We start from the raw sequence: 460,000 nt of genomic DNA, 5'->3' as shown, positions 1-460,000 counted from the left end.
AGTGTTGTGTTCATAGCCTGGCCATGACAGGAACGCCACCAACACGCCACCAACACGCCCACTCACTTTCCATTAACTCCCCGGACAATGACCTCCTCTATTCACAGACGGCTTTAATCAGCCGTTGCTCAGACGTTCAAGCCAATGGCCACTACCCAACAGCACGCCGCTTCCTCCCACTGCTGAGCACTTGTGCATTAAAGATAATGAGATTTCCAAAATGTCAGCTAAGTTGAAAGTGACCGAGGCTGAATGGTTTCTGTGAAAGCCAGCGACTCCACTTCAGGCTGCGCTGCCTTCTATCATCTCCACCAGGGCTCAGTTAAATGAAGTAGCCGTCCTCCATCCGGCCGCCCCCCTGTCGGCGTGACTCGAGAGCAGCGGTAGCGCCGGCTAATTGGAATATATCTGCCTCCCTTCTCCAATCACCTGAAATGTTCCCCGTGAGGGGAAATGTGTTGTGATGATGAGATGAACGGGCCCCCGGGGGGACGGGGAGCCGCTCAAACTCACCCCGACCTTCCCAGCAGCGCTGGAAAAGACCGCGAGGCAAAGAATGAAAGATCGACCTGAAAACTCTTGAAGAAGTTTGCAGTGTGTCGCGTCGGGGGCAACAAGTGAGACAAAAGTTCAAGCGTTTGAGGAAGAGTTCCCGTCTCGCTCGGCCTGGCTGTTTGTCATGTCAAATCTTGCCTCATCTGTGAAGGAATGTGAGGAGCGTGTCCGATTTTTCTGCAAGTCTCCGAAAGGAAACCCCAGTAGTTCAACATTTGATTGCCACTTCAAAGCCACATGGTATCATATCAGCATCAGGATACTGGATAGAACAAGATAACGCGGCTAATGGCATGTGAGAACCCACACGGGCGCACGCTTCCACGTCTGACAGTACGTGTGACTCACCGTTCACGCGTCTCACACACTTGCAATGCAGGTGGATTAGTGTGCGCGCGCTTGTGTGCGACTTTCGGGTCCAAAATGGAAATCAGGAATGTTAATGTAGCGAGCAGCCCTGCAGCAACGGCAGTGGCTTTTCTCTGTTAATGAACAGTTGAACATTCTTTCATGCAGCAGCCGGTACTTGTCCGTCCAACGCACACGTGTCTCCGTCGTTCCCAGGTGTTCCTGTCTCCTTGTATCTGCACATTCTTTTTTCTTGTTGGGTTCATTGCCGCGGCTGTTGGACCCACGAGCTAGCGCGACCGTGACGAGGCTCGCACACCTGCATCGCAAGCCCCTCCCACTTCCACCTGTTGCCGCGGCGGCATAAGGCAGGTGATCGCACGCACCGGCGGTGGCGGCGATCGAGTTCTAACTGCCGGCATGTGGACCGGGCCACGTGAACCTTGGCGTGACCTGCACTGACCTCTCCACCGCGGTTCACAACTCCTCAGAGCCGGCTCCGGCATCGCCTTAAATGGAGCCCATTATCCAAGTGCACAACCGCCCAAACTGGAGTCCCACTGGAGCTCCCCTAAGGGGCTGGCGGGGGCGTCCATTATGGGTCTTCAGCCAGGATTTAGAGGGGGAAGGGGGCGTCCATTACGGCTCTGGGGGATGTAATGTCCAGATGGCCAGGTGCTGTAGAGGAACCTGCCCCACCCCTCAACAATCCCTGCGTTCATCCCCAGGCCACCTCTGTCCTCAGCCGACTCGGGCCTGGTGGCCTCGCGGAGCTGGTCAAGCAGCGCGAAGAGGAGGAAGAAGAGCTGATGTTGCAAAAATAATTAGCATCAGAATGAGCCCATCATGCGTTACAGTTACAGGTATGTCAGGAATCTGTACAGAGATGTTCCTGGATCTCCAATCTGTCAGCAAGTCTGTGTCAAGCACAACTGACAGTTGTACAAATACACGACATGCTACACAATCTTAGTCATTCTGCTCTTCTTCGAGACTGGAATTACCCGAAGCCGAGGTAGAGGGAAAAAAATCTATTTTGATTCCTGGTTGCTCAAGAGCTTGGCAAGCGTAATGCAGGCCGTGCTGTCGTTGCAGGCCCTCTTATGCAAACGCGTACGTACATTCAGAAACTCGCACACGTCCCACCCACACGCATACAATTCCCACCCCAAAACACACAGGCCCATTGTGGAGCCACAAAACAGAAACAACAAGCCGCTCAAGAAAAAAAAAAAAAAAAAAAAAACACCCAGGGGACTCGCAATTCACCGCTCAATCAATCCCACCGCTGTGCGAGCACGCGCTCGCTCTCAGACACTCAAGGCACATTTAAATGCAACAAATATGTTTTATGACAAATGAATGAAAACATAAGCGCACACAGAGGAGCACTACATTGCATCGCCCTCGAGGGACAGGCCAGCAAGTGCAGATATAGGATTACTAGAATTGACGCTTCAGTCTTTCCATTGTGAACGTGAAAATCCAATGAGGGGCCTCTAAGTGGATGCACTCACACAGAGAACCTGTTCTAAGGCAGCTAATTAAATCTAAACAGGCGCTGACATTGATTTGAGAGGCCATTATCGTCCCCTTATGGTCATAGAGGCCCCGTGTGTTTTACAACTGGTGTTTGAGGGCGAACAGCTGCAAGGTGGCACCAGTAATGGGCACAGAAGGAGCGGAATCCTCGATCCCATCATCAGGCGAGGTTTCGCGTCACTCCTCACATCCAGAGCGACGAGGCCGTCGGTAGACGCGCTCCAGAGGCTTATCGGGTCGAACGCGAGCAGCGCCCGCAGACGTGAAACAACCGTCATGCACCTAAGGGCGGAGCGCGTGATGAGCTGTTTCATATTAAGACGAATGTGGACGTGCACGGACACAGAATTCGCCCGTTCGCTCTGGTGCTGGTGTCGGGTTGCAGCGCCAGTAAATCATTCCGGCTTCTACTTTGAATTGCATTACACTAATTTGCAAGGAATGTGCTAAGAACGAGTTATTTAGGGAACAAATTAGGAAAAGCATGGCATTAAGGGCAGGGGAATTCTGACAAGAAGCACTTTAGGGGAAGTCTCCTGGGAACAAAAATGTGACAGGTGTTGGAGAGGAGCCAGCAACTGTTTCCTCTATTTCCTTTTAAATATCAACTTGGTTAAGGCCTTTTTTGCATGTTCGAAACAATAATGGTTTGTTTAAATGTTAGTTTCCACTGTGTGTGTGTGTGTGTGGGGGGGGGTTGCCGACGGTTTCAGTTGCCACTCCTGTAATTACCATAACATAACAGCGTTTGGGCACCATTGGGCGTCTCATCCTGCTGTACCACGGGAACAACGGAGGAGAACTCTGGAGGTAGAATGAAGCAAAGAGTGGAGGTGGAGTGAAACAACTCCTGCTGGGCTGTGTGTGTGTGTCGGTGCTATGGTGTGTGTCAGTGTGTGTGTGAGATATGACTTAACAGCCCATAAATATCCCTCGCCGCCCCGCTCGCGCCCGTCGCCCGGGTTACTTGCTTCAGGGCACTGACGTACAGGTGAAGGAAAGTTCAGATGGGCTTGTTTTCCCTGCACGGCGACCTGTAGGCAGTGAGCTCACATGGAGCTCGGGGAAGGTCGGTGCAGTGGCTTTTCCAGGTGGAGTTCTTCTTTGCTTGTCTTCAGTTTGCACTTCTTTCACGCTACCCGCTTTGCATCCTTGAAATGTGACCAAACAATGCGTCAAAGTAATGATGAAGCATCAAGTGTTGTGTGTTTTCACTCTAGCTACATACTAACTAGATTTCTGGCCACTGTTACTTTACTATACTGTACTATTCATACTATCTGTAGGGTTTGTTGAGTGGAGGATGCAGCAGGTGCATTTAAAGTTCACCTTTGGTTTGTTCTTGGTCTTTGGACGTGGAACGCGCTCTCCCATGTTTTCTTTGTTTAGCTTTAAAATATGAACCCAAAACATTGTTTAGCCCTGTGGTCATGGCTCCAATTCACATATCAGGTCACATTAGGTCTGTTTTAAGACAAGCGCACTGATTGATTTGGGCTCACTCAACTTTCACGCCTGATTAATTGCCTAGTGTGAAAAACATCACTATTACAACAAGGAGCGGCGAACAGGAAGTGCTCTTAAAACGTCTGGCTTGTCCAAACTCTATTTATCCAACTTCTCCTGGTATGTGGGAGTTTTTCTTTCTCGTGGGCCAACAATTACAGGAATATTTTCATTTCCCTGGAATTTACAACAATACCTCGGAGAGGAGAGGAGCACAGGGAGTGATGGAGATGGATGCGATAAAGAGAAGCGGGCAGGAAAAAGTTGTCACGCCGTGTTTTCCTATGAGGCAGATTCGGGAGCTCGTCCTTCTCTTTCCCCCCGCCTTCGTTTTTTCTCCCCTCGGGCTGATCTCGCTCTTACGTGTCCAGACCGGCTCGAGTCAGTCGCAGGTAAAACTGGTCACCCGAGTCCTCCACTTCATCTTACCCCCCCTCTATCTCCCCCTTTGCTCAGCTAGCCCGAGGCAAAGCCCCCCCTCCATCTGACACCATGAGTAAGAACAGGAGAAACCACCACGCTGCTCCTGCACTGATGCAACATCACAGGAAACAATGCGCCCACTGTTGAGCCAAACTTTTTCGGATGAAACAACTAATTTTTGTTTCCGTTTGATTCACAAGAACTTCGTTCCAAAACGAACCCGTGTATGCGTTTGACAACCCGGACTTTTGTTTGTCCTGCTGCCGTCATCGCTTGGCGACAATAGTTCAGCTCTCAAGGTTAAGCCGCGGACGCGTGAACGTGCTAAGACGCGTGATCAGGCTTTTTAAGAAATTTGACGAAACAGCCCAGTGAGTAGCGGATGAAAGAGGAAGAAAGCTCATTTCTGCCGACACGGACGGGCTGCTTAAAGGGACAGCGAGCCAGGGCGGCGGAGAGTGACAGAGCCACAATGGGAACACAATGGAGGCTCTCCTGCCCCAACGCCAGCCATCTCCCCTCACTGGGTTTTTTATCCCCCCGCTGCCCCTGCCAGGCGACAGCGTGGGCCAGGCTTGTTCAGCAGAGCCCAATAAGACAACACTAATAAATGCCAACTGGGGGGAAAAACAACAAACAGCTTACACTTTTAAATTTTACACTGAGCTAGTCAGGGCTAATTCCCCCTCCAATGTTTAGAGGAAAACGTCCACCCTCTCTAACCCCTTCCTCTTTGTGTGGGAGCTACCCCATCCCAAACCCAACCTGTTTATCCACTGTCAACAGCACAGGGCCTACCGTTGGAGCGAGGCACCTGCTGCTTCCTGCTTCACGGCTGCTGACTGGGAGGTGTTCAGGTAAACAAATTCTGTCTTGGTTCAGGCGTTGACAGCGACACATTCCCGCTTTTCACCTGCTCCGCTCTTACGCAAGCCCACGGCGACTGCGGCGCGCTGCTTTTTCCGACGGATCGGTTTCCCTCGCTGGGGTTAAGCGCGTTCCTCGGGAGCATGCGTGCGGCCCATTGTGTGTCTTCGCTTTGCTGCTCGGCGATTGCTTCCGCAGGCACCATTAAGTGCGGCGCTCGGCGACCTTCCGTGGAGCAGCAGCAGAGCTGAACTGTTTATCTATTACAGTGTAAACCACACCCATCCTCGCGTATCATGTAAGGCCCCGATGGAAGAATTTCCCCTCTACTCAGGAAAGCGGTAAACAACTGTAGCTCAGATGAATCATCAAAGACCTACGAACACGAAGGCCTCAGGTGATCCACAAATGAAAATGACTAATGGCTTTAAAGAATGTTATTAGTAATCCAAAAGCGTGTGTGTTCACTCAGTTTAATGTGGAGGAGGCAGATCGTCAAAAGAAGTTACTGCGTCTCCTTTGTGCGCCTGCATTGTGCGACTGTCACCGGGGGTCAAGGTCTATTAGTGACATTCTTATCTCTCCTTCAGCGTTTAGACTGCACTTAAGTAAATTAGAGGCCGCGGCGAACGCGCTCACAGACGCTCCTGACTCCGTTCAGTCCGTCTTTGCTCACGTTCGTCCACTTCCTCTGACTGCGCTGACACGAGGCGGGAGCTGCAAAATCAAGCTGCAGGAGTTCAGCTGGAAATTCGCTGGTGAAATCCTCCTCTTAGGGTCTTAGGTTAAGGACGAGTCAGCCTCAGTTACTCTAATCATGCCGACGACCCGCTGGAGCCCGTCCTTCCCTATTTCAGCCTCCGAGCGCCCTGACAAATGATCCTAACTGTGCATCGTGTGTGTGCGGAGTCTGTTTGCTGCTTCCAACGCTGACGTGACTTGTCGAGTCTGCCAGAGCTCAAGGTAGTACAGAGCAGGACTGACTCAAGTATTTGTGGCTGCTTCAGGCAACGAAACACTGGAACGGCAAATAATCAGTTCAATTATTTATCCATAAATTTTTTTGTCAAGTTCCTTTAATTTTGGCACATGGCGCGTATATTTTGGATTGATACTGAGTCTGGAACACAAACATAATTAATTAACGTCAAATAATCATGACGACCATATTCATCCGCATGATATAACGCTCTTTAAACATTTCCTGACACGCCGTGGCCCTGCTAGTTGTATCTCCCACACATATGGAAGCGGCGCCCGCTGCAGAGCTTGTGAAATCGCGTCGTCGCGCGGCTATCAGCTGCTAAACATTAAACTGCAGCGCTCCGCGGTGACGTGATCACACACCATCCGTGACCGCTCGCCAGAGCTGCCGGCCTGTATGCGCCGCAGCGGTCAGCCCAGGCCAGCATTACCTCAGGAAAGAGATTTAGCTATGAAAACACCAGCCATCTCCGCTGGCTGCCTCCAGTACAAACACTCCCAGGGCTCCCAGGGGGAGGAGGGGGAGCTGTGGGAGCCGGGGGGTGGGGGGGGGCAACGATGGACAGTGGCAGAGGTGATTGTGAAGTTGTACGAGGACGACACCAGCGCGGTTGCTGAAGGCGGACTGTGACGGAGGCCTCCCTTGCATCAGCGTTGGGATGTGTAGCTTCAGTTTCTGCGGGTTTTAAACACAGCGGCGACTTTGGCTTTGACCCACTGCATTACATCACCCGATGAACAGTTTTGCTTGAAGTAATAACACAAAACTCTGTGAATTACACTCCATGTTGCCGTAGTGTCTCTTCTAGTCGTTTCTGTTGTGCGACGTCACTGACACTGTTTGCTGGGTGTAGTTGTGGGCGTCTGACGCACATTGCGTCATCTTGTTCTTGTACTTAATGAATGATGAAATGCTTTGTTTGCATTTCCAGGTAAAACCGTTTTTCATGAGGAGAAATCACATCAGCGGTAAAACAAGGAAGTGAGGTCGAATCCGTGTAGTTCAACCTATTCTTTGTTTGGTTGTTGCCTTCAGAGTTCTGTTTTTTAGGGGCACAATGGCTCATAAAAAGCAAATCGTCCAATTTGGAAAACCCACGTGCTGGAAGTTCCCCACGACACATAAAACTCTCCATGCAAATAAAGAAAAGCGTTTCCTCACGCAAACGTTTGTATGCGATGGCCACAAATCGCCACAAATCTAGACTTTTTTTTTTACACTTTTTTTCCAAATAGCTGATTTATTATCTGAAGCCTGTGAAACCCATCAGCCACAGACGACAACTGAGCGGGAAGATATCGGGCGCCCAATCGGAGCAGCGAGAGACACATGGATTACGTCTCTAATGAGATACGAGGCAGATAGTCGCAGGGAGGCTGCACTTCTCCCACTTCCTGGGGTGCTGCAGATAACCGACCCAGCGCCCGCTGCGCCTGCCAGCCATTGGCTGCGACGGGTTTATTTACCGAACCAGGCTTGTCTGATTGGCCCGTGGGAGACAATGGCATGTGTAAACAGCCCTGGGGCTCTGGACAGCCAACCGACACAGCAGTCCCTTTGTTAGTCAGGTATATACTCTAACTGTTGGCAGTCGGCGCTTGCATGATCGCACACGCTCTCACTGGTTGCAGCGCTCACTCACTTTTAAGGCCAACTGTGAAACTGGATTTTTGGGTTTCCAATAACCAGCCACCTGTGCCAGTGTTCAGCATCTTTGAGGGAGTGTTGAGGCGATCTTCTTCTCTACAGCAGCAGCAGCGACAGTTCCATTATTTAGCCTGATCAGTGAATCCAGAGGTGACGCAGGGCAGCGCTTTCTGCTAAATATGCTAACTTTTATTACACAAGCCTACCTGGATGGTGGCCCCTAGTCTCATCAATGCAGATTTAAGAAATAAGGTCAGTGTTGTGCAGGAGCATGTAAAGTATTTGTGTGAGCCTAATCTGAAGTGAATACTTTGACTAGATTAATGGTAAACCCCAGAAAGTACATGCAGATGTGAAGCCGTAACGTCTGTCCCCAGTTTATTAATAGGTGATTAGCACATAACTTGGCCCAGGTATAAACGGAGTGGTACTCGACACACACTCTTCAAATACACCTTCAGCGATGCTGCCAAGATCGTGTCATCAAACACAGCTTAGCTAATGCACATCCCTTGGCAACGCAGCCAGATCAATGGAATCCAAACACCTGTCTGCTCTACTTTTCTGTGGATTTGTGATGTGGCTAAAAGGTGCCAGTCAGCTATCAGCGGCTTGTTGTGCAGCTCGGGTGATAATTGGCTGTGTGACGAGCGGCGGAGGCTGCGAACGGCGTTGGGTAAACCCCGCTAACAGTGTGCACACGCAGGCCCATGCAAATGTGTGATTCTGTTTTTTTTTTTTTTTTTTTTTATTTTGACGTGAGGTTCAGTTCAGTTTGGCTTCGGGGCTGGGAGAGAGGGTTGTCCGTTACGCAGCGCCAGCCGGGCCGCAGAAGGCACAACGTGTGCTGAAGCGGGGAACGGCAGGATGCAGGGAAAATAAAGCAAGTGGTCGCCAGACGGGACGGAGGTGGGTCGGAAATCATGAGTTTGCATTTTCATTACTTTTTCTCACACATTTTACTCCCGCACTCCTCCATTCTCCTCCGTTTTCCCTAAAGCGCTGCCTGCTGCTTCACCTTCCCCTCGTCCCCGCTCCTCTTCGGTCGCCATTCATCCGCCTGACGTGTCGCAAACCTCAAAGCTGCTCCCTAAATGAACCAGTGAACTTCACGCCACCTGAAACGTTCCCAGCGCTCATAAAGGCGATTCCTGACTCTAAAGCAGGTAAAAAAACAAACCGAGTCGATCAGACAGCTTCATCGGAGCCATGAGAGAGAGTCTGGGTGCCGTTTGTGAGCTCGCATCCACATAAATACATCTGTTGACAAATTTCAACATAGCAGCTGGAGGCTCCCCAGCCTGTTGCAAATATGCATGTGTGAGTGAGCAAGAGTGTGTCTGTGTGTGTGTGGGAAGAGGGTTTAGGCACGTTGTCTTCTAGGCCGTCCAAGAAGCCCCAGGGCACCTCAGTAAAAGAGATAATTATCTTTTATCTGCTATGTTGTGACGGGAGATTATGGTTCAAATTTACAATTGTTAAGCAGACAATGCAGCACGAGGCTGCTCTTTTGAAAGTGGGCGAGGGGGTCTCGAGCAGGCGAGAACCCCCACAATGCCGCGGCAGCTCATCCCTCATGCTTCAGGCTCCAGGTCTTTCCAAACCCAGCGAAAGGGTAACGACAGCAGCGGCGGCCTGTTACTAACCAGTGAGGACGATGCGAAGCCTGGCGAGTTTAGACGACGCCGATCTGTCTTATTTGGACGTCGCCAACCGTACTTGGCTACAGGTTCAGACTGTGGGACAGGAGAGAGATCATTAACCCACAACACACAGCAGGTTCCCCCACGCGTGACCACACTGACACAGATTGGTCGATCCTGCAAACCAATATTACTAATACTCTGTGTGCAACAAAGGAACTGTAACCAAGACGTGAAGAGTTTGACAGAAACCATCCGTAGCATAAAGAGATGATGAAACAATGATATATACAATGTGAGAACACGTTTCTACTTCCTGTGGTGTGACGCTCGTTAATTTTAGCACGGCACATTTTTAACCCTCCCACTCAGAAAACTCCAAATGTCTACAACTGTACTTTATGAAACAGACACGCGTAAAAGTAATACCGAAAATAAAACCTGTGGATCCTAGCAGTTAAATGCCTCAAAGTGTTGACCCCGGGTTTGACCCGACCTCTGCTGGCGGTGACAGCCTGGATGAAGATGGACTATTGCCGAGAGCCGATTACTCCCACAAATCTGTCGTCATCCTCACCTGAAAGACGAGAGGCAGACGCAGGAAGGGAGAGAGACGGACGGCGGGAGACGCGGAGACGGGCAGGAATAAGTGGTTTGCGCGGACGATGACAACCGCGATGGAGGAAAGAGGAGAAGAGATCACAGAGAGTTCGCCGGGCCGCGTTCGTCCTCACCTGAGCCAGTCGCTGCACATCCACTCACCCTTGGCAGACGTCCACAGCCAAACACCAGGGGGAGGGGGGGGGGGGGGGGGGGTTCAGCCAGAGTCCATGGGGTCCCATCGCAGGGCAAAGCTCTCCTCAATCCCTCTGTACTCACACACACTATTCCCATCCTCATTCCACGTGCCCCCTTGACCTCACTGTTGAAACACAGGAGCAAATCTCCTGATTGGTCACAGCAGCTCAGAAACAAATGATGCCAAATACCTGACTCCTGTTTGGCCTTTCCTGCGGGGCGCCAGCCGCCAGGTTCGGTCCTCCACTCGTCCAAATATGTTCCAATATTGGAAATGTGGCTCAACGGTGGTCGTGCGTTTGCAGGGCGATGCGTTGGAGGTATGTGGAGTTTGCCGGCGACGGCGCGTGTTTCTGTGAGTTCACCTGTAGCTTAAACTACGGGTTATGTGGGTCAGCGCAGGGTTGTTCCGTATTTCTATGTCTGCTTACTAATTTAATTAATTTAATTTGCTGTGTGGCTCAGGACAGAGATGCCTTTCTTCGAAAAATCTGGTGCTCGTACCCAAGTAAGACAAAATTATATGATATGTAGGTGGATGCAGTATATCACAGATCACACAACACTGAACGAGGCACAAGAACACATCTGGAGCCCGGCAATAACATGTCAACAGAGATTAAACTAGTTTATTATTTTCAAAGAGGAAAAAAATTACGAAAACAAAAAGCAGTCATATTTTACACTAGTGATTATTATTAAATTTTTACAACCATTCAGTCTGCATAACATAAAGAAATAATTCTACATCTTTCCTTTGTATTTTTGGTACTCTGATTTATACATACAAATAACAAATACAGGAACTTTTTTTCACAATGCATATAATCTGTGGGCAGGAAGAAAGTCTTTCAGGTGATCAAAAGTGTGTGAGTGTGTGTGTCTGCGTGTGTGTGTATTCATCTGTGCATCAACACAAACCAATTGCCCGAGACCTATAGCACATTCAAAAAAAAAAAGAAACCAGAAGAGAGACGCCTGCAGCTACAGCCGCTGACTCTCAGCAAACTTAATGCAACACATTTCACGTGGGCCACAACCGAGGCCTGCCCTTTCGTTAAAGTCTCTCGTCGCCGCTTCTCGCCTCCTCCTCGCTTCCTCCTCGCTTCGCCTCGTTCCTCCTGGACTCAGAGGTGTGTCCTCACCCCTCCGCTCGGCAAGTGGCTACACCTGCTGCGACTCGTACCCTTTCTCGTCTCGTCGTTAGCTGCCCACTGGCATGTTTCCTTTTTTTTCTCCATACTTAATTAAAAAGTCTTCATTAAATGTGTTGTATTTCATACAATTTGTACAAATATATTCAACGTCTGACCCTCCTCACCTATAGCGAGAAGAGAAGTGTGTGTGGGGGGAGGGGGGTCCTGTTATACAGGTGCAAGGTAAAGAGAGGCAGGCTGGGAAATTAAGGATTAAAGGACAGGGTGCAGAGTTTTGCGATGCTCGTGTGGGAAAGGTGGTTCTTTGTACACAAATGGAGCTCCTTATCGTGAGGATCAGCTGGGAGTGTGGGGGGGGGCAGCCTCGATGTGGAAATGTTCTTTCTCTCCCGGGTTAGGGGAAAAACAAATCTTTCCCCTGGAGGTCAGTGCGCCACAGTCAAGTCAGGTCTGCAAAGCATTCACGTCGCAGAGGTACATTTGATTGTTATAAAAATAAAATACAACCGATGAAGAAGGAGCCTGGTGCCTGCTGTTCTTGGAGACGGGACGGGGGGGGGGGCTTGGGTCGGGCTGAGAAGCGCTTTACTGTCTTGTAGGTGGGAGCGGGTCAGCAGAGGTACCGTGAGGTGGAGGTGGAGGGGCCGGTCGGTGGGGGGGGGGTCTGCGGGGAGGTCTAGCCCATGGCTGTGACCATACTGGAAGGGTGGTGCGGCGCGAACGGGAGGCTGGAGGAAGGGTGCATTGGCGTGGGGGTGGTCAGCATGTGGCTGGAGTGCGAGAAGGGGGGGAAGGAGGACATGTGGCGGGACAGGGCGGCCGGGCTGAAGGAGCTGCTCTTGTCCATCAGGCTCTTGGAGAAGTCGTCCATGTTGTCTTGGGACTTTTTGCTCTTCTTGGACTTGCTGGACATCTTCCTGTTCCTGGTCTGGATGCCTTCCTTCTTCATGGTCAGAGGTCGGTTAATCTGCTCTCGAAAGGAGACAGAAAAGTTTGTACATTAATATTTTGTCACAGTGGATTGGGAGAGAAAAGTGATGATGCCAGTGGTTCTTAGGCCAGCGAGAGATGCGGTGAGGGTTGGCGTTTTAACTGGAGGCTGTTGGAGACATAATGTCATGTAATGGAGTGTAAAATGGCGTTCACGAGGCAAACGTCACTCGTGAGTACGCGTGTGTGTTCCGGGGCGGATTTAAATGTTGATTCCTTTAAGCTGGACTGTATCCTCAGACTGACCGTGCCAGCAAGAAACAGAGAGAGAAGGGAAGGATGGAGGGGTGGGGGGGGGGGGGGGGGGGGGGGGGGGGGTGTTGTAAGCAGAAGAGACAGGGAGACGGAGAAGGGCCTGGCAGCGAGCGCAGCCGGTCGACCACGGAGAACACATGGCCGTGACGCCTGCCGGCGACGGCCAAGTCCTCCTCTCCACCCCCCACCCCCCCGGCCGCGTGGACGCCGCCTGGCCAGCGCGGCCTCGCCTGCTATATTCCAGCACAGGTTTTACCCGGGAACGAGAGCTGGATGATGGAATTCCGGCTGTGGGCAGGATTACGCGGGGAGGCGGATGGGGCCGACCGGCTTCCTGATCTTTCTGAGCGCTTCTTCCCGGGGAAACGGAAGCAGGGATTTCTCCGTCGCTGTCTGAGAAACTGGGCTTTTTTTTTTTTTTTTTTAAAGCAGAATGGCCTCAGCGATCACTGGGCAGAGGTCTTTGCTGCTTCCCCCGGTGATGTGGTTTCGGTCTCCGCCGGTGGCCGGCCAGGAGGGGGGGGGGGGCGCTCTGCTCTTGGACACCGACTCGTACCTGCGGCCACTGACCCTCAGCACGTTGAGCGAAGCTGAAGCCGGCGCTGTGGCCCACGTGAGCGCCGCGCCGCCTTTCACCTCCTCTCCCCCGCCGCCGGCAGCTAACCACCTCAAACCTCAGCCCCCGTGCGCAGACGTCAAAGCCGAACGCGCCGCGATGCAAAGATGAGACAGACGAGACGAGCAGGACTTTCACACATGGTGAGAAACCCCCGATTAGTAAAAAAGACTCTGCTTTGGGGGCATTGACACCATCTCGTGTCTGTGGCTTCTTCTCTGCTCTCACAAGCTTTTAATCTGAGCTGAACTACGGCGCCAGCGCGACCATCAGGTGTTTTAGGGAGCGCGCGCAGGCCAGCGGAGACTCGGCTAAAGGCGCCATGAGGAATGTGGAAGTTGTTTCAAAGGGAGCGAGTCCCCAACAGGAGCCTGGCTTTACCAAAATAAACCTATTTCACAAGTGTCCCAAGGTCAGAGTCGGTTCAAATGCTAAAACATGACTGGGAGATATCATTGTTGTCTCCTTTTTCACCTTGGTTTGGATCTGCCTGTGAAGAAGAGCTGTCTGCCCAAAGCATCATGGGAAAGCGACTGTGACTAGCAGGCCTCACCTTCCACGCAGGCTCATGGAGGATAGGCCGCCTTTATCTGTAGTCTGTGACAGGGGGAAATATTACCTACATGTGGCCTCAGAGCAGTTAGCCTGCTGATTATTATTATTAGTTTCAGCCACAATGGCTGTTTGATTAAAAGTGACACATTTGCGCATAGGAGGGGGAGGGAGGGGGAGATAAGCGAGTCCCTGGGGTCCTCAGATGGAGCATGTGAAATGATGTGGCGAGGCTCTAACCAGCCCAAAACGAATCAGACGGATTGGTGGTCAGAGGGGGACTCCGAGTCCCTGGCGCGCTTGGAACCAAAAGGAAAAAAAACGGCCCTGGAAATTAATCGAATTTTAATTAAGCTCCATCTTTAATATTCAAAAGCGAGGCGGCTTCGGGCATAGTTCACTTCGGTCTTATACATTTTAGATTCGCTCCTACTGCCAATAAGTCTTATTAATTCTACAGTATTTGTTATCGCCGCGCCCCGGAAACTCTCTGCAGGGACGAGTCGGATAAAATATTCAGAGGAGCGGTGGAAAGGTGCCCAGCAGGACGCGGGGGGGAAGAAACGGAGCGCGGGAGGAATAAATATTCAGCACGGGCCGCGATGGCTCGGGGAGATCTCCTATGAAGGTTTATTACTTACATTGTGCAGTTTAAAGTACAGGCCGCAGGCGTTGCACACCGGGTCCCCGTTGGCGTTTCTCCGCCACAGCGTCGTCGTCGTGGTCTGACAGTTGGCGCACGACGTCCCTGCACGCCTGGCTGCGGACTGCACGACAACACAGGAGACGTCACGCGACTGCGTAATAACCCAATCAACGTGAAGGCTTATTCAGACACATCCGACAACCACGGATCCAGGGCTGCCGTTTCTGAAGCTGTCTACCATGGAAATGCAGGTTAAAATTGACTTGTGCGCGGACATTTGTGAACTCTGACTGCCCGGACGCCCCGTGGCACCGCTCCGGGGGCGTCTCACCAGCATCTGAGGAGAAATGCGGGGGTTTTAAATGCGTCACGAGGAATTTGGTGCTGGAGTCTTTCTCTTTTATGTCTTTGTGCGCAGCTGGCAGCCCTGTATACATGGCAGCATTCACAGCAGAGAAAAGACAAGTGTATTACAGATGAAATACATTCTTCTTTCTTTTGAACATGCATTAGAACATGTCCTCAATCAAGATTTATATTTTGACTTCGTAACCAATCTCAGTCTCGGCCATAGACATTCATTTTTTTTACATCGAGTCAAGCTGAAAATAGTTTAAAATAAAGACAGAAATACCAAAAACAGAGCTGCTTTCACTCAGACTATAAATAGCGTCATAGAGAACATACCTCCTGGAGAATAAATATTTACAGAAGACATAAAAGCAGGGCCTTGGAATGGGAGAGCTATTGAATCTGATTAGCTTTACCCTGAAAGTGCCTGTTTGTGCCACGAGGCTCGCTTTAAATGACGTAAAACAATCGAAATGCAAAAAAAAGGAGGAAAGTGGATATGATCACAGAGGCTTTGAAAGACGATGATTCCTGTGCTCTTAAATACAACAGCGATGAGAACAGAATTACTAAATATATGATGCAATGAAATGATCCATATGGCAGCTGCACGCCGATTAAAAGCGCATTTCTTTTTATAAAATGATGATATTCCTGGCGCCCTGCAGGCTGCCAGACGTTTCATCCTGACACGGTGAAAGTCGTGTCTTCTCGTGGATTTAGCTGCCTGCCTGCCTGCCTCACAGTCTGCTGCAGCGGCCTGACATTGATGTTCTAATCTCTAAAAACAATCAATAAACAGGTGACCGCAGAGGACACGCCGACGTATAGGACTACATTATCTCTGCCAGGCATTTCCAATTATGCTCGTGACGCGGCCTAATAACCCCTGCTGCGGTGCGCAGAGAATAGCCAAGCAGGCTGGGGGAATAAGCCCACTAATATGATGTGTGAATTATGACTCGCTGAAATCCTTAATTTACGCTCTCTTCCATTTTGTGAAAATTCCCTCTTTATGATATTTCCGCGCCGTGGCGTTAACTGAGCCATAGGCGCGTCTTCAGAGCGGCGCGTCACGGCTCCCTGACCCACTTTCTGCCTCCCCCTGTACGTGTTATTGCAATTTGTCCTAATCTTTGACCCACATATTTAGAGCACGAGGTCAAAAGTCGCGTGGCAATTACCCGTAGCCGAGCACCCGTCGCGTTTTAACGCGGAGATTATAACACTAAACAACCTGAAGTCGTGGCTTTGTGCTGACCTGGCAGCGACTCTGCAGCCTTTATGTTTTGACTGGGGAAACGGGCTGTGTTGTTTAAAGCGACTTATCTGCGCTGCTCAGATATCCGGCAGCGCTTTCCTGGCCGGTCGGGTTTTCACATTAGAGGCGAGGCCCAGAGCAGGACTAGACGAGACTGGACTGCACAGCCATCTTTGCCTCGAAAGACTCGTCTTCTATATATTTTTTTCTGAGAGAACGTAGGGGAACTCCTCTAAAGCTCATAAGAGATGCAGCTCCGAGGAGAGGGGCTTTCCCTTTAATATCTGCAAAAAGAGCTCCACCTGAAGCACAACACTTGCAAAAGTAGCATAGATGTGTGTCATGAATACACTAGTCTATAGGATGGAGCTCGCTGCGGGCTTGAACGCAGGCCTATTAGAGGCAATGCTTGTCCAAAAATACACATGGGGCCTATTGTTGGTAACAGAGTCAATGACAGTTTTGCAAATAAAAATAGCATCGTCATTGCATTTAAAAAAAATGTGCAGTTTTTCTATGGTAGTATCTGAAAACAGAGACCTGCACTTGTCGAGTCAATTTCCTGCAGCTAAAAGGCCTACTTCTTCCTGGATAGGGGAAAAACAGAGAGAGAGACGGAAATGTCATCAATAGAGAGATGTGGTAGAGACGTACCAGCCGCCGCTTGGGCTTGATGAGAGGGCGATTCTGCCCGTTCATCTTGTGATAGAGTCCGCAGGCGTTACACAGATAGTGACCCGTACCGTCCCGCCTCCACAGCGGAGTCGACGTGGCCCCGCAGTTCACACACTCTCTACCTTCTGCAAGAGCCGACGCACACAAACGCACGCGCGCGCACACACACACACACACACGCACACAGACACACACACAGAACATGGACACAAGGCCCAGGTCAGTAGGTCCTTTAAGATTTGTCCACAAACATTTTCATACATCAAAGTTATGCTGAGAATAAAAACAAGGTTAGTGGAATAAAATGCAACATTTTAATAATACGCAAAAATATGCCTAGAAATTTTTACACAACAACATCAATAATGGCAATAATAAATATTTACTTTTACTGCAGCATTTATGCTTCTAACACACACGCGCACGCGCGCTAAACGCTGATTAGTTTAGATAATGCGTAATGTAACAGTTGCGATAAGGTCCATAAGGCAGAAACTATAACAAATAAATAAAATAAAACATAAACATTTAAGATAAGTGAGCAGGACTTTTACGCTATTTAAAAAATAATTTAGTCCGTGACAATTATTCTTTAATTTAAAGGTTTTGTAAAACAGGTTATATTTCTCTCATTAATTATTATTATTATTAATAATAATAGGTTTCTTTTGTATTGACATTAAGGGGGTGTTGGGCTTTGACTGGCACTTCTCTAGTGACACCGACAGGTGAAGCGCGCACTAACAGTTTGATTAAATTATGAGGGTCTGAAACTGAAACAAGGGAGCTGCACTCACACTCGGATTATTTGAAAGCAGAGACCCACACAGGGCTTTTGTGCGACGACGAGAGCTTTTTGCATTTCATGCAGCCGCACTTCCCCCTTTTTTCGTGCAGCAAACGCGCTCGCAGCCCGACTTCTTGTTCGCAAAGAGAAAAGCGTCGGGCTGCGTTCAAATGTGACAGACATGCAAGCACCTGGACAAGTGTGTGTTTGTTTCTTTCTTTCTTTTTTCTGCCTGTTTTGGCAAGAGACGTCGCCGCTGAAATCAAACAGGAACTGTGTCGGATCCAGTGCATGTGACGTGAGAAAAAAAAAGCGGCCTCTGCAATGCAGATTTTCTCCTGCACAAGGTTTCTGATCTTTAAAAAAAAGCGCCTTAGCGCTTTCTCTGAATTGTTAAGTTCATTCACCGCGCACGCTGCGCTGATGAACTCATTAAGATGAAGATTTTCCTCAGATCGGGAAAAATCTTTAAATGCACTTCATCCTCAAATTAAAATCTTTTTTTATTTGTATTAACGGTCCTGTACATGATGCTGAATAATCCCGATGATATGCATCAACTAATCCACTGTTTTCTATACTCCCATCAAAGCCGCTGATATTAATCTCATTACAGAAAACTGGTTTTCAGCTGCGCAGCAATAACCTTTAAAATAATTACCCCCTTACAATTTGGAAATGTCTCCCCTGACTGTCTCGCTCTCTCTCTCACTCACTCTCTCGCTGGTTCGTGCGTCCTGCCCCAGCGACGGCTCACCCGCTTTTTTCCCTGTGAATGAACGAGCAGCATCCGGTGCTCTACCGCTGGGTAAACAATGCAACTGTGGCGTGCACTGGTCTGACAGTAATGGGATTATCTTAAACATATAAACGGGGCGACACAGCCCAAAGAGCTGGCTTCCCCCCTGTCTCTCTCTCTCCCCCCTTGCTCTGCGCGCGTTGGTGCAGAGGAAGATGAAAAAACTGACCCAAATTAATTTTTAGCGTTCGAAATGGGAACTCGTTTGCGTCATAATGATTTCATTCTGCTAGGAAAATGTTTCCAGTGGGGGCTGGAAAATAGTTTTGTTTTTTCTTAATTGTGGTTTATTTCTCCGCCCTAAAATATTCAGTCGTGTGTGATATTTTCTTTTTGCGTCAGGGTATTTATTTATTTGTATTATTGCCCTAAAAATCCTATTATTAATATTATCATTATTATTATTCATTACTATAATTATAATTATATGATGAAAGGAGTTTTGAGGCGCCTGTTGCCCGTATGGCCTTTAACCTCCATGGGGGAGCTTTTTTATTCGCTACATAAATTTAAACATGGCTGATCATTAAGGCTGCAAATCTGGGGAATGATGTTAGATTAAAAGGGAATGTAATAAATCGCACGCCTACCTGAACAGGACCTTGTTTTTGGTCTTGTTTTGGAACCATAACTAGAAGATGACCCACCTATCAGGCTACTTGGTGGGAAGAGGCCTGGGCCGTATTCAGGGACATAGGGTGGGTATGTGGCGATGGGGTGGTGGGCAGAGGATGACCCTGCTCCGATTGATGCCACGCTCCGGCTTTGAGCGGACTCCAGTTTCATACTCTCGGCCAGGGTCACCTGGTACTTTATGCATTCTTTGTCCTCCTGCCGCCCGGAGCTGCTGGAGCCCGGGGTGGATATGCCGGGGTCCGGGGATACATCCTTCGGAGGGTCGGGGGGAACGTGAAGAGGTGCGGACTGGAGTGGCCGGTGGACAGGGAGGAAGAGGAGGCCGGGGGGTAGACGGATAGGCTGGCCGGGAGCCGTGGTGCAGCGGGTTCTTGGGGAAGGGGCTCAGGTTCCACGGAGAAGTGCTGTGGTGCGGGGGGATGCCTTTGCCCCCCTCCAGCCAAGGCAGAGAGCTGTGCAGTAATGAGGGACGGCACACCTGGCTACCTGAGGCAGCACACAAACACAAGAAAGCGTTACAATCTGTAGCATCAGTGAGTGCCCATCAATTCTTTAGTCAATTAGAAACGTCAGTGTACAGATTCCGGCCTGAAAGCAGCGATGAAACCGATGACGAGGACGATTTGCGCACAGATTTTACCAGACGCGTTCAGGTCAGTTTAGAATGAATTCTCACATGGCCGCGTCCCGATTTGATTTACGTCCAGTGGCCCAGTGAAATGTCCGCCTTTGAACGGCGTGTTGCTTTGTTCAAATCAAATTTGAGCCGCTCCTGTGTAGCTTCGCTGCCGCGTACGTGCGTAATTGTACCCTTTACCTTTTTCCTTGAACGGGCCTTGATACAGCAACGGAGATGTTGTGGGTTAAGAGCTCCACCAGAAACTATTTCGAGATCAAGCGTTCAGGAAGTCAAAAGTACAATATAAGAAACTCCACACACGACATTTAGATTATTAATATCGCGGTTGCGCAAAGATAAATATTGTGCACGCGCTCTGAAGCGAACACATGCGTCTGAGCGTTACCAAAATATTCCAGGTGTGTGTGACTTCGGTGCCAACGCATATATTTGTTTAAATCCGTAACTCGATTGATCCAGAGCGCAAACTACGCACGGGCTTTTCAAAACCTTTGACATATGAGTCAGCTGCCTGTTTTTGTATGTTTCTGATCGGGAATAGACACTGATATATGCGGTAAACAGAAACCAGTGACAGACAGAGGTAAACTATATATATTTACGACGTGGTTTCACAACACTTAAGCTCTCGTTGTTTTTAGGCAAAGCCATCTCAGGCCAAAACCGAAACCTGGTCTGGGTCGCAGTCAGATAATACAAATAATTCCAAACACAGTGGCAGTAATTGAGTCTTTGCTGCTCGGATGAATTACGCACCGAGGTCTAAGCAGGATAATGTGCACATTATTAAATAAAAGGCCTAAAGAGGCCGTTTACTTACTGTGTGGAGGAGGAGGATACCTCTGGACGGCTCGGACAGGGTTTCCATAGTATGGGGGGACGTGGTTCCCCTGTCCATCGATATTAAACAGTACATCCACATCGTCAGCGAGGGGATACTGCGAAGGGTCCATGTATGAGTGGCTGAGGCCGGGGTGATGTGAGCCGGGATGCTGCTCGTTCAACACCGCGGGGTGATGGCTCATCCATCGTGGCTGATCCGCACTTACTTCCATCGCGTCGCTTATTTTTTTTTTGCTTTTGTCTTTAGCAAATGTTCATGCAGGCGGGCGAAAAGCGGCACAAGTCACAAGACAAGAAATAATCAGTCCTAAATCCGTTTTTGTTAAATCCACAGGTTCCGCGCTTGCTTCCGATCACCTGGAGACAGAGGGGAGAATTTATTGTCTTGTTTTCACAAATGCGTTCACACACGTTGCGTCTTAGACAGGCAGGAGGCTGAAGCGCCTGGAAATGCACCCGATTTTTAAAATAAGGCTATTTGAACATTAAACATACCCCACATTACAACTGCAACAGAGGTGTTGTCATATAAATACGTCCAAAATGGAATCCGGTCCCACGGAGAGTTCCTGAACTTCTTCCTCTTAGAAAAAAAAAAATGTCAGCGTTTCAGCCCGGTTCAACAAGTAGTGGAGGCTTGTTCGGGCGCGGGGCTTGTTTTCAGTGGACGGCCTCGCTGCACACTGACCAGCACCAGCAAGTTAAACTCACTGATCAAATCTGTGTTTGTGCGCAGTTGTAGCCCTCTCCATTAACGCCGCTCCTCTCTCTCTCTCTTCCTCTCTCGGTCTGTGTCGCGCTCGCTCGCTCACCCTTGCTCTACCTCTCTCTTGCTCTCTCTTTCCAGCCCCCTTTTTTTTTTACAGTGAAGGCATTCTTTCAGGATGGCGCCAGGCAGCTCAATGCTTGCAGACAGCTGTGGCGCGACGCAACTTAAGGAGGGTCTGTCAGTGTCATCAGTTAAAGGGGGAGGGGCTTGCCCTAATTGAATATAACGTGGGCCAGGAAAGACGCAGACGTGCCTCAAATATTTTTTTTTCCTGACAGAGGTTGTTTAAAATTATATATTTTAAATAAATTATAAAAAGTAGAAACCTAAGCAATATCCTCGCCCACTCTTACACACGGAAACGCAATGAAACGCACAATACGACAGGAAGTTAAAAAGGCATCCTAAAAAATATATCAAAGTTAAATTAAAATAAGTAATCAAGAAATTTCGAAATATTATATTTACACGTCAAAAGACATCAACAAAATAATTGTATGCATTAAACATTGCAAAAGGAATTGGTCTTTATCCGTGCATTTATCACGGCACCGACTGAAGTCAGCACTTTCTTCTTTTTGCTCGTGCACAAGCGTAGAAAGAGAAGAAAGGGAGACTGCAGCAGAGCCTGTTGCTCTGGGCCAATGGCAGGTTGCGGGACAGTTACGCTCTTAAAATTGTGACAGTGCGTCCTCTCGCGGTGACAGGCACATTATTCTAATGGCACATCCAAAACTGAGCTGATTTCCTCACCGTGAAGCAGGCATGGACAAGGACGCCCGGGTGACTGAGCTTAAAGTCTAAAAAAAAGGGAAAGAATAAACATCCTAACGCGGGTTATTATGGGCTGTGAGTTCACTTATCGCTCCCTTTGCAATGACCTGCCCACTGCAGCGAGTCAAACAGACAAGCAACAATAGGTTGTGTCATTATTTATTCAAAACAGTGCATTAAATGTAACAGGATAGGGCACGCGGGGACTGATTTACCCCGGCGTGCCATTCACCCATTTCCAAATTTAACAAATAAGCACTTAGAATTTAAAAGGGCACATTTTCCCTCATTGACTCAGAGGAATTCACCCTGTGTTTCAGTCGAGCCGCGCGTCTCTCGCGTTTTTTAACTTCAGTGCGCGCCAGAGACCGGGCTGTTCCCTGGGGACGTATTTTATGTCTGAAGCCCCGCTTGGCTTCTCCATATACTTTGAGATTGACATTGTGTAATAGTAGAGTAGTGTGTGTGTGTGTGTGTGTGTGTGTGTGCGTGTGTGTGTGTGTGTGTGTGCGTGTGTGTGGTGGGGGCAGCCTCGGCGACGCCACTGGATGTGACGTCACCGCGGTGTAAACAGGCAGGAAATGAACCATTTCTCTGCGCGTAGTGGGTAGGCGGCGGGAGCGCGCACGCCCTTGCACCAGGTAGCGCTAGCATGTGCACATGCACCAGGTAGGCTCGCTTCAATGGGGAAATGACTGGCAGCAGGGACTGGACCGTGCGTCACCAGCGGCTGCTTCGTCTATTGCATCAAGGCCGCGTTTTTATAATTAGAGCCGAGACGATTTTGAGATGCGTGGACCTACAAGGCCACGCGCTCAGGTGGCGACTCCATCACTGCGCGTTCCTCTGCGTATCCTCAAACGTTCTCCTCTTTGATATGGAGGTTGTTTTCAGCCGAGCGCGTGGGAGCACAGAGTGAAAGGAACTTGGCAACGCGTCGGTTTCCCCCTCTCCAGGAGAGCCCTACCTGGTGGGAGAGAGGGAGCGCTCCTCACTCAGGCAAACCTGAGACTGAACTTGGATGCAAACTGCTGTAGCTGCCATTGTCGTGCTGTCAGCGGACTCGTGTAATTATCCTCTCGAAAAGTATCGCGGAGCCATTATCCACAAAGTCTCCGTTATAGGTGCTCGGAGGCAACACATGACGGTAAATGTAGCCTAAAATCCCGATTATGTTTTTTGTTTCTTGACTGGATGTATGGAAGCTTAGAGAATGGGACATGGAAGCCATCTCTTGACTTGATTCCCAAGCCTCGGTGTCAGCTTATTCCGCACAGAATAAGACTGGCTCTCTAAAAAATCATTTCTAATCCCGAACTGTCTCCACGATGAGGGAGAGAAATGGTGGCTTCATGTCGCTCTCTGTCCCCCAACAGCGTGTGAGACGATCTAAAACGCCCCCCCCCCCACCACACACACACACACACACACACACACACACACACACACCGTGAGAGTCTATTTTTAAAGTAAATGCGTACAAATAGCAGAGCTGCTGTGCGTAAATGTTTGATTCATAAAAAAGTGGGCGAGGGGCCAGTTTTGATGGCAGAGATAATTTCTGTGTGAGTGTGTCAGCCGGGTCTGATTAGAATCAAGACGTGGCACACTTTCTTTCAGACACTGCGGTTGAGAATTTAAGACACAGACAGATTATTCCATCGCCAGCGCGGTGTGAAACGCGTTAGAGAACGTTTGTGTGAGTGTGTGTGTGTGTGTGTGTGTGTGTGTGTGTGTGTGTGTGTGTGTGTGTGTGTGTGTTTAATTTGTGCTTTATCTTCCTGTGTTTGGGCCCCTTTTATTTACCGACATTGTTTTTCTTCGTTCCATTAGCGAGATGAATAAATCGCATTCCAAACAATAACAGTAAAATATTTTTTTTATAAATTAAAAATGTATAAATAACCATAAACGTTACAAAAAAATGTACATGTACGTTTAAACCAGCCTTAATGAAATCATTTCAGTTATTAATATCCGGGTCAGTAATGCGTCACACTTTCACTTCTTCTTACATAGACGCTATTTTTATTATCATTATCATCTCACTTGAGCTTGATGAGAAACTAAAACTGCTAAATAAAGCACATAGTGAATTAAAATAAATGAAAACCTGCAAGCGCGTTCTGTTTGAATAATAAATGCTTCAAAAGCGCCGTGATGCTGCGTGTGCTGCAGCAGCCTCTGATTCAAACCGCTACAGGCCAGTCATGCTGTAATTCTGAGATATTTGCACTGGTTCAACACTCATTTATACATTTTGAAACCAGTAAAAGCACCGCAAGTGGATTATTTGTTTCACTGCTCGCTCTGTGAGTCATTTGGTCGCTTTCTGCTCTTTTCAAGAAACAAAAACGCTGCAATCCCTCCAGCATGTGAACCAACTCGGCTTCTCAGAACAAAACGAGGGCGTCAAATTCTGTTTTTGCCGGAGCCCCGCGACACTTGAAGACAGCAGTGGATTTCCTAGAACGATTTAAATGAGAGCACGCCGCCGTGGAATAAATCATCATTTTTCTTCGAGTGTTGAAAAAGTCGCATTTCGCGTTTCGTGTCATCGTTCCCGATGAGAAAAAGAACAACAAAACGCTCTGCCAATCGACTGACTGATGCTTATCAGGGTCTGTATCGCTTCTCGCCAGACGCACTGATGTAATCTTTCCTTTAACGCGCAGGGCCTCTTCACCTCTTAGACTCTGCATCCACAGCAACAACAAAGCCATAAACGTTTAGGGGCTGCGTGAATAAATTCTGCTCTCATCTCACTTTTCGAATAATTAACCTAATAATTTCACACTAGATTTTTTATCTCCAAGTCGAGGTGTGGCTGACAAACCCCAGTGGCTCAGACGAAATCTCGACTGGTAAAATTCAAACGAAGCCATGAAGTAATATCTTCCCCACATTTAGGCCTGTGCGGGATAAAAATCTGGTTTCACACGGGTTTAAAATATTTTCTTGTTTTTTTATTACGAGCGAACAAAATGTATCGGGTCCACGCAGCCCGTTTTAGACATTTTAAAGCCGGCGTCAGGATAAATTCGAGGCTGCTCCAGCTCGCCTCTCTGCTGCACTTGCTCTCCTGCATGCAGAGCTCTTGGCCCGTGACAGTGCGAGTGTGATGCCCTTAGTTTAGCATCCTGTTCATTCTCGGAGCGCCTCTCTCCCCGCCGTATCAACACAAATCGACCAAAGACGAGATGGAGGCGGCTAATAACGTGAAGGAAGCGCAGCCTCAGCAAGCAAAGCCCAGCTCCATTTTCTATGACCCGCCGGCAAAAGGTAATCAGATCAATTTCACGGCTTGTATGGATTCTGCCTTCTCCCACCAACCTGAGTGGTGGGTAATAGATGGCTAAAAACCGCTCGTTGACGTAGATGGCCAAAAATTGCGAGTCATGCGGCTGCCCTCTCCTTTTTTAGGCTATTTTCAGTACGTGTCGACGCGAGCCGAGCTCCACAGACGTGCGAACGCGAGCGGAAAGAAGGCGGTAATTAATACCAAAGCGAATTTTCTTCTGTGGCGCAATAAAGTGCAGCAGGTGCACGAGCGGCGACGCTAAACAGGCAACAATGGCGCTTGTTTCTGGATGTTGCAGCCGGCGTGTTCGGCGCCACATCTCCCCCCCGTTCTAGAGCAAGTGCGCACGGCCGCGCGTGGAGGGGAGCGAAGCCGCGTCTGCGGCTCCGAATCCACGCGCCGTAAAAATTTTATTGTGGTTGTTTTGTTTGAGTTTATTGGTATTTACGCTGACACGCAACGAGCCCGTTCGCCAAAGGAAAGTTTCCCATCGTTAACACACAAGTTGCACCAGCGAGCTTTCATTTAGAGCAGCCGCTGCGGGAGGAGGCAGCTCCGCCGGACACAGCGTCCAGGACGCGCCGGCTTCGCGGCAAATCTAAATGTTTACTGACCTGTAGTGGAGGCTGGACGGGTGGAGGCGTTTTTTTCTGCAGGCGCGAAGGAAGAGTGACATAGAGATGGAAGCGCCGATGGCATTTGGACGGAGAGTAAGACAGACAGACAGACAGACAGGCAGAGGGCGAGAGTGAGAGCTGTGGACGGGAACGAGAAAACACACGCTCACCCACAGCAGCAGCAGCGGTGCTGGTGGAGGAGGGGGGGGGGGGGGGGTGGAGGTGCGCGGAGTCACACGCTCACGCGAGCAGAGGACGAGCACGCGCGCAGGCAACCGGGCAGGCTGCACGCGCGCACAGGGCCGACCGAAAGGCGTCCTCCTTACCGTACTTACTGTACTGTGCACGTCAGCGCTTCCGGGTCTGAACGCGTTGCAATTTAGGGGAATGGAAGGCGACCGAAAGCAACGGGAATTAGCCTAATTACAGGGTTAAAATAAAGTCAAGTAGCAGGCGGCCATTTTCACGCGCAACTAACCAGTGATTCCACTTATTACACACACACGTGCAGGTGTAGGTGTGTCTCTAAATGCTTTTTTTATAAGACCATCACAGTTAAACATGAAAATACAATTTCATTGTTTGGCCTTTTTTGTAGCATGAATGGTATTTTATTCTTAAACAGCAGAACCCAACCTTGAATTTGTTTTGTTATTATAATTATTATTTTCCAGAGTCTATTGACGAGGATTCAGCCTCTGCAGTTATTTGAGGGCACAACAGCAGATCTCGGCGAGGCACAAAATGTTGCACCTCCTTTTGTGTTGCAGGAGCCCGTTCTCTCCTCCGCCACAAAGGACACATGAAGCCATCGCCGAGCTGGCGTCTAATCATCAGCAAAAGATTTAGAGCCACGCGCAACCTGGTCCTGGGCGACAAAACGGAAATATTCCCACGTCATCGTACGTTAATGTGATCGGACCTGCGCTGTGGCCCACGGTTTTGGCAGCTGTGGCATCCACCACTAACCATAGAGAGGCCTGCTAGCTCGCTTATTGACACCATGGCTGACTGAAAGGAGCACCAAGCAAATCCGATCCTTCTCTCTGTGAAACGCACTGAGGAAGAGAGAGGAGGGAGAGGTTTGGAGAGGAGGGGAGGATGAGGCTGGAGGCTTGGTATCTCTCACGTTGCGCCTTGACTCCTTGAAGGAGAATGTAAACTGATCACACCCAAATCTATCTTCGGTGAAGGAATTCAATTAAGGTAATAAATTAAAGATATTTGGCGCAAACGTCGTTGTATAAACTTACAAACGCGACCACAGCCAAATGTGGCGTTTCAAAGCAGTGAATTATTCAGTATTTCCATTCGGTGTAAACAGAGCTTTCATTTATGGAATTAGTATTTCAATATCTAAATAGAATTACATCAGGGCATATGCAGATAGAAATGATTTATTAATCTGCTTTGACGTAAATAAAGTGCTTATGTTAGGGGAATGATTAGCTCTTCGATTTCAGTGTAAAGGTGAAGTTAATAAGCGTCAGTGATAAATGCGCTCACTGATGCTTTTGATAGAAGCTAATAGAAAAATAACGTATTTGTGTCGCACATAATTAAAGCATATTATAGGTCTAATGGAAAAAGATTAATTATGAGGAAATAACGAGAATCAATTTTGCCTTGTTCGGTGGTTTGGGTTAAATAAGAGGAAAGTAGATTTGAATTCAGGAAAATTGCGTGCGTTTTTTAGAAAGGGAGGGGCGCGGCGCGGCGCGGCGGAGGCTTAATTAATTGTAAATGTCCTGGACGCTGTTGAGGCTGTACCTTGTGTTTCTAGGCCACACTGGCAGTCGTCCCCCTGCCTCTCTGAACCCCCACACCCGGGCTGCGACGGGGACGCGAGTTGTGACTGTCACGGCCAATTCTCAAGTCACGCTCGCCTTCTCCCGCGTGCGTGAAATCGCGTGATTAATGTAGAATTTGACGCGAGCTGCCGCGTGACGGCAGCGGCTGACAACAGCTGAGCGAGGAAGCCTCCGGTAGCTGCACTGGGCCACAACAACAACAACAACAACAACAGGAGCAGCAGCAACTAGCAGAGCCTGCCTGCCTGCCTGCGCGCTGGCCTTTATTCCCATTAGCAGCAGCCAGATGATATTTATAATCTCACTCTCAGTCATAGCGTCGCATTTTTAGTCACATGCAACGCGCCCTCCCTCTTCTTTAGGAGTTAATTTTACTGTCTCAGAGTGTGCGGCTGCGAAGCAGCCAGTGCAGCAGCGCTTTATCTGCAGCCCACCCCCTGAACGCACCGTGCCTTTTTCTGCCCCCTTGGTGCGTTAACGGAGTAAATCATTTACGGTCACCCGCGTTTATAGCCTCTCGGTGTAGACTAAATTTTATTAGACACTTCCCACTGCAAATGTGAAATAAATGCTGCGGTATATATCTGCCTGCCTACGTGCTGCTTCGCTGTAAATGTCGGAAAAGATGACCTTAATTTGAGACAAAACATCTCCAAAAATGTATGGGCCACGTATTATGTATTTACTTGTTTATTTCCCTCCAATGTGTTTTATTATTCTCGTCCTGTGCACCCTCCAAACGGTAAGCCAATGTGTTTCTTTTTATTTTTTTTCCACGGCGGCTTCTCCCTGCGATTTTATTTTAAAATATTAGGCCGAGGTGGGGAGAATTATAAACGACTCTGCTCTTATCTGCTCCCTTCACGTATCCAGGATCACAGAAGCTGATTAAGAAAGAAGTCACAGCCAACGCTGGATTCATAATGATTTGGAATAATGAATCCTTATCTCCCCTCTGCAGATTATCAGCCTTTCAGCTCGCCATGTTTTGTTACATGGGATAATTTATTGCATCTAATACATCACAATGAATCTGATGGGGGAAAGTGATGGCCATGTTAGAAGAGAGACTGCTTTTTATATCCCGGGGCAATGAAATGCCTTTACGATTTTTAATTGGTAAAATATAAGGGGGATCTGATAAAAAAAAGAAAAAATAGAGGCACAGAGGTATAATCTTGCCTGCTAGTGTTCCAGCAGCACTCTGCACTATAATTAGTGTGTCAATTTCAACCTGAAATTAACAGCATCGACCTGCCATCTCTGCTTACGCCGGTGGAGTCAGCTAGATCCCAATTTCGCGTGATTTATTTTTCACCAAGAAGAGATAATTAATCATAAACACTGAAAACAGTGCAGTAAAGTGGAGATAACAAAATATTTGCATCTAAAAAGATTCGATGAAGCTAATTCGTTTCCACCACCTCCTCCTCCTCCTCCTTTCATCCCTATAGCCCACCTGATCTAGCCACCGCTGCGGCGCTCTCACGAGCACCTCCAAGATTTTTAATTTCCCATGATTAATCTTTGGGTGGCGATGTATCATTAATCACTACATAAGATGTGGGGAAAACGGAAACATGTGCCCCTGTTGCGTAAATAGACGCGCGTGTGTGTGTGTGTGTGTGTGTGTGTGTGTGTGTGTGTGTGTGTGTGTGTGTGTGTGTGTGTGTGTGTGTGTGTGTGTGTGTGTGTGTGTGTGTGTGTGTGATTGTTGGATTGTGGATGTGTAGCATCATGAGCATGGTGGTGTCACTGTTGTCGGGAAGCATGCCACCTTTTTCTTTTTTTAATCTAGAGGTGGGAGGTGTAGACTGAAAACCAGTATGGAGGCCTAGCGCGTGTATAATATTAATACTACTAATACTAATAATAATAACGGTGAGTTGTTCTTGTTGTTACAGAATAATCAGCCTTTGTTTGGAAGTCATCTTTGGCTCTGCGCCCGTGCAGCTCTGAATTTTTGGATGGCGCCATGTTTAAACTTGGGCATGCTCACCGTGCCAGGATAAATTAGCATTTTATTTGCAGCTGTAATTAGCCGATCAGCATCTCTCCCTTTCTCTCTGCCCATCTTTCTTCTCATTATGGTTTTGTTTTGTCGCCGCCTCTTTCACTGCCTCTCCCCACAGTCCCTCATTTCCCAGTGTCCTGGCAGCGCCACCAGATGTTTATCGCTTTATACCCGCTGCCATGTCAAACAAACCCGGGGATGGACACTTACAGGCGGTTGGGTATCCAGACGAGCCCCCCTCCGCTCTCCTCCGCTCCCACCTCCTCCGCACTGGCTGGGCACAGTAATCCTGGACTGGGTGGCCACTGCGAGTCCATTGAGGGTTTCATTTAAAAGAAAATAGCAGCCAGATCACATCGGCTGTTGCGTAAAGATGCCCCCAAAAATAGCCTGAATTTAATTTGCCCCGTGAAAGGAAATTTTAATCTTTTGTATATAGAGAAACGGGCCACATAGGAGGTGGATGTGGCCCAGATCCCGCAGATAGAGATGTGGAGATGAGCTTATAATGAGATGCAAGGCTGGGGAGTTGGGGGCACAAACATCCAGTTCCGAGTCCTCCCAGGAGAGCGGAGCACAATGCGACCTGCGCTTATCTGCGGGGGAATGCACTCTCCCTTTAATGACGAGTCGTTTATTAAAGCACTCCATATTTTAACCTTGTAATTGGAAATGAATGGCTTTACATCCATCCACCCACTCACCCGCGCGCGCGCGCCTTCCAGGTGTGGAAGTCTGCATATGCAGTAGCTATCTGCCTGTAGATCACCTGTGTTGCAACAATCACAATACCACGTTGGATGGCTGTGCAGAGCTCCCGCCTGGCCATGATATACAAATATTTATCCACCGATAAGGAACCGCCACGATGGCAGATAACCTCATATTCCACTGCGTCAGGACTCTGCGTCTGCGCAGCCTCAGCAATTACACAGCACCCCCCCCCCCCCCCCTTTTTTCCACTCTGTAAACTTGTCTGTTGCTTTTAATTCGTTAAAGAGTTATTAGGAGACTCCCTAAGCCGCTTTATTCAATGACTGTTTGTGGGGTTGTGGAGTCTGGAAAAGAAAGAAAGAAAGAAAGCAGAGGAGGAGAGGGGGGGGTGGGGGGAGGAGGAGGGTTTCCAAAAAGAGGAAAAAAAAAGAATGAATGAAAGACTGGCTTGATTTTCCTCACAATCCACGGAACAAATAGCTAACATTTAACGTTTACACCCTGCCTGGCGACTCACTGGCGCTGCGCGGCCGAGCCGAGCCGGGCTAAAGTGTCCCGAAAGCCTTTGGAGGGGTGTAAGTCCCCGGCTATCGGGTTCTCCAGATCCCCTTTAAATGACTGTCCAAGAGGCGAATATCAAATTGCACGGGGGTCTCGCCCCCCCCTCCTCCCTGCTCCGCGCGCTCCCTCGCTCTTTCAGCAGTCTCTGCCAGGCTGGCACCAGTAGCGCGTTACTGTAATGTGATTACTCCTCCCAGAGCAGAATGAATGCCTCATGTTCACCTCGTGAATGTAGCTCGTGGTGGAAATAAATAAAACGAACAAACAACAAAGGTCAGTTCTGAAATGCTTAGTCTGGATAGATCGCTATCTAGTCATCGATTCATGCAAAAATGCAATCAAATACAGTCAGATCCATAAATAAACTATTTGTTATATTAATCCACTTGTTAACAATTTTTTACATGAACAAGTTATTCACATATTCTAGAACAATGTTTTATTAAATCATTTATTGATTCATCAATCGTTGATTATATAATCAAAAAATAGATAATAATTTCTTAGGGGTTTTTTGCTATAAAATTAGTCCAGTGTGATTCTGCCCAGTTTACCTCGGACGAAGTTTCCCAGCTTCGACCCAGTGTGGCGTTGACAATAACACATCCTCCTGAACAGTGCACTGCCTTATCTACGGAGGCCTGTGCGTCGTCATTAATCTTCACCAGGCTAATTAAATTAATCCATCGCCTCTTGGCATTGGAATATAACGACCACCACTAAATCCGCTGCAGGATAACGGATTTGTTTTTAAAATGAAAAGAGTTCCCTGCTTTTAATGGCTTAGGAAGTACACCAGGCCGGATTCATTATCAGGTGATTTATTTATTTTTATTTCTTAACGGATGGCTTCATATGAAGCGCATCTTTTGGGTTCAACGCTGTGTGATTTTTTTTTCTTTATTTATAATTTTTTTTTCAAGCGGAAGAAGGTTGGAGAGTTGTGGCTTTGATTGACAGTCCGTCCGCGGGATCATGTTTAATCCCTGCCTCTCTCGAGCCTGCTCAGAACTCATTTCTCCAGCGCGAGATGGGGGACTCAGATGGTTGCCCAGGCAACGGAGATAGTGCTAAGCTATTTCCATTTTCTGCGAATGAGGGGTGGGTTGGGGTGAGGTATGGGTGGGGGGGGGGGGGGGCACTGGCAACAGAGGTCGTCACAAAGTCATTGACAAACATTCATTACCCATTACTTTACTCCCCTGTAATATGTACTCAGTAGTTGCACTACTACTGCAGTAATACAGTAAAAAAGGTTCTACTTCAAGTTTCACTATGAAAGATTCCATCAGCTGATACTAATATGTATGGTATTATCATATTATACCTGTAATATTTGCACTTGCAATAACTTAATAAATATTATTTTATAATATTTAAATCTGGCCTTCCATCACATCACCATCCCAGCCTCAATGTGAAAGACGACCAATGCCTGGAAGCCTCTACTTTGGGACGTGAAGTTGTTCAACAGCAAACTGTAGGGAGACGTGTCCGTGCGTCACCATTTAGGTCCAGTGGTTGTAGTGAATTAGGTAAATCAGAACCCGTGACATGTTCTTCGTTCCCGTGTGTCAGGCGACGGCATCATCAGCATCCAGCGACGCCGTCCGTGGGAAGATGAACTGGCCTTTCTGATCAAAGGGCTCCCTTTTGAGGCTCAGGCATGACACACACACACACACACACACACACACACACACACACACACACACACACACACACACACACACAATCTTCCGCTTCATCCCTTAAAGTGACAAACGCCTTGGCTTTCAATCACCGCGCACCAAGCTGCCGTTTAAATCAGCCGCCTGCTTCACCTGCGCGCTGCTGCACCGCAGGGTGCTATTTACATACACCCCGGTTTACGCCGCTTGTTAGTTTTAATTGAGTCGCCCATAGCGTCCTGATCAGCCAGATCAAGGGCAGCTATTTAAATAAGGAGCGCAGCGGGCCCTCGGTAAACTGCAGGCGGGAGCGCTGGCTGCGCTTCTGCTCCCTCGCGCCCCTCACCTGGTCTCATTAATTCCAACCTCCTTTGCCTCTCGGTCGACAAGACGCCGCACCTGTCAGAACATAGCCCGCGCTTCGCTCAGTCCTGGCACCAGTGGACGCGCGTCGCCTTATTTTTCCCAAGCAGACCAAGTTTCCTCCTCAGCGCTGAGCCACGGGCGTCTGCACAGTTTATTTGGTCTGTGTCTACGTGATAAAGGGGGAAGTTTGGTGAAGGACAACAATCTGGTGGAGGAGACCGATCAGGAGGAGTCATGATAATAAGGCTAATAAGGTATCTCTCTCCAGCACATTGTTGAAGCGCTTGCATGTCGCCTATGAGGCTGCTTAGTTTAAGCCACATCCAGCAGGTTTTTTTTACACATATACACTGAATATGCAAACATATTCCACAACAAATGGTGTAATTGCAAATGATGCTTGGGGCCTGTGTTTAAATAAAACTTTTTAAAAGAGCTGCCCTCCTTCCGCGCGGCATCGCTAACAGCCGCCAAAGAGCTGATGTTTAAAAAGAATTGATAAAGGAGGAGAGAGGAGATCTGCAGGCAGAGGAGATAGACGAGACGAGTGGCTTCCAGGCCGAGCGCGCTCTGATGAAAGCTCACAGTGGAACTTCTGGGCTGTTTGGGGAGAAACTAACTTTGAACCCCGTTGTGGTTTGTCAGTGTCCGTGTTCGTCCTTCCAGTTGCTGAGGGTTAGAAGACGTCCGGGTGACTCATGAGCGCATGCTTTTGAAGGTGACATGTCCTATTTAGTCATTTTTGATATTTATAGGAGCAAATTTCAAACATGAAGACAAACCATGGTTGCCAAATAGAGAGCAAACGTTTCTAATACTTGACCCCCTTCAGTCATAGCGAGGCCAACTGAAACCCATTAGGATGCGATGGGCAGAGCAGGTAGGAGCCGCCGTGATCGCAGATAACCTGATTAACTGTTCTGAAATCACCACTAAACTCTGAGACGTCTCCCTCCCGACTCTGACTCATGCCGGGGATAAACGGAGACAGACGTCTGGGTACCTGTAGGTGAACTTAGTCCGGCGCTTTGGCTTTTCATTAGAACCTGCGCAGGGTCAGGATCAAGCGAAGCGGGTCGCTGCTCATTAGACACCAAAACGTTATCGGCTCCTCGTCCTTCAAAAACATATCCATCACGAAGCGTTATCCAAAAAAACAGATTATGTCCCCGACCTCAAAGCGCCGGCTCCAACCAAAACAACAGGTGGAAGATGAAAAAGTGAGGTTGGGCGCTGAGAGCGGCTGGGTTCGTCAGCTTCTAACCTCCTGGGCCTCGAAGCGCCCCGGTCAAAGCGCATCAAAAGCAGGGTAGCGTGGAGCTGCAGCTGAGTCGGCGCTCCGGAGGCCTCAGACGCACCAGCGCCACAGATTTGGCCCGTGTTCTTACAACAACTAATACATTTGAGATGAGAGGGAAAAGGCCACTGAATTAGCCGCGGACTCACGTGGAAAACATTCCTTATCAAACCAAACTGCTACCGTCTGTCTGCGTGGGTCGGTGTCGTTCAGAGGAACCAGGACCGCGGCCCACAAGCTAAAAGGCCTGCAATTTTCCTCTGATTGGTCTTATCGCAGAGCAGAAATCTCAATCTGCTCTGTCTCGGTCATTGAGTCCGATCAGAGTATTACAGCAAATGTATGAAAAAGGTTATGAGAGCGATGATGTCATGTGTTGCTGAGGCAATTAAGATTTATCAGACTAGCCTGAGTGACAATAAGGGAGCAGCTCGTGCCTCAGGTTGCCTCTTTTTGTATTCTGGGATGTCAACACATCTACTGAGGAGCAGACAGAGACTAAATCACCGCAGGCCCAGCAGGCATCTGCCACTCAGCCGATGCAGATCCAGTTTGCTTTTTTTTTTTTTTTTAACGCCTTCAAACTTGATTTGTATTATCTGAGCCGCGATAAGAAAAGGAAATAAGTCACAGTTTCAGCCGAGAGCGGCGAGGTGTCAGTCAGGAGCCGGGCTGAAGACTCGCTCGGAGGGTTCCTGTGCTTCAGGCGCCGACGAGCAGATGCGGGGAAGATTACGCTTTATTAGCTGTTCACGGGGACTTAATTGTGAGATCAAAGTTAGCAGCGTCGCAACGCTGAGGAACATCGGCGCCATAATGGAGTCACCCGCACGGAAGCAACGTCAGCGTCTTAATCATCTTCAGAGCGGGTGGAACAAAGAGCTGAAGGCGTGGGTTCGAGTCCCGCCCAGGAGCAGCAACGCGATTAGCTATTAGCTCGAACCGGCTAACAGATGGCGAGCGCTCATTTTCACTAAATGTGGGTGGAGGTTGGAAACGTACAGCGTGTTATGTGCGAGTGGTGGAATCCATTTCCTCTGTGATTTGCGCTCTGGTGTCTCACCTTAAAGCGCCGCGTCCTCTCCTTACCGGCCGCTCTCCAGTTACACAAAGGATTTGATTTCTCCTGGAGGAGCACAGGCTTTAATGCGATTCACGAGCTTGGTTACAGGGAAGTCAAATCTTCAAGTCTAATGGCATTTTGGGAGGAAGTTCCACATTCATGCTAATGCGGCAGCGCCCCGCGTGACTGACAGCACACGTCCGCGTGGACACAGGAGGTTTGGCCGACCGCCGCCGCGGCTGCGGCGCTGACCCCGCGTGACCCCTGCTGTAACCGGCCGGTCTCAGGTGGCCCACTCATTTTTTATGCCTTATCTGAGCGGCGGCGTCGCTCCATCCCCGACGCCTCAGACCTCACGCTCGAGCGTATCGCCTTACGCGGAATCGTACAGAGCGCTCGGCTGCGTCCTCCCGGAGAGGCGCGAGCGTGGGCGAGCGAGGCCGCCTGTTAAGGAGCTGAACCCGCGACCCCGTGGCCTCATAAAGCTGCAGGTTAACCTGAGGGCTCCCGAGGCGCCTCCCGCTCACTTGAGTGGCATCAATAAGAGTGTTGTTTGGACGTGCAAGGAGGGGAAGCCCGACACCCGTTTACCTCGCGCTCACCGGAGCCTCCTCGCGCTCTCTCTCTCTTCCGTGGACTTCCTGTGAGCTCATCATTCGTCTGACGGCTGATTCTAGCATTTGGAGCTTAGTTTTGCTGATTCTGGTTCTGGGTTGTTTTATTTTTTTTCCAGCCTACCTCTGCGCTATCAGCTCCCCGTATCTACCCCGCCTTCGTCCTCCACCTGCTCTTGTTTGACGTTCGTCCCGCACACATCCGACGCGGCGGCAGGTGACTCGGCCGCGTGCGCGCAACAATGAGGCTAAATGAAGCGGCCGCCCGCTGAATGGGGGAGCGTGAGACCGAGGGGACAACACCGCCCGCGTCACTCAGCGGTTTGCAGGGAGGGGGAAAAAAAAGTTGAAATGGTCCTTTAGAAGTGGAGGAAGCTGAGGGAATCAAACACTTCCTGGCTTTAAAGTGGAAACAGTGGAGACTTCCTCCCTCATATGCAGGTAGAGAGCCACCATCAGGGAGGAACAAAGGCGCGGAGCCCAAACACGGGGCTCCGCGCCGTCCCCACCTCCGTCCTGGCCGACACAGAGGCAGCTTGTGTGCGCGCCCACGCTGGATGTGTGCGTGCGCTTGTCGGGCCTCTCCTGGGGTGGTAACGCACACCGCGACGGTTGGGGTGGGGGGGGGGCGAGCGAGGGGCTCGGCGGCGATTTCTGTGGAGCTCATTCCACGACCGGTCACGGGGTTAAGTGGCGCAGACGCACACACATGTGAACACTGGAGCCATTGAGTCCGGTGTGGGGTAGACGCCGCCGGGGGGGCGAGGGGGCGGCGGTGAACGGGAGCTGAATGGAAAGCGTGGCCACACAGGCTGCAGCAGCGTTGCGACCAACATCCTTCACTTTATGTAATCCTGAGCTAGTGTACGCACTGTACAGTGTAATTACAGTGTAATTACAACGGTGCGGACCCTTCAGCGAGGCGCAGGGCCAGAGGCTCCCAGGTCGGGTCTGAGAAGCAGACGCCCTCTCTGGACCGAGACTGGGCCAGAGACCAAAGCTTCCCGTCTCCGTCCGCCCTCCCCACCCGGTCCAGGCCCATGCATGAGTGGCCGTGACCCAACCAACAAATGAGAGGATCGTAACATACGGTATTTGTACACATGCCACCCGACGCCCGTACCGGCAGGATGGACGCCCTGCTCTCTCCTGACTGTCGGTAGGTTGTTTATGAGGCTGAAGGGAATCATGGCGTACAGGAAGCGCCTGGAGCGGCTGTGAAAGTGGCGAGCGTGAGCAGTCTGAGGAGCTGTTTGTAGGTAAACAGAGCCCGTATTCATTGTTACGGAGAAACAAATAGTCAAATAGTTCGATTTAACAGTGAATGGATGGGTTTACTGACCTGGCTCAGCTTGTGTTACATTCACTGACCGTCTGGAAACCAAAGCTTCCGGGTTTTGTCTTTCTGCTCGAAGAGAAGCAAACGTCGTTTTGACTGTTAGCGGTTACATTAACAACCAGCTGCTGCTTAACGCGTGAACGTCACCAGAGCCAGTGATCTGGGTTTGATGCTCCACTAATACGGACTCTGTGCGACTGTGGATGTGGTTCCTTCAGATCCACGGGAAGCTGGTGTGGTGCTGGAGCTTGGCTGGTCTGCAGAGCATCCGTCTTTGTGTCTTTGTGTCTGGGGTAAACTCCTGCTGCTGCCGAGCTTTTGTCTCTTCCTGATCGCCTCTAATGCTGCAGCACTAATTGTTTAACACAGAAACACGTCTTTTCTCCCTTTAATGTTTTTGTTTTTATTGTCGTGGATGCATTTATTACAAAACCTTTGTGGATTTTGAACACACGCCTCCCTCACCCCTTCCCTTCCCTCCTCTCCTCTTCATCCTCCCTCTCTCTCTCTCTCTCTCTCTCTCTCTCTCTCTCTCTCTCCCTCTCTCCAAAATGCCCGCCCTGAAAATAAGAGAGGGGGGAAAAAAAGTGAACATCAGCAGAAAAATGGATGTCTGGCAAGTTGCATCATTCTCAGAAACAAACAGTGTGAAACCGTGTTAGCCAGCCTATTAGCATATATACATAAAGACCGTGTGTGCGTGGCCGTCTCCAAAATAAAAGGAAAACACAAAAAGGCGAGCGTTACTCTCCGCTACCCGTGACGGAGGTTTCTCAAAGAGACAGGGCTCTGGGTAAACATGTGATCACCACAGATCCAATCAGCTCAAACAAAGGGGATAAGCAATGGAGCCGAGTGTGTGCACACTGTAATGTAGGTGTGCGCCTGTGCCATAATATGCTGCCTTGTTCACAGGCAAAGTGCAGAAGAAAAGGGAGGAAGAGGGAGCCAGGCACCGCTGTTATCATTTGCATCATAATGGCGAACTGATACCAATACTGCTGCGTCGATGCTAAGCCGCTAACGCGCGTGCAGATTGCTTACCTTCAAGAAATGTGTCGCCATTTTTGTTTTGCGTGCGCGCATTGTTTCGCGGTTTCATCATACTTTGTTTTGCACAATACCGATACCGAAAAATAGTGTCGCGGAGGAACCGTGGGAGTGATTTAAAGATTTAAGGCGAGCGGGGAAGACGAAGCCGCCTCCTGAGATAGGTAAACGCAGGGAAATGCGAGGGAGGCAACTCTTCAGACGAGGTGTAACTTTGAAATGCGCCGTCCAACTTTCAGCTCCGGGGAGAAGCGCGTGCACAAAAAGACGCGAGACGCAACTTATTCGTACTGGTTGGTGGAAAGGTTAACATCATCATTCCTTCCAAATCACCAGGGTCCTAGAAACGAGCCAGTCAATTCATCCAGTTCGGTCCAGTGCGTTTGGTCTCATCAATTTGAGCTGATGGGATTTCTCTGCTGTTGTATTGTGAAAAAGTAACGCAGATATGAAGTTGATTCTCTATTATGATTCAAAAGGCATAAAAATATTAGAGGACACAGCCAAAGACACTGAGCGTTGAACAACGGGAGCCCCGCCCCATCCTCCTTCCCTACGGTACCCACCTCAGCCTCCTCCCTCCATCATCTCCCCAGGAGGCTACAGAGGCCCTGCTCATCCCTGATAAGACCCTTCTCAGAGGGAGAACGGCGAGGGGGGGTTGTGGGGGTTACGGAGGGTGGAGGAGGGCTCCAGGGTCACCACAATGCCACGCTCCTGATAGCGCTATCAGCTTATGCTAATCACCAGCTAAGTGTTTCAGGACGAGCGGCAACGGCGAGGTGCTATCCTGGAACACGCGCCTCCTACTTAACCTGCTCCGTATCGCGATGAGCCCGTTCAAACAGCCCCCCTCTCCTTATTTAAAGGGTGACGGCGGTGACGAGACGCGCAGAGAGAGAGAGAGAGAGAGAGAGAGGGAACGTCCAAATTGATTAATCACGCCACAAATTGATGTTAAGCGCCATCATAGATACGGGGCGGCTCTCCTTTTTTTTGACCAACTTGGCTTTTTGAGGGTATTGTTCTGCCAATAATGGCGAAGCGGCTTTGGATGTGTGACTGGATGGCATGAATACAGAGCGGCGCCGTAATTTAATGTAGCGCGCCATTGTTAACGAGGCTTACCGTACATGACAGGTGAACGATAAAGACGCACGGGCCAATCTATTTCAAGATGAAACCCCGCGGCTGATAAACACGCGTCGGGAGCAGATCTAGATAAAAGCCCCCGTGAAGCGCTTACCTGCCGCCCTAAAGAGGCGGCGGGGACCTTTGGCTCCGCCGCTTCACTGCACTCATCTAGAATCCCTCGGTCCAACATCGCCTAGCTCTCACACAGACTCACTCTGATTCCCTCTACTGTAACTTCCTGCTCGTCGTCAAGCTTCTGAGGGAGAGTGGTGTGAGTTTGGGAAAGACGCCGCCACATCTGACTCAATTAACCTGAAGAGACTCCACTACTCAGGCTGCAATAACTAATATTTCACACCCTGAGATGCAAAACCCAGGAAAACCCACAACTTCCTGTTGCCTCCCAAAGCTTTTATTGATGATGTGTTGACACCATAGCGTTTATCTTTTTTTTTATTTTAGCACGTGGCCAATTAGTTGTGACTAAAGCAGGATTTGCAAAGCAAGCCCTCGCCGGCCTCCTCCGACCAGCTTCCCAGGTAAACCCTGGAAACCGGCGCTGGTGCGCCGCCATATCTCTTCCCCCTTCTCCGCTACATCTGTGTTTTCTCCTCCTTCCCTCGTTCTCCACTCCTGTTTAGATAGTGGAGCTTTGGGAAACCCGGGGGACAGGAGGTGAGGTCCACAGATAGAGGACCCTATTGTGGTCCAACGGGAAATGCATTGTGGCTGGATTTGTCCAGTTTTATGTAAAAGCAATACTCTTTTCACCTGAACTAATACAAGCTGTGGCGTAAGCCCCTTACTGCCATGTGCTGCATTTTTCCCCTAATCTCTCTGGATTCAGCAGCGTCCCCACATACCTCAGGGCACTCACTGATAAAGCCTTAACTCGATACTACTCCCTCTCTCGCTCTCGCTCTCTCTCTCTCTCGTCTCGTCCGCCGTCGCTCGCCCGTCGGCTTTTTCCCTTTCCTCCCGCTCTCTTCCGCCTCTTTTCTCTTTCCCAGGACACCGATGAAGCAGCCTAGCAAAAAATTAAAGTGATCAAGAGATTTAGAGGGAACGAGGAGAAAATCACTTTGTGAATTCCATCTAGGAGAGGAGATGAGAAATGTTGGGGCGAGAAGAAGAAAAGTGAGTGGAGTGAGGGAGTGGCGGAGAACACAGAGTGTGTGGGATTTCAGAGTAAATCAACTCGAGCATCATCCGGCCTCATGGGGCTACGCGGACTTTAGCTGTGTGAGCTGCTGCTCAAACATAGAGAGAAATGTCCTAAACCTGATTCCATGTGTCCAATAAGTCAAGAAGTTGTTAGATTAGCGATGGATGGATGGATGCATGGATGGATGAATGCATGGATGGATGCATGGATGGATGGATGGATGGATGCATGGATGGATGCATGGATGGATGAATGCATGGATGGATGCATGGATGGATGGATGGATGCATGGATGGATGGATGGATGGATGGATGCATGGATGCATGGATGGATGGCTCAAGCCCCTTGCTGCCACTGTTGTTTGTATCAGATTTGACATCATCCATGACCCTGGTCTTCCTCCCCCACTTTGCCTGAAATCAACTAATTAAAGAAACTTTGAGGAAGTCAGGCTGTAAAACTAAAACAGGCACAGGCAGCGTATTTGTTACAAGCCTAATCTCGCATTTAAGCTGCACTTAATACGTCTCGGATGCTTTTTTTTTTGCCATCGTCTCCTTAGATCCCTTCAGATTCTCTGAAGTTGTGCTGAGGTGTTGCCACCACACGTGTTCAGCTCTGCGCAGGTAGGAAGGCGTCCTTCTCCCATCAGCCGCCATCTGTCAAAGCAATTTGAGTTCCTGCGCGAGCGTTCTGCAGGTCCTCCTCTTAAGCAACCGAAGGCACGCAGCGCTGACAGGATCTTTATTCAAATGAAGATCCTGTCAAGGGAGATTAACTGTTCACGAGCCCACACAGGGACGTCGGTGCCAGAAACTCCAGCTATTCTCCTGCTGCCTGCTGCTGGAACATCTGCGCGTCCTCAGAGGTCCTCCTCCCTCTGCTGCTCCTGAGCCGACGTTTGGAGACGTCACTCGTAGCGCTCCTCATCTGCACCACGCTCGGGTTCTGCTGTGGCTGGTTCTCAGAGGAGGACGACGACTCAGCTTCTCCTCCTCGAAGTGGAACATGAGTGTGATCCGTCCCTCCCCTCCACCGCGTCTTCACCTGGGTCCCCTGTTCTCCTCTTCGTTCCTACTTCATCTCGTCCTTGCGTTCGTCCTCCTGGTCCTCTGAAGCTGTTTGTGTCTGGGTTCTCACTTGACCTGGACACAAACCCAGCGCGGGCGTGGACGGAGGCCGTAGCCGCCGCAGCGCAGCTCGTCTCCTGTCACGTCATCCTCCCGCGGCCGCCGCTCAAAGCTGCAGCTTCAGACACGTCACCCTCTGCCAGGCTGAAATGTGGATTAGCACAGTAGTCACATGGTCTTTGAGGGGAAATCTGCTCAGAGCTAATCCCACATTCGTCCCATGTCTGTTTACGTTACATTTTCAAGTAGTTGTTTGGTCTATCAGTAACTAAGTTCAGTGGGATGTTGCAGATTTTGTAATTGTCCCACCGATGAGAGTGAGGCCGAGGCCGTGGGTGGCCGCGTCCTGCGCCTCCACGTATCACTGCTCCATCAGAGGCGGATAAAAACAAGGAGGAACAACACCTCAGACAAGATACGCCCACGCTAATCTCTGCGCTTATCAATGCTTCCCTGCTAATATCCCCGTCCTCAGCCGTTCCCTCCATCACGGTGCCCACCCACGCGACCCCTCCCCGAGACACACACACACACACACACACACACACACACACACACACACACACACACACACACACACACACACACACACACACACACTCCCACCACGCCATTGTGAGCGCCGGCCCTGGCAATGTGCTGCCGCGTGATACCGAGAGAGGGCAATTCAGCTCCCCATAAAGAGCAGGCTATAATCGCCTCCCAGCGACAGGTCCACCTACCCCACCGACACACACGCACCCTCGCCGCGTCCTCGCCACGCTGCACCTACACACGTACACGGTGACGACTTAAAGCTGCACCCGGGATGACACGCACCATTATAAATAGTCTAATCTATATGGTAATAGTGTTGTATTCTACAAGCAGAGAATAGGGATAAGATAACATTGTGACTTCGGGGTTTGTACTGCCTTCTATGGTAATTGTTATCAAAGGTTATTTGGGATGACATCGGCGGCTCCTTGTGATTGGCTGGGCCCTGTTATTTACGATATGAATTATGATAACCATGATGTCTCTGTGCTTCTTCCCCTCTCTGCTGCCTCGCCGGCCGCCAGATACAATAAATTGCTATCGTTAATCATGGCGCTTTGTTCTGCCATGATTACCCCTCCACCGCAATAAGAGTTTTATTTAAGGAAGAATATGGATTTGTCATCCTTCTGGCAGCAAAATGAAACTGACAATATTTTATGTCCTGACATTTAATTTGTAAAAGCGGACGCGGGCTGCATTTGCATTTTCTAACGCTCCTCTCCCCTCTCCCGCGTTGATCTATCTCTTTCCCTCCTACCTCGATGTCTTCCTCTCCTTTTATACATAGAGTGGAGGTGACATTTGTGGATCAGGTTGGGGCTGGAACAAGAGCAGAGGAAAGGGAAAAGGCGAGGCGATGAATGCTTTTGAATGGCGGCCAGAGTTGATGCGTTTCATTTGCATGCTGTTTTTTTTGTGTTGTTTGCTCTAGCACATCTCCAGTGCCAGAAAAATGAACTAAAAATAGTTGGGAAATCAGTGTTGTTGATTTCCATAACACAGTAGTGCAAAAGGTTGTTATCTCAGCAGTATCCATGTGTTTTTGTAGATGGTAACGTAAGCGATAGAGGACTAATGTGCGATGGTGATGCTCGCGTTGTGGAGCTGAGCACTGATTAATGTATAATATTAAACATCCTTCTGCATCAGATGTATTCAAATATACTTCTTTACCTTCTTCCAGGTGACATCATCTGGAAGAGTTGTTGTGACGTCATCATTGGATCAGGAAAACCTGTTAGTTTTGGTGTTTCCAGAAGAAAAGCTGTGTTTGTGGAACCATGTCTATAAATGATTGAGTAGTTAGTGATACTAGTGCTTCACTAAAGCGTAATACACCATCTACATCACCTGAGACTGTGCCTGCAGATGGCGCTGCTGGTGACAGTAGGATTTGTGATGATCAGAAGTATTGTTTTTGTCCGTTTAATCAGAATCAGAGCTCGTGGAGTCAGGACTGTGTGATGTCACCTCTCTGACCTCCAATGAGAATCAAACAAGGACCGCTCCCTTTTCAGATGTGATGATTTCGTGCAGTTCTCTGTATTAGTGGGTCATCTGGTACCACAGCGAGGTGTCAGTATTAGCGAAGATGCCCTTAATATACAAACCCGCTGTTGTTTACTGCTCACTTGCCGGTGGGGTCCATATTTAAACAGCTCTCACACACACCACGCGCTGCGAAGGCTCTCCTGGAGATAAGTGTGGCGAAGTTGAGCTATTTCCTCTTGTTGTTTGCGCGGTGCCACCGAGGAATGCTGATAACGCCGGCTTTGGGCCCCAAACACACGCAGACACCAGCGGACAACGCCCAACAAATAAAAGCAGGGAATGCATGTAAACATGGCGCGGGACGCGCTCCTCGGAAAGCGGAGAGAGCCTCCGGAGGAGACGAGACTTTGAACGACTTTGACCCGGCGCCGCCTCGGCTCTCTGCGACACGTACGCGCTCGCTCGGCAGCGCTCCTCTCCGCTCCGCTCCACCTTCCGCTCACTTTTCCTGACCTTCCCGTCCAGGGGGGATGGAAACGAGACAGCGAGCCCACTGGAACCTTGGGCTGAGTTATGCAGGAGTGAGCTTTGAATAATTGTCCCGCAATATGAGTGTCTCTGATTAATTGCCTGAGATAAGGTCTGCTTTCCTCCCCACTCCTCCCATCGGCACCCGCCCCCCCACCCCCCCTCCATCGCTCCCCCAGCCTCAGCTCCCAGGCCCGCCTCAGCTCCCATAATCAGCCCTGACTACTGAGAGAGAGAGAAACTATTTAACTGACCCTGTCATCTCGGAGCACGATGATGGCTGTCCTAATTACTCAACAATAACAAAGGCCCTCATTTAGCTCTGACGGCTGCCTGCAATCAGCAGTTCTATGAATAACTTAACAAATAGGAATGAGGAGGGGGGAAAACGTATTTACAGGCGCATTAATTCAAGGCCAAAAGACAATGCGTGTCACCTCCAGCTAAGTCAGGATTCAGGTGACAATCTGCAGGTATGTGTGGGGGCTTATGCTGTATGTGTGCAGAAAGTCCTGCACCAACATGGGACTAATTACCTGCTGTGGTTGTTCATGGTAATAAGTCATGTGTTGTAACCGAGGTGGGAAACAGGATAAATGTTTCGGATCCACTAGATAAGCCACCGCAGAAGAAGAAGGAAGATGCTGGGAACGTCCCAACCATCTTTGCTACAGGTAGGTGGACAGGAGTCGAGTCCCTCTGACATCACCGCATCTGCTTATACAAGAGGATGAAGGTAGGATAGGAGCAAGTGACCAACGCTGGCGTCCCAAAAACATGAACCAGGACAACAAGTCCCCCAGTGCAAAGGAAACTGTAACTGTGTTTATTTGAGGATCATTAGGTGCATTATTAATTACTTAATGCAGACTCGACTCGATATTTATGCCAGTATTTACTGCACAGATGATCCAGATACTAGCGATAATGACTGTAGCCCTCCTGACTCCTTCCACCATCCACCCGTTAATAACCTGCTTATCTGTCTGCAAGTCTGCAATCAAAAACAGTGAATTCTGCTTATCGTGTGTGTGTGGGGGGGGGTGACACTGGCCGGACCAGATGGGATTTTCAATAAGAATCACAAATATCATGCTGACATTCTGGCCTAAACTCACTCTGTGGATTTAATTGTGTCTGCAGGTTTCAGAAGGCGAGGAAGCCATGCGCTGCCCAAAGTATCAGCTTCTGTAACCACAGATAGCACCTGGGCTTTGCTGAGAAGACTATTTACATATCAAACAGCCCCCCGCCTGTTGTTGCGCCCCGCATGGAAGATGGACAGAAAAGAAGGACATTTCCTCTGGCAAAAATATAGAAACTAAACAAGGTGGTGAAAAGAATTATAATGGGGCCGGCCTGACCGCGTGGAGCTCTGTTTACTGATAAACACCGGGCCTTTATAGTGTTACAATAAAAACGGCAGACCTGGACGCCGCCACACAAGCACAGCAACGGGCCTGCAAACGCAAGTTGTGTAAAGTTTGACTAGAATTTCAGAGCGTTCGGGGAGAAAAGATAGAGAGAGTGGGGCGAGGAGGGGGCGAGCGAGGAGGGGGGGGCCGAAGCCGAGCGCACACTTGACACTGAGCTAATGGTAAATCCTCAGCTTTATACTGTAATTTACTGCGGAGCCTTCGGGCCAAACTGCCTTTGAAGTGCGCCGAAATGTCAAATCAATTATTACTTAAATGAAAAAAAAGAATTCAATTTGTGCGTTTCATGATAATCGGTAACATTTCCTGATAGAAAAAAAAAGCAAAGCAATTTGAGACGATTTGAGCCCCGGCTCCATTTTTCTTTGCAGCTCTTTTTTTCTTCATTCTACTCAGATATGCTGATTGGAATATAAAGTTGTTGATGACTGCGTCTTTTCTCCGTCGTCTCCCCTTCTTGTGTCATCGTGATCGCAGAGTAAGGAAAATCAATTTGAGGGTGTAATTCTCTTCATCAATTGGAACTGGGTGATAATGATGTCACACCTGTGTGTGTGTGTGTGTGTGTGTGTGTGTGTGTGTGTGTGTGTGTGTGTGTGTGTGTGTGTGTGTGTGTGTGTGTGTGTGTGTGTGTGTGCGCGTGCGTGCGTGCGTGCCTGCGTGCGTGTGTGTGTGTGTGCGTGTGTGTGTGTGCGCGTGCGTGCGTGCGTGCCTGCGTGCGTGTGTGTGTGTGTGCGTGTGTGTGTGTGCGTGTGCGTGCCCGTGCTCGGTGAGCAGCGTGGAACAATGCACGTTCTTCATGATTCATTACGTCCTAATGCCGCTGTGTGAATAAAGACGGTGCAGGCCTTTGAATTACACACCTCTCACGCTAATGGCTCTGAAAACGGAGCGAGACGGCGTGCACGCCGCCGTCCAGGTTCAGCCGACGAGCTGTGAAGCGCGAGGCTTTTCTCCGACGCTTGTTGTTACGTCTTTCTAAACGCAGAGTGACTCGTGTGAATGTCACACGACGCCTGAACTTTGTTAGACATGTTTTTCTAAAGGATATTTTATGTTTAACCTATTTTTGAATGTTTAAACCACCAAGTGGTTCACGTTCATTCAGCTGTAGACTGGATGAAGGGGGACAAAACCAGGGTCCGGTAGAGGAAGAAGGGCAGACGGACCTTCTGCCGAGCGCCCACATCTCCCCTTTGTGTACTGTGTGCAGTAACATACCTTTTATTCCCTCCTCCCTGTTCTCTATGAAGTGATCAGGGCCCCTGATAGTGATTGTGATTGCAAAACCGCAGGAGCGCCTCCGCACCAAAACAAAGTGTTTCTCAGCTCCTGTTTTTTCAGGGCCTGGCGCCACTGGGAGCCGTGTAAACAGTAAACACGGGCCGTGGCTGGGCCGCTCCTGTGCTCCGTGCACACATCCGCACGGCTGCAGCGAGTTACGGTGATTCAGACATTCAGATGACGAGTGACGGGCCTACGAACCCCAGTCTCCTGTCTGTCTCCACGTCTGAGCTGGCATACGAAGGCCTACGGACACGCAATGAAAACGTGTCCTTCCCCCGGTGCAGCCGGCCTATCTTTACATCGGCCGCGGCCGGCTCACAGCCCCAGCTGACGTTAAATGGAGGACTTGTAGCAAATGGACTATTACTTCAAAGTGGCCCGTGATTATGTCCAAGAGTGATTAGGGGGCTGTTAAGAGGGAGCCACTTGAGTATTGCCAATGAACCCATGAAGGAATGCTGGCTGGTGAGGGAAACGCCGCCAGAGAGCTACAAGAGAGCCAACTGCCACGCAACGCTGCACAGAAACGGAGACGCAGAGAGACCAGAAAAGGCTGTCGCAGAGTTCTTCACTAGACTGAGACACTGTGTGATATTAAACGGGGGAAATGAAGGAGTCATATAGAGACAGGGTGCACTTAGGTCAGCCAAGTCATTAGCTAAACTCATTAGGGGACGAGACCTCCACACACGTCCATTATGTTGCAATCGTTAGCAGATTTTCCAACTTGTTGTTGTTTGGTCCCTTTCTGCTTCATGTTCTCATCAAATGGACAATATAGACACGTAGAAAGCAGAACAGGAGGGGAAAGGATGAAAGATGAGAGACTGGTGAGGGAGAGACCCAGGGAGCGATGGAAATAAATGGAAATAATAAGCTTCTATCTCAGCCAATTAAGTCTGCATGCGATACTTATCTTGGACCACTGTGCCATCTAAGGAAAATGTTTGTGTTTGAAAAACTCTGTCATATAAACAAGATAAGGAGGCGATCACGTTTACGTAGCTTTACATGTAGAAATGTTTGAACTAGAGTGAAAGAAAAGTAAGCAAGTAGTGTATAATCATGAGTCATCCTACGACAAAATGTCTCCGATTTCTGTAGATTGTCTCTTTTATATATAAAACAACCTGTATGCAAGGAGTAGGAAGTGGTGTTATGTAATGTTAAAGAATGTAATGACCAATAAATGTACTTGTTTAAAAACAGTACTATATGGGACTGTGATCATGTTGATACATGTAGTTTTGTGTAGTAACTGGCGAAAGGAAGAAGTAAATATGTGAAGTTTTTTCGGTATTAGCCCTTCACGCCACCAGGGGGCGTGCTCAGTTTTGTCTTGTTTGGCAATGTCATTCATGTCAAGAGTGCTTTTCCTGTGACGTCACTTCCTGTTTGTCATTGTGATGACTTTCACCTGTGGTTGGTGCTCAGTAAGTCAGGTAAGTACCCCTTAGAGTTTTGATATTGTGATATTGTTACCCTGCTTGTGTAACAGTTAAATAAAACACTAGTTTGTCTGTAGGTTGTGGCTTATGGGTCCTCCCCTAACCCTTTAGTTCCTTAGTGTGTCAGTGTAGGTGAATATTTCCCTTGTTTTTTGTGCAGCTTGTGAACTCTGTGCAAACAGGAGTGTCACTGAGAAGTGTCAGAGCTAGCTAGCTTTCATTCCTATGGAGTCACTGCTCTGGTTAGGTTTTAACACGCTTACAAAATGTCTGAAGGCACACAACCTCACCTGCTGAGGGGATGACAGGTTGTGGGTTCAAGATTCTAAATAGTGCTTGATATTTTGAAGGCGATGTTGTCAGGTCAACGGTAAATCCAAACATGTGAAAAATCCAATCCGGCGGAACACGGAACTAACAGTGCTGTGACTGGCTCCGCCCCCTCTCAGTCTGGCTCCGCCCCCCACAGTCCAACAGTTGCTGGGGCAGGAACAGAGGAAACCAGGAAGCACTAGTTGTAGTCTGAGCCCATGGCGAATAATCCACCAGGCTGTGTTTGAGGAGGAATGAATGATAAATTCTCTACATAGATAATACAGAGGGTATGGCGTGTCTCTTTCTTCTTCTCATTCTTACATACTACCCAAGATAGGTCAACCCCCATTGAAAATCGGTAAAGTTTTCCTTCAAGTACCAGTTGTCGGAGGGTGACCAGAGCTGACATCCTTGGTTTCTCAGCAGAGCGTTGGTTTGATGGATTCTCTGCTGCCAGTAACTTTGTGGTTCTGAGCCAACGTGTTTTCTGTTTCTGGACGTTTTGCTTTAGTTTTCTTTGTGTTTTCCTCGAGGAGCCCGTTGAGGATCCACTGAAGGTTTGGGTGCTTTCTTCAGGCTAGTGTAGTTAGCCATGTCTGCATGTGAACGCAGCTAAGCTCCAGTTTCCACGTGTTTGTCGCAGGAACCTGTCCAGGTAACGACGAGCTGAACGCGGCGTCGGTGGAGCTGGTGTCCTTCAGGGCCGAGTCTGTGATGGTTCGGTGACCGTTTTTGTGTATTTGTCTTTTTCAAGTGAACAGCACACGTGCACGATTTTGGTGCTGGATCGACGGGCAGCTGCGTGTAGAACATTGTTTGTGTGCAATGTGTGACTTGTTTGTGCTTGTTTATTTTCAGGACCCGTGTCTGGTTGGAAGAGGCTACAGAAGGTACCAACTGGGAAAGTTTAGTAACGTGTAGTTTCAGATTGTTCAGGGTAAACGGTCAGCGGAGGTTCAAATGTACTTTACTTCTAATGTGATTTTTTTTCTTTTCAGGCTGTTCCTCCAGAAAGGTGTTTTCCCCTGAACGAGGTGGGTGTTGTAGGGTATTTTTGTTGGGCTGTTTTTCCTTGAGCATTTTCCTTTAGCTCATGTCTTGTGTAGACTTTGTGGCTATCACCTCAAGTGTTTGAGTTGTCGTGCTAAACTGAATTCTCCAGTCTTGGCAGTTATAAAGTGTTTTTGCATGGTTTATGTTTCCTCCCCCGGTGCTTGCTGTGTGTTGGCTTGTTTTCAGAAATTAAGTGTCTTCTTTTAGTCCTTATGTAGGTCCCACTGTAGTTCAGCTTGTGCTGGGGGTCTGTGTCTTTGTCCTTTTGCACTTATGTTTTTCAGGTTTGCTGAGTTAAGTGCAATCATTTGACTCATCACTCTGGGGTTTCTTCCTTTATGATATAGTAGTTTGCTCAATGATTTTGTCATGTATTAATCTATTACTCGTCTTTCAGCTTGTGTGTTGGAGCAAATCCTTTTGTGCCTCTTTATTTTGCTAGTAATTCTTGAGTTGTTCTTGTTTTAATCAAGCTTTTGCAATAAAGAGTACCAAATTAGTAAGGGTGGGTTTTATATTTCCTTTTGAGGAGGCTGGGGTTTTAAATTTTAAAGTATTTGGCACACATACAGTGGACAGTGTGGACGGAAGATGAGCCACAAGAGAACCTCCCCATCCTAGTAGTACTTTTCTTCTTTGTGTACCCTGTATAAGTCACCCACAAGGCGTCACCATGGATAGTCCAGTGTCTTTTACAGGGGGGAAATACACTGCCCATTAAGGCTTTATTGACCTACAAGTGGACAGTCCATGAGCCACAAGTCAAGCATGCATACAGTTGCTAAGAGTAGTCTCCTAACAGGAACAAGATGAACCATCATAGGATCCTGCCTTAAATACAGGACATTTAAAAAAAGACAGTCAGGGAAAGATTTATTACGGGCATAAACAACTCACATGGCCTAAGGGAGGCTGTCTTCAGTTATAAAACGTTACAAACATGAATTGTTCACACTTGTTGATCAGCAAAGATCAAACCATCACTGAGGAGGGAACAGACATCTGAGAACAAGTGTTTACTTGAAAAGCAATGTCCAAGCATGAATATAAACTCACCTGTTGATCTGTGACCACAGCCAAGATGAATCTTGGAAGTGAAGCATCCTGGCAAATCTAATAAAACACGCAAGGTAACAGCATGTGATCGTTAAAGTGCATCCCTGGACGTGCACCCACCTTTTCCCACACTGAGCCCTCTCTGCTGTAAGAGGCAAACTGCTGCCCAAAGGCCCTACACAGGAACCTAGAGGCAGTACTTTCATGAGAAATATGAAGGTGCAGACACCAAATTACAGCTGGTTCAAGACACACTAGGGTCAATTTTAGCTTCACAGTTCCCACATCTTATGATGCTGGTGGCCCTTCACACCAGGCCAGCAACCGCACAAGACCCGTCCATGATGCTACCCCTCCCACTTTGAGTCCTGGGCTCAGCAGGAGGCGATTCTTCTTCCTGGTTACGTTGACAAAGCCAACGTCATAGACTTCACAAAGGACACCTTACACATTTTATACTGAAAGCAAACTCCACATTCTGCTGTTGCGCTAAGGTATCCTGATATTTTTGGGCGAGCTACTGTACACCAGCGTTTGCTCCCTTCACACAGAGCCAAACATTTAGTCAACTTCACCTTCACGTGTAGCTCTCCTTATCACTCCCACGTACTCGCCTTGTTTCCCATTTCCAACTCCTGAATTCAACACAGCCCGTGGACATCTGCAAAAGAAAACCCCACACTTTTGTCAAACTGGGCAAAAAGCAACAGTTTCACAGTAAAACAAACCTCCAGCCTCACTGTGTGGTGTTCTCAAAGAGAGAAGGCACAGGTGGGACCAATCAACCTTCCAACAAGCAGGAGGCCCAGGCCTGTGATTAGAGGCGGAGCAATCACAGCGCCTTCTCTGCAGGGAACAGGAAACTACACCTGATTCCCACCAACACATACTCACCAGTTACCGCCATGAAACCATAGACGCCCCAAACTGCTCCGACAACCTGCCGATCTGCAAATAAACAAAACACTCCAATTACAAACATTACACAAAGTTGTTCTATACTAACTGAACACATGCACCTTCCAGTTGTACATAATGTGCAGTGTGCTGCTGTGAGCTTCACTTCTTCTTGCATCTTACATGGAACCTTTAGTCTCAGAGTGGCCAAGGCCACCAGACACCAGTTCAAATCCACCTGCGTGGCTTCACCTTACTGTGGCGTGATTACTTTGTTTTTGTCACCAATGGGGCCCATTGGTGACAAAAAATGTCCGTGGTTAAAGACTCAGGCTCAAACCTCTGGTACTTTTACATTTATTTTTCTTAGACCAGTTCACAAAAAATCAGTTTTCAGACTCAACACAACAACAACAAAACACAATCACAACAATGTCTTTCCTGTACAGTACATTTCATTCTTTTTTTGTTCAGTAAAATGTGCCTCTCTTCTCCCACAACTGTCGACAAAATAAGCCAAATTCACAATATACCTAAAAAATAAAAACCAACATGAGGCACTTTCAAAGGGAAACGCCTTTTAAAGCCTGACGCTGCAAACACTTTAGTTTTCCAGCAGGAATAAACCAACAGTTCAATAAGAACTTTGGTCTTTCTTCCTAAACACCCCCACGTGATTTTGCTGGTGTTCTATGAATGTTCTTAGGTTCTGTACGAGAGTCTACAGTTGGAACAAGCTTTTGCTTCTAACAAACCCACTGTGAAGACTGGAACAACTGCTTGACAGTAGAACAACGTGCGATCTGTTCTGCTTAAAAATCCGATTGTAAAGTGCACATTCTCTTCTGCAGCGTTGAAGGTGGCGCTAACACTGACGTAACCAACGACGGCGCTGAACTTACAAACACCTGGATGCTCATACCTGTAGAACACACGCGTGGCCAACGACGCCACAGTGGGTACGTTCCACATTTACGACATTTTCCTGCCTTTTACGTTTCCAAATCATCTGCAAACTGCAGCCGGGAACCTAAAGCGTCCTGTTAAAAAAGACAATAAATTATGCTTGTAACAGTTTAAAGACAAACAAACTAGCATTCGAATAAAACACTAAGTAGGCAAATAAATAATGAATTGCATGTAGACGGTTAAACAACATGCTTATGTTCATGGTCATGAATTGATCTTGTGTTTTACTTTACTCATAAGGAGGAATAAAAAATAAATAAATAAATAAATAAATAAATAATAATAATAATAATAATAATAATAATAATAATAATAATAATAATAATAATAATAATAATAATAATAATAATAATAATAATACATTCATAAAAAATAAAATAATACTAGTTTTATAGGATGTCAACTGCCAAATATGGCAATGATAGAACCAACAGGACGTTTTTGATATAGAGCTAAAGTTGAAAATAGTCAATGTGAAAAGTCAAAGCACACAGGGTTCACTCACTTACATCCAGTCCGTTTGAAGTAATGATTTATAGAATGTGTATCTGGACAGGAGACATGCATTTCTGCAGCCCTTTGGTTTTACGCAAGCCCACATACTGAGGCTCCTCTGACGGCCACCTTGGCCAGTGTCCTCGAGGTCACGGGGTCGGGTCAGACGCAGGGGAACGTTCTCCAAAAGAGTTTATTTGTTTAATTTTCCGTGTCTGCCTCTGATCAAGATGGCTGCGGATTAACTGGCGGAGGCAGGGAGCGAGCGAGGCCGAGGGAGAAGGGCCCACTGCTTCAAATTAGGCTGGAAAAATAATCCTGCGTCAGCCTCAACTGAACGTCTGACTTTAAACTTATTGTCAAACGCCAAATACGCTTCGCAGGCCACAGAGACGCGCTCGGAACACGCGGCCCGAAGGAAACTGCGATTCACACGGAGGTCACTGGAAGGGTCGTGAATATTTTCCCCTCTTTTGAGCCACTTCTCTATTTTCTCTCATTCAATCTGCTAAAGCACTTACACACAGGGAGGACCAGACAAGTGTCCAATTCATAAACACAGATCTAATCTTGGGTTCATAATGAAAAGCACATAGAAAGACGATTCAGACGGGTTTGCACAGAATATTAAACTTCTTTTAATGTCTTCATGCGGGTTTGATCATTTGGACCTTACCTACAGAAGCCTCAAGTCATTTGACAGGTCATTCATATATCTATAAAAATAGCTTTAATGGTTTTGATCCCCTTGTCAAAAAGCATTTTATAAAACATGACCTGAGTAGAATTTTCAGACGATATAACATTAGTGGCTGATTACAAAGTATTTGATTCAAATGTATTTTAACATTATGACATTATTAAAATATGTTTTAGGGAAAAGCTGGGATTTGTTTTGCTATAGTACATCAGTGATATATCACTGCTGCCTATGTGCTTTTTTAATCTTCTCAGAATAAACATTAAATCAAACATTCTGACATTAAATGTCTAGTATTTAACTCTTTCAGATTTAAGAATAACCAGCAAACAAAACCACTTAATAACAATGGAACATGAATAAAAACACTGGGATAGACATACACTGTAAGCAGCTGTTACAGTTAACAAGTCATTCTAGTCTAAAAGTAAAGTTGTCTCTACTGCCAGACTTCCACTGCATCACTTTAAACAAACCAGGAGGCTCACTGATCAAACCCCTGATCAACCGCCCTGTGATGTGGACGACAAACCCTTTGAAGGACTCCTGAACCTCGACGCTGCTCTACCTGGTGCTCTACCTGCTGCTCTACCTGGTGCTCTACCTGCTGCTCTACCTGCTGCTCTACCTGCTGCTCTACCTGCTGCTCTACCTGCGTACCTGCGGCAGGGTGTGTGTCAGGACGCAGCCGGAGCCCAAACAGCGGCGCCAGCAGTCTGCCCTTCCCTTGAGAACGTAACGGCTGAGTGCCATCGGAAAGAGAGACGGGGGTGGGGCTGTGTGTGTGTGTGTGTGGGGGGGGGGGCTAATGCGAGCCGCAGACGGCAGCAGGTAAAGGCCTTCAGGTGAGGCCGGCGTGTGATTCAGACTGACTAACGCACAAACGGGAACTTTGTATCATTTCCCTTCCTCCAAAGGAAACAATGCCTCATCTCCCGCGAGACAGCGTCCAGCACTTCAAAATAAATTCCCCATCGCCACATTTCGACTCCCAAAGAAGCCCTCGGTGCCACGCGATAATCCTCGCTGTGCAGCGCCGACGCAGAAACGCTGTCTAAATTCTGGCTTTAATCTGCAGAGGACAGGAATGCGCGCACGAGAGAGAGAATATGAAAATAGGGTGAACTCCAAAGCCCCTTTGCTTACTCCATCAGAAATACATTTCTGCTGCGCTCGGCACAATCCTAATGCCAAAACATTTACCCACAGTCCTGCTGGCCTCCCCCGACCAGGCTCCGCTTTGCTTCATTCATTTTTAAACTCAATCTTTTTATGCCGCCTTCCAAAAACAAAACCCTCACCGGGCGAGTTCAACGTCGAGGAGGAGGAAGAGGAGGAGGGGGAGGAGGAGGCGAGAGCAGCGTTCAAGAAAGCCAACAATCACTGAAACACAATCTGGTTATGGAGCGCCGCTTGTTTTCATTGACTCACAACCGACTCACTTTATGCACTAACTAGTTGGACAAACACAAAAATCCTGGACTCAAAATATTTTCAACTGCGCTTCACAGGAAGGAGGCTTCTCCCAGGAGGGGGGGGGGGTAAGTTTCCCCCGGCTCCCGCTCTATCAAAACTACCTAACTAGGCTTTTGAAGGGGCGCTGGGCGAGGCGGCGGGGCGTCGATCTGAAAGCTCAGCCACGGCTCAGTCAATATCATCCTTTCCAGCGCGATCCGAGTCAAACCCCAACAAAAACAAAAGCAGCGCTGTTCAGAGGGCTCTAATTCCCTTGACAGTCTTCCAGCCAGTCCCATTTAAGATTATTATAGCTATAAATATGCTGGTTACCAGGGCTAGAATGTCAGCGCTGTTTGCCCTCGCTAAGACACATAATTACCTCATTTACATCTCGTTTCCTCCCCAAAATCGGAAGCCATTATGTGGCCGTGCACTCGGCCTCCCCTTCTGCTTCGCCAACGATTAGCGCCGCCGTCCAATCAGCGGCCAAGCTGCATTCTGGGAGGACAGGGGCTCCCACGAGGGGCCGACTGAGAGGAGGCCCGTGGGAGCGGAGACGCTCGGACAGGAAGTGCAAGCGGAGGACGCTTCCTGGAGCAGTGACAGAGCTGGACGGAGGTTATATCACCACCACTAAGAGCCTTGAAGCCGGGCTCCAGGGCCGAGCACCGGTCCGTCTCCTTCGGAGGCTCAGACGAAACAAGGCGACGTGCGACACGCGGGCCGCGGAGCGCGTGCGTCGGCCGACATCATAATCTGCGCGGTAGATCGGGGACGCGCCGGCCCTCGCGCCGCCGAGCGGCTCCAGCTTCTGTCTGAACACATCACCGACACAAACAGCAACAATCAGATGCAAGCGGCTTTCCTCCACCTTATTATCCCCTCACTCAATGCTCCCCGTGCTTTGCTTTTGCCTGGTTTCTGCTCCTTCTCTCTCTCTCCCTCCTACAAACTATCTTTACCAGCTTACCGTTATATGGTGGGAGTCTGGTATATTGTGCGTGTGTGTGTGTGTGTGTCTGTGTTATAACAGTATTACAGCAGTTGTGTATGAAAACAGCAGATAAGACAGCAGGATGATGAAATGTGAAGCAACAACACATGACCCAGCTTAAAGATCTCTGATAAAACACACTGTAGCTACACATGCTGTGAAAACACACACACACACACACACACACACACACACACACACACACACACACACACACACACACACACACACACACACACACACACACACACACACGCACGCACGCGCTAACACACATTCCAACAGACAAACACACACCACGCGCCACACATTCACTGCGGACGGAAAGGCAGATGCGTTGGTGATTCTGCGTATCGCTGCTGGTGGACGTGTTTGCTTACAGGCTGGTTTGGCATAGTAAATGAAAAAGGGCCCGATACGATCAGCGAGTCAGGCCGGGTGACTGGAGTTTATGCGGTGGGTGGGAGGTAGTTAACGCACAGCATCATGGGAAGGCACATGGAGGTGTATAAACTAATTTTTCAGCGGTGCAAACAGGCTACAGATCAGCTGGAGATGTCGCCTGTCGGCTGACGCTGGATTACTGGCGTCGTCAACCAATATAATTTAACACCTCCACATATTAAATCAGACAATACGCAATCAGTCCTCAGTTACTTTACTTTTACTAGTTTCCATCCATCTGCTCCAGCCTCACGTTATCGTAGACAAAACTCTTTTTCTTCCACTTCCCTCCTTTCTTTTCGCCTTCACTTGTTGAGAATTTCCAATTTCGTATGAGACTGAGGCAAACATGTACCAATCAGCGGCTAGTGCTCCATCTGATAGGGACTTGATCATGGTGACATGCAGAGGGTCTCTGCTGACCACACACACACACACACACACACACACACACACACACACACACACGCCTGCAGCCCTCTGGTCAGATAACAGCGGCTGGGGAGGGAAGCGGACGGTGAGGGACAGATATGTTTTTTTCCGGATGGACAGGTATGGTTTTGGCCACGCTCCGCTACTCTGGGACACCTCGGTGATTGGCATGGAGGCCGGGCTGCCTCCTCCGCTGACAGATTATTCATATCACCTAGTTAGGTTTCATGAAGCAATTATACGTGTTCACACTCCACCAACTTTGGGAATGACAGACTATAGAAACACACGCTATACGGTCTCTGATGGTGGGGAATGCCAGTGGCTGAGGAAGAGGAGGGTGGCCCGACCGGGCCCGGCTCCGATCAGCGCATTAAAGTAACACAGCAAAGGTGTTGTCATTGTGTATGTCTGTTTAAATTCATCATGAACAACACACTGACTTAATTATTCTTCTGCTTCAAACACTGTTGGATTAAAAAAAGGTGATATAATATATGACTTCAGTTTCTTTGGAATAGAATGAAGATAACGAGGGTGAAGTTGGCACCAGCAGTCGCAACTCAAACGTCAACAAGGAGAAGAGGCCGCATTCCTCCTTTAACCGATGCTGACGTTTGGCAAGTGGTGCGAAACCTGTACGAAACTGGTTCTTAAAACGAGAATCTCGCTTAAAGAACAGAAGAATCAGGATCGATTCCTCAATATCTCAACGAGCAATTACTGCAAGTCTGCAATAAACAGGTGGTGCCGCGGGCGTGAGGTGCAAACGGGGTGAGACGTGACGGCGGAGCCTCGAACGCTGCCCACTCACGCCTGCGCCTCGCTTCTGCCGCGCGACGTGGGCGCTTCTCGGATTCCTGCCTGCAGAAAGCCGCTCTTCCTCTGTCAGCGGCGGTTTCAGACGCCGTCGACCGCGCAGTCAGTTTGCCCCGCGATCAGTCAAACGCTCGCCGGGCCCGAACCTTCAGGGACCTCCAGCAAGCGACGAAGGCAAGCGACTCCGATGAAAGAGCTGATTTTGCTGATGCAATATCAACCCCGCTGATCCGTCAATGGAAATATTCAAGCTGCAGTGATGTAACAGTCATTTAAGCCACAGCTTCTAATTAACTCCTATGTAAAGGTCATTATAATCACTCAACGGGGCGCCAACATGAAAGTAAACCGCAGTTGTTGCCAAATTTAAAGTCCCACTCCCTGTGAATGCCTTATTAGTGCCGTCATGTAGGAAAAGGTTAAACAGTCACATAATGTGTCAGAGCCAGAGCGTGTCAGCAGGAGTGGGCTCTGACTGCTCAACCGCCGCCGCAGAAAACCCGTGGAGCCTGACTGCTTCTCAAAACACGCTGCTGACAGACGTGGCCGCACGCACGCACACGCACACCCGCACGCGCGCAGGACGGCAGCAACGCACAGGTGAACGCGCTGACGCTCCACGTGCGCTGACCCAGCGCTGCCGGGGAGCAGCCACGTGGGAAAACCGGGGGTTAGCAGGCATTTGTGGGCCAGAACCCTGACAGAGAGAAGGTTTAACGGAGCGATCCGGGCTCCTGCTCGCCTCTTCCTCACACACACACACACACACACACACACACACACACACTAGACACTGCACAGCTCCGGTTCTCACACCATCAGCTGTGACCTGGTTAGCTTTAAGCTGCTGTTTGAGCCTGACCCTTAGTTGCGGTTGGCTACTCAGACAGGGCAATAGTTTGCACACACACACACACACACACACACGGACCCACACACTGCCCACTGTGGCTAATTGAATGGCCGGGGCAGGAGGGCCAGGTCTTTATGCTTGTGGAGAGGAGCCATGAATATCTTCCATTTGGACTTCACACACTAGGAAAAGTGAGCGAGTGTGGGAACAAACAGCAGCAGGCTTTTAATAGGCAGCTCACTGGACACTGTGGGAGGCAACACAATAAGATGGCGCTGAGTCAAGACTGAACATTTTAAACCTAAAATCATTCTCATGTTATGTGCATTAACTACTACGAGCAATATTCATTTTAGGAATTGGATAGAATAATGAAAAATCATCTCGGAACGATGGAAAGTGTATAGAAGACAAAGGGCTTATGTTTCAATCCTTCAACTGAATTCTACGGATGAAAACACGAGCAACATGTGATGCAACTACTTCAACGCACAGCCTGTGGTTCAGCAGGTTCTACACACTATCTGTTTATTGTCAATCATTTACAGATATCACCATCATCTCACCTGACCACTGACGCACACACTCCAACACACAGATGTGACACATCTGGCCTTTTATCGTCACTGTTCGTTTATTTGGTCTTTCTCGTAGAATTCCAGCACTGATAATGTCCTCTCAGTTTATTTATTTACCACCAATTCATAACAAAAGTCGCCTCAAGGCCCTTTGCAACTGTAAAAAAATACAGTGAAGAGCCAACGAATCCAACTACGGCCATCTGCCTCGACCGGCTGAGGTGAGGGGACAGAGACGGGCGAGTTTATGTGTGAGTAACAAAATTAATTATAGAATCCCCACTCAGGTCAACGTCCAAATGTGTGCGTCTGCCAACCAGTGAGCATTAGCGGCGTTATTATTAGGTTTCAATGAGTGGCCCACTCGCTCCAGTGAGCGTAATAGCTGCTCTTAAATAGGACTGAATGTAACATGCTTTATACACAGGGGTGAGGGAGGCGAGGGGGGTGAGGCGAGGGTGAAACAGCATTTAGGAGGGCGGGACGGGTTGGGAGGGTTAAAATTGTTAGTTTAGCCCTGCTGGCTGTACTTTCTCTCCCCTGGGTGCATTTTGCATACTTTTCTCTCAGACCCCATAAACAAACACGGAGGGCAATTAGTGCAGCGCTCTGTCTGCGCGTCTGCACGTCCGTGAATGTGGAGCATGGGAGCAAATGACAGTGATTTTAAGGTCTGGACACTCATATACTGTAAGGCAATGCGTGTCCTGGCAAACTCTCTCTCTCTCTCTCTCTCGCTCACTCGCTCACACACAAAGCATCATTTCTCATAACACTCTAATATGGTTCATTTTCAGCCATCAAAACACACATGAAAAGAGTGTTAACACTGTCAACAAGCGAGCATGGGATGTGGAACCGTCGTTTTCATTCTCAATATGTCAAGGTTGGGGTGTATTCCAACAGCGAGCGAGGAGGGGAGGGGGACAGAGAGGGAGCGGGCGAGCGAGGAGAGAGAGAGAGATGGGGAGGGGGGGGGGTCGTTCTCCATCCTCTGCTCTCCAGAGAATCCCATCATGAAACGCCAAAGCACAAAGAGCTCAGAGCCTCCGACTGAAACCAAGGGACCTTTTCATCCAGGAGCGGGAGCGAGGCTGGGGCAACAGCACCACCCAGCCCGGGAGCAGCGGTACTACGCCTCCCCCTCCGCATCCCGACCCGCACGCCGCTCCACCGTAACGCAAACAAACAAAGGGGCATCTCTGCCTCCCCACATCCAGATGAGCAGCGATCTCAACCCTCGCGCCCCGAGCGATGGACGCCTGCGTCCCTGTGCGGGAATCTAACCCACCGACCTCACGGCCAAGCACGCGCGTGCGCGCGCGCACGTGATATCAAACTAATTACAATTTGTCCTTTCTCTTTTGTCCTTTTCACACAGCGCCTCGTTTTAAATCCCACCAAGAACACGTTCAAAATAGGGGGTGCGGGTGTGTGTGAGTGCGGGGGGGGGGGGGGGGGGCGTAGCGAGGGATTTTCCAAAGTGGCACAGTAAAATAACACACTGGAGTCTATATCGGCTTCCACTCTCCCTCATTTAAATAAAAGCCAACACTGATTTTCTAACAAAAATATGCTACTAGTATAATAACAATGAAATAAGACCCTGTGAAAACTCGCAGCCTGCAGCAAGTATTTAAAATATCATTTAAAAAGGGCTGATCTGTAATTCAGAGCGGATATGGTATCAGACGGCGTGCTTGTCATTCCCGGCTATAATCTCCACTACGCTGAGAAACACACTGTCTGCTGGCAGCGCTGGAGAGAGGGAGGCAGGATGGGGGAGGGGGGGGGGGGGGGGGGGCGGGATTTGACTACTTAGCTTCCCCTCTCCTCTAGGTGCCGTCCGCCCGTCCGCTATCCGCTCACAATCTGTGAACCTCCTCGAAGAAAAGCCGCTGATCGGGGAGAGACGATGGGGAGAAGTGGGGAAAGTTTTCAGAATAAAATGATTAGCAAGGAAACGGCAAAAGGGGCGAAGTGGGACGAGGACGTTTCATATGAACTGTGGGAGTAAAGAAAAAAAATTAAAGGACCTAAATTGGCTTCTGTGATAATAGATAAATAATTAAGTTTGTCAAACCAACGTTTATATAGAGCTTTTAAAAGATTAAAAGAACGTCTCATTTGTGTTTCTCTTGAAAGTTCAGATTTAATGTTAACGTTGGAACCAGCTACTTGCAAATAAACGTTAATTAGGAGGTGCATTTACTATTTAAAGGTGCTTCTGGGGGTTCTTATCAAACCATCACACGATCTTCCATTTTATACAAGCAACACTCTTAGGTTTTGAACAACTTTACAAACGGAAAACTAAAAATGGAAAGGTTATTGTTTAGTTGTTCTGGAGCCCCCAAACAGATTGGATCATTGCTTTACATCCTCAATATCCAATCAGAAAGTGGAGATGACGCGAGAAAGGCCTCTTGATAAACAGTCAAGATGAGCATAAAGGCAATAAACGCTAAACGTCGTGTTGGAGCTTTAAATAATTAGAGCTAAATATAAAGACGTGTTAAGAAAATAACACTTTCAAAGGAGCTTTGAATCCCTGACACTCACATGAAACACACATTGGGTTTTGGTTAGACGTGTGGTCTGGACAGGAAAGGGCTGGGGCCGCCACGCTCAGCAGGACATGGACCTCGGGCGGTCATGCTGCACACACACTCGCACAAAGCGCGCTGCCAGAGCATCCTCGCCGACCTATCCTGTTGCAGTGGGGGGTCAGAACCTGCCAGGCACACACAGAACCGCAGCTATGTTCCCACTCGGGCGCACGCGGGGCCGGCGGAAACTGGCACTGACATGCTGTCCGGCGGGCTCGGGCCGGGTGATCCGAGGTGGGGCCTGGCCATCGATCATGCAGCCACGAGCGCCGTAACCCAAGACCCGGGAGGCGGGGGTTCAAACGGGCCGAGGGAAGAAGACGTGCGCGAGTGTTCTGACAAACAAAGCTCGGGCTCAGACAAAGCCAGCGACACGCCGCGCCGGCTGCCTGTGAAAGAGCCGACACCAAGTGACTCTAATGAGAGCATTTGATCAGATTCGGCACACGGATGCGTGAGTAGGTTTTGCTCCGTTCACTGGTCTGAATAATTATGACTTCTAGTTGCTGCTTCGACAAGATTAAAACACAACTTGGATAAGAGGGACTTCTAAAGGTGCGCCAGGTGCCAGCGGGATGTGCCCTTAAACACCTGTGAGGGATTCTGGGCCAAGGAGGAATATCCCAGAAGCCCTATGAGCAGATTAGGAGCTGCACAAACTGATCTTTGTCTCCAGCCTCGCCGAGTTCCCCCGCTTCGTTTGTAAAGCACCCGCACGGCCTCGCCTCCCGCCTAAACGGGCCTCGCCATTCAGACCCGACCAGCAGATTGATGGGAGGGTGTCTCTCATTTGGGCCGCGGGAAAAGTGGCCAGTTTAGCTGTTGCTACTGTATTTTAAGTGCCACGGGCGTTAAAGAGATGGATGGGTCCGGTGGCGACGCCCCCACCCCACCCCCCCCGTTGGGCTCCTCTCAAAAGCCCCAGTGGGAGGAAGGGGCGCGAGGAGGGGGAGGATTGGGAATAAATCTGCGTAGTGGCGATCGATCGCCTCTCCCTCCTTTCCCTGCGCTATCTGTAAGGGCTGAGAGAGGCAGAGAGGTTTAAACGATCCTGACCTTGTCCGACATAAATAGTCAGAAAAGTCCACGGAGCAGATAGCTTTGTGTAAAGCCGGGGGAGGAGGAGAAAAGACGGAGGGGAACGCGCTGAGATAAGGCGAGAGGAGGAGGGGGGGATTGGATGAGATAATGCCCCAACGTTACTACATCAGAGTTTGTGTCGCACGCGGACGCTGCTGTGGGAAACGGCTGCGGCCTCGCTTCCCGTCCTCCCTCCTTCATCGCTATCTGTCCGTCGGTCCCCCCGTCTGATCGGGAAAAACGAGGGGGGACAGGAGGAGGAGGAGGAGGAGGAATGGAGAGGCGCTGCCTTTTAAAAGCCCCCGTCCTTCTCCCTGCGATTACCTGACTGAGGGGATGGAGGGACGCAGGGAGTCAATTGGCTCCTGTGAACCAGACGCTCTGCACTCGCGAGGAGGAGGCGAGTGTTTTAAAAGCAAAAAAAAAAAGGAGCTCTTTTGTGCGGGGCCCCCTTCTTCTTTTCTTTTGAGTGTGATGCTGCTGTACCTGACAGAGGCGCTGCCCCAGGTAAAGGCAGAAATCTCTGCCTCCATTGTCACCTGTTCCTCTAATCATTTTCCACCCGTCACGCCACAATGGAAGGAGGGCGATAACGATAACGAGGTGAAGCTAATACAGAGCGGCGGCGAGGCCCCCAGAACACAATGTTCAGATGTCTTCACTGGTTCTCTTTCACACACACACACACACACACACACACACACACACACACACACACACACACACACACACACACACACACACACACACACACACACACTTCTCTCACATTACCACAACGGCACAAATTCATCATAAAACGCAGTAATGGGGAGAGAAGCAGCAGCAGCAGCCTCGCTGACACCTCTCTGCCTCGTCGGAACGACATGAGCGGGTTGTTTAAGGCCAAAGGAACATCCGACTCCTAACATTTGTGGGACAACTTGTCTCACTGGACTGAATGTACCCTCTACCCCTCCAAACCAGCGTGACAGAGAGGAAAATTATTGCTGCTGAGATAACTTTCCAGACTTCCTGCCATCCTGCCAGGAAGCAGAATAAACTCCTATGACTGATGAGCCTTTCACCCAGACCCCCCTGGCTCCTAGTTCTCCTTCACCCGCCACGTGCGTGCTCAGATATTACTTCAGAATGAATATTAAAGACCGACCTGTGCGTCGTGCAAGGCCAAGAACACATAGGAACACTCCCAAACCTGCAAGACACTCAGCAGAAATCCCAGAATCCTTTATCGTTCCTCCTCCTCACCCACATCCATTTGACGTTAACTCGCGGGGCCTCGGCAGCAAGGAGGAGATGAGAAGGCTGCTGCTCTCTGACTGCGTTTATCGGAGTCTGGCATCGCTGTAATTTCAGTGTTCAGATGCAATCGCTCCCAACTCCCCTCAGGAGTAAACAATAACAAGCCCAAATACAATAGACAAACAAGGCCTGCAGGACATGTCTGCACACACACACACACACACACGCAGGAAGAGAAAGGACCACATATCAGGTAAATGAACGAGATTAAAGCACAAACACCCTCTGTCTAATCTTCTATCAATTCTAGCCATTACCCACCTAACAGGTCTATGTGGCCACGAGAAGCAGCGGGACCTGGCTGTACGCAAATCAGAGGCTTCATCAGAAAACAGATCAGTTGAACAGGTTATACAGTAAAGATCATACAGAAAGGACTTACAGTTACACGCTGGGACGTTTTTATTTCTTATCGAACAGCACAGACTGGTGGACACTTGGTGTACTGCAGGATGAGGTCGACAAGGAACGCTTCCTTTCTGTATGTTGAATCACTTTCATTCATTTTAAAGCGTCGTTTTACCAACACAGATGTTTGGATGTGTGAATAAAGTAATAGTTCAGGATTATTCTAAGGAATTTGAACTTTCATCCTTGCTGCTACTTGGGTTACAAACATTTCCTCTTAAAACTGCAAAACTATATTACATTTACATTTGAAGGTTAATTAATAGATCATATAACGTACACGGAAAAGACTTTGTTCAAAATGTTCTTCACACGTGGCTCCTAAAGTCAACCACAAAATCATAAATATTGTACTTTGTCAGGAGTTAGACTTTGTGAATAAAGAACAAGACATACAGAAAGGGTCATAGTTGTGTGTAAGAGGTTTATTTTCATCATATATTTTACAAATAGAAGCACAAATGTTCATTAGACTCTCAGCCTGTGTCTGTAGGACTTTGAAGAGCTATGGGCAAAGGAAATGATGATCTCGCCCCTTTTATCTGCAGAGAGAAGAAAAAAAAAAACGTAAGAACACAAAGACTTAAACTTAATTGGAGATCTGTTTAAAATAAAAAATACTCAAGTTTATCCTCCATCTAATGTCCATTTAAAAGGGTATGTGACTTCTACACTACTACTACTAGGATAAATCTTAGTCTACTCTACAATGTTACCTCCTCTGTTCAAACAAGCTTCAGTCACTAAATTCAGCAGAGAGTGAGGACAGGTAGATAAAGTCAGAGGAGAATCAGTCAGAAACAAAAATGCTTGGAAAAGCTGAGATATGCTGATTAACAGGTGAAGGACGTAAAAGGTCTCAGAAGTAAGAATAGTATTGGAGGTGGTGGAATCAAAATGCAGGAGAAAAAATCTTAAACATGGGGAAGAGACTTACAGAGCAGCAGCTCCAGAGATGATCTCAATGAGCTCCTTGGTAATGACAGCCTGTCTGGTACGGTTGAATGTGAGGGTCAGCTTGTCAATCATCTCCGCTGAAAGATGGGAGAAAAAAAAAACTATTATTTTGTCTCCGTCTTACTAAACACTAACTGGTTGAAATATTCAACTGTGATGTTTTTCCACTTCTGATTAATAACCAAATGATGTATTTAGACTATTTTGACAACACAAGCAGCCGATAAAACTTTACAATTGGAGCTGTCAATGCAGATGAACTCTATATGGTCCTTGATGGCAGCACATCTAACCTGCAGCAGAGTCTGCACACCTGACGTTTATATACAGAAGCAATGTCGGTTCTAGCAACACTAACACTTTAAATTAAATATAATGTATAAATATGAGATAAACTATCCTGTATCTGGCTTTCACGGGTTTTTTTTTTTGCTGTGGTTCTAGGTCCAGCGCAGCAAAGCCTGTTCCTCAAGCACTACTGACTGAACATACCTCATCCTCGTCATTAGCAGTGGAAAAACTGTTTATCGAATGATCGCTAGTAGCACTGAGGGATATATCGTTTTGTCTGATGATTCAAACATATGGTCGCCTAGGAGACCAGACTTACAGGCATTCTTGCTGGCGCTGTCCATAGCAGTCATCCTGGCACTCTGCTCGCTGGTGGAGGACTCCTTCAGAGCCAGGTAGAGTATGTTGACAAGAGCAAACTCCTGGTAGTTCCTCAGCACATCAGCATCAATGTCATCATAAATGCTCATGTTCTCTGTCAAAAAGAAAATTAAAATAGATGAGTAGTTTTCAGACATTTGAGGCAGAATGTCACATTTTAACCATGAAACATAATGACTAAATACTACCTGAGTTAGAAACAGTGTCTGTGGAAAACACAGGCTTCTGGTCCGTCTTGTATGAAATAACGGACCTGTACGAGTAGAACACAGCTTAGTATTTTACACATTATTTCTTCCTAGAGATTGTAAACACACTGATCAACATAAACAACATGTCACACCTGAATCTGTTGAAAATAACAGAGCCCTGGTCAAACTCGTATCCAGAGTTGAGCAGCTCAGTGGCAATGATGGAAGCATCACCAAAGCTGGGGGGCTTGCGACCTACTTCCTTACAGTTGAGTATGATGTGTTTTCCATGAGTCCTGATGAGGAACAAAACATTTTTTATATTAAAATGTAAAATTTACTGAGGGGTTTATTATTTAAGGTCAAGTTTCTTCCACACTCAGATAAATAAAATCCATCAGTTTCTAAGAGTGGTCAAGATATCCTGGTCCACATGTAAAAGAACTGTAGAAGAAACAGAACTCTCTTTTTGCCATCAACTGTAATTCCTCCAAATCCATAATTCGACACACACAGACACACACACAGGCACACACAGACACACACACAGACACACACAGACACACACACACACACAGCTGTTCAATAAAACAGACCCAAGTCATTCTTCAAAAAGGTACAAAAAGTGGATTTGTACCTGTGCAGCAGACCTCTCAGCTTGTCCCCCACATTAATCACCATCACCTCCTTGCCAGATCCAGTCAGGTTAGCAATCTCACTCTTGATGGCCTTGGCCACACCAGAGTGGATGGCACCACAGAGTCCACGGTCAGAAGTCACACCAACAATCAAATGCTTTGCAGCCTTCTCCTCAGGCACTTTGATGTCAGCCTTCTCATACAGAGCTGGAGGAGCAAAAAGAAATTGAAGAATTTTAATCCAGTGGTAAAAATATCAAACAGTGGGAAAATTCAAAGCCGTAGAGGAACTGTGGACTTACCCAGAGCACCAGTGCCATAAATTCGGGCTGGCTTTAGCTGCTTCTCAGCGCGAGCATATTTGGCAGCAGCCACCATTTTCATGGACTTTGTGATTTTCTGGATGTTCTTGATGGACTTCAACCGAATGGTGACTAGAGGAAAGACAGAGTATCACTTGTGTGAAAACTAAATATAGTGCATAACTATGTAATCCTTAGACATCCGTCATTCCCATCTAGTCCAACAATCTAATATTATATAGATTACAAAAAAGTAAACTAATTTTAGTTTATAAACATAATAAATGTTTGTATAATTACTCTAGTTGTAATTAGCCATGTACTACACATTCCAGATATTTAAGTTGTACTAAGAGGAACATGAATATGGAACCATTCAGATATGAAAATATTTATCCCATATATTCCCCCCACACACTATTAACATTATTCACTTTAGATCTCTGCTCACCTAAAATCAAATAAACTCTGCAAATCAGTATCGCGACACAATGCATTGATGGTGACATATACACACTAAATTAATATAAATCACTAGGGTGCAAGGGCACACTTATTTACAATGTGATATTTAGGGACTTCGATGCTATTTTCAAAGCTATCAAGCTTTTTTTTTTAGTATTATTGAGAGAGGAGAAAACCATTTTACCATCAGTTATACAGTGTGGGCAACTGGACTGTCCTGCAGAAGCTACTCATATTTTGTGTCTGAAGTGTTTGCAATCAAGGTTATAGTGTGCAACACATTCTAATAGTGCATTACTTGTGCTTTTGAGTGTACAGTAGTACTTACTGTCCTTCAAGGTAGCCATGTTCCTGACCTGCCCACTGTGAAGAGAAACAGAGTTTGTTAGATTCAGCTGCAAGCACAATTAACATGGAAATTAATATTAGCACGTTTGTAGCTAGTGTGCTTTCATTTTAAATTTAAAGTCTGACTGTGTGGCTTGCTAGGGCTGCAAAAGCTACCACGAATTAGCTTAACGCTTTGACCGGTTTGGGTACTAACCTAAGCTTAGATGATCGTTATAGCTAATGTATATGCTAGAGTACGTAGTTAAGCTATTTGCCTAATGAACGAAACGTTTCATCTTGTCCTTAGTACAACTGAATGTCATAAGGTTATAGCACATAAACAGAAGGTGAGTTAGCTTTAGCTTCTAGCCGGCTAGCAGCCCCATTCACACCGCTGTCATTCATAACCCGCGGCCTCCACGTCCTTGCATTCAATAACTCTCTGCATGACAGGCTTTAAGCTACATACGTGTTCCACTAGCTCATATACATGGAGGAAACACAAACCAAAAAACATAAAAAATTGTGGTAAGAAGAAATCTATAAGTTTAACTTTACCATTGTGGGGAGAACACGAACGCGCTGGTCCTGGCGAACATGGTTAGTCCTATGAAGGTCAGACGCGCAGGACTGCGCAGGCGCAAGTTAAAGGCAAAATGGACGAACGTTGCCTTCAAGTTCCACCACAGATATCGACAGCCAACAGGCCATAACGAACTTATAAAATGAAAATTATACGATCAATTAAGAGTCTTTGATTTGTCCTTTAAACACAGTCACACTGGACTAGAGTGGACTAAATGGCAAATAAATTTGAAAAAAGTTTGAAAATGTTATTCTTTCTATCACATCAAGATTCAGTTGAGCTGTATTTACAGACCAACAGACCAACCAACCAGGTTTATCAGTTTTGTATTTATGTGAAATCAAATTTAAACTACAAATATGTATAAGGACTGACACCAAATCCTTTGGCGGATTCTTTCCGCGTCTGTCTAAAAACCATGCATTTTTAGCTAAACACAACTTTACCCAAATTAATTGAATAATCATTAAAGATGGCAACTGTACGTCATGTATCAGCGTAACCAATAGCAAAGCACAGTAGGGCTAATATAGCGTTATGCTGACCTAAAGGCGTCAAGAATAATAACCTTTAAGTCTATAATATTCAACTTCTGTCGTGTATATTGTTAAGCTGACCCCTTAGTTGCGTTGACGAAATCCGCAATTTACAGGGTTCCTTCAATGCACCGCGTTTTTATCGCGAGCTTTTACGCTTACTCGCGATAATGTGACGCTTTACACGCGGAAACTGTTTACGTTGGTAGCGGCGGCTCATGTTTTAACCACTATCAAAAACAACGTTTTTGTAGTTTATTCTTGTTTTGCAGAAGATCGAAATGGGGAAAGCTGATTTTCTCTCACCCAAGGCGATTAGCAACCGGATAAAATCCAAAGGTCTTCAGAAACTGAGGTGGTATTGTCAGATGTGTCAAAAACAATGCCGAGACGAGGTGAGCTACCGACGAAACCCCCCTGATTCAATATATTTATTTAATAAAGTAATAGATTTACAGTATTTTCCTTCTTATGTGTTGACAGAATGGCTTCAAGTGTCACTGCATGTCTGAGTCCCACCAGAGACAGCTGTTGCTGGCCTCAGAAAACCCCAACAAGTTCATGGACTACTTTTCTGAGTGAGTTTTTTGACAAAATAGTTTTTTACTCATGCTGGTTTTAAATTTAAACAAAGCTAAGTTAGCACTCCATCACTGACAGTAGATTTAAGTCTTCCTTTTCTTTTACCAGTGAGTTCAAAAGCGACTTTTTGGAGCTGCTCAGAAGGCGTTTTGGTAAGTCCTGATCTCTTCACACGTTATCCAGATGTTTACACATTAGCCGCTGTACCCACGGACTGTTATAGTCAATGATGTTTTTCATCTGCAGGCACAAAACGAGTGCACAACAACATTGTATATAATGAATACATCAGTGACCGGGAACACGTCCACATGAACTCCACACAATGGGAGACTCTCACTGATTTCACCAAATGGCTGGGCAGAGAAGGTTAGCTGATGTAAATGTATCAGAGTCTAAAGTATGGAAATTAGATTGGCTGCCGTCATAACTGTGTCAAGGACATATTATTACATTCAGTTACCTAGGCTACTAATAACGGTATACATCATCTCTAGGTTTGTGTAAAGTCGACGAGACCCCGAAAGGTTGGTACATCCAGTACATTGATCGCGATCCAGAGACCATCCGTCGCCAGGAGGAGCAGGCCAGAAAGAAGAAGCAGGAGCTGGATGATGAAGAGAGGAGCGCCAAGTTCATTGAGGAGCAGGTCCGCAGAGGCAGAGACAGCAAAGAGACAGAAGTGAGTACAAACAGGACTTCAAAGTGAACCTGGTGTGTGAGCCTTAACTGCAAATAAAAATTGTTTGTATTCGTTAGGAAAATCCAGTGTACACCGAACTCAAGCGTGAGAGTGAAGAGGAAAAAGGTAGAATTTTAATTCTGTTTAACAGTAACATCTTTAAAGGCTTAATTGTGATTTTTGTGAACCTTTCCATAACAAACAATTGTTGTTTTTCTTTAGTTGCTTTTAAACTTGGTGCAACGTCCTCGGTTGCTGGTCCTTCCAAATCCAGGTATATACATTCATAGACAGACCTTTCATTGTGTTACAATCATAGTGATTTACATTGACCATGCTGTAACGGTTTCTGTCTGTGTGTCTCCCTCTGTAGTTCCCTTCTGGGTGCCAGCGCTCTCAAAGCAACATCGACCAAGAGAAAAGAAGCGTCCTCCGGTTCAGACTCCAGAGGGGAGAAGAAGAAGAAATCTGCCTTGGAGGAGATCATTGAGGTATAAGATCATTTCTGTGTGTATGTGTAAATGCATTTGCAGTTGTGTTCAGCTTAGAAAGTGTAAGCTCTTTGTTCAGATGGAAGACAAGAAGAAGCAGTCGGTCAGAACAGACTACTGGCTGCAGCCCAACATCGTGGTCAAAGTCGTTACCAAGAGACTGGGAGAGCGGTACCATAAGAAGAAGGCTGTTGTTATGGTAACGCTTTGTGGTTGTTTATTGGGGGGGGGGGGTATGGGCATAGAAGGAGGATGTTAACAGCAGGTGATCTTCTGCTGTAGGAAGTACGAGACAAATACACAGCGGTGGTGAAGATGGTTGACTCTGGAGACAAACTGAAACTGGACCAGAATCACGTAGAGACCGTCATACCTGCCCCGGGTAAACAAAACGTTTTGATTGTGATAACATCAACATCAATACATCAAAATAATGAATCTCTTTTTTCCACAGCTGTATTTTTTTTAACTTCATCACATTTTGCCAATTTTCCTGCAGGTAAACGTGTTTTGATCCTGAACGGTTCGTACAGAGATACTGAGGCTGTGCTGGAGGGGATTGATGAGAAGAATTTCTGTGCCGCACTAACGCTTGACTCTGTAAGTATTCATTTATTTGTTAGAAAAACTGATTGTCTCTTTGTCAGGACAGTTCAAATGTGGTTTCTGGTTTGATTAGAAGTCATGCTTTGGCCTCGTCTCACCCTCAGGGTCCACATAAAGGGAAGCGCGTCGATGTTGCCTATGAAGATTTCGCAAAACTGGCCTGAAGCAGGAACCCTCCAGTTTTAATCCAGCCAGCTGTGAGGGACTCTACTGTGTCAGAGTGGCTTTACCACGATTCATCTGTACATACAAAGCGTTCACAAAGACAATTAGGAGCGACGTCTCCGATTTTGTTTTATTAACGGTCAACCTAATGTTGCTGATGTAAATTCTGTCCAAATAAATGTTACAAAAGTGACATGTGGTGCATGTTTTTCTGGAAGGAGAGGATCAAATGTAGTAAGAAACGTGACTTCAGTGGTTCACACGCACGCTGCTGGTCACCGGCTGTGCAGCATCTAGATGAAGCTGTTGAGATCTGGGACGATGTAGTCTGTGTAGTGGCCGTCGATGAAGCCCTTCCCACTGTTGTGGACGAACCAGCAGTAGATGTTGGAGCCGCGCTTCTCGTCGTGCCTGTAGTCCTTCTGCCAGCCCCTAAAACGCACAAAGATGTGTTTAAAACCTTCACAAGAGGTTGGGTTTGGTGTAAAGAGAGGAAACGTACCTGGTGACAAGCAGCTTGTTGCCGTTCACTTCCATCGTCGCCTCTTTTTTCAGGGGGTCCGCTCCGTCGTGGATGTCGTAGACGCTCACCTCTGGTTCTCTGGAGAACTGCCCTGCGAGAGTCAAGTTTCACCACCAGCTTAGACACACTTCATGGTTAGACAGTGGCTGAATGTACACTTAAAGCGCATCATGGAGTCCTACTGTACCTATGAGCCCGCGCACCACGGGGGAGTACTGGTTGTGGTTGGGGATGTAGATCCCCAGGAAATCAACGTTGACCGGATGCTTTTTCCACACGCGATGAAGCAGCACCATCACCTGGACGTCCCCATTCACCGTGACTGTAACGTGAGCGTTCTTCACAATGGAAATCCTCACCCTGAAACATGAACCCATGGGATAAAACGTCCCGGTCGTAATCGGGGCGAGTGAAGCGGCGGCAGGTGTGAGCGTTACCCGTCCAGAGTGACTTCAGCCGTGGCCGCCCAGGTGAAGGCGTGGCGGCCTCTGCCGTCGTCCAGGCTGATGCCGTCGGTGCCGACCGTCACGCTGACCCCGTCGGGCTGGTAGTAGACGGAGATCGTGCCAAAGTAGGTGCTGAGTTTGCCCTTGTGCGGCTGCTTGGAGCTGATGAGCTGACCGTTCACCACCAAACCTTCAGGGCACGGAAAAGAAAGGCGACATCAGAACGGAGGCAGATGAATAGTAGTTCAACTAGTTCACACCCGGTACCTGTTCCTTTGTCGGACACCAGGCTGAGGATGTGACCCGGTTTAGAGTCAATGTTGAAGCAGACGTCCATGTTGTTCCTGGGAAGGTGAATGATGAAGTGGGGGTCGTTGTCCACTGGATGAGACACACTGACTTTATTCATACTGTGTAAAGTGGACACTGAAAGAGTTTATATGATTCCCTGTGTGTGTGTGTGTGTGTGTGTGTGTGTGTGTGTGTGTGTGTGTGTGTGTGTGTGTGTGTGTGTGTGTGTGTGTGTGTGTGTGTGTGTGTGTGTGTGTGTGTGTGTGTGTGCGCGCGCGCGTTACCAAAGTTGATATTTTTGGGCAGAGTCACCGCCTCCGGACCCTTTATCAACTCCTCTCCCGGTTGGGGAGTAGGGCCCATCTGGACCCAGGGTGGAGTCCCGTAGATGACGTTGGTTGGAGGCGGAAGTCCAGGCGGTCCTCCAAATCCCATTCCTACACACACGAGACAGGCCTTCATGCATTCTGCCTGTACCACAGCCTAGTGAGCGCCCGCTTCCGCTTCGCGTGCCAGGCACCTGAGCAGCAGCCATGTTTGGGGTCCTTCGGGGAGTCGGCCAGCAGCCTCTCCGTGGCGTCCTCGCTCTCCACCAGCAGAGCGGTGAGCGGAGTGACGAACTGGTGCTCCAGCGCCAGCGACATGATCTGCTTGGTGATCGTCCTCTTCCTGGCGGCTGTTGTCGCCAGAGACCTGCAACCAGAGCGCGGCGGGAGTGAATTCCAGGCCTTCAACCGAGCTGTGAATGTGAACGTCAGCCACTGCGCGCGCTTCCCCCTCACCGTTCAGAGATCAGCTGTTTGATGGTGATGTAGGCCCACATCTGTCTGGCGAAGCCGTTGAAGGAGTGCTGGTGTTTGGCCAGCTCCGCGTCCAGCTGTGCAGTGTCAGCCTCCGTCTCCAGGGTGAGGTCCAGCCGCGCCTGCAGGACCAGGGGGGTTTAGTCGCCTGTGCTTCTGGAAAGGCGTGAGCCTGAGTCTGCTACGCTTACAGCAGACGCCGTGGTGAAGCTGGTCAACGTGTCGCTCCCAGACGCTTTCACCTTCCCAGCCACCACCAGCTCCGAGCCGCTGAAGTACTTGTCGAAGCGGTTCTGGGTCACGTCCGACACCAGGCCCTCGGGGAACTGAACGATGATCCTCCTCAGTAGCGGAGAGGAAACCTGCCTGTAAAACGTCTGCGGGGCGACACGAGACGCGGTGAGGGCCGCTCACTAAGCCCCGCCCACCCGCAGCTCCTCGCCACGTACCCGCAACTGCTCCGCTGCGTCGTGGTTAGCGAAGATCCGCTGAGCCATGCCTCTGTTCTCCATCGCGATGCGTTCCAGGAAGTCGTAGTCCACGTCGAACCCGATCCCCAGCGAGAAGAGGGAAAACTCCTCCCTCATCACTCGCTTCACATTCTTCTGGATGGTGGTGAGCTTGATCTCCCCTGCGAGGAAAATATAAAACATCTTAATAATAAGGCCTGATCAGACATCACTGTCTGGATCGTCTCAATCCTTCCTACCAACTGTGGGGTCCCCATCAGACACCAGGATGATCATGGACACGGACCGAGGGCTGATCAGGCCCTGGTTGGACGCCTTCACCAGCATCTGCACTGCTCTCATCAGGGCTTCGTTGATGTTGGTGCCTGGTGTCAGCAGCAGGTGGTTTGTGTCAATGGAGCTATTGCCTTGTTCTCGTTGGAGGAATCGAACGTTCCCTCACCTCCGTTAGGTTTGATGCTTTGGATGTATTTCTTGGCATCTTCGACCTGGATGGACGACCCGGGGAGCAGCTCCTCGCTCCAGCAGCGCACGTTGTGGTTGAAGTCGATGATGCTGAACTGATCGTCTACGCTCAGGTCGCCTAGAATGGCCTGCATGGCCTCAACTGTCTGCGTGGAGGAGTGGGGAGTAGATGCAGTTTGCAGATTCACCACACGCAGCGGTGATGGGAGCGGCACAACTAGGACTTACTTGCTTCATCTTGACCCCCCACATGGAGCCGCTGACGTCAATAACGAACACGATGTTTTTGGGAAGCGGCGACAGGTTTGACGGCGCAAAGAAGTGGACGAAATGGCCATCGGACACCTGGAGGACACAGGGCGGTGTTTGAGCGGGTGAATCTACATGTCAGCGAGCTCCTGGTCGCGTGTGACACCTGTAGCTCCCCGGCGTTGCTGTCTCGCTCCACATCGTACGTGACGGTGAAGATGCCGTCGACGGCGCTGCCGGTGCAGTTGTCGCACTTCCTCTGCTGCTGCAGGCTGGGCTTGAAGGCGACGTGAGCCTGGGGACACAGACGCGGACGCCATACGGTGCATGAGGGGGGAGCAGCCGCCGCCGGCTGCCGGCAGCTCCGCCTGCTCCGTTACCTTGTCTTTGGTGGACGTGACTTTGATCAGCTCCTCGAACTGAGCGCCGAGCGTGTTCGGCGTCTGCACCGCCGATATTCCCTTTGGCTCGTAGATGTACACGTCCACCTGCAGGAGGACGGGGGGGCGTTTGTGAGACGCAGACGGGGAGGCAGAAAGGCGTGGGGCGCCAGGATGCTCTCACCTGAAGCTGTGGAACCAGCCTGCCGGGCTGCAGGTACAGCTTGTGCTCGTACAAACCCAGCTTCCGCTGCATCATCTCCTGGTAGTGGAGCTCGAACTCAATGTTGCTGCCCGGAGGAACGTGGACCTCCGTCTTGAAGGTCTCCATGTCCTGGGAGTTAGCCCTGTTGTAGTGAAAAGCATGTGAGGCTCCGTGAGGCCGTGGAGCTCCACAGTGGACTCAAGTCCGGGTGGGCCGGTACCTGACGATGCCGGCCGCCTTGCCTCGGGCCCGGGCCTGCGTGTACAGGTTTCTGGCCACGGTCTTCTCCTTCACCGAGCCCATGAACCTTATGCCGTTCACGTTCCTGTAACACAAGAAGGGGAGCGTTGCAATGGGCGTTTTAGGGCTCAGACTGTGGCTCAGGGCGGCCCTCACATGGTGAAGTTGGTGATGAAGGCTTGTTTGGGGATCTGGACGTTGAAGCCGATGCTCTGGGCCTTGGTGCCAGAGTTGACCACCGAGCTCCTGACCGTAGTGTGGGCGAAGCGCGACGTGATGCGGCTCTCCACCCTGTAACTCTTGACAGTGATGTCATCGCCACGAATGGCCTGGGATGAACACAGAATAAAGGAGAGGAAGGTCTGTGATTAACATGAATGCTTTTAATGGCCCACTGAGAGGTTTTCAACAACACTGGTTTAGGGGCAGAGCAGGTTTGCGGTGAACAAAGTCAGTAACCCGTCAGTCATGTGAATCTCTTCAAACAGCAGCTTATTGATTGTCAGATAAGCTTAAACTCTGCCACAGTGGACACTGCTGGAACAACAAGCACAGAGATGTACCTCAAAGTCTTCCTGCTCCTCGCTGGTCAATATTGCTCTCTGAAACAAACACACACAATCAGCGTCACTCGCTTTTGGTCTGTAAATCACAAACTGTTGTGAAGATGTAGATTGTGGTCAGAATAGGCTTCTATATCTATCTGCTAGTGATTCTCCATCATTGCACAAACAATGACTTGTTTATTAATAAAGAAGCTCTCACCCTGTGTCTCTGCTGATGATCCTGAACGTCCAACTGGTGGAAGAAACAAAGCTTATGTGAAATTCAGGTTTAATTAATCATGAGGACAATTCAGTTTAGTGAGAGAGGACACTTGAGTGAGCTTTGGAGGGTTAAAGCATCAAAACACTTGCAGAAGTGCTTTAAGGGGTCACAATAAGTTAGATTCAATTTAACAAATAAAAAAATGTTTTAAATGTTGCACAAGTAGAACAAACAAACTTGATGCGACTGATCATTTTAAATGTGATTTAAATCTTCTTAAAACCCATAAAGGCTTAGAACTGACAACGCTGAGACATTTATGTTAAATTATAAATACATATATTACCTCTATTTGAACTCATAACATTCTTCTTTGATCTCTGTGCTGTTATGTTCACCAGCCCACATCTACACCCTCCATCTTACCGTGTCATCCTCCCATTCTCCGTCTATCACAAACTCGAAGCAGCAGCTGTGATGGAGGAGCAGGAGCCCCAGAAGCAGCAGCAGCAGACGCCTCATGTTTCCAGGCTCAGACACGCATTCCCTCACACGCACCTACAAAATACACAGCGCAGGGAGACGGGCGGCCCTACAGCAACGGAGCCTGACGGACACCCAGCCGAGCTGAAACCTGGAGGTTAAAATCCAACAGGCCGATCGACTTCTGGCCCCAGTCAATATTTGTTGTGCTTCATGTAAACCAGAAAGGAGAACGAAACTTTGAAACTTGACCTGCAACACGAGCAGAGTAAATACGACATTTGGTTTGTGTCGTTCAAACCAAACAGGCTTGAAGAAAACAAATCACATATTACTTCAAAAATGAGTGAGAAAATATGATTTTGACCTGAACCCACAAAGAATAAAGAAACACAGCTGCAGTTTACTTGAGATAACATGTAATGTTTCAATGTTGCCACCAGATGACGCCAAAGTAACATCAACGCCACTAAGTTTCCTCCTTTAAGATTCAAACTATCTTCTGGCTTTAAATAATAAAATATGTCAACAATAGATTTAAAATGAAAAATATTTAAATACATAAAACTAACAAACTAACAAAATCAAAAAGTTAAAAAACAACCCCCTCACAATTTCTAAGGGGCAACGAGAGCAACTCGTTCGTTGGGACCACGCGCAAAGCAACCACAAAATTCCGACGGGCCCTGAAGGCAGCAGCCTGTCAATCTCCGGAGAGGGACCGGGGCCACGGCATCGCTCCCCTCGCGTGGGTGGGCGCACCGTTCCCCTCCGTCAGGTCGCTGTGGACGGGCGGACGCAGACGCGCTGGAGATCATGTCCCATTCATCAGTGTGAGTTTTAGCGGAGCAGGACGGAGAGATGCTGCTCTGGGCTTTGTTGATGGGCGTCAGCGCGACGGCACTGGGACAACTGGGGGACTCTCCCTTGGACGAGGACGCTGATTTCGACTTGAGAGACTTTAATTTGGACGTTGTAAGAAGTTTAACGCTCCTAGCGCTGCACATTCTCGCGCTTGGACTTGATCTGATTATCTGTGTGCCCACAGGCGCCGCGCAGGCTCCCACGACAGGTGAAAACTTTGCTGACCAAGGTAAAAATCACATTCATTGCAGCCAAACGTTCATATTTCATCTTTAATTGTAATGCCCTCGTCGAGACTCAAAGTCGTATCTTTTCCAAAGGTTTATTAGACGTGGACGCATCATTATTTCTCACCTCAGGCCCCAGTTTACGGTTTATTCCACACTTGAAACTGTGGCCATGAATGCATGGCCCAGTTATTTCCAAGTAGATTTTGTGGATCCAAACATGCGCGCTTTGGGTGTGAGGCACACTGGTCCGCCAAGCGCACAGATGCGCCAGAGGAGCTGCAGCGCGTTAGAGGGGCGGTTAGTGTGCTGAATCATAGCTCATGGGAACGACTTCCACTCAAACAGTCAGTTGGTTTAGTTACTAGGGAGGTCTAGAATTGTTCTTACTAAAATAAAAAAGTAAATGTGAATGCGCCCCGCAGTTGATTTCAGCTCACCAGAAGCCGATCTCTACTCATCGTGTGCACTTTTCGCTGCAGGAGACCAAACCTCACATCCAGGAGCTCTCCGTTAAGACCACCATCATCTCCCGGTATGCCTTCACCGCCGTGTACTGCGCCATGCTCAACCGGCACTCCGCCGCTGCGGACGGCGTCTTCCAGTTTCAGATCCCCGCTGGCGCCTACGTCTCCAACTTCACCATGTAAGAGCCACGGAAACCACCCGAGTAAAAAACAGAGCTACATTAGAAGAAACGCGTTCCCCTGCAAATATTGGTGTTTTTAAAAAGCTGTTAGGAAATGACTGTATTGGTAGAATGCAAAGGGCTTTCAAAGCCTTTTATAAAGGGTTGGAAAACCCAGTGACCTCCTTCATTTATGCTGGAACCAGTAGAAGGGGCCCAGAGGTTGGAAATCACCGCTCTACAGACACTGGTGAAATAGGTTCCAATCAGGATGATTGTGTCTCATTCCTGTACTCATAAGCCACAGGTATCAGTTGATGCTGGCCAGCGTGTATAAATACCTGCCATACTTGGAGCCAGTCTGCCGTCCTTTTATCAGGAGGAAATTAAAGTGGAAAGCAGCGATCGAGTGATAAATGCCAGGATTTGCAATTTCCTTCCTTCCCTGCTCCGTTAGAAATAAAACACCTGCACCAACATCATACGTGTGGTCAATCTAAGCAGCTGTGGAAGTTCTGAAAGGTATTTTATGCATGGACCCGGTCGCTGAAAAGATTTACAGTGTTTCCGTTGCTATGGGGACGTTGGCTAAAGGCGAGGGACTGTTATAGTGCTAGTAACGCACACCCCGCAGCAGCTGTAGTCCATTCACGGCCCGGCCCGGTACCCGTAAATGAGAAACCAAGACTCCACCATTTGTACGAGGAAACTCAGTTGAACTGTGACAATAGGCGCACTAATCCTTCGACCTTTGACCCCTGTGAACCAGGATTATCGGAGGGCGTGTCTACCAGAGCGAGGTCAGGCCCAAGGAAAAGCGGGTCAAACAGGAGAAGGGCAAACCCAGGAACCAGGAGTCCGGGGACACAAGGTGAGAGACCTCTCTAACCACAGCTGGGAATTAAATATATCTGTGACCTGTGACTGGTGACATGTGGAAGAAGTGACATCGTGTTTCCAGCTGTTTGTGACATTTCATTGAAAGAGATTCAGTGACCTCATTGTAAACAGAGTGGAGGAGGCGTCTATATATGTGACATCACCACTGTTAACTGTTCAAAGCTCCAGTGTCCCACTCTAAAATATTACACTGAAGTGACTAATTCACTTCCTCCCGTTTCCTCCTCTCCAGTCCTGAAGCGGAGGTGGAGCTGTTCAGGATGCAGGTCAGTATACCGGGGAGGAACCGGGCCGTCTTCCTGCTCACCTACGAGCAACTGCTCCTGCGCCGGCTGGGACGCTACGAGCACGTGACCAGCCTGCGGCCGCTGCAGCTTGTCAGCCGCCTCAGCCTGGACGTCACCGTCGTGGACCACTCCCCGATCACGGACCTCGAGGTGCTGCCGCTCCGCAACGGCAGAAGCAACGGAGCAAATGGGCCCAGTGCAGCGAAGGCGCCAGGCTCTCCGGTCAGGCCCGAGCCTCCCATTACCACCGCGGTTAAACAGGAAAAGAACGTCTACAGGATCACCTTCAGCCCCAACATCATCCAGCAGGCCAAGATCACCACCAACGGCCTCCTGGGAGACTTCGTGATCCGCTACGATGTGCAGCGGGACATGGGGATCGGAGACATCCAGGTGTGGTCCGAAGCATCGCTCGACCGCTACGATGTTACATGCATCTCATGTCGCTCCCTGCTGTAAACGTATATGTGTTCCCAGGTTTTAAACGGACATTTCGTCCACTACTTTGCTCCCAAAGACCTGCCAGTTGTACCCAAGAACGTGGTGTTTGTGATCGACACCAGCGCCTCCATGATGGGGACCAAGATCAGACAGGTAAAGCAGCCAATTATGACGGTTCAGCTCAAGAGCTTCTGAAAGATTTTATTCAGACTCTGTTGCAGGAAAAGTCTTTAACTGTGTCTTTGAAGCCACGCTTCAATTTCTGTACGGGATGAGAAACCCGACACCCCGCCTCCTCACGCCCACACTGGAATATCACCATCAGGCCTTTTCCCCTCGTCTACGGCACCACCATAATCGGACTGTAAGCAACCGAGCGCAGAAACAGAAAAACAGATTTGCGTGAGGAGGAGGAGTGGAAGCACAGAGCACAAGGCTGTGCTGTGAGGGAGGAAGGTCAGTGTCTATGGGGTAATGGAACTTTGTAGACAACGGCTCCCTCGACCCCTTGATCCGAAACCCCCCTGCCCAGCCAGGGCCCGCCCCCCAGCGGCCCACATCAGCAGAACAACAAGTGTGTTTGATGTGGTTTAACAATAGGGTTTCAGTCCAGGTCCATCTGTCATTCTGACCCATCCTGTATAGCATCACATTCATAGTTTACACACACACTATGGGATGCACATCCGGATCTGGGGACAGAAGTAGGAAGGACACCACTTGAAAGAGTTGGGCTTCATCATTACAGACACCAGCCATGGAAGCTCCATTTGAAACACCACAGCTTGTCAAACAGCTGTTTATGGTGAAACGAGCGGCGACATTTATTATGAAGCCTTGTCATCGCTCCCTCAGACTAAAGACGCCCTGTTCACCATCCTGAGAGACCTGCGCCCGGAGGATCACTTCAACTTCATCAGCTTCTCCAACAAGATCAAAGTTTGGCAGCCGAACCGCCTCGTTCCCGTCACGCCTCTCACCGTCAGAGACGCCAAGAAGTTCATACTGACGTTGGTTCCCAACGGAGGTGAGACCCCAGTGTCTGTTTGTTGGACGCATTCAATGATTTCTATTCATTAAAATCCCTGGACAGGCACCAACATCGACGGCGCCATCGGAGCCGGCTCCTCTCTGCTCCGAGGCTACCTCTCGGGCCCCGACTCCAGCCCGAACAGCGTCTCCCTCATCATCTTCCTGACGGACGGCCGGCCCACCGTTGGGGAGACCCAGTCCGTGGCCATCCTGGGGAACGCCCGCTCCGCCGTGCAGGAGAAGTTCTGCATCTTCTCCATCGGCATCGGGAACGACGTGGACTACCGGCTGCTGGAGCGCATGGCTCTGGAGAACTGTGGCATGATGAGGCGCATTCACGAGGAGGCTGACGCCGGCGCAATGCTCAAAGGGTGAGGCTCACACATCCTATGCTACATTATTAGGATCCTGCTCAGAGTTCTTGCTCCTTTGTCCTTCCCAATAACCAGTTCGCAATTCATAAGGATTATCCCACAATTGAAAACTAAGTAAAGACAGATTTCATTGTTACTTAAACAAATAACGTCCAATTCTGTGCCATAAAGGTCTGTTCCACTCCTTAGTGGGCAATTAGCCCCTTAATCCCTCCCTTCTTCCCTGTGACATGTACCTCCATCATTCATCAGTCTACAAGGCCGAACCGAGGCCGTAAATGTGACGGTGCTGACAACAGATCTCTTTAATCAGCCTCGGACTACAACAGCCACTCTCTTTCCCTGTCGGACCATTTTTCCCCCCAAGCCTTTTACACACAACATCTCTTTTCTCCCTCTCCCGCGGCCAAGATGTTTGCTCAGTCGAGCAGGAATGTGTGTTTGTGTTGTGAAACCTGCGTCTGGGTGAACAGACCCCACAGATAATAGGCCTGGTCCTACTTGAACAAACACGCTGGTTAAGAGGGGAGGGGGTCAAAGCGGAGATGGAGATGGGGCATAACTCGCACGCGCTCATTGACAGATTCAACCTTATACACACTCAGGTATGAGGTTTGACAGGCGGGCCATCGGCCAGGAAGCGACCTCACTGAACAAACAGGCAGTTGATCAAATCTGGAATAACTTTGCTTTTCTAGATTCTACGATGAAATAGGGACTCCTCTGCTGTCCGATATACGGATCAACTACACCGAGAACTCAGTCCAGTACGTCACTCAACATCTTTTCACCAACTACTTCAACGGCTCCGAGATCGTCGTTGCCGGAAAGCTCGCCAACCGAAGCGCCGAGTCCCTTCACGTCCAGGTGACGGCGAGCAACAGCGACAAGAGCATCGTGCTGGAGACAGACGTGCCCCTACGGCGCCGGCAGGTCGAGACCGAGGAACGGGTGAGGGAAGCCACAGCAGCCACGGCGGCTGGTGCCAAGGCTCCAGGGTCCGGATCAGGAGGCTCACAGGGACTAGACAACGTTCTGGGCTCCATAGAGGACTTTGTGGAACGGGTCTGGGGCTTCCTGAGCGTGAAGGAGGAGCTGCGGTCGCGGCTGAGCAGCCAAACCAGCAAAGAGAGGGAGGAGCACATCCATCAGGCCACCAACCTGTCCCTCACTTACAACTTCCTCACTCCCCTCACCAACCTGCTGGTGGAGAGGCCCGTGGCACTGGCTGACGGCTCCATGGCTCCGGCACCAACCGTCACGCCACAACCCAGGGAGACAGGTTCACCTGATAACGACCTGCCAGGTGACACCAGGGACCGAAGGCCCCAGAAACCTGACGAGAGGCCAAGCGGTCAGACTTCACCTCTGAGCAACAGGATAGGTGAGGACGCATCTGCTGCCAGATGCAAACAAAGACCCAGTAAGAATGCTTCGACTCACTGCATCTGATACATTGTCCCTCTTTTAGGTCAAGTTGAGAAAAGACCGGCCAAGAAAACCATCACCATCTCCAAGACTTCAGGTGACTCCACGTCTCCGTGGAGAAATTGCGCTTTTCATCCGATAGCCTGATGTGGCTATCGGATGAAAAGGCGTGTGATGTGGTTACAGTTGTTTTGACAAAGGTGGGAATGTACCGCCGACTCTCTCCCTGCACCCTCAGCCTCATCACAGAGCGTGCAGGGTCTAATTCAAAATGCCAAAACAGGCACCGTGTGGTGCTTTGAAGAGTGTCCATGAGTGAAAAGTGGACATGTTACAGTAAAGGACGCCATCAGGGGCTAATGACCCCGTCATTACTCACGCTCTGTAATCTGGTCTCATCCCATCACTCCTGTTTATCATAGCTAGTTCCCACAAGCCTGAGAGGACTCCAGCTGAAGATAAAACAACCTCCACAGCCTCGGTTTATGCTGTAGAGGCATAGAGTTGATTGGAAATCCAACCTCCATAGTTAGGAGTGTTTCTTCACCTCCTTCTTCCCTTAGCGGACGGCGATCCTCACTTTGTGGTGGACTTCCCCCTCAGTAAACTGACCGTGTGCTTTAACATCAACGGTGACGCTGGGCACGTCCTTCGCCTGGTCTCCGACCACCGGTCCTCTGGTAAGAGTCACAGAGCTGAAATCGACAAAAGCTTGTTTTATGCTTCACGCGGGCCCTTCCTGCAGGCGTGACGGTCAACGGGAAGCTCATCGGTGCCCCAGCTCCACCAGGCAGCCACAAGCAGCAGCGCACCTACTTCAGCACCATCACCCTGGTGGTGGACCGTCCCAGGCGGGCCTACATCGAGGTGACGCCAAAGAAGGTGATCCTGGACGGGCGGGACCGCATGGTGCTGCCCTGCCACTCCACCGCCGCGGTGGACAGCGGCGCCGTGTCGCTAGCCGTCGTGGGCAAATCCAACGTGACCGTGACCGTTGGCGGGAACATCAGCTTCGTGATCCTGCTGCATCAGTACAAGAACCCGGCCCCATACCAGAGAGACCACCTGGGCTTCTACATCGCCAACAGCCGGGGCTTGTCTCCCTCCTGCCATGGCCTGCTAGGTACGAGCTCCCCCTTTACTTCCACCTCCTGCAGCTCGCGAGCTGAAATGAACTGAAGCCTCCATTCACTTTCAGGTCAGTTCCTGCACGAGGACGTGGGGCTGGCGGAACGTCCTGCACAGGGGGACGGGAAACCCTCTCGGGTCCTCAAGGTGAAGGGCCGCTCGGTGCCGGTGGTCCCGAAGAGCAGGCGGATCTACAGCGGGACACAGAACGTGGACTGCTGGTTCGCCAAGAACAATGCAGCCAAACTGATAGAGGGACGGTACGAGGACTACGTGGTGCCACACATGTTCGACACGGGCGACTGGCCACACGGCACCAACAGAGTGTAAGAAGTCAAAGCTGCATCTGCCTTTGGAATTATCACAAAAAATACATACGGTAAAAGGTTTCACACCACAGCTTAAATATTTTTTTTACTATTTCTAATGGAATTTTAATGTTTTTATTATATGAAGTATTATTTCTAAAAATTATTTTATACTTGTAAATAAAACATTGGAACTCATTTTCGTTTACATTAACATCAAGGTATAAGGTAAAGCTCACACCTGGTTGCCACGGAGACCGACCCTGTTATCTAGCCCCCGTCCCAGTGCCAATGACAAGATGCGCGTCTAACACGCAGCCCAGGAGTCCTCCCTGTCATCAGCTGGAGGTCACAGGGCTCTGGGCCCCGCCCACACAGGTGTGCCGCGCCGCGGTCCCTCTCAGCTCGTCTCTCGTCGCGCTGCCTCGCCCCGGCCGTGGCAGGAATTCAACAACAAACACCGGCTCTCGTGTCAATCACCTTTATTCATGGTACAGCGTGAAGAGGTGCATGTTGTAGGATGCTGTCGCTGCCGTTTCATCTGCACGTTCACAATCTGTTTATTTATACAAAAAGATGCTCTGCGATAAAAAACAGTACATGTCATGACTATTGAACCATAAATGTAAACTTACTAAAATATTATGATGATAAATTGCAGAATATTCATATAAAGAAACAAACATCAGCTCTATGTTCAGGTCTTACTGAATTTAAAGCTTATATGCAAAAAAAAAAAAAAAAAAAAAAGAAGAAAAAAATATTCCAACATTGTCAACACAGATTGGTCCACAATATGTATACAGAGTAAAATATAAAGAATAAATAAATGTCCCAGAAGCTGCAGTAGTAACATCCAGGTGCTGCATCATCCCATAGAGTTTACTACAACAACATACTAGAGCTGTCGTTACGAGAAGGAAAGGAGAATTCAAGTATATAAATGTTTTCATAACTATGCTCCAACATTGGCAAATGATATTATTACAAGGTTAAGACTTATTTGCCGCCTGAGTTCGTCAATATGGTATGTTTTTCCTGGCATCAGCTGTAAAAACTCTCCCTTGATGTTACCGGGTGGGGTAGGTTGTTCAGGGCTGACGCAAGTGAACAAACCCTGGTGACATCATGGAGGAGCTTTGCAGATGGAGTCAGACGCAACAGATACATCAAATGCAGCATCTCTAACATTTATTCTACTTTCACCAGGTTAGAATTTAAAGCTGTAAAACAGGCTATTACATGCTTAAATATTAAGGTTACTGTTGGTGCTGAAGTGCAACCGCCTAGATATTATAGTAAATGTATCATCTTTGCGTCAGCTTTAAGTTAAAAACGAAAAGTAAACGTTTATCCATGTCGTCAAGTTTGGTCCAATGGGGCCGTAAGAAAATGATTAACGGCATCTTTCTACCATTAAAAGCATTCGGAGGGTAAAAACATGGCTTTGATGTTTGATAAAGTAACATTTTATACAGATTACTTACAACCATGAAGTTCTCCTTTTGGCGCGAAGAGAGCTGCTTCTTTGACTCTCAGTCGTTCACACATTTTGCCCTGCGGCTGCTGCCCGTCCTGACCTCTTCCCACCTGCTGAGGTGTTTCTCTGAGTTCTGAGCAGCACGGTGAGAAGCGAGTCCTCTAAAACGCTACTGGGTGTACATGCATATTCGGAGTACTGAACTATACACACCTTCAGTACAGAGGAAGGCAGCAAAGGCTGTAGTGTTCACATTCGCAGGTTATATGAGCTTTGATTTAAATAGACCTTTAATTAATCTGACGTGAGTGTCTGTATTTGATGGCTGTTCGTTGGTAGTGTTGTATGTGGACAGCGGGGTCACCTGGGGTCACACCACCACCCAGCTGGGCCTCAAGGGTCCGCCTGAACACTGCACATGAGGGACCGGCTCCATGTCGTCAGGCTCCTCTTCCCCCTCTGAAGCTTCATCGGTGTCTGTAGTGAGAAGGACCTGAAGGAGGAAACTCCGTTAGTGCTCAATTAATCCAGAGACAAAGGAGTTAACGGTGAGAAGTTGGGAAATCTCCCAGTTCTGTATTCGCAGCCAGTAGCAGGATTTCATCTCTGACATTAAGATGAGGTCATGGTTCATAATGAGCAGCACTGTCTGTTACCAACTCCTCAGCTTCAATTATCTTAGTTCAATAAACTGATTTTATTCAATATCCTATATACATTTATTATTTGCTGTATTACAACATAGAGCTGAAACGTAAACCACAATAATTTTCAGGGGTCACACCAGGCACAACAGCAGCTCTGTGTCCGCACTGGGCGCTCATCCAAGTCTATGCCTCCTCATCAGCCGTCCTCCTCCACTCCACTTCGCTTTCCATAACACAGTGCGTGGAAACGACTTCTAAATGTCACTTTCATGCCGGGGACGAAGGCTTGATTTACAGCTGCCTGGCAGATGAGCCGGGGATTGAAAAAAAAGCAAGGGACGGAAAAACAGTCATCCAGCTAAACATGGGGGTCATTCATCTCTATGGCCACGACCCCCAATTCAGGCTTTAGCTCATGCTTTCCTGGAGGAGGGAGAAAGGAAAGACACAGGCTTCTGTTCCGTTCTGTGGGAGCTGAGACAAGCCACTAGTGAGTCTATGAGAAACAGTCTCACAGTGAAGATAATTTACAGTTGTCCAGCTGGATCCAAAGAGAAGCATGAAGAGCAGCAAAGCTTTCCTCATCCTAACTATTATTACTCTCACCCGTGACTCCTCGTTCTCGTCCCAGGACTGAGAGTCCACCTTCCTGACTGAGCTGTCACAGGAGTCATCTAGGCTCTTCAGGGTCTTGTACTTCCTCATCGTCAGGCTGTCCACTACCCAGAACATGATGGACTAGAGGGATGCACACAGTAGACACAACTGGGGTTACTAATGATGCAAAGGAACCGTATTCTTCAACAAGATGCACAATCAAGATCACTCACGTTTACTATGAAGGGCACAATGAGCATGACCAGTGCCAGCTCCAGCTGAGGGTTAGCGATGTAGCTTAGCAACACCTCCTGCAGCTGGAAGCGAAATGCAAAGAATCACGGTTATTATTTAATATTTACTGAGTGGAAAGGCTGTAAACATTGTTGCATTAGAACAATGTGATGCATACAAGAACCAAGAACAGCATCATCATATATTTATAGTTTAGTGAACTCAGTGTTTAAAGTAAACAACGGATGTCCTTAAACAACCCACTTAAGAGAATTGTGTCTATTAAGCAGTCTTGTTATTCCGTTGCTCTGATGACGGCTAAGTTGAATAAACAAACACGAAGCTCGGTGTCACGGACAAAGCAGCCTCGATTCACTTTTTCCGCTGTAATCAAAAGTAACTTTTTTTAAATGGTCCATTTGTTTATTCTTCATGACTTTCATCTCTTGATGCTGCCAGAGGAATCAGACGAAAGCCCAAACACAGCCAGAATAGAAATATGGGAAAGTAACGGCTGGAATCTGCTGTTTGTTTACTGGAGTCTGGGTAAAAAAACAAGTTGAAATCCATAAAAAGCTGTGAAATCTTTCCACTAAAGTAAATATGTTCATAAACGTCTACTGTTTTTGGCATGTAACATGATAATACCACAGATGCCATATTTCCCACAGGACTTGAAAGCAGCTCCACAGTGTTCTTACTTTGGACCAGCCTGGGATGAGCAGCACCAGGCTGATGATGCCTTTCTCCAGCACCATGATGAGCAGGTAGATGCCACACTGACCCAGCCAAGCAGCCGCCTGAGGCGGATCCCCTGAAGAGACAGAACCAGAACACATTATTAGACTTCGCTCCCTGGGAACGTTTAATGAGTGTGCTGATTTCTGTCACACTGCCACATTGTTCCCCAGAAACACCGCGAGTAGCTGACGCTCAGGGACAAGTGATGTCAAGTCAGCTGTTCAGGATGCTTCAGTAACAACCTCCATCGCTGACGAGGCCTGCAATTCACAGTAGAGAGTGTCGGCTCTCTGAAACCACTGGGAATGTTTTCCAGACTGCAGCTGGAGACGCTGGCTCCCTTCTGTCTGCTTCCAGTTGCACTATGCTGCCCCTTGTGGCAGCCAACCAGAACTACAGCTTTTTTTATTTTATTTTTGACAGAACGCTCCCTGAAGTCACTCACCATACTCGCCAAACATGAGCAGCGTCCACTGCTTGTGCTCCACCAGCTTGGACACGAGCTTGACAGCCACCCAGATGACCAGCATCCCCAGCGTGGCGTCCAGCAGGAAGTTCATGAGGTACCTGGAAGGTTTACATGATAACATGATGATTCCTGACCAATTTACGGCAGATAGGTGTCAGCGGCGTACTTACAGGGAGCATGGGTCTTCTTTGGTGAGTGTCGACAGGAAGACGTTGGCAAAGTGGATGAAAAGAGCACCGATGGCCTGTTTGGACGTGTCAAAGAACCTGGAAAAAGAGAGTAAATTCAGAACAATGTTACAGTATTTTACAGTCTAGGAGGAAATCAGCTCCAACCAACATCTTTCCTTGACTGAACTTCATTAGAATGTCAGGACTACACTAATAGAAGAAGAAGCAGTTCTAACCAGATCCTCCATGGCCGCCTGATCCCCACTGGCTCGCGAAACCTCTTCACTGCAAAGAAAAGAACTCAATTATAAACGTCATCTCAAACACAGTGTCTTTGCAGCCGGTTTGTAACCCGCAAAACAAGTTTCACCTTTGTGCAGCGCTGCACGGAATCAAGGACACGTGACAAACACAGAAACTGCACAAACAGGACGTGGATCACTTGTGCGATGCGAAACAGAAAGTTATGAATTGAGGAACTGTGGGCGCTGTAATCAACACACAGCCTTAGCAGCAGGCGCAGAGCACATGCAAGGTGCAGGCCTGGCAGAAACCTGGCATATGGCCACGGCGCTAAAGGCCGAAGGGCTGCTAATGCTCGGCCTCAGTGCGTGTGTGTGTAGTGTGTAAACATTAACAGACACATGCGCTTTCACCTGGAACGACACTTGCGCACAAGCTGAGAACAGAGCCGAAAAAAAAGGAAAAACAACGAGAGGAGAGGGATATGGATTTCCCTAGTGTAATAAGTAACTGCATGGAGGTTACAGTCCATTGATCTGCCTCTTCATCACAGCTCTGGACGTGATTAGCTGATGAAATCACCGTGGCTCCACTGACCTTTCACAACACTGATTACACGCCGATAAGTAGATCATATGCCAACAATGAGCCAGTGCTTCACAGGACGTACAAGTGCATAAACCACAGCATGTCTCTCCGGGGTGGGGGGGTGTGGTGGGGGGAATCACAAGGTCCCTCTCACAGTCAATGGTCATTGTTCTAAACAGAACCACACTGTGACGTGCAGGTAGCATAATATTGAAACCCTACACTCATGATGAGCACCTAGAATAAACAGAGGATGCACTAAACGGAGAAGCAGCATCCGCTTTGCTTAATGACAACTATATTTGTGCAGTTTGGGTTTACTGTTCCTATTTATGGTCTAATAAAATTTAAATTTTATTAGCAGATGCACATAAACTAGGGTTCATGTATATTTGCTGCAATTGCAATCAAAAATGAAGTAAATTTAAGTAAATTTAAAGCATGTCTGACGAAGTGGAGAGGAAGCGCCGTTGAGTCGGGCTACGCGTTAAGTCCCGTCCCATCTAACCACAAAACATTAAATGAACACAATTCTCAACAAAGTCCGAAGCTGGGGTGCAAAAGCAAACGTCAACACTGCGCCACGTGGCTTCCCGCAGACCCACACGACCGCGGCGGGACGGCGGAGGCGCCGCTGGGTGCGGGGTCGGACACTCACGCATCAGCGTGCTGAAGGCGACGACGGCCAGGAGCCCCTGGATCAGGACGCCGAAGCGGTCCGTCAGCGCCCCGTTGTCGCAGCCGTGCGGGTTCGCCTTGTCGATGTCGGACATGTTTGCGATTTCCAGAGGAACGTTATCCAGGAACCTCTTCACCAGGAAGACGCCGCTGTATCCGTACAAGTCCATGTTGACGACACACCAACGACGGCCGCTGGAGACAAAAGGGTCGCCTCCTTAAAAAAACAACAACACTTTGCCAGAGAAAACCCCACCGTCAGATTTCTGATGTGCGCGAAGCGACCCGAGGTAGAACAACCTCCCGTCAGTGTCTCCGCAGGCTGGAGGCACGTCTCATGATGCAAAAGCAAATAAAAGCGTTAATTCGGTGACTCACGTCCATGTTCCTGACACAAAAACACCAACTGTCAAGTGCCCGGAAGAAGAACATCAGCTTCCGCTATTGCATGTCAAAATAAAAGCTTTGGCTGTTTGCCATGGGAAATGTTAACTAAAAAAACACATTTATAATGTCATAAAATGAAATTTTGCGGCTCTGCATCTACATCATTGTACAGAATAATTATGCAACTAGAACAAAGCCCTAATTGATGATGCAGGCTATCTAAACTTAGTCCCGTTGGAGATTTAATGAATTTTATTGTATTATTGTTGTCTTATTGTGGTAAGACTATGAAATGCACATAGCGTTAATAGTAGTATATGTTAGTACTTTCCACCAGCACAGTAAATGAACAAGTGTGGGTTTGTTGTGCCAGCCCTCATTTATTATAACAAACCAACATAGAGCGAACCTTCGCATGTAGGCTTCACCACTTTACTTTGAAATAAAATTTCCTACCTTTCCGTCAACGTTTCAGCAGCTTTCACGCAGGTCTGCGCGTGTCTCGATGCAGAATTCCTTGAATGTGCGCGACACCGCGCACATTCACGTTTTTTTTGTTTGTGCGGCGTGGCGTCGTTCGTGCGTTCTGTCGCGCGCACGAGATCCCACGAGGTAAATCTCGACCTCACGTGAAGCTGTAACAAAAGAGACTCTTAGGTTCAAGGTTTGTTTTATTTTTATTTGCAAATCTTTCTGTGCAAAAGTACTGGGGTTATAAAATAGTCGAGAAGTGGTGAAAATGCAGTTCTGGATTTCTACAAATTTATCAAATTTATAATTTTTCAATTTACAATATATGATGTATGCAGAGCCTGCCTGTTACACTGGCTGCGTTATTGAAGGGCTTGACAGTCAGAAATCACAGTAGCCTTAAAATTATCTGATTTAAAAATAAATTATTTACGATAAAGTTTATATTTCTTATTTGGAAAATGATATAGAAAACGAATCATTGCTCGCATTTTGATTAGGTATATAGAAATCACGATTGGCTTTTCCAGATTGCAGAGAAATGTTTGCAGTTGCAGTGTGAGCTGTTCAAATGAGCTGCGGCACACTCATGCAATATGTTTCGCAACAGAAACACATTTAGAACAACACCACGGGCAAAGATCTTGATTTATTCCTAATTAATATTAGTCAATTAGGGGCTCTGTTGTTACGGGTACGGATCACCAGAGACCAGTTGAGTCGCAGTAACCAAGAGTTGAAGAGGAATGCCTCTTTATGAATTATGACTGCACTGAGATTTGGACACCAGGACAACAACAAATGTCTGTCTGCACAGGTCGCATGCTTGTGTGCGTGTGTAGGCTATAATCCGTTCTCGCGCACGCTTGGAAAAGCTTCTTCTCTGGCAGATTAAGGGAGCACGGCGCACACTTCAGCCATCTGTTCCTCCAGCGGCATCACACCGACGCCCTCGCCTCCTCTCCGGTCTTGACGGTTCCTTTGTGTCTTCGTGAATCGAGATGTATCTCTATAAATACTGCGCAGAACTTCCCCTTACACATTTCAAAATAAAATCACATTTCTGCTATGAATAACCGTGCTGATGTGCGTCGTGACGCACACTTCGCATGCACCTGTACAACTTTGAGGACACTCCAAACCATACTGGGAATAACTGGCTCGCACTGGCTTGTGTCGTTATTATCTGCCAGGTTCAATGCATATTTACGTAAACGCGGCGTGAAACTTTGAACTGTGACATGACCGCTTATCAAAAGTTGTGCAAAAGGCTCCTACCACTAGAGGATAGTGTTGACTTTGATTAAGGGACGACCCATGCTTATTAAAATGACTAAAAATCTAAAGTATCTAATGTGAGAATATAAGTGGAGCTGTTTGAAGAAAAGCAAATCAAAAAGGTAATAAATTATTAAATTTCCATACAGGCGAAAAGGTCAAAGGGCAGCCGCTATTCATTTCAGAAAATTATATTTTTTACATTGTTTCCTAATGAATGTAGGGGGTTTCCTCTCTGATAATAATACTGAGAAAAACACACAGTATGTTGGTTGCAGGATAAAACAACTTGTTTTAACAGAAAAAACGGGGCTATTTTAATCTTAGCGAGCCGTGATTAAACTGATATGTAATAAAGGAAAGAGGATATTTATAGATTAAATCCATTACATCAGAATAAGATTTAATACAGTGTTCATTGTATTTCAGATTTTTCCGCCGTGGTGAGTTCGGTTCTGGTACCAACTGAACTTCAGCTTCGTATTTACACTCGAGCTGAATAAATGTTGTTTTTTTGTCGCTACACTAAATGGTCAATGAAGGAGTTGGCTTGAAAATATCTGTAGATGTTTTGGACATGCGCAGATGGGAGATGCCATATTGGAACGGGGGCAGCAGCAACCGAAAGACATCGCTCGCGCTGCTTTGCTCGAGCTCACGCGAACGAGGAGGGGGAGAGAAAAAAAACGAGAGGGTCTCGAGAAGGAGAGGCGACCTAAACTTGGACAGGTAGGACAGGTGACGGCTCCGGCGGTCCCGGAAGCCTCTGCCGAGGCTAATGCGCTCTCTTATCTTCGTTATGTCGACGCTATAAACAGAAGGAGAGTTATTCTTCTCCTCCTCCGCTTAAAAAAAGAAAAAACCCGAAGTGATCCCGAGGCGGTTTCTGTAGAAACGAGAAAATACTCGCGAGCGTTTCGCTCACGAGCCCAACTTGTAGTAAGTGTCTCTCACGCGCTGTAATTAAGAGCTTTCTCGGCGTCTCGTGGCTCTCGCTGTAACGCCGTTTTCTGGTGTTTTCTCTTTACATTCTCGAGCGTCATGTTATCAGCTGTTTGGAAACATCGCCAGTTTCAATAACACGCACGGAAAACGCGAGGAGTCGCCACCGAAACGGCGTTTTAACGTGTTTTAACGCACATTTTTTTAAAGACCGCGACGCAATTTCGTTTGATGCGAAGGCGAAGTTGCTGTCACGGATTCACGTTATAAACGACTTATTACCGTCACTCGCTCATAGATGAGTCATGTGGGTTTTTTGTTTTTCACTCAGTCCAAGGTGCGTAAAAGCCATCGGAAAATACCGGACACTGCCAAAATGTCAAAGCACTTTCAACATGGCGGGTTATGGTGTCCGTGGGAGAAAACTGCGCCTTAAAATCTTTGAACGAGGAAAAAATACAACGACGGCAGATAATGCGTCCGGTTCGGTTTCTTTTGATGGATATACACGAGGTTTAATCAATTAAATTCAAAGTGTGCATTTGGCAACTCCGGGGGAGTTTTTTTCCGCTGCAGTTTTGAGTGTGCAAAGTACATGAGCGGAGTGCCAGGCAGGCTGCTGGTCGGCTACACCCCTCACAGCCTCATCTTCCTTATGTGCACCAACGTTTCCTCTTTCACTTTTATCAAAAATACTGCCGCACATTCGACACGTCTGTTCCTAGATTACGCTGTATCATATTAGATTAAAATACGTCCGCCTAATTAAGCCGACATTTTGCATTAATGTGTTGCTTTAACAGTCGGGCGGTATAATTTTCCAATGCGTATTGTTTCCCTTTGGGTGCATTTGCAAAGATTGCGCAGATAATTGGGTTACACTGCGCGTATCTCTTTAATTATTTCGGTTTTGCTCGCGGTCTGTAAATCCGGGGGGCGAACGGCTTTGCGTTTTTTCGGAGGATTCCTCCTCCAGATTAATTTCGTCACCACAAGCAGCAGAAACAATAAAAAAACCGGCGCGGTACGGAGCCGGCGCGGCGTTCGGGGTTCGGTATGAATAAATGATGCTTTTAGACTTCTTGTTGCTCCAAAGAGATGATTCCTGTGGAGCCAGTGAATGGCTGCGCAGGCAGAAATGGGCAAAGAAACATGGAAACGTGTCGACAGAAATAAAAGAAGATATACATGTATATACCGCACGATCCGTTTTCTCTGCAGGTACAGATGAGTAAAACTCCTGCTGTTCATTACTGATTAACGACCATGTTAGAATCCTCTTTTTTAATCATTGAGCTGCCTTTCAGGAGGCATTGTATGTTAATGCTGCTCAGCCAGAGTCTGCACTGCACAGAGACGAGCAGATAGGGAAACAGAAGCAGCCACTTTACAGGAAATATTGATTATATCTTTCTTTTTGTTGTGCTCTTGGCAAACTAACTCTGAGCCTGTATTTGAATAAGGGGAGGACGTAGGAAAATATCAAACCTGACCTCCCTTATTTTTAGAAGACAAAAAAGCCTCGGAGCTGTAGGCTGTGCAGAAAGCTGTGTGTGTGTGTGTGTCTTGTAGGAAGCTGTTTCCAGTCATTGATGTTGAAATAAGAAAACTCTGGGCTGAGGGATTTTCCCCCTTTGGCTGCTGCACAGTTTTCCTCCTCCTTTCCTCCTGTTTTTTGTGGCCCACCAGGGGCTGTGGCTGTTTACGCTTCATCATGTTATAGTTAGCCGGGCTCTGCGAGCATCACAGGCTTTTGTAATTGGGCATGAAAACACACAGGCTGCATTGTGTACACATCTATGTTGTAAACTGTAGGAATCCAGAGGAAAAAAACACAGAGGGCAAATTGTTGTATCGGCCTCCTGTTGCCAGAAGGAAACAACTCTTGGGTGGGTCTAAAAGAGAAGAACCTAATAGGAAGTAATGCAATAAAACCCAAGCCCATGCAGTGGTAGTTAATCTCCTAAATCCCCTATTAAATCTGTGGCATGGATGGGTTTAGGGAAAGGCAGGAGGACAACACGTGGATGCCCAGTGCCCCATCAGGGGCTAATCAATAAAAAACTCCTCTCAGTCCAGGGCCACAAATGTCCTGCGTCTGAGATTAACTCTCCCGTACCACTTTAATCCCCCAGCGCCCAATCTGGACCTTTATTCCACAGAAAGGCTGCAGCCGGCAGGCTTCATCAAGTACAAATACAAAACTCCCAGTGAAAAGAAAAAAAAAAGCTTTTTGAACAAAAAGCCTGTGGATGTTTTTGTGTCCCAGAGGGTTGTTAACGTCTCTGCAGCATGAGGTTGTTCAACCAGTGAGGGCACAAATGGGAAATAACTCAACAGGCTTTTACAAGAAGCTCATAATGAAGATGATTCAAGTTGATGATTAATTTCACATTTCAAATAAATTCACCACATTCTCAACATTTTTCAAACTCACATCACGCCTATGAACAATCTCACAGATTTTCAGAGATTAACAGTTCATCATAATAAAAGCTAAAATGTGTTTTTTAAATTCTACAGAACTTCCAGAGCTGACTAAACAGAGTGAAATTGGGGTGAAATGAGTAATGCAGCTCATACGTTTTCAGACCATGACACATTTCCTGTTTTGGGGATTTTAAAATAATGAACTTTAAGTTGCAACGCTTTCAGGATGTTCATGTTTGTGTTTTTGCCTCGTGAGCACAGGAGGACAATGACAGGGCTGCAGTCCCTGCACTGCTCGTCTAATGTGGTTGTGAAACCTTCAAATTAAAGCTCAAAGTCTTGAAGCCGCTGCTTGACTTCAGTTCCTGCAAAGAGCCTGGAGAATGAAAAAAAAAATCTATAGGGCTGTAACAGTGAATCATTATTGGAAATATTATCTACAAATGCTCTCGGGGAATAGGGAAGCCTCATTAAATGTATGATACCGCCACAAAACCCTGGAAACATTTGGTTCAGAGTCAGAATGAAGGTGAAAACCTTTAGGAGATTTGGTTTATAGTGTTAAAACGTAGCAAACTGTCATGTTTGAGAAGCTGCAGATGTTTTGACATATATTTGACCTGTGCTCTACCTGTTCATCAGCGTTAATCAGAGCTCGATGGGACTTCTGTCGCTGGGCTCTGTAAATAGCCTCCGTCTGTGCCATGCCGTGAGCTGCTGCCTCGCCACAAGTGTTTGAGCGCGTCGATGAGCCTTAATGAGGACGCGCCGCTGCAGCTGAAGGTCGCGGGGCTCTCGCCCTCCATCGCTGGCAGCCTGGAGGAGGGGAGAGGGGCTGGAGGTAGCTCCGCGCCTTGTTTACGCAGCGGATGCGTGCCGGAGCCAGTTCAGGACGCGGGGGGGGTGTGCGTGCGGTGGAGGGGTGGCACCGTGTGACACAGAGGGATGTTGTGGAGACCAGTATTTAAAGGAGCGCGCGGCTGCGAGCGGCACCGGGACCCGCTTGTGTGCCCGCTTTAATATTGGATGGATTTGAAGTTTGGGATTTTGGACGCAGGAGGCCGGTTGGCTGGGGTAATCCCAGGATAAGGGCATGCTTTGCTTTTTTGCACAGCCTGGAGCGGTTCTGAGACTGATGGGGCCCGCTCTGTGGCCGCAGCTTGTCTCCGTGTTAATTACCAGGTTGATGGAAGTGGGTGGAAGTCGGCGAGTGACTCATTGTTGATGTGACTGCGTGACCGAGCGCGACTGGCAGGCAAGTGACAGAAAAAGCCTGTTGCTGTTGTGAGGGTGATTTCCACATATTGTTGTATTGATCTGTTGTTTTAAAAGCAAGAAAGGTCATATTGGAAACTGTTTCTCATTGTGGGTTGGCTCCACTCATATTTGAGCCGTGTGGATTTGTACTTTACAACTGTTATTGCTTTGTAAGTCTTTACTTTTAGGAGCTGATCTGAGAACGACTCTGTCAATGAGTAAACCGGGAGCTTTAAACATTTGGCTGCTTAGCCGTTTTGTGGCAACATGTGTTATTTCCTTATTAGTTGATTTACAAGTCAGCAGATAAAAGCAGGTCTTACCTGCATGTGGACGTTGTTCTTATGAAGCGAGTCGTGTGTAGAGGCAGAAAAAAGCAAGTCAGCCAGTTGATACTAGTTTTAAATACAGTTGATCAACACAAAATGAACAGGAACTCTTTATATTATTAATTAAACATTTAAGCAAATACTCTGGTTGCAGCTTTTCCAGTGGGAGGTTTCTCAACACCAAAGAGCAAATATGTTAATCTGATGAAGGTCTCCAGGTTAATCAACAATGAAGCAGATGAGTAATTCCTAATCTGTTCAGGAGCAGACAAGATAAATGAAGGGTGGAGAAATAATCCATAGGTGCAGAAAAGCCTCAGTATGTTCTAAAAAGGCGTTCATGATAATCCATGCGCCAGGACTAATTTTACAAAAGAAATAATTGCGAGTTAATGCAATAATCTCCTGATCTCAGATGATGTGCAGCCTTACAAATGCACATCTGTTGTCAGACCTCCTGGAAAGGTTCCACATTAGGCGCCGGTGGCCTTATCTCCTGCCCGGGCTAATTAATTGGCCTCTAAACCCAGTCCAGTCGTGTCATTCCAGTTTCCCTGCTTTGTGCCACTCGGACTGGTTATCAGATGGAGTTCTGCAATGCTATGTAAATAGACGGCACCAAGTATGCACACCCACATATTCCAAAACACAGGCTGGAATAACAGGCTCCTCCACCGGCTGTAATGATGCTGAAAATTACTTTGTTCGCAGTATTTCTCTCGGTTTTGTTTCCTTTCGCTGTTTTTGCGCGGAAGAATTCCCCAGCAGTCCTTTCCACAGACGCAGCCTGAGTCCTTGGCCATGGCATTCTTTGGCTTTTTTGCACGTTCAGCCACAGCGGCCCTGCCGCTCACGCTAACCACTTCTTCTTGTGATTATTCTAAAAAAAAGTGGAAATACAAAGCAAGTTATTTCCTGTCTGCCAGATATTTTAGTCTGCGTTTATTTGAATAAACCTCCTAGCAGGTTTCAATCTGTGTGGAACATTATTCGATAAACGGTCTCATTCATTTGTTTTTTATCTCTAGGGCCGTCGAGGAGAGCGAGAGATGCAGTAAGGAAAAGTAAGACTGAAGGTCAGCAGCTCACACTTAGCAGGAAGGGGATGATGCAGTCTCACTCTCAGGAGCAGCCGTTGGCCCTGACCATGGTCAAAAAGTACCGTTCAACCAATGGGAAGGAAGAAGAGTTGAACACAGGTGAGGATGTGCAAATAAGCAGAGTAATAATAATGATGATCGCTGCTTTCCGCAAAAACTACATCTGCTTCATGTTTCTATCTACAAATGTATTGTGCAATGGTGTGAAATGAAAAAGAAGCGGTTAAAGTTTTTTTTTTCATCTCTGACATTATTTTCTCATTTGAACTATTTCCCTATTTTGCTGATGTTGACGCACACTTTGACTGGTGGGAAAAAAAAATCTTCATGAGCATTTGTGTCCACAAAAAACTGCTCCTAGAGCTTTACAGTCTCAGTTCAGGTCAGAGTGGAGATCTGTGCTGAGCGCGGCAGTCAGATGCTGCCTGCACGGATGGAAGGCGTTCGACCCAAACCAGTGCGACTCGTTTCCCCGCCGGTGGCTGATGGAAAGTGTGTTTTGCACAGACGCAGATTCCGTGGAGGAGGAGGCGGAGTTTAACTGGGAGGAGTACATGGAGGAGAGCGGAGCCGGCGCCGCCCCCCACACCACCTTCAAACACGTGAGCATCACCCTCGCCTCCCGCTCGGTTCCCATCCATCGTGTGATCCCTTAAACACAGCCTCACCGATAAACACCACATGCAGAAATACTTTAATGACACGCTGCTGTCATCGCGGCGCTAATGCTGCTCAGTGGAGAGCCCTCGTTGGCTTCGTTCCATACGACGGTGTCGTCACAAAACAATTCTTTCATTATTAAATCACCAAAGCAAAGCAAAGCAACAGACAAGAGCTCCGCTGGCGCAAATCTGAGCCTTTAATGAAGAAACTGTCAGCAACTGGAAAGTCCTGAAAAGCCAAACTTCAGCAACACAGATCAGCAAAAATTATTTTAACATATATAATAATAATAATTATTAATAATTATAAGGATAAAGTGGGAAGCATAGAATACAACCAACCTCTTTTAAATAAACCGCTGTTTAACAAAATAACTGCAACAACCAGAAAATGTCGAAAGAAAGAGTCACTGGGCGTTATCTCACATTCAGGAAATGATGAACACACATTCTCCAAACTGAATCATCATATTAGGTAGAATTCAAATGACTTCACAAGCACAAACCCAACTGATGAGGGCCGTTGGCATGACAACGACAAGCCTAAACCCATTAAACACGTCACTATTTATTCAGACTTTGATTTCCAATATGTTCTGATTCACCTAATGTGTACAAAACCTACAATGCAGATGTAGATCCATCCTGGTGGAGGGGGGTGGGGGGTTGTACCGTCCGGGGACGCTTTGATAAGGAGCATTATCCTGTTTGGAAGTTTTAGGGGAAGTGTTGGATCCGGTGTTTTTAATGTGCGCCTGTGATGGATTCTTAAATGTCATATAAACTCACAGTAATTTGTTTTTACCGCTACAGTGCAGCGACTCAAGTTGCAATTCAGAATATTTGCATTTGATGGGTTTCTCAGTGTTGAAATGAGTTTTCAATGTGCTCAGACTCTGGAGCCTGTCAGACTAAACTATCAGATGAATATTTATTTCTGTAACGGAACCCAGGTTTGCTGATAGCACCCCTTCAGTGTAGCCGGTTGTCATAGCGACACCTTCACCGGCGTGAAGCCGTCGACACGTTCGGCAACAATGGAGGATGTGGGCAAACGTAGCGACGCTGAACCCTCCGCACCTGAGGAGCACCAGGCGTTCCCTCTGGGGACTCAATAAACTCCAGATCAAAGGGAGGCGGCGCATTGTTTATCGGTATGTGGCTCTTTGTTGCAAGCGAGGAGGCGAATAGAGCAACTGAAGGCAGCGGAAGAAAGGGGCTGCTGGGAAAAGTCAGGAGAGTTGGGTTTCCTTCCTAATCCCCGTATTATGAGGTGTTAATAAAGTTTGATTGTTGCAGCGTGATGCTGCAGACCCTTCACCTAAAGGCAGGGCTGCATCGACTCATCCCTGCTTCTGTCGGACGTCATTTTAATGCCTGTCACCGAACATTTACCATTAGCCTGTTACATCACAGAGGGACAGATGGGTGCAGGCAGTCGATCCACCTCGCCTGAGCTCGGCCCCACGGAGCAGCTGTGGGCCCGCCGGAGGCCCGCGGCGCCCGGCCTCCGGCGGGACGGGCCGCGGAGGTGCCGATGTGAGCCGAGCATCGGCGTTTCAGCGTCTTACATCACCCACAGTGACAAACGTAATGAGGGAGAAGATCAGAGTGTGCGGGCTGTGTGTTCAAACACGCAGTCGAGGGCTCCTGGGGGTTAAGCTGCCGTGTTGGGAAGTGGATTTAGTCTGTGGGAAACGCGACGGGCAGCCCTCATCGCTTTCTCTCCACCTGGACAAAATGAAGCACGCGCACACACACACACACACACACACACACACACACACACACACACACACACACACACACACACACTGCTCTTACATAAGCCAAACAGAGTGATGCAGCACGTTTGCATTGTCGGAGCAGGAAGTCACGGGGCTGTTTGTATTGTGTTTATTTCTAAGATGTTGGCTTTTTCCGTTCACTTGAGAGCGTGTGTGTTTGTGCTGAATGTGAACATCCTGTTGGGCCTGGAGGAGCTCAGGAATTGCATGGCGGCCCGTGGCTTCACCGGGAAGGCGCTGCATTGTGCCGTATTCACGGGTTTGACGCTTTCAGTGCGCAACAACGGGGCTGAACTGAAGTGCTGTTGTTCAGCACAGTGGGCTTTTTTTTAAACTTTATTTATTCTGCAATGCTGTGTTTTTACAGTAAACATATTCTGTACTGCATAACTGATTATTCTATACATTAGTACAGTTTCTAGTTTAAATAGATCTCCAGACTCCTGTGTCCTATTCAACAGCTCCACTATTTTCTTGCCTGTGTGGCATTCAGGGACAACACAGAGCGTAGGTCAAGCTGGAAACTATGCCTTGACTTCTGAGGTGAACCCTTAGAGCCAAACATCACATTGTGATGAGTAGCAAGAAGAGAACAACACAGTTGTTTTGTGGCACTTCCCCTTTAGCCAACTTCCTCTTTATATTTTATCAGCCGTATTATTAATTGCCCAGCACAATTCTCAGAATAAGGTGTTTTACGTCTAATAAGATGAAACCAACGTGATGGAGCTAAATAACTCCATGTCCCTTCCAGGTGGAGATCAGCCTGCAGAGCAGCTTCCAGCCCGGCATGAAGCTGGAGGTGGCCAACAAGGGCAGCCCCGACACGTACTGGGTGGCCACCATCATCACCACCTGCGGCCAGCTGCTGCTGCTGCGCTTCAGCGGCTACGGCGACGACCGCAAGGCCGACTTCTGGTGCGACGTCATGACGGCCGAGCTGCACCCGGTGGGCTGGTGCGCCCAGAACGACAAGACCCTCATGCCCCCGGAAGGTAGGCCGCGCCGGGGTCGGCTGCAGAATGCATGGAGCGTTTGAGAGGCTTGGCTCTAATGCTTCCATTCACTGCAAAGGGGCCATAAAATGCTCCCACAGCTTTGTTCTACATAAAAAAGGCGATTGTGCAATAATACCTAATATCTCAGCGCTGCGTCTTTGTGAGATTTAGAGAGGACAAAGGAAAAGGCGAACCCACACAACAGGTGTGCGCTGGCCACTGTGTGCAAGGTGAACCCGCTGAATAACAGGGTGGGAAACGTCAGCGTCCGCATGCCGCCAGCCGCGTATGAATTAGAGGAATCAGAGGAGATTAGGAACTGTGGACGAGGAGAAAACCGCCGACTCAGCGCGCTCACCAGCCGCGGCCCGGTCTGCGCGTGACGCGGGCAGCACCTGATTGAGCTGCCACTTGGTCCAGCCCGCTTTATTTTTAGTTCTCTGGGAAATTGTCAGCGTCCGTTTGTTTTTATCATTTGAAACACAAACAGTTTGGGGGAAATCAGACTGGAAGCGACCGGTGCTCTATTCTCTCCGCTCGTCTCTTTCACGTCTTTTATTAGCCTGGCATTTAATTTTCCACATAATTTGCATTTCTTCCTTGTTTTGCTCCTCACTTGCTGTAAACAGAGCAGAGCTTTAACGGGAACGCGGCTGAGTTTACATTTAGACGACAAAATGTCTGAATGAATTAACTCCTGAAACGAGTCTCAGTGGCGGCGGCAGCCAGATTCTTCTACTCTCTATCCGTGAACATGTGAACGCCTCCCATCTCCACTCACCAAAGAATGCCCTGCATAAACTAAGTGGAGAGACAGGTTTTCCTCGACTCCTCTTTGATTGTAAAGACAGTTCAACTGCCATTTTTTCGGCCTGACGCCTCACACCCTGGCCTGGGTTAAACGCAGGGCGCCTCCACTTCCTGCCACAACCTTGAACCTCGTGGCGGAGACGCGTCCCCCCTCTGTCTGCGGCAGATGACGGTCCCTCCTCCGCCTGCTGACGCCCATTTGTCTCCCCTTGACGCGTCCTTCGCTCTGTTGCTGAGGAGACGACCCGGATGCGTTCGCACCGGAGTCGCGTCCTCGTCCTCGCGTTCTTCTCAGTCAGCGCCGGTCCTTTGGGCCCGTCCCTCGTCCCCTTGTGGCGCCAAGCGATTCATAAATGTCTGCACGCGCGAGCTGTTTAGCATCGCCCATCTCGGGGATCATCCATCAAGCAGGGACGCCGTCCATTTCCGTCCAAGTCTTCGAACGCTGCACTGAAGCAGGGCTGCGAGTGATGATTGTTTTTATCGGTCCGTCCCTCGGCGCGTCCGCCGCTACGAGTCCATACGACAGAACCAGGCAAACACGTTCCATTTGCTCCTTTTGGCAGATTAATGATCCGAAACATTCAGTTCAGGTCAGTCACTGACTTGTTCAGTTGTTTCACCCGCTGCTTTGCTGCTGAGCACTTTTTTATCTGTAGGCTTCATGTTTGGAGGATCGGCCTCAATCAGTGGTCTCAGCTTTTCTGTTTTTTAAGGAAATACATTATAAAAGTATCAAATCAAATGTGAGATGTTTTTTTAAATTATTTCAAATTAATTCATTTTGGTCATTTTTATTATTCTCATTCCCAGTCTGACCATTTGATGTTTAGATAAGTGACAAATGGTATAAATATTAATTTGCTGTGAGACTAAAACAGTGATCCGGCGGTTGCCTGGTAACTGTTAAATAGAAATGGTTTGTTTTCTTGAGGCTGAGGTTTTGTGGGTTTAACTTCAAATTTAGGTCAACATAAGGTCTCTGTTACGGACGGGGGTCAAACCGGACTGAACAAGATTCTAAAACACGCTCCTTGAGCGTGGAGACAAACTACAATGATCTACAAACTGGACTGGAGGGAGGACCCAAACGCAACGACCCCGAGACAGGACTGACGAGAAATGGTTTAATAATAACACATACAGAAAGGACAATACAAACTAAGGACGCTGCGTATGCAGGATAAACCAGAAAACAAAGCATGCAAACTAACACCTAAAACTCACAGATAAACTAAAAATCGCTGCAGAGCAGGAAACTAAATAACTATCCTAAACACAAAACATGCAAACAACAGTATCAAACGTAACCAGCAAACAAAACACACAAACCTGGACAGGACACGATGGCACGGTAACAAGTGACGAGTAACAAGCATGAGTAACACATAACGAGTAGTAAGTCACAAGTCACAAGTAATACACCAACAAAGACTGTGCACAAACTGAGACCTTAAATACCAGACAAGACAGGTGAACCCAATCAAACTAATACAGGAAACACAAGACAGGAAACAAGGACACAAGAGCAAAAGGGTGAAACCAGGCTGCCCCTGGTGGCGTGGAAGCCGAGTCACAACAGTCTCGGGTTCTTAAATCATCAAATAGAAGCGGTGTGTGTGTTGAAAAGGAATTGATCTAATTGGTTTGGTGATAATTATTAACCTAATTCAATCATTTTCTTATTTATCATTAGACTTGGTTGAAAGCAGTGCTACCTTGCAAAGAATCTACAATCATTTTTTATTTGCTGTTGTGCTCGTAGAATTTTCTATTAACCTTGTGTAAAAAGGAAATTGTATTTGTATTTATATCAACAACATCCCCATGACAACAGCGTGGGTGTATATCGATGTTCCTAAAATATCAGCTAGTAGTAACTTGTGGAACTCAAAGCTCAGAAACAGAAACAGCTTTGTGTACACATCTAAAGAACAAAGCAACTTAAATATGATTCAGCCGAGTCCGAGAGAAGTTTAACGCAAGACTTAATGTCAAAGTCCAGCGCTTCACTGTGTCTAATCATCTACAATCATCTAACGATGAGTGTTACGATCCCATAGATTAGTGAGTTGTAGTTCAAACTGTAGACGACAGCAGTGCAGGTCCACTTCACGTCAGACTGGTGTGTTGCCTTTGTGAGGGAGGATAATCCTGCAAAACAGCAGCGGGACATTTATGTTACAGGACCTAATTGGCAGCAGCCAATACGAGCTGAGGAGACTCCAAAAGCCAGGCCTGCTCTGAAAGCGCTGACGTTTCTCAATCCGCTGGCTCCTCCCGTGTCCCTCAGAGGACCTCGTGTCAGAATCCTTCCCTTTCCTCTCATGACACGTGTCTGATGACGCAAGCCAAAGTGCAACTCGTGTAACGAAGGCGGCTCGGCGTTCCCCAAAGACGCTTCTGCAAGATACTGTCAACGCGTGAATTTGTCCAAAATGAGCTTCCTTACACGGCTTTGCATCATCTCACGCTGTGGATGTGTGCGAGCGCTGCACACTGTGTGTATCACAGTCACCGGTTTTATTTGTGTCCTTTGTGTTTGTGTCTTTGTTTCTCAGATAACCTTTACCTAAGAACAGGTAAGCAGCGCTAACGGTGCCTGTGACTAACTCGCCTGTCTGGCTCACTAGTGGCTAACATTAGGCCTCAGAGCTGCATGTGCAGTATGGTGTGCTTCCATCTCCTCCTCCTCCTCCTCCTCTTCCTCTTTTCACCTCCTCACAGGAAATCACCTCACAGCTTAGTGGTCACGCCTTTGCCTCTTGCATGTTTTTAGTCGAGTGAGTGTCTTAGAGTGATAACACACACACACACACACACACACACACACACACACGCACGCTGTTGTTCGTGCTCGCTAAGGCCAAGCTGTGCTCGCATGATAACCCGTGCAACACGCGGCGGCTTAGTCACAAACATGTTGCTTTGATAAAATGGAAAATAAAATAGTCAGGTGATGTCAAACTGACCAAGCACGTTTGGATGATATTATTAACCTCTAATGACACAATGAAGTATAGTGTAGAAGTGCGGAAAACAAAGACGAAGACAAGTGAAGAATAATTACGCGCCATTAAGGACAACATTGTAATTTGATGCCTGCAACACACTGAAAGTTGTTCCAGAGGCATGTTTACCAGTGTTACCTCATTTGTTACGTTTGAATCACATGGGACTAAATTACTGCCGTTTGGCAAAAGAAGTATGTTTAAAAAAAATCTACTGCTACTGTAAACTATCCACCAACATCACAGCTGAAGTAAGTGCTAAATTCCAACATGTGTCTCCATATTGTTTGTTGTTACGTTGAGACTAAATTTGAAGATCATAAAGAGTTAAATGTTGAGTCTTAGCAGCATATGTAACATGTGCTGGAAAAACAAGTGCGATCCCTAATGAATACGCTGCAATTCATTGCAATGTGGATTGTGGTTGGATAAAGTCTGTAACAGAAGAATCATCCTTTAAATAAATATTAAAATCTAAACATTTACAAGAAAGTAAGTGATTTGCAGCCTTTGAATCAAAGAAAGGAGACATTGATTTTCCCACCATGAGATTTTTAGTTTCACAATGACTGAACTGGTGCTTTCCAACCTTTCCTCCAAGGTGCTTGCTCTGAAAACCTGCAGAAAACGCTCACTTTTTAAAATTCCCAGTTAAGCAGCAGGTGAAACCCGGTGCAGAGGCACTGGGCGGCCCAGCCCCCGACCTGCAGCGTCGTCCCAGTGCTCCCAGCACTCCCAGCTGCTGCTGACTGGCGCTTTAGCAAAGCTTTTGTGCTCGTCTAAGCAGCGTCTCCGTTTGCAGGAACAGCTCGGGGTCTGCGGCGCTTTCGGTGCATGATTTGCTCATTTTTAAGAAAACCCAGAGTCACTTGAAGGACATGCTAACAGGCTCAGCTTTGATTTTCCCACCTCACCTGCTGCATAATTACATTTTTTGCCTGATTCCTTCAGAACATTAGTTTAAATCCTGACTGTAAAAATCTGCTGAATACAAATCAAACAGAAAACTAAGCCTGAAAATCTCCCTCTCAACCTGCTATGTACACTTTAGGTGCCTTATTTGCATGTGCATGTATGTGCGAAGCTTTAAAATCCTAAATCACAACTATGATGGCATGATGAAGTAGCTGCTCGCTGAAAGGATCCCAACACCGATCATTTGCATAAAGAATGCACCACACTGCTTCCTGTCTGGGGCTGCTGGAGATGATGCTCAGAGACAAAGGCGGGTGGTTTTAAGGCCTGGTCTACGTTCACGCTGCTTTAGGTGGAGAAGGTGCTGGACTGATGCACACTGTGATCCAGAGGCATCAGTCTGGAGACAGTGGGTTTGGAACTGTTAGAGCTGCACTTTGCAAGTAACTAAATTAATCATTTGGTTAAGTTGTAAAGGTCATGAAAACCACCTAGCACTGCTTCCCTTGCAACATCTTGGCATTTAAGCGTAAAAATGTCTCAAACTTCCTCTAAATGTATTTTCAGTAAAAATTTTCCTGGAAAACACAGATGGTGTCAAAGTTGATTTAATTGAGGCTCGCCCTTCCAACCAAACGGACTGGTTTAGTAAGTTTGAGCTATTTCATGTCTCTGGAAATGTCATGACGTCTGTTTGGCAGACAATATTACAATAGGAATAAAGGGGTGGGTAGAGCGCAGTGAGTTCAAGTCTCACGCTACTGTAGCTGCTGCAGTTTTTTCAATCGTTTAATTGGTTGTTTTAAATAACTGACTTATGACTGGCTCTTTGTTTTGGAGAGGGTTAAGGCTCTAGTGAAGACGCGACCGTGTCCTAAGGACAAGTGTAAATTCAGCTTAACAGGACGAGGAGCTGCAGGGCATCACTATTTTAAACACTACTCAACAGCAGCATTTAGTTCCTCATTCATGTTGCCGTTAGCGTGATAAACACAAGTTTAGCACATCATCACAGTGTTTACTCTGCAGTCATGTCGTCAGTTTGAGCAATGATGACGTTTTTAAGCTCTTTGTCTCAAAAGCCAAACATTAAATAGTCCGACTGACGGAAAGAATCATCAGAGTCCTATTCTCTGTGCAGAGAATAGAGCAGGAATCATTTACAAACCAGCACCAGGGAGTTATTCTACAAATGCAGTTATGTAAATATTCTGTTCACAAATTGCTATGAAATGAGCTCCATGAATCCAGATGTGATGTCAGGTCCTAAAGGCTGCTTGTTAAATGTGAACCGATGTCATCACTCCAGTCGTGTTAGTCTGCTCCAGCCTACTACAAATATGCAAACGTCATGTAAAATCCGCTGGATGAAGGAGGCGCAGCTCCAGCTGGGCTTTCACTTCACCAGCCCTTCCTGCACTAACCCCTGGATTTGCTTAACCTCACATTGCTTGTGTCTTTCTCTCATTCTCAAGCAAAATTTAAATGCATGCGTGTTTGCCTTTTTCTGTGTAAACACACTTCATATTCCCTCCATTCATGAGAAATGCAAAAGGCTCACAATGGGAACACACGCATGCTCCTGTGGGGCTCTTTACCACCAGCACATCACTGAGGTCATTAACTGCTCTAACATCCCGTCGCTCCCGTCATAAACAGGGCAATAAAAATGAATCTAAAACTGCCCGGGCCTCATTCAGGCACACACAACAGCAAGAGCATCTCACAATAAAGCCACAAATTGTGCGGCGCGGCAGTTAACGCGTCATCATTAGGCTCACGGCCTGTTTGGAAAGGCTGTCAGTTAAAAATGGGAGTGTGTAATTGTTGGATTGACTCGGCTCTCCTGCACGCCAGCGCTGGATGAGGCGGAGGGGGAATCGAGCGTAATTGGCTCCCATTAGCTCTGATTAGAATCTGTGGCACTGCTGTGATCACGGCTAAAAACACAGAGACGCTTTTTCTTCTGTAATTAGAACATTGATTAAGCGGAGTGAAGCTCTGCGCGCGGTGCTGTGGTTGTTAACAGGGAAGAGGAGCAGCGAGTTTCAGGCTTTAAATATATTCATGTGTGCTTCTTCTAATTTAATGGTAAATATTTTCCTGGAGACTTGAGCTGTATAGTGGAGCCTGGGCCTCAGGGAACAGGAAGGAGGGGAGAAGTTGGCAGTGGAGCGGTGCAGGAGGGCAGGGGAGGAGGTGGAGGGGGGCGCTGTGTTCGGAGATCGCCTCCCTCAAGGTTAATTATGCACGTATTGTAATGCAGGAGTCAAGCGCTCACCTCCGCGTGTCTGCTGCCTTCAGGACGAAAATAAAGAAAAGTCGGTAATTAGTTTTACGCACAGCTCTGATGCACTGAGAAACGGCAACAGCGATGAGATGGAAGAAGAATGAAGAAGTGGAAGTTTGCATCTTTGCGCTGCAAATGACTTTCTGGCTAATCTTGGCACGATCTGTAAAAATAGTTGATCTATTTCTGCACACCCAAGATCAACACGAAGCAAGTGTGTGTGTGTGTGTGTGTGTGTGTGTGTGTGTGTGTGTGTGTGTGTGTGTGTGTGTGTGTGTGTGTGTGTGTGTGTGTGTGCGTCTTTGCAAAGTCCAGTAGCAGCAGCGAGGAAGGAAAATAGTCTCACAGGAAAAAAACACTATTATTAACAGAGTCTGGGCCTCAGAGATGTTTGCTGTTCACCTTGCTGCCAGAAAAAAAGGCTTCTATCCTGTTGACACTTTGATTTATTTGCCAGAAAACTCCAGTTTATTAGATCGAGGCGGGGCCCAGTCCAGCGGCATGAGGCGATTTATTGATTTGTCTCATATCATAGGTCAATTAGGTATTTAAAGGCCTCTGTGGAGCCGTCTGCTGCGGTTAAGCTGATCCAAAAGGAGTTATTACATTATACTCGTTTGTATTTGGAGCCTTTGCTCCTAAGAAATACAGTGTTTTATTGAAACTAATGTTGATGAGTTGCACTTCATATTTTCTAATATGACCTCATGCCTCATCGATACATGATTTACAAACAGGTTTGTGCATGTTTTACATTGCAGACTTGTTTAAAACATTATTCCTTGAGCTACTAAAAATACCGTCATGGAAATAAAGAGTCCTGTTTCTTCCCACATGCCTGCATTTGAAAACCCTGTTCATGTTTACTAAAGTGAAATGAGATCCTGGCGCTCGTTCATGTCCCGTAAACCCCTTTAAAACACAATGCTGCCACAGGCTGAGCCCCCGAACCCCGACTGACTATCAGATATGAGCTGCAGGGATCGTTGGTTCTCACAGCGCAACACTCTCATTCTGCAACTCTGACTCATTTGGCAACACTTCATCGATTCCAACAAGTGTCCGCGTTCGTCAGGGTTTTTTTTGTTTTGTTTTTTCTGAGTAAGCGACTAACGACTAACATGACAAACATGCAGGACCCTGAAGGTCGCTGAGCGTCTTCCTTGAATTCCATGCATTGTTAGCTCGGCGCTTTGGGGGCGGGCAGACGAAAGCACAGCACTTGGAACAGTTTCACTTTTGAGCTCAGGACTGGAGGCACAGATGCAACCCACCTCCAGCCTCCTCCAGCACCTGATGCTGACCCATGAATTAATACAATGGCTTTGCTGTCATACATCGACAACTGCTTACTTTTCTTTCCCTGGAATCTCCAAAGGAAACTCCACGGTTAAAAAACGACCTCTTTAGTTTTTCTGACCATGTTTTGAACAGATCTGGAGGTGGGTTGGTGCGTTTGGATTCAGCCCCTCTTTCTCCAGAAATACTTATTTGCCCTCTGTAAGAAAACCTGCAGTGTCCAGTAAACAAGGTCATGAGTGTCGGTGGCAGCCCAGAAAAGGTTTCCAGTAATAGAAAGAGAAGATAAAAATAGGAAGGGAACGCAGGCGAGCTGCCCTTTAATTGTTATTTTTAAACTACACAAATGCATTTCTTCTTCTGCAGAAGTTGGACAGGTTTGGTAGGCGCAGCTCTGGGTGTTTTGAGGGGAAAGCCCAACATAAACTCACTCAGTGTCACCATTTAGCTGTTGAACACAATATCACCGTACATTTCCTCATAGCTTTAAATTTCAGCTCTTTCTTTTCCTCATTCGTGAACCTGGCGTTTTCTGTTTTGATTTGTGCTCCTTTCACATGTGGTAACGAACCTGACACAAATCTAACCGCGCGTCACCGTGATCCCCGCGCACCATTTAGCGCTCGCAAAAGGAAGCTACAAGCAACCCGACAAGCCTTGTGATTGGAAATGTTGGATTCGAGGCGTTTTTCACTGCAGCTCTCACACATTAGCGTCAGTACAAAACAGGAATTCAACATTTGTGTTTGCAGCCACTGGGAAAAGATGCTGAATAAATGAATTCTCTCTCACTTCTCCTGCATGAAACCTGTGAACTTGGAGCTATTTGTCGGTGCATTTTTGCACATCTGCACGTCCCCCAACATCTGTAGCTGCCTTGTTGAACTTTGCTAAGCATGCATGCTGTTCCCTGGAAGCACATGCGCTTCCCCTCCGTGTGCCTCAGCGTCTGTGCCACGTCTGTGTCTCTTCACAGCCATCAAGGAGAAATACGGCGACTGGACGGAGTTCCTGATCCGGGACCTGACCGGCTCCAGGACGGCACCGGCCAACCTGCTGGAGGGGGTGAGCGCCGGCCGCAGCAGCAGCCACTACACATTTTAGCCGTTCGATCGCGCTCGAGGTCACTGCAACATACACCACCATTCATGTTTGCAAGTCGTCGAGCTCGGTTAAAATGTTAAACTCAATGTGAAACATACAAAAATCACTACAAAAGCAGTAAAAACTTCAGAGCGTAACGTTTCCAGCATCTGTTTGAGTTTAAAATGAGGAGGTCAAACTTGGGAAGCAGCTTTAAACAGGTGCTTAGAAAAGAAACCTGCATCATTAAAATAATTGGCCTGTTGAGAAACACTTGTTAACTTTTACATCTTGGCACTTTCTCTGATCAGTGTTACGTGTTAGTTGGCGTTTGTCCAGTTTCAGATGAGCAGGAGAGTTAAGGCTCTCTTACCTGGAGAAACATGGACACTATGAACACTAGGACTGAACCACTAATAATCCAAATAATGCAAGCGGTCATTTAACAGTATAATTGTGTGCATCAGCCTCTGCGAGGTAAGAACACGGTGGACCTGATCGTCGAGGGCTCGGTGCTGGAGCTGCAGGACGCGTCTGAGCCCTTCCTGTACTGGCCCGTTCGAGTCATCCAGAACGTCGGGGGACGGCTCCAGCTACGCTACGCGGGTCTGTCTGAGGACCACCGGAGCAGAGACACCTGGCTGTTCTACCTGGACGTCAGACTCCGGCCCCTCGGGTGGGCCCTGGACAACAGTCTGGCCATAGAACCGCCTACAGGTACCAGAACCTGTTCACACGTTGCATGGGCCCAGAACCACAGCTGGTGAAGTCGAGTTTGAACCTGTGTCTTCTGCTCAGAGCTCAGGTCTCTACAGAGCGCGGCCCACTGGCAGCAGGCACTGGAGGACGCTCAGCTGGAGGGACAGAAGAGTCCACTGCCACTGGAGGTGTTCAAGGTGAGTGCCTTTGTTTCAAGGAATTCAAGGAATTCACGCTTCCGCTTGGCTTCGAATGACTGGAGGAAGAAGCAGGTAGGTGCACGTGCAGCCACCACATGGTCGGACAAACTGAAAGTAAGACGTTATCAACGTCGAATGGAAGCGAAAAGTGCCACAGCGCGACAGATAACATCTATGTAGTTAATAAAAACAAACATCCACCTCCTCATCAGCTAAACTGACAATAACGGCACCTCAATGACCTACATCATTACATCATCGAAGGTGAAGCGCATCTGTCTGAAAGTCTTGCCTTTACCATGCTAGGACCACGCAGACCTGCCCAAACACTCCTTCAAGTTGGGCATGAAGCTGGAGATGGTGTCTCCGTGGCAGCAGCTCCACATCTGCCCCGTCTCTGTCACCAGGGTGAGTCACGGCCAGACAGCATCTGCAGACGCAGGCTCCCTGTCCAGCTGCTTCCATCAGATTTCAGCGGCGTCACACTGAGAGGCGTTTCGTGGGTTTCCCCTTCCAGGTCTACGATGACGTCTACTTCCAGGTCACGCTGGACGACCTGTCCCCGGACGTCAGGCCGCGCTCTGTGGTGTGTCACAGACACTCGCCGGGCATCCTGCCCGTCCAGTGGTGCCTGAAGAACGGTGTGAACCTGGAGCGGCCCCGCGGCTTCCAGGGACAGGACTTTGACTGGGCCGACTACCTGAAGCAGAGCGGGACGGAAGCGGCTCCTGAGGCCTGTTTTCCAGAGGTCAGACACACTCTGGGTCCACTGACGACTGGCACAGTTTAAAACTGCTGTTGCTGCACCATCAAGGGCCAAACCAGAGTTAAATCTATTTGAATATCCTGTAATGTGAGCCCTGCTGCAGGTTACCTCAGGTCAGATCATTGTCCTGAATGTAAATGAACCTCTCCTCTTCTCCTCCGGGGTGCGTGTGGGTGCGTAGGCCTGGCAGAACCGCGGCTTTGCCAAGGACATGTGGCTGGAGGCCGTCAACCCTCAGCAGCCGGCGGAGGTGTGTGTGGCTCAGGTCACACAGGTCAGAGGACGCCTGCTGTGGCTCCGACTGGAAGGTACCGATGCACGCGTCATGGCGGCGGTTCCGGTGTCGGACGACCCATATGACAACGGTTCTGTGTGCGCTGTGTCCACAGGCGTGCCCAAGGCGGCGTCGGACTGCATCGTGGACGTGGAGTCCATGGACGTGTTCCCCGTGGGCTGGTGCGAGGCCAACGGCTACCCCCTGACCCCCCCGCTCAAACCCGTCTGTACGTACGCACACACACACACACACACACACACACACGCATGCACGCCCACGAGGGCTCCGTCCGAGGGGCGACGGCTCAAGGCAAACTCTCCCTCTGATCGTCTCCACAGGCCAGAAGCAGAAGAAGATCGCAGTGGTGCAGCCAGAGCAACAGTAAGACGAACAGAGACACACACACACGCATGCACGCACGCACACACACACACACACACACACACACACACACACACACACACACACACACACACACACACACACTCCAGACTGAGCCCGAATCCTGCTTTAAAAAATCACATGCCTGTGCATAATGGAGTCGAGGGCATTTTGTATCAGAGGGAGTTTCGTTTCGTAGTAATATTTGCATCAATATCTCTACGATTCACGCATGAGCCTTATCTTTGCCTCAACCTTATCGCCTAAGTAAATAAGAAATAAGGCAGTGACCGCTGTAAAGCATGCAGCCAGCACCTAGAGGCCCTGAGCTATTGTCTTTATAGGCATCATAAATTTACCACAAAATAAAACACATTCACTATTGAGCAGATAGAAAGTCATTCACAGCTCGTTCTAGTGGAAGCACCGCTGCGTTTGCAAAATACCAACTTTTATAATTTTGATTCCCTGAAGCTTTAAAATACTTAAAAGCAAAAAACTGGAATGTGGTGGATGTTTAAAAGCGGTTGTATATTTACACAGAAAAAATGATATCAAGACAAAATGAAAAAAGGCGTTTTCATGTGTTGCGTAACAGTGAGTTCCCTCAGAAACCCGCCCCGAGGCTTTCGGCCCTTTTCCTTCCAGCTATTATTTGAAACACAGGCTTTCACAGGGCGTGGACTGACCAGGACACGTGGGGAATGGAGAGGGTTGGAGCTGCTCCCGTCGAAGCTCCAGGGGACCCTCGCATCTCACCTGAACTAACCGCAGCCCAGTGGCTCTGCTTCCTCTTCGATTAGATCTGCTTAATAGCTCGATGGAGCCGTGCAACTGGATTGATGACCTTTTCCCCACAGGTTGGCTCCGGCCCAGACGGTGGAGGCGGCTCCTCTCAACCACTGCCAGCTCATTGCTGTGGACGCAGGTAATAAAAAGTCACATTATGCTCGGTCGGTCTGGTAATTAACGCTAATGAAGGGAAGCCCTGCTCTCAGGTCTTTTCCCTGCGGTGGCTTTTGTGCTCAGACAGTAATAAAGTGTTTCTTTTCTTTCTCATACTGCGTTCCCGTACACGCAGGACAAAACAAATATACTAAAGTCTGAGTGGTCTCACAATGTGTAAACCTGCAGACGCAGCGTTTTTTTGTCGCACCAGCGCAAAGACAAAACAATGTTGTTTGCATAGAAGGGAATGAAAGTAAAAGCAGCCGCGCAGTAATTCATATCAGTCAAGGAAAAGCCACACTGGAGACACAATATTGTGTTTGATTCAAGAGATTAATGAAGACGACAAAGCAGCTACAACAAGATGCAACTTGTTGCTACAGTGTATTTGTGTCTGTGGCCTGTGAGGTTTGTTTGGTGAAGCCTTTATCTTCTCCCTGTCTTAAACTGTACACTACACAAATATTCACAACTCAACAAGATTTCTTTATAATTAGCTGGAAGAAGCTGAATTTGGCCACAAACCAAAGATCAGAGGCTGCAGCCTTTTAGGAATTCATTAAAAAATACATTTACAGGCTTCTATTTATCCTTTCTGGCTTATTTTAGCGTGAATCTAAACGTAGCTAATTGGCTGCAGGTATTTTCAGGACGCGGAGGTCTTGTTTACGCCGCATCCGGCTGTAAACAGCTCGAACGCTCCGAATAGAAGGTTAAAGCATTGTTTCCAAGAGGCACTTGCCCTCTTTTTTTGAGTTCCCGTCTAGAAACCTCCCACTTGCTCATCCATATTCATGGCCTCGGCTAATTACTATTCACCCCTGGCGGTGCGCTTCCAGGTGCCAGCGGTAATCAGGGGCTGCAGGAAGGACGGAGAGCGGAGTGGTTCAGTCGACCCACGGCCCAGTTGGACTATGTATTCACCTGCTGCATGCGTCCAAACGTAGGGCTGCATGCTAATCGCGTTAAAAGCGGAAAGATGCACATATCTTTACCCAGAGGGACAGAGCTGCGAAATGCAGGAAACAACAAAACAACCAGCTTCTTGGGTCGAACGCCGCTAAATATTGGGTGTAAATGGAGCAGAAAGTGAATGTTCCTCCGTTCCTGCTGTTCAGTAGGTGACATTCGAGCAGATCGTTATTTATTTAACTTGGAAAATTAACACTAAATCCTGTTTTTAAATGCCTACACATTAGTTTATTCACAATTAGCCTGTTCAGCCCCCAATTCTGCTCAAATTATACATTAGTAATAGCTTAATTACTTCCTCTCCGTTCGAGTGAAATGCTGAAAATGAAACGAAGCCTGTTTGTTGTGGTTCAGCAGCGGCTTTGCCAGACAACAGTGCTGGGAGTTTCAGAGGCCTGAGGAGAGGTTTGGCAAAGGACGATGAGCTAACACTTAAATATAAATTAATCTCTTAGCAATTCTCTGAGCACCTCATTACTAAGGCCAATTAAAAGCCGGCTGAAAATAAAACGCAACTGTTTCTAAAGCCGTTTAATCTAAAACCTAACGCCGGCATTTAAATGAAAGCAGCTTTAACCAAAGTCTGATTCGGTTAACGATGAACATACATTACAAAAAAGGTAAAATATTTGATACAATATCCAGGGATTCTGACTAAGACCCTTTAAAATCTCCCTTACTGTACAATCCTCATAAATATTCCTCATACTCATATCTGGCAGCTTGAAGCTGCTAATGATTCTCCATGTATTCAAATGTGACTTTTAGCAATATTAGTTAGATAAAGCACAACATGGTCTGGAGCTAAGCCGACATGCCTCATTTTGGTTTTCACGCTGTAAACACTGCTCCCGCCTCCCTCCCCAAGGCTCGGCCAATGGCAGGTACTCCTGCTCCAAGATCTTCGTCAACCACCGGTGTTTCTCAGGACCCTATCTCAACAAGGGACGCATCGCAGAGCTGCCGCAGGCCGTCGGGCCCGGGAAATGCACACTGGTCCTCAAAGAGGTGGGCAGATGTCGAGTGTGTGAGAGTGTGTGCGTGTGTGTGTGCGTGTGTGTGTGTGTGGGGGGGGGTCTAATCACAGATTCCCACAGGTTCAAAGGGAAAAGGGGCTCGACAGAGTAGTAATGGGAGGCGAGACAGTGATGTCTTGTTAACCACCTGCAGGTTCCCAGCAGCGCCTTCATTTTAATGCGGGGACCTGTCAGTCAAGAGTGTTTACACATGCACAGCCGGGACCGCGCAGAGAAGCAGCCTCCTAATTTCTCCGGAGACGCATCCGTGTGAGGTCTTAGTTTATACGGGACGATTTGTTACAAGGAGCGTGGTCCGTCTTCGGCTTTGAGCGGATTCTGGTCGCGTCTGTGTCAGTTAACGGGTCTTTCTCGAGGATTGTTCAGCTGTGTGGGGGATTTATTTTTCTGAGTTTCTCCTTTTGCCCCCCAGCTGTTGAGCATGCTGATCAACGCCGCCTACAAGCCTGGACGGGTCCTGAAAGAGCTGCAGGAGCTGGAGGATCAGAGCTGGGACTGCCAGGAGGAGACCCTAAAGGCCAAGTGAGGAGCCCCCAGTAACATGCCGTGAAGTGTGCACCACAATACGAATCACTAGCTCTACCAGTCACTTCTGCTCCGGCCCACTGAAGGTTTATGCATTTTGCTGCGCTGGGTTTTTTGTAAGGTCGGCATTTCCTGCCACTGTCGGCTGCACGGGCCCAATTTATTCCATCACTTTAGGCTCGGACTCAATGTCTTCTAATCAAAAACTGCACCATTTTTCCAGCTGTTTTTCAAGAAATTGGTATGATCCAGTGTCAGTCTGCAGAGAGCTAGCACATCACACAAGTGTTTTGACAACTCAAGAAAGGGTTAATTCTCCAGTGTTTAGTTACTTTGATCTGATGCATCAGCCTTAGTTTCAGTTCAGCGTAGCACAGATTTGTCCTGACCTGAGCCATCACAGGCAGCGTCAGGTCTGCTCTCATGGATGGTGCTCATCAACAATTAAACCCTCCTTCAAGTCATTAGCACATGGCCAATCATCAACCTGCGCTTGTTCCCAGATACAAAGGGAAGACCTATCGCTCCACCATCCGGCTCGTCCGCATGGCAGATCAGATCCCAGACTTCTGCCGGAAGGTGTGTGTGAAGCTGCAGTGCTGCCCGAACCTCTTCAGCCCCATCCTCGTCACCGACAAGTGCCCAGAAAACTGCTTCGTTCAGACGAAAACCAAATACAGTGAGTTTCTGTAATTACAAGCGTCACTTGCTTGGCCACAGCTATGAGGAGCGCGCTGCAGAGTGTGTAATTGCTCCTGATGAGTAGCTTGAGTTTTGCTCTGGCCTCATTGTGTTCCACATCTGCTGTGCGTCTCGCAGCCTATTACTATGGGAAGAAGAGGAAGCTGTCCAAGCCGGCGGGAGGAGAGGAGACGGCGGAGGGGGAGCCGGCCAAGCAGACGCGCCGCAGGAAGAAGAGGAAAGCGATCTTTGTGCAGAAGAAGAGGCGCTCGTCCACCGTGGACTACACGCCTGCTGGCTCGCCGCAGGTCAGCCGCCGCGCCGCAGCCTCTGTGTGCAGAGCTGCATCACAGTTAACGGCCCTGAGATCAGCGTGTGCTGGGGTTAAATACAACGTCCTTCAATAATCACGGGGGGTCTATGAATTACTAGCTGTATATAGGCAAATGAATTTAAAAATAATCGTCTCATCCTCACTGTGACCGTTCTGTTTTTATACTGGCGCAACCTGTGTGTTTGAGGGTTTTGGACTCATCAATAATTATGATCTTGTATCATTAAAATGCAAAAAGAAATGAATTTTGCATACATTTTTATTAGTTTACAATTTGTACTTTGCTAATGGCTGAAAAACTAATGTGCTTGTTCATTTTTAATTAGCCAAAGCTGCGTGGTGCATTAATAAATAATATATTAGTAAAAACATTCAATTAATATTAATAAATAAGTAAAGAGTTTGTTGGGGACAGGAGCACAAGCTAAAGCCAATTCCAGCTCACCGCCCTGAGTCTCTCCTTCAGGACAGTGACGAGGGCCTGGAGGACGAGGACATGGCTCTGCAGTCGGGCAGCGAAGGCACCAGCTCGGAGCCTCGCGAGGATCACACCGACGCCTCCTCGGTCTCGGCCGAGGCCACGAGCAGCCGGCCGCGGCGGGCGGCGGCGCTGCGCCGGGCCTTCAGCGCGGGGCACGGCCCGGAGGCGCCAGAGGGCCGCAGGAGGTCCACGCGCTCCCTGTCGGCCTACAACCAGAGCAAGTACCAGCCCCCCAAGGGCCAGGACGTGCAGGTGAGACGAACGGCAGCAGCTGCACAGCGGCTCGGGTGGCTTTCGCTAACTCAGCTTGGGGTGTGTTCACGTCCACGTCAGGTGGAGGAGGAGGAGGGCCAGCTGGTTTTGGATAGAAACCCCCTGGAGTGGACCGTAGATGAGGTGGTGCATTTTATTAGCTCCACCGACTGTGCATCTCTGGCCAACATCTTCCAGGAACAGGTACAGTACACACACACAGTTACCTTGGCTTGTGACTGTACACTATACTGTAGATGGTACACTGTCACCCAGTAGGAGCACACTTGCATGCCCATGACTGGCCAGCGCAGCATCGTGAAGGATGCTGTAGGAAAATAAATAAAAAAGCAACTGAAGCCGATCCAGCTTCTCTTTGCGTGAGGCCGTGTTGTTTTGCTGGAGCCCCATAGGGCCTGTGTTTGTCCATTTGGACACAAGGGTCATGCTATTTTGGAATTTTCTTTTTAATTTTGAGGGAGAAAGAATGAAACTGAACATTCTCAGGGTTAAGCTTTCCATGCGTCTGTGTCCTGCAGGATATCGATGGTCAGGCGCTGCTGCTGCTGACGCTGCCCACGGTCCAGGAATGCATGGACCTGAAGCTGGGCCCTGCCATCAAACTGTGCCACCAGATAGAGCGCGTCAAGGTTGCCTTTTACCGACAGTACGCCAACTGAAGCCAGCGGCAGACAGTCAGGAGCGCGGGATGTGTTGGATTAGCAGCCTCCTGGTGGATTTCCATCCAGAAGAGGGAGAGGGCTTATTTTTCAAAGCCGTTGCCTTGGAGGGCGTTCGCCTACAAGGAGTTGAAGGATTGATTTCTCGGCTGCCGCTGGTGCAAAAATGTAACAAACACACATTGGAGTTGATCCGATGAAGAACTTGAGAAACCGGTGGCACCTGTTCATCTGTTTCTTTCTTTTAACGTCCATTCATTTGTGATAGAGGAGCATTATAGCATCTAATTTAAAATAACTTTCCATTTTCTGTGTGACACATTGGTTCTGGAAAAATATATTCTACTATTAAGTATTTAACAAACCCAAAAGTAATATATTTGGAATATTTATTATCCTTATAAGGAGGAATCTATTTGGATGCATAAAATCAAGTTGACTCATTCGCCATTAATCGAAACAACAGGATGATATTTCACAAAGAATCTGCGTTTACTGTGATTCACAGCTGAGTTTGTGGTTTTGGGGGAAAGAAAAGGTGTCGTGCTTGTTGTTGGAGACACCCGGACGCTCCCACATACCAGCACCCGGCTGTGCGCTCCTCTCTTCGTCACGGTCCCATGAAGTAACCACGTTCGCTATTCTGTGTCCACCTATGCAAATGTGTTGCCGATATTTTTGACAAGAAAATAAATTTCTATTGATTTTTAATGGGCGTGTGCTGCAGTCTGCTTCTCGTGCTGTAAAAAGCTGTACCACAAGTCACGGAACAGAACATGAAGGGTTAAGTCCCTCGTGCATGGTGAGATACAGGAAGTCAGAACAGTGTCATTTTCACAGAGTCACAGTTTAAAGAGGAACCACATTTCTCTGTTTCTCTGTTGAAACTTGGTGCATTTCATTTAGAGCTAATTACCTACTTCATTATTAATTAGTACAAGTGATTGTGCTGCATAAAGTTATCTAATTAATAACAACAACACGCATATGAAGTTGTTGACTACTAACACGTCAACGATATTGTTACAGATAAAGTTTATTGTTATTCTCAATCAGGACCTGGAAAAATGGATGAGAGCCTGTCAAGTATAGCAGTTATTTCGCTGGGTGCAAAACCTAAGGGCATTAAATTATTCAGGTGAGTAATAGATACAGTTCAAATAACTAAATGAATGAAACAAAAAAAATAGGAAAATGGTTTAAATAGCAAAAGAAAGCAAATGAAACATCTGTGAAGGTTAGCAAGAAATGGGTTAAATTCTTTATGGATACATACTGCCTCAAAGCTGAAGCTAAGTAATATTTAAGTGGCTTAAAATATGTTTGAAGAGTGTATGTGACAAGAATATGCGCCACCAAAAAAAAAAAATAGACCTGTTAAAAATCATGATGGTTTATAAAATGACTTTGAAACCATCTCTGGTCGAAAAAAAGTAGCTTTGACTGACACTAATGCATTCCACAAACACCAGACAGTGCAATTACACGACATCAGACACGGGTCCAAAACAAACAATGCCACCGAGCAGAAAAGTAACTAAATGAACTGCGTCAACAACAGCTGCAATTTATCTCTTTCCCTTGAAATAAAAGTGTTTTCATACAAAGGCTTCCACAAGAAAATCGTTCATCACATGACAGGAATCCTGCCATAAAGTTAAAAACCCCTCATTCCAAGCCATTCAGGCTTATGCTGCGTTTCTGGCTGAGCTTTTGCTTTTACAGCAAGAACGACACAATAAGGCAACAAGACCAGACAGAAAGAGAGGGGGAAGAATGAAAGGGAGCAGTGTGTGTGGAGCATGTACACTCCTCGCGTGGGAGATACGCTTATGGATTGGTTATGAATAAAAATATATGAGGAAGGCATCGTGAATAACAATTAGGAGAGGTGCTGTACAACACAAAGGGCTTCGTCCATTAAGGGAGTGAGACGCTGTGGTCTGTAGCAGCATGTGACGTAGAAGGTGTCAGTAATTGGCAGGTGGGTGGGGTGAGGAGGGGGAGGGAGGGGGAGGCTTCTTTAAAAGGAACATCATTCTTTTTCCAGTAGGTGGGAGGTGTTAAGGTACCATGACACTGGTTTCAGTGGTGGTCCCACATCAGACCTCCTCCCAGTCTCCTCATCATCACATACAAGTCTTCACTACTATAATAACAATAATGGCAAAGAGGCAAAGCTGTACCTCAGGTCAAGGGTCACGCACAGCTGGAACCTCAGGGAACCTTCACACTCTGTCGCACACCCGTTTTAATTAGCACCACGTTGACACATGCAGGTGTACGATGTGCATAGACTCCAGCAGGTGATCCCATTCTCCATCATCACTCACGTCTCACACCTACAACACCTGAGTACTAAAGTTGAGGCAGGTGATGAGGAAACGGCTTTAGATGATCGCTGGCTCCATGACCTGATGCGTTAGCAAGGCCTTTTATTTACTGAGTAAGTGGAGGCCGGCGGAGGCTGATCTGCTGATTCATTTGCTCCGTCGCAGCCAATAGAAAGTCGGCAGCTCTGTTATGGCTGGAGCTCAATCCATTTCCATCTCTCACACACACAGCACTTCCCCAACTCTGACACTCGTTGAGTCACTCGCAGAAGCTGCTACCTTGCACTGTTGCCTGGCAACCTCGCATCAAACGTCTGCTTTGCATGATTTTCCTCCTGTTGTATGCGAATACAAACCGAGTCGCGACAGTGGGAGTAAACAGACGCTGGGTTTGAAGGGGAGCCCGGGACTCGTCTGCTGCGGTTCTGACGGCTGCAACGCATGAACACTGCTGACGGGAGAGCAGTTACTTCTCCAGTCACGCTGTCAGAGTGATCAGAGGAAGGATGCATCACAGAAACACATTCATCAGCCATTACTCATTTAGAGAAGTTTTTTTAGATTCCTATGAAAAAAAATCAAAGCAATCAGACAAACTGAAATCACAGCCAAACATTTCAGTTTAATGATGCTGTTTAATTTAATGGATAGATGTTTAATAATTATCTAGTTAAAGTCACATGTGACGAATATCAATCTATGTATTTGCTTTCCTGTACTAATGTACACACGGAATTACATCTGTCTGTTATTCTTTGTTAAAACCTGGAGTCAATATTACCTACAGTGCAACTCGTGAAGAGGACTGACCATCACTGAACCAGTCTGTCTGCTCAAAACAGTCTGCTGAATAAAAATGGTCATGAATGTAATCCCATGATCAGTAATCTGTGGTTTTCATTACTTTCTCTGATCTATGAAATCAAACTAGGTGAAGTCAGACTGAGGTACGGAGAGGATTAAGGCCAGCATAAAGAATGAAGTGAACATGTGATTTCAGTACTTGATGCCCTATTTTATCTGCTGATTGTGCTTCTTTGTTAACTGTTAAGTTGTTCAGACTGCAGCATGGTTAGTGACCTGTTACTCAAATGTGTGTTACTGTATATTTATGTCTGACACTTATTTTTTCCTGACTGGAAAGTTATTTCTATCGCTCCTTCCTCCCACAGCTGAATGGAACACGCTCGTGCCCCCTGCTACGTGGGCTATCACAGTCACTGGGTAACGTAGGAAATCACAGTGGTTGCACTCGATTCCACGGGTTAAACTGAACTCCACAATAAATGTGTCTCTGAATACGCTGATGTGTTAGAGCTGCACTTTTCCACCACGTATCGACGATATGTCACCATCTCCAGGCATCCGCTCGTAGTTAAACTGCATCTACTGGTCCCTGCTCCTCTTCGGGGCCGTGTCGGGTCATTATCCTCAGTAACGAGCCTCGAGGACTCGCCGTGGGTGAGTCTGAGAGGAAAAAAGTGGGAGGCAGAGGTTCAAGGAGGAGGAGGTGAGCACCGGAGGACGAGCGAGGGGGAGGAGAAGGTGAGCTCGCTGAGGTCTGGTGGTCGGAAAGGAGACGATGCACGAAAGGTTTACACTGATGCAGCTGGAAACATGAGGTTAACAACTCCAGTGAAAGTTAGATCTGACTCTGAAGAACTCTAAGCTCTCACACTGAGGCAGCATTTTATTCTTTCCATAACCAATTCATTTAATTTAAAGGTGCAGGCACTTTGTATTCTGTTAAATCTAAAGCTCCACCGCTCAATAAACCATCTGCAGCCGACAGATCAATGTCCAGCCACTTTGTGGCTTCAGGAACCCTGACTTAAGCCCAAAGCATGTGAGCTGAAGACAACAAGGTACAGCTACACAATCACAATCACACATGTTTTCATCCTCTCAGAATGGGAGAAGCAGTACATGGATCATACAGGAACAAAGCGCTGCAGCAGAAACCTGGGTTTGTCATCGTAACCAATAGCAACAATATTTTTATTCTTCACAGTGATATCACCAGAGATCAAACAAACTGAAATGAACAAGCACAGAATAAAAAAAACACTTGTTTTTAAAATGTTTAAATTGAATTAACTTAAAAAAAACAATAAAAACGTTTTACTGACACAAAAATAGTAGAACATTGATTCATGCTCCAAGAAAAACACATCCACAGCCTCTGCACTGTACCTGCTGTAATTTGAGTCTATTATAGATAAAACCCACTGTCTGCACGCTTTTATTCATGCACAGCTTCTCTTTACACACATCATTTTAATATAGTATTACACACACTGAACCAAGGTGGATAAAACATGCCTCAAATATAGCAATGACTCGATGGATGCTCTGGCAAATCACAGCTTGTAATGCCTTATATGAACTTTAGGAATGAACCACTGTTTTGTAAGACCTGTTACATCCTGCAAAACCTGTTTCCGTATTATAAAATGAAAAAAGATCCCGCTGCACATGCTACAATGTTGGAAAGAGACTAATAAGGACACAACATGCACCCAATGCCAAGAGTACAACAGCCTTTAAACTTGACACTGTGTGTGTGCAGGGGGGGGGGGGTGCTATGGGGGGGAGCATGGGGGGAGGTTAAGGTGTATGGTTAACCATGGTCTGTACTCGGAGTCGCTCTCACACACACAAACCATCATTTGTATTGCACTGCAGACTTAAAATCTAGGTCACGCACACACACACACACACACACACACACACACACACACACACACGCTCACACAGTGTCAAGTTGGCTGAACTGGAGGAGAGGACAATAAGATGAGATGAAGAAAGGCTCGATTTGTCAGCGCTCCACTATTCTGCTTCAAACTGCTCACTGAAGCCGCCCACTCACCAACACGCTCAGATCTTATCAGCGTTTCACTTCTCTCAGCTTCTCACAAGTTGTTTTTTGATGAGGTGTTGCTTCCAGTTGCTCTCAACCTGCTTTGTGTAGCTTGACTCGATGCCTACACAGAGAACGTGTGAAGTTCCTGCACTGGGCTGCGGGTTCGACGTGCAAACACCGAGGGGCACGAGCAGAGCTGGGTGAGAAGAGGCAGCTTTCAGTCGGAGGCTCCAACGGCACCGTCATCCTGATGAGGCTGTAACGCTTCAGAGCTACAGTAAAAGCTCTGAGTTTAAAACCATTATTCACCCGCTCGCTCAAGAGCTAAACATCTGGATTTAAATAGTTTATAATAATTCTGATTATCCATAATCACTTGACAATATTTGAATAAATGCACAAAACTGAATCAAAGTGTAAACGTGAAAAAATTCTGTGGAAAACGAGTGTTGAAACAACTAGACTGTCAAAAAGACAAAACGAGATAAAGATTTTTAAATGAATAGAATAAAATGCTTCAATAAATCTTTATGTTGTAACAACAACCTTTTTTTTATTAAATTCCTCCACAAACACGTTGCAAATCAGCCCAAGGTGCTGGACAGGAGGAATCTGTGCCTCGCTGTTTGTTTTTCTTCCTTTCAGTACATTAACATGCAGTGAACTCGTGAACCTCATCAGGGACAGATTCATCTTTAACCTTAAGATCAAAGGTTCTGCTGCTTTATGCATTTTGTTTTACTTTTTTTTTGTACATTGTTATGTCGACTTGTGCCCTTTTCTGCCAAATTTATAGTTAAAACGAACACAGAGTTGTCAGAAGCTGATGTTTTTTATCCACGTACAGTAAAACGCCTGTAGCTTCATCAGTGCATCTGATTCCTCACGCTTCATCTTTACTGTATGTCTGAACAAACAGTTTTATTTAACATAATTTTATCAAGTCATGATTTTGAAGAGGTTTATATTTTGGACTTGGCTTTGGTGTTTTGTGTTTTGTCTCTTTCCAAGCGGCGGAAGTGAGTGAAGGTCAGTGTGCGTGTTATGTCTCCAGTTTTCAGCACAAGTTGAAACCGAATCTATCATCTGGTGTCTTTTAAGGCAGCGTCTACTCCTCCCACCTGGATCATTACTCGTCCACTTGGGAATGATCCGACTTTAGTCTTAATAAATTGGCCTGAGATTCTCCCGCATCAACAGATCCCAATCTGAATCCAACACGGCGCGTCTCATAAATTATGCGCTGCCTGAGCTTTTGAAAAGCTAATAGACGTCTGAGTGGAGGCAAATTGATGCCGCGCTCGTGTGATTTAGACACTAAGACATGACTCGGTATTGATTAGCGCTAGCAGGGCTGAACCCGGGCCTATCTTAAACATCACACCTCTGTTTATACGACAGAGCAGTTTCCTCCCTATTGTTCATTATTCATTAGTCATCTGGACGCCTGTGGGACTCCCTCCCATCTGCTGCGGCTCTATTTCCATATGCCTGGCTCAACCAAGCGAGGCATACATCTGATATGTGGAGAGTGAGTGAGAGGCGAGCAGAGGGAGGGGATAAACTCCGCTCTCTCTGCTTCCTTCATCTCTCTTTCAGAAGGTAATGCATTCATTGATGTTATCATTGGGGGAATGGATGAAATGATGAAAATGGGAATAAATTGCTGCTTTGAACAGAGAGCGAGAGAGAGAGAGAGGGAGAGAATACTGAGTACTGGGAAACAAGAGGGACTGGTGTGGGAAGAAAGAAGTGTGAGTGCTGCGGGTGGGCGGCAGGGGAGGGGATTTATAACGAAATGTATAATTAGGAGTTGGCTGAGGAGTCTGCCTACATGGAAACTCACATTGAACAATCTGACACAGGAAACACTAAAAAACACTTTCATTTCACAAATACCACAGAGTTGGAGCCAACTTTGAGGAGTTGGAAACAAACTATATTAATGATGCGAAAAATAAGACAGCAATAACTGAGTTTCATTGTTCCTGCAGCTTTGTGCTGACGCTCGTTAGCGGTAATTAAATTTCAACAAAAGCCTCCAAAAAAACAATAATCTGTAGTTGTGGTGTCGATGGAGGTTAAAATGGGTTACGTTTTCCAAAAACAGGTTTGTGTGTGTCTTTGGTGTGTTTTGGTCTAAGTGAAGGAATCAGTGTAGAGTAAAAAGTCCCTCAGTGATGAATGCCCCAGACAGTAGAAGGCAACTCTGACCACAGAAAACCGACATTAACATCTGTAAAAGGAACTGACTCCAGGTGCTCCAGTTAAATATTGACTCTTGTGATTTATCTGGCACGTAATCAATCATCTGCCTCGTATCCATCACATCAGAGGCGGAACGACATTGACTGATCAGCACAGAGCTAAATTATCCCTCGTACAGTGAGACAAGTTGTCTCCTCCATTCGATTAATCAGAAAGAAAAAAGGACACGAAAGAGACCAATGTTTCAACTACAACAAACCTAAAAAATACTCATTTAACATTAAGAAGTCTTAGGGTTTAGAAGGTTGTGAACCGTCTGCATATAGGAGCTCAAAATAGTCAAAAACGAAGCCGAAGGCGGTTAAGAAGTCTGTCTCTCTCTCTCTCTCTCTCTCTCTCTCACGCACACGCACGCGCACCATCTTTGTGGTGCGAGCCTCAACACAGTCTCCCGGCTCATGCCTGTGTGTAATGTGAGATGGTCGAAGGGTCCGTCTCTGAAACACAGCTCTCCTCTTCCTCACAGCCTCAGGGAAATTTAAAACCGCACACAGACCTCAGCACGCGTAACGCAGTCACACTTATCCGACCGTCCAGGACTTTCCTGCAGTATTGAGTGTCCAACCAACAGGTTTCTCTGTGAAGAGGCACTAATGTTGCTTCTCATCCCGTCCCACAGCAGCAAACACCCGGAACCGCTATTAATGATTCTTGTACAGGGTCTGTCTGACATTTAATTAGCTTAAGACTCCAAAAAGGGACAGACCAAACCCCAAAGACGCTGAATATGACAGAACAGCCAAAACCAGCAAATCCACAAACTATCAGAAAATGTTTACTCTGTGCATTCATTCAAGCATCCGCTACAATAATCAGAATGTACAGTAGCATCTTTTTTTTAAGATTTTTACAAAAATAACTAAAATAATATATTTCTGCAGCATTGCATTCATTTAATTTTGAAGAGTGGACACAAGCACAGTTTGAAGTAGTCACTTTAATTAAAGCAACATTTTAAATATAGCTCACATGCATCACTGACAATAATCCATATAATTAATAATAATTGTATTTTGGCAGGCGATGCAGTAATATGAGCTGGAGCTGGAGTGTTTCTAACTAGAATAGTATTTATGCTGTATAATACAGCGCCGCACACTGAGGCTCATTTGTTGGACGCAAGGCGATTATCATGCTCTAGTTGTGCGCACGCCTACAGTACATGAACCCCGTGTGCACGTATGCGCCCTCTTCATGCATGTGTGACCATAAACTGGCCTGTTTTCACGCAAACCATCAAACAACTTTAGATATCCGTCTTCCTCCGGCTCGTATCCTGCACCCGGCAGCAAAATTCAATTCTACACTTTGGCCGGTTTCACTTTACCTGCAACTCAAATGTTGCGGTTAGACTTTTGCTCTGAAATAGCTGAGTCATTTCCTGCCGTGTCTCACTCTGTGTCATCAAGCGCTGCACGGCCGTGCACACTTTGGGCTATGCGTTGGTTGGCTGCGCTTTAAATGTAAGCAAAGGTGAGCGCGTGTGCGCTCTGCAGTCAGGTAGACGGCGGTGGACACAGCAGTAATTCATGTGCTGGCATGCAATATGAATGTGCACGAGAGGAGGTGGCGGTGTGTAAGAGATGGCTGGGAGGGTCTGGATAGTTGCAGCAGCTGGTTGGCTGCTGGGCTGGTTCCCATGGCAACGCGTGTAAAAGAGTGCAGGCTCCATCCCTCGGTCCCGTATCGATGCTTTGTCTTAAAGAATAATGTTTGTCTCCGTCTGTCTGTGTCTTTAATCCTCCTTTTAACCCAAACGAAGGAAGGGAAGCATGCAATTAAAATGTGAGCTATTAAAAACAGAGATATTTCATCATCACTTCACAAGTGAACAAACATGAGATTTCTCAGCTGAGCCCCTCATCCAAATTCATATTCTTCAAAGAGGCAGTGGCTGATTGGAGAAGGGGGAGAGGAAGCCTTTGCTGCTGCTCACAGGCAGCTCTTACTGGGGGATTAATGTGTGATCATGTGGAAACGCACCCACAGGATTCGTGTGGTCCTGTTTAAAAATGTACTTTGTTTTTGTGAGCTTCGATGCAGAGTGGACTACAGCGAGGAAATGATATCACGCTGATGCCAAAAGTGACATCACCTCCGCCGTCGAAGCCAAACTCATGGGTTTGTGTGGTGAAATCAGATTTCATTACAATAAACTCACCTCTTGAAATTTCAAAAACACAGATATTCATCTTGATGCAAGGGTTTTAAATATGTTACTGTGTATCAACAGTATCTGGTTAATTGTGGGTTAAATTAGATGCTTTGTTTTATTAAGTGTTAGGTATTCTGGAAATACACTGGCGGCAAAATGAAACTACTGTAAGATGAACATGTACATGGTGTGCTGCATTAGGCATTTTATTATTTAGCTCACACACACACACACACAAATAAATTCAATTCAATTCAAATAAATACACTATGAGTTAGTGACGTAAGGACTTAAAACAGAGCATTAACAGTTCTGGACAGTAACGTCCAGCGCAGGTCAGCAGGGTACAGTGGAGGTCATGGTAGAACAGCGCTGCACTGTCACATGGACCTGGAGGACAGTAGAGGACAGTGGAAAAGTAGAGGTACAGGTATGTTCCTATCACCATAGAGTTGAGGTCTCACACTGCTTACTTCCCATTAAAAAAAAACTAATAAAAAATTACAGTACTACTATATTGTGGTACATTATGACATCATAGGAAAGAGCAGTTGAGCACAGTCAGGATGTGTAGAGTAAATCCAAGTTGTATCTGGAGGTTTCTTCACTGCATAATCTATACTGAGTATATGATGGTTCTTCTCTGTGAGGACTGTAATTACCAATGATGACTGTGTCTTCAGTCAGCGTGTGGACGCTCTGCTCTGAATCCAAACATTTAAATGACATGATGGATATGATGTGTGGGCATAAACGTGGCTGCGTGCGTGGCTCGGGCTGCTTATGTGCACTTAAGAGCATCTAATCTCCTGATTGATCCTGATGTTTGGCTGTGGAGGTGGGCTGAGCTGGGGAAACCAGATCCAGTCCAATCCTGTTCCAGAACACAGACTCCTGTCTGACTCCTGTAGACTCCTGAATTTTTTAGCTGTTTTTTTAAGATGAATACGTTCAATATTAATGAAATGTAATTATTAGTATTTTCATAGTGGTCCATGCTGCTTTCCCCAGCACCATTCAGCTCACGGGTCTGAATGCTGGACTATTGTGTAAACTCTGGCACCTCCTGCTGGAGGAAAGGCTACATATTATGGCGATGCACCCACTGTTTATTTGTAAAGCACATGCTTTACTGTGTTGAGATCCATGTCGAGAGTAAAAATATCTGATTAAAATTGCAGCTTCAACACGGAAGCAAGAAGAGCAAGAAGCAGATTCATATCCCGTGATGCCCAATCGTCATTAAAAAGCATGAAGACTACACGTGAACGCTGCTCTTTACAAAGTAGATTTAAGTGCACAACGCTTCCATTCATAGTCAAAAATTTGACTCTCAAAAAAGTCACACTTCCCTAAAAAAAATCATATGATTTATCAGAGACTATTACATCAAGTCTGCCAAGTTTCCACTGAGCCACAGCCTCCACATCCTTATCAGTACAAATTCAAGTCATTATATGAAACTGAAAATGAAAAGAATAAGCGCTGACATTATTACTTAATGTCTTAATACTAGTGTCAAGTTGCTTACTGCTGACCTCAACTTACTGGAACAAGAAAACCAGACAAACCGACAAATCCAGTAACAGACTGTAGTAAAATAGGGGCTGTCTTGAGAACGGAAAAGAGAACTGAGTCTAAATACGTCAGCTATGACTGATCATAGCAGGGGTCACTGGATGCGTCCTCTAAGTTCGTCTTATTTGGTTTGTGTCCGAAAAAAAATAGTTTCAGTTTGCGTGTGGGTAGATGAGCCGTGCTACATTCAATGCAGTGCAAACTTTACGAAAGGAACGTTTAAAAAAGCTGAAAATAACCTCCTGAATGCACAAACACAATAGACACCAGACGTCATCTCTGTTCAAAGTTGTGGCTGCTCTAAAAGCAGGTGAAGCGTCCACGCAGGGTATGCGAGAATCTCTAACTTGCTGATTTCCGACTGTCCGGGAACGCACCGCGGCATCACCAGCCTCAGCGTCTCCGCTCGCTCCCGGCTGTCGGAGAGACGCTCGGATGGAGCAGCCTCCCTCAACTTCAGAGGAAACTCTCGTCTTCTACGGGTAAGGTTAGACTTCATCAGTCGACTTGTTTATGACTTCTGAGCAATTTTTTTGGTTTCCCGGCATCCGCTTTCTGCCTGAAGCCGCATATTTATAGCAAATATCCTCCAGCTTCTATGTAAAACCTGTCACAAGTGATCAAAGTGGGGATTTATTGACACAAAGTGAGGATCGCGTCTAGTCGCATTTAGTTTCTGAATAAAGCAGCTGCTGCTCCGGTGCCTTCGTTTGTTTCAGCCTGTTAGAAACAACGAGATTCATTGTCACTGAATCGATCGGGAGAAAAAAATAGATATTGATTTGCAGCATTGTTGAATCCGAGACTACTGCAGTGACAAAGACGTCATTCATTTATAATTTATATTCAACTTACGTGACTGAACGTAAATACTTCAAGTACAGATGTATAATTATTAGATTAGTGCTGAGTTTACGCTGGAATATTATTCAGGACACTCATGGGAACAGTTATATTCTATTGACCGAGTAAGTTGCTGACGTCACATCAACATGTGATCTCTGTTTGAATTCGGGCCCATTTCTTTGTTTCAGTTCTTCCTCAGAGCAGAACGCCTTATGTCATGGCCCCATCCCAATCACAGCAAAGCGCTGTGAAAACACCTTTTCACCATTTCAGGGAGGCTGGCCTCTTGCCAAAGCTAGAGCAGCTATAGTCAGAGGCTGCTGTCACACACACACGGACCTCCTGTCAGTAACAACAAAGCCCCCCCACACCTCAAGCTCAGCACTTTGATGACGTTTGTTGCAGAGCGTCAGGTGGGAGGCTCTTTCAACTCACTGCTCTCCCTTGAAAGGCTCCTGAAAGGTCTCTGGCTCTGGCACGCTGGTGCCTGACCTTCCTTGGATGAGGGTGATGCGTGTGGCATTTTAGGACCGATGGGTGGTGGGAGAAAAAAGGGAAACCCCGATGCCTTTGTGCTCAGTCCCAACGCAGCCTGTTCACTTTATTCTGTCAGATGGCGAAGATAAACATCAGCCGCACAAGTGCAGACCACACAGGCTTCACAGCTCAGTCAAATGAGAACGAATACAAAGACAGAGTTCACGGTATTAGGAGTGGAAACGCCGCTGTTTGTTCACCATTTGCTGTAGATCACGGAGACATATTTCACGTTAAATTCATTTTCCAGCTATGTCGACATTGAACATCACGACACAAAGGGAGATTTTAATCGACAAAATCACATCTGACCTCTGTCTCATATACACTCATATTCAGATGGCGGCTTTAGCAAACACACCTGCTGCAAGTTCCTTCCTGTTCAACTGATCATGACGAAGCAGTTCCACCACATTAATGTTAAATTATAGCCACTGGATCGCTGTGTAAACGTTTGGAGAACCCAGTTTTAAGGTTAGGGGACTTATCCTCTTCATCTTATACACACAACATGATGATGATGATGCATGATGTAATGTATTTTACTCCAACTGGACACGTGTTTACTTCATATCGCTCGTCTGTATTCAGAGCAGCCGTGCTGCTCAATGCACTCCCTTTGCAACGCTCCCTCCTGTGAAGTCTGAACACGATCAAACCGCCCCCGGAGACAGGAAGCGTGGTTGCATCGTAGTAACTCAGGTACCGGAAGCCGGGCCTCTCCTGCGTGAGTGCAGCGTTCGAGAGCAGGCTCACGCTGCACAGGAGGCTGCAGCTCTGCAGAGGCTAAAGCTGTGGTGTAAACACCCGCATCGGCCCTAAAGCATCTGGAAGACGCGTGAAATGAGGTGGGAGCGCCTCAGCACAAAGGGAATCTGACGTTTAATTAAGTAACAATTACTAAATTTTGTCATCAGCTGAAGTAATCACTTTCACTTCACTGTTACGTAAACAGCATCTGTGCTGAACACAGCTGCAGCAGTTTAGTGGTTGCAAATTTTATTATTTGAAATAATAACTGTATTATTGCTACAATATGTAGGACGGGAAAATTATGCTTTTAAATAATTATGATATTTGTTAACTTCATCTCCAGCTGTTTTTTAAACAGCTGGAGATGAAGTTAACAAAAAAAAAAAGTGAGAGTGAATAAAGGTAAAGCAGTGGACTCTGAAACCACAACAGCTGAGCTACAGAAAGTGGAAGTTTAATGTTCACCCACAGGTCACAGTATCAGGTTGAGTTAAAATACACAGGTGTCCCTAATAAAGTGGCCTCTGAGTGTGGGCTCCTGGATCCCGGCTCGGTCCATTGGGCCGTGGCTGGTGTGGTTCTGTACTGTGGACTCAGGCGGTGCGTTCCTGGTCCGCGTCTAGCGTTTCAGATCTATAAATAGTCGCCTCGACTCCACCACGGAGAGTGACACACACACACACACACACACTGAGCTCTGGCCTCAAATATCCCATCGACCGTCACAGAGCCGCCGACTGCGCCATCGCAGCGCTGCAGTGTGGTGGCTCGGACTCAGGCAAAGTCCTGCGAGGCTCTGCCAACTGCGCCTGCTGGTGTTTACGGAGCCTCCTCGTCTGGGAAGCTTTATTTGAGCCTCCTTCCTGCTCTCCGTTTGTTTTTTTGGGTCCATATGGGGGAGCGTCGTGCTGTTGGTTCAGTGTAGCACCCTGCTGTGGCAGCCAGCTGGAGCAAGTACGAGCCTTCTTTGCAGGGAAACACTTTGAGCTCTTGTGGTCACGACGTGACGATGAATCTCACTCTCAGCATCTATGTCTCTCTCTCTTCCTTTCGCAGGTCGAAGCGTCAAAGGCGGAAGACGGCAAGCCTCCTCCTCGTCCTCGCCCGCCAGCCCGTCGTTCCCACGAAGGAGACGGGCTCCACGCCGCGTCGGAGGGTTCAGGGCCGTCGTTTGGACACGGACGTAGCGGCAACCCGCAGACATGTCGCCTTTCCTGCGGATCGGCTTCTCTAAGTTCGAGATGGACCCCAGCCTGGCCTATCACGAGGAGGTGCTGAACGCGTACTGCGCCGTGTACATGAAGGAGGCCGTGGACACAGGTCAGTGAAGAACCTGGAATGTGGAAGGTGCCTCTTATTACACAGTGTTTGATCATTTTGGGCAGGAGCCATTTACTGTTGGTGACTGAACCCAGATTAGACAGCATCACGGTCGGTGTGGTCTGCCACCCACTGCTGCTGTGGGAGAACTGATTGTACACACAACCAAACATGGCGCACGTATAGATGATGAGAGCAGCTGATGCATCAAAAGCTACTGTATAATATAACGGTGGATAATAATGTTGAGTCCGGTGAACTGAGTCAAGCAAACTGCCTCGTGCATTCAGTAATGCAGTACTGCTTTGCCTCACATCAGCGTTAGCATCCTGAAAACCTCAGTTGTGTCGTCTTGCCTTTTTATGGTTTTGGAAAAATGCTTTTACATTTGTTCACTAAGTCCTTCGCAGAAAAGATCAAATCTCCCCACCGCCCAGGAAGTCGTTCATGTCTTGTTTAGGCAGAGAATCGCGGGCGTTACAACAACAGACAAATCCATTAGGTTATATTGAGGCTTAAGGTGACACCCAAGGCGTTGCCGCTGCACTCGGACTTCATATAATACCGAGGAATCGCAGGAATCCTGGGAATTTGAGGTGTAGAATGGCAGAGTGACATAAATACAGCACTCTGAAACAAATGGATGCGTGTGTTCTTAAAGCGGTCATGCTCGACGTCTTCCAGGACGTTCAGCTGCAGTGTCACAACCGTGGGAAAGGTCCCAGCGTGACAGCAGAGATATCTGCTGTGCATCCAGCCGTCTTTAACCACTGGTGGGTAAAGGACAGAGCTAAAAGCAGTGGCACGGGGAGAAGATGAGGGTTTAATGGCTGTTCCTCTGTTGTGTGAAGCCACAGGCTGGTCCCCACGTGGATTCTCTTCAAACGCCACTCACTCACTCACTCACTCGCTTACAATAAAAGCAGCAGCAACACGTGTGAGGTTTCTAGACATGTAATAATTTATTCCTGGAGAACACAGATGATGATTCGTTTCATAACACAGCACCGTGCCGCTTCGAATAAGAGTCAGACCACATGCTAGTGATTCTGTGGCCAGTTTCCTGTTTTTAGTGCAGTAATGTGAGACACAGCCTCCTCCTTGTGCTCATGGAAAACCTGGTCTGACAGCGCGTAGCATCGCGGTGGGCCGCGCTTGGGTTGCTTCCACTATTAGAGCCCTGAGCGAGTCAGAGGTTGTGGAAACGGCTGGAGACGAGCGCTGCTCAGGTGGAGTCCACTCCGTTAGCGATAGCCTATTAGCTGATCCACCGCCTGTAGTTCATAACATGGGCTGACTCGCTTACACACGAGGAGCCAAACCTCAAATCAACGGAGGAACGCTGCCGTTTTCTGACCCAGGAAGTCAGCGTCAGTGTTAGAATATATAAAATAATGTCAAACCGAAGTGATGATAAAGCTTAAAAGATGCTGAAAGCTTCAAAATCTCACCTTTGAACAACAAACAACAGAACTTAAGCCAAACATCTTTAATACATCAACAGAGCTGCAGCAGGAGAGCTGCGACGCTCTTTGATAGTGGAGTTGATGTGAGAACACCCAAATCTAAATGCCACCTTTGAACTTTTTCAAAGAATAACACAGGAACTGACTGAGTGTTGGTTGATGTCACCTCTGCATGAAGCCGCAAGAAAATTTTGGTATGAGGCAAAAAATAAATTGCAAGACACTTTTTTTTGCTGCAGGCGATGTGTTTGGAGAGAATAGACATATTTTCCTCTGTGGGTTTAATCGGCGCAGACGGCAGCTGGCAGCGCGGCCGGACAGACCGGCCGTGAGCCGGCCATGACTGTAGGGTAAAAAGCTTAGCGAGCTTTATTGTTGAGGCAGCATGTGGCCGTTATGCAAGTGTGGGACGATATAGCACAGAAAATCAGCAGATGTCAATTATGGAGGTCAGAGATTAAAAAAAAAGGATAATCGCGAAGCTCTAAACTGCACGTCCACCATCCGTTCTGTTACGGCGTTTAACACCTGCCGTCTCCCCCGTGTTCTGCACAGAAAAGGGCCAGGTGTACAAGCAGAAGAAGCCCACCATGTACCCGCCGTGGAGCACCACCTTCGACGCCCACATCCACCGCGGCCGCATCATGCACGTGATGGTGAAGGACCGCACGGCCGAGCTGAAGTCCGAGGCCACGGTGGCGCTGGACTCGCTGGCCACGCGCTGCAAGAAGGAGAACGGCAAGCTGGAGATCTGGGTCAGAACCGTTTGTTTGTTTGCGTCCGCCGAGCAGCTGCTCGGCTTCTCTGCCCGAGGCCAGATGCGTCCACTGGCGTTTGGGTCAAAAGACCAAGTGTTTAAAAGCTCTAATCCTTTCTTTTTGCTACCGCTGCACCGCTGCATGTTGAGGTCCTATAGCTGAAATAAGCAGATTATACCAGCAGCGTGGATTGCTCCGACACAGCTATGCCTCAGACTGACAGACAGTGGAGAGGAAACAAGCCTTACAATTGTATTAAAATCTGGTCCAGCTGAAAAACCAGAAGTGGTCGATTGTCTCCCTCCCACTCTGGTCCCACACGCTGCAAAGATACTGCAGTTACTGCCTTCTGCTCAGTTCAACCTAGTCACATCTGACATATCGTGCTACTGTAGGCTCACCATGTATGAGGACACAATAAAACAGGAACTTCTCATGTGAAAACTACAGGTTCATTTAAATACCGTATGTAAGGTTTGCCTCGCACGCTAGATCGGGTGAAAATCAGCCGGCAGCGTCTGGATGAGGAGCAGCACAGGTCTGATAGCTGTTTGTTCATCACTTACTGTAGGAAATAGATTTATCTGTTTATTCAAGGTGGTGTAATTAAGCGAAAGGACGTTCTATTGGTTCTTATCCTCTGCCCTGTTTCTTCCAAGATGCAGCTAAATGACAGTGGATCATCTTAGTCGTTCAAAAGACCACGCAGAGCTCTGTCTTTGTGTCTCAGTCGGGGCAAAAGCTTGCTGTTTTTTTTTTCCTCACTACTAGACGTTTGGATATTTAAATGTGCAGTGTGAGCTCACAGTCATCGTTAGAAATAGAAATAATAATAGAAACTTCCGTTTATTTTAAGACTAACTGGATGATTCAGGCCAAACGCAGCCGATGACTATGTTTTCTCAGCAGCTTGCGCCGGCTGTCTGTCACCACAGTCAAACGGGGTGACGTGGAGTTTCTCAGGAACGCAGATTATGCATCATCATCATGAGCGTCATCGTCATGAGTCCACATCCTTCCTTTTTTAACACTCTATTTTGCGGCTTTCTGCTGAATTTCTGTTTCCCACTCTTTTCCCCGAAGCTGGAGCTGAAGCCTCAAGGTCGAGTCCTGATGGAGGCCAGATATTACCTCGAGAAAAGCGGTTAGTAACCGAACCTCTCCATCAGTTATGGCAGCCACAATGAACTAAGCCTATGACTCAATGAAATGTTGACATTAGCGGTAGTTTCACATTATAGTTGCTCTGTGGTCGACTTATCCAGCAATAACACTGTGCCAAGATCCTGAGAGGCCACTCAGAACGAATAGGAAGGAGCCATCGCTCGTTTCTATATTTAGAGCCAGCTAATAGGAAATCGTTGCTCGAAACAACAGGTGGCACAGCGACTGTTAACCCCGAATCTGATCTGTAAAGTTCCTCTGCGGCTACAAACACAGCACGACCTGCTCTAACGGTGCATGTGGTCCAGATAAAGACATGGTACAAAGGGGGCAAAAGTCCAAGTCAGGTTCAGGAGAGCTCATCTACGTGTACTTTAACCATCATCACGTACAGTAGTAAAAGGTCATGGGTCGTTTCTAGTAACTAGGCAGATAAGAAGAACCACACAGTGAAGGGCTGTAGTTATTAGTACTAGGAAGTTAAGTCAGATGTTTAGTTCCGCTGATAGAAATGACTGCTAGTTGTTGAAAATGATGTTGCTTCAGTTGTGTTTCCAGCAATTAACTGATGACTCATCGGTTAACAAAAAAAAATGCTCCTCGATCCACGAACGGTTGTAAACTGAAACCTAGGGCTGAGGAGAGGAAGCCGAGCTCTGCAGCTGCGTCTGGCATCTGTTTGACCCCCGGTGCCTTTCAGACACGCCGGGTCAGACCGAGGGAGACCCTGAGTCCGAGCGGGAGCACGAGAGCCTGTTCGCCCTCCACCACCGCCGCGGCGCCATCAAACAGGCCAAGGTCCACGTCGTCAAGTGCCACGAGTTCAGCGCCACGTTCTTCCCCCAGCCCACGTTCTGCTCCGTCTGCAAGGAGTTCGTCTGGTACGTAGCACATTCAAATGACGCCAACCCCCGGACGGGTCCCCGTTCCTCTGACTCATTTCGCCTGTCTTGTCCACGGCAGGGGGCTCAACAAGCAGGGCTACCAGTGCAGACGTGAGTGGCCTCCTGCTGATGCAGACGCTTCATCACTCCCGTTTCCACGCGTCCAACGCGGTCTGTTTGTGTTTCAGAGTGCAACGCAGCCATCCACAAAAAATGCATAGACAAAGTCATCGCCAAATGCACGGGTTCAGCCATAAACAGCAAGGAGACCATGGTACAGTAAGAGCCACCAGCCACTGGCTTTCAGAGCACGTTCTGTCCTAACGCCTGGCGTCTGAATGGCTGCGCCACGTGTTGCAGATCCACAAGGAACGCTTCAAGATCGACATGCCCCACAGGTTCAGAGTCTACAACTACAAGAGCCCCACGTTCTGCGAGCACTGTGGGACCCTCCTGTGGGGCCTCGCCAGGCAGGGGCTCAAATGTGAGGGTGAGAGCAGGACTTTCTTAATACGCCGGGCACGTTTTGACGGAGAAACTCCTCCGCAGCAGAATGCGATGTAGTTTCAACAGCTGCCACGGCGGCAGATATGTAAATTCCACGTTGAGCTGTGGACGAAGCAGTGAACCCGAAAACAAACCACAGCTGCTGCCAAATACTCAGCAGCAGGTGAAATTAATTCCAGCTCTGTGAGACCGATGGGCCCAGGGTTCGGTCTGGTAAAATGTTGAATTTCACATTTTGGTAAGCTGATGTGGCTGTTTGCAGAATGCAGCATGAACGTCCACCATAAGTGCCAGAAGAAAGTAGCTAACCTCTGCGGGGTCAACCAGAAGCTGATGGCTGAGGCGCTGGCCATGATCGAGAGCAAGCAGCAGGTCAGAACCACAATGGGACCCGTGTAAAGGGGGCTCCTTTAGAAAGACTACTCTGCCTTCCAGCGCCACAGCCGTCATTCTTACCTTCGCTTTCTAGGCCAAAAGCACCAAAGACTCGGAGATCATCGGTCGAGAGGGTCCGGTGGGCGTGGGCCAGCCGGGGATGCTCCGGGCGCCGTCCGGGTTGACGGCTTTATCGGCCATGGCTGCACCTGCAAGCAGAGGTTGAAAGGCTTCTTTTTACCCTCCAGCAAAGCGAGCGCGGACGTCTCTGGGCCCATGTTTGTTCGCTGACCTGCCTCTTCCTGCAGAGATGCAGGGCGTCTCCTGGGAGGCGCCCGCCGGCAACGGCGGGGCCGTCACCGAGGCGGCGGAGCACGAGGAGCCTCTGTACGCCGTCCCCAAGAAGGACCAGCCCAAATTCACCCTCGACGACTTTATCCTGCACAAGATGCTGGGGAAAGGCAGCTTTGGAAAGGTAGCGGAGGTGATCGGTCAGAAAGAAGAGGGGCATTGTTAATTACTGCAGCTTGAGCTCTCCTTTCTGTCCTCAGGTGTTTTTGGCGGAGCTGAGGAAAAGTGGGACGTTCTACGCTGTGAAGGCGCTAAAAAAGGACGTGGTCCTGATGGACGATGACGTGGAGTGCACCATGGTGGAGAGGAGGGTGCTGTCTCTGGCCTGGGAGAATCCCTTCCTCACACAGCTGTACTGCACCTTCCAGACCAAGGTAACCACCACCGCACCCACCCGGACCACAGGGAACTCCCACCAGCGTCCATGCGTCGCCCGGCGTCAACTGTGTGTCCTTGTGTCCAGGAAAACCTGTTTTTCGTAATGGAGTATCTGAACGGAGGCGATCTCATGTTTCACATCCAGAACTGCCACAAGTTTGACGTGCGCAGGGCCACGTACGTGTCCCGTCCCAACACATGACTCATTTTAGCTCCTCACCAGAGCGGAACATTAACGTGATCGTGATTTTCTGCCTTCCTGCAGCTTCTACGCGGCCGAGATCGTCTGTGGGCTCCAGTTCTTACACTCCAAAGGAATCATTTACAGGTGGGTTCTGAGTGCGAGCAGCGGCGGAACACAAAAAAAAAATGATGAATCCTTGACTATTCCATCATCCTTTGTACCTGCAGGGATCTGAAGCTGGACAACGTGCTGCTGGACTCCGAGGGCCACATAAAGATAGCAGACTTTGGCATGTGCAAGGAGAACATGCAGGATGAATCACGGACCTCCACCTTCTGTGGGACACCGGACTACATCGCCCCCGAGGTGATCGAATTCTCCCCCATGCTCAAGTTCACCTCAATGCACAAGCTACAGCAAATGGCAGAGTAAAGACGTGAGTGTGTGTCTGCCAGATCCTGCTGGGCCAGAAGTACAACAGCTCGGTGGACTGGTGGTCGTTTGGGGTGCTGCTCTACGAGATGCTCATCGGTCAGTCGCCGTTCCACGGGCGCGACGAGGAGGAGCTGTTCCAGTCCATACGCACTGACAACCCCCTCTACCCCCGCTGGCTCAGTAAGGACGCCAGGGACATCCTGGTCAAGGTCGGTTGCAGCTCAGTGAAGGTTTAACACTCTGGCCACTTCATTATGTCCATATTGTAGCTTTAGCCATTAAGCACATCTGGTGCATCTGTGCCGCAGCTGTTTGTCAGAGAGCCTGAAGAGCGACTGGGGGTCAAAGGGAACATCAGGCTGCACAAATTCTTCAGCAGCACCGACTGGAGCGCCCTGGAACAGCGGCAGGTGGAGGCGCCCTTCAAGCCAACTATAGTAAGTCCTGCCGCAGCATCGCGTAGAGCACACAGACGCCAAACTAGGAAAAGGGAAAGTTCCTCATTAAACTATCTGGAGTAAACTGGACTCATAAGTAGTATTTTAGGGATATACTGAAGTATGGGAAGTAAAAGTAGAAGAAGAATTTGAAGAATTGTGATTTTTCCAATAAGTGATGGAAGTAAACAATGTCCTACAGCTCCTGCATATTTCTGGTAAACAAAGCATATTAAAAACTCCTGAGTTTTGTTATGAAAATCACATTTGAAGATTTGCCAACAAGTGTTTTTGTTTTCCACTGAGATCTGTGTTGCACTCAATAAATCCATAACCAGCAGCAGATGAACACAAAACCACAGGAGACTAACTGGATAATGTGTTTTTGTTTTTATACAACTCATAAATTAAACAATTACCATAAAATGGTACACATGAGAAAATGTGCTCATCAGCTGCATTATATCATATAAATAATGAATCAGAAGTGTTCATCACTGCCTGTTCACTTTGTTGAGGATTCAAATTTAATGATTTTCACATCTTAGTCAAGACAAATGTCACAAATGTTTTGTCTTCCTCGTCACAGACGTCGCCCAGCGACTGCAGTAATTTCGACAAGGAGTTCATCAACGAGAAGCCGAGGCTGTCGTGTGCCGACCGGACGCTCATCAACAGCGTGGACCAGACCATGTTCAGGAACTTCTCCTTCGTTAACCCGGGGATCAACCGGGTGGCAGCTCGCTGAGCCGCCGAATGCTACCGTACCTACAGACGAGCACTGCACAGTGACGGACACTCTGACTGACTGTCACGGCTGGAAACACGGGGTGGAACCACTAAAGCGGCGCCAACGACAGCAGTGATGGGACTTGTGTTGCACGTCTTCTCTGTCTACATGCGTAAATTGCAAAACAAACTAACCAACTGGGTCCGTTCGGGCCTCTGGGTGTGATATAAACTAGTAATATATAGTCATTTGTCCACTCTTACTGTAGGAATGTCCTTGTAATTAGCCTCTGGTGCTTGTTGTGTAAATAACTATAATATTGTCGAGTGATCACGGTACTGAGTTGTTGTTAGACTACATCTGTCACTGTATCAGAGAACTTTGTTTTCTCATTGTACCTCAGGAGATTTATTGGTACTGTCATTCGGTTCAGGTTCTTAGATTAACTGAGATTTTGTTTCTTTTATTGTGAATCCCGAACAATAAAATGTGTTTTTTTAAGACCTACTGTCATGCTTTTTGTTGAACATGGTCTTCTCACTGACAAGAGAAAAAAACCAACGGTTACATGTTCAAGTCTACAGGTTGCATTTATACCATACAAAGTAAATTAACCTTCTTCCCCCGGTGTAACCAGGACACCATGCATTTCTCCATCCATCCATTTTCTGAACCGCTTATTCCCTAATGCGGGGTCACGGGGGTGCTGGCTATGGGCGAGAGGCAGGGTACACCCTGGACGGGTCGCCAGTCCATCGCAGGGCAACACATAGACAGACAACCATGCACTCACACACTCACACCTACGGGCAATGGAGAGAGTCCAATCAACCTAATGCACGTCTTTGGACTGTGGGAGGAAGCCGGAGAACCCAGAGAGAACCCACGCAAACACGGGGAGAACGTGCAAACTCCACACAGAAACACAGAAAGGCACCGCCTCCGGGAATCGAACTCAGAACCTTCTTGCTGTGAGGCGACAGTGCTACCCACCGCACCACCCACCATGCATTTCTCCTTAGGTTTATTTTAGGGTACAGCAGCGCCCCCTAGTGATCCAGTCAGTCTTACATTGAGTGGATCACACAGGATCTCCATTCAGCAAACTAGCGTTTCATGGTGGAGCTCCCTGCAGTAGTCGCTTTGCTGCCCTAGTTTAACACTGCTGTGGTTCTGTGACAAACTAAGGGAGACAATGATGAATTCCCCACAGAGCTGCTTTAGTAGGAGTCTGTTGTTACTGAACAATGGCATTAAACAGCCAGAGCAAGAATCACTTACACGGAGCTGGGTCTGAGAACGGATGGTTGGAGAGCACTAGTTCATCCTGCAGGCTGACTCCCCTTCACACCTGTAACTGACTCATCAGGTGGACAAAGGAGGGGGGAGGGAGGGAGGGGGAGGAAGTGGGCGCCTGACCTTCTGGGACTCCTCCTTCCTGGGGGACAGGTGTGACAGGAGGGTCAGCATGGGAACAGGTAAAGCTAAGCCTGTGTAACTAAATATCCTCATTACATAAAGACCAGCGCTAATGGTTGAGGTGTGAATCAGCTCACATTTGCCTTTTAAACCTTCTCTCTTCCATTTATTATTTTAAGTCTATCAAAATTTTTTAAGTAGAACTTTCATGCCTCAAGTTTAATTGGCCTTGAAAGCACTGACCTTACTGACACTATTCATTTGATAAACTCTACTCTATTATTACCATGGTTATTTATTACTGGAAACACATCCTCACATCAATCCCAAACATTTCAGTTGTTTCAGAGTGAAAACCTTTTATATTTAAATTTGCAATTTTTAATTTACATATGATTGTGAAAACAGCAAAACAAATGTTTTCCAGATGGTCGTTCTAGTTCCCATTCACTCGCACGTCATCAATAATCATTACATTCCTCGTGTTAAACAGTCGATACGTGAACAGGAATACACAAAACAGAACATGTAAGTGCTTCAAAAAGTCACAAGGTTCAGAGTTGGGCAGTTTTTTTGGTAACACGCAAACACTTAGGTATTTATTGATTCATGTGTAGATACTTGGCAATAACTGGATGGCTATTATGAGTAATTTCACTGGAAGAATCATTCATTATCATCAACTTCATTATGTTCATAAGTACAGTTCGTAAGTCTGGAAGGAAGCATTCGTCCCTCGTGTTTTCTCACTGTACTAGTACTGACGGAAGTCTATGAAGCATAGTGGTCAAGAAGGACCTGCATAAGCCACTGTGGGTGTGGGCTCCTGTCCTTAACTCCTCAGATTTACCAAACTAACTCCAGATGTTTTCTACTGGTTTTAACATGTTTCTTTGTACAGGTGAGTTATATTTTTTATGAAGGAGGCCACACGGTAGAGTTCCTTCATCGCCTCCCCGTGGTGCAAGCAGTGCTGCTCCTGTTGAGGTTGCGGCTGAGCTGAGGGAAGTGGACATTGGGCGTTCGGGATGTGGGCCCGTAGAGACCGAGGTTTCTGGCTGCCACTGATCTTCTGGGTTGCTTTACACTAGGGAACGGGGAGTAGACCTGCTGTTTAGGAGTGGAGGTTGCAGAAGCCAATATCGGGGTCGATGGGGAGGAGGTGATGTCAGACTTGGCAGAGGAGGAGGCTGAGCAGAGGGAGGGTGTGGAGGGGGAGGAGGTTTTGTAAAAAGAAGTAGGGGAAGGAAGAGAGAGAGCGTACAAGCCATTGGCTGATGAAGAGGACGGGAGGCAGAATTCAGAGTTTGGCGTCAGGGTGGGGGGAGGTGAAGGAGAGTATGAGGAGGAAGGATACAGGGAAGCAGATGCACATTTTGGAGAGGGGGGTGTACTTGATGTGGAAGGTGAGGAGAAAGGAATAGAGGAGTCGGCGGAGGATTGAGTTGAAGTGAAGTGTCTGTTAGAGCTGCTGTTTTTTTCTGACCCCGAGGAGTCGGAGTCTTTGTGTCTGTTTGAGGAAGGCGGAGGAGGAAGAAGGGGGACCTGGGGTGCAGGCTTACACTCTGGGAGTTTGGGTTGTGTGTCTGGGTTTGGATTTATGGGTGGAGTCAGGCCTGGTTCATCCTCTAGATCCAAGGAGTCCAACTGCACCACCACCTCGGCAACATCTGCAACCTGTGGAGCTTCTTCGCAAACTGACGTAAGAGGAGAAACAGAGGTTTCCTTCTGGACCGAGTCATCCATCTCACTTGGGTCAAGCTTCCTTTCTTCTTCACTGTCGAGTCTTTCTGCTCCTTCTTTCTCATCCTCCTCCTCATCATCATCATCCCGTTCCTCTGAATCTCCAAAGCCCAGCTGTGCTCGAGCCCTGGCAATATTTCTACGATGAACACGTACATGAGCTCTCCACGGTGACCCAGTACCTCCACTGGCGTTGCCCGGCGTTCTGGCAGCATTTGAGGGCAGTGAACCACAGCGCTGCCTGGCTGGGGATGCCTGGCCATGGCACTCAGAAGCAGGTCGAGTTCCTGGGACCGTGGACCTGATGGCGGGCGTGTGCCTGGAGCCCCGGGGGCTGCCGAGCAGTTTCTGACCCAAGAGGAGGTGGTTGATGGCTGCGCCGGAAGGGTTTAGTTGGGAAGCGAGGACACGGGTGGCGGGGCACTTGTCTGGGCAGACAGTAAGGGAGCAAATGCAAAACACATTAAAGGAGGTGTGTAACACATGCTATATACAAAAACAGGATTTATAGCAGTTGTAGTGCCTCCATCAGACACCAGAGGGCGCTTAAGGACCACAAACAGCTACAGATCTGTCCTCCTCGACATCTTCTAAGTCAAATAAACGTAATGCAGAAAACCTAGACTCATTCTTTGTCTTGCTACTGCGGGTTAGTAAGAAGCAGAATGAGAATTTTTTAATAAAGAGGATTAAGAGGATTTTTTCCAGGTCAGAAACACCACAAAAGGCCAAGGAAACATTTGGCTGTAAAAGGCCTACCGACTTTAAGTGTGCATGTATCACAGACCCAAACAGAGCCAAAACCAGCATTTCCAGCAGCAGTAGACCCTACACCAAACCACCCTGGAAAGGTTTAAAGCAGCATTGAAACTAAATTAGCCCCAAAGCACCCAGTCTGACAGGGTTCGAGACCAGTACCGTCGGTTTGGTGGTCAGTACTGTTGCTGTGTTTGCTGAAACACTCTTGAGGAACTCCTGGACTTGTAGCCACCTCATGTCCACACCCTGCGATTCACATGTTACAGTACAGCACCATCAACTACACATAACATCTCAGCTTAGACCCTACTTAATAATGCAAAGTCTGCCTTACCTGCCTCTTCTAGTTTGAATCAAGTTAGATGCAATCCGACCATTGTTAACAACCTAGTGTCAAATGTTCCTGTGCCCACCTGTGCGTATGTACAGTTGCATAGCCTGTTGCTGCTGACGCCTCTTGATGCGTGCATATTGCTTCTTCAGGGCACAGATGTCGGTGCTCATCCTCTCCATCATCATGCTGTTGATGGCTGCTTTATGATCAGCCCTGGCGCCCCCCACTCCCCCTGGTCCTCCAGCTCCAACGGCTCCCGGGCTCAGCTCAGCAAAGTTGCCCTGCTCCGCTCGCTGGTCTGGATGCAGGAAGGAAACCCATCAAAGATATAAACACAAAATTCTGCACGCCAGTCGGCGACACACAATGTGAAAAGCCCTGTAGCAGATGGCAGGACTACCGCCCATTGTACTGATTTATTAATGTTCGTTCGCTCCATTTGCAGTAGCTCTTAAAAATAAGCAATGTTTCCCTTTTAACCAGGTCAAGTCTGCAGTAGTGAAATCTCCTTAGGAGTTTAAATGAGGCTCTCAAGTCATTTCTAAATCTCTCTGGAGTATGACGACTACAGCTTTAGATCTTAACCCGCGTTTTCCGATAAGTCCCTCAGGCTGTTCGCTGCTTTTACATGTTTGGTGACGTTGTTGAAAGAGGAGGAAGTAGGGATTTGTTTGGAGGAAACAGATCAGAGACAGCTTGTACTTGGAGTCTAAACAAGTGCAGCTGAAAATTAAAGATCTGGGGAAGTGGCGAGGCTCAAAGCACTTGGCCACCATCCCTTGCACGCTTACCCTTTCTCCCATTTCCACACAGTTTCTCATTTTGTGAGGTGAGGCTGGCCTGACCTTTCAGATGTTTCTGGTATCTCTGCAGCTCGGGGGCTAGTAGACCACCCAGGGGCCCCAGACAACCGAGTGCCGCCACCATAGAGTCCTCCTCATCTATGTCGGCATCGTCGTCGCTGTCCCAGCTTCCCAGCCCACCACTACACAAAAGACAAAAACATCATCTCACACAATCACTTGAAAAAGAATAAATACTCAGAAATGGAACATTAGGATCATTTCCAGCTTCATTTTCAAATGGCACTGGGTGATTTTATCTGGTCGGGTCCTATATTTAATGGATTGCGTGAAAATGGCCAGCATTAGCTATCACAATTTTCAATATGCAAAACAAACCTTCCATTGGATTTGACTGAGGTAGGAAATGGAGTGATGTTGTAGGTGTATTTCTCTCTTAACTCAGCCAGCTGGGGGAAAGGAAACACTGCCATGGAGTAGACCTCCTGAAGGACAGACGAGGCAAATGAGAAACACCACAGCATCACGTGTAATGATTTTGTAAAAGATGTTTTTGTCCAATACCTGCATAAGTTCAGTGGGATCGACGAGGTTGTGCTCCAGCATCTCCTGAGTCAGGCAACCCATGGTGCTATAAAACTCATCGGCTGTTTGACAGTACTCAATCCTCCTGCACAGACACAATCCATGAATACGTTTCTAACAAACAGTTTTCAAATAGAGCTGCGTTCCACTTACTCTCCCAGTCTCTCCCAGATGGCCAGAGCCACCCGAAACAGCACCTCTGAGCCCTCAAAAAACACAGAGTCCCAGATCTTCAGCACGGTGGGGGCTGGCAGGCAGGTGGCGAACATGGTCAAGAACCACTGCATAGTGAAGACGTTGGTCAGCGGAGGCTCGTAACTGCCTGAGATAATAATATGGAAGCTGAGTCAGGACGCTAAAAAACAGCTTTAAGTTTGTTTCTTTCTGGTGTTCCTGCTTGATGACATTAAACATTTCTATAGATGCAAACACACAAACACAAAGATTTGTACCTCCAGCCTCCCTGTTAGCAGCTTTCTGAAGGTGATGGAGGTGTTGGGAGAGTCGGGGCAGCTTTAGACGCAGCAGGTCTCTGAACACGGCCATGTCCACTAATATAAAGAAACATCACAGTGAGAAGACAAGTTGTCAGTAAAGCCACAAAACTGTTATATATGCACATTATGTCACAGTGATTTACTGTACAGTTTTTTAACTGTGCTGCTCGTGCTTGTGTTTGTGTTTACTGTACCTGACAAAGCTCGAAGGTTGTTGGCAAAATAACTCTCTGGCAGCACTTTGTCAATCAGGTAGATCATCACCTGAATATAGAAGAACAGAAGGCGACACGGTGAAGCATGATTTAGAAAGTCAATGACCGGGGTCTTAGTCTGCATGAATCATACAGTGTACCTTCAGTGCATCGCTCTCATTGCCCTCTGTGACCTCCAGAATAAGGGCAGCCAACACATTGAATCCTTGGCAGTAACCCACGGTTTTATTCCAGCGGGCGTATGCGAGCAGCACCCGCTTCAGCACCACCCTGTCCTGCTCTCCCTCCTGGCCACAGTAGGAGCTGCAGCCGGTCCTGTGGAGATCCTGGGTAGCAGCAGGAGGATGCACAGTATGGATTATTTGGACAGGACAGGTGCATTAAGTGGATAAATGAGTGTTCATTTAGGACAGAGATGGAAAGACAAACAGAGAAGCAGAGGATTGGACTCTGTCATGTGGATGGAAACAGTCATTAATCTGTTGAATCTCTGAGTCAGACATAGAAAAAAGATGCTTGTCATCTCCATGATGTCATCACTCAGCGCTCTGACTCACAGTCAGCAAACAACCTTTGCTGATATCAAACATGTGATTTTAAGTGAAATACAGGGATGTAACTGCTGCATATACAGTACTCACAATATATACACGAATACTGCAAACATCAGTGACGGACAGCGGATATGGAAATCTTTTGTCTTAAATCATTAGCTGCACTTACTGAAAATCACGTCAATAAAATAGCACTTAGACTAAGCATCTATGTCTGTCTCATCCACATCAAACCTGATTGAACGGGAACATACAGTAAAACCATATACAGAAGAACATTACTGACTTCTGACATTTACTGAAGTGCATTTAGTGATTTCACTCAGGCGTTCAGTCATTATATTTGCTGATGATGACTCTGAGGCGCAGGTGTATGGAATAAAGGACTAGTATTGTACAAAAGGCACAATGTGAATACTGCAGCAGTCAGATACAGTAGGACACTATGCTTAAAAAAAGCATTCATGCATTATATGTCTCTGTCTATTTTAAGATGTGTCTTGTGAACGAACGCTGAGGCTTCACACCGAGCGCTCTGCTGCTGACTCAGGACAAAGTCCCGATTCTACCCTCTCTGCATTTTTACTGTGTGCACACATTAATCTCATCCATGAGCCCCCTGCACAAAAATACAATGTGGTTACCTTGACGATCTGGATGCCGAGAGAGTCATCGTCCGGGTTGCTACGCTCGTTAAACGCGAAGCGAAGAGTTTTCTCCCAGTCGATGGAGATACTGTGTAGGTACTGGTCTGCTAGTGTGAGCCAAACCTGGAAAAGACAAGAACAGACTCACAATGACTCACTGCTTTTAGAAGGTCAAGGCAACATGAACATTACAGTACAAATTCTATTGTGGTCCTAACTACATTATTTAGAGTTACATACTCTCTTCCGCCACTCCTTCGGTATCCCAGTAGGAAGCCTAGCCACTGCTTTAAGGGCGTCGTACCACTGCAGGGAAGAACAAACACCATTTACCAACATACTCCTACTGAACCCATTTAGCCCGGTAATAAAATATAATCACACTCAAGTAGTTTACAGATGTGCAGAGAATTGCAGCATTAGCTCATTTAATGGATGATGGAATCTGGTAAACTCCTGAGTAAAACATGTTGTGCAGAGCAGCTCACCTGCTGGAAGCCATTTTTTCCCAGTGATGGTTCGATGGTAAACTTCAGCCTTGTGTCAACTCCTACAAACAAACAGACTTGGTTACAATAATACTGAACATTTGACCATCTTAAGTCAACAACAGGGTCACTGAGCAGAAGATATTTTGCAAAAAAAATAAATAAATAAATTGCACACAGAAAAGGAAGCCTAAAGCCAGAGAGACAATATCAAGAACCATTGAAAATCAGATAATAAAAAAATTTAAACACGAACAAGAACACATTAAATTTTTAAATTGATGATAAATGTAAAACGTCATAGAAGCTCTGCAGTTATTACAGCTGGAACAGTAAGAGTAGTGCCTTTTCCTCACCACCTGGACTGGAAAACAAGAAACCTGAGACCTTTTTCAAGAGATCAAGGAGGGACAAGGGACAATGAACCAAGCTGCAGAATGTTCAGGGCACCGTTAATTTCCTTCACTCTCAGCCCCCAATAACCAATAACTAGAATGAAAGCAATTACAAACAGAGAAGCTATGAATAAAAACCAAAGCTAAAAAACCCGGAAACTGTGACGTGTTTTAACACAGGCTCCTGAACAGTTGTACAGTAACCTAACCTGTAATATGATGCTACAGTGTTTGTAAAGGAGTCAGTGTTATATTTGTAATATTTAAACATGCAGATGTTCGGTTTGTAGGTCGGAGACGATAAACGCGAGTCGCTGTCCATTTCCTCGTGGTGCTGAAAGCTTCCGCTTCTGTGGAAATCATCTAAAAATCTCATTAAACTCTCTCTGCACGTACACACAAACGTCTGCAGAAAATATTTAGAGCAGCAGGCTAAAATCCCCGCGAAGACCGAACGGAAATGAAACTCTGATCTTGAGTTAAGAAGGAAAGGTCCTGACATGTGCGGACTCTGGGCCAAAGTTCTCCGACTGCGGCCATTTCTCTTCCTGCCTTCTCCCAGCTGACTCTCCAGAGGATCGGTCGCGCTCTCTCGGCTGCCTGCGCTACAAGTAGAATGAAAGCCGCGGGAGTCGTTTGGATAAAAGTCCATAATAAAAGATAAAATAGATGTTCAACCTGCATCGCTGGGCTCTGTCATTTTGTCCTGCGCCATAGTGGATGAGCCCGGCTTATTCTGCGGGCTGCTCTCAGAGCTTTGGGAGAGGATTAACACGGAAAACCCTCCTACTTCCCTATTACAGATTAGACCAATGCCACTGACAAAAAATATGTACTGAAAGGTCAGCATCATTAGCGGGGACCAGATGCTAATTGAATTTTAACCTACTGTATAGTCTAAACGTCTAATTACTTTAAAAATCTTAGACAGTTGTGCAATTAATTCTGATTTCAAAGTTGCTTTCTCCTTTAAAGCTATGTGCAAACAACTTAGCACTACATACAGATGTTTTGCAGAGTTTGCTGTGTCCGATTGGAGGAGTATGAACACACCTGGGCTCATTAGCAGCCCCAAATGACGCTGGAAATTAGCTAATCTTACATAGTCCCTGCATTTAGTGAAGGGGATAATAGCAATGCAATATTGCATTCACGAAAACAGGTCTAATCATTCTTGGCTGAAAACTTAGGGAAGTGTGTATTATTCTGACAATATAGTGTCTTTCAATCTAATGTATTAGATACAATCATTTGTCAAAACAGAAGCATAATCTAACTAAAGGCAACAAAGCTATTAACGCGGTAAACGTATCTTAGAATGTGCAGATATGAATTAAACGTTGTCTTTGCATAGAACAGATGGCTGCCTCCTCAGGATAGATTCATTCCGTAGTACTATCCCCCTGCGTGCCTGCCGCCGGCTCACCTGGCTCCAGGGTGCAGAGCAGCCGGGGCGCACTCCTGGAGATCCCGTTCCGCTTCTTCAGGACGTTGCTGATGATGTTGCCGACCCCTCCCGACGCCTGCTGCCGCTGCTTGGCGCCCGCCCTCGGCCTCCTGCCGGCGGCGGGGAGCCGATCCTGCCTCATGGGGAATCAAAGCGATGGACCGGTTCAGTCACCTCATCGCTACGAGCCGCGTGGCAAAAAAAAATCCCTTTTACGTCCTTTGTGATGATGGCACGTGCATCCGCGGCTGATTTCCAAACGCTTCGACGCCCAAATAATATTCGATTAAAGTGAAAGACTATTTTTAACCTCTTCCGGTTGCTTCTGTTTCCGACTGGAACTCAAACAAACGACAGACCTTTAACTCACCATTCAGCGGTGAAATTACGCACAAGGAACCAAGTCCAAGCCAAAGCGATATGTGCATAAAGCATCACCCAAACACACAAAAATAGGAGGAAGCGTCGTTCTCTTTCGGTCGGTAATGATGCTGATGCTGCACACCTCCTCATCCTCCCCCGGTTTAGCGTCACTAGGAGGAGGTGCAAAGATGGAGAGATGCGGTAGGATGGGGAGACACGTGGGGAGGAGACGGGCAAGGATGAGGTAATGGTGGAAGAGAGAAGCCCACAGGGGTAGAATAAAGATGGACTGTAAACTGGGACACCTTGGCTCAAATGTAATCTGAGGAATACTGTGTGTGACTCAAAGGACCTTTCAAAATTTAGCTTTGCACCAAATATTTATAAATAAGAAATAAATGGTCATTGCTCTAGTAAATCTTTATAGTCTCACTTGTGAAGAAGTGTGGTTTGAAATGTAGCATATGCGCAATATTGTCAATGAAAATGATGAATACTCTTCATTTTTGCATTTTAAAAGATACAGTCACTGACACTTAAGGCTCACAAGAGTGTAAAGAGACAATTCATGAATAGTCTCAGAGTTGATGCTGACTTCATCCGTTAAAGGCTGTAATGGCTGGTTTTCATCAGGCAGGTTGTCAAACTGCCTCAAAGCTGACACAAAGACTTGTTCAGTGACAGACAAGCACTCACACCTACTGTACAGTAATTAGTCACCACCAAACCGCTTGTGAGAGGGAACTGGAGCATTCATGATAATACTCCACAACCATAATATAACTATCTCCAGACCAAAGTCTAATATGAAAATACTGGATGCTAATTTTCACACGTACCGTTCAGGTGATAGGACTGTGAGATCATAGTCATTTACAGTGTACAACCCTACAGTGACTTGCAAATACATGTAGCTATCTACTGTACGCAGACTTCCCTGGTTTAGACGCAGCAAAGTGTGTCCATGATGCCGGGTGGGGTGAAGTACCTTTAGTGAAAAACCTTGTCTGCTTGTCACTAAACAAAACCCCTCTGAGTCAAGACAGAAAGCTCTATTATTCTCATTTCTATGCTGAATACTTGCCCTAGTCTTCTGGATTATTCACTTGGCCTAAAGAGAACACCTATTTTAGGGAGAAAGACCTTTAAGAGCAGCAAGACAGCCCACTTACCTGATTTCCTTAGAACCAGTTGTATTTCGTACAAAAGCAGAAACTTCATAAAATTTAGTTTTCTTACGTCGCTTTTGAGACACAGCCTGAAGGCAAGCTGTGATGATGTCATAGTTCTTCTGCAGCTTGTGGTTGAGTCGGTCTCGTCTCCTCAGTTGGCGGATCAGCTTGGCCGACTGCAGGCCCGTACGATATCTGACCTCTTGGATGATTGAAAGCAGCTCTTCAGGGGCTGAGAGAGCAAAAAGAGAAAAGACATGTATGCAGAAATGTCAGAGCTTAATAAGACTTACCACTGCATTGGTATAAAACTATGACTGACTTTCTGTCACTAATTATTTGCTTTACATCTCACTTCGACATATTGCATTCACAAAACTGATGTTTGTCAGGTTTGTCTAAAATATGATACAGTCTATATAATTCCTCCTTATTTAATTTGGTCACATATTGATGTGACATCTGCGCCTTGGACAGAATAGAATATCACACTCATTAGTCTGTTTTTTCCAACCTGCAGGCAAAGAGAAAATGAAAACCAGAACACTGCACCACATAAACACACTCCCTTCTCTTGTAAAGCTGAAAAACATCAGGCTTTTGGCTGAAGGTGACGCAGGACCTCATCAGTTCATCTGCAACATAGACTTTTTTTTAATTATTGGATGAAGTGAATACTATTAAATAAAGTAGGATTAAGCTAGATTTTAGCTTTGGTTAGTTTACTAAGAATGTTTAATTTTATAAATAAAAATGTTTTTCCTGACATATGTCAAACTTACTTGCAGTTAAATTCTACTGGCTAATCCAGACACTTACATCACTGTTACAGTATAATTGCCCTTGACACCCATTGGAAAAGTCATGTGTGGGAACTGTTACTGGAGTCGCAATCAGCACCTTTCTTGCATTCGCATTGTTTAACTTGACCAAGCCTCACGTGTGCAGAGAGCAAACAGCAAAGTCACAGGCCTGGCTGTGTTTACAGTGGGATTTCCCTTTAACAGACGGAACAATAGTAACATGCCTTAAAACACGCCGAGGCAACGCTGCAGCACACTGCTGCGCGTTTGTCCATGTAAATGTCTGCACACTGTGGCTTCCCACCAGCCACAGAAAGTCAGTTCAACCTCTGCTGGCATCACACTACAGTAAACCCTCATAGCCATGAAAGCTCAATACTAAAGAGCACATACTGCTCATTACACACTCCTTATATTGGATGAATAATAAGCAACAACATTAAAAGCAAATAACAATTAGATGATTCTACATTTCTTCCTGTTTGCCACCTCTCTTACAACATGTTTACTTAATGAGCCATTATCTGCTATAGGTTCTTTGCAATTTTAATGTTGGGTCTTCCTCATTCACTCGTCGAGGTACATGTGTCTCAAATACAGCGCCCGCACCCCCCACCTTTCTGGGCCAGGTAGCTCATCTGATGCCTCCTGGTGTGCTTCTCCTGGAGCTCCTGGAGGAAGTTGGACCCGGTGTTACTGCGGCCCAGGAAGGCGTCCGAACCGGACGCCTCCGTGGAGCTGTCCCAGCTGTCCACATTCCTCCTGCTGCCTCCGCTGTACGTCTCATACAGCTCCACCAGCAGACAGTCCACTATGGAGGTCCTGGGAGCTTTGGCTCCATCCTGGCTTTCAGAGTCACTGTCACCGGCCGGGTTGGTCCTTTGGGTGGCAGCAGCGACGACGGGCGGTGCTCTGCGCTGGCCGGGGACCTTCTGCCGGCCCGGAGGTGCTGATGTGTCAATCGGTGACTCGGCGAGGCTTGTCCACTGCTGAAAGCCGGAGAACTCATCCTGGAGGGGCGCGACACCGTGGACAAAAACACCGCTGTCGTTCAGGGAGCACACGCCGCCGTCGCATATGTCAACTTCCAAAAGTTCATTCCCGTTAACTTTTTGCTCGGACGCCATTGTTCCAGTGGCGGCAAAGTGGTCAAAGTAACTTCTTTACTTTTATAAATGTTTCTCTACCTATGAGTTTTCATTTTGAAGAACTCTCTCTAGATAAAGTTTATTGAACGTTAGGAAGAGGATAGAGTTCCTGGAGCATTCCATTCATCGCCACACAAAGGTAAAATGCGATTGAAGGTCCTAGTTTCCTTCCTGAAAGTTCCTGACACGTTTTTCCAGCCCCCCCTCTCCTCCTCTCAACAATGGACCTGCCCACTCCGCCAGACTTCCTAACGGCTGCCAAACTTTCTTCAGGTCGCGCGACAGGTGCATCAGGTGCGTCGCGCTCATCCATTGACCAATCAAAACATAGCCTAAAACTGATCAGCCAATCAGCTACCACCTGTTATGACCGCGATCAGAGGAGCAAGCGTCAAAGTATGTAAATTGAATATGTCTAATTCAATATTTTTTTTAATTTACGGATTTTATTTGTTTGGTTAGAGACATTTTAATTTGTAACTGTTTAGAAAAGTATACAATAATATTTACTTACTTTACTTGTACCTTCTTTAAACAACACACATTTTTGGTGAGGCCCCATTTAATTAGTTTATTACAGATCTGTGATCAAAATAATAAAAATTATATTATTAAACTATTAAAACCGGAGCTTTTAATAGTTAATAAACTGGAAAGAAAACTGGAGAAACTGGAAGAAAGATGTAACAAAACAGCACAGCTATTAATAGAAAAATCCATAACAGGAACAGTATTCTACGTACAGACATATTTTATTGCATTACTAGCATGTATGTTTTGTAAACTATAAGATAGTTACATCAATAATGAAGTGAATTCATAAAAATAAAACGAGATTAAATCACGTGACTCTTCCGGCTTCCGTAGTCGAGCAGCATGTGACCAGCAAGCCCGGAAGTGTTGACTCAAACACAAACAGTGCTGGGTTTCTGTTTTATTCCTCGACAGATGGCTCAGTAACGACTCTTGACGCTGTTATACAGTAGGTTACAGGACCAGAGGGAGACTCCGACAGCTTTAGTAGCTCATCGCCGAATAACAAAAATGGGCCTAAGTCGTTCTCATCGGTCGACGTTACTGAATAGTGTCCTAATCTGCGTCATTTTGTGGAGCGACCTGAGCGTGTCTGGCATTTCATACCGGAGACCAAACATCGTTGTGATCCTAACCGACGACCTGGACATCGCTATCGGGGGGCTGGTCTGTGGATTACAATGATTTAGTGCTTTTAGTTTATTTATGCGCTTTTCCCTGTGTGGCGGTGTGTTTACATGTACTTTGCAGTCACGTCATAAGAAATCTGCATTTTTTCATTTGTCGTGTTTATTTTACTTTAAGCCCAACCTGAATAAGATAACAGCTCACATTCCTGGCCGGATGCATCATTTAGGCATCTCCCACAGTTAGCAGCCTTATCAGCTGCTCCAGTAAACACCCTCCCTCCTTCACAAAACACCTCTTGCTTTAAAAGGATGTATTATGAATCAATCAATAACATTTGTGCTGAATCCATAGTATTGCAACATAATTACTTAGTAATTCTCTGAAACAACCGTAACACTTTCAAATATATGTATTTTAGCAAAGTAAAATATTTCTTTCTGAACTGTAGAGGAGTAGTCTCATACAAATTACAAGCCCATCAATTAATGCAATAATGGGGAGAAAAGAAAATATAGATAGCAATTATAATGATGTCAATATTTATTTTATTATATGTTGATGTAGCTTAATTTAAATACTAAATGTGTTTCTTTCAGAGTCCACTGAACAAGACAAAAAAACTTATTGGTGGTGCAGGGATAACTTTCACAAACGCAGTAAGTACATTCACAGCATGTATTTTACCTGATGTGCAACCTGGGATCTTTGTGGTTGTATATTTACCATATTCATTGTCTCTCATTTTTCTGCGTACCCTTTCCCCAGTTTGTTGCCAGCCCGCTGTGCTGCCCCAGTCGAGCCAGCATCCTTACTGGAAAATACCCTCACAACCATCATGTCATCAACAACACTTTAGAAGGAAACTGTAGCAGTAAAGCTTGGCAAAAGAGCGAGGAAGCCCACACCTTTCCTGCTTTGCTCAAGAACTATGCCAACTACCAGACCTTCTTCGCTGGAAAATACCTCAACCAGGTGACGGGCTGGACTTATGTTTACTTGTAGTATAATTTCTGCTTGGAGTTTTGTCCTACCTGCAAATGAGCTGTTCTGTGATGTAGTATCTTTCTGCTTCAGTACGGTCACTCAGAAGCTGGTGGAGTGGAGCATGTACCTCCAGGCTGGAGCTACTGGGTTGGGCTGGTAAGACTCGACTCAGATTTGTAACCCTTCAACCACACATTTGCTGTCAGACCAGATTAAAAAAAATGGTTGTGCGGTTGAAACTCAGGTTTGCTTGTTCCAGAATATCGTTAAAAACAAGTGAGGATTATTCGTGACGACATGAAAGCTGACTCAGATTTGTAGATTATAGCATCACATGTGGTTTGTGTTCTCCAGGAAAGAACCTCTAAATATTACAACTACACTCTGTCAGTGAATGGAAAAGCTCAGAAACATGGGGCAGACTACAGTAAAGACTACCTGACAGATGTACTGGTGAGAACAGAGAGAAACAATAAGTTTACTCAAAATTAGAATGATTCAAAAAGCTTTTAATTACATTTTTGTTTTCTGTTTCAGGCCAATATGTCTCTGGACTTCCTCCAGTATAAATCCAACTTCCAGCCGTTCTTTATGATGGTGTCCACACCTGCCCCCCACTCCCCCTGGACAGCAGCACCTCAATATCAGAACAGATTCAACAATACTAAGGCTCCCAGAAACCCCAACTTCAACGTCCATGGGAAGGTATGGGTTGGTTCATCTCCTCTTTCATTTTTACAGTATTCATCAAATTTAGGAATGTCTTTTTTTTTCTTTGTTTTTTCAGGACAAACACTGGTTGATCAGACAAGCTAAAACCCCTATGACCAACTCTTCCGTTCAGTTTCTGGATGATGCTTTTAGGAAACGGTTGGAGTCATTTCCATTACATTTTCCATCTCTTTTTTTTGTCCACTTTTCTTTCTGAAGATCATTTCATCACCAAAACACCACCTAACTTTTATGCTTACGTTTCTCTGTAGGTGGCAAACTCTGCTGTCAGTCGATGACCTGGTGGAGAAAATAGTTCAGAGGTTGGAGGACAGAGGTGAATTGGAAAACACCTACATCTTTTTTACTTCTGACAATGGATACCACACAGGTCAGTATATACACAAACATTTAACAGTAATACAGCTGTAGGCTTGGGCTTCATTAAAAGTATCTGTTGTATGTATTTTTTAGGCCAGTTCTCTCTTCCTCTGGATAAGAGGCAGTTGTATGAGTTTGACATCAGGGTTCCTCTCATGGTCAGAGGACCTAATATCAAACCCAACCAGACCAGCCAGGTACACACACACACACACACACACACACACACACACACACACACACACACACACACACACACACACACACACACACACACACACACACACACACACACACACACACACACACACACACACACACACTAGTATTAAGTTAGACATTTCCCAGTTGTATTTCCTGCAGTGTTTGCTGTTTGCTGACCTGAGTTAACTGAATTTATTCTGATGTCAGATGCTGGTAGCAAATGTCGACCTTGGGCCAACCATCCTGGACATTGCTGGCTACAGTGTCAATAAGACTCAGATGGACGGCAGGTCCTTCCTGCCCGTCATGGTGAGATTGCACATACAGTAGGAGAAACTAGGAAATAAAGCTGAAAATACTTTTCTATGAATGTAATAATATGTCCAACAATTTGTGAAACAGGAGGGGAAGATGAACAGCAGCAGCTGGAGAACAGACTTCTTGGTGGAGTATGAAGGAGAAGGAAGGAATGTGTCGGACCCGGCTTGCCCTCTGCTGGGACCCGGAGTGTCGGTATGAAAATGAAAGACTTCTATTAAACTAACGTGTGAGATGAAGGGGAAAAAAAAACAAACATCTCTTCTTCTCCCTTCTAGGAGTGTTTTCCTGACTGTGTATGTGAGGACTCTTACAACAATACCTATGCCTGCGTGCGCACCATCGCCCCCTCTGCCAACCTGCAATACTGCGAGTTTGATGATAATGAGGTAAGGGAGAACTTTAACTCGATCTAGACTTACACAAGGATGTTTTCTCACATTGTGAAATCAAAGAACCAATGTCAGTGTTGAGTTGTCACAGCTCAATAAACCTTGTCTTCTGTAGGTGTTTGTAGAGGTGTACAACATCACAGCAGACCCCTACCAGCTGATAAATATCGCCAAGACCATCGACCAGGAAGTCCTAGAGAAGATGAACCACCGGCTCATGATCCTGCAGTCCTGTTCCGGACAGTCATGTCGCACACCTGGTGTGTACGATCCAAGGTTAGTTCAAACATGCTGTCACCAAAACAGAAAACTGCAAAAAGAGCAATGGAGGAAATGCATGTTACAGTTTCCCTTTGATTCTAGTCTGTGGCACAGACTAAGCTTATCCAGGGTCCAGACTTAAGAGACGATTTATTATAATAAAACTTGAGCATTAACAATCTGTCCATCTTTTCTCAGGTATAAATTTGACCCACGACAGATGTTTACCAGCCACAGCTGGCGACTCAGCAGACTGAGACAGACGAAGTAGGGACGCGAGGAGGAACCAATATCCTGTTTTTAAATTCAGCCTTTCCCACTACTGTTGCCTTGTTGTGAGGCCTACTGAGCCAGTGTCTCCTGTTGATCAATGTATTATCTTTGGGCAGGGTTGTCATGGAAACAGGAGGTCTTGCTAGGTGTAGGACCCAACTTTAAATCTTCCAGTTTGGGCTGCTGAAAGCCAATGTATTATACAAGGTGGTAACATTTAGTTTTCTTATCAGTGAATCTAAAGTAAGCGGTCATCAATGATGGGAACACATTAACAAGTTTCTCCTAATCTTTGTTTGAATCAAGTTTACACCTTGATTAAATGTCACCTTCACAAAAAAAAGACTTAAAGTCAAACTTCTCCACCAGTTTATCACATTTAAAAAGGGGACATACACATTGCAGAGACTGAAAAAAAAATGCTGACTATGATGCTACACCCAGGAAACTGTTAGCTTAGCGTTAATAAAACTGGAAACAGTCTGGCTCTGTCCAAAACTAACCTGTCTCTAGTCATCAGCTTCTGTTTCACTGTTTCCAGGATTCTGAGCACATCCTGGCTGTAACTTTATATTTAAACCGAGATGAGAATGGCATCCTTTGGCAAGGAAGCCAGTAATATTTCCCAGTGTCAGCCTGCTCTGACCAAGCTGCCTTGACAGGATATTATGTGCTCAGCACACAACCAAAGATATGATTTGAAGACCTGAAAAAAATTTTCTGCACAACATTTGTCGTGAAACATTTCTGTCTGTGCGTTAATTCTGATTGTGACTTACTGAAAGAAGCAGACAAACCTGTTCTTACCTATGTGTCTGTCACAAAAGGCTCTTTGTGCCACAGCTGTTGTTGAATATGTTTGTACGTTTTTTGTTCTTTGTCTGTTGACAGAATTCAGATTTAATGTGAGAACACAGGACTGAACGCTAACGCTGATTGAAACTGGTCCCTCTGTCTCCAATCACTGATGCACTTTCCTATATTTCATAAACATTTTGTTTTGGCACCTTTTAAGTTTAGTATTCAAAGTAGTTTTGGATGATGTATTTTTGCTTGTGTGTTTGTCCAATAAAAGAGATTCTGAAGAGTTTTTTTTTTACTTTAGTCTGTATGAATGACGACTTCGAGATGTATAAAATATAGCTGTCATCCATTTCAAAAGGTATTAAAATGCAGTTTACTTTTACTAATTTGGTAACAATATTATATTTTTTGTCAGTCTAAAATTTAGATTTTCTGGGTCAAACTCCTCTGGGAGAAAGTTGATGTTTACCAATGAGGTCAGATCTGAGCTGGGAGGCACAAGAAAATAAAAATAGTCCAAACTCATGAAAACATGCCACAAGGGTCTATTTATGGCCCACTATTACTAGATTCTGAAGATGGGTGCTATAAAATGCCTCCACTGAGAGTTAAACACCATTTGAGATTTTATAGCCCAGATTTGAAAACTAAAAACCTGTGAGTGCAAAACGGTCAAAGCTTCCAGTGAATTCATGTGAGACGAAGCCTGATGGTTGACAGGGCATCTATTGTCAATCTTATCAGCGTACAAAAACAAAAACAGCATCATGGGGGGGGAAATATGTAAATGGCAGCAGAGCTACACACAGATCTTTGGCATTTTCTGAAAACCAAACTCACAGTTCACTCAAACGCAGACATAAAGTAACATGACAGCTGGGATTAAACTAGACAACATCCACACAGTATAAAATTTTGTCAAACTAGTATTTCTAAGCAAAGTTCAGTCGACAGTTTACATCGTCTCTGCTTGCAGCCATAAACAAGATCTCAATATATACATCAGGTATAATATTAACCTTAGATACTAAGATAGATTAACACTACTGATCTAAGGCTTTTGTATAGAGAATAATGTGAAAACAAGCAGGTAACAGCATTTATAAAATAGCATGTTTTCAACCTGTTTGTAACCACAAACTATTTTACTAATGGCCCTTTTCTATGATGATGACGCTTTAATGTTAAACAGTCCATAGTGTGTACAGAGGCAAGATTCAACAAAACATTTCACAGTCTACAGCAAACTTAAATCACATGGAGACAAAAAAATAAAATAAGCTTAAAATCAAACCATCACGTTTGTCTTACATTTGTATAAGTGGAGCCTAAGATTATAGTGTTTTAGATGTTAAGAACAAAATGAACCTGTCTTCCCTGAATTCAAAGTTAAAGTGCCCAAAGAAGGAAAAAGTAACGATACAATAAGTCAGGTCTGATGCGTTTTAACGACTATAGCTGTTTAAGAGACACAAACAACAATGTGGCTTTAAGATGCGTTAACTGTCCCGATGCAAATATCTACTGTTTAATGATTAGATGTGCAGTACAGGCAAAGGATTTGACTTTTGAAGCAAGCAAAGGATCCAGTGAGCTCAAATGTTATTGCCTTTTCTGCTTCCAATCACTTACCCCAGTGTTTAAACAAAGGGCTAGACAAGGGTTTAAATAAAACTCTAAATGATAGCTTCCTCTCTAGCAGGAATAGGCCTCGATTTGTTTCAGGCAACGCCACAAAAAAGATCTTTGGTTAGAACAATAAACAATTAAATAAAACTCTAAGATAATCGATGCACATATGACACAGATGTGAGAACAGCTGCAGACCGTGATCACTAGATGGAGGCATTGTACAACCACAGCGTCGTCAGATTAACGTCATTCAGTATCTGCAGCTAAAACGACTAGGCGTTCTCCGTTCATCATGAGATCATTAATATTTGAGTGAGTTGATTGTCAGGATTTAGTGGTTTATTCCACCAAAAGGACTTGATTCAAGCCAGATATTTACTTTAGCTCTAAATCTATTGGCATCATCATCTTTCCATGAGCCCAAATCAAATTCTTTCATTGCACTTGCTTTTGCATATTTCTCTTACAGCTCTACTTCTCTCTACTTTTGCTCAGCTTCTCCTCAAGGTTTCGTCCTTTACCTGTTTCCTATTGTTTCCTTTTCATCCACAAGAGAGAAAAAGCTGAAGCCGGGTTGGAGAAGAGGGCATGGCTGCATGTTCTGAGATAAGAGCGCAGAACCACAATAAATGAATGCCCACGAAAAGACGAGAGTGGGACAATGCAGCCATTTCTCTTCCCGTCTCCTGCACCTATCAGCGCCTCCAGACCTCGATTTCTTTCAGCTGTGGATTCATAAACGCAAAACTTGCACAAGCTCTTAATCATGATAACTTTTGGTTTGAGGAAAATCCCATCATTGTTCTCATCCTGCTTTTACGACACTCGTCCCTTAGATTTCCTCCTCTGCTCTGATCCATCTACTCATTTTCCTTCCTCCATCTAAGGTTCCTTTTCTACTTCCTGTGTCCTTCTTAATTCAACTTACAGAAACTAGTCTATTTTCATTTCTCCTTCCTCCGACCAAGCAGAGGTCACATCTATCGATATCTCCCTAGCTAACCTACTTCACCCGTTTACCTTTTCTAAAACTTGGATCCTCCTTTCTCATGTATAGATACTTCACTCATTTATCCTCTTTTAGTCAAAACGGTCGACCACACCCTCTTGTTTCAATCTGCTCAACCTTCTGCTCGGTGGTTTCTGACTCATGTTGTGTGTTTACCTCTATCCGAAGTTTGAACTATTCTCTGCATCTGTGTCAACAACCGATGCTGTTCCAGCTCGAGAAAAAATTCAAATAAGACTTTGTTTTATAAAGAGAACAAAACGCTTCACCCATATAAATAAAAAAATATGCACAGATCTGTAAAACAAATTAAATTAATTTCTAACTGCACATTTGGCGCCGAGTTGTTCACGAGTTTAAGAATAAACAGTTTGGTGTGGAACGCGGAGGAATCAGAAAACCTGCATCAATGAGGTGACAGCAGGACAGACGGGGAACGAGAAGGAGGGAGAGAGGGAGAGCAGACGGAGGACTATGGCACAGGCAGAGTGAATCTTTGTGTTTGCAGAGCCAGCAGCAGTTTGAAGTCCAGCTTAACACTTGTCCTTTTCTCCTTTTTCCTGTCCTTCACTTGCTGTATTTCAGTTTCTCTGTCCTCTTACTGTGTTTTATATCATCCATCGGTCAGTCTGCATCATCCCATCCAGGTGCTGGAATCTCCCGGTTCAATCTGCGTTCACGCCCCCCCTCTTCGTTAAGCCTTACAAAACGGTCCTCCATCAGCATCGTGCTTATACAGTTAAATCCTTTGGGAAGCTTGGCCCTTGGGCCTCCACCAGCGCCTCCTGCAGTCTCTGACGGTACAGGCTGTAACGGCGAATCACCGCCTCCCGCTGCTCCTGCTCTTCTTTGTCCAGGATCCGCAGGAAGTTCCTCAGCTCCGGGACAGAGAACGCGTCCCACTGAGAAGTACACAGAGATGCATCACTTTTTAGTATTTCATCGTTTCTTTTAAACTACAATTTAAACTTGTTAAATAAATTAGTAACAACTGAAGTTTGGGGTGTCTTTACCATGACCTCTCCAGTCTGTTGTTCTCTCAGCACGAAGCTCAGCGTGTCCGGGTCGGGCCCAGCCATGAGACGAAGGAACAGAGGCTGCTCGGTGTCCACCAGCTTACACACATACACTGTAACACACAAACACACACACACACACACAACACACACACACACACAACACACACACACACACACACACACACACACACACACACACACACACACACACACACACACACACACACACACTTAGCCTGTGCAACACGTGTTTGAATCCAACCGCACGCATGCAGCGCTGTGGTTACTACAGCATGCATGTGTACTGTATGTGTGTATAAACAGGCCTGGCACAGGATGGAACGATGGGTGCGGCACATTAACGATCAGTAATTTACAAAAACAGAGTGAGAGGCTAGGATCTATGTAGACCAGGAACGTAGAAGCTGCGCTGGAACATGAGACCTGAATGTCAAACACCATTTGAAATGTGTTATTAATGATTTTGGGAAAAGCCGGGAGCCTGTGTGTTTATCCCCAGATGTTGGGTTCCTTCTGGGGTGATGCTCTGCCAGCCCTTCCCTGCAGCTGTTCTTCACTTCCTGCTTTGTTTTGTGGGGGGAATGGTGACTATCTCAGATATGGCAGAATATCCATTTCTGTGGCAACATGGAGCTCCAGCTCTGTGCTACACCAAATTGGTTTCAAAGTCTATTAATTACCAAGTTCCCTGTTATTGCCCTGCAGGACTGTGGCGCAGCGATGCCCTCTAATAACGCACAGGAAGGAATTCACATTTCATGTCAGCAGTCACGCATTCAAACATGTGAGACTTGTGCACCCTCTCTTGTTTAAGGGCCGAATGTGTGGGCCAACTCACATGTGTAACCCTCATACAGCTGCTGTCAGACGTTTGTCTAGACACAGTCCTTTATTAGCAAGCAGAGTCTCGTCCCAGTCTCCAGTAATGAGTGAAAACCAGCAGTAACACGCTCCGTCTGATTCGCTATAAAACGTTTGGGAACAAAATGTTTCACAGACGTCAGACAAGACGAGAAAACTGCACAAACGCAAACTTAGATGTGGTTTTTTTAGCCTAGTCAAGTTGAAACATTCATATTTAAAGGCAACAAAACCTTTCCTTAAATAGAGGCGCCAACATTTGATATGGACCAAGCAGCAGCTGTGGATTCATGCGCGTGTATGTTCCTGGTGAGTTACCGATCGTGGGGAGAGCCCTAAGGCATTCAACCACCAGCACCATGAGGGCGAGGCCTCCAAATATACACACAGAGCCTCCTTGACACTGTCTGTGCCAAATCATCTAATACTGAGCCTGGCATGAAGCACTGTCTCCAGCCCTGGAGATTCCACCCCCCGCCCCCTCACATCAGTGGTCTTACCCTGCTCCTCTCGGTGGCAGCGCTTGTACAGGGCGTATTTGGCCGGGTTGTCGGCGACCGTGAACTTGTTCAGCAGGGCGACGATCACCTGAACACACACAAGGACAAAACATGAGGTCATCAACAACTGGCCACACAGTAAACACAAGAGCACAGCGTCGTTTTAGAAGGTTCATACCAGTATGAGTGGATGTCAAGTGAATAAAATGACAAAAGGTCATCATCTCCTCTACAATAGGTCACTAAAGAGAAGCTGACTGGACCGATCAGGATTTAATAAAAATCTGACCCCAGCTTCAACCCATGTGTCATCAGATCTTGATTAAATTGTTTAGCAGCCTGTGAAGTGTGCTTGTGTGTGCATGTGCGTGTGTGTGTGCGTGTCAGCCACCTGTCTGACTGTGTTATTGGAGCTGATGTGGAGGGTGTTGAGGACTCCTCGGGGCAGATAAAAAGCCTCCTCCACCAGCGCTCCTCCTGCTCCTGTCTGGCGGCCCCGCACCGTTACCGGCCTTCGCAGATCCATCTGGACCTTGATGAAACCAGTATAGACACCAGCAGGACCCTGGAGAAGAGAGAGAGAGTGTCCTGATGAGTTCTCTTTGAGTTTCAGGTTTGTTCTGTTCACATGAGAGCAGCCCCCCCCTCTCATCAGCCCAGCGAGCCCTGCAGGACAGATGGCCCCAGACGGAGGCAGAGCATCTTAATCTCATTACTCCACGTGGGGCCTGGAGGACTGTAACGTGTGAGTGTCAGGTCGGACAAAGAGGATCCGTCCGAACAGAAGTGAGAATGAAACTAGATGGGGCGACAAAGGGAACCTCGCGACTCCAGAGATGAGCGACAAGGACACAGTAAAATAAAACTAACCATGAACAAAGAAAAGACGCGCGGTGGTTCCAGTTTCAGTATTATTTAGAATGTATTTCCTGTATTCCCTGATGTTCCAAGGAACTAAACTCTACGACTTTCCCCTCAATGAGAAATGAAAGGCTCTTGTTACAGATACTCTCCAGTGGTGCCTGTCTAACAGTAACACCTACAGTACTTTAACAGTAATACTGGCCATAACGTAGAAACTCGTGTGGCGACAGCTTCGCACAGCTTTTATGCTTCCAAAGAAAACACTGTGGCGAGGAACAATAGCTGGAGTCACATGACAGCGAAAGGACTGTGGGGGGACGCTGGGAGGAAGGCAGCCTGGATGTGGGCACTTTAACACTGTTCAGATGTGAAATCCTGCCTGAGTTGGCAAGTTTGTTCATCACACTCTGAATGTTAACTGCCAGTAATTAGCAACGTACCATTTTATTATTAATATTAAAAGTGAAGTGACTCCAGTTGATACAAACGTCAAGCCTTAATTCATAAATACATTTTTCCCCCATTTCAATTTAAACTTGAATGTGATCAGAACATTTTCATAATCCAGATGCTTGTGTGTTTTCTCCACTCACCAGGGTCATTTTCAGCAGGTCTTTGGTCAGCATGTTGTACTTCTCAATCATCTGCCTGATCTCCTCCGTGCTGAACTCAGTCCGCAGCTCCCTGTCCTTCTCCACATCCTGACGGAGTGGAAGCAAAAGGAGAAATTACATAATGGACTCAGGCCATTGTAGACCAACATGCAGTTGTCATTCATGTCGAAATGCTTTTGCCCTTTATTAAAACAATATTACACAGCTGCAAACAATGAGTCTGACAAACTTCAGAGGAGAAGTTAATTTTATTTTTTTAATCTGTATTATCTACTTTACCCAACACTTACTGCTGGAGGGGCAAAGACACATCATCTCAGGTCTCATGGTGAGCAACTGACTACTAAATTTAGACAAAACAAAGAAACGTCTTGCAGGACAGTTTATGCAAATCTTATTCAAACAAATTCCACTTGTAAAAGTCACAGCTTTGGCTCACTGAAGGCCACGTGGACTCTCAGTGTAGTGTGCAGATGTATGGGAGTTAGTCAAGGCGACCACACGAGAGGCTCCGCTGTATGTGAGGCCTTACAGAGCCACAGACAGCAGTCAACACTGTGTTTATGTATAAATAGCAGAAGGAGGTGGGGAAGGTCAAAATGGAGGCCGGCTGATAAGCTGATAAGTTCCAGAGCAGAAATGAAAACGCAAACCACACAGAACACTCTTCAAGAGGCGCCGCTCATTTTAAAAAGTTAGAATATAGGTCACGACTTTAATGCCAAGAATCAGACAGGTCCCATAGACATCAGACAGAATTACTCCATACACTTTATTACAATGTAGAAATACTGATGTAAACACAACGGCAACAGTAACAGTAAACCCTGGAGCGACAACCTGACCTTCGTGTCCTGTTACACACATTCCATCCACAGTGAAACAATCATAATTTGGCCTCTAACATTAATCTTCATTGGTTTATTTGAAGTTTTTTTATTTGACTCAGTTTGTCTTGTCTATGCGTGAATGGCTGTAGGAGCATCAGGACAGGTCAAGACGCAAACAAAGTCCAACTAATGCAGTTTGAGACTGTGACCTTGATTATAAAGCTGTAAACACTAAACTGCATTTATAAGATGAAATACAGAAAGTCTAGAAGCCGATCAGATGCCGTCTCTGTCTGGATTTTTCCAGTGAGTGTGTGAGTGGCAAATCGAAGTCCCCAGCGTAGTCTGTGCTTACATGGGCATAGTGCAGCCTCTGCATCTATAAAAAAATCTCTCACACACACACACACACACACACACACACACACACACACACACACACACACACACACACACACACACACACACACACACACACACACACACACACACACACACACACACACACACACACACACACACACACACACACACACACACACACACTTTGAAGGCACGTTCACCCTTATATGGGAAAACACGCGCGGCTCAAGGAAAAGACAAGGTGCCAATACAGCATGTGCAAACATAGCAGACACTGTTACAGCAGCTGAGAGAGTCTCAGCATTGTCGAGGGCAACAGCCATGAACATATACAGACAGTATGTGTATGGTTTACAGGCCACTGGTCAAACGACTAGATGATGAATTAAGAACTATTCACTTTTGAATAACGATTCAGTTTTTGAGATCTCTTACTTCCAGACACCTTGGTGATTGTCACACGTCAGTGTTTACCCTAAGCACCTGACAGCTCAGGTAAGTCAGAGCTCATTAGCTGGCTGTGACAGGTAAGGAGATTATCTCACCATCTAGAGAAAGACACGCGGACGTAGAGGAAATGATAAGACGTAGAGAAATGAGGAAGCAAGGTAATTAAGAGGTGGGACTGGTTGTCAGCTCTACAGGAAAGCAAAATGTCAAAACCCTGATATTAATCATTGTGTGACATTCAGTGTCACGATCTCTCTCTCTCACACACACACACACACACACACACACACACACACACACACACACACACACACACACACACACACACACACACACAAAGATAAAAGTACCCAGCAACCCTTGGATTATTACAGCAGTAAAGGTTTGGTACTTTCCCTCAAATGTGACTCCAGTGGTTAAATGATTATCTACTAGAGCTTTTCTTTATCTCCAAGTCTGTGTGTGTGTGTGTGTGTGTGTGTGTGTGTGTGTGTGTGTGTGTGTGTGTGTGTGTGTGTGTGTGTGTGTGTGTGTGTGTGTGTGTGTGTGTGTTGCAGCATTGACTCTAAACGTCCACATACACATGTCTAAGCAATGAGCAATGTCCAGGCTGGAGGGGGTTAAGAGGAACTGGGAGGGCGAGCGATGAAGTCCAAACAAACAGGAGAAGCAGAGCACGGCGGTGCTACAACACCATGAGGTCATGGTCTTATTTGAGACAGCAGTGAATCCTCCCACTGGAGCTGGAAGATCAACAGTGGACAAAAACAACCGGTGGGGAACAGAAAGAAAAGACGACAGTAGCTGGGATTCAACACATGTACTGTACGTACTGTAGGAGCATCAAAGTCCTGACATGGGGCCTTGACACCACATGTCGACAACGTACAAAAATGTGCAGATTTCATGTCAGCCAGCCGCTCAACGGGCTCCTCAAAAGTAGTTACAGCCAGATGTTCCCACATGTTTAACACTCGTATTAGACAGTAAATGGAAGAATGAGGACCACACATGCATCTGGGTCCAGGGTTTATGTTCTGACAGCCAGGTTTACTGCTACTGGCTGGGAATCGCTCTAGAACTACTGTAAGAACCCCTGTACCATCAATACGCTGCAATAAAGTGGATTACAACCTTTAAAGCATGAAATGCATTGGAACAGGTGAAATACAATTTATTATGCGCTACAGTTGGCAACTGAATGCAGATTAGATCCTTCTCGAGCATTAGTCTAGGGTCCATTGTTACCTAAATGTGTGACAATTGATTATTTAAAATTAAGCAGCTGTGTTTATTATAAATGGACCCTGTTTTGACAGTAAACACATTCCTGTTTGAAGAGGTGATTTTGGCTCCGATAACTGAAAGTCTTGAGCCACAGCTCGAACGGGACCAAGGGAACAACAGCTGCGGCCTTGAGGCGACGCGATATCAGGTGTCCTCTTTGACTCCACGTCAGGGTCTCACTGTACTTCAGTCTTTTTCCTCCACACCTGCAGTGAGTCTTTGTGGAGCGCTGTCACGCTCATCGGCATCCATGATCTGTAAACAGGTGACATCACCACACCAGCGTGTGCGTGTAGAGACAACTCGCTCAGCGAGGACTGGACTCGCCCTGCAGCGCTGCGAGGGTGATGGAAGCTGGAGGCAGACTAAACACAGTGGTTTCCCTGCTCTAACTGAATCAAATATACATTTAGAAGAACAACATTCTAAAATACAACAGTATTATTAGAGATTGTGATAATCTACCTTGAAGCTATAAGTCCAGTAAGACATTAACACATCAGTGGTCCTTTGTGATATTTTTATTAATATATTTAGGAAAACCACTTAAAATTCAACCTGGCTTAAATAATCTATTACTAAGTGAGCTGCAGCAGCTATTCGTCTTCCAGGTGCCCGCCCTCCGCCCGCCCGCTCGCTCTCACCCCTTCCCTCTCTGAGCTGCTTCCTGTCCAGTCCACTGGGGGAAGTCCAGATCGGCCACACCTTTCCTCCCAGCATTCCTGCGCTAATTGGTGCACACATGTACGTAATGTACAAATGGAAGTGCTCGCACCTTTCCTCCATCATGACCGTTTATCTGCTTGAATAACAAATGTAGGCAGCAACCAAGGGCCATTCAGATAATTTAATTAAACCAAACAATTGAAAAACCTTAACCATGATAACATCCATGTCCTCAAAAACTGGGAAGTGAAACTGCAGACTAAACCAACTGAACCACACGGAGACACATGACCCAACGGGACTGTTGATACAGTATGTTCCCAGAGTGGTTCATGAACAGCAGAGTCCAGGACACAAGGTTATGGACCAAGACTGTGAAGAACCACAGAGAGTCTGTCTGAATGGACCACCCAGAGAACAGACGTCCATCAAGACCTTCATCAGCACAAAAGGAAGAACAAAGCCGCAGAGGAGGAGAGGAGTAAAAACAAAGTGGGAAGTATGAAGGATGAGAGAAAACTGAAGCTGAAGCAGATTCAGAACATGATGCAGTTGCGTCAAACCATTTCACAGACAGCTCTGAATGATTTCCCTCACACCTTCCAGAGGTAACGTTGGATTCCTAAATAAAAAAGTAATAAAAGTGGCTTCATGTTCCCCAACAAGGGAATGGTTGAGCAACAGGAGTGATGAATCATCATGTGTGGGCTGATACTGTTCTGAGCCTGAGGGAGGAGTAAAAGAAAGAAGAAAAAGGAGGCATGTGGTTTGATACGGTGAGGCAACAATAAGTCAGACTCCCGTAGTTTCATAGGAACTCCGCTAAACATGGGGATTTAGCTCATTACTTCCTGTTAATCTGTAGGTCTTTCGAAATGTAGGTTTTTGGAGGGGCTCAAGCTAATTAACATATTCTCTGACAATGAATGAACTTATCACCTGTCAGGACAACACACGTTTAATGTTTTACAGCTGAAGTTTTATTTTTATAACCCAATCAGCAAATGATTTACTATCACAGATGAATCAGACCATTAATATCATTGTAATTACTCAGACACTAAAACAACACTAGGTAATAAATGAGATGAGGCTAGACACTTTGGAAGAAAGAGAGGAAGAATATATTCAAGAATCATGAAACGAAAGAGCAAAGTAACAGAAGTTGACTTTTAATGGCACAATAATGGAAGCAAGGCTTTCCTGACTCCCCACAGCCACACATGAGTCACACATGAGGCAACAGAGATGAGGCCGGTCACCACCAGTCATCTGTCTAACTTCATTACTAACGTTAGAACCGATGAAGCAAATGACCGTTAAAGGGTCTCGTAAAAGACGCTGATGCAAAAAGAGACACAACAAGCTGAAAAGAAGCCAAATACGCTCTAAAAGGCTCCAAAACACGAACAGAGACGTGCAAACTGTCCTTCACGGCCAGGTGTGTCTGTGTGGAGCCTGAGAACGTCTGCTGTGACCAGTAATGGTTCCCACATCCAGCTGGAGATAGGGAGTTGGCATCCAACCACCGTCGGCCAGATCCTAGCGCTCAGAAGTGTGTGTGGGTTCGTCTACAGTCATTTCAGGACAATGTAAAGGACGGCGCTGCGGTTGAATTAGCAGAGGTTTCCAATATGACAGAAAAGGGGAAAGCTCTGAACATGATATGCCTGTCTTCAACGCATCAACACGGGCCTGTCTCCACATTTATGTCCTTTAGCTTCTCACTTTCCCCTTTGCACATCAAACACAGCAGCAAACCACCACAGCGTGCTGTGGTTGGGCCCTAATGGCATCCTGCAGATTACAGCGAGTCTAAACTGCTCCCAGACGACCTCACGGCAGGACTGGTATGTGATGGTTTACAGGGCGGCAGTAATGGTTCATTACTGATCACAAACACAAAACCATGACCCTACTCCCAACTCTCCGCTGGCGCTGCTTGTGAAAGGTACTGTAATATACACTTGCACTTTAGTGTCCAGGGTTCCATCTCCCATCTGGTGCCATCTGACCTTTGAGTACGAGGCTACAGGTGGTCGAGAGGTAAAATGGAGTGTGGGGTGGGGGTGGGGGTGGGGGGGTACCACTTGACCACCTGTTCAGACAAGCTGGACTACAGCCATACAGTAAAAGGGTTGTTTAGCAGCTGGTGGTGTGATTAATCACTGTCCACGGGCTTTATGAGCTGTGGCCTGGGTAACACACACAGTGGTCGGATGATGAAGTTCTGGAACGAAAGCTTTTATTTTCCGTCTAACGAGGATTCCAGCGCAGCATTATTTTGTGGATCCAGAACTCGATGTGAACGCAAAGAAAAAGAAAAGCTACAATAAAATCAAGTCAGTTTCTCATCTACAAATAACTAGACAGGAAAGGATTGTGTGTAGAGCAAATGTTAATTGCTGCTTTTTTTTTAATATTGATTTGGAGTTTTGTTTTTCTACAGCCATTATAGAGCAATATGTCTTTAACACACAGCCTGACAAACGGCTCATACTCTCCATGACGCAGGAGGGTCCTTTCAAAGGCAGATTTATCTTATTATACAACTACACACGGCTGTGTTAGAGGTGTGTGTGTGTGTGTGTGTGTGTGTGTGTGTGTGTGTGTGTGTGTGTGTTTCCAGGCATAAAAGCACTGTGGCTCTGTTTGGAGAGATAGCGTGTTTAGAACAATTCCACTTATGTTTCCTTTGGAAAGCAGAGCGGAGGAGACAAGAGCTAAAGAGTCTCATAAAAACTTTACGTAAGCTACGAACGGTCGACAGAGACGTATGTCAAAACACTGCAGGTCTTGGAGATCTGTCTCTCTCACGCACACACGCACACACGCACAGAACTGGAAGATAAGCATTTTGTTCGACTTGACAGAAATAGTTTTGACTCGGCTGCTTGTGATGCTGTGGCAGGATTAAATGTCACGTCTGCTGTAAAGTAATTACTACGCAGTAAAGAATGGAGGGAGCTTGTAAATGTATCCGTCTGTGAGCGAAAGCTTCTGAAGCTGCAATTAAAAGGGACCAGAGACTGACAAACATAAAGCAGGATAAGGGAACGCTTGCACGGTGGGGAGCGGGTCTCTATTAGAGAAAGGAACTGGATCTGAGCTCAGGCAGAACAAAGACTCCATGACGATGGTGCTGGTTCTGTTCGGTTCACGTTCAGCCTTCAAACAGATCTGAACTATTACTCGATTCAACTCCACCACTGGCTCCTGTATTTATGGTTGGCAGTGTTTTGAGTCTAAACACTGGAAAGGTTGACTGAAAGGACAAAAGCACAACTGTAATTTAAACAGGAGACACACACGGTCGCTCACATGATGACCGACCTGTGGCCTCTTGATGTGGTAACCGAAGACGCTATAATCACAGACAGAGGACTGAATTCCTCTGTTTTGTTTCCAGCGACAGACGGGTTGGGTGACTGGGACTTCCACATTATGCAACCACGTCCCTGAACATCAAGTGTGGTTCAATCACGAAAATAAGGGCAGGTTTCAGACTCGTTCGTGGCTTTGAAGAGGCGAGTCACGCGTCATGGGTCGTGAGTTCCATCTGCATCAGTGGATGTGGACAGTGGATGTGAGGCATCCAAGAGGAGCTTGACTCACAGGTTCACCCTGCTTGGTTACACTGTAGATACAGTATCAGGCTGAGGCCTCCATGATGAAACTCAACACTGCAACAAAACAGCTGCCAACTTCTGACTAAGTGCAAGAGATTTGAGCAAAAAGCAAAAGACACTGGCTGCAGTAGTCAAGAATATCAGCAATTCTGTTCTAACTTTGGAAAACAAACACAAGAAACTAGTGAAAGATTGACTCTATACAGCAACAAAAACAACGGCTAGACCTGAGCAAGGTGCTGGTGCGCAGAGAACAGGAAGGTGAGCCGAGAACAGCCAGGAAGCCTGACAATAGACACAGGAGAGAAGGGGAGAGGGCGGGTGAGAACAGTGGGTGACGATTCGACAGACAGAGGAAGGAACTCTAGAGAGGGAGAATGTGAGAATTGATGGGTTTGAGCTCACGTGTACATGAGGACAGGAAGCTTTCAGCAAAAACAAACTGTTGCCCCTCTTCAGCATGGAGAATATGAGCTCGGGCGTTTTCACAATAATAAAGTGGTCTGCTTATGACGTGCTGCTGGCATTGAAGCAGTTTACTGAATGTGCGCGATAGAAAGGTCAGAGATAAAGTGTGACTCTTTTATCTACAGGCAGCCGCGTGCCCTTGCAGATAAAAACAATCAGGTGCATTTGTCGCTGCAGCCAATAACGAGGCTCGGCTGGGATTCCTGGGAAGTAAACAGATTCGAATAAAAAGAAAACAGTGGCTCCGTAGCAGCACAGATACTGGTCTAACCAGACGCTAACAGGGAATATGGACACACCTGGGGAGAGCTGCAGGGCGCGGCCAGGTACGGCGCTTCACCCGAAATCTGCCGCCAGCACCGCGAAACAAGAGAAACAGCAAACAACCTGCTATTATAAATATTACAGCTCTGCAGTGCACGGCAGGGACATTTCATTTGAAGTGCAAACATAGTCTTTTACCAAGAAAGCTGTCACCCCCACCCAAGTACAAGACAAATAGCGCAGTTAAAAATGAGTCAGGAGGTAAAAGGTGCTAACTGCAGAGGATAACGTTAACAGGCCGAATGTTTGCTACCGATGCAGGAAAAAAAAATGCTGAAAACACCATTAAACTGTGTCAGTGGATTTCCAGAGCATGGTCAAGCGCTCACGTGAAAGATGGCGTGCATGCCACACAGTAAGCCTACAGTCTGTGTGGATGATCTGAATGCAAGATGAGCTGCTTAGGTTGCCCAGTGTGTGTGTGTGTGTGTGTGTGTGTGTGTGTGTGTGTGTGTGTGTGTGTGTGTGTGTGTGTGGAGGGGGGGGGGTGGATTACCCTCCAGTGTTTTTGCATGAGACACAAAGACCCACTGGTCAGGGTGACATTTCATCACAGAAACGCCATTCAGACATGGAAAAGGTGATGGAGCGAGTGGGCGGGGGAGCGAGTGCGTTGCCGGGTAGTGGCCGTGAGCCCTCATCTGACCAGTCGGACCCATCTGACCATTCGGAACCAACCCGTCAGTCTGTTTGTCCCGTCTGTTTGCACTGGAGCTCATTAAGCTTCACGCTCTCACTCAGACCACGTCCTGGGACCTTAATGAGACATGTCTTCTCCCAGGAGACACGGTGGTTAAACAATAAACTGACTGGGAGGTAACCAGTACAGTAGCTAAAGAGTTAACAGAATAATTAATAATCCCAGATTGTTTCTTCTTTGTTTGGCTTGATTTCCATGACAACAAGCTGAAGGCCGACAGGAATTTCAGGTACTTCTGCATTACACCATACCGCGACTTCAGATCCTGAACATTCCGACCCACAGACAACTCCTACATGTTGGGCAATTGATTACTGCTCCCATACAATGCACTACCCGACAGGAAATATAAATACACATCTGCTCACATTATACCATCTATTTTTCTAAAGCAGAACCAGTCATTTCATACAGTGGTGCCACGTCCCCTCTAGTTGTAATTACTGCTGGCATGTGGGAAACCACCAAGCTGCTCCCAGAATCCCGTCTCCGGAACCAAAACTCCAGCACACGGAGACGCCAAAGGTCACGACCTCTGCTGCACAGCTCCACAGACGCAAACACACACCCCCCGGTGAGGATTGGAGACCTGTTAAAGGCTCTGGAGCAGGGAAGGGTCACACACTGCTGCAGAGTCTGCACGCCACTCATGTCACACATTACGTGGGCAGGGAGGAAGAAAAGCCTCTTTCTGTAACAGCATGCGGAGTCTTGAAAGTGTGGAACAAACCAGCTGTGTCTGCAGGACTGTCTGAGATACTGAGCGGTGAGAATGCATCCATGTGTGCATGTGCTAGTGGATCAGTGTAAGTGAGAACCACTTGAGGAGTGTGTGAGGCCAGTATTTACCCAAGGACCTGAAGTGTGACCCAATTATTTGAGTTCCAGACACGATAAAGCCGAATGTCTAATTCCTTCAGTCTGCAGGCAAGGACAAGACGTTGCAAACAAATCAAACCCATGTTTGATTGCACAATTGAATAAGGAGTTGTTCAAACTCTGGTTGGAGGCCAAAACGGGTCACAAGGTTGGCGTTATAATGGACTCATGTGAGTCCTTGAGGCTAATAACCATCATACAGCTGGTCACAGCATCCTACTTTGGCTTTCTATTCATTTCTAGAGGCAATATAAACAAATTTAATTTTTAAATGGTGGGGAAAAACCTGCTGTTTATGATCGAATGAAATCTAGGCTACACATGACTGTCAACTGTCAAAAGGAGATTAAGCCAACGAGTCATTGTATTTATGTAAAACGCATATGAAGTCCTCAAGTAGGAGACAAAATAACGGAGAAGAATCTGGGAAGTGATTTGTTAACCTAATGCTATGGACTTTAAAAGTTAATAAACATTTATATTTAAAACAGTAATACACGCGCTGAGAACATTCGCCCAAGCCATAAGCTTTACGACTGGCTTTGGATTTTACAGCAGGTGATCGACCTTTAAAACAGCTCAGTTCAGCTCCAGGTGCAGGCCGAACTGACGTGCGACGGCCAAAGAGCTGCCAACGTGCTTTAGTGAGTTTATTTTCCATCTGTGCTTTTCCGAGGAGGCGAAGAGACATTAATCTGTGCGTTTTTAAATGGAGGTACTGAACGATAGAACTTAACTGGAACTATAGCAGGTTTAACCCACTCCTACCGAATGGAACACACGGTTTGACATGAGTGGACATTAATTAACATTAGTGGACATTAATTAACATTAGCGAACATTAATTGACATTAGTTCACATTATTTACCTTGCTCTCGGTGATTTTTCCAGAGGGTTTTTTGAAGAACGACGTCCTGGCCGTGAAAAAGTACTCTTCCGAGTCCTCCTCCAAGCTGCTGTAGCCACTGCTCATCGTGCTATTCCACGTCATTTGCGGTCCAAAACCTCTCGACTCAAACCCATCTAAACCCCCGGAGCTGAGCGCAGGTTGGTGAGAAATCACCTCCAGCACACGCCGAGACCGGGCTCACTTCCTCCTCCGGACCCGAGCCGCCGTCCGCCTGTCCCGCGCAACTCCCCACTCAAAGTCCCATTTTTAACACATAGAAAGCGCAAGCGGTTGATGATAAACAAGCAAACCGTGATAGTTCTACTGGTTAGTCTAATTCGCAAGAGAAAAATTAAGAAAAAGCAAGGAGAACTCCAGTTAAACGCACGTTAAGCCTATTACACAGTGAACATTGATCCAAGTTCCCTGCTCCTGACAGCCTGCCACAGTAAGGCCCGCCCACTACGAGCGGTTACTTCCAGGAACCAATCAGATGACTGGAAATTAATTAACCACGCCTTATATAAACTAACAGCCAATCAGCGCTTCGACAGTGAGTTTAATTGGAATTGATAATTCTAGTTTGTGAAGTAATGGGTGAGAAAAGTACATTTATTCAAGTACTGTAAGTACTATTACTATTTACTATATATTTACAACCAAACCAACATCTTGGTTTGCAGAGATCAATCCAAACAAACTCACTAGACCACTGGCAGGAAAGGCAGGAATGAACACAAAACTGAAATTCCTCATTATTAAAGACAGGAACTGCAGTTACCAAAACATTTCATGTGCACATCAAACACAGCAGCAAACCACCACAGCGTGCTGTGGTTGGGCCCTAATGGCATCCTGCAGATTTATTAATTAAAATTGCATTGTGTGGCAACACCTACAGACCTTTCTGTTGGCTGTTAAAGGAAACACAAAATAACTAGTTTATGGTGACTGCAGGTAAATGACAGCATTAAAGTTGGTTACCAACATGCATGAATGTATATATTAACAATCCAAAACATAATCAACCAATAAATGAATGATATATTTTTTAAGGCTTTCGAAGAAATTGAAAATGCAGTCAAATTCAAAGTTCATAATTTTCCCCCATAAGTTTTAACTGCTGCTGAAAATGTAAAGGTTAAACAAACAAGGCCACTGCCACAGCCTGTAAATAGTGCTGCCTCTGTTAAATGCTAATTTCCCGTCTTCTGTCTCACAATATGTGCAACACTGATGGAAAAGAGACCAGAAACAATGTTGTTTCAGCCTTTCAATTCATGTTTGACACGAGAATCTCATCTCAATCTTTATTGTAGAACAGAAAATGCTGTATCTCAGCATATTTCCATTCATGCTTAAACACAAAAGAGACCTCTGCACCTCCCGGTGACATTTGAAGAGCCCAAAGGCTAAATGAGGGCTTTCTTTCATCGCACCAGTGGAGCTGGTGGAGTTAACCGCAAACCTCAACACAAGGCTCGAAAAATAGGAGTAGAAGTTGCGCACATTCCTAAAATAAAAAGGTCAAAGGTTAGTTACAGAGGAGCAGCCCTGTGTGGCTCATAACACTGATACGGCGAGAACAGCACACACACCCAAACACATAAATAGAAAAGGCCTTATGGTACAGTCTGTGCAGTATTCAGGTTTTAGGCTACACTTTATTTAAACTGATTGACTAGGAACCTGCTGATAACCACACAGCCAAATCATAGTTTAATACATGTTTACTCCTTTAATTGTCTTTACCTGCAATAAATATTTCAATATGATAAATATTCTCTAAACAGAAACAGGATAATAACATTCTACAGTAGCTTTAGGCCTAAAGTGTTTGTTAATGATCCTTCCAATTGTTTGCTTTGCCGTTAAGTGACCCAGTAAACCAAAGGCCTCAGGTTTAGAAGCCGATCCTACTGCACCCAGCATTTATGTTACGCAGTCTCCACATCCTCAGCATGTCCAGAGGAAGTACTCTCCTTTGGGCATCCTAAGGATGTGCACGAGATCAGCCAAACCCAAATGTTAACTTTTGTTGCCATGTGGTGTGGTCCGGTTTCACCAAAAGGCCAGAGAGTTAGAAACACCAACGTTAATAGGCTGAGTGAAAACAAGAGAATGATGATCCACCAGCATTTCTGAGTGTCTCCAGAAAGGAACCTACAGTGAACACATGCTGTCATCATCCGGCATCATAAAACACTGATCAAAATCAAAAACACACTGAAAGGTTATTAAGGTTATTATACAACATGTGCAGTGAACCCACTACTGGGTTTATGTGCTCATAAAATGGATCAGAGTTGCGCTGCTGATAAAAGCTCTCACATTCTGCCTTTATGAGCACAGGGAAGCCATGACAGAGCACAGCGAGCTAATTAAAAGCGGCTCTTTTGTTGCAGCTACTACTGTACCTCCTGCACAGAGTAGAACAGTTCTACCATGGTACAGCATGTTTGTGGCAGAGCAGACCAGGTTCAGCTGCAGGGTGAAGTCCAGAGTACATCTGAAGCAAATCAAGCCTAACACACACATGCATCCAGGACCAGCAGTGACCAGTGGATGAGCTGGGACATTTTAAGACAGACGCGCTCATTTCAAACCAGCGAGGTTGGAAAAGGTACCAAAAATAGGCGAGCCACATCTGGAGCAGCCAAACCAAGATCCATTCAAACAAACTCAGACCAGTGGCAGTAAAAGGCAGGAATGAACACGGAAGTCAAATTCCTCATTATTAAAGACAGGAGGTGCAGTTACCAAAACATTTCATTAATTATAATTAAAATTGCAGTGTGTGGCAACACCTACAGACCTTTCTGTTGGATATTAAAAGAAAAACAAAATAACTAGTTTATGGTGATTGCAGGTAAATGACAGCACTAAAGTTCGTTACCAACATGCATGAATGGGCCGTAATCACACGCATGCTCTGTCATTAGTCGGCTCCAGCAGGACTCCTGGACGTGACCGGGTGGGGACATGGGAAATCAGCGCCGAGGTTTCACACACATTTAACAGGTTTGACTGAGACCCTGCCCCGGTGAACAAACCCACGAGTTATGCGCTGGTGTTAATCCCCCTGTCCAGTGACCGTGGCCTGGAGCCAGCCCGCTTGCACATTAGTGAAATTCCAGCACAGACAGGTTCTGACACTTTAACGGGAGGGTCTGGGTCCAAGAATCAAATCTGAAACGCGACCTTACGCTAAAATGACTCATCCATGTGTGAGCGTTTCGGTATGACGTCAACATCGAGGCGAAAAGTTTCAGTTGCTAGTTCTGCATCTGTAGCTAAAGATGGTTAAACATTAATGGGCTCTAGCAGCGTCGGGGGTCATGAGAGCTAAGGCTTCAGTCTATCAACTCGCGAGGCCCAGCTTTGAGAAGGATGCAAGGAGAAAGCCGAGTGCTGGAACAAAGCTGCTGCATTGCAGGTGTTGAATGTCCAACCTCAGGTATCGTGAACCTGAGCCACCTTGCGTCGTTGGAGCGCGTGCAGGTAGGTCCAGTTGCTCGTGTGACGAGCGAGTTCCGCCAGAGGCCCAAAATTTCATCCCAGACAGACAAAGCAGCGAGCCTGTCACGATCAAAGCCAGGAGGAGGATCACATAATCACAGACAGACAGCGAGGAGAGGGACGCAGGCTTCAAATGGAGCCTGCAGGTCACAGTGCAGCTGGAGGAGCACAATTACACGGGTATTGATGTTAATGGGAGCAGCCGGGGGGAGAACGTCACCTTCTGTTACAGATGTTTCCCAAAACACACATTTAATCTCTGGAAACCCACAGACAGAGACGTTAGTGGACCAGTGAACCACGAACACTGTGCTGATAACATCCACGGTGATAAGCTGCTTAGGTTGGGAGATCACGTCTGCGCTCATATCAAGGCTCTATTCACATGGTAGAAACCGTCTGGAAGGAAAAAAAAAAGCAAACGATTTGGATTCATTTTCGCCAACTAGGCTAAATCAAAGATAATCTCTTCCTGAATCTGAAGGGGAGCGCGACCGCTCGGGGAAATGACACTTGTTTGGCGAGTGCTGAATTAAATTACCTGAGCTCTAACGAGATGAGTCAAACCAGTCAAACACACAGACTCTGCGCTTAATTCGATTCCTGCGGTTTTATTGGCCTGACGGTCGGGACCGCGGTCGGGTTGAGTCACCTGCAGGGAGCTCCCATCCGGGCTGCTATCAGACGCTGGGCTTGTCGGCCTGGAGTACAACTGGATGCCAGATAAAGCAAACACAGAGCAGCGCGTTGTACTGCAGCGTCCCACCCAGATACACATCTTTGCTGTTCTTTGAACTTCAGACTTGGCTTCCCCACACACACACACACACACACACACACACACACACACACACACACACACACACTGATGCAGCGTGGCCCCTTTGTTTGTTTGCTCGGTTATTACTACTCTGCAGCAGCCGGTGGAGTGGACGGACGCGGGCTCAGCTGGCGTCCGCTCAGCAGCACTCTCGGCCGCTGTGGGACGCGTTATCAGACGAGAGCGGCGCAGATCAACGGGACTCGTCTGTCGCCGGGGCTCTAAGCTGTCGACTGGTGTCCCGTTTCTGCAACAGGCAGCTGATGATGGGGGAGCGTCGTCTGTCAGACCTGCATCTGACTGAGGAGTTAATCCTCCACAATCCACCAAGATTACAGCGTTACACTGGCTGCTATTATTCATCCCTCCGCCGCTGACCCTTTTCTCTCTGTCTACGTTTGTGCGACGCCGCGCTGATGACAAACAAATGCAGGGATGTGAAGTTAGAGTCAGTTTTCCTCCCTTTTGTGGTTTTTCTGTTTATGTTTGTCCTCTGAGTTCATCCTGCTCCTCTTGGCTCTTTGTCTGACTTGTTATTATAATTCCCTTGCTTCAGTTTTTAATTTTGTACCCCTTACATATGCAGACTGAACATAAAGTAATATATTTAATATATGTTGGTCTTAGCTGTCTCATAAATATCATTAAATATAAAGAGATGCCATCAAAGCATCAAAGTCTAATTAAGGTTCTGGTCATGAAAACCAAAACAATGAGTGGAACCACAGAGAAAACTGCTTATTTAGATTTGAAGGAAACTGCTGAGTTGGTGATAATTATCTGTAGTAACTGTTCTGATGGGCAGTAGTTTTGCGTTTGTATTTAAGCCTTGTCTTTAAACATGAGGCTGGTTTCCTGCCAGCGTCTCCGTGTTTAGGTGAGGCCAGGTAAGCTTCCACTGTTTGCGTTTCACCGGCCACAATAGGCAGCTGATTAGAGACGGGAGGAAGAGAAAGATCAGAGCGAGAGGAAGGGAGGCCTGATAGCAGAGGGTGCTGAAGCCTGTTTACAGGAAAACCTGCATAAAAGCAGATCTGTGATAGTGAGAGGACGGTGACTGCGACTGCTCGGAGTTTTCCTCTGCACCAGCTGTGGACCTAAACATCTGTAACTGAAGCGAGCTGAACCCAGCCAGTAAAACACTTTTAGCTGAGTTGTGAGGTTGTGGGGAGGTGAACCAGCTAGAATAACACTGTGTGCGCTGCTTTTAACCCACAGACGACGCAGCGGCTGCTGCTTTGTTTGGGCCCTTCGCCTCAGTACAGTTGTTTTGTTGGCCTGGACATTTTTCCTGTACTGATAAACATTTATGGCTGGAGAAAAGATGCTTATTTATACAGCAACAGACAAACAAACAGGCGCAGAAAAGAAGAATAACTCGAGGAGAGAGGGTTGGGCTTTACATGTCCATGCTGTGTAAACACTCAGCTGCTGCCGCTGCTGGGTTCAGTTTCACTGGATTCTCTGAACGCCAGTGAAAACTCCACACGCCGACGCCTGGTGCAGACCCGAGTCCCCGTCGGTTCAGCGGCTTCTGTGCTGACACGCCAAATGTGTGAACGCACACAAACCGGTCAATGGGTCCACGGCGTCGAAGGAAACCCGCAGTGAGACACAAGGAGATGAAATCTGAGCACACGATCATGAGAGAAGAACGAAGAAGGAAATATGCAGCAAGGAAACTGGGTCAAATAGCAAGTAAAAAGAGACATGAAACCAGTGAAAAGCAACACAGGGATTCAGTTTGTGGCTTCGCCAGCACCGAAAGAATGAACGAACTAAACTATGGATCAAAAGTCAGAGCCCAGCTCCACTGAGCTGTAAATGAGTGGCCGTAAAACCATAATGATTAACCAGAAAAGCCACAACGAGCACCTTCACGTTCCTCCTTCTACTTAAAGGCCTCCTGCTCACTGACTGACACTCGCTGCAGGTTCCCATGAGCCGCTGCATCATGAATCACACTGCGACGACCTGCTGGTGTTAATGAGTGCTCGTTAGGGCCAAGCACGCGACCCATCTCTGTTTATTCGCCGGTCTTCGTCTGTTTGTCTTTCCCAGCAGACAGGACGCTCAACTCATATTATACAAATACTCATTACATCCACTTCCTGAAATCCAGACCCGTCTTATATGACCTGTTAGCACCTCGCTGGCGGATCCAACAGCACCACAGTGTATTTGTACAACACAACCCGCAACTCTGTGCTCAGCAATTGTCTGCGTGTGTGAAATGGGAGCACTGGTTTGAAATGTGCTGATCTAATCCTCCTTGTGTCGCCTGAAAAAACCCCACAACAGTGTTTGACGGGCGGTGGAGCCAAGCCCGCACCACACTGAGTGGAAACACTGGGAGCAGCGCAACCACCAGAGAGACGTAAACACGGTCTGCACCGTTTGTTACCCGTCACCTCTTCTTCACTTTGATTTATTTTTGGTAGTTTTCTGTTTCTTGGTGTTTATTTTAGTCTCTAGTGTCTCTGAGACTGTTCCCTTAGTTTCCTGTGTGACAGAATCACACCATATACAGAAACATGCAGCCCCTCCTGCTTCAGGGGAGAGAGGATCTAAGCCACAGGTCACCAGGAGCCAACGGCCTTGACTGCAGCGCCCCCTGGTGGCGACTGCGTCTCTAGGTCCTAAGATGAAAACAGTCACTCTAGATGAGATACTGTATGCAGGTCCAAAACGCAAGTGTAACAGAGGAATCAGACGGAATACACACACACACACACACACACACACACACACACACACACACACACACACACACACACACACACACACACACACACACACACACACACAGGCATAACTGTGTACTCACGTGGACCTGTGTGTTGTTGTTGAGCTGATCCTGGCTGATGAGTGAAGTTCCAGAGTTACAATCCAGGGACACTTGGTTGAGACAGGCTTCATGGCACGTGTACTTACAGCCTGCAGGGAAAAAACATGGAGTTGCCGACGTTAGACGACAAAGCCACGAATCACAAGCGACGAACTTGAGCAACATCATACTGAAGGAAGGCTCAGAGCCGCTGCTGAAGGTGGATCAACAGGGTTTAGATCCGTTAACGGCACCATGCAAGATAAAAGTTGTCGTTAACCTGCTTACGTAAAATCAAGGCCAGCACGTGAAACCTTTGCATGTATGATTCTGTGGATCTGTGGAGGTTTATGCAAAACGCGTCCGGACGTTAAACAGCCTCGTCGCCTCCAGACCAGAGACATGCAAATTCTGAGCTACGCTGTGAAGATGCTGAAACAAAGCCCGGCATTGTTTGACTTCTGGGCTAAAGCAGGAGCTGTAAATGTGATAAATGTGATGGTCTTTAGTTCGGTCAGATCCCGTAATATCGGCCAAGTTTGTTTCTTGTAGCTGAAAGTTTGCAAATTTTCACCAAATCACCTCATTTGCACCAGGACCTGACCATTTTGGGCGCAGTTGTAAAAATATGCAAACACAAACTCAAAGCTACAGTTTGGCCCCGGTCCAGCGGCGCCAGTGAGTCGAGGACGAAGCGCCTGCGTTCGCTTCCTGGAAACGGACAAACACTCAACACACGGATCCTACCTGACGACCGCTTTTTCACGTGTTGCCCGACTTTATCCGACAGTTTGCACACGGCTGCTCCCATCGCCCATCTCCACCCGCACACGGCAGCACGCTGTGGCATCTGATCAGCTCATCCCCCCACACACACACACACACACACACACACACACACACACACACACACACACACACACACGCTCCTCTCCACAGTCCGCTCTGCTGCATCCAGCCTCAGTGGCCGGTTTGTTTGCCGTCTCTCTCCCTGTTTCTCTGACTGGGTGATTTTACAGTCAAATGGGGGCCGCGGTGCGATGGGCGCAGTCGGGGTGGTGCTGGTGCAGGACCGCTGACTCGCCTCTTTGCTCTCCACACACAGCCTGTTATGATTGCACCGTGCACGGGGCTGAACGCTTTCTGCCCATTGCTCATCCTGCATCCTGTCTGACAATGACGTTGATCCATGTTGAGCCTTTGCAGCCGGTGGAAAGTACATGTAAACTGCTGGACGTAGAGAAGGTTTAAACCTTAAAAGCCTGATGATGATTCTGATGCAGGAAAAAACACCCTGCCCTGCAATGGACTGGCGACCCGTCCAGGGTGTACCCTGCCTCTCGCCCATAGCCAACTGGGATAGGCTCCAGCACCCCCGTGACCCCGCATTAGGGAATAAGCGGCTTGGAAAATGGATGGATGGATGGATGGAATACAAATTCCAAGTTACAGTAAGTGTTTTCCTCCCAGAACTCTTCCTTCATCTCCATCTGTAGGACTTGAACTCATCTGAACTCATCCCATGCTGCCTCCTCCCAGACGCCACCAATCAATAGGGCTCAATCCGTCAGTCTAAAAAGAGCCAACACGCACAGACGCATTGTGCTTTTGTGATTTAATAATGTAAATAACTAGAACATAATGAGATGCCCCTATTTTTATTATTGAAGTGATAATTAAAAGTCAGAGGGTCAAAGGTCACGTTTGACATTTTGTCTAGTCCACGTGAAGCCTCCAGCTTCCCCTTAACAGTGACTTGCTGAAACACACAGCAGCAACAAACATAGACATCACCAGTGAGGAGCTGAGTCACAGCTCCTCAAACTGTCTCAGGAGGTTTTCTGAAAAAGAAGCAGTTTGTCTATTTTCAAGCTGGTCTTAACGCAAAACACTTCTTCTGAAGCTTCAGCAAAGCCAGTTTGAAAACAATTCCAGAGGTCAGAGGTCAAGTCGGGACTCAGCCTCTTCTTCAGCCGATGTGTGCGAGTCTGCAGCAGTCGGCAACAGAGACAGGTGTGGGCGCGGAGCAGCAGGCACCCGTCACCTGTGGACGCGAGCGGCCGCCTGCTGTTGTGGAATCAAATCTGAGCTGGGCCGAAACTAAAGAGCGCGGAGGAGTTATTGTGTTTCAACCACGCACCAACACGCGGTTACTGAGAAGCACACAGGCGACGGCGAAGACGCGGCGACGCGCGGGCTCGCGGAGCCGCTGGTTGGACAGGACTCACCGGCGCCGCTCCACAGGAGGCCCGCCTCCAGGCGCCCCCATCGCCGCGCCGCTTTGGGAAGGCGGCCGAAAAATCCAGACACCCTCCTCAAGGTTCTACCCACGCTCCTGGCGAAGCCCATGGCTCCGGCTGCCTCCGGGACAAACGCGCTGCTCAGGGTTTCAGGCTCCCACCGAGTCCAGACAGTTTAAATCCAACGATGACCCGATGGAGGTCCACAAACTGGACAAAACCATCCTCCCCAGTCGGACACGAGCTGGTTGTGGCTCTGCCCAGGTCCACGCTGGTCCCTCCTCCCAGGGGTACCGACCCCCATGAGAGCGTGTGTGTGTGTGTGCGCGCGTGTGTGTCTCAGCTGCCGGTTTATTGTTTGTTCAGTCGCTGTCACAGTTTGGCTCCACCACAGACGAGGAGACTACAAACATTCAACCTATGGGAGCTAATGACTCACATTCCTGCCCCAGACCTCAAACCCAACACGGACCCGTTCAGCAGCGAGGCAGGTTCAGCTTCTGGCACCAACAGATCATTTCCTGAAGTGAAGCTGGGGATAAAATCCAGTTTGTCATTGGCACCATTCATTCAAATTAGCAGCCAGCGCTAATGTGACCTTTCAGCAGCCAGGTGTAGTCAAATCACGTGGATATTTCACATACGCTGTAATGTTTCGCAAAGATTATCCTACACATGACAGTAAAAAAGGCCTGAATGAGAAGCAGAGTCACTGCAGGACATTAACAGTGACAGATCTATACGTCTAGATTTATTTCCAAACACAAACACGTTACATGTTGCCTGACTCGTTTTTGCTTCAGTTCCCGACAGGAACCACCGCTCATTGTGCTCATGCAGGAGAACCGGCTGCTTTAAAGCCACCGCGAAACACCGAGATAAAGTTCTTCTGTCACAATAGACGAGATTCAAATCAGGCCGGTTTTCTGCTGCCGCAGACGCTGGAGCGTCCGGAGCCCCGGCTACGCAGACAGACGGTGGATCTGGTGCAACACTAAACCCCGCTGGACAAAGCTCCTGCTCTGTGCGGCGGGTTTCTGTTACTTCACCTCAGGCGGAAGGAGACGAGGGCAGAGACGCAGGCCTTTAATGCCTTCAATGGCAACAATGTTGTTGTTGTGTGCTGGGTCTCTTACTTTAAACAGATCTGAGAATTAACATGGTGTGTTCGTGGTGTAAACTGGGTCAGTTCCGCCGTTAAGATCCAGGGCTGTAGAGGAAATTAATGTTTAAAAGTAATAGGTGAACAGAGCCGCTTCAAAGTGTCTGCTCAGCTAATAAGTGAACCAGTGACTGAGCAGCGTTAAGACGGAGCTGCTGGACCTCATTACTGGGAGCGTTGGATCTAAAATAGGTTTCTGACATTTTGATTTGAGCTGGTGACGTGTGAATGGAGAAATGGGCCTCTGACAGGTTTCCTGAGAGCCTCGGCTCACACTTACTGTAACAAACACACAAACATGCAGGCGGACAGAGAAGAGCAGAGGTGAAGAGGCTGAAGGACAAAAGGTCTGAGGCACAAAGTCCAAAACGTGAGACCTTCAACGTTAGTGTAATTATCAAGTTGTCATAATGAATTACACTTTTGCCCAAAGCCAACAGCAAAGCAAGAAGAAGAATGAACATCAGGCCTCGCAAACAGACCGTGACTGTCAACAGAACGTTAATAAAGCTGCGGCTGAAAATCATTTGCAACCACGCTGACATGTTGGGAGCCAAACAAAGGGACGCTGACACATCTCTGCTGCGAGGCCTGAGCCGGTCCTGCTGCACGTACCGCATTCCAGCTGTGTGCCTGCATGTTACTGGATGTCATCAGGTGCGTGTGCTAATGTTGCTCCGAGTCATTAACACCGGTTCAAGTTAATAAGCGAATGGCTGGGTTTACCTGTACAGGTGAGGCCATGCTGGAAGACGTATCTGCAGCAGTGATCGCACCAGCTGTCCTCGACCCCGGGCTCGAAGCTGTGGCCCGCGCCGGTTTCCTGCTTCACCCTCGGGTCCCTCTCCCCGGGCGTGAAGATGGTTCTGACGTCAGGGGGTCTGAAGCCCTTCTTCTTGCCGCGCGGCGGACCCTCGACCCGGTTCCCGGCGGGGCTCGCCTCGCTGTTCCGCCTCTGGGGGTTCGGGAAGCTGTCGTGGGCTTTCGCCTTGCTCCACGCCGCCTCCAGACTCTCCAGGCTGGCCGGCTGCGGAGACGCGTTCCTGCGGGCGGCTCGCACCACTCCGCCTTTGGAGTTGCGCATTTTCGCACCTGGCGGCGGCCACGTCGCCTCCGGCGGCTCGCTCGGCGTCCCCGCGGACCTGTGGACGTGGACGGCCTGCACGGACAGCGGCGAGTCGTCCGTGACCGCGGAGCGCGTGGGGGCGTACTTCCGACCTCCGTGCATGGCGCTAGTTATTACGCACGGCGTTGACGAGCGAGCGCGCCGCGTCCGGCTGCGCGGGAGCGCGTCAATTTGAAGGCGAACAGGTGAGACGTCGTCGGTGGTGGCACCGACTGATCCGCGCGCCTCCGACGCCCGCGTCTGCCGTCGGTAACAGGTTGAGGCGGTCCGGGCGCGCAGGAGAACGGGTTGGATCTCATTTCACACGGGACGCAGTCTGCAAGACACGCTCCGGCGAAGGAAAGGCACGTTCAAAGCTGCCTTCACCAAAATGACAACATCATCTATAACAGTCAACACAAATGTTTATTAAATTAGTAGAACTGGCAGGCATTGAACACAAAGACGCATTCAAACTTATTGTTCGGTGGCCAGTTGCTTCCTCCTTCACCCAACTTCCTGTTCCTCTTGGGAATTCCACCAGGTAAGTTACTGTGCAGTGTCTAAATTGTTTAGCAGAGCTGAAAATACTGTCAGCATCAAAACGCTTAAAGGAGGAACATCTGTTTAAAGTGTGGCTCGTGTTTTATTGCAATTGTAATGAAAACGAAACAAATATAACAATTAAGTAAATCAAATATTGAAGTTACAGTATTATTTTAGCAGAGTAGAGACTAATTTGTCACATTTCCCATTGTGACAAAAACAACGCACTTGTTTTTTTTTTTACTGGGTTTACAGCGCCTGCTGTTAGTTTCTCTCCGAGGCCACACGGGGGCGCTGTTTGCATTAAAACTAAACGGCCTTATTGACAATCACGTTTCAGCAAGTAAAGAAGAACTAAACTTTTTTTGTTTTGTTTTGTAAGAAAATACATTTAATCTTAAAGCTTGTCTTACAAAAGCACTTTGACATGACACTCGGACTGTGCTGACATTACAATTCAAGTTTTGTTGTTACACAGTAGTTGTGTAATACACTCAGGCAGAAAAACACATACGTACTTCACACACCAAAATATCCACACCTTCCATCTCAGAACCAGCAGACAGTTGTTTTAATGCTCAAAAGTGCAAGTGCTGGGTGTTAAATTATAAAAATAAAAGACATAAAATCAGCTTTACATTTACTGTAAAAAAAATATTTAGAATTACACATATGCTTCCATCTGAGTATTAGACAGACAACAGAAACATACTTTGTGTATATAGTACATGGAAATAAAGTGAATCAGCTGATGTATTGTTCTTAACACCGTTGTTGACGTGTAGTTGTTTGTTGGGTCAGGGTTTGTGTGGATGTAAACTGATTTGTCAGAAATAAAATGTCCTGAAGCTCATATTTCAAAGTTCATCACATATTTAAAGCTATGGAGGAACCTCGCGGGGCTGTAACGTGACCCCGACGGGTTCTAATGCTCTCATCTCTGTGGCCTGTGAAGGTCCAACGTGGCAGGTTTCTCCCTCCGCTCACTGGACCTCGTCATCGTCCTCGAATGCTGCTTCCTGCACAAATGAAAGAAAGAAGGGCTTTACCAAAGGTTTGTGAATGTGCACCAGTGTGTAGAGAGAGGCGGTGTGAATCACGCACATATCCACCCAGCTCCTTTGCCCACGATGCGTGTTGTTCATGCAGATATCTAGCTCCGAAGCCGAGCAGGTTGTTCATAGGCTGCGTGTCCAGCGCCGACAGACGACTGATGGCCTGTTAGAACACACACGGACGTCATGAGCCTAAGTTCAGCAGCTGTAAACAGTGTGTAGTGCCGCACACCAGTCGGAGGCTCTCACCTCGCAGGCTACTGCCATCTGAGTTTTGGGAGAAGCGTGTGGCCCTGGAGAGTCAGGGTACGGAGACTTGAGGCCCATCCTCGTGAGGAGGCCTTTTATGATGTTATTAAAGAAACTGTAGTCCCAAAACAGCTCTTTGAGTTTTTTCAGCTCCTGGTGGAGACAAGAAACTTTGTATTAAAAAAAACAAAGGTGAAGGCCACAGTGGTGCCTGTGGTGATCGGAGCACTAGGGGCTGTGACCCCCAAACTGGAGGAGTGGCTACGACAGATCCCTGGAAAAACATCCGAAATCTCAGTCCAGAAAAGTGCAGTCCTAGGAACAGCAAGGATACTGCGCAGAACCCTCAAGCTCCCTGGCCTCTGGTAGAGGACCCGAGCTTGGAAAGTGGATGAGACCACCCGCGGAGGGTGAGAATAGAGTGTGTATATATATATATATATATATATATATATATATATATATATGAGAGAGAGAGATTTCACATCACATAGCTCAAAGATACGTGTCTGAGAAGCTTATCAGCTGCAAACAGCTATAAAGAGATGTCTTTGTGAGAAGTGTAGACACTGTGGTGAAACATGGGCGTGGTTTACTGTAAACGCTGCAGAAACACTGCTGAATAAAAAGGAACCACGTTCGAGTCTCACCTGCTCGTTCACCCTGTCTCCAGTCTCCCTCAGGATCAGGCCGATGGCTCTCTCCACATCGTCTACTGTAGAAAATAAAAAAACGTCAAAAACCATCAGCTTCAAGAACACAAGGGAACCAGAGGAAGGTGACATAAAAAGCAAATTAGGATTTAATAAAGGCAAACAATGGAACAGGAGTGAACAAAGCAGCAAACTCACTCTCAGCGTCTGTTTCTATGTCTGGACGTGTGAAGGGGATTTCATCTGCGATCTCCGTCAGCCTAGCCACTACCTCTGCCAACGCATCCTTCTCATCATTATCATCTAAACATAAGCAAAAAATAAAATGATTAAACGTTAAACAAACAAGAACAAAGTCCAGCCTGAAATCCAGCCGGATTTCCCCAAACAGCCCACAGTGACAAACCTGTTGCCTTAATGTAAGGTGGAGTCACGAGACCCGACTCACGGTAAAACACCAGCAGTAATAAACAGGAAGAACCTGAACCCGCCTCACCAGCACATTCCTTACTCCCAGACTGGGTTCAAACAGTAGTCACTGCTAATATTTACGAAACTGGAAAACGTGACGGCCGGTGTTTGACATAGTGTATAGGGAAAATGTGCCATGAAAATAAAATCATCGTTTGTTGGTGTATTGTTTTTTTTGTTAGTATTCTATGACTTTAACACTGACCAATTTTAATGTCACGCCATTCGTCCTCCTGCTCGTCCTCCTCGTCCTTCTCTTCCTCAGGTACCATCGCTGGAGTCTGGTAGGGCTCTTTCTCTTCTGTCTGAGGCCGGACACATTTAAAAAACTTCAGAATTCTCATCCATTGCTTCTTGCTCTTCTTCTTCTTCTTCGGCTCCTTCTGTTTGGTCTCCTCTGGCGTCCGGGTCGGAGCCGTTCCGTTAGAATCCGTCATACCGGGGGCGGCAGGACCGGTTGGCGCAGCCGGTTTCGGACGTCTCCTCTGCGCGTAGGCCATGAGGATCCTGAACTCCACCGTGTCCTCCATGTCCGACGCATCTGAGGTAGGCTCTGGGTCAGAGGCTGTGCTGCTCGTGCTGTGGTTGGAGTTCTGGTCATGGCTTCCCTCCCGGTCGTTGGCCATGTCGGAGAACTGGTGAGAATTAAAAACAAACATGGCATTTTACTAGAAGAGAAACATTTTCGTAACGTATTATCTAATCTTAGCTTCATGTCATTTGTATAAAGATGTTTATTCCAAAGTCCATAGTGGTAGCACTTGATTATGACTGTGAACCCTACTGTTTGATTGGATGTGTCCAGACATGTCTGACAAGAGTCTGTCTCAGAGGAATAATAATAATAATAATAATAATAATAACAATAATAATATAATAATAATAATAATAATAAGTGCTACAGTACAGGTAGAATTAAATTAGATGCTGTTGAGGACATAAATTCGGTCCAGTTTGTTAAAACATTTTGTAATAAAAGACAAACTTTACAGCCGTTTAGACTTGATGGCTACAGGGTGTAAAGTAAATTATCACTGCTGGACTTTAATCAGCGTCAGTTTACAGGTCTCTATGTACATTTCCTTCAAATTAACTTTAACTGACGACGTTGAAACTCCGGCAACTCAATTCAGAACCATTTCATTGAGCTGACTTGATTTCCAGCCTCCGCTGAGACTTAAGAGACGATCCGGCAGAAAAAAACAATTCGTTTCGTATTGTAATAAAATGATTTTGACCAAATTTTTCAAGCTGTGACCGTTTCCAACAAGGCCGTCCTGTTTGTTTGCCATGAGTTAAAATCTGCATTGACTGTTGTGGTTTGAATTACGTATATTATAAATAACCTGATAATCCAGATGAATAAAAGAGACTTTCACGTTTCTATAAATATAAACGAATATAAAAGATTTAAACGTTTAAAACTAACATAAATCTGACAGCCACTGTAGCTTTAACTTGTCTCTTAATTCAGAGTTTGCTGTTGAAATGGACAAACTGTGACTCGCCTTTAAAACATCAGCGTGTGTTCACAGAAAAACACATTATAAACATATGATTGCTTCCGCGTTCAAAACACGCTTGCAAAGTAGTTTCCGGGTTGAGATCCAGCTGTTTGACGTCTAAAAATAAAGTTAAAGCTCTCTTTCAATAACTTAAATGTTTTTTATGCATATTAAACAAAGACTTACGTACTCACTGTGAACCCACGGTCCGACTTGTCAAGCTGAGGTCGAACGAAAACTTGTCCTGAAGTCTTCCGCGTATCGTCTTTAGTCTTGTTGTTCACGTGGTGTTGACGTCACGCATCGACGTGACGTTTCCAGCCGGTGACTCACGCGCCAAGTTTTTAACCTGTAACTTTGTGTTTAACGGTCATAAAGTGACACAGTCAGCAGTGTTTTCTAGGTTTCGTGTTTCATTATAATTAAAATATATAAACAAATTAACCTATAGAAATCTATATGTAAACATATAGCTAAGTACATTATTTTTTAAATGTTAACGTGAAAGTTAAACGAGACAGGACATATTTCCATTTTAAAAATATTAGTTATTATATCTTTTCACTTTTGCAACGAAATATCCAACTCATATTCTAAGTTTTAAAGTCAAAGATATGTTAATGTAATGTAAAAAAAGATTTATTTAGCAACTAGTGTTGCTTCTGCTGCTGTTCCCACAATGAACCTGGACCAAAGTCAAATCAACACAAAGACTTTTGGAATTTTTCCATCAGTAAATGTCTGATGTTGTTTGCTTTCACAGCTGAATGAGAAATTCTGCAGGTTACAGTTCACATCCTGGTAAGAGTAAACACTGATGTGGTAACAGGGTTAATACCAGCAGCAACATGAGTCAGCACATCACAAAATTCAAGCTCAACCTTGTTTTAGGTAGCAAGAAAATTTACAGAACAAAGCCCACATATCAGAGCAGGTCGCTGCATGTTGAAGTTAAAATAACTACAGACTGTTAGTCATAACGAAACGTGTTTTGTGCTGAGTCAAAATCAAGTGACTTTTACAATATGATTAGAAATGGAAAAATGCCATTACAGTATGTTAGACGTTTAGTGTATTCTTTATTAGCTTCAACCTTAACCTACAGTAATTAAATTTCAACATTAATAGACAAGTTTTCTTTTTATCATCCTATCATGTGACTTATTCATAGTGGTTTCTTATTTAATATGAGATGAATCGACTTAGAAATTGTATTAAAGTAAAAAAAACAGCTGACCCCTAGCAGGAAAACACAAAAGACACACACAGGCACGAAGAAGAAACTCAGGTGTGAATAATTTAAAACTATAATTTAATAGTTTTAACAACAATAATGCCATTTTTATGCCATTACCAGAAAAGAATCCCAAGGAGGTCAGAAAATGCCATGCATAACCAACGCTGATGAGAGACACAAGTTAATACACGTTTCTACCGAGTCAAAGCGTGTGTCATTCAGAACGGGCCCAGCTCATCAGTCACTTCATAGAAAACGTCGTTGGATCATGTGTCCAGTTTGATTTCAGATGATGAGACTGATCCTCATATTTGTGAGACCGTTTTGGCAGCTTAGAAAAACAGTGTTTATGTTTTTAAAAAGTAAAATTACCCAGAGCAAAACCTAGCAGACACATCCGTCTGCAGGAGCTTAGCAGATGTTGTCATATATTAGACCTATTTTATCAGAGTGTTTTGTGTTACTGTAGGAAAATACACTTAGAAATGCTGAAAAACGTCCTTGAAGATTAATTGTGTACTTCGAAAACTGCAGTTTGACCAAAATCTTTCTGGATTTCTAGGAGTTGGTTGTGTAATACTAAATAGATTCTTGTATCCTTTTTAACCATAAAAGAATCAACCCCCCGACCAACGTGTTAAAAAAACACTTTTGAGAGTAATACTGGAAATTGTTGTACAGCAGCAGCTAAAACGTTCCCATAAACGCTCCCACTGTATACATGACCTTAGTTTATAGGTTACAGAAGACCTCACACGGTGGCTGGAAAGGTCGATACAGTGACACACATGCACACAAAAGAAAAAAGCACAGAAGTCAAGTTGCACATTCAATACTCCTCGGTGACAAATGGTCGACAGTGTCAAAACATTAATGTAATGTAAACGATTAAGAGAGAAATGCAAAACGACATCTATTCATATTGCATTGAATATGGCTCAGATATTACTTTCTTCTTTGATAAATGCTGCAGCACACACACACACTCACACACACACACACGCATGACCACTATAACACAACACAGTGCGTCGTTATGTACAGCAGCAGCTGTACACCCCGATCTGATATGGAATGAGACAAACCATCGCACAAACACGACCTGCAGGTGAAAAGCCACGTCAGAAGTACCAGAGACCCACGATCCCGCTGGGAAAAGTGCAGCTGCAAGTGATTATGCTCAGAAGTGTCCACAATCAACAGCTGCTCGTTCAACCGTCCATCACTCTGCCGTTTGACTAAATAAAACATCTGGAAATATTAAATGATTTGGTCAGAAACCTTTTATAAAGTGTAGGAAAGCACTCAATTCTTGTTTGGCACATCACCACTAAAGTGTGGAGGAATTAAATAAATATCTCAGTAGTTACAGTAAAGTCCTGCTGCTTTTCACTTGTCTCACATGGATCTATCGTGCTGGTCCCATCACTGACTGACTACTAACTTACTGTGGAGAAAATGTCAGGGACCATTCCTGTGTGTTTGCTCTGATTGGTTCCTCTGTTTCTGGTGTAGTTCGACAACTTTGGCACAAGTTAATGTTTATATCCGCTCTGAAATGCTGTCCGTTCTCAGTGCTTAGCCACACACACTCCACCACTGTAAAGATGTGCTGAATAAACCCACAACATCGCTTTTGTTAAAATATGATTCAGAAAACAACTAATACTACACAGGACAACAAACGTGTTTTGATGAGTTCGTTCTCCTGAAGATGTGAACGCGCGACTTGTGACGGCTGCTCAAAGTGCACTTGCATCCTGAACTCTTAATACAATCAATCAATCAGTCAGTCAGTCAGTCAGCACAACCAATAAATAGAATATGAATAAATAAATATAAATAAATAGATGAGTGTGAGAATCTCCACTGTGCTGCTGCTGCTGCGAGCTGAAGCAGTCCATCGCTTTGTCTGCTGTATCTCCACCTGTAGAGACACTCTCCACTCTGAGCGTCCACAGACGGAGCGTTGTGTCGGTGTGTTTGGGCCTCAGACGGCCGTCTCCAGGTCCTCGCGGGGGGCAGAAGACGTTGGGTGGGCGCTCAGGTAGGTGGCGAGCTCAGAGTCCCCGTCCGCTTGGTCCGCCGGTGTCTTTCCCTGGTGGAAACACAAATGTATGAAATGTATGTATGAATGCAGAAGTGATATGAAAGGAGAAAGGCTTTGTATCTGATCTCAACTTCTAGGCATGTTGTTTTGTGTTTGCGTGATCCCAGTAATGTTGGCACCACCACACACTGGCCAGGAGTTCGTTGACGCCCTGAGCCAAGTGTGGGGAGATTCCTAGGACTACTTCTGCTGATTCATCGAAATCATGCACAGCTACTCCCAGCTCTTTATTCAGACTCCCAGAATGAGTCACGTCAAGAAGAGGGGGACACGCCCCTGACACACCAGCTGGCTTCTATCTAAATCATTTGCTTATCCTGATAGTCGGACTGACACAAATGACTCACTGGGATTTAAGGGAGAGTAAAGGAGCGGAGTTTCTGTCTCTGCTGTGGAGTTCACCTGGAAGTTGGTCTTCTCGAGCGACGCTCCCGCCTCCACGAGCAATCGACACACTGCATGCTGCTTCTCTGAGGCCGCTTTGTGCAAGGCGGTGTCCCCTCTGTTTTAGAGCAGGTCGGCATGCACTGTTAATATCTAAACATACATTCCTGGACTGAGAACCATTTAGAAAGATATACATTATGTCGTACTTCTCTCTGTCTGTGAGATCCAGAAGAACCTTGGAACCTGAAGAAAGAGAAGCAGGAGATGCAGCTGAAATGTGAACGTCCGTAAAGCTCAGTAGTGAACGTATCAGTATTTGGTTGTTTGATGGACATTCCTCATAAACCTGTAATGTGCAGGGTGAACGCCTCCCTAAAAGGGACTGCGTGTTCATGTGTCTGTAAAAACTGTGGCGTGAGCTTACTACAAGTCATGCCAACAAAGACTTTTATCCCTTTGCTGATTGATTATGTGTCCAACAGCGTCATATGTGCAAGAGTAGGTGTACAAATATTAGTTTGAATAAATATGTTGAACTTAATATCTCAACACACAAATGTTTGAGCTGCAGACGTTCTGCTGTTTGTTTCATGTTATATCACAGAACTCTCACCCTGTTGCAGAATGAAGCTGACCACGTCTGTGTGTCCGTTCTGCGCCGCTATGTGTAACGCTGAGCAGCCTCCTGAGTCTCGAACCACCAAGCTGACGCCTTGACGGACGCACTCCGAGAGCTGCAGGACGGATTGTTATTCAAACAAAGCCCTCTCTCTCATGTGTTATTTTGAAAAGCACATGTAACTTTCAGTTTCTCTAGATTTGGTATTTTTAGCATCACTTGAAACGTCAGTATTTATGAGTAAACAGGGCCCTGAAAGATGAAGATGAAAAACCGGAAGAACTGGTTTAATTATAAATGAGGTGTTTACGTGTAGATGATAACTCACCATGGAAACGTCTCCAGATCTGGCAGCTGTCAGCAGAGCTGGAAAAACGCAGGTACGTGAGATAACTGTCCAACTGTCTTCTGCTGTAATAAATGAGTATCTGTGTGTTTGTGTCACTGTTGGTGAACATCAAACTGCAGCATTCCAGTATTGAAGCAGAGAGGAAATAAGTATAAATGTTTTGTATCCCTGTATGCTTTGTCTACTTTCTGTTTCACTTTCCTGAAAGTCACTAAAAGGTGTTTTTGTGTCCAGACAGGTGAAGTTAGAGGTTGTTTCCTCGTAGCAGATCTGACGGTCCACAATAAGATAGAGGCACTATATGCAAATGCAAATCACAAATGCTACTGTTACAACTTTTAGCAGGTTGTTGTGTGGTTTTGACAAAGCTCAAAGTCGCCCCACACAAAACATGTTCAGACATGTCAAAATGAGGAGGAACTGGTTTAATAAAGTGGTGAGTTCCAGGAATCACTCATCATCACGGGAATAAAAAAAGGCAGAAGTAAACAAGTAACCAGACAACGGCAAACATTTGGTTGGTTCTAGAAAGTCCCAGGTGATGTCAGGTGGAGAATTCAACTTGTTTCAGACGCTGCTACTGTATCATAATCACAAGGTTATGACACAGCATCTTTCTCAGAGCACAACTACTTTCTCTTTCAGTTTTTAGGGTGTTTCAAAGAACGATGAGTGTGAGTGATGTACCTTGCTCATCAGAAGTCAAGGGAACCCTGGATGAAGAAAGAAAAGAGAATGAAATGGGATTCACAAATGCAGATGGAAATTGGTTCCAGCAGGAACAGATGAAATGTTTGAGCTCGTCTGACTCCTACCCAGCAGTGGGTTCCACCACAAGGTCGGGCATGCCCGTGGACGGTCCCTGGCTCGCCACAGGTACCTCGTGATCCAGGATAAACAACTCGTCTTGACAAATCTCTGTTACAAAGTGAAGGTGCTCCTGCAAACACAGACGCTGGTGAAATAACAGGTCGACTGTTACCTGAATTGCTCAACCACAAATGAAAGAACTGAGCTCTTACTTGAGCTTTGTCAATGCGATAAAATCGATCAGCTGATGTGGCTGCAGAGAAACAGAAACCAACAATCAACAGGGAAATGGTAAGAATTCCCCCCAAAAAGCACGTTAATGAGTCACACGCCAGCCCCGGACCTGTTGGATCACTTGTCTGCCTCAGTAAATCAACCATTGCCTGCTTTAACCAGAGGTACAGACACAGTCCATCCGTCAAACAAGTTATGAGTACAAAAGCAAAATCATTAGTTATAATTATATATTATATAATTATTATATATTATTTGCGTATTTCCATTTTGCAAGTTCTTCTGAAATTCTGGAATATATTGATGAAAATTGTTCTCAGGAGTCCACGTCTGTTACTCACAATCTAAGAAGCTCCAGTTGGGGGAGAGTCTGCTGGATGAACTGGTCCTGGGGATGCCTCTATTTTCATCCTGGAAGAGACAAACACTGCGATCCTTAATGGGCATTAGATGTTATATTAGAATAAAAACAAGGAAGGAGGTTTCATTTTGTCTGAACAGCTGAACATTCATTAACAGGACAAACACAATAAGGACAGCAATGTAACGTTAGACTCAAGTTGCTCCGCCCTTTAATTTGGCCCATTTCATAACCAGGTTATGACGACATTTCACATACAGTAGTTCATTTATGTCTCTTTCTTTGTAGGCCTCATTGTGAAGGGTGTAGCTACATTTTATGCTTTAAAGAGTTCAAATATCATGACTGTCATACTTATTCTGGGAGCAAGCCTTTAAAACTAAAAAGAATAATATTCTTTGCAGAGACACCCCAGAAAGTCATATACCTGATAGTGCACTCTGTGGCCAGTAGGTGGCGCCTGGTGTAAGTCCTAGCAAGCACAGCAGACAGGTTTCAGGGTTAACGAACAGCCAAAGCATTCACATGAAAAACTTGCACAGATGTTAAGTCGGCAACAGAACGTTCCCACATGAGACACACAGCTAAAGACCGGCTCTGCATTCTCAGTGCTGCCGGTCACGTATCGGTCTATAAATAACTGAGTGGAGGGAGGATGCAGCATGCATCATGAAATAATGATGAAGAGGAGAAAGTAAGAGGAAGGCAAAGAGGAGAACATGGTGTTAATTATAATCATGAGAAGGACGAGGATAAAGAAGACTTCTTGCCTCCTGAAGTCTATCGATATAGAGTCTGCACGTCTCCAGGTCACAGTCTCCTCTCACCACCACAATACCTACAGGGATGGCTGAAACGCAAACAAACATATACATACAGGACATTTCAGTAATTGATATATTTTAAAAAACAATTTCTAGGATCAGATTCTAGCACAGAGGTATGAAACACTTCCTTACAGATGTCACGTAGCCGCTCTTTGTCGTACTGCAGCCTGTCGTACTCCTGGAGGCTGATCCGATTCACCCGAAGACGCAGGCGATCGGGAACTGCATGAGGACTAGATGGAAGACAGAAAGAAACACACACACAAGTGCATGTATGTGCACACACACATTTGAGACATGTCTGAACAAACGGTTCCACGTACACGTACATGCACAGACACACATGGACGCTCACGTCACAAAACGTACACGAGTCTGAGCTTTTGCAACATGATGACACTGAACTCCCCGTCTCTCTCGTACCACTAGAATCCCAGCTACCGCCCAGAGCTTTATCAACGGACCGTGGATTTTAAAGGCTCCGTTTTCTGACAACTGGAGGCTGTAAAACCAATGGCCACGCTATCCTCCTGTGACATGACATTCTCTGTTTGGGCTGGGCCCGAATGTTCGGCTCAGTGTTTGTGGGCAATTTTCCTTCAGCAAGGATGGAGATCGATGAAAGTAGAATATCAATGTACATAAGGTGGTGGGTGACAGGCGAAAACGCAGCAGCTGCCAAGCCCACTCTGCACAGCCAGGCTCACACAGGAGAGGGACCGAGCTAAACTACGGGGATGCCACCTTAGCAGTTTGAGTGTGACTGTCATGTGAGATCAAGGATCAGTGCAGGTTTAATAAAATAAAGTGACTTGAGCAAGAAAAGCGTCGGGACAAAAAGCAGAAGCACACTGAGAGGTAGAAAGGCTTCAGCATGCTGCCACACAGTCTCTCTCTCCGCTCACAAACATGGATCGATAGAACACATTAACCAGTGCACTGGGACCTGCGTGACTTTAAGGTCATATATACCACTCTCCTGAAGTTGTTTAGGTAACAGTAGTCAATCATTACACTTAATTTAACACATAAAGTATAGGGAAAAGTTAGTGCTGGGTACGGCGTCAATCAACCTTATCCTATTCATTATATTAAAAGGACTACAGTACATAGTTTACAAGGACAACATCAGCACTTTAAATACTGGTCAGTTCTTAGACAAATGATACAACATCACTCACTCACACATACAGTGACAAACACAAAAACAGTGACAGAGGTACTTACACAGAGAAGGAGTCGGGGGGAGCAGAGAGGCGGCGCAGATCAGCTGCACACACCTTCTGAATACTACAGCCGCACACACACATGGAAGAGAGGAGGAATGTATGGCAGAGGGGACGAGAGGAGGAGAGGAGGGAAGAGAAGGAGAGAAGCAGAAGGGATGGGGTGATGACGAAAGGGCAAAGGAGGACAGATGATAAAGTATAAACAGAGGATGAAAGAAAAGAAAAGGAGAAGAGGAGGAGAGAATGAGGGAGGGGAGATGAGATGAAGGCAGCAAGAGGCGAAATGACAATGACGCCATAAAAATATGATAATAAAAACAGGATGAGGAGAAGAAAAACAAAAGCAAGAAGATGAGGAGACGGAAGAAGAGACATGGAGAGGAGACAAGGAAAGGAAATAAAAAGAGATGAGATGAAATGAAGAGGAGTGCGTGGAAGTCAAAAAGAAGACAAGGTACATAAAAGGTAAAAAGCAAGGACACAAAGAGGGAGAGAGAGCAAAGGTAAACATAATCATGAATAGAAATCATTGGAGCGGTGAGTATGAACGGAAACGAAACAAAGACAGAGGAGGGACAGACCAAGAAAAGCCCAGAGGTAAGTGGACAAACACTGATCGCACATCAAGCAGAGACACTAGTTACTGCACAAGTAATCATCGTGTTGACTGTCTCACATGCAAACAGCTCCTGTCGTGTGTAGACTTTAACAAACAGTTGAAAATAGACCCACAGATATAGACAGAGATATACACGAGGCGTTATTAGTGCTGCAGGGATGAAGGAGGGTTAGGTAGAAACATCTACTCTACTGTTACTGTTACTCAATCTGTGGAAGAAATCAATGCACGTCTCCCGACCATGCTCCCGGCTGAAGGGAAACCACACGGGAGCAAACAACTCCCCCCCCGTGTGTTTGTTTGATTAAATCGAGCAGACCACGCTTCGTGTCCCGCCTTTGATTGTGGTCTGGCGAGCCGAGCAGAGACGTGGGGCACAGGGAAGGAGGGACGTCAGCTCCCACTGAACAGACTGTATGACTCACTCGCTGCAGCGGGCTTTTACAATACGGCTGGCCTAGTTCCTGTGTGTGTGTATGTGTGTGTGTGTGTGTGTGTGTGTGTGTGTGTGTGTGTGTGTGTGTGTGTGTGTGTGTGTGTGTGTGCAGCACTCACTCGTTGAGCAGGGGCACTGAGGTGCGTCTCTTGCTCTTCTGGACCATGTTGGCCTGATTTCGAAGGGAGATGCGGAGAGTGGAGGGCGCCAGTCGACAGGGCTCGCCGTCCACCTACGTCCACACACACACGCAGCAGGATTATGGTACGTGAGCTCATTTAACTGTGTAATCTCTACGGGAGGTGTGCTGTACTCACCTGCACAGGTACAGTCTTGAAGGTTGTGAGAACCACTTCCCTGCACTGGTGGAGTCGCTCTCCGTGCCCGCCGACCTGTAGCGCCGCCTGGTGGACAACAAGCGGTAGGTTAACTGGGATCCCAGGAATCACAGACCCGGCCGTGTCCTTGCTCTCACCAGCGAGGCCATGGTGAAGCCGATGACCTCGATGCAGCCGTCGTCGTGCCGCTGCGGCTCGAAGTCCCGGTGGTCGCCCGTGTTTCCCCACGGCATGGTGCCGGCACAGTACCTGCGACAAACGCAAAGGCAGGCAAAGCGCTGCTGAGGACGCGCGATAGTTCATAGGAAAGGTCAGGTTTCATGTTTGGAAACAGTGAGACTCCAGGGCAGAGTAGGAGGAATTCATTCAAAAGCATCAGTCAGGATGAAATGAATGAGACCCTGTCCTTGCTTTAGGGAGCTACTAATGAAGTTAGAGGGATCTCATTAATACAGTTTGACTGAAGAATTAGAGTGGTATGGTTTTATAGTACCAACAGCTGAACCCACCTGGGAATGTTGAGAAACACAATGCACTGGAATTTAAGCTCTTGGATCTTGGGTGTCAGATCAGTTCCATCACACTGAGGAAGACAGAGGAAAGGAAGTGATGAGTTTATGCTCAGACAGTCAGTATCTACGACACCTACAGTCTTTCCGACTGTAAGTACATAACTACTCGGTGTGAGTGCTGATGGACATTGTGTATCATGTTGTCAGGGCCACAGGCTGAGCAGGTCTGAAGAGGTTTACTGTGTCTCACTGAAGGACACTTCAGTCACAAGCGTTTGAAGGACGAGCTGCTTAATCACCCGGCGGACCTGCTGCCCAGACATGTCGACACGGAAAACGATACGGCGGAGGGAGAGAGAGTTTGTTAACACTCACCACCACTCTGACGTGCTTGGATAAGTCCCTGGAGCTCCTCTGGAGGAAATCTGAGAATGCAGCCTGACACATACACACACACACACACAAACACACACAGAAAAGGGCCAATCAACAATCAAACCAGATTCCAGTTCATTACCTTTGCCTCATTAAAGGGGGCAGCATCTCTGCACACGTCCTCGCTAACTCCCATCCCTCATTTTTTGCACTGACACTAAGATTTACTCAAAGGTGGAAAAACAGTGAATTTCTCACAGAGGAATCAGATCATTTATACAAAACAGAAGCACAGAATAAAGACCTAAAATGAATTGGGTCTGTGCTTTAATTAGACAGAGAGATAATTATAAAAAGAGAAGATTTCCAGTTGCATGAGTTCGTGTGAGTGAACGCAGCTGGGACTCACTCCTGCATAGAACATCTTGTTGCGGAAACGACTGTTGAACTTTTCTGGGTTGGCCTCTGGAAAGACAAAAACAGCGTCAGTAAAAATAATCTGTGAGCGCATCGATGCTCGCGTGTTTAATAATTAATGCGGTTCTTAAGTGGAAAGAGCGCTGTCCTTAAATAGACGCAGCGTTTACACGAGGAAACACATTCAAATGATTTCACCAACCTCTTGACTCGTGGAACTCCAGGGTGACGTGAGCGTCGAAGCCGAGGCTGAAGTAGTTGTTGAACACGTTCAGAGGCAGCTGAGGACACAGGAAAAAATCATCTGGTGAGCATATTAGCATAATGCTTTTATAATGATATTTATTCAAATACTGTAGTGTTCTAGTACTTCCTCATTCTGACCTGTAGGACTACAATTTTCCTCAAATACATAAAGTACACGACTGCCAACTGACCTTCTGCGTGCCCTCCTCTGGCTGGGCCGAACTCTTCTCTACCAGCAGGTTCCACCGGTCCAGCTGCACAACAGAACCGTCCTCCACATGACACAGAACCTTGGACACTGGCTCGTCTGTGTAACCCTGCAGACACAGGAAGTTGGGGTTTTATGTGTTTCACCTGCTCTCTCTTACTGCATCCAAGTCATCCAAGGTTAATTATCACCCCTCTTCTACTGCAACCTCTGTAATTAACAAGCTCAACACACACACAAGCACGCACACACACGCACGCATGCACGCACACACACAACCAGACCTCATCACACCAGCTCTGTCATCGTCTGTCCTCTGTGTCTCTTCCGTCTGCTTTTTCATTTATCTCAGGGTCAGGAAATCAGTGTAGGGAGTGACACTGACACACACAAAAGGGTGGCAATCCGATGATAGTAGCACTCAACAGCGTGACCTCCTCCAAGGTGCACGCACACACAGGCTGACACACAGTGAGTGAGTCACACAGAGAGACATTAACACTCACACAGAGCGAGGTGGAGGAGAGGTAGCGCAGAGTAACACAGATGAGCGTCAGTAAGAGACGGGAGAGGAAACAATAGAGGGAGAAAGAAATTAAAAGGAGGCCAAGAACAGGAAGGAAATGAAAAAGGGAAGTGGACAAAGCAGGAAGCAACAGGGAAAAAGAAATAATTAGTACAGAAATACAACAAACAAGCTAAGGCAAGAAAAGAAGCAATGGCAGAGAAAGGAAAGATAAGACACAAAGTGGTGAAAACTCAGAGAAACCAAATGACACAAAGGACAGACAAGACAGTAATTCCACTAATTACACAGTGCAGATATGAACAGCCTCATCTCTCTGTGCATCAGGACCCGTCTACGCTGCACAGCGGGAGATACCAGAGTCTTTCACTTGTCCTTGGTTCATGAGTCAGCATCGCAGAATGTCCCACACATTCTGGGACGGTGGACAACCATTCAAGTTCGTGCAGATTATTTCTGTAATGAATGTTTGACTTGAGGTGAGATAGGAGGAGATAAACGTCTGCAGTGGTTCTGTAGAGAATTAAATCTGAGACGCTTGACAGAAAGCACCTGAAATAAGGTTTCAGGTATTGTTCTGAAGAACTGTGGGAGTTTTCAAAAGGTCTCTTCTTTAACGTTGCAAAGCAGTTACTCAGTGTGTGTGTGTGTGTGTGTGTGTGTGTGTGTGTGTGTGTGTGTGTGTGTGTGTGTGTGTGTGTGTGTGTGTGTGTGTGTGTGAAGGGCCTTGATGCTTCATGGAGGGGGTGGTTCTGTATGTTTTATGAGTTTAGACACCAACCCACATTCCTCTTAAACGGGTCATGTTATGCTTTACTGGTTCTGATGTTAGCACTGTACTTGTAGTACTTCTGTTAAAATGGTGCACACGCTGGACTTGACATAAGGTGATTTGACAAATGCTTTAAATTGACGTGCAGGAAACGTATGTGGTTTGGGTTTAAGCATCTACAGTAGGTAATCTAAGTTTCTGCACACGCAGGATGAAACCAGCCATTACTTCTAATATTATTAGACTTCTACTGCATCAGTAATGAGCATGCCGTCTTTACTTGTGGATGTGGACGTGTTGAGCTTTGAAGCACTCAGACAATGGTTAGGAGAATGATCCCCAGGAAGAGAGCTCTCATGGATTTCCTGGATGTCTGTGAGTTTTCCTGCAGCTCCCAGAGGTGTCGCAGAGGAAATATTGATTCCATTTTAATGGAATGGAATAATTTCTTATTAATAAATATCTGTGGATTTTCATGAATAAATGAAACCCTGTTATTTTATATTATTTCTATTTTATATGATTATATTTCAGTCTTCTAGAAGTTATCACCGTAGAGAGACAATAACGCAAAGTTTTTAATCACAATGTGGTTCCTTCACGCTTGTGAAGAAATAAATACGGGGAGGAGAGGCTGGCACGCCCTGTCGATCTGCGTGAACTCTGCAGCACAAGTCAAGGCTAGGAACTCACCCCACCCCAGTTGAGCGTCCTGGCAAGGTCATTTCCCGTTCCTAAAGGAAGCACAGCGACCGGAGGCTGGGGGTTCATCTGCAGCTCATCTAGAGTGGACAGGATCCACCCCACCTACAAATACATGCATTCAGAGTATGCATGCAGAGAGATAAGCTGCTCATTCTAGAGTGGGACGCATCACTTTATGATTGTACTGAGAACTTTTCAAGTAAAAAAAGGGAAATATTACAAAGTGGCAATGAAATGTTCATGTTCATTTCTCAACAAAGCATGGAGGACTAAAGAGGCCAAAACTAATGTAGAGGCTGAGGAACATCATTTCCCTTCCACTGTGTAATCTATATGGGCCGTACCGTGCCGTCCCCTCCACAGGCCAGGATCCTCAGATTTGGCACCTTACGATACAATTCCAACCTGATGAGTAAGGAGAAGCAGGAAATTGCCTGGTGTCAGAATAAAAGCAGCTTCTTTAGCAGTCAGCACTGCTGATTGGTGTTGAGTGGGTGTAATTGGTCCGAGTCTCATGGAAATTGCTCGACCCCTTTGCAGCGTATTTGAATAACAGCAGATAATGACTAAATGTGAAGTGAGAAGATACATTACTATCTCCCAGCAGTGGACCAAGATGATAGAATAAAGGCTCGTGTTGAAGATTACTACTAGATTGATGAAAGAGTGTTGCTGTATATCAAACCTGTAGCCAGGATATAAAATACACCAAAATAAATAAGAGAATAACATCGCTGCACTGACATGAACCTAAATGTGTAAAGATGGTGAGGCAGGGTACGTACGCCTCTCGCAGGCCGCCTTGTGACAGGTCAAAGACTTGTCGAGGGTTCAGAATCCACATGAACATCTGTAAGACCTTGGCACCCTGTGCAGAAAACAGAAAGGACACTTCAGACGAGAGGCTTATTCGACATTACAGAGGCCTTGTTGTTTGTTTGTTTCAAAGAGATTAAAGTAATAAAATACTAATACTTTTGCTGACCTGGTTGCCCCCACTCTTGGGATTTACAAAAACCAAGATGGGCTTCATGAGAGGAGATGGGAGAGGCTTCAACATGAACGGACGCCACTTGGACTCCTTAAGAAAGAACAGGACAGACTCATCGATCGTCTCCTCACTGAGCGAGAAAAAAGGCAATTTCTCCAGGAGAAATAATCATAGTTCCAAAGCCACAGCACATGATGCGGCTCCTAATGAACACAAACATCTCTCCCTCCTAAACACGTGGCCTGGCTACTCCTAAGCAGCCAGGACATTTCTGGAGCTCGCCCACATCTCGATGGAGACAGGCGTGAGATCAAAGTTAGGAGTGTTAATTAATTTCTGTTAGTCTCAGAACCTTGGCCAGTTAGAAGTATTTTCCAGCACTGTACAGCAAATAGATGGATTTCTACACACTTATATAAGCATGCACACTGCTGCTGTGGGAACTTACATCTAGTCCCTTTTTGCTTGCCCTTCGTTTGAAAGATGTCCGCTTTTTTCTCCTGGCAGAGTTCTTAAGCGAGCTCTGGGGTAAACACACACATGAAACAGAGACCTCAGTGGTTAGTTCACTGTCACCGTGCCTCTCGATGATGGTAATTAAAAGTGCAGTGAAGCATGCCATGTGGCTGAGGGATATATCTGTGTGTGTGCGCTCCCGAATTTCCCTCAGACAGATCAGACATGTGTCAGCTCGTATCACATTGAAATCAAACACAGTCTTTTTTGTGTGTGTTAAATTTAGATACAACAAAGTCTTTTCTCGTGATGGTGAAATTCGGAGCTGATGGACTGACTGTTGAGGGAGCTCTGTGGTGGCAGTTTGTATCTTTATAGGAGTGTGTGCACCTGTGGTTTCCTGACTTTGATGATCCAGGAGGGAGGGACTATGACTCCAGCGTGGGCCCCCAGTGAACACGGCTCCTCAATTTGGTGCAGCATGAAACACGTCACCTTGTTGTGGAACTGCAAGAGAAAAATCATGCTGTAATGCCTGTGCCTCACAATTACAGTAGAGCTGCAAATGTGAAACTAGCGGAAATAATGTATGACTTACAGCCTGTTTACACCAGGAACAACTGATGGCAATGATTTCTTTACTGTGGAAAAACTTCTGCTGAAAACTCTGCAGAAACAGGGAGAAGTAAACTGAGCCGGTCTGGATGAACAGTAACAACTGGAGTCTGTCTGTCTGTTTGTACTTACCTTTCCACACTGTCTGCATTTCCCCTCCTGTCTTCTTCTGTGGACCCAGTGATGTCTCAGTATGTTCTGCTGTCAGAGAGACAGGTGCTAGACACACTCTGGCCTACACAGCCTCAACAGGACACATACCAAGTCATACACTGCACACTTACATCTCTGAGGCACCGAGACCCCCCCTCTCTAAAGGTTGGCTTACATCGGAAGTTAATCTTAAAAAGGACAGAAATGAACAGAAATTAAATCACACTGCTTCATATTTCTACTTTAACAACTCAGTTAATGAAGACATACTGTAAAGGATAATGTGTGAGTCTGCTCTGCAGAGCAGGTGCGTGGGTGCGATACCTTTTCTAGTTGCTCTATGCAGCCGGTGTGTACAACGATCTTACAGGCTGCACATTTCCTCCTGGGGGCCGACTTCTTAAAGGAGAAAAGAGACACACAGCGCAGAGGGCAGTGAGACACAACACACTGACAAAGCAGAGCAAACACCAGCACTGTCACGACACACACAGAAACAGGTTCAACTGATGAGTAACAGGCAAGCCTCAAGGTGCCCAAATGCTGTTTAGTATGGAAGGAACCCGCTATCAACCACGCCAGAAATGACAATTAAGACTGGTTGCATTTTCAGTAGTTGAGAAGAACTAACAGCAGTTATTCTAGTGACTCATGTTTTAAAAGGCCACAGCTGTTAATAGAAAGTAGTTTCTGGATGTGAGCTGTTGCTGGCACGCACACATAATGTGGACTCTCTCTTTCCAAAGCAGCGTAAACAGTTGTGAGAGTTACCCTTTTCCCCAGCATGACTCACACACGAGCTTAGAGGCTCCGCTCCAGGTTTCTCCTGGATGACTAGGACTAAATCAGCCATAACTGGCTAAGAATGTGCCCATTCACGTCAGATATGCCCCTCTAGCTGGAATCCCACAGAGGTCAGCCGATGTCATCCAGCACTGATGGAAGATTTATCTGATTAATGTACATTCACAACACAGGGAGAAGAGAGCGAAGCTGTTTGTGCTGATGCTCCATTTTTTGTGGCAGCAGCCCCAACATCTTTATCTGCACTCTCTGTGATTGCGTACCACTACTGCAAGTGTACACATACAATATGTCATTATACTGTTGTCAGAATTAAAGGTTACGTGTGGGTTTTTAGTTCTTTGTACAAGCTGTGCGATAGCAGAAAAGGTCCATAATACCTGTAATTTAGACACTTTCTATACAGCTCTGCAGGCTCGTGGTTAACACACTGAGAGCACCAGAAGTCAGAGTAATGTCTCCAGAATGAATACGTGGCCTGTTTGACGCCTGGATAACGCATTCTCTTTTCCCATTACATTCAGTCAGTGTGCACACTACTCACTGCGGTCTTCAGCAGGCAGGCGTCCTCTCCGAGATAACAGAGCTCTCCCGAGCAGCTCGTCTCCATCCATACATGATCCCCATTCACAGCGTTCTCCTGCGGACACGGAGACAAACACGGGCAAATAACGATATAATAACTCCCATTATCCCGGCGCATCGCTCACTCTGATTATTGTCAGCCACATTAAACTGCAACCATATGCACATAAACGCTCCGCAGTGAAAGCGGTCAACGAGTGTGTCAAGCACATAATCGCTGCTGCTGAGTAGGTGGGTAATTTCACAGTGCATGTTCATTTAAGGTGCTACTCAAAACACTCCAGGAGCTATGGATTCAAGTGGTAACGTGCAACAAGTGTATACGACTCGACAGAGCGGTGCAGTAAGTAAAAAATTAAATAAAATCAGTTCAAAATATACCACAACATATATAAAACCACTGAGCTGAGTCACTAATCACTAAGTGTGTGTCGTGCAGAGAAGTAAAGGCCAGCGATGACGTGAGGGAAGTGTCCCTGCCGTCAGACCTGGGGGAAAATCTCAGATGTGGTTTGTCTACTTACACCGGCCAATTAATAATAAAGAAGCTTTTATTACCGATTCATTATTGATGCATGATTTATTTAGTCCCTAACTGTGCAGTACAATGGCATATCGAATGTAGTAAGAGAGACCTGGCTGTAATTTAGCCACACTGACACCGTTGAGTCTTGCATTTTTAGAGGTTTGGACTGGAAGAGCACCCGGATAGTTTATCTCTGGGGTTTCTTGAACAAAAAGCGTGTGTCTCTGTCAAAGTTAAGTTTAAGGAAGAACTCACTGATGACAGAAAATGTGAAACTTTTCCCTTCGTGTTCCCTTTGCCGTCTAACCGTGGGCAAATCACACACTTGTGAATAATGCAGGGATTCAGCTCATACATTTCTTGAGTGTAGAGTGCCACCACTGATGGGGGTGGAGCCTTTTTAGGCTTTTTTTAAAATACTGTTCCAGATCCCATGTTTATTTATACGGAAGTAAAAGCATTTAACAATCACACAGTGCTATCCACATCGTTCAGCCATTACTTAGCAAAACAAAAAATATATTGCAATCAAGAAAACAGAAATAAAAAGGAAATGTCATGTCTCAGTGCATATCTGACCGTCCAGTCCACGCCGGTGCGCAGATCTTTGTTGGGGCCGTTGGACGCAGGTGGCAGGGAGGGCTGGGGAGGTCCGAGGTGCTGGAGGCCTGAACGGGAGATCGCTTTCCTAAAACACACAAGAATCTTTATCAAGAGTCATAGCTGGATTCGATGTGATGTTTATCTCACATCAGAGCAGCTACAGTACATCCCTGAGCGACGCAGTGGGACTTAGTATGTCATTTAATTATTCACATTATGAGCCGCTTCAGTTGGAGAGTTTTGTTTGAGGAGGACTGGGAACAGCTTGGAGCAGAGATTGCCAGCAGCACTTTGGGGTGACAAGAGAGAGACGGAGCCGTTCTGTCAGTGGATGAGTCAGCAATAAAATCCCTCGCTCCGTGCTGCTGCTTCGGACTCTCACCCTTCTTGGATATGCACTCTATTGCCACTCATCCATCCAAATAATCGGAATCAGGTGTTCCAATCACTTCCACGGCCACAGGTGTATAAAAGCAAGCAGGTAGGCATGCAGACTGTTTTCACAAACATCTGTCAAAGAATGGGCGGATTCCAGGATGGAACTGTGATTTCCTCGCTCCTAAATTTTCCTAAATATATCCACCAAGTGCAACGCAAAGCGTCGGACCACTAGATCAATGGAGACGCATTCTCTGGAGCGACAAAGCGCGCTTCTCCATCTGGCAATCTGACAGACCAGTCTGGATTTGGAGCTGGCCGCTTCCTCTTCCGACTGGGCACCAGTGCACAAAGCAGGATCCATAAAGACATGGACGACAGAGCCTGGTGTGGATCACACTGACACAGAGTCCTGACCTCACAGAACAGAAAACCTTTGGGATGAATTTGAGTGGAGACTGAGAGTCAGGCCTTCTCGCCCAACATCAGTGTGTGACCTCACAAATGAACTTCTGAAGTATTGGTCACATAAACACAGTCCTAGCATACTCTCTTTCATATCGCTATCACCACCTCCTTCATCCCCACTGTTCACTCCATCGTCCCTACATCTATAAACTGCTGGATGAAATCATAGCAACTACAGCTGTGAAATATTATTTGCTTTTAAATGCCCATAAACCTACTTTCTCAAATGTCTCACTATAAAAGGGAAAATCTGTTTTATTTATATCACATTATAAGTTTTGGAGTTTTGGGACTGACTTTGGTAGATGTTAAGTGGGTGAGGGATAAGGTATGCTACGAAGCACCCGTTTGACCGTGTGTGTGGAAACGGTTGTGAAGTGTACCTGAGTCGCCTGTTGAAAGTTTTAGTGGCTCTAGGTCTAAAATTATCAAGCGGGACAAAGAGGAGTCCACTTACAGACCCTGTAACCTGATGACACACCCTGAAACACACACAAACACACACATGCATGTATGCACACTCACGACTCACGCTAAAAATAGCTCTGCGTGGGTGACGATGGCACAAATGCAAGGACGTACAGTATGGGAGCTGGACGTGGGCCACGTAGACCCCAGGACAACAAACAAACTTCAGCAGTCCAACCTACTAGCAGAACGGCATCAATAAAACATAACTACACCTATTGTGGTGTGGTGACACTTTTACCCTTCACCGCTGAGATCTGAGGACGTGGCAATACGCTTCAGTAGGAGACGTAACACGAGCGGTCAGACGACCAGACGGGCTGCGAATCAACCCGCCGTCGCTTTGCTGAGAGCACAAATTTGGAAGTGAAACCAAGGGCAGAAAGTGAACGTGTGAACATGTGTGACAGTCTAAACCATGCACAGCAAAGATGCTTAACTTAATCTACAGTACAACATAAATGTAGTGACAGAACAAAGGATTCAGCTGCAAAAAGCTGTGTTATTTTCTACCTGAATATATGATAAACTGTATATATTGGTCAAAGTCTCACCAGGTCAAAGGTAGGAAAACAGAAAGGCACTAAGATTAAATATTAGTTCCTAAAGCAGACCAGATCCTGCATGTCCTAACTGTCTTCAGTTGAGCAGTAAGGATTAGTATAAAGTGATTATGTTTGTAGAGATTTGAACAGGCTGTGTTCACTCATAACGAAAAGATTCTTGTAGCAAACTGTGTACCTGAAACTAAAAAGCGGAAAAAAACACCCAGCAGTAATTTTAACATCACAAAACAGGAAACACGCTCTCATTTAGAGGTCATGGGGCACCATTATATGAGCGAGTCCTAATCTACTAAAAGCAGACAGGCTCAGGCATTAAGGCTCACTCCTAAAATCTAAACAATAAATAAATAAAATATCTGCAGCGTGGTGCTCACTGAGGCCTGTTTACACAAACACTTAGCCCCAGACTTAATGTAAGTAGATTTGTTCTATGAAAAAGCCAGTAAAAGTCCATCAATCTAAAAATAAATGGCAGCAATGCTAAGAAAAGCCACAGCACCAGCTACAGCTTTCCAGCTGGGATTCACCATGTTGCATAGAACATTCTAGGCTTAATCACAAATACCTGAGAGGCAAAGAGATGCATGCGGCGTAAAAACGCTACAATAACAGTGTAGTGGTGTGTCACATTTAGACAGGTAGGAACAGACACTGGCTGAGTTAAAGCCTGAAATGAAGGGATTACACAGAAACCAATACAGCTGCTCACGCCACCTACGTTCTAATTCTGCCTTTCTCTTCATCCTTCATCTGCTCCTTCCCCCTTTTACTGTCTCCCCTCCCCTTTTTTCTTGAACTAATCACTCGCCTCTTCCTCCTCCATTCTTTTCCTCTGTTCTCCTCCTCTCCTTTATCTCTCCTCTACCTCCGCTTCTCTCTAATCTCCCTGTCTTCTTCTCCCACTGCCTCGCTTGCTCCTCCTCCTCCTCCTCCTCTCCCTCTTCCTCCACTCTCTTGTCATCCTCTGCTAATCTGTCTCATCCTCCCCCTTGTCTCTTCTCCCTATTTGCCGCCTCCTCCTCCTCCTCCTCTTCCTGCAGAGGTGGGCTGTCGGCGTTGCCATGACAACGGCACAGCGGGAGCATCGGCAGCTCATCCAGTAATTATATTGGTAGAGAATCTACTCCGTGCACACAAGTTTATGTGTAAGTAAACCTGTTACTTATCATCAGCACACACACGCGCGCGCGCGCACACACACACACACACACACACACACACACACACACACACACACACACACACACACACACACACACACACACACACACACACACACAGTGCATATACGTCTTCAGCTTTAAAATGATGTAATCCTTGTAAATCTTCTTCTGTCCAAACACAGATCCCCTGTAACCATGGAGGGTCACTGTTCCTGCACTAGGAGATGTTTATGTAGTGGTCCTGTGACTAAGGTGGAAAACAAACTGCTTCTTGTGGTTCTGGTGGCAGGGGAGCTGTCATTTTCTCCACAGTCACTTAACCAGTTGTGTAAATCCCCGTGTACTCAGTGAACCGTAGCCGAGGCTGCGAAACACCGTTTATGACTAATGCCTAAACGTGAGAACAAAAGTAATGGCCACTAAAATAAAAAGGCAGCTGCAAGTGGGAGGAATCGAAGTTAACATCTTCTGAATCCAGAAGATCCTGTGATTATGTGGGAGAAGTTGACGAAAGAGACACAACTGCACCAGTGTGGGTTTGGGTTAAAGCCAGTTACGCTTTGTAGAATGAACAACTGTGCATCCAAATTCTGATCTAAAGAGCTGTGGACATCACGTGACCAGACCTGTTTATGTCGACAGGAGTGACCTGAATAGAAAGAAACAGAGCTTCTGTACATTGCACACAGTGAATCATGATGCTCACTACCGTAACCATATAAACTGTGAAAGAGTCTGATACCTGTACATGGAGATGCAGGTTTTTTCCCCTGGGGCATCTGTAGCTTATCTCTGTAAGGTGATACATCAGAGGCACAAGTTGCACCTAAGTGCAGCATCCAGACAGCTACAATTACCTTATCGACTTTCCATTCTGGCTTCACTTGGTCATAGCACCCAGTGCAAACAAAATTAAAGCAAATGATGCGTTATTAATTTGAGTAGAGTCGCACAACGCTGCAACATTCCTGTATGAGACAAATCTGAATTTAAAACATGTACAATGCTCTGCAGAACGTCTAAGCAGCTCCGGACTAGCAAACAGCAGCCGCTCGTAGGTTTCACTCACCTGCAGCCAAGAAGTCGGTGAAACCAACGCACTCTTTTAACCCGGCATCTCCTTCCTTCCCGTTTGCCAGCTTCATCTTTTATCATAATTATGCTCACAGGTTCTGTCATTCACTCCGCTGCCAACGTGCAGCGCAGGCCAGAATGAGTGACTCCTATTTCCTTACGCCGTCACAGGACAGGGCAGGTAATTATGCCAATCAGTGTGACAGGCAACAGAGACCTGACAACTGACATCTGAGCCCTGGACTAGGTAACAGTGTGTGCATGCATGTGTGTTGTTTGATTCAGGAGGTTTGAAGCTGTACAAAGTGCCCATTTATGAATTAGCATGAGGTCATAGATCAGGCAGGTGGGGGGATTAGCTGTACAGAAATAGGAACAGCCAGTGGAAGATTCTTACAGAGTAACAGTGAATGTGAGAGCAGTAGCATCCAATGAACTAAGACACTGTATCTGCTGGACCTCAGCTCCATCCTGAACTCACCTCTACCTGCCCCTCATTAAAGCATAAACAACACGATATCTGCGCCCTGAGCCTTACTCCCAATCTCCCATCATCCACTCTGCCTTTCCCTCTATTTTTTCCCCCTTTCCCCCCTTACAGGTGAATCTGAGCTATTTTTGGTGCATTACGTAAGAGACAACCTGGCAAGGGCAACCTGAGACAGGCAGACACACAGTACACATGCACTCACTCACACACACGCACACACGCGCACCCACTCTACTCTTTTTATGAGCACAGGAATTCCGTCAACATATGATGGAGGCACATGACGAATATGGCAGTGGACAGAGTTGTCTTAATTAAATGATAAGACATGACAACATACTGTACAGTCCACCACTTTTCTGCTGGAGTATCACTCAGTAAAATCTAACATATGCTCAGTCTTTTCTCTTGTTTCGTTATCATTCAACCTCCCAATTTCTCAACCTCCTTTTAATCAGTCCCTCTCTCTCCGCCTCTATGTGGGTCAGCGTGGAAGGCTCGTTTACTGCCCCTGGTGACATGCCCAGAGTGTGTGTGCATGTTAGTTCACACAGAAAGTGTGTCTGTGTGTGTGTGTGAATGAGAGAGGACAGTCATTCACCAGTGCCTCAGGTAATAGACTGTCATAGATAAAGGTTGATCCCCACACAAACATGTCGTCAGACTTCATGAGACAGGAACCAGGATGGCCGTAGCGTCTCAACACAGCTCCACTTCTAACATCTAGCAACACAAGTAAAAGCCTGAATTTATTCTTAAACACCCCTCGACATTTGCTTTGCATCAGCAGCCTGATGATAAAATCCGAGTGCGTGCGTCTCAAGGCTGCTACCTTACAGCAACTCCATACTGGTCTGACAGGAACACACAGTGTTCTCACACATTTCAAAGATTTAATCTTTGAATGTGATATTTGTGGTTTAATGGTCAAACCATAGACAGATGATGAGAAAATGGGCACCTGGGTGATGGGTAAACCCCCCTGTCCTTCCTGCTGAATGCAAATGAGGTCATCCCAGCCTTTGGGAACATTCTGTATCAATTTAAATGCCACACCGCTAATTGTCAAATACCACTAGCAACAAAAAACAACATGACGGATGAATACGTACATCCTACAGCTGTGGCTTCTAGATTCAACCTCAGTCTGACCTCAAGCGCACCAAAATACACACAAAGCAACAGGAACATGGCTGCATAAATGCATACAACAAGTGACAATAGCAGGAAGAAATCAACGCACAAGAGACACACATACACACACACACACACACACACACACACACACACACACACACACACACACACACACACACACACACACACACACACTCGGCTGCTAGAGATACTTTTTATCCATTTTCATTGTCAGTCTGCACAATTTATTACCTGTACACACTTAATACATTAACACACACAAGCGTTCCCCATCTCCATGCCTTAGACTGGCCAGTGTGTGTATTTGCACATATGTGTGGTGGGGGTGAGGGGAGGGGTTGTCATAGCAACTCCAGTCAGACTTCCTTCCCAGTTTTATCTAAGCATGCAGCATTCCTCCCCGTCTGTCCGTCTTCCTCCCTGTCTGTGTGTCTGTCTCTGCGTTGTCCCTGCCTCCCTGTAAACTGGATGCATCAGCAGTTGTTAGTGTCTCAAAGCAAACGCATCAGACGGTAATTTAGCTGCGCTTGTTTCTGTAGGTGTCGCAGCGGGGGGAGACAGCCAGCCACGAGCTTGAATGATTTTGCCCAGCTGTCGGCCCACCCCGCTGGGCCACAGTGATTATCAACCAAATAAAACGCCTCGTGCACCTGCGGATGATGCTACGTCTGTAAATCAGCACTGCTGGCACGATCGCCACACTTACTCCTTGAGCTTACTACACTGACGTGGGTCCAGATGGCCACCGTGTCACGTTACATGGTCAGGGTGCTGCTGTGACCTGGATAGGACAGGCCGTGTCCTGGCTATGTTGTGCAGGATGTGCAAAAGTTATGGAGCCTCAGTGTAAATCGTGCCACGTGGTCTTTATGTCAGGACCCGGTGAAGAGTCCTAGACTGAGACGTCTTACACTCTGACCGAGTATGGTGAAACCCCCTTGCAAGACAGGATGGACCTTTTCCCACATGTAATTGACTACAAGACAGTTTCAGTTCCTGGTATTGTGCCTGTTGACTCGTGAGGTAGATGAACCTTAATGTTAACAAAGTTCTTCTGTTGTATTATTGCTTTTTGAGTGGGTTATTTCATATTGACAGCAGCATTAGTGTTTGTGACATGTGCCACACCTGGTTAAAACAGAAGAACAGATTCCTCAGTGATACTGATGGAATGTGTGTCATATTTCTGAGCACACAGTTCCTGAGCCTGATTCTGATTCCCCTCTACTCTAATAAGTATAATATATTTAATTACAGTCTACTTTTTACTTCACTGTGTGCCTCTGACAGGGAGTGGGTGTGTGAGAGCAGATGCAGCCGGGAACACTATCAACTCTTATTACGACCATCAGTGTCTACACACACACACACACACACACACACACACACACACACACACACACACACACACACACACACACACACACACACACACACACACACACAAAGTTACCAGGCAGGCACTTCTGGAAAACACACTGTTCTTGTGAATGTGAGTGCAACATAGTGACCATATAACACACAGGGAAGGAGAGATGTGCATCAAGAAATCAAACTGCTTCAGATTTTGTCCTCATCTTTAGCACTGTGATGGGACCATAACATAAATGATCATATAACCCAAGTTTGACATTTGACAGTTATGTCTCACTTTCATTCTGTTTTGTCTGTGTGCATGTGAGTGTGTGCGTATCCGGTTATGAGGCTGGACGCAGGAAGCCTGAGTCTTTCCCTCTGACCTTCCTCCCTCTATTTATAAGCATTGTCTGACTCTCTCTGCAACGTGCATGTGAGATCTACCCACTTGACGTTTTATGTCCTTATTCTCTGAACTCAAAACCCGATTACATTCATTGCAATTGGTCATCAGCCTATCACACAATGCATGCACATGACTTCTTTTTCATTTCAGCTGAGCTTAATATCACTGTGTTTACATGTTGCTCAATCATGCCCTCCGCCCTCAGCTAGACCGCTCAACAACGACACAATCCACTGGGTGGAAACTCAATTTTTTTGGCAGACATTGACTCAATACATCAGTTATTTATGATGCAAGTGACTCTAAGTCAAACGCACACGGGGTCAACACTACATACAATTTAATCAGCAGTGAGTGTGAACCGTCCAAAATGCTACATGGTCGGGCTGAGGATCCCTTTAACCGAGGAAGTCTAAGTCAACTGAATCAAATGCAGCAATGTTTCTATCTGACACAGCTTCCAGCAGAGGTGCAGTTGTAGCTCTTCGATCATTTCTGTTTCAGCAAGAGAAAGATATTAGTGTTAGAAATCCAGTCTCTCTGAATTTAATTAGGCGGATCCTTCATTTAGCTTTTCTCCTCCCGGTTGCTCATACTGTAATTACATTTTAACAAGGCATTATTCTTGTTAGACTATAGTTTAATCGGCCACTTTTGCCTCCCCCTCTCTTTCCTTGCATGACAGGGCAGAAACCAAAACCAACTTGCAGGTAATAACTACATTTAAAATGCATTGCTGCATACGCTGTGCTTTTAAGAATCTTCAGTCGAGCCACATTTGATGCTGCCCTTTAATGGACGAGGTGAAGGTGTGAGCGTGGCCTGTGAGGGGGAGAAAGAAAGAGCACAGGGCAGAGGCAGAGGGAGAGGGAGGTGGAACGTGAGAAAAGAGAGAGAGGGGAGATGAAAGAGGACAAGACAACACGAGAGGCGAGAGGAGAGGAGATAAAAAAGGGAAACTGTGAGAAGAGAGAGGGAGTGAAGGAGAGAGCATCAGTAGGCGGTATTGGCTTTGCCCAAAGGCCTTGGCTTCCCTCCTCGTCCTCCTCCTCATCATCATCTCTCCTTCACACTATCACTTGCTCCTGCTCCCTCCTTCTACTACTCAACTAGCTCTCTACTGTATGTACATCTTTATCCCTCTATCCTGCCTCTGTGTCTTTTACTTTTGGTCTCACTCTGCAGGGTCACAAATGTGATTTTACATTACAGTATGTTATTTTTTTTTTACTTGTTTAGAGTTTTACAGTATGAATTTGAAACAATGAAACAGCCTTATTAAAAGAAACCTGTGGAAAAAGCGTTATTAAAAAAAACCTGTGGAAAGCGATCGGGAAACTAGTTGTCAGGTAGGACAGGCGCTTGCAAATCACGCCACACCCAGCGAGTGTTTGGGTGCTGACTGATTTTATAGGAAGAGACATGATAGCTCCCAACAGAGTAAACAGGGCCGGGTCAGATTTAAAGCCTTGGTGAAGATACTAAACAAAAGGGCAACGATTCTGAAAGCGACACCCAAACCACAAATGTCCACAATCTTGTACAGATCTTATTGAATTCCTTTCCTCAGCTTCAGCTAATTTCCACTGTATTAGCTGATGCTTCTGTGCTGCTTCACTACAAATCTCCCTCTTTTTTTGGTCCAGCAGAGTCAGCAGTGCATCTTTTCCAAAAAGAACTCCCACTCAGAAAACCCACTCTGTTTCTATAAGTAGGAAAGAGAGAGAAATGCGAGTGAGAGAACTGCTTATTGTGTGTGAACTGACTACTAACAGTCATAGTGGTGGAGTGTCAGCTCAACATACTGCTGAACACACACACACACACACACACACACACACACACACACACACACACACACACACACACACACACAGAAAGACTGGTTTCTGTTCTAACTGCGTGCAAAAAGACAATGTGTTGGAGATGAATGAAAGATTTGGATGACTAATAACTGCCAAAAGGATGAACTTACTGATTAGAATGTATTTATGGTAATGAATCTGATGATACACTATGAAACCGTTGCCATACACTGTTTGCATCTAAGCAAAAAGAAAACCATCTTATCATTAAATACTCAACAAAATAAATGTCTAAACACAATAAGTATGATGAAACCTCAGAAGTACAGAAAGGAGAAATTACAACAAGAACCTGCAGTTGTGCAATCGGTTAAAGTGCAAAACGTCTAAGACAGGAACCTGCAGAGCGATGCCCAGGCCCATAGTTGATAAAGCAAAGAGGGCTTTGGGTTCATTTTAATGCTAAAGGATGAATTGATCTATCACCAGTGTTAAATATGGAGCCCAGTGCTGTAAGTATATACATCACATAAACTGTCAACAAGACCAGTATAATTGCCAGATAATGTTGCTGTGGCGTGTTTGTAAATGCTAACACAACAGGAGATCAGAGTCTGTAAAAGAAAACACACTGCAGTCTCTTAATCAGCTGCCAGTAACAATACACACACACACACACACACACACACACACACACACACACACACACACACACACACACACACACACACACACACACAAACACACGCACGCTGCGGGTGATATCACTTACTGATGCTCGCGAGGAGCAAGGTAAAAAATGTGATTTAAAAACAAAAACTGTTTTAGCTCATGTACATCATTCTGTGCTCACACCTGTCAAAACACCCTGAGTGAACGCTGACGCTCTCGCTCGTCAGTGATTTTACGTATTTATGCCAAGTATTTCTGAAGCTGGGATTATGGAAAGTCTTCCTCTGAGCTGCATGTCTGGGCAGGGGAAGCCGCTCGCTCGCTGAGACTTTGGGTGAGCCTTAAAACGCATGAATGCATTCCAGAGGTGTGCTGAGCCTAAATAGGATGCAAACCTCAGCATATATGCATAAAGTCATGCAAAGGCACTAGACACATGCAAATGGGTGCTCTCATAGACAAAGCAAATTGAACCAAAGACTGTCGCAGGGGGACTGCATCAAAAAGCGTTAGAAGAAAGGAGAGGCTGCCAGCTGTCACACAATCAGCAATTACTGATATATCACATATGAATCAAAGTATCAAATCAAATTTAAAAAAGAAAACAATAACTAGCAGAATGATGTAATTTGTTGCAGATTATTTGTTTGCTATCAGATGAAATGAAAACATAAAATGTGATGAGGGAAAACAAGCTGGAGTCTATTAATCAAAGCAGCTGACAGGAAACAGGAGACTTGTCTTAACTTGGTCTATTTGGCTGTAACACCCAAATCACAAACAGTCAAGCCAGCAAACATAACAAGCAAGTCAAATTTGTTTCATTTGTTTCAGAAAAGTAAGTTTGGATTTGAACACAACCTTTGCACATACTGATTCAAAGAACAGCATGTCACGGAAATGATAATAATGTGTATATGTGACTCTACAATCAGTTAATACATGTCATGAACCCGAGCAAGATCATAGGAAGGATGCTGGCCTCTTCTCACCCATACTCTCCCTCCTTCTCCCTCAAATCTTCCTCCAACACCTACATAATTACACAGTCTGTCAGTGTGTGCGTGTTAGAGGGCGCATGTAATGTGGGGGAGGAATCAAATTCATGCTGTGCATCTGTATCTGACCTTTACTTCTTAGAATAGACTCACACAGAGAGAAGACAGCAGAGAAAATGAGAAAGTAGATAAAGATGTGAAGATGAAAGACGACAGAGACAGAATGGGAGCAATCGTGGATACAGAAAGGGAGAGAGAAAGTAAAAGGTTTAGTTAAAAGATGAAAATACACAGAGAGCAGCAAAGTGAACTGGGGACGGAGTCGCTGGCCAGCCCACACTAAAAATTGATTACTCCTAACATTTTACAGCCCCTTTGTGAGGATCTGCCTCCAGTTTTATGATGTACCAAACCAAAGATCTTAAGTTTTACTAGCCAACCATTTCATCAACATAATCCTCATAAGCTCACACTGAAAAATCATTGGTCATCATGATAAAGAGGCCCTGGCACCATGTTCACACTGCACACAGGCCAAACATGTGTACTGGAAGATAGATAAAGGGAAAGGGAATAATTAGTAATAATTGTAGATAGAATCTAAAATCTTTATAGTATAACGAGAGAAATTGACAAAGAAGGTAAGTGTTCTGTCTCTGTAACCACAGGCTACAGCTGCCTAATGAAATTAATCATTTACTAACGATGCTCATCTAACCTGGGCAATTAGGCCAGAACAGACACACACACACACACACACACACACACACACACACACACACACACACAGAGCAGAGTGAGATAAAGATGCTGTCTCACTAATTATAGTGTGTCTCTGCAGCTGAGGTCTGCTGAGTCGTGAGTGCATCTGTTTGAGTCATGGACGAAACACAAAATGGAGAGAGCAACTGAAACGTTTTACTGAGAACGAACAGAGACGAACAGAGGAAGTCGTTTGAAGGTTTAAAGTCACATTATACCCAGACATGTATGTACTGTATGTGTGAGAGTGCTTTGATGTGGGGACTCAAGTGCTGGGAGATGATCAGTGCTGGGTAATCCTACCTGTACATACACAGCCAGACACAAGAGACACTTCAAAAGGTCAGAGTTAATCCATGTAGCACATACATGTATAAGAGGAACAGACACAGACCTAAGTGATGAATAAACACCAGGACTGACGAAAGAATCCGTACAACCCTGGGTTTCTTATTTACCTTCATCCGCGCAACAGAGAAGGAGACCAACACAATGAATCCTTCCTCCGTCTGGATGTGAAGCGGACGGAGCAGCTGCAGCTCAGCGCTTCACCAAATTAGTCAACACAAGCATTTGGCATCAGAGCCACAGAATCTTTCTCATCCATCAAAACCTCTGAAATGAAAAAGGTGATTACACCAGACAATAAAACAATGAGCATGAATCGAACATCCACTTCGTCAGTTTCTTAGCAGAGGAGTACACCTGGCAGAGAATCACAAAATTAAAAGTAAAAACTATTTGGGGCATCAGAAGTAAGGTCTGAAAAAGTGAGCTGAGAGTGGCTGATTAATATTTGACTATAACTGAATAATCAAAGAAATCTGCTGCTGCAAAGTTAAGTCTTTTTTAAGTCTTCTATAGGGATATGGTTTATATAATATCTCATTTTGTAGAAGTAGTAGCTTGTCACTTTCAACCATAACATGCTTTAAGGTTTGGTTATATAGATGCATGTGCATCTCACTGCTTTAGCTGCAACTGATGCAGGAGCAAGAGATAATAGGAGTGAGAGCTGGAGTTACAGTGATGGAGTCAGTGTCACCTCAGCGGTCGACTCCACAGGTTCATTATCGACTCGGACAAGACAGATGGGCCCGCTGGAAGGCCAAGAGAAGGCGCTGCTTAAGACAACAAATGCAAGAGGGTGTGACTGCTGATCTTAGTGCAGCGCCGTGGTTTAGAGGTCCAATGCTACGGGCTTTGTGTTATCTTCCTGCGATGGGTTTAGTTGATTCTCTGCTTTATCACTATCTGAGCTTCTGTAAAGACTGTACATATGCAAACAAATGCAGCAGAAGGTTTAATGCACATTTGAAAAGCAAATTACAGCGATGCTGCACGTGGGTCTTGTTAATCTTGCACATTTACAACATGTAAATAGTTTTTTGTTATGGGCACAAATCTGGTATTCTGCCAGTAACAGAAACAGGAGGACTCCTGGAGACTGAACATGTTAAATAGAACGATTAAATTGCAGTAGAGCCACCTAACGAGGCGTCAAAAGGCTAAGGGCCTGACTTTACACCTACTGTACTGTACCTGTGCTGCTGAGCTGTAGAAACTGCTATAACTGATCTGAAAATCAAAACAAGTTGACGGGCGGCGGTGCCGACAGCCATGTTTTATACAGTAGCGAGTCCATCAAAGTCATGGTCGACACAGGACCCAGCGGGTGGAGCGCCGCTGTGCTGCCGGGGACTCTTAAATGTTTTCATCACAAAATCAGTTGTGCTATTAATTCATTTAATTCTACTTAGGTTCCATTAATCAGTTTAGCAAAGAATGAATCGGTTAGTGAAATACAGCACCTTCCTTCTTGTCTTCAACAGAACAGCGAACTGATTAATACGAGTGTGTGGTCAGTATATTTTATTTACATTACCCAGCAGATGGAAACAAGTGTGAATTGTGTTTATCTTGACAAAATTTACAGCTTCTTCCAGGCCTGTGCCTCTTTCCTGCACATGTAAGGAATGTAAACAGACAGCGACAGCACAGGAGGGCGCATTGTTGATCTATTTACTACGGCTGCCTTTTCCAGCCGTATGCTTGGCGCATATAGTTCTTCTGCAGTGACCCTGTGAGTTTAGATGGGTGAAAAGAAATGTGTCACATTAAATAAGCAACTCTCCTCTTATGACTGAGACTGGGGGTCATCTGTTAAAAAAAATCCTTCATTTGTTAAAGAGGCCTCCTTTCACAACGAGTGTCTGATGAAGAAGAAAGTCATTGACTAATGTTGGATGCGTCAAGGTTTCTCTTCGTGTCTATTACAGCAGAATGATACATTTTTATTTCAGTTTTTCTTCTGTTTTTCGCCTTTTGGCCTCTTTTTTTCAGCGCCCATTTCCAAGCAGGAAAAGCCTCTTACAGCCAGCCAGACGACTAATAAGGAGCGGCTCCTGTCAGCCAATCCCCCTTAATGCCTCAGCACACTGCATTATGGGCAAAATAAACCCCGGCGCACACACTCGCTCATGCTCTTAAACACTCCTGAAAAGGCTAGGAACGGAGAGAGAGACCAGTCTGAAATCCCTCTGCTCCAAAAAGAGACATGATCAACAAAACCTCCTTACTTCTTAGCACAAATGACTGATATGCATACGCATACACAAACACACCAGCAGCCAACTGGAACAACGTTACTCAGACGAGGTACGGGGGGATGTGCTAACACGTCCGCCTGCATTTAATATGTATGGATACAGAAAGAAGAGAGAGAGAGCGTGCATCAGTGAGTCAAACCATATCACCATGATTAACCCACACTTACCCTCACACTCGCACTCACACATTAGTCAGCGCGTTTGAGTGGAAGGCACAGACTCCCTTCATCATTACAACAGCAAGTTGACCTCATTTTAACCCCAAGCGTCCAAAGACTGTGTCCATAATCCATAAGTCTATAATAAAAGGCGTAAAACAAGCAATTAAACAATTCATTAAGTCATAAATTCTGTATTTAGCTAAAAAAAAGTCATATTAATGTACCGCATTAACATTCTGACCTGCATAGCAGACCAAATTACACACTAAGGTGTCATAAACAGCCTTATGAATTGGAGAGAAATTAATGGGATAAGTCAATTATCATATCTATTACTTCCCACAGTCACTGTTAGTGCTCCGTGCTTCACAATCATGTTTTTGTAGGTGCAAATTGAATATCCTGAGCCTCCACCTCAAAGATTTTCTGTAACTCTTGGCCAAGGTGAAGAAGTTGGTGTCTCAGGGATGGAATACTGGACAAGAAACGCATCATACGCTTACATTCATGTCACAATATTTGTAATCTTCATCACGATCATGCATTTTCAGTACAACTTACAGCACGGGAGCTGTTTTTATTAATATCGCTATTATATTATTTACTGACTTTTCATGGAGCAAATACGGTAAGTCATTCATTCATCAAAGAAGCTGCTAGTTTCATTCACAATAAACACAGTGGTTAGATTAAACTGACATGTTTACTAAAAGGTTTGCTGGAAAGCTCTTTGACAGCTTTGGCAGTTGAATAATGAGGATTTGCAGCCAGTGGCGCTAAAACTCTCCAGAAGTAGAAATTTGCACCAGGACTGTGGATAAAAAGCAAATTACAGCTTTATACATCAACACACAAAGTGCCATGAATATGCATGGCTACCTGTTCATCCACTCTGAGGATGAGTGGAGAGAGGGAAACTGTGTCAGTGACCCTTGTTTTTCATCAACAACCGGTGCTCTGATCGTCTGCTTGAAAATTCATAAGTGTCTTGGAACTGGCCGGCTGAGCCGAACGCTGCACCGCATTTAACACAGTCTGTTTGGATAAAACATAAAGGAGCAGATATTCCTATTGTGCAGGTGCATGTAGCCAGAAGCTGATATACTGATCTACTTTATCTACTTTAGCAATGAGGGGAATGAAGACAGAGAACTACAATAAACAGATAATAAGGCAAATGTGAATGCTTCAGTCACTAATGGGAACTGAATAAAGGTCATATAAAATAACTAACAAAGGCAGCGTGTATTTATAGTTTCAGGTTCAAAGAAACTGACAAACAGCAGCAGCAGCATCAGAATTCACAATGAAAATATCAACAGCTTTCGTAGTAATTTAGTAATAGTGGTTTAGTTCGCTGCGAAGAGGTGAGAAACAACAGAACAAGTAGAGTCCAACGTCGCCTCTGAGGTTTTTAATTAAGTTTTCATTCATTGTAAAACTGGCACAACTAAGTACAACACCTCCAGGATGTTCCAGGAGAGACTGTAAGCGTGCTGCCTGCTCGCCGCCCCCTCAGTAACTCCTCCAGCATGACGCCGCCCAACGCGGCACAGTCCCAGCCTCACCGGACTTCGGCAAGGCAGTTATCTGGTTGCTAGTTCGACTCCTGGCTGTCTGGGTGTTCGTGCGCAGGAAGCGGCTGCGTGCTCAAGGAGTTCACCAATATTTGCAGCACTTTCTTTCATGCTAACGTGCAAAAATGTAAAGATCGCTCTCGATCCTGTGTGCAATTTTTTTCCATTCTCTAAATCATGAATTATATGAAACACTAATAGCTTCGTGCTCTCTCTGTGATGACTGCTGGCCCTAGTGAATGCCCCAAATGTTGTGTATAACCAGTATTTATTTTGTTTTGGCCTTCCAAATATAATTTCCTCGGGGAAAGCAACACTATTGTACTGAACTGTGATGTATCGCTCGGTTACGCAATTACTGTAAGCAGCTCAACATAATAGAGGTTTCCATGTGAAATATCTTCCGCTCGCATGTCGACCAGTGTACGCTGTTTATAGGAAACAAATGTGGGCTATGATTAAAAGGTTAAAAATTCACAAAGGCCTCCAAGGGCCTGGAGGTGAATATATCCACTATACATCAAATCAACTCAAACACTCCTTTTTATGTTTATATAAGGTTGTGATATTTTTAAACATACTAGTATATAAACGTCTGGCTATGAGTAACAGTAATATTCTGTAACTATTGCCCTGTCATCATTTTCTCTCGCTTTTTATTCATTTCTCTGCGACGCACCTTCGACTTAAAGCGCTGCCCGTCTCTCTTTGTGTTTCCATCTTTTTAATCCCTGCCTCTGTTCTCCCTCTGCTCCCTTTGTCCTAACTGAAAGGCGAATAGAGAGTTTTATATTCTGGCAGCGTCAGATGATAAAAGGTCTTTGATCACTGTTTATCCCTGCAGGTAGTACACAGCAGTAGCAACGTGAGACACACTTCTATCTGCTCATGCTTTCCCCTTCTCCCGTGTCCGTCTACACCATTACCGTCTGCTGTGTCATCGCTGCTCAGAAGACACGAAACCCACAAGTACAGAAGGCTGTGCTATGACAAGCAGTTATTGTGATCTGACGTTTGTGAAGTGGGCTGTAAATAGTGGAAGGATAATGTTACGACATCCTGTCCTGTGGCCGTTTGTTTCTGCACCATTTCCCACAGAGGCAGTGGTGAAATCCCACCACATGATAAGCTGAGCTGGGTGTTGAAACAAAGCATTTGTTTCATTGTATTTTCCCTCTTGGGAAAACGGGTCATGTCGGCATTTTTACCGGCAGAGTGGGAGATCAGAGTGAGCTCGGTGATTTGCCAGGTACAGGCTTTAGCTCAGCAACTGGAGATCTCAGCTAAATATTAAGGTCTAGCAAATTATGAGTGATTCAGGTGGTGTTGTTGACTATATACTATAGCTTTTTTAAATTAGAAAACAAGTAACTGAGCTGATCAAATATCAAATCAATGGGTTATTTATCAGCAAACATTAACTGATCCCATCACTTACAAAAAGGTCAAATAATTAAGACATTTTAATTCACTTAATTATGACGTCATAGCACACACACACACACACACACACACACGCACACACACACGACCAAAGTCACCAAAGCACCTCTTTGTTCCTGCCAATTGCTGTCACATGAGAGCACTGCTACAACAAATCCAATCATTTTTCACTTCTGCTGTGAACGCGTCCTGGGTGCCGACTTTGGCATGAGCTGGGTCGAATGAACGACGTTCCTGGTGGTTACTCATTCACACGTGTAGCACACAACATGTGATTGTCAATGTTGGACAGGAAATCCATTTGGTTTGCTGGACTGACTGTAAATGCACATTGCACATCCCTATGTTACAGCCTTAGTGAGTACAGCTATTGTAAATATTTGATATGTTTACCTCAGCACAACCTTAGATTGGAACTGTAAATCAATAAAATGGGTTTCCAGTAAGGCTGCAAATATTGTAGGCGTCTAGTTCAGGCTTTAGGTACATTAGGACTTCAGAGAGAGGCTTTGGTGAGAGTCGATTCTGCAGTTCAGGTCAGAGTACAAGTGCTGTTATGATGCTATAAACGCTCCGGTAAAGATCTGTTTTCAGGGATTGAGGAGGTTCATAATATTTATACAGTATCTGGTCCTGTATACAACTGTCTTCACAACTGGATAGTCAAGAAATGAAAATGATAGAAACGCTAACAATCTGACTGACACAGACAGAAAGTGATTGGAAAACACCTCCCTGACTCACTCAGTGGTCATGATCTGTACACACCAACACACTGACTGCGGTACAGAATGAGGAAGAGCTGTCATGCAGGCAGATGGCTAAGAATAGATAAAAGGAGGGACAGTTTTCTGGGAACACATTCACAGACAAAGTGTGACAAATGTCTGGCAGAGAAGTTACACGAGGCGCGCGCTGCAACGAACCCACAAACACAAATGCGGAAACACACACGCAGCCTTTGATGTCCGACAGCATAATTCTTCAGCTCTTTCATATCCCCACATATGGCAATTCACATCTCGGTACAGGCCGCTTCAAAGCTATGTAAACTACCTTGTTACACACCATCTCCGTTGACCAGCTAATGACATTTCCTCCACATGGCTGATTCCACAAAAAGGAGGAATTGAGATCAGCCATAGTTTTATCCAAAAAGGTCAAAACACAGGTTGTGTTGTGTTAACAAGTCCAACAGTAAAGAAGAGACAGAGAAACACAACGGGAGATTCATATCATAACACAGCACTCTTCCATTACTAAAACACGCTCATAGTGGGATTAAAAATAGGATAAAACACTAGATCTATTCTCATTTGTATCCCCACATCCACCATGTGGTTAGTGTTAAACACAACTACATTTAATTCACTACAGATGCACGACACATGAAATATTAAAAAGCAGAAATGTGACGAGAGAGGGTCGAAAACAGCGGCTGCAGTTACGTGAGCCAAATATCCTCTCTGCAAATGAATTTAATCCAACTATCCAATAAAGCCATTTACATTTACAGTGACTGGAAATGACTTTAGACCCGCGGGAGAATCTTCTTCCCAGAACGGCTTGTCATTTTTTAGACTTTCATTGATTCCTGTCACTTTGCTCCCACTCCAAATATGTCACATTTTACGTACTTACTTGTTTTATGAAGTCCATTTTAAATCTTATGAAAACTACACTTCCATACATCTTAATGTCTGTGTCCAGTGTTTGTGCTATGCTAATAGCCTGCTACTCAGACAATGAGCAGCATATGTGACTGTGGAATGCACAACCACTTACAGTACATCAGTTTTTTGTGATTACTAAATCAGCCATGAGTGTAACGCTGTACCAACTAAAGAACACTCCTGCAGTTATGATATACAGAAATATAGTGAGAGCCAAACTGTGATGGATGCACAATCACCTGGAAACCTCACTGAGCCAAAGACGGTTTCCCAGAGGAAACCACCCACGGGAAGAGACTCCACGGATGAAGAAACAATTGAAGTGAAAGGGTGGTTAATGTGTTTGCCTTGCCGTACAACAACCAGCCCAACTACGACTATGAATTCCCCAAAAACAAATGAAAAGTAATGAACGAGACAAATTATCATCTGTCAAATGGATTGTAATAGGATTATACCGAACCATCCCGTTTTAGTATTAGTTTAATTTCCTTCCCAATGGCCCGGTTTATTGTGTGTTAATGTCTTTACGCGAGGCATATTTAATCTGATTGGGACATCAAATATTAGTAAAATGAAAGGATTCATGTAAAGCTCTTACTTTTTTGTTTTTACAATACAATGTAGTGAATAAACTCTATAAATTAGTCTTTCTGAATAAACTGCCGCCCTGATAGTCTGAATACCCCGTCAGTTTTGCTTATCTAATCTATTGTTTTACTCTGCTCCAGTGCATTAAATCAAAGACAAACAAGTTAAAACGATCGATTTGACTGCTAAACATGGATCATTTTCCAGCGCAGACACACAGAAAGACTATCCGATCGCCTAGCACACATTCCTGACAGTGACATCTGACGACCGTAACTGCTGTGTGTGTTCGTGAGTGTGTGTTTGGTCTCTGGCCAGTTTTCACCATCAACAGCAGCTGCCATTCGCACCAGGGTGTCAGGCTGCTGCTGGCATCCACACACACTCACATCAACACACACGGCTCCAAAAAGATGAAATCAATACTGTTCTCCATCCCTCCTCCATCTACACAAGCAGGCTGCAGCAACGCACCCACACGCGCTGGATGGAGGTGAAATGTTTACATCCATCACCGGCATTGACTAAACAGCTGCTGGGGGTCGATCAGCTTCTTAACGAGGCATCATCACTAGTCTGGACAAGTCAGGGCCGCTGTGCTCCAACTTGTGGAGCTGAGAGGGAATTTAGCATATTCACCTCAAATAAATGACCCCCTGCTGCCTCCTTATAAAGGTTAGCTAGCAAAACGTGCGCTTCTGATACAAGAGCACTGCAGCACAGCGCAAAGACGAGGGGCTGAAAACCAGGTGTGACAGACAGAAGCCCCGCAGACCCCAGCCCAGCCTCCAGCCCAGACCCCAGCCCAGACCCCAGCCCAGACCCCAGCCCAGACCCCAGCCCAGCCTCCAGCCCAGCCTCCAGCCCAGACCCCAGCCCAGACCCCAGCCCAGCCTCCAGCCCAGACCCCAGCCCAGACCCCAGCCCAGCATCCTCCCAGCCTCCAGCCCAGCCTCCAGCCCAGACCCCAGCCCAGACCCCAGCCCAGACCCCAGCCCAGACCCCAGCCCAGACCCCAGCCCAGACCCCAGCCCAGCCTCCAGCCCAGACCCCAGCCCAGACCCCAGCCCAGACCCCAGCCCAGCCTCCAGCCCAGCATCCTCCCAGCTCCCGGCTCCCACTCACCGATACGACGTCTGCTTCCTGAACGCCAGTCCCCGTAGTTTCTCCTCCAGCGTGTCCTGCTCCATGTCCGGCAGGCTGCTGAACGTGTCGCTGCAGCAGCCCACCGCAGCGTCCTCCGAGCCGGCTCCGGACTCCGAGTCGCCGCCGTCGGCTCCCAGAGACGCCAAGCGCCCGCCGAAGCCGCCCGTCTCCGCGCCAGTGCGGTCCTTCGCTTGGGGGTCCATGCTGGTCGGTCCTCGCCGTGTCGCCCCGAGCTGGACCCCCCCCCCCCCTCTGCTCCGGCCCGAGAGGGGACACAGATGCCGGTAGTGGAGGCGAGATGGGGAAGCGTCGGGAGGGGAACGAACACAGCAACGGTACCGAGTCGAGCGGTTTGACCGTTGGGACTTCTTTATATACTGCAGCCGTGCACGGCAGCACGCGCGACGGCCTGGGCAACACACTGAACTGCGCTCGCGAGCCCCTGACCAACTGCCAATGAGCTGCGTCAAGCTGCAAACGTCATATAGGAAGTGGTGGTTCTCAATCTTCAAAGTAAAAGTTTTTACAAAATGTTACTGACATTCATATTTTTATTATGCTATTATAGATATTTTCACATGAATTATATATATTATTTATTATATATATATGCATTGTTTTATATTATTCATTATTTGCCTTAGTTATTACTTTTATTACTTTTAATGATATTAATATTTCTATATCTATGCCATCTGGTAATAAAAGAACTACACAGAGAGCCTTAGGAAATTAACTTTATTAAAGCGTAAAGCTACTGAACAAGGGTTGTTATTGCATTAAATAAAGTCATTTATTTAGCCATCAATGTATTGTTCAATACTACAAGGACATATCCAAACACTCAACATTTGAAATAAGAACAAGGAGTCTTACAGCAGATGACACATCTTGAATTCGAGGAGCAATCTGATGAAAACTATTAGTGACCCGTTTCAACATATTAAGCAAAGATAATAAAACAGAGCAAATCTGTCAGGTACTGATTAGGTTTGAACAAAAATCTTCACCGTTGTTTAAAGGCTTTTATTTTCAAAGGCACTACCGGAAGCCCGTTTGTTTTGACATGAGTCTGGTTTTAAAATGCGAGCACAGTAACAATGAAACGGATGGCAAGTAGTCCAAATTCATCCCTCCGACCATGAGTCCCTTCATCATCGCGCATCTGCGTCTTCGCATCCATCAACGAGGCCCAAGGGACGAGAAGCGTAGCATTGTGGGATACTCCCTCTCCTCCTCCGTTCTGCACCATCATCAGTCAGAAAGTAGGGCAGAGGGTGAGCATACATGCACAAACACATACACGCTATCAATGTGTCACTCTCGAGCACTAATCACACGGTCCATATGCTGTGTTCATGGAGCTGGTGTGTCAGATCTGTCAGGGACCTCCCTCCTCATCCTCATCGTGTTAATAAAGCTCTTAGTAAACATCCGGCATCAGGCCACATCTGTCTGCAGATTTGTTTCTCTTCATTGCACTGAGCCGGTTTCGGTTTCCAGTACAAAATGACACAGAGCCTTTGGTTTCCAGTACAAAATGACTTATAACCTGGAGTGAACCGTCTGATGTTTTAGTGCTTCTGCTTCTATCAGATCAACTATCTGCTTCTATCTATTCAACATCTGTCTGAGCCCACTAATAACACTTCTTTGTTTACAAAATTTCCTTACAGCACAAAGATAATTACTGTAATCTTTATGCATCCAAATGTGTTTAATTATATTATTAATATCGTTTTTCTTAAAACTTCCTGAGACCAGGCTCACAACAGCCCACAAAGGAATCAGCAGTCTTCATTTAGTTCCTGTGTAAGGCCTGGAAAAAGAATTCTTCATTTATAATTAATAAGCTGTGTGCAGCCCTGAATTCAATCTAATCTCAGCTCCTTGATCTACTCACTCGCGCTCCGCTCGTCTTAGAACGTCTGTTATGTTATTCATATCGATTTTGCAACAAACACAGGAACTTAAAGTGCAGCGGTAGGGGAATGAAGCTGTGGTATGAGTTATTTTAGGATCTTTGTGATTTTGGAGGATATAAGCTTCTCTGTAGACCAGCTAATCAAGAGACTCCTACTTCTCCTAATTGCAGTTTGGCTTAGTTTTAAGATGCAAGGGAATGTTATAACAAGCTAAGACCATCTACTCAACCAAGCAAAAACTCTATTGTTATAATAAATGTTATAAAAATGAATGTTCGCTTTAAAGTCTTCTTTTAATGATCCAAAGCAATGAGTGAGTGTTATTTCCATATAATATCTTTTGATTTTGTGGGGTGAGAAGAGCAGCTAACAGCCACAGTCCACAATGAACACATCACACACAGTCACAGGATAAATGCTTTTACTAAGGAAAATACTTTAATTATTTAAAAGCAAAAAGACAGAAGGTCAGGACAAGCTGGCTTTTCACAAAAGCAAAACAAAGAAGCAACTGATCTGTTTTCCACTGGCTGTTGTAGAAGAACTAGAAGAGAATGTAAAAATGTCAATTTTGATGTTTCTTTTCCTGTAAAATATACAGATGTAGAGAAATGAAGGTTTATTCAGTTTAATGTAGACAGTGGAACTTTGGTAGCATTATCTATTTACATGGGTGCACAGAAGGGAAAGTGTCTTATCTGTAATGCATAAAATAACATTATGTTTTCATAAAGCTAATAAATATAAAAGAAGTTTAGTTTTAAAGCCATGGTGGGTAATTACCAAATGAAACTCAATAAAAATTCAGGACAAAGCCTGAAGCAAAGGCATCTTAGGTTCATAATTTATCAACAGCACAACAACTAAAATAGACTTGGAATGAATTATGGATTGGTTAAGGATCCCAAACACACTCAGACTTTCAGACTCATCTAGTCATATTTACAAAAAGTCCAGAGAAAGTGTTGCATTTCCATAACTTGCAGCTCGTTAACATGTGCTTGATGACACAATGTTCATCTGAAGTCCAAATATCCTAAGTACTGTCACACACAAATTTCATACATGTGTGAATGTGATATTTGGTTTTCAGCTATATCAAATAAATTGTCCTGCATTAATTAAACATTTTTTTGTAGCCAATGTAGGAAATTATAAACATCGTAAAATATTAATTTAGAAATGAATTCATTTCCATGTAAACCCAGAGCGGAAGCCCTTGATGCATAAAAGTGTGAGACAGCTAAGGAACTATGAACAATATATAAAAGAATACAATAAAACAGAAACACAAAATACAGTATACACATGACAAAAGTATCAAACTGTGATTTTTGCTGAAATGGCATAAAACAATTGATATTAAAAGAAATCCATCTAGAAAGAGCAAGTATAGAATAACAAGCCAAAACATTTCTGGCTTCTATAAATACAAAGGTCTACGTCACTATCCTGTAAAAAGCCCCATGTCATATTTTAATATACTTTCCTCTTGAATATATTTGATGCTACATTATTTATTAGATCCTTTTTTATTTATTTATTGGGTGTTTCAACAGTTTTTCAGGCCAAAAAAACCCAGTGTAAACTGGATTTGACTTATTCAGTGCAACTTTTCCTCAGAAATAGACAACCAGTGCCTTTTGTTATTAGTATTACTATTATTTACTAATACAGTGTTTCTGATTTAGCAGAGATGGCAAAAAAAACGTCAGCAGTGGGAATTACTGTATGAGGTTTGCTCCAGGACACTGAACCATGTTCACAAGGTCAAAGGTCACAACAGAAGTGGATTGAAGCGAGAAAGGGGTGGGGTCTTCGACGCCAAACTCAGGACGTCTCATTGACCGTTCGCTCCAGCTCTACCACTTTACTACTGCTCTCATTCGCCCTCTGCTCCAGAGACCTACAGTAATGGACAAATCACACAGAGGAGATTGGAAATGAGAAGATTAGTCGTGACATAAAAGTTGTTGAACATTACGTCACAGCTTGCTGCTCCGCGTTTACCTGTGGAGGTCCAGCAGCAGGTTTTGTGGTGTCTGTGTCTCATTGTTTTTACTCCTATAAGGTGGGTGTGTTTCTACCCTGACGGGCTCCATCCCCAGCTTCTGTTGCTCCGAGCGACGCCACGCTGCCATGACGACGGCTGGCGTGTCCTCCCATTGGTCGGGGTATTCTCCCCCGAGGCCAAGGAGCTGTGGCTGCTCGTCTTCGACGGTTGATAACAGACTCCTCGACTTCACTGAAAGAAAAAATCACATTTCTGTATTTGAATAAATTCAAATTGAGTCCCACACAGCCTAACTGTTAACTTTTAAATACTTTGCGCTCTAAAGTATTTAACAGGTCAGTGACGCTGCGGAAAAGCCTGCTTACGCGTGTGCGGACGGGAAACGTTCAATCGTTAAGAGAATTATATCTGGTCTCTGTTTGCGAAAGCATGCGTGAGTTTGTAGGAGGCAGCGGGGAGGATGTAGTGAAAGGTCACGTCATCTCATCAGTCTTTGTGCTACTGCAGCGCTGTAGGTGGAATCTGATTATAGTTATAATGGATCTCCACCGTTTTACAGCTGGAAACTAATTATTCATTAGAATGGAAACAGCAGGACGGAACAATTCAGCTAAAAACTATGTTCAAGTGACTCATAGTGTGGGCGTGGGTGTCTACTTACTGTAAGTCTCAGCTATATTCATATATAACTAACTAACTAACTTGTGTGACTATAAAATAAGAAGGAGCCTCAGTTCCGTTCCCTCAGATCTGAGCTCAGTAACGTCCATGAGAGCGAGGCGGGGCCCTAGACTTCATGAAGGCCTTCATGTGAGCGTAGATACTATACCTGTGGCTGTGTAGGACTCTTTGACAGGCAGCTGTCTGGAAGCGAGGCCCGTCTCTGTGATGGTGGAGTAGGGGGTCAGGCTGTTTGGGTAAAAGCTGCCCAAAAACAGAGCAAAGCACAACACGACCACCTGCAGACAGACCAGAGGCGGGTGAATAAACGGTGAATCCTGTCTCATTGTAAAGTACCAGCATCATATTGGATTAGCCTTTTTTAAGTACCATTAGGCACGATGACGTCTGGGTGCCAGCCATCCTGCACGACTTGTGGACTTTGCTGGCAACCATGGCCTGCAGAGACTGCAGCTGCTGTAGAAGAGACCTGGGGAGGAGGCAACGCACAAACGCAGGTTTGAGACGCACAAAAGCCTCGTCTCATCATCAGCACTTCCCTTTTATACGATGATGCGTAAACACATGTGTGATCAGTGTAAATGTCATTTGAACGTTAGTCAAATATTCCACTGTGGTTTTGTTCTGCTGTTTGTTTCATTAGCGAGTCAACTGAAGCTTTCCACACACGCGTCTGCTTCATTAACCCTCAGACAGCCACGATGAGGCGACACTCCACTACGCCGCCGAGTAAAACAACACCCCCAACAGCTGCATTGCAACTCAGCCGTGCTTAACGCAGCGCGCTCAAACACGGCTCATCCACGCACCACGGGAGCCGGCGCGGCCTATTTACAGCAGCGGGAGCTCTTTACATGAAAATAGCCCCGTGATTATGTGCGGCTTCAAAGCTGCAGCTGAACAGATTCGGATTCAGTCCTATTGAGAGACGATAAAAGTCAGCCAGTGTTTCCCGACAGATCACCCAGCCGCTGTCAGCAGCAGGATGAGGGTTAGACACAGACGCCTTTAAAAGATTGTTTGGAGGCAGAGGCACGAATCGAGCTACAAAGAGACACTTTTAGGTCTGAAACCCTCCTCCTCCAGAATCTTCTGCGGTTTTGACTGTCACCCTGCTTGAATGTGTGTGACGGACACGTCAGACTTGTCTCCTGAAGCTGTGTCCGAACAGATTTGCTTATAAAAAGTTGATTTTCCCCAACTGTCCAAAACTTTGATCAGTGTGACGTCCAGTGACTTTTCTGCTTTTCTTCTTTTACTTTAGATGCAATATCATTGGCCTGTGTATCAGAGTGACCTGTATATACTGTATTTAGCTTTTATCTGATCTTTTTGGTGGTAACAGAATTCCTTAAAAGCAGGTCTCCATTCATCTCTAAGGACCTTCAGGACGTCGGCTGGCTGTGTTTGTTCTTACTTGTTCGTGCACTCCAGAGTCTCCACTTTCCTGCGCAGTTCATTGTTTTCGTTAGAGCAGTTCTCCACCCTGTGGCACAAGACAAATACTGCATGTTCAGACTGATTTTAGTTTCATATATTGCTTGCAGCTCTCGCACCTAGTATGAAATATTTGATGATCAGTCGTGTAGCAGCTAACTACATCCTGATGAGCAGTTACTAAGTAAACAAGCAGGAGTCAGAGCACAAAGTGAAACCTGAGCCTATGTGTGCGTGCCAGCGGGGGTTTTATTTCCCAGTCTCTTTGAAACCACGGACTCACTTCTTCTCCAGCGTGTCCATGTACTCTTTCTTCTTCCTGCGACTCTCCTGAGCCGAGATCTGAGGGGAGAAAGAGACAATTACACGCGTTCGCTTTGACTCGTTGAATGTTTAAAGCAGGGCTGAGAATGTGTGTGAATACTGATGGAAACCTTTGTGCACGATGCCAGTGGCAGCGGTGAAAATTACTTTGACCTTCTTGTTGGTACCTTGTTTTTGATTTTCCGGCGGATCTTCTTCAGAGCCTTCTCTTCGGCTTTGGTGAGGGGCAGCTTGGTGGGAACGGGGTAGCCCTCGGCCACCAGCGTGCGACGCTCCTCCTCAGTCAGCATCAGCGGGCCGGACCCCTGCAGCTTCTACAGGACACACAGAAAGCTACATCACCAACAGCCAAACAAAGACAGATAAGCTCTACAGTATTTGGAGCTGAACCCTCATCATCAGTGGACACCTACATGAGGAGCAGTGAGCAGGGGGGAGTTGGACAGCGATGAGGCGGCACGGGGCGACACCTTCAGGCTGGCCTGCAGTGGGGGAGGGCTGGTGGGTGAGGTGGGGCAGGAGAGGCCGGGCGGAGCGTGGACGGGGCTCTGGCTGCCCTCCGAGTCACTGCCGTGGGAACTGGGGGGAGTGGGAGGCATCTGCAGAGACTCCAGACCTGAAACCACCAGAAACGATGCCTTAGTGAATATTCATGTCGGAATACATCAGAGAAGTCTTAAAGCAGGTTCTTTTCAGTACTTGTACTTTTGCCTTCATCTTTTAGCATTTGTACAAACGTCCAGCAGGTGTCCTCATATGACAGATCTGCAAATGACACCATGGGAGTATATGAGAGAGAATGTGTTTAGATCCTGACCTTTGGGTGACAGGTTGAGGAACTGGTCCACCTCGTGAGGCTCTAGTTTGATCTGAGGGATGATGTTCTCCTCCTTTATCTGGAAATACAGATGAAGGATGAGCTAAATAAAACGCTGTGAAAACGACCAAGTCTCCGGTGTTCATGTCTGGCCTCTCACCTTGATGCCTTTGCCCTGGTTGTAGCTGCTGATTATGATCTGAGCAGGGGTGGTGGTAGCGGCGGTAGGGGCCACGGCAGGGCCCTCAGGAGCTTGGGCCCCCTCAGTGGAGGCCAGAGACATGGAGAGGGTGGGGAGGAGGACCGGGGTCTCGCACAGAAGGCTGCTGATGGCCTCCTCCTGCTCCATGGGCCACTCGGAGGATTCCCCATCGGATTCTGCCGCAATGGACATCAGGTCTGAACTTTTCTGACTCTCCAATGGAATTACATACGGATGTCCAACTGCATTGTTAACAATCAGACCTAATATCAGACTTACCCGCCTCGCTGCCCTGCTCTCCAGTCAGGTGCGACAGCGGCGACTGCGGTCGGCTGTCACCGCACAGCGAGTAGCTGTGCTCTGCTGTGATGTGGGGGGGCAGAGGGGACGACGGGGACAGGTCGCCTCCGTCCTCCCCCTCCATGGCCTCCACGCCGCATCGCACCCCGGACAGGAAGGGGTCGCTGAGCAGCTGGCCCAGCAGAGCGTCCGGGGAGAGGTCATCGAGGAGCTCGGAGAAGTGCTGCACAAAGAATAGAACAGGGATTCCTTTAAGTATCTCACAGTCTATCAGAGACAAATCCAGATAATTATAATGATATGAAGCCTGGTGGTTTGAGCCGGTAATTAGAGACTGTTCTAACTTTTAACACTCTTCCTGGAAGTTTTCCCCCCAGCAGCCATCTTGTCTTTCACTGTAAAGCTCCATCATCCTCCTTCTACCTTTGCATTTACAAAACACACACATTCCTACTGCTCCTTATGTGGCTCTCAACAGTGTGAGTGTGTGTGGGTCTCCCTCCATCCTCAGATGTTATGACTGGCATAAACAAAGCGTGTTCGTGTGTGGTGGTGTGATGATAACACACTGTGCTGATGTCTGGCTTTTTACTATTTTCTAAAAGGGAACTGGAAGAATTATTGAAAAAAATGAAATAGCCTCATTTTTTATATTAAAAATAAAGTCTGTACCAACATGAAGACCAAGCAACTAAAAGCCAGACCAAAAAAGACTAAATGACCAAAACTGAGACGCTTCAATACCTCGTCTTACACACAGTGAAGCACACACTCCCTATACGGCTTGACTTCAGGCTCCTGGTTGAGTGTGTGCTGGTGCATGAACTAATTCAAGAGTGGAAAGACAAATATTTACACATTAACAGGTCTGCGTCTAATTTCCAGTGTGTGTCATTGGGAACAAGCAATGACTTCAATGTGCATGTGCTGAAAACATCGGCCCTGAATACGCGGTGCCTTCCATCAGCGTCTCCCTGCGACAGCCTCGTCTCTATGGTTACCGAGACGCATTTTCAGCTTCACAACAAACATTATGATAACAAAAAACAAAAAACTTCAGGCCTGTGTCGTAAAACCAATAGACACAATTGCATATACAGTAGGACCTTTAAACTCCTGCAATCATTAGTAACAACTACATCTACTGTGGTGATGCAGATAATAAAACATTGCGAAACAAACAGGAAATAAGAGGTCCAGTTCCGCCTGCACAAAAACAGGACCACGCCAACGACACACATAGAGGCTGCGCATAAGCTGCCTGTCATGTCTGCAGAAAGAAACAGAGGTGAGGTCAGCCAGCGGGTGCGAGACGTCACACGTGCTACAGAAAGTTCTTTGTCCAGCTGTTTAAGGCAAGGGCAACACTGGAACTGGGCAGAAACCAGTGGCTTGGAGCTTCTCGGGTTCCTACAGTACAAAGAGCACATTTAGAGCTTAAATACGGCGGATTGTTGCACAATGTGGATCGACTGCAGGGTTGACGGCAACACCCCGCTCTGGGGAAACACCTCCAAAGAAAACAACTCCAGCAACACCCAGTCAGAGGGAAACCACAGCTTCAGAATCAGAGTTCGATGGCCAGTGAATAAGTTGTGTAGAGGAGAAGGCCGGGTCCAGTAAAACCAGTAACCAGGCAGAGCAGTGAGCGCTGAAGCTCAATAATCGAAGTCTCAACAGCTGTTCAGCAGCAGAATGAAAGGTCTGTGAGCGGTGGGGGAGGGAAGGAATGTCCTCTCACGTCTGCTTTTGCCTGCTGTAACCCCTAATGACCAGAGGTTTAAGGAGCTGGACCAAAGGAGGGGAAAGGAAAAGTGGAACGACGTCTTCCCTAAAAAGCAAACAGATGTGCAGCAGCTGATTAAAGCCCACACAGGCCTGAGGGCCACCTCTGGAGTGTGTGTGTGTGTGTGTGTGTGTGTGTGTGTGTGTGTGTGTGTGTGTGTGTGTGTGTGTGTGTGTGTGTGTGTGTGTGTGTGTGTGTGTGTGTGTGTGTGTGTACCTTGCCCCGGACTCATCTGTGTGTACCTTTGCTCATGACACCGTTCCACACAGCCTGGAAGCGCACGCTCATAAAAAGGCAAACAGACTCGGTGACACACCGCTTCATGCTAAGATAAACTGAATGACTCATTAGCCTGATCTGGATGCAGCTTGGACCTGTGACATATTAGCAACACGTGTCCCATCAGAGCCAGATAAGCAGCATTAAATGGACATGGTATCTTTTATCTGCCAGTGTCTACTTAACAACAACAACCACTGTTCATACATACTAGCACATGTGAAGCCTCTGACACAACCGCTTATAAAAAGACAAATGTTTTTGCTCCTCAAAGTCAAAACCTTATTCCAAAAGACTTTTTTCCTGTCCACATACAAATAGGCCTTGTATCAATCTGGCCTGTTGGATCTCACAGCTGTAAACCAATGTGCAGCAAGTACCTGCTGGAATGCCAGCGACGTGCACAAGCTGCTTTAAAGGTTTCTGCTCAGAAGCTGTAAATAATGACTGCTTAAAGCTTAATACTTGAAACCTGAGTAAAACAGAACCAGGAAACTCTCATCTGTTCCAATAAACCAATGTTCCTGATTCCCTGAAGCAGCATTTAATGCAGAAATCCACTTTTGAATCCAAAAGGTTTCAAGTTCAAGATAATTAGAAGGTTGATTTAGGTTGAAAGTGCACAGGTATGATAGTCATGGTACAAGGGTTACAACGTAAACCAACTTTCACTCAAATCCATCCCATAGCAAATTACACACCAGTGAAGAGCCAATGACTTAAATACACAGGAATTTAGAATCAAGCCCAAAGAACTGGTGCGATTTGTTTAGAACTAGAGCGAACGCCATGAGATGTTTGCCAGGCTTCAGCTCAGCAGGACCGTGTATCAGCATCCACGTTTGTTACTACATGCTGGTACCTCTGCTCGGCTGCGAGACTGATAGCGCCCGACAGAAAAACAAGACAAGCAGCAGACCTTGAGGGGATTCTGCTATCTGGACCTTATCTGTGGGGCGATACGGCCGGAGCCCAGCACCGAGTGTGGCACCAGGCCTCGTGTTTGGGTTTACGCCTCCGCATGCAGACACACAAACATTTGTCCTGACATCATCTGAGCCATAACGTCTGACCCCAAACTCTCTCCCCTGAAGTGACCTCGCTGCACAAAAATGTCCTCGTTCTGAGTAAGACCTGAGCTGCGTCTCACAAGGATAAGAGTGGAATGACACAGAACCTCCCTGACCCAGATCCCAGACATGGATCCAAGGAACACTTTAGCAAAACTATGCAGTCAGTATGGAGGCAATGAATGCAGCAGGAGAAACGGGACAATGATGGAAGGACATCAACGGAAGTTTGAGAAGAGCATGGCTGGAGCACACAATTTCCCCAATTTCCCCTAAATTAAATTTTTAAATGATAATAATAACAATTAGATTTAGTTTTTTTGGTTATTCGATCCCCCACATTCTGCGTGTGCAAGTTCTAGGCTTTTTCCTTGCTCTTATATAATGCAGCACTGAATAAATTTCCATCCAATACAACTCTAGGAACTTTAAGTGATTTCCATTCTGCTCTTACATTTACAACGCTGTCGGCGTCTGAGCTTTTCCACATGATTAGTCGATTCTTCTTAGGAGAATTTGCATCCTGAAAAAGTCATTAAAATATCAAAATATAACGTAAAGCCCCCAAATGCAGAAAATGCTGGCATCTTGCTGTTAGTGCACTTGAGCGGAGAGTGTGACAGGGGTGCAGAGGCTCAGGGATGTAAACAAAAGGATGTTAGTGAGGACAGAGTAGGTGTAAAATCCAGCTGGGCCACAAATGTTTTCTCCACCCACAGGCCGAGACAGGAATACACACACTCAGCGGACAGATCCTCAGCTTCCTCTCCAGCACTGGAGCCTTTACCCTGCTTCTGTGCCCATGAATGTGTCTCTCTAGCAGAAAAAAAACCCTCAACGTCCGAGTTTATGTTGAGCTGCGACAGGAAATGTGCTTAAAAGTGGGAAACGTCCCAGAAGCGTGAGTCACGCTCCGCGTTCATGTGTGTTCGATTTGGCCACAGAAGCTGATGAGAAATGGAAAGAGCGTCTCATTTTCCTCCTCTGGAGCCCGTCCCACCCGTTTTTCTCCCCCTGAAGCGTCCAAAATGCTGCCACCCCCCCAACACACGGAGTAACACAGACTTTCCAGTGTCACACTGACCGACCGGCGAGTACAACCCCCACACATCCCAACGAAAGCTGACCTTCCAGATGTTACACAACGACTTCACCAGACGCGGCTCGGCCTGTGTTGCGCTGTGCATTCGAGTCTGTGCTGCGCAGGAACGTCGTGTCCACAAACTACGGGGCACATGCAGCGAACAGCAAAGCTCCCTGCGGATTTTTGCTATTCAAGGCCAGGTACAATCTGCTGCCCGGAGACAAAAAAGGCGCAAAGCACACGTGTGAAGCAGCAGCTGGAAATAAACCTCAACAGACGCAGGATTTCTATGAGTGTTTGAACTGCAGCGTCAGCCCGCGCTCCGGCCCTTCAGCTTTGAATAAACCCACACCTTGTTGTTTCAGCCGTTACGTTTGGTCCGGCATGCATCGCTTACAGTCACGGCCTTTGTCTGGCTCCACGGGCTGCGCCGGAGAGTGAGCAGGTGAAGAAGCAGAAGAACGGTGCGTGACTTTGCAACAATGAGACTAAATTGGGACACAGAGAAAAGGTTGTGAAAATGCACATATGATGCGGCAGATTGGCAAAATGTCGCTGAGTCCCTGTTTTGACTATACTTGGCCAAACACAGCTGTCAAAGGCAGAAGTTCTGTTTGTGGCAAACACAAGCACAGCTGGTCTTCTGCGTCTCTCCTTAAAAATTGGGTCAACACACACACACACACAGACACACACACACACACACACACACACACACACACACACACACCACACACACACACACACACACACACACCACACACACACACACACACACACACACACACCACACACACACACACACACACACACACACACACACACACACATACACAACTCTTTCCATCTTTCCACTGCACTGACCAGTCACTAAGTAACACACACACACACACAGACACACAGACACAGACACACACACACACACACACACACACACACACCACACACACACACACACACACATACACAACTCTTTCCATCTTTCCACTGCACTGACCAGTCACTAAGTAACACACACACACACACACACACACACACACACACACACACGCACACACACACACACACACACAGACACACACACACACACACACACACACACACACACACACACACACACACACACACACGCACACACACACACACACACACAGACACACACACACACACACACACACACACACACACACACACACACACACACACACACACACACACACACACAGTGAACTCCTTCACCCTTTCTGCTCACACTTGCGTTTCCTTTTTTTCCTCTTTCCAGCTAAAGTGTCATCTAAAAAATCTCTTCGAGGCTTCGGGCCAAGCTTCACTTATCAGCCTGCTCAACATCAGCCAAATATTTGTTATGGAGGTCTCATTGCCCCTGCAGCTCTCCAACCTCCACCTCCTGCTGAACGCTGTGCCACAGCTGGAGAAGTCGTCTCATAGTTAACCTGGAGCACGTAAACGTCATTGACACATGCTGAACTTTGCATGGATCATGAACGTTATAAGTCTCAGTCAGCTGAAATGTGCATAATATTGTTGGTTAGGTTACCCAGAATGTTTGTACTTTATTACACTGGATTTTTAAAAAAGCAGTAAAGATGAGGAATTAAATCTAAAAGCGGCAGTTAAAGTTAAAAAAGAAGAAACGGGAAAGAATGAAAAAGTGAAAAGGTTTCTGAATCATCTGGCATTTCGGACAGGAGGCAACTCGTCCAGCTCTCAGCCTGGAGGAATGAGGGAGGAGGAAGAGGAGGAAGAGGAGGAGGTCTGGACAGAGGGGTGAAAGGTCATCTGCACAGCGGATGAAGCCATTTGTATCTAACAGCAGACCCTGAGCCACGAGGGAGCTGCACGACCCATGAAAAACATCAAAGCTGCATCGGACAGCTCAAACTGTTTAATAGGCAGGTTCAGGCTTCACAAAAAGAACGAAAACCCCAAGAATGAAAAGTCAAAAAAAACACCAGCGGTCAGTTTGCTGTTTTTCACCAAGCTGCTATTATATAAAACTGCTCCCAGGCTCATTTCAAGGCTGGGTGTAGGAACCACTCTGAGGGATTTCTAACCCACACCCTGCAAACCACACACACAAGCATCTGAAAGCTTCTCCCTGAAGCGAAGGAGTGTGTCGAGGCAGGAGGAGCGAAGGCAGCCGACGCACAGACAGACGGTAAATTTAGCTTTGCCTCACAGATCCGAGTCTCCTGTGGATTTTCTATAATGATCCCTCACACTCTGATTACTACCTTCGCTTCGCTCTGGAGCGGGCCGCGTGCCCGCAGCGAACTGAGGTCTGCTTTCAAACCAAGGGGAAAAGTTGCATCAGATACGAAGAAGAGAAAAACCTCGCGTCCGTGTGTGGAAGTTTCTTCAACTTTATGAAGTGAACTGATGAAACTTTAGGATTATGATATGACTGAAAGCTCCACAAACTCAACTACAGCTTGGGTTGGGTTAGTTAACATTAGAGACGTTGCACCACAAGAATCCAAAAATCAATCATGTTAGATTTTCTTCATATTTTCATTATTATCATTAACCCCCATATGGGTTAATTATTATCAACACTTCCTTGTCCTAATAGAAAATCTGACATAATAACATCACACATACAGTAACTTCCTTGAAAGCAAACATGTCCGCGCTGTAATTCTATATCTGCCTGTAGGCACCCATGAAAGGACGTCACATGCGTCACATAAGCGCCTGTGACTGTGTCTGACTGGATCCCTCGAGCCCTGACACTACAGCCGTGTCCCTCCCAGACTAACCTGAAGATCCAGCACCGCACCTGCGGTAATAATAGCGTGTGCCTCATTATCACGTATTACTTTTTTGCTGACACTGAACAGTAAGTCATAGATAGCGAGGACGACCAGGCTGCGATATCCAAAATAAACCGACTTTGACCTTTGACTGGTAGCAAAATGTGACTCCACGTGAAGTAGTGTCGTCATTATTCACTGTGTGTGTGTGTGTGTGTGTGTGTGTGTGTGTGTGTGTGTGTGTGTGTGTGTGTGTGTGTTACACACACACACACACTGACACTCGCTGACACTCACGTTACAGCAGACACACGGACCATTCACCGAGGACAGAGTGAGGCCACCAGTGAGCAGGATGCCCTGCCCCGATGGAGAACAGGCCCTTGACTGTGAGCACATGGATCAAGCTGCTTGCCCTTGACTCTATGTGCATGTGTGTGCGTGTGTGCATGTGTGTGTGTGTGTGTGTGTGTGTGTGTGTGTGTGTGTGTGTGTGTGTGTGTGTGTGTGTGTGTGTGTGTGTGTGTGTGTGTGTGTGTGTGTGTGTGTGTGTAATAACTCATCCTGACTTGCAACCCTCATGTATAATAATACAAATGCAGAGTAACAGCTGGTGATTTAAACAAAGGTGAGTCTTGCTGTAGCGGGCAAAGGTTACCTTGAATACTGCTGTATGAAACTTTAAAGTGACTTTCTCTTTAATCAGTGAGATTCACACCCATAGGTGTGTGTCAGTGCTCCACAGAGCTCCAAAGATGACACGGGTCATAATTCAGTCTGTGCAGGAAGCACGCGGAAAGAAAGAGAGTGACTTGACTTTAAACTCCACTCCTTTATACCTCTAGACGCCAACATGCAGATGAGGAGCGTGCATTTGCTCTGCACATGCTCCCGAGCTTTCCAACTATGCATCTGCTTATGTAACGCGCAGCATACCGGCTGCAGACTGCATGTCACATGCCCTAACACTCACTTCCACACGCTGACGGCTTCACATTTGTTCATGCGAACAAGAAGCACCACGAGAATTTGTGCAAGAGTTGCTAAATTAAGCATTTCTACAGCAGATGCATTGATCCAGGTAGCAAAACAGACACTAAAGAACCATAAGCAGGCACCAGATACCTTCAGCATCTAACTAAAGGTGACTCTACTGTCATTGTGAAAGACAACAGTAAAACATTCTGCCGTTTCCTTCACGTCATACAGACAAACCTGAAATAACGTATTTCCTCCCTGCAACGTCAGGAATGATTGTTCCAGCTGAACTAGGAGAAGAGGGCGCGTCAGCGCCTTCATACTGATGCTATTCTAAAACCTGAGGAACTTGATTGTGATAAATACTTTGACACAACAGAGGCAGAGACAATGTGGAGGGAGGGACGCTGGGCCGATGCGAGAGGTCGGGGATCCCACACATGCACCCGACTGAAAGGTTTACACTGTTGTGAGGAATCCGATGTCAACAAACCCCCCTGAGATGGAGAAAGTGAGAGCCGAGCTGCAGCCTGGGGAGAGGAACAAAGAGCGCAGTCTGCTTCTCAAGCAACACCACGCACCCCCAGCCCCGCACACACATTCTATTCATGCCTGCCTTTATATAGCGCATTCACCTCTCGCTAACACTAGCATCCTTTCCTCAACACAGCCTGGGCTCTGTGCAGGGAAGTCGCCACTTTATTAGGGACGCCTGTAGGGTGCAGTCGAGGTTATGTGGCTGAAACGTAGGCCGCCCTGGGATTAAGATGTTCTGTATCCTCCTGGATGGAAAACGTGGCTCAACCAGTTATTAAAACACTACTGTCATCACTATGTGTTTATTGGGTGTGTTCAATCAACACATCAAAGATCACAACTGCTGACGTTTTATCGGTTTGTTTGTATAGAATCATTTGGCTTCTTTGAATATCAATTCCACTTCCTGCCGCCATCTTGGATTCTGAGGAGAATAAACGCATCTGGTGCATTTACTTTTTCATTTTTCTCTTTTATTAATAACTTATTATATGAGTCCAAAAGCCAAAAAAGCAGCTGCGTCTCCCTGTCCTGATGCCGTCTGACTAGAACTGTAGCCTCGGGACCCACATTCACAGCATGAACACCCTCTGCGGCTTCACCAGCAAGCCTTTACCTGTCTGCAGGTTTTTCTAGACGAGTTAAATACCAACCGCTGTGTGAGTGTGTGCGTGTATTGTTCCAGGCTCCGTTGGCCTCTGTGGTGTCTGATTCCCATCTTGCAAGCCAGCTGGACTCTTCCCTGTAAACCCTCCCCACACAGACACACTCCGTCTCTGCTCGGCCCAGATGGACATATGGCTCAGACGCACACGTTCAGTTATATAACTGAAGGCAAAAGGCCAACTTAAATCACAGTTTGTCAATACTTTCCTCTATTTCTGCTATATTCTACCAACCGGCTGCTACAAGAAGTGACACGTGACATCTAGGAGGCAGACTTGGAATAATAACCGCTTTTTGTATGAAAGTGCTTCAACTGAAACTCTCCTTTTCAGTTATGATGCATTATTTTTTCTACAGAGCTCAAACAAAAAGCTGAGTGACAGAACAATAATTCTGTTCCCACAGTGAACTATTGTGCATCATCATTTATTAAGCAAACAGAAAAAACACCAAACAAAGGGTTTGAGGAGGTTTGGAAATCACTGCGCGTATTAATAATTCAAAGCCTTTTTAAAGTTCTCCAGGCGTTAATGAGGCCCACGCCAGTCAACGGCTCTTCAAAGGCCACATCTCCTCATCCGAGCTCAACCACTGTAACCAGTAAGGCTTTAATTAGCTCCCAGTGTGTCCTCCCGCAGTAACTTTGAACTCTCAGCGAGGTGGAAAAAAAGCCTTGCAGAAGAAGATTAGTTTAAAAGTATGTTGCCCTGAATTCTGACTACATCAGCGTCTGTTACACTGCTTCACACGTGACACCAAAAGGCTAAACACTGATCCTTTACAGCCTAATTTAAATTTATAAGAAGAAATTATTGGCCACAAACCTTGCGGAGAATTGCGAGGATTGCATTTTGTTTCTTTTTAACTACCAAAAACACACTGATTAGTCCAGAGCAGCAGCTCCTCTTCCATTTAACCATCAGCTTTTTTCTCTTTCAGGCATTAAAACTGTGTCTGAAGACAGACAAAACCCCTGGTAGCCTCAACATCCTGAGAATGATTTCCATTCACTGTCTCAAGCTCCCAGGATGAGTCAGGGACCAGGCATGATGAGCCACTAGGGTCTCCTGGAGATTTCCTAGTATCTGTGCCTTCTTATAGTTTATCTACAGAATGTGTTTGCAGCAGTGGCAGAACATACTTACTGTAGGACTTACTGTAGAGTTTTCACGTGTTTCTCCCAAGGCTCCAAGAGCAAACCTTGCTCCGAGAAAACTCTACATTACACAGAAAAACTATGCACAAAAGGCACACATGTGCTCTCAGTATGGGTTTGTTTTTTTACAGGTATACTGTACCGTCGTGTATGAGAAAGAAAGCTGAAGTGAAAAAATGTTTGTTGCTGTCCACGTGTTTAACAGCTTTTCTTACTCAAAAATCTAAAGGTGATTATATAATTATAATAAAAAATAGTTTGTCTAGTCATTTTTAAAAAGTAAAAAAGTTGGCTTTATCTTGGCATCATCAACATGTTTTTAATCTACTAAAAGAATCACATAAATGGAAAAGGGTTCTCCAGCTGTGTCCTTACGCATAGATGTAAACTTTATGTGCGTCAGATAAAATGTTTATATGTCTGATGTTTTCAAGATATTATCAATATGTGGCTAAGATGTCTTTGAATGAGCAGAAAATGACTTTACAAAGAAAATGCCTGTAAAATAAACAAACACTCTAACTTGCATCCTGGACCTCAAGGCTCCAGATGTGAATGGAGAGCCGGGTACCACACACACAGACGCGCACACTCAGACACATTATCATAGTCAGGTTAAAGTGATAATTCCCTGCAGAGCTGATCCCAAAGCCCTGATCGATCAACAATCTCCATCCCTGATCGATGACTTACATTGGTGTGCAGCACACAGTCGATGTCCCCGGCCTCAGACAGTTCGCTGAGGTTCCGATCCCAGTGTAGGAACGGTTCGCCACTGTCCAGGATCTCCATGACTGTCTCCGACCTTGTTCTGGATGTGGTGTTTTCTCCCTCAGCGGCAGTGAAACACAGCAAGGCTCAGTGGCGTTGGGATTTAAACCAAAACTCTTGCTCCACAGGGGAAAAAAAGTTCCCAACAAGTTTGCGCGTCCAGGAAAAGAAATTTAAAAAAACAATAACCGTAGAGGTCCAGTTGGGTTAAACGCAGATGGATAAATGTGCCAGAGAGCAGCAACAGGAGGATTCGGTCTGAGAGGTGTTGTTGTTGTTTATCATCTCCGGGCTGGTTCAGGGTCCAGGGCAGATCGCAGCTCCCCTTATTTCCTTTCCACCTCCTCCTCCTCTTCGCTACCAGACACTCAGGAATGTAAGAGGCGGAGACACGAAGGCAGCAACAGCGAGTAGCAACTATTAACTTAACTGTTCCTAATGATGGCAACACTTTTATGAGCCATGAATCAAACCCAACACATTAGAAGTAAAATGTCTAATGTTTATAAATTCATCTTCTCCATTTGCGTATGTCAATTATCACTAGCATAGTATAGCTTCCGGTTTGATTTTCAGAATAAAACCTACACTATTCATATCAGATCGTGTCTTTTACAAGACTCACTGTCCGCTTTATTAGAAACACATGTATGATCTAATTTAATCCAATAAAGCAACGCTGCAAATATTTTAACTATTACAATAACTTAAAAACATATTTTATTGTTTATGTTTACCGCCAATCTTTTACGCTTTTATTTTTAAGTCCACACATTTCCGGACAGTAACTTTGAACTGCATCAACAGGTTTGCTTCTATTATTTCTACCAATCAGATTGCTCTTTCGTTTAAAGCCCGCGTTGCGGCTCCGCCCAAAGATCGTAATTGATATGTTGCGTAGCCAATCAACCTAAACCACAAACATTTCCTGGACCAATCACTTTAGGCCAAGAATACTACAGACGTTAGACCACCTCCGAGAACCACGAAACAGCCAATTAGAAGTAAACGTTTAGTAACTGTTTAAAAGTGCAATGAAAGTTTTCCCGAATTAAAAAAAATGTCCTCAGACTACGATATCACACTTACTTTTGAGTCAACATATTTGATTCTATATTTGTTACATGTGTAAAATAATAAAAAATGGTTTCATGAAAACAAATATTAACACTGACTGTAGAAACTAAATTAAAAAGGACAAAATACTTTATGGGTAAAATGTGTATTATAGTAATAATTGCAGCAACATCAGTGAACTGAACAGTTACTCTGCAGGAAGGAAATAAAAAAAATTGTAGGGACCAGCTAGAAAATATAAAAAATTATATATAGAAAAAAAGAGAAACAGAACAAATACAGGATTTCAAACGTAAATACAATAATTTTATGACTAAGATGAGTTCAGGAATATGAACAAGTGAATAAATATGTCATTACACAGGGGCCTTTCTTTTCCAGCTCAACAATCTTTAATTATAAAAGAATGTGAGAAGTCTGAGAATCAAGCTGAACAACTATTATCTATGAACGGAAAAGCTGTTTGTAACACATTTCTTTAATAATATATCAACAATACCAATATTTGAGTCACATGACAAAGACTGAAATCTGAGATGGAAACTCAGAACAAGGAGACTGCACTTCCCATCTAAAACCCCTTTCAGTGACTAGACCAACACTTAGTCAGTTTCTTTGTGCAGTTGCTGAATTCAACTCAGCCAACAAGTAACTGTCCACAAATCCTAAAAATATTAACCTGTGAATTTAGAAACAATGATTTGTAGGTTTAACTCAACATGCTTTCAACATGTGGAAGAAAACGGTCTCATATTTGCAGGTAGGCTAAGACTTGCAGAGGTTATCTCAAAGTAATTGACACTGAAAAAATACCTCCAAAAAGGTAAACCTGGCAACTCTTTTAAATCATTATACTGAGAACTAGGTGGCTAGGAAGATGATTTTGACATTTCCCATTTTGTATTCAACATAGGTCTAATGCATACAATTTGAGAAAAGAGGCATAAACTGCATCAATGTGACAACCTAACCTAATTGTGATCAGTGAGGGGATATTTCCTTCAATGGTGGGCTTTTCTGATACCTATTTTGCCTGAAATCTTCACTTTCCCCACCAGCAGGAGGCGACAGAGTCTAACAATGTGCTCAGTCTTATGTGTCACAGATTATTCAGTCCCCTCTCAGTTCCTTCACTTCCTCAGTAATTTTGTATAAAGAAGATACAAAGGAAGGAAGTCATCATGTTGTTTGGATGACAGGGGATGGAGAGTCCTTCAGGTTCAGTCTCGCACGTTGTCACTGAGGAAGATGATGTTGTCTGTGGAGACAAACATGAGATGTCTCTTCCTTAGGAGTACAGCTAATTAACATTATGCTTGTGCACGTAAATGTGTATCTGACCTGCAATGATGGTGGTGGCCTGACGCCTGACTTGGTTCTTATCCACATATTCTCCATAGTCCAGTTTCCCCTCTACTAGAATCCTAGACCTAATGGAAGCAGACTCAGCATCAGTCCAAAATGGTATCTTTTAACTTTTTTTACAGTTTTTAACAAGTGCACACCCACAAGGGCATAGGGCCATACCCTTTCTTCACATATTGGTAGGCTACGTCTCTCAAACCAGGTTTGAACACTGACACACGATGCCACGTTGTCTTCTGACTGATGTCGCCTAAAAAACAGCAACACAAAAAATTAGTAATTAGTAGTCCACATGTCATTAACCAGCACAGAAACAACACACATTTCTGTGACTATTATTAAACCAAAACACGCATATTTATGCAGCACACACCTCCATTCATACGTTGACTGGATCAGACCTGATCTAAACAGATATCGCAAGCAAATGCCAAAGAACAGAAAAGCTTTTAAATGGACAGTTTCCTGAGACGTCAAACCTTGTGTGCTCGTCTCTCCTTCTCCTGAGCGCCACATCTCATTTGTTGCTAAAGAGAAGATGGTGACAGGGTTACGTCCCTCCACTTGTCTCATTACAGGCTCCTGACCAACGCGACCCAGCAGCTGTACACGGTTTATCGCTGAAACAAACCCACACCAATAATTTCATTAAGGTTATTTTGTGTGTCCTTTTACACATAAAAGTACACTAACTTTACTTACATCTCTCCAGAATGAGGCTGCTGTCTGTGCTCCTTTGTCTAACGATCTGTCTGAAGATCTGCAGGAAAGAAAACTTTATTACATTAAAAAAAAATCCTTTCTACAGTGTGTGCATCATCTTAAATGTAATTACAACTGTATACAATTGTTTCTTGTTGCTACTGTCTCATTTAAACATTAAAATAAAGAAAAAAAAGGACAAGTGAAAATTCTATTCACATCTTATTCACTCTTTTTTTAAAGAGTGAAAGTTTCAGTCTGGAAATAAATTTAAAAAAAAAAACTTACAAAACAGATCAATATTGTAAATACAATATTATAAAATACATCCAGTACAATAACCATAGTTCATTTGCTTCTCACCTGAGCTGAGGCGCTTCTTAACATCTTAACACAGCAGCAGAGGACTTTGACAGGACGGACCTGGCCAACACACAAGTATCACAAACAATACCAGAGTCATTATAAAAAGCAACATGTACAGCCTTATAGTTTTCCACTGTATTTACATACGATAGATTTATGTTGGATTAGGTTTCACACACAGAGAAGAACCAAACATGTGAACCTATCAGACCATCGCTGTGTCACAGAAGCAATGAGGCTTCTAGTCTCCCGCCATTGAATGTACACACGAAACAAATCCTTAACATTAGTTCTGTGGGTGGATTTGTTTAACGAGCTACTGCAGAAAAGCAGCAAAGCGTTGGTAGGAAATTGCGCCAAAGGAAAGTAATGAGTTTTCTCATCAGGTATGGTTTTTGAAAAAACTTACCAGGTTCAACGCTCCTTAAGAGATTTGTGTAACCTCACGCTGCTTCCGGTTCGTCGGTAAAACTTGTCCGACCGCCTACAAAATGTGGCTTAAGTGTTCCGCGTTCAGCCACAACATTGTTCTCACGATTCTGAGCATTCAAAAAAGGATACATTATTACATGTTATGTCAAAAGCTTCGTGTTTTGTCTGAACAAATTAAACTGTGAAACAAACTAACTACTCTATCTAAGTTGCTCATCTTTGTCTTTCAAATGAGAAAATTAACCAAGCACACGTCAAGTTCGAACATAAAAACCATGAAAGTCCTTTGACTACTTCTCACATCCTGTTTCAGTAAACCTGTTTCCACAGCTGCACCTGTTATCAGTAGTCTGCCCTTGCACTCGCTCCATCAGCTCTGGTGTGCTGCAACCTGTGATGCTGAACTTTTCTAAGATAGATGGATAAGGGAGGTCGAGAGGTAGGAAGAGAGGGAGTTTGGATAGAGAGAGATGGAGGGGGAGGAGGAAATGAGGGAGGGAGAGGAGGGGGTGGTAGGGGGAGAGATAGAGAGGATGGGGGGACTGGATGTTGGGGATAGAGTTTTTTTGGGGGGGGGCTTGGAGAGAGTGAGGGAGGGAAGAAGAGAGCTTGACTAGAAAGCGGTTGGAGAACATCAGGGAACTTGACTAGAGGGAGCGAGGGAGCTTGGAGGGTGTGAAAGAGGGAGTGAAAGAGTTTGACTAGAACAAGGGAGAGTGTTTGGAGGGAGGTGGGCAGGGAGGAAAAGGGCTTGATTAGAGATGAGGTTGACTAAAAGGAGGAAGGTTGAAGGAGGGAGGTTGACTAGAAGGAGTGAGGAGCACCCTCATCATCATTTGCTTTCCTCTCCATGTGGAGGAGCTGTGGCCTGTTTTCCTGGTCATCGGTCAGAGGTCATGACAGTGGGTGAGAGAAGGAGTGTGGATCCACCAGTGAATCGAGAACATCGGCTCCTTCTCCACTACAACACTCGGTGTTGCACTTGTTCTCTCACTTATGAACAAGACCAAAAGATGCTCAACCCGTCCGCATGGAGCAGGAGCGCTCCCCAACAAAGACCTGCCACCCTGTTCCTGTGGAGACTATGTGCTCAGATTGGGAGGTGCTCATTCTCACGCCAGCTGCTTCACACTCACTTCACACACTGCAAACCCAAGCAACAAACCAATCGTTCCTCCTAAATCTGAGGTTTGACTATTGACCGACCTCGTCTCAAACCCAACAAAACCACAGACTTTAAGAAAAGAGGACTCAGAGGTGGCCATCACTGAACTGGCAAAGTAAAACATTTAATGTAAGTTTCTACATTGGAGCTACGAAAATATTGATTTTACTTTACTGCATAAAGATATCAGGAGGGGACAACAGTGCTGTTGCTGGATGCAATGAGTTGATTCCAGCTTGTGTTTCTGTTATTCTGTACTGTAGTGACCCGTGGGGGGGGGGGGGGGCTAAACCGCTGGATACATGTTTACTAAGCACTAAGCTTAAAACAATGTGTTCGTCTCCAAGGTATTGATTATGTAGATGTAAACAATGATTTCAGTAAAGATACAACATATTTTTAGATTTGTGTTAATCATAGTTGTAACTTTACTTTTCCAAAGATGAGCAGAGACCACACTAACTCCACTATAACTTTGTATCATGGGCTTATTTTAATTGGTTTACGCCGAGAGACAGGCACAGATGCCAAACAGACACGTCACATCTACAGTACAGACCAAAAGTTTGAACACACCTTCTCATTCAGAGTTTTTTGAAAATTGTAGATTCACACTGAGGGCATCAAAATTATTAATTAACACGTAGAATTAAATACATAACAAAAAAGTGTGAAACAACTGAAAATGTGTCATATTCTAGATTTTCCAAAATAGCCACCTTTTGCTTTGTTTACTGCTTTGCACACTTGGCATTCTCTTGACGAGCTTCAAGAGGTAATCACCTGAAATGGTTGTCACTTCACAGGTTCACACACACGTCCCAGGTGTGCTCTTTCAGGTTTAATAAGTGGGATTCCATGCCTTATAAATGGGGTTGGGCCCATCAGTTGTGTTGTGCCGAAGTCAGGTGGACACACAGCCGATAGTCTTACTGAATAGACTGTTAGAATTTGTATTACGGCAAGAAGAAAGCAGCTAAGTAAAGAAAACGAGTGGCCATCATTACTTTAAGAAATGAAGGTCAGTCAGTCTGAAAAATTGGGAAAACTTTGAAAGTGTCTCCAAGTGCAGTCACAAAAGCCATCAAGCGCTACAAAGAAACTGGTTCACATGGGGATCGCTCCAGGAAAGGAAGATCGTGTGAAGCAGGCCTTCATGATAGAATATCTTCTAGGAAACACCACTGCTAAGGACAGGCAACAAGCAAGCTTTGCTGGTGACACTGTTGGGGATTTATTCAGAATTGAAGGCATACTGAACCAGCATGGCTACAGTACCACAGCATCTTGCAGCAGCATGTTAATCGATCCGGGTTAAAATTTAGTTGGAGCATCATTTGTTTTTCAACAGGACAGTGACCCCAAACACACCTCCACACTGTGTAAGGGCTACCTGACCAAGAAGGAGAGTGATGGGGTGCTGCGCCAGATGAGTTGGCCTCCACGGTCACCGGACCTGAACCCAATTCAGATGGTTTGGGGTGAGCTGGACCACCACTCCTTTCCCCCTAGGTCAGGGTGTAACTGCTTATGCTGCTCATCCTTTTGTGGACATAAGATTGATGATAAAAAGTACAGTGGAGGGATCCTACACCACCGTCCACTTCAGAGGATCTCAGCAATGGGAGATTCTACAGATTCTTCAGCTGATGTTGGAGCACCCTCATCATCAATTACTCAGATGAGGTCAATCCAAGTCATCGTGTGGAGTCTTACTCTATAATATTTAAGATGCAGCGTGTGTCCTTTCTCTTCTTACAGAGGCTTCATGCTACAACACCTACGAAACCCCCAAAACAGTGTGCTGGCTGGACAGAGGAGCACCTTCAGCCAGAGGCTGATCAGTATTACTTTAAGTGCTCCACAGAACACCACCAGAGATCCTTCATACCGATGGCCATCAGTCTGTACAATTCTTCCTTCCCCTAACTGTGACACTGATCAACGTGTGCAAAATAATTTCCCCCTGGTATTAATAAAGTTCTTTTGAATCTTGAATGTCTGGGGAAGCTTAGGCCCAGTCTCTGGTCATGTAGTGTCATGGCTGCCTACTGCCAGCAGAGGGCGCCACATGCACAAGGACCTGAAGCTGATTGCAGAAAGAAGTGAGTCCTGATGAAACTCCGACGACACACAAAGACCCGAAGCAAAGTCAGTGCAGATAATGACTGACAGCTCACATCATGTGACATTACACAAAGCGATGCTAATACTCCTCTTCTGGATGCTATCCAACATTTATTAGACGCCGTGAGTAAAAAAAGATTAAGCTGAAGTTATTCTATACAAACTTCATGGTTCAGTTTGATTCATCAGTAACAACATAATTAACAGGTTGCTGTTCTCTCGCCTCCACCTGGGCCTGGTTCTGAGTTATTAATAATTTAAGCTACTACCACTGCTTTTTTACGAGGCCAAATTGCACAGACACGAGCGAGATGTAGCTACGGTTGCTCAGAAAAAATAAATATTAACAACAAAGTAGAACAGTCAACGGTAAACAAGGTCGTCTAATGAAAAAAAATCCATAAGAACACAAAATCATTGCACAGCAGGAAAATAGAAAATCACATGAAACAAAATGTGGGATTCCCCTCTTATACCTGTACCTTATACACACCATTATCGATCGTAAGAGCTGCAAACAAACATGGCATAACCTTAGCTTGTAATCGCACAACGACATCCAATAAATATTAAAAAATGTTCATACACATCAATAAACGAAGCAAACAGTTTCTGCCGTCTCGACCACCTTCGTTCAGTAACCTAATCGCGCGTCTGCTAATCAGGAAGTAGACCGTCAAAATAAAAGTTTCGCAACCGGAAGTGTCCGAATGAAATTATGCCATACAAATGTACTCAGGGACCTAACTTAAGTCTGCACAGAACAGATGATACAGAAACATACATGCATACAGTGGATAACACACAAATTAAAGCAAACATTCAACTCAGAGAAGAAAATTCCCAAGGGGTTTTAGTTGTAAATCCATAGGCAACACAAAGCATCAGGTCTCATGGGGAAGCAGCAACACAATTAATCATACCTCTACAAGCTAAACGTGTGAAGGCACCTTTGAGTTCCCCAGACTGTGCTTCCCTCGTGACCCAGGCCATGAGGGAGGCCGCTTTGCAAATGAATTGATATGATAACACATGTAGAATGAATGCAAATAAATGTGTTAAATCAAATAGTTTAGAAACAACCAGAAAGTCTTTTATAACGTTGTATATTTTTGGCTTTGCCTGCAGAGGGTGCGCTTGTTTTTGGGATCGGACTGCGGCGGGGATGACGGGGTGGAGCTGTTAGAGGGGATGCGGACTTTCTTGAAGGCAACTCCGACTCTTTGCGGTTCCCACATCCACACTGACAGACCCGGAGCTTCGGGAACCACCAACATTTGGACGAGCTGTCCGCTGGTGGAGATGTCGCTCCGAATCTACATTCTAACGTTGGGTGAGTTCAGGTTCTTATTAAATACACGTGTTTACGTAAAGCTGCTGATGTGCGTGACTTTCATCTTCTATAGCGGCCAAGATGTTCGCTCCCACCAGCAACAACGCATGTAATTAGATCCATGTGCGAACCATTATCCACTGTTTTGCCTGAAACTTTCCCAGGAAAGTTTTGGAGCCAAATCAACTTTTTACTATTAATTTCATGCGCTGCATTAAATCTGAAAGGATTCTGTTCTACACCCATAACTGAAACCAACCTTATAATGTACTGATGATTTCGCCCGCTCTCCCTCCCTGCTCTCCCCGCAGCCCTGTGGTGCCCCGTCAGCGCGCAGCTCCCGGAGCTGGCGGACGTGTGCACCGAGGGGAGCTGCTACCCCGCCACAGGTGACCTGCTGATCGGCAGGGCGCACAAGCTCACCGCCTCCTCCACCTGCGGCCTGGAGCGGCCGGAGACCTTCTGCATCGTCGGGCATCTGGAGGTGAGTAAAATAACCCAGGAACCCATGAGAAAATAAAACTAACTGGGCAGCGAAAGCCTAGGTATGCCAGCATCATAAATGCAACTTATTTTGGATCAGTAGATTTTCTGCATGTTGTTAATGCCGTATATAAAAAAAGTGAAGTGAACCACATCCAGTTGCCATGATTTGATTGCTGAGGAACAGCTTGTGAGTCATCACAGAGGAATCCTCTGCAGATAACAGCGTTCTCTATACAGTGCAAAATTCATTAAAGTGGTACAAATTGTGGCAGCGGCCTTGAGGATGGCATCTTTATATCAGTAAGCTGCGCTTCTTGACATTTACACATGATGGGAGTCACATTAACTTCAGCCTGTTTCCAGCTGTGTGTGTGGGGGCCGGAGCCTGTTCGGTGTCAGCTGGCCGTCTGTCTGAGTGGGAGTTCAGACATTCCCCTCCTCAATAAAAGCTCTGTGTGCATCACAATCCGCGGCCTGTGTGCATGTGAGCCAGGGCCGACTAGGAGATGTTCTCTCCTTATCCTGAAAGGCATCCTTATGAAATCGCTCACACGCTGTGGGGCCTCGCTGAACTTTGTGAGGATGAGCACGGCCTTTAAGTACGATCAGAGGAGCAGGGAGGGAGTCGAGCCCAACGAGCAGCAGTGTGTTTGCTACCCACTGATAGGTGGAGCCGCTTCGATGACTCTTTTATTTGGTGGAAGATTTGATTGAACTGACTCGTTAACGCTTTTCATGTCCTCTTTGTCTGTCAGGAGGACACAAAATGTTTCGAGTGCAACTCCATAGACATGTACGAGGACAACACCAATAGCCACACCATCGAGAACGTGGTCACCACCTTCGCCCCCAACCGCCTCAAAACCTGGTGGCAGTCAGAGAACGGTGAGAAAACAGAGCAGAGACGCTCCGAGCGCGCGAGCAGCCACTGGATCTGTTCTCACGGGAACCGAGCTCCTTAATGACTAGACAGGAGATCACAGAGCTCGGTGCTGCGGCCAATCGCGGCAGCACCGGGAGGCGGGACATGCAGGTGAGCTGGAGACAGCAGGTGTGCAGGCAAGAAACAGCTGTGCGATGAGACAGAAGGCACTTTAAAGCTTTTAAATTGGTGCCAATTTCAAGTCTCTTGTTCCACAAGCACTTGGTGCAGCCGCTCGCCTGTACCGGCCCGTTCCCATGCGCTCCAAGCAGCGCTGTCATCTGTGTGTGCAAACGCCCCGCTCCCTCTGAGCGGTGGGAATCTGTCAGTGGTGTGAGTCATGGAGGGAGCAGCCGCCAGCGCTGCAGATGGCTTCAAAACACCAGGAAGCTCCACACACACAACAGCCTCGGCTGGGATTTCCTAATTCCCTGAGAGTGGGCTGCTCGGGTTCTGTCTATTGTTTATTATGATTAATAGAGGCTTTATAGATATAGATAGATTGGATGCTACTAAGTATGTGAGCATAAATGTTTAGCTTCTGTTTCACAGATGTTAAATGAGAAAACCTGACATTATATTTATAAGTTAGTGTATAATTACCAAACCGTCCAAACACTAATCTCGTGCATATTATAACGATGCTAATGGACATTTCTGTTCCTTCACTAGTTGCTCTAACTTAACCCTGAGAAGCAGCTACTTGGCTGCACCAACACACCATCTGGGCTGCGTTTCTTTTTAAATGCTGCTTCATTGTCTGAGCAGAGGAGGAGAGACAGCTGTGCGCGTTCATTTCCTGTACGTCCGTGTTCCCTTTGAACTGCAGGTGTGGAGAACGTGACCATCCAGCTGGACCTGGAGGCCGAGTTTCACTTCACGCACCTTATCATGACCTTCAAGGTGCCTGCGCTTTCACACACACAAACACACGGTTGCAGTACAAGTAGGGTACCAGGGGCATGGAGAGACACAGCGCTGAGCAGCTGTGGTGGAGGAATGTAGAAAATGGCTCCTGGTCTCTGGGGAGGAGTGGGAAGCAGAGGAGGAGTGACTGGTCGGCTTGAGTCTGAATGAACTGAAAACCTTTACTGGTGATTATGTCTCTGCTGACAGACGTTCCGTCCGGCGGCCATGATCATCGAACGGTCCATGGACTTTGGAAACACGTGGCAGGTCTACAGATACTTCGCCTACGACTGTGGCATGTCCTTCCCCGACGTGTCCACTGGACCCATGCTCCGGGTGGACGACATCGTCTGCGACTCGCGCTACTCGGACATCGAGCCGTCCAGTGAAGGAGAGGCGAGTTTGCTGCACTTCACTGTATCCAGTGAATCCAGTGGAAAATGTGACCTCGGGTGACCTTCTGTTTCTGTCTCAGGTTATATTTCGGGTGCTGGATCCTGCCTTTAAGATTGAGGACCCCTACAGCCCGAGGATACAGAGTAAGCGAGACTATGTTTGGTTCTCAGACTTTAGTTTAAACAGTAACTTGTCGTCTCCAGCTTCCCTGAACTGGGATGACAGGAAGAGTGCTGGATGGGAATTTCCCATGTGGAAGCGACTTGGCCTTTGTAGTTTGTACACACACACACACACACACACACACACACACACACACACACACACACACACACACACACACACACACACACACACACACACACAACTATGGCTGGGCAGCATCCTTCAGGGCCCGAGCGCTGATGTGACCCTCTGCCCCCCCCAGACATGCTGAAGATCACCAACCTGCGCGTCAACTTCATCAAGCTCCACACTCTGGGCGACAACCTGCTGGACTCGCGCGACGAGGTGACGCAGAAGTACTACTACGCGCTGTACGACATGGTCGTCCGCGGCAACTGCTTCTGCTACGGCCACGCCTCGCAGTGCGCGCCCATGGATGGAGCGCCCACCGGAGCCGAGGGCATGGTACACCCATACAGCCAACACGGAGGGAGGGGGTGAATTAACAAAACATGCGAATGCATCTACAGCTGTGTGGTGTGTGTGTGTGTGTGTGTGTGTGTGTGCGTGTGTGTAGGTCCACGGCCGCTGCGTGTGTAACCACAACACCGAGGGGCTGAACTGTGAGCGCTGCCAGGACTTCTACCACGACCTGCCCTGGAGACCCGCCGAGGGACGGAACACCCACTCCTGCAAGAGTGAGCTCACCCACGTTCACCCTCATTCATTAGTGCCTGTGCGAAGCCGCCGCGTCGTCACGCTCTCCTCCCTCTCGCAGTGTGCGAGTGTAACCGCCACGCCACCTCCTGCCACTTCGACCTGGCCGTCTACCTGGCGAGCGGCAACGCCAGCGGCGGCGTGTGCGACGGCTGCCAGCACAACACGGTGGGGCGTCAGTGCGAGCAGTGCGCGCCCTTCTACTACCAGCACCCCAACCGCGACCTGAGGGACCCGGGCGTCTGTGAACGTGAGCCGCCCCCCGCGTAGCTGCTCGCGGGCCGCCCACGCTCATCTAACCCGCCTCTTGCCTCCGCAGCCTGTAACTGCGACCCGGACGGCTCGCTGCACGGCGGCGCGTGCGACCCGAGGACGGACGTGGCCGCGGGGCTGATCTCGGGCCAGTGCCGGTGCAAGGACAGCGTGGAGGGCGAGCGCTGCGACCACTGCCGCCAGGGGCACTTCGGGCTGGGCCAGGGCCCCCACGGCTGCCTGCGTAGGTCCCCGTCCGCCCGCCTGCGCTCCTAGACGCCAGGAGACTCGGCTTCACTCTCTGTGTGTTTGGCAGCTTGTTCCTGCAACCCGCTGGGCACGCTGCCTGGAGGAAGCTCCTGCGATCCACACTCGGGAAGGTGCTTCTGCAAACGGCTCGCCGACGGACACAACTGTGACCAGTGTCTGGTAGGAGCCGCGCCCTCTGGCCTCGGGCGGTTCCGTGCCTGAGCCGCCGCCGCTTTGACCGTGTGCTGTGTTCTCGTGTCCACAGCCGGAGCACTGGGGCCTGTCCAACGACATGGACGGCTGCAGGCCGTGCGACTGCGACAAGGGCGGCGCCGTGAACAACAAGTAGGTTCAAACGTCAGGTGATCCCATGCGTGCGTTGACAGGAGTCCTCACACCTCCCTCCGCCTCCGCAGCTGTGACCCCCACTCAGGACAGTGCGTGTGCAGGGAGCACATGTTCGGGCGCCGCTGCGACCAGGTGGAGTCCGGCTTCTACTTCATCGCGTTGGACCACTACACCTTCGAGGCAGAGGATGCTAGGCTGGGTCCCGTGAGTGCGCCTCCGCACGCCACTGCGCGCCGCCGCCGCGCACCGTCAGTCCGGGTTTTCCCGCAGTCGTGTGAAAACTGCGTCTCTGTGTCCGTCAGGGCGTGACCATGGTGCCGAGAGCTCACCCGCAGGGCCGGAGCCCCACGTGGACCGGCGTCGGCTTCGTTAACGTGCCAGAGGGAGAATATTTAGAGTTCGACATCAGCAACCTCCCGGACACTATGGATTATGACATCCTCATCCGCTATGAGCCACAGGTAACACACACACACACACACTGAGCCCACGTTTCCATGAGTCGTCTGAACGGGGCCTTGGCTCCGCTCTTCCAGCTGCCTCAGCAGTGGGAGCTGGTGGACATGACCGTCCGCCGCCCTCTCATCGACCGTCCGGACAACTTCAGCTACTGCAGCAGCCAGAGCGAGGACGAGCAGTCCACCTCCCTCCCGCCCGGATCCAGGTCTGTTTGCATCACCGCATCGCCATAGCAATGCTTTAACGCCGACCCGCGCTGACTCGCCGTGTGTTTCAGGCACGTGCTGCTGAGGTCCCCAGTGTGTTTGGAGAAGGGACTGAACTACACGATCCAGCTGAGTCTGCCCCTCTACTCGTCAGACAGCGACGTGGAGAGCCCGTACACGCTCATCGACTCAGTACGTGCGACCTGTGCTCCATGCGTTTACTTTGAGTGTCCACTCTGATCAGCATCCACTCTCCGTGCAGCTGGTGCTGATGCCTCGGGTCAGGGAGCTGGACGTGTTCCATGGGATCGACGGCGAGGGCGCGTGGAACATGTTCCAGCGCTACCGGTGTCTGGAGAGCAGCCAGAGCGTCGTCAAGAGCCCCATGACCGACATCTGCGAGGAGTACATCCTCAGCGTCTCCGCGCTGCTGCATAACGGCGCCATGGGTCGGTAGCAGCCACGCGAACCCGTCCCCCGTCCTTTCGGTTTCACTAACCTAAACCTCCGTCTGCTCGTTCCCCAGCGTGCCAGTGTGACCCCCAGGGGTCGCTCAGCGCCGTGTGCGAGCCCAGCGGGGGCCAGTGCCGGTGTCGGCCCAACGTCGCCGGCAGGAGCTGCGAGCAGTGCGCCCCGGCAACGTTCCTGTTCGGCCCGGCCGGCTGCAGGCGTGAGTGGAGCCACAGTCGCGTGGTTTGTGCGGTGAATGTAAAAGCACGTTACACATGTGATGCCTTTGTTTCCTTCAACACCAGCCTGCGGCTGCGACCCCCAAGGCTCCGTCAGCGCCTTCTGCCACGAGGCCACCGGCCAGTGCACGTGCCTCCCGGGGGCGGCTGGGCGCCAGTGTTCCCACTGCCTGCCGGGGTTCTGGGGTTTCCCCCAGTGCCGCCGCTGCCACTGCAACGGCCACAGCGAGTACTGTGACCCCCAGAGCGGCGTGTGCCAGGGCTGCAGAGACTTCACCGTCGGGCACCACTGCGAGAGGTAGAGCGTGACGGTAATGATGAGGATGAAGGTCACAAAAGAGTCACGCTTGCCTTGTCTGTTTCCAGGTGTTTGAGTGGTTACCACGGCGACCCAGCGCTGGGCTCCGGAGGCCAGTGTCGGCCCTGCATGTGCCCCGACGGGCCCCGCAGCGGAAGGCAGTTCGCCGACAGCTGTTACCTTCTGGCTGATACCAGCCAGCTGGTGTGTGTGTGCAGCCCTGGCTACAAAGGTGAGCATGATGATGATGATGATGATGATGATGATGATGATGATGATGATGATGATGATGATGATGATGATGTGAGCATGAGATGTTTTGATGTGAGCAGTTCAAGTGCAAAGTGTCATCACGTCTTCATTGGCACACACACACACACACACACACACACACACACATACACACACACACACACACACACACACACACACACACACACACACACACACACCCCAGCCCCTCTGTAATTAGCCCGCTGAGCTTGTGAGGGAGCACTAATGTGTGTTTACGCTCGGAGGTCCGTTCTACCTGCTGACTTGCTTCCCGTTCTCCAGGCTCCAGGTGTGACGAGTGCGCTCCGGGCTACTTCGGGAACCCTCTGGTGCCTGGCGGGAGCTGCGTGCCCTGCCAGTGTAACAACAACATCGACATGCATGACCCCGGGTCCTGCGACGCCCAGACCGGCGTCTGTCTCCGGTGCCTGTACCACACGGACGGGTACCGGTGCCAGCACTGCAAACCGGGTTACTACGGCAACGCAGCCTCCCAGAGCTGCAGGAGTGAGTCCAGCTGCTCAATCTGGGTTTAGAATACTGACATTAGGATATAGTAGCTTGACCTTCGCTGCTCTCCACAGGGTGTATGTGTCACTCCGAGGGCACGGTACCTCAGGCCTGTTCATCCGCTGATGAGTGCCAGTGTGACCAGAACACGGGCCAGTGTCCCTGCCAGCCCAATGTCGTGGGTCAGACCTGTGACCGCTGTGCCGCAGACACCTGGAACATTAGCAGCGGGACGGGCTGCCAGCGGTGCGACTGCGACCCCGTCCACTCCTCCAGATCCTCCTGTAACGAAGTGAGTCAGACACAGATGGAGACTATGACAGGACAGATGCACGTTCAGACCATTATCTCACTTCCTGCAATGGCATCACAGCAGTGAATTCCAGAGCTCCACCACAAAGTCTCGTCTCTGCTCGCTACCAAATGCTTTTTATACAATGTGAAGGGCGTTTCTAAACATCCTCGCTGAGAGGAGCAGCAGCAGGACGACATTTAATCACCGTGACCCGTTAATCACGGAGGCCTGTGTTTGTGTGACCAATTCTGATATATAGTCTCCAGCTGTTTGGAAGCAGCTCGTCTGTTTGGAAGCAGCTCCAGTTACTTAAACATTCGAGTCTGCTCGTGTGGATGCGGAACAGGATAGTGTACAGACACTCGGGCTCGCAAACATTTTGGTTTCTGTGTTTCCTGGCTGGAGTCCAGAGGAAGGAAGTCTCAGAATGGAATAACTGGATACACATCGCTCTAAGAGGAGAACTTTTGTCAAACTACAAAGCTCCATTGTGTCAGCATGCTTCACAAAGGCCATGAAATACAAGGGTTCAAAAAGGACTAAATTAATCCTCTTGCTTTTTGTATCAATGCTGTAGGTTTCTGGACAGTGCATATGCAAACCTGGCTTTGGTGGCAGGACATGCCGGGAGTGCAAAGAGCTGTTCTGGGGGGATCCAGAAGTCAAATGTCACGGTAGGTCCGACAAGCCAACAAAGAATCCCAGTGTGTCACCCGGGACGTAGACTCGCTTCCCAGTTGAGGAGGAGGAGGCGTGTCCAGGGGAGGGGGACAGAGAAGCGACCACTGCGTTGCTCATGAGAACCAGATGTTCTCTGGAACTCACAGCATCCCATCTATGTCATGGGCCAACACCCTGAGGACTCGCTCCCTGTCCCGGAGGGCTCTGAGGCTGCTGAACCAGCTGGACCCCTCTTCCTATCTGCACTGATGATATAATGCACCAGTTCATGGGAAACCTCCTCAGATCCGTCAGCGCTGATGATGAAACCACAGCAGCTGAAGGTTTATTGTTTTGGAAGCTGAGATTTGTTTTCTCACTTAATTTCTGGGTTTCCAGCTTGTGATTGCGACCCTCGGGGAATCTCCAGCGGGCAGTGCCACCGTGCCACAGGCCAGTGCGCCTGCGTGGAGGGCGTTTCCGGCGCGCGCTGCGACAAGTGTGCCAGAGGCTACGTGGGCAAGTTCCCGGCCTGCGAGCGCTGCCACCAGTGCTTCGCCGGCTGGGACAGCGTCGTCGGCGAGCTGGTCAACCAGACCCGGCGCCTGGAGGCCCAGGTTACGGAGCTCCAGACCAGCGGGGTGACGGCGCCTTACAGAGAGCTGATCAGCAGCCTGGAGAGGAACGCCAAGGCCGTCAGAGACATCGTGGAGAGCGACCCCGCGGCAGCGAAGCTGGAGCAGATCCAGGAGCTGATGCAGCAGATTATGTAAACGCACCGACAGATGAAGACGCAGGCGTGAAGTGACCTCTTTGTGCCCGAGCTCATCGCTGTGTTCTGTCCTCAGCGGCTTGATGTCCTACCTCAACGGAGAGGTAAACACGACGAGGGAGACGCTGGACCGGCTCCACGCTGACTCCAATGCCACCAGCTCCGGTCTGGACGCGCTGACGGACGAGGCCAAACAGCTGGAGCTGAGGGTCCAGGATCTGACGCAGCTGGTGTCCAACATCAAAAACGCCAACATCCAGGGTGAGAAACCTCCGTTTTGACGTTTCCGCTCCGCACCCTGACAGAAACCGTGACAGGTCGTGTGTTCCCAGGTGCCATGGACAGCATCAGGGATGCGCACGAGCAGTCCCGGATGGCGGAGGCCCGCGCCAACGCCTCCACCAGCGACCCCACAAACACGGTGAAGCAGTCGGCCGCCACACGCAAAGAGACAGAGGACCGACTGAGCAGCGGTCAGAAGGAGTTCGACCGCAGGCACCAGAGGAACGAACAGAAGCTGGAAAAGCTGTCCAACGAGCTGGAGAAGTTTGACCTGTCACCGCTCAGCGAGAAGGTGGGAAACAGCGTGTAGATGCTGCTGAAAGCCACCGAACTCTGACACCTCTCGTCTTAAATCTGATCATCATTCTGCAGACGTGCGGAGGTGCGGCTGAAGGTGACGCCTGCTCCGCCTCCCCCTGCGGCGGATTGGGCTGCGTCGGCCATGATGGAGCAGCTCACTGCGGAGGGGAGGGATGTAAAGGTCTTCATACAACCTCCCAGAGTGCGCTGAAATCTGCCAAGAACCTGGACCAGGAGATCCAAGCAGCCATGCAGGAGGTGGACAAGCTCTCTCGGATGGTGAGGCCTGTTCCTTTCATTGCATCTGCTGTCGAATATCTCTGCACATCTGATCGGATCTGTGCACACAAGGTCACAGAGTTTGTTTCTGCTCAGGTCTGGGACGCCAGCGTGCGAGCGAACGAGGCCAAGGCCAATGCTCTGGAGGTGCTGAAGAAATCCAACCGCAGCAAGGAGCGGGTGGAGCAGAGCAACGACCAGCTTCGCAACCTCATCCAAGACATACGAGACCTTCTGACAAGTGAGTCCAACTAAAATTGTTTTTTAGTGCATAGAAGTTAAAAAAAATACATCATCTGCAAACACATCACTTCTGGTGATGCAGACGAGAAGGCAAACATGTCCGTGATCGAGGCGGTGGCCAACGAGGTGCTGGCCCTGGAGATGCCCACCTCGTCAGAGAAGCTGCAGGAGCTGACGAAGGAGATCAGGGAGAAGGTCGGCACGCTGACCAGCGTGGAGACGATCCTGAGCCAGAGCGCTCAGGACATCCAGGCTGCCGAGGCGCTGCTGAGGCAGGCCAAGACCGCCAGGTAATACAGCACGCTGGCTGCAGAACGTGGAACTAGGCAGACATCCAGAATCTCTCGCCTTACATGTTCTGCATCCTTTTGCCAAGAAGTGAAGAAGCACAGCAGCTCATAAGCAGCTCTTTTACTGTTCTGCGTTATTCACTACCAATGCTGTGAAATCCATGCCTAAAATTTCAGCGTGGGCCAAACAGGAACAATCATTTGCCATCCTTATTTGCCTCACTTGCACCTTTCCTGACCATATGGCACCACCCAGTGGCCGAATTAAGAAATACACAATTAATCAATCCCACAGAGGGTCAATCTTAATCCTTAAAGACACCTTCATTTAAGTAATGCTATGCTGAAACTAAACCAAGCTACTAACTATTTGCGTGTTTGCCAGTGAGCAGGCGTCCAACAAGAAGGTTGCCGCAGAGACAGTGATGGCAGCCCTAGATGAGACTGTGCGGGCTCAGAACATTGTCAAGGAGGCCATCCAGCTGGCCCAAAACAACACCAAAGGAACCATGGACCTCGTGGAATCTGTGAGTTTGACCTCAGTGATCATTCTAAGGTGGATGCTGACACCACCAGGGCTGCTATCCCTGGCTTTACTATTTGTTAGCCATTTATTGTTGTTGCAATATACATGGTTGCAATGGAAACCAGCCTTCTGATACCATCAGCTTCAATGTGTGCGTGTCAGGTGGACACAGAGACGGCTAAGTCAGAGCTCCGGCTGGGCAACACTACGGGTCGTCTGGTGCAGCTGGAGAGGGAGATTGGCCTTCTAAGACAAAACAGGCTGGAAATGGACCAGACTGTAGATAGGGTTGAGCGGATCACAGAGAAGGCCCAAGTGGATGCAGAAAAGGCCCAGCAGGTGCTACACCAACATCTGCGCAATTACAATTAGCCGCCGTATGACTGTAGGTAATGAGGACTGCTCTGTCCCTGTAACATCTGCTCTTGCTTGTGTAGGAGTTTGAGGAAAAGGTGAAAGACAAATTCGAGCAGGTGGAGGACCTGATGGTGGATAAAGGGGAGGCTGTGCTGCAGGCGACGAGAAAAGCTACCGAACTGCAGCAAGAGGCCATAGAGCTGCTTGATCAAAGCAGTAGGAAACTACAGAGACTCGGAGGTAACCCTATAGAACTGATGGAATAGTAATGTCCACTCAGGCCACTTAAACCATAACGCCCTGCTGTTTTTTGCCTTCAGAGCTGGAGAAATCGTACGAGGCCAACCAGCTCATCCTGGAGTCCAAAGCTGCAGAACTGGCTGAGCTGGAAAAAATCGCCCGTCAGATTCTGGACGAGATAAGCTACAAAGTGTTACTGTACAGCACCTGCCAGTGATGGCAGTGGTGCCTATGTCTGGAAAGCATTCGAAAATACTTTCTCCAAATGGTCCTGAGTGTAGTTATAGTTATGTTCAGCTCACCATGTTCTGTTTTATGATGCCAAGATCATTTTACAGGTCATACACAAAAGAGAAAGGGCCACTGTGACCTCAGTGCTAGCAACCAAAAATGTGGAAAATATAAAATACTGTGGCTGTATAAGCTACAACGTGTGTGTATTTATACATATGACTAAACATTAAACATGAACGTTTTGTATGTTCTGTAGAATAAGATCAGATATTAACAGTGTGGACAAAGAATTAAACACATTAATGAATAGTACACTTAACATTCAAGTGCCTATATAGAAAAGGTTATAAACTGGTTTTGAACAGAAATTGTTTTGTACTTTTGACAAATATTTATTCCCATTAAAATAGATCAAGCTCTGTGAAATAAAATTATACTCATGAAGAGGACAATCCCAGGACCTGGACCTGTTCTTTTCTTGTACGTTTATGATGTTATTTCATGGAAATCTCTGAATCCGAGATGAAACAAAAGGCGACAGAACTGTTTCCAAACCATCAACACTGATGTTATAAGATAATCATGTAGAGCAGCAGCAGTTTGTGTAGGTTTCAGATAATACGAGAGCAATATTGAGCTAGACATGGAATCATTAAGGAACAGAAAGACTTTTAAGCAGTTTTTCGCAAGCTGGCAACTTGACAAACCACACTGAAGCAGGTTTAACACACTGAGGTTATTGAAAAATTACTCCTTCACTGGATTGATCCATTTTTCACAACTTGTGAAATATAAGGCTTGTGTCCAGATAGTAACATATAGATATGGATTTATAACCTTGAACAATGTTAAATCAAAATACTGTTTCCTTTTACTAGTTCTCAACCCAAATAAACATCAGCAAGTTCTTAAAAATAGTTTTTAACAACTTTTCATTAGAACTGTGTTGTTTTTTTTTTAATTCTGGTTAAAGAGTTAAGACAGTGTCAGATAGTGGGTCTAGTCTCTGCTGGAGGGGTTATGTGGCGCTGCTGCTCCTTCCAAAGGGCCTGAGCTGGGAACCGGGAGCAGCTGGCCGCCATGCATTCGTTCATTGACCCGCAGCTGGCAGCCATCCTGCAGCATGCGGAGAGCTATTCTGGCAATGTTGCGTGAATCATCCAGGCCAGAGTGAGGCCGACCTTCGTACTGTAGACCCAGCTTCTCCAGCATGGTGCTGAGCTTCGTCTGTGCACGAGGGACCTGAAGGAAGGAAAATCAAAAGCTGGTGAAGAGGAGTTTCTGAAATGGCTGCAAAGATACAACATTAGAGTCTATTGATTATCTAGAACTGTTCATATAAATAAAGATGCAATTTCAGTTTTAATGTCATTGTTTAAAAAAGCAGTTTATACTAATGCTTTAAGACTAATATGTTAAACTGTTTCCTCCAGGTCATTATTTTAACTTATTCTTGTAAAAAACATGCATTTGTTTCCACATAACATTGAACTTGGTAAAACTAGTTAAAAATGTACCTTATAGAAGTTCCCATACGATTTTCGTATGTTTATCCACTTTTTGGCAAAGTGAGGATATCTGATTCGACTTATGCGACACTGGATTTTTAGGAACTTGCTCATATCCCAGGCCCTTAGAGAACACGTAAAACAAGATGCTGAGTCATTTGCGAGTTGAATCAAGTAAATGTGAACATTTGAAGCTGGGTTGCATTTAAATGTCCTACCCGTCCGTCAAAAAGGCATATTTGTATTTTGTTCCAAGTTCCCTTTCCTGAAGCCAAGCTACAACTTTCTGTAGGACCTCTGGGAATGGATCTGCTTCATCAACCATTTTCTGCTCAACAAAACAATATAATTAATGTATTAACAGCTTATTACATTATCGTGATGCCAAAAAAGTCTGAGTCTCACTCACCTGTTTTATTCCTGTTAAATTCACACAAAAGTCTGAAAGCTGTGGGTTCAACTCTGGTTTTACATATTCCCGAAAAGTGTCCACCTAAAGAATAAATATAAAACACATGGTTACACTTCAGCAGGGATGCATGTTCTCCACATTAGCAACAGAATCTTTTTGCCTTCATTAAAAATTCAACTTACAATTTCTAAAGTGTGCGTGCTGATGAGAACCATGGGGAACTCTATGATTTCGTGCAGGAAGCCTGAAGGGTTATCCTCCTCACACGTTGCTTCAAAGTCCACAACGCAGATATAGTCATAGTAGGTGTCTGTGGGTCCTCCCTCTGCTGCAGACTGCAACAGCTTCTGCTTCTTATAGTGGCTTTTCAATCTCTTCTTCATGACATCCTTCACACCCCTTCACATAAAGTGACAGAAAGTAAAGTGTAGGATTAAAAACACATGCCAACAGCGTTTGAAATGAGGAAATACTATGACTCATACAGTACCTTGTGTCAAGTTTAAGCTCCGCTAACTTGTCACGAAGCTCATCTTTCGTCATGCGGTTGATGTGTCCATTAGCCAAGGCGATCTCTTTGTACACGGGGTGACTGAAGTCGCTGTTTGACTGAGACGCAGAATCCTCAGCAGGACATTCTCCAGCAGGACAAAGCCTGTTGTTAGACTTAGCCTGAGGAAGAGTGACGTCGGTCAGTGGTGGACTGAAGGCACGGTAAACAGTTCGGCTCACAAGCTGTACTATAAGCAATGATCTCTCGTTTTATAAAATTAATTTAAACACAATTACAAAACACCAACCTTCTCGTCTTCTGTTGTACTGGACATGTTCACGTTGACGTCCTTGGCATGAAGGTTCTCCTTGTGCTCATCCATTTAATGTATACGTTCTTAAATAGACAATAAAAAACTTGATAAAAGCCTTAAGATGAATTTATTTACTAAGTCTCCACGCACACGCCGATGTAAACAGCGCTTAATGTTGTTAGCCTAAGAAGCTAACAGCTTAGCTAACGTAACTATCAAAACAATCCGCGTGACGTAACTAAATTAAACCCACCTACTACAATGTTAACGCGTAAACCTCATCCCAGCTGGACAATATCTAAAGTACACACAAGACAACACGCTGTGAGGGTCTTGAGCGCCATCCGCAGAAACAACAAACTTTTTCTAACTGGACAGTTATGACGACTTCCGGTTTGCGCCAAAACACAAAGGGAGCTCAACAGCGCCACAGAGTGGTGCGGATGATTACCTGCAACCGTCTTTATTATTACGTTATTATTGTGTGTGTATTATTGAGCAAGGTTATGTACAAACAGGTAGTGAATGCAAAAGCCTACATGATCATTTCTATTGTATTCTGTATCTCTGCAAACTAAGAAAAATCCTTTGTAGAAATTAATTAAAATATTATATGATTATATATAATTATATTTTAATTGTTAATATGTATAAAGTAACTGTGGGAAACGAAAACAGTACAAACAGTATAAAAAAATGTAAAAATAAAAAGTCAAAATAGTAATTGTACTCAGGGAGCATGTATCAGCCCTGCAATAGTTCTAGTTTTCTCTTTAAACATAGACAGTAATAACTAGATTTACTCGGATGGTTGCATTGCTCATACCTGACAGCCTGGGGTCAGTCTCTTCACTGCTGTGTCTGAACCCTACCTGGCTGTGTCCGGGTGACTCATGCCTCCCTGAGGGGAATAAACCCTGGCAGAGGCAGAGCAGCGTGCAGGCTGAAGACGAGCAGCAAAGCACAACGTGAATAATGAACCTGCAAAATTGGATCAAAGATTCATGAGTCACAAAACAGCTGGAATGTGGACTCGGTCAGTGAGGTCTCAGGTCCAACGGAGGAACTGTGGAGAATGTCTAGAAGACTAAAGGACAGCTAGTGCTGACAGATTCACTGGTAGAGCATGTAGAACGTGGAGAGATAAGCTTAGGACCATTCTCAGGCATCAGTCTGGAGCATCTGTTGCTCGTGTTCCTTAGGCCTGGAAATATTCACTTATTGCTCCTGAGCCAAAAGCAGCTGAAGAGTAAATCTAAAGAAGAGGCCTGACACCTCTTCCTTAGTCAACTCAGTGTGTATTTCAGTGAGACTGATAGTACAGCAAAACATGCACAGAAAACACGAGTTAATAACACATTGAATTTTCTAAAATATACAGATATTATATTTAACTAAACCATCTCATTCTTTTATTTTCTTTAAGGAGATAAAAAGAATATTATTGAGCCCTGCAGGGAGAGTGAGAGTGAGGGAATAATACATAAAAAAGATAACTGCCCACAGGCAGCTCATTAGTTGATCATTTTATTTTAAAATAACAAACACAATGCATTCTTTTAAAAGAGAGGCCCTGAACACACACAGGGATGTCTTCAGTCAAACTTCAATGACTTTAACTCACTGCCATTTGGTACTAAACAACAACGTTTGGTTGATCATCTTTGAGATCTTGACGGTTGCAGGTTACTCTGCTCATGGAGTGCATTTACACTGAATTGTGCTTTCGTACTTTTAGTGGCAACAGTCTTTTTTTAATTATGCTATTGTTCCCCTGAAGGGCATGTTCCTCCTCCACGACTGCACAGCCGGCGGTGTTTGCCATTTTACATAAGAAATCCTTATGATGTTTGCAGAGTGGTTTGATCTTTACAGAGAGATCTGTGCTGTCTTTAAATCACACAGTCTGTCTGATGCATTATGGATGAGGAAAGAGCAGAATCAACAGCAGTCCTAGAAAAACAAGTTTATTTTCTCATCTGAAAAAGCAAAAACAAAAAGCCTTGTTACGGGAAAACCCATAACCTGAACTAATGCACACAGACTAGACAGAATTGGAAATATACATAATGATGTGAAGTTCAACTCTGGAGGGAGGGTGGAGGTCTCTCCACCAGGTTAGCAGGCAGAGTGACAGACAGTGATTGAGTTGATTTGGAAATCATAGGGGGAATAAACAGTAACTACCATGTTACTGAGAAGTCCATATTTGGCTTTTGAAGGGAAACAAACAGAAAACAGAGAAATAAGCTGCATTAAGAAAGGCATGAGTCCCATTTCATCACAGTGATACAGTTAGGGAGCTACATCGTTTAGTTCCCTCTGTCCAGTCCACACATCCAATGTTGACGCTGGAACGTCAATATCACCACGCCTTGAGGTAAATGCTGCTCAGGAACAGGGTTCAATACCTCCTGTTGACTCAGTCTTTTAGGACAAAAACAAACATTATTTCAAGTGAACAATCTTCATCCTCCAAGTCAATACAATACACACATTTTGTGCTAGTTTTTTTTAAATGAATCACTTCCCAGCTGTAGAAGTCGTATTTTAAAAAGGCTCAGGGGAACTTTTAAAAAGCACGGCAGTCATCACTCATGGAGCAAAGCGAGCTTCCGCAGGTGGGACTGGTTTGCTCAGGGCTTCGATGTTATTCCCCCCGGACTTGAACGCACCGCAGCATCACACAGACAGACCGGTTGAGAGTCATTTGTTCTGTTCGCCTCATTAAAAGGCCAGTGAATAAAGTCAGCATCTTTAATCTCTGCTCTTCTTCTCTCTACAGGTACGAGTGCTGGGTTAGTTTGTGCACTTAAAGCAGATCTCAGGTCAGTCCTCCCTCACAGTTCACACACCAGCTGGTTGTTTCTATAGCCGAGGTAAAAGCACATAAACGACCTGCTACTTAAACAACATGAAGCAGATTTTACAGTACATGAAGTGCAAAGTGGATGTGACCCCAGGCAGTTTTTAAGCTTCCCTTCGAGGGAACAGTTCAGCATTTAGGAGGCAGTCGACTTAGCTCAGCACAAAGACTGGAAATAGTGGCTCCACCTATGGACAACGTTTAATAGATTTGGACGGCTATGATGAAGAAAGCTACCGAGCTACTAAAGCTGACATTCACCTCATCTTTTTGTCACTCCGATCGATGAACATCAAAGGGACTCAGAGGGCTATTGCCATCAGCTGTTCCTGTCCTGTTTGACGAGAGTGTGATGTTCTCCAGTGAATTGCAGACCCAGCCAGGCTGGAGCCATTCTAAGGCCTCTAGCGTCCCGTCCCAAAATGTTGAACTATTCCTTTATGGTGCACAAACACGTTTAACAGGTTAAACACACAGCTTATAAAAACATACTTTTAAACAAGACACTGAAAACATCATCTACACACAGAACAATGATGCATTGACGCACAGATCAAACTCAAGCTCCTCGAGCACAGCTGGCTGATGCATAAGGAAAAGAGCTGTGCAGGTTCAAAGCTGATCAGCAGGCGCACAGACATTACAGGTGTTGGTTTCATGATGCTTCCCTTTAAGGACAGGAAAAAAATCACTGTATTTCAACACCACAGTAAAGCCCCCCTCACTTATATTTAGATTGTAGTGTTAGAAGCTCCTGACGAAACAATGAGACTGGAATCTGATCTCCCACAGTTCAGACTGTAGTAACTCACTGTTACCATTGCACCTTCAGGATCTGTTGCTTATTTCAGTTATTCCAGCTTACACCTGGGTTGTTACTGTGCAGATGCATTCTGGGTAAGGCTCCCGGCTCCTTTGTAGATTTATGTGAACCCCATTTAGACATGCAAAGAAGAAGAGTCCTAAATCAAGTCTCTGCAAAGCCCAAACTCCCCAGGGAAGCAGGGCAGGTGTAAGGCTACATGTAAACCAGTTTGTGTGGAGACCTGGTCCCAGGTTTTGGATCTTTTCATGTGTAGTTAATCTGCTGGTCTCAGTGAGGGAGGAGCAACCGCTCCAAAGCGCACTGCAAGTGTTCCCAGTTCTTCCACAGCAGCGCCAGCACGGACACGCCGACGCAGGTGAGCGCCACGTGGAGGCGGCTGCGCAGCAGCGGCGCGGTGAACTTGGCCGCCGTGGAGACGCACACCAGGATCACGGTGACGATGGCCAGCATGATGTTGATGCACTTCCCCAGGAGGACTTTGGCGTCGGTGTTTTCCAGCTGAACCGTCTGCTGCTGCTGCTGCTGGAGCTCCAGTTTTGACACTCGAGTCTGGCACGACTCGAGGGCCTCCTGCACACAAAACACACATAGTTTCTATTATTCAGATCATTTTGAAGGAAGAGCAAGGTTAAGGTAAGAAAGTGTTTCCTAAATCTGAATGTGCTGAATTGACCTGATGTTTTATGCTTTGACTGACAACAACAACTAGCAAAAGCTGTGATGAAAATAGAGGCCCTGTATATGTATCATTTAAATGTGTGTATATATAGACAGTATACTCTACCTGTATATCCCTGGCCCTCTCGTAGGCCTGGTAAGCCACCTTCTCCTCTATACTGGCCAGCTCCTGCTTCAGATTACTGGTCTCATGCTGGTGGAGGTCTGTAAGGTCGTTTAACTGGTCCTCAAGCCGCTCACACCTGACAGACACACACACACACACACACACACACACACACACACACACACACACACACACACACACACACACACACACACACACACACACACAAGCATTCAGAGTAGGTGGAGGCAGAGAAAGAAAGAAACGAAGCATTGTGGTGTGTGTGTGTGTGTGTGTGTGTGTGTGTGTGTGTGTGTGTGTGTGTGTGTGTGTGTGTGTGTGTGTGTGTGTGGGCGAGTAACAGTACAGCAGTTTAACTACCTCTGCAACAATGCTGCTGAAAGCATTTGCCCTTGGTTGACTTAGCAACAGTAAGGAGGTTTGTGTAAGCTAATAGCTATTTTTAGATGATCAGAGATCATAATAATAATGAGACCATGAAACTGTCAAAAGCTGCTAAGTTCAACAGCTGCTGTTTAAAGCAAACGTTCCCCGTTAGGGGAGGATTAGTGGATTAGGTTTAGAACAGAGAGACAGCTGCAATATTACTTTTATTACAGCCACCACAAGTCTGATTGTGTTTTTTTGCATGCCCAGAACAGAGAGGGGAAGGTTCTGATGGACCGCTCACCTGTACCGCTCCTCCTGGATCACCTGTGTGAAGTAGCTGTAGTCCCGTTTGAACTGTGTGCTCATGGAGTCCATGTCTTCAGCCAGCTGAGCCTGTGCTTCTCTGATCTCCCGCACCATGTCCAGCACCTCCCCCAGCCGGCTACTGGACTCAGATCGCCCTGCACATCCGGACTCCAAGCCCGAGCCCCCGGCTGGGTTCCCGTTAGAGTCAGCGGACGCAGATGTCCCCGTGGAGCACTCGTCGTCACTGTGGTACTTGGAGGTTTTGGACACCGTGGTGGCGCTGCCGCTCAGGCCCCTGGCGCCGCCCTCCACGTGCAGCCCCGAGCCCGCCTCCATGGAGCTCTTCAGGTGGGCGATGTTGTCGGCGCTGCCGAACTTGTTCCTGATGAGGTTGGCGAACTCCCGCGACTTGTTGAAGAAGAACGGTGGCGAGAGCGACACGCCGGGCCCGATGGTCTTCACTTTGTCCAGCGCCGGGTGCCGCCCGGCTCCGCTGGCGCTGACGTCCCGCAGGCTGCCCTCCTTGCTGTGGGTGCCGGACTCCCTGCCGCTCCCGTCCTTGTGGCTGTGCTTCCCGTTGGTCTCGCTCTCCTTCACGCGGCGGTGGTACTGCTCCAGCTTCCTCTGCAGCCGCGCGATGCTCTGGGCCGACTTCTGGTTCTTCTTCTCGAAGACCTGGCGTATCCGCGACACCTGCTGCTTGTCGGCGTTGTTCACCAGCTTCAGGTATTCGGCCACGTTCTGGTCCCGAGCCGTCTGCTCCACCTTGATCTGCTCCGTCACCTGAAAGGAGAACGCAGGACACCTGCTTTTTGAATACAGAACTATGGCACACGCTGCGCTTCAGGTCAAACCCGGCCAATCAACATAGAGGCTGCAGATGAGGAACTGGTTGCTCTGACCTTGAGGATCTTTTGCTGCAGGCTGTCGATGCCCAGCGCTCCCTTGGTGAAATCCAGACCCACTCCTTCGTGCCCCGCGCCGTCCACCACGTCCAGGTTGGACTCTGAGCCACCGCGGCGCATGGGCACCGGGATGCTGAGGACGTTGACATCGCTGCGTTCTGCCTGCACAGACACAGAACAGATGGTGAATGAAGTGTTCAGGTGTTACTGGGTCGGATGTTACCGCAGCCTGGAGTCTTTACAACACAGCTCAAAGCAGAAACAAGTGAATAAAAAGAACTATTTTATTTCAAACTTGAAGGATCATCAGAGTTCTTCCCAACAGAATGCAAATCAGCCGATCAGTTGGATGAACCGCAGCCTGATGGTGTCAATGGAGACAAAGTCAGAGGGCACCGCAGATATTTCTTGGCATTGCAACATTTGTTGAATAATTTCAGCCTGGACAAAAGTGGTGGGTGGACTCTGCCCTCCGCCGAAGCACTCGCTGCTATGCAGAGTTGTATGTGAGAGGTGTAAAACTGAAGAACGCCTCATTGAAAAACTTCAAAGAAAAACGTTGTGCAGAGACACAGACGTCAGCGTCCTGAAAGAAAAAAAACTGCTGCATGTAGAATATCAGAAAGGTAGAAAATATGAGGTCAAGCTGATGCTCGTGTCTTTCATCTTCCACGTTTCATCTCCGTCTGTTCACCAAAAGGCAACAGAGCAGAACCAGAAGCAGGGCGCTAAAAGAAAAATAAGATGATGAAATGATGGAACCAGTGGTGCAGTCTGAAGGGATTCAGCTTGTGATTCATGGAGAACACAGTGGTCGAGCGCTGGGCTCCAAACAAACAAGCCCCCCTCTCAACAAAGACGCTTATGTAAGACCAACCTAAAATATTAGTATGTGGTAAATGTAGTTGCCACGGCAGCAATGGACGGACACACACACACACACACACACACACACACACACACACACACACACACACACACACACACACACAGCTGATCTGCTGACATGTCCTGAAGCCAGGCTTCTGGAGCTCTGTCTTTCATCACATGACACCGTCGTCATGGCTCTACAGTACAACGCACACTAATTCATCCACTGTTCTGAAACTGACCGAGCAGCCAAAACAAACCCGTGTTACACATAATGAATATTTGTTTGTCCATTTTTCCTCTAAGTTCAACCTTGAGAAAATAAATAGTTCCAGGTTTATCCAGCTGCTGGTGATCCTCCCAGTAAAAGTAATGATTTAAGCAGATGAAGTCATTATCAGCTGAATCAGTCTGATGATTTGCCAATGGCAGCTCCCACTCTGACAACCACCGTCCTTAAATGACCCCGTTTCCCATTGATGCCCAGATGACGCTGTCGTTCGCCTGCTCATTTGCAGCGTGTAAACACGCGGCCGGTGGCGCCTCACGCTCTGCAGTCTGCACACGTAGTGGACAGGGGCTCTGGGAGAGAGTGGGGAATTAATAACACGCCTGTGACACAGAGCACGGATCCGATCCGTGACCCGGACGTGCACTGTGGCCTTTTAGAGGATTTCACACATGGGTGGACACACAGCCAAAACACGGCAGCTACGCGTCCACTGGGAAACACAGCAAATATTCACATGTCTGAAACCGCACTAAAAAATAAAAAATGTATGAACGGAGCCAGCGGGTGTGTTTACAGGACACTGCTGCTGGCTGGGAAACTTGCAGCACCACCGCTCTAAATTTGATTTTCCACAGCAGACGCACTAGAAACAACAAAAGCAGAACACTGTGCCGACTTAGATGTTTAATTCACATTTACGGACCATCTGCAGCGTCCTGGGCTCAAATTCAGCACGGCACAGTCCAAACCTGCTACAAAGGAAAGAGGAAACCGGCTGTAAGAGGAGGCCGACACGCTGCTATGTGATTTGCATTGGCTTTCAACTTTCTCATGGACAGACCCGTATGTAAAAACAGCACTGGCCTCACAAGTCTAGTCTACACAAACACACCTGGTCTTTTCCTGCCTCCAGCGGAGTCGGTATATTCATTCATTCCTGACTTACCATCAACACCAGCATGGGGTAAAGACAAATCAGAAATCCAATCAGCTGTGTTTCATTAAATGCCAAAACACATAAGTGAAGTTCAGCGATTGAGTCAAAGCCAATGAGATGATTCTGCTGCTGATGAAAGAACTAATAGATCCGCACCATCAATCTATCAGCCTGAGGCTGTTCCTGCTCTGCTAACTGTAGTTCATGTCATGTTTCAGCCTCACAGAAAGTCACGGCTGTTTATCACAGCTGGTTTATCAATGTGCCAATAAAACATAATTACGAGCCTCCTCTTAAGATACAAACAAATAATTCATCAAGTAATCAAATAAATATGCATTTAGTTTTTTATTTGAATCAGAGAGAAAATATTGAATAAAAAGCACAATATGGGGAAGTTTTGATTTGAACTGGTCTTTGTGGTTCCAAACGGGAGCTCAAAATGCTGAGAGTAAGTGATAATAGTGCATTAGTCATGTATGTGTCAGCTCCAGCTCAGCATGGAGCCACATGCTGCCTGAAGCAGAACACGGGCTGATGGAACCCGGTGTGTGTTTGAGTGCTGGGAACCAAATAATGGGATTGGAACAATCCAGATCAAGCGATTTAGCGGAGGAGACGCTGAGAGCGCCAGCAAAGACGACGGGAATCTGGGACGGTTAATGCTAATTTGAAATAATCCCAAACTCTGTTTAAAGCCTCAGGTCCAGGAGAAAACCAAACAGCATTTACAATGTTTCAAGAAGGAACACAACGTACTTGTACAGAGAGAATACGATCAACAGGGGACAACAAAAGCACATAATGGCCCTGACACTAAATGGAGAATTTAGGCCTAACTGCCTGCACAGGCAGAGCTGCAGCTCGGTATTTGTGAAGTACTCGGGGACCCGAGACCTTCAGAAGGAGAATGTTGTCTTGACTGTGATCGTTTTTGAGAGAAATGGTTTTCTGAAAGAAAAAAAAACTCACTACCACATTAAAGACATTTTTTTATTTCGATCCATCTCATTAAATTCCCTGAGATTCAGGTCTTACAGCTCCAACAGGCCAATACATCAGCAGACGCGTTGACGGCTCTAATGAGAGTTTCACCGAACACGTTTCAGCACAGACTGTTCCCTGCTGCTGGTTTACGTGGTTAATGTTACAGTGAATCCTGTAGTTTCTGTTTTAACCACACGGCCGCGATAGTTAATGTGCAACACAGTACGTTCAGTAAATGGCATAGTTACAGCTCATTTAAATATGGAAAATAGGAAAAATGGATGAATAAGAGGATGGAAATGAAAGCTTTGCTTTGGGAGCAGGATATTCTGCTCCTACTTCTCATTCAGTTCACAGAAGTTTCAATTTAGTGATGGCCTAAAAATAATCTTTTTCAAGTGACAAGAGACACTTGGTTCATTTAGGTTGGACTGGAGAGCCCTGGAACCCCCCCACCCAACCTGACTGGCAATCAAGCGTGACCAGACAGAGAGAGGAGGCTCTTGTGGGGAGGACGAGGCCGACAGGAACAGAGACTCAACCAGAGATTGAATGGAAAGCAAAACAGGCAGAGAGCAGATGGAAAACAACAGCAACAAAACCGGCCCTGCTAAAAAACAAGACACATGATGATTTTCCTGTCTGGCATATGGCTAAAACCGGATCTACTTCATCTTACTTTCATAATTACTAAAGACAAAAAAAATTAAATCACCGCTTGTTCAGTTTCACTCCTACAGAAGATCTGAAAAACAACACACGTCTGAGTCAGTGCTGATGCTGTAAATCCTCTTCATGCATTTCAGGGGAAATGCTCAACATTTCTGCCAGTGGGCGACAGTAAATTTACATTGATGAACGAATAAACACTCTGCTGCACAATAGAACACCTGGAGACGCCGCAGACCAACGCGGAGACTCAAAAAATCCCTCTGTGTGTGTGTGTGTGTGTGTGTGTGTGTGTGTGTGTCTCTCTCTCTCTCTCTCTCTCTGCAGTGACGCTCACACCTGCTCCGAGGCCCGGCCTAAGGAGGGGCTGAATGCAAGTCAACAGTGTATGCCTGATTACTGTATCCAAGCCTGGACCTGCTGTGGGCTGCACACGCCCTGATACTGAGCCTGCGCCGGGCAGAACAGGACACGTCCAGGTTATTTGTGGGAATGTGTGACGAAGCGACAGCAACGCCTTAAAGAGAACGTCAGGTCAAATCAGCTGGATCACAGCTGATATGACGGCCTCCGGAGCTTTCGCAGGTGGGTTAACCTGCGTGGAATCCTGAGAATGGAGCTGGTGAGTGAAGTGAGCGAAGCTTAAATGTCAGCAGCCACCAGGAGTTACACCGAGTTTTAAGTTCGCACTCGACACTTTAGATGCAACTTCTACGTCCTGAGATAAGATGTGAGAGGCAATCGGATTTGAGGGAGAGCTCTGTAGTTTCTCAGCCTAAGTCGCATGAGAGTGTGACAGTGTTGAAGTGACACGGCCCTGGAAAACACCCCAGAGCCTCATTAACAGCCCACAGATGGAAGTCTGGGGGAGGGGGGCATGACAGACTGACTCGGACGCCCACTCAGATACTCCGCTCTCCTTTATTCACTTTTCCAGCTAAATATAAACTAACCATTCTGAGATGTTCCCAGAGAGGCGATGGCTAGATTGTGAGAGGATAATGATCTAGTCACACAATACCAGGCTGTTCTCGTACATGTGAGTAAACTGAAGTGAGGCTGCACAGGAAAACTAGAAGCTCTGAAGGCAGCGCTGCTTTAAGCTCCACGCTTACATCAGAATGCTGCAGATGGCTGGAAAGCATTTGACCAAACAAACACTATGGGGAACGATAAACTAAAGAACTCTGTTCTCAACACTTTTTCCTCTTATTATTCTCATCACTGGTATTTGACAACAAACATCAATATAAGGGTTGGGACAAATTGGAAAATTGCCCAAGTGTCAGACTGACTTATTTACCAATCCATCAAGTTGATGATGTAATAGTTCGGCGCCTAAGTCAACAGTTAGACCTGCCGGTGTCACTAGTCAGTTCATCAGCAGCCTCATTAGCATTCATCCTCCGGGCACCGTTCAGCGGGTCCATCCATCAGCCCAGGTTCGGCCTGGAGCGGAGGGGCGGACGACACCAGACTCCAGCCCCCGTCCACGCAGCCGACGACCAGCTCCACCTGCTTTTTTGCACTTCCAAAAATTCCCCCGCTGCACCATCTCTAGAGATCCCTGACGCACAGGTTGTTTCCACTCCCCTCTCCAACGGAATGAGATGCACAAGAGGCGACAACAGCTTTTCGCAACACCAGCTACGCACTTGAAAGCAACTTGAAGCTGAACAGTACACATGATTGGTTCGAGCTCAGGCCGGATGATGCACAGCGTTAAACACAGTGTACAGCTGCCAAGCCTTAAATAATCTGGCCTCATCTTGGTAAATTAAACTAATGCCACTAAATTAATGACTGCACTGATTCTGATATGGATATTTCATTTCCCGCATTTAAATGACTCGTTTAGGTCCAGAAATGACATAAACCTGCAATCACAGATGACGTGGATGATTTAGTCTAATACACAGCTACACCACAGAGACACGAGGCAGGAGAGTAAATCAATAAATCACACTACAGCGAGAAAGAGTTGTGGATGGACATGGAGTTAAGAGTCGATAAAGAGCTGGCAACCGATTTACTATTTGGGCAGTGAAAGACAACCCAGCCCCCGTCGGAATCATACCAACTGTTCAGAGCGTGTTCGCAAGACAAAACGCCGTAATCCCTCCTGATCTCTCTTCTTATAATCTGAGATTTTAATCTCTGCTTTCCGAGTAACCCGACAGGCCTGAACAAAAGCAGCAGGGTCAGGGTACAGGCAGCTCTTGAGAAAAAGGCAAGAGGAGAGATTTAAAGGGCAAAGAGGAGGAAGTGACGGCGATAGCAAGTGGCAGAGAGAAATAAAGCGAGGGGAAGGAGAGAGGTCGGACTCCACAGGTGGACCGTCTGGAATATGGCTTAAAAAAAATAAATAAATTGGAGCATTCAAACAAGGTCAGAGAGGATCCTGTGGCCTCAGAGAGAACATCTCTATCTCCATGTATTGATGTGGCATTTCTACAACAACCTCTGAGTCAGCCGGAGCCGAGTTCAACCCACACTTTTCTACCAAACTGATGAATACATCCGTGGGGAATTTCACAGCTTCATGCGAACATTTAAACAAAACCCAAAGCAAAGCTGAACTCATAATGTCTCTTTTATCCGTGTACATGACGGAGATTCCTCAGCGAACACCCGACACCTGATGTAAAGCGAGAGAGCGAGCCTGCAGTCCTGGAGACAAGCTCTTTATGTGCTTCTTTAAGTACAGCATCCAACAGACGATGAGAACAGGATCTACTGTACTGTTTCCTGGCTTTGGAGGATGCAGAGGTGCTGCTGTCGAACCGATGGAAACCCAGTGTGCCAAAGCTGCTGCAGTAGTAAAGGCTTCATACCTTTAATATTTTAACTTAATGCAGAAATTGAGTGGCACCTAGAGGCTGGCAGCAACGCATGTGTTTCCTTAAAGATAAAGTGCTTTTAAGTCAGTGACGCACCGTCATTAAGGCTGATTACTTTTTCATGCCACTCGACAGTTCAGTCACAACACAGCATGTTAGAAACAGCTCAAAGTGTGTGTTTACGGCTAAAAACAAGCATCACTATGCGCTGGGATGGGCAAGTCTGCACCCACTGCTCCAACTGTTCACAAAGACGCTATTAAAACGGCAAAAGAGTATTCTGACAGTTTAATGATCGAAACATTTCAGGTATTTTTAAGCAGAAAAGCCAAGATGTTTTTTTTCTAAGTTCCTAAAAGGACATTTTAAAAATACTGGTTTTATTATTTTAGAAGCCTTGACCACTTGTAGTTTGTACTGTTTTTATTTTCTGACATTTGTGAGGTGTTCAGAGACCAAAAGGTGTGAAAAACGAGAAGCAACACCCAAATCAATCCAATGGCTGAAATCAAATTTCGAACTAAACCTCAAATCCGAATACATCAGCTCATAGTGTGCGATAATCACAATGAATCAGCTTTATGTGACATGACTAGGGGGAAGCAGTGAGAGTATGTGTGTGCGTGTGTGTGTGTGTGTGTGTGTGTGCGCGTGTGTTATTCCTAACACAGGATCTCTTTGATGGGCACAGCATTTGTGTGCAGGGTTAATCCACACCATGTTACTCAAACACCCGACATCACTGCTGGTGTGTCTATTCACCGTCAGCTTAGCCCACTCAATCCCTAAACCAAGAGCACAGAGAGTGACAGGAGCAGGCAGATAAACCTATGTACCTATACGTGAAACATCTCAGTCATTTACAGATCGCAGATTCCCTCTGGTGCTTCCTGCTCTTATGTTCATTTAAATAAGTTTAAGGCCCATCTATTATCAGGGCATGGTGAGAGAAAGAGAACGAGAGAGCGAGAGAGAGAGAGAGAGAGAGAGAGAGAGATGGGGAAATGGATTCCACCAGTTGCCGTGACAACAGACGCGGATGAGTAAGGCCGGCCTCGCACCTCGTCGTAATAACCGATGAAGCGAGCGGAAGGTGACGACCATCAGTCAGCGCCCATTCAACAACATTCACTCCTCCTGCTTTGTTCCTACTCAATGGACAAACAATGGCTGCGTCTCGGCTCGTCGCTGTGATTTGTGGTGTTTCCTCTGCGTGCTTGTCTGTTTGAGCCATAAAATTAGGGATGAATTCCTGTAGCATCTATATCAAAACGGAATCTAGGTCAGATTTGTTTTATCCACATTAAGGTTGAGTTGTTTTAATAAGTGGAATAAAATGTCCTGAACTCACCTGTTTGTCAGCAGCAAAATAAAAGTCTTTCTTGTTTAATTAAACAAACAACATGCTGGAAACATTTTTTTTTGTGGGGCAGGGCAAAGTAGACATCAGCTGGAAAAGCAGACAAAGCAGCATGTCAGCATGCCAACATGCCAGTAAAACGTGACCCACCGTGATGGCACGACCATAAAAATCTTTAATATCACAATAACAAACCTGAGTTGACCTGGCTGACAGCAAACACAAGCAACTCCAGTAATGATTACATTCCATCTGCTACTTCAGGTCAGAAATATCCAATTATCTGTGCCAGTACGACAGCAGGTTGTACCCACTAAGAAATAATGAAATAGAGGAACTGCAAGATTTTCAGTGGCTTTTTTCTGAATCGAAGGGGACATAAATAATTTAAACATGGTATAAAAATAGTAAGAAAAACATATTTCCATCTATCCAACTGAATGCAAACAGACCATTTACAAAACAAGCACATTCCAGCTGTAAGGCGCCAAGAAAGTGGAATTAGATTCCAGGAAAAGCAATCTCCGCTTTCATGTCATGAATCTAAGGAAGTCAAATGTGCACTGTTCTCCAGGGGGAACAGTGTCAGGAGCAGAGGGGAACACCCCCCCGTCCTTCTGCTGAAGATTAAACAACACCAACAAAAGCTCGGAGAGGAGGAAGTCGTCCTCTATGAAAGTGATGCTGAGCCCTGCGCGATACAATAACCGCTGGAAACACACGCTCTGTCATGTAAACACACAGGAGCAAAGTGACCTTTAAGAGCCATCCACAGTGATTTCAATAACCCAACTCTGCTACGGTCGTACCTGGCTGAACAACTCAATTTCCTCTGATATTCAGGTGCCGTCGCTTTTCATCAAGCTCTGCGTGTCTGTGGAAACTGAGAGGAGCAGTCACACAGTCACATAGGAGACGCAGGAATCTGTTAATGCGAGTCCTTCAGAGGCAACTGCAACAAGACATACACATTATATTCCAACTAATTGTTGTACACCCAAAAGGGCCTGTTTTAAAGTTCCCTGAATCCCAAGTTCCTAAATGCAAATTTTTTCAATTCTCAGTTCAGAGCTTTAAATTATTGGCCTTCAAATTAGCATTAACATGTCCTTAAGCAAGATCTAATTTTCTGTCTGTCCATGTTGTAAAGTAAGAAATAATCAAATAGTTGTAACACAATAATAATACAAATTATATTACAGTTATTTTTTAGTTCATGTTCCTCCCATCTCCCAACGTTTCACTGCTAAATAAGCTTGAGGAAAACGAGTGACTGATGTTTAAGTCTACCACAGCAGTTGCAACAGAGGTGCCCTTGGGCAAGGCAGCACATCCCGCAACAACAGAGCTGCTCAGCAGTAATCTGTTTACACCGAGCAGCTCCCAGGTGTGAAAGACGCTCAGCCAAGACTCCTCCAACTCTCCCCACGAGCACAGGAGCCGAGGACAAGCGCTCTGCCTCCGGTCTCGAAGGAGTCGTAAGGAACGTCTCCATGCGCGTTGTGGGGTGTAGAGCACGTTGGTGGACTAATGAGCCAACTGATAGCAGGACAATACATCACAGAGACACGGTTCACAGTTGTGTATGTGGGTGTCAGCTGGCAGAAAAGCGCCTCCTCTCCAAGGATTGTAGCTGTCGGAGTGGCTCTTATAACGATTATATTCTAATTAAATCAGCCTGAATGAGAAACGTGCAGTCTTAAAGCAATTAAAGGGACACAGATCTGTGAATTAAATGGAAACGCATGAACTACTACCTGTGGCTGCATTTGTGGGATGCACCAGTAAAACACATCCCAAGGATGAAAGACTTGCACACACACACACACACTGGACAAACCTGCTCCACCTCCGGGTCAGGCGTCTGCAACGACGCCCTGATGGTTAAAACCCTCCACTGCCTGTCTGGGTCTGGATGAAACCCCATCGATCTGCGCCAAACCCCGTTTAGAAATCTGCCAATTTAACGCACACGAGCGCAGTTCTACACACCGAATAATGACGTGATGGCAGGAATCCTCCACAGCTTCTTCGTGGGTGTGTAGTGTCGATCTGTTGCACATTTTCCGTCTATCAAAGCACCAATTGCTCGTGAATTGACTGACTAATTCTCGCCATCAGGCGAAAACAAACCTGTCGCGGCTCGTCGCTGGGAATCGGCGCGACAGATGTTTTGCAGTGGCCCAGAATACTCTACACTTCTTGGAAAAGCGGACGGTTTTCTCCGAAGTGCGTTTTGTTGTGTGATGACAGGAGGCTAGCTCAGATTAGCTCACATTTAAAGGCATTTCAACTTAGGGATGCGGGCAACTCGTGTTCAGCAGCCTCCAACTCCGCTGGCACCAGATCTGGGCTTTAAATGACACCAACGTTTAAATGAGTCTTATAAACACGAGGCTTGTGTTAGTTAGCTAGCTAATGTTCGCTAGCTTAACTTGGAAGAAAACGTATAGTTACCATTTTAGCGCCGCTGGTGTCAGCGCGTCCCTACTTCTGATAAACTTTTCTCCACAGCAGCGCCACCAGCTCCGCACATAATCCCGGGACTCGCACCGGATCCCCCCGCGTTGCTGTGCGCGAGCGCAACTAGCGACGGCCGTCGTCGGCTGGCATCGTCGGGGCAACGCTTGCCATCGCGGCGCCCACCGAAAACAAACAAACGGACGGACGGACGGCGGCAGCGGTGCCGTTCCTTCCTCCAACCTGCCCGCCGCTGTAATCCTCCTAAACCCCGCGAGCAACGCTAGGATTGTGTGCGAGCACGCCCCGCCCGCCGCGTTACACAGAGGGAGGGGCTGTGGGGGATATCTAATACACCCGCATGAATTAATTCATAAGCGGACCACAACGTTAAACAGCTGGTTGTTCCCACAAATACAGTACGTGTAGAAAACACAGTTACTCAGTAGTAGTAGTACAATAGTACTACTAGTGTTTGTAGTTTACTATCTACTATCTACTATTTACTATCTAATGTATTGCAACTAATTACAAACTCAAGGACAGGTGCAAATAAAAGTCGCACACATGAAGCACATGCAACTTTCAGTTGCATGTAACGAAGTACCCTGTTAATGATATTCACTACTGTTTTACAATAAATAACAATAAGCAAATACAAATTATAATGTTTATACTCGATCATTGTTCATTAGCCAGTGTTCACAGTGTTTTTTTAATAGCTGTCCGTCTAAGCTTCAGGTTTTTTATTTGGCTGCTTTAAGCTACAGAGTTTCTCTCCCCTGCGCTGTCGCACACACGTTGTGCTTAGAACAGCTAAAACACAAAGACGCCATGATGATCAGATAGCTGACTTATGAGTTACTGCTGAAGGTCTGGGCCTCGGGTTATGAATGATTTAAAGGCCCAGCAGATCCACAGTGGCCCTGCTGATGAAGGAACCAATTAGTACGGTTGGTGACCCTGTCATATGATCTGGGCCTGCTCCTGGTTTATTGTCCAAACACACATTAAGAATTCATCCTCACTATGCAAGTCTGCTGATCATCGCTGCTGTGACACGCTCCCCTCCGTCGGTCTAATACTCTCTTTCGACCTGAAGCCCACTTTGAGCAGACAGCGAGTGACTCAGCCGAGTGTTAATCACTGGGACAAGTTTGTGCCAACAGGTTGGACACTTGGCCGCTCCGTGATTCAGCCTGCGGAGCAGACAACAGCACCTGGCACCGAGGCTGCCGGCAGAGCAGGAACGTCGATGCTGAAACCTGAACCCCATCCAAACTGTTTTTATCCCCCGATCCACAACAGTCTCTGCGACAGCCTAATACACTTCCAGTCCACTTCCCCCTGGGTATTGATTAATCAGATCCACGTTCATGCGTAGCAACGAAAGCTGCAGCATGGGGAGAGGAGCGGAGGACAGTCAAATGTGACATTTAATTAGGTCCAGATTGGTACATTAGCATTGATTTGGTTCAGAGGTGGGCATTAGCTGTGGGCTCACCAAAACAAATTTAGCCATTAAGAGCGCATCTCTAATGGGAGCTGTAGCGCTGCAGGAGTCTCGTGAGGCTGTGAAACTGGAAAACAACAACAGAGGAGCAGTTAGGGACAATTGTGGCTGCCTGAAATAGTAAGTGGAGTTCAAAATCCAATTATCCCCAAAATACAGAGATGTAGCCAATTAGTTTTATCTGCTGCATATAAGCATCAACATGTGTAAACATGTAGAGTATCACCGCTAAACTCAATGTTCCCCATTGTTCCCTTCTCCCACTGGTAATGTTTGTGTTCCTTACTGACTTCCCAACCCACTTCCTGTCTCAGCGTCAGCTGTGACATCACTCTGAACTCTGTGACACGCAAGGCTTCCAGAACACTGGTCCAGAACATCTGGGTGCGGCTCTGGATTGTTTGGGTGAGCGCGAAACGCCAGGATGTGCTGATGATGCTCCGGAACAATTCAGGAAGGTTTTTTTTAATTCCTGGAATGTTTGGGTGACGCGGGCTGGAAGGCTTCGCTGGGGATCAGGTACAGATGAAGGGGTCCAGTTTGACTTTCTTTGATTAATCAGAACACTCACTTGTGACAAATTTTTAAGGTTTCATGTATTAGGTGTGTGCCACGTCACCACAAGCCCCTCGTCACTTCCATGCCAGTAAAGCTGACGTCAGTCTGCTATCAGTTCCCATTCGTCCCTCCAACATGCGTTTAAGAGAGAATGAGAAGCTGAAAGACGCTGAGAGAAACCGAGAGCAAACTGAAGCGCAGCATCCTAATGCGACCCCGCTGCTGCTGTGTCAGACAGGAAGGGAAACTCTCCAGAGCTCACAGATATCAGACATATCTCTCTGAAAAGAAATGTCTCTTTGCTTCCTCATTCCTTTTGCTCCCTGTTAAGACACTACAATACAGATCGTGTCACCTGTTGTGGAGATGAGATCAAGCCTAGAAGAGATCTGACATATTTTTTGGATTATAAATTCATTCAGCCATCATCAGTATTTACACTTGGGAATATGATGAACCAACGCTGCGACCCCCTGCTGTGCGGATCTGTTAGCATAACCCAGCTTTCATCCCTTGTGTCATGAAAGTCAAATCGGTTCAGACGGAATCTATTGAACAGAGGCTGCTGCCACGCAAGCACATACTTTGAGCTCAGTAATTGGAGCAGTGAAGTTATGGCGTATTTTTGGATTTCACAAGCCCGATCCAACTCACAACCCCCCCCTCCCACACACACACACCTTCACCCCCTCCCTCACCATTCTATGCCGCCGTGTCCTCGGATCACACTCGCTGCCTTTTAAATCTGTCAGCCTGCCCCACTTCTTTATTATGAAGTTGACGCTTTGGTGCCAGCAATTACATTTTCCTTTATTACGCGTGTCCCTCTGAGATGATCATTTCCTTACCTTTACCTTTCACAAAGCTTTTATCTCTCTCGCCAGCGTCCCTCCCTTTCTTTAACTTGTGGCTGTCTAACATTTCACACCCAGGAAGCCTCTCAGCCCAGGATCTGAAATAATAACATTTGTGTCAGCCGAGTGGTTCAAACTACATAAATGTTCCTTTCACCTTTTGCTATTAATGCTTATAAGCCCCATTAGCCTCAGTGGGGAACGAGAAATTATCCTTAATTGTCCACAGACACAAACAAATCGTGACAGAGGAGGGAAAGTAGGAGCTGTAACTGCAGCCTGGCAAAGGGGACAGTGACTAATAAGTCTGAGCATCCGCATATATCACCAGGCAGAAGTAAACAGCAGAGACTCAGACGTCTGATGCGTTACAGTATTATCAAACCCGCTCCAGTGGCAGGTCGATCAGCCGTAATAAGAAAACTCAGTAAGATTTTGCATGTCTTTTTCAAACCGTGGCTCAGAAGCAGCCCTCAAACACATCAACAGCCTCCTCGTCACGCCCCTCAGCATCTTTTATGCCTTCACAAAAGCATCTCTTCAGGGAGGACCGCGGTCCCCGGCTTTCCAGCCGAGGCTTTTGTCCCGGCGGGTCGTTTGAATGAGCCGGGTGGGAGTGGAAAGTGTTTGGCGGTTTCACGGCGCTCAGGCAGTAAACGCGAGCTGGCTGGAGCTGAAGCTCTGCAGCAGATAAGATGCAGTAATGTCAAGGTTAATAATACGGCCACGGCTCCAGGAAGGCTGCTGCAGCTTTGGCTGTACAATAGTTATGTAAATGGAAACGACGTTATGCAAAACTATGTTGTATTTTATAGTCAGATGACATCAGCACAGAGCCACCGATAAGTTTAATCCAACCACAGTTCTGCAGCCCCACAGCCACACGAGCGGCGCCGGCCGCCGGAAGGTGTGAATGCTTTCACACAGAGCGGCCTCTTGGAGCAAACACATAGACCAGAGGCCGTTTGACAAATATCTGAGGGGTCACACTTTCAAAGTGTGCGGAGGCAGCGAGGAGGAGGGGGCGCTTTCATGTGTTATCTCTGCCCTCCCTCATCACCCCGTCCCAGCGTTTGACATTTCAGCCCCTTTGTCTTCGCCTGAGTGCTTTGAGGAGAGCTTGAAGTTTGTTTCCTAGAATAAAAAGCACCTGCTGAGCCACGTGGGCGTAAAGAGAGGTTTAAAGTGAAAGATGCCGAGGTGTGCCATTAAAGCCGGGGGTCAGGAAGGCCAGCAGGCCAACATGCAGGAGGACGGAGCCAGGTTGGTCCAAACCTATGATTGTAGGGCAGAGGAAACCATGAAGACAGGCAGCTTCAGCTTAACACCGACTCCAGTTAAAGAGTTCTGAGAAATCTGGTACAGTTAACTCAATAGAAACCAGCTTATCTTGTAAAAACCAGTCAACACTGGGAACCTGTTTATCTTCTTCACGCTTCACATACGGGTTTTACCCCAATGCAATGCGGGCACCTTTAAAACATAGACGTCACGTCATAAACTTCCTGAAGGCGGGACAAAGGAACGAGGCGACCTCACGTTGTTTTAGGGAAAACACCGAGAAAACACATGATGACAGAAACCCCTGTTTATGGTACAAAGCCGGTTTCTCCCCTTTAGAGCAGCTAGCTCCAAGCTACAGACACAGACAAGGTTATATGTTAATGAGGGTAAACCTACACACACTGATACACACACTCCCCTTAATTTTGATTTAACCAGACAAACCAATTGTAAATAATTTCATTCATATCTGGGTTAACATTGGTCACGTGGCACAGCTCCACCTGTGGCTGCCAGCAATGAAATAATAGGACAACAGCAGACGCACATAATGTCCCTCCACTGAGCTGAAACACCTCGTTACAATGTGGACGAGACATCTGAGCATCTTCAGTAGATGGTAGAAATAGCTGTTAATGAGGCTCCTGACAAATACGAATAAATGAATGTGCATGGTTTGGTGTGGCATAACCAGGACAGATGTGGCTGCTAACATCAGCTGTTGTTGCCATGGTGACAAATTGAGCAATGCATCTGTAACAGACATGAATGAATGGTGTATGAGTGTGTATGTGTAAGAGCACGTGGTCTGCAGAAGCAGTCTGAACAGTTGTCATCACCGCAATTATCATCATCAGAGAACTGAGCACCTGCAGACACACACACACACACACACACACACACACACACACACACGGCTCCGCTTGATCTTGATTGATTTGTGAGGGTTGAAGAGATGCTACGGAACAACACCATCATGTTCTATGACATCAGTAACTATTTATCAAAGCTACTGTTTCAATCATGTACAAATGATACAATTTATGCTCATTTCATAGTCTAAAAGTCCCTAAAATGTAAAAGCCTGAGCAACATTGTGGAGTGGTTTGCATTTGACAAACTATGAGTATTATTATAACTGCAGCCAGTTTTTCTTCACTTCACTTTACTTGGCCACGGGGCAAAGATGTTAGAGATACTGCAGGGTTGAAACTACAGTAAGAGCCAGAAAAGTCTGTTGGACGGACATAATCCCAATAGGCTTTAGTAGTAGTTTGTAGCTGAGTTTACTGCTGGTGATTCCCCACAGTAAATCAGCTGCAAGGCTCCAGGGGCACTGGCGGTTATTTGAGTCCTGCGTTTGTCTTCAGAACCTGAGTTAACACACTCACTCACACTCAAGTATCTGGAAGTGAGCGAGATGTGACAAGTGATGATGTGTCTACACATAATCAGCTTATATTTTCCAGAGACACACTGGTAATGTGGACGCTGCGTTTTATGCCTAGTACAAATTTCATTTGCCTCCAGAGGCTGTTTGACCCCAGTGTGTGCAGCACTGGTTCAGCAGCGTAACACAGCAGACCTACTCCTCCATGCTGGGACACAGGTGGGAAATATAAGATGCTCAGCATCAGTAAATATCTGTAAATATAGTTTAATCACTTTTCATGATTCTCTCATGTTTAATTATGTTTACGTTGTCATGGAGTGCGCTGCAGCTTTAAACCTTCATCATGTCTTATTATAGATGCTTTTCTGCAAAGCTAAACACTAAAAAAAGCAACATCTTGCTGCTTCTTCTTTCTACCACTTCCTTGTTTCTGGACTGTTGGCCTCACAGGAAGAGCCCCATTACACTTATAGACTTACATAACGTTCTCACTGCATTCTGTTGCACATATAGCACCAGACGGAGGCAGCTAACGCAGACAAAAGAGCACCGCGTCAGCACAATGAGAGCAGGCCGAGGCACAAAGACGGTCCAGAGGATGCTTCTCTTTCAGCCAGCGCACACACACAAACCTGTCGCTCTGATGGAGCGGCGGAGGGCGTGATGGCCGGATACAGACAGGAGCAACACACACACGACCTCATGCCCGAGCGCTCAGCAGCAGAACAGAGGAAAGTACCGGAGAGGAGGAAAGACTCTTTTAAAATGAAAGAGCTCTGCTCTGGTTTGCTGTACACATTCCGTGCATTTTCTGCCCGGCTCTTGAGGCCGATCACATGCTGCACTGGAGGAATGAAACAAGGTGAAACTTGTCCGGCCTTTCCCTCCGCTGATAAGAAACTTCCTCCATTATTTCTCGCGAACAGTACGAAGCTGTAGATAGATTCTGTTTTCTAAGGCTCGACGTTGGGAAGGCAAATCTGTGGCCTGCTGAAGTGAAACAGGCACGTCTCAAGAGTAAAGTGACAAACGGGTGATAATAGGCAGCTGTTCATGTGTGAGAGGAGCTGCGCTGTCGACGTGCGACCAAGCAGCCGACCTCGTTCACCCTGACAAATCAAAATAAATCAGCCACAGTGAGAGACATTAAAAAACGCTACCTCTGTCACGTAGATGAGTGGGATAGCGCTGTGGTTCTTCCTCATGCCTCCTCTTCCTCAAAGCCTGGGGTCAAAGTGCACGCCACCGGCGACCTGTGCACACATCAGGGAGCTGTGTTCGCCTCTTTGAGGTTTGCAGGACTACCCTCTGAGGTGGGAGGAGTGTGTCGGTCTGTCTGGCCGCAAGTACAATCCTCTTGTGAAATCTTTTGCTTCCTGTGTTACCAGCTATTAGGCTCAGCCCAACCTGCACATGCCCTGCTCTCTCGCCTCACACACACACACACACACACACACACACACACACACACACACACACACACACACACACACACCCACTACCTCCGCACCCTCTCGGGGAAAAGACCACCTTAAAAGGCATGAAGCAGCCCCAGCGGGAATTTATTCAGATCTCTATCAGCCACCGTGCGCTGGCTTGGGTGCACTTTGCAGCAGCCAAGGCTGCCAATCAGGGAGGATGGAGCGATGCAAGCAGGCACGGGGGAAAGGTGGCGCTTTGAGTGGCTGCCTGAGGACAGGACAGGGACTAGCTTCTGATCTAAGCATGAGCTAGCATGTGTGTTAACACAGGTTAAGGTCAAGATAAGGGCTCAGTAAAACAGCAGGCAATGTCCCCAAAGCTATTAAAATTCCAGTGCGAGTGTTTTATGCAGGAGAAGCCGGACTCTGGTCCTGCTCATAAATCAAACCTTTGAGCCCCGAGGGGAAGGATAAATCTGAGACAACGTGGCTTCAAGTGACATAAAAAATAAACTTTAGGCCTCACTTTGTTGCTAGTGTACAGACTGAGGTACAGCACAGGCCACGAGCCTAATAATACACATACATGAGCACAACTCAAGGCTTCTCAGCAGAACATTGAACATCCACAACACTGAATGTTTAGCTGTCAACGCGATGGGATGATTACCTCACAGGTCACTATGTGGTGAATCAGCCAAACAGACTAACAATCTGATCTAACTAACAATCTGAAATTCCAGTTACTTTAATTGTTTCAGCCACACTAACCAAAGACAGTCAACAAAGCATATTAATATCTGCTAAAAGGACAAAACTACAACAACAGTACTGTTAAAGCCTATTGCTCGGCTGAGAGGCCTAGAGTCAAACAGGACCCACGGCCCTGACTCTGACTCATTAAGGTCAGCTCATGTGCAGAATCTAGATTTCAAAAAGTCAAGAATATCAGATGCTTCGCTAGGAGTCCAATCTATGCGTCAGACGTGAGAGAGGGGGAGAGAGAAAGACGATGAAGAGGAGGATTGAGGAGGCGATGGAGATGTGACAGTTGGCAGGAGTGTGCTGCGACATTAACATGACCCCTTTTAGCTTCTTGGTGGCATCACTAGCTGCTGCATCAGCGATTACAAAGGCCAACTGGGGTTTGAGCTATGAATCAGCTGATAGAGACATAAAAGATGCAACAAAAAAGCAAAGACCTCCAGGTTCAGCTGTCATCTGCCAAAACACTTAAATAAGCCTGAAGAATTAAGGATTCGTATGAGATGCTGGTTTTATTTCTGTCTGGTTGCTAAATAAAGAGGTTTAATGCTCACAGAAACGCTGACTCAAGATGTCCAAAGCTTTTTCAGTCTGTGTCGCCTCCAGGGTGACAGCGCTAAATCACACGTTAACGTCAAAGCAAGCGGTGCCCCCTGCTGGACGCTATGCGCCATTACATCAGCCTAGACCCAGATCCTTAAACTAAAACGTTGCTTCAAATATTACATTGTTATTTCAATAACACAGAGCATAACGACTTACAAGAGTGACAACGTTACTCATTGTTTATCTTTTTAAGTTCTTTGTTTCATTATTTAACACCTGCTGTTCCGTAATGAGGTCAAAAGGATTTCTCTGACCCAAATAAAGATGCACTGCAGAAATTATGGGAACAAACACGTCAAAGGGACGAAGAAACAACCATGACGTAAGACGAGCCAACAAGAAGCTCTCATCCCATGTCAAATCAGAAGGCGGCGCTCACGGTCCTTTTATACTGGTTGTAACCTCCATTACAAGCCACGAAGAAGAAATTAGTCAACACAACGCCACTTCCCGTCTGTTCGGGCGGGTTGGTTTAAAGTGGGAAAACGCTCGAGTCGACGCATCTGTAACAAGAGTAATATAAATAAAGTAACTGAACGGCCTACCTGATTATGTTTTAACGGACAGACACGTGAATTAACTGAATTTAGGTTAACTTTTCCGGTTAGTAAACGCGTACGTTAACAGCTAGCAAACGTCCAGGGCGGTTAATGTTTTTTTTATTTAGCATTTTTCTCCATTAACTTTTACAATTTAAAGCAGTTACAAGCAATGGATCGGCCGTCAAGGTTAGTCAACTCGTTGTTTGGTCGTAATTCACCTATAAAACGCTCCGCATCAATTAACGAGAACTTCCACTTTGTTGACCCACAGGAGATCGAAAATTGTGAATTACTGTGAAACTAAGAATTCTGATGACGGTGAGTTAAAAGCTCGTCCATTACAAGTCAGACTGCATGGTGGGGAGGATGGGAAGCTCCACATCATCATAGAATGTCACCACGAACATATGTCTTCTTTCTGTCTATTTGCTGTCATAGATGAGGATTTTGCTCCACCCAGTAAAAAAGCAAAGGAGGATGTAAAACAACAGGACTCCAAGAAATTATCAAGGAAGTCCTCCAGTCAGGAGACAAACTCTCAGTCCACACTGAGCCAAAAAAGGTAAGATGAATTGTCAAAGTCATATTTGCCATCACTTGGATAGGGTGTGACTGTTTGAATTAGGCTGCAAGGGTTTTTTTGTGCTGTACTGATATTGTATATTTCCGTCAAGCTGATCACTCATGTAGAACTGGACAAAGATTGTTCCTTTTCTATAAAAAAGTCACACATGACAGCACCAGTAGAGATTAATGTGTCTGTCATGTTCAACTATTTACTGTAGTTGTAGCATCGCTCCTCACTTTTTTGCTACAAACCGAGTGGGTATAATTTACAGATCATATGAGATGACAATGAACTAGTAACACTAAAATGACTACAAAAGAGAAACATGTAATCAGTATCAGTTTTTTGGGCTATGTTTGCACAGGACAAACAAGGAATTGGATACGTTCTGGCGTTACATATTGACATATATAGTACATATTGAATTACATGTTAAATACAATTATTTACATAAATTGTTTGCATAAAAATTGTAGCACACATATTTCAATGAGTCCTTGCTCTATGTGAGTGGTGAGTTCAGTTCAGACACAGCCTGGGGGAAGAAGCTGACTGTCAGGTGGTTCTGGTGGCTATAGTTCTGTGGCGCCTGCCAGAAGGGAGCAACCTAAACAGTTTGTGTGTGGGATGATAATGATCTAATAAGATGAGTGTCTTGTCCCATTTTCACTTAATAACTAGTTATTGCACCTTGTAATATGCATACAGCTTTCACAAATCTTGTTTTCACAGAAAACCATTAGATGAGAATTTGCATAACCGAGATCTAGAGGCAGCGATTACGCTTTCCTTACTCAATAATGCTGATGGAATCCAGGACCAGTGTTCTGTCAGTAAAGGTAGACTACGATATCAGAAATGTACATATTAATTGTACATTTTTTTATGTGTATGTTAGAAATTTTACCCTGCTTATCTGTTAAATCTGTCAAGAAGATGTCAAGATTCAGCTTCCAGTAGATGAAAGTACAGATTCATCTTCAACATACCTGTCTAACTGCAGTGTGGACAGTTCGAGTTTAGGTAAGTCTTATTTAACATTTAACCCTATAAAACCCTGCGCATCATACACAAACACTACATCTACATAAAGCCAAAACAATCAACAATCACTGACTACACTAACATTCAGTTGTTGAATACATAAATCACATTTTTGACTACAGACTTAATAATGTTTCACCTATTACAAATATAAAACTAAATTTACCACGTACCTACAAACTATGCTGTTTGACAAACATTGTAAAGTAGCTCCCCTCCCCCCAGGTCTGAATGAAATCACATCGGTAAAAAAGTCATCCCCTTCTGGAAAGAGAAATCCTGCTACTGATTCAGTGGAAGAACAGATAAAAAAGGTTGAAGAAGATGAGGACTATCAACCTAAACTGACACCAGGTTGTTATTGGTGCATTCCTCCTTCAGTAGCTGTTTAGCAATTGTGTCATGTGTGTCAGTAAAATAACATTAATGCTTCTCCAGAATCAGAAAGTGATTTCACTGAACCTGATGAGAGCGAGGAAGAGGAATTCACTGTGAAGAAAGTCAGCAAAACTAAAAAGGGGAAAGTTAAGAAGAATGAAAAGATCAAACAGCCTCCTGTTTCTAAAAAAGAAAAGAAATCATCAAAGGCTAAATCCCAGTCAGCAGGTTGGTTCATAAAGATTAAACGTTGCAGCATCTTTGTGCTTCCCTTTTGTGTGGTTGGTAATCTGAGAACTACTTTGTCCATGTAGCTTCCACACCAGTAAGAAGTCCTCCAGCAGCTAAATGTGCACCGAAAAGACCTGCTTCATCCTCTACTGCCCCAGTATCCAAATCCACAGTGCCTCTGAGCCCAGCAGGGGGTAGATTGCCAAAATGGAACCCGCCAGGTACAGAATTAACCGTCATTGTTCTATGAGAATTGAGAATTGGTGCAAATTATGGCACCCTGTAAAAGATGTTTTATACAATGCTACTCCAGGCCCACTGTCGTGATGATGAAATTGATGATGATGAAATGTGTCACAAACAGTTATAATGCTGCTTTCTTGTGTGAACAAACTCTTTAAATGGCTGACAGACATTTTCAACACCTCACTGGAGACATGTCATATGCCAGCCTGCTTCAAATCCTCAGTCATCATCCTTGTCCCCAAGAGTCACAGGACTCAATGACTACAGACCTGTGGCCCTGACCTCTGTAGTCATAAAGTCCTTTGAGCTCCTCGTCCTCTCCTACCTCAAAGACATCACAGACCCCCTTCTGGACCCCATGCAGTTCACCTACAGGGCCAACAGATCTGTTGGCAATGCTGTAAACATTGCCCTCCACTTCATTCTTCAGCATCTGGACTCTCCTAAGCCAGAATACTGTTTTGTAGAACCCAGCTTTGCCTTCAACGCAATAGTTCCATGTCCCTGCACCATGACAAACTCTCCCAGCTAAATGTGCCTTACTCCAGCTGCAGATGGATCACATTCTTCCTTACACACAGACAGCAGTATGTGAGGCTGGGGAAGCTTGTCTCTGATTCCTGGACTATCAGCACCGGATCCCTCCAGGGCTGTGTCCTTTCACCCCTGTTATTCTCCCTGTACACAAACGGCTGCACGCCTGGACACCAGTCGGTCAAACTCCTGAAATTTGCTAACGACACCACTGTCATTGGTCTTATCTCTGATTGAGATGAGTCAGCCTACAGGAGTGAGATAGCCAGTCTGGTGTCATGGTGGAGCGCTAACAACCTGGAGCTCAATGTTCTGAAGACAGTGGAGATGACAGTGGACTTCAGGAAGGACCCACCCCCTCCCCCATGTCATCCTCTGTGACACCCCAGTGACCTCTATGGAGTCCTTCCACTTCCTGGGCACCAAGTGGGAGCAGAACATCAGCTCCATCACGAAGAAGGCTCAGCAGAGGATGTACTTCCTGAGGCAGCTGAAGAAGTTCCACCTTCCTGCGAAGATGTTGGTGATCTTCTACACTGCCATCATTGAATCCATCCTCACATCCTCCATCACAGGTTGGTTTCCTGCGTCCAGAGACAAAGCCAAGCTGCAGCGTGTCATACACTCTGCGGAGAACGTGATCGTCTGCCACCTCCCATCTCTCCACGAGCTGCATATCTCCAGGACCCGGACACGGGAAGCCAGGATTGTGGCCGACCCCTCTCACCCAGGACCTGAACACTTTCAGCCCCTCTGCCTTAGCAAGAGACTCCGGTCCATCAGGACCAGGACCTCACGCCACAAAAACAGCTTCTTCCCAACTTGTATGTTGTACTGTCTGTACTGTACCTTTTTTTTAATGCTGAAATGCACCACCTGCCAACACAAAGTCAAACTCCTCATTCTGTAAAGTGCATTCTACAGGACCTGGCAATAAAGCTTTTCTGATTTCTGATTTCCAGGTCAAATTGGTAAAAGTCCCACCTCGTGCCAGAATCCAGTGAAGTCTCCAGGTCAGGGTCTGCGGCTCGGACTGTCCCGTCTTGTTCGAGTTAAACCTCTTCATCCAAGTGTTGTAATTCACTGACTGACTTACTAAACACTAAATTGTCCACACCCATTTAGGCCATTTAGCTTCAACATAGTATTTTTTAAGACTGTGTAAATATTTCCTGTCCTGTGATACAATACATGTTCAGTCATGTGAATGAATATATATATTCAACTAATGTTTTCAGCTTTGGTCTTGTGCTACACCTTGAATTTGTCACTTTGTCATATTACTTAATTATTATATTTTTACAGGTTGTGATCAGTATGGACATTGCTTTTATTTTTAATTGGTTAGTGTGATTTCACTTACTAACTGAACGTTTTGTGTAGTGTGTACATAAATATAAAATAAAATTTAAACATCACTAATTGTACAGTGAGTTCAGTAATTCCATTAAAGAGATTTCAAGAGTAAAATACTTTTACTAGGTGCTAGTTCTGTTAGACCAAGACTAATGAGTAAACACACATTTTTTGAAGATCTAATTACAAATTACAAAAACATGCCCTGAGGCTTTAAGCTTCAGAACAATGTATTGTGGTGTTGCACGATGCTGTAGAACTTACACATTCAAAGGTTTAAAAATATTAAGTTACATAGACTCTTTGAATGTGTTGGATAAAATTCAAACTTGATGCATAATCACAGAGCTTTAAAACTAAATGTTTGGACCTTTGGGAGTCAAAGTCTTAAATCATGGTAGGTTTGTACTAAAGCACTTTTACTATTTATTTTCTTGCATTTGGTATATTAAAGACCATGTTTAGTGGGGTAATCATTTGGAATTTATATCACATTCAACCATTTCCTAGTGCATATGAGTATACTTAAGTACTACATTTAGTAGTAGTAGTATTTAGTTTAATAGTGATACTTCCAAGTACTCCACTTGTAGTGGTCAGTTATGTCTCTGTCTATTTCTACAGCTCTCTTTCTCGCCAAGTGGAGATTTGAAGATATATCCTTAAGGCTTTCTCATTTTACAGGATGAGCTGGTAATGAGATGGTAATGTGTTGCCTGCATGATTTTATATCACATTCATTAAACTAAAGCACTATTTCCTAGTGTACAGTATACATGTACATTTTACTAGTTTTACTAGACAGCAGAGTGAGTCGCAGCACTGAACCCATTTCTTAATATTGTGTAAACTTCAGGACATCAAGTAATGCAGCCAAGGTGTGTTACTATCTATATGTGTAGAGGGCGTAGGAAGAGTGAAAGGGGAGGGAGAGCACTTTGATAAAAGAAACATTCATGCTCCCATTTCAGCTTAAAGCAAGCAAACAGAACATGTACTCAGGATGATCATCAGGATGAGATCTGGCTGGATCAAGGGATTACTTGTGGCCTTTATGGTGGCATTTATCTGGTTAAACCTTGGCTTCATGAAGAAAGAGGTGCACGTTCACTCAGACAGACTCCAGAGGGCCCAGCATAATGATTCCATCATTGACCAGGGAATGTTCAGGAGGATGGAAAACATGGAGGCAGACATCAAACGGCTGCGTGAGTCCAAGTCTGGTTGCAATTTTCACATTATGTAGCATAAGTCAGGTTGTTTAAAGATATGAAGCTGTAGATATGATAATTAATCATGAATTTTCTGTGGATGTAGTTTTTAGTACTGGCAAGATAACTAGCGTTATCCATAATATCACACTGTTCTCTATGAATGGAGTCACAAGACTTTGTTCTAATGCTTTAGAAAGTACTCAAACAACATCGAAGGTTTCCATAATTCTAATATTTTGCTTCTATCTGTCACACAATCATGTCATGACTATTGTAAAACATCTCTATTTAAATGTCTTAGCTTAGTTTCCCACATGAGAGAGTTTGAAGCACAACTGATTGAAATAAAGACTGAATCCTTCAGATTGTAACTGTTGGATGACGGCTAAAACAAATACTGCTGCTTGTCCACAGTCAATCTGATGAATCAGCTCGGAAAGAAGAAGCCAGCAGCACAGAAGGAAGCAGATGTGGTAGAAGAGGGGAGAGCGGTGAAGAAGCTGTACCCAAACTCATTCCTGTTCCAGAAGTGGGGTGGGGAGCTGTCAGAGGAGGAGCAGGAGGAGGCAGAGAAGCTGTTCAGGAGATACGGCTACAACGCCTTCCTCAGCGACAGGCTGCCCCTCAACAGGGAGATCCCCGACACCAGGCCCCCCAGGTGACCTGTGGGAACCAAAACCTCCAGGTAATCAACATCTTATTCACATACACCAAGTAAATCACAGAAATCACCTTTTCTCTTCCAGTTGTGCTGAGAGGAAGTACCCAGACGACCTTCCGACCATCAGCGTTGTGTTGATCTACCTGGATGAGGCGCTGTCCGTCCTCAAAAGAGCCATACGCAGCATCATCGACAAGACGCCGGCTCAGCTGCTGAAGGAAATCATACTGGTGGACGACCACAGCAGCAACAGTAGGTCCAGCCGTTGACGGCGAACACAGTGGCATCTTTTAGCTTTAAAGACTGTTGTGGACTTGAAATCCTGACTTTCTGCAGAGGACTTAATGGAAGCACTGGATAACTACATCACCCTGATCCACAAGGAGATTCCGGGTCTGGTCAAGAGAATCCGGCACTCTGAGCAGCTGGGTCTCACTCAGGCCAGGCTTTCGGGGTGGAAGGTTGCTGAGGGGGACGTGGTCGCCATCTTGGATGCGCACATAGAGGTTCATGTGCAGTGGTGGGTTCCTGATAACGAGCCTGGTGAGATGTCTCTGTCTGCTCTATGACGGTAAACCGTGACTGTGTGTCCAGGGCAGAACCATTGTTGGCTCGGATCAAAGAGGACCGCACCGTGATCCTGAGCCCAGTGTTTGACAAAGTCAATTACAATGACCTAGCTGTGACTACGTACCATGCAATGGCTGACGGCTTCGACTGGGCTCTGTGGTGCATGTATGACTTCTTCAGACCTGAGTGGTACGCTTTGAATGACGAGACCCAGCCTGGCAAGTAAGGCTCTATTTGATAGAAGCTGTTGTTGTTTGACCAAATTTGATTAGAATCGACCCTGAACATATTTCGTTAACACCAGAAGTCCCTCCATTATGGGGATCCTCGTAGCTGATCGCAAGTTCTTTGGAGAGATCGGAAGCCTTGATGGAGGAATGAAAATATACGGAGGTGAAAATGTGGAGCTCAGCATAAGGGTGAGAGTTTAACGTGGGCTCAAAATAAGTAGTCGATGAATCTGGCCACATACAGTATAAATGTGAAGCAGTCTCATCTGAGACCTGCTAATGGGTCTATTTATAGATGTGACTGCTTTATGTTGCCAGGTGTGGCTGTGTGGAGGAAGCATAGAGGTGATACCCTGCTCTAAAATCGCCCACATTGAACGAGCATTCAAGCCGTACCTCCCAGACCTGATGCCAATGTTAAAGCGTAACGCGCTGCGGGTGGCCGAGGTGTGGATGGATGAATACAAACATAATGTCAACATAGCCTGGAATCTGCCGCTACAGGTAACAGCCGACACTCCTCTGGTCCTTTAATGCAAACACGCTTGTAATTTCCCTCAGTGTGTTTCCCACAGACCCACGGGATCGACATTGGGGACTTGTCCGAGAGGAAGGCGCTCAGAAAGAGGCTCAAATGCAAACCCTTCAAGTGGTATCTGGATAATATTTATCCTTTACTGGACCCGCTGGACGACCTGATTGGATACGGAGCAGTGAGTCACTATCATGTGCATTGATCTTTGGTTTGGTATTAACCCTTTATGATCCCATGGCCCACAAGTTGATCACTTTCCTTTTGACTTCAGCTTGTAAATGACCTGAAGCCTGACCTCTGCCTTGACCAGGGCAAGGTGCCTGGGAACACGCCCATTCTTTATGGCTGCCACTACATCAGCACTCAGGTATGTTCAGACCGAGTTCAGGCATCGTTACTGAAGGCATTACAGATAATTAGCTGTCCTGCGTTGCAGCACTGTCATTACAGAAGTGATGGACAACTCTACATCGGTGGGATCAAATCCCACAAGTACAACAGCAACCGCTGCCTGGTGGAGACCAGCACCGGCCACCCGGGCCTGTACGACTGCAATGTGGCTCAGCAGGAAAAGCTCCACATGCTGTGGGATTTTGAACAGGTCAACACTTGAATTCGACCAGGCTCCAGGTTGGACGTGTGAGCATGAGGTAGTCATAAAATGTTGTTGTAATTTCCAGAACGGGCCGATCCAGAACAGAGAGACGAAGAGATGTTTGGAAATCGCAGATGGTAAAGACGGTTCTCACACACTGGTGGTTCAGCAATGCAGTGGCCAGAGCTGGAACATACAGAACCTCATCAAAAACAGCTCAGAGACTGTGGTGCAGGAAGGAGCAGTATGGGTTCAGAAACTGTAGTCACGGACCTGGAATAAGTCCAAGAACCAGATGAAGCATAAGCAAAGCAGCGACGTGGATCACAGAGAGGTTTTATTTATTCCTGCACAATTGTTGTGTTTTTTTTGGAAAACTCTTAATATAAGCTCACGCGTTAAACTCTAGTTACTAACTACTAAAGAAGCTTTTTGCCTGGTCACCCAGATGATGCGAGTCAGAAGAGGTGCTTGTGTTTTGGCCGTCATGCATTGTCAGCTATGAAGGTGTCCCACTTGTTCTGCCACATGACCTGAGCCCGGTTCTTCAGATGAGCTGGTAGCGAGCTGTAGCTGCAGGCACAAAAAGGCTTCACTGTCATTTTAAATGCTATCGTAGGTTTTCACACATCTGGATAAATGTTTGTACAATATTTACAAACCATAGCTTTCTGCATGTTTGAATCTTTCCCGTTAGTTAAGATTACACTGAGATGCTTAATAAATCTGCAGGTTCTGACCTGATTGAGTTGACGGCCAGTTCTTTCAAAGTGCCCAGGTTCGACTTTAACCCTCCAATGCCCACAAAAGCTTGATAGAAGTCGTAAGAGAGGCCCGTGGTGCCGAACAGAGACGGGTCGTCCGAGCTGATCACCATCGGGTGACCCTCAGACATCAGCACAGCCGCAGGGTGGTTCCGAAGGTCCGATACCAGCTTCAACACCTTAAGGTCAAACACAAGACACGAATGCTGATCTCCAAGGAGCTGTGGCACATTTCTGCAGCCGTTCGAGTGAAGACCCAAAACCTGACCTGGTTTGAGATGGGGCACAGCTCTACAGCCACGCTGCTTTCCCTGGAAAGCTCTTTGGCGAGCGGGTGGTGCGCCAGGGCATAGCCGTGCCCGATGCGGGTGGTGTTGAACAGAAGCGCATCAAGAATGTTCTGATCAACATCTGTACCTTCAGTATCTAGATTACAAATACGTTTTATATCATTCAGGCGCTTTGTCTCTAAAACCTCCACACGACCTGCCCACCTGTCTCCCCGGCGTGAAAGAAGTACGGCAGAGTGGCCCCGAGCTCCGCCGGCAGAGAAAGTGCTTCCCTGAAGTACCAGAGGGTCCTCCCACTGTCCTCCCTGCCAACCTGCAACCCATAATCCAAGAGGCAAAGCCATTCCCACGCCAGTGCTTATTATTTAGCGTTTGCTAAAAGGCTGAGTGTGACGGATCCACCCTCACCAAGTCAAACCCCGCAACAACGTCTGGGAACTCCTTCTGCAGCTGAATAGCTTCTTTTACAGCCGCCTTGACCTCTGACACAGACAGAGCCCTGAAAAAGAGCAGAGATGAAAAGTCATTTACTTAAGTCATTACTACTGGAACTGAAGTTCATTCTATAGTTAAAGTACCTGTGGACTGAAACTATGACCCGGGCGCCGAGGAAGTCTGGATGATCCGCTGTGAATTTCTTTGTGACTTCCTGGAAGGTTTTCAGAGTCCAGGCCTTATCGTGAATGGTTCCATCAAGCTCATATGTCTGCAACGCACACCAGAAAAAGGAACGTCAGCTCCATCTGCTGCGTTAGGAGTGAAAGCATGGGGTGCAGACGAACCCTTGAGAGGCCACTGCGAAGCTCCAGGTACATGACGTTGTCGTGGTGGAGCTCCTCCAGGCCTTTGTAGTAGTAGTCCCTCAGCACAGGAGCGTGAGTGATCAGCCCGGCAGCCGCTATGAAGGCCTTCTCAAACTTCTCCCACACGGCATCCTGGCTGGGGTACGCACCATCCGGATCCTCTGTGACCAGCGTCAGGTGCTGCTTCAAACTGAGAGGCAGTGCATTATGGGTCAGGCTCTACCGCTGCAGTGACGGCAGACGGCTTCTTACCCAACCTGTTATCAAAGCCTGCGGAGTCCTTCAGTTTGGCCCTCAAAGTCTCCAGCAGCTGCCAGTAGAAGCAGTCCCACCGTGGGAAAGGATGGCGACTCGAGAACACGAAGCGGACCGAGTTGTCCCAGGTGAAGCAGACGTAGCAGTGAGGCCTGTAGGTGACGTTCTCCACCAGCCAGTCCACTCCCACCAGGGAGGAGCTGTGGATGTGCAGGGCCGCACCTGCGGGCAACAGCAGGACGTTAGTGCTGGAGCAGGTCCAGGCCTCGCAGGACACCATCCCGGCCGCTGCTGCACCTTTGGGCATCTTCTGCAGCAGCTTGAAGATGGAGCTCCTCTGGATGAGAGGCTTTGCCTTAAAGAAGTGGAGAGCAGGTGGGAACTGGGCCGCGGACATCTCCTGCTCCTTCAGCCGATGCAGCCGAGCGTCCAGCCTCTGCTCGGCCGCCGTCAGCGCCACTCGGCCCCCGGTCCGTCTGGACACTTCCTGCCGCATCAGCAGGTCTCTCCGACTCGGATCGGGCATCAAGTTCGTCATCTTCACCCAGGACACAAGGAGCACAGAGGTGAGCACGGCCTGGCAGACGGACACCATGTCCCTGTGTGCCACCGGGGGGCGCTGTCCTCCTAGAACAAAGAAGGGCTGCTTGACTTAGTGCTATGGAATACAAGAATAAGCACTGAATGATATAAAATAGAAGGTTCACTTGGTTTTAACAGCATCATTAGTAATTTCAACAAACATAACTACAGTACAAAAACGTGCTTCCTAGTCATGACAGTGTCCATTCATGAGCAACTACTGTATTTTGTGAATCAGCTCTAAACCAGGAAATGATCCTATCACACGTTATAGACAAATAGGAACAAGCTTTAAATTCAGAAATGCTCACGTACAGGAAGATGCTGCTTGTGTTCGTTGACAGTTCTCGGCGTATTCCAGAGGCTCCGCTTGTTTTTCCACCAGCTCCTCACTCAGCTCTGCATGTCAGCAAAAGACCCCGAGTCTCTGGGTAACTGGACAATTTTTTTGCCTGACCAGCACCATGTGATAAACTAATGAATGAAGCATGAATGGCCAGTGTTGTGTTTTAAGTAAAACACGCAGTGTACGAATGAAGAACTGCAGACGCAGTGGAGAGACTTATGATTTTATTGTATTACATTTCCACAATATAACATTTTCAGTTTGAGACACAATCATAAAAGATGAAACAAACAACCACACACACATAATTTAATCTGGAAACCTCATATACATATAATGGGAGCCTCTGGAATGATATCAGCCATCCTTCACTGCATGACTTAAGAACAACACACAGTCGATGTAACAAGAAATTAACTGCAAGGTCGTGAACGGTTCTCAGCTTTGTTTTGAGATGATTGGTTGGAGCAGACACGTATTAGCAGCACAATACCCCATGCAACCGCTAATGTGGGGTAAAGGCTAATGGACCTGGGGAGACGGCAACACAGACGCTGCGTTTGTCACAAAGTCTGACCCGGTTAAAGGACGACCGGTCCGGCGTCCAGCCAACCACCGAGTCCTGAGACCCTCAGAGGAGCAGCAGAACCAACCAGCCACACAAAGATACAGCAATACATCACACAAAACAACGCAGCACTGCTGAAATGGAGGTTTTCGTTTCACAGGCAGAGGAATGACGTCTTTCAATAAAAATAAAAAGGTACAGAGTTGTTCTCTAATACGACTTCCTAATCCATAAACTTGCGGTTAGGGTTGGCACCGAAGAGAGCCACTCGGATCTCTGGCATCATCTGCAAACACAGACGGTTCATGTAAGGCAGAAAGTCAGCAAGAGGCTTTAAACGGAATTTACGGGCAATGAGAAGTTTTCAATGCTGTGTCAAGAAACAATGAGACCAAGAATGAAGAGATCAAAGGAGTTTTAAAGGAAGGAGCTACAGTAATGAAATTGTGCAGTTTTATTGAAAGGAAATTTAATTTCAGTCTGTATTAGATCAAGGATCTAAATGTTGTTAAATGATGGTTTGTTTGACCATGGTTGTTGTGTGTTACTTGTGTTAAAGTTAGAATGAACATAAAAAACGGCTCATATATCAAACCCTTTTAAAAGTGGATGGGCAGTCAGTAAGTAAATACGATAACAAATGCACAGGTTGAAGTCCGGCCCGTTTCCTACCTGCTGAGCCATGAGGTCCAGTCGGCTCTCCAAGGTGTTGGACACCTTGATCTTCCCGTCACCGTTATAGATCTCTATCCCTCCCGAGCTGAAGAAAACAAATGACAGTCACATTATATTCATGGATCAACAACCAGCCCAGTATTTACTGGCTTTTTCCTGTATGGAAGCAGGACAGCTAAGTTGTGGTTCACACACTGACTCTACGAAGCCCAGTAAATTCGACATCGGATGCTAATTCCTGTCCGCTCACATGTCTGGGGAGAGGAAGTTGTCCTGGTCGATGCGAGCCTCCAGGTTGTTCTTCACAGATGCTTTATATATGGGGATATTCTTCATGATGGACGCCTACGCAAACAAACCAACAGTCATGATGGGTTCAACTCAGAACGGTGACTCAAACTATTGAAAACATACTCACTTGTACCAACTGCACATCTTGCTTACGACAGCGAATGGTCAGTTTGGGCTCCAGCATCTGATAGAATCCCTAAGGGAGCATTAGAAAAATGCATTAGAAAAATAACAAACAACCAGACTGGCAAAACCTTTTCAGGGAAGTGAGGTTTCATATTATAAAGCAGTTTGTGACAATGGATTATATTAAAAAAAAGGGTGTGTGATGTCTGATAAGTATTTACTACTCTGGCCTGGTGTTGCATTTACACTAACCTGTAAGATCAATCCATCCAGCAGAGACGTGTACCTCGCCGGGTCCTTGGCGACGTTAGCGAGCCGCTGGCGAGCCTCATTCAACATTTCCTGAGAGGACACACAACCTCTAATGTTTACGCAAACACCAGATCATCTTTCCAAGGCACATGAGGGTGAGGACATGATGGCAGAATGATGTCTTACCGAGATCATATCGTCACGGGCCTTTAATACCTTCAGTCTGGCCTGGTTCATCAGGTTGGACATTTGTCTGTCGATTAGACAAATATCACACATGAGGCCCATTTGGGATGTGTTTGTGTGTGAACCGTGGAAAGGGTTTTGGCTCAGGTCAGAGTGGGACAAAGATGCTTAACGCTATTATAGCAAAAGTGTGTCACACGCACAGATGTTTTTTTTGGTTTTTTAATGAAACGAGATTAAGGAAGCGAGGACTTGATGTGTTGTCATGACTCACATTTTCTTCTGCTGCTCGATCTGCTTCTCTTTCTTCTCGTAGTACTCCATTATCTTCAGCCTCTGAGTTTGGACCAGACGGCCCTTCTCGATGTTGAACTCCTCCTCTGCCTGCAGGAGGAGGCACAGGTCACTGAGATGAGGCAGAAACCCTCCAGGTACAACAGCATTTTACAGTTCGAGCTTAGAGAAAACCATCATAGATCTGTATGGTCCAATGAAGTACACAATAACCTGCTCTAGTGCTGTAGTTAAAAGAGAAATTAAACATAACTACTGTACTGTTCATCACTTTAGGTAAAATCATTAACATGCCCAAGATTTTTAATACTGCTTGCCTTTGCTGTTGCGTTGACGCCCTCTTGTGGCAACAAGAGCTCACTTCACTATTTTGTATGACATGTACAGTATATACTTTGTGTATGATTACTCTTCTGTGCTAACCCTTAAAAGAACTTTACTCCTAATGTCATCATTTGTGGTACTACTATTTCATTCGTTACCTTGTCTTTGTATATTAAACGTTATTTATTGGGAACATAAAAATCCGAAATTGCAGCAAGAAACTACTGTAACAGTTTCAGTTCCTCAGTCTGATACAAATCATTTCAGAAAATCTAGAAAAAAAGGGTTCATCTGGATAAATGTTTAAAGTTTTTATGTCAGAGTTTGAGTCAAATGGAAACAAATCTGACGACATCTGAAGATCAAATGTCCTGTTAGTAGATAAAGACAGAAATGTGACATTAGTTAAAACAAAGATGCTCTATAGCTCAATGATTCGTGATTTGTGCAGGTGTTTATACCTTCGCATCGATTTCTTCCGCCTTCTCATTGGCCTCTTGCTCGATGAAGGCCATCATGTGCTTGATCTGTTAACACAAAACAAACGATGGGGGACTGTCTTTAAAACCATAGAATTTACATTCCAACACAACATGTCCTGTTAAATCCCAGCTTGTGCTGCTTGTCTTTTATTCATCTCATAATTTAGCTCTAATCATGTAATATATGTTCAAAAGGTAAAGATACAGTTACAAACTTCTTATGTTGACACACGCAAGTGAAAATACTATATTCCATTTTCTAAACATAAAGAATATTTATTCCAGTAATTAGACTGATCAAGCAACCATACAGTTATTTACTATGGGGATATTTAAACGTTCAGCACTGAGAGGTGTGAAGCTACAGCACGACTCTTTGTCAGCCCGCTGTGAAGAGACCTGCCTGTATCTACCACTACACGGAGGAATGTGTGTCTATTTGGTTTTACCACTTCATCACCACGTACAATATATTCAACGGCTTTCCTTTGCAGTGTTTGCACAGATTTCCCGTTGACCGAGCGTCCAGATTAGCCCAGTTCCTCATCGGGCCCTGGCATGTGTTCATCATGTGATCATTTGGAAATATGACCCTTCATAGCGCAGCCATAACCTCCAAACAGCATCGACTATAAAAAGCTTTTGTGTGTTCATATCATAGCATCAAACAGCCTTCTAATCCAGCAGATACGTCCACGTTAGCCCACTACAGCTCTCTCAATGACATTCTCGTCGACAAACGGACACCTCCAGTTCAAACAGCAGAGCAGCGAACGCGTCTTGGTGCTGTGTAAATGCTGTCAGCAGCGTGTGTTTCACAGTAGATCTGGAGAAAGCTTGCAATAGTTTCGCTTTGAAGGTGAAAACGCGTCGTTACCTGCTTCTGTACGTCGGCATCGCTGAGCGCCATGGTTGCAGCTGTCACAGATCCGACCGGGCCTGACAGAGGAAATGCATAAAGATGGTAAATGGAACACAAGTAGGGCGCAAAATCGGGCGCCACTGTCTAAAACGTGATTTTAATCTCCCACTGTGAGATTTAAAATCGGCGATATTCACCCGAAAAGCAGAGAGGAAGAGGTTTGAATTAATCGCCGCAGTCGTGACTCGCGAAGATGTCCACGGAAGATCAGCTGATTTTCAATGTCACATGATGTTTACTTCCGGTGAGCAGCCAATCGGGTCCAAAGAAGACACGCGTTCGTTCCAAAATAAAAGCGGAAAGATCGCCATTTAAATTGAGCCTTTCATTCATTAGTTCGCTAGGTTTTTCTAAGCTTCACTTCCATCTATTTATAAAAACAGCCATGAAATCATGTTTGTTCATTTGGTTTAAAGATTAATTTACAAGTATTAAACGTTAAACGTGATTTCGTTTGCTCTGTTTGAACAAACCATTGTACCTATCCATTTTTTGACCAGGTTTTATTATACATCATATGTGTGGAACTAAACTGTTTAATTTGAAATAAAATCCTGCTGTTAATGCAGGTTGACAGAGTCCGTGCATCTACACCTCTTGTCCTCTTCATGGTTGATCCACAACAGTCACAAAAAGATTTGATGTTTTTCAGGAACTGAGCAAATACAGTGTTTGCATTAGAAACTGTGTATATGTACACAACATGAAGGCAACATGCTGGTACTGAGCAAGTGTGTACAATATGATGTGACTATGGTTACAGTGCGACTAAGTGTCACACTGTGCTAGGCTTGTGTATGTATCACTGTTCTTTATGAGTCAGTTTGACCAAGTCACTGCACTTAAAAACTAAATTTAATATTTAACACCTTAGTAAAACCTAAGTGATGGTCGGAAGTCAAAATGTATTAAGGCATTACAAATGATCTAAAACCCTTAGAAGGAGTCATTAATAATATAAAAAATCACTGTTAGCTGAGTCTTATTCTGGTTCTTAGTTTATTGAGAGGCCTGGTGCAAACACTTCTCCAGCGTTACCAGCAGAGGGAACTAGAAGTTGGAAAGTTTTAGAAATAGCTCTTCTCCCTGCGTAACCTGCATTTTCCACTGAATGCCACCAGCTCCTGCTGTGCACGCTGGGATAATCCTGTTGAAACATGAAACACACTGTTTACCTGGGTTTGATGAGAATGAAACATGCGCCTGTTGACCCGTGCGGGACCGTAAACAGATTCTGCTCCTATCGAGTTGATTTTTAATTTGTTCACTTTTTTCCCACTGAACTGAGAGCAAAGTCACCACTGACCCCTCTCCAGCCAAGTGTTATGTCATTATTTTGGAGGTGGGGTGAGCGAGAGCGAGAGGAGAGACTTTTGTACAGCCTGTCCATCTTGTTACAGCCCTGCCAGCTGCAGCATGTCTGCCTGCATATCCGTTTTCTGGCTTCGTGTCTGAACCCAGGTCTCACTTTGATTTCCAGCATCTGCCTCTCGTCGACAAACCCACTCAACCTCGCGACACAGGGACTCAGGTACAGTACGCTGGGATGCTTTTCATTCACGTCGCCGCTAGCTGGTTTTTGCAGATTTACCAAAAAAAAAGTCTGGAGTTTGTAAAATGCTGCAAGAGTTTAAAATGAGGCCTGTGAGTGCAAAATGTATAAGTTGTGTCCTCTGTAAACACTTGAGCACAAGATGAGTCCCTGAGGGTTACTTTCATGTGGCGAAGGGCAAAAACTCACCAAACACAAGAGTGTTGTCAGTGTAAATAATGCCAGGCCTGCTGTGACATTGACAGCTGACCTTTTGTAAATTCACTGTGTCACAGTAGCACACATATAGTAGTCTGCAGCGTATCTCACTGGTCTTATACGTCGTGGTGATATTGCTGGAATAGGATCAACAGGAATCCAATTACTCAAGTAGGTCAGCAAGTAAAGGAAGGTCACAGAGCAGAAACAGTTGATTGGATTCTTAGACGGGGAACAAGCCTCGCTCTGTGTGTGTGTGTGTGCGTGAGTGCGTGTGTGCGTGTGTGTGTGTGTGTGTGTGTGTGTGGTTGGTGCTGTTTAATGTTTAATGCAGCCGCGCCAGAGGGATGGAAAACTGTGTGGACCCACAGGGAACACAGCCCAGGCAGCTGGTTGGTCAAGTCAGTGACGTCTGGGAGGCTCCGAGCCGGTCGGCTGCTTGTGGCGCAGGTGGAGCGATACGTCAAAGTAACAGAGTGTAATGGATCCAAAATGACATTTAAGAGCAACAAGCAAGAAGGTTATTTTTATCCATATTCATTTATATTTCGATGAGAACAAAAGCTAGCTCCCTGCAGAGACGGTGGGAACCAGAGAAATCACAGACAGAGAGGATCTATTCTGGGGCCGGCATGGGGGGAATGCTTGGAGCAATCAAAGCTGAAACGCTGCACGAGAGGGTGAACGAGGTCACGCGGAGAGCGACTCGATTCAGGCAGATTCACATCCACATGTGAATCGTACCCAGAGACCAAGGCTGACTGTACCGTGCTGCTGGTGAGAACGAGAAACAAACTGAGGAAATAATGCGTCACTTCCATTTCATGTTTCCACTCCTGGGACTGAAATAGCTTCTACTACTGAGGGACACATGGAGACGTATACAGTGCCTAAACATAGTAATAAATGCAGGACAAAGCTAAAGATAGCAGCCAGTGAGTGGCTTCTTCTAGTCAGCCTCACATGACAAGGAATCAATACTAAAAGCAGGAGGATTGAAGCCGTATTGCAGAAAACTGATTTTAAAGATTTGATCTCATAATACATGTGTGATGTTTATTGTTACAGCAGCCAGGCTTCATTCTGGAGGGAAAGGCCCCAGTCGAATCCAGCAGGGGGGATGGAGGAGGTAGGGAGGCCAGGTCCAATAGCCCCAGCCCTGCTACTCTGCTTCTGACCCAGGGAGAGAGTCCAGGACCATGGCAGAGCGAGAGCCTGCTGGCAGAGTCCTGGTCCACAATGGGCGACCTGGACCCAGAGGACACCAAAAGCCTGGACAGCAGCAACGAGGCGGCCGTGGCCAGCGAGGAGAACCACTCCTCCAACTCTGACATGGTCCACCTGGAGCAGGAGGAGGTGGAGATGCTGGATGAGGAGGGGAACGTTGGGAGAGCAGAGGAAGAGGAGGAGGACGAGGAGCTGCAGACGAGCGTGCTGAGTGTGTTGGGTGGGGAGAGGGAGCTGGTGGAGCTCAGGGAAGAGGAGGAGGAGGAGGAGGAGGAAGAGGACTTCCAGGACCCAGACATGGAGGAGGAGCCTTTCCTGGTGCCTACAGAGTTCAGGCGGTCAGTTCCTGCGATGAGCTTACCTCCTCTGCCTGTCGTCAAACTGGACCCCCCCTCCACCACATCCACCCCAGTCCCCTCCACCACAGAGTCTGAAGTGGAGGAGCTTTATCCCGCTCAGGGGCTCCTCCCTCCATCCATCCTCACACCCATGGCAGCAGAACCTGTCAGTGAAAGCCTTGAGCAACTACATTTTTCACAGGTCCCTCTCTCCGATGTGGAGGAACATTCAGTTAAAGCCAGTGAAGCCGCATCGGGGAAGGAGAGGCCTCTGGGCTCCACGGAGCTGCTGTGTGGAGGAGCCCTGCTGGTGGCTGTTGTTGGAGTGGTGGCGTACGGGGCTGTGGCCTACTGCAGGAAGTAGGCGCCTCTTCTCCAATCAGTCATCGGCTCATCCTCTCGTCTTTTGTGATTTCAAATTTATTCCAGATGAAATCTTCCGCTTAGATCTGTGAATATAGGATTTGCTCTTTTGACTCTCATGCAGTTACTATTGCACATTAATCTGATTCGTTTCCTACCTCAGCTCACGGCTTTAATGTAGGCTTTAAACCAAAACTGCTAAATCATGAAATGAAAACTGTAAATTGAAAAAAAAAACGGTGCTGCTTCTGTTTCATTGCTTTTTTCACTATAAAATCAACATGAACAATAAATTAGACACCCAGAAAGATCAGATGACAAAATAGCACCAGCAGAAATAAAGCAAAATTATCACTAACTGAAAAATGTGTGTGTGGCTACTAGCACAGTGTTCACCCTCCTTTTAGCTTTAGCTGGTGGAGGTGGACCTCCACCAACAACCAGCAAAGACAAAATAAGTCAGCAGCAGCTTAACATGGCACAATGGCCACAGTGAACACATGTATTGCACAGTGTGTGTAATACATGTTAAAAGCAAAGATTTGGACTTGGATATGGCTCTTTGTAATGTTCTGCCTCCTGCTGGTCAGTTGGCGAAATTACAATTTTTGGTTTTAACAAGCAGAGAAAACAGAAACAAAGATTGAGCCACAACGATTTAAAGGAAAAATTCAATAAAACCTTGGATGTTTTTATTTAAATGTAGATGACAAGAAAAGTATGTATGAACGCCAACTGTGCCTGCAAAAAATACTTATTTATATTTTCAATGCAAAATAATAGTAACAATAATAGTGTTGTGCATGAGGTGATAAAACCTGAATAGCTGTTGGTTGATATCTATTTTGGAATGAGTGTGTGTGGTTATTGGTGCAGAAATGCGGCGACCCATCTTGGCCTATCGCCGCTTATCTGATCTCTCGCTCAGCACAGGTGATTACACTCTGCGGTCGCTCCAGCGTTCAGCACGACAGATGAATCTCACATCAGTGGCTTTGACACTTCTTGATTTTCATCAAGTGCCAGTAAATATAACAGAACAATGGCGCTGCCTGTGCTGCGGTTAGCCTGTCCTTCCTACATTGGTGCCAACATGCACGCAGCTATTATAGTGAGAAGAGGAAGGAAAGTGCTTCTTTGTCTGCTCAGATTAAGCTGCAGCGTACCTGCTGAAAACACACACCTATAAATGCTGCTTTCTTTCAGTTTGTCTTTTTTGGCTCCTGTTCTCCTGCTTCAGCACAAATATGTGAAAACCTTAAACCAGCTGACATTTATCAAAAAAAATTAACGATAGATGTGACACAGGATGTGAAAACAACCAAAATAAACCACAAAGCTAAAAACTGTAATGCATTAAAGCAGTTGTGTTAATATACAATATATGACAATAGCTTCATAACTTCACCAAAACAAACTGAGCAGAAGCTCCGAGGCAGTTAGACAGTAAAGCTTTAATTAATGTATTGAATGAATTGAGTTGATTTTCAATTTGAACAAAAAACAACTGAAAGTGTAGAGAAAATAAAATAACAAAAATAAGGAAAACATAGCTCAGAAAAAAATTGTGAAATAGAAGTGAACATAATCTTTATCAGAAAACATCAAAACAGAGCATAAAATCACACTGATAAGTTGCAGATCGTAATTGAATGGCAGTTTAAAAGTAATTATTAGAGAACCCAGTAGAACAGTAGAACAGAGCAGGACCACAGAACGCTAAAGTAGAAAAACACGCAGCTGAACAGTTTAAAAAGTTCACATGGACCAGAAAGAAATGAATCAACAGGACAAAAAATAAAACAGAACAAAACAGAAAGACTCTAACACCACCATGAAACAAAAAGCATCTTTGTTGACTTAACAGATGAAGCCATCATCACCCCACATGGAGCCAACAGCAGCGCACATCTGTCAGCGTCAGTCGCGTCTCCGCCCGACAGGTTGCGGTCTCTAATTTATGGAGGTTCCCCCTGAATGGAAACAGGGAAAGACGGACGGGACACAGGACAAGGTTTGTGGTTCTTTGTTTTTATCAGTGTGCAGCACAGGCAGGAAACACACACACACACACACACACACACACACACACACACACACTGAATTATGGCCATTCACCGTGACACCGCTGCAGAAAAAACAAGAACACAGGTTAATAAGTTAATCATATAAATTAATGATGCTCATATGAGTTAACATCTAATCAAACTGGGGTCAACTTGACGCATCAGAGCGCAACGTTTGCCTTGTTGTGCATCTCTGTGCAGCCGAGGCCTCAGTGCCAGCACACAGCTGAAAGGGGAACTTCAGGCACGAGGCAGTTGATATTTAAAACTGCACACCTGAGATAAATGAACTTCTCAAAAAGCTTGTGTTTATTTGAACAGGGGGGGGTGGCTTTGTTAGGAAAACAAGCTGAGTGTGACAGAGCTATTAACTATTAACCTTTACAGGCAACGCAGCTTTACAGCATTGTGCTCAATTGCAAAACTCAAATAGTCAGAACTAAAGAACAGAGCTGATCCTCATCCTAGAGGAGAAAAGCATGAAAAGTAACAAGCAAACTTATTCAACTTGCCCAAATTGTTTGTTGTTGTTTACTCCTATTAGCAATAAAATACATGACACCCTAATTATAACCACATGTAAATCATCTAAGCAGAATATATATAAACATTGACAAGTGACTGATGATTAGCATGCCTTCAAATTAGTGGTCACCAGTTGTTTGTGTTGGTTATCAAAGCCCAGACAATGGCTCATATCACAGAAGCCTTTCATGCAAATATTGTACAGTTCACAGAAAAACAAACAGAGGACAATTTCCAGCACTCCTATAGGCTTAAATTTTAATTTACAGAAAAGTGGATTACTGAAAAGCAAAGATTGTAAATGTGTAAGTAAGATCCATATCGCTATGCAAATCCTGAGGTCAGGGATTTTGGGGGGGGGGGGCAGGCAACAAAAGAGGTTTGTTCTGCCCAGATTGTGTGGATCACTCTGAGAGAAAGTGTGATGATCAGATGCGTATCTCATCGTCCAAAAAAAGAAGAAGTGTGACCTGGCTCGCTAGTGAACAGGTACCGGACATCTGCACGGTGCATATATATATGTACCTGCCCCAACGTCGCACACCTGCACTCGCGTGGCAGCTCTCACCTTTAGCACTGAACGACTGTAAGCGACGAAAAGTCAAGATGGTGAGTTGCAAGGATGCTGCTTCACAGACGGTGTCTCATTTAGCATCATGATGCTTGTTTCTACACATAAACGGGTAAGAATGCATTGTTTCCTGGTGAAATCTAAAACCTATTTGTCTACTCTTTAAGACGTCCTTGGACAGCGACATCAACCAACACTTCCAGGATGCAATCGATGTGATTGAGCAGCATTCCAGCAATTCCTATTACTCAGGTACAGCAGCATTTGCAGCTCACTGCAAGGACTTTCAAAACTTTAAAAAGTGATGCATCGTCTTATTTTTTATTTTTTTAGAATATGCATATTATGAAACTCTGGGCTCCCAGCAGCAGCCTCTCCAGTATCCCAGGCACTACTGCCTCATCACGCCTCCAGCCGATGTACCGGCGGCTGTGTATGACTGGAGCGACACCGCTGTGAGTTCTACACAGACCGTAAAGGATTGTGTGCGTGTTACAGGTACACTGACTAAACTATCCGTGTTGTAGCAGCAGCCCTGGCCCCAGGTGATGCCGGATGTCTCCCTCTCTCACCCCGGATCAACTGACTCCCCCAATATCTTCTCGATCCTACCGCCTCAGAGAAGCAGTAAAGGTAAACAGTGACACTTGTAATTCAGACATGCCTTTTATTTTCTTAACTGTACTAACGACCCATTTGTTTCCTTCAACAGGTCGTAAGAAGCTCAGGCTCTATGAATACCTCCACGAAGCTCTGAATGACCCCAGCATGGGCGACTCCATCCAGTGGACGGACAGCGTCAGCGGCACCTTCCACTTCATCTCCAAGAACAAGGAGAAGCTGGCCGAGTGCTGGGGCCAGCGCAAGGGCAACCGCAAGACCATGACCTACCAGAAGATGGCAAGGGCCCTGAGGAACTACAGCCGCACCGGCGAGATCATCAAGGTGCGCCGCAAGCTCACCTACCAGTTCAACCCAGACATCCTGCACCGGCTCGGCTCGGCGCAGGCCCCCCCGCACCTGCCGTGCCGGGCCGGTGCCGGGGAGGAGGTCCGCAGCCAGCAGCACAGCGCCGCCGAGCAGAGCCACTACGCAGCCGCGGTGGCGGCGGCTGGAGATTGGCACAGCTGGTACACGCACTACCAGCTGCAGGAGGACTATGACCTGGCCTCCAGCTTCACCTCGCACTCCTCGAGCAAGCTGTGAGCGGGACACGGAGGACTTCTTCAGATCTGTTAAGCCTCGACGGCTGTCATGAAATCTCACAGTGGGACTCGTTCTCAGATCTGTCCTGTAAATAGTCAAAAGCAATTTATCAGTGAATCAAGAATCACTGGATGAGTAAGATTTGGCATTCATTTAATTTTTACAGTAAGCAGCGTATTTGCCTTGCAGCCAATGCAGCATCTGTTTCACCATGTACACTAATTAGACGTAATAAACTGAGGTTTAAGCGTGCAGGTGGCTGCAGCCGGGGGAAAAAAAAGGAAAATGATGAACATGTCAGCACAACTCATACTTAAAAAGCACCACCTAAGGGTTTTTGTTAGTGCATGGCATAGATTTTTATTTAAACACGCCTCTAGCATTGACCACTTTAAAAAAAGTAAATGTGTTGGAGAAGGTTTCTATCACAATAATGGAAACATTTCTCAGTTCATGTATTTGTGGCCTTTGTTTGATGATGTAAAACATTTATGTAATGTTGCTGATTCACTGTGTAATTTGCATTGTAATATACTTAACTGTTACAGTAAGAGCCTGATCATAATAATAATGTAAATATGCAACTTTTTTTTTTATGGATCCTCATGTTAAAACAAATAACCAGAAATAAGCCCTCCTGTCATGTGTCCTGACATGTACATTTTGGGTACATGTCATGTTTGTGTACTTATCGTATTTATTGTCTTATAATATTAAAGTTGTTTTCCACTTGTCCTTTTTCATTTCAACATTTACTTTGTCTACTGTCTCACGTTTTTGCCTTCATGGACTCACCAACAAAGTAAACAGTGGCATTAACACATGCAAAAAAATGCAAAAGCTGCGTTGAAAGATTTGGCACCGGCACCGCCGCGCTGAAATATTACAACAGGCGCACGGCAAAATCTAAAACTAAGACACATCCTGTGAGAAAAAAGTGTGTGCAGCGAGTGTGTTTTTCCTGAAAAGAGAGAACGGCGTGGAGGCTGCCTCCAGACCAGGCCTTATCTGCCTCAGCGGGGAGGATGTGGTCAGCGCTGGGAGGCTTTGTTAGTGGGCTGACTGGTGCTGGGGCTTTGTGGGATGCTGGCCATTGTTCCTGTGAGCACATGAGCAGAAATCGCCGTGTTTCATGCAAGACACCCGGCTCCTGTGGGGGGTATAATAAGAGCCTGGGGCCATGAGAGCCTCTAAGTCAGTTATGTGAACATCACCCACGATGGTAAAGCCATCACTGTTCTTAGGCATCTTTAAAAGCTCCTTTTCAGCAATTGATCTTCATCATGATTCTTTTCAGGAGACTCAATCAGACCTGGAGGTGATCCTGGAGTTTCTGGAGGAGTACTACAGACAGAACGCTGGAGCTAATGGTAAGTGATCCCCAGCTTATGTGATCAAGCCTAAGAGACTTGCAGGAGTCAGAGGTGAGCTTCTTTGCAGGTGACAAGGGTGCAGGTGTGGCCGACGGGAGCCCACCAGGGGACGGCGCTGCGCTCGAGCCGCCGGTCAGCTTCAGCGCATCTCACCACATTACGGCCCATGACTTTCCTCTGACACGCTTTAATCGCATCCATCCTTTTCAAAGGTCATCACAGCCGAACTTGCACCCTTTCCGGAACACGATGGGCCAGCGCCCAGCCAAAGCCCAGCAGCAGCAGCAGCACCAGCACCAGCAGCACCAGCACCAGCACCAGCACCAGCACCAGCACCAGCACCAGCACCAGCACCAGCACCAGCAGCAGCATCGCCTGAGCGCGAGGCGCTGCCAAACGCTGTATCAGCGAGACAATCGAGCCAACACCAGGCCACAGCGGCGGGGGGTGGTGAGTTCTGCTTTTTCTGGTCACTAGATACTGTTATTGCCGGTCGCAAGGTAGCCTGAGGGAAACAATACCGAGAGAGCAAATAAGAGACCTTCCCTTTACTGTAACACACAATGGAGCTGTGCATGGCTCCGATTTTTACATATCTATCAGATAACCGCAGGCCTCACAGCGTCAGCCCCTCATCCCACAATTGCCACGCTTTTCTGGGAATTGCTGCAATTAAGGAAACCATTAACTGTAACTAGCATGAACGGCGCTAAACTCTAGCGCCGCACGAACATCCACCACGTCCCTGTGAAGCCTTGGCCTCACAGTGTCCCTCCTCTGCCTGCAGGTAGAAAGGTGCGCCTCTTCCACTTCCTGTTCGAGATGCTGGAGGACCCCACCATGGCGCACTGCGTGGCCTGGGTGCCGGCGGCCGCCGGCGTCTTCCGCTTCTCCTCCAGGAACAAGGACCAGGTGGCGGCGCTGTGGGGGAAGAGGAAGGGCAACAAGAGGCCCATGACCTACCAGAAGATGTCCCGGGCCCTGAGGAACTACGCCCGCTCTGGAGAGATCTTCAAGGTGAAGAAGAAGCTCACCTACCAGTTCAGCCGAGACACCCTGACGCTGCTGCAGAGGAAACCCACCTAGGACTGAAAACTCTACGCGTGCACGGCAGCTCTTCCATTATTATTGTGACGAGCTGCTCATACTCTCCATTCTCTGGTGTAAATATCATGCTAAATAAAGATATTTTTCAAGTACAGCTTAAAACACTGGTTATATTAATGCTAAAAGCACAGTAGGTGTCCTGTCAACAGTTCTGTCAGGACTAAAACGCTGGCTCTCCCCAGTCTGCTAGTTGCTGCTGGCTGACTCCAACCATCGGGGGTCAGTGTAGTCCACGTTTGCTCCGGTTTCTCTCTGTGCTGTGACCTCAGGTCTAAATCTCCTCTGTGATGTGAGCGCTCAGTCATCCCAGGCAATACCAAATGGTTTAGAGTTCTTTGTAGTGGGCCCACATGACACGTCCCTAAGCCCGGTACTTATTGTTGGAGCCCGCCCTGTGTTATAAATGGGCTAAACGAGCTCTAGGTGTGTGTTACCAAGAAAGGCCGCGTGCTGCGCGGTGAACTCTCAACGTGGCCTCCGATGACATAAACGAGCAGCACGTCGCTGCCGCTGCTGCGGGCGCTCGGTGCCGCTCAGCTTCAGAGGTATTAAAGCTCCGAGGCCGTCGCTGCCCGTGCGCCCAGCAGCCGCCGGCCTTGGTGTTTAATCTTCCTGACCTTCTCTGAGACTACGCTTTATTTATCGCTCCGAAGATTAATTAGGACTGAAGCAGCCACAATAGTGGCATCGTTCACAATCAAACCCTCGTTTCATGTCAGATATACATGTCAAATGTCAAGGTTTATGACAGCTTTCTAAGAATAGGCCGTGTAACCACTGCCCAGGCATCTCTCCACTATTTATTTGCCAGGTCGGGAACACTGTTCTTGGACGGCATTCCTATCGGATTAAAATGATATCTGGTCGCCGCGTGTCATGTCAAATCTTATTTCTATAACAAATCCAACATCTTTTAGACCAAAACAGACGATCACATCACCCTCGGACCTGTGATGATGACGATGCCACCTTTGCTGTTCATATCTCACATCCCGATTTCCCACTTTCTGCTCTTTATCCACTTCTGCGGGGAGGGAAGTCATGGGGACGGAGCGCTTTCATTCTCATGATGGCTCCTGTCCTGCATCATGTCTTGAGGAAGTGGGACCATTTCTCTGGCACAGTAGCTGGTGTCAGGAGCCTGTGATGCTCCAGAAGGTGTAAGGCAGATGTTGATGTACAGTGTGCAGAGGAGGAGCGTGACACCTCGCTATATAAGGCCTGAAAGCCAGTCCCTCCTGGATCTGTCACTGGTCCTCCTCTCCTCCCCCAGTCAGATTGTACCCCGTATCCCTGCGCCCTCCTCATCTCCCATCACTCTGGTCCGAGGGGTCCCAGAGGTTTTTTGTCTGCTTCTTTCTTGGATTTCTGGAGCCTCCCTGACTTTACAGAATTTCCACTGTACCCACCTGCACTTTTTTTTTACTCCTCTGCACTTTTATTGGGACACGGCTCAAGATGCCAGAGCCCACAAAGAAAGGTAGGAGTTCCTACAGAAAAGAGGAGATGCAACAGCCTAAAAAAAATGACAGTGGAACTAAAGTAGCCCAAAGTTGACTGTGAATGGCTAAAAGCTGCATTGTGGTGATTGTAACATTTGCTGATTATGGTCTCTGACTCGGGGAGCAGAGCTGGTTTAAAGTTAGCTGCAGGGACCTCCATCACTTTATGGCCGGCTGGCCTGCTCGTTGCTTGGAATCCTGAAAGTGACTTTGAGCATGGTGTTGTATTACTGATGCATGCGTCGCTCCCATCCCCGGGGAGGGGTGGAGGAGATTTGAGGTTTTATGAACAGACACTATTGTGTCGTGCAGGATTGTCTTGTGTGAGCCGGCTGGAGAGAGATAGGATGATGAAGCGCGGCGGAGGAATGTTGATGAGTGGCGAGCAAAGACCCGTGAGGGATAATGTGATTTGGGTTGGGCTGCATGGGGCTGAATCATGAGCTGAATGGATTTGTGTTGTTGCTGATTAATAGGGGCCGGTCAAAAATAGACAATTCGAACTCTTGCACCTGCCCCCAAAAAATAATGCAAGTCCACAATCCACTACATTGAACATTAACCCATCACCTACCCTCACCATCGGTTACATCAACATTCCTCTTTAATGTCTGACATTAGGTTCTACCCCCACCCCCATTAGCTCAGCTGTTTCAGAGCCTGTCATCATCACAGACATGTCCATGTTTTGTTTGGCCTTTAATGGCAAATAAACTCAATAAGTGCTTGAAGACATTTACCCAATCAGACGGGGTCCGAATCCAACATAAGGACTTGATTTGCTTGAAGGCGTGTGTGCACGGCGGCGCTGACCCAGCAGTGATCCTCCTCTGCCATAAACATCCCTGATCCCCTCAGAGACGAAGCTGTAGGAAAATAGATGCGGGCGATGCCAGTCGGATGCAAACACCACCCATAAATAGCTGACTCGCCGAGAGCTACAGATAAATGAGTGGAGAAAAGTATTGTTCTTTAAATGAGTTCCAACAGCTGAAGGGGACGTGGCCAGCGCTGTTGTTTTAGTCCCACCGCCTCCAAGCCTTTAAAAAGTCCCAACCGAAGATGATGGACCGGTGGATCTCCAGGGACCGAGATTCTTGTCCCTGGAATAGTTCAGAATGAGCGCACATTTAATCCCCATCCCTTGTTCCCTGCCATCTCCCTCCACTGGCGCCCAACCCCTCCTCCTGCCCACCAAAACAGACATCTCACTGTCTAGGGAGGATCAGCCACCCATCAATCCTCTGGCCCCAGACGCCTTAAAGCACTGTTCTTCTTCACCTCATGATATTTAATGCAGAGCCCCCCCCCATCAATCATTCCCAGGGTAGAATAAAGGAAAAACCCTGTCAGCAGCTAATTGCCACCCAAGTTTAGGTCTAATCTTCAGCCAGTCTCACACGTTGCAAAGGTTTCTTATCATAGGGTGGCCAGAACGGCTAAAACAAGGGGTCAAAGTAAAATAAAGACTCCAAACTGGGCTCAGATTTGTCTTTACTCCTCTAATAAAGCTCTACATTAGACAAAAGCCTCTCCTGGCAGTTTGGCTCGCTCAGAGCCTCTATGAGCCCTTCTGTCCACACGCCAGCGAGGGCAACAGCTGAAAATACCTGCAGCCCTCTCAGCTGTACTGGGAGTTCTCAGCGGTGAAACAAAAACCTTTCTCCGCTCTCATTATCTCAGCGGCGATGAGACGGAGCGCGAGCGAGGCCCACGCGTGCATGATGTGACCCTGCAGGATTGTGGCTCGGCGGCCAGCGACACATTGTTTTCAAGTGAGGTTGGAGAGCGGCTAATTCTGACGAGGAGCGCTTGATTACAGGCGGAGACGTGTCCGAGGATGTTAAGGGAGAAAAGAGACTTTCCTTTAAATGAGGGTCGTGTGAATGTGCTGGTGTTTTGGATTTTCACGCTGCTCCAAATGTGGCAGAACGGGCTTCAAACGGTCTTGGTTCGGGTTCGATAGGCACCATTAAGTCTTTTGAATGTCGCAAACGCATTGTTTTTTGGCTGCGGCCTCCCTAGATTAGTCCAAACAAGGCAGAGGGCAAGCAAACAGAGCCTGATGGGGCTTGATTGTAATCAGTTAAGACTGCAGGGGGTCTAAGTGCAAAGCTGATGTGGCTTACCTGAGAATAATAACATCAAGAAAAGGATCAATGTACACAAACAGACGCACACACAGGCCTGAGTGGACACTGACGTCTCTTGTTTTTCTCTCCGCAGACGAGATGCCAAACGGCCAGCCGGAAGGTGAGTGGACAGCGGCGGGCGATCGCCAGTATCAGTGGTCCTAGGAGTGAAAGCGGGGCAAGCGCTTAAACTTAGGAATTAGAGCAAAGGTTACGTCACAACGAGCCGCGGCGCTGAACTGCAGGCCGCCATCAAGCCGTCAGCATCTCTGACATTCCCCCCTCCCCTCCAGCTGATCCCCTCCTGTTGATTCAGCTGCACGCCGCCGTCACCCATTTTGCGTGGCTCTCTGCCGGCGCTGGGCTTTGACCTTGGAGCTGCAGCGTCTCGGGGCCCCGACGCGGCCCGAGAGACGGCTAAACGCGTTCCCGCTCAGATAAATCGTTTCTTAGTTAGGTAAGAATGCCAGACGAGATTAACGCCCCCCACCGTGATCCCTAGTGTTTTAAGACCCGTCGAGACGAAGTGGGACCCCTGCGCCCCATCACTCGGATTAGTCACTGTAATGTAAATCCTACCTATATTTTCATGAAGTCATTTTCAGTGTAGTGTTTCATTACCTAAAGCTGAGAGCTTGTTTGTGACTTTCTCTGATACTGTGAGGTGTGTGTGCGTACTTTCAGGCAGGTGAGTGGGTGTCGGCGTTTCTGTGTGTGTGTGTGTGTGTGAGTAAGTGGTTGCCTGAATGTGACACGGAGCCACTGTAGATGCTGAAGCTTTGTGCTTATGGAAAGCAGCTGTTCCATCCACGACTGTATTTGTCACACGCTCAGAAAGTGTTGCCCCGTCTCTACCTGAGATTTCCCTGGAGGTCTCCCCACCCCCAGGTGGGTAGCGCCCCTTCCCTCTCACAGTCCTCCACCCCTTGCACATCACACTCACATCACGCGTGCACGTTTGGTGTGTGTCGTCACGGTGTCTTTGCGCCTAATTCACTGTGAGAAGCCTGAGTCTCCGCTGGCCGTAGGTGAGACGCCTCACTCACACACACGCTGGTCTTCATGCTGCTGTCGCTAACTCATGCTGTGGCAGTTTTCGGTTTTCAGAACCGCGTGATAGTCGTCCGGAGTCATCACACAGGAAGTGGTCAGTAAAGGCATCAGGGATCTGGAACATAACAATAACAATACCAAATTATTAAACTAATTGGAAAAATAGAAAAAATAAAAAGAACATTCGGATCTAAAACCTTAATTTTGTTTCAGCTTGTTATTTTATATTGTTCTACAATTTCATCACTTTTTCAAATAGTCAGTACATCCATCTCTCCCTGACACCTTTACAGTATAAATACACAATGACCAGATAAATAATCCACAGACATTTCCAACTATAAGACGAGGCATCATGGTACAGTCTATGCTCCTCATACACTCGTCCAAAGGTAACGTGTATCTGGTCATTGGCCATTTATGCACACCTCGTCTGACCAAGCGTTGCGTTGCCACACTGCCCGACGCTTGCTGCTCCAGCCTGGCGCTTTGTCTGCTATACAGAGGCAGAAGCAGAGGGGAAAGAGCCGCTAGAGACTGATGGGAAGGAGGCCGAGCCCACAGAGCCTGACGCGTTACAGGCCGTGGGGGCTCAGGACGGGAACGGCTCAAAGCGGCGGCCGACTGGTGGGGTGGGGGTGTCAGAACAAGCCGAGCCTGCTGAGGGCCAGTGCCCGACCCCACCGCCTGGTAAGTGAATCAGTCCAAGCATGTGTCTACCCCTCTAGCACATCAAGCAAAGCCTCAAGTCTTAGCAGTAATTTCAGTTCCAGCATGGCAAAGGTTTATACCACATATACTAAGATTCCAGATGTTTTAATAGGTCATAATATGGATTACCTGAGAGTCTTTGCTTTGTTTCTACAAATGCAATGGACTGAGCCATGCATTGATTCATCCTTCAGTTTAGGCTTTAATGGTATGAATAAGACTTGAGGAAATTAAGCCGTTGTTCTATCTGAGGATTGAACAATCAATGTAAACTAATAAACGACTAATAATCAGTTGTGAGATGGCAAAGTGAAGGCGATTCCACTTTTGAGTCAGGTGAGCCTTTGGATGCGGTTCTCAATACATTCATTGTTGACAAGGCAGGTTTCAGGAAAAAGACAGGTTCCCACAGCTCCGTGACTTTGGCTGCATCTGCTGCTTCAAGGCTGATTTTTTTGGTTTCTATTTTGGCCAAGCTTGTGTTTTCTGAGAGGCTTGCGCCAAAGAGCACCAGCGTTTGTCGCTCTGCCCCATCTCTGAGACACACTGTTGTCGTTTCTACTGGGCACGAGCTGCATCGCCATCTAAGGCTTTGGCCTCATCCATTCGCATGCGACCGATGGCCTGGCTTGTTGGCCTGCCAGTGATGGACTTGGATAGGTGGGTCTGTTTGTCATTGACACCTCTATTGCAGATGATGATGGTGCTGCCCAGCCATGCCCAACACCCCAGACAGGTTGGTACCTCAACAGCCCTTGCCGTCCACTGCACCTGTTGCCAACGGCTGCAACAGTATCTTCATGAAATCGAGTTTGTCATCGTAAAGATGCAGTTATACCGTCAGATTATATCGCAAGGTCGACCGCATTGCAGGACAAAAAAATCTGCAACTGTGTGATTGCTACGTGGAAAAGGCCACAGTATCATGCGCGTTTAGTTATTCCTCTAATATACAGATGTGGATGTGACGAAGTCTGGGAAAACAGATCACGCTAACAAAAAGCTAACAATCAAATTGTAGGTCATGACAAAAAGGATATACGTTATTATTATACGTTTAGTTCCTGTGTTAATGTCAATATTATTGACCACTAAGAAAAGAAATGAGAATAATAGGGAATTTGCCAAAATACAGAATATTAGAAGAAATATGTCCAAAGATGATATATTACAGAAGTGTAATATATACTAGAATAAACTATATTCACTTTTAAGTAGTTGAGATTATTCAAATTAATATAAATACAACTGTGTTTTTTTCACAGAAGATGCCAGTTCAGCCAAGAAACTCTCAGTTGACCTGCCTAGTAAGATCCCTCTATTAAAACACCGCCACCAGCTTGTATCTGACCACCTCAGTGTTAAATTACAACAAAGCAGGAAGGATGTTGGGGGACGCTCGTTTCAGTGTGTGTGGAAGCTCATTTCTCAACACGACCCCTGCTAATGCATTAATGGACGCCACTCACAGCGATAGACTGAGGTTTTCTTGTCCCCTTTTAATTTTAATTCCACCACCGTCTTACACGCATTCATGGAGTCACTGCCTGCTCGTTGGAGTGTGTGCTTGCTTCAGTGGACTTTACAGTACTATTCCTGACAATATGCTGTAAACTTGTCTCTGTCTTTGTTTAGATGATAGCGTGCCGGCCATGGGGAGAAAAGACTCAGGTAATGAAGTGGTAGGACCTCAGGTGTCAAGGAAATTACTGTATTTTCCATATTCCTCCGTAGCCGGGTTGAATCAAGCAGTGGCCCTTTCTGTGTTTCCCGTCGTCGGTTTCATGCTTTCCATGTGGCAAAGAGCTTAGATTGTGCTGCTGTATACGGTGTGACTGTTGGAAGTGTCTGTCTTTGTAACTCTGTTCTGGTAAGACTGAAACGCTCAGATGAAAAGTGAAAGGTGGGTGCGTGGATTCCCCGCCGCGTCGTCCTCGCGCTGGCGGCCGAGAGCTGTGTCTAACGCTACCGTCTCTCCTGAACCGACCAGTGTGGTCTCTGGGGGAGGGCCAGGCGCCGGAGGACCTGGACAAGCCCATCGACAACCCGCCGCTGTCCATCCTGCTGATAGAGAAGCCTCAAAGCGCCAGCGTCCCTGTGGGTGAGCCATGGCACAGTATTTAAAAGTAACGGCCAACAAAGGTAATAAAAGAAGCGACAGTCCCGGCTTTAACTACTCACATGTGTTGTTTTGTGCCCAAAGGCGGAGACATCACTTTTGTTGCCAAGGTGGAGGCCAAGGACCTTCTCCGTAAACCCACTATCAAGTGGTTCAAAGGGAAATGGATGGACCTGGCCAGCAAAACAGGGAAGCACCTACAGCTGAAAGAGACCTTTGAGCGAGCCACTAAGGTACTGAGCCCGTATGATATAACACAGGCTAGTGGTGCGACTACACCGTTCGTAACACCACCCTCTCACAGATCCACACATTCGAGATGCACATCATCAAGGCCAAAGAGAACTACGCAGGGAACTACCGGTGCGAAGTCACCTACAAGGACAAGTTTGACAGCTGCTCGTTCGATTTGGAAGTTAAAGGTTCGTTACGTCCATGACGTGATTTAAAATCTGATTTCCCGCAGCGGCAGAGACACTAGCGTGCTTGATTTTCCCATATTGCAGAAACGGAGCAGGGCACGCAGAATATTGACATTCGATCGGCTTTTAAGAGAAGGTAAGAGAAGCTGGATGGAACTACGCTAGACTGTAGCTGCTCTGAAATAGTCACAAGCCATAAGTCAGTCATCAGTCATCTCGTCAGTGGATGTTCTGAGGTATTTATGTCAGAGAATGACTAAGTCATGAATACTCCATAAACACAGAAAGAGACGCAAAGGTGCTATAACACACCAGGGTGTGAAGACGGTTGTAATCATGTCATTACCCTTCCTTTGAGGTAATTACGATCAACCAGTCATCTCAGCTAAAAGGCCAACGCTTGCATTTTGAATCTCCCTGCAAACAATGTATGTGGACAGCAATGCAAAGCTTCCCAGGTTCGCTGCATTGCCACGATGGCGCAGCTCATTAGTGGCAATGCATCCTGGGGAAGCGCTCGTGTCATACACAAACCGCCTTATTTCATGCTTTTACGACAAAAAAGACAGAAAAGGGAGGTTTGGTGTAAGCACACAGTGGGGGCTTTGCTTTGTGTTGCTCTTGTAGCATTGTTTTCTAGTTTCTGTGATTACATATTTATTAATCTCTCTTTGTTAACAACAGCAGTGAAGGACAAGAAGATGCAGGGGAGCTTGACTTTAGTGGTCTCCTTAAGCATAGGTGAGAAGCACCCCCACCCCCGAGTGGCCTTTCCCTTATTTAGTGTATTTGTTGGACATCATCCTTTCTTCTTTCTCTCAAATCTGTTATAATACATCTGTACTGATATTTATATAACAACAGGGGTTGTCAAAGTCTGACACTGTGGGCTGCCCTAACCCCCTTAGACAAGATGGAGACACCTCCATCAGTGTAAAACAGATAAAGTGTAAAAACTATTCCCCAGCAAAAGTTTACATTTCTTTTGGGCTTGTCTCTTTTCTCCCCCTATATATTCAGAAATCAAAGGTTAGTAGAGGGAAACCCATAGATTTTAAAATGTTTAGACCTTACTGCGGGTGAGTAATCCTGTAGACCTCCCAGCATGACACGTAGCTCTAGGAATGGGACGAGCAAGAGTGTTGGCCTACTGTAGCTCGGTAACACTTCATTTGAAGGCAGCATTCCTAACTGCTCTGTCGGCAATCAGCAATGATGGAAATGGGCCTTGCGTCATAAACGCGCCGGAGCAAGCAGGACGCCCGCTATGAAGCACAGGCCGCCATTTTGGATCATTAATGATGTGCTCGTGGGCCTCGGAGATGTGATGCTGTAAAATAGTGTTATCGCTACGCTGTCGTTTTATTTAGACGTGTAAAGCAAATAGCAATGTGTTTAGTTCTGCCTTCTTCATAATTGCCTGAGAAATACAAGTAAAGACCTGAAATCTTTCAGACATTTGGGAAAAATGTCTATGAAAGACTGAATGCCTGATAGAGTATATAAACTCTAATGAATTCATAATTCCTCCTCTAACAGTGTTGGGGCGTCTGTGAAGTGACCACTAACAGTAACAACGAACAAAGGGATGGGCTCATTCACAGGAGCGGTACAATCTACATATATACATACACATACATGTGTGTGCCCCGCATGCTGCATCCGTTATTACACAAGAGTCACTTGTAACAATACAGAGGACACATTTACAACAAAGCAAGAACAATATCTCCTTTGTTGGTCTGTGTCTGTTTGTGTGTGCAACTAGAATCCATCAGTAGCAACGACGCCCATCTTACTGTAAATCTTGTAACAGCCTTTCAAACTAAAAGAACCCAAATCCCAGTTCTCCAGTTCCCCTTCCATACTATCCCTTCATTCTTAGACCCACGCTACAAATATTCAGGCCAGCTGAATATTTGTAGGTTCAAGGTTGCCATGAAATCAAATCCATGACTCAGCAGTGAGTAACCCAGTCTAGAAATGGTGTTAACACGTGACCACGGAGCCGAACCCCTCACACAGGTAGACAGCTGATGCCCATCTCTTTGTGCAACATGTCCTGAGGAATGTTTTGTAAGTTTATCCAATCAGATGGCGTTAATCTAAAGTAGGGTCTCAGAGGCTCAGGGCCTCTAAGAAGCAGTTCCTCAGGACACGTTGCAATCACCAGCCTAAGACTCCTCACCTCACATCCTCCACTGTTTCCGGTGGCGCCAGGGAGCCGAAACAGCAGGACGACACCCCGGAGGTGGACGTGTGGGAGATCCTGAAGAACGCCCGCCCCGACGAGTACGAGAAGATCGCCTTCATGTACGGTATCACAGACCTGAGGGGTCTGCTGAGACGGATGAAGAAGATTCCCAAAGAGGAGAAGAAGAGTGAAGGTTGATGAACAGGATAAGAAAAGCGCATGGGGTGAATAGCAGCCTACATCTGATCTAATGAGCATTTCCTTGTTTCAAAGCATTTGCCAAGAGGCTCGAGCCGGCTTACCAGGTGGACAAAGGTGGGAAGATCCGCCTGGTGGTTGATCTGGCCGACCCAACAGTCGACCTGAAGTGGTACAAGAACGGACAGGAAATCAGGCCCACTCCGAAGTATGTGTTAGTCCACACTGTATATGTAATGGCTTTTTACTTCAAGGTTGGACAAATAAAAGGCATTTAGCAATACAAATGGTAAATGCCTTTTATTTGTGGCAAGGTCTTCCTTCACTGTACCAGCTTTTGAGATTGTGTTTTTACTCTATCGTTTCTTAAAAGCCCAATGGTTCACACTCTTTTAGACGGTTAGAACAGGCCAGCAGCATCCTGTAGCTAAACGTCAGGGGGTTGACACAGATTATCAGCCAGCGGATGTGCCTTTCAAACCTGCACTTTGTAAAGAAGCCAATGTGGGGACATCACTGTGGCATAGAAACGCGGTACATCTAGTGTAATCGTCAGCTTCACTGTGTTTATTAGCCGCCACTTGATTCGTCTCCGCTGTGAACCATTGACAACCAATGCGCAAATAACTGTTCCTCGACTCTAATGTGGCTCTAATCAGCTTCCGCACAGTCTGACACAAACACGTTAGGAATTCAAAGCCTCTGATCCACATTTGGGTGTAAACACATGACAATGTCATCATTGTCTTTAATTGTCATTAACAGCTGCATATGGATCATGCTCCATACAGGAAAAAGGTGGTACCTCCTTCACAGGTCTTTAACAAAGCCTGGCTTTGGATTCGACATCGGACCTAATTACAGTACAAACGCGGAAACAAGCTCGACATGCGAAATGACATTAAATGATTAGTACAAATATTTTCAGGGGCTCAAAATGATAAAAAAATCCATTCTTAGGTTTGGTTGGATGGGGGCTGTAACTCAACCCCATTTTATCGGTAAATAATACTCTTATAGACTCCGTTCAAAGCCATGCAATGTTAAAGCCATCTGGGAGGTTATTGCTGTTTTCTGGTTCCGGTGTCCTGTTCCAATGACTTTGATCCTGTTCTCTGTTGTAACACTGTTTCTGACTATGCTCTGTACCCCTCGAGGCATGATGTCTCTCTGTCTTTGTCTGTCTGCCATAATTACTTCCTGTACGCTCCCTGTGCTCCGGCCCCAATCTGGCTCCGCTGGTGACCTTTAGTCAAAGGAAGTAAGTTTATGTGTCCAGTCGGTTTTGATGCGACCCGGTCTCTGTGTTGTGTGATTTGCATACGGTGTATTTGATGCATGTTAATAATATTTTCATACGGTATTTTATATTTTGTGATATTTTGCTTTTTCAATCAAATTAACAGTTTGAAGCAACACAGATTCATATCTTTACGTTCCAAACTGTCCTGTCTGACTGTTTTTCTCCTACCGGTGATTTAACTAGTTGAATTCCTGTTCAGGTATATTTTTGAGCATAAGGGCACTCAGAGGATTATGGTCATTAACAACTGCACCATGAACGATGATGCAGCCTACGCTGTAGCTGCAGGAGATGAGAAGTGCACCACTGAGCTGTTTGTCAAAGGTGACGTCATTAACCTTTCACAACTCAACTTACCAAGAAGTACATGAATGTGCTGCAGACTTGTTTACATGCCAGTTGGGCCCTGATCAGTTCCCTCCTGCTGCTCTGTCCTGCAGAGTTGCCCGTTAAGATAATAAAAGGTATAGAGCCTGTGAAGACTACGGTGAATGAGAGGATTGAGCTGGAGTGTGAGGTGTCAGAGGAAGGGGCTCAAGTCAAATGGTGAGACTTAGAACTGTGTCGGCCTCAAGACTGCTGCTATGTGATCAACATACGTGCAAGAGAATTTACAATGCTCCTTCGTCCTGCAGGATGAAAAATGGCGTTGAGGTCCCAACAGGCGTGCGCTCCAGATACCGGGTTAAGAGTGAGGGAACCAAGCACTACTTGGTGATTGATGATGCCTCCAGAGAGGATACGGGAACGTACTCCATCATGGCCACTGGCGGCACGTCTGAGGCTCACGTACAGGTTGACTGTATGTGGAATCCTGAATCACAACAGTTTCTATTACTTGAATAAATAGTGTTTAAGATTAATTTTCTCTATCATGCTCTACTTTCCTTTCAGTGAAACCTCTAAAGGTTTTCGTGGACCTGCAGGATATGACGGTGATGCTGGGCCAACCCATCAAACTGCACTGTGAGATCTTCCCAGGCAACGTCCCAGGCCGGTGGTACAGGAACGGGCAGCTGATCCAGCCCAACGACCGCATCAACATCATACACAGAAACAAGTATGTCTGCTCGTCTTAACGCCGTGACTCCCAAACAGCATTAAGCAACTACTGACTGATGTTTTTGGTTGGTTTGCAGAGTCCACAGACTTGAAATTGAGACCAGCTCACTTCATGATGCAGGAGATTACACCTTTGTACCTGAGGGATATTCACAGAGTCTCTCAGCCAAAATCCACATCATTGGTACAGAAATGATTCCTCATCAGTTTGCATGTGTTGCTACGTGGTTTCAGCCGTTGAGTGCAACGTCTGTTTTATTCTTGACAGACCCGCCTAGGGTGCACTTAGACAGCTTGAACCTCCCAGACAACACTATGACAGTGGTGGCAGGAAACAAACTTCGCTTGGAGATCCCCATTAGTGGAGAACCAGCACCACGAGTGGTGTGGATGAAGGGAGAACGGGTGAGCTCAGTGCATCTCTCACAGACACTTGATACCAACCCAAACATTTTCAAATATTTACATCTCTACACCTAAAGCAATTAAAAAAGTCTGCTGACTTTATCTCAGGCTTGTGATTAACTATCATGCCTCAGGTAATTCTTGAATCAGGCCACCGTGTTCGAGCTGAAACATACGGTGACCAAACGAGTCTGACGATTGAGATCACAGAGAGGGAGGACTCTGGAAACTACAAAATAGTCCTGCAGAATGAGGCGGGAGAGGCCTCCGCCAGCATCAAAATCAAGGTCGTGGGTAAGAGATTGCAAAACATTTGAATCTGCAGACCACATGGAGAGCTGGAAGCTTTTTGAAGCCTAAGTATGGTTTTGTGGCATCTGCAGACATCCCGGATCCTCCAGACGCTCCTCTAGTCCCAGTGGTGGGTGGTGACTGGTGTTCTATGACATGGGAACCTCCGAAATATGATGGAGGTTCACCAATTTTAGGTAAAGCTTTGATCAAACGTCAGCAAAAAAGCAGTCTGTCATATATTTAACCGGTACATCCAGACAAGAAAGAGGATAAAATTATGATCCAATACTGATCTTCTCATCCCCTTCAAAGGTTACTTTATTGAGAGAAAAAAGAAACAGAGCTCCAGATGGATGAGACTGAACTTTGACCTAATCAAAGAAACCTCATTCGAGCCCAAGAAGATGATTGAAGGTGTGCCGTATGAAGTGAGGATCTTTGCCATCAATGCGATAGGTGTGTCCAAGCCCAGTGAACCGTCTAAAGCGTTTACCCCTCTTGGTAAGTAGTCTCCTGGAATATCCACTTAGCAGACTGAACAGCTGCCAATAATCTCTCTAGGGAGGTATTACACCCTTACATAAGGCTTCAGTTTGTCTAACCACTACTGTACTTCATATTAGTGGGAGAAAGTTTCAAAGAGTGGGCCTGGAACAGTGCATGTGTTATCTGACCTTGGTACCCCAGCAACACAGCTGTTCCTCCGCGTGGACCGCCATCCCAAACATTCTGTGACCTCCACTCCATGCACCGCAGCTTTAGAGGGGGTTATTAACTATGTCTTATAATGGCTGCCAAATCATCTGCGGATTAGAGGTTTAGAAGATCAGGTCTGTCAGCAGTGCAGTAGGAGTTGACCGTGATTCAGAATACAAGAATAGAAGGCCAGAACAGCAGCCAATGAGACAGAGAGAGGGACCACTGCTCTTGTTTCTCGTTTACCATTATGGATGCCTTGCCATCTCCTTTACATGCATTGTTGTGAATCAAATAGCTAAAAATAACTGGAACACGCCTCCACACACAGCTGTCACCAGCGAACCCACCATGCTGGTTGTGGACGACGTCACCGACACCACAGTGACTGTGAAATGGCGTCCTCCAGAAACCATCGGAGCTGCTGGTCTGGATGGGTACTTGGTGGAGTACTGCATCGAAGGAAGTGAGTCAACCTAAACATTGTAAGAGAGACCACGAATCAGTTCATGCAAATAGTAAGAAAGAACTCATGACAGATGAAGACTGAGGGCAGGATAGAATCAGCATTAACTCACCGTGACCAAGCACAAAGAAAACATACAGACAGGCCTGTTGTCGTTGCCAGCTGGTGCAATTATGCCTCCTAACATTATTTTTCCTCTGCAGCCAATGACTGGGTGGTATCCAACAAGGAACTGACTGAAAAGACCAAATACACGATCACTGGTCTGAGCCCAGGGTGCAAGATTTTAGTGCGAGTCAAGGCCATCAACGCCGCCGGAGCCAGCGCTCCTCGGACGCTTCAGCACTCTATCCTGGTCAAAGAAGTCATTGGTGAGTGAAGCCTTAACACCTACAATCTTACTTTACCTCAAACCTACAACCTGAGGTTCATTTCCCCACAGAACCACCCAAGATCCGCGTCCCCCGACACCTCAAGCAGACATACACCCGCAGAGTTGGAGAAACAGTCAACCTTGTGGTGCCTTTCATGGTAAATCAGCCCACCATGAATGCAGTTTCTACAGTATCTGCCACACCTTTATTCCAAATACTAACCCATCCGACGCTGCAGGGCAAACCGCGGCCGAAGGTCACCTGGCTGAAGGAGGGCAAACCCATAGAGCCCTCGCACGTCAGCATCCGTAACACAGACTGTGACAGCATCATCTTCATCCGTAAGGCCGAACGCAGCCACTCTGGGAAGTATGAGATGACAGTGCAGGTTGAAAACCATAAGGACACAGCAATAATAGACATACAGATTGTAGGTGAGTAAATGGATCAATATTGGCATAAAGAGGGATAAAAACTGTGACTTCTATCGATTTTTAAGACCGGTACTCTACATTAAGTGTGCGGGTTCTTCTCTGGCTATTAGACCTGCCTGGACCCCCTCAGTGTGTCACAATTGAAGATGTGTGGGGAGGAAACGTTGCTCTGGTCTGGACCCCTCCCAAAGACAACGGCAACGCTCCAATAACAGGCTACACCATTCAAAAGGCGGACAAGAAGACGATGGTAGCAAAAGAGTTTACTGGCTGAAATGACACAAATGTGGCAAAAGTCCACACTTCAGCCACATGCTTGACTCCACTTTGCAGGAATGGTTCACATGCATCGAACACTACCACCGCACCTGCATCACCATCACCGAGCTGGTGGTCGGCAACGAGTACTTCTTCAGGATCTTCTCGGAGAATATGTGCGGCCTGAGTGAAGCTGCCACTCAAACCAAGAAGAGCGCCCTGATCGTCAAAGAAGGTAGAGTGGCGGTAGCAAGACAGCGTCTGAGGTCACTCTGTCGTAAACTGGGAAAATGCTTCCAAAACGAAAACAAACATCAGACATATCGAATAATTTGCTGCCTGTTTATTTCCACAGCTGTTTTCTGAAAGGTACTGTCAGTGATGTTTTCCACCCTCACCTTCAAAGCTATGTGGGTTGGTCTATGACTGACAGGCCCTTGAACGCTGGTGTCACTGTCCGAGACCATGATAAATAAACCAACGTTGTCTTTCCCTCATCACATAGGGAGCCCCCCACATGATACCGCTCAGTGCCAGTATCATGCACAACCCCGTTCCTTTACCCTTCCCCCCACAGGCTTGCAGGTGAAGACGCCCGAGTACAACGACCGCGACTTTAAGGAGGCGCCGAAGTTCACGCAGCCGCTCATCAACACGTTCGCCATTGCCGGTTACAACACTACTCTGAACTGTAGCGTCCGTGCAAACCCGAGGGTGGGTGGCTGCTGTGTGGTTTAGATAATCTGAGTGACATATTTATGACATCCATATTCATCTACTGCAGGCCAAAGTGGTCTGGATGAAGAATAAGATCATCATCTTAGACGACCCACGCTACCGCATGTTCAGCAACCAGGGAGTATGCACTCTGGAGATCAGGAAGCCCAGTCCTTATGACGGAGGCTTATACACCTGCAAGGCCATCAATGACCTGGGAGAAGCCCAAGTGGACTGCAAGCTGGAGGTCAAAGGTCAGTGTGGCACAGGAGCCACCTCCCTGAGTATCTGTCAACAGTCAAATCTGGTTTCTCAACGTTAGTTTTGTTTAATTTATCTGTTGGTTAATAACAACACACCTCTTTTTTAGATTACTGAATATTTGCATAAAAAAGAAAAATAACACTGGTTTATTTTAGGATTAATAATTAGTTAATTATAATCTAATAATATTCTTAAACAACACAACTTTGGGAAACCAGCTGCGTATTGTAGTGTTTGAGCTGTCTCACAGTCTTCTATTGGGCTGAGCACACGTAAGGCGACGACATGTAAGTATCTGGATTTGGTCCTGACGTGTTAAGTAACCAGTAGCTGAGATAAAAGCAGAAATATACTAAATCCAGCTGCACCATTTAAACATTCAAAAATAAAGTCTTAGCTGATAAAAAGAGAAATGGCATCATAATAATAATAATCTGTTCATGTGTGTTCACATAATATCTGGTGACACTTCTTCATCTTCACCACATGTAGAGGTTTATCACCTGTGTCCTATCCAGTTCATCCTGTTCATAAACACACGGTCACACCTCAGTAGGCATAACATACAGAGCTGTGATGTTCTTGTTCTCCACAGATTCCAGCGTCGTCTTTAAGCCACACAGTTAACTCCTCATATAAGAGCCCAGTAATAATTCAGCGGTTCTCCCTGATGCACACATATAACTCCATGTAAACATTTTGTTAACCCCTATTCTCTTCTCTCTCCCCCAGTCCAAATGCAAGAATTGTGAATGTATGTTCTCATAGAAGGTAAGCTTTCATATGGATTTGGCATATGAAGCTTATGTCATTCATTATGCATCCTCCAACCGGCATCCGTAACCTCGCTTTTCTCACACCGTGGGACTGTAGCGTCTTTCTCTACAAAAGCAGGACGAAAAAGGGAAACTGAGCTTTAATAAAACATGATTTGCATGACAGCTTTTCCCGAGATTCCCTTAGCTATCCATTAACTCGAGCCACAGAAAAGGTAAGTAAAGAGAGATGTTTGCAAACTTTCTAACCTGCAGAGAAATCCTGAGCAGCAAATGGTGAGGCAGTGTGATGCTATGAGCAAATACGTATGCATACCAGTATGTGTTTTTTTTTTCTTGGCTGGTGTTGAATAAAAGTGCAAAGGATCAAGTGAATAAAACTAACTCTGGGTTATTCTGACTATGTCTGAACTCCTGGTCTCTTTGCATTCTGCGTGTCTCCTTCCTTTTCTTCCTTCTCCCTCCCAACACTATTATAAAAGCCTTTTTCCTCTTGTCCTCTAGGAGGTTTCAGCTTCTTCGAACTCATGCAGCGTGGAGTGCCCCTAAACTTGATTGACAAGTACATGAACGAGACAAAAATTGTCGAGCAGGACAAGTAACAAATGTGCAATAAGACACTTAAGTGATATTCTTTTCTAAGCTGCTGACGTCAGCAGCTTGAAGGTGGATAGCAAGATGGATCAAGAGGTGTGGGGAGGGGTGTACTGTGGTGTGGCATGCTGTGTGCAGGTGTGGAGCTAGTTACTGTAGAAAATAAAAGCCATTTTTTTTGTCACGTGGTTGCGTTTGAAAGTCTCCGTGTCAGCTCAGATGCATGTTGGCAGTGTTTTGGGGGAATGTATAACTATAGTTTGGTGTTTGTATGACATCAAGGTATTTTTATACAGACAGTAAAGCTTTTAGCAACATTAGACACAGTAAATGAATATGTTGAGTCTTCTTTTGAAGACAAATCATGTTAATGTGAATGTTTATTTCACTTTTTTGTGGTTATTTATTTGTGAAAATGTAGACGTTTATGCACAGTCCATTACATATTCTGCATGACACATGATTTTTGAATTCACACTGCACTTGAGGCTTGATTGAACCTCAGTCATGTGTGAAAGCCTTTAACTTTGTAATTAAGACATGTGGATTACAATTAAAGTACATTCAGAAATTATATTGTGGCTGATTAATGCAAACTTTACAAAAATATACAGATGAAATCCAAACATACTCAGATTTACTCCTGTCTTTAAGTTTTACCTCTTACCTAAGACAAAGAGCAGAAAAGCCAACACTCAGAAACCATGCTGATATTTGAATTTTTATAGGAATATTGTAAATATTATGGTTACGTATGGAAAACCAAAGCTGTGTCAAAATGCTTCTATCATTTCAAGCAGTCCTATTTAATTATAGTTTACTTTTCAAGAGTATTTAAAAAGATATGGCTGTTTTAAAGGCAAAGATATTTTAAATAAAATTACATTTCATTTTATTCTATTATTATTGATGATTATTATTATTGATGATCATCAATTATTATTATTATTATTATTATTATTATTATTATTATTATTATTATTATTATTATTATTATTATTATTATTATTATTAGTGAATTTATAAATTACTTAACGCTAAAAAATATATTTTTAGAACAGGAAATAGGAAAAAATGAGTTTTTTTTAGATTTTTTTTAAATGGGCAAACACTTACTATGGCATTTGTTTTTTGTAATTACATTTTACATACAATATGTAAGGATCGTAGTGCACAGTTATATTATTAGCTTCCGGTACCTCACTTCCTGTCGGCTCGATCGGAAACGTACGTGCTATCGACATTCTTTGGTTCCGCTGTGGAAATGGCCTCCTCGAGTCAGCTATAAATGCCAAATGAGCCCTTAATTCTTGGAGTCAACAGAGAGAAACTAGGCCTGTCCGGGGCACCAGTCGAGGCGATTTGGACGTTTTCTGACGGTAATTCGACGCGTGAGGAGGCGTTTGAACGATGCCACATTTCCTGTGGCCGGAGCCGCTGTCACCCGCACAACTCAAGCGCTTGGAGGAGCACAAGTACAGCGCGTCTGGTCGGTCCCTGTTCGAGCCGCCGTGCCAGATCTACTGGAACTGGCTGGTCCAGCAGATCCCGACATGGGTCGCACCCAACACGCTGACTATAGTGGGACTGCTGGTCAACATAGTGTCCACGGTGATTCTTGTGTATTATTGTCCCACGGCCAAAGAGGAGGTGAGTAAGCGCTGAAGTTGACAGAACAAACCCTAATGACGTGTCCCCGGGCACCAATCCTCAATTCAGATGTTGGCTTAATTACATTAACGAGGACATCTGCTCAGTCCATATCAATGCAAGCCCACAAATTCAGTTACAATTTTAATCCCTGGAGGCTACGTTTTTAATCCGTTTTACATTCCAGCCCCCAGGTCAATAATAGTGTTTTTCACATTTCTGCTTCCTTAATGCGTGTTGCTCCTGACGCCGATTACAGTTTTAAGCTTGATAATTCAGGGCAGAACCTTAATCAGAACGTGTTTTCAGTAGACAGTTTTAATCGCGCCCCTCAATGGGAGGACTATACTGGGACTAGACGGGTCACGTGGTCTTTTTGCGTACTTGGAAACTTGTCAGCTTTGACGTCGTGTTTACCCGGACGCGGTTGGTGACACAACGCAGAAGCCAGCTTCTTTTGCTCAGTTACCATGAACACGGACTAGTCAGTAAATCAACAAGGAACTAGTTGTTTTGTGAAATTGCCCTAGACACACAACTACTGTTTTGCTTAAAATACAAGGCTGATCCTTGGAACATCTCTCTGAGCTGGCAGGCGACCTATGGTCCACTTATCTCCTCCATAGGAGTGTGTGTGTGTGTGTGTGTGTGTGTGTGTGTGTGTGTGTTTATCAGCGTTACACCTTGCAACCAGGTCCACAGTCCGTGCAATGTGCTGTCACTGTCACTTTCCTCTGCTGTTACAGTCAGTCAGTGAGGAAAGCAAACATCCACTCTCAGAGCACAGACCCTTTGACTGTGGCCTCTAGAGGAGGAGTCTGCAACCCTGGTCTTTGACAGACAGTATCTTGACCTTGACCCGGTGTGTTTATCCAATCAGCAGCTAACTGACACACCTGAACAAGGTAATCAGCGGGGAGAATTGGAAAACCACCAGGACACTGGCTCTCGAGGACCAGGGGTGCAGACCCCTGCTCTAGAGGAAAGCAGCAGGGTCTCTGAATATTTACTGTAGACAGCGTGGGATTCTTGAACTCTCTGGGAAATCTATCTCTCTCACAAGCACACACACATTGCATTGGTAAACACACCGTTGGCTCGCTCAAGTGTCCAGATGGTCCATAACCTTCATCCTAGTTGGAGGAACCAACTCTGGTGTCAGCCGTCCTGTGCAGTCAGTCTAAACCTACCAAAAAGTAAAGAAGGATACTGTAATTGTTGGGGTGAAGGATCTTTTTATTTGATGTAATAACTGATAAACAAACAGTTTATTTCAGGTTTATGCCTTTCACACAAACAGAACCGAAGCAATAAATAGTCTTTTTGTCCTCCTCCTCCTCTCTCAAGGCGCCAGCATGGGCCTTCATCCTGAGTGCGCTGGGCCTCTTTATCTATCAGTCTCTGGATGCTATTGATGGGAAACAAGCGCGGAGGACCAACAGCAGCTCGCCCCTCGGAGAGCTCTTTGACCATGGCTGTGACGCCGTCTCCACAGGTGCTTACACAAACATCAAGTCTAAATGGAACAAAATCCCAGCACCAGAATGTCAGGGTCACATTGTTTTTGTTGCCCTTCAGTCTTTGTTGCTGTGGGGACATGCATTTCCTGTGGCATCGGCGCTTTACCGAACTGGATCTTCTTCTGCGGCTTCATCGGGATGTTCATGTTCTTCTGTGCCCACTGGCAGACCTACGTGTCTGGAACGCTGCGCTTCGGCCTGTAAGTCACGCACACACTCGCGTTATTCCTCAGCGCTGCTCTTCTCTGACGACGCGGCTCCCTGTCGCCTTCCTCACAGGGTTGACGTCACAGAGGTGCAGTTTGCCATCATGATCATGTATCTGATGTCGGCTTTTGGCGGCGTGAGCCTCTGGCAAGCTACGGTATGTGACAATAATCCCTTTCTCACACGCTGTACACACACAGGAACAGTGGGGTTTCTCCTTGAGTGTAGTTTTTACACTATATTGATCAGTCTCTAGTTTTTAGTACTAGTGTTTTTTTAAATAGAATGTGCTTTACTTTTACTCTGTGCTGCCTTTGGAGGCTTCACTTAACAACACATGAGGGAAGTGAGAAGGTAAATATGGGTAGCTAATGCCATGGCAGCAGGTCATCCGTCGGACATGGTCTGGCTCCAATAGCTGATAATGTCACCCGCTTCGCCCTCCCATCACGCTCGGCATGACTGCAGCTTCCATACGAGCACCTTTCTTCTTCCTTCGAGGACGAGGCCTTCGTGTCCTCAGACCAAATGACTACGGTGTGTTTCCACAGTTGCCCGTCATTGGCCTCAAGATGTACATCTTCCCCATCCTGGGCATCATTGGAGGAGCTCTCTACTCCTGCTACAACTACTTCTATGTCATTTTAAATGGAGGTGTGGGCAAAAACGGCTCCACCGTAGCTGTAAGTCCACACGCACAGTTAAACACCTGTATGGTTGATGGACTATGATGCATCCTTAATGACGTGCCCTCTGTTCAGGACACCAGTGTGCTGACTCCCGGTTTGCACATCGGCCTCGTTCTCACACTGGCCTTCATCATTTTCAAGAAGTCGTCAAGCCACTTGTTCGAGCATCACCCCTGCCTGTACCTGCTCGCCTTCGGCATGGTGATCGCCAAGATCTCCAACAAGCTGGTGGTACGTCTACGCACCCTGCGACTGATCCCGTGACTCGGTGCAAACCGTGGTTAATGCTCTCACTGTCTCCTGTGTAGATAGCGCACATGACGAAGAGTGAGCTGCACCTGCCAGACACAGCCTTTATAGGCCCCAGCCTCCTCTTCCTCAACCAGTACTTCAACAGCTTCATCGACGAGCACATAGTTCTCTGGATCGCCATGGTCAGTACGAGACCGAGACACGTGTTATTACAAATTAAAGTTAATTAATACAGACATACATACCTTCAAAGTAGACGGTTTCCTTCTTCATAGTAGCTCTGTCCTGCTGATTAGGAACAAAACCCTTAATCTAATACAGTTACATAACATAATTAATTTTATTCATCACAGTTTTTTTTCTTTGTGACACAGATTTGCATCTTACTTCTTTTTCTCTATATCTGTAAGTGCTGTAACCTCTGGAGTCCATGCACGCTCTCACAGGTGTTTAGAGTTACTCTGCTTAAACGTTGGCTCAGGTTGGGTGGGTCTGTGTTACTGAACCTACTGAATTCACCAGGAACAGTTGACACAGTTGTCATTTCAGGCCTGGTTCGTGCTGCACTGGACTGATCTAATCAGGAAGCTGCACCTGTGTGGGCGGCTGATGGAATGTGCACATACTGAGACCATTTAGAGGAAATAGTGTCAAATGACATGCCAACCCACAAAGGACTGGTTCACGGCCACTAAAGAAGCATGTGATGACTTTTCCACAGGTTCTCTCTCTCCTGGATCTGACGCGGTACTGTACAGGCGTGTGCCTCCAGATCGCCTCCCACCTGCGCATTCGCGTCTTCAGCATCACGCCCCCGGGCGACAGCCACCGCGACTGACGGCTTGCCCGGCGGGAGGAGGCGGGGGGAGACACAGACCTCTCCCCGCTCCTGGAAGCAGACAACGACGAGGTCAGACCTTCGTCCCAGAGCCACTGCAGCCTTGACAAAGTGATTGCCTCGCACTAAAACAACACCAAAACTAAAATCAAAAACAGTTCAAGAAGACGAAATTTAACTGAAATACCAAAATGGGTACGTTGAGCTTGGCCAAATACCAAATTATATCTGCTTTAATAGTCATTAATTATGATTGTCTCCAGTTTACTAAATTCAGAAAGATATGACAAACCTTCAATACTTGGCCAGGCTGAACAGAGCGCCCGCTCAAATTTTTTACTCTTTTTTTGTATTTATTAAATTAATGAGATCTAATTGGTTGTGCATCTGGGTTTGAAAATGCAAAATTAATTAATACAAATTTCTTTTAAGAACAAAACCTTGAAAACCTCAAAATAAGTGCAATGACGTTTACAGGCTGTCAGAGAGCTCGGCGACGGGGTAACGACGTGTTAATGCTGAAAACTGCGACTGGCTTTGTAAAAGGCTTCTCTCACGAACACCACTCCAGTCAAGCGTTCTGTCTTTTTTTTGATGTTCATCTCATCCCACATCAACATTAAACCACCGTGTCCCTCAGCTGCAGCCTTTAGCGCCGTCGACTAATGAAGCATTAACACCCAACTTGTTCTGCTTTCTGTTCTTCTCCCTAAAGGGCTAATCGTTAATTATATGTGATTGTACAGATTTCAACTGAAGACGCCTTAAATATTTTTGGTTGTAATTAGTTTAACTTGTGAATATTTAAAAGGACTTTGTACATTTGTTTTTCCACTCGTGCATTGCACCGAGTACAGCTACTGGAAGTTTTTTTTTTAACTGTTCATCCTTCACTCATGACATTGACTTCATTCATACAAACGCATATTATGTAGCGGTGAGTCATTCATATGGTCCTTGATGATTTGTGGAATTGTGATTGTTGTTATGACTGAATAGTTCATGTTCACTAGGATCAAAAAGGGACGTGTTTGTAGTGATGTGGAGTTTTAAAAAATAAAAATAAACATCTTCTAATTTTCAGCTTCTTCAGGATTATGGACACGGAAGAATGAGCATGTCCAAAACTATGACTTGGCTTAATTTAAAGTGTTTTTTATATTGATTACAACACTACGTTGCACAGTTCACTAACGCAGCAATGCACCTTTTTACTAACAGGTACATGTGGAGAATATTGTAATAAAGAAAATATTTTTCATGTCTTTCAGTCTGTGGTTTGTATGTGTTCCAACAGAGTGAAAACCCAGACTTGCAGATCCCAGTTGGCAGCAAACATGTCTTTATTGAACTCCTCCTTTATATTTTTCAATTGAGGGTGAATGTTTCCTCATTAAACCACCTGACTAGATGTACCAAAAAAACAACCCAAAGGACTTTTTATTCTTCAGCCCAATGAAACGATGTGATTTGAAAGTCGCCCTCTGACCTCACATATGACCCGTTTGAGCAGTATCTGAAGCATTTTGTGGCACAACGCTTACAGTTAGCATTGAACACTTGGCTCACTGTCACAAGAACACACTGAAAATAAGTTAGAGAACACATGCTGAGGGGGTCTGAATTTCAGACAGCAGCGAGCCCATCGTGTCCCACGGGGACGCACATACAGCTGTAGTATCGCTCTGATGAGAACATCTGTACCACATCAAGCATGATGATCAGGACACGGTGTGTATGACCAATACAATACAGGAACACATATACACACATAGAGAAAGGTTTAAACAAGCAGGAATGAAAGAAGGCACTTCAAGTTTTTCTTTTTACAAACAACACAAGAGCGATGGCTTACATTTATCACCCCTCATGAAGATACGCTAACCTTTCCCCTCGGGTTCTTTAAAATAAAAAAAAAACACAAGCATAACTATAAAAAGATATCAATTAACCTGCTGAGCATTTCTTAATTAATCAATTAAGGTCTAGATCATTCTGTGTCCATCAGTTTACCAAAACAGAGAAACGTAGAAATCCTCTGAGCAGCCAGTACCAGTAAACATTTGGCATTTTTGCGTGCAGACACAATCAAACAATGAATCAGCTATAAGTATAGTTACAGATTACTTTGTTAGTGAGGCGATTGGTCGTCCGAACTTCAAGCAACAACAGATTTTATGGCAAAACCTTCTTCCTGTGTACACAACGCTGTGAAGCAGCCCGTTAATCAGCGATGCGGAGAAGACGGGACCTGGGAGGGAGGTGCAGGGCGAAGGGAGTGTTCTGTGTGTGAAGGGTTTCGGATGTCCCCAGTGGAGGAAGAGAGGCATTACAGGCCTCTTCTGTCTGGGCGTTATTCCCTTTCTCTGGCCAGGCCAGACCATCGTCTCCCCAAAACTGTCTCATCATTGTCTGGTGAGTCTCTGACGCAACACAAGCATCGCGGGCCTTCAGATTCCCGTTTCCACCCAGTCCCCTTCGTTCCCTTTACGCGGCGGAAGACAGAAGGGCCGGGGGCTGTGGAGGGATCATCATCCTCTGTCACACTCGCTCAGGGTTGCTGTCCCTATTCACTCTACGTCTGGGGAACAGCTTTCGCTTGAGCAGAATCAGCTGGGAGAAAAAGGCAACATGGAATTAGCAAAGAGAATTTAAACCTTTATACGACTTAACAGGGAACGTTATTGTGACACCAAAGTGCATTTGTGTATGGTGACAGAGAGACTGGACTAGTCCGACACATTCCTTACTGGTAGCATTGGTCCCATGGGCAGCTGCAGGGGGAAATACTTCTAGGGTCATGTCAACATTTGACCTTTCTTTATGTTTGCTGAGGAGAAACTAGAAACCTTTGGCACGCCTCACAAGAGCTCAATGTCAAACCTGGGACAAGCAGCGTTTAGTAAACTACTCCTGGTGTTTGATATTGAAATCCCTCTTTTCTGGCAGCAGAGAAGGTTCAAGTAGATACAAGACGCGTCTGATCCGACTGAACAAAGACAGACAGGTTTCTGATTTCACAGGAGTGCATAAGGTCTTTTATTTCTGTAAAGGCTCAGCTGGTCTCACTGGATGGACACATAAGATGGAAGCACCTCCGAGTGGAATTTCAGTGGTGAAGAAATGAACCATAGCTCAAGGGTTAATCAAGGGTTGTCTAAGTGAATATCCTGTGTCTTTAACTGTAAATAAAATGTTGGTGTGATCTGAGACGGACTCACTGACCTGTTCGGCAAAGAAGGACATGACGGTGAAGACGACCAGCGTCACCAGGACGCAGTGAGTCCAGAACTTCAGCTTATCCCGATACACTCGCCTGGAAAACAAAATATTTCATCTCAAATGAAACTACAACTTTATCACACGACGTAACACAAACGGACACACGAGCGGAAGCAAAGAGTGCGTTGTGAAAGTAGGCGGCAGATGCCTGAGGCGGCACGTCTCGCTCGGAGGAAAGGCAAGGTTTCTGATGTAACGAGACGGAAGCATGCGCTATGCAGAGGGCAGCGGGGCAACAGGGTGACAAGGTGAGATCCCCAGCGCCAGCTGCCTGTCACCTCGCTAACCTAGACGCAAGATGAAGGCGGCACAGAGGCAGCGGGCGGGACAAGAGCTCCAGCCGCAGGATGTTCTTTCAAGCATCTTACAGCCAGCAACTGATCTGGAGCAGCTCGGGCTAATTTTACAGCCCCTACGCAAGCCTGGCATTCTCCAGCGGAAGCCCCGCTGGATACAGCAGTAAGAGCCCGGACAAAAACCCTCTGAAGCCTCCAGAGGATTCCCACTTCCAAACTGGCAACACTTGGTCCCGAGTGGTGAGCGCCACAGATTCTTAACTTAGTCCAGCTGGAGGGGGAAAAAGGCACGTGTGCAACAAAGGCTCAAACGCGCACACACACAGCTGCTTCGTGTGCCGTCCACGGAGAGTGTATTGATGCTGGATGGGTTTGACCTACCACTCCTGGAGCTCCTCCATGTGCAGGAACCTGTTGCGATACTCTCTAGGCAGCTCGAACTGCGACGGCAGCGGGAACATGGACTCATAGAAGTCTCTGAGCACGGCCTTCACTGTGGCGGCGTCCTTATGGCTGTGGTCAATGTTGTCGTTCAGACAGATGAACTTCCTGTTTGGTGGAAAAAGCGAGACGTGAGCGTGGTTCACCAGCCAAGGAGAGTCGCTGAGGGAGACGGAAGACGGTCCTCACCTTGGGTTCTTCCTGATGTCGTCTAACTGGCCGACCACGTGGGACACGTTCGTTCGCACCATCTTGAAGGCTATCTCTTCTTCTCCCATGATCTCGAACCTGTCCCAACAAAGAAGCAGCGTTAGCAGCCGAACAGCGGACCCAGGGGAGGATCCAGCGGGGGGGGGACTCACTTGTACTTGTTTTGATCCTTGAAGGCTTTGTGAATACGTTCTGTGATGGGCTTGCAGTGGAGGATGAGGCCTTTTGTGACAGGAGGCTGTGGATTTAGAAAGAAACAATAGGAACGTAAGTCAAATCACTCTGCTCTGTACGAGCCTAACAACTAAAATACAGCTGGCGGTCCAGATCCCACACCATGCTGGGGTCATAGTAGGCCTCCTGAGTGGGATTCGCCAGGTGAAGCTGTGTCAGGTTTGATGGGAGAGTCTTGGAACAGTTTATCAGCATCTGCTCTAGGCCTGTGAGGTCCTGCAGATGCCAAACAGAAAGAAATACACACACACTTAAAGCAAACCACACAATTAACACAACGATCAAATGTCGCTCAAACATCAAGGCTTGAAGCACCTGGAGGCTGAGAGGCAGGTCGTGGATCCTCGTGGCCAGAGTTCGGATCTCGCGGTCGGACAAGACGCCCGAATGGTCTGTGTCGATCTCGTCGAACACCTCCGAGACGTTGAGCTGCTGCTGAGCGCTCATCAGGAAGTAGAAGTAGGAGAAGGCGAACTGCATGTCCTCCGAGTGACGCACGCGGTGGCCCGATGTTTTGTCAAACTCCTCAGGAAATCTGAAAAATAAAAAAACCCACAGCACGGGGCCGTTTTACATCTACACTCTATCTACCAATCCATCCGAAATCCGTGAGTGCGCTGCTTACGTGTCCTGCAGCTCCTGCATGATGAGCCGGTCGATCATGTGCGGCATGTGCGCCGGCACTTTGCGGGACGTGAAGCCGAACTGGCTGTTGAGCAGCTTGTTGACGTAGCGCAGGGAGTTGGCAAAGGTGTCGTGCAGCCTCCGCCCAGTGGCGGCGCCGTCGCTCCGGTACGTTAGCTCCTTCTGCAGACGCTCCTCCTCCTGTGGCATCAACGCAAACCGGGTTGAGACTTGAAGAGAGGAAAATGCACAAGCAGACGTTTAGCGTTGGCGTTGCAGCCTCTTACCTCGAGGACGTCCTGAAAATACTTCCTCCTCTCCCACGGTAGGAAGCCTCTGTCGGAGGAGACGAAGTGCTGCAGCCTCCTCCCCACGGGAGCTGGTTGCAGGTTGCCAGTTCTGGGCCTCTCGATGGCAGCGTTCAGAGGAGCAGCTTCATCCTCGGCTTTAAGCTCATCGCTGATACGGACTGGGATACGAGCGGTGGCAGCTTTTTCCTGGTGCCGCTCCCCTCTGCTGGATATTCCCTTCGAGCCCTGACCTCTGACCTCTTCAGCCTGGGGCTGGTCTCCATCCAGGTCTTTATATGGTTTCCTCCGCTCCTTGGCCACGTCCTCGCTGCCTGGCTGCGCTGCCACCGCCAGCTGCTGCTGCTGCTTTTCACCCAGCATCTTGTAAGGTCTTAGAAGCTCCGCTTTAGTGAGGTTGTAGCCCTTCATCGTAATGTCACCGATCAGCAGCTTCTCCTCCAGCTTCCGAAGCTCGTTACGCACAGCGGCCGGTAGAAGGGACACATTTAGGGATGGAACCTCCACAACGGCTTGAGGGTCCCCGTCCTGCCTTTTCCGGATCTTAGGGCTGCGCTTGTCTTCGGGAATGTCTGAAAAAAGGAAAACCTCCTCGGGAGTCGGGCTGGGCTTCGGCTCCTCGGCAGCGTCCTTGCCTGCGGGCTGGGATGCGTTGGAGCGGGGAACCTCTCTGGTGTCCACGGCCACGTTGAAGGTCAGTGCGAACTTTGTGCCGTCGGCCCCCTGGAAGGTGACGTTGTACTGGACCTGGGTGGCGTTGTGGCCGGGATAAAGGAGCAGGTGTATGGTTTTCCACTTGTTGGCGACCGAGGTGTGACGGACCACCTGGTTGTCGCTGACGTGGGCCTCCGTGGCTCTGTGAGCCAGCCGGTGGAAGGAGAAATAAGGCCGGACCTCCCCCAGCGGGAGGACGTACAGGCTCTGGTTCCTCAGCAGGGTCACGCGGTGCAGCTCGCCGAAATGCTCTGTCAGAATGAATATGACACGAGGATGAGGATGGAGACAGAGTCCTGCGAAGACGCCGCCACGTGGCATTAACTCACCTTGGCCACAGTCGCCCACGTCGAAGCCGCACGACGCCACGTTGCAGGCCTGGTCGCAGAACTTGTCTGCCAGCCAGGAGTTGGCACAGCCTTGGTTGCAGTACGACGTCCCACCGAGGCCTCCGACGCCGCCCGCGAACTGCCACATCTGCCCCCCAGCCCCACCCTGGCCGCCGCCGCCGCCCCCCAGGCCGAAGCGACTGTTCCCCGCGGCACCTGTTGGAGAGAAGGTCACAGACACGTTATTTGAGAAGACTGAGGCGAACAACTTACAGTACGGAGAGGAACAGAGCTGCCGTTACCCAGACAGTCTCCTCCGTCCCAGTCACACGCAGAGTTGTTGCACGCTTTGTCGCAGTAGCCGTCTTTGATCCAGGACCCGGGGCAGCCCTCTGCACAGTTGGGCACGGGCCAGGTGAGATACACCTGCAGGGAAGCGAGGGAAGGCGCGGTTTAACGCTGTGCAGCCCGAAGCCCAGTCGACCTGCTCACACTGAAGCAGCCCCACCTTCTGCCCTTTGGAGTGGCTGTAGAAGTCGTCCGGCCAGACGTCTTTGCCGAACATCACGTCATCGTTGAGGTAGATGAACTTCTGCGACAGGCCGGGGATGCGGTGGATGTGGGTCTCTATAGCGGGCGAGCTGAAGGTCGGGAGGTGGCTGCCGTTGAGGAAGATGTTCTGCAAGTCGAGGAAAACACCTTAATACACAGGGAAGTGAATCTGTTTTTCACAGCAGCCCTGACAGGAGGAAACAGGAGAAGGCCTTTGTGTGGACCTGGGTGACTTTGAGGTCGTTAATGCTTAAGGCATTTCTCTCCGTCGCCACCTCTGATGACCGACCTGAGGCCCGTGTGGGCCTTGGGCTCTCAGAGTGGAGTCGCTGCCTGGCTGAGCATCTGCACAATGTCTGGCCACAGAATGAGCAGGATTTCAAAAATAAGCGGGACAGTGGTGCCTAGCCGCCTCATCCATCATCCTGCTTTTACAAGAGAAGGGGATCTGTCACTGTAGCAGCTGCAAGGACACTGGTCAGCAGACAACGCTGGCTTCATCAACCTATTATTAACCCATGGGCCACTTTATTAGGAACACCTGCGCAGTCTCATTCAAGCTTTTCAGGCCTCACCTGATGTGTGATTACGGTCACCCTGGGATTGTCCAGGTTGAGCCAAGAGGGAATCTGCCCGTTGGTGACCACGAAGATGTGCCGCACCCAGGGAGCGTGCTTCTCCACTGAGCGCAGCGAGTAGCGGAGCTCCTCGTTGTCCTCGAACCTGCTGGCTGACACGTCTTCATCCCGCTTGGACTGAAAAGCAGCAACAGAAGAGACACGGTTGGTGCTGATGATCAGATCAGCTGCGTGTGGCCCTAACATGCGTGTTGACTGCTCCAACCTGTGATATGGCACTGAGATCCCAGAACATGTACGCGGGACTGATGGTGAGCTCCTTCCCATCCAGCGTCAGGTTCTTTTTGGCCTGCTGCGTCAGATCAGCGAAGTCCTGCTGGGTTTTCAGCTGGAGCAGCGAGATGCTGGCCTCCGAGTACAACTCGAACTGAGAAACGGAGACAGGAGCAGTAAAGCGTTTTGAATGTCCTTAAAACCGTGCAGCTCTCAGCGTGAGCAGGCCTCACGTCCATCACGTTTCTCTAAGATGGCGATACAGGCATGAGAAAAAACACATCAAGGGTGACCCCTGACCTTCCAGCTATAAATGCCCGGTGAAAGCAGCTATGGTGCTTGCGTGAAGGTATCCTCCGGGCGTTATCGAGGTGAGAGTCTGGAAAATTCTGAGGTCATCCTCTCCGCGGGCGGTCACATGGGGCTCGCTTTGCTATGTGAGGCATCGGAGGACTCTGTCTGTTTGTGTGTGGCCCGGTCAGACCACGTGTCCCGCCTCTCATCTCTCAAACGCAGAGCTCGCCAGTTTCCGCTCCATCGTCTGGCACCGAGCACAAACATCTCACACGGGCTCGTGTTCTGCTCGTCCGTTCTGAACCGACTTTGATATGGCTCTCTTTACAGCGCTGATTATGCCTTAGCACGCACACACCTGCTAACGAGCTACTGTAAGCCTACACAGCCACAGACAAGACGCGCTAGTGCACACAGGTCTTAAAAATAAAGGTCACAAACATTTGCCAACTTCTCACTCACATAGTAATGTATCACAGCTGCACAGTCTGAGAACAAAACCGTTACATTAAAAAGGACAAATGCGATAGTTCTAGCGTTTTGCTTGTGTGTGTGTGTGTGCGTGCGTGCGTGCGTGCGTGCGTGCGTGCGTGCGTGCGTGCGTGCGTGCGTGCGTGCGTGAGCGGAGGACATGTCGCTCAGGTTCTGTTTACACACTGGAGGGTTCATCAGTTAACTGCCACGCCCTTCATGCAGCAGCTACTGTTATTAATATGCCCCAGGTGAATAGAAGACTCAGCGCAGTATAAACTGTGACAGCTCTGGCCCATTTGTCAGAATAAGTAATTGGTCTATAAATCGAACTCCGCTCTCTGTCTAAACTAATTAACCTGGTGGTGAGTGAGCTCTGTGAGACAGCTGAGCCGAGACGTCGCCGGGGCCCACGCTTTAGTGGGATGAAGAGCAAGGCTGCTTCCGTTTACCCTTTTCATATGGGATGTGATGCATGCTAACGGAAATATCCAATACTCACACAATTCACACATTGTTGCTTCCTTCCTATTCATTCTAACATTTAACAACATAACCTCCTGTTATTTATAAAGCACCACATCACAAATTAATTCTCTAGCGACCTTAGAGAGAAAAGCAACACTTCCCCCACATCCAGCCCTCGGCACAAACTCTCCCTTCTTGGGTTTCGAGGCTCTGCTACAGCCCGTCAGCCTCTGCATGTGATGAATTAACCTTTAATCTGGCTACACGGCGGAGATAAGACACCGTGCAAGATGCGCGGGCGAATAAAAATACACGTTAATACAAACACATCAGCGGGCTTGTACACAACAGCACGGCCGCAGCTTGACAGGCGACGGCACGAGCAGATGACGAGGGGCGGCGGGGCGGCTTTCAGCACCGGGCGCTCAGTCGAACGACAGCTATTAATAACGAGCGTCTCTCAGCGCCCGGCGTTCGCTGCGACACTATGCACATCATCCCTGTTTCACAGAAACTGCCCCGCGGCACCAGGAAACACCTTGAACTCCACACTGTGCAGTGTGTGGGTGGCAAGTGTGGCAGGATTCCTGCAGTCTTAAACGCCCCCCCCCCACACACACACACACACACACACACACACACACACACACACACACACACACACACACACACACACACACACACACACACACACACACACACACACACACACTTATTCAACACCTTCCTTCCTGGACCCTGTCCATCACATCATAGTTTCCCCTCCAGCTTGGCGTGATGCAGGCGAGCAGTGAAGAAGAGGAAGTACATGTAAGAGCCTGGGTGACCTCCTTGCGCTGCCTGGCACGGGGCCACTCCTGACAGTTGTTCTAATGTTAACCCCCCACGCAGCCCGCTAGAGTTACAGCATGAATCCCCCCCGGTTATTATCACGTGACCCGCTGTGCCCGACGCCGAGGACCGGGGCGCGAATGCAGGGAACGACGGGACAACTGGTTTCCAGGAGGATACGTGGGTGAAACGCTGTTAACCTACATTTAATATCAGATGAAGTCACAGGCGTTCTGCACCAACGTGTCCTCACATAATGCGCCACTTAATCACAGAGCTGAAGAGGAACCGAGCTGCTGGACACGCTTGTACATTTACTGATTTTGACCTTTTTATTTTCAGACAGCTCCGACTGGCTCCCAACCCCCAGTGAGCTGGAACACAACTAGCAACAGCAATGATTGACGCATTTTGCATATATTTACCTGTTTACATTTCCTCTTATCTTGGCTTTATTAATTCATCGACTGAATATTGCTTCTGTAACTTTTATCTGTCATAGCAACTTGTAAAACATGAGAAATCTCACCTGCATTTCTGTCAACACAAAGTTCAACCAAGGTGCATTTTTGAAGGCGTAGTGATGGTGATTTTTTAGGCTCTTAAATACTGTCTAACAAGGGTAGTTACAAAAGATGTCATCTAATTGTCTCGGCCACGTGAGCGGATCATCAGACGGGACAAACGGCGACTAATGCTCATCCCACGCGTCTGCTGGGGCCACAGGGTCGACCAGCTCTATGGCGGCGCCCTTTTGTTTTCTCTGATTATTTAGTAATCCGTGCTCGTTAGTGGCATTCCTCCCTCTCAAAATATACAGCAGAAAATTATTAGGTACACAAAGCAGCCTTCAGCCCGGCTACAGAGAGGCCCTCCATCCACACTGGACACAGAGGGACGAAACAGCAGAGCTGCACAACGAGTACGTATGAGGCTAGAGGAGCCGCATGTATAAAAAGATCCAAGTCTAATCTGTGCACACAAATGCATCGTGTTGCAGCAGTGATGCAGTAACGTCATCAGTGCTTTAAAAAGATGCTCTGACAGCGACATCTGGTGGCAGAGAAGCATCTACGGACAGACAATAATCAACACCGCCCTCAAGAATACTTCAGGAATGGCAGCTTTACCTGTTTGATCCTGTTGGTGATGGCAGGCGGCAGCTTGACCCGCAGCTGCTCCGTCTCCTTGAAGGAAGCCGGGAAGCCGCTCATGTAGGCGAGCGTCTGCATCCGGAGCAGACCGGGAGCCTCCTTATCCGTCGTCTGATGGAGCGCATAGACGCACGCGTCAGGGGACGTGACCGGAACGCCACACATGCGCCAACAAACATGAAAAACTCACCAGGTAACATCTGGACACGGAGAACTTCACATCTTCTTTAGCCACGTCAGTAAAGGCCTTCACAGCTGTCAAGAGAGGCCACAAACAGGAGTCGACAGAATTTAGAAGCAAATTTGCAGTTTCCTCATCTGCACCGTGCTCCACACAAACTGACTCTATTTAGGACCGCCTATGTTCCATGCCTCATATTGTGGAAGAAAGTGTCAGCTGGCCACAAATTTGCTTAAGTATTAATGAATTGACCAAACTTTCTTTGCAAGGTAAATAAGCTTTATCTCGGTGGGAATTTGCCTACTGGCTCCAGTTATCGCACCGCTTGCTTTTTTCCCCCGCCCTCCCTGCTGGTGCTCGTGGGAATGATCGCTTTGGGGGCTTTTTTTTTACCGTCGGCCTGCGAGTGGAAGACGACCACGGAGACGGTGGTGGACGGGTGGAAGGGTTTGTTCAGGAGCAGCAGCTCTTTGGCAGCGGAGAAGGCGGGCGAGAGCGACGGCAGCTCCTTGAGCGTGACGTTGGCCGGCAGAGCGGGGTCCAGGGCCAGCATGGGCGCCACGATGCAGTGGGACAGCAGGCACTCGGGCTTGGCGCTGCGAGCAAACAGAACAACGGCCATTTGCACACGCTCGAACGCCACCAGGCTGCTTCCTTTGTGAAAACGATGCACCGAGACCCTCTTTCCGTCTGCGGTTCTAGCTTTCACAGGTCGCCCAGTGGTTGTGGTGGTGCACACACAGGAAACCTCCTCCTTAAAGTCACACCTTCAAAGAGGCTAAAAGAGTTTTGTCATTTGTTTTTACAATAGGACGACATTTTTGTGTGTCCCCATATTTCATTGATGTTCATTTCCATAAAACATGACAAATATAACTAAACCACAATGCGGTCACTCACTATTTATTATTGAGTCATTCTTTTGCCTCAAGAATCAGAACTGCTAGATTTGTATCTTCTGGAATCCGACTAGTTCACACACTTGACTTATATCTTCCTGTGGTATCTCCCACCACAGCTTCCTGTGTCAGTTATGACACTAACTGCTGTTTCTCCAGCACAGACGTCTGACCACCACACGGCCTTCTGCTCATTTTAATGAGTGACAGTGACACAGACTCCTCACGAGGGCTCACCTGTCTTTTGGCACCTCGGTCGTCTCGCTTGCATTCTTTCCCAGCCGTTCCCTGTGTGCGACAGCAGTAATTGTGGGTTTACTCACACAGGTTGGGTGAGGTCATTAAGAGAATAACTGCAACATTTCTATAGGTTTTCTCCTGCTTCCTGTTGAAGACAGAACAACACAGAGACACTCTGACCTTTGATTTGAAATTCTCCCTTTCTGGGCTACGTCTAAACAAGTCAATCAGAGTGAAAGTGATAAAGCTGCAGCTGAAGCCTTTGTCCTAATTCAGCTCATACTCTGAAGCATCCCATTCAGGATCGCCCCTTAGCAACGGCTTATTTCTAACCAGAGCTAATGACAACCTACAACCATTAAACTTCTCTGGACCCCCTACATTAGCACAGACAGCAGAGCCACAAATACCTCAGAGCCTTTTGCTCTTCGATCAGCTGCTCTTTGACCGCCTTCAGCTCCTTCAGCAGGGCCGTGTCTGTGCCGTTCACCCACGTATAGACCACGTCGATGGGCATGGGGAGACAGAGCCTGCAGAGAGACGAGCTCGCATCACGCAATACTGACACAAGCGTGGAGCGTGTGTGTCTCTTGAGGTGCGATAAGTCTCTCACCGGCTTTGGAAGGACTTTCCACCCACGTTGTCTCTGTAGGAGTCAAACAGCACATGATACTGGTCTCGGCTCCACTCGACCACCACCTGCACGAAGAGGAGACAATTTTACATGTATGCCCCCTAACCCTAACACAAATATCTCAGGCATCAAAATCCACAACCACACCTTGCTGCTTTCTGATTTTTTGGGAACCTTTTAGAATAATCCAAAGAACTGATGGTCTCTAAATAAGCAGGGCACATATGTGAAAGGTCAACCTCCTTTAAGTGGGTTTCAGAAGCTAAAAGACTGGATATAACAGAAATGAGGGACCACTGGTGATTTTCTATGAGGCCGAAATTGTACGAGTACCTCAAATATTCATTAGAGTTTCAACTGAAAGCCAACACGTTGCGTAAATTTGACTAAAAGGCAGATTAATTTAAAAAGGGCACATTATTAAAAGAAGTCTGGTGACAACGAGCTAAGATTAGCTACAGGCTAAGCTTAAAACGGCTCGTTAGCAAACACAGACTCGTGGTAAAAAACAGAAACAGGTTTGCTCACTTCTCCGAACTGAAAGGCGGAAACGATCATGAGGACGATCCCACCGAAGCAGAGGTAGAGCCCGTAGCGGTGCGACAGGCAGGTGTACGTCTGCCTCTGGACCAGCTTGAGCAGCGAGTTGACGACTACCATGGTTCGTCTCGGCGAAGCATAGCGATGCATTCATTCAGCGAAACGCAGCTACAGGCGCCACACAAAGAAAGTAAACATCACAAAACGAACCGGATCTGTCAGCTGACCGCCAGCCAGACGCTATGACACATGACAACCGACCATACATTTCACGCTTCCTCTACGGCGGCGACGCTGCTGTCAGCGAGCGGCTCAACGTCGCCCCCTGCTGGTGAGGAGCTGCCCCGTGATGCCTTCATGGTCTCGCTCGGCGCTGGAGTTAAAATAGTTGACCTTTGTGAAGGTCTATTTACTATTTAGTGTATTAATATTTAAAAATAGTTTTGAGGTACTGCAGTTTGTGTTTCACGCACTCATTGTTATGCTGCTATGCTGTGAGTTTTTTTGCAAACACACCTGAGAAAACGTTTGAAAGTTTTATTGCAAACTTGTTATTTTTCTGCAAACAAATGTAACAGCCCGAATATGTACTGACCATCTAATTGTTGTAGATATGTATGTCAGACTGTGGCCAAGGTAAGCACTGGCAAGCTTCAAAAATAAAATAAAAATATAATAATAAAATATAATAATATAACTATACAAATCTAATGTTGTGAGTGTTTAACGAGGATGCTTACACATAAATTAGGCCATAACTGTATCGATTTCATCCACTTAACATACAACAGCGCGTTAGACAAAAGCGAGGAAGGAACCGGAGGGGGTAAAAAAGTGGCCACGTTGATTTGCGTAAAGTCCGGCCCACGGGCGTTTGGGGAACCACTTACTGTATCTTATATTAAATATCAGCGTCTTGCTCAAGATCATTCCTCTTCACACAGGACCATGTGACTGTCGGTAGCAGATGCCACAGACTTCAGCGCTGACCTGCTTATTGTGAGGCTGCTACAGTACCTTTACGCGCGCGCCTGCCTGCGTTCTCTGGAAGTTCCGGTTCAAATCTCTGAGAGATGTTTTGGTTCCAGCAAGGACTGTGCTTCCTACCTGCCTTTCTGGTCATCTCGTCCTCTTGCACTTTCATTGTTCCATATCTGATCGCGATTTTCCGACGCGACGTCGATGTTGTCTTCCCGTACATTAGGTAAGTGTTAACCATGTATATGCGTAAGACAAGAACCAACAAGGCATGGCTTAGTTCAAAACTACATTGCAAATGTGAGAGCGTGCATGGTTCCCATTTAATATTGTAGAAGTAATGTGTGTAAAACACAACGCTCAGTCGAAGCAGAGTTAGTTTCGTTTTTGTGCGCTTTAACTTGGCTGATGCCCAAGCTCCAGATGCGTTCACATCTGTTCTGTAAGGAGAGTGATGCAGCTTTAGACGTTTTTCCACTTCTCCACTTTAGAATGTCTGTTTAATTTAAGAAAGGCAGCATGCCACCAGTCTAAAGTTTGGACTGAGGGGGTCTCTCTGTATTGGCAGTGACGCCGGTGCCCGCCCTCCAGAGAGCTGCGTCTTCGGCCTGCTGACATTCGTTTCTGCGTGTGCGGGTACGTTCACGTCGGTCACCGTGAGAATGTGCAGCGTCACATTTCGTCTCTTCTCCCACAGTTGCAACAGTCGGACTTTTTCAAAGGTGGAAGCAAACTTTCCAAAGAGCTTAGTCACATTTCCCCTTTGTGTAAAATGAAAGCACGGCTGGTTAGAAACGCAAAAAGGAGTCTTTTTTTGTCACAAGATGTTGTGGTAAATTAAATGTTCGACTTTTGCACAGCCACAGTCACCATCTACTCCAGATACAAGTTTGTGGAGCAGCTAAAACAGCTGACAAGGCTGAGCCCACGTCTCAATGAGTGTGGCCTGTGGTTTGGAATGCTCTCCTGTTTGGGTATGTGCATGGTTGCAACGTTCCAGGTATGTGTTTATACATAGTGTGCTTTTGAATCTCAGGAGCAGAATTTAACACAGGCCTAATTATTTTGCAGGAAACAGCGGTGACTATAGTTCACGATATAGGAGCCCTGATCTTCTTCGTCTCTGGTGTTATATACACAATCCTCCAGACTGTGATATCATATCAGGCCTATCCCTATGGGTCGTCTCTAAGTGTGTGTCGGGCACGTTTGGCCGTCTGCATCATCGCTGCCCTAGCGTTCATCCCGAGTATCCTTTCACAAATGTCAAATACGGGGCTTGAATGGATCAGAAACAGCATTTCTTCGATGCATCCGGGGGTGTTTTTCTTAATAATAACTCAGCTGTGGCATGTGCGCAGTTTGTGAAGCAAACCGTTCTGCACAGACACACCAGAGACAAGGTGAGATGGATTGTATGATCTACTAATCTGAAAAATATTAAATTATGAATAGTAAACGTTTAATGGTGATTATTGTGGTTTTAGCTTTTTGTTACCTCACGTCAGCACTCACTCTGCTTGCAGGACTACGTTTTACATTTAATCAGCGCTGTGTTCGAGTGGATTAACGCCTTCAGTTTCGTTTGCTTCTTCCTCACATACATCGATGATTTCAAAGTGAGTATAAAACCTATTAACGCACACGTCATGGCTGTTTGATTCATCTGACTCATCGTTTTCTGTCCTTTATTGTCAACAGGTCTTTACTTTACAAGTGAATGTGGAATTTGCAGAGCAGAGTTGATCTGCATGTCTAAGCCAAACTTCACTACTATCAGTATTTATAGGTTGAAGTGAGGCTTTTATGTTTATAGTGGGTTTTTACATGATTATTTTCACGTACAACCAGACTGAAGCAATTTTCACCTTGTTATTTTTACATTTAACTACAGTGTTTTATACGATCACATACTGTATGTCATAAACCTACTTCACGCCAGCTGTGTTTACTCAAACACTCCAGTATTGCCACACCAGCGAGACGTCCGGTCAAACTTGTGACCAGTATTAGGAGAAGTTCATCACACAGCAGACACATGATCCACCATATGATGGTCAATGGCCACACATCGTTAAAGGAGAGGATCACATCAACTACTGAAGACTCGATGCCTCGACTTTGGTGCCACTGGGCCCCACTCTTGGACGGGTCACGCCACAGACCGAGGCTCTAAGAATTAGATTTCCACTTATTGAGCTGGAATTGGCAGCAGAGCAGAAAGACACAGGCTACCTCTGGGACGAATTCTGCAGGCTGAAGGAGTGACATGGATGCTGATTATTAATGTTTTCACTACAGATTGCCTACTTACTCCAATGGGAGGTTAACTCCATTTCCTTGTATTTTTGCTGTACTGTATAGATTAACAAGCACTGCTGACCTGCACAATAAAGAAGCACCTCCTAATCAAACTGCATGAGTGTTTATCAAAAAGGGTTACTGCACAGATTTTTTTTTTCAACAACCAATTACAACTGGTATTAGATCCAGCACCATGTGATAGTGATATGTTTTCTGTGTATTCCACACCTCACAGTCAGTGTTTCCTTTTTTCAGGGAAGTTCTCAAAAATTTTGATAAAAGTAATAATAGAGACTGAAGCATGACAGATATGCTGATGACAAAAAATAGAACCAGTTTATTCTAACGTGGAGTTTCTCACCAATTTATCTTTTAGTGTAAGTTAGTAAACCATTCACTTAAGAGTTAGTGCACAACCGTTTTTTACTATTATTGAGTCCGATTGTTGACATGTAATTAGGTTTGTTCTGCAAAGTGGAGTCGATAGGGTTAGATTTTACATGTAAAGGTAAATGAATCAACAAACAACAATTTGGATCCGAATCAAACAACAACTGTTTCCACCCATTAACAAACAAAGCAAAAAGCATCTCTCACAATACTCTGCAAAGCAAGATGAAACCTTTTACTTCTGTTTCTCAGCACATTAAAATGTAGACCAACAGGTATTTCAAGCATCCAGAATGCCAGACAAGTGCAAATGTGGCGTCCTGCTAATGAGCAGTCAAACGTGATTGACAGACAAACAGGTTCTATACAGGTACTGTAACACTGGAACCAGGTCACTGGGGCAGTTTCTCTGCCTGGATTAAGCAAAGTGATTCACATGTTTTTAACATTCAAATATACAAAGCCAGGCTGATGTGTGCATCCCTTAAAGGCATCAAACTGTATTGACAGTGTTACTACAAAAGACTACGAGAATTTTGTAGAGGAACTACATGCTACTGTGTTGCCTGAAGACTACTGATTACATAATCAACAGGGAAACTATTATTATTTAAAAAAAGAATAATAATGATGCATCTAAATCTATGAGGTCTGAATGATCATCTCAGCTCATTCACACTGAAATTACAATCACTCTTCCAGGCGTTTAACATCTGCACCTTCTTGGTGGTGCTCCTTCACTGGCAGGTTGCAACCTCCAGCTCTTTCTGAGCACAGACCTTCACGAGATGCTCTGCAGCGATGAGGGTAGATGAGGCGCATCAGTCACTGAAGGATGATTCACTGTCAGAGCTGGTGGCAGCGACATCTTGACCCTCTGTGCTTCCTCCATCAGGCACAGGTGCGTTTGGCGAGCTGTCATGAGTAGTGATGGAATTATGACAGAGTATTGAAATTAACCCTTGTTGCACAAAGCTAAGAAAAATACATTCATATGTGCAGCAACATGTTTAATTTAAACCACTCACTCGAGCAAGTTAGGATCCAAACCCTCCATCACCATTTTATTCCTAATGGCCATAACTGGAACCCCCTGAGACAGATCAATTTAGATTAGGATACAGGACAGATCATAAATGCTTTTAATCCCTGTAGAACAGAAGCAGGTGTTATAAGTGACTCACCACTTGAACCATTTTCAGGTACCGAGCATAACGAGGGTCTTTGGCAACTGTCAATCCATTCTCTGCAGCTGCTTCTGGGGTTTGGGTCTGTGCAGATTCTTGTGCAGTCTGAACAGGCTGCAATATGAATCGTCAAATTACAAAGGTTTTGTGAAATAATAAGTAACAGTTAAGTTCAATTATGGTTAATACCAATTATTACGGTAAAGTATGCCTGAATATATTTGCTAGGTTGCTTTTTTACCTCTGAAGGTGGCAACATTGCTGCTGTTGGAGCATCTGCTTGGCTCTGACTAGCTGGAGTGGGTCCATTAGTCTGTGTAGGTTGCTGCTGACTCAGTCTATCTATTGTGACGTCCTCAAGTCCAGGAATGGAGGAAAGCTGCTCAAATCACGCAAATATTACTAAATAACGTGAAATGCACACACTGCGGTAAAACTGTAGATTGGCTAGCGAGGCTCAGGAACTCACCTTGGCTTCCAAAATGCATAGGGTGGTTTCTATCTGCTGTATGCGAAGAGATATGCCTGCGAGTTTCTGTGGGAAAATAAGAATATGTGTAAAAAGATTACGCAAGTGAATGCAAAAACGAAAATGGAACTATAAGAAGAAGCGCAAACCTCTTCACAAACTGTGGAGAAACGATTCAGGAACTGAACTGTATGTACAACAAACTGGTTAAGATAGGCCACGATTTTCCTCTCTTGAATAGCAGGAACCTGGGGGAAACACCAAAAGCGAGACAGTTAGGTCACAAAGGCGACAGAGAAGCGGGAGAACCCAGAGTGGGAAGCACTGAAAAACAGATGATGAGGGCAACTTTTACTTTTGGTTCTTTACAACGAAGTTGTAGATAATAAAAAACACGTGCAGAGCCATGCACTTAATATAGGAACTTAAATTCATATAAAACTTAATTTTTTTATTCCTTTCACATCTGATGTACCAAGTATAAAACTAATTTTGCAATGGAAATTTAATGTTGTATAATCCTTAGATCTGTACAAATATTAAATTGTCTGTTTTGACAATGATCACACATAATTGTACAAATATGTCATCTGTATACATAGTGTCAAAGCTAAGACTTATTAGTATTAGCTAATACACCTAAAGCCATATTATGATCTTTTATATGTATTCATATTGACCAACTCGCTAGCTGGTGTGTTATTCTAGTATTACTATAGGATTTGCTGCACAGGTGACTTTGTCTCGTTTCTTCTCATTTCCTCAAACAGGCAGCTAGCTCGTTAGCCACCGTCAATGTAAGCATGCTAGTACCAACCGTAGTAAGATCGACTCCAGACCCCACGAGCGGGAGCCCGTCCTCGTCCATGTCGAATATTAAAGTCTCCCTGTAAAGTGTAATGCAGTGTCACCAGTAATATGCTTAATTTTAAGCGAAAAACACAATGAAATCGGTAGAGAAATATTTACTGGGAAACAACTCATGTGATTCTGGGCTGCGTGACTGCGTCGTGACGTCACAAGTCATAACGTTTGTTCTTTTTCCATTTGATTAAAAATGAAAATATTATATTTTTATAAACAATGTTTGTTAGTCAAACTACCGGCACGAACTTAATTTAAATTGTGTTGTGAATGTGTGAATTATGACAAAAATTGGAGCAGCTAAAATGTGAGACTTTTATTTTGAATAAAGGATACGCAGACGAACACTTGACGAAGCGGGTGTCTGCGTGCTAACAGCGCATGTTAGCCATTAAACCAAACATCAGTGTTGCTCATGTATTCTTCACTGTCACAGAAGAAGTTTCGCATAAATGGAGATTCTTGGGTCAACCGAGAAAATAAGCGGTACGTCTATTTACAAGCGACTTCCGCTATTGTTTACATAACGTTATGTTTACGTTAGCCGGGTCCGTCTATTTATTGGAGCAACGACTTGCGCTAACTGTCAAATACGTGTTGTTCCAGAATAAATAATTGTGTTATGTTCAGATTTTATTTGATAATCGTTACAGACTTCAAATAATTTGTCCCAGATCTACAGAACGCTTTTTCAAGCTGCTGATTTTAAACCAAAAAAGTAGTTTATCCAGGAATTATTCTATTCAAAACTGATAGTTTTCATGATACATAATAAAAAGCATATATTTTTCACTTGTTGTGCTAGTATGTTGATTTATTTATTGCATGATCTATCTGTAAGAAGGAGCGACTTTAAACAATATTGTAAATAATCTAAAGTGATTTGTGTTGATGACTTGTCTGCAAGTGCTTAATGGATTAAAAGCTCACTGCTGCCCTCCAGAAACCACGTCTCTCATTACATGTCTGTGTTTCAGACCCATCCCTGCCTCTGTCTGCCCTTCGCCTCCTGGTGCCCCCGTTGCAGCTTCTGTCTGCAGCTATGTGGCAGCTGGCGAAGCAGAAAGATGTGATGAATTACGAGAAGCTCCAGGAGTTTGTGTCCATGGTGACGGAGGCTGTGCCTGGACTGATCAGTCACACACAGAGGGCCCAGTTGATACTGGGTCTTAGAGCACGGGTGAGTGAGAATTGTTTGCCACTTACTCCACAGAAGTCGCTTTTCCTGTCATTTATGTAATGTGCTTGTATTTCAGCTAATTCTGGAGCTTTGCAAAGGCTCAGCACAAGGTCACGTTGATTCCCAAGCCATTCTGAGCCATTTAGAAAGACTCCCTTTGACATATACAAACGCAGATGTAAGTATATTAAAGCAACCAGAACTGAATACAAATTAAAAGTTGTGTTGATCATGCATTGCTCTTATCCTTGGCAGTACAGGGATGCGGGGGTGAAAACAACAGAGACCACCTTTATTGCCCTTGTACAAAGCTTACTGAAGGATCCGGTTGAGAGGGCGTACTTCTTCCAGGTCAAGCCCGTTGAAATAATTCAGTATTTAACTGAAAATACTCACAGTCCCTTCTATAAACAGATGTTTGATCTTCTCATATAGGAGGTTTTTCCAATGGAGTATGGACCACAGTATGATGCTGCTTTGCATGTGTTATTATGGGAGCTACTCTCAAAACTCGAGAAGCTACTTCCAGTACCGGACCTGAAACAGGTATTTGGGCAGTCCATCCAGATGTTTCAGGCTGTGTTACCTCCCCTCGGTTTTTACCACAAATCTAAAACTAGCTGCATTGTGGTTACAGACTGCAGCTTGGCTTGCTTCTCTTCCCTCCATGTTTGAGGATTGTGTTCAACCCTCAGCTGAAGAACTGAACTCAGTCTTTGAGCACTATAAAAACTCAGGTTGCTTAAAAATCACTTGTAAGTAGAGCTGACATCATTTCTTAGCAAGTAGGAAATTGACCTTTTAAAAAACAGCTGCAAATGATTTGCAAAAAGGTCTAACATTGTTTGTTGACCGCTTTTACAGATGGTCCTTCATCCACCATTGGAAGCTGCATCATGTCTGCTTTATCCATTCCACCCTCACAAAAGACTAACATCTCTGTCGGACTGCAGTCCATCCACAATTATGCCAACCTACTGAACCCAGTGGCCTTTGTTGGAACAGACCAGTACAGCATCGTGGCTGTCTACACTGAAGTGGAAGTCGGACAATCTGAAGTTAATGAACAATTAGTTGAGTCGGCTGAAGTTCAGGTTCAGACAGACTTCTACGAAGAAGAGATTGTGGCTGCCAGCACAGAGAGCGTCAGCATCGAGGAGGTCTCTAGCGTCAGAGCAGAAGAAACAAATGAAACTGCAGATGTCGCTAAAGCTCTGGAGACTCTGACAAAAACTTTTGCTTTAAAAAAGGAGAGCCTGGGTCAAGAGGTACTGACAAGAAGGACTAATGACTCACCTCTAAATGATGAAGTTGTGTTAGAAGATGCTGTAGATGAAGGCAAAGCATCTGAAGGATGTGATCACTTTGATGACAGAATAGAAGCAAACGTTGAACACATGGAGAATGATTTTGGAGACATCGTGAGCAACATCAACTCTAATCACTTCGAATCCATTCCTGTCCCTGAAGAGGTGACAGACGTTTCCAGTCAGAGCTCTGTTCCTGACACACAACATTCTGCCTCCTCTGCCAATATCCGCAGATCCTCTCGTCTGCAGATGAAGACCTCACCCAGTTGGCATGAGAGGTGTAAACTGCAACGACAGAAGGACGTTACACCAGAAATGTACAAACACATTTATATTATTATAATACATTCATGGATATTTAAATGTAGGGTATAAATTTAACCGGTGATGTTTTTCTATTTATCAGGAGCAAACCTGACATATCAGTTTCTCCATCTGTGATCGCAATCAAAGGAACAGACAAAGGTGACAAAGGGGTTGAGAAGAGTCTTTGTGAATGACAGCTCAGCTTTTATTCACAGTATCATTTTGTGTTTTGTTTGCAGGTGATTCCGATGAGGTGAAGTCCATCATCTTCACCTGTTCACAGTGTCCCTTCCACGACTCGGATGAAAACAGTCCACCTCACTTCCACATGCAGAGCGTTAAAACAGAAACACTCAGGACTCTAGAGGGAGCCAAATTCACACCATCTCCTTCCAGCTCTGATGAAATATTTACATCGATAAAACTTTTCCCCAAAGGAAACACAGAGCAGAGTCAAGCAGTGCCACCGGTCCATCAGAGCAAAGCGAGTGTGTCGCAGGCCCAGGGCAAACAAAAGGGCCTCATGTGTGAAACCTGTGGAAAAACCTTCACACGCAGCTCGGACGTCCGGAGACACCAGCTCACTCACACTGGAGAAAGACCGTTCCGCTGCTCGCAGTGCGACCGGACCTTCCAGCACTCGTGGGATCTCGCCAAGCACGAGAGCAAGCACCACGGCGTGGCCATCTCCTTCAGCTGCCAGCTGTGCGGGAGCGCCTTCGCCAACCTCAGGGCTTTGACCCTTCACCACAAGCAGTCCCACTCGCAGGAGAGGCAGCTCCCGCAGATCTGCTCCATCTGCAGCCAGAGTTTCCCCACGTCCTCTGAGCTGTGGGAGCACAAGAAGTCCCACGTCACCAGCAAGCGCTACATCTGCCAGCAGTGCGGGGACGGCTTCGACTCGCTGCTCGCCCGCTCCAAGCACAGACAACTGCATCAGGTCAAGCACCAGTTCAAGTGTCCGCACTGCGAGAAGACGTACACTCGCAGGTCTGACGTGAAGAGGCACCTGTCCACCCACACAGGGGAGCGTCCTTACCAGTGTAACCAGTGCAACAAGCGCTTCTCACTCCGCTTCATGCTCATAAAGCACCTGCGTGTCCACACGGGGGAGCGGCCCTTCCAGTGCTCCCACTGTCCAAAGAGGTTCACGCTGGTGTCTGTGCTGGCCAGACACGAGAGGATGCACACGGGGGAGAAGCCTTTTCTCTGTTCGCAGTGTGGTAAGGGCTTCTTGTCACAGGGAGAGCTTTCAAAGCACCACAGGTCGCACGAGGACGCCAGGCCCTACTCCTGCCATCAGTGCAACAAGCGTTTCAAGAGCAAGAAAACCCAGCAGGAGCATATCGTATCACACACGGGAGCCCGCCCGTACCCCTGCACCTACTGCGGGAAGGGCTTCACCAAACCCTACGCGCTGACCAGACACAACCTCATTCACACGGGGGAGAGGCCCTTCCCCTGCGGACATTGCGAGAAGTCGTTCCTCACCCTCAGCGAGGCTCAGCTGCACGAGCGTATTCACACGGGTGAGAGACCGTACGCCTGCAGCGCGTGTGAGCTCAAATTCAAGAGCTCGTCGGAGCTGGCGCGGCACCGACGGAGCCACTCGGGACTGAAGCAGCTGAAGCCGTACTGTGAGCAGTGCATGAGAACGTTCACGTCCAAAGCGAAGCTGAGGAAACACATGGAGACGCACAGGGAGCAGGAGGAAGCAGCGGCGTCTGTGGACTCTGTACAGCCTGAGAAAGAATAACACACAGGCATAAATTTGATTGGCTCAGATTATGGGACTGTACAATAAGCAGATCAGGAAAATAGTGATTGGTACTGACATCCTTCAACTTTGGTTAAATAAACCTGAAAAAATAAAAGGTTTTATTTCTTCTCAAATAATTCTGACATTTAGATTTTGCTCACGAAATGGTGAGATTAAAGGTGAACAGTGTTTTTTTTTTTTTTTTATAAATCTGGTTTCCTCATTCCAAATATTGTCTTTGTCTTTCATCACCCTATTTTTATGCTTCTGTGATGTGGTCAGACTGGGCTCCTCCCTTGGTCTCATGAAGCAACAGATAATAATACTTAACATGTCTATCAAACAGAAACAGAATCAGTCTTTAAATAGAGACAGCGGGGAGCTTGTGAAGGGTTAACAGGAACAATCAAATCTACGCTTGTAAAGACTAGAATTAAGTTCAGTTCTTGCTGAGGCAGGATTTCTGTAACGTCCATATAGTTGCAAATGATAAACCTGAAGAGAAACGCTTACAGGTGCAGAACGTTCCTGTAAATCTTAGGTCATAAACTTTCATCCAGCTGAAAAACAAATACAGATGTGTGATTTTTAAGTCATCTTTGCGTCTAGTTATTTGAACCATTCGGCCATTTTTAGACCCTAATAATTCGCTGATAAGTGCCTTGTTTTGGTCTCAGTCTTCTCCTGCCTGTGTCAGCTGATATATTCTGTCCCATATGCACATTAATGCGAATGAGTCAGTGGACTGACTATATAGAGCAAAGATTAATTATAAACATCATAAACATAACCTCATTTCCTCCGAGAACCTCAAGCTGTTTGTGGTTTACTTGCTGCTCGTCCTTCCAGCGCTAAACAAGGGCATCAAACGATTAAACACAATAAGCTAACGTGGCCAGTTGCATATAAATACCCCATGTTCCAGTGCAGCTATTTCTTCTGCAGGGTGGGGTTTTTCCCTATCTGTCATCATGTTGCTGTTATGATGGTGCTAATGAAAGGAGCTGTTTAATTAAGTGAGAGGCTTCGATAAACCAGAGGAACGACAGCCGAGTAGAGAATGACATCATCAAAATATCTATAAGCTTCTGAATATTTTTCACTGTTCAGCTGTAAAATCTTTGACTCTCATCAGTCCTATTAATCCCTCATCAGTTTATTGGCAACAAGTTCATTAAAGTTACCGTTTAAATGACTTTTTGCTCATGAAATCATCTGTAACTGACGACTTAAATCTGGATGTGGGCTGATGCCTCCTCCACACCGAGAGAGGGTGTGCGTGGGAGGATTCTCAGTCCAGCCCGCTGCAATCACCTCTCAACCATCAAGGATAGAGCCAGCCTCGCGATGTGGCTCTCAACGGAGGAATGTGGAGCTCTCGTGGCTGCACGGGTGGAAGCGATCCCCGAAATAAACAGATAAATAGGCTGGAAGAAGAGGGAGAGCTGCGGATGCAGATAACGGCGCCGGCGAAAGCCCTGCAGCGAGATTTATGGGCCAGTCTGCCTTGGTTGTGTTGGTGGGGGATTAATAGCAGCCATAAAGAGGTGGGAGGGGGACTGTGGGTAGCAGGAGGACAGGAGTGAAGGCTCTGTTGGAGGGGAAGACGGGAAAGGGTGAGTGTGGAGAAGAGAGAGAGGGGAGTAGATAAAGCTGGAGTCGGGACCATGAGCTCCGCACTGCCCTACGACTCCCTGTCGGCCCGGCCGAGTCCCAGCAGGCAGGTTCTGGACTGGGAGCGCGAGCAGCTCGCGGTGCGTAGACTGTCCTCCGCACGCAGCCTGGACCTGCTCACTCCTCTTCCTCCTCCTCCTCCTCTTCCTCGCCGCCTGTCAGCCATCCCCGGCTACCTGCTGCCTCCGTACCAGGAGCAGGAGGAGCGGCTCCAGCATCAGCAGCAGCAGCATCAGCAGCAGCAGCAGCAGCAGCAGCAGCCGCAGCAGCGCCTCTCCTTGTCCATGTGCTCAGAGGCCTCCCTGGCGGCGCCGGCACCTCCGCCCGGTGCCGCGGCGGCGCCCTGCTGCCGCGCCGTGGGAGTCATGCACCTCCTCCGCCTGGCTCTCCTGGCCTTCAGCTGCCTCTTCTGGGCCGCGGGCCTGGCCATCTTCACCCTGGGCGTGTGGGCCCAGATCTCTCTGGCGGACTACATGATGCTGTCCTCCAACCGGTACCCCAACGCCCCGCTCATCCTGGTCTCCACGGGCGCCGCCGTCACCGCCTGGGGCTTCCTGGGCTGCCTGGGGGTGGCGGCCAACCTGCCGTGCGTGCTCAGGTCCTACGGCTTCTTCCAGCTGGCCGCGCTGGTCGCCGGGTTGGCCGCGGGCCTCTCCGGCCTGTTCTACCGCCAAGACATCGCCGGCGGGTTTCGCAGCGGCCTGCAGCGAGCGGTGGCCGGCTACACGCAGGACGAGGGCCGCGCCGACGCCCTGGACAGTCTGCAGAGGGCCCTGGAGTGCTGCGGAGCCGAGGGCTGGCGCGACTGGCTCACGTCGGACTGGGCCATCCAGCACATGAGCTTCCTGCCCGCCGAGAACGGCACCTCGGTGTCGCTGCCGGACAGCTGCTGCGTGCGGCGCAAGGGCTGCAGGAACCGCCCGCTGCTGCCGGACGACAGCGAGGACGTGGCCGCCGCCGGGATCCACCCGCACGGCTGCTTCCGCAAGGTCTTCAGCCTGGTCAACGACAACGTGTTCCACATCGCCGCCACGGCGCTGGGCCTGGCCTTCATCCAGATCGGCGGCATCGCGCTGGCCTGCCTGCTGGCCAACAAGACGGCGCCGCGGCAGCGCCGCCGGGTGGTGGCGCACTGAAAGGTCGTGACCTTTAGCGAAAAGTCTGCGGGAGTGGAATAATCGACGACCTCCCGGCTCTGTTTCACTCTTTGCACAAATCTACAAAGACTGGACAGTGAACTGTTGACACAAATTTAATGTGAACGTATGTGAAGTGACTGAGATGTCTAGTTGTACGCTTTGATGGCATGATTTATGTAGAATGTATAAACACGCCGAATGTCCAATCCTGTGGGAGATCTGGACGCGCAGGAATGTCCACCAGCAGTTTTCCACCTTGGGTTTAGTCTGCGTGCAGCAGATGTTCCCTCCGAGGACGTGATGGGGTTCTTCCATCGCGACGGCCGCCGCGCCCCGCGGAGCTGTCGCCGTCTGCCGAGCTGCGATGCCGTTCGACCGCGTTGTTTAGTTTGTATGTGCGAAACTGAATTCTTTTCATGACACAACTTCGGGCGTTGCGTCAGCATGAGCCACATGCTGGGCGGTCTGTCATTAGCATGCGTCAGCCAGAAGCATTGCTTCACCGTAAAAGTTGGGCACAGTGGGAACAGGCGTGTGAGTCACATTTAACACATTCACATTTAACACGGGCACGTTCATCTCATCTGTGTGTGAAGGTCCTTCAATATAAGGTCAAAGGTCATTTATTGCTGTTGTAATATGTCCCACATTCAATAATATGGCTTGTAATCTATTGTAATAGCTACAAATGGTGCGAGCATGCATGATGTGTAACAGTAAACTAATAAAACCCTGGATGTGTATTGATTGCGCTCCACACGAGGGGCTGGTTGTCTGTGGAGCTCACGTACAGTATGTGGTATTTTATGAGGGGAAAGCCGGCGCGAGGCGAGTCGTGACTCTGACTTACGGCAAAGTGAACGGCGCCTCGTTTCCACCGGCTGAGACGGCGGTGATTACATCTTGGAGGGCAGAGGGGACGCAGATGCACCGCGGGGCGCGATGAAGCATCCCCGCTGTCCCCTTGATCATGACGTGTGGTCCGTGGGGTAGGAAGCGCGCGTTCATATACAGCATATGTGTTGAGGGCTGGGCGCCGCATAGGCCGTGGCCTCCACACACTGGCCTCATTATGCTATTGATTAGCCTATTTCGCTCTAACAAGGCGCACACACGCCTTCTGTCTGATTACACTGCCCTGTTTAATGTACAGTATTTTGCCGGAGGTGGCCACCCCCCCCCCCACACACACACACACAAAACACATGAGCTGCAACACCTTTACACTATTTTGAAAACAGATTGGGGTTGGACAGATTTAAAGGCTTAAAGTACAATAAATTAAACAAGGATAGATATGGAAACTACATGAAGCAGTGAGCGGTGTCAGAGCAGGGCTCAGATACGTATGTGGTGTTAGAATAAACACAGCTTTAGACTCTCTGAATGAAAGGGTGTGTCCCTAACCTCTGCAACCTCTGGAATCTGATAGCAACACGGATCCCTCCTGGTTCTCGGAGGCTTTCACGCTGTACAATACGTGCAGCCTGTGGGCAAATGGGTAGAAAAGACGGATTCTTAGAAATGACGCGTGGAAAAATCCCTTCTACGCTCAACAGAAATGACTGAAACGTTACAAAACAACCGCGCTCCGTGTTTTTTGACGCTACTTCCTGAGACTAGATAGGAATAGATAAATGTTTGGAGTGGAGCCTTGTGGACTCCAGGATATCGCTACTCTCCGCCTCTCTGCCCTACATCTGACTCCTTTTGCGCGTCTGCAGTTTGCGCAGCAGTCCGCGCTCTGTCGCTCGCCCGCCGCGTCAAGAGCCGCTGCGCTGCGCTCGGAAATGTAGTTGTTTCGCGCACAAAGGAGGGCTCCGGAACATGGACCTAAAGTCCGAACTCCTCAAGTCCATATGGTACGCCTTCACTTCGCTGGACGTGGAGAAGTGCGGGAAGGTCTCCAAATCGCAGTTAAAGGTGAGAACGTAGAGGATTTATTCAGGAAGCGGAGAGGCAGGGACGACGGGGACTGGGTTTAACGGTCCGAATGCGCGTTCGGGCTGAAAGTAGAAAACAGAACCGAGTTGACTTTATAGTTAGATGTTATGACATGAGATATGTGGGTTTGCTTATCGGCCTAATCTGTTGAGACGACCCCCCACAGGAGCTTCTAACAGACACGTAGCCCGCTCACACTGGAGGCGAGGCGCGCGCTCATGTTCCAGCCTTAAGTGCAAAGTTCGACCTTTTCATGTGGCACACCGACGTTAACGGTGATCAAAAGAAGTGCACGCCAGGGGAGAAAGGCTGTTGTTCGGCCGTGCCCCCCCCCCTCCCCCTCATCCAGTTCCTACACGCCTGGAGCAGCCGGAGCAGAGAAGAATCCAAGCTGTCCCGACACGCACGCTCCCGCAGCGCTGCGTGCCTGTGCTTGTGTGTTTGTTTGTGGCTACGCGGAGGAGCATGCGCAGAGATGCGCTACAGATCTGTCTGTGTGCCTGTCTACCTGCCCAGGTGCTGTCTCACAACCTGTACACAGTGCTGAAGATCCCACATGACCCCGTGGCGCTGGAGGAGCACTTCCAGGACGATGACGACGGCCCCGTGTCCAATCACGGCTACATGCCCTACCTCAACAAGTATATACTGGACAAGGTGCTGTGGCTCCACCCACTCCTCAAATATTATCATCACACGTGTATATGCTGTGTGCGTTACCAGTAATTAGCCCTGTTAATCGTGGATGGAAAACTAAATGCTGGGACTACACCTCTGCGGTGTGAGGACGCTTGGTTCTAACCAACCTGAGCCGTTTGTGTGCTCAGATGGCAGTGTTCACAGCCTGCCCTGCCCCAACAATGGGTCGTTCAATATCAATGGTGTCCAAAAAAACAGCTAAACAACGGTTTCCTCTTCAAACTACATTTCCCAGCTGTCGTAGCTTTTTCTAGGATGTTTCTCGTGACTCTTTAATGTTAGTTTTGGTCATTATGCGCCTTTGCCTGTTCAGGTCAAAGAGGGGACGTACGACAAGGAGAGGTTTGACGACCTGTGCTGGATGATGACCATGAAGAAGAACTACAAGGCGGTACCAGGGGCGGCGCTGCTCTCAGAGAGAGACTGCTTCAAGCTCTTCTGCTTGTTCAACCTCCTGTCTGAGGACCGCTACCCGCTGGTGATGATTCCAGAGGAGGTAAAGACAGGACGAGACAGGAGCCACTGATGTGGAAACAAAACTCTATTTATACAGCTAGAGGAACAAGCCTCTAGTTACACTGGTGTCTAATTGCTAGAAACTAAGCGTGTGTCCAGATTTTTGCATTTTTGTGACAGCAGTACAAGTCGGTAAGTTAATGAGTCTCTTCCTTCCTCCACTTCCTTAATACGTTTCCTGCCGATGCCGACCAGAATAAACTGCAGTACAGCAGCCTTCCTGTACACTCCGAGCTGATGAGTATGTCACCGTCGCTTGAACGTGTGCTTTTAGGTGGAGTATCTCATCAAGAAGATCTCCGCTGCGATGAGTCAGGAGTGGGATGGGAAGCCCTTGGAGGATTTAATATCCCAGGATGCCGCGGTGCAGGAAGAGGGCATGTCTGTGTGGTGCTTCTTGGAGCACATGGGCGCCGGGCGGCTGCTGAGGGTCACCAGCGCCGAGGCCTTCAGCCTGGCGCTGGACGACGTTTTCCTGGAGATGTACCACAACGTCCTGAAGAGGGTGAGTGCTCGGCGCGTTCGCCGCACGCCCCGCGTTCCCAGCGCGCTTCAGCTCCGCCTTGATTGCAGGGTTACATGTGGAAAAAGGGCCACGTGCGCAGGAACTGGACGGAGCGCTGGTTCGTGCTGAAGCCCTCCTCCCTGGCGTACTACGTCAGCGAGGACCTGAAGGACAAGCGAGGGGACGTCCAGCTGGACCGGAGCTGCGTGGTGGAGGTCAGTGGGGACGAAGACGCCGCGGCGCAGGCATGTGGTGTCCCCAGCTGTGTCGTGAGTGTGTCTTTATGTTTCAGCCGCTTCCGGACAGGGAGGGGAAGCGCTGCATGTTCTGTGTGAAGACCCACAGCAAAACCTATGAGATGAGCGCGTCTGACCAGAGGCAGAAGGTTGAGTGGACGCAAGGTGTGTAAAGTAGAAAAAGCTGCTACGGATGAAAAAGCATGAGTTGGTTCCACACATTTCTGTACTTAACATTTCGTACAAAAGCTAAATCATTATTTGCACATTTAAAGCAGTTCAGCATGTGAACTGACACTGAGATTAACTGCAATCATGTGTGCGTGTGTGACTTTACTATCAGGGTCAGCGGGTTGTTTTGGTTGTGTTGAACACCTAACTGCAATGTGACCTTGAACAGAGTAAATGTCTTATGCCTCCAACACATGTCAGACTTGTTTTGTGCAAATAAATCTAACCCATTTGATTTGATCATTTATCATCTATAAATTAGTCAGATCTACACGGGCGAATCATTAAACTTGCAACCTGGTGTCTTTCAGAGCACTGCACTTTGATTTTGAAAATACTGATGAAGTTCCTGTCAGTGGCTTATAATAGTGATGATGTCTGTGAAGTCAGACAAATAAAATCTGTGAATAAAGAGACACAGCCTAATGTACTGTTTACCTCTGCCAGCCATTCAGACAGCCCTCCGTCTCCAGAGTGAGGGCAAGTCCTCCTTTCACCACGAACTCAAACTAAAGAGGCGAGTCCAGCGCCAGAGCAGCCAACGGGAACGCAGCCGGAGCTCCCGCAGCAGCTGCAGCAGCCGGAGCAGCCAGTCGGACGACTCCAATGTCCCCAAGATGGAGAAGACAGAGAAAGAAAAGGACCGACAGGATTTAGAGATTGAAAGCATCATTCAGGTGAGAGGGACGGCCACCCTTAATGCAGAAATAGTAAACCGTAACAAGTGCACTTCAATTGCATTTTGCAGCATGCGCGGGAGTTGGAAATCAGACGACGAGAGGCAGAGGAGAGAGAAAGGAGGAGACAGAGGGAGGTGCAGATAGAGCTGGAGAGACAGCTCAAAGAGGCCGAGATGGTAAGAAAGAGATTTATATGTATTTCTGCTAAAATGGGATTTAAAGCCTACCCCACCGACGTCTCGGGACGGAGCGGAAAACCCTTGGCATTATAAAAGTCAGAACTAACCTTTCATGGTTTGGAGGAACTGTTATAACCTTCCTGGAAACGGCGATTGAGCAATAGGTCAGCTCTTTCCGCTGAAGCGGCGCTGCTGTGTGTGTCCAGCTGAGGGACAGCATGCAGGCGGAGATGCAGGAGAAGGAACGGAAAGCGGAGCAGCAGAAGAAGAGGATTCAGGAGCTGGAGCTGACACAGCGGAAACTGGAGGCCGCGCTCAACATGGAGATCCAGGCTCGGCTGGAGGAGGAGAGGGCCAGACAGGAGCTGGAGAGGTGAGAGTCTGACACAGCTCCAGTATTTACTAACAAAGTCTCACTGCATTTACATTTTCACTTCAGCTTCTTCCCTGTTTGCGTTTCTGTAGGCTGCTGCAGGCTGAAGAGGAGAAGAGGAAGCAGTTCCAGCTCCTGCAGGAGCAGCAGAAGGCCATGCAGGGCCGGGGCCCCGCGCGCGACACCGACGACGGCGGCACAGGCGAGGGCGCCCCCTCGGCCCTCGACTCGGCCTCGCAGGAGCTCCAGCATCTGCAGGCCTCTCGCCAGAGGAGCCACCAGCGCTTGGAGGAGGTCCAGGAGAAGCTCAGGAACGCCAGTCAACACGTGCGGCACTGGAACGTGCAGCTGAACCGCCTGATGACGCCCATCACCCCTGGAGGTGCAGTGCGCTTGGACTTGGACTGAGCGACAGTGGACGCTTTGTAAAATCCAGTCACGTTTGGTTAAATGTGTCAAACTCGTTTCTTTTTGCAGGCCGTATGCAGAGTCACCTATCATCAAGGCAAATGTGCCCCAAGAAGGAGGTAGCGCTGGCGAGCAACGAGTTCGTCTCTAAATTCAAGGGCCGAGCGGATCGGAGCAGCCCAAAGCCGGACGACGACGACGTGCAGCTGGAGGAGCAGCTGGAGTGGATGGAGCCCGCGAACCTGTCGGACGGATCCGACGACTCACAGGAAAAACCCAACGGACAAATGTGATCACTGTGGATGAATGAGGGAACCAGCTGTCAAATGCATGAAGAGAGTGGGAGCAGAAAGGATAATTTCAATGAGGTGTAATATATTTATATTTTCACACTAAATCAGAAGCACAATGTGATGCAGAATTCAATAAAGTAACATTTCAATACAATCCAATGAGATTTACAGTTTATACAATAAAGGTTATTGGTCAATATTAAACTATTCTAAATTACATTTCTATTACTTAATATCAGTCAGTCACTATTTTTAGTCAAGATGTTGTCAGTTGCAAGTTTTCCTCTATAATCTGATGACAGAACCCACAGGAAGTTACACAAGCAAAAACAGGCAAAACATTAAAGCATGAAAGTGCAGTCAGCTATGTTCAGGCTTTAGTCAACTAAATACAGTATCATGTTATGGAAACAATACTGAGCAGTACATAGACATACAGTATATGAGCGTGTGTATGTAGCAGGCATAACAAATGCGTGTTCATACAAACATCAACAGGAAAATTTTCTATTTTAATTTCAGCTCTAATTAAGCAAAGTGCATATGATAGAGTGATTTGTTTGCCTTAAATCAACATTTGTATTTTTATAGCACGGTTTTTATGTTTTTGGCTAAAGACCAAAGCCAGTTTGTAAAGCAAATATGCTGCACGTTCAGCAAACATAAAAGCTTCTGTATTTCACTCAAGGGGGACTTTGACTACAACTACTGGTATTAGTAACAGTAATAGAACAGTTACTCAGTAAGCTGTAGCGTTTTATTGTAGAGGTTTTTGTTCTTCTGCGACCTCTACTGACGCTTGCAGTGCTGCAGTACCACCGCCCGCCCTGACGGTGGCGCTGCAGCAGGTAGACGTCTTACGTAAACCGGAAACAAAACATCACATCCAAACGTAATGGCGGCTCCTACAGCTGTCATGCCGGGCATGGGTGAGAGTTAAGTTGAATGGTTACAGGACAGTTTTTTGTAGATTAACCCCAGTTTATCCAGAAAGTGAGGGTTTCTTCTGACGTTGGCAGCTGAGGAGTTAGCCATGCGGGCTTCACGGTTCGTCAGCATGTTTGCAGCCTCCAGGGGGAAGGTCAAGCCTCTATTCTCTCTGAGCAGGACGCTGTCCTCCGCGGAACATCCTCCGGCCGAGAGCCGCTCTGTTCTGCCGGAACCGGCCGAGGAGCGGAGCCCGAGCAGGAGAAAAGACCCGAGCGGCTGCTCCGTGTTTCTGTTCCCGGGTCAGGGCAGCCAGTTTGTGGGCATGGCCAGAGGACTTCTGAAGTACCCCAACGTCAGGGAGATGTTCTCAGTCGCCCAGAAGATCCTCGGGTACGACCTGCTGTCCCTGTGCCTGGAGGGACCCGAGCAGGAGCTGATGAAGACGGTTCACTGCCAGCCGGCGGTGTTTGTCACGTCACTGGCTGCGGTGGAGAGACTTCACCAAGAGAACCCAAAGGTGTTAACTCGTGTTACGTGGTGTTAGTGTGATTATATAACAAGTATCAGTATTTAAAAAAATCCTGCTGGGCCACTAGAAGGCGCTGATGAGCGCGCTCTTTAGAATTAATGTACTGTATATTAAGACATACTTCATTCATCCCCATATTACTCACATTATAATCTTCTAGATGACAGTACTGCAATATATCATAGCATATTCGGGGCCCATGTACTTTAATTGCGCCAGTTCACTGCCTTTGTCCAATTTGGGATTTACAAGCTGTGCATAAATACCACTAAAGAAGTAATTCAGTGTCTAATTGTACTATGTCCTCACTCTGCTGCCTACAGGCCACTGAGACGTGTGTTGCTGCTGCAGGCTTCAGCGTTGGAGAATTTGCTGCTCTGGTCTTTTCTGGTTCCATGAACTTTGCAGAAGGTAAATGTGACGTGTTTACCTGTCTGGTGCAGGGCAACGTTGTAGCTCAGATCAGCATTCTCTCTGTGTTCTATACTCACAACGGTGTGTCTTATAGCTTTGTATGTGGTGAAGGTGCGAGCAGAGGCCATGCAGAAAGCGTCCGAGCTGGTTCCCAGCGGGATGCTGTCGGTGACTGGTCGACCTCAGGCTCAGTATAAATACGCCTGCCTGCAGGCTAAAGAGCACTGCAAGAGTTTGGGGATTGAGGATCCTGTGTGCTCTGTGGCCAACTATTTGTTTCCTGATGGCAGGGTCATTGCAGGACACCAAGAGGTAGGGAGTGCAAGAACATCGAATTAAAATACAACTATTAAGAGATTTCTTCTTTATTCTGCGCTGTGTGTTTCCAGGCTCTGGATTTCCTCCAGCACAATGCAAGTCGTCTTCAGTTTACGAGGACCAAGCTTCTCCCAGTCAGCGGGGCCTTTCACACTGAGCTGATGAGGACGGCTACAGAACCACTCAGGGAGGTTCTCAAACAGGTGGAGGTCTGTCAGCTCACTACTTCATTTCCAAATACATTGTATTTCTGTACCTGGAAGTGCATACAGTATGTCTGGCAGCATGTTGCTTACCCCTAGCGTGTTGCATACCCCTACTCTCCGGCTCAGGTGCGGCGTCCTGAGATCAAAGTGTACTCCAACGTGGACGGGAAGCGCTACATGAACGAGAGCCACTTGCGCAGACAACTGGTGAAGCAGCTGGTGACACCCGTGAAGTGGGAGCAAACGCTGCATGAGATCTACGAGAGGACACAGGGGGAGAAGTTCCCCCACACCTACGAGGTCGGACCCGGAAAGCACCTTGGTGCCACTCTTAAAAGGTGCAACAGGAAGGCCTTCATATCATACACACACGTGGAAGTCTCCGCTTATGAAGACTGATGCATGCAGAGACGATGACTCTTCCTGTGGTGGTTCCAGTTGTTGCTTCCTTGTGGTCTTGTTCAGACGATACTTTGTAATTAAATACATGTCTTTTTATAATGAGAAGTAAAGTTTTTGTAATTTGAAGTTTATTCGTGGTACATGAAAAAGCATTTTAAATCTGCAGCAGAAAGTCCAGCTCCCTTCATTTTAAATTAAGCCATGCTACATATCCTCTGTAAAAACCTCTTAAACCGGTAACAAAAGAGTCTGGATACAAAAGACTGCAGGCCAGCAACAGTCCAGTCTTGGAGACGAGCTTCCTGACATTAATACAGCTGTGAAACAACATGCTACTGCTACAATATGCTGGCCCACCGCTCAGACAACACTTCAAAACGCGTCCACACGGCCCAAGTTGTACAGAATATGGGTTTAAGTTGCTAAACATGTTGATCACAGCCCTCAATGCCAACTTCAATACCGCTCATGAAAATAGTATAAAAAGAGAAGTAAAGTCAACAGCAGAAACAAATTACTTAGCAAAAGTTTTCACTCGTTTGCAAACATTATTTGGTCAAATAAATCTAGGTTGAGGAAACCGACCCACTGCATCTTTAGGTTTTCCATTCCATCCACACTGTGGTGACGACACTCACTGCAGCCACCAGTGCCACAGTCACAAGTGCTCCTCTGGTCCAGCCAGTGCAGGCCGCCCCCGTGCAACTGGACACCTGTCACATGGAACGTAATGATGACATGTCACATCCCAGTGTCCTGTGAGTGGAACTGCAGCTCGTATTTTAAAGCATTACCCAGGCTGTCCACGCCTCAGCTCTGAGGGTCCCCTGCCCAGGCGTGGTGCTCACAATCCAGGCCTTCACTGCAGCAGACAGGCCCTGGAAGCTCCACAACTGACTGTGGATGTCCCTAAAGCAGAGCAACACCAGATTATAGCTGGTCACATACAGATGAGATACTGAAGGGGAAAGAGCAGGCTTTTCCTACCGATAGATGGTTCTGGTCAGTGCTTGAGCAGGTCTCATCAGGTGCAGAACTGGTGGCCAGTGCGGCTGGTTGTTGGACCACCGCCGGTTGAACTGGTCTCCAATTATGGCCAACTGGCGCCCAACCTCCTGTGCAGCCCTGCCATTGATCCTGAAGCAGGTGAAGGCAGATATTTTATTTAGTGTTCTAGTAAGCCAACGAAGGTTGTTTAAAACGTCTGCCTTTTGTCATTATATAGCAATTTCAAACACAAAATTACAAAATAATGGCCTGTGCTGTACCTGACGGTGCCAGTGTCCACCTCACCAGGTCCAGCCTGGAGGGAGATGACACGAGGCTGCTGTCTTGTTTGTTCCACCATCTTTGTTTTCTGAGAAGACAACCAGGATTATGTTTTCATATCGATGAGAGAGATAAAGCGTGCTAGACATCATTGTCCGTGCCGAACAGATAAAGGCTCCATGGGTTCAAAGCTCAGTATCCTTGCTTGACTCTCAGCGTTCGTAAATAAGCTGTGTAAATAGTGGGTCAGGTGACCAGGATAGGTGGCGGCTATGCCGGGGGGAAAACAGGCTCTTCTGGATTCGAAGATGTCATCTCTTGGATTAAATCCAACTGTCACCTGTGATGGCTAGGTTTCAGTTCTCTGGGGATCAGCAAACAGCACATCTGTCCTCATTGCTGGGTTTATGACATTGTTTACTGTTTTCCCTCTAACGTCTGCGACTGTCCTGTGCTGGGACCAGTTCCTGTTGTGTCTGTAATCATGTGCCTTAATGCAAATATGCCATTTACATAACTCAAATCGTTCAAACTGCCTTCTTATCCTGACCAAGAATTAAACACGATTAACTTAAAAATTGTCTGTTTGCAGTTTATAAGTTGAAATAGAGTAAATAAATTAAACGGTCCTATCTCTGTAATTAAGATAAATTGAGATAAATAATGTATTTATCTAAACCTTGTTTATGCCAATTCAAAAATATCACTATCAATATGTACCCCTCGTGTAATAAACAACAATTCATAATAAAACTCTAAAATACTACGCAGTGGTTATATTTTTTATATATAGTATAAGTCATGTAATACGTTATGGTAGTTTACCGTATTGTCATAACAAAGACATGATGTCATCCGTCTGACCCAAAGCAAACAAAGGTTGTTTTGAAGATCAGCCATAAACCATTAAAACCACAGAATAGTTTCGTCTCTACATTAATAAATCATCTAGTTTAATGCTGGATTAAATACATCGTTAGATAATAATAATTATGAGCGCTTTCGTCCTGACAGTCAACAGGTGCATGCACAATGAAGGAAGAAAGTAAAACCAACCGTTTGTGTAGATTAAAACGGACGCCGCCCTGCAATAAACACAAGAAATTGTAATTAAACTGTATTAGAATTGAAACTAGTAAGTAAACAGTTGCTCGGAGCTGAGTCCTGTACTTACAGCAGCGTCCTTTAATCTTGTTGTTCTCAGGTAACTGCCGCAGATACGTCTTTGCCGAAGTGCCACACCTTTACCTGCCGATGACGACCACCAGGCGGTGTCACAGCGTGAAGGACGCGGAAAAACAAAGCGGAAAAAACAAGCGGCTGGGCAAAACCATCGGCAGCCTTCAAAACCAACTTTATGTGTCGTTGTACCCGTTGTTTCACTCTCACTTCATTTATTATTTTAAATTATTATAATTATTTAGCATTCCTGGTTCCAGTAAGTTAATAAAACTAAAACCAGAAACTTAAAATTAAACTAAAATGAAACGAAAAATACAGAATATACAAAATAGGTACGTTTTAACAGTGACAATAATAACAGCTTTGAATCCAATGGAATACAAATAAACTTGAAATAATAATTTTATCTGATTGTCCACAGAATTGCATCACTTGTCATGAAACCTGTGTGTTTTCCTTTTATACAATTAATACTTGATTAATAACTTAATTAATCCGAGTCATAAATCCAACTGCGACTCCTGCTGGCAGATAGTGGTAATAACAACATGCGATGACATCACCGCGTCCTTCGTTGCTAGGTTATTTTCCTGGCACCGGCAAGCCCACAGTCAGCTAATACTGATGGTACATGTTAGTATATATTTCCTCTAAAGTTGTCATTAAGTGGCGCATCGGGGTTTTAGCACATGTGTAATTGCGGTTCAATAACACAGACTTTTATTGTGAAGAGCACTTTGACAGTGGAGGGCGTTTCGTCACCGGAGCCTGCATCAATAAATGTAGCGTTAGCTGGTTAGCTACAAGTTCTGCGCGCTTTAGCCGCGCCGACCGGCGATGCTCGCGAACGTGTGTGTTCCCTGACGACCGTGTGATGAGATTCTGCGGCTGACGGGGTGATGTCCGGACGGCAGCAGCCTCTGCAGCAGCCCGGGGAGGACCCAGCAGCCTGCTAACAGAGCCGGTCCGGCTAGCTGCTGCTGATGACTGGCTGTTTCCTGACAGCGACTAGCAGGTAGCTGACCGAGGAGAAACTGCATGGGAGCAGCATGCAGCTTCATCTTCATCTTTATCGCCGTCTGCACGATTATGTGCTGTTTTACCTGTTGTTCTGTGCTCCACCCTAGTGGGAGGCACCATGGCCGGTAAGGTGAAGTGGGTGACTGATATAGAGAAATCAGTGCTCATCAACAACTTTGAGAAAAGAGAATGGGTTCAGGTCACAGAAAGCGAGGACTGGAATTTCTACTGGTACGTTTTTAGTTGAGACTTCATCCCAAAAGGCTGTATTTATAAACTAATCAGTAATGATGACTGTCACCTATGGTTTAATACTATAATTTTGATTATGATGCCTATAATCCTGTGCGTTGACCTGTAGGATGAGCATCCAGACGATCAGGAACGTGTTCAGCGTGGACACCGGCTACCGCCTCTCAGATGACCAGATGGTGAACCACTTCCCCAACCACTACGAACTGACGAGGAAAGACCTGATGATCAAGAACATCAAACGCTACCGCAAAGAGTTGGAGAAGGAAGGCAGCCCGCTGGCAGAGAAGGACGAGAATGGAAAATACATTTATCTTGGTTAGATCAGCGCTTGATACACACTAGTGCTGATGATAACACGGAATTCTTATTTCTAAAAGCTGATCGTTTGACTTTTTTCTCTATGGCTTTGCCAGATTTTGTCCCTGTGACATTCATGCTCCCGTCCGATTACAATCTTTTTGTGGAGGAGTTTCGTAAGAATCCGTCCAGCACCTGGATCATGAAGCCGTGTGGAAAGGCTCAGGGCAAGGGCATCTTCCTCATCAACAAGCTTTCCCAGATAAAAAAATGGTCGAGGGACAGCCGCACCTCCTCGTGAGTCACTGGAGGCACTCACAGCAACATTAAGCCAGGAGACCCTTTGTATTAGGCTGCTCTTGATGTATTTTATACTCTTTCCATAGGTTTGTAGCGGCATCTAGTGGTAAAGAAGCGTACGTCATCTCCCTGTACATTGACAATCCTCTGCTGATAGGAGGAAAGAAGTTTGACCTGCGTCTGTACGTCTTGGTGACCACCTATCGGCCTCTGAAGTGCTACATGTAAGCCCCGTGTTGTTACCACTGTTTATAGTCATTTAGAACAAAACTACTGCTTTATGACATCAATACTTCAATGTGTGTTTGACCATCAGGTACAAGCTGGGCTTCTGCAGGTTCTGCACAGTCAAGTACACACCCAGCACGAGTGAGCTGGACAACATGTTTGTCCACCTCACCAACGTGGCCATCCAGAAACACGGGGTGAGTCACTGCTGAATCTGGCAGAGTAATATGTCTCGTAGTTCCGCCGCAGGTCATAAAACACCAAACAAAAGCCCCAGTGTGTGCTTAGACGGTGTGACGCTATTGCAGGATGACTACAACCATGTGCACGGAGGCAAGTGGACAGTCAGTAACCTCCGTCTGTACCTGGAGAGCACCAGAGGGAAGGAGGTGACCGGCCGACTGTTCGACCAGATCCACTGGATCGTGGTGCAGTCTCTGAAAGCTGTCGCTGTGAGTGGACACAATAACATTTTTACTGTAGAAAGAAATTAAACAAATTTTAGACACGCTGTGTGTATCTTAGTGTTACAGGGTAACAAAAGGTTTTGAGGTTGTCTTAGGAGATAAGAAAACCGCCCTGTTTCAGTTTATGACCCCTGCAGTTTTTTTTTACTCCAGTACTTCAGTCTCATTCTTGACCAAAAGCCATGAACCCACAAGTGCTTTGAGGGGGTTTACTCTGTTCCCACCCACAGGCTGTTCTTTAGTTATCACCGCTACAGAAGCACCTCTGAGCACAGCTGCACAACTGCCTGACGCTATTTCTAGTTTAATACACGCTTCTCTTTTCTACCCAGCGATCTGATCCACTTCCCCCCTTCACACGAGGCCTTTACACACAGCTAACAGTTACTGTATGTTTGCTAACATTGTTTTCTGCTGACTCACTCCTTGATGCTCTGAGATGTTGCCCACATATCACAGCACCGACTGATCCGTTGCTCCTCTTAATTTGTTTTTTTGTCTTTGATTGCTCCCAGCCTGTGATGAACAACGACAAGCACTGTTTTGAATGTTATGGGTATGACATCATCATCGATGACAAGCTAAAGCCATGGCTTATCGAGGTGAGTAGTTCATCTAGTACTACTACTCACATACTCTTTATCTTTAAAGTGGGCCTTGTTTCATTCTGCTAGTGCTGCTGTTATCTTCCACCGTCTTCATTGTAACAGCTGTACTACGTGTTGCTGGGTTTTAGCTTAGATCTGTGCTATTTCTGTTCACAAGTCTATTTTTGTCCACACCAGCTTGGCTGTAGGAGCAGCTATATTTCCTGCCTGATAGGAGCTTCTGAATGAAGTGGAATAAACATTGGTTCCTATTGTACATCACTAGGCTCTGGGAACGTCTTCATGTTCTGTATGCGTCTGCTCCTCAGGTGAACGCCTCTCCCTCGCTGACCTCCAGCACGGCCAACGACCGCATCCTGAAGTACAACCTCATCAACGACACGCTTAACATTGTCACGCCCAACGGGGACATCCCAGACTGCCGCTGGAATCGCAGTCCACCCAGAGAAGCTCTGGGCAACTATCAAGTCCTGTGAGTGAAACTGAAATTCAGACATTCAGCAACATTAGCCAAACAGCACTCAAAAAAGTGGCTCTAATAAAACATATTTATTATTTTTAAGTATTATATACATGAAAGCTCTGATTTAAAATGATTGTGTTTTTTCAATGCTCAAAAATACTATTTAAAAAAAAAACTTTACTTTTAGCAGGTTGGTCATTAGGGTTATGCAATTAGATTACATGAAGTTAATGCAATTTTACACATAAAGCTTGTGTTTTGTTCAAATACCTGATCTACAGGTAATGGAGAATTTCATATTAATTTTCAATTCAATTCAATTTTATTTATATAGCGCCAAATCACAACAAAGTTATCTCAAGGCACTTTACAAAATGAGGTTTGAGACCTCATTCAACTAAAGCCAAAAATTTTAATTATTTCATCATTTTAGGATTATGTGAAATATGTACATGCAATAAGATAAGACTTAGTTTATTGAGTCCCTTGGGGAAACTTTGGTTTCTGATGGTGTAAACTGGGCTTGAATTGACAACCTACTGCTTCAGAAACCAAAGCATTACCAACTGAGCACGGAGTATGGAACTTTTGAAGAAGTTGGTTTTCAGTTTTCATAAATAACCAATGAACCTTACATATTTATACTTATATTTGTATTCATGTTTTAGAAATATTCACCATGGTTGTGAGCTGTCCGCTGGTGCCTCAGTGGGTAAGCGGTAGTCTGAGGAACAGGAGGTTTGAGGTTTGAGCCAGGTTACTCCTTAAAGTTCCTCGAGTTAGAACCTTCACACTAAATCCTGCGTGTAGGTGCTTGCTTGAACTAGAGAGGGATCATATGCAGCGAACACAAGTGAATCACTCGTCCAGTTATCTTATTTTATGTAATTATTTCACATAACCATAAACTGATGAAATTGTTCCCCATTACCTGTACATCAGGTATCTGATAGCATTACCCTAACCTGACTAAAAGACTTTACATTAAATCTCACCTCTTACTTAGTATTTAAAATAATAAAATTTCATGGAACATTTACATGTAATTAAATTACATAAAGTCCAAGTTTTAGGCCCGATTATCTTTTTGAATGAGGGTCTCGTAGATCCCGCTGGAACTGAAAATGTTGGCTACAGTCCCCAAGCATGAGTGGATATCTGAGACCCATTTATAGTTCTGTTAGAATAATAGATCAGCAAAAATCATAGTTAGGCTTAGGGTTAGTAGAACCTGCAACCTAAGAACGTCTTTAACACGCATGTCCTCCACGCTACTAACTTAGCTATTGAAAAATAGACATTTGTAAAAGTCAGCATCAGGTCCAATAATAATTTTCATGATACTTGTATATTACATAATTGAAATACGTTAGAAAAATGACAAGAATAATAAGCACCTTTAGGTATTGACCTCACACCTGCAATTAATAACCATGATTAGTTTGGAGTGTGTAATTAATGGACAATCAATATAATTTAAGTCTAAAACAAAAGCATCATAATAAAAGTCCTTTGAGCCAGATTTCAACCAGCAACCTAAGGAATTCTAGCATGTCCACTACAGTCCTCTGCTCTACCAACTAAGCTAGCTATATGTCTGACACAGTTGCTCTCAATCCTCTGCCTGGGGCCATGATAGGGCTCCTGGTTTCAAACTCTATTAAAAATGTCATTTTGATTCATTCAACAGTTTTCAGCTCTGAGCTGTAGTTGGGATGCTTTCCTAAAATACAATCAAAAAAAGTTGGCACAATACTGTATCTGAATGAGCCAAATAGCCACAGATTACTAAACTACCAGGACTGTACATTTCAGTTATAGCCTACTTAGTTACAGCATACATTTCCTCTGGAGTTCCTTTATTACATTACTCCCCTCTGACTCTTTGTGTGTCACCAGCTATGACGAGGAGCAGGCGCAGAGCGAGAACGCTGACCGTGACCTGCGGAGCCGCTCAGGCCAGTCGCTGGGCTCAAAGGGCACCAAGGGCAGCTCAGGTGTTCGCCCCACTGCAGCTACCTGGAAATGAGTTGACGCTGCTGATCGCTTTTTGACTTCCAATAGGATCTGCAAGGTGCGCCAGTGGAACACATGGCAGAGAAATAAACAGCCAGACTCCTTAAAACCCACCTAAAGGACGACTGCTACTTTGCTCCACCTTTTACTCATGAATGAACAGGGGACAACTCTAAAGCCAATGGAGAGAGAATTATGGTCAGGTTGGAGCGTATAAGACTGGAGCCTCTGGCAGTTTATAGAAATAAATAATCAAAAGTGTTGATTATGTTCGGGTTGAGGTCAAGTCATCTCAGATCTGGTTTGTTTTACACACCCTCTCTCATCAACAGCAGCAGCAGGTCCCACTGGGGTCCAAGCTCGCAATGAACCAGTAGAAAATCTACTCCGAAACACAAGGAAAAACTTTGAAATCCCTTTGGATGACTAAGAGTCCGATAGGAGGTGGATATGATGCACCGAAAGAAGAAAAACAAAGTTTTAAGGTGATCAAAGAGGAAAACAGGAACTCCAACTATGCATGAATAACAAGTACTGAAAAATTAACTTGACCGTCACATAGGTGCTAAAAGATGAGGATCTTGTGGGATAAACTGTATGGAAACAAAGCAGTGTGCATAAAGAGCTAGCTATAGGTATACAGATATAATTTAGTTCTTTACTGGGAAAATTTACAGCATAAAATTTATGGAGACCCAAATATAAAATGTTTTCTATGTTCATTATTAGTATGTTTATGTCAGGGGGGGTCCTTTTAGATTGATTGTATTTAGTGTTAAACCTTGTTGCACTTTATTAACGTGAATTTAACGATATCCTGTCTCTTGCACAAGTAAAATTCCAGAATATTAACTTGTGTTAAGACTGTATGCATTGGTTAATTGTTTCCTCCAATACTGTCAATTGAATGTAGAATATGAATATAAGAATATAATATTGATTCTAACGATAAACATATTTTAAATACACCTGTATAGGAACCACTATAGAGACCCTTAAAAAAATAAAATTATGAAAAATATTACTGGTGACGTCAGACAGGCGCGCCTAGTACGTAGCGCAAGACCGGAAGTCACGCGTTGTCAAAATAAAGGTTCACTAATTGGCCGTGTACATTTAGACATAGCAAAAAAACGTCTGGTGCTCCTCTAATTCGACTTTACCACAGAGTATTACTGCATTCTGCTCAGTTTGTGTTCTGACAGAGAGGAGCGCTAAAAAGTCATACAGGTGTACAATACTCGAATTTATTTATTAGGTACGTATAAAGTAATTCTATTTCTAATGGTAATTCTCATTGTGCCATGAAAGATAACTACTAAAATGACTGTTAAATGTACAGGGTTTTATTTGATGTAATAATCAGTATTTAGATAGTACTTAAGAGTGTCCAACTGGTCTCCTCTGCTAGTCTTAATGTGAAACCTCGACCGGATGCTCGCTGGCTACCGTGACTAACTGACGATCGCGTCAGTCGGTCGACGGAGCCGCTGCGGGGTAGAGCGCGGGACCGAGAGTCTAACGCCAGTAAGGTGGAACCGAGAGGAAACTGGTTTGTAAAGTAACTGTAACTTCCTGAGAGGAACACAGCGGTTCTAAGTAAGTATACACATTTAGTAGGAAACACTTTTAAACTGGACGGTGTAACTTTTTAAATAAAGGCGCAACGGCTAACGCGCTAATGTTAATGGGAGCTACGGGCTAATGTTAAAGTTAAGTTACTTTCCAGTGGTTTGACAGTTTTTTTGAAAAGCTGTTTGTGGCTTAGTGGGTGAATAAAACCCACATGATGGTTGGCTTTTGACGTGCAATAAGATGTTAAACTAAGGTTTAGCTGGGGTTATCTGTCAAAGCACGGTTGCAGTGTTTCGGGTGTTTCAGGGTGTTAAAAGTCCTAGGCGTCGGTGCTAACCTAGCCTAGCGCCGTCAGGTCGAGGTTGACATTATGCCTTTGTCAGCATTGCCAAACTTTGTGTTACTGTGACCCCATCAGTTACACGGTGTACGTCGTCTGAAGACGTTTTTTTATCTCCGCTGGGTAGTTCTGCAGTGACCGACTGGTCTTGCGTTGCCGGGAGTGATAAAGGGCGGAGCAGCCTTCGCAAGTAAAGATAGCCGCTCCGTGCTCGTCACATCACCCCGCACGTTTTATCACTGATTATAAAAAGACGTCAGGTTCTGTTGCCTTTTCATCGCGGCACTGCTCAACGTCCTTGTTCTGTCGGTGTTTTTAGCTTTCACCCTGCCTGCTACCCGACAGGAGAAATGTTAGGCGACTTGTTAGAGTCTGGGCGGTGGCGACTGGAATATATTGGTCTCTGACAGTAAGATGTGTGTCAACACAGAGTTACCAACCAGGTGAAACTTAGAGCAAATTTCCTGGCCCGGCCCGTCTCATGAGGATAGCGTTGCAGTGAATCAGTGGACTTTGCGAGTCATCACAGTCAAGCAGCGTGGCTATTGCCATGACTTGTGACACCAAAGAGGTTTTACGTATGTGGCTTGTGTTTGTAGGAGCCTCGTTCTCAAGATGAAGCAGTAGTGAAAGCTCCGCTGGTTCCTCTTTTCTGGCATGGACAGCTGATTGCTCTGTCACAGAACCAAGCTAAACTTAGAAAGGGAATTCCAGTTTAGGTTGTAGGCTGCATGGCTCCATTTAGAGGGATCTTTGCTGGAGCAGATCTAAGGCAGTGAAAGAAAATAAGCTATTGCCAAGATTTACATGTCATTTATGTAGCTTGGTTGTGTGAGTGTTCAGTATATAGGCTACTCCCATCCGAAGATCGGAGACTTTTTACGCTGTCACCAGTCTCACTCCGATTGTGGAATGTGATAACTCATAGCATGAAACAGAACAGGTGTCATCTTTTCTGATTTCTGTCCTTGCGGTTTAAATAAACATAGTGCATAGTAGATGACTTGCACTGATGGCATTTTCTTAAGAAATTTGAAGCTTGAGAAGCTGCTCTGTGTATAGGATAGGAAAATATATGAAATGTTCCTGTTGGTTGGGCTCTCCCTTCCCTGTCATGTAATACTGAATTTCCCTCCATTATGTTCCTCTCCATGCTGCTGGCATGTCCAGTGGAAAAGTGTGGAACAAACGTCATTGTTTTTTCCCTGACCGTGGAGCAAGGGACCTTTTTAGCAGTGGTACTGGTCAGTTGTGTTGACCTGGTGATGTCTCTAATGGAGAGACTCCACTTTTAAAAGTAAGTAATCCTGCAAGAGCAGCAGCTCCATACAGATGTGAGGTCACACGAGAAGGGAGGACAGTAATGACTGACCGATGGTCAAGGTCATGACCTGAGATTACAATGGAAACCTCTGATCTTCAGGCAACAATAGAAAAAGAAACAATATTTTGTATTTTCATACATGCCACAGCGATTTAGCAATGTCTTGCTGTGAAACTGCAATAATGCAGGGATAGATTTGCCCAGACCCCCCCCCCCCCAACCTTTGAAATATTGCACACTTTTATTGCAACAAGAGAAGGAAATGGAAATGTGCAAAACACAGCGATTGAGCAATTTTGGTGGGATTATGACATTGTCAAAGTGGAATAGTGAATTGTTATGTAATCATGGTTTTCACTCACAATCCATAATTAGCTTGAGCCTTAAAGCTAGTTATTTTAATTTTTAACTGCATCAAATACAGATGCGTGTGTGATCTTTAATGAAACAGTTTCCCACCAGCTTGCAGCTTCTCTAATATAAACATTTGCCTTCTGTTTCTGGGTTCACCCTTGTAACTAGACTGGAGAACATAGATTTTGAGTTTCTGTCAGTTTCAGTTATTAAAGGAAGTCATGGCTTGCGTATGTGGGCTGTGAGTCCTTGCTCACATTGACAATCAGGTGACTGGGAGGTGTCAGTATGAAGCAGGAAAGGAAACATGACACAGCGACCCTCAGGAAATCCACTTACTGCACACACTTCTCAGAATAATTTGTTCAGCGTGGCATTACTGAGCTGCTAAAATTAAAACTAAGTTGAGTAACTATTAAATGTAAGAGTCTAATGTGGTATTTAGGTTGTGTATGACGTCTGCGTGCTGTCTGTCTTACAGGTTGGTCTGCTGACACTGTGATTATATTTTTCAACCACTAACATAAATAAACAGAAGTTCAGCGCAGGCATGCATGTGCCTGTCTGCTGTGGATGTGCTCATCTGTGTCTGTGTATCCTGTTGTTTCCTGCTTCAGCTCCATTCATGACCCACAGAGCAGCATAAACATGGCCCGAACAGTCACTTTGCTTTGTGGGAATAAATGTGCTTGTAAAAGCTGTGTTCTATTCCTCATCTTTCCTACCAATATTTTTTCATCCATTTAATCTTTGTCTGACTCCAGTTTTCTTCACTCTGCAGTTGTTGGAAGTGTCACTAGGTTCTCGTGCCTGTTGCTCAAACATGAGTCATTTTCATTTCCAGCCGCGTAGCACACTAAGCTCGTATGTGCTTTTAATAACGCATGTGGCCGTCGGCGGCTGTAGCTGGTTGGAGGTAGCTGCTGCTTTCAGACTCATTGACAAATGAATAAGCTGCTGTATATAAACGGTTTGTCAGCCCTCATGTCACCTGTGGATGTTGGTGTATGAGTTTGGCTTATGTGAAATTGTTGAAATGAGTAGTGTCACGAAGGGGAAATGTGCTTGCTGAGGTTCGGCTCAGGCATGGGAGCATTAAGGAATGTTCCCTTCTATCTTGAAGCTGTTCTCAGCAGCCAAATTCCAGCATGCCTAGTATTTGCTCTTATCAGCTGCTGGTGGATATCATTGTTGTATTTAATTATACAATCTCTACTTTTCTAATCTGAGAGCCCTCGTCAGCTAAGTTTCAGCTATGATGAAATCATTTGTCAAGACAAAGCATATTATATCACACATAATGGCCTCAACATATATTTAAATTACAAAAACACTACTCCAGATTGTGTGTAGATGGACACAGTGTTGAAGTCTTTATTTCTGCTGTCGAGCAACTGATTGCTTGGACTTCAGACCTTGGCTTAGTCAACAGCATTGTTTACAGTTCTGGGTCAAGCTATGTTCAATTGTTAAACACAGTCCCCTGTCCTGTGGAGCCAAGGGTGTGCAGACATGGGTTCCTGTTTGCTGTTAATTACCTCAGACCTGGAAAAGGTCTTGATCATGAAGGAATTCCCTATGCATTGTTTTGGGTTAAGATTTATTTGGACGTACAAGGTTCTTTTCCATTCATCAGTGTCCTTTTGTTTAATTCAGTCTTGTAGAACTCTCGACTAAAATATAATCTCATATGTGAAGGAAGGTCACCCTGAGAGCTTGGTGGTGTTTTACTGTATGACTGTCATATAAGAATACAAGCCTAGGATTGTATGGATCTTTTCTATTCTGTAAATCACCACATGATCGGTTCCCAGAAGATTTGAGGCTGTAAAAATCAGAAAGCACCAGCGGTCGTCAATGTACGTCTGTCATAATTGTACAGCTCACAATAATTTATGCACCGGTTCTCGTGCTGTCAGTTGAGGGGCTCTCTCCAGCTGGCTGCATTTGATGTCAGAGGACTCGTTGCCATGTTTAGACTAGATATTTGTGGCTTGCTTCCTGTGTCCATCAGCGACTGGTAAATGAAGGATGTGGACAGCTGGGACAGGAGGTCGGCACGAATATACAGTGTTTTTATTTTTACATCATTTTAATAAGTGAGCATTGTAATATTAGTCATTTGATGTAATATTTGCATGATGAATACAAGACATACACACAGCTGTGTCACTCATTTGGATTTAATAAGTCAAGTAGATTTTTCTTAGAAGTAGTGACAGAGCACATCTGTTGGTGGTTTCTGCTCAGTTTGTGTGTTCAGCTGTGTGACTGACCTGATTGTCAACTACATACGCAGTAAAGGGAGGATTGTTCCTTTGCATCTCCAGCTAGAAGTGACCACAATACTATCCTCTGTCCGAGTCCTGCCCTGGAGGGCACGGGCCACTGACCATTGACCAACACACACACGGAGCAGCAACGCTCATCCTCTTGCTGTCTCACTCAACTCAAAGAGGCCCTGTTTACACTTGGCAGTAAAATGTGTCTTGTGCAAACTAATCGAATGCGGACAGCTACAAATTATGGAATTTTAAGTCTAGCATTACAATAATAGAGCTGCAGAAATGAAGTTTTTAGTTCAACAAGACATTATGTTATAGCTCTAAGATGCAACTCACAATAAATTAAATTTGAAAAGTTACATACTTTTCAGCAACAATCTTTGAAACATCCTCAATGTTAAATGAACTACAGGCATGATGGGATTCAAAAATAACTCCAGCAAACATCAGTGTCTGATATTCAAACAATATTAAAAGTAGTTTGCAGTCAGAATGCTAAAAACACTGACTCACACATCAAAATCTGTTTACATTTCTTGAGAAGCAAATAAGCACAAAAGTAAATGCATATGTTAATGTCATACCACGTGATTATTTAGGGAGCATTTGCATTCTGATGCAAGGCATCACCTGCAGTCTGTCTCCGCTGGCCATGCCCAGTCTGAATATATTTGGTTACGTCTGGTCGCAGTAGAGGGAGGAGAGGCTCCACATGACGGACTGAGAGCGCGAGGAGGAAGAGGATGGAGGAGAGGAAGGAGGGGATGAATAGAGAGGCTGTGTGGGGGGCTGTTGTGTTTGAAATGATGGACGTGATGAGGAACGGGGGGAGGCGAGGGTAACAGAGGACGGTCTGTCGATCTGGTCGAGGGCAAGCGGAAGCTGCCTGCTGTGTGCTTCTTGAGTTTCATTTTCTGAGTATGTCAGAATAACATACTCGCGCACATATCGATGGAAAAAGTCTAGGTTTTATGTGCTGAGGGTTGTGGCTGCAGAATGGTTTTGAATGCCACCTGCTGCCTTGATTATCAAACCACATCAAACTTTTTGTTTCATTTGATGTTTAACCGATTCGTTTCAAGATTATTTGTCTATCTCTTTGCTGTACTGTACGTATTCTGAGCTTTCTTGAAAGTCAGCATGTCTCGTGGTAAAGAAAATGTATTAAATACATTAAGTTGTCCTGCTTCTAAATTTCTTTTCTCCTTTGTTTGAATCCTTTAGTCTCTGCACACTGAAGTTAACAGCAGCAATGTCAGGTTCCTGCGATGATTCCATGGAGGTCTCCAGTGATAGTTTCTGGGAGGTGAGCCTTGCATACTGTACCACCACTGTGCCTGCCCTTTCCTCACTCTCATTCATCCAGTGTTTTTAACTGGGTTTAACATTTTCTCTTTTCTTTTCTTGTTGCTGGTTCTTAGATTGGTAACTACAAGAGAGCAGTGAAGCGGGTAGATGATGGCAATCGGCTCTGCAGCGATCTCATGAATTGCCTGCATGAGCGGGCACGTATTGAAAAGGCCTATGCACAGCAGCTCACAGAATGGGGCAAGCGGTGGCGGCAGCTCATAGAAAAAGGTAAGCATGTATTAAATGCATGCTTTAGGTTGGGTTGCATAAAGGAATATTTGGTAATAAATCTGATAAACTGTTATTAGTATGTGCTCTGCTTGTGCTTAAAAACCATAGAGATGTAACCTATTCGTTACAAAGATTACAAAATATATCAAGAATGTTGAAATATCGTGAGTCATAATAAGTTCTTCCCTTTTTAAATTATTTTAGTGATGTTTCTGAATGTCATGTCCTAGGTCCTCAGTATGGTTCGCTGGAGCGGGCGTGGGTCGCACTGTGCACAGAGGCAGAGAAGGTGAGTGAGCTTCACATGGAGGTGAAAGCAGCACTAATGGCAGAAGACTACGAGAAGCTGAAGAACTGGCAGAGGGACTCCTACCATAAACAGATGATAGGTGGCTTTAAAGAGACCAAAGAGGCTGAAGATGGCTTCCGCAAGGCTCAGAAGCCCTGGGCCAAGAGGCTGAAAGAGGTGTGTGTTTCAGATTTAACACTGTCAGCATAAGAAACTCACTGATTATAGCAGTAGCAGTGAGTGTTCTTTACTTCTCAGTTCACATGATTGCAGATTACTGACACACCAATGTTTCCTCATGATGACTACCTGGTTACTAAACAACATGGAATCACAAGCACAATTACATAGTGCTGATAGTGACGGAGGAGGGATTGCCCTATGTGGCCACAGTGTGCTAAGGCGGCAGCCAGTTATCCTGTTTGTCTGTCCTGCGTAGCTACGAGTGGAAGGGAAGGAAGCGGTGAGGGTTTGCAGGCAGACTGCACCTCACAGTTCAGCATCAGGTCACTTTTCCTTCTACTGTTTTTGAACGCATACATGCCTTTATGTCTTTGTGCATGGCTTACATGGCTTATAACTTTTTTCCCCCTCCATTTCCTGTGAGTGATGCCACCAGAGGGTGGCTTTGTTATTGAATGGATGTAGAACAATCCAGTTTTGTAGTCAAAGTGATACCTAGACAGTCATAGATGTGTGGTGAAGGGCATTCAAATACAATCGCTTTGGATGAGTTTCAGTTTTCTTATCATTCTTATCTGTCAGAAGCAGTGGTTGAATCCTAAAAACAAATTCTATGTTTGACCCACCCTCACCTGAGGTCATTGTAGATGAAGCACCACCCAGGTTATAAATACTTTATCCATGTGTATGAAGAAAAGGTGTCAGAGTAGGGAGGCGGTTCTAGCTTTAGTGTTTTTTAGTATATTAATGCTGATGGTTAATGTATTCCACAGGTAGAGACGATGAAGAAAACGTACCATTCTGCCTGCAAGGAAGAAAAGCTAGCAACCAGTAGGGAAACAAACAGCAAACTAGAGAGTAACAACAACCCTGAAGCCCAGAAGAAGCTCCAAGAGAAAGTGGAGAAGTGTCAGCAGGAAGTGCAGAAGGTAGGATGTCTGTTTTAGATGTAAAATGTTTATCTTCATCCATATGTGATAATACACAGTATGTGTGTTATAGGTTGTTTTATAACGATGTTTAAGTGGGCTGTTCGTTGTTGTCTTTCAGACAAAGGAACGTTATGAGAAATCCCTTGAAGAGCTCAACAAGGTGACCCCTCAGTACATGGAGAACATGGAGCAAGTGTTTGAGCAGTGGCAACAGTTTGAAGACAAACGCATTTGCTTTTTTAAAGAGCTGTTTCTGGAGGTTAAGCAGCACCTGGACCTCTCGAGTAATCACAGGTAGAATACAGTACATTATCCAAAACCACAACAGAGTCGTCTTGAATTTCAGAAATAACTGAATTGTCTCCATAGATTCCAGACAATCTATCACACGCTGGAAGACACGATCTCTGCTACTGATGCTGAAGAGGATCTGAAATTGTTCCGGTTCAGCCACGGCCCAGGCATGCCAATGAACTGGCCCCAGTTTGAGGTATGACGGCCTACATGTACAGTAGTGTGTAGCTACAAGAGTAAGGCCCTCGAGGTCTGGAGAATGTCTACAGACCTGCATTATGTTAAGATGCACTGTACTGTACATCAGGGACTTTACATACAATAATAGTCCTCATATATTATTTTTAAAGAACCCAAAGACTTAATCAAAGCCCATACCTCCCAGCAACAACTGTGAGAACAGCCAGTCAGAGGACGATACAAATGGAGCAATGCTGAAAATACAAATAGACAAATATCAGACTGGTCATGGCTCCTCGTTTTTAACACTGACCCCAAGCAGGAGTATTTCACCCAGTGTCATGTTTGCTATCGTCATCAGGCGAGCACGGCAATAAATCTGTTCCCACCCGTCAGCTGGGCTAGGAGGGAGTTAGCATAATGTCACCATCTTCCCAGGAGAGAGTGAAATTGGGAAAATACAAGGAAGCCCAACCAAAAGCTGTGTTCTCTCACGTCGCTACATTCTTGGAGAAGTAACTGTTCCAGTAATACTATAATTAATTTGTGATTTTAGGTCACGGCTACTGTATTAACAATGCTGCACTCCTCGAACCCTGCTGTGTTTTCCATATTAACACAGTTCTACACTTGCTTCCCTTTTCTTCATGTCTAACAGAGTTTGGACTGCTCACATCTAGATCCCTTTAAGAGAAGGTCCATTGTAGTGAGTTCTGCATGGGAGAGCTGTTCCTTTGCAGCCACCATGGGGGGGATCCTCTTTTCCCCACTAACAGCACTCTCACGCTATACTGTTTCCACATGTTTGTTTGAGGTGGTTGCATTTCTGTCACGTGTTCAAGGAGAGCAGAGGAGAGCAGATTTGGGAGTTAAAGGCTTTATCTGTGTCGTAGTACAAGTGCAAACACTTTATTCTGTCCCTTTTAGCTTTTCAGCTACAGGATGTTTACGTGGCTTTTCGTGTCAAATCACAGTACTGTACCTCAAGCGATACAGCTCATTTCTTTCAGTCCTCTGAATTATGACCCCTCATCTTTTTTTCTCAGTGAGAATGTGGCACCTTCATTAATCTGAGGGTTCATTGTTCTTTGAAGAGCTGCTGCTAATATTATACTATTGGCTCCAACACAGTCCTTAGACTATTCAAAGACATTTTCAGGTGTTGTTCACCCAAATTGAAGTCTGTGATCTATAACTGTTTTACTCAATAAACCCAAAGATGCCTTTAGTATAATGCTGCTATATTATTTTTATCTCTCTATTAATGTTGGCTTCCACTTCAGCAAACGACGAAATCCTTACATGCTTGCATCTGTTATCTCAGACTGACACTGCATAAACACATGTATGTACAGTTTCAGATTCTAGGGTAGGCGTCACAGCTTGGTTTCACTGTTTTTTAAATTGTGTTAGTGTAGTGTATAACCCTTTGATTTCCTCTTCCCTAATGTGTTATGCATTAACAGTGAAAATGACTTCTACCTGCTAACTGTGTGTTTGTGTGTATATCTGTCTGTACCAGGAGTGGTCCATAGACCTAAACAGAACACTCAGCAGAAGGGAAACAAGGAAGAAGCCGTCCGAGGGTGTCACACTGACGGGTATCAGTCAGACTGGGTCAGACCAGCCTGTTCAGCCTACCAAGACCAGCAGCAGGTAGATATCTAATCGTCCGCTAACTTTTCTCTCTAAGAAATCCAGAGAACTTGTCTGTTGAGCTTCCCACGTCTGAGATAAACCAGACTGGTGCCTGCAGCTTCTTCCTCTTAAGGAAAGCCTAAGAAGTGTTGCATAAGTGAAGCTCTGGGAATGACGTCTAGTTGTAGTGATGTTTCCATGGCAACGCTAAACATTTGCTGCAGCTTATTGGGGGAAGAAGTTGTCCCCATGAGCAGAGAGTCTGTTGGTACATAACTAAAGTGTGGCAAAAGTGGTGTGGAAATATTAGTCACACACACAGAGTTTGGCAGCTTTTAGTCCTGGAGACCTCGAAGAGGGCTGGATTAGTGCACCTGGATTCAGACGGATTTAAAACTGAACACAGCTAGAGTAGTATTATATGAACCCCTGTTTCCATCAAAGAGAAATGGTGCATAATTTACCTTTTGGCAAACAAAAAAAACGTGAGCATAAAACCCTGCTTGTCTTTGGAGATGTGTTGAATTAGTCTGTTCTGTTGAGGCGTGGAGACACTTCAGTTTTGATTGGGAAGTTGTAATAACATGACGTCATCAAGTCGAGATAAGATAGGAAGTTATTTGTTCCTGCAGTTAAATGTCTCTAGACTGTTGTGGCAACAGTAGTTATGGAAAACAGCAGACTTGCTTATTAACATCATGCCATCATGTGGTGGTTGTGATTTTGTACAGATTATAAACTAAATGTTGAAACGTACTGTAGCCGCCTGTCGAAGGTGCTGTGTGCAGGAATCATGAGCGCACTAGAGGAGTGTATAGAGGAGTCAACAAAGGGAATGCTAGGCACGGGAAGTATTTGACCTTTGAACTTTGAGAAATCTGTTGCTATGCTGCTCTCCCAAGCAGCAGCGGTTACACAGGACGTCATTTCCTGTAGTGTGAGTGTGTTCTTGCATTCTTTTACTATTTTACTTTTGTTGATATGTCAGCATTTCCACTTCTGGAAAACATAAAGGGTTAGAGGTAGAGTTGTTCTTCATGTAGCTTAAGGAAAAACTGTGTACTGTGGTTAAGATCAAACAAAGCAACTTATAGTAGTTGCTGTAGTTCCTTCTTTCATTCAGCAGCTTTGCACCCACAACGTCATGCTGCAGTCGATCTCCGAGGTCACGTTTGTTTGTAGAATGACACCGACCACAGTTACATTGTGCTGCACTCCCACTAGATCACTGTTTGCTTTTATAACTTGTCAGGTTTTGCTCATGGAGCATGGCATGACTGTTCAAACAAAGGCGTTGCCATTTCTCCGCTCAACATGCTCAAGGACCAACTGATAGCTGCTGCTGCTGTTCATGGTCCATCAATTCTGTAAACATGATTTAGAAACCTTGTTCACCTCATGTTTACAAACCTTGCTTCCTCTGATAATACTCTTGTGCAAATTTGGGTCTTCCACTCAAAGCGTCTTACGGGAGGAAATGAATTGTCCTTGTGCAGCTTATTTAGAAATACTTCATGCCTACTGTCTCTGTCCACAAAGCTGGCTCCAAAGTGTCAGGAAGTGACCTTGTCAGGTTACTTAGCTGTGTACGAACTCTGAGGTGCGAGGCCTGTATGTCCTAGTGGAAACATTCAAATGTTAATGGTGCTGAAGTAATTGTTGTTATGGTGTCTTTACTGTGTTTACCCACCAACAAAACTTGTTTCCTCTGTCACACATTACGAACAGTGTTTGTATGTAATATAAATAATACAAATAGAAGAAGAAGAATTACTGGCTCTTAGCTGGTAATTCAGTCTTGTCTGTGTCTCCTTGATTTCTCACACAGGACACAGTAGCAGACTTCTCATTTCTGACTGTTGATTTTGCTGATAGCTCCGAATATCAATTGTTCATGATTGCATGACTTTGTCATTGAGTATTTATTTGTGTGTGTTCATGTCAACAACCCGTCTCTCACTGTCCTGTGCTGTCAGCCTGACTGTACCCACTATAACAGCACCAGTGGGTTCCAACCCATTTGAAGAGGATGAGGAGGAGGAGGAGGAGGAAATGGCAGAGAAGCAGCAGACTACAGTCAACCACATCAGTGTGAATAAAGAGGAGATAAAAACGTTGGTGAACAGGAGAGAACACTCCATCTACCTTTCTTTATCTCTCTCAGCTCTGTGGATCGTCGTCCGCTCCTCGTCTCCTCATAACCTGTTCTTAGTTCCTTTGCTCCCTGCTGTCCTCTCTCTCCTCCTTCAGGTACAGGCGGCTGTGTTGCTGGGCAGGCTCACAGCCCCTGGGACGGCAGCGCAGACAGAGCCAGTCTGTCTGTCCTTCCTTCCTAACTGTGCCGTATCTTGCTGAACGTTGAATGTTGTGCGCATGGGGGAGCATGTTTCTGCTGGGGGGGGGGGTCCTTACAGTCAGACCTCAATGACCTCAATATCGAGTTCAAACAAATCACAACAAATCAACAAATATGTGAATTTCTTTTTATTAAAGTGAAATAAGTTGAATATTGTTCAGTGCACATGAGCAGGTCTGACTGTAGCTGGTGTTTGCTGTTGAACTTTCCCAGCGGTGTTTCAATGGCTCCCTCTGTTGGCCGTTGATGTTGAACTCCAATCACGCATCACAGCTTGTGATTATGTCGCCTTGTTACTGTATTTTGTTTGTGTGCTTTTTACATGTTCTCATGTTTTGTAGCATCATTTCTTAGAATTTGACCACACTGCCTGAAACAAATGCTTGATCTAAAAAAGCACGTTTTACACTTATGTAGGTCTGAAATTAGAATGTTTTTCAAGACAATCACTGAAAATGTATTTTGGACTTTTTGTGAGTTTTCACCGTACCTGGTGTTGTACATGTTTTTCTTTGCGCCTGTTTGAGCCTGGCATGCTGGACTGTCCTGTCAATGTCAATGTGCCCGGTTATAAAAATGCATTTTCCAAGCATCTGTTTTGTCTCTGTTCAGTGTTAGCAGCAGTAATGATAAGAGTGCTGACTGGTCAGATGAGGACGCGAGTGGTAACCCCTTCTCCGCCAACGGTAATGGGAATCCCTTCGAAGACGAGCCTTCCTCTCCGGTCGTATCTGTACCCGTTAGAGCCCTGTATGACTATGAAGGACAGGAGCAGGATGAGCTGAGCTTCAAAGCAGGTACCAAGCAAACACAGAAAGTATTGTAAAAACAGACAATACTAATATTAAATGCTAAAATAGTTCCCGCTGACTTTTTTTTAGGAGATGAATTAATCAAAATTGGAGAAGAAGATGATCAGGGTTGGTGCAAAGGGCGGCTCAAGGACGGAACAACAGGCCTTTATCCTGCCAACTATGTGGAAGACATCCAGTAACAAATGAGGGCAGGTGAAATGAATGAGAAGAAGGTAGTGATGCAAAGCACCAGTGTGGCTGGAAGCACCAAGAACCCGCCTTATTCAAAGCCCTTTTCTTCCTGTTGATCCCTGGACTGGAGTTGGAGATGAGAGATGTTGACGATTACAAAAGGACCACTTGAGGTATTATTACTTTGACGAGAAACAATGTTTCCAGATGATTCCTGATCAGAGAGAAGTTTAGAATATGTTACTTAGAACCCCAACTATGCTGTTACAGAAATGATTGCTTTTCATCTACACATTTAGTTAGGACTATGAACTATATGTGTGACTTTGTTTATTCTTTAAAAAAAAAACACTGGGATGGTAGATCAGACAAATCATCTTGTAATGTTACATGCAGCCTTAATATTCAGGCCACTGTGATGTCTGGGACAAAGTATGTCCATATTTAACTTTAATTTAAGTTTTAAATTACAGCTCATATTAGTTTCTTTGTGGTTTTGTTTCTACATTCAGTTCATAAATTGTTGTACTGGTTTAAGAAACGATAAAAGACAAGTAGAGCCTTATCTGGACAGTCTACTCTTCAGGTCACAGTGGTTAGATTTCCTCTTGTCACTGTAATTGAATGTATATTACTGATTGTATTTTCTTACTTAAAGACTGTCCCGTCTCACTGACTGCTGGGTTCATGCATTGACCCATAAGCGGCCCAGACAGCTGTCGCAGCTCTTCTCATAAATCACTTTCTTTTGACTGTAGATTGTAGTTGTATGATTTGGGTCGGGTTGGGTTTTTTAAGCAACACTGAATTTTTTTACACACATTTATCTCACTTGAATCTTTGTGTGTTAGTTCTCTCACTTATGTTAAATATAAATTTATGGGAGAATCTTTTAGCGTTTGTTTTAGCAATAAAACCACAAAATATAGTAGCCTACATATGTGTAAATAGCCTGGATTCAACATCTTAGAACAAGTTTAGCCTTAGGCCTGAACATCAGATACATAGTTGAAAACTGATGATTGTTAATTTATGATGCCACAAGTGCTTTTGTTCTGCTCTAGAAATGCTGTGACTGAGAATCAGTTTGTATATTAATTCTGTGCTTAATGGAAACTAGCATTTGAATTTTGTTATCTTTGTAAATATAATTTTCCTTCTCCTTCACAAAGGCTCATATTTACTGTGTTAATCAGCAGATACTATGTGAATAATCGTTTCTTTTGGCACCTATGACTTGAATGGATATAGCTGATGCCATAACCTAAAAGTATGTTTCAATCGACTGTTTTGCTGGCTTGCATTTTTCAGACACGAGTTTCGGCGTTTTATTTGTGCCAGCTCTAAATCTATGTTTCTTGTTTTAATAATAGTCAGAAAAGTTGTTTCACCATGTTTCGAGGGCATGTTGTCACTCAAACAGGGCAAAAGATGAACCTGCACAGTAAAGATTGCAAATGCCCTACAACATAATAAATTAAGTTGTTAAAAGATAAAATTGGTCTTCATTTTATGTTGGTTTTGTTTACTTTTGGTCCTAAACTTTGTGCATGTGTGTGTGTGTGTGTGTCTGGTTTACAAATTGTGCGCATTGGGCATTTTTTTGTTTCACATTTTGTCTTTATTAAATTAAAAAATAAGAAGCTATAAAACTTACTAAACTAGAAGCAGCTGACATTCTTTAATCAGAAAAGGTTCACTCAGAAATGAGCAAAGTTACTGGTCTGATGAGGAAAAAAGCTTTTGACATCACCTTTCTACATAAAAACTGGTTGTGCAGCATATTTACAGAGACTAATATAAGCCCAAAGAAGAGCTTTAATGAAACTAGTTTTTGCTTTGAGCCATATGCAGGAATGCCCATGAATCAAAGGTTTAGGGCATTGTAATGTATTTACAGCAGTCCAGTGCAGGGCCATCTTCTTTTGCTGATCTAGTTTTGAAATTGCAACATATATACATAAAGAAATTTGGACTATCAACAGTCTAAGCCTAATGTGATTTCTGTTTTAATATATTGTGAATAATATAAATAATATTTTAATGGTAAAATACAAGCAGGTAATGCTAAAAACAAAATACCATCAATTTAAAAAGTTGACTGCAATGTAAACTACATTGCCCAGAGGCCTTTGCAACAATAACATAACCACGTGTTTGTTTGAGCCAATCAGCGCCAGACCACGGTGTTGTCTGCCTGACGTGTCGTATGTGGTTAAAATTGAGGGCAAATGCTGCGCTGTTTTTCATGCTGCGCCTTTGACCAACAAGCAGAACAATGACAGAACCCACTAAACAGGACATTTCTGCTATTTTCAAGCGGCTACGCTCTATTCCTACGAACAAGGTGAGAGTTTTACAAACAGCAGACGTTGACTCTTCAACAAGGAAGTCGACTCAACCAAATATCTGACACGTCGCACCTTGACAAACGCCAAGGCTGCTTGGATAACATTTAACCGATATGTGATATGATGTTTTTAAATCACTGATGCCTGTTTAAACACGTTAGTCAGACGTTGGGGACGTTTATAGGTGAATACAGACCAGGAACTCGTTAAATGTTCCCAGACGCAACGTTAGCAAAGTGACTGCCTGCAGACAGACTAGCTAGCTACGTTTTGACAGGTGGCGACGTTAGCGCTATGAATTTCAGGTTCTTCGAGTGTTTTGTCAGGTTTTAAAATAGTGGTTGGAGGGTGGGAACACCTTTTAGCTGAAATCATCAACACAGTTGCCTTGGCGCGTTCATTTTATAAAGAAGTTGAACCATATTCACGAACAGCTGTTTGAGTCCGCAGATGTCCAGCTAATGTTGAGCACGGCGGTGACACAGATGTTTACTTCCACGTCCCTCTTATTGATTTTAGTCTTATCGCATTCGTGCCTTTGCCTCCTCTGTCAGGTTTGCTTTGACTGTGCAGCTAAGAACCCCAGCTGGGCCAGCATCACATATGGCGTGTTCCTGTGTATAGACTGCTCTGGAACCCACAGGTCTCTCGGAGTGCACCTCAGCTTCATCAGGCAAGTCAGGAGCTGTTTACGCAGAACATGTCTAAGCCATACTTTAGCATGACTAATGTCTGAGTCGAACAGCCGAGTTAGCTCACGGTCTTGCATTAACTAGGTCTATTGAGCTGGATTTTAACTGGTCGTGGTTCCAGCTGAGGTGTATGCAAGTTGGCGGCAATGCCACTGCGGTGAGTACAAGCTCGCTGTCAACAGACTGTAATCCGAGAACTTCCCCACAGACATTATTCAACTTGATCATTTGTATTTCCTTCTCCGTGATTTGACCTTCCCTTAACAGATTGGGTTTTTCAGTCAGCATGGGAGCACGGCCAGTGCTGCCAATGCCAAGTACAACAGCCGAGCTGCTCAGCTCTACAGAGAGAAGATAAAGACTTTGGCCACACAAGCTACCCGATGCCATGGCACTGAGGTAATGTTCTCCACAGCAGAGTGATTAAATCCAACAGACTTTGGCTTTGGTTGTTTATCTGTTTGTATAAAAACATATCTGTAAGTGCATTGATAGCCACATCATTTTATTGCTGTTATTTCCTCAGCTGTGGCTTGACAGCCAGGCTCCACTCTCGCCAACATCACCAGGTGACAAACAGGTGGATTTCTTCAGTCTTCATGCACAGGTAAAGAGATGTTTTCTCCTTATCTACCTGTCTGCTTGTTGGATATTCAAACACCCACTGAGGATCAGTCATTTCACAATGTTTGTCTTTTAAATGTCCAGGGTGTCCCTGATAATTTGAATATGGCAAAAATGAGTCTAAGCTCCACTTCAACTATAGAAAAAGAAGAAGACAAAAATGGTATATACTGTTTCCCCTGCACAATATCTCTTACTTGAATAAAGGTGTTTGAATTCTGTTTATGTGGGTTCTTACCAATACAGTAAACTTTTTCAGGTAATCCAGATGAAGGTCCAAGTGTGGACATGCTCAGTATTTCTCCAAAAGCAAATCCAGGTTAGTAAATTCTTTAACAGTTCAGATAAACAAAACAAATGCTTAAGACCTCATTTTCCTGCCCTTCAAACCTTCCAGAGCCATCCTTGCTTCTCAAAAAGAAGCCAGCTGCTGCCAAGAAAACAGTATGTACAATGTAATTTGTATTACTCATGTAAACACATACATATATATGATTTAATTTGTCCACCTGCAGTTGGCCTCTAAGAAAGGTGGCCTGGGTGCTCAAAAGGTTAGCAGTCAGAGTTTCTCAGAGCTAGAAAAGAAGGCCCAAGCTGCTGACAAGCTCCGAGAGAAAGAAGAAGGGGCTCAGAGTGCCAGGATGAATGTTCAACGCGAGGAATCCATGTATGTATTTTATACAAGTATTTACAATTTAGTGTCGTGCTTCCAAGTCAGTGATTTAAACTCATCTGAATTTTTCCTCATCTACTCAGCGCTCCATCACTGAGACTGGCCTATAAAGATCTCGAGCAGCAGAGAAAACTAGAGGAGCAGAAGTTAAAGGGATTGGAGGGGAAGAAGAAGGAGCAGGCTGAGAGACTGGGAATGGGTTTGGGCATCAGGAGGTACATCAATTACCATAAATACTGGTTGTCTAAGTGGTTGAACAAGCTTCTTGTGTCCCTCATTGCTCTCATTCTACTCCTATCTGCAGTGGAGTTTCTCACTCTGTAACATCCGACATGCACATCATCCAGCAGGAGAATCCAGTGGGGGCAAAGGCCACCAAAGCGCGGCGGTTTATGGATGAGGACAATGATGAAGCCAGCTTTAGTTCCAGGTTAAATGAAGACCAACAGTTTCTGTCTAACCTGTTGATGACCGTTCAACGTAAAACCTTGTTTTGTCCCTTTTTTCTCTTTAGAGTCTTGTCTCGGTTTGAGGATGAGACGGAAACATCGGATAGTTTCTCCTCGAGGTGGGGCGATGGAGGAGGCTGGATGAAGGAGAGCAAGAAACCAGAGCCTGATTTCTACTTGTCCTCTGTTATATCATCACAGGATGACAGGTAGGATGATGTGTCTTGTGATCATGACTTTGTACAGCTTCTTGTCGATCAAACTGCGGCTATTATCCTAACTGCTGCCTTTTCCAATCCTCATTTATCATCAGGCCCACAGCGAGAAGAAAACCAGAACCAGTGGCAGACAGTGGAGAAGCTCAGAAAAAGTTTGGAGAGGACGTGAAAGCCATCTCTTCTGACATGTACTTTGGAAAACAAGACAACTCTGAGGTGTGTCTTCTGGGTGACGGGACTGCTGACTCAGAGTGTATTTTCTAAAATCAAATTGTATAGTAAATCTATAAATGGGACTTTGACCATATATAAATAGATTGCATTTCTGTTCTTCAGTATGAAGCCAAAACAAGACTGGAAAGATTTTCTGGGAGCTCTGCTATAAGCTCAGCGGACCTTTTTGATGATCCAAAGAAACAGAGCGGTAGGAGCCTCCTGCACTGAAGTTTTCCAAAATTATTATGAGCGTGCTAGCAAATGGCAAAATGTCTACTTGACTCTTTGAACAATTTCCACAGCCGGTTCTTATCGTCTCACCAACGTGCTGCCCAGTGCTCCTGACATGTCACAGCTTAAACACGGCGTTCGCTCGGTCGCAGGAAAACTCTCTGTCATGGCCAGCGGCGTAGTGAGCTCAATTCAGGTTGGTCACGAAATGCACGTTATAAATCTCAATCATGCATATTTACATCCAGTTAAATACAGATTTTAAGGTGTCACTCACTGTTGTTTGTTCAGGATCATTACAGTTCCTGAGTCACGTTGCTTCATTCAGCATTGGTAGTCGTCCTCTGATAACCAGAGTGAGCTCCTGTTCAAAAGAGTGGTGGTTTCTTGCCTGGGTGGAAAGGGAACACTGCATCTTTGCTCTGAACAAGTCTGCTCTACGTCTCATCAAAATATGCTCCACAACACGAGATAACTGAAGCACAACGTTTGTCCTCCTGCAGGCATCTTGAATGGAGGTTTGTGTGTGGTGCATTCAGTTTGCAGTATATTGCTTAAGTTGCTTTTGAGGTTTTGGGGGGGAAATATTTAGAAATGCTGTATGTAGCACTCTGAACGTTTGTGGTGTTATGAAGGAGGGATTTATTTTTTTTAGTTCTTTTAGTTATCAAGGTTAAAACCCCAGTTCAGTTGTTAGTACTTGCACTCATCACACACACTCTTCTGTGTCATATTGTACTTTTATTCTTTAGATCTTGCGCCTTCTCTCTGGTTTAAAGTGTCCTTTTAGTCCCCAAGTGCCCTTACATTTGCTCTTCCACGGACTGGACCAAAAGTTGATAACAAGGCCTTGGGTGACCAGACGTTGTTGGGTTTTTGTTTTTTTTTTATGTCAAGAATAGTAGAGATTGATATCACTAAGAGTGTGAACCAATAGCTGCATAGCTTGGCATAAAGACTGAAAATGGAGCTGAACCGATAGCTTGGTGCTCTCATGAAGAGAAGATCCGCTAATGCTGAGCTAAACTCTGCAGCTTCATAAGCAGCAAACTATTTTGCTTTAAATAACACGCAATCAAAACATAGCCGACTTTCTTGTATAGATTTTATAAACTGATGCTGGCGCCTGTGTTGTCTCCTGGCCTATTATCTAATGGGCTCATGTGGTGGGATGCTATTTTGTAGCGTTTATTGTTCAGCACTACGTGTCCACTTCAAAGTGAATGTAATCGATCCCTTTACTGTAACATACAGCCGTTATCTTTTATCATGCCACAGAACAGGCAGCAATTAGACAGAAAAAGCACTACATTGGAAATTTAAAAGCAATCGAGGAACAGCTTGATACCTGGTAATTGCTTTGCCATGATTCTAAATTACTCAATTCTATGTTACTGTGCTAAGATAAGGGACAAGGGTGAAGTCAAGGTTGAACATCCTCCAGTGTCCAAATATGTCCATACTCCATCACTTTGCATTGGATTCCAAATATCTTGGTTTAGCACACCTGTTGTGGAGTCATCTAGAAAACCTTATTTGCACATCATTTGATCGACATTGCACATGGCAGCTTTTGCTTTAATGTACTGGTACTGGTAATTGGACCTTTACCCCTAAGCTGAGTTGCGTCCGTGCTAGACATTAGTTTGTTGATCTTGTTTGGGTTTTCTGTTGTCGTCGTCATGTATCGGTAAACGTATCCGTTTGTGTAAGTTGCATGTCCTTTATAGCTATTAGAGCATACAGACGCACCCTGAATATACGGTGACATAAGGCCACTGGGATGAATCTGTTTACTATGGATGAAATAATGATGTAGAACATGACAAACTGCTTCACCCAATGATATATAAGGCTTTGAATGATCATTTATAGGAAGCTACTTATAATCAAATGTTGGCCTTTTTGACACGCACTCAAAATGTAGGTGACGTTTTTTGAAAACACACCAAATAAATGGCTTTTGCTTCAACTTCTGTCTCAACCATTTGTCTAAGTATCAAGCTGTGTTTCTATGCCCTGTGTGAATTGCAATTTATTTGCAATCGTGATGATCATCATGAAATTCTCACTTAAGAAAAATAATATTTGTGCTTGTTCTGTGCCTTAAGTATTCGATATTTTAGCAACATATTAATAATTGTAATATTATACTAATTGATTACTATGTGAAAGGATTTATTCGTTTGACGTCATTATTCCGGTGAGGGCAGGGGCTGGCGGTCGCTTACGTGGCTAGCTGACGCGTTTGTAGTGCTTATTTTCCTGTCGGATTTATGAATGTCACGAATACGGCTAAATGAGATGCAAAAAATAAATGATACATACTTTAGTGGACATGATTGGAGTTTGCGGCATGACATGGCCTACGAATCATTCTGTAGAGTAGTGGTTTCATATCAAGATTATTTTAAAGTTTCCACCCAGGGTATTGTAAACTCGGTTTTACGAGCTTTGAATGGGCACCTGAATGCAGCGTGTTCCAGGGAATTGTGGGGAATGATAATAGCAGCAACTTTTCCAAAATTAGCCAGATAGTTGTACTTTCTCGCATCACTGCACTTTATTATGCTCGCGTCTTTAAAACACGAGTCTTATTTTATTTTAAAACGTAACTAATAGGCGGTGGACACTATTCTGTTCTTTTTAATAAGACATTGAACGCCACTGCGCTAAAATGCCTACAGAGTTGAAGCAGAGGAAGAAAACTCCATCACAAAAACACACGGATGAAGTTTCTCAAACGTTGGCAGCAAACTGCAGAAATGATGCTGACAAAGTGAAGACGGAGGCTGGAAACCGCACTGGAGGCGAGAATCCGAGTCGGAGTGTGGACATTAAAAGCCTCATGTGCTTATTGTCGCTTGTGGCGTGCGGAGCTCTGAGCTGGTGAGTTCACGGTCAGAAATGACTGATTTCTATGATTTCTAGTTTGGCCTCGCTGAGAAAGTGACTGTTTCTGTTCCAGGATGGTGCTACGACAGAATGAGAAGGTTTCCCAAATTGAAGAGAAATATAAATCACTGCAGGAGAAGACCTCGAGTCTGTTCGACATGGAGGCAGAAGTCCTGAAGGTGTCGAAAAAGGTGGATCACTTCACCCCACATTCAAACCACGTCCTACTAGTTAGAAAATAGGAAATAAAAGACAGCTGAATTCTCAGCATGGTTAAATTGCTTCAGTTATTCAATGGAATCAATGTTTTTGCATAATTTGACTGAAGTTTCCCTTTTTCTTTTTTACTCATATACAGTTGTAATTACATGTACGCACAACTAAGGAATCATGTGGGTTTTTCCTTTTAATAATAGTGGAAGAGTGGAGAGGGTTCAAAAGTATGAACAGACGAAAAAGATAAAATATTTTATTTATTCATCAGATGTTCTTTCATTTGTTTTTGTCTTTTTGAAGTTTTACCTAAATCCTCAAGCATTTAGTCAGAATTTTTCTCAGTTTCAACAAATTATTCTTACATCCTCTCAGCATCTTCCGCATCTCCTCCTGTGCATGAGCTTTGATTTGTTGAATGCATGGTATGAAACCTGGCGACCGTATGGCTCCCACACAAACAGCCTTCCTGTTTTGTGTTGCGGCTGCAGCTTGCCGCCTCTGAGGATGACCTACAGGAGGCACTCTCCACCGTCTCCTTGGCGACAACGCTCCAGCAGGACATCTCCACGCTCCACGGCGCTGTCATGGCGATGCAGGCGGACGAGAGCTCCGCCTCCCGCGACCTGCAGACCGTCAACGCCCGCTTCCTCAACGTGACGGAGACCTGGCAGCAGCGCCTGGCTAGCATCTCCTCCGACCTGGCTGCGCTCAAGGCGGAATCACGGGAGGCGCACACCAGGTCCACGGAGCGGGTGAACGAGGCCGAGCGGAGGGCACGGACGCTGGCAGAGAGGCTGCAGGAGCTTGAAGACAGCACAAAGAGGAACGCCCGAGCGCTGGAGCGCACGGAGGAAGATGACACCAAGCGGGCGCAGGATCAGCTGGACTGGAACACCAGACAGATCCAGAAGCTGGAGGAGCAGATGACCAGCCTGACCAAGCGGGAGGTGGAACTCAGCTATGAGTTGCAGGAGCAAATTCCCCGGTTGCAGGAGTGTGAGGAGCACCTGCCGCAGGTGGAGGAGGCGGTCCGCGCCATCCTGAGGCTCGGGGGCGATCTGAGCGGGGCCGAGAAGAAGCTGGAGGAGCTGACGCTGCAGGTGTTTGGGACGGAGGACAGTATGCTGAAAGCCGTGCATGAAATCCTGGAGATCCGACAGGAGCTGGACACCCTGCAGGCACACAACAGCATCCTGAAGATGAAGAACGAGCTGTCCGTGGTCAAAGAGGCGGTCCGTGAACTCACCATGACGCTGAGGGAAAACAGGGTGGACCGTGAAACGCAGTCTGACACTATGGGAGAGGAAGGATGGAATGATGAGGAAGATGAAGAGTGGGAAGAGGACGCCCGGAACGAGCCTCCTCCAGCTTTTCAAGAAAACCTCCCTGAATGATGCTGTTACTCACATTTAGAGAACAGGAGCAGACATTCCTCTTAGTTTTCTATAGGAGATTCACATTAAGTAATAAAGTTTTGTTTCATTCTGTTTGTATAAATGTTTCAAAGAATCTGATTCAGTGCTTTGGTTTACATTATTACAACATCACTCTTCAAATGTGTTTTCCTAGAAATTCTGTTACTGACAATTTTCCTTTATAAATGAATTGTTACATTGAATTTATCTGCCTCACTTTAAAGTATTTTAATAATTTCATCACTGGGTTTATTTAATATTTAATAAAATGACCTTTTTAACTTTTAGTAGTCTGATTAGTTCTTGACACCTCTTCCTCCTCTTCTCTCTGCTCCTGTCACTCACGTCATGGTCTGTTTCAGTGTGAAGGCGTCCAGCTGATGCTGGAGGACCTCCGGGGCCAGCGGGCGCCCGTGCAGCTCCAGCTGGGCGCTCTGGAGCAGGACGTCCAGCAGCTGAAGGAGTGGGCTTCCGGGCTGTCTGAGAAGCGAACTCAGCTTCAGACGAGCATCGCTGGGCTGAGAAGCGCTGTGGGACAGATTGAAGAGCGCACCTCAGCCATCACTAAGGACTTCACCAACAAAGTATGTCCAGTTACTGCTTTTCTAGACAGATATGGACTTTATAGACCCCTGTTTTTGTCAACGCCCTTCTCCGTTCTCCCTCTAGGTGGCGTCGGTGAGGACAGACGTGCGCAGGATGGACGGCCTGCAGACTGAGCTGGAGACCCTGCTCGCCCAGGTTGGAGAGCTGGAGGACAAGGCGACTCAGGTGGAGCGCAGCATGGTCAAACGCATCGGGGACGTGTTGGCCAGCAGCATCGAACGAGTGTCGAATCTCCGCGCTGCGTCCGAACGCAACACCAAGGCCATAGATAAGCTGCGCAGGAACATCCCCGAGCTGGCGGCAGCGGACCAACAGATCTCGGAGCGCGTGAGGGATCTGGAGAGCAGCAGAGCTCGTCTGATCAGAACAGTGACCTACGCCAGCGACCTCAAACCGAAGGTGGCTGCTATCAAGAGGGACTTCGGGGCGTTCGGGCCCCAGCTGTCGGATCTGATGCTGCGGATAGGACGCCTGGCAGAGGATCTCACTCACAGAGAGCAGGAGATCGCTGAGCTTAGACAGACTTTATCCAACCTCACTGCAGCACAGGGAGATTTAAGTGTGGCAACTAGACAGGTGTTGGTGAAATAGCCGATGTAGCAGAGATGCACGCGTCAACGTGAAATCACTCTTTGTTGAAATAAATCTGGGGTGTTGTTAAAAGGATGTGATTAATGTAGTATTCAGGTTTCAATTAATTCAGAAATAATAAATTATGCAGTTTACTTTTGGTTTTGGGGTTTTTGCACCACACCTATCAGTAAGTGTGAATCTTCATTCCCACCCATATGTCACAGTAACGACAGCAATCCAGCATCAACAATGAGTTCACACCAGAAGGAAATCCTTCATAAGGAGTTTTTATTCATGTAAAAAACACACACAAAGGCAGCATGTCGGAGTAAACTTGGGAAACACGTTCAGGTTGAGCTCGCTGTTCCATCCCGGGGCCCCAAAAACAGCCCTGGCCCTGAAAGTGTAAAGTCTAACAGTCCAAACATTGGAAAATCAAACTACAGTGCAGAATGAGTGTGGATGTGAAGTCACAGATCAGCAGTCGAGCTCTGCCCCGCTACGTCCTGATCCTTCAGCTCTTCTAATATTATGTGCTCCAGCTGTTCGCCAGGCCTGATGGAGGTCCTCGCTGGCGGATGCTTTGGTGTCCTGACGTCTCCCTCCGTCCTGCTGGGGGGCTGTGGAGACGCCTGAGCGCCTGCGTGCGTCTCCTGCAGTGCTTTTGAGGAGCAGTGCCCGACGGGGAACCTCTAGCTTTGCTGCTCGTCCTCCGCGGCGCCGCCCGAACTCTCCCGCCGCTCCGGCTCAGCGCTGCTTTCCTCCACGGCATCCATCCTCCTCTCCAGCTCCTCCACCCGCTGGCCCAGGCCGGGGTCCTTCAGGACCAGCTCGCTGTGGGCGCCGCCCAGCGCGTCCACGGCCGACTGCATCTCCTCCACTCTGCCCTTCAGCGCCTCCAGCTCGTCCACGCCGGCCTTCGCTCCCTCCACAGCCTCCCTCTGCGTCGCCAGGGCGCTTTCGTGCGCGTCATACTTGGCCAACAGCGACTCCACTTTGGCGCTGACCTCAGACAGGGCGTCCCCGCCCTCCTTCACTCTGGCCTCCAGGTCGTCCGAGCGTTTCTGGGCCTGAGCCGCCGCCTCGTGCGCCCGCTGCTCCGCGGAGCGGGCGGCGTCGGCGGCCTGCTGCATCCCGCCCTCCAGCGTCTCCGTCCTGTCCTTCAGAGCCTGGACGCCGGCCTCGGTTGCAGACAGCGTCTGCTTCAGGCTCCCGACGGCCTCCTGCACCGCTGACCTCATGGTTTCCACCTCTTTGGACAGCGAGGCGACCTCGTGGTTGCGAGTCTGGAGCTCGTTCCTCACTGAGCTTATCTGATCCCGGAGCGAATTGGCGGAGGAGTCGGCGTCGTTTTTGGCCGTTTTGATTTCAGCCACGGCGCTGACGATGGCAGTGAGCTCCTCTTTGATGAGGGCCGGGTCCTCCATGTCCCCCAGCCGGGCTTTGAGGTCGGCCAGCTGGCTCTGCGCCTCGCCCTGGGCTTCGGTGAACTCGGCCACGCTGGCTGTGATGGACTGACTCACCTCAGCCAGGCGCTCCTCCACCGTCTTCTCCAGGGAGGAGAAGTCCCTCTCGCGGGCCTCCTTCACCTCGTTGATGCCCTCTGAGAGGTCCCGGAGCAGGTCGTTCTGGAGCTTCTGAAGAGCCTCCTCCACCCTCCTGGTCTCCACTTCGCCCTTCTTCATCCGACTGACGGCGCCTTCCAGCTCCACGCGCGTGATGCCCAGCGACGACTCCAGCCCGTCCACCACGCTCCTCAGAGACTCCACCTGTGCGAGGGGACAGCATGCGTAGTCATCAACGGGACACCAAACATCACATCAAGTCCAACAAGAACCCTCTGTTCTCCAGAACAGGACCCAAAGGCTCTAACATCTATGTTTACCTCCTACAGGTTGCGTCTAAAGCTAAATAATTGATTTGTCTTTATATAATATTTACATAATTTTGCCTCTCACACTATTTATAAATGTACATATACAAATATCAATATTTTATAATCCTCAACAAAGCTGTTACATTTGATTGAGTAGTAAAATAAAATTTTAAGTGAGAATCTTCTGAATCAACTACACACTCATTACATTACACTCATATAATGTTACAAGTATTTAATACTTGCAAGTTAAAAAAAACAGGAAGTACTGTGACCAGTATACTATTTAGATGAGCCACACACACACAACCTGCTGGAAAAGTCCCTGCAGGAATGAGGAAAGAATAAACACGTTAGGATGGCACTGAATGAGCCCATGGACGCGTTTGTGCGCAAGAACTGACCCTCCACTAGGACCTAGTGTTTATTCATGCGTTCACAAATAGAGGAAGCCCTCTTCTAGCAGTGATAACTCATCCTTCTCTGCCCCGAGCAACAAGATGACCAACCTGTTCCACATCCCAGCCTCCAACTGTGTCGTGCATCTCGTTCCCCGTCTATTTTGTGACTCATCCATTTCCACCTACCTGTTGAGCGACATTCTCCATTTTCGTGCTCAGTTCTGCGCCGAGCCGTGCGCTCTCCTCGTGCCTGCCGCTCGTCTGGCGGATTTCTTCCACAACTTGTTGTAGGTAAAAAGCCGCAAAGCCCGCAGCGCCGATTAAGCCCAAGTAAAACACGGTGGTGGCCAGAGAGCCGAGGCAGCTCCCCGGCCGTGGCCCCTGGGAGCCCGGGGCGCTCGCCCCGTTAGCGCCGCCGCTCTTCTGCGCCTTCTTGCCGGCGTCCTCTTGCGGGGCCGCGGGGCTCTTCTCGCCGGCGCTGTTCTTGTTGCGGCTCTTCGCCATCGTCAGGGGGGGTTCGCTCGGCGTCGCGCGCGTCTGTTGCGATGTGGATGCGCCGCGAGCGCCGCTGGTTCTGCAGTCGTGGATGCGGAGCGCTTCCAGTCCAGGCCCACCGGCTGGAGCAGCGTATCAGGGAGCGCGGCGTGTCTCTCCGCAGGGTTTTAGTGTTGAGGTATGCGGATGGGGGTTGTCCCGTGTTAAACTTCTGGCTCTGCCCGCGTACAGTTTAACGACCGTAACACACTGCGCCGATTGTTTCCCGGCTGCAGAGTTCATTTCTCTGTTGTTTCCGAATAGTTTGGACAACTTTTCAACCAGTGCTCCTGCAGATAAACTTTTTGATGTACACAATGCCCCTGTGGCGAAGACAAAGCGTCCTCTGCCGGTGATCGCAGTCTGTTTGGGAGACCGGCGCCGCAGCGACACGTTCATTAACGCTGCGGTAACCACACAACGCTGATGCAAACGCGCTGTAAGACGCGCTCCGTGCGGCAGAGCGGCCCCGGGAATATGGCAAGCCAAGAGGGTCAAAAGAACGGCGTTTTTAAAACGCGTTTTGTCAGGTTGAGACGCGTCTCGTAACGCGTTTTGTCATGTTGTGACGCGTCATGTCAGGTTGTGACGCGTCACGAGACGCGTCTTGGTTGTTTTCGAGACGCGTCACGAGACGCGTCTTGTTGGGTCAAGACGCGTCACGAGACGCGTCTCGTTTGGTCTATGCAAATTTTTCCCCACCCATGTTTTCCCACCACCAATACATTCAAAGTGACTTGAGCCAATCACTGATGACTTGGAACAGTCAAAAGTAGTAGATGACTGATACTCACTGACAATGTGTAAACAGTAAAATAGAACTGAAAATAGCCCCTTCCTTGGCTATGTAAGAACATATTCACCAAGTGCTGTAGATAATAAAACAAGATAATAAAATAAAGCTAAAAGTTTTAAGAACATGCTTATATTAAGCACATGCATGCTTAAAATATGAGTTTATAATTTTTATTTTTATTTTAGAGCATTCAGTGATTAAAAATAACATTAAAATATAAAAATTTGGTAAGTAAACGCAAAGATTAGTCTCTAATGTCAACAAGAAGAGCCTCATCAAAAAATTGTTCATCATTAGGGGTCACTCCTATTCTTCTGTTTTGTGTGGTACACGGCGAGTTAGGGGATTGTGTGTGGGAATGACCATCAATGAGCAGTGCTTTGTGGGGTTTGTGAAGAGTAAGTTGTGCTTGCTTTCTACAAAGGAAGTGCACCAAGAGGTGCTGTTATTTTGTGTCTCTTTACCTGCACAGTGTAATCTGAGCAGCAGACACATGAATGATATTGCCTGTAAATAAGTACAGGATTTAATCGGGCATTCAGTTATTTGGACTTGCTTGCAAGAAGAACTCTTAAAATAATTTAATGTATGTTCCTATAAAGTCTTCACCTTAGCCAAATGTGCATAGTTCAATAAAGAATGAAAATGCATCGGCCATCCTGTACGGTGTGGTCTGCTGGAGCAGCAGCATCACAGTGAGGGACAGGAAGAGACTGGACAGGATCAAGTCCAGCTCTGTCCTGGGCTGCACTCTGGACACGGTGCAGGAGGTGTGTGAGAGAAGGGTCCTGGCTAAACTGACATCCATCATGGACCAGGACTCTGACCCACTGGAAGACTCACTGTCTGCTCTGGAGAGCAGCTTCAGCAGCAGACTGATCCACCCTCGCTGTGTGAAGGAGAGATATCGTAGATCCTTCCTACCTGCTGCTGTCAGACTGTACAATCAGTACTGTATCAGTGGTTTATGTAACCTGCTCTGCACAATATTTGTGTAAATCTGTGAACGATCATGTATATTGTTACCGGTACAAATCTTATACCCATTACTGTGCAATAACCCTGCAATGACCTCATACTCACTCAAACTGTACTGCTTTGTACTGTGCCAACACAAACTGGTCTGTAGCTGTACTCTCGCTTATCTGTACTGCTGTTGTGAGAAGTAATTTCCCAACTGCAGGACTATTAAAGGTTTTCTTATTCTTATTTAACTTTCGCCCCGGTGAAGTTACCTGCAAGTTCCCTCGTGGTAACTGGGCCAGATGTCAACCGTTCTGGACAGCAGCAGGTGACAGCAAAGGGCACAGGGACTTGAGTGGACCTACCTGAAGCCATGGCTTGAATTTTCTTCACCGTTTTCATAAGTATCACTATGAATCTCTTAGTATGTATCACATGCATGTCATAGCGCTCAAATAAAGTGACAATGACAGTATCATAAATTAGCTGTATGCTTTGATAATATAAAAAATGACAAACATAAGCGATTGCTTCGGAGCAGTAGATTGTGTGTTTTTTGCAACCATCAACCTCTCCTGAATTTTCAGACATGTAGCTTTTAACATAATAAATGCACTGCACTAGAACAGATGTGCAAACCATCAAGAAGAAAAGCTTTAAAGTGAACTGAACTCTCTCATTAGTATTGACCTTAATGTCTGACCAAAAGTTGAATGATTTATCCACACACTCTTTGGTCCCTTACAGTAATAGGTTAACAAAATTACGACAAATGTTCTCAAAAGCAAATCTACAGGAAGGATCACAGTAGGAGCACAAAGCTGCAGTTGTAGCTGTTTAATGGAAGGGACCGCAATCAGAACAAGACTCCTGTTGAATAATCATCTGCCATGGCCAGTTGCGGTGAGTGGAGAGGTGGGGGGGTTGGAAGAGGAGAACAGGTTGGAAACGTCCCGGTCCAGGAATGGAGTCATCTGCAGACAGGCAGAATTTAGGAAAAAAAAAATGCACAAGAGAAATCACAAAGTCATGACCCGAACAGCATCTATGTAATTGTGGTGGAAATTTCCCATAAAGAAGCAGATGAGAGAGTTGTCCTTTTGTGCGATTTATTGAAATAATAAAGAAAATAAAAATAATGGGGAAAGCAAACAAAAAGCATGGATGTTGATCGTGCACATCAACAAACCAAAAACCAGCTGGGGAGATCAGTGCACACACCACGAAGGTGTGATGCAAAGAGCCCACGATCCGCAAGTTGCTTCTGCCTTTTAACCCCTTTCTCTGGCTCTGGTGGAATGTCTCTCTGCAGCAATGGAATTGTTCGTGCCACTTTATCTCGCTGTGAGTGAGAATATTTGCTTTCTCACTTCTGCATCATCATGTCTTGTTATCCAAAGGAAGGAACACCGAGCTTCCAAGACAAGATGCATTCGCTTTAACAGCCTTGGGTCTGGTGGGGAGTCAGAGTCCGGGTGTAAAAGACAAACATATATCATAAATTACTAGTCAGTCAAATGGAACATCAGATGTTTAGAATTGATGTACGACAGGGCGCAAGAGATTAGTTGTTTGTGCGAGAATGTTCAGTTCAGTATTGCACCTAACCAGCACATGACGACTGTGTTGGATAAGAAATAGCACAAAGGCAAAAATTTTCCAGTACAGTAATATAAACATGTAGGGGAAGGTTTCACATGTGTGACATAAATCTGTTTTATTTCATTGCCCTTAATAAACAAACAAAAGAAGTTTATATACCAAAAACATACGATTTTCAAAAGGTTTTAAGTTTTCAAACGGGTCAATTTGAGTGGTAACCTAAAAGGATGGTTAAGCAAAGCTCTGTGTATCAAGGTGTCTATCAAACCTATAGCAGCATACATAGGACAATGTTCAAAGCGATCTGTATTGCAGGAGATCTCACTACCCTTGCCACAGCTTGTTTAGTCTGCTACCATCAGGAAGGAGAATTAGGAATCCACTACAGACTATAACCAGCAGTCCAGCATCACATACATGCATACGTACCTATTCTTTGATGTTTTGACAATGCAGCAGCATCACTGAGAGGCTGGACAGGGTCATCATGAAGTCCAGCAGGGTCCTGGTTTATGCTCCGGATACTATGCATGCGGTGGGAGAGAGAAGGGTCCTCTTGCTGAAACAGACAACAAATGACAGTCACACGGTTAGAAAACAGGTTATGGGAGAAGATGAGCCATGAAAGAACAAGCAAATCCCTGTCATGAAATGTGCTGGACTATTATATTATATTATATTATATTATATTATATTATATTATATTATATTATATTATATTATATTATATATATAAATAAAAATTACTAAAGTGCTTTATATATAAGTAGTTAACAGTGCAGTGAGAACCATATCTGCAACCATGTACTAATTAAAATATAGAGAGTAAACACAAAGAGTAAACACATTGTAAAATACAGAGTAATAGTGCAAAAGCAAATAAATCTTTGTCTGCTTAAAAGCCAGTGAAATAAAAATATCAACTGGTATGAGTGTAAAACCTCTAAGACAAAACATACAGAAGATAAGCGCATAATTCATAATGCTATGGTTTACATAGGAGCAGGGTTTACATGTTGCAAGTTAGCAATTACAATAATACAGCAGTAAATAGAAACCTCCTGCATGCGTCATGTATCCCTACCATTCACTATTTATTGCTGTTATGATCAACAGTATCAACATCCTTGTCACCGTTTTCCCTGTTATAATGGCATTGTTTGGTGCATAATAATCATTACTACTATGACCGTCTAAAGTTTTGGATACTTTGCTGATATTGTGTTTCTAGGCTAAGAATTAAGATCTCTACGTGTGTCAACCTAATGCATTTCGAAAAGGGCTGTTTTTAAAAAAAGCAACGCTGACGTGTTTGTTCTGGACCACACTGTTAATTAGCACAGGTGTGCTCACAGCAAGAGCCCGTGCAGCTAGACAGAAAGCAAACTAATAACACGAGGCTCCACGCAAGAGCCGCTTTTCGTACATTTATGTTGCATTCTCGTGTTTGTGTTCTGTGACTGAAACAAGCGCAACCACGAATAAATTAGCAAACAACACCGAACCAAGCTAAGCCCAACGAGTTAGCATAAACGCAGCTAACAGCATACACATACATGTCACACACAGGTAACAGTTCTGATATTGTTCCTGTTCGTAAACGTGTTCCTACCTACAAAGTCGGAAATTATCCAAAGCACAAACGTTCAGCGCACTTCCAGCACACACACGGAGCTTCTCCGAACTAATGTCGCAGCGAAAAAAGCAAACTTTACCGGGCCAAACATGCGGCAAAGATCCCTTATTAGACAAAAATGAGAGCGAGCGCTCACACTGACACGCAATCGCGCTTACAGTACAGAAAGCTCACTCCGACAAACCTTTGGAGCTTTAATTTAATTTTTACTATTATTACTTACCTCCATCGCATCATGTTTATATCCAGTGCGCATGTGTCGTTATTTGAACTTTTATTGGTCCTCCTACGGGCTGCGGAGGACATTCGTCTTCTTCTTCTTCTTCTTTAACTCTGGTGATTCTTCTTCTTCTTCTTATCCTTGGAGCGTGGAGCACCCTTAAACTTAATTTACCGCCCTCTACCTTCTTCTACTCTCCTTCGATCCACTTAATATACTCAAATTCACGGAAGTGCTGTTAGTTTAGGATTTAGATTTTCGCTTTGTATTTTCTCTGATTAACACAAATAGTTAAATTATGAAGGTGTTTATCAACAGTCAACAGTCAATTGGACTTAATAATAGGAAGAAAAAAGAAGAATTAGTACAAGCAGAAGCAGCGAAGATTTGCATACATCAACAAGTAAATATACCACATTTTGGTACGGGACAGAAGGTGGCGATAGTGCGCAATTTGTCGAACGCAAACTGCCCATAAACAAAAGCAAAAAAGAAGAAGAAGCAGAAGAAGAAGAAGAAGAAGAAGAAAGTTTTCGACAACGCTTCCAGGACAACAAAAGGCAAGTTCGTCTCAAGGTCTGTTGCGTTTTCCTTCTTAAAACATTGAATTAGGTCGTCATAGTCTGCACTTTACCCTGTGTATTACTCGCCATTGATGTGAGTCCCCTGTGTAACTTTGCTGCATTGTAAATAGTTTAATATCTAAAATTGAACTCGATACGAAGACTGCAATGCGGTGGCATTAAATAAATGCGTGCTTTATAGTTATTCCATAGTGCTAGTTAAAATGAAAGTCAGAACAGTAGTCAACAGTCTACAGCCGCAACAATCACTTGCCAGTTGGAATGTTTCAATGAAACTTAAGGTCCAGCCTGGTAACAAATGTAGTGTCTAAACATTGTCGGTTTCAACGAAAAGATGCACAGTTAGAAAGAATTAAGTTGAGTTAGCTTGAATTTAACCAAGTACCGTAATATGTCTTTACAGATTTCTTACATTGTGTTTAGACTGAAATGGGACCATGTCAGATTCTGAACACTGGGCACACAGTGAGCTCTTTTGTTCTTAAATTACATATGTGAAGTGATTCGAATAGCTCCATTTATTTGTAATGAAATAAGTATTAAGTCAGTTACTGAGATTTTGTTTCTTATAGCTGACTAAATGTCTGGATTATTATATTTACTTGATATATATGTATGTGCTTCACTGTTTCTTAAATTATTAAGGTGGAACCCACAGACAAGGGAGGTTGAGAGAAATTGTGTGCCACAGATGTCTATTCAACCTGTTGATGGTGCTGAGGCTGTGTACCATGCATAACCCAACTGATGCTCCCACACACAAAGTACGTGTTAGTAATTGTGTTGTCTTTTTTTGCTGTTTTTTTCATATTTTCTAGCTGTGTCCTTATAGGCAGCCCTCACTAGGAAGCAGAAGAAGTGGAGCGGTCAGGTAATTGTTATATAGACATATGTAGTGCTTACAAGCGCTCCAGGTTGATAGACTGAGCATCTGAAACTTGTCCTTTCAACTGATCAAGGATTTCACCAAGCCTGTATACAGGTCTGTACACAGGTGTGTGACTGCTTTTCAGAAAAAAATCTATGACAGAAATGTCAGGTTAGGTTGTAGTTGAGGTTAGTGGAGATTACAAATATTCTGTAGGTGCGGTAGTGAGTGGTTCTCTGTCTGGTCTAGGGTAAACCACTCTTTTTGCCACCTCCAGCATATCTGTGACTGGAATGTGAAGAAGTATTGAGTGAGTGAAGTTTTCAGTGATAAGTCTAACAACTCAACTTTTAACCTCCTCCCTTGTGTCACTCTTGTTTGTCGTTTTAGGAATAGGAGCAGTTAAGGATACCAAAATGTCCTGAAGCTGGCCTAGTCCCTCTTTAGAAATTACAAACCTGCAGAGGCTTCAGTACAAGAGTGTACACAAGCAGTTGCACTGTGTTCAGTCATCCCTCAGATTGCATTGCTATCAGAAAGGCAATGTTGAGCAGCCTTGAGACAGAGACCTTTGTCCCATTGGTGAGTACTGAAAAAAATAACACGTTTTGTTTACAGCACTGCAAGTCTTGTTTTAATGTTAGCTGAAGCACCCAATAACAGTCTGTGTTTCTGTGTCTTGCAGGTTCTCTCACAGGCAAGTGAAGAGTGCTCGAGTAGGGAAGTGGGCTGATATAATTTTTGGCTCTGAGGATCTGCTATCAGGGTCTGCCCCCTTTGCCACGTTTCCAGTGTCATCAACCAACTGTTTTCTTCCTTGACCAGCTACACCACTGGGTATTACAGTCCACCACTCCACTACCGCACACCTATCTCCTCTTCCAGGACTGTGTGTATGCTCAGGACCACAACTTGTAGCAACATGAAGACAGCTGTAGCTGCTGCTGCTGCGGGGGCTTTCCAGGAACAAACTTGGTCAGCAGCCGACACTATACAGCTGGATTAAGCATGGCCAGCCAAACACAATCGAGAATGGCTATACATGCATAGCCAGTATGCCATCCTGTGATGATGTTAGTTAAACAAAGCCAAGGCAACCACAGGCAAATTAATGGACTGTATTATATTAAGTGGTATTTAATTACATTATAGTGTATGTCGTTTAATTTTTTGTATTGTGTTTAACTAGTCCTATGTCTAAAGCATTATACACATATGTGCCTTTGCTACTCAGTATTTAGGCAATTAATGAAGTCTACTTTGTGATTTATTAACTGGTTTTATTAATCCTGTGAACTGTTTTTAAATAAATCATTTTTTTGGGCAATGAAAAAAATCTTAAGCAAAGTGTTTGTGTTTTAGAACATACAAGGGACTATCAATGGCACAACAAAAGTTTCTAAAACACATTTTTGTATGAGTATTAATGGTTTAAAGATATGAGGAGAATTATATGAAGAGATCTACTATAAAACTGAAAGTATGCAAAAGAGTATAACTTATCATTCTAGTTGTTATAACAGCTAAAATAAAAAATAAATAATAGCAAATATCAGTTGTTCTCTCTCACTAATTCACAGGGGTTGGGAGCATGCATGATCTTATATACGCTGACAATTAGATTAAAGGTTGGGAACACCCAGATTGCCAGTTTATCATAGTGTTACATATAGACAACAACTCACACCTATAGACAATTTTTACTCCCCAAGGGTAGTGTCTGGAAACACAGGAAGTATTTACAAACTCCACGGAGCAACTGTGAAACCCAAGACCTTCTCACTGTGGGGTAGCAGTAATAAACACCAACACAAATGTTAGAATTGTATCCCTGTGATGAGCAGATGTCCATAAATTTGCCACTAAAACGGATTTCAAAAGCAGATGGAGCTCAACACGCTCAAGACTGTGGAGATGACAGTGGACTTCAGGAAGAACCGCCTGCCCCCCTCCCCATCACAAATCCACAAAAACACACTGCCTACCGTGGACTCATTCAGGTTCCTAGGGTCCACATTCTCACAGGACCTGAATTGGGCCCCCTTACACTGTCCACAAAAAGGCCCAGCAGAGGTTGTACTTCTTGAGACAGCTCAGGAAGTTCAAACTGCCCCAGGAGCTGTTCTATACTTCTATACTGCCATCATCCAGCCTGACCTCTGCTTTTCCATCACTGTGTGGTTTTGGTTCAGCCACCAAACAGGACAGACACAGACTGCAGCGGGTGGTCTGGTCAGACTGAACTCCCTTCCATTGAGCATCTGTACCAGGCCAGAGTCAGAAAACGGGCAGCAAGCATCACTGCTGACCCCACACACCCCACACACAAACTGTTCAACACACAAACTCCCTTCCTCTGGCAGGATTCACAGAGCTATACTCACCAGAACCACCAGACACAGAGTCAGTAATTTTTTATTTATCCTATTTTATTTTACTATTTCTATGCTAATAACTTATGTAAATAGGTGTTAACAATTAATGTTCGGTTTAAAAAGATGGAGTCAGACCGGAGGCATTTCCATGTTTTTCTTGTGCAGACCTGGAGAATAAAACCGATTCAGATTCTGATTCTAAAAGTCCAAACTGGGGATATTTTGTGTGTTAACATTTTTAGTGGGAGACGGTGCAGCTCAGTGTGTGCTGGGATGGAAGACCACCAGCTGAGTGGTTATTGTTTGCCTATCTAATGTACTCTGTTAAAGCAGGTGCCATGTCAGTGCCTTCTTTATGTGGTCGGCAAGTGACTTAGCAGAGCCTTTCATGTGGTACATACTGTATCTCCTTACACGGAGGTCTGGAGCTCCTGAGCTGATGCCATTCAGAGCCTTACCTAACCCCCTGAATTTTGTGAGCCTTTTCCATAATGAAGAATAGGCCGGTCAGCTGCTGTCCTCTCAGCACACAGAGAGGCAAAGTGTCATACTCCTCCAAAGGCACGTGGCTGTGATTCTTTGTGGGTGCAATGTGATGCACTTCCAAACTCAAAGGAAGTGCTAACATGGCATAATAATAATAATAATAATAATAATAATAATAATAATAATAATAATAACAATAATAATAATAATAATAATAATAATAATAATAATAATAATAATAATAATAATAATAATAATAATAATAATAATTATTATTATTATTATTATTATTATTATTATTATTATTATTATTATTATTTTTACTGTAAATCAAAAGCACCTTATGACTTCTCAGGTCACAGGTAACATATATGACATATCAAATTAGTTATAAAAGCAAGGCTTTTATAAAGCTATTTAGATTTAGGACTGAAAAAATTTAGTTATTTTGTTTAGGGAATTATGAAGTTACACACCACAAGAGTGCAAAAACAAAGCAAACAACATCTGTATTATTGTATACAATAACAAAGGCTAATGTAAACTGGTTATCATACAGACCAAACACCAAAGCCTTCTATTGAATAAAGAAGAGATTTAAGTAAGTTTTAACAAACATGTATGCAGGCATTTATAGTAAATTTCATATTTAATTTGTGCAGCCAGAACGCCAGTGGCTGCACAAATTAAATATGAATGGAAAAAGAAGAATATTAAAAATAATACATGACTTCATCGTTATGTTTGTGTACTTCACAATCCATTGAACGTTGAAGTTGTTTACATGTTTTGGTGGATCGGGAAGTTAAAAAAGAAGAAGACGAATGTCCTCCGCAGCCCGTAGGAGGACCAATAAAAGTTCAAATAACGACACATGCGCACTGGATATAAACATGATGCGATGGAGGTAAGTAATAATAGTAAAAATTAAATTAAAGCTCCAAAGGTTTGTCGGAGTGAGCTTTCTGTACTGTAAGCGCGATTGCGTGTCAGTGTGAGCGCTCGCTCTCATTTTTGTCTAATAAGGGATCTTTGCCGCATGTTTGGCCCGGTAAAGTTTGCTTTTTTCGCTGCGACATTAGTTCGGAGAAGCTCCGTGTGTGTGCTGGAAGTGCGCTGAACGTTTGTGCTTTGGATAATTTCCGACTTTGTAGGTAGGAACACGTTTACGAACAGGAACAATATCAGAACTGTTACCTGTGTGTGACATGTATGTGTATGCTGTTAGCTGCGTTTATGCTAACTCGTTGGGCTTAGCTTGGTTCGGTGTTGTTTGCTAATTTATTCGTGGTTGCGCTTGTTTCAGTCACAGAACACAAACACGAGAATGCAACATAAATGTACGAAAAGCGGCTCTTGCGTGGAGCCTCGTGTTATTAGTTTGCTTTCTGTCTAGCTGCACGGGCTCTTGCTGTGAGCACACCTGTGCTAATTAACAGTGTGGTCCAGAACAAACACGTCAGCGTTGCTTTTTTTAAAAACAGCCCTTTTCGAAATGCATTAGGTTGACACACGTAGAGATCTTAATTCTTAGCCTAGAAACACAATATCAGCAAAGTATCCAAAACTTTAGACGGTCATAGTAGTAATGATTATTATGCACCAAACAATGCCATTATAACAGGGAAAACGGTGACAAGGATGTTGATACTGTTGATCATAACAGCAATAAATAGTGAATGGTAGGGATACATGACGCATGCAGGAGGTTTCTATTTACTGCTGTATTATTGTAATTGCTAACTTGCAACATGTAAACCCTGCTCCTATGTAAACCATAGCATTATGAATTATGCGCTTATCTTCTGTATGTTTTGTCTTAGAGGTTTTACACTCATACCAGTTGATATTTTTATTTCACTGGCTTTTAAGCAGACAAAGATTTATTTGCTTTTGCACTATTACTCTGTATTTTACAATGTGTTTACTCTTTGTGTTTACTCTCTATATTTTAATTAGTACATGGTTGCAGATATGGTTCTCACTGCACTGTTAACTACTTATATATAAAGCACTTTAGTAATTTTTATTTATATATATAATATAATATAATATAATATAATATAATATAATATAATATAATATAATATAATATAATAGTCCAGCACATTTCATGACAGGGATTTGCTTGTTCTTTCATGGCTCATCTTCTCCCATAACCTGTTTTCTAACCGTGTGACTGTCATTTGTTGTCTGTTTCAGCAAGAGGACCCTTCTCTCTCCCACCGCATGCATAGTATCCGGAGCATAAACCAGGACCCTGCTGGACTTCATGATGACCCTGTCCAGCCTCTCAGTGATGCTGCTGCATTGTCAAAACATCAAAGAATAGGTACGTATGCATGTATGTGATGCTGGACTGCTGGTTATAGTCTGTAGTGGATTCCTAATTCTCCTTCCTGATGGTAGCAGACTAAACAAGCTGTGGCAAGGGTAGTGAGATCTCCTGCAATACAGATCGCTTTGAACATTGTCCTATGTATGCTGCTATAGGTTTGATAGACACCTTGATACACAGAGCTTTGCTTAACCATCCTTTTAGGTTACCACTCAAATTGACCCGTTTGAAAACTTAAAACCTTTTGAAAATCGTATGTTTTTGGTATATAAACTTCTTTTGTTTGTTTATTAAGGGCAATGAAATAAAACAGATTTATGTCACACATGTGAAACCTTCCCCTACATGTTTATATTACTGTACTGGAAAATTTTTGCCTTTGTGCTATTTCTTATCCAACACAGTCGTCATGTGCTGGTTAGGTGCAATACTGAACTGAACATTCTCGCACAAACAACTAATCTCTTGCGCCCTGTCGTACATCAATTCTAAACATCTGATGTTCCATTTGACTGACTAGTAATTTATGATATATGTTTGTCTTTTACACCCGGACTCTGACTCCCCACCAGACCCAAGGCTGTTAAAGCGAATGCATCTTGTCTTGGAAGCTCGGTGTTCCTTCCTTTGGATAACAAGACATGATGATGCAGAAGTGAGAAAGCAAATATTCTCACTCACAGCGAGATAAAGTGGCACGAACAATTCCATTGCTGCAGAGAGACATTCCACCAGAGCCAGAGAAAGGGGTTAAAAGGCAGAAGCAACTTGCGGATCGTGGGCTCTTTGCATCACACCTTCGTGGTGTGTGCACTGATCTCCCCAGCTGGTTTTTGGTTTGTTGATGTGCACGATCAACATCCATGCTTTTTGTTTGCTTTCCCCATTATTTTTATTTTCTTTATTATTTCAATAAATCGCACAAAAGGACAACTCTCTCATCTGCTTCTTTATGGGAAATTTCCACCACAATTACATAGATGCTGTTCTGGTCATGACTTTGTGATTTCTCTTGTGCATTTTTTTTTCCTAAATTCTGCCTGTCTGCAGATGACTCCATTCCTGGACCGGGACGTTTCCAACCTGTTCTCCTCTTCCAACCCCCCACCTCTCCACTCACCACAACTGGCCATGGCAGATGACTATTCAACAGGAGTCTTGTTCTGATTGCGGTCCCTTCCATTAAACAGCTACAACTGCAGCTTTGTGCTCCTACTGTGATCCTTCCTGTAGATTTGCTTTTGAGAACATTTGTCGTAATTTTGTTAACCTATTACTGTAAGGGACCAAAGAGTGTGTGGATAAATCATTCAACTTTTGGTCAGACATTAAGGTCAATACTAATGAGAGAGTTCAGTTCACTTTAAAGCTTTTCTTCTTGATGGTTTGCACATCTGTTCTAGTGCAGTGCATTTATTATGTTAAAAGCTACATGTCTGAAAATTCAGGAGAGGTTGATGGTTGCAAAAAACACACAATCTACTGCTCCGAAGCAATCGCTTATGTTTGTCATTTTCTATATTATCAAAGCATACAGCTAATTTATGATACTGTCATTGTCACTTTATTTGCGCGCTATGACATGCATGTGATACATACTAAGAGATTCATAGTGATACTTATGAAAACGGTGAAGAAAGTTCAAGCCATGGATTCAGGTAGGTCCACTCAAGTCCCTGTGCCCTTTGCTGTCACCTGCTGCTGTCCAGAACGGTTGACATCTGGCCCAGTTACCACGAGGGAACTTGCAGGTAACTTCACTGGGGCGAAAGTTTAATAAGAATTAGAAAACCTTTCATAGTCCTGCAGTTGGGAAATTACTTCTCATAACAGCAGTACAGATAAGCGAGAGTACAGCTACAGAACAGTTTGTGTTGGCACAGTACAAAGCAGTACAGTTGGAGTGAGTATGAGGTCATTGCAGGGTTATTGCACAGTAATGGGTATAAGATTTGTACCAGAAACAATATACATGATCGTTCACAGATTTACACAAATATTGTGCAGAGCAGGTTGCTACATAAACCACTGATACAATACTGATTGTACAGTCTGACAGCAGCAGGTAGGAAGGATCTACGATATCTCTCCTTCACAGCGAGGGTGGATCAGTCTGCTACTGAAGCTGCTCTCCAGAGCAGTGACTCCTCCAGTGGGTGAGAGACCTGGTCCATGATGGATGTCAGTTTAGCCAGGACCCTTCTCTCACCCACCTCCTGCACCGTGTCCAAAGTGCAGCCCAGGACAGAGCTGGACTTGTTGATGATCCTGTCCAGTCTCTTCCTGTCCCTCACTGTGATGCTGCTGCTCCAGCAGACCACACCGTACAGGATGGCCGATGCATTTTCATTCTTTATTGAACTATGCACATTTGGCTAAGGTGAAGACTTTATAGGAACATACATAAAATTATCTTAAGAGTTCTTCTTGCAAGCAAGTCCAATTAACTGAATGCCCAATTAAATCCAGGCAATCTCATTCATGTGTCTGCTGCTCAGATTACACTGTGCAGGTAAAGAGACACAAAATAACAGCACCTCTTGGTGCACTTCCTTTGTAGAAAGCAAGCACAATTTACTTTTCACACACCCCACAAAGCACTGCTCATTGATGGTCATTCCCACACACAATCCCCTAACTCGCGGTGTACCACACAAAACAGAAGAATAGGAGTGACCCCTAATGATGAACAATTTTTTGATGAGGCTCTTCTTGTTGACATTAGAGACTAATCTTTGCGTTTAGTTACAAAATTTTTATATTTTAATGTTATTTTTAATCACCGAATGCTCTAAAATAAAAATAAAAATTATAAACTCATATTTTAAGCATGCATGTGCTTAATATAAGCATGTTCTTAAAACTTTTAGCTTTATTTTATTATCTTGTTTTATTATCTACAGCACTTGGTGAATATGTTCTTACATAGCCAAGGAAGGGGCTATTTTCAGTTCTATTTTACTGTTTACACATTGTCAGTGAGTATCAGTCATCTACTACTTTTGACTGTTCCAAGTCATCAGTGATTGGCTCAAGTCACTTTGAATGTATTGGTGGCGGGAAAACATGGGCGGGGAAAAATTTGCATAGACCAAACGAGACGCGTCTCGTGACGCGTCTTGACCCAACAAGACGCGTCTCGTGACGCGTCTCGAAAACAACCAAGACGCGTCTCGTGACGCGTCACAACCTGACATGACGCGTCACAACATGACAAAATGCGTTACGAGACGCGTCACAACCTGACAAAACGCGTTTTAAAAACGCCGTTCTAGTGACCCTTGGGGCCCGCCATACCGGGAGGGGCTCGTTCCTCCGTTTACAGCGCTCCTCCCTTCATACGTGGCACAGTCTGCGATTACAGCTCTGCACCGAGGAACCGCTTCAAGCCACGCGTCCACACAATTTTCACAATCGTTACGATAAAGAGATTTAAGTCCTTAAAACTAGGTTTGCAGTGTCCTGTTTTCAGTGTAATTTCCTTAACTCGCAAGTGAATTTATAAGAAATATAAATATAAGAAACTGAGCCTAACAGTACCTTCCTTAATAATGCTTATTTATTATTAATTTAATTATCTTATGGTTTATAGTGATGATTCTGTGTTTTTTTGCAAATAAATAGTAAACTGTTAATCTCCCATGTAGACACTAGATGTCGCTAGAAGAGCGCTACTGACTAAAAGGAACACGGGCGAATCCTCGTCGCCAAATTCACAGTATAGAAGTTGACATTTATTTACAGAACTATTCTCCTTTCTTTGAGTTAAACCAGCTTTATACATTTCATTTATAGCCATTGCAGTGTACAATTGTTAATAGGCATTACAATACATTTTGATTAGAAATGTCTAGTAAGAGCTGTGTACACGTACACGCATTCGTGTCTCGAACATAATATTTTCTGAGCAGACCCTGAACGCGGCATGGCGCAGTGACGTCAGACGCAGCTCCTGCGACGCGGTGACCCTCCAGGTGCTCGCCTTGAGGTGCTTCAGCGAGCTTTTTCGGCGTATCTGCATGAAATGGCCTAAGGTGGCGAACGTAGTCTCCGAGGCCGCCTGTCACCCGGACGCCTGCAATGCCGCGCCGCCGCCCGCAGCCTCTCAGCTGTCACAACGGAGCGGGAAGCGAGTGAAGATGCGGTCGGACGCGGGGGCGACGGATTGACCTGCGTGTTTGTACCGAGTGGGGAACGCTAGCGGGGAGGCTATCCCGGCTAGTCAGCGCGGACGCCCGGCGGCTCGGACACCAGCATTGAGCGACCATGGCCGGGCTCATCAAGAAGCAGATCCTGAAGCATCTCTCCAGGTCAGTGTCGAGCGGGGGACGTTGGCGGACGACGACGAGCGGATTCGGCTGTCAGGCGTTAGCTAGCTACCGCCGAACGCGGGCTTGAGCCAGGTGTCGGATTAGCTCGACTCCCGTGGAATCGTCTCCCCTCGCATCGTCGGCGTCTGTCGAGCTGCCCGCCGCCGCCTCCGAACGTTTTACACCCATTCACTTGACGTGGCTTCTCCGTTAGCCTGCTAGCATCGCGGCTAGCTGTAGAGCGGCTGAATACCGGGGAATTCAGCGACTGTGCGGCAGGTTGAACCGGTTGGGTGAACGGTCGAGATTGTTTAAAATAGCAGTCACGGGCTTCCTCTGGAGGCAAACTATTCATCATTAATCTGTGGATAATCTGAGATAAAGCCGTGGTTTTATTTGCATTTGGGATGACTGGGCAGGCTGAGCACCAGCTGGCGCGAGGGCAATTCAGCCGGGTTTGTTTACACTGGTTTAAATCTACCTGTGTCATCATTTAGACAGACATCCACGTTGCTCCTTAAATAACCACGGCTCTAAGTTCTGCCTCCGTTATTGGTTCTGGACGTGTTCATTGGCACTGCTGGCTGCGCTCGCAGGCTGCTTATTTATTTATCGTGGCCGTCCTGCTGTTATGGACAACATTAGCTCTGTGTGCTTGACGTGCATTATTTATTCTTTTCCGAAAAATCTCAAGGGACGTCTCAATGGGCTGCTTAGTCCAGGGGGGAGCCTCACACCTGCAGCAGCGTTTTCCTACCACCTACTGATGGGTTTCATTTAATAGCAATGAGCGTGTATTCTTCTCTGAGGTCACAGGTGGACAAGGATCGTGTTCTTGGAAAGAAAAGGTTCCTCACGCTGGCAAGAAAATGCCCTCTTTGTGACTAATTTGTGGGTAATGGTGTTTACTTAGTCCCTCACCCTCTCACCTAATACCACTGCCGGGCTTTGCAGCTCACGCCCCATGGTTGGTATGCCCTTCATTGTCCTCCTACTCCAGGCCGTGTGCTGTACATGCCTGTGCATAGTCTCAACAGGATTAGCATCAGCTCTGACACCACTAGAGCAGTAGAAATACCACTTTTTGAGTGGACCTGGCGCTCGGTCCAGTCCTGTGCCGTTTGGTGTAATGATGTCACAGGAGAAGTGCTGGTGTCAGAAGCACTATGCTATCACCTTACATACTCCGCTGTGTGAGTTCTTCTAATTATGCATGCTTGGATAGATATGTCTGCACAGTATCTGCATCTTCCTGCTCCATCAGCAGCAGCCCCCGTTGTGTATTTTAAGTCCGCGCTGGTCTCTTAAGTTATTCATGCCCACTGTAGGTGTTCTCACAAGCACTAGCTGTGTTGTGGGTGTCAACGCGGCAGCTCGCCTTCTATTCTTGCGTTTTGCAGGGGACCCATGTCTGTTTGATTGTGTCTGTGAGCAGGACTAGGCTGTCGGAGCGAGGTGCCACCACATCATTACAGCCCATTGACTTGAGTCTGCGCTGGCGGTTCCTCCTCTGGCCGAGACAAGCGCACTGATGCACGCTCGCCACACATTAAACTAGTTGAAAGGGCCTTTTTGTGACTTCTGGTGTACAAAGACAAACCGGTGCGTATTCTGATCACGTCTGTGATGATGTAATGTTGCTTAAGCTGCTCAGTCATCAAGGTGAGGTTGTCTGGCAGTTGAGTCATGAGAGCGCAATGATTAAGTAATGAGTGTAATGATTAAGCATTACACAGAAGGCTGAACTCGGGTATCCCGTGGTGGCGAGTTGATGACCAGGCAGGATTATTGACGAGACACTGGGACAAACAGAACAAGATGCTGCTTCACACAAACATACACATTTACCCAGACTATCTTTCTTCAGCCTCACACTATTTGCTAAGCAAGATCCATCTTAGGGATAATTCGGGACATAATAGGAGCATTGACATGTTGGATAAATTGTTCCACAAGCTTACTAAATTCAGTGGGGGCTAGTTTAACGAGTCAGTCCTTTGTCAGTGCAGCGTTAGTGCAGTGTTTGGGCTCTTTGTGCCTGACCCTATCCATCCTGCAGTGGCAGTCCGATGCTGCAGCGCAGCGATGAACTCCTCCATCACCAGTGTTACTGCTCACTGCTGGTGGGAAGACGATTACGGCGTGAGTCATGACTGAGTGCCTGTTGTGGGTGTCTCGTTGGTGTGCAGCTATGAAGTATGCGCCTCATGTGTCTCCTTCACACTAAAAAATTCATAAATACTCCACATTGTGGGGCTTTTGCTGCCAATGTGAAGTCCTTTCACTCTGGCAGGCTGTCTCTGTGATTTTGCCAGCATTCTGTCACAACAAAAAGGTAGCACCTATACCCAGACCAGGGGATGGAACTGAGGACTTGACATACAGTATTAAATGTAAAATAATGTTACAGCAACCGGAAGACTAGGAATTAAAATAGCAAAACTCGGTTGCCGAGACCGACTGGTTGCTGTGAGTCACTCTGACCAGCTTTCCTCAGGCTCCTCTTTCTGGCACTGATGTAATCAGGCTGCACCACAAGTGCACTGTCAGAGCAGGAAAAAGCTGGGAACGTCTGCATCTCTGTCCTCAGAGCTCGACTTCAGCTGTGGAAGACTGTAGCCTGCTTTCTCCATTACGGTCAAGGAAAAAGCTGCAAGATCAGCCTGACTATGGCAGACATTTTGGATGACTAACACCGAGCCTGTTATTAAGTCGATTCCAAGTATTTGTCTATTTATAATACATTTATATACTTCTCATTTCCCAATAACAAAGAAAAAACCATGACATGAGCCATGGGTTAAAACCTTCACAGGGATCAGTTTATTGAGTGTTAATGTTTGTCTTTAACAGACAGACGTAGTCACAATCTCTTTATGGTCCTGGACTTGGTCCAGTGACCGCGGCCCTGCTGACTGGAATAATAGCTGGAGTCTAGAGAGGAGACATGAAAGGGAAAGATAAAGGCATGTTAACCTAATACCCTCTGCCTCTTGGTTCTTGGTTCTTGGTTCCTCTTTGGTTCTCACTAATGAGTAGGATCTGTGTGTGTGACATGGATTATTTAGTGTTAGTACCCTTGATATTAAACAGCTGATTAACATAATGTTACCTAATTAATTACATCTTTGGGTTATTGATGTAAGAAGGGGAAAGAAAGCTGGACCTGGCTCAGAGGAGCGAGGGAAGCCAGCTTGTTGACACTCGATCAGCAGCATGAATTAATATTTCACCGTTCATAAGACTGAGCACTACAATAACAACATCCATCGCAGAGTCAGAGTGTGTGTATGCCCGTGTGAGCATGTCTGCATTATATTATTCATGTTTTCTTTGTGTGAGTGTGTTTCCCGTCCTGTTCCCTGCTCCACTGTGCTGACTCTCTTATGTTTATCTACTGCTGATGAATCATTTATAAGGATGTTGAATTAAAGAAGAATCTGACGCCGTCCGTAGAAGGTGTTGTGGCAACAGTGCAGGAATTTGAAATAATTAATTATTTCAAATGTGGAAAGATGACTCACTGGACAAAGGAAAGCATGCAGCTACTGAAGCATCACCATCGCTTTATAAATCGCCCTGTATTTAATGTTGGGACAGTCGGGCCACATGGATGCATCAGATAACCTACTGCCTGGACATCATCCGTCCACACTGTTAGTTGTAAAAGAGATCTTTGATCTGACCCTATTTACAGTCCCATGAGGTAAATGTGTGACAGATTATCTGAGTAACAAGATTAAGTCTACCTGTGTGTTAGAGAGGCGGCCTGCTTGGTAGCTCCCACATTCTATAGTTGGGAATCGTGGCTGTAAATGGGATAAAACCAAAGCACGAACCTGCTGGCACTGTCATTGCATGTTTACAACATATCCAGTGTCATGATGCAGCTGAGGCTGGGCCCCCTCTCCGTCTACACCATGTGAAATCAATGCAGTCTCTGTGTTCAGACATTGGACCGGGCTGAGGAAACGCACAGTTAGTATGTGGCCGCTCCGCTAACTATTAAGCAGGAGGGAGAGCTGAAGACTCGTAGGTCATGGACATAAAGTTTGTGTGTTTAAGTCTGTGTAGTTGAGCCAAAGAGATCAGGCACAAATATATTTTTACATTTGTGTGACAGGTGTTAAAAATATCAGTAGTGGATTATTTTATTCTAAATTGGTGTTTGCACCACCACACGTTCTGTGTCTTCTGTCTAGGTCAGGCAATGCTTTCACCTCGTTCCTGCTTCACAGTCCTCTGTGTATACATTAATAATGAGTGAAACCCCTGTGTGACGTGTGTGTTGCTTTGGAAATGAGCTTTGTTCCACTTCACTACAACCAAAAACCCGACTGTCTGCGTTTTTTTGCTCGACTTCGCCCAGAGCCATTTCTTAAAATACTCCTGAGCCGCTTCTCGTCTGCGCCTCGTAGGTTTGCCAAGAACCTGTCGCCGGACAAGATCAACCTGAGCACGCTGAAGGGCGAGGGCCAGCTCACCAACCTGGAGCTGGATGAGGAGGTCCTGCAGAGCCTGCTGGACCTGCCCACCTGGCTGGCCATCAACCGCGTGGAATGCAACAAGGCCGCAATCAGGGTGAGTGTCACGACACATGCATTTCACATTCTACAGACGGACGGTGTGGTTGGTGTACTGCACTTGGTTCTGGAGCTTGTGGTGGAGAGGCTGAGTGCCGACACACCCTTGTGACTGCACTTTCGTTTGTTCCAAGGTCCACTCGCCACCACTTCCCTCCACGTCATCACTTTCTCTCACTGTAATGTCCTCTCCATCCTGTTAGTTCTTTCTTTGTGATTTCTGCCTGCTCGTGTCCTCCTTTACCATCCTCCTGGCTCGACAGCTGCAGCTTGTCGTATTTACCCAACTTGTTGGCTCTGCCTTCGACGACCTGTGTAACACTGAGGCAGTGTTGCGACAATAAAAACCCAAATGGTTGACGGTAAACGCGTGTGGAGCCTAAGATTTTTGCTGCTGATTCTAAACCTATGGTATCATCTAATGTTGCCTCGCAGGTTTAGTTCAGTTCACTCTTTAAAACTGGTAGAAGCTGAACAGATGTGTATCTTAGTTCCTCATTTTCAAGATCTACATATCTTCCTGTTACATATGAGCGAAGCAGCACTCTCTCAGCCAGACTGACAAACACATAGAAACACAGGAAATAAACTTTACTTTATTGAATGAGCAGGTTAAATAAGCTTCTGACACAGGCCAATGTAATTAGCACTAATTGTTTTTGTGAATGGGGGTGACAGACATAAACTTGCACCCCCTACTGGCACCTTCAAGCATTTGTACAACAGATGCAGGCGTGATAAATTACTTTGGAGACACAAATCCCAGGCACTTTCCCGCTTTTTGACTTATGATGCCTGGAGGAAAACGAGAAAAAAAGCTCTAAGCATTTAATCCTGTTTGCTGTATAATTTGACTTTAATAAACAGGCTGTATTTTGGGGATTAATGGAGCTTTGGACCGGACTGGAACAAAGAAAAAGTCAGTCCAGACCAATCGATTCTTCTCCTTCCTCCTGCGTCTCTTCTGCATTGTGCTGATTTAATTCGGCACAGTTCAGTTGCATTTAATTTGATTTGCATCTCCCATTCACTGGTAATTTCATTGTGGTGAACCGACAGGCCTTTTCCTGTAGGAACCAGAGCGGCTGAGAAACTGAACCGCTGTCCTGTTTTCATTGACAGATCCCATGGACAAAGTTGAAGACTCACCCAATCTCATTGGTAAGTTATACAGATAAATACGCATTTCTTTCATTCACTGTCAAGAACATTCAAGGATTGTATGTACAGATATCATAAGACTAATTAACCAGTTATGCTGCTACAGATGTTACTAATTGTCTGATACAGACGCAGTTCACAAAGTAAAGAGCAGAAACCCGCTGAAGGTGTTGTAGTAATAGCTGTTGTCGTAGATGATCCGCGTGGCGTAGAGCTGCACAAACACGCTGTCTCCGGCCTCCAGCTGCACCACCGCTGCGTTGGTGGCGCTGTCATGGGTCTCGTTGCCTACTGTCCCCCAGGTCGACACCACCCTCTGGCTGTTCTTTATCAGCGATACCATGGAGTTGGACTGACCTACGTTGTTGTTGTACATGGTGTAGCTGAAGTAGTAGACCCCTCTCACCATGGCAGTGAAGATGCCGGTGGCGGGGTTGTAGCCGTTGCCAATGTTGGAGAGGATTCTTTGGTATCTCAGCGGCGTGTCTTGCTCGAACGGACCCATTGAGTTTCCCAGTGCCGCGGAGAAAGCCACGTTAGACGACGCTACGGCGACCGCGTTTGTCAGGCTCTGCAGCTGCTCCTCCTGAGCCTTGTTCACCGTCTGGAGCTGCTCAGCCTGGCGTCTGAACGACGACAAGCTGGCCTCCATTGTGGTCATCCTCTGCATCACGGCGCTGAGGCTTTCCTCCAGCTTGCCCTGCGCCTGTGCCGCAGCTGTCAGCTTCTCCCGCATGGCGGCCACCTCGCTGAGCAGGGCGCAGGTGTCGGGTTGACAGACCGCCAGGCTGGCCCCCGTCCCCAGGTAGCTGTAATTCCCAGCGCACACGCTGCTGGAAACCAACAGCAGCAGGAGGAACGTAGACTCCATCTCTAACACTCCACAAAGTATCGTGTGTGCGTGTGGTCCATAAGCCTGAGCCCTTTATAAATGCGTGGTGTTACACAACATGTTTGATAAGATGTTTTGATTAACAAAATATTGGAGATATTTTAACAATAGATATCAGTGCAGCGAGAAAATAATAGCGGTCCTTATCAGACACTATCATTATTATCAGAACCACATGAAACCAGAGTTTCGTGTGCAAAGAAAGCACAATGGGCGCTATTACTCACTATACCATACAACACAATGGTACCACACCTCCATCGCTAGCAAAGCTTTGACTGTATTATACAACAGTGTGAAAAAAGGGGAGTGTATATGAGCTCATGCTAATATTATGCAAGAAGATGTAAGGGGTTTTATCTTGGATGTATGCATGGGCAGTCTACACGTTTCCATTCCTCACCTGTTACTAGCTGGCAGAATAATAGAAGGCCAAACAAGCTACCGCGACCAAACCCAGTGATTCGAAGTCAGAGTAGCCTCACAATGCATTCTCATGAATGATCAAGTCTGTCGCTTCAGAATACACTGAAAGTGTTCCTGAGATGGGAACTGATGGACAACCTGACACACAGTGTGGTAATGCCTTTGCTTTTGCAGACCCTGGACAAAGTGGTGATGGAGATGAGTACCTGTGATGAACCCCGTCCCCCCAATGGTCCGTCTCCCATAGCAACAGCATCAGGACAAAGGTGAGCTCTGCTCTGACCTTTTTCCTTTGCTCTTCATGTTACATACACACATCGGGAATATGATTTTTATATTTAAATTTTTGATCTCTCTATTGACTTGAATGGATCGTACTTGCTGATATCCCAGCTGTGCTTCCCAACACTGATTAGTCATGTTCCTTTGTACCTGCCTGTTGCTAAGCACTGCTAATCACCTCACCTTTACCTCACTCACTCCACCCATGTCCGCCCTTTTTGTGGTTCGTCTAGTGAATATGGCTTTGCTGAAAAGGTGGTGGAGGGTATTTCCCTGTCTATCAACTCCATCGTCATCAGGATCAGTGCCAAGGCCTTCAACGCCTCATTCGAACTCTCCCAGCTGCAGGTCTACAGTGTCAACACCAGCTGGAGCATCAGCGACCTGCGATTCACTCGCATCCAGGACCCTCAAAGGGGGGAGGTCAGAATGGCCTTATCACTAGCTTGTTTTGTTGTCAGATGTGTTTTTTTACTTTTCTAATTGTCTGTTTGCTCCAGATCCTGACGTTTAAGGAGATAAGCTGGCAGATGATCCGCATCGAGGCCGACGCGATCCAGAGTGCTGAGCATGAGATGCTGAGCGCGCCCATTCGCCTCATCACCAACCAGTCCAAGATTCGAGTCACTCTGAAAAGACGGGTCAGACACACATACATTCTGTGACTCCGTTTATGAAATGCCATTGGCCAGATGTGAAATCAGCAGAAGCAGCAACAAACCACACAGCTGGATTCATGTCGAACCCTCTTCTCTGCCTGACACAGATAAAGGACTGTAATGTTGTGGCCTCCAAGCTGATTCTGGTCCTGGATGACCTGCTCTGGGTGCTGACGGACTCCCAGCTCAAAGCCATGGTGCAGTATGCCAAGTCCCTCAGCGAGGCCATGGAGCGGTCTGCTCAGCAGAGAAAGAGCATGGCCACTGACGACCAGGTACACACCCACCACCATATGGAACAAATGGCCTTGTTTTACTTTCCTTTTACATTTTCCAGTCTACATATTGATTTCTGTTCGCCTTCGCTCAAGCTTGTAAAACTGCTTATCTTCCTCCATCCACTGATGCCATATGCCGTCTGTCTGCCCACGCCGTGTTGTCTCTCACTGCTGCTATTACCGTCTTTCAGTCTCTTAGTTTTCTTGCCATATAAACGTGTACATATATCGCCTACTCAAATTCACACATATCCATGTCCAAGATGACTTCACTGGTGTTGTGTGTTGTGGCCTGACCTGCCATCTGCTGGACAGATGGAGTACTACGTATTAAAGCACTTCTCTTACTGTGGCTCTTGCTGTGTTGCCCAGGCATCGTCGGCACCACCTTCCACCCAGCAGGTGCGGGCCCAGCAAGCGGCCACGGCCGCCGACCAGAACGCGTCCATGGCCAAGCTGTTCAGCGCCTACGACGTGTGCGAGACGTCCCACCATCTCCAGATCACGCACCTCGACCTGCACATCTGTGACGACATCCACGCAAAGGACAAAGGTATCACACGATGCACGCTGCTAATGTAAAATAACACTTCACCAAGCAAGTTGACTTGACTAATCGTCTTTCCCTTGATGTTGCAGCCGTCAATAAAAGGATAATAGGCGGAGCCATGCAGCTGTCCTTTAGCTCCATAACTCTGGATTACTACCCGTTCCACAGAGCAGGTACATGTGCTGCTGTTAGGACAGTAGCACCTTAGTACAGCTGGTGAACTGCCTATGACCGTTGTCCAACTTCCCGATCCCACCAGGTGACAGTTGTGCCCACTGGATGCACTACAGCGAAGCCACCAAGACGAGGGAAGGCTGGGCACGAAACCTGCTCGATGAGTTCAGAACCAACGTCGAGATGTTGAAGAGTGCAGCTCGCGACCAGCAGAGCTCAGCGCCTGCGCACGGCTCCCCACAGCACGGTAAACTAAAACCCCCTAAACATGACGCCGTGCAACTGGTCCTGCTGGTTCAGATGCAGCACCACACTCTGTATGTCATCCCTCTGGGTTTTCTGTTCTCTAGTGTCCCTTAGGGACGATGTGTATGGGCCTCTAGGAAGTCAGGAGATAACAGGAGAAGGAGTAGGGCTTAGGGAAGCACATGAAGGTCTCCTACAGTGGAGCCCACACACACGGCCTCCAGCCCAGTGCTGCTGGTGCCTAGAGCCAGGTACCACGGTTTGTGCGCACGTTCTGGTGCGGTGATGCACACCTTTGCTGCGAGGCACAGCGGCTTCCTGTGGGGAGACCTGAGTGGTCGCTCTGTTTGTCTCTGTTCTGTTACATTCTTATTTCGGATTCTTTCCTTCCTTCTCTCCTTTTTCTTTAGGGAGAATAAACACCTCATCCAGCAGTTCATTTAGTCCTCCTCCCCCCACAAGCCCCAAGACCCAGCTTATGTCCAGCTCCTTTGTTCTCAGAATGGCGGACTTCAGCATTTACCAGGTTGGTACACACGCAGACTTTGATATGCGTATAGTAATTCACATAGACCACAAACATCTTCTAACTAACTTAACTCTTTCTTGAATGTTGCAGGTGTCAACAGCAGACCAGCGTCGCTCCAGCCCCAAAACCATGATCTCCTGTAATAAGAAGTCCTTGTACCTCCCTTCAGAGATGCCAGCTATCCATGTGGAGTTCACAGAGTACTACTTCCCTGATGGAAAAGACTACCCCAGTAAGACAATGTAGTTTTAACACTTAAGCTACTGCACTTGAGCAAAGTAGAATACCATTTAGAAGCATCATTAGTAGGTCATGACGAGTGTAAAGTCTAGCAGTGGCCCCATTATAGATCCAGTGCTCCCATTCATTCAGCAGTGAGAACATCAGACGGGCCATTGATTTTTTGAATTATGCCAAGTACTCTGAATGAGTGATTTCCCAATTAATGCTTGCAACAGATTGCAAATTAATTCAGTCTACCGAAAAAATTACACTCGCTGTTACAGGTTTCTGTCTCCTGTATCAGACTACATCCCCTTGTTGTGGGGAGCCAGAATGTGTCTGGCTTGGACAATCCCACGTGGGGACCTGATTCGCTCCCACCTAACCCCCTGCCCTCCTCTTTTCCAGTCCCTTGTCCCAACTTGTATGCCCAGTTAAATGCCCTGCAGCTGGTCCTGGATCCTCGCAGCCTGGTGTGGATCAACCTCTTTGCCCTCGACCTCAAACAAAGCCTGGAGCAGTTCATGGAGATCTACAAGCTCAACGATTCTCAGAAGCCAGAGGAGCACATTGACATCAAGGTTGACGGGCTCATGCTCAAGGTGAGGCAGACTGAACTGGAGCTGTAAATTGTGGAACGTGTATTCTGATGCAAACACTTATTTTTTGTTTTTACCTCCATTAGTTGGTAATTCCCACGGACCGAGAAGCATCGTGTCCTCCCGACCTTCCACGCTCCATCTCCGTACAGACTTCGGAAATGGTGGCCACTAACACCAGGCACCCTGCGAACTGCACCCGCTCCAACCTTGAGGCCCTTCTGCAGATCTTCGAAGAGGAGCCCTTCTTCGCGTCGTCCTTCTCCTCATTCCCCCGCTCCTCCTCCTCCTTACCCCTCCTGCATCCCGTCTTCCAGCGGCACGCTCACGAACAAGACACCAAGCTCCACGACATCTACCGTGGCCTGGTGGTGCCAACGATGGACACAGACGCCCTCAAGACGCCGGCTGCTACTGACTTTTGGGCGCTGCACTTTGCCCAGTTTTGGGTGGACTATGAAGGCACGCGTGGGGGCAAAGGGCGGCCGCAGCCCTTTGTGGACTCCTTTCCGCTCACCGTGTGGGCTTGCCAGCCAGCAAAGCTTGTCCAGCACCAGGAGAAGCTGAGGGCTGCTGCTGGATTAGGTTTGTCCAGGAGCAGCTCTGCAGAGGCGGTTACACGGCTGCAGAGGAAACGTTTATTAAAGGAGTATTATAGCACAGATGGTGGCGCAACATCATCTCACAGCGGTGACGCAATACCGCCACCCAGTAACGGACTCCATAAACCTCCCTCACTAGACAGTCTGCCTGCCTCCTCCTCTTCTTCTACATCTTCAAGTAAAGATGCAGACGTACATGTGTTGGTGCATGTCCACAAGCCTTTAAGTGCACAAGTATGTTTCTTAATAACATTTTTTCTTTCTTCAAAAAATGTGTTTTCATATTTATCAGACTTTGTTATCTGTGTGTTTGCAGGTGAGTCACCGACAATATGTGTTCCTGATGCATCTCCAACGCAGCATTAAAGCCCTGCAGCAGACCCTGCAGCAGGACCTGGAGGAGATGGGCTCCAAACGAGAACGCAAGGATCTTTCCCAGCATCCCGCAGACGACCAGGGGTTCACTGTCTGCCTCGGCCTCCTGCTGAAAAGCGCAGAGGTCTCGCTACTGCTAAAGCCCGTACCCCAGGCCGAAGGCTCAGGATCTCCTCCAGTGTCTGAGCTCTCGCCCTCAGAGAGCCGAGGAACTCTGGAGCCTGGAAGCGACGCGGGGGAAGGTGTGGAGAAGGCTGAGAAAGGGAAGGACGGGTCTGGATCTGACACGGGGGCAGCCAAGGGCACCTGCACCGTAGATCAGCTGCTGTGTGGGGAAAGTTTAGAGAATGTGGCTACTCAAGGTCCTGCCCCCCTCATCCCCACCTCCACGTCAACACAACATCCTGAGGTAAACCACAAGAATGCTGGAACGTGGAGCTCGGATGAAGGGGGTGGGGAGGCGACGGTGGATGACGAAATGGGACTTGGAGTAGAAGCAAAATCCCACATGAGTGAGCTCCCGTCCGACCGACTCAAAGACAAGGCTGCAGCTGCTAAGATGCCTCAGTCAGTATCCAGGTATTCACTTTGTCATTTAAATCTGAACATTCCTCCTGAATGAGGACAAAATGGTGCTGATTTTAAAGCTCAACAACAAAACACAACACAACGTCTCTATAAAACGTGTTTTAATGTTGTCCTTGTAATCCAGCCTTCACGTGTCATCTCCACTTTTGTGATTAACTGCTACATTTCTCGGCGTGTCAGACAGTGAAATATCATTAGCAGGCAGCGGGGAAGTACATGATGCTGCCAATATAAATTATCCTTCATGCACAATTAGAACAAAATAGCGACACACTTTGATATTACACTGCTCCATCGTCCTGCTAGTGATCCACTGAATTAGGCTAGTCAATGTAATTAGCGTCGGGCTAGTCGGTACAAGCCCGTTTGGGCTAATGGATAATAATTATACACATTAAAAGAATTAAAGATGGGGACAGACAGAAATCAAACTAGTTCAGGACCTTTAGAAAACTCTTCCAGGTACTTAAAGCACATCTCACCTTAATTGTCTAACAAATAATTACTGCATCTTTGATCTTTCTGAAAATGTACATGTATTAGATTGTGCTTGTTGAAGGCATAACGTTTTGAACCGTGGTCTATCAACCTAGTGGTTTTCTTGAGACACCCTCTGTCTAATTTAATGTTTTTCTTCTGGACACAAGAGCTGTTTGAGAGTTCATTGTTCATGCGTCACGTGTCAGGCATCCTGAATGTTGGCAGCCCTTAAGTCTTTCTGTGTGTGTGTGTGTGTACTGTATGTTTTCCATCTACAGCCTGTCAGCGCTTCCTGTCCTGTCTGTTCCTAACTTCACTTCCTTTTCTGCCTCCTGACCTTTGCTTTGACCTGTGCGAGGGGTTTGTGTGTGTTTTCTCTCTATCAAGGAAAGGAAGTTTGTCTGTGGTTTCTGATCTTCTCAGCTCCTCAAACTCCAGCAGATCCACCTCCCTTTATTCCATGTCCAACATGTAAGGCACTGGATCTGTGACTAGCTGTGTTAATGAGTGTGTGTTCTAGTGGTCCCTTGATGAATACAAATCAGTGCAAATGTCTGTGAATCCCCGTGGGCCTGTGTTTGCATGGATGCATGACACACTGTGATGTGTCTGTGAGTATTAGACAAGTTCGTTCTTGTTTTTGCCGTCTGTTGATTCGTGGTGATGGTAGAAACTAAATGGTGGTTTCTTGTTGGTGACTGTCTTTCTTTCTTCTGGCCTTGTGCTCTCAGTCCCCGCTAAGCCTCTTTTGGTTTTGTCTGTCGTGATTTTCCTTCAGATGGTTTCTATTGCTGAATAGCACAGTTGCTTCGTACATGACCTTAAACAGCGCCACACAAAGGAGCGCAGCGATATTTAATTCATGACTTGTGGAGTAAGCTCCGTCAGCTCTCTGAGGTGCAGCGGGCTCTGCTCAGTATCAGCATGAGAACAAAATTCCTCTCAGATCTGGTAAAATAAAAGCAGCAGAGCCATATTTTCTCTCTGAAAGACACACTCGCTTATAGTTAACATATAGACAATCAGTGAGACATTTATTACTCATGGATACAGAAAACGACCCACTGCTGTACATGGTTCCGCACATATTCTTACTACTTCTTCTCTGTGTGTTGTAGTGGTCGTTTGATGCGGGATCGCTCCCAGTCTAGTTTCTCTGTGTCCTATAAGAACATGAAGAAGAGCCCGTCCTTGCAGTCACTGGACAACATTTCCATTGACAGCTATCTGATGGGGGACGGAGACACGTACAGCCTGATGGAGCGAGGTGGCGTATCTAGTCTGCTTGCTGCGGCCAGAAGGGGGCAGCATTGAGCCGACCCACTGTTTCATGGGTGAAATGTTTGTGACTCACGTCTCCCCTGTGCAGATGATGTTTCCATCACGGGCTTCAAGGATGCCGTCAGTGAGCAGAGCGCCACGGAGAGCGCCACCGAGGCCGTGGTCACTCAGCAGCAGGAGGGAGGCGTCTCCCCCGACACCGTCAGCGCCACGTCCCAGAGCATCGACGAGCCCACCAAAGACATAGTGAGATCCAAACCCAAACAAGTACTTTTATGATACAAGGCGACATGAGCTAAACATTCACCTTGTTCTTCTCCTCCAGGTGTCGGTGCTGGTCCTGAAGGTGCAGTCGGTGAGTTTGGCCATGGAGGCGCTCGGTGGGAGCACAGCTGTGGCTCTGGAGGTGGGTCAGGTCACACCCAGCCAGCTGGGCAACGTCAGCCTGAGGCAGTACCTCAGCAACCGCAGCCTGGGTAAGAAACGCATGCGATTCACTGTTCGAAACATGTGGCTTAGAGCGTTTACTAAAACCTGGTTTAATGGCTGTTAGTGATGCTGGGGCTTGTGTGGTACAGTCAGTGTCACTCATGCAGAGTTGGCTGCAGCGACCAGCAGCAGAAGCCAGAACCCTGATGCTCATGGTTTTATAAGCTGCGACGCCGATGCATCGATCTCATAATCCGCACATCGGTGCCGCGTCTCGTTGTTTTGACATTTTTGAGGCTTAATAATAACGGCCTTTAGCTGCAGCTCAGCTGGTTGACCTGAGTGCCACACATTCACCGTGCCATGACTCCCCACAGGTATGGTGTGTTCAGTACCAATGCCTGCACAAAGCAGCCAAGGTAACCGCTGTGTTGACTCACCGTCTGTAAGCTAACGTGCATGCTTGCCTCAGTGTGGCTCCTTACACCCGTGAGTGTGTGTTCCCTGTACATGCAGAGTCTGTGTGTGTGTCTCATTTCCACACCCAGGACTGGTTTGTGTTTGATGCATGCACTGCAGATGCGAGTAGATGTAGCTCGTCGACGCATGACGCGAGGACAGAGAGGAACCGTGAGCGCTGAGGCTAAGTGTTCAGGGTGTCTCCTCCAGCGTCTGTGCTCCATTTAGTGACTAAATGTGACAGCAGTGAGTGAGCGCGCCCATTATTTGCAACATTAGTCCCACAAACCTCGCGTCCACGTTCGATTCGAATCACCTGCCGACTGTTTTAATCCCCAGTCGTCTCGATCTCTCCCGCCCAGTTTAGCCTCTCTCCTCTCCTCCCTGTCGCCCTTCCTCTTTTCCTCCACTGCAGCAGACTTTGCGGTTTCACTCCAGCGATTCGGGCAATGAGAGAAACGGCAGCTTTACCCCTCTCTACCTCTGCTCCTCCTATCTCACAACAGCCACATCTCCCCCCTTCCTCCTCGTTCCCTACACCTTGCCTCCTCAGTCTTCCCTCCAGCTCCACCTCCATCTTTTTACTAATCCTCTGTCATATAATACTCTCTCTCCCTCTCTCCATCGTTCTTTCCCAAGGCCATCTTTTCTCCTTCCTCTCTCTTATCACAGACACTCAGTCCTTGGCTGCTGGCTCCTTCCCTCTCCTCCTCTCTCTCTCTTTTCACTCACTTCCATCTCTGATTTTCCTCCATTTCTTTCCTACGCTTGTAGGAATGATTATCATTTTGTCTGACAGAAACCGACACTGGAGTTTAAGTGTGCTCGTGAACGTCTTTGCTTTGTGATAACCCTCGTCTGACTTTCCTTCAGAGAGCACATACAGGCTGTGACGCACTTCACACAGTCATGAGGAGAAGCTTGTCTTTACTGTACGTGGCCATTGTCATGCCTGCGTGTTGTTTCTGTGCCTGTAATCGTGTGCCTGCTAGCTGAGTAACTATTTGTGTATAACGCCTGTGACCAGAAGGTTTAATTACCTTCTCCTCATCTCTCAGCCTCCACCGTGATCATTCCACGTTCTTCTTTCCCTCTTTTTCTCACTTTTTAGTAAACAAGAGTCGTTTCGCGTCTTGCGGTGCCGGGAGTCAAATTCAGGTCACGCACGGGTGAAACACATCTCACGTTCACAGCTCCTGGCAGCTTAGCTCTGTGGACTCTCTAATTCATAAAAGGGAGGAAAAAAAGTAATTCAGTTGTGAAAACTTGGTGGGAATTTTCTTCTAATCCCCAATCCTCAGAAATAATTAAACGAATGCATAAAAAATCCCGGGGGATCGAACGGAATCTGTCTCCTTCAGCCCACCTTTTCCTTAATTCCTAGTACCTCGTCTTCCTTTTCCAGCTCACTCCCACTCGGCTTCCTCTTCCCTTCATACCCGTCGTTTACACTTGGCCTTAACATGCACCCATCCTCGAAGCAAGTCACTTGCAAAACATTGAGGTTTGAGTTCCCTGTATTGATCCTGATGGTGACCTATCCAAGTCTGTGGTCTTTTGTGACTGAATTGGGTGTATTTTAATATCAGGTGTAGGCTTCACCTCTACAACGACCCAGCTGCTGTAGACCAGTGCTAACCACGGCGTCTGCATCTTCCTCCGCAGCGGGTGGTGGCATCGGCTCTGCGTCCGTCACGGGCCTCCACAGGCCCAGTGTGCGGGCCCGTCTGGAGAGCGGCCCCCGCGCCGCCGCTCACTCCCCCCTGGCGGCGCACAACGGCTTCCTGCAGCTGCGTCTTCACGGGTACGAGGCCAGCTTCCTGATGTCCACGCTGCGCAACCTGGCCCACTTCCTGGAGGACGACACGGCTCCGCTGGTGCTGCCCATGGAGATCAGCATCAGGGACACGTGCATCAACCTAAAGGTGACAGAGAAGTGGTGATTGTTGCCGGTGTATTTTTACCTTCTATCAGTCCAGTTCTGTTCCATTAATAAGTCACATACTCTGCAGCAGCTTCTAAAACAAAGTTATATTTTTTTTTTAGCCGTGGCCTAATTGGAATTTAGAGACACAAAGACCTTTTTGCCTTTTTGGGGCAGGTTTGCTGTGGATAATCTCTCTTCACACATATCAAACTCGTGTTTTCCCAGGATGACGGTCCGCGTGACAGTTCCTCCGAATCAGACTCCTCGCCGATCGCCTTATTCGTGGACAATCTCGTCATACACAGAAGAGACGACGGTGCCTTCTCCATAGGAGGTGACACACACGCACCAGATATTTTCACCTCCACCTCGGCACTGATTCACAGCCATTATATGACCCATCAAAGTCCACACACCCAGAGTCTCATCTGCTTCCTCTTCAGTGGACGGGGCAGCGGAGGTCAAGCCCAGGAGGGAGGCCGTGTTGATGGACAACTCCCTGAGTCCGGTCCCCGAGGCCGCGGGCGGCGTCTGCTGTGTGTCGAACGCTACGCAAACGGAAGCCCCGCCCACCAGCCCTCCTCCGTCTCGCAGGGAAACGGTGAGATGTGAAATACTGTAGAGCTCAACAGCTCCTGCTTCGCTTCCCTCCTACGGATACAAAGATAAATTGCTGAACAACAGAGAGTTTTGACTGATTGTTTGGAGGCTGAGTTGAAAAGGTGCAGTGCCAGTTTTAGGCTTTGCCAGGCTATTTCAATTCCTTGTTTGGCTTTCGTTTGTTTGCAGTGGGAGTCCTATTTATGCAAAGTATCACATTTTCATCTGAAACATTCAGCTCTTTAAGATTAAAACGCCTCCAATCTATATGAGCACACAGGTATTTATTTTTTCCTTTGGAATAAAAAAGCTCATGGCCGTCTGACTGGCTGCATTTACAGTTGCACTCTTTAAACTGAGGCAAACAAAAGCCCTCGCCTCAGGCTAAAGACGAGCAGGACAGGATTCATTTATTCATGCTCTGTACTACCACACACTCATGGTGTGAGTGTCCTGATTTCTGTTTTATTTATATAGTTATAGACTAAACTTACAGTCTGCGCACACGCTGCTCTGTAAACCCACACCTTGTGATTTTGGGAAGGCGGGGGGTGAATTTGCATCATGGGTAAGATCCAATCGTGGATAAAGAAAACGCTCCAGCGTTGCTGCTTTGAATGTTTGAATGCCCAGCAGGTCTGCAGTCTCAGGGTTATTATCCACCCTGAGCTAATTAAACACGTCTAAATGTTACTATGCTCCATCATGATTGGGGAAAAGGTCACGTGACTCAGCCAAAGTGCCTGTCGTTGCTTTTTTTTGTTCTTCTAGATGCTAATGGAGGAGAACGAATGTTTGAAGATGGAGCTGTCCCGAGCGAAGATGGCGCTGGCCGAGGCACAAATGGAGAAGGACTCGCTGCTGCACCGGATGAAGAGCCTCAAGCTCGGCGCCAGCTAGAACCGGCGTCACCGATGGGCGGCGGGCGCGATTGAGAGCGACATCAGCGAGCAAAGGCCCCCGACACGGACTGAGCCGACATGTAATGTTAGACTTTCGAAACCCGGTCCGTGTGAAGACTCTAAATACTCTTTTACGTGCTTGTTTTGTTCTCCGCAGATGAAAAGGGAGAAATGTCATAAAGTGAGCGTGTGTGTGCGCGTGTGTGTGCGCGTGCGTGTGTGTCCAGGCTTGTGCCTACAGTGATTCCATGGTGCAAGTTCAGTAGAATAGTCTCAGATGAGGTATGAAGGAACACTGAATGTCATATCTTCAGAGGAATGTCTCTTTAAAAAAAAAACAGAACCTATTTTGCACTGGACTAAAATTGAACTTGTAATTTAGTGCTTTCACATTCGCGGAGGACGAGACTGATCACACCACCGGCCCTCGGAGCGTGTGGCATCCGTTGCGTACGAATGTGAAGCGTTTTCTACAGACTTTCGACCAGCCGTCGCGTCTCGGTTGAATGTGTTTCGTGTGAGTCTCAGCCAGAGCAAGCGTTTGATGAGTTTCTACTCCCCCCCCCCCTCCAGCGCGGACCCTGACACAGCCCCCATCCTATTTTTCTATGTGTACATAGCTACTCATCATGTGCAGCACTTTTCAAACTGAGGCACTGTAAATACAGCAAACAGGAGTGAGGAGGAAACACTGAGTTGATTTAGAGAAGTAATTTATGGACGCTGCCTTCCCTAAAGCAGGAGGAGGAACATACCGGCACATTAACGCTGCCTGACTTCACCTGTTTGTTAGTGTTTTTTATGTAGACGTCGACCCTTTTTTGCCGGTGAAATCCCCTCGTAGACGCTTTGGCACAGCACAAAAAAGACGAACACTACTCTCTCGGTGCTCGAACGTTCCCTTTTTTTTCGCAAAACGTACAGCGAGAGTGTGAAGACTTTGTGTAATGGAGAGAAACGTTTGTTTCCTCGCCACAACTCTGTCGTTCGACCTGTGAAAATGTGGAGGAAGAAAAAGATGATGTATTTTAACTGTTAACGCTGCTGAAACCATTATTACAATAAAGAGGGAATCCAGTTTGATTCTGCTTCTGCCACCTCACTTGTTTCCTCGGATTTACTCTGTTCACTCCAGCATTTCTTGGTTTGGGATGATGAGCATGTTGATAAAAACCCTGCATTCTGAGTAGTTTGTGAGTTTGTTTGCTGTATAATTTCCTGTGAATGAAGCCCAATGTGTACGTTTGTGCTGCGGTACAGAGTGGAGTGAAGAATAGCTTTAACTGTAAGTGCCCCCTCACTCGGTGAGTTCAAGCGAGCCGAGCCGCCTGCAGAAGAGCGCTTGGACTCTGTGCACATAAATGGTCATGACATTTTACGGCTGGAGGAGAGCGGTGAGTCACAGGAAGGAATTAAGAGAGAGTTCAGCCTGGTTAACGAACGCTCGATGGCATCGGTCTCGGCGCGGGAGCAGCGTACAGCCGCTTAAACACCGTGTGTGGGCAGGACGAGGGTAATTATGGGAGGGTGTGCCAGCATCACGTACAGCTGGACTGCAGGGACGCGAGATCAGGTGGAGACGCAGCATCTATAAGCATCCAAGTGAATTAAATATTTTTAAGCTATATCAACAGGGGAGTTCATCCAAATAAACTATGGCTGACCTTTAATTTATGAATTAGATCAAGAAATAAGTGCTGATCAATGTAATAACTTTGAACTGTCATTCACCCACCTCCCAAGGGCACCCAGTGCCTAGTACCACACACACACACACGGTTGCACCCCTTTGAACCAGTCTGTGACCCTGGACGTGACAATGCATCTGGAGCCTAAATCCCCTTTTCATAGTCATCAGCAGCAGAGACACTCCAGCCTGCACCGAGCGACAGAAAGGGGGCGCACGGGAGAGGAGGGGGTGTGTCTGGTGGCCAGTCTGCCAGTGGGCACATGCGATTCAAATGCATCCTCTCCGCGTTTCTCCTCCATTCACACAAACCCCGCTCTCACACGACAGGGAGGCTATTTTCGGATCTCACCTGTTCCCTAATGCATTCGGCTGCAGCAGGAGCAACTGGGAGGAGAATACGCCTCCGTGCGTGAAGCGGGAGTGCGCATGTGCGTGGTTGGGGGAATAAGTTTGTGGCGTGAAGGAGGCGAAAGCTGGCACAGCTGGCGAGCACGAGTGGGACTTTTTAAAGATCCAAACAAAGGCATCGCCTCCTGTTGGTGCTGGAGCGCCGTCATCCACGCCCAGACTGTAATAAGACGGTGTCAAGTCAGAGAGAATCTCACCGGAAGTCAGGGGAAGTGATTTCAAAATAAGGAAGTAGAAATTAAGTGAAGGATTAAGAAATGTTTTATTGTGATTGGCCATAAGGGAGATGGTTGACAGAGGGTTAGATACCACCAGGAAATAGCCACTACCCTCCAAAACCACAGGTCTGTCACGTAAATTTGCTGATGTTCTATATAGGTTTATTTCCATGAATAATATGGTTTAATTCTAAAAGTGTAACCGGAAGTCGGATGTTCAACCCCGTCAGTTTGACGGCGAGTCTCAGGCGACACAGATTAGGCACCGGGCAGTGCAGTGGGTTCGGGGGGAGAGAGTTGACGAGAGCGGCGGAACCGGAGACGTTCTCGTGGAGGCGGACGCTCGTTGCCGGCAGGAGCGTCAGAACAGCCCGGAGCCTCCGTTCGGACGGGCGCGGAGTTGGCGTCCCTTGTTAAACCCGAGGTTACCGTCACTCTCCACTTCTCGCGTCCACGGATTCGCCTCGTAGCCTCCGGCCGCCCGTCGCTGCGCTCGTTTGCGCGGAGGTTACGCCGTTTGAACGGGCTGACACCGGAGGAGCACGCAGCTGCCATGCATTGAGCTCAAGCAGGCGAGCCGTGCGCGTGAGACCTGCTCTGCTGCACCAGTAACACCTATATCATCATCATCAGCAGCAGCAGCAGCTGGATGCGGCGGCCGGAATCCTCTCTGATGCTGCCCCGTGCCAGACAGTGAGGGGAGCGTCGGGAGAAGGGATTTATGGGCGATTTGTTGGATTTCTGTAACCCCGTCGTTGCAAACTTGTGTCCGGGATGGGGAAGGAGCAGGAGCTGCTGGAAGCCGCCCGGACCGGGAACGTCGCCCTGGTGGAGAAATTGTTGAGTGGGAAGAAGGGGGGGATCCTGGGGTCAGGCTCCGGCTCCATCCCTCTGCACAACCTACTGAGGTAAGAAACGCTTCCATCTTCTCCAGTGCCCGGGAGCCCCTAAAGGAGGGGTGGCTGTGGAGGGGGGGGGGGGCACTGCTGCAGGAGCTTCCTGTGGGGGCCCCTGTGCTGCAAAATTAGGGATAATTTAGCTTCATTATGGGTCAGCGCACCAGAAATGAGCCAAGAAGCCAGCTCTCCCGTCCGTCCAGCCGCAGCAGACGCTCAGTGGATCAGCTGCAGCGTCCTGTCCACGCACAGTCCCCGAGGTCCAGCCGTGGACAGGAGGGGTTTTGGAAAAGCTGTGTGCATGATGCACGCTGCATGTCTGCAACAAGGCAGGAGGCGAGGAAGGCGGACTACTACGCCAAGTCAGGGGTTGGAGCAGAGAGGGTAGCTGGCTTCTACACAAACATATAGATTTGCAGTGTCACACGTGCTTTTTTTTCTTTATAAGAGAGTATAAACGCCGGCCGTGC

General features: G+C 46.4%; 44 protein-coding genes and 6 long non-coding RNA genes across 118 annotated transcripts in view; 27 read left to right on the top strand and 23 right to left on the bottom strand.

Moving 5' to 3' along the window:
- Positions 1–10,916: 10,916 nt before the first annotated feature.
- Positions 10,917–21,441, bottom strand: gata3 (GATA binding protein 3). The gene is given in 8 exon segments (XM_029160898.2): positions 10,917–12,438; positions 14,526–14,651; positions 16,797–16,942; positions 18,994–19,302; positions 19,305–19,391; positions 19,394–19,525; positions 20,500–20,879; positions 21,018–21,441. Coding segments are annotated over 7 exon segments (1,326 nt in total). The 5' UTR covers positions 20,735–20,879; positions 21,018–21,441; the 3' UTR covers positions 10,917–12,147.
- A 29,206-nt stretch (positions 21,442–50,647) lies between these two features.
- Positions 50,648–69,937, bottom strand: LOC114861546 (uncharacterized). Of its 2 annotated transcripts, none has more exons than XR_008695510.1 (5): positions 69,863–69,937; positions 51,961–52,014; positions 51,642–51,727; positions 51,067–51,123; positions 50,648–50,841 (listed from the first exon to the last, which is right to left on the bottom strand). It is a non-coding gene; the product is annotated as an uncharacterized LOC114861546 (long non-coding RNA). The 2 variants fall into 2 exon arrangements; XR_008695511.1 differs by lacking the exon at positions 69,863–69,937 and adding an exon at positions 52,886–54,659.
- Positions 65,509–69,355, bottom strand: atp5f1c (ATP synthase F1 subunit gamma). Of its 2 annotated transcripts, XM_029161662.3 has the most exons (9): positions 69,218–69,351; positions 68,658–68,692; positions 67,865–67,996; positions 67,562–67,769; positions 67,077–67,220; positions 66,922–66,986; positions 66,672–66,827; positions 66,042–66,138; positions 65,509–65,646 (listed from the first exon to the last, which is right to left on the bottom strand). In XM_029161662.3, the coding sequence occupies exons 1-9, from the start codon at positions 69,256–69,258 to the stop codon at positions 65,643–65,645; spliced, it is 882 nt and encodes a 293-aa protein (XP_029017495.1). In that variant the 5' UTR covers positions 69,259–69,351; the 3' UTR covers positions 65,509–65,642. The 2 variants fall into 2 exon arrangements, with proteins under 2 accessions (XP_029017495.1, XP_029017496.1); XM_029161663.3 differs by lacking the exon at positions 65,509–65,646 and having other exon boundaries at positions 66,038–66,138; positions 69,218–69,355.
- Positions 69,938–69,939: 2 nt separating the features above from the next.
- Positions 69,940–72,500, top strand: kin (Kin17 DNA and RNA binding protein). 4 transcript variants are annotated; one of them, XM_029161659.2, is made up of 12 exons: positions 69,942–70,176; positions 70,265–70,359; positions 70,472–70,515; positions 70,610–70,732; positions 70,861–71,045; positions 71,123–71,171; positions 71,268–71,319; positions 71,419–71,536; positions 71,616–71,735; positions 71,819–71,918; positions 72,036–72,136; positions 72,247–72,500. In XM_029161659.2, exons 1-12 carry the CDS (start codon positions 70,063–70,065, stop codon positions 72,304–72,306), a joined length of 1,161 nt encoding a protein of 386 aa, XP_029017492.1. In that variant the 5' UTR covers positions 69,942–70,062; the 3' UTR covers positions 72,307–72,500. The 4 variants fall into 4 exon arrangements, with proteins under 4 accessions (XP_029017488.1, XP_029017491.1, XP_029017490.1 ...); XM_029161658.1 differs by having other exon boundaries at positions 69,941–70,176; positions 72,036–72,500; XM_029161657.3 differs by having other exon boundaries at positions 69,941–70,176; positions 71,819–72,136.
- On the bottom strand, positions 71,760–77,788 carry itih2 (inter-alpha-trypsin inhibitor heavy chain 2). The gene is made up of 21 exons (XM_029161654.2): positions 77,571–77,788; positions 77,142–77,174; positions 76,940–76,978; positions 76,533–76,705; positions 76,357–76,461; positions 76,116–76,278; positions 75,932–76,039; positions 75,718–75,846; positions 75,531–75,647; positions 75,280–75,448; positions 75,077–75,202; positions 74,817–74,998; positions 74,559–74,744; positions 74,350–74,489; positions 74,088–74,260; positions 73,852–74,004; positions 73,544–73,657; positions 73,268–73,466; positions 73,018–73,190; positions 72,810–72,921; positions 71,760–72,739 (listed from the first exon to the last, which is right to left on the bottom strand). Exons 1-21 carry the CDS (start codon positions 77,664–77,666, stop codon positions 72,601–72,603), a joined length of 2,829 nt encoding a protein of 942 aa, XP_029017487.1. The 5' UTR covers positions 77,667–77,788; the 3' UTR covers positions 71,760–72,600.
- A 591-nt stretch (positions 77,789–78,379) lies between these two features.
- On the top strand, positions 78,380–85,442 carry itih5 (inter-alpha-trypsin inhibitor heavy chain 5). Its single transcript, XM_029161653.3, has 13 exons — positions 78,380–78,602; positions 78,676–78,720; positions 79,201–79,364; positions 80,116–80,217; positions 80,479–80,926; positions 81,011–81,127; positions 81,830–82,001; positions 82,068–82,377; positions 83,079–83,764; positions 83,852–83,905; positions 84,372–84,488; positions 84,554–84,931; positions 85,007–85,442. The coding sequence occupies exons 1-13, from the start codon at positions 78,489–78,491 to the stop codon at positions 85,264–85,266; spliced, it is 2,967 nt and encodes a 988-aa protein (XP_029017486.1). The 5' UTR covers positions 78,380–78,488; the 3' UTR covers positions 85,267–85,442.
- Positions 85,443–85,709: 267 nt separating this feature from the next.
- Positions 85,710–91,516, bottom strand: tmem110l (transmembrane protein 110, like). The gene is made up of 8 exons (XM_029161660.3): positions 91,072–91,516; positions 89,819–89,867; positions 89,583–89,678; positions 89,389–89,510; positions 88,904–89,016; positions 88,202–88,285; positions 87,978–88,109; positions 85,710–87,217 (listed from the first exon to the last, which is right to left on the bottom strand). Exons 1-8 carry the CDS (start codon positions 91,259–91,261, stop codon positions 87,095–87,097), a joined length of 909 nt encoding a protein of 302 aa, XP_029017493.1. The 5' UTR covers positions 91,262–91,516; the 3' UTR covers positions 85,710–87,094.
- A 2,297-nt stretch (positions 91,517–93,813) lies between these two features.
- sfmbt2 (Scm like with four mbt domains 2) lies at positions 93,814–121,084 on the top strand. Of its 3 annotated transcripts, none has more exons than XM_029162440.3 (21): positions 93,814–93,956; positions 99,214–99,384; positions 99,793–99,887; positions 102,489–102,729; positions 106,104–106,124; positions 112,034–112,122; positions 112,608–112,857; positions 112,939–113,036; positions 113,346–113,447; positions 113,557–113,787; positions 113,987–114,113; positions 114,195–114,308; positions 114,421–114,463; positions 115,324–115,391; positions 117,252–117,391; positions 117,833–117,942; positions 118,449–118,624; positions 118,765–118,934; positions 119,427–119,693; positions 119,775–119,897; positions 120,233–121,084. In XM_029162440.3, the coding sequence occupies exons 2-21, from the start codon at positions 99,291–99,293 to the stop codon at positions 120,371–120,373; spliced, it is 2,700 nt and encodes an 899-aa protein (XP_029018273.1). In that variant the 5' UTR covers positions 93,814–93,956; positions 99,214–99,290; the 3' UTR covers positions 120,374–121,084. The 3 variants fall into 3 exon arrangements, with proteins under 3 accessions (XP_029018273.1, XP_029018276.1, XP_055367728.1); XM_055511753.1 differs by lacking the exon at positions 93,814–93,956 and adding an exon at positions 97,621–97,854; XM_029162443.3 differs by lacking the exon at positions 106,104–106,124.
- A 10,831-nt stretch (positions 121,085–131,915) lies between these two features.
- Positions 131,916–143,198, top strand: prkcq (protein kinase C, theta). 2 transcript variants are annotated; one of them, XM_029163650.3, is made up of 18 exons: positions 131,916–132,052; positions 134,763–135,026; positions 137,048–137,247; positions 138,334–138,394; positions 139,115–139,295; positions 139,378–139,409; positions 139,487–139,572; positions 139,659–139,788; positions 140,068–140,177; positions 140,275–140,401; positions 140,489–140,655; positions 140,732–140,905; positions 140,995–141,086; positions 141,175–141,237; positions 141,321–141,459; positions 141,549–141,737; positions 141,837–141,965; positions 142,555–143,198. In XM_029163650.3, exons 2-18 carry the CDS (start codon positions 134,909–134,911, stop codon positions 142,711–142,713), a joined length of 2,157 nt encoding a protein of 718 aa, XP_029019483.1. In that variant the 5' UTR covers positions 131,916–132,052; positions 134,763–134,908; the 3' UTR covers positions 142,714–143,198. The 2 variants fall into 2 exon arrangements, with proteins under 2 accessions (XP_029019483.1, XP_029019482.1); XM_029163649.3 differs by lacking the exon at positions 131,916–132,052 and adding an exon at positions 134,215–134,660.
- Positions 143,199–143,799: 601 nt separating this feature from the next.
- On the bottom strand, positions 143,800–156,290 carry tbc1d30 (TBC1 domain family, member 30). Of its 7 annotated transcripts, XM_055511256.1 has the most exons (16): positions 155,536–155,677; positions 154,184–154,348; positions 152,561–152,714; positions 150,740–150,801; positions 150,492–150,557; positions 150,249–150,374; positions 149,191–149,376; positions 149,030–149,099; positions 148,791–148,889; positions 148,492–148,660; positions 148,318–148,423; positions 148,132–148,238; positions 147,796–147,935; positions 147,030–147,248; positions 146,776–146,862; positions 143,800–146,285 (listed from the first exon to the last, which is right to left on the bottom strand). In XM_055511256.1, exons 2-16 carry the CDS (start codon positions 154,226–154,228, stop codon positions 145,060–145,062), a joined length of 2,862 nt encoding a protein of 953 aa, XP_055367231.1. In that variant the 5' UTR covers positions 154,229–154,348; positions 155,536–155,677; the 3' UTR covers positions 143,800–145,059. The 7 variants fall into 7 exon arrangements, with proteins under 7 accessions (XP_055367231.1, XP_029016905.1, XP_055367233.1 ...); XM_029161072.3 differs by lacking the exon at positions 152,561–152,714 and having other exon boundaries at positions 155,536–156,290; XM_055511258.1 differs by lacking the exon at positions 146,776–146,862.
- A 646-nt stretch (positions 156,291–156,936) lies between these two features.
- On the top strand, positions 156,937–161,842 carry gnsa (glucosamine (N-acetyl)-6-sulfatase a). Its single transcript, XM_029161076.3, has 14 exons — positions 156,937–157,267; positions 157,828–157,887; positions 157,997–158,203; positions 158,306–158,371; positions 158,570–158,668; positions 158,753–158,920; positions 159,003–159,085; positions 159,199–159,317; positions 159,401–159,504; positions 159,719–159,820; positions 159,914–160,024; positions 160,108–160,218; positions 160,337–160,497; positions 160,681–161,842. Exons 1-14 carry the CDS (start codon positions 157,112–157,114, stop codon positions 160,751–160,753), a joined length of 1,620 nt encoding a protein of 539 aa, XP_029016909.1. The 5' UTR covers positions 156,937–157,111; the 3' UTR covers positions 160,754–161,842.
- A 424-nt stretch (positions 161,843–162,266) lies between these two features.
- Positions 162,267–190,566, bottom strand: rassf3 (Ras association domain family member 3). Its single transcript, XM_029161077.3, has 7 exons — positions 189,860–190,566; positions 185,732–185,841; positions 168,059–168,166; positions 166,993–167,166; positions 166,602–166,689; positions 165,214–165,329; positions 162,267–165,102 (listed from the first exon to the last, which is right to left on the bottom strand). Exons 1-7 carry the CDS (start codon positions 190,359–190,361, stop codon positions 164,932–164,934), a joined length of 1,269 nt encoding a protein of 422 aa, XP_029016910.1. The 5' UTR covers positions 190,362–190,566; the 3' UTR covers positions 162,267–164,931.
- Positions 190,567–191,331: 765 nt separating this feature from the next.
- LOC114861633 (apoptosis facilitator Bcl-2-like protein 14) lies at positions 191,332–195,052 on the bottom strand. 3 transcript variants are annotated; one of them, XM_029161079.3, is made up of 7 exons: positions 194,904–195,052; positions 193,418–193,847; positions 192,940–193,044; positions 192,739–192,803; positions 192,089–192,241; positions 191,889–192,002; positions 191,332–191,803 (listed from the first exon to the last, which is right to left on the bottom strand). In XM_029161079.3, the coding sequence occupies exons 2-7, from the start codon at positions 193,836–193,838 to the stop codon at positions 191,768–191,770; spliced, it is 894 nt and encodes a 297-aa protein (XP_029016912.1). In that variant the 5' UTR covers positions 193,839–193,847; positions 194,904–195,052; the 3' UTR covers positions 191,332–191,767. The 3 variants fall into 3 exon arrangements, with proteins under 3 accessions (XP_029016912.1, XP_029016913.1, XP_029016911.1); XM_029161080.3 differs by having other exon boundaries at positions 194,912–195,045; XM_029161078.3 differs by having other exon boundaries at positions 194,908–195,043.
- A 956-nt stretch (positions 195,053–196,008) lies between these two features.
- dgki (diacylglycerol kinase, iota) lies at positions 196,009–234,077 on the bottom strand. 12 transcript variants are annotated; one of them, XM_029161632.3, is made up of 34 exons: positions 233,711–234,077; positions 212,744–212,852; positions 211,598–211,693; positions 210,574–210,648; positions 210,381–210,437; positions 210,229–210,297; positions 210,080–210,148; positions 209,872–209,988; positions 209,474–209,548; positions 209,020–209,115; positions 208,820–208,902; positions 208,379–208,439; positions 208,023–208,136; positions 206,015–206,140; positions 205,780–205,858; positions 205,570–205,625; positions 205,161–205,223; positions 204,783–204,856; positions 204,411–204,522; positions 204,253–204,339; positions 204,055–204,167; positions 202,879–202,941; positions 201,784–201,884; positions 201,595–201,674; positions 201,252–201,296; positions 200,805–200,874; positions 200,442–200,482; positions 200,235–200,359; positions 200,107–200,132; positions 199,399–199,478; positions 199,065–199,185; positions 198,658–198,694; positions 198,467–198,566; positions 196,009–198,052 (listed from the first exon to the last, which is right to left on the bottom strand). In XM_029161632.3, exons 1-34 carry the CDS (start codon positions 233,932–233,934, stop codon positions 197,945–197,947), a joined length of 2,952 nt encoding a protein of 983 aa, XP_029017465.1. In that variant the 5' UTR covers positions 233,935–234,077; the 3' UTR covers positions 196,009–197,944. The 12 variants fall into 12 exon arrangements, with proteins under 12 accessions (XP_029017465.1, XP_029017469.1, XP_029017468.1 ...); XM_029161636.3 differs by having other exon boundaries at positions 199,399–199,436; XM_029161635.3 differs by having other exon boundaries at positions 199,399–199,481; positions 209,887–209,988.
- Positions 222,268–233,397, bottom strand: LOC129604588 (uncharacterized). The gene is made up of 2 exons (XR_008695608.1): positions 224,990–233,397; positions 222,268–224,834 (listed from the first exon to the last, which is right to left on the bottom strand). It is a non-coding gene; the product is annotated as an uncharacterized LOC129604588 (long non-coding RNA).
- A 1,983-nt stretch (positions 234,078–236,060) lies between the features above and the next one.
- On the bottom strand, positions 236,061–253,054 carry creb3l2 (cAMP responsive element binding protein 3-like 2). The gene is made up of 12 exons (XM_029162624.3): positions 252,455–253,054; positions 241,411–241,654; positions 241,090–241,307; positions 240,930–241,008; positions 240,526–240,728; positions 240,280–240,426; positions 240,072–240,130; positions 239,769–239,837; positions 238,721–238,820; positions 238,500–238,629; positions 237,667–237,901; positions 236,061–237,562 (listed from the first exon to the last, which is right to left on the bottom strand). The coding sequence occupies exons 1-12, from the start codon at positions 252,551–252,553 to the stop codon at positions 237,487–237,489; spliced, it is 1,659 nt and encodes a 552-aa protein (XP_029018457.1). The 5' UTR covers positions 252,554–253,054; the 3' UTR covers positions 236,061–237,486.
- LOC121202470 (uncharacterized) lies at positions 238,708–241,056 on the top strand. The gene is made up of 2 exons (XR_005898104.2): positions 238,708–238,848; positions 238,995–241,056. It is a non-coding gene; the product is annotated as an uncharacterized LOC121202470 (long non-coding RNA).
- A 684-nt stretch (positions 253,055–253,738) lies between the features above and the next one.
- On the bottom strand, positions 253,739–256,564 carry ssbp1 (single-stranded DNA binding protein 1). 2 transcript variants are annotated; one of them, XM_029162625.3, is made up of 7 exons: positions 256,452–256,564; positions 256,040–256,099; positions 255,677–255,734; positions 255,454–255,594; positions 255,137–255,224; positions 254,951–255,039; positions 253,739–254,867 (listed from the first exon to the last, which is right to left on the bottom strand). In XM_029162625.3, the coding sequence occupies exons 2-7, from the start codon at positions 256,061–256,063 to the stop codon at positions 254,830–254,832; spliced, it is 438 nt and encodes a 145-aa protein (XP_029018458.1). In that variant the 5' UTR covers positions 256,064–256,099; positions 256,452–256,564; the 3' UTR covers positions 253,739–254,829. The 2 variants fall into 2 exon arrangements, with proteins under 2 accessions (XP_029018458.1, XP_040928270.1); XM_041072336.2 differs by lacking the exon at positions 256,452–256,564 and adding an exon at positions 256,190–256,370.
- A 4,376-nt stretch (positions 256,565–260,940) lies between these two features.
- lamb1b (laminin, beta 1b) lies at positions 260,941–272,913 on the top strand. Its single transcript, XM_029162822.3, has 33 exons — positions 260,941–261,099; positions 261,411–261,583; positions 262,341–262,470; positions 263,337–263,410; positions 263,624–263,812; positions 263,892–263,955; positions 264,240–264,442; positions 264,555–264,675; positions 264,756–264,944; positions 265,014–265,190; positions 265,263–265,375; positions 265,461–265,540; positions 265,612–265,747; positions 265,846–266,004; positions 266,080–266,207; positions 266,280–266,400; positions 266,471–266,657; positions 266,735–266,878; positions 266,964–267,195; positions 267,264–267,427; positions 267,751–267,975; positions 268,053–268,270; positions 268,851–268,947; positions 269,333–269,702; positions 269,782–269,966; positions 270,038–270,279; positions 270,360–270,566; positions 270,663–270,807; positions 270,892–271,099; positions 271,485–271,626; positions 271,788–271,964; positions 272,063–272,222; positions 272,303–272,913. The coding sequence occupies exons 1-33, from the start codon at positions 260,958–260,960 to the stop codon at positions 272,437–272,439; spliced, it is 5,439 nt and encodes a 1,812-aa protein (XP_029018655.2). The 5' UTR covers positions 260,941–260,957; the 3' UTR covers positions 272,440–272,913.
- Positions 272,914–273,402: 489 nt separating this feature from the next.
- eri1 (exoribonuclease 1) lies at positions 273,403–275,594 on the bottom strand. Of its 2 annotated transcripts, XM_029162824.3 has the most exons (8): positions 275,436–275,594; positions 275,177–275,265; positions 274,867–275,048; positions 274,559–274,775; positions 274,374–274,457; positions 274,183–274,292; positions 273,974–274,088; positions 273,403–273,698 (listed from the first exon to the last, which is right to left on the bottom strand). In XM_029162824.3, exons 2-8 carry the CDS (start codon positions 275,249–275,251, stop codon positions 273,456–273,458), a joined length of 1,026 nt encoding a protein of 341 aa, XP_029018657.1. In that variant the 5' UTR covers positions 275,252–275,265; positions 275,436–275,594; the 3' UTR covers positions 273,403–273,455. The 2 variants fall into 2 exon arrangements, with proteins under 2 accessions (XP_029018657.1, XP_029018656.1); XM_029162823.3 differs by having other exon boundaries at positions 275,177–275,569.
- Positions 275,595–277,133: 1,539 nt separating this feature from the next.
- tmcc3 (transmembrane and coiled-coil domain family 3) lies at positions 277,134–298,552 on the bottom strand. 2 transcript variants are annotated; one of them, XM_029163228.3, is made up of 5 exons: positions 298,377–298,552; positions 281,257–281,421; positions 280,350–281,137; positions 279,659–279,794; positions 277,134–279,444 (listed from the first exon to the last, which is right to left on the bottom strand). In XM_029163228.3, the coding sequence occupies exons 1-5, from the start codon at positions 298,419–298,421 to the stop codon at positions 279,142–279,144; spliced, it is 1,437 nt and encodes a 478-aa protein (XP_029019061.1). In that variant the 5' UTR covers positions 298,422–298,552; the 3' UTR covers positions 277,134–279,141. The 2 variants fall into 2 exon arrangements, with proteins under 2 accessions (XP_029019061.1, XP_029019062.1); XM_029163229.3 differs by lacking the exon at positions 298,377–298,552 and adding an exon at positions 291,612–291,921.
- On the bottom strand, positions 282,679–291,138 carry LOC129604604 (uncharacterized). The gene is made up of 2 exons (XR_008695638.1): positions 289,146–291,138; positions 282,679–289,055 (listed from the first exon to the last, which is right to left on the bottom strand). It is a non-coding gene; the product is annotated as an uncharacterized LOC129604604 (long non-coding RNA).
- Positions 298,553–300,408: 1,856 nt separating the features above from the next.
- rad51ap1 (RAD51 associated protein 1) lies at positions 300,409–304,976 on the top strand. 2 transcript variants are annotated; one of them, XM_029164049.3, is made up of 9 exons: positions 300,409–300,736; positions 300,822–300,868; positions 300,989–301,112; positions 301,851–301,957; positions 302,055–302,141; positions 302,388–302,516; positions 302,601–302,768; positions 302,855–302,992; positions 304,514–304,976. In XM_029164049.3, the coding sequence occupies exons 1-9, from the start codon at positions 300,720–300,722 to the stop codon at positions 304,636–304,638; spliced, it is 942 nt and encodes a 313-aa protein (XP_029019882.1). In that variant the 5' UTR covers positions 300,409–300,719; the 3' UTR covers positions 304,639–304,976. The 2 variants fall into 2 exon arrangements, with proteins under 2 accessions (XP_029019882.1, XP_029019880.1); XM_029164047.3 differs by having other exon boundaries at positions 302,052–302,141.
- A 124-nt stretch (positions 304,977–305,100) lies between these two features.
- LOC114863171 (probable polypeptide N-acetylgalactosaminyltransferase 8) lies at positions 305,101–309,042 on the top strand. The gene is made up of 11 exons (XM_029164043.3): positions 305,101–306,115; positions 306,536–306,779; positions 306,868–307,034; positions 307,119–307,302; positions 307,377–307,574; positions 307,657–307,771; positions 307,901–308,086; positions 308,158–308,295; positions 308,389–308,484; positions 308,554–308,718; positions 308,798–309,042. The coding sequence occupies exons 1-11, from the start codon at positions 305,911–305,913 to the stop codon at positions 308,975–308,977; spliced, it is 1,878 nt and encodes a 625-aa protein (XP_029019876.1). The 5' UTR covers positions 305,101–305,910; the 3' UTR covers positions 308,978–309,042.
- On the bottom strand, positions 309,033–311,866 carry ada2b (adenosine deaminase 2b). Of its 3 annotated transcripts, XM_029164044.3 has the most exons (10): positions 311,722–311,863; positions 311,122–311,451; positions 310,827–311,046; positions 310,549–310,759; positions 310,345–310,472; positions 310,175–310,265; positions 309,971–310,079; positions 309,745–309,902; positions 309,453–309,655; positions 309,033–309,285 (listed from the first exon to the last, which is right to left on the bottom strand). In XM_029164044.3, the coding sequence occupies exons 2-10, from the start codon at positions 311,417–311,419 to the stop codon at positions 309,198–309,200; spliced, it is 1,506 nt and encodes a 501-aa protein (XP_029019877.1). In that variant the 5' UTR covers positions 311,420–311,451; positions 311,722–311,863; the 3' UTR covers positions 309,033–309,197. The 3 variants fall into 3 exon arrangements, with proteins under 3 accessions (XP_029019877.1, XP_055367855.1, XP_055367854.1); XM_055511880.1 differs by having other exon boundaries at positions 309,745–309,797; positions 310,827–311,451; positions 311,722–311,866; XM_055511879.1 differs by having other exon boundaries at positions 310,827–311,451; positions 311,722–311,864.
- Positions 311,867–311,959: 93 nt separating this feature from the next.
- Positions 311,960–316,159, bottom strand: atp6v1e1b (ATPase H+ transporting V1 subunit E1b). Its single transcript, XM_029163858.3, has 10 exons — positions 316,010–316,159; positions 315,828–315,889; positions 314,930–314,995; positions 314,125–314,234; positions 313,851–313,917; positions 313,665–313,754; positions 313,414–313,482; positions 313,246–313,340; positions 312,993–313,080; positions 311,960–312,606 (listed from the first exon to the last, which is right to left on the bottom strand). The coding sequence occupies exons 2-10, from the start codon at positions 315,858–315,860 to the stop codon at positions 312,544–312,546; spliced, it is 681 nt and encodes a 226-aa protein (XP_029019691.1). The 5' UTR covers positions 315,861–315,889; positions 316,010–316,159; the 3' UTR covers positions 311,960–312,543.
- Positions 316,160–317,092: 933 nt separating this feature from the next.
- On the top strand, positions 317,093–319,791 carry si:ch211-214j24.14 (uncharacterized protein LOC559160 homolog). Of its 2 annotated transcripts, none has more exons than XM_029161253.3 (2): positions 317,093–317,403; positions 318,691–319,791. In XM_029161253.3, exon 2 carries the CDS (start codon positions 318,862–318,864, stop codon positions 319,549–319,551), a length of 690 nt encoding a protein of 229 aa, XP_029017086.1. In that variant the 5' UTR covers positions 317,093–317,403; positions 318,691–318,861; the 3' UTR covers positions 319,552–319,791. The 2 variants fall into 2 exon arrangements, with proteins under 2 accessions (XP_029017086.1, XP_055367209.1); XM_055511234.1 differs by lacking the exon at positions 317,093–317,403 and adding an exon at positions 317,976–318,399.
- A 1,121-nt stretch (positions 319,792–320,912) lies between these two features.
- LOC129604542 (uncharacterized) lies at positions 320,913–323,811 on the bottom strand. Its single transcript, XR_008695523.1, has 3 exons — positions 323,679–323,811; positions 323,454–323,599; positions 320,913–321,523 (listed from the first exon to the last, which is right to left on the bottom strand). It is a non-coding gene; the product is annotated as an uncharacterized LOC129604542 (long non-coding RNA).
- spic (Spi-C transcription factor (Spi-1/PU.1 related)) lies at positions 322,604–324,652 on the top strand. Of its 3 annotated transcripts, none has more exons than XM_055511232.1 (5): positions 322,604–322,750; positions 322,880–322,964; positions 323,046–323,167; positions 323,246–323,345; positions 323,425–324,652. In XM_055511232.1, the coding sequence occupies exons 1-5, from the start codon at positions 322,661–322,663 to the stop codon at positions 323,916–323,918; spliced, it is 891 nt and encodes a 296-aa protein (XP_055367207.1). In that variant the 5' UTR covers positions 322,604–322,660; the 3' UTR covers positions 323,919–324,652. The 3 variants fall into 3 exon arrangements, with proteins under 3 accessions (XP_055367207.1, XP_029017084.3, XP_029017083.3); XM_029161251.3 differs by having other exon boundaries at positions 322,605–322,750; positions 323,243–323,345; XM_029161250.3 differs by having other exon boundaries at positions 322,605–322,750; positions 323,240–323,345.
- Positions 324,653–325,446: 794 nt separating this feature from the next.
- spi2 (Spi-2 proto-oncogene) lies at positions 325,447–326,495 on the top strand. The gene is made up of 2 exons (XM_055511235.1): positions 325,447–325,741; positions 326,079–326,495. Exon 2 carries the CDS (start codon positions 326,114–326,116, stop codon positions 326,375–326,377), a length of 264 nt encoding a protein of 87 aa, XP_055367210.1. The 5' UTR covers positions 325,447–325,741; positions 326,079–326,113; the 3' UTR covers positions 326,378–326,495.
- A 1,178-nt stretch (positions 326,496–327,673) lies between these two features.
- Positions 327,674–344,946, top strand: mybpc1 (myosin binding protein C1). Of its 16 annotated transcripts, none has more exons than XM_055511222.1 (34): positions 327,674–327,878; positions 330,127–330,153; positions 330,867–330,920; positions 331,590–331,775; positions 332,491–332,532; positions 333,065–333,103; positions 333,432–333,467; positions 333,787–333,897; positions 334,000–334,148; positions 334,220–334,337; positions 334,422–334,473; positions 335,022–335,078; positions 335,358–335,366; positions 336,558–336,724; positions 336,805–336,937; positions 337,982–337,990; positions 338,232–338,356; positions 338,473–338,578; positions 338,668–338,834; positions 338,927–339,092; positions 339,172–339,278; positions 339,363–339,499; positions 339,634–339,793; positions 339,883–339,987; positions 340,106–340,294; positions 340,821–340,955; positions 341,159–341,326; positions 341,398–341,486; positions 341,568–341,763; positions 341,874–342,013; positions 342,097–342,256; positions 342,599–342,735; positions 342,806–342,992; positions 344,283–344,946. In XM_055511222.1, the coding sequence occupies exons 1-34, from the start codon at positions 327,857–327,859 to the stop codon at positions 344,378–344,380; spliced, it is 3,783 nt and encodes a 1,260-aa protein (XP_055367197.1). In that variant the 5' UTR covers positions 327,674–327,856; the 3' UTR covers positions 344,381–344,946. The 16 variants fall into 16 exon arrangements, with proteins under 16 accessions (XP_055367197.1, XP_055367201.1, XP_055367196.1 ...); XM_055511226.1 differs by lacking the exon at positions 335,358–335,366 and adding an exon at positions 343,735–343,773 and having other exon boundaries at positions 333,062–333,103; XM_055511221.1 differs by having other exon boundaries at positions 333,062–333,103.
- Positions 344,947–345,579: 633 nt separating this feature from the next.
- chpt1 (choline phosphotransferase 1) lies at positions 345,580–350,793 on the top strand. Its single transcript, XM_029161249.3, has 8 exons — positions 345,580–346,022; positions 347,370–347,517; positions 347,601–347,742; positions 347,822–347,906; positions 348,301–348,432; positions 348,511–348,669; positions 348,747–348,872; positions 349,412–350,793. The coding sequence occupies exons 1-8, from the start codon at positions 345,783–345,785 to the stop codon at positions 349,526–349,528; spliced, it is 1,149 nt and encodes a 382-aa protein (XP_029017082.1). The 5' UTR covers positions 345,580–345,782; the 3' UTR covers positions 349,529–350,793.
- Positions 350,794–350,847: 54 nt separating this feature from the next.
- On the bottom strand, positions 350,848–363,231 carry gnptab (N-acetylglucosamine-1-phosphate transferase subunits alpha and beta). The gene is made up of 21 exons (XM_029161248.3): positions 363,070–363,231; positions 362,521–362,606; positions 362,318–362,437; positions 361,905–361,955; positions 361,162–361,364; positions 360,778–360,842; positions 360,564–360,698; positions 357,362–357,523; positions 357,094–357,273; positions 356,475–356,645; positions 356,269–356,392; positions 355,967–356,182; positions 354,903–355,888; positions 354,617–354,816; positions 354,307–354,526; positions 354,094–354,207; positions 353,910–353,995; positions 353,737–353,835; positions 353,488–353,655; positions 352,754–352,844; positions 350,848–352,141 (listed from the first exon to the last, which is right to left on the bottom strand). The coding sequence occupies exons 1-21, from the start codon at positions 363,229–363,231 to the stop codon at positions 352,070–352,072; spliced, it is 3,711 nt and encodes a 1,236-aa protein (XP_029017081.1). The 3' UTR covers positions 350,848–352,069.
- Positions 363,232–363,273: 42 nt separating this feature from the next.
- dram1 (DNA-damage regulated autophagy modulator 1) lies at positions 363,274–366,476 on the top strand. Of its 2 annotated transcripts, XM_055511233.1 has the most exons (8): positions 363,274–363,412; positions 364,026–364,285; positions 364,628–364,695; positions 364,920–365,059; positions 365,131–365,308; positions 365,404–365,462; positions 365,586–365,678; positions 365,761–366,476. In XM_055511233.1, the coding sequence occupies exons 2-8, from the start codon at positions 364,155–364,157 to the stop codon at positions 365,803–365,805; spliced, it is 714 nt and encodes a 237-aa protein (XP_055367208.1). In that variant the 5' UTR covers positions 363,274–363,412; positions 364,026–364,154; the 3' UTR covers positions 365,806–366,476. The 2 variants fall into 2 exon arrangements, with proteins under 2 accessions (XP_055367208.1, XP_029017085.1); XM_029161252.3 differs by lacking the exon at positions 363,274–363,412 and having other exon boundaries at positions 363,976–364,285.
- A 201-nt stretch (positions 366,477–366,677) lies between these two features.
- washc3 (WASH complex subunit 3) lies at positions 366,678–369,426 on the bottom strand. Its single transcript, XM_029163416.3, has 8 exons — positions 369,379–369,426; positions 369,227–369,296; positions 368,559–368,657; positions 368,410–368,475; positions 368,182–368,319; positions 367,938–368,054; positions 367,782–367,846; positions 366,678–367,668 (listed from the first exon to the last, which is right to left on the bottom strand). Exons 2-8 carry the CDS (start codon positions 369,275–369,277, stop codon positions 367,575–367,577), a joined length of 630 nt encoding a protein of 209 aa, XP_029019249.1. The 5' UTR covers positions 369,278–369,296; positions 369,379–369,426; the 3' UTR covers positions 366,678–367,574.
- Positions 369,427–369,599: 173 nt separating this feature from the next.
- Positions 369,600–373,943, top strand: LOC114862763 (zinc finger protein 665-like). Of its 2 annotated transcripts, XM_029163413.3 has the most exons (9): positions 369,600–369,759; positions 370,251–370,453; positions 370,530–370,631; positions 370,709–370,804; positions 370,889–370,999; positions 371,091–371,208; positions 371,318–372,080; positions 372,170–372,228; positions 372,309–373,943. In XM_029163413.3, the coding sequence occupies exons 1-9, from the start codon at positions 369,726–369,728 to the stop codon at positions 373,823–373,825; spliced, it is 3,003 nt and encodes a 1,000-aa protein (XP_029019246.1). In that variant the 5' UTR covers positions 369,600–369,725; the 3' UTR covers positions 373,826–373,943. The 2 variants fall into 2 exon arrangements, with proteins under 2 accessions (XP_029019246.1, XP_029019247.1); XM_029163414.3 differs by lacking the exons at positions 369,600–369,759; positions 370,251–370,453 and having other exon boundaries at positions 370,542–370,631; positions 370,714–370,804.
- Positions 373,944–375,128: 1,185 nt separating this feature from the next.
- Positions 375,129–377,388, top strand: LOC114863253 (tetraspanin-7-like). Its single transcript, XM_029164167.3, has one exon. It carries the CDS (start codon positions 375,496–375,498, stop codon positions 376,636–376,638), a length of 1,143 nt encoding a protein of 380 aa, XP_029020000.1. The 5' UTR covers positions 375,129–375,495; the 3' UTR covers positions 376,639–377,388.
- Positions 377,389–378,156: 768 nt separating this feature from the next.
- Positions 378,157–382,859, top strand: def6c (DEF6 guanine nucleotide exchange factor c). The gene is made up of 11 exons (XM_029163304.3): positions 378,157–378,564; positions 379,102–379,242; positions 379,598–379,780; positions 380,075–380,305; positions 380,374–380,520; positions 380,598–380,706; positions 381,220–381,449; positions 381,521–381,628; positions 381,838–382,004; positions 382,097–382,386; positions 382,482–382,859. The coding sequence occupies exons 1-11, from the start codon at positions 378,469–378,471 to the stop codon at positions 382,703–382,705; spliced, it is 1,926 nt and encodes a 641-aa protein (XP_029019137.1). The 5' UTR covers positions 378,157–378,468; the 3' UTR covers positions 382,706–382,859.
- Positions 382,860–383,573: 714 nt separating this feature from the next.
- Positions 383,574–385,630, top strand: mcat (malonyl CoA:ACP acyltransferase (mitochondrial)). The gene is made up of 5 exons (XM_029163305.3): positions 383,574–384,152; positions 384,488–384,575; positions 384,673–384,890; positions 384,968–385,105; positions 385,229–385,630. Exons 1-5 carry the CDS (start codon positions 383,739–383,741, stop codon positions 385,499–385,501), a joined length of 1,131 nt encoding a protein of 376 aa, XP_029019138.1. The 5' UTR covers positions 383,574–383,738; the 3' UTR covers positions 385,502–385,630.
- Positions 385,611–388,076, bottom strand: bik (BCL2 interacting killer). The gene is made up of 6 exons (XM_041072056.2): positions 387,948–388,076; positions 387,830–387,858; positions 386,773–386,861; positions 386,492–386,641; positions 386,299–386,413; positions 385,611–386,217 (listed from the first exon to the last, which is right to left on the bottom strand). The coding sequence occupies exons 3-6, from the start codon at positions 386,850–386,852 to the stop codon at positions 386,101–386,103; spliced, it is 462 nt and encodes a 153-aa protein (XP_040927990.1). The 5' UTR covers positions 386,853–386,861; positions 387,830–387,858; positions 387,948–388,076; the 3' UTR covers positions 385,611–386,100.
- A 445-nt stretch (positions 388,077–388,521) lies between these two features.
- On the top strand, positions 388,522–394,461 carry ttll1 (tubulin tyrosine ligase-like family, member 1). Its single transcript, XM_029162142.3, has 10 exons — positions 388,522–388,970; positions 389,083–389,206; positions 389,337–389,545; positions 389,644–389,824; positions 389,914–390,051; positions 390,144–390,252; positions 390,364–390,507; positions 391,038–391,124; positions 391,439–391,602; positions 393,493–394,461. The coding sequence occupies exons 2-10, from the start codon at positions 389,094–389,096 to the stop codon at positions 393,620–393,622; spliced, it is 1,275 nt and encodes a 424-aa protein (XP_029017975.1). The 5' UTR covers positions 388,522–388,970; positions 389,083–389,093; the 3' UTR covers positions 393,623–394,461.
- A 280-nt stretch (positions 394,462–394,741) lies between these two features.
- pacsin2 (protein kinase C and casein kinase substrate in neurons 2) lies at positions 394,742–409,424 on the top strand. Of its 3 annotated transcripts, none has more exons than XM_041072055.2 (11): positions 394,742–394,867; positions 400,712–400,793; positions 400,909–401,065; positions 401,299–401,534; positions 402,314–402,469; positions 402,591–402,766; positions 402,842–402,962; positions 404,469–404,602; positions 406,561–406,698; positions 407,553–407,737; positions 407,822–409,424. In XM_041072055.2, the coding sequence occupies exons 2-11, from the start codon at positions 400,740–400,742 to the stop codon at positions 407,932–407,934; spliced, it is 1,470 nt and encodes a 489-aa protein (XP_040927989.1). In that variant the 5' UTR covers positions 394,742–394,867; positions 400,712–400,739; the 3' UTR covers positions 407,935–409,424. The 3 variants fall into 3 exon arrangements, with proteins under 3 accessions (XP_040927989.1, XP_029017972.1, XP_029017973.1); XM_029162139.3 differs by lacking the exon at positions 394,742–394,867 and adding an exon at positions 395,035–395,208; XM_029162140.3 differs by lacking the exons at positions 394,742–394,867; positions 406,561–406,698 and adding an exon at positions 395,036–395,208.
- A 676-nt stretch (positions 409,425–410,100) lies between these two features.
- arfgap3 (ADP-ribosylation factor GTPase activating protein 3) lies at positions 410,101–415,352 on the top strand. Its single transcript, XM_029163207.2, has 16 exons — positions 410,101–410,273; positions 410,832–410,950; positions 411,054–411,126; positions 411,237–411,368; positions 411,496–411,576; positions 411,678–411,756; positions 411,853–411,912; positions 411,991–412,037; positions 412,109–412,260; positions 412,350–412,481; positions 412,571–412,696; positions 412,781–412,924; positions 413,029–413,149; positions 413,270–413,357; positions 413,452–413,576; positions 413,672–415,352. The coding sequence occupies exons 1-16, from the start codon at positions 410,205–410,207 to the stop codon at positions 413,687–413,689; spliced, it is 1,566 nt and encodes a 521-aa protein (XP_029019040.1). The 5' UTR covers positions 410,101–410,204; the 3' UTR covers positions 413,690–415,352.
- Positions 415,353–415,486: 134 nt separating this feature from the next.
- Positions 415,487–417,885, top strand: ikbip (IKBKB interacting protein). Its single transcript, XM_029163208.2, has 3 exons — positions 415,487–416,269; positions 416,349–416,466; positions 416,980–417,885. The coding sequence occupies exons 1-3, from the start codon at positions 416,058–416,060 to the stop codon at positions 417,883–417,885; spliced, it is 1,236 nt and encodes a 411-aa protein (XP_029019041.1). The 5' UTR covers positions 415,487–416,057.
- A 401-nt stretch (positions 417,886–418,286) lies between these two features.
- Positions 418,287–419,237, top strand: LOC129604535 (inhibitor of nuclear factor kappa-B kinase-interacting protein-like). Its single transcript, XM_055511147.1, has 2 exons — positions 418,287–418,490; positions 418,576–419,237. Exons 1-2 carry the CDS (start codon positions 418,287–418,289, stop codon positions 419,101–419,103), a joined length of 732 nt encoding a protein of 243 aa, XP_055367122.1. The 3' UTR covers positions 419,104–419,237.
- Positions 419,238–419,356: 119 nt separating this feature from the next.
- Positions 419,357–422,029, bottom strand: ckap4 (cytoskeleton associated protein 4). Its single transcript, XM_029164103.3, has 2 exons — positions 421,549–422,029; positions 419,357–420,854 (listed from the first exon to the last, which is right to left on the bottom strand). Exons 1-2 carry the CDS (start codon positions 421,864–421,866, stop codon positions 419,778–419,780), a joined length of 1,395 nt encoding a protein of 464 aa, XP_029019936.1. The 5' UTR covers positions 421,867–422,029; the 3' UTR covers positions 419,357–419,777.
- A 5,518-nt stretch (positions 422,030–427,547) lies between these two features.
- Positions 427,548–429,901, top strand: LOC114862914 (uncharacterized). 3 transcript variants are annotated; one of them, XR_003787085.3, is made up of 4 exons: positions 427,548–427,689; positions 428,343–428,461; positions 428,956–429,147; positions 429,251–429,901. It is a non-coding gene; the product is annotated as an uncharacterized LOC114862914 (long non-coding RNA). The 3 variants fall into 3 exon arrangements; XR_003787087.3 differs by having other exon boundaries at positions 427,549–427,689; positions 428,101–428,461; XR_003787086.3 differs by lacking the exon at positions 427,548–427,689 and adding an exon at positions 428,025–428,162.
- Positions 429,902–437,684: 7,783 nt separating this feature from the next.
- Positions 437,685–457,420, top strand: bltp3b (bridge-like lipid transfer protein family member 3B). Of its 6 annotated transcripts, XM_029162110.3 has the most exons (25): positions 437,685–438,074; positions 442,493–442,655; positions 443,780–443,818; positions 445,311–445,402; positions 445,652–445,841; positions 445,919–446,059; positions 446,185–446,352; positions 446,728–446,908; positions 446,995–447,078; positions 447,165–447,326; positions 447,430–447,576; positions 447,736–447,851; positions 447,945–448,086; positions 448,485–448,678; positions 448,762–449,511; positions 449,594–450,231; positions 451,108–451,191; positions 451,839–451,987; positions 452,090–452,247; positions 452,327–452,477; positions 452,808–452,849; positions 454,555–454,814; positions 455,042–455,150; positions 455,260–455,417; positions 456,188–457,420. In XM_029162110.3, exons 1-25 carry the CDS (start codon positions 438,031–438,033, stop codon positions 456,314–456,316), a joined length of 4,491 nt encoding a protein of 1,496 aa, XP_029017943.1. In that variant the 5' UTR covers positions 437,685–438,030; the 3' UTR covers positions 456,317–457,420. The 6 variants fall into 6 exon arrangements, with proteins under 6 accessions (XP_029017943.1, XP_029017939.1, XP_029017938.1 ...); XM_029162106.3 differs by lacking the exon at positions 447,430–447,576 and having other exon boundaries at positions 437,686–438,074; positions 449,594–450,219; XM_029162105.3 differs by lacking the exon at positions 447,430–447,576 and having other exon boundaries at positions 437,686–438,074.
- On the bottom strand, positions 443,805–444,689 carry LOC114862129 (complement C1q-like protein 2). The gene has a single exon (XM_029162111.3). The coding sequence runs from the start codon at positions 444,687–444,689 to the stop codon at positions 443,955–443,957; it is 735 nt and encodes a 244-aa protein (XP_029017944.1). The 3' UTR covers positions 443,805–443,954.
- A 1,470-nt stretch (positions 457,421–458,890) lies between the features above and the next one.
- anks1b (ankyrin repeat and sterile alpha motif domain containing 1B) overlaps positions 458,891–460,000 on the top strand; it is a 92,853-nt gene continuing 91,743 nt past the window's right edge. For 3 of the 7 annotated variants that reach the window (XR_008695518.1, XM_055511209.1, XM_055511208.1), the window contains exon 1: positions 458,891–459,542. Coding sequence is in view for 6 of the 7 variants with exons in the window: in XM_055511209.1 (XP_055367184.1) it covers positions 459,409–459,542 (134 nt within the window). In the remaining variant the exon portion in view is untranslated. The remainder of the gene's footprint in view (positions 459,543–460,000) is intronic. The other 4 variants (XM_029163641.2, XM_029163634.2, XM_029163635.2 and 1 more) reach the window with 2 other exon arrangements.

This window comes from Betta splendens, chromosome 9 (assembly GCF_900634795.4).
Source record: "Betta splendens chromosome 9, fBetSpl5.4, whole genome shotgun sequence".
NCBI lineage: Eukaryota > Metazoa > Chordata > Actinopteri > Anabantiformes > Osphronemidae > Betta > Betta splendens.
Note: the sequence above shows the minus strand (reverse complement) of the source record. Positions and strands in the feature narration are given on the sequence as shown.

Coding starts and splice junctions, on each gene's coding strand:
- itih5 (XM_029161653.3), top strand. CDS start 78,489: ATGCTGCTCTGGGCTTTGTTGATGGGCGTCAGCGCGACGGCACTGGGA. Junction 80,927..81,010: donor TGGGGATCGGAGACATCCAG/GTGTGGTCCGAA, acceptor ATGTGTTCCCAG/GTTTTAAACGGACATTTCGT. Junction 82,378..83,078: donor GCCGGCGCAATGCTCAAAGG/GTGAGGCTCACA, acceptor TTGCTTTTCTAG/ATTCTACGATGAAATAGGGA.
- def6c (XM_029163304.3), top strand. CDS start 378,469: ATGGACCTAAAGTCCGAACTCCTCAAGTCCATATGGTACGCCTTCACT. Junction 381,629..381,837: donor AGCTCAAAGAGGCCGAGATG/GTAAGAAAGAGA, acceptor GTGTGTGTCCAG/CTGAGGGACAGCATGCAGGC. Junction 382,387..382,481: donor GACGCCCATCACCCCTGGAG/GTGCAGTGCGCT, acceptor TTCTTTTTGCAG/GCCGTATGCAGAGTCACCTA.
- atp5f1c (XM_029161663.3), bottom strand. CDS start 69,258: ATGTTCGCCAGGACCAGCGCGTTCGTGTTCTCCCCACAATG. Junction 68,693..69,217: donor TTCGTGTTCTCCCCACAATG/GTAAAGTTAAAC, acceptor TTCTCTTCACAG/TGGGCAGGTCAGGAACATGG. Junction 67,997..68,657: donor CATGGCTACCTTGAAGGACA/GTAAGTACTACT, acceptor TCTTTCCTCTAG/TCACCATTCGGTTGAAGTCC.
- dram1 (XM_055511233.1), top strand. CDS start 364,155: ATGTTTTGGTTCCAGCAAGGACTGTGCTTCCTACCTGCCTTTCTGGTC. Junction 365,463..365,585: donor ACAGACACACCAGAGACAAG/GTGAGATGGATT, acceptor CTCTGCTTGCAG/GACTACGTTTTACATTTAAT. Junction 365,679..365,760: donor CATACATCGATGATTTCAAA/GTGAGTATAAAA, acceptor TATTGTCAACAG/GTCTTTACTTTACAAGTGAA.
- ckap4 (XM_029164103.3), bottom strand. CDS start 421,866: ATGGCGAAGAGCCGCAACAAGAACAGCGCCGGCGAGAAGAGCCCCGCG. Junction 420,855..421,548: donor TGGAGAATGTCGCTCAACAG/GTAGGTGGAAAT, acceptor CCCCTCGCACAG/GTGGAGTCTCTGAGGAGCGT.
- ada2b (XM_055511879.1), bottom strand. CDS start 311,419: ATGGTGTCCGTCTGCCAGGCCGTGCTCACCTCTGTGCTCCTTGTGTCC. Junction 310,760..310,826: donor TCCGCAGGCTTTGATAACAG/GTTGGGTAAGAA, acceptor ACTGCCTCTCAG/TTTGAAGCAGCACCTGACGC. Junction 309,286..309,452: donor CTGGCCGTCAACTCAATCAG/GTCAGAACCTGC, acceptor TTGTGCCTGCAG/CTACAGCTCGCTACCAGCTC.
- lamb1b (XM_029162822.3), top strand. CDS start 260,958: ATGCGGACTTTCTTGAAGGCAACTCCGACTCTTTGCGGTTCCCACATC. Junction 268,948..269,332: donor TCCAGAAGTCAAATGTCACG/GTAGGTCCGACA, acceptor CTGGGTTTCCAG/CTTGTGATTGCGACCCTCGG. Junction 271,627..271,787: donor CCATGGACCTCGTGGAATCT/GTGAGTTTGACC, acceptor TGTGCGTGTCAG/GTGGACACAGAGACGGCTAA.
- mcat (XM_029163305.3), top strand. CDS start 383,739: ATGCGGGCTTCACGGTTCGTCAGCATGTTTGCAGCCTCCAGGGGGAAG. Junction 384,891..384,967: donor TCATTGCAGGACACCAAGAG/GTAGGGAGTGCA, acceptor GTGTGTTTCCAG/GCTCTGGATTTCCTCCAGCA. Junction 385,106..385,228: donor AGGTTCTCAAACAGGTGGAG/GTCTGTCAGCTC, acceptor TCTCCGGCTCAG/GTGCGGCGTCCTGAGATCAA.
- LOC114863253 (XM_029164167.3), top strand. CDS start 375,496: ATGAGCTCCGCACTGCCCTACGACTCCCTGTCGGCCCGGCCGAGTCCC.
- LOC114862763 (XM_029163413.3), top strand. CDS start 369,726: ATGGAGATTCTTGGGTCAACCGAGAAAATAAGCG. Junction 369,760..370,250: donor GTCAACCGAGAAAATAAGCG/GTACGTCTATTT, acceptor TCTGTGTTTCAG/ACCCATCCCTGCCTCTGTCT. Junction 371,209..371,317: donor AGGTTGCTTAAAAATCACTT/GTAAGTAGAGCT, acceptor CCGCTTTTACAG/ATGGTCCTTCATCCACCATT.
- LOC114861633 (XM_029161079.3), bottom strand. CDS start 193,838: ATGGCCAACGACCGGGAGGGAAGCCATGACCAGAACTCCAACCACAGC. Junction 193,045..193,417: donor ATGGCGTGACATTAAAATTG/GTCAGTGTTAAA, acceptor GCTTATGTTTAG/ATGATAATGATGAGAAGGAT. Junction 192,003..192,088: donor AGATGGCAGTAGCCTGCGAG/GTGAGAGCCTCC, acceptor GTGTTCTAACAG/GCCATCAGTCGTCTGTCGGC.
- tbc1d30 (XM_029161072.3), bottom strand. CDS start 156,046: ATGGCGTCCGAGCAAAAAGTTAACGGGAATGAACTTTTGGAAGTTGAC. Junction 150,375..150,491: donor CGAAGGAGTGGCGGAAGAGA/GTATGTAACTCT, acceptor TGTCTTTTCCAG/GTTTGGCTCACACTAGCAGA. Junction 148,424..148,491: donor ATCTGGGAGAGACTGGGAGA/GTAAGTGGAACG, acceptor GTGTCTGTGCAG/GAGGATTGAGTACTGTCAAA.
- LOC129604535 (XM_055511147.1), top strand. CDS start 418,287: ATGCTGGAGGACCTCCGGGGCCAGCGGGCGCCCGTGCAGCTCCAGCTG. Junction 418,491..418,575: donor CTAAGGACTTCACCAACAAA/GTATGTCCAGTT, acceptor TTCTCCCTCTAG/GTGGCGTCGGTGAGGACAGA.
- rassf3 (XM_029161077.3), bottom strand. CDS start 190,361: ATGCACGGAGGTCGGAAGTACGCCCCCACGCGCTCCGCGGTCACGGAC. Junction 185,842..189,859: donor GCATGGCCTCACCTGTACAG/GTAAACCCAGCC, acceptor TTTTCCCTGCAG/GCTGTAAGTACACGTGCCAT. Junction 168,167..185,731: donor ACAACAACACACAGGTCCAC/GTGAGTACACAG, acceptor CCACTCCGTCAG/GATGTGGAGAAGGACAGGGA.
- chpt1 (XM_029161249.3), top strand. CDS start 345,783: ATGCCACATTTCCTGTGGCCGGAGCCGCTGTCACCCGCACAACTCAAG. Junction 346,023..347,369: donor GTCCCACGGCCAAAGAGGAG/GTGAGTAAGCGC, acceptor TCCTCTCTCAAG/GCGCCAGCATGGGCCTTCAT. Junction 348,433..348,510: donor AAAACGGCTCCACCGTAGCT/GTAAGTCCACAC, acceptor CCCTCTGTTCAG/GACACCAGTGTGCTGACTCC.
- LOC114863171 (XM_029164043.3), top strand. CDS start 305,911: ATGATCATCAGGATGAGATCTGGCTGGATCAAGGGATTACTTGTGGCC. Junction 307,035..307,118: donor GGACGACCACAGCAGCAACA/GTAGGTCCAGCC, acceptor GACTTTCTGCAG/AGGACTTAATGGAAGCACTG. Junction 307,303..307,376: donor ATAGAGGTTCATGTGCAGTG/GTGGGTTCCTGA, acceptor CTGTGTGTCCAG/GGCAGAACCATTGTTGGCTC.
- sfmbt2 (XM_029162440.3), top strand. CDS start 99,291: ATGATGCAGTCTCACTCTCAGGAGCAGCCGTTGGCCCTGACCATGGTC. Junction 112,858..112,938: donor GGCCATAGAACCGCCTACAG/GTACCAGAACCT, acceptor TCTTCTGCTCAG/AGCTCAGGTCTCTACAGAGC. Junction 113,788..113,986: donor CTGAGGCCTGTTTTCCAGAG/GTCAGACACACT, acceptor GTGGGTGCGTAG/GCCTGGCAGAACCGCGGCTT.
- LOC114862129 (XM_029162111.3), bottom strand. CDS start 444,689: ATGGAGTCTACGTTCCTCCTGCTGCTGTTGGTTTCCAGCAGCGTGTGC.
- dgki (XM_029161632.3), bottom strand. CDS start 233,934: ATGGACCCCCAAGCGAAGGACCGCACTGGCGCGGAGACGGGCGGCTTC. Junction 210,649..211,597: donor CCTGCCTGCTGAAGACCGCA/GTGAGTAGTGTG, acceptor TTCTCCTTTAAG/AAGTCGGCCCCCAGGAGGAA. Junction 201,885..202,878: donor CCCCCCGACTCCTTCTCTGT/GTAAGTACCTCT, acceptor TCTTCCATCTAG/TCCTCATGCAGTTCCCGATC.
- ikbip (XM_029163208.2), top strand. CDS start 416,058: ATGCCTACAGAGTTGAAGCAGAGGAAGAAAACTCCATCACAAAAACAC. Junction 416,270..416,348: donor GCGTGCGGAGCTCTGAGCTG/GTGAGTTCACGG, acceptor TTTCTGTTCCAG/GATGGTGCTACGACAGAATG. Junction 416,467..416,979: donor TCCTGAAGGTGTCGAAAAAG/GTGGATCACTTC, acceptor TTGCGGCTGCAG/CTTGCCGCCTCTGAGGATGA.
- tmcc3 (XM_029163228.3), bottom strand. CDS start 298,421: ATGAGGAAGAACCACAGCGCTATCCCACTCATCTACGTGACAGAG. Junction 281,138..281,256: donor TGCAGCAAAAGATCCTCAAG/GTCAGAGCAACC, acceptor TTCTCCTTTCAG/GTGACGGAGCAGATCAAGGT. Junction 279,445..279,658: donor AGAGGGCCAGGGATATACAG/GTAGAGTATACT, acceptor TTTTGTGTGCAG/GAGGCCCTCGAGTCGTGCCA.
- itih2 (XM_029161654.2), bottom strand. CDS start 77,666: ATGAGGCGTCTGCTGCTGCTGCTTCTGGGGCTCCTGCTCCTCCATCAC. Junction 76,462..76,532: donor TTCATCACCAACTTCACCAT/GTGAGGGCCGCC, acceptor CTTGTGTTACAG/GAACGTGAACGGCATAAGGT. Junction 74,490..74,558: donor GCTTCACCACGGCGTCTGCT/GTAAGCGTAGCA, acceptor CTGGTCCTGCAG/GCGCGGCTGGACCTCACCCT.
- mybpc1 (XM_055511221.1), top strand. CDS start 327,857: ATGCCAGAGCCCACAAAGAAAG. Junction 338,835..338,926: donor GGCTCACGTACAGGTTGACT/GTATGTGGAATC, acceptor CTTTCCTTTCAG/TGAAACCTCTAAAGGTTTTC. Junction 342,993..344,282: donor CTGCAAGCTGGAGGTCAAAG/GTCAGTGTGGCA, acceptor CTTGTCCTCTAG/GAGGTTTCAGCTTCTTCGAA.
- arfgap3 (XM_029163207.2), top strand. CDS start 410,205: ATGACAGAACCCACTAAACAGGACATTTCTGCTATTTTCAAGCGGCTA. Junction 410,951..411,053: donor GTGCACCTCAGCTTCATCAG/GCAAGTCAGGAG, acceptor TGCATTAACTAG/GTCTATTGAGCTGGATTTTA. Junction 411,913..411,990: donor TTCTCCAAAAGCAAATCCAG/GTTAGTAAATTC, acceptor CAAACCTTCCAG/AGCCATCCTTGCTTCTCAAA.
- ttll1 (XM_029162142.3), top strand. CDS start 389,094: ATGGCCGGTAAGGTGAAGTGGGTGACTGATATAGAGAAATCAGTGCTC. Junction 389,546..389,643: donor TGGAAAATACATTTATCTTG/GTTAGATCAGCG, acceptor TGGCTTTGCCAG/ATTTTGTCCCTGTGACATTC. Junction 391,603..393,492: donor CTGGGCAACTATCAAGTCCT/GTGAGTGAAACT, acceptor GTGTGTCACCAG/CTATGACGAGGAGCAGGCGC.
- spic (XM_029161250.3), top strand. CDS start 322,661: ATGTACCTGCCCCAACGTCGCACACCTGCACTCGCGTGGCAGCTCTCA. Junction 323,168..323,239: donor ATGACTGGAGCGACACCGCT/GTGAGTTCTACA, acceptor TCCGTGTTGTAG/CAGCAGCCCTGGCCCCAGGT. Junction 323,346..323,424: donor GCCTCAGAGAAGCAGTAAAG/GTAAACAGTGAC, acceptor TTCCTTCAACAG/GTCGTAAGAAGCTCAGGCTC.
- ssbp1 (XM_029162625.3), bottom strand. CDS start 256,063: ATGTTAAGAAGCGCCTCAGCTCAG. Junction 255,735..256,039: donor TAAGAAGCGCCTCAGCTCAG/GTGAGAAGCAAA, acceptor TCTTTCCTGCAG/ATCTTCAGACAGATCGTTAG. Junction 255,040..255,136: donor TACCAATATGTGAAGAAAGG/GTATGGCCCTAT, acceptor TGCTTCCATTAG/GTCTAGGATTCTAGTAGAGG.
- kin (XM_029161655.2), top strand. CDS start 70,063: ATGGGGAAAGCTGATTTTCTCTCACCCAAGGCGATTAGCAACCGGATA. Junction 71,172..71,267: donor TGAGAGTGAAGAGGAAAAAG/GTAGAATTTTAA, acceptor GTTTTTCTTTAG/TTGCTTTTAAACTTGGTGCA. Junction 71,320..71,418: donor GCTGGTCCTTCCAAATCCAG/GTATATACATTC, acceptor CTCCCTCTGTAG/TTCCCTTCTGGGTGCCAGCG.
- gnsa (XM_029161076.3), top strand. CDS start 157,112: ATGGGCCTAAGTCGTTCTCATCGGTCGACGTTACTGAATAGTGTCCTA. Junction 158,921..159,002: donor ACTTCAACGTCCATGGGAAG/GTATGGGTTGGT, acceptor TTGTTTTTTCAG/GACAAACACTGGTTGATCAG. Junction 160,025..160,107: donor TGCTGGGACCCGGAGTGTCG/GTATGAAAATGA, acceptor TCTCCCTTCTAG/GAGTGTTTTCCTGACTGTGT.
- washc3 (XM_029163416.3), bottom strand. CDS start 369,277: ATGGACGAGGACGGGCTCCCGCTCGTGGGGTCTGGAGTCGATCTTACT. Junction 368,658..369,226: donor CTGGAGTCGATCTTACTACG/GTTGGTACTAGC, acceptor TGTTTCCCCCAG/GTTCCTGCTATTCAAGAGAG. Junction 368,476..368,558: donor TCTCCACAGTTTGTGAAGAG/GTTTGCGCTTCT, acceptor ATTTTCCCACAG/AAACTCGCAGGCATATCTCT.
- bltp3b (XM_029162110.3), top strand. CDS start 438,031: ATGGCCGGGCTCATCAAGAAGCAGATCCTGAAGCATCTCTCCAG. Junction 442,656..443,779: donor GCAACAAGGCCGCAATCAGG/GTGAGTGTCACG, acceptor TTTCATTGACAG/ATCCCATGGACAAAGTTGAA. Junction 447,577..447,735: donor CTGCTGGTGCCTAGAGCCAG/GTACCACGGTTT, acceptor CTTTTTCTTTAG/GGAGAATAAACACCTCATCC.
- eri1 (XM_029162824.3), bottom strand. CDS start 275,251: ATGGATGAGCACAAGGAGAACCTTCATGCCAAGGACGTCAACGTGAAC. Junction 274,776..274,866: donor GAGCTTAAACTTGACACAAG/GTACTGTATGAG, acceptor CTTTATGTGAAG/GGGTGTGAAGGATGTCATGA. Junction 274,089..274,182: donor TATGCCTTTTTGACGGACGG/GTAGGACATTTA, acceptor GTGTTCTCTAAG/GGCCTGGGATATGAGCAAGT.
- pacsin2 (XM_041072055.2), top strand. CDS start 400,740: ATGTCAGGTTCCTGCGATGATTCCATGGAGGTCTCCAGTGATAGTTTC. Junction 401,535..402,313: donor GGGCCAAGAGGCTGAAAGAG/GTGTGTGTTTCA, acceptor TGTATTCCACAG/GTAGAGACGATGAAGAAAAC. Junction 406,699..407,552: donor AATAAAGAGGAGATAAAAAC/GTTGGTGAACAG, acceptor GTCTCTGTTCAG/TGTTAGCAGCAGTAATGATA.
- atp6v1e1b (XM_029163858.3), bottom strand. CDS start 315,860: ATGGCGCTCAGCGATGCCGACGTACAGAAGCAG. Junction 314,235..314,929: donor CGGAAGAAATCGATGCGAAG/GTATAAACACCT, acceptor CTCCTCCTGCAG/GCAGAGGAGGAGTTCAACAT. Junction 313,755..313,850: donor CCCGTGACGATATGATCTCG/GTAAGACATCAT, acceptor GTGTCCTCTCAG/GAAATGTTGAATGAGGCTCG.
- gnptab (XM_029161248.3), bottom strand. CDS start 363,231: ATGCATCGCTATGCTTCGCCGAGACGAACCATGGTAGTCGTCAACTCG. Junction 357,524..360,563: donor TCACCAACAGGATCAAACAG/GTAAAGCTGCCA, acceptor TCCGTTTCTCAG/TTCGAGTTGTACTCGGAGGC. Junction 352,142..352,753: donor TGTCCTTCTTTGCCGAACAG/GTCAGTGAGTCC, acceptor TTTTTCTCCCAG/CTGATTCTGCTCAAGCGAAA.
- si:ch211-214j24.14 (XM_029161253.3), top strand. CDS start 318,862: ATGGGCGACCTGGACCCAGAGGACACCAAAAGCCTGGACAGCAGCAAC.
- rad51ap1 (XM_029164047.3), top strand. Junction 300,869..300,988: donor AACTAAGAATTCTGATGACG/GTGAGTTAAAAG, acceptor TTGCTGTCATAG/ATGAGGATTTTGCTCCACCC. Junction 301,113..301,850: donor TCCACACTGAGCCAAAAAAG/GTAAGATGAATT, acceptor TTGTTTTCACAG/AAAACCATTAGATGAGAATT.
- tmem110l (XM_029161660.3), bottom strand. CDS start 91,261: ATGGACTTGTACGGATACAGCGGCGTCTTCCTGGTGAAGAGGTTCCTG. Junction 88,110..88,201: donor TTGTGCCCTTCATAGTAAAC/GTGAGTGATCTT, acceptor GCATCCCTCTAG/TCCATCATGTTCTGGGTAGT. Junction 87,218..87,977: donor ACGAGAACGAGGAGTCACGG/GTGAGAGTAATA, acceptor TTCCTCCTTCAG/GTCCTTCTCACTACAGACAC.
- bik (XM_041072056.2), bottom strand. CDS start 386,852: ATGGTGGAACAAACAAGACAGCAGCCTCGTGTCATCTCCCTCCAGGCT. Junction 386,642..386,772: donor GTGGACACTGGCACCGTCAG/GTACAGCACAGG, acceptor CACCTGCTTCAG/GATCAATGGCAGGGCTGCAC. Junction 386,414..386,491: donor CTGACCAGAACCATCTATCG/GTAGGAAAAGCC, acceptor GCTCTGCTTTAG/GGACATCCACAGTCAGTTGT.
- prkcq (XM_029163650.3), top strand. CDS start 134,909: ATGTCGCCTTTCCTGCGGATCGGCTTCTCTAAGTTCGAGATGGACCCC. Junction 140,178..140,274: donor TGATCGAGAGCAAGCAGCAG/GTCAGAACCACA, acceptor TTCGCTTTCTAG/GCCAAAAGCACCAAAGACTC. Junction 141,738..141,836: donor CCAGGGACATCCTGGTCAAG/GTCGGTTGCAGC, acceptor TCTGTGCCGCAG/CTGTTTGTCAGAGAGCCTGA.
- spi2 (XM_055511235.1), top strand. CDS start 326,114: ATGCTGGAGGACCCCACCATGGCGCACTGCGTGGCCTGGGTGCCGGCG.
- creb3l2 (XM_029162624.3), bottom strand. CDS start 252,553: ATGGAGATCCTGGACAGTGGCGAACCGTTCCTACACTGGGATCGGAAC. Junction 240,729..240,929: donor CCTCAACCTGTCACCCAAAG/GTCAGGATCTAA, acceptor TGGTGGTTTCAG/GTCTGGAGTCTCTGCAGATG. Junction 238,821..239,768: donor ACTCTGGAGTGCACGAACAA/GTAAGAACAAAC, acceptor CCTCCTCCCCAG/GTCTCTTCTACAGCAGCTGC.